We start from the raw sequence: 576716 nt of genomic DNA, 5'->3' as shown, positions 1-576716 counted from the left end.
TACTTGCGTTTTGAGCTCCACAATATCATCTTGTGCTGTTCCAATTCGGGTCTCTGCTTCAGTCACTATAGCACTCTAGCAAGCAGTGCTGCAACCAGGATATCAATGTCATCAAGTTTACCACTGACCACCATCAAACCCGACTGCATACTTTCCATAATCTGCCTTAGGTCTGGCATGTTGGATGCAGCGGACCCAGAGGGATCCCCTGGTTCTCCATTGGTATTTGGGCACGGTTTGCTCCGTTGTCTGGTGAAGGACTTGATGTTGCTCTGTTTCTTGTGGGTCCCACGCCCCTTTGTCATGTTTGTTGCTGGTGTTGGGTTGTATGCTGCAGCAATCCAGCAGGCATTGATGCTGGCCCGACGGGGGGGTGGTACTCCTCCCCCCTTATTGCCTCCCACCTGTAGTGGGCACTGCCAAGGCCTCCAACGTGGCCTCCAGCATACAGTCCACAAGTGCCCCTTCTCCACCGCCTTCTTCCTAGTGCTTTATTACCCCCAGTAGCACCAGCCTTGTATATATGTGGCTGACTCCCAAGGAATTACCAAATTATACAGCCTGTCTCGGAATACTCTGTCCCACTTCTACTAGGCCGTGACCAAGTAGTCCACCTCACTATTCACCTTCATTAATGCGTCAGAGGCCCAGAGTCAGTCATGTCCCTCTCAATCTGGTGTGAGGACCACAACACACACCAGGAGGGTCTTCCGGCCCACTTCAATCTTGTCCCCCAGTTGTATAAGCTGTACTGACTAGCTGGGCCTCCTCACTTTAAAGGTTCCCGCACCTCAGTGTGTTGTCCCGGAGCGGCCCTCCTTCTCACTGCATACCGGCCCTGGATAATCCCCAAAACATCTGCCGGCCCTGGATAATCCCCAAAACATCTGCAGTCACTCCAGCCCAGAGCGTTCCTTGCCCGCCCCAGCACGGCCGGCGATGGTAAGCCGAGCACCAGGGGTGGTGTACTCTGCCATCCCAGTGAGCGGGCAGCTTCTCGTCGTTGCACCAGAAGGCTTCCCGGGGACAGCCCTGCTGCACAGCCACAGCAGTCTCCACTTCCCCACACTCACTTGCTCTCCACTTTCTCTGGTTGCATGTCCTCGGTCCCACAGCAGAGGCCTACGGAGGGGTACAAAAGTAATTAAAATCAATATTCGAGTGCGAGTGGTCAGAGGAATATAATTTCTCATAGAAGTTGGTAAAGACCTTTAGAATATCCATATTAGAGGTTACAACCTTTCCTAAATCATTCTTGATAGCAGCTATTCTAGATCTCTCCTTTTTGACCGTAAGATATGAGGCAAGAGCTTTACCAGCTTAGTTAGATGATTAATACATTCTGGATGTGAACTTTAGCACAACACCACATGCTTGTTCCGTCAGTTGTTTATTAATAGAGAAACGAAGGTAAAGCCCCTGGACCTGATGGGTTTTCTATGGATTATTTTGCTCATTGTCCTTCTGCCCTCACACCAAAGCTAGACTCTTTATATCCTTTTTTTTCAAGGACTGGTGGGTCGTCGAGTACCTTTACTGTAGCTCTTCTGATCCTTTTTCCCAAACATAATAAAGATAAAGAACTTCGCAAAAACTATAGACCAATTTCCCTAATCAACTCTGATTATAACATTTTTGCAAAGATTCTGGCCAGTAGAATAGAGTCCTTCACCCATAAGTTAATTAAACCTGATCAGGTAGGATTTGTCAAGGGAACAGTTATCTCAGCGAATAATAGACTATTTATGGATCTTCTTCAAGGTATAAATAGTAGGCAATTACTCAACAAATAGCTATATGGCAGTAGCACTTGATGCTGAAAAAGCATTTGACCGTGTGGAATGGGATTTTCTTTTACCAGATTTAAAGTGACACAGTATTGGAAATGGCTTTATTCAATTGGTTCAACATTTATATTCTGACTCAAAAGCATCTATTTTTATCAGTGGACAATTTCCCTTCCACTTTTCCGTTGATAGAGGTACAGGACAAGGTTTTCCCTTATCCCCTATTGTATTTGTTTTAGACCTTGAGCTCCTATTAGAATTAATTCAAATAAATAAAGATATTGTAAGTATTAATTATAGTAACTCTAAGTTCAAACTATCCGCATATGCTTATGATATTCTAATCTTTTTAGAAAATCTAAGTTCAACTCTCCCTCATTTATTAGATATGATAGATTTTTTCTCTTATTTTTCCCGGGGTATAAATTAAATAAAGACAAATATGAGATGCTTTCACTTAATGTTCACTGTGTGAGGCAAGATTTTACACATCTACGCCTTAGCTGGTGTCTAGTCTCTATTTCAATTGCTTCTTCACTCTCTCAAATGATTAAGGTAAATCTACAAAGCATGAAATCAAAGTTGTTTGAATCCTTTGCCTTATGGTCGATGTTGTTGCTATTGCGGTGTGGAAGATTGAAGGCCATCAAAATGATGTTCAAACCAGTAATATTATACTATTTACAAATGCTCCATTTCCCGTTACCATCATCCATTTTTAAATCTATTAACAAGATTTTTATGGATTTCCTATGGGGTCCAAAGACGAGGAAGAGAATTTCGGGTAGTAAACTTAAAAACTCATATGCTGGTGGTGGTGTAGGTTTCCCTGACTTGAAGAACTATCATAGAGCCTTTGTTCTAAAGCAAGCCAAAAATGGGTTTTCAACTAATGAAAACATAAGTGCACCTACTTGGTTGATGGGTGAAAAATACCTAGTGGTACCATTTGTCATCAAGGATACAATCTATATGTTTAATGATTCTAAAGTGGGGTTCTCCAAAACTATTTATATTACCATATCCTACTTGAAAGACTTCCTCTTTCACCAAAGTAATAAACCGACCAAGGCATTTTCACCTTTCATTTGGTGTAATTAAAACATTACTACTAATGATAGACCTATTTGTTGGAAAGCTTGGATTAATAAAGTAGTTCCATTTATTAATCAGGTAATTACAGGAGGTGATGCCCTTACTGCATAGGAATTTAAAAACAAATTCTCACTGCCAAGATTCCCCCCTAGTCAATAACTTAATTTAATAAATGCATGTTTGGATGCCATGAGCAGAAACAATATTTATACGTCGGTTGTCGATCCTATTAGATTACGCTTATTGGAATCCTTTGATGTCTCTAACGCTCTAATTTCTATACAATTGTAAAGGGAAAGAGACCCTTAATGTTAAATGGTCTTCTGAACTGCAGCGGGAGGAGGATTGTGGCACTCAATTTGATGATGAAATCTGGCCTATGATTTGGACTAAGATCAAAATGTTATCTATCTGTGGCAATTTAACCTAAACTCTGTATCACTTCACAGATTACTCCTAAGAAACTTTTTATATGCAACATTTCTGATGATGATGTATGCTGGCCTTGTCACTCAGTCACTGGGTCTCTGTGTCATATCTTTTTTGAATGCTCATTGGTAAATGCCTTTTGGACCCAAGTATGGAGTTTCCTTCAACAAATCTTTAAGATTTCAATTCCGTTAAATCTAACTAATATCTTGTTAGGAAGTTTATCCTTTAATGCAGGAAAAATGAAAACTTCTTTTATTATTTTGGATCTATTTGTTCTTCTTGCAAATTCCCTTAATTACATCCAATTCAAAAGATTTTACTAACACTTCTATTAAAAAATGGTGGAATAGTATCTGTGATGTACATAGAGTTGAGAAATGTATTGCCAACTCACCATCTCTCTCTATTTAACATGACAAAAAATGGCTACCCTTTGTTAACTATTTGAATTAACTCAATGTCTAATTTATTTAGGTTTTATGCTGATTACATTGACTATTTTACTGTTGCTTTATCTGTATAAATATGATGCACTATGCTTCATACAACTTTTCTTTTCTCCCTCTCTCTTCGTTCATTATACCTAATATTTTATGCACGTGTTTATACAGTGTTCTTGTATTGATCCTTATGACACAACTCTGGTTGGACGGTTGTTTTTTTCTCTTATCTTATATTACTATGTAATTAATGTGTTATACATCTTATTCCAAATGTTAAATTATTGATACATTGTTGTATTGTTATTATTTTGGAAACCTTTGGTTTGTAATTTGGATCTGAATAAAATAAAACTTTATAAACTAAAAAAAGAAAATATATACTGCTTAGCTGCACCAATGTATGCCAGTATAGACTGCCCTTAAGCATTTAGCACATTACTTGCTCTTTCTTCAAGGATCTATACTCTTCTCGGTCTTGTCAAGCGAATACTGGCTCACTGTTATGAGGGGAATTCTGACATGAAATGGCATCTCACTTGTTGCTCCTAACCCCCAGGGTAAAATGTGTGAATTCCCATGACATCTACCCTAGATGCCATGAATGGATGGATGGAATGAATCTCTACATCTATAGTTTCTATTCTCACTTCTTACCACTTCTGCCTTTGTGTTTTGACACCCCTTTTCTAGGTGGTTCTAGATCTAAACAAATCTCTTTGGGGTATTAAGTAGTACTAAACGACACTCACACTGGTCACCAGTTAGTGCATTCTTTCTGTTTCCAAATTCGGAATTCTAATATCTATTAGACACTCTACGCAGTGCGCATTTATTAGTTAGCTACATCTGGCAGAACAATCTGGGCTGTGAAAGCCAGGTTGGAGCCAAGGTGAAAGCAATTCTTTACTCTCTGTGACTTCTTTGGCAGACTCTTCCGTATATCCCAGAAGAGGACCATGTGTTGGCAGTGGGAGCACTTACGAATGCTCATCAGGACTACTGTAACAGCTAACTGATGGGTATTCGAAAAAACAACTTTACAGACTTCAAAAAGCCCAGAATGCAGCAGTCAGGATGATCTGTATATTAAACATCACTTCCCATGTTTCTCCTTCACATCTATTTGCCTGTTTGCTGTTGCATTTGTAAACATTGTATCTATGTTTACACACACCAGTGTGTTTCTAGCACACGTATAGCTTATGGATAGCCGTTTCCAACAAGCTACACTTTGGCACATTGTTAACTATGTAAATATTCAACACCCTACCTGTCTCATAGGGATGGTTACATTCATTCATACAATATTGTACTGTGAGAGATTTAGAATGGCCAAACAAGGCCCATTTTACCACCTCTGTATTTGCATATTGCAATATTCACATAGAGATAAGATTTGACTAGGGTCTGTGTTGCAGGTGATTTCTGCTCGCTGTCTCTCCTTGACTGTAACGGGCTCAGAGAGGGAGCAAATGCACAAAGACATCATCATTACCATATGCACGTTTAAAATGAATCTTGATGCTATTATCAATGTAAATGTTTCCTCTGCTCATCCAAGAATTGCCTAGTTGTACACCCTAAGGTGTATGTCACAATATTATCTTAATGCCCCCTTCAATGAAGGAGATGATCATTGAAACTCCATTTGTTTCTAATTCTGGAAAGTGGATTCAAAAATTGAAAAATCGTTTTAAATAGTGCAGGAGCTTTATAATTGCCATATTGTTGCAAGGGTTGTGTCATTTTTTGCTGTCTGTCATAATGTTGGGAAAGGGGGACGATCGTCCCAGCCCCCCAAGAGTTTTTGGATGAGACAGAAGCCTGGGAATGTGCAGTAGGGGTTCAGGGAGGCTATAGGGGGTAGGTGGGCTGTTGTTAGGGGCCATAGTGCAGGAAGGGTAGAGTACGTTTTGTTCTGCTATACATGGGGAACCAAACGCCATCTTAGATAGTAGTAGCCATATTGGAATCGAGTCCTAGCATTGAGCTGAAGCCAGGTCTGCAGGCTGGAGTCACACACATAGAAATAAAGCGTATGCATGTGGGAATTGGTAGTAGCTTGGGCACCGTAGAGAAAGGCCAGAGCTGCAGAGATTCATAGACCCTTCGTTGTTTCATGTTGCCAGCATTTCCTATCACAGAAGGAATGCGCCCTGCAAGGCCACGAGGGGGTTGAGTGTTCTCTGTGAAAAGCGATCCCATGGGAAGGAGGGCACATGCCTCTGACCTCCCCTGTCCCAGCTTTAAGTGATAGCACCCAAAAGGCCCTCTCCCAAGACCTCCGGCATTCCAAGGTACCAGTCAGTCCCAGACCACCAACCATAAAAATGTTAGACCCCCCTCCAATCGATCAGGAAATATCAGAAAGCAGGGGCCAGTTGCCTTCACCATAGGTCACGTGATTTGTGCTGCGAGGTGCCGGGAGGGATAAAACAACATAGCTAAAACAAGGGTTGGGAGCATTGGATGGGCACTGGCATGTCTGGAATCGGGCAAGTGTGTGTGAAGCTATGGCCTCAAGTATCCTCTTAGTCCATATCTACACTACCAGGTGCACATTAAGTTAGAGATAAAGCATGTATTGTTGTTCTTCACGCAATTCCCAAGGAGTCGTATCTTTTGTACCTGATGACGCACAAGGAGGAGCCCACATGGAAGAAGATGGACAGACAGGGCTGGGACCAATGGCCTGTCATCCCCTATGGAGCAGGTAGCCTATGTATAGGGATGTGATCCCAGCTACTCCCGTGAAGACAGAGGCTTCCAGGCAGCATCTCTGTAGGGGCCGCAACCAACTACAGTGGACAGTCCCAAGCGTGCAACCTGCAGTGGCGTACAGCAGTCGTTTTCACAGAATTCCTCTCTGCTCTTTGAAGCGGGACAAGGAAGGGCGCAGGTCAATGTTGGGACCCTGTGACGGAAGAGCTTGGGTGAACAAGCATATCCAAGTACACCTCTTGTGAGCAAGTCAAACGGGGAAAGAGGGAGTGGGGGAGCGAGGTGTGCGTGTGGATGATGGGAGAGCGTGAAAGGCCACGTAGCAGATTTTGCATTTTTTATTATTATCAAGGAGATAACAAGGAAGAAAACAGGAGTGTGGGATCCTTTCAGAGTGAGGGAAGAAGGTGGTGCCATTTTGTACTGGAGAAGGAGGATACAAAAGTCAGAGGTTTGTATAAATAGAGAGCTCGGATTCCTATGCCCAATATATTCCGGGTGGGGGATGGAGGAAGGTAGTGGTTGTTGTTTTAGCTAGTCATTTTAGATTATTGTTTTAGTATATTAAATTATTATTGTGAATTCAGTGGAGGCCATAGGAGGGCCTGTGAAAATATTATGAATGAGAGGCGTGAGAAGGGTAGGGGTGAGTGTGAAGTAGGAAAGGGGGCATGAGTAGGGGATGACCGGAAGGTGGGAATACAGGACAGGTAGCGACAATTATGATAACATTGTTTGTGACGCATAACTAGAAGGTTTGATTTGAGTATTTAATTGTCAATATGGGGGTGATGACTCTGCTGGAGTATATGTGTAACACGTTGCCATTTTACAAGGATAAGATAGAGAAGTATCACTAGCAATGGGTGGCAGAGACGGAAAGGGGAATGCCCCACCCCTGGCCATAGCAGGGTACCAATAACAGAGAGATATCAGAGCATACGAGCATGTTCCTCAATTCTAAGTATAAAGGTAAACAACTGCAGAAGAAAAATTAGATTGTAGACTTGTGGAAGATGGTAGAGGATATAGAGGATACCACCAGGTGCATGCCCCGATGTGAAGATAGTGCCAACTCAAATATAGTGACCACAACAGCGCCAGAGGGAGGGTCGCCGCCCACGCCTAGTGAGGGGCTATACTCATTTACCGGCCGCCCAGCCACGGGATACACCAACCCAACATATGTGCCCCCACATGCCACTGCCCCACCCCCATATCGACCAACCTCAAATAGTGGGACACAGAAGGAGATAAAATCACAGAACAAGTTAGAGGAGGCATTAAAGACAACACAGGCAGAGTTGACCCGCTTGAGGAAGGGAGGAACAAATCAGAGTGTGGGTTGGACGAGTTGAGGGCTGGTGACATTTTGTTTAGGCTGGATAGCACCGCTATTAAGGATGTGCGTGTTAAGGAGCACATTAGTGGAAATGGAGGGGCAGAAAGCACAGGTTATGGGACAGTGAAGTCGGACAAGGAAGTACATCAGGAGATACAGGAAGGAGACTGGGACATTGTGGAAGAATTCAAAGATGAGGAAAGTGAGGCACAAGGGGCTCCAGAAATCACGCCAAGGGTAGAAAGCATGTGGGGTGAGCGATTGAGGAGCAGGTGTGGGCGAGTAGCAGTAGCAAGGAAAAGGGGAAGTGATGGACTTAAAGCAAGGCAAGGAATGCTCACACAACTGCCATTGTTGCATAAGGGACGTGGCAGTGTGCATTACATGCCATGGGCACAGATGGATAAGAACAATTTTATTAAAAACACTACCGCCCCTTATTTCTGGGCTGGGAAGTGGATATATGCTTTTGAAAAATAGACGGCAGGAATTCCCCTGGCAGTGGGAGACAAGAAAAGTTTACTTGTCACAATCATGGGAGATAAGGCGGGTGACGTGTGGGTTAAGGCCGTGTATCCAGGGGTGAAGTTAGGCGATGATGCATACAATAGGGTCCCTTTTATCAATATTAGTGCACAAGTGTGGGATGCACTGCAACGGGTGTACCCCAACATACCGGACTTGCAATCCATAATGCAGTACACCATGGGGGACGATCAAGATGCTGCTCAGTACATTTTAAAAGTGCAGGAGATGTGGCGAGCGGAGACAAGTGATGAGTGGGACCCATCAGTTCCTCTTTTCTATTTTGTTATTAAGAGAGGATTACCCAGGGAAATTCAGAAAGTGCTCTACAAGATAGTGGGCATAGAGGCAAGGGGGTGGGCTGAGATTCAGACAATAATAATACACTATTGCAAAAGGATTAAAGAAAGAGAGAAGAAAACAGCTAAAAGATTACAGAAGAAGTGAAACTGGTGCAGGAAATGTTAGCTAAAATACCAGTGTAAGTGATAGGGATGGCAATCACTGAGAAAAATTCAGTGGAGGAGGATGCAGCACATGCAGATGTCAGGGTAGCAGCGTTTTGGTCAGGTGGAGGGCAGGGGCAGTGGGGCAGCAGACCCCCGCCTCAATATTCTGAGTGTTACCAATGAGGTCAGCAGCAGGGAAGTGGGGGGTTTCAAGGGAACAGACCCGTCTCAATGTTGGAGCTGTGGGAAGTAGGGACATTTTGCAAGAGAATGTAGAAGCAGGCAGAGGGTGGGATATAACATATATTATCAAAATGCCCCGGCATTACCCCAGCCACCGAGGTTCACCTGCATACCTTATAAGATACACTAGGCTTACACTCATTTGCCGCCAAACATCCCACAGATGCAGGCCCAAACACCGCCTAATGTGCCGCCACAACAAGCCCAGCAGAACACAATGTACGGAGACCACATGCCCACACCCAATTCAGTGTCGAATGGAACAGTAGCACCTTATTAAGGGATCAGTGTCATGGTAGGAAACCTCTTCACGTTCCCTGGGTACCAATGGGTACCCTGATTAGGACATCCCACAGAAAGCTCTTGCATGCCCAGTACTGTCCATGACTACCCACCCTGACGGGGAACCGTGGTTGGCACTGAGATAGGTAATAAGCAATTCATCTTTATGGTTCACACAGGTGCTACTAAATCATACATCCGTAAAAGTGACTTTCCATTATAAGGTGAAACTCCTGACAAACAGGGATTCTCTGGGGATATTGCCATGGGTCCATATACAAAAGATGTAGTTATCAAAATAGAAGGAAAAGTGGTATGTGGTGGTAAATGTATTGGGACAGGAATTGCTGAGCAAATTGAACATGACCATCTCCTTCAGAGACATTGGGTTGGTGTGTGCCACACCAGGCATGTGGGCGTTAAGGGTCATGGTCATCATACAGGCCAGAGAAGGGGAGGTGGTGGTTCGCAGCATCCCCTTGGACCCAGACATGTTTGTTTACGGGATTACAGTATTGCTTGATGCTGTGCCCCAGACTGGCAAGACGTGTTGGCGGGTACCATCAGACTTCATATTTCGACCAGTGATGACCCCAGGCATTGTGGCAGGAACAAAACTCTCACTGGATTTACAGGTCCTGATTGTGTCAGCTAAAAGGATTGTTGTGGTGGGCACAGCCTCTGATGGATGTGAGTGGGGTACTGTATTGTGCATTGCCCCAACTGTGCCCCTTAAAGAGGTTTCAGATGCCGACTTGTTTGAAAATGGCATTGACGATTTAGAGATTGTGCTAGTCATTTGTATCCCCTGTGAGATTATGGTACAATGCTGCAAAGTGCAGTGTTCTGTTATGGCCCTTGTGGCCCCGCCCCGTTCACTGAAACAGACTTAGGGCAGGTCCCAGAGAGATGGTGAAAAACGCTCATGATGTAGGGCTCTTGCAGGGGGTGGTGGCGGTGCGAATAACACTCAAGTCAGGCGCAGTGTTACCCCCGAGCTAAACAGTATCTGTTGTCCAAAGAAGGTGAAGGGGGCATATGAGACACCATTGTAGCACTCCTGAATCAGGGAATAATAGTGCTGCCACTTCCCTGTGCAACACAGTGATCTAGATGATAAAAAGAGGCAAAAGAGGGGAGTTGGAATATGTTCCAGGACCTTCAGCCTCTAAATGACATTGTCCAGGCAGAACTTGTTCCAAATCCTGCAACGATTCTATACAGCATCCCCAAAGAGGCGACCCACTTCACTGTGTTGGACCTTAAAAACGCCTTCTCCTCCATACCTCTGCACCCCTATTCACAGTAACTCACGGTGTTTATGCATGGGGGAATGTGCTTCGAGCACACAAGATTGCCTAAGAGGTACTGTGAGTCCCCCAGTATCTTCATCAGGATTTTACATGCTGACTTAGGGAATATCCAAGTGCCCAGTACCATCATTCGGCGTGTTGACAATTTGCTGGTGTTCAGCGACAGTGTACAGCAGTGCAGGAAGAATTCCACCACCTTCCTGCAGCTGCTGCCATACAAGGGGTTCAAGGTAGATAAGGCAAAGCTGCAATATTTCCTCCAAGAAGTGCTGTTTCTAGGTCACTTGATAACTGCTCACGGGAAGAAAATTATACCTGATTGTGCTGCTTTGGTGACCAGCACACCCCAGCCCAGAACGGTCAAAGAGATGCTAACATTTCTAGGGCTATGTAATTACTGGAGGGTATGGATTCTAGACTATACAGCATACACCAGGCCCCTGTTACAGGGCCTTAAGGAGGCTCAAAACAGTGACCCTAAGATTGAATGGACAGAGGACATGCTCACCAACTTTAACACCCTGAAAGAAGTGATCTCCACTGCCCCAATGCTAGCTACCACTGGTAACACGCAAGAGGTTTACCTCTTTTCCCATTCAAGTGGCCAATTGATGACTACAGTACTGACACAAAAGAGACCAATGGGCCACAAGCCATTGGCCGACTACAGCGGACTGCTAGATTCTGTAATGCAGGGCCAGCTCCCATGCGAGCAGGCACTTGCTGCAGCTACAGCGATTGAAAAGAGCTCCACAATTGTCATGCGGTGCTCGGTAACACTGTACGTGGAGCGTGCAGTGTTCACCATTTTGGAACGGTTCATATCAACCTTGACCACGCAGCAGGCATCCGCATATGAGCTTATTCTGTCTAGCCTGAACATACATTTTGAGAGGTGTGAAACTGTAAACCCTGCCACATTTTTGACAGAGCAGTGCACCAAGAAGGATCTTGTGGCACATGATTTTGTAACATTTGAGGGGGGAGAGGAGGATATCCTGAAGACAAAAGATAGCCCGCTCGAAGGGGTGGGAGGTACTGTTTGTCAACAGATCAAGAACCATCGACCAGGGCACAGTTTTGAGGCATTCTGGGGCAGTGCTGGTACGTTTAGTGGACTGGGTTTATGAGGTATTGGTGCAAAAGAGATTACCCATGCACTATTCGGCCCAAGCAGCAGAACTCATAGCACTCATCGTGGTGCTTCTAGCATCTCAAGGGTGCTGTGTCACCATCTATTCCGATTCAGCTTACGTCACCACCGGTACAACATGCGGCACGATTAGATAAATTAATTGACACACTATCCCAACCTTCCTTGACAGGGGTGGTAAAGTGCACCGCCCATACTAACGATACCGATGAGGCTTCACTCGGTAACACTGACATGGATGTAGCAGCTAAGCAAGCAGCGTACTTACTGGTGCAGAGTGTCCCTGAATACCCAGTGGTCGCGCAGAACAGGTAACAACTGCCAGAGTCCTATAATTCCTTACTGATCAAGAACTAATCGAATTGCAGGGACGGGTACAACAGGAGGATAACAATTTGTCGTTGAAAAGGGGGTACGAGCAGTCCCATACAGATTTATTGTGGTGACAGGAAACGTTGGGCAAAGCAGTCATGCCACAAGAATTGCTGCAGGTCACATTCAACTAGCTACACCATCCATCTCATGTGTCCAAACAGCATATTGCTGCAGATATACAGGAGGACTGGTTTGTCCCGAATCTGCAGGAGGCGGTAACTAAAAGGATTGTTAACTGTATTACGTGTCAGACTTACAGTACTGGTCTTACCTTAAGAACAACATGGGCAAAAGGTGTAACGGATCCCGGTACTTGATAGTTGTTGTGTGTCGCTTCTCATGGTGGTTGGATGCTGGTCCTTGTGCACACCCTGATGCAAAATGTGTGGGCATGTTTATGGTCAGAAAGGTCTTTCCTCCATGGGGTGTGTGCGAAGTTCTAAAGTCCAACAACGGCACCCACTTCTTTAATGTGCTCTTTAAAGAGATCATTTTATTATTGGGCATTAGGCATCAGATGTGTACAATCTACCACCCGATGCCAACAGGGTTGTATAGAGGATCAATGGACTCCTCAAAAGTAAATTGTTAAAGCTGTGCACCACGTTAAAGAAGAATTGGGTGCACTGCCTACTTCTTGCTCTATTTAGCATGCAAACGCAGCCCTGTAAGGATCATCACTTATTGGCCCATGAGGTGGTAACGGGGCAATGAATGCACACGCCCTTATCCCCAATAAGGAGAGAATCTGATGCTCACAGGGCTGCGTCTGTGTTGGGTGACACATTTGGAAGTTATTTGCATGCCTTAACCAAAGCAATAAAATGTATTTTTCAACAGATCGTGCCACCAAGGACTGAGGAGACAACCAGCGCTGCATCTGATTCTCCATCCACATCATGTTTTCCCTGGTGACTTTACTTTTGTGAAAATCTTTGTCCGCCAGTGGCCTGAGATTAGATATAACAGCCCCTTTGAGGTTATCTATGCTACTCGTCTTGCTGTAAAAGCTTGTGAACTGTGACATTGGGGGCATCTATCTGATGTTCACAAAGCAGCCCAGGCCACGCCCCACGCCCAAGTTCAGTAAAATATCACCATTGCAAGTTATGTACTGCACTGACGCATTGTCCTCCTCGTATTGTTCCCCAAAATAGACAGGTGACTGCACATGCATGTTTTGATTTTCTTTTTTTCTTTCAACAAGATTACCTCAATGACACATTCATAGCTGCTATGCATTACTCAGTCTCTCTTAAACTACGACGTTTTATTTTCGTTGCATTTCGTTTTTGCATTTCGCTTTTAGCACTGTATGAAGGTCTATTGTGTGTAATGTCATGAAACTACAATTGATTATAAATTGAATTTTAACTTGTGTCATCATTAGTTGGGGCCATTAGATAACGTACCTGCCCAAAACTTAGCATTTTATTAACACAGCTAAGATTTTAGCCTGTTTGTTTCCCTGCATATGCTGCCTGGGCATCTGAACTACACAATCCAGCAGCCTTGTAGTTCTCTGCTGCCTCATTAGTTTAAACCCGGCGCAAACGCGCCGGCGCGAAGGGGGTAAGCCGGTCTGTGCCGGTCCGTGGCCAGACGGGTCGGAGTTGGTGGAGCCGGGACTCGTCACACCTGTGTCAGTACCCGGGATTTGGGGAGCCTGGGGCTTAGGTTAGTCAAGATCTGCGCCATGTTGACTACAGGAGTAGCGAGAGAAACAGGTCAACATGAGAGGGATGAAGTTTTAATTGATGAGGTGGAGGGAAATTTGGTCACTGGTTCAGTACGGGAGGATACGGGGAAGTTCTCAGACCTTAATATCGGCCTACCTAACACACGATCGTTAACCAAACATGCTACCAATATTGGGGAGTTGATTACTTCCAACAATTTTGACATTCTCTGTTTAACAGAAACCTGGCTCAAGGACCCAGTAGGTCCCACATGTGAACAGGCTGTACCAGATGGCTACAGTATTTACTTTGAAAACAGACAGCAGGGTAGAGGTGGCGGGGTGGCAATTATTGCCAAAAACAGCCTTAAACTTTTTAAGGTTACTCTAGGACTTAGTGGATGCGAAGCTCTGCACCTTAAGTTAATGCTCTCACCCAATAATTGCTTAAATTTAATTGCTATTTACAGACCACCAGCTTTGGTCTCAGACTTTTCTTCGGAACTTTGTTCATATTTAAACACCCTGAGATCTGATAACGTATCTACAGTTATTATGGGTGACGTAAACTTTTGGCGAGGGAATAAGAAGGATAAGGGAGCTATTGCCCTGGAAAAAGCATTGAATAACCTGGATTTTTCTATTCTCAATATGGATCCAACCACCCCTCAGTGAAACCAGTTAGACTGGCTGTGTGGTTATAATGTACTATTACAAAATTGCAGAACCACTCCTTGTATATGGAGTGACCACTACTTAATATCAGCCAATTTAAGATTACCACTCTATGCACATAAACCCAATCCTCATATTAAAATAGTTAAGAGAAACCTCAATAATCTAAATGCGCTACTTCTTAAGACTTGTATGGATAAAATAGCGGACTCATTTCAGGATCAGGACTCATGTACTAAACTTCTAGATAAATATAATAAGCATCTTACAGAGTTAGTGGAATTAGAGGCACCGCTCATCTCAAAATTAGCTAGGAAAAATAACAACAGTCAAAAATGGTTTAGTCCAGAGCTCAACTCTTTGAAGAAAGAAAAACGCACTTTGGAAAGGAAATGGACTAAAGATAAAACCACGTGGAGTAAAAAGAACTGGAAATTGAAGGATAAGGAATATAGAGATAAGATTAAGGTAGCCAAGGCTGATTTTCTCAATAGTGAAATTGAGCAGGCAGAAAATAAGACAAGCAAGCTCTTCGATATTTTGAAGAGCATGGAAAAGCCGGCCTCTCTCACCCCGCCTTTCATGCCCTCCGAGGAGGATTGTAACAAGGTGTCACAGGCCTTTCAAGCAAAAATAGAAAAAGCAAGACAGAACATTATCAAAGCCAGACTTATCGCTAAACAAGACACTGATCCCCCACTAACGGAGACTCTTGTCAGAGGACAGTTCTTCAAATTTAGCTCCATCTCAGAGGTAGAGATGTTAGAGGTGTTGAACAACATGAAACCAATCACTTGTGCAGAAAATATCCTGCCTCCTAGCATCATTCTCCAACATAAAGCTACCTTTGCGCCCATTCTTCAGAGAATAGTAAACACCTCATTTAAAGAGGGCACAGTGCCGAGAGACATTACGAAAGTTACTATCACCCCTCTTGTCAAAAAAGCAGGTCTGGATCCTAAAGATCCTGCGAATCTTCGCCCAATAACCAACTCAAACTTTGTTCTCAAGTTATTGGACAAGGTTGCTACACAACAACTGCAACAATTCGTTGAAAACGAGGAGATCCTGCATCAGCAACAATCGGGATTTAGAGCCTCCCATAGTACGGAAACAGCCATGCTGGATCTGCAGAACCAGATGCTTAGCTTAATAGATAAAGGCAAGTTAGGAGTGTTAATGCTTTTAGATTTAAGTGCCGCCTTTGACCTGGTGGATCACCACCTTCTCATCAAGGCACTCAGAGAGAATGTGGGATGTTCAGAAGGAGCCATAGATTGGCTTCTGTCCTTCCTTTCGGACCGTCAAGCCAGAGTCCATTGGGGCAGTAGCTTCTCCGATCCCTGTGATATTTTATTTGGAGTCCCACAAGGGGCCAGCCTGTCCCCAATGCTGTTTAACATATACATGCGCACTCTGTGCAGCTTACTGGTGAAGGAGGGGGTGTCGTTTACAAATTACGCAGACGACACCCAACTCATATTGGAACTGGATGGCAGCCATCATGACGCAGACAGTGAAGTAATAGCCAGGGTCTATAAGATAATTAATGCTTGGATGCAGACAAATTGGATGTGTCTGAACGACTCCAAAACTGAGCTTATGCTGTTTGGATCTAGTCGTCAGCTTGCCAACTTGGGGGCAGAGTATAAGTCATTTAAAATCAAGAACGCCACTATCCAGGTAGTCCAGAAAGTGAAGACCCTGGGAATGATGGTTAACGCAGTGGTAGACTCTCATGCTCAGACTAGCTATCTACAAAAAAACACGGCATATTACTTAAGGCTCATGAAAGCCATTAAGCCTTACCTTAATGAGGGTAACATGGCTACCATAGCCAGAGCCATTATATTATCAAGACTTGACTATGGTAATGCCCTGATGCTAGGGGCTTCCTCTAGGTATGTCTCTAGTTGTCAGGTGATTCAGAATAACGCGGTTAGGCTAGTCAAAAATTTGAGGAAAAGAGACCATGTCACTAAAGATAGAATGGCGTTACACTGGCTAAGAGTAGAGGATCGTATAAAATTTAAAGCTCTCTGCCTGGTTCATAAATGCCTTTATGGCTCTGCTCCAGAGTATTTAAAAAAGAGGTTAGTGCTTCACACCCCCAGTAGAAGTCTTCGCTCCGGGGGTAAATGCCTGTTGATCGTTCCCAAGTTCCAGCTGAAATCGGGGTTGGGCAGCTCCTTTTTGGTTCAGGCGCCCAGCTTGTGGAATAGTGTTCTGGAAACACTCAGGTCTGAAACAAACCTTCTTGCTTTCAGGAAGGGTTTGAAAACATATCTCTTCAGATGATGAACCGGGATAAGTTGGATCAGGGACATCTTCAGGGTTCAGCTTTGGACTGGCCTCTTTCTGTGTTCTATGTGTGTCTCTGTTCGTTTAAAGCGCCCTGATGCCCTTGGGCTACCGGCGCTATATAAAAATGAAATGAAATTACTTGAACAAAGAGAGCTCTCTCTCTGTCTCTCTCACCATCTCCCTTTCTTTTTCCCCCTATCTCTTTCCCTTTCTTTCCCTTTCTTCTCTTCCTCTTTGCAAATGGTCCAACAACTCTGTCTATAAAAGGTAATATTATCGTCAGCATGGATACTCTCTTATAACAGTGTTTTCTTCCACATATATTTGTGTTATGCGCTGTGTAGCTGGGTTATTAGCTATTTCTATGTTTGGACTACAAATTTATTTAGGGTGCAGTTTTATATTGAGTAGTAATGTAAAAAGGGGGATAGGAAATGCAACTAGTATTAACTGATCACTTACTAATGGCTCTGTAAGATCTTTAACACATGACAATGTTGTAAATTTGACTGCAAATATAACTGAAACAGAAAATACAGCAGCCGCGGTCCATGATGCGCAGCCCGATGCTTTTGTCAATGATACACTTGTCACACAGCAAAGCATGGTGAGTTTTGCAAGTTTGCTCATAAACAACACGTTCTTTTTTAGTATTTTACATTCTGGTGGGTCGAGGCGTTTTAAAAGACAGAGTAGAAGAATTAAATATGACCAGTATAAAGGACTTGGGTTAGATACGACAGAAGATGTGCACAATCCAGAGTTGAGTAACACGTGGTACACAGACAGCTCAGTGGGGAAAATGATTCCACATGCGGCAGGAGCCCCCAAGTTGTTAATGCCACAGGAAATCCTGATGGTGAAGGCGCAATTTCTACTACATCTGACATTGTGCAGGCTACAAAGCACTTTCCGTGCACGAAGCATATGACTCGAAAAGGCGGTCTCTGATCGGCTGCAATGTGTCCAAAACCCCAGAAGTGTGCACTGCTTGCAAAGACTGTCAGGGTAGCCGAAAAGGGGAGCGCAAGCGTGAAAATCGCAGCGCACGTGTGCTAATGCCGCGCACGCAGCCGTTCGTCGATTCATGGAATGCGCTGCGCGTGTATACCCTGGGATGAGCGCCAAATCCATGGGTGGCGCACGCGGGCGCACACGTCACTGAACGCCGTGCGCGACGTGCACAGTGAAAGTGCACAACGTGCAGCGCACACAAGAAAAGTGGGCGGAACACAGGGCGCAACACGCAGAATGGGGAACAACGTGTGAAAATGTGGGCATTACGGGGGAAGTATGGGAGGTAAATGCTCGCAACGCCCACACGTGCGCTAACAACACGTATTCATGGAATCGAACAGGGGAAACCCGTGCGCCAAAATAGACGCGCTAATCCATAAACACGTACGCCAGCAGGAAGCAAGCATAAGCGGCCCCGGGCAGCATAAAAGTGCGCGCAAACAACAAACAAGCTCATACGCTACGATGAACATACCGTTCCTCGCAGCAGTGGTCGTGGAACACCGCAGGAGGAGGAGGATAGCCAGGCCCTGCATTTTTTTACCCAGGACCAGCCTTTTTGGGATGCCTGATGACCAGGTGTATGGAAGGTACAGGTTTCAACCACTTATGATCCCAGAACTGGTCAAGGAGTGGGAGGATGACCTCACATCACCCACCCTGTGCTCCCAAGCACTGAGCGCCTTGGAAAAGGTGTTCAATGTACTGCACTTCTTGGCTACTGGTCATTTCAGCAGACAAGTGCCATAGTTGGGGGTGTCTCACAGGCCACGCAGTCACACTGCCTACACCAGGTGTTGGCGATCATGACTGCACGCCTCTCAGTCCGCAGGCACATATACATGCCCAGAACACCTGCAGGAAGGCAGGCCATCGTCCAGGACTTTTAAGGGGTGGCACACTTCCCCAAAGTGCTAGGTGCCATTGATTGCACCCATGTGGCGCTACGTCCTCCCAGGGCTACTGAGCACATCTATCGAAACCGCACGCACTGGCATTCCATCAACATGCATGTTGTATGTGATGCCAAGGGAATCATCACCTCAGTATATGCCCACTATCCGGAGTCTAGCCATGATAGTTTCATATTCCAAATGTCACACCTAAACCGGGACCTGGAAGCTGGGAGGCATGGCGACACATGGCTAATTGGTGAGTACAAATGCCTCTGCACATGCATGTCAGACACTGAGAAATGGGAAAACCCAACTAATGAGAACCATTACCACCTCTCCAGGGGACAGTGCCTACCCTCTGAGCACCTACATGATGACGCCAATACAGAACCCCACCACACCACCCAAGGTAAGATACAACACAGCCCTTATTGCAACCCGGTGCATCGTGGAGTGCACATTCGGAGTGCTGAAGTCACGCTTTCGCTCCCTTGACCGCTCTGGTGGGCAGCTGCTACATGCACCCCCAGTAGTGTGCAGAATCATAGTGGCAGCATGTGTCCTGCACAACGTTGCAACCCGGCGGTGCGTGCCGGTGGACATGGTGGTGCCCCCACATCCCCAACCACATGCACACCCGCTGCGCATGGGAGGTGAAAGGGCACGTGGTGAGGCTGCCCGTACCCAGCTTGTGGCAAATTTCTTCACCTAAAATCCCACCCCTGTGGAGTGCACACAGGCCTGGCACATACCAGCTGACAATTTATGATGATGACAAAAGGGACAGTCAACTGTCACAACCATACCACCCAGAGATTGTTTACCTGGAAGTGCTACATTGTGTGCATCCCTAGCTACTTAAACACACCCAATGCTGTGTCAGTAAAAGGCACACATGCAGCATGAAGGACTACCCCCTTGCAAAATACTAAAACTAAATAGTGGCATGTCACCCAACCACTCCCTAATCCCATCTCAGCTACCCAACACACCATGGCATGGCATGCTATGTGAAAGCAACCAAATTTATGTACAACACATGGCACAAGTGTCACAAAGTGCACTGTCCCAAATGTAAACAGGCCAGAGACAATTTCCTCTCACTAATGAAAAAAAAACAGCACACATGAACAAATACTTACCAGCAAGTCAAAACATTAGTATAGGATCCAACAGTGGCAACGTATGACAGTAAAAAATGAAAGTAGTGCAAGTGTTGCAACCTGACAAAGGCAGCACATTGACCCCTTCCAACTGCAGTGTGTTGCTGGTAGGCAAATGTGGCAGTGTACTGCATACAACATGAACTGCATCTGCAATGGAGAGGGGCTCGTTAAGACACGAAGAAGCTACATGTATATATGCAAAAAGTCCTTCATGTAATACTATATACAAATCAACCATGCAGTGGAGAAATGAAAACCAATCCCCACTAGGGATGTACACACAGTTTGGGCTACAGACTGCCCACACAATGTATGGGAGCCCAATGCCTCTGTGTAAGTTACTGTCACTTGGTCACACCCTTTGCGAGCCCATGGAAAGGGGAAGCAGGAGGGGCGTGGGTGTCAGGAACCCAAGTTTCTAACCCAAAGACAGGACAAGCCTGCATGTGCCCAGCTGGAATACACAGTGGATGCCTACGGGAGCCACACAAAGCAACACACTGTAACATGAATTGACAATCTGAAAGAAAATGGTTATGAACAAAAAAGTAAATTCAAATTAAATAAAGAAAAAGAAAAAGTAAATGAAAAGTAAACCAAATAAATAAAAGAACAAAGTAAAAATCAGAATACAATTTAATTAAAAAATTAAATGAAAAAGGAAAAGAAATTCAAAATAATAAATAGAAAAAAGTAGAAGCAAAAAGATAATACATAAATTCAATTTTAATTCTAATTTGAAATTCTGAATGAAATGTGAAAACAAAAATCAAAAATGGCCATGTGTTGACCGGGGGGGGCACCCAGGAGGGAGGAGGTACAGGGTGCACCCCAACACCCACATGTGTGGATGTTGAGAAAAAAAAATCCATGGGCTCATGGCCTGCACGGCTACCCTACAGTGGGAGAACTGCCATTGCTGTCATCACCCTCTGGTGGTACTTTAGAAGGTGTGCGTGATATGGGAGGCAGACCACGCAAAGCCCTGGCATGCTCCTCCATGGCAGCAAGCATGCAGGTCTGAAAGGTTTGGTGTTGAAGGATGATGGTATGGAGATCCCCATGCAGCACCTCATGGGTAGCACGCATTTCTGCCTGCAAGGCCTCGCGTGATGCCTGGATCTCCTCACGGGTTGCCTGGAGTTCAGCTGAGACTGTGCGTGTTAGCTGCTCCAGCTGCTGTTCTGACCTGTACACTGGGACACCTCAAGTGCACCCAGAGTATCTCTGAGGGACCTGTGTTCTAACCTCAGGGCATCCCTGTGGGCCTGTAACTCTGCAGATATGGCTGTGCGCAGATTCTCCAGTCCAGCACGTCGGTCCCTGTTGGACGCCAACATGTCCTCCCTGTGTGAGCAGCACATGTATTCTGTTGCCTGCTGCTGGAGCTCCACCTGCCTTTCAGGGGGGATAATGGAAGTGGCCACGCTATCCACGGCCTGAGCCATCATCTCACATGATGCCCCCTGTTGTGCTGCAATGGTATACATGGAGTTCTCCCACACAGTATTGCCTGGTGTCGCACGGCCACCGCGTTGGCGGGCACCACACCTGTTTGGGGCAAGGTGATGTGCACCTTGCTGTGTTGGCACTGTCTGAAGCTGCAGGACTGCATTCCTCCTTTGATCTGCTGGCCCAGGAACAGGAGCAAATATAGTGGAGTGTGACCCTGCATCCGCAACCGCCACAGGCGGACTTTCAAACACTGAATGGCCCATAGCAGGGTCTACCCCCAGTGCAGGTGGGTTGGACAGAACAGCATCCCTGCCAGAAACACTCACCTGCGACGGGACATTTGTCTCAATGTCAGATTCAGCACCTGAGCTGTAGAGGTCTGCGGAGGTGTACCCAGTGACACCCGTGGACAGGATGGTCTGGTGGAGTAATGGATTTTCACCCACCACCACCACACTTCCTCCACTGGTGCCTGGTTGTGTCTGTGAGTACTCCTGCCTCTGCACCATCTCCTTCTCCTCAACAGCATCTAGTGCCTCATCACCTGCAAAAACATAAAAGAAAAGTAATGAAGACAGGCATGAGCAGCATAGTCCACACACATAGGCATCACGAGGTACACATCAAATACATAAATGACACATGTCACACATGACAATAACTCTGGCATGCATGCACTGGCAATGAAGTGGAAGGGGAGCCTAAAAGCAGACACTGAGGACTCCAAGATGAGAAAGCAACACATGTGCTGCATGCTGCATAGCACCGGCATCACACATTAGCCTGTGAGTGGCATGGACAATCCACATACATATTAACAAGGGGGGTCCTGGGAGTCCCTCTGCCAGACATTAGTCCTGGTTACGAGAGACTTACCCAGAGTCTTTAGCTCACTATCTTTCACAGAGAAGAAATATCCCAAACATATCAGTCTTTGTCCTGCCCTGGGGCAGTCCAGCACCGAAATGCTAGGCAATTCTCCTCTGAACAAGTGTACCAACAGAAACCCCAGACACGTGTTTTGATCTGGTTGGACCTCATCAGTAGGGTGGATCTGCGCCTCTCTAAGAATAGTGAGCAAGGGGTCCACGTCTGGATTCCCCTAGTAACTTAGGGTGAGACCCAAAGTTACTTAAATATGCAAATTAACAGATGGGGTCCTGGGAGTCCCTCTGCCAGACGTTAGTCCTGGTTACGAGAGACTTATCCAGAGTCTTTAGCTCACTATCTTTCACAGAGAAGAAATATCCCAAACATATCAGTCTTTGTCCTGCCCTGGGGCAGTCCAGCACCGAAATGCTAGGCAATTCTCCTCTGAACAAGAGTACCAACAGAAACCCCAGACACGTGTTTCGGTCTGGTTGGACCTCATCAGTAGGGTGGATCTGTGCCTCTCTAAGAATAGTGAGCAAGGGGTCCACGTCTGGATTCCCCTAGTAATTTAGGGTGAGACCCAAAGTTACTTAAATATGCAAATTAACAAGGGGGTCCTGGGAGTCCCTCTGCCAGACATTAGTCCTGGTTACAAGAGACTTACCCAGAGTCTTTAGCTCACTATCTTTCACAGAGAAGAAATATCCCAAACATATCAGTCTTTGTCCTGCCCTGGGGCAGTCCAGCACCGAAATGCTAGGCAATTCTCCTCTGAACAAGAATACCAACAGAAACCCCAGACACGTGTTTCGGTCTGGTTGGACCTCATCAGTAGGGTGGATCTGTGCCTCTCTAAGAATAGTGAGCAAGGGGTCCAGGTCTGGATTCCCCTCGTAATTTAGGGTGAGACCCAAAGCTACTTAAATATGCAAATTAACAAGGGGGGTCCTGGGAGTCCCTCTGCCAGACATTAGTCCTGGTTACGAGAGACTTACCCAGAGTCTTTAGCTCACTATCTTTCACAGAGAAGAAATATCCCAAACATATCAGTCTTTGTCCTGCCCTGGGGCAGTCCAGCACCGAAATGCTAGGCAATTCTCCTCTGAACAAGAGTACCAACAGAAACCCCAGACACGTGTTTCGGTCTGGTTGGACTTCATCAGTAGGGTGGATCTGTGCCTCTCTAAGAATAGTGAGCAAGGGGTCCACGTCTGGATTCCCCTAGTAACTTAGGGTGAGACCCAAAGTTACTTAAATATGCAAATTAACAAGGGGGGTCCTGGGAGTCCCTCTGCCAGACTTTAGTCCTGGTTACGAGAGACTTACCCAGAGTCTTTAGCTCACTATCTTTCACAGAGAAGAAATATCCCAAACATATCAGTCTTTGTCCTGCCCTGGGGCTGTCCAGCACCGAAATGCTAGGCAATTCTCCTCTGAACAAGAGTACCAACAGAAGCCCCAGACACGTGTTTCGGTCTGGTTGGACCTCATCAGTAGGGTGGATCTGTGCCTCTCTAAGAATAGTGAGCAAGGGCTCCATGTCTGGATTCCCCTAGTAACTTAGGTTGAGACCCAAAGTTACTTAAATATGCAAATTAACAAGGGGGGTACTGGGAGTCCCTCTGCCAGACATAAGTCCTGTTTACGAGAGACTTACCCAGAGTCTTTAGCTCACTATCTTTCACAGAGAAGAAATATCCCAAACATATCAGTCTTTGTCCTGCCCTGGGGCAGTCCAGCACCGAAATGCTAGGCAATTCTCCTCTGAACAAGAGTACCAACAGAAACCCCAGACACGTGTTTCGGTCTGGTTGGACCTCATCAGTAGGGTGGATCTGTGCCTCTCTAAGAATAGTGAGCAAGGGGTCCACGTCTGGATTCCCCTAGTAACTTAGGGTGAGACCCAAAGTTACTTAAATATGCAAATTAACAAGAGGGGTCCTGGGAGTCCCTCTGCCAGACATTAGTCCTGGTTACAAGAGACTTACCCAGAGTCTTTAGCTCACTATCTTTCACAGAGAAGAAATATCCCAAACATATCAGTCTTTGTCCTGCCCTGGGGCAGTCCAGCACCGAAATGCTAGGCAATTCTCCTCTGAACAAGAGTACCAACAGAAACCCCATACACGTGTTTCGGTCTGGTTGGACCTCATCAGTAGGGTGGATCTGTGCCTCTCTAAGAATAGTGAGCAAGGGGTCCGCGTCTGGATTCCCCTAGTAACTTAGGGTGAGACCCAAAGTTACTTAAATATGCAAATTAACAAGGGGGGTCCTGGGAGTCCCTCTGCCAGACGTTAGTCCTGGTTACGAGAGACTTACCCAGAGTCTTTAGCTCACTATCTTTCACAGAGAAGAAATATCCCAAACATATCAGTCTTTGTCCTGCCCTGGGGCAGTCCAGCACCGAAATGCTAAGCAATTCTCCTCTGAACAAGAGTACCAACAGAAACCCCAGACACATGTTTCGGTCTGGTTGGACCTCATCAGTAGGGTGGATCTGTGCCTCTCTAAGAATAGTGAGCAAGGGGTCCAGGTCTGGATTCCCCTCGTAATTTAGGGTGAGACCCAAAGTTACTTAAATATGCAAATTAACAAGGGGGGTCCTGGGAGTCCCTCTGCCAGACATTAGTCCTGGTTACGAGAGACTTACCCAGAGTCTTTAGCTCACTATCTTTCACAGAGAAGAAATATCCCAAACATATTAGTCTTTGTCCTGCCCTGGGGCAGTCCAGCACCGAAATGCTAGGCAATTCTCCTCTGAACAAGAGTACCAACAGAAACCCCAGACACGTGTTTCGGTCTGGTTGGGCCTCATCAGTAGGGTGGATCTGTGCCTCTCTAAGGACCCCCCTTGTTAATTTGCAATCCACATACATCACACATGCCAGCACACAGATGGCACGTAGCATAGCCATGGCAAATTTGACAAGGACACCCAGATGGTAGCAAATCAGTACTGTCACCCATCCATGTGAGATGGACATCATGAAATAGAAAATGCAAAAGAGTGTGTCAAAACACACATGTGCCACATGCTGCAACAAAGCCAGTGTCTTAATAGGTGATGTATTCTTCTGCATGCCCTGTGCTGTGTAGCATGATGGCAAATGTCTATTTAACAGGTACTATTTAGTTCCATATTACTATGAACTCTATTGGATTGTCTTCATATCAGTACCATAGGTCAATGTACTATGATATGGGTTTTGAAGTTCCTTAGAGGAGGGGGCACATATTTGAGGTGTGACCATTTTCATACTGCACTGCATCTTTGAATGCAGGCCTATGCACTCAGAACTTGGCCGATTATATATTCACTTCATGAATGTCTGCTTAGCATTGCTTTGCTTACTATTTTATGTTATGTCACGCTATGGTTTGCTATGTTATGGCTTGTTATGGCCGGTTGCTAATTGCAGGGGCTTACACCACTGTCTTGCATGGGTAAGCATTCTGCTCGTAATGGTGTATGCCAAAGTACTGTTCTGCTTTGCAATTTGCCAACTCATATTTAATGGACAGAGTGCCCATTTTAAACCTAAAGGTTCTAGGTTCTACACTCAATACAAAGGTGTTCTAGGCTGTACCCATCACTTGGGTTCCAGAGCCAGGTTCTAGATTCGAGGTCTGTTTGTTAGACCATGGTTCTAGTCTATAGGACCAAAAACACACTTTTGGGACTCTCAGGGTATCATACCTGACAATATACCCTAGTATTTTATCACACAAAAAATCATCAGGTAAGTAGTTCAATTTGCTTTCTCTTTAAGGTTACCAATTGTGTGACTCTAGAATAACTTGCCCTCCAACAATTCTTACTATTCACTCGTGTGGTTGCTGTTAAATCGAGCGATTAACCAGGCCTTGCACTATTGCAAATGCTACCAAGGTTTGACTATAAACAAACCCTGTTTGTGTCTCAGTTCTTATGTATTGCCTGTATGTCATTAGCTTAAAACACAATTATTAAGGGCATTCTCCAGCCTAGTGCATATAACAGTGTGGCTATCAATGAAGCCCCCTCCCCTTTTAATGGGCTAGAACTGCAGCTGGTAAGTTTGTGCCTTTTCATTGCGCTGAACTTGCTTTTTTACCACATTATTCCCCCTTTTATTGGTCCCCCAGGCCCCACTCTGCTGCTTTCTCTTTTGTTATCCACACCTTTTTTAGTCTACTCAGGTCCACTCCATCATCTTCCCAATTTTCCAATGGTCCATCTATCAACACACACCCTGGCCCATCCTTATCACATGAAATCCAATATTCATAATTTTCTATGTCTTCGGGTTGTATTGTGACCCAATCAACTTCATCAGTTTTGTGACCATGTGTTAGTTTGTTAAGCAGCCTAATTTTGGCATTTTCCCTGTCAACATTCAGGGGCAACATACATTTCCCTCTCCTTTCGTTAGTATAGAGTCTCAAAATAGTTTTGCCAATGCAGAAGGTGAAGAGCATGAGGACCAATGTGGGGACAGTCACTCTAAATACTCCCGAAAGCCAGGTGGGCACCCATGTAAAAATGCTGTCCAGCCAGTAATTCGGCAGCGCCTTACTAACTTCATTTGTCATCTTTGCATGGAGTGTCTGTATTTCACTGATAGCTGCTTTCAATGTTCCATTTGAAGCTTCTCCATTGGGCACTAATGTGCAGCAACAGCTCCCAAACTTGGCTCACACTCCTCCTTCAATGGCAGTAGGAAGGTTGAGTATGTATCTATTTCGGAAAATCACTAAACGTAGTGCTCTCGACTCTTCCTTTACTGCATTTAGGCCCTTTGCTGTTGGGTTGGCCAGTTGTAGTAACTCACATTTTGTCAGTTGGAGCCATTTTGCATTAGCCGCAGCTTGCACACCCGGAAGCAGTAATGACATGAAAAAAGTGGCTGCATTGGAAAACAGTCAGAATTCATCAGGGATAGCGGCCACATTTTCAGTGCTCTTTTCTGAGCAATAATTGTTACTTCTTCTCTTTCTACTTAGCAATGTTTGCTCCTTTCTTTGCTGAGACATTTCTCCTTAAGCGCAAATTCCATGGAACTGCTGTTTCGAGGCACCATCAAGGCAGGGCTGTGGAGTGTAATGATCTCACAAACCCCACTCCAATCAGGTAGATGCTGGGCATAGGCCTTTGATCCACATGCCTACCACAGGTCCATAATCACTGCTGTCCCCTGCATCAGCGCCTCACTCCTCATCACCTTGGCACAGCATGTGTTAGTCCCCAAATGGATGGACCCACTCGACCTGAAACCCAAAGGAAACTGTGCAAAGCTCTTTATGTCAACTGGTTGATGAGTTTCACTGATTCAAGTTAATGCATGCAAATATTTCCCACAAACTGCCTTGCAACTGTCACTTACTGTAGATACCATGTTCTGTTCAAATTCCACAAAACCTTCAGCACAACAATGCACTATTCCCCCTCCCATTGGCCACCATATCACACTGCCCCTTTTATCCTCATGAATGGTCTTGTATTACACCAGAAAATGTTTTGTCTCTTCTTATTAATCCACTGTAACTGTTTGTGTTCACTAATTATTTGCCTCCACCCTTTTAGGGTCTTCTGTTATATATTCAACTATCATCTATTTGGTTTCACTTGTTTTGCCCATCCTGTTTAGTTGCATATAATTATCTGTGTAGACCTCTTCCCCTTCATCCACCCACTAGGCAGAAACACGTTCTCCTTGGAATAGACCCCTAGTTTTACAGAACGATAGGTCCATTAGGCATCCTGCTTCCTCATAGGATACAGTCTGAGCCAGGAAAAGCTTGGGTGCTCCTAGTACATGTTGGATGAGTGAGCAGATGTAGCATGTGCCATTTGTCCTCTCTCTTCCCAAACGCAACATTTCCTGTGCTAGCTTCTAAACTATGGAACGCCTTACCTGTAGCCCTAAGAGCAGAACCATCATACTGGTACTTCAGGAAAAATTTGAAAACCTGGCTCTTCACACAGGAGATGACTTAGGTGGTAATTCATAGAAATCGGCGCACAAGTGGCGCACACGGCTGGTGCACAGAGTGCGCGTGCGGCAGAACCCATTTAGGTGCACAGCGTATTCATGGATTTATACATCCATAAGCAGCCGTGGTGCAGAGTGGCGCAGCGACCCTGCAGCAGTGCCAGTTATGCCCCCAACCCTGCCCTGTGCGCCAAAAACATCTCACAAATCCAGTACATGGCGCAAAGGCCAGTGGACCAGCACACAACCCCCCAACCACGAAATCGCATGGAAAACTCCCTGCACACCCCTCGGAATACAAGTATCCCGCTCGCGCCAGCAAAATCAAGTGTAAAACTCCCCGCGGACCCCTTGGAATACACGTACCCCGCTCACGCCAGGGAAATCGCATGTAAAACTCCCCGCGCACTCCTCGGAATACACGTACCCCGCTCGCGCCAGCAAAATCACGTGTAAAACTCCCTGTGCACCCCTCAGAATACACGTACCCTGCTCGCGGCCGGGCCAATCGCGTGTAAAACTACCTGCGCACCCCTCGGAATACACGTACCCCCCTTGCACCAGGCCTATCGCATGTAAAACTTCACACGCACCCCTCCGAATACACGTACCCCACTCGCGCCAGGCCTATCGCGTGTAAAACTTCACACGCACCCCTCGGAATACACGTACCCCGCTCGCACCAGGCCTATCGCGTGTAAAACTTCACACGCACCCCTCAAAATACACGTACTCCGCTCGCGCCAGTGAAAACATGTGGAAAAAGTCCCCCCTGTGGAGTGGGCTGCCTGCAGAGCATGCCCAGGGTGGATGGGCTTCCTGCGGGGCATGCCCAGGGGTGATGGGCTGCCTGCGGAGCATGCCCAGGGTGGATGGGCTGCCAGCGGGGTATGGACTGGGGTGGATGGACTGCCTGCGGTGCATGCCCAGGGTGGATGGGCTGCCTGCGGGGTATGGACTGGGGTGATGGGCTGCCTGCGGGGCATGCTCAGGGTGGATGGGTTGCCTGCGGGGTATGGACTGGGGTGATGGGCTGCCTGCGTGTATTCCGGGGGTGCGCGTGGAGTTTCACACGCGATAGGCCTGGCGCGAGCGGGGTACATGTATTGTGAGGGGTGTGTGACGTTTCACATGCGATAGGCCTAGCGCGAGCAGGTTACGTGTATTCTGAGGGCTGCGTGTAAAGTTTCACACGCGATAGGCCTGGCGCGAGCGGGGTACGTGTATTCTGAGGGGTGCGTGTGAAGTTTTACACACGATAGGCCTGGCGCGAGCGGGGTACGTGTATTCCGAGGGGCGCGTGTGAAGTTTTACACGCGATAGGCCTGGCGCGAGTGGGGTACGTGTATTCGGAGGGGTGCGTGTGAAGTTTTACATGCGATAGGCCTGGTGCAAGGGGGGTACGTGTATTCCGAGGGGTGCGCAGGTAGTTTTACACGCGATTGGCCTGGCGCGAGCAGGGTACGTGTATTCTGAGGGGTGCGTGTGAAGTTTTACACACGATAGGCCTGGCGCGAGCGGGGTACGTGTATGCTGAGGGGTGCGTGTGAAGTTTCACACGCTATTTGGCAGTGTGTGCCCTCCCAGGTGTGCCCCCTCTTCCCATGCCGTGCAGGCAGCAAACAACACAGGGGACCACCCCACAACCCTGGCCATGCCCTCAGGCAGCCCATCACCCCTGGGCATGCCCCTCAGGCAGGCCACATGGCACCATGCACTTGGGAGCCCCGACACATATCCCCCACCCCCCTACCCCCATTGGCGGGCACCTGCCAGCAGGCCCTGACTCATTTCCTCCACCCCCCCACCATTGATGGGCACCTGCCAGCAGGCCCCGACTCATGTCCCCCACCCCCTACCCCCCACCATTGACAGGCACCTGCCAGTAAGCCCCGACACATGGGCCACCAAACAACATGTCATAACAAAATAGACCCATGGCCCTAATGCCAACCCAAAGCCCCCCCCGCGCCCCTAGTACCAGCATGCAACCATCCACTGCACCCACTCCCAAATTAGCCATGCCATGAGAGTCTCAAAACAACCACCATGGCCATGCATGAGTGTACAACAGAGCCACTCAGTGGCAACACATGACTGAGGCAATGCTCATAGAGACATGCACAAAACCAATGAGAGTACACAACACCAATAATGAAGTTTGAATAAATGTATTAAAAACATAATTAAATTACCTAAAGAAAATCAAACTTGGAAAGCAATAAACAATGACAGATATTACCAAAAAATACGGAAAATGCAATGAAGAACAAAAACCCACGCCATGAAAAAAGAAAAGTGGTCTATCGCCAATGTCAATATGAAAAAATTATCCAAAAAATATTAAACCATTGATCCATGGAAATGTCAATAAAGAAAGTATGTGCAAGTCTTCCACTATATACAATCCAAGTCCAAAGGGTCCATGATCCCCAAAACAAATTAAACCTACCAAAAAGTCCTACGAATAAAAAACTATACACATGAAGTGGAGTAAAGTCCATTAACTCCAAAGAAATAGAAAAAACGAAGGAAACCTAACCCTAAAGAACTATGTACAAAGGCGGCAGGCAAGTCCTAAAGCTCACTTTTCGATGTTCCGGTCCAGGGCATCATTGAACTCCTCTTCAACGTCCTGGAGGTGGGCCTCTCGCCTGGCCTTGAGGTCTCGCAGGGATGCAGCCATGGCCTCCTCCAACTCCCTGCGAGTTGCCTAGAGACACTCAGCCCACCTCAATGCCCTGCGCATGGAGTTCTCCACCCTGACCATGGTGAGCCATGCCTCTTACGCCCGCCGCCGCTTTGCATCAGTTTCCTGGCCCAACCGCTGCCACACGGAAGACACTCCCGATCCAGGGTCCTCCTGCCCTCCGGCCGATGCCTGCCCCTGTGATGTTGATGGCCCTGAGCCATCATCGCTCCCACCTTGAGCCTGCTGCTGCCATGCATGGGCCCTGCCTTTCGATGCCTGCACGTCCTCCTCCTGCTGGGATCCAGTTGTTGGGGTGGCCACCCCTGCTGGACCTCCGACTCCCGACTGTGGCAGGGATGTGTCCTCCACCAGCCTGGCCGCTGGCTCAGGGGCAGCTACACAGAGTGCCCAGCTGATACTTGGGCAGGAAGATGGCACAGAGGACGACTGACGCATAGGGGGATCAGTTAAGGAGGGGTCACCAGAAGTTCCAGCACACGGAGGAACCCAACCCTGCTGACCCCTCCTAGTCGGTTGACGCAGTCAATGAGGTATTCAAAATGACGTGCATTGTCCTCACGAGAACCCTGCATGTCATCCCAAATACCACGTTGACGCAACGCCACCCCAGCTAGGACAGGCTCAACACAGTCCCGGATTACCACGTCCGCAGGGAGAGGAAGGCCAGTTGTTGTGAGCGCATCCCCTCCCTGAGAACGGGTCTGGACGGAGGCATCCCTGCTGGTGCCGGATGATGCAGTCACAGGATCGGGGACAGGATTACACATAGGCACCTCCACGGCCGCCTGTGCTGCCTCCTGTCCCTGCCCCAGGACTGCACCACTAGCACCAATGGAATCCCCCCTCCAGGCCCCGTGCATGGGCCTTCCACGGCCTCCTCCTCAACCGAACCCACCACCAACCGGATGACTCTGTGCCATCTTCCTCCATAGGCCCCTGTGCAGGCTCAGCTGCACTTCTGCTGCCGAGGAGTCCACCTCCACCCTCTGCCTCTTGCACCTTCCCTCGGCAGCTGCGGCCGCGGACGCGGCACCAGACTCCTCACTACCTGAAGAGATGCCAACCTGGGAGGGGAGCTGGGCCTTGCGTCTCCTGCTGGCGGTGGGATCCCTGCCGCTGTGCTCCACAGCACCGTCTCCGCCCTCTTCATCAGTTGACGCTGCAGACAGGGAGAGACAGAACACAGGCATCAGGGCACTGTACAATGGTCTGATACACACATGACAGTTGCACATGAGTGGCAGTCTCAAACTTCACAGTTGGCAACACATTCCCCAACACACATATCAATTTAACCCACACACATGCGCAAATTAACAGGAATCGTGCAGCAGGCAGAAGCATCCATACACAAACAACAGCATGAACATCAGAAGGTTACCCTGACATCACATGCAACACGGGGAGTGCCAAACACCTGCACACACGCCACCAGACATGCATGCATCTGTACATCTCCACCACCTGTCACAGTGCAATCATCTGCAACTATGTCAGATCTGCCAATGGGGTTCCAACATGTCTGTGTCACATGCATCCATGGCGTATCACATTTGCACACATGTCAAACACACACACGCACATGTATGCCGTGCACATACATGAAGGTGAAACCAGCATCCATGTGTCACACCCCAACCATGCCATAGTACATACACAGAAATGCTAACATGTGTGCATCCCCACATGCATTCGTGCATCATGCATTTGAACACAAACACCATTGATGTGCCTCACACATGACTGGACTCACATTTGGCAGGCTCATGTCCCTGCACATACACATCCATACATGGACCTTTCAAGACATATGTCCTAGTTGCACACACCTGGCACACTTCAATATGCACTGCGTTCAATCAGTACACATGGACACTTACCGCTCGACTCCGGACGGGTACGCCTCTGAAGGACCTGGGGGTGAAGCACTGGGCGTATACGTTCCAGGACCCTCATCTGGTCGTTGGTAAGGCGGACCCGGCACCCCTCTGCATCCGCTGCCTCCAAGAGGCACCGGGCCTTCCTGAGGGTTCTGGACCTGAAGTCCTCCCAGCGCTTCCGGACGTGACGTATGTTGCGGGCTACCAACCCCTCCAGGTTGATGGCAGCCAAGATATCCTTCCAGATCCTCTTCCGTCCATCATTGTCGGCGTGTGGTCTTCCGAAGAGGGCATCATATTGCACCAGGACTTGCTCCACCAGGATACCAACTTCTGTGGCACTGACGCTGGTAGCTCTCTACCTCTAAGGCTGGGGGTCGCCAGTGGTCTCTGATGGTGTTTGGCCCGGCATGGCAACCCCCGAGGCAGGTGTGGGTGGGCAACTGGGTCCTGGTGCTGGGCTGTGGAGTGATGGAACTTCAGTCGGGAGTTTTCTGTTCCAGCAGGGGTGGTCAAAGCAACTAGACCCCTGCAGATGGCTGATGTGCACCAAATAGCAGGGCACCTGGCCAGCAGGTGGGAGTCGGCTCTGGGCTCTGGGGGGCAGGAAAATGGCCTTCTGGGCAGGAGCGTGGTCTTCCGTGTGTTCTCGCGTGGCCAGCTTGATACGGAGTGATTTGGCACGTGAAAATACTGCACTTCAGCATGTAATTCGAGGAAAGGCCCTTAGTGAGTAAGTGCGTCTGTGACGTGACACACGCAGGCGTTTCCCTGGCACGGGTTGAAGGTCCCATGTGGATTTCCATCGCTCTGTACGTGCTTTTCGTGGAAAGCGGTGTGTGTGTTTTCCAGGCGTTGGGGTTCACACGCGATTACTTCACAGCGGCTACAGTGCATACTTCTTCTTTTGGCGTGGGTGTTGGCTACGCGTTCTTCTTCTACACGCAAGGCAGACGGTGAGTCGCACATGCAATTTTTCCTAATGCGGGTTAGGAAACCCCTGTTAGTCGTGTACCCCTTTTTTTCGGGCATACTATACTGCGTGTTGATCACGTACGTATTTTTGGTGTTCCTGGCTGCCACGTACTTTTTCTTGCTTTTTTGGGATGCCTGAGCATTGTGTGACATGTCATTTCTCCTAGGGGGCCACAGAATGGGACATTCATCATAGCTGTATATATGTATTTGTTGTTTGCGCACACTTTTGTAATACACAGGGACGCTACCACCTGCATTCATGTGGCGGACGTGTTTAGGCCTGTGCATGTCTTTGGCCGTGTGGGTTTGCCCTATTCGATTCCATGAATACGCGTGGTTCGCATGCGTGTGGGCGTTCCGTGTACTTCCCAGCAGTACATCCACAGTTACGCCCTTATTTTCACGTGTTGTTCCCCATTCCGCACGTTCCGCCCCGTGTTCCGCCCCCTTTTTGGTGTGTGCACTCACGTTGTGCGCTTTTGTTGTGCGCGTCACGCATGGCGTTCTGGATGTTGCAATGACGTGTGCGCCCGTGTGCGCCACACATGGATTTGGCACACATCCCGGGGAAAACACGCGCATGGCCTTGCAAGAACCGTACGCGTGCACTTGCTTTTTCACACTTGTGCCAGCTTGCGCCATGATTTTCGGCGCACATTTGTTCCATGAATCGGCCCCATAATGTCTTGCTCTTCTTGCGAACTCTGAACATGTCTGCGATGCTCTTCTTGTGAACTCTGAACTTGTCTGCAATGTCTGCAATGCTCTTGCATTACCTTCTTTTTCACTCGTACCTATCTGTCATGTAACATTATTGTGTAACCTTACGTAATGCACCAAGATACCTAAGGGTTACGTGCGCTATATAAATGAACAAATAAATAAATACAAATAAAATTGTACCGGTCGTTTATCCAGATATAATTTGCCCTTTTTCTGTGTCATGATGGAACTCTTCTTCATCTATTACATTTCTTTTAATTTCTTTTTCTATCTACATTTTCTTTTTCTTCTATTTACACTACTATTTGAACATGTTACACTTTTTTCTTTAAAAAGAAAACATGACAATAATATTAATCCTATACTTATGAATATTAATATCATTACACTCCAGAACACAGACATCTTTATCTATACGGTCCCGGTAATGTTCCCCGTACCACTCTCAAGCTATGACCTGGCAGAAACTTTTGACAAATCATGCAATTTTTCACAAATTCAGACACATTTTTGTATGAATTTGGCACAAACCAGTCCTCACTTATCCATGCAGCCGCATTCTCTTTTGATACGTGGGTGGGGTAGTGAAGCTGCTCCAGGGCCACATTCAGCAAAGTTTTTGGCATCACCACTTTGCCTGTGCTGTCATGCCGCCAAATTAAATCTGTTGGAGATAGAGGGCAGCCTCTTTTCTTCCACAATTCTTTTTCATCATTTGGTGCTTCTCCCTGTAACTCTATTATCTGAATTATTAGTGTTGTGTTGAATCTCTCTGGCAGTGCATTTTGTTTTAGTTGCTCTAATCAATGCCATAAATTGGACTTTTTCCTTCTCACCAGGCAACAGCACGTGTCTCTTCTGGCAAATATGCTGCTTCTTTTGCTGCTCTATCTGCTCATTCGTTGGTATTAGATCAATAGACCTTTTTAAAATAACCGAATTCTAACGGTCATTCTAAATCGAACTATCAGCCCCTGCGTGCACACGAGTGCACACAGGGGATAACAGGCATGCCCGGACCCTGGAGTGGCCGTGATGGAGAACGGGTAAGTGTGTGTGTTTGTGTGTGTTGCGTGTTTGTGTGTGTGTTTGTTTGTTGTTGGGGAGTGTGGGGTCCAGGAGGTGAAACCCCCCAATATTGAAAAAGTCCCATTGGGGAGGGTTCAGGTGGGGGTGGGGTTGGGTTTTTGGGGGGCCGAGGCAATGTGGTTTCTCACTTTCTGTAGGCAACCCAAAAATCTGGGCAACCTACAAAAAGCAAAATTATCACATAGAACCCTTTCATTGGCCAGTGAAATAAAATCTCTCCCATCTGTATGGGTCCTGCACTTTACTATTGCCAATTCTACTTGGAGCGGCAGTACTTCCAATACTTTACTCAAAAGTGCTGCATGCTGTACTGGTGTGCTATCCCTTCTCTTGAATCCTCTCCTTTCCCACCTTGCTAGTCCTGAATGTACAGTGGATGTTACGTACGCAAAGTCTGAAAAATATAATAACTGCTTGATTCTCTGACATGTTTAGTGCCTCAATTAATGGCACTAATTCTGCTGCTTGTGCAGAGTAGTTTTCAGGCAATCATGACTCCCCTTCCTCGTATATTCCATGTTTGTGTCCCACAACTACTGACCCAGTATGCCTTTGTCCTGAATATGGGTCGATACTTGAGCTCCCCTCAATAAAGATCATGTCCCCTCCTTCAATTACTTCTTCTTTTACCAGGGGCTTCCCTTCCTTCCTGTTCATGCTTGCCACACAATTGTGTGTATAATCTACTTACTGAATGGGCTATGCAATGAATTCTGCTGGATTTACCATCCTGCATCATACAATTTCTATTCTATGGTTTGTCAGTATAACTTCATAGCCGGATGCTCTCTAAAATGTCAATGCTGGTTTTGATCTTTTGAATACTGCAAATAATGCATGTTGCATGTACAAAATTAATGGGCATCCCATTATTATTGTTGATCCTTTCTCTTTTGCTAATGTAGCGGCTGCAAGTGCCTGCTCACAAGGGAAATGTCCCTGTATCATTGGGTCTAGTGACACACTGTAATATGCCAGAGTCTTGTGTTCCTGTCCCTTCTTTTGTGTCAATACGGCTGTCATTACTTTACAGTCTGAGTGAGAAAACAAATGAAACCTTTTTTTGCAATCGGGTGTGGCCAATACTGGTGCATGTGCCAGTTACATTTTGAGCTTGTCAAAATTATCATTCATCTCAGCTGTCCATTTTATGTTGCTTTTGTTTCTCTGAGCTTCTTTGAGTGCCTGCAGGAGTGGCCTGGTGTATGTGGGGTGCGTGTGAAGTTTTACATGTGATAGGCCTGGTGCAAGGGGGGTACGTGTATTCCGAGGGGTGCGCAGGTAGTTTTACACGCGATTGGCCTGGCGCGAGCAGGGTACGTGTATTCTGAGGGGTGCGTGTGAAGTTTTACACACGATAGGCCTGGCGCGAGCGGGGTACGTGTATTCTGAGGGGTGCGTGTGAAGTTTCACACGCTATTTGGCAGTGTGTGCCCTCCCAGGTGTGCCCCCTCTCCCCATGCCGTGCAGGCAGCAAACAACACAGGGGACCACCCCACAACACTGGCCATGCCCTCAGGCAGCCCATCACCCCTGGGCATGCCCCTCAGGCAGGCCACATGGCACCATGCACTTGGGAGCCCCGACACATATCCCCCACCCCCCTACCCTCATTGGCGGGCACCTGCCAGCATGCCCTGACTCATTTCCTCCACCCCCCCACCATTGATGGGCACCTGCCAGCAGGCCCCGACTCATGTCCCCCACCCCCTACCCCCCACCATTGACAGGCACCTGCCAGTAAGCCCCGACACATGGGCCACCAAACAACATGTCATAACAAAATAGACCCATGGCCCTAATGCCAACCCAAAGCCCCCCCCGCGCCCCTAGTACCAGCATGCAACCATCCACTGCACCCACTCCCAAATTAGCCATGCCATGAGAGTCTCAAAACAACCACCATGGCCATGCATGAGTGTACAACAGAGCCACTCAGTGGCAACACATGACTGAGGCAATGCTCATAGAGACATGCACAAAACCAATGAGAGTACACAACACCAATAATGAAGTTTGAATAAATGTATTAAAAACATAATTAAATTACCTAAAGAAAATCAAACTTGGAAAGCAATAAACAATGACAGATATTACCAAAAAATACGGAAAATGCAATGAAGAACAAAAACCCACGCCATGAAAAAAGAAAAGTGGTCTATCGCCAATGTCAATATGAAAAAATTATCCAAAAAATATTAAACCATTGATCCATGGAAATGTCAATAAAGAAAGTATGTGCAAGTCTTCCACTATATACAATCCAAGTCCAAAGGGTCCATGATCCCCAAAACAAATTAAACCTACCAAAAAGTCCTACGAATAAAAAACTATACACATGAAGTGGAGTAAAGTCCATTAACTCCAAAGAAATAGAAAAAACGAAGGAAACCTAACCCTAAAGAACTATGTACAAAGGCGGCAGGCAAGTCCTAAAGCTCACTTTTCGATGTTCCGGTCCAGGGCATCATTGAACTCCTCTTCAACGTCCTGGAGGTGGGCCTCTCGCCTGGCCTTGAGGTCTCGCAGGGATGCAGCCATGGCCTCCTCCAACTCCCTGCGAGTTGCCTAGAGACACTCAGCCCACCTCAATGCCCTGCGCATGGAGTTCTCCACCCTGACCATGGTGAGCCATGCCTCTTACGCCCGCCGCCGCTTTGCATCAGTTTCCTGGCCCAACCGCTGCCACACGGAAGACACTCCCGATCCAGGGTCCTCCTGCCCTCCGGCCGATGCCTGCCCCTGTGATGTTGATGGCCCTGAGCCATCATCGCTCCCACCTTGAGCCTGCTGCTGCCATGCATGGGCCCTGCCTTTCGATGCCTGCACGTCCTCCTCCTGCTGGGATCCAGTTGTTGGGGTGGCCACCCCTGCTGGACCTCCGACTCCCGACTGTGGCAGGGATGTGTCCTCCACCAGCCTGGCCGCTGGCTCAGGGGCAGCTACACAGAGTGCCCAGCTGATACTTGGGCAGGAAGATGGCACAGAGGACGACTGACGCATAGGGGGATCAGTTAAGGAGGGGTCACCAGAAGTTCCAGCACACGGAGGAACCCAACCCTGCTGACCCCTCCTAGTCGGTTGACGCAGTCAATGAGGTATTCAAAATGACGTGCATTGTCCTCACGAGAACCCTGCATGTCATCCCAAATACCACGTTGACGCAACGCCACCCCAGCTAGGACAGGCTCAACACAGTCCCGGATTACCACGTCCGCAGGGAGAGGAAGGCCAGTTGTTGTGAGCGCATCCCCTCCCTGAGAACGGGTCTGGACGGAGGCATCCCTGCTGGTGCCGGATGATGCAGTCACAGGATCGGGGACAGGATTACACATAGGCACCTCCACGGCCGCCTGTGCTGCCTCCTGTCCCTGCCCCAGGACTGCACCACTAGCACCAATGGAATCCCCCCTCCAGGCCCCGTGGGGCCTTCCACGGCCTCCTCCTCAACCGAACCCACCACCAACCAGATGACTCTGTGCCATCTTCCTCCATAGGCCCCTGTGCGGGCTCAGCTGCACTTCTGCTGCCGAGGAGTCCACCTCTGCCTCTTGCACCTTCCCTCGGCAGCTGCGGCCGCGGGCGCGGCACCAGACTCCTCACTACCTGAAGAGATGCCAACCTGGGAGGGGAGCTGGGCCTTGCGTCTCCTGCTGGCGGTGGGATCCCTGCCGCTGTGCTCCACAGCACCGTCTCCGCCCTCTTCATCAGTTGACGCTGCAGACAGGGAGAGACAGAACACAGGCATCAGGGCACTGTACAATGGTCTGATACACACATGACAGTTGCACATGAGTGGCAGTCTCAAACTTCACAGTTGGCAACACATTCCCCAACACACATATCAATTTAACCCACACACATGCGCAAATTAACAGGAATCGTGCAGCAGGCAGAAGCATCCATACACAAACAACAGCATGAACATCAGAAGGTTACCCTGACATCACATGCAACACGGGGAGTGCCAAACACCTGCACACACGCCACCAGACATGCATGCATCTGTACATCTCCACCACCTGTCACAGTGCAATCATCTGCAACTATGTCAGATCTGCCAATGGGGTTCCAACATGTCTGTGTCACATGCATCCATGGCGTATCACATTTGCACACATGTCAAACACACACACGCACATGTATGCCGTGCACATACATGAAGGTGAAACCAGCATCCATGTGTCACACCCCAACCATGCCATAGTACATACACAGAAATGCTAACATGTGTGCATCCCCACATGCATTCGTGCATCATGCATTTGAACACAAACACCATTGATGTGCCTCACACATGACTGGACTCACATTTGGCAGGCTCATGTCCCTGCACATACACATCCATACATGGACCTTTCAAGACATATGTCCTAGTTGCACACACCTGGCACACTTCAATATGCACTGCGTTCAATCAGTACACATGGACACTTACCGCTCGACTCCGGACGGGTACGTCTCTGAAGGACCTGGGGGTGAAGCACTGGGCGTATACGTTCCAGGACCCTCATCTGGTCGTTGGTAAGGCGGACCCGGCACCCCTCTGCATCCGCTGCCTCCAAGAGGCACCGGGCCTTCCTGAGGGTTCTGGACCTGAAGTCCTCCCAGCGCTTCCGGACGTGACGTATGTTGCGGGCTACCAACCCCTCCAGGTTGATGGCAGCCAAGATATCCTTCCAGATCCTCTTCCGTCCATCATTGTCGGCGTGTGGTCTTCCGAAGAGGGCATCATATTGCACCAGGACTTGCTCCACCAGGATACCAACTTCTGTGGCACTGACGCTGGTAGCTCTCTACCTCTAAGGCTGGGGGTCGCCAGTGGTCTCTGATGGTGTTTGGCCCGGCATGGCAACCCCCGAGGCAGGTGTGGGTGGGCAACTGGGTCCTGGTGCTGGGCTGTGGAGTGATGGAACTTCAGTCGGGAGTTTTCTGTTCCAGCAGGGGTGGTCAAAGCAACTAGACCCCTGCAGATGGCTGATGTGCACCAAATAGCAGGGCACCTGGCCAGCAGGTGGGAGTCGGCTCTGGGCTCTGGGGGGCAGGAAAATGGCCTTCTGGGCAGGAGCGTGGTCTTCCGTGTGTTCTCGCGTGGCCAGCTTGATACGGAGTGATTTGGCACGTGAAAATACTGCACTTCAGCATGTAATTCGAGGAAAGGCCCTTAGTGAGTAAGTGCGTCTGTGACGTGACACACGCAGGCGTTTCCCTGGCACGGGTTGAAGGTCCCATGTGGATTTCCATCGCTCTGTACGTGCTTTTCGTGGAAAGCGGTGTGTGTGTTTTCCAGGCGTTGGGGTTCACACGCGATTACTTCACAGCGGCTACAGTGCATACTTCTTCTTTTGGCGTGGGTGTTGGCTACGCGTTCTTCTTCTACACGCAAGGCAGACGGTGAGTCGCACAAGCAATTTTTCCTAATGCGGGTTAGGAAACCCCTGTTAGTCGTGTACCCCTTTTTTTCGGGCATACTATACTGCGTGTTGATCACGTACGTATTTTTGGTGTTCCTGGCTGCCACGTACTTTTTCTTGCTTTTTTGGGATGCCTGAGCATTGTGTGACATGTCATTTCTCCTAGGGGGCCACAGAATGGGACATTCATCATAGCTGTATATATGTATTTGTTGTTTGCGCACACTTTTGTAATACACAGGGACGCTACCACCTGCATTCATGTGGCGGACGTGTTTAGGCCTGTGCATGTCTTTGGCCGTGTGGGTTTGCCCTATTCGATTCCATGAATACGCGTGGTTCGCATGCGTGTGGGCGTTCCGTGTACTTCCCAGCAGTACATCCACAGTTACGCCCTTATTTTCACGTGTTGTTCCCCATTCCGCACGTTCCGCCCCGTGTTCCGCCCCCTTTTTGGTGTGTGCACTCACGTTGTGCGCTTTTGTTGTGCGCGTCACGCATGGCGTTCTGGATGTTGCAATGACGTGTGCGCCCGTGTGCGCCACACATGGATTTGGCACACATCCCGGGGAAAACACGCGCATGGCCTTGCAAGAACCGTACGCGTGCACTTGCTTTTTCACACTTGTGCCAGCTTGCGCCATGATTTTCGGCGCACATTTGTTCCATGAATCGGCCCCATAATGTCTTGCTCTTCTTGCGAACTCTGAACATGTCTGCGATGCTCTTCTTGTGAACTCTGAACTTGTCTGCAATGTCTGCAATGCTCTTGCATTACCTTCTTTTTCACTCGTACCTATCTGTCATGTAACATTATTGTGTAACCTTACGTAATGCACCAAGATACCTAAGGGTTATGTGCGCTATATAAATGAACAAATAAATAAATACAAATAAAATTGTACCGGACGTTTATCCAGATATAATTTGCCCTTTTTCTGTCTCATGATGGAACTCTTCTTCATCTATTACATTTCTTTTAATTTCTTTTTCTATCTACATTTTCTTTTTCTTCTATTTACACTACTATTTGAACATGTTACACTTTTTTCTTTAAAAAGAAAACATAACAATAATATTAATCCTATACTTATGCATATTAATATCATTACACTCCAGAACACAGACATCTTTATCTATACGGTCCCGGTAATGTTCCCCGTACCACTCTCAAGCTATGACCTGGCAGAAACTTTTGACAAATCATGCAATTTTTCACAAATTCAGACACATTTTTGTATGAATTTGGCACAAACCAGTCCTCACTTATCCATGCAGCCGCATTCTCTTTTGATACGTGGGTGGGGTAGTGAAGCTGCTCCAGGGCCACATTCAGCAAAGTTTTTGGCATCACCACTTTGCCTGTGCTGTCATGCCGCCAAATTAAATCTGTTGGAGATAGAGGGCAGCCTCTTTTCTTCCACAATTCTTTTTCATCATTTGGTGCTTCTCCCTGTAACTCTATTATCTGAATTATTAGTGTTGTGTTGAATCTCTCTGGCAGTGCATTTTGTTTTAGTTGCTCTAATCAATGCCATAAATTGGACTTTTTCCTTCTCACCAGGCAACAGCACGTGTCTCTTCTGGCAAATATGCTGCTTCTTTTGCTGCTCTATCTGCTCATTCGTTGGTATTAGATCAATAGACCTTTTTAAAATAACCGAATTCTAACGGTCATTCTAAATCGAACTATCAGCCCCTGCGTGCACACGAGTGCACACAGGGGATAACAGGCATGCCCGGACCCGGGAGTGGCCGTGATGGAGAACGGGTAAGTGTGTGTGTTTGTGTGTGTTGCGTGTTTGTGTGTGTGTTTGTTTGTTGTTGGGGAGTGTGGGGTCCAGGAGGTGAAACCCCCCAATATTGAAAAAGTCCCATTGGGGAGGGTTCAGGTGGGGGTGGGGTTGGGTTTTTGGGGGGCCGAGGCAATGTGGTTTCTCACTTTCTGTAGGCAGCCCAAAAATCTGGGCAACCTACAAAAAGCAAAATTATCACATAGAACCCTTTCATTGGCCAGTGAAATAAAATCTCTCCCATCTGTATGGGTCCTGCACTTTACTATTGCCAATTCTACTTGGAGCGGCAGTACTTCCAATACTTTACTCAAAAGTGCTGCATGCTGTACTGGTGTGCTATCCCTTCTCTTGAATCCTCTCCTTTCCCACCTTGCTAGTCCTGAATGTACAGTGGATGTTACGTACGCAAAGTCTGAAAAATATAATAACTGCTTGATTCTCTGACATGTTTAGTGCCTCAATTAATGGCACTAATTCTGCTGCTTGTGCAGAGTAGTTTTCAGGCAATCATGACTCCCCTTCCTCGTATATTCCATGTTTGTGTCCCACAACTACTGACCCAGTATGCCTTTGTCCTGAATATGGGTCGATACTTGAGCTCCCCTCAATAAAGATCATGTCCCCTCCTTCAATTACTTCTTCTTTAACCAGGGGCTTCCCTTCCTTCCTGTTCATGCTTGCCACACAATTGTGTGTATAATCTACTTACTGAATGGGCTATGCAATGAATTCTGCTGGATTTACCATCCTGCATCATACAATTTCTATTCTATGGTTTGTCAGTATAACTTCATAGCCGGATGCTCTCTGAAATGTCAATGCTGGTTTTGATCTTTTGAATACTGCAAATAATGCATGTTGCATGTACAAAATTAATGGGCATCCCATTATTATTGTTGATCCTTTCTCTTTTGCTAATGTAGCGGCTGCAAGTGCCTGCTCACAAGGGAAATGTCCCTGTATCATTGGGTCTAGTGACACACTGTAATATGCCAGAGTCTTGTGTTCCTGTCCCTTCTTTTGTGTCAATACGGCTGTCATTACTTTACAGTCTGAGTGAGAAAACAAATGAAACCTTTTTTTGCAATCGGGTGTGGCCAATACTGGTGCATGTGCCAGTTACATTTTGAGCTTGTCAAAATTATCATTCATCTCAGCTGTCCATTTTATGTTGCTTTTGTTTCTCTGAGCTTCTTTGAGTGCCTGCAGGAGTGGCCTGGTGTATGTGGAGTAATCAAAGACCCATGCTCTGCAGTAATCGGATGGACCCAAAAACTGTTGCATCTCTTTCACTGTCTTCGGTTTTGGTGTTATATGTATTGCTTCAACCCTTTCTGGTGTTATTTTTTTCCCCTCTGCTGACACAATCTGCCCCAAGTAAACCACTTCTGTTTGGCAATACTGCAATTTTTCTCTGTCCTCTTGTCAGCCAGCAATGTGAGTAGTGTCACTGAGCCCTTTCTATACTCGTCTTCTGTTGTGCTACACACTAAAGGTCATCCACGTATTGTATCACTGTACTTGCTACTTGTAAATTGGTCAAATCCATTTGTATTACTCTATTAAATATACTGGGCACCTCGCAGTACCCTTGGGGCATTCTTGTATGTTCAAATCTCATTCAGCGACATATAAACGCAGTGAGATACCTGGAGTCTGGATGCAGGACAATGGAGAAGAAAGAATTCTTCAAATCCACTACTGTGAATTATCGTGCTTCTGCTGTAATACTGCAGAAGATTGTCGCTGGATTTGGACCTAGGAAAAATTCTGCTTTGATGATGTGTATGAATTTCCACGGCCAGCCTTTTCATTTTTTAATCTGATAGATCTCTGTATTGCATGGTGATGTAGACTCCTGTATGATAACGTGCTGCCATAAGGCATGCAGTGCCTCATACATACTCTCATCTGCTTCTCGTGAAAGGGGGTATTGCTTCACTTGTGGTAGCAGTGCTCCTTCCATTATCTTAATGTACACTGCTACCTCCCCTTCAATATTCCTACATCATGGTGTCCTTTGGTCTATAGTGCCTTTGGAACTTTTTCCATATCCTCCTGCAGGAATTTTGTCTCTTTTTTCACCAACTGTGTCATCTGCTATTTCCTTTATCTCTACTGGGCAGGGTATGCTCAACTCAAACACTACCTCTCCCTCCTCTTCATCTTTTGTATCGAACAACTCTGTGTCTGTTACTCCTGTCAGCGTCAGTGTGAGACTGATGCACAATATTGATTGCCACTCCATGTTATCGTCATCTGTAGCAAAAAATATGATCATGTCTTTTCTCACTAACACCTTTTGTGTGTGTGTGTGCCTGGTGTGAGTGTTGACAGGCACTGTGATCTGAATACAAACTCATTTGACAGTAGAAATACCTTTCCTTGTATCACTGGGACCCATCCTAACAATACTTGCACTCCATACAAGAACACATCTGTGTTTGTAAGTATCCCTCTTAACGTGCTGTATGCATAGTATGCTCGTATCAACACTGCCATCCTTGCTGGGTACATCCCAGGTGTAGTAGGCACCATCCCTTTTTCTGAAAATGAGATTGTGGCGTTCAATTTACTTAACAAATCTCTTCCTAGAATGTTGATAGGTGTGTCCTTTGAATACAATAATGGCGCTACAATGAGTTGTGTCCTAATGTCAGTGGTACATCTTTTGTTGGAACCGCTTGAATTGTCCCTGAAAAGCCTTGCCTGTCCAATTTCCTGTTCGATAATGGGAATCCCTTTTCTTTTTTACATGATCTGGTTGCTCCAGTATCTATGACAAAGGGAAATCCTATCTATGAGAAAGGAAAATCCTGAGTGGAAATATTCTGTCAAAGTGATAAAAGTTTTCACATACAAAACACTGACCTCCAAACCGGGGTCCCATACCTCTATATCCACATCGACTTCCCCTTGGATAGTATCCTCTTCCTGTTGGATATTGTCCCATGCACTTATTGACTCCTCCTACATATACAAATCCAGGCTGTTGTGTATTTGTAAATACGAGCTGCTGTTTCATCTGTTGTACCCCCCATTGTTGATTATATGGTGCTTGCATGTATCCTCCTTGCAGTGTTACCATTGCTACTGTTGGGCGGGTGGAACACTCACTTTTCCCATAGGCACTGCCCTTTCCGTGCTTATTTTGGCCAGTTTTCTCTGCACCAATTTGTTTTGAGCTTTTACCGCTTTGTCTGCTATCTCCTTGCCTCTATCCTGTTTTCTTTTACAGTAATGTACAATTGTTTCCTGTATCTCAGGCCATGCCTTTGCTCCTATCCCTACTATGTTTACTAGGGAAACCTGCACATCCGAAGGGGAGCCTCCTCACTAGAATGTGATAGAATAACAGTATTTTATTGGTCTCTTGCATCCACATTTCTTGTATTGATCGTATGTATTAGAATGTACAGGGTCCTCATCTGGATTAATTTTACGTGCTAGTATTGACTCCATATCTGACATATCTGGATACAGCTCTCTCAGAGCTTTCAACACGTGTGCTTGGTCATTGTTAAAGGATGCTCTGTCATGTATGTTTGTACTTAATTTTACCCCTGCATATCCTACCTGCTGCCAAATGCTGTCACTTTGTTCCCCTACTAGGACTGCCAATAAGCTCTTTATGTCCCCTATGACCAGTGGGATCCCTGCTGTCTCCTTCTCGAAAACGTATACATTTGATGTCCCCTGCTGTAGAGGAGGAGCTACATGCCTTTGCAGGAAATCCCACCCCCTACTGTCTATATGCTGTAAACCTGTCAAGTCCACCTCCTGGCACCTGGGTTTGAGCTTACGTGCTGCTAAGTAAGCCGAATGTTCCAGAATGGCACGAGCATGCCAACCAATTGTAGGGGACCATATAGCAGAGGGCCCTGTAGTTTGAGAGTCAATGATGTATTGTCTACTTAATAGTGTTGAGAATGACAATGCATTAGATGTGGGCATATGTGTCCACCTGATAGCAGATATCCAATCACAACCCAGCCCCTTAAAGAAAGTATACTTAGATGTTCCCCTTGAACGTATCAATACCCCTCGTAGGATTTCTTTATTTGCCATGTAGTACGACGTCACTTATGATGAATTATTAGTATATAAATATGTTTTTGTGTGCTGAGAGACTCGAGCGAACGTCCGCTGATGTCCGTTGTAACTCCCTGTTTTAGAAAATTGTTAATAAAACAGCAACCTTTGCCATCTTCCTGAGTTGGTGTCAGAGTTATTCTGCATCCCATCCACTGCATGCACGCTACCCAAAGGGCCCTACACTCACAGCCATTAATGACGGTAAAATGTAGACCAAATTATCCCTGTCTATTGTCTGCCAGAGTACGTAATGTACTTCCCCTTTGCCCTTCTGTAGAATGGGCATCTGAGTTTGTGCTCTGGGCTTACCCCTCGTTGTGGTCTTTTTGCCACTGCCATCCTTGCTTTCCTTCTTCAAAAGCCTATTTCCCCAGTCCCCTGTTAATCTTTCTTCTTCCTCTTCTTCTCCTTCTCTTGGCCTCTTTCCTCTATCTTTACTTGTTAGCTTGCTAGGAATTAATTTGTCATCCCGACAAACATTGTCACTATTGTCCTCCCAGTCTGATGTAGTATTATCTACTTCTGTCGTGTCTGGCTCGTCCTCCTCAATGTCCCGTCCCCATTTATCTATTTCAAATTGTATATGTCCTTCTGTCCATCCCTGCTGGTCCTCACCCTTTTCATGTTCCTTCTCTTTTTTCTCTATCTCCCTCTCCTTTAACTGTTCTGCTTCTTTAAACATTGAGTCCAGTTGCTGTCGTGTACTTCTCCTAATGTCTGCTAAATATTTTGTATTCCTTTTTTCTTTCTTATCCTCTGCATGGGGTTCTGATGCAGACTTATTCTTTTTTGTCTTTCCCTTGTCTGGAGATGCCCGCCTAGGATTTGTGGATCCTGCAGCAGGCTTTAATAATGATTACAGTGCATAAGGAGGGGTGGAGCACTAGCCTTCTCATCTTCCCCTTCTCCCTTCTTTTTCTCTGCTTTAATTTCTTCGAAAAGTTTCCAGATACCTAAAATGTCCTGTCTTTTTTTAAGATTTCCACCTTTATAAGTAGCTGACAGATATGAGTACATTCCGTCAGTTATATCCTTTTGAAAAGTTCCTGATAACACTTCCCCACTGTGACATTCACCCATTGAAAGTGATATTTTAATATTGTATGGCGATATTGGGGCAACATATGATTGAGGGGCGCATCCATATAATCAAATGACATTATTGTACCCTTTTTTCCCATTTTTCCCAATTTTGTATTCTTAAACCCTCTCACTTATATCTCAAAACACTCTTACCCTTTCTCACTCACACTCACTCACTTCCTATACTTACAGTCTTACTCATTGGCTCTATTTCGTTCACACTGGCCTTCTCCTCAGACACCACCCTTTCTCACAACTTACACACAATGTCCCTCTCCACAGACCGTCTTGTTAATTTCAATTAAGATACAAATGGTCCTCTCCACAGGCCCGCCACCTTAACAATTATGCTCTATTTTAATGTGCCTATGGTTTGGTTGCTCCTCCCTCTGTTCAACCGTGCCCCCTGCACGTGCTATACGGCTCTTCCAATATTTACATATTAGTTTGGCTCTGGCCTTTCCACGATTTCCACAGCTACAGTGAACATAGAACACAATAACTTCACTTTGTCACAACAAACAACTACTATTTCAACAAAACACTGATGAACATGCCTCTTCTCCTTCTCTTCACAACTGCAATACTCCTTATCCTATAAAATGAAAAATGACACAACTGTCCCAATTGCCTGTACTACATGCAACTCTTGTCTAACAAGGTCCGCCCCTTACTATGCAACCCTCTGCTCTAATGCAGATGTGCCACCGCCCACTCACTCCCTGTTGGGTAAGTGGACCTAAAATCTATGGCTACTACAGTCAATCGCCCTCCACCTCTTGAGGACACGTCCTCTACACCATAAAAATAATCCCTCTCTCTCCCTGCGTGTTCATGCACGGGTACACTCACGTATCCCTCTTTAGAGTGCCTCGAGTCTTCCTGACCCCAGAGTCTTCCTTTAAAGCCCAGTACCCCGTCTGAGCGCATGGAGCGTTCAGACCAGGCAGACCTTTGCGAACTCTGTGTTCGCACGGCCTCCTCAGTGCAGAGCTCTTAGCACTGGTCTGCAAACGCTGTCCCGCACTCCTCCGGGAGTACGGTTGGAATCCTCACTTCTGGGTGAGAAAGCCGATTCCCTGTATGGGCCACCAAAATGTACTGCTGGTTGCCTTCAAACTCACCAGTAAAAATTACAAAGGTAGTCTAAAAAGCAGTGTACACCAGGCAAGAAGTAACACAATTTATTCTGGGCACAGGCACAGCTGCGAAAGCGATATTCAAACAGAATGCGGAAAAGAAGAGCGCTGTCAAAAGTACACCACAAAAACAAAAGCTTTTATAATATCATAAACTAATTAGCAGCAAAACACATTGCAGCATTAGGACATTCCTCCAAGGGAGGCTGATTGGAGGGACATACATTATCTTAAAATTATTGGGTCCCGCAAACCTTACCACACCACCCTTTACCACCCTTTACCACCCTTGTGACGTCACAGCCCAACCCACAATTCCCACATCATAATGCCAATTCATTGAAACATTTGAGATGACCAGCAAATCTTTATTCTTCTGTCGCTGGTCATCTCCATCTGCTTCTCATGAGAATGCATTTGATCATGACACTGCCAGAGCCTTGAACCACAAACATGTTCCCCTTTTAATGTTGCATCTTAGAAACTCTTCAAACTTCATCCCAGGTTAAGATGTACTAAGGGGCAATTTGAAAGCGCCATGGGCATTTTGAAACCGTCAGAAGACCAGCTTCATGAACTAATATGCCAAATTATAAAATGGGCATCCACTGTTCTTCACAGGACTCATAAATTCTGCTTCCTGACTTTGAAAGTAACAAAGGCTGTTTGCTTCCTACCGCACGATCCTGGGAACATGCAATTTGCACAGTTCTGCCAGCCTCCGTGGCCATTAAGCAAGTTAATGAAATGTGAACATGTTTCTAAAAAAGCATGCTTTGAGGCCTGTTCACAGCGCCTTGCTCTAATGTTGAACTTTGTATACTTACCTGTGACACATATTTTTTGCCGCTATATTATTCGCTTAAAGCACAATTATTAAGGGCAAGGGTGTATTTTAGCTTCCTCAATTTTTAATTTTTTCATACACGACCTGGGCCTTAATTTTAGCAAAATTTTAAGTGACCCTCCCAGTTTGGGCTTGCATAGAATTCCCTATCTTTTTTATGCTGATGATTTGATCCTCATTTCAAAAACTCATACTGGTCTCCAAAAACTATTGGATGGCCTAGAGCTATATGTGGATCTAATCATCTACAAATCAATACTTCCAAAACTCAAATAATGATTTGCAAAAGTAATCCAGGTACCAAAATCAAACCCTTCAGTTGGCGACTACATAATGTCTCTCTAGCACAGGTGCCCAGTTACAAATATTTGGGCACGTTAGTGGTTGATACGTCCTCAACTCTTGAGCTTGATTCATCAACCACTGGCAAATTACGGTCATTAGTCGCCCAAGCAAAGATTCTTATGGGTAAATTTGGCAAGTTTACTGTTAGACATGTATTAACATTCTATCTCCAGAAGGTGCTCCCAAGTTTGACCTATGGATCTGAAGCACTCTCCCCCAGACCCATTGAGTGGTGGGATAAATTGGAATCATCCTTCTGGAAACAGGTTTTGCGGTTGCCCGTGTGCACACCTTTGCCTCTAATTCGTTTTGAATTGGGGTCTCTTTCCATGGCTTCCTTTGTCATCTGGAAGTACTGTGCTTTTTTTCGAAAGTGTCTTTTGTCTCTGAACCGCTTAGATATCTTGGGAAAGGTAGCAAGTCATCTAATTAAGCAAAATGAGACATTCTCGAGAAAATGGTGTGTGTTCGTTATGAATGCATTGTCCGATGCATCCATGGATTTAGATTTGCTCTTATACAATGAAACTCGAGCTAAAAAGAAAATATATCATCATGATTGGATTACAACCCAAAATAAATGTCTAAATTATAAGGACTTTGATCGCACTTTATTTGGCCACAAGCGACTCAGAGTAATGGACGATTATTTGGCCAAATTTCCTTGTTCAAAGACTCGCCAGAAATTTCTTCGTTTTCGTTTAAACCTCTGGCCGACTCTTGACGTTTTGGCCCGAAGAAAACAAATTGGAGAGGCTGAGAATTGGTGTCGATTTTGTAAGAATGTTACCCAAAAAGAAACATTAGAACATTGTTTGGTGCACTGCTCAAATTTAGTTACCATTCGGGAAAAATGTTTTGGAAACTTCTTCGAAGAGCAAAATGTTTACATACAAAAGAACATGTGGCAATGCATTTTCTCATCCGTCTCACTAGGTGTTAAGATAGCAACTGTACAGTTTTTGGATGCAATTTTTCGTGACCCACATCCTTAACCTTTTATGATTTTTTACTTTTTCTTTTGCCATATTGCTGCTGAATTCTAATGTTTTGAGTTTTGCTTGCCACGCGTCGTATTTGTATTTCTCTTTCTTTTTAACTGTGAAAAGGATTTTAATGATTGTATTGCACTGTTTTTGACATTTTGTAATATTTGAAAGGTTGATTTTATCAACCATAAAAACAAAAAAAAACAAAAAAAAAAATGAACGGCATTCTCCAGCCTAGTGCATAAAACAGAGTGGCTATCAATGAAGCCCCCTCCCCTTATAATGGGCTAGTCCTGCAGCTGGTAACTTCGCACCTTTGTAACACAATGAACTTGCATTTTTACCACAATATCATGTGCATAAGCACACTATAATCCATTCATTATTTAAAGCAGAATACTACATTGGACTCTGAAGCAGACAGCAGATCATTTATTTAAAAGGGTCTCTCATAAATATCAGGTTTCAATCTTTTAAGCGGCAAAGAAAGGAAGCAAATATGGAGAGAGGAAAGAAAGCAAGAGCAACAACAACATCCCAGATACGGTAATGAACGTCTTTGGATGGTGAAGTCCTCAGTGGTATTGTCATTGCAATGATGTTGTCGATCCGATGTCTATTTCCAGTGATTAGTAGCAGGGCAGCAGGAGCTACAACACAGGTGCAGTGAAACTGTCCTTCTGACTAGCAAATTGATCATTCTTCTGTGCACTTGGAATTTTTCTTGAAGATGCTCTGACCTCTACGCCACAAAGCTATGCCCTGGGGGTGTCTTTCTGCCAAGGGCTGCCTTTGTTAATGGGTCAAGTCAGTTTCATTCGATGAGGTGTTGCCTGAACTTGTCTTGTAGACATTGTTCACTTTTCTGCTCCATAATGCCCATGCACCACGGGTAACAAAAAACCACAACAACTCCATTACATGCAGGCAGACAACCTTCTCTGCATGATGTCCCCTCATAAACATAGCTGCCAACATGACCCATTCCAATCTGTAGTTGATTTTCCAGTCCTGCTTTTTCTTTGCATTCTGGGACTGGTACCAAAATGCAAAGAAAATAATCAGGACTGGATAAGCACCTACAGATTGGAATGGGTCATGTTGGCAAGTATGCATAAGTCAAGCTCTTTTGAATGGAGTACGGCTTTCACTTCGAGCAAACGTGTGCATTGCCGGTAGCCAACATCTCTTTCAGTGAATGTTTGAAGTGGGTGAGTCAATGTTTTCAGGCCCTCTGGGTTGAGCAGGTCATTCAGCTCATGGATCATGGTCCAGAGTATATGCTGTGGAATGCATATTGCAGTCCTCGGGTCACTAGTTCCCATCTTCCCAATGTAGGATAACACCTTCGTTTAGCGGTGTCTTCGACGAGAGCTTGACAGTGAAGCAGATCGCTCTCATGGTTGGTCTTGACCAGTGGCAGCTAGTGAATCTTTCAATCGTAAGGAAAAACATTTCCCCCAAATTGACCCGAGCAAATGTAGCACACAGCTCCAAACCTTTGAGGGCTGTCATACCGAGGAGAAAAAAGCTTAAATTATGGATGAAAATTCTGCATTTTACAGCACAAATTTCAGAAAAATTAAGTTAAAAAATATAGGCGAACCCATGAACAATCGCAATAGATGGCATGTCAGTAAACATACACAGAAGCATTTTCCAACATATTTTCATACTAGTTGTATCCAAAAAACGCCATAGAACTATCTCACCGATATATGCCAGAATTGCCCAGTAAAATGCATTTTCATGTGTCCGCTGCCCAAAATATGATAGCATTGGGACTTCAAATACACATTTTGTTTCTGCTTGTGCCCAATATGTGCTAGTATTGCCACTGACAAACATGAACACATGTATATGCTGCATGTGCCCAATATATGCCAGCTGTATGACCTTGTAAAACATATCTTCATGCCCACTGTGCCCTAAATACACTGTCAAAATACATTTCCATGCTGGCTGTGCCCAAGATATGCCAGCATTGCCCTGTAAACACATTGTCATGCAGCCAGTGCCCGATAGAAGGTAGAATTGTTACAGTAAACCCATTTTCATGCTGGCTCTGTCCAAAATATGCCAGCAGCATGCAACTGTAAAAATGTATCTTCATGTTACCGGGGCTCAGTACATTCCAGAAGCATGCCACTGAAAACACACATTATGCTGAATGTGTCAAATGTATGCGACTATTGCCAGTGTAAAACATATTTTCATGCTGGTCATGCCTAAAGTACACAGCATTTCCCTGTAAAACATATTGCACATGCTCAACCAGTACCCTTATTCACAGGGTGCAGGCAGAGTATGAGTAAAACCCAATGCCTTCCTGTAGACAGTCAAGGAACAGGGGCATACATAGGGTCCCGGTGGCTTGAGCAACATAGTAGACCTTGCCACAAGTGATGAAGTGATTCATACTTTAACCTTAGACAAGTTTACACTGCACATCCAGTTAGGGGTCATTGCATTTGGTGTTGGTATATCCCTAGATCATGGTGCACTCATGGTGCACTCTCTGAGCGAAGGTAGTTGAAAGACATTCATATGAACAATAGTCATCATGTGCTAAACAGGCAAAACTTTCAAAATGCTCCATTTTGAAAAGCATAGTTCAGACATGTGTACGTGGTGAACCATGTCTACTGAGATAACAGCAGCTCAATGTGATTTGGCAAAATGACAGCCACAGAGTAACATGCGTCTTCCCAAAATGGCATGCTAGAAACCAAATTAATTCCAACAGCTATGGGCTGCCTTTGAAAGTACTAGCCCACATGTTCAAAATACCCTTAACAGCACAACATCATCGTCTGATGGCAGAGCTTTTCCTAAATATAAATATAAAGCTACATCTGGTGTGATATAATGGCGATTGAGGAAGTGTATTGAGGGGCGGAACGACAGGTAATGTAAAACTCATTTTATTTATTTAGTGGCAGCCGTACCAGCCTAGAGGAGTGGCACCCACCGAGTGCCACCACTCTCCACGGCTCCTCTAATGTCTCTCTCCTGGAACCCCCTACAACTCCCTATTCCAGAGCCCCCAAGTCCCAAACCCAACACATCTCCCCCCTCAACCCAAAAAGGAACATACCAAAATAAAACATAACATACAGGAAAAACAACGCCTAACCCCAAGAGAGCCTCCCCACCCCCGGCAGACAAAGCAAGGAGAAAATAAAACACAAAGAAGGGTTAGCCAAAACGTCCTACAACCCAGCCAAAGGCCTTATTTATTTATTTATTTATTTATTTATTACATTTATGAAGCCCTGAGGCATCATGGCTCTGTTACATGACCAGTTACTCATATAGTTACTCTCAGAACATGTACAGTGAGACAGAGTATCAAGCAGTTTTAACATCAACACTCAGGCCAACAGTAATGTTTTTAATGATTTCCGGAAGGTCCAATAAGACTGAGACCTTACCTATACACATACCACCTGGGATACCTCCTGCACCTCACCTCCTCTCCAGCATCTTCAGCACCCCTTCTATTAACTTCCTCCTTGTCCTCCTCCACACTGGCAGGATTACTATACTTGGCCAAACATCCCTCCGACCATGCCTCACCACCATCTACAATAACCACGTTTTCCTTGGCCACCACTATCCTCTCTGGACCCAGGTACTTCTTGCCTTGACACATGGCGCTGATTCGAGGATTCTTTATCCCCACTCACTCGCCCACACTCCAAATCCGTTCCTTAACCTTGTTCCTTTCTTCAAACTGCTCCTTATACCTGTCCCTATCCAACACCCTTGCTAACCCCAACCAGCTGAGACATAGGGGGTCATTACGAGTTGGGCGGTAAGGGGTTAACGGCGCCGGTAAAGGTGCCGGAGCCGTCAACCCCTTACCACCCTATTACGAGGTCTCCTCGCGGGACCCGCTAAGGCCGCCTGGTAAAACCAGGCGTCCTTAGCGGGTCCCGCGAGGAGACCATCATGCTAACAACGGGCCCGTTATTAACGTGCCCGTTGTTAGCATGCTCCCCATTCCCATTGAGCCCTATGGGTGCTCGAATGGGAATGGGGATGTACCGGGTTCCTTGAATGAGGAATTACCGGGCCCTCCAAGGTTGGAATGGCCCGGTAATTCCTCATTTAAGGAACCCGGTACCCGGTAAGGGGGTAGCCATGCCGCTAATAGCGCTAATAGCGGCATGGCTATCTCCTAACTCGTAATGACCCCTGTCGTATCAGGCACAAGTCCCTTAAGAGAGAGAAATAGCAACACACCAATCACCAAGTGTGGCATCGTACAATACAAACCATCTGACAAATCCCACCCTTCCATGCCAACCGTGCCGTCAACGCCAGCCGAATACCACCCTTGACAATGCGATTCACCCTCTCTACCAGACAATTGGCCCTAGGATGACATAAAGCTGTGCGGGAATGCTTAATAGCTAACAAATCCAAAAATGTCCTCATAGCCACAGATGTAAACTGCATCCCATTGTCCATCACGAGATCCTTGGGGAACCCTTCCCTGGTATGGTATGGTATTGTTTATTTATATAGCACCTATACACAGGCAAGTGTTTCAAAGCGCTTCCTTGAAAAACACATCCTCCAAACACATTATCATCTCAACAGTGGAGGCATCTATCACTGCCTGCCACTCCACCCACTTACTGTGGTAGTCTACCAGGACTAACAAATACTTCACTCCAAAACCCAATTCTTGTACTGGTCCCAGGACGTCCACTGCCAACTTAACCTATGGCTCCATTGGTACGTACACCATGCACAATAGTACCTCCATGACCACTTTGGATTTATCACTGGCAACACACTCCACACAATTTCGTACCCCTTGTTCTGCCATGGAATTCACACCCGGCCACCAAAAGGACTCCCTGAGCCTCCTCTTCTTATAATTGCAACCCAAAGGACCCTTGTGGGCTAAGTTAACTATCTGTTTTCTAAGTGCTGATTGGGGTATGAGCTTACTATTTTGTCTCAACCTTCCATGAATTATGAAATTTGTCTTTTACTTCATACCAAACTCCCCACTCGCTGCTTAGTAGGCACCTCTGCAGCCATCCACCGACTGTTCATTCCTTGATACGCCTGAGTTTAATCTCCCTCTTTAGCCTGGGCTGACAACACCTCCGATATCGCTGGCAACCCTATAATGGCCACCACAACTTCATCCTCAACTATCTCCTGCACCGAACCGGCCGTGGGATTGGGTAGTCTGGAAAGGCAGTTGGATGTGACATTCTTGACACCCAACTTCCAAATAAAAATCAAAAACTTGCAGACCCAGCAACCACCTCGATATGCACTGGGAGGACTTGATCCACCCATTGCATGAAAAAACTTGAGAGCTTGGTTTGTGGCCTGACCTCACCAGGAGCCTTACCCCTCACAAGTAGAATTTGAAATGCAACACAATCCAATACAGAGCGAGAGCTTCCCTCTCAATGACTGTGTAGTTATACTCTGCTCCCCTTAAGGGCCGGTATGCAAATGCTATCAAAATGTCTTCCTCGTTTTCAGTACACTGAGTCAATGTTGCCCCCAAACCCACTATGCTAGCATCCATTGTCAATATGGTATGTTGTTATACAACAAAACTTCCCAAAGTGGCTGTCTGGGCTTTGTCCCTGTTCACTTCATAAAAACTTTCCTCACATCTTCGTGACCATTCAAATTTGGGGCCCTTTCTCAGCAGTTCTCTGAAAAGCGTGGTCTTATGGTAATACTCAAGCATGCCTAAAAAGGATCTGAGCTGATCTTTGTCCTTGGGAGCCAGAACACTACTGATGGATTCCACCATGTCCTCCTTCAGCTTAACTCCATTGGCTATTAGCATATGCTGCAGGCAGTCCACTTCTGGCACACCTATCTTGCATTTTCTCCTTTGTATAGTCATACCTGACCTCCTCAAGGTTTCTAAGACACTTACATGTGTGCTAATATGTTCCTCCACCCTTTCCCCATGTATCAGAATGTCATCCTGAAAAGCCATTGCGTTCGGAATTCCTTCCAAAAGATTATCCTTTGAAATGTTACAAAGCAAAACCAAAAGGCATGTGTCAAAGTTTGAATGAGGTAAGGTGTTGACATTTCTCTGTCAGTTTTACTTGATGGTACGCAGAGGATAGATGAATTACGCTGAACTCCTTGGCCCCTCCTAAGGTTGTCAAAGTCTCTGAAATATTAGGCAATGGAAAACTGTTGGCCCAGATGCTCTTGTTTAAGTCTCTGAAGTCCACACACAACCTGAACTTGCCATTACTTTGTTTAGCAGTACTACTGGTGTCAGCCATTCTGAATCTTGTATTTCTTTGAAAACTCCCATTTGTAACAATTTGTCCGGTTCCTCTCTCAACCCTTCTCTCATGCTGTGTGGTACCTGCCTTACTTTATGTACAATAGGTAAAGCACCTTATTTGGGTTTAATATCATGCTCAAAATCCTTCAGTTCTCCTAACTCTTCTGAGAAGATCTTGGGGAACTGTTGTGTCCAGCTCTATGCCACCTCTGCGATCCACACCGGTTGATTTGCCCCTGCTTCCATATGAATTCTTAGGACCCTTTGTTCTTCCCATCCTAACAACGATGAGCCTCTCTTCGCCACAGAAATCCAAGCTTGGCAGCTTCTTTCGCAGAAGGTAGTCGTTTCTTGGAACTTCCCAGTCAAATCTATTTTGATGTCCCCTAAGCAAATGAATTCATGGCTGGTGGACTTAGGTCCACCATTTGACATTGGAGTACCATTGTGTATGTTTCTTGAGATATGATGGTCCCAGGTGAACCGCTGTCCACTTTTATAAGTATCTGTTTCACACCAGTTAAGAATACTTCCATTGGTCCCTTGCATCCCTGAATAGCGGTTATCTCAAGCATGTGCCTTCCAATCGAACTGATCTCCTCTTGGCTTGTACCTTCAATGGACTTTATGGTTCTGTCACTCAGCGATGTGTAATTCGAATGTCTGCACCGTCTTGCAAAGTGTCCTCTGCATGCACACCTGAGGCATGTGGCATTTTTTGGTGTAATGTTTAAGGCTGCCACATGTAAAACATCTGTTGTCAGGCACAGTCCATTCCTTTGAATGTTGACTCCCCTGGCCCCTCAACTGCACACACCTCCACTTTCTCTCCTTTGTCAGGTCTTATCTCCTTCAAGTAGGTTGTTGTTTGTTGCATGCTTCTTTCAATGCTTGTAACTTGCTCTAGGCATGGATCCTTCACTAGGAGCCTTTCCGGAATGTTGGGGTTGCTTGTGCATCTGACCAATTGGCCTCTTATAAGGTATGCGGTCAGATCCCTAAATTCACGTGTACAGCCTTGGAATTCTTAGAGCTGCTATGTGATTTTCCACTGGTTCATCTTGTTCATGTTTCCTTTGAAAGAATTTGTTTCTCGCAAACACTGTGCTTGTTTTGGTCCCCAAGTGTAATTTCATCTATGCTATGTTGAACTCATCCATGTCCCCTGCCTCCTCTAAGTCTGGTCAAAAATGCTGCAGCCTTTCGTGCCCAAATTATTAAGTAATATGGCTTCCTTCCTTGCAGCTGTGAATTTCTCTCCACCAATTGCTATGAGGTAGGCGTTGAACATCTTTATCCAATGTTTCCATATGACTGGGAGGGCACTGGGTGCTCAAAGGAAGGCTGGAGGAGCCTTCATACTGGCTGCAGCCATGTTGGCTGCTTATTATTGGCTTTGATGAGGCTTGTAACAATGTAATATTTGCTGAACCATTGTAATTCACTAAAGTTTAGGGCGTGTTTTAGTTTTAGTTTTCCAGTGGGACGGAACGTTCAATCTTTCAATATGGCCACCGTAACTGCCCTGCGGTTACTTGAATGTGCACTTCAGGGCCCTGTTAAGGTGGTTGTCCAATGCTGCAGTTTATACTAACGTTTGCCTACACCCGCGTCATGGGTTCTCCACCACAGCTCTACTGGGTGTCGTACCCAATGTCTCGCAGCCGCTCACTGTGCTGCAAGCCCTTGTCAGCAATATTGAGAGGCAGCACCATGGGTAAGGTCAAACTTCTTTATTTATTGGAAATAGCACCAGCCATGGGGTGTGCCACCCACCGACAGCCACTTCTCTCCTTCCTGCCTGTGATGTCTCTCCCACTGAACACCCCACAACTCCCCATTCCAGAACCCCCAAACCCTGAACCCAACAAGCCACTCTAAGAGCTGATCTTACAAGGAATAACCCATGTTACAACAGCAGGAATTGGACCCTTACAGATGGCTTGGAATGGACCAATACTCTGTGGAAAAGTGACGATACAAGTGGATGAGATCCTCTTCATTAAATCAAGTTTAGGAACCACCTGAAAGAACCACCTTGAAGAGTCATCTTGGAACCATCCTCAAGAGGATTTGTTTGGAGCCTTGTTGGGTAAAGACTACCCAAATCCATCATCCAATGGGGTAAAGAAAAGGATTTCCAATGAGTGTCCAGACGCTCACCTTAACTGCTTCTAGGGAACATTTGAAGTGGCCTACTGGAACACTGCTGCCCATGACTCTGCCTGCTGAAGTGGCAGCACTGCACTGCAAGTGACCCTGAGAACCTTCCTGGCTGAGAAGGGCAGATGACTGACTCATCTTTCCTCAGGTGCTCAGGTGAATGGTCCCACAGCACCCCAAGGACCAAACGGAGCTGCCTTTGGCTCTCTCTAAAAATATGAGCAACTTTGAGCCACTGTGGGTGATCTGAATTCCTGTGAATCCCAGCAAAGTCCCAACAGAGTTCCCTTCAACACTTTTTTACCAATTTTGAGATGCTTTGAGCACCTTCGAGCTACACCAACCTGAGCATTGCATCCTGTTTCAAGCTTCTTCGTGCCACAAGCCATTGCTGAATATCAAACAGCACACTGCGTTGTCGGATCCAGTAGAGACTGCCCACCACTGAAGCATAATCTCCCCTTTTCTCACATCGAGACCCTGTTGAGCCTTTGAGTTTTGCTGATGAGAACATTGGGCCTCATTCCGAGTTCGGAGGTAACCACGCCGCTATTTGCGGCATGGCTGCCTCCGAACTCATCCAAACTCCGGCCTGGTGAATGGAGTAATTACCGGTCCATTCCGAGGTCGGAGGGACTGGTAATTCCCCATTCACCAGGGCCATTCCCCATTCCAATTTGAGCCCCCATAGGGCTCAATGGGAAGGGGGAAGGCGGCAAAAACGGTGCCGTAAATTACGGTACCGTTATTGATCCCGGAGTCCCTTTGCGGGTCCCGTCCTTAACGCCTGCTATAAGCAGGCGTTAAGGAAGGACCCGCAAAGGGAACTCGTAGTAGGGCGGTAAGGGTTTAACGGCACCAGTATCGTTACCGGTGACCGTTAACCCTTACCGCCCTACTCGGAATGAGGCCCAAATTGACTGCCTGTTCCATGCGTTTTCAAGCTATGAGCCATTGCTGATTGTTGAATCACACCACATTGCTGCAATCTGTTGAGCTAGCTTGAATGCAACTTGAAGTACCGGAAAGTGCCCAGAAACCCACTCAATGCTGTCAAGACCCTAAAGAAGATAAGAAGGTAAATATGAGTGGTTTTGTCCCCTGCCCTTGTTCTATTTTAAAGACATATTCCTCAACTTGTGTGACTTTTCTACAAGAGAATTTTCCCTGCAGACTCCTGTTCTTCAATACCCAGAGTGCCATGTTCTCCTAATGTCTACATTCTCTGTGCATCTAATTACAGGGGTGGGCTGTTAGTGTTTTTAATAGTTTGTCTGTCCTATTATTTTAATTAAAGTATTATTTTCATAGAACCATAATTGGACATTTCTTTAATTATGGAATTCTAAGTACTATTATTCTTTTGGATGCTTGCGTGCTGGCTCATGCTGTCGTGAAGATTATAGCCTGCCTCTGCCAATCCTACCTAAAAGCGATGAAGGAGGTATACCATTATTTTGATGGTTTCATGTTTATGATCGGGATCGCTGCTGTTCTAGTAGTAATTTGGGACTGAGTAGGCCCAGCAGGGCAGAGTTATTAACGTTTATGGGGACAGCTTGAGCTTCCTCCAAAGTGGCTCCAATGTGTCCAATGTGTAGGAGATACCCTATAGTACATTATGAGGTTCTATATGTTCCCTGCACTGTGACACATTGCTAAAGTCACAGTCAAGGTTAGGGACTGCTTAAATGGCAGTAGCAGTAGTAAAAAAGGTGAAGTCAAGGGTGTCAATTAGGAACATTACACTTCACCCCCTTTGGCTGAGGTGGCCCTATAATGGCATTGTATAGGAGTTACATTCCTGGGAAGTATCTAGTTGCACTGCGGCAAGCACCTTGTGGCTCTGGGAGAAAGGAATCTGTGGTCTATGTAGGGTATGACACACATCAAGGGTGTTTGGTCATACATGATACATGGAACTAAGGCTTGAAGGGCCAGACTTTGTATGGGGGTGATCTTGCTCATTTGATACTTGACTGAGTAAGCCACCGGTATTGCCGCTCCTTTCTTGTTTGTCCTCTTAGTAGTGATTACTTTGTGAACTGTGAGAAGGAGGGCGTCCAGGTACGTCGGGAAGTAATCACTAAAATAATTTTCCAAAATGCCCAGCAGATCTGTGGGAAATTATTCTAGCAGCTTATAGAAATTAGGGTAGTTCTTGCCTGCTGAGTCTGTATTTGTATTTGTATTTTATTATTTATATAGCACTTTACACCAAAGCGCTTTACAGCATAACAACCAAAATACATTAAACATGAAACATAGAAGCAATAAAATAAACATGAGTTTAAACTGAAGGTGCCAATTATGAAGGTAGTGGTGATCTGGGGTCACTCGCTATCTCATTTTTATCCTTCGTCCCGTTCGTACATCTATTGTGTTTCAATGTCTTTGTCATTTGTTCGTCCACTGTGTAAGTCCAATGCCTCACTACGGCAAGATAGGCGAGCCCAGGTTGTCATATTTCTTCTGCTTCTTGTAAGAATGGATGCTGGGGTTCAGATTTATTGGCTACTGTCTGGTGCTGGGTCTTTTCCTAAGGTTCTTCCCATTGGCTTGAGAATCTCCCTCTTGGCTACTTAATACCCATTCTCCTAGATATGTAGGTGCTGCTATAGGGATGGTGGATGTTATTGTTAGCGTGCCAATCATTGATCGCTCTGCTCACCCCTACATTTCCCACTACATAGCCCCCTCCCAAGATTCCCAGAAACATTCCAGTTGCTCTGCTATCCCTACAGTCTTCCTGTAATACCCTGGGAGCTTCCCAGCTAGGTTTGGACTTTATAAATCCCATACATATGTGGTTGGTGTTTTTCGTTCTCCAGTGGAGAGGGGATGTTGTCTAACAGTTCACACTAGACAGATCCTTTTGGTGGCACAACTAAGGCTGATTTGCAGGCATCAGGACCCTTTCTGTAATTGTGCAGATGGGCTGAGAAATTATGGTATGGGAGGCTGCTAATAGGAGCAATAGTAGTTTTGATTAATTCAAACCGTGACGTCCAGCACTTTTGTGGGCATATGGGCAGATGGTTTTTATTAATATTCAAACCTTACACAACATTTCAATCCAGACACAACATATAAAAACCAAAATACACAACAACAAATACAATAAGACACTACAATGTAACAGCTTCATTTAAATATTAAGAAGTTGACAAATTCCATCCAAGCAGCGTAAGACTGCTAGAGTCAAAGATATCCACTTACCGGACAGAAGCTGTAACCAAAGTGCCTCAGAATCACGGATCCTCAAGTTAGGAACGAGCGGGAAGAGATGTGGGAATCTCAGGACCTGCGTGCAAGGGCATATCAATAACTGATGGTACAAGGTCGCAATATCACCATCAACAGAATATAATCTGCAAGTCCTTTTCTCTCTCTCCAGCCCAATTTCGGGCCCCTAGTTTTTCAAATGTGGGACATAGGTTTAAATGAAATCTCATAAACTTAGTTCTCCAAATCGAGGAAGGAAATTTCAACACGTATTGTTCTGGAGCAAAGGGCAACTTTGGGATTTTTTTATCTTCCGAAATAGGGAGTAATTAGACACCATTTCTAGCATTGTGATCAATGTTCCTTCTAAACTGTCCACATGTGCGCTTGCCCAGCTTTCTTCTCGTGCCACTCAGAAGAATTTTAGCAGCGCACACAGACAATTCCCACCTATTCAACTAAGATTTAATAAGGCACAAGCCACAGCAGGTACCTAATATTTGCTTTCTCTCAAAATTAAGCTTAATTATACTAACAATTCTTGATATTCTGATGTAACCTATTAACGATGCCCTACTATGCAAGCTTGAATTTAAAAACCTAAAAACTCTAAAAATAGAATACACCCACGCGAGGTTAAAAATGAATATGAAAAAGTGGCTCCATGTACAGAACATATAACTAAGATATGCCTGCACATATTAACTACATTATCTTCCCTCCACACCCAGGAACCTATTCTTGACTCTACCACACTTGATATGATATGATATTTTATTTATATCGTGCTCATTCACACATGTTTCAGAGTGCGACGAAGCAAGGGAGGGGAAGAAGGCAGGACAAAACAACGATCTTACTAGGCCCCGTGACATTGAGAACGCGCAAGTGCAGGGGGAGAGGGAAGGGGGAAAGAGCAAGGGAGAGGGGAGAGGTGGATAGTGCTGAGCAAGGGATAAGAGCAACAGCAAATGGTAGTGCAGCCAGCAAGGTGGCAAGTCGAGGTTTAAGGCACAGACAAGGGGTGTCTGATAAGTGCAAGTAAGGGGACTATAAGGTTACAGAAACAGACCCAAGTGCAAGGGTTGCCAGGAGCCAATGCGGATGTGTGTCTGGGTGGGCAGGGACTTGGGCCCGAATCAGATGGTAACCAGGTTCATGGAGCCAAAACAACTATTGGAAAAACAATACCTTGCAAAAATTTTACAATTAATTGAGGTAAATATATACCTATAATTAGTTACCACCTCTTTGGTGGAATATAGACAGTGCGCAAGGGACGGGAGGGTTCCTACTTTGTATCCTCTTCTCTCCTTCATTTGTATAACAGGGTCTTGTGCCAAGGCCTTACTTTCATCCTTTGCACCTCTAGCAATTGAAATCAGATTCTCTGGATTTACTTAATATTCTCAAGTACTTACCTAATTCATCGTGTGCACCTATCACCTATCTATCCTTTCATGGAGCCAAAACAGACAGTTCAGCGGGGAAGAGGAGGAGCGAAGGCAGACGCAAAGAGGAAGGTCTTCAGGTGCTTCACGAACCGGAGATGGTTCTCCTCAAGTTTCAGAGTGGCAGAGATGCTGTTCCAGAGGAAGACACCAGCCGTATGAATTGAACTTCTCTCCAGGCCACATTCAGATATTACCAGACAACCTTGACTCTGCCTACCTTAGCTCAGCAAAAGATTACCAGACTTAGATACAAGTCTTGGTTTATCTTATAATATGAATGATGTTAAAGCACAAGAATTTCTGTTACTCATGGTGCCTTAGTAAAAGCATTACCCACATCAGCTCAAATATTGGGTACTGACTGTAGGTAAGCAGGCTACTAGACTATTTAACCTCATCCCATGCTTCCTATTCTTTGTACATATGTCAGACACACACTTTAAAGAGCCCCCCTTGCAAGTTAACGCATTATAAAACTCAAATATAAATTTGCCCTCTGAGGATTTTGAGTAGGCAAATGTCATGCTCAGTGTCTCCTACTTTAGCATTGCTAACATTACCCTATGAGTGGAGAGCAATATTGCAATATCATTTACTTGGCCTGTAAGGGATAATTGGTATGGACTCTGCCTGGCATTATTCATATATAAAATTAGGGCAACAATATTCAGATAACTAGAATGCTTTTTACACAATCTGCAACCTTTCAAAATGTTCAGAGTTCCATGGGGGATAGACCTTAACAAATGATAACTCTCTGCTATACAAACATGGTTTCACTGAGCACTTGTCAAAACCTACTCAACAATTGAAAGGTAGGGTATGTTGCAAACAATCTTGTATGCACTTCATAGTAATTGTGCACATGCAGATTTATGACACTTTCTTAAACTGCACATAATATCATCACAAGGCTTTAAATTGGATTTGCTTGCAAATTATTGTGGGTATGCAAATATCCCAGTTGGAGTTTTCTTCTACAATCCCTCACTTTTTACAGAGCCCTGTCAACTAATATTGGAAGCTAGCACAGGAGCCCGGCAGGGGAATGGGTGGAAGGGAACAGAATAACACTCCTTCGGGGTGAAGAACAAATCAGCAACTTTCAAAAAACAAATCAGATGTTTTGGCAGTACAGTACAATGAAGGAAATTAGTTATTTGTTTGCTAAAGGATAAGAGGCTATAGTAATAGCTTAGGGAATGGCACCTTCTATTTTTTTCCATGCTCAGCTGCTGAGGATTTTTAAATATATTCATGGGTTTGCATTTATTGCTTCTAGCATCTCCATGCATCTTGTTCAACTGATAACATTGAATTTCAGAAGAGGAGTCCCTAGTTAAAGAAGAAGGTACTCAATATATTGTAACTGTGAGCATTGCTGCTATGGACTTAAAGGGCAAATATATGTGATTTTCTTCAACAGGGTGAAGAAACCTTGTTGATTTTTGTCTAGGCTGTGGTATCTGTACCTCTGCGGCTAATGTAGGTTGAGTCACGAGGCATACATTTTGCCTAGTTACAGTGCGCGTCTCGTTACATAGGCAAAATGTATGCCTTGTGACTCAACCTACATCAGCTGCAGAGGTACAAATACCTAGGATTTGTCCTCAACAGAGCCCTCAACACCAGAGAGAGGACCTTTTTGGTACGCATCAGCAGATGATTGTTAGTTACCATCCCTGGACTACCTCGCATTCCTATCATCAACATCCCTGCCGTGGTCCCAGTTTGAAGAACACGAGCCCACAGGACCCTCCCACAACAATCTATTCCGTCCTGATGAAGGCTGACATAACAGCAGCTAAATAACGCAGCTTCAAATGGCCGAAACACAGTTGTGCTGACTTTTTGACCCTTGGTCCCAGTGTCTAACTCATACACTGTTAAGAATTGTGTAATTAAGTACACTGTAACGAATTTTGTACATTTGTCCCCATGTTTTCCTTCAAGGTTTGAAGGGCATGTATCTGTTTTGTATTGGGATCTGAGGTATTTGGCTTGGGTAAACACCAATGTATCATCTGTAGATACCTTTGTGAATTGACGAGTGTCCTGTAATATGTTTAAGATGGATATAATTTATGTTATGTATTAGATTTCTCTGAAAAAGCTAATCCACCAGTCTTTGATGTGGTAATCAACAGAAGTGCATATACTGGGTTCAGTGACCCTGCGCATTTGTTTTTGTTTACTGTTAACCCAACTAGGTAGAGTGGGGCCATAACCAGGAGCCCTTTTCGATCTAATCCCATTGTCTAGGGCAATATTTCAGAGGCGTTCTCTGGCCGTCAGAAGATACTGATGCGTTTTGAGCGATACCATAAATATATGCTTTGCTTCCCATTCCACTGCATCCTTTTCTGCATCCGTTATTTTCTGCAGGTGCTCCTTTTTTAGCGGATATCCAGGAGAACATTTCTCCCCGGAGCACCGCCTTTACGCCTCCCACATCACTTCTGGGCTATCTACGGTGTCGTTATTAATGCCAAAGTCGCCAGCCGTCTTATCCCGAATATGGTCGATAAATTCCGGGAAGCCGAGGTAGTAGTTCTTCAATCACCATGAGGAGGGCGGAGTGGGTCTATTTGTCTTCATTTCTAGCATTAGGGGGAGTGATCCGAGTGATCCGAGATACCACGAGGAAGCAGGTTTGCAGTGACCACCCTGTGTGCATCAATTGTCGGGAGAAAGAAATAGTCCAGCCTTGACATGGAGGCGTGGACCCCGGAATGATAGGAATAGCTGCGGTCCTGTGGGTGAGGTTCTCGCCACACATCACTCAGGCCAAGTGCAGAGTGAAGGCCGCCAGTTTTGTGCATATTTTGGGGTTCCTCCCACGCATATGTGTGTCACATCTAGTGTCACATCCATAACATCACTGAAGTCACCACCGAGGACCCATAAGTCTGGTCGATGGTTTGTAATTATGGGTATTATGTCATCGAGTAGTTCTGCGGTGAGTGACGGAGGGGCATATACTGCCAGTATGTCTATAGTTTCTCCCCATATTGCGCCTTGCAGCATCACAAACCTTTCTATGGGATCTTGCTCAACCAAGGTGAGAGTGAAGGGAAGCCGTTTATGAAGCAGAATCAAGACCCCCCTAGAGCCCATAGAGAAGCCTGCATGAACTGTGGTGCGGCAGTTCATTCTACAAAGGAGGGTGCATGTTGTACCAGCCAGGCGTGCTTCTGTGAGTAGGGCAATGTCAGGGGAGTGCCTTTTGAGGAACTGGGTAACTAAACGTCACTTAATCCCGGAACCCAGGCCGTTGACGTTTCATGTGAGGAATCTAAGAGAGATTTTATTATCCTTAGCCATTCTGAACCTGGAAATAGAGGTTGTGTCTGAGTGTCAGATGATATGTGGGAAGTATTGTATCTGTACACGTGGTTTGGGTAATTGAATGTGTGGCCAACTCAGCCAAATTCGTATAAAAACAACAACAAAAACAGCAAAATTCCCCCCCCGCACCCCAAACTCCACCCCAACCAGAAGCATCTGTCGCCCGAACATTGGTGATAGCCAAAATAACCGGCTACCAGTGTTGAAAGTAGAGCATATTATGCCCATAAAATTATCTACAGTGTACTCTATAGCCAACCAAGTGTTAACCCAACCAATCAAACATGGGGGGGGTGCTGAACTTCACATTAACTACCACATTTTTGGCAGCTCCACAGTCTGTCCATTACAGAACATAAGGATTTGCCTGCCCATCAGCCAGGCCAGTGTCTGCGTTCAGTGTCGTTGCTAATCCAGTCTTTGTCTGCTTTGCTTCGATCAGGTGTTGTTTGCGGATGCAGCCGGATCCGGTTCTTGCGCATCCAACATTTGTTCCGGAAGGGGTCGCCCAGGGCAGGACCCAGGTTTGTTATTCGCCTTGTTCCTTTCTGGCCCCCAGTCGTCTTCCAGATGCAGTTCGGTCCATTTCCAAGCCTCCCGGGGATCAGCAAAGTGTACCGTGGTACCTTTGTGATATATCTTCAATTGCACCGGGAACAGCAGGCCATATTTGACATTCATGGAATACAGGCGTCTTTTAAGTTGGTTGAAGTATTGTCTATCGCATTGCACCTCTGTGGTGTAATCTGGGAAGAAAGCGATCCGAGATCCATTGTAGGTAACTGATCCCTTCGCTCAGGCCATTTGCAGCAATGTGTCGCGATCCCTGTAATTTAGTAATCTGGCGATAACGGTGCATGGTTGTGCACCTGGAATATGTCATTCTAATGGCAGGCAGTGAGCTCTTTCAATGGAAAAGAAGTTCGAAAATGTCTTGGGTGCATATATGTCCACCAGACATTTTTCAAGAAAGAGCTCCATATTTGGCCCCTCTGCTTTCTCAGGCAGCCCCACAATGCGCATGTTGTTGTACTGTGATCTGCCCTCTCCTTCGTCAATGCGGTCTTCCATTACCTTCATGCATGCCATCACTTTTGACATCTGCTGTTCCATCATGTGGAGCCCATCCTCAGCCTCACAAATGCGATGTTCTGCCTCTCTCGTATGGGAGGACAATTTCTGGAGGTCATGGTGCAGAAGCAACACATCCGCAATGATGCCATCCATTTTCCTTTCCTTGGAGGAGTGGGAACTAGCTATGGCGGCCATCACATCTCTTAGGGAGAGGCTCTCTTCCATTGCTGCAGTATTGCATTGCAATGCTTGATCAGCGGGAGCGGTAGTGACAGTCGTCGCACGCATATTGCTCCATTCTGCTCTGGGTGGAGGCCTTCTTCAGGCCTTCTTCAGCATGTCCTTGACCATGGTGTGTATGTCATTGGGGAGGAGCAGGGCTGATGTTTGATGTATGATGCCACCGTCAGCACCCCAGCGGTCACAGAAACAGTCAATTACTAATGGAGCATTCAATGTGTATACCAGCAAGTATTATGGCCTTTGTTAAGGTGGTGTGTATTGCAATTCGTGCTGCGTTCCCAGTTGATCGAATAAAGGGTTTTATGAGGGATCTCACAGTCACACCGCCGCCCAGGATAGGGGCTTCTCTTTGCAGTCAGGACAATGCAGGTGTAGTTGCAGAACCAGTTTCGGTGGCCGGCACAGACTACCTTGGTGTCTCAGTATTCGAGTGTATTGGTTGTGTGTTGCAAGCCGCCAGTTATAGCGAGCTTTCTGCAAATAGTATGGCAAGTTCTGAATGGAGGTCCCCTCCCAGGCCCAGTTCCAACCCACACCCAGCATGTCAAAACGATCTGGGCCCAACGCGCCCCCCGCCCTAGCTTTGCAGCAGTCCTTACCGTGTTAACGCTGTATTCTCTCCAAAAGCAATCAGGCGGTTGCACTTAATCGCCAGACCAGCGTCCTCTGGGCAGGGGCTTCTCTTGATTATCCGGATGCAGCAGGTGTAGCCACGGGACTAATATCTGAGAGTGTCCCAGGTTCCGAAATACGTTGTTACACAAACCGCTTTGCTTTACCATGCTCCAGCATGTAAATCAGGTATTGCACGCCGCCTGGTACCAGAGGATGCGCAAACTTTATTCCGATGAGTTTCTAGCTAGTGTTGCCCCTGGGTTCCGCCTCCCTCCTAGTGGGACCAAATGTCCAGGCTCTGATGCTTCCCCAACCTCAGTGCACCAGAAGATCTCACCGGGTTAGCATGGTCTCCATTCCGGCCGCAACTCGGCAGTTGCACTCAATCGCCAGACTGGCATCCCTCCTGACCACCGCAACCTGTATGTTCTCCAGGATCCAGGCTGCGCTGTGCAGTGCTCTCACTTCCTGACCACGGGTTGTGATATGCCACCTAATCCGCCACAGAAGGCTGCTCGTGCTGTCTTGCTGGTCGGACCTCCAAGCGGCTCTGCGGGTTGGAGGTAAAATGGGGGCTCATGCAGGTATATTGCCGTGTTCCAGAATAAAGGCTCTCCATTCCCGGTTTTAGCAGGAGGCACACCGTTTCATGCTCCGTTGGGTGTCGCTTCACCAGCTGCAGAGTTGCACACCGACTGATAGGCAGAAAAGTAGGATAATGAACAGGATTTCTGCAGCTCCTATGGAGCTGCCGGCAAACAGGTCATCACTCTGTCATCTTGCAACAGTGCCCCATGTCTGAATTCTTTAACAATCACATCAGTGATTAGCGATACTTGTTTTTTGTAATAAACATGAGTTTCTTTCCACGGTCATTAAACACTTTCTGCATTGTCTCTGAGCAGTGTTGACTAATGAATAGCACTAACTAAACCTATTGTTAATCCCGAGCATGCAAAGCTTTTTTGTGCATACACGTTTTTCTCTCTGCGCAGGAGTACTTTTGGTAGGTACTATGGCATATCTTTAAGTCTTGGACTGGTTGATGAGCTCTCCTTATAATCACATATAGAATATTTGATATTTTAGCCCATATGTTTGGAAAAAGAATTGTAAGATGCTCTTTTTGCACTGACTTGTAAATAATTGCATTGGTTGGGAAGGGGAAATGTCCTTCCAAACTCTTTGGAGATGGTATCTCACTAACTACGCATGCTCACAAAGTGGCTTACATCGTTATTCAGTTGCGCACATGGAAAATAATGTGCGCACAAAGGCTAATCATTAGGGAAAAATAATTAGAGGGAACATTGACTCTGCAGACAGGACTCGATTCAGTTGATGATTAGCCTAGCAGACAAGGGGGCGTGGCCTGAGCCCATGGTGTGAGGCAGTAAACAGACAGAGCTCCCATCAGGATCCTGCACTGATCCTGTATTACGGCGGTAATTGTGACTGCTGATAACTTATGGGGGCACCCACATGCGTGGGAAACAGACGCCCAGCTCCTGAGCCTGGTTTTGGTTTGTACCGGAGTGATTTGATGGTGGAGAGACGATATGAGCAGCGAACCCCCAGCGGACAAAAGATGGCAGACGGAGCCGTGCTGAGTGGTTAGATGGGAGGAGGGGCCGAGACACGCTGCATTCTCCCGCTCACCCAGAGGCTCGCTGCATGACGTGAAACATTGCTGCCCCCACGGATAGGGCCAAAAGGTTTGGTGGAAAAGAGGGCTCCTAGAGAGCATGATTGACTGGTTCCAGAGAGGTGCTGGCAAAAGCGAGCGGACCAGCTCACCAGCACGGCGACAGATTGCTTGGATCTGTGTGGGACAAGGGGGCCTTCTCTTGGACATGAGCGAGGCTAACCCCAGCAGAAAAGGTGTGCGGGCGGCACATGAGGCTGCCGACTGCACAAGCGGTGTGTCATAATCTGTGCTGGGCTTGATTATGGCTATGAGTGTTGTGATGGTGGTGATGTCAGTGACGTTCTAGGTGGAGTGTTCATGTGGTGATGTCACTGGGATTCTAGGTGGAGTGTTGATGGATGTTTGGAGTTCAGGGTTCTACTGGAGGCAGTTGGACCTAATGTGCTGGGCTAGATGGATATCCCAGTGCTTTCTCTACTTTACAACTAAGAGAAATAAACCTACATGTAAACTACTTACCTTCTGGTGTCATGATTGGGAAGGAGGACTAGTTTACCTCACTGGCAACGAGGATGGTTCCTGAGCAGCTGGGCAGGGGCAGCTGGTGAGAATGGATGTCTCCCTTCCAGGGAGACATCCATTAAAGAGGAAGAAGCTGCAGGCCCGGCAGTCTGCAGTGGTCCAGGGTAGGGCCCAGGAAGGGGATCCTGCAGGTCCGGATGGCAGGTGGCCAAAGGAGTGTCTGCGCAGCAGAAGTTGTGGTCTGAGCAGCCCATCATTGTCCTACTTTGCTTTGGCTATTGTGGATTGGCCTGAGGTGGCTGGCGTTGGGGCAGCGGTCGCAGGAGCCCTGTGTTGGAGAGACTGGAGGTGGCGGTTGTTTAATCCTGCATGCCGGGCGGGTGCAGGAAAAGCAGAGGTGTGGCCGTGATTACCCTTCAGGTGCCTGGCATTGCAGGAGCGGTGGATGGGCCCAACAGGGAGGGCCCTGTGGAAGATTCGAGGATGCTTAATCCAATCTCCGTGTGTGCTGTGCGCCTTGATTGATGCACACATTACGGTATGGAGCCAGTCTCTTTATGCAAGGTTTCAGGCAGGCCGGGCGGTGTGCAGCACAGGGCCGTGCAGCGTGAGCGGAGCAGCGGCATGAGAGCCACCAATCATGTTCATGTCCCGGCCAGAGGTGTTTCCTCTATGGACCCGGCGGTGGAAAAGGTGACGTCGGTTGGATGTAGGCTGGCGTTGGTGGGCAGAGGATATGCGTTCAAGCGGGCCCAGCTGGAACGCAACGCCCAGCTGGAACGCAACATTCATATGGAACGCAACGTATGTATGGAACGTAATGTTTTGCAAGATTGTCTTGCATGCTTGCATGCGCCAGAGTCGGGTGCTGCACTGCACCTGGTAGATCCAGTACTGAATGTGGCAGTCATTGTGTAATGGATTTGTCGGCACAGATGGAGAGCGCGGATGATTTGTCGGAAAAAATACATTTATTATTGGAGTTGCTGACAGGCACGGTGGCTAGTTCTGGAATTCGGGGCATTTACAATGGGTGCGCTGGAAAATGGTGGAAGCTACAAGTAGAGGATCAGACAAGGAGATTGGCAAGGTGGCGAGCGCTCGATCCTGATTCTTGGGATACATAAAGGATGAAGCGTGCACAGAAGGGGAAGACTAAATATAGGTAGGTGATTGGTGAGGCCTGTTTTAATGTTAATGCTGTTTGTGTTCATGTTGTGGCCTCTGGGTTTAGTACAGATATGGTTTGGTCTTGGGTTAATGTTAGCAGTTTAAGGCCTGTCAATTGATATACTGCTGTTGTGTTTATGGTGTTGTGGTGGCCTGCTGTTTAGGACATTGTCTTTGGGTCTGCTGGATGACTCGTGGGTTGGAGTTCATGGGCAAAGTTGTAATGTTTGTTTTTACACTATGTTTTGACACAATGTTTTTTCTTGCAGGTTGGTTATAGTGGACATGTGGGTGTGGGGATGGCGCAGGGACTTTAGCGCCATGTCACTTTCATTCACTGTGCACTATGTAGACATGCTAGGATTGGCGCAGGTACCTTGGCGCCATGGACTTGATCTAGTATGGTTTTTATGGGGCTTACATGTTGTCCTGTGGTGTTTTGTTTGTCGTGTTTAAAATGTATTGTATGAGTGAGTGTGCTCACAGGTGAAATTTTAACAAACAGTGAGGTGCTGTTTGGGGTTGACAAGGAACAGTGTGGTGCTGTTAATGGACGTCAGCAGACAGTGAGGTGCTGTTTAGTGTTGACAAGTAACAGTGTGGTGCTGTTAATGGACGTCAGCAGACAGTGAGGTGCTGTTTAGGGTTTACAAGGAACAGTGTGGTGCTGTTAATGAACGTCAGCAGACAGTGAGGTGCTGTTTAGGCTTGACAAGGAACAGTGTGGTGCTGTTAATGGACGTCAGCAGACAGTGAGGTGCTGTTTAGGGTTGACAAGGAACAGTGTGGTGCTGTTAATGGATGTCTAGCGGGCAGTTAGGTGCTGTCTGGGTAATTTTTAGGGGCAGTGAGGTGCTGTCTTGCGGGCAGTGAGGTGCTGTCTGATGTTTTTAGGGGGCAGTGTGGTTCTGTCTGGTGTTTTTTAGGGACAGTGAGATGCTGTCTGGTCATTTTTCAGGGGGCAGTGAGGTGCTGTCTGGTGTTTTTATGGGCAGTGAGGTGCTGTCTAGCGGGCGGTGAGGAGCTGTCTGATGTTTTTAAGGGCAGTGTGGTTCTGTCCGGGAGGTGCTATCTGGTGTTTTTAGGGACAGTGAGGTGCTGTTTGAGTAGGTTATGGGGACAGTGTGTTGTATGGAGTTTCGAAGTAGGATCAAAGTTTTGGCTGGAGTTATTTTTATATTTGTGTTGGACATAGACATGGTGGCCACATGTCTGTGTGGGGATTAGATGGTGAGTGGGTTAGTTTTGGTTGCGATGCAAGGGGTCTCCACGGTGAAGGACATATTGTTGGTTCTTCCATTGTTGTGGTTCATTCAGCGGGTTTGTAGCTGAGTGGGTTCAGGTTCTGGGGTGAGCCTGTGGTTTGAGGTATTTTTTTGTGTTTTCCATTTAAGATTCTGGTTAGATGTTGGGGTGTAGCGGTTCGGCTCAGGGGGAGTAGAAAATGGTTTCTGAGCTGTAACTTTTTTGGGTAATATTGCACTTGTGATGGGTCTCTACCATGGGTCTAGTGTTGTTGTGTTAGTTGAAGAGGGAGATATGTCATAATCTGTGCTGGGCCTGTTTATGGCTATGAGTGTTGTGTTGGTTGAAGAGAGGGAGATATATCACAATATGTGCTGGGCTTGATTATGGCTATGAGTGTTGTGATGGTGGTAATGTCACTGACATTCTAGGTGGAGTGTTGGTGTGGTGATGTCACTGGGACTCTAGGTGGAGTGTTGATGGGTGTTTGGAGTGCTGGGTTCTACTGGTGGCAGTTGGACCTAATGTGCTGGGCTAGATGGATGTCCCAATGCTTTCTCTACTTTACAACTAAGAGAAATAAACCTACATGTAAACTACTTACCTTCTGGTGTCGTGATTGGGAAGGAGGCCTAGTTTACCTCACGGTGCAGGCAAATCGAACACTGGCGGTCAGCAGACCACCGAGTACGAGGACCCGAAGTGACCGAGCGCAGGGCTGTGCTGAAGCACAGAAGCAGGTCCCGGTTGAGTGGATCACGCCACTAGTGGGAGGACTGGAGTCTGCTCAGCCGTCGTCCCGAGGGCGGGTCCGAGGCTGCATCAGTCAGAACAGTTTTGTTGGTGCCGGATTGCGGAGGGCTCTGGACGGACACCACATCTTTGAAGCTATGTCCACAGAGGCGCTAAAACAGTCGCATTGGTAGCCCCTGAGGCATCAGATATAACGCGGCCACCTGGTAGACATCACTAAGAAGCCACTGTTCTCAAGCACCCAGAGCCACCTAGAGTGGCACGAATTACCAAGAACCGGCACTGAGTTGGTTGCGAGGCTCCTGTGGTGCACAGGAGGAATAACGCTGTACCTGGGTACGGTGCACAAGACTCAGCAACGCTGACTACCAGTCGATAGAGTGCGGTAAGAGCCTGGTCTGTGGGGAATGCTGCCCAATTGGGGAAGTACCAGTTCCCTAACGCCCAGCTGCACACCCAAGATAGTTGCAGGGCAGGGGCTCTCGCCAGCCCTCCAAAGTATCTGAGATACGAGGGGGGCACAAGGGATATAGTAAAGGCACAGGGCCTGCAGGGACACATGGCTGGGAAGCATTTGTCACCCCAAGAAGACTATACAGTGAACCCCAAGGGCAGAGACCAGGTAACCCTACTGAGATCACAAATGGGTGGTGAACCTGAAGCAGACCGCATGGCGAACGGCGCCCACCTCGTCCTGGTAGTGCTGTTCTGTTGCTGAGCACAGGGGTGAGCAGCAGGTAGTGGTGCCTGGCCCCACTATCTATTCTATTGAGTGCTAAGTTGGATTACACCTGGGCTGCTTGACCTAGAATTGGCCAGGATGCACTGGCATTGGTGTGGTGTGCAGTGGAGCATGCTACTGGCTTGACACTTGCGGGCTGATCCGGGGGGGCACTGATCAAAGAAGGGAAGTGCCACTGACACTTGCTGAGTGGCGAGCAGCCGAGACAGGGGTTCTGGTCCTGAGCCCCCCGAAGGAGGAGATTGAAAGAGGAATCACTGGGCCTTGTGGCAACATAGGACTTGGCAATTGGTGAAGTGCTAACAAGAGATCCTACATCTGGTTCGCTGGATCGTCCTGACGCACGACTGTTGCTGACACCAACTACTAGCCGCGATACACTGGTACTGCCAGATTGGTAACCTAAAAGGGAAAAGCTTGCACTGGTGCTGTGAGGGACTCGACAAACGTATTGAATAAGAGCCGGAGTCGACAGCCGGGGATTAACTCTGCCAGACGGCAACAAGGTCGAGTGGAACTCGAATTGAGTCAATTGCATAGGGAACCACGCTACAAGAGGCCAGAGTTGGAACACTAGCTGCTGGTTGTCGACTACTGTAGCCTTGCCCTCCAAGGGCAAGGGAAAATCCACGATCATGGATTCCTTCAGCAACGCCAGCAGGCCCCGAGACTCAGGACAAATTAAGGCTGACTCTTAGACGGAGATGGAAGCGAATGTGTTGGACAAACAGGAGGATTTGGTGCTGGCGGCGCTAAGGTCATCTTTGGAAATTAAAATAGATGAGGTTAAAGTAGACGTGCAGTTGTTGTGACAGGAGAGGGTGACACTGGCCGAAACTGACCTGAAAGAAACCCGGGAGTCTACATTACGGTTGAGGATGTGAACGAGGCAATTGTGTCGCTGGCCTCTTATAAAACTCCAGGCAGTGATGGACTCCCCACAGAATTTTACTAAACACATGCGTCGGTGGTGGCCCCAGTGATGCACAAGGTATTTGAAGAAGCCTACACAAAGGGTGAGCTCTCTGCAAGCATGACGGAAACCTTAGTAATCCCGATTCCCAAAACTGGGAAACCAACAGATAAATGAGACTCGTACCGGCCGCTAGCCACGCTAAACTACGATATGAAGATCTTGATGACAATATTAGCAGGGTAACTTTGAAGACTAATGGCGGGCTTGGGGCACAGGGACCAGAATGCCTTTATCCCAGGTTGTAACACCACCTTGAATTTAGGTTGCCTCCAACACATTATTGCGCAGACCAGCGACTGTCAGGAACAGTGTGCAGTGTGGTAGCTGGACGTGATTAAAGTCTTTGATTCGCTATACTGGGAATAGTTGTTCACAGTGCTCCAGGAATTTGGCTTTGGTGAGCAGTTTATTCATTGGGTACGCATCCTCTAGACCTCTCCGGTTGCAAGTGTTAAAACTGGTAGGCAGGTGTCGGCGGTATGGGACATACAGAGAGGCATGCAACAGGGGTACCCGCTGTGACCCATGTTGTATGTACTGGCACTAGAGCCAAAGGCATTCTACCTGCATAAAGAATTTTTGGAGCCAGGTATATGGTTTGGAAAGTGTGGACCACCTGATCTCATTATATGCGGACGATGTTTTACTCTACCTTAGGGACACGCAACACAATCTGCCCTTAGTCTTGGAGGTGTTGGACAACTTTGCAAAGGCGTCTAAAATTTTCTTTAGCAAGGAGAAATCACGCCTGTTCTCATTGGCTGGCCTTCGGGGGGTGGATGCATGAGAACTACAAGAGTTGGGGCTACCATGGTGTTTGGAATCCTTTAAGTATTTGGGGATACATATCATGCACACAACTGAGGGAATGCATGGCCGGAACACAGGCGGTGTGGTAAAAGGTCTGAGGAGGTCCATGACATTTTGGTCAAGACTTCCACTATCACTGTTGGGCAGGATTGCAATTGCCTAAATTATAATTTTACTGAGATTTCTGTACTTTGTTAATAACGTCCACCATTACATCAAACCCCCCTTTTTCCGCCTACTAGAGTTTTTGATCAGAGAATTCCTTTGGTGTCCATCCCGTCATATGTTTTCACTAGCAACGCTGAGCCTGTCTTACACGGAGGGAGGGGTGAAACTCCCGGACTTAGAAAGATATTATTGGGCCGCACAACTCAGTTTTGTCACTAAGTGGCTGTCGGATGATGCCACATCTGGGTCGGTGCTACTGCAACAACTGGTGGCTCCTGTGCTCCTTAAAGAAGTACTGTGGCTGCCGATGAATTGTCTGGGCACTAGCCCCGTACTGGTTGATCTGGGAAGGAAAGTGGGGCGCAGGACCTTGAAATTGCTGAAACTAGAATGCCCCTTTTCAGCTGAGATCCCAATGGCAGTAGATGTATGCAGGAGCAGGGATGACCTGGGGGTGGCAAGGAACTGAGAGGGCAGGGGCCTCTCTACTTGGGGTAAATTTAAGTAAATTGGGGCCTTGATTGAGCAGTCAGGCCTACCCGGGGGTCAATTTCTGCGGTATTTGCTAATAAGAGGGGTGGACCGAGTGGTCGGAGGAGCCGGAGGCGGTTCCGTTGCTGACCCTGATGTATGTTTTAGAAGACTGCTGGAAGCCGGTATCCATGTTGTATGGCAACTTAATTGACACACACAACCCCCGGTGTTTTGATCTAAAAGCGTGCTGAGAGGTGGACAATGGGAATGAAATATATGAGAAGGAATGGGAACGTATGTTGTGCTTCCCTCGGGAGGTGTCTAGGAACCCCAGCTTTACAGTAATCCAACTGAATGTGTTGTACCGTACCTACATGTCACCCAGTAGAGTGGCCAAGTTCAGCAGCAACAAACAGTCAACGTGCCCTTGGTGTGGCAACAAAGGGGGGGGGGACTTAATTCATATGTTTTGGGCTTGCATCGAACAGGCGTGCAGGAGGGCTCAGGTCGCTAGATACACCTGGAATCCAAATGAGTGCTTGCTGGGAGAAATAGCAAATATAAACACGTCATAAAAATCATGGACATGGCATGCATCGTGGCGTGGAAGTCAACTGCAGGCCCGCAATATGTACCCTTGCACAAGGATTTTGAGACCTGGGCTGAGGCAGAAACCAGAGTGAGGGTAGGTGTGGTTCACAGTCTGGCAGTGACAACTAGTGCAACCTATGAGTCCTGGAAAATGTTAGCCTGGGACATGTTTCAGCCTTCAGACGACAAACAACCGTGCAGGCAATGACCCTATATACTACTGCAGTGACACTCTAAATGTAAGAAGAGATGGGCCCAAGTAGACACTTAAGACTGAGCTTCCGGAGGCGCCTTTTCGAACGCCACACCCCATTGATTGAAAGTGCTGCCTGCAGAGTGTCCCCACACACCCGGCCTGAATATGGGATCAAAATATGAGGTACCCAGTTCAAAAGCGTGATGAAAGTTGTAACGTCGTTGTTATGTTGAATTGTTTTTGTAGAACTGTATCAATCTAACATGTAAGCATATTGTGTTTACAACAATGGAGGGGAATGAACTGTGAGACTGTAAGTTAATAAATGCTAATAAAAAGACATTAAAATAAAATCAGCAGACAAGGGATATAAGGTAGACAAAGAGCATTTGTAGTATTGTCAAGAAAAGGTGTTGTACATAGGCCAGTTATTCACATATGAGGGTAAAAAGGTTACACCTGAAAGAGCTGAGGCGATTATGAAAACAGCAAAACCGCACCCGATAAAGCTAATTCAGCAGTTTCTGGGATTATGTAACTACATTAGAGCGTTGGTATTTGATTATAGTTCATACACAAGACCACTTCTGCAGGCTCTCAAGAAAGCACAAGTGAATAAGGATAAGATAGAATGGACTGAGGAAATGGAGGAAGGGTTTGAAGAATTAAAGAAAGCAATTTGTACAGCTCCAATTTCAAGAATTCCCAATTACTCTGAGGAGTTTTTCTTATTTTCACACATGAATGGAACAGTTATGACAGCAGTGCTTACACAGAAGACTATACTAGGGTGCAAACCTCTGGCATATTATAGTGGGATTTTGGATCCAGTTTTGAGAGGACACTTTCCTTGTGAACAATCACTGGCAGCAGCCACGTTCGCCATTTAGAAGTCTACCAGCATTGTGATGGGGTGTTCTATGACGTTGTTTGTTGGACATGCTTTGTTTGCTATTTTGGGAAAGCCTAAGCGTACGTTGACATCTCAGAGAGCATCTGCATATGAAGTAGTCATATCGAATCCTACGATTAAAATAGTCAGGTGTAGAATAGTGAACACTGCCACATTTGTAGCTGAACCCGTGACAGCGGGTGAGCATGTGCATGACTGCACTAGTTATGAGGAGTCCTATGATGACATACCGCGTGTAAAGGAAAACGTGCTGTCATGAGGGGAGATTCTCTTTATTGACGTGTCATCAATAATTGATCAAAATAATGGGGAAAGACAGACTGGTTCAGCGGTAGTGAGACACAGAGAAAATGGGGAATTTGAAACTGTAGCAAGCATAAGGCTGCTATCTCATTTTTCTGCACAAGCAGCAGAATTGGTGGCGCTTAATATCGCGCTTGAGAAATACAAAGGTGAGGAAGTAACGTGTACAGTGACTCCGCCTATGTGACGTGAATCGTGCACGCAGGGATAGCATGTTGGAAAAGGAGGGGCTACCTCCAAGCGGAAGGCACTCCAGTGCAGCATGCAGCATTATTGGACAGGCTTATTAAGGCACTACAGCTCCCAGCAGCCATTGCAATAGTTAAATGCGCAGCACATACTAAGAGAAATTACTTTATTTCATACGGAAATGAAGCGCGGATGAAGAGGCCAAAAGAGTTGCATATTCTTCAGATATCTCGAGTTTTGATACTCCCAGCATAAGAAACGGGGTGCTTATGGCTATGATAATGCAAGAAGGGTTTAATCATTTGGCAAAAACACAGTTGATGGAAATTCAAGGCAGTGCACCTCAGGAAGAGCAAGAATAATGGAAATGAAGAGGGTGTTCTTTAGCCCCCTCCGAAGCATTATGGTGACAAGACAGCACTGGAAAGACAGTGATGCCAGTAGAATTATTATGGGTAGCACTTGAACAGATGCACTACCCTGCGCATATAACTAGAGAAAGCCTTGCAGCAACTATTGCAGAGGACTGGTTTGTAAAGAACCTGTTACAACACGTTGCATGTTATGTCATAAATTGCATTGTATGTCAAAAGTTTACTGCTGGGCACACACTGTGAACAATCAGAAGAGTGATTGCTTGAATGAATGGTCCTTTTCAGGATTTACATATTGAGTATATTGATATGCTGCAAGAATGTAGTGGATATAGGTGTACGATAGTGGTGGTGTGTCCCTTTTCAAGATGGATCGAAGCAGGTCCATGTACACACACTGATGCCACTTGTGCAGCAAGGTTTTTAGTACGAGAAGTCTTTCCAAGATGGGGCATATGTGAGGTGCTGAGATCCGACTATGGCCCCCATTTTGTTAATTAATTATTTCAGCAGATGAGTCTATTATTGAATATAAAGCACAAGGTTCCTTCTGCTTATGTCCCACAAGCAAATGGAATATGTGAGAGACTCAACGGTCTTCTCACAGAGAGAATTGCTAAACTTAAATTGTCACTGAAGAAGGTATGGCTCTCTTCCCTGCCCTTATCCTTGTATGCATTAAGGAATCAGCCTGGGTCAGACCATCACCTCACACCCCATGAGCTAGTAACAGGGAGGCACATGAGAACACCCTTGACTTCTCCATCAAGGAATAGAATTGATGCCCAGAAGACAGCACAAATGTTAGGAAATTAGTCACTTGCGTATTTGACATGTATGACCGCTAGTATCTCTGTCATTTCAGATCAACTCAAGTGCTAGTGGTGGGGGTCTCAGGTTAAAGATGAAGACCATTCAGTAACCGGATTTCCAAAATGATTTCCTGTACCTAGACTGTGTGTTGGAGATGCAGTCCTAGTGCATAACTACACAAGGAAGTGGCACAAGCCCTGTTTTAGTGGACCTTACATTGTAGAAAACGTTACTACCTCAGCAGTAAAAGTCCAAGAAAGAATGTGCCTGGATCCACTTGGGTGACGTCAAGCCATATGCTGGTGAGACTGATGCACCCCCAACCGTCAATTCTGAAGCAAGACAAGAAGAAGTAGTTCAACGCGTGCAGACCATATCGATGACGAGGAAGAAGGATGCTAAGATTGTTGATTAAATGAATGCAAATGTGCATTTGGACTGTGGCTCACCTCGGACACTCTTTATACATATTTTAGCAGGAGTGAAATACTTCTAATTCTTGAGCCGCAAGAATCTTTTGAATAGGACCTTAGACAATATTGAAGTACTGCAAAATATGCCAAATCTCGAATTCGAGGTCGGCGACTGGAGGAGGGAGCAGTTTCATGATTCATTCCTCACTGAGTTTCTATTTCGTTACCCTAATGGTTCTGTGTGATGTTGATTCCCACAGGCTCCTTCTCATTATTTTCATTTTTATTTTGTGAGTACACCCTTATCTTGTTGGGTGCAGTACTCACATATGTGTGCTTCTGCACAATCCTAGAACTGGCCCTGCCATCCAGAGGTTGCTCAGAACGATAACAGAACAGATCGTGCCGATACCTGAGCATCTAACAGTTCTCTGATTAAAAAGGTTTTTTTCCCTCCTTAATAGTACACAGGCACAATGAGGAATCCTGATAATGACACAGTGGTGGGAAATGAGCGAACTCAACCACGTGTGGAGAATTGAAAGTGGTGGGGACTTATGCATTGGTGCATAATATGTGCGTGCACCACATTTATCATTATTTTCCTGATTCCTTTGGTATGCACTGTTTACTTTATTGGTCCAAAGAAAGCAGCGGTCCCCTTGATTCTCCCCATTCCAGTGACCCTTGCAGAAATGCCTGTTGCACAGAGACCTATGCCATTTGTGATTATGCCTACACCAGTGACACGTGTGAAGTCACCCATTGCACTGACAAGTGTTCCTAAGGCTCCCCCTGTAGGAAGGATGTTTACTGATGTATTTCTTGAGTTTCTTGCAGATACTCACTTCATGAAAGGGATACACAGGAAAAGCATACGAGAAGATGATTATGAGTGAAATAATTATCCACACAGGACAGCACATTTGAGGAACAACATATGGTATCAGCACATGAAAGAAGTGGGTGAAAGGACATCCACAGAAGGTTGCTATGTCTGTGCTCTCCTACCCTATGCATTGGGGAATTCAAAGATATTCATAGCTATAGAAATCACAGTCCAGAAAGCTCATTGCCTGACGCTCCTTGCACTCTGCCATACGAGAGTTCAGTTCTAGGTTTGAACAGCATCCTTGTTATGGGTGACTGAATGGACAGCTCCAGAAGAAGATGATTACGTGCAATATTTAAAGACAAGAGAGAGACCACACACCAGAGATGATGTAATAAGATATGAAAAGCCTGCAATGAGAGGAGCAGGAATCAGATGGGCAATAAACAAGAAGCTCAATTGTCAAGGAAACAATGATAAAGAAATATGAAGATACAAGGAGAGAGGCCAGATGCGAATCAGGGGATCAGTGCTTTCTCCTGATGGTTGGGAGGAAGGCATAGTTGTATGCAGAGCGTTGGCAGTAACAGGACATCACAAGCCAACTATAGATCATGTGGAAGAGGGATGCAAACCTCTCTGGGCGCAGCTTGCAAAATTGCTAACATGAGTTGATGACAAAGGAGGCCTGTTGCCGATACTGCCTCTAGCTAGTGCAGAACTATGCTTCAGAAACAATGGCACAAGAAAAGTTGGAGAGAATGAGCAGTGCAGTCAATTTCTTATGTACCAGGAATGAAGGATGGGACACTATGGGACGTCATTTATGCAATTAAATGCCCATGTGCTATGCATTATGTTGGGGAGACCGCACAATAAATACGCGTATGCATCAACGAGCATAAATCCTGCATTAGAGTAAACAACCAAATGTCAGCAGTAACAAGACATTTTCATCAAAATGGTCACACTGTGGCTCAATTGCGATTCACAGTGCTCGAGGTGATTTCAACCAAAGAACAAAGTATGAATATAAAGAAATTGAGAGCCCAAAGAGAAGCACTATGGATTGAGAGAATTGGGTCCCTGACACCGGAACGGATGAATGAAGAATTGGATTTAAGCTGCTTTTTATAAACTCTTTTTAGTTTTTTACATTTTTTTTTGATTGCATGTCTTCTATCATCATCCATTTCAAAGCTTTTTTTCATTAGAATTGCAAGTGTCATAAAGCATTACTGATTACACTCACATTTTATTCTTCTTTAAGCCTTCAGCTATCTTTATACAGTATTTCAACTATTTTATTATTTTAACTTTTATTTCTTTTCTACGTTACATTTGTGGTACATACAACATGCATACAGCCAATTCAATTCTGCATTTAACAACAACTCGCATTTTCTATATACAACATACATCCACACCATTCAACCGTTTTGTTTCACACTCACGCATCACCACGTAGGCAATACGGTTTCCAAGGCAATCCAACACAACTTAGTAAGCCCGAACACAGACGCGAGTCTTTCAACGTTGTGCCCGTGTATTCCAACGGCGGCCAGCCGCTCCTACACTTCTCAACATTTCAGGTAACTGACATATTTTGCATCACAATACTCTTCGCGCATTTCTTTCAGCGCATAACTAAATATAGCTTGTTACCGTTCTAGATCGGCGATTCTAATGAAGGCGTCATTGCTGCCTAGGCAACTAAACACCATTCAGCCATTCCGAGACAGCACACGAGTTTCCCTAGCAATCTGCTTGTTACCCACAGCAGAGGCCAGCAGTTCTTATGCTCACAGTATTTCAGGTAACAGTCTTCGCCTAGTTTTCATTCTCTTTTTTTTTTAAAATAACAACCTCATTAGAGCACAATATAACACAGCCTTTTTCTAACAGGCACAGACGACTGCTCTTTCTCCGTGAGACTTCTTCGTGGAGTTTTGTGTATGTGAATTACAGGTCAGTCCCCCAATTACCATTTGAAGTTTACCAGTACCAATTATTAACACTTTCATTTCTGATAGTGTGCTTATGCGTTTTTTATTATTTTTCCTTGACATTTTTTCACCACTTTTCACTCTGATTCGTTCTAATTGATGAAATTCTTTGGATGATGAACAATCCAAACATTGCTTCTATGATGGAATATTGGTAATGTATATATTGAATTTTCCACTAACAGTGGACCATTAAATTATGCTTCTTTTTGATGACCATGCTACTGATATTGGATGAATGGTTTCTTATTGTCTAATTGTGGAAATTATGGTTGTTCATTTTTGACCGTTACAATTACCTATGTTAATAAATTGAACCAGAAGCCATATGTAAATATTCATGTTCACAGGCCCTGAGGAAGGGTTTTTAACCCGAAATGCATAGGCCTCAATGTGACTGTTCAGCCTCAAAAAATGAATTCCCTCTGAGGAATTAAAGCTTATGGAAACAATAAGCAGAAAAGGATTAAATAAACATATATCTTTTTAACCGCAACAAGTAGTTGTTGATTTTCCAGTACAGAAATTAAACCACACGCGTGTGGCATACGGGAGTGCAGCCCGCACTGCTGGCTTCACAGCCAATGTCCTTCTTTTTGATTTACATAGAGTTCTATCACGGAGACACTCTTTCCAGCGGGTTTGCACCCCAAATTACAAAAGAGACACTTATCTTTTTTGAACAAAATATTGTAAAAAATATAACGTAGTGCAAAGCTCACCGCCAGTCCACTAGTGATAATGGACCACTACTGGGCATGTGGATCCAGAGCTTATATGAAGCTGCCTAAGGACAGGGAAGGGCTATGTTCCAAAGTGATAGTTCATGTACCAGCGTTGGTGATTCCAAAAAGTGACTTGAACATTGGAGAGTTCCCAAAGGCTGATGCTCATATGAGGAAGAGAAGATTGCTTGGAGTTCTCAGTAGAACAAAGAGGGAGAATTACTTTTCGGGTAAATCAATAGAAGCCTTTAATTCTATTCCAAATGAACACAGATTGTTCAGTCAGACAGCAATATTCACGACTATTTTCATGCTAGGGATCCAGACAATGGCAAATGCAAAATGGTTACAGATACCCAGATAGGAGCTCCTGCGGACAATCGACACTATAAGAAAGGGATTTAATGCTATCAAGGAGGAGCTGAGAGCCATAAGACTAATGACACTCCAGAATTGATATGTCCTGGACATGATTACAGCCATTGATGGAGGTGTTTGTGCCAAAATCGGGGAATCATCTTGCACATTCACACCTTCTCACGATGACGAGAATGGGACCCTGACAGAAGCCATTTATTTATTTATTACATTTGTTACATGCCCAGATCCTGGGATATCACGGCGTAGTTGCAGACATTTTAGGCATTGATTTGGGAATATTCACTTACATACTTGTGAATAGACCGTGTTACAAGATTAATCATTATGACATAGCCTATTAACATACATAAGATGAAACAATACAGACATCATGATTATTTACAATATCCAGCTCAGGCCTCCAATAGGTGTGCATATTTCTGGTCCTAGAGCAACTGAGAATACCTATGGCGGCTGACTGGAGTAGGCTTTTATATATGTTAACTAATATTGGTTAAATAACTAGGTTTTTAGCGATTTTTTTAATCCAGGGAAGGAATCCTCGTATTTGTTGTTAAGAGGCAGGGAGTTCCAATGTTTGGGGGCCAAGACTTGGAAGCTGCTAGCTCCTGCTCTAGTACTTTTGTAACGAGTAACCACGAGGAGCGCGTTGTTGTTGGATCTAAGTATTCTACTGGATGTTTTTTTCTTAACAGCGTTATATATATATGTAGGGGCTTTATTGGCAAGGTATTTGTGGGTGACACATAATGTTTTGAAAATTATTCTGCTTTAATGGGGAGCCAGTCAACCTCCCTCCAGATATTGGAAATATGGTCATATTTGTTTATTCCTAGGGCTGCCCATAATGCTTTGTTCTGCAATAGTTGTAGTTTTCTCAGGTTGGTATTGGACGTTCCTAGTAATGGGGCATTACAATAGTCCAGCTTCCATACAATCAGAGCTCTGGCCAGAGTAATACAGTTTGTGGGTGTGAGGAACTGGCGGCTTAATGCAATTAATTTAGATGTGTAAGATGCGGATGACAAGAGTACTGAGATGTGTTTAGCTATGGTGAGATTGGCATCTAGGTATACTCCTAACGTTTTTACTTGTTTAAGTATAATGTTGCTTACGAACCTGCACATCAAGATGAAAGATGAAGTAGAAGATATTGCAGACGACAGCTGGTTTGCATCAATCTTCTGATGGGTTCCACAATGGATGGCGAATATCTTCAAGTTCCTTGGAGCATTACTGGTAATGATCATGTTTGGATTCTGTGTGATCAGGATAATAATCACACAGTGCAAGAAGACAGCAAAGACAGCAGTAGGAATGAAGATCATGATCGATGTCGAGTCAGGGTTTGGACCCAAAGAGCTGACTCGTGAAGAAATCAGAGACTATAAAGTATTCATGCACCTGAGGGAACAAAGTTGTATCCAAGAGACGACAAGAAGTATGTAGGAAGATGGATCTACTGTAGCCCGAATGGACAATGCAGCCGTATGACCTGGAGTGTTGATGACCATGTAAAATCAGCAGGATCTTTGAAAGGAGTGATGAAGATATGGACTCCAAAGAAGCACTTTTTCAAGAAAGGATGTCTATATATGGAGACTGGTGAGAGGGTGGTTGATGAATCAACCAGAGGAGGGGGGGGTAGTGAAGAGGAAAAGCCAAAGGCCTCTACTGTCAGTCCTGCCCCTATCTTGCCTATATGTTGGGACCTGAAATAGTGACAAGCACGACACCTGTAATGATGCCCATGACACGAGCAGCCTTTGAAGCAAGGTATCCATTGAGAAAACCATTCTTTATGTATCCACAAACACCTGATAGTATCTTGGAAACGATCCCTGAAGAGCAGGTAAAGACGAATGGAAGAGGAGACTGGAGATGTCACATGAAGCACGGTGACGCACCGAGAAGAGATGCAAGAGAGGAGGTGAAGAGACCATGTAGAAACTGACGACTAAGTAAAGAATCGAGTGGCCCTTTACGTGTGAAATGATGATTGCACGTGTAAAGTGTACGGAAGAAAATGCAAAACTGTTTGTATAAATGTACAGATGCAGTAACGCAAGTAGACTAAGAATTCATGAAGGCTGGCTATATGTAGTGAATAGACTGCAGGCAGTGCCACCAATATATATATATATAGATATATAGAATCTGGATGTTCCACATCGTATTTGAGCAAACTGGGATCCTATGAGCAGAAGGGCTGAAAGTGTGGCGCAGTAGAATAAGAACCGCTGGTGATGGAGGAAGAATCGAGAAGGCTTGTCTGGCCCAGTGTCAAGGGTTGAGGCAGCCAAGAATGTGGTTATCTATCGGGAAAGATACAATGAACGTGAGCGGTGGGGTGAGGTCCTGTTAAGGTGCAACGAAAAGACAATGAGTTCCAAGTTGTATTCCTTTTAATAATATTAAATACAAGGGAGGACCTCAAAACGTGGTCTCCAGTCATATGGCCCAAATTAAAATAGACTTGGGCATGCTACACTGAGACTTGAAGATAAGGGTATGCTCACACTCCCTTGCATTCCCAGGAGCCATAATTCTTGCAAGGCCAAGTTCAAAAGGCTATTCTCATGTCAGACAGCTTGAGAGATGATAGATGACGGGCTAATTGAGTGGGGAGATATGGTCAAGTTCTACCCTCCAGCACCTGGGGTACTAGCTTGCGGGCTGCTAACAAGTGGAAACTTCCAGAAGGGTACTAGTGTACCAACCAATTGTAGAGGGCCACATATCAAAGAGCCCTATAGTTTGAGACCCAATGAAAGGTTGTGTAATTTATGACACTGACGATGACTTGGGGTGGTCATGGCTGTCCACCTGACAGTAGAGACCCAATCACAATCCCATACCCCATAGAAAGTATACCTAGATTTTCCCTGTTGTCATATCGCAACCCCACATAGGTTTTCTTACTTTGCCACGTAGTATGACATCAGAGATGACATGCTTTCACTATATAATCTTGTTTTTTTATGTAAATCATTGAGAGCGATACTGTCAGGCAACTGTTGATGTCGGCTGTACTCCCTGCTTTAGAAAATTGTTAATAAAACAGCTAACGATTGGCCAACTTCCTGAGTCAGTTTTATTATTAATGTTTTAGTAACTTCTGCATCCCCATCCTTCCTATAGAGTGTTACCTCGTCTTAAAGGACCTCTGGGTTCAATATAATACATGGCAGCCTGCCATACCTGTATACAAGCCTGTAAATAATGTGCTGTAATCAATTATCACAATTCTGTTGTGACATCACAATGCCTGCTGCCTGAGCCAGCACAGAGTAGAATTCCGGGTCACTGAAGCACTTAATTAAAGATTTGACCTGCTTTACAAATTACATTCTTGTACAATTATTTTACATCAGAAAAAAATGGGGTAAGGACAGGGACATCATTTAGGGGTCGCCAGAGGTCGCAATTGCGACCCCCCTGAGGTCTCCCTTGCTACCCCTAAAAAAAAATGTTTTTCTTTTTCTTGTGCAAGCTCCTGTCCTGCTGTGGCCTACGCCATGTGGCTCTTTGCTTCTGGAGTGGCTAGCTTTCTTGTTCAGGCCTCTTAAAAACAATAAAAAAGAACAGGGGTTCCACAAGTCCAACACTTTCAGCAGTGAAACTAAATAAGAAAGAATAGGAATAGCAAAAAATGGTCTTTCTGGAATTCTATACAAGAATTGCTAGACTCATTAAAGGTTTATTTCAGGCACACTTCAGGGGGTGAGTCGCTGATTTAGTCTGTTCTTAAACACCTCAACTCAGCCTTTCATCCTTCTGAGGGCGATAAATGAGAACCAACACAGGTTGGGTGATAGTGTATGTATATTTTTTCTATATAAAGCACTTAACCGTACGTGCTGTATAATAACACACCATTATCATTTGGCCAATGAGGTCTGCTTGCATTCACAGTAATTTGGTAATATGGGTCTATCCACACTGATCTTAATGATACACATGGCAATCCATTCTTGTATGAAATCTATATCACATTATAGTGATATCTTAACCATCTTTTTTCATAGTGTACTTAGGAACAATGCTATGTGACGCCACTTCCTATTTTGTCAAGGGGTGAAAGGTCATGTTCAGTCGCTTCCCGCGATATTACTTCAGGGTGGGGTCAAATGACAACACTTCCTGTGATGTCATCACAGGTCAAGGGTCGTGTGATGTCCCTTCCGCTACCCCTGGCATTTTGGTGAAATGACGTCCCTGGTTAAGGACCCTCTTTTTTGTATATGGAAGGCATGTCTCATAAGGGAATGCAAAATATGTCAAAAAACAAGGGTTGAGCCCAGGCTACCCTGCCCTTCCACACCACACCAGGACAGGTAGGGACTATAGTAAAGTTGTATGATGATATTCAACACAACATATGGTCAAGGAGCCCGTGTAGCAATACAAAATAACGTATTCATATTTCTATCAAAAAAACATATCTAAAAATGTATTCACATATGGAAACAGAATTATATAGAAAATATAACACAAATATATTGTAACAGATGTTGTATCACGAGAACCAATTCGGGACTGTAGTCCAGCAAAGATGCAGATTCCCAATACAGATATGGGGTTAGTATCAGTGTCAACACGATCACACTCACTAAAGGTAAACATCAAATAATTTCCCTAAACAGGTCGACACAATGGTGTTTCTAGCTCACAAGGCGAGCTGTGTCTTGCATCAGTTCCCACCAAGGATTTTCCTTCTGAATTTTCCTCAGGACCATCAGCACAACGCGGTGTGACACAATCAGGTACCCCGATTATGGGGAAACCATGTTAGATAGCACTACAAACAAAAACACAAACATGAACTGTTTTAAAACTTGACCACAAAATAGTGCTAACGATGTGCACTATCTAGATACTATAGTTCATCACCCACCTGCCATTTCTTCCTTGTGTGTCGGGCTGCTTGCTTATCACACCTTGATATTCAGTGAGTCTGGAGGTTTCCTATAACTAGAAACAAGACAGGGGGCAACCTCCAATCATCTATATTCCCCTTGGTGTGCTTGTGTCTCATATTATTTTATGCAAAACCAATTCATATTAATGGCAAAAGATGCCGCCGGGTACCTACATTGTTATAGTTCTGGAACCGGCATATCATTTTTATTGATTGGGCCTGTGACAGGGGACTCTTCTATGGCAAAGTATTGTCAGTTGTTTTGTCCATTGATGTCATGTAGGGCATGATATTGCATCTCATCGCTGAGTACGATCTTATTGCTATGGCTACATTCAGATAAATATAACTGCTTCCCTTCCATTGTTATGCAGTGCCGAATAAATACGGTACGGAATTCTAGATGCGGGGCCGCGGGCCATGATGACCACGGTGAAGGAAACTAATTTTATTAGCTTATGGTCGTCCGTACTATAGTGGGTTGTTCTTCACTTAACTTCGGAAACAGGGGGCGCTTCAGCTACCTTGTCGGTGCTTCAAACTGCAGAGAAGACTTCCGTGTTTATTTGAGCATGCGTACTAGAGCACTTAACTATCCTTGGGTGCCATCTTGCGATGGGCACGGATACCACCTCCTCACTGCGCTTCTGTATTCACACTCTTTTCAATGATACGTTTATCCAGAAATATACATACTCTGGGATTAACCATTATCCAAACCAATTTATACCGAAAAAGATGTTCAACAGATTGTAAAAAATGTAGGTGTTGCGATATTAACTACAGGGTTGACCTTGGTCGTGGTGTATCCATACTTAACCACACATGAGGCAGATCAATATTATGGAAAAAAGAAAAACATTCTGTGTTGTACCAACTGGGGACATCTGGCACATAAATGATAGTCTCTTGCATTCTGATCTCGGATCCTTGATCATGGCCACAGGCATTCGCCCCGGGGTTGGTAACACAAAAAAAGAGATGTTTAATGAAGGAACAGACCCCACTCAATCGAGGAGTTTAAATCTTTATTTACCAAATTAAATTTATAGATCAATTTCTGTTCTAATTTTCTCAAGGCTAAGTCGCGACCCCCACCTCGAGGGTGACATTTTGTTGTCTGAATGACAAACCAAAACAGGTCAGTGTGCTTGTGTGATTTGGCCTTAAAGTGTGCCACCATTGGTTTGTTAATGACTTGATTCTTGATACAGGACCAGTGCTCACAGATCCGTTGCATGATCTCTCGTTTTGATATGCCAATGTAAATTATCCCACAAGGGCATTTTATGCCGTAAATCACCCATTTTGTAAGGCAATTGGAAAAAGTGTTGAGTTTCCACTTGAGTCCATACAATTTGTTTGATTTCTTTCATGAGTGTACACAGTAAATATGTTCCATATCTAAAATGGCCCGTTACTGGCGGTAATGACCATAAGGTGGTCTGGGATGAAAGTTTGTTTCGTGGGTCCTCGTATGTGTGCACCAGTCTGTCCTTGAGGTTTCTGCTTCACTTGAATGCAAACCTTGGTTTTTCCAGTTGGAATTTATCCGTTTTGTGACATTTTACAGCCATTAACTGATAAGGTAGTATGTTTAGTTTGTGCACTGCTTGAGTTTAACATATGAAAGCAAGAAACTTAATGATATTGTTTATTTTAAAGCACAAAATGAAAAGCTTTTTCAGATGCATTTTATTAAACTGCTTACATATTTTTCTGCAACACATTAGATTCTGCATATTATCAGTTTGCTTTAATCCAAACAGATTCTACATTCATTCTATGTGCCAGCAACTGGAATAGCTCTTGCATTAAATTTAGCAAGAGCCCATGGATTAAAGGGGATAACAGTGTATGGCCATGCATTGAAAAGAATAAAACATCCCTAGGTCTGTGACGTCATACACTGATTCAGCCTCGTTCCTCCATTTGGTCACTGATCTACCCCATGCTTTGCTACACCCGTATAAAGCACGGTAGTGGGTACTTCATCCCATATATAATAGCTCGAACAGTGACCTAGTCTCTGGAGGCATGCAAAGGAAAACGCCCCAAATAAATAGACATATCCCCTTTACTCTCAGGGACCCCTGAACTAGGCCCGTGTCTGCACGGTGCAGGCCCACCCTGTCATGAAAGCCTGGCAAACGCTGTAACATGGGCCACACCACATACGTTTGCTAGGCGCGTCCATTGATGGCCACCTTCCACAGAATTTGACTCCAGAATTCTTAATGTTTCCCATGCTTAACGTGAATCGGTTCATAAATACCACTTCAGCCAGCATCCTTCTTCCTAAGTGATATCTCGTTGCACTCTTGGTTCCGGTCGATTATTGAGCATTAATCCTAGGAATATCATCAGTGGGTAAGGATTGTTATATGTATGTCATGCCATGTCATTTTACATCATGTTATTATGCTGTTAGTCTATTTCTAGAGTGCACTCTCGCCACGATGTGGCCTCAAGGGGCTGGAATAACTCTCATAATCAACTGGACGAGGGGAAGGCAAACGATTGACTTAAGTTCTCTAAGAAAAGAAAAGATGATTCTTTTTGTAGAAGTTGGAAGGTGTGTCTTTGTGCTGAAATGGAAGGGGATTGGGTTCAGCATATGGGGCCATAAGCTTCTGCTTCTAGTCCCTGATTGAACACATCTGAGGTCAGCCATTTCTAAGGTTTGCGCTGAGCATGACATGGCCAGATTATCATCATTACTCCAACTTTTCATGATCACCATAAATAATTGTCCACTGGTGTTGTTATGCCAGAAGTCAATACAAGGTGCTTTCTGACAAAGAATTAAACATACAAGAAGTTACAGAAATCAAATGGTGGATTTAGTTTTAGGAAATAATTGTAAATTGTAACTGAGTCCATTTTTAGAAAGGTGTTGTTAGCAAGAGGAACAGTGCAACTTTTTTTTTTTAAGAAAAAAACTGACATCTCAGAATCTTATAACCACAGATGGGGAGTGCACTTTGAGATTTAAAATGCCTCCCCCCGACCTCCCAAACCACAGCTTACAGCAGTATTGGCTGCTGCTTTCGCTGTCAGAGCAAAGGATTTTGGAGCAAAGGGTTTTCTTGGCCTGGATGCTCGACGTGCAGCCCTTGTCATATTAATCCTAGCTCTGGGGTCGCTGGTATGGCCCTGCCCTTAACCCTATTACATCCCATGGGTGCCAAATCCCCACAACAAACAGCCGCCACCATGGGCGTAATTTTAGGGGGGACGGGGGTGTTTGTCCCCCCCAAACTTTCATGGCACACTATTTTGTCCCCATTCATTTGAATGGGGCACCTTTTCTTCAGAGGTCATGTCCCCCCCAACATTTTCAGCAAAGTTTCTCCACTGGCCGCCACACGGTAGGTACCATTACATCCCTGAATCGCGGGGCCACTCATTCATTAGTCCAAGAGATCTTGCCAAGGGAGTGATGTCACTGTCATGATTCCGAGGCAGAGAACGGGGGGAAATACTGTGTATCTAGACCCATCAGAAAGCCTTTACGCTCCTTTGCTGTGACAGACGACTGGTTTTGTGCAGCTCAGAAGAACACAGGTGTCATTATCTCGCTGACGCTCAGAGGATGGTTCGAAGATGTGACAAGAAAAGGAACTGCACAAATGCTTGCAGGTCGGTGGAAGGCACATACAAGCGCTAAGGGCCAAATAATCTTCCAGAAATGGTAGGGTGCAGCCTGCATCCGGCATTAATGTCATAGTTTATGGTCCACTAGCTCGTCCTGTAAATCCGAGTGTGACAGACCCTGATCTATCGCTAATCTGGTTCCACTTCATCTCTTCCCAAAATACCTTAAAAAAACCTCGGTAACAACGCGTGCGCTCCCTTGAAAATCGAACTACCCCCTCAGTCTGTTATAATTCAGTTTACTCCTCACATGCTTTATGTCAGAAGGCGTGCATACAACAAGAAAAGGCCGCTTGGCGCCAAAGACTCGCGCCCGCTTTAGCACAGGTGACGTTTGGGCCTGAAATCAATCGCATTTCTATCATTCTTGGGATCGTGCATTTATTGACCAAGCTTGTTTAAGGGCTGCTTGGCTGAAAACTCAAACCACCTACACAAAATCTCGAGCGTGTGTGTAGGTGACATGAACACTCTAGGGAGCTGTGAAAGGCACCCTCCAAAGCCAGCTTTGCGCGCTTTTCTAAAGGGCAGTGGGGCAGTCGGTCTTTTGTGTTCAGGGGTGCACTGGCCTACAGGGAACTCTGGAGATTTCCCACTGGGTCCCTATGGGCCTCTTTTGTGGGGTTACCTATTTTATTTCCATATTTTCTTATGGAAAAGGGCTTGGGCTTGCTAAAAATGTGTAATATGGGGACACTTTGAAAAAGCATTTCACGGCCTCTTTTGATTGCCAGTCCTCCCCTGTTTGTGTGCCCAGGGTCATTGGAATGAACACATTCAGAAACAAGGCCGGTTTTGTGAGATTGTCATGCGTTCCACTTAGACCCCTTGAAACTACGTTGCATTTGTCTCAAGACAACACACCCTTGCTTACCAACATCTGGAAGGGGTAGCGCGCATAATGGCGCTCCCCAAATGTAGCACTATATGCAGACGAGGCACTTTTGTACTAGATTATGGAGTAACCATTGGTAACAGTGAAACTATTCAATTGTGAGCACATACGCACTCGCAGGCAGACAGGCAGGAGGGTAGTGGGGCGGGGTGCATTGTGAGGTGCTGTTCACCAGGTCCCTTGAGACGCGTGGCTTGGGTACCAGTTCTCCTCGCCGGCCCGGCACTCTCCTCTCAGCAGCATCTCGCAGCCGCTCCTGCTTCCGGAGCCGATGATTTGCTGCAGATGACATCAGCAGTGGATGCTGGAGGAGAGACGGATCTTGTGTGGTGTGTGTGTGTTTCTCCTCCCAAGGTCCCAGCCCCGGCACCCCCACTATAAAAGCCGAGACGCCTCTCCCCTCCGATCTCACTCCCCGCGCCGCCGCCGCCGCTCGCGCTTGCCTGGTGTGATTTTGGGAAGCCAGCAGATTCGGGTTCACCGCAGAGGGAGGAGGAGGAGGAGCAGGCGGCGGCCAGGATGTCGGCTCTGGCCGTGGAACCGGGACCGGAGACGGAGCCCACCTGCACCTTACTGAACCCAGCCTCCTCGCCCAGCCTGTCCCATCGCTTCCTGGACAGCAAATTCTACCTGCTGGTGGTGGTGGGGGAGATAGTGACTGACGACCACCTGAGATGTGCCATTGCAAACATTGAGAGAGGTAAGCCAGCGAGTGCCGGGCCGGGGCAGAAGGCGGTGGCCTGGCCATGCTGCTGGAAGGGGCGAGGCGCCTAACAGGACCGGCGCAGAAAGGCTGCCCAGCCCTCACCCTCTGTGCTTCACTGTTATCAGTGTAACTGCTGCTTCCATTCTGCAGAGTAATAGCACAAAGACCAGGCTCTCGTCGCCCACAGGAACGTGCACAAAATACATCCTAAAGTGTCTTAATGTGGGTTTTGATTAGAAGAAAGGATCGGGGAGGAAAAAACCGAGGCAACCACTCCCTTTTCTGTGGAAGGAAAATTGGTCGAATGCGGATCTAACAGTTGGCAGCAGAGCAGCCCAACCCTCTGGTGCTTCGTCAACAGAGGAAAAAAATCTAGCAAGCTATATTCCTGCAGTGAGATATACGAGCAGGCGTGGATGTACTCTGCGTTTTACTTAAAATACACACCCAATGTGGACCGCAGAGCCTGAATATGGATGCTCTTTGAGTTGTGAGGTGTATATTTGCAAGCCAAGAGCATTCGTTTGAGAAATTTAGGGTGGGGTATGTGCACAAAAGGATAACACGTGTAATTCTATTTTTTTTCCTTCATGTATTGCCTGTTTTTTCATCAGATTTGGAAAACGTAAATTAAAAGGCATGATGACTTTAGACAAAGGATGGGGTGGGGTTCTGTGCACTGGACTGCGTCGCCGATTCTCTCATAAGTGTGTCCGTTCTCTCCCAAAAATAAATGAAATTACAGCCCCTGCCTTTCATATCAAGTAATCCAGTGTACACGCATTGACTATGAAAATAAAAGGACATCCGAGGGTGCGCTTTGCTTTATCCAGTGAGGAGTGTGCCTGGATTTAGCGCTGCTTTTGTTTGTGGCCATTGCTATTATCATTCCTAATGATTCCATTGTACCCACAGTTGGTATTAGTACAATTGCTGTTATTATCCCCACGGCTGGCTTCATTCCATTGCCATTATCCCCCTTGCTGGTGTTATTCCCACTGCTTGTATTGTTTCCGCCGGTGGCGGTGTCATCATTGTTGTTGAATCCCTATGGATCTCACCGGACCCATTAAAGGTGTTATGGCACAGGGCGTTATTTGGTATCGTGACACAGGGCGTTCCCTAGGGGCTCCGTGTTGAACAGCTGCGCATGGTGACCACCCATCCTCCTCAGGCAGCATCTGCCCAGATACCGGCTTGTGGGCGTGGCGCAGTCCGCACTGCGGTCCCTACGGCAGCTCAGAGCAGACAAAGGGCGTTCACTCAGCTAACTCGTATACGGGTAGAAAGAGAAGAAGGACGGCCAATGTCAAAAATCTCACGTGTCCCCTTTTTAGTCGACGACGAACATTGTCGCCATGTTTGGGCTGGCTCGTTCTGTATCGTAGAACACACGCTGCTTTACTAAGTAATGTGAAATTTGTCTTGATTGCATTCTTTAATAAAATTAATATTAACTCAATGTTAACATTCTATTAGGCGTCAGACAAACCGTATTACGTTTAAACATTATAATACACACTGTTGTTCGTATTTAAAGTAGTATCATGTTTTGCATACCTCTGAACCTTTTGATATTCCTGGGAGGGTGAAAAATGCAATTTTTGTGAGGGGGCGGGCAGGGTGGGGAGGGAGGTGACAGCCCTCTGAACTGTATGGAGAGTTAAGGGGCTTGGCTTGTGAGTGACACAATTTCATGGTGGGTAACCTCCAAAAGCGGGTAATCTACGTCAACCTTAAATTAATCAAGGCGGGTTAAAAAAAGGCGATTTTTTTGGGGGGCGGGTGAGAGCAATGAATGAACTGGTGGGAGGCTTTCAGAAATGCCAACCCTCCCAATTTCGGTGGGAAACTCCCGATTTTGTTATAAAAAATGTTAATGTTGATGTTAAAGGATATTTGTACCACGCACTATCACCACCGGAATGGTCCCCTGGTGCTGTGGCGGATCTGAAAAGGGAACATGGGGTGAGTTAGTGGAAATGAGCGGGAAAAGTGCAACAGAGCAGTGATGAGCTGTTGGCAGCCTCAACACGGTTAACACCGTTCGCTGGGCTTGGGGTGTTTTCCGTTCGGTAGCCGTCGTGTGCTGTTGTGCAAGTCTTGTTTTGTTGTTGCGGTGTAGTGAAGTTTGTGCGGTTTGTTGTGCTATAGGGTTGTGGTTGTGTTTGTTTAGAGTTTGGGGGTGTATGCTTAGGGTTGAAACTGTTAGTGGGTTGGCTATTGGAATCACTGCTTGGAAGTGATGTTCTATATTTCCACGTTGCGGCACATGCTAACATTTACAATTCCATCCAGGTGTGACACCTGCTAACCCCCATGATTTTGTCCAGATGTGACTCATGCTATTAGCTGATTCCAACTAATTGTGGCACATGGCAAGATTCACAATTCCATCTATGTGTGGCCAATGCTATCATTTAGAATTCCATCTAAGTGTAGCGCAAGCTAACCTGTACACTTCTATCTAGATGTGACTCATGCTAATGTTCATGATTCAATCTAAGTGTGGCCGATGCTATCATTCCCAATTCCATCTCAGTGTGGGGCATGCTAACCTTCACATTTCTATCTAGATGCTACGCAGGCTAATGTTTACGATTCCATCTGAGTGTCAGACATGCTGTCGTTTGGGACTGACATCTAATTGTGGCATTGCTACCTTCACATTTCTATCTAGATGTGACTCAGGCCAATGTTCCCAATAACATCTAGGTGGTGCACATGCCAGCAATCATGACTCCAGCTAAATGTGGCACATGCTAATACTCAATTTCGGCTAAGAATTCCGGCTAAATGTGGCACATGCTAACAATCACGATTCCAGCTAAATGTGGCACATTCTCCCACCTAAAATAATGGGTTCCCCAATGCAATCCACTTTCTGTAGCAGAATCTCCCTACCAGGTGCTGGAAAATGTTGGCATGTATGCATACCTCTCAACTCACATGCTTTTGGCTGGTGTCACCCGCGATGTAAGCGGCTCTCTCACCCGCCAAGCCCCTTCAAGAATAAGTCAATAGGCTTTCACTCCCCAAAAACAAAATCGGGTGTTTTCGCACTGCCCTTGGGTCACAAAAGGTTGAGAGCTATGTGTTTAGGCTTGGCGGGTGAATTCATTCATTCCAAAGCAGGTGACACCCGCCTAAAACGTGTGAGTTGAGAGTTATGGTGTGAGTGGAGAGCTATGCTTTTAAAATGTATTTGGTAAACGAAAATGACACATCCCAGAAGAGTTCCCAACCACAGTGTTGGATAATACCTTCGTCACTGCCTTCTGTTCAGCCCCCGCCATGTGAAGCTGTGCAGGGGTGTGAGTCCCATTTGAAACTATCTAGCGGCCTTCTCATACCTTCTGCCAGGAAGCCTTCCACATGTCAGCACAAAACGCCTTACTTTGGGGGAAGAAAAAGGGCAGTGAAAAACAGTATAGACTAGCATTTTTTTATATCGCACATGCAGTGTCAACTGGGGTCGTTTTGTACCCCATATTCATATGTCTGATCACACAATCCATATAGTTTAGGGGATGGGGAAATGATCTGTTTTGCTGCTCAGACTGAACATTTTTAACATCTTTGCTGGATTATACAGCTCCTAGATAAACGCAGTGATAATATTTGAGCTTCCTTGGTGAATGTGTGCATTCCCACAGCCTCAGCTTGTGCCTGGAATTTGTTGCAGAGATTATCAAGGGAAATGTGAATTGGTCTCTGCACAGCAGAACAAAGAAATAAAGCTGTCAATAGAGCTGAACACCTGAATGACCAATTAAGAAAAGTTACGTTCTCTTTGGAGACCCATTTCGATTGAAAAGATTAACATGCCCTGATGCCGTCTCCTCTTCTGTGTCAGTATGTCCCATATAACCTGACTGCTACTAGGGCCATCGTTCCCTTGGGTAGCGCAACTACAAAGGGTTGTGGAATTTACATTATCACTGATTATAACGACCAGCACTGCTGCAGATGTGTTGTGTCTTGTGGGGTCACGTTCCAAAATGATGTTTATGGCCCCCTTGCCCACTACAGCTGGGAAAACCAGTCTGAGGCACACGTGGGGTGATTATATATACATTGTTATAGAGAAAGGAACGGCGTAGGGGTTGGTCTGCAGGGTTTGCATTTAAAATGTGTATGTGTTCGCGATAAAGGCCCAAGCATCCCTGGCATTTTCATTGTTAAAACTGTCACCGTTTCAGTAACATATGGCTCACACGAGCAATACGTTTATTTATGTATTTATTACATTTGTATAGCGCACAGAAGCTTTTGGGCATCGAGGAACTGTTACTTGCAAGGAGCTTAGTTACAGGGTGGGAGCATCAGGGAAAAGTACATGTTGTATAATTATACATTCGGGTACATATATATATATACATGGTACATGTATGAGGTTTATCAGGTTAGCTGGTGGTCGCCGCTGTGAGAGCATATTATTATGTCCCCTCTGGGGCCATGTAGAGCGTGCAGTGTAGCAGAGGCAGCAAGTGGGGTGTATGAAGACACGCCCGCCCTCTGATGGTACCCAGAAAGTCCCCTGGGAGTCCAGTCCTTGCCAATCCCGAAAGGCTGAGTCACTGCGTTGCTGGGAAATTCATCTGCGCAATTCTTTCAGGCCTATGTCTTAGGCAAGGGTGTTTATGACGGTGGTTACAGACTTACAGTTGCTTTCATCCTCTGACCTCTTCACCAGTGGTTCTTACTTGGCAAGGGCCAATGTGTCTGTAAAATCCTGCACGACCAGGCCGTCGCCATCGTTATGTTACGCATATAGTGCACTCTTGCCTTTTTCATGGTCTAACAGAGCCTGTACATTTTCGGATCTTACAATTAGGAGTGCAGATTTAAGGAACGAGTTATCTTTGGATTTAAACATCATTAAACTGACGTGTTTGGCGCGTGCGCTTCACAACATGAAATCGAAGCCGACTTCCTTGTTTTTAAGTTTAAACTTTTGAGTGCGTTTTGTAAACGAAAAAGAAGTATGCAGAATGATTACAAAAAATATTACATATATTGAAAGCAGAACGTTTTTTTAAAATATTATATTGAAGATTTCAAAAAATCGTGTTCATGACAGCCAAAAAGAGCCCGCCCTGTTATAAGGTCGTCACGAACCTGCACGCAATCTACACCCATAACTGGAGACACGCGTTTAGGAAAAGAGTGAAGGTGAGCAGGCCTAGCCAATCGAATGTAGGAGTGCTAAACGGCTCAACGGCCATGAGTCAAAGGTCAAGGTCAATAGTCTCTCACCCTTTCATAAGTATCCTCCTCCAACAACATTGCGTGGGAAGCGTCGGCCACGGATTCTGTCGATTAGGCTGTAAGCAATGTTATCCCCCTCAGAAAAACAATGGACACACAACATGGTGCTGTCTTACTATGGCAGACAATATTATAGCAGGTTACTGTAAATGTGAACAGTACATTGCACACCTGTTTCCCTATTGGTGTGTGTTTACTAGGCTTCAGAGAGAACCAGTTCAGGAATTCTGTGTGCATGTACTCAGTGATACTCAGACCCACAATGTTCTCCCTGGAATAGCCACCATTAGCCAACCGCTACAGGAAGCAGGGTAAATGGACGCGTTTTAACATTTACGGATATCCACCTCTAGGCTAAGCCTCATGACCTATTTTGCATTAAAACTCATGTCACTTGGCACATGCATCTGGAAACCATGAATTCTGTTGCACTCAAAGCTGAAGCAGGAAAAAACAGAATGCATCCTCCTCAGATGGGATCACAGCCCTACATGCTTCAGTCCAGGCATGGCTGACCAGGAGGAAGCAAGCTCGGTTCTCCGACCAGCACTCCTCCATGTGAAGTCCCTCAGGTTAACCATAACAGCGACCTTGCTATTAAACCCAAGTCACCATGAAAGCACAGGCCGGATAGTATCGGGTCTCTCTTACTCGCATCGGGCAAGAGGTCCCCTCCATCCTGGCCTTCAGAAAGCAGTTCTCCACACCACGGAGCATACATCACCCCTTCCCTGCCCCCAGTGAATGAGCATGGCCATACCCTCCGATCCGCCACCCCCTTCACTGAATGCACTGACATCCATGTGTCTTTACACACGGCTAGACCACTAACACACATCACCTGTATATCTAGCCATCTTGCTACCCTTACATATCAATACACGGATCCAAATAAAGATTTCCTGAGCTGGAGCTAGAAGCAGCTCTTCCAACTCGGGTAACATCCCATAACGAGGAGCTACTTCTGGGGAACCAGCAGTGTGCACATGGCATGCCATACATGTAAGATTCACCTCTGATGCCAGCTATAACTTTGTGCCTAATCCATAGCGCCCTATTTGCTTTAAATGTCTTCCAGGTGTGTCTTATTTCCACTTTATACAAGTCCCCAAACACGCAAGCCCTCAATATAAGTTTGTCAGATTGCTAAACTTAAATACCGCTTGTGGTAATTACTGTTGTCACATGTCATTCTGGAAACTCGCATCATTATGAAAAAACCACCAGGGTTGCCAGTAAAACGCGTTATTTCAGGAAAACTCTGTGTATTATTTTGCCCCCCCCCAGCCATTTCCACCCTTATTTTGAGGATGGAAATGGATTGTGTACAGTAGCGTATCATACACTTACTGCCACACATTTTTTACTGCACACAATAGTAACTTCTTAACATTTTGTGCTTTATACATGGCAAAGGGAATAAGAAGGTGGACTTCAGGGATGCAAACCTTTCACCCCCTTTTGTTGTCTCCATAACCCCTTAATTTCACTGCCCAAATCTGCAGAATCGCCTTCAGGCCCATTTGCTATATCCCATACTGTTAAATGTACTTTTTACGCACACACTCTGCCTGTGCAGACTATTATTGTCTCAGAATTTCAAGGGCTCTGAGCGACTGTTTGATTTTTCCCTGTGTTCCCATCCTCCTTGAACGCTTTGAAACATTTGCCTGTGTATAGGTGCTATATAAGTAAACAATACCATACCATATTTCATGTATTGAAGCAAAGTGCTTGCGTATGGGAAAGCATTGTAAACACACTCACCACCTCTTGAGCAGAATAAAAAGAAATGTCCAGTACATGGCAGGGGCGAGGTGTTGCAGCTTTGGACTGTTTCATTTGTAGAGTACATGGCAGGGGCGAGGTGCTGCAGCTTTGGACTGTTTCATTTGTAGAGTACATGGCAGGGGCGAGGTGTTGCAGCTTTGGACTGTTTCATTTGTAGAGTACAAGGCAGGGGCGAGGTGTTGCAGCTTTGGACTGTTTCATTTGTAGAGTACAAGGCAGGGGCGAGGTGTTGCAGCTTTGGACTGTTTCATTTGTAGGCCCACTGCATTTCGTCGTCTAGCTAATTGTTCATTGGCAGGCACGAGGGTTGAGCAATGATGAATCAGGTGCTTGGTTGCTCAGCTGGGTGACCCATGGCTTTGATTTGTGTCTCAAGGAACTGGGTCCAATTTCAGTCGCATGGGGCGAGGCATATTTCTCCCCGGCCCCCGCCATTCTCCGAACATATGATATGATATGATAGGTTATTTTTAACGTGAGTAATACCCAGAGATTTCCAAGCGCGGAACCGGGAATTGAACCTGTGTTGCTCCGTATTGTCTGGCTTCTAAGGCGAGCAAGTTGCCCCTGAGCTATTCCCCCACAACAACCCCACCCCCCAGACATATCACACGATGGTTGGATTGCTTTCTTCAGTTCATCTGTGCAGATTTGTAAAAAAAGCCAGCACATGTTTCCTGGGGACTAAATGCAGGAATGTGTCATTTACAGTCTCGCACTTCACATTTTGAGGCTAGATAACCAATTTAAGGATGACGGGGTATGGGTGTGATTTGGGATTTACAGTTGTGTCGTCAGCCTCACCCCTTGGCTTAATCTGACAAACAGTACCTTTGCTTCTGAAACTCTCTGGTTTTAGAGGCTCCTTCGCCTCAGTCTCTACCATCCATGAAATCTTAGATGTATTGGGTAGAGGAAGCCCAGCTCGGAAGTGAAAGAGCCCTGACTGGCAGCAGCCATCATAGTACTGGCGGCCAGGTGCTCCATGGTTGTTTAAGTGCTGGCAGGAGCATCATATATGTGCAGTCAGTGGTGGCTTCTGTCACAGAGCCCCAGACTCTATATTGTGACTCAGCTGTCTTTTCTGTGAGCTTTTGAAGTTGTGTTGGATGCACACTTATTGTGGTGATTTTATTTACTTTCTTTGATTTGACTAGGGTCAAACTGTGCGTGATGCCACTGAGAGAGACCATGCACACTTATATCATGTTGTGTCCTGTGATCTCACCAGGGCTTCAAAGGGCATGTGCCACTTCTGCTAGCTGGGCGTTTTTGGCGAAATCCTGCCAGTGGCAGAGGGTGATATCAATGCTTGCTTTGTCTGGCACAGGCTATTAGCAACCATTTCTCTGAAATCTTTCATTTACGCCCAATCTCATGTGGCCAATCTACATTTTCACAGGTGCTTGTGTAATGCCAGTGAATTCCGCGCAGCGGGCTGTGACTTTTGGGCATGTGTTGCCATAGTGGATTTCCGTGCATCTGGCCATCACGCATAATTTGGTTGTTCTTTTACTTGTGGTTCAGAAGGAACTGTTTGTTTTCCAAATATGTATAGGTGTTTGTGTGTGCAGAGTGGGCTACAGGAACCAGGGAAGTGTGGTCAAGAACATGCCAATGTAGTTAATTACCAAGGGGAAGTAGAGCATACTGCAGTGTGTGAAATGTAACCTGGTATGTTATTGGCATTTATACTCTGGTCAACTGCGATTGACATGGCCTCCAGGTGCTGTGGTGGATCTAAAAATGAGGGGGGAGAGGAGGTGAGGTTGTTAGGGAGAGAGGGGATATGGAAGATAGATTTCCTGTTATGTTGATGCATGCAGACCAGAAATACCCTGAGCTCTGCATGCAGGAGGGGCGGTGAGGTTATTAGGGAGAGAGGGGATATGCAAGATAGGTTTCCTGTTGTGTTGATGCGTGCAGACCAGAAATACCCTGAGCTCTGCATGCAGGAGGGGCGGTGAGGTTATTCGGGTGAGAGGGGATATGCAAGATAGGTTTCCTGTTGTGTTGATGCGTGCAGACCAGCAATACCCTGAGTTCTGCATGCAGGAGGGGCAGTGAGGTTATTAGGGAGAGAGGGGATATGCAAGATAGGTTTCCTGTTGTGTTGATGCGTGCAGACCAGAAATACCCTGAGCTCTGCATGCAGGAGGGGCGGTGAGGTTATTAGGGAGAGAGGGGATATGCAAGATAGGTTTCCTGTTGTGTTGATGCGTGCAGACCAGAAATACCCTGAGCTCTGCATGCAGGAGTGGCGGTGAGGTTATTAGGGAGAGAGGGGATATGCAGGATAGGTTTCCTGTTGTATTGATGCGTGCAAACCAGAAATACCCTGAGCTCTGCATGCAGGAGGAGCGGTGAGGTTATTAGGGAGAGAGGGGATATGCAGGATAGGTTTCCTGTTGTATTGATGCGTGCAGACCAGAAATACCCTGAGCTCTGCATGCAGGAGGGGCACTTAGGTTATTAGCGAGCGAGGGGATATGCAGGATAGGTTTCCTGTTGTGTTAACTCTGCATGCAGGTTAGTTTTAGGTGTTCTGTTTTAGGAGCACAGAGTTATTTGTGTACAAAGAGGATCCTTATGTACTGTGGCACCAAGAAGCATTGGTGAGATGTGTAATTTGGTTGTAGAGAAGTGTTCTGCAGTTTGATGACTGTTGCATCGGGTCTTCAATTGATATTGCTGGGTGCCTTAGTTGGTATGCATATTATGTGTTGGGACCTAGAATTGTAGTGTATTAGTGTTGGGGGAAAAGTCAGAGACTTCGATGAGCAGACAAACCTGAAACCACATATAGCAAAACATAAGCTGGCAAAGCAAGACTCGAAAAAAGGCACGAGCATCATGACACGGCATTACAAGTCAAAGAAACATATGAAATAGGCCTTATAATGGGGTCCTCCCAGTGCGCCTAGCACTGGCCTCTAGCAGACAGATCCAATTTCTCTTGCTCCTATTGCCATTTTCAGAATCTCTCTCTCTCTCTCTCTCTCTCTCTCTGCCCTCCATTGCTGTATCTCTCGCTCTGTGTCTTTCTCCCCCTCCCCAATCTCCCTCTCTTTCTTTCCCTATCCCTATCTCTCTTTCTCTCTTTCTCCCCCTCCCCAACTCTCTCTGTCGCTTTCTGTCTCCCTCTCTTCTCTCTCTCCCCTCTGTCTCTCTCTCTCTCACTCCTCCCTCTCCGTATCTCTCACACTCACTCACTCTCTTTCTCCCCCTCTCTCGGTCTCCTCCCTCTCCTCCAACTCTGCTCAAGAGCTCTGAATTTAGTTTTTAATGGAAGATACGGGCCGTACCATTTGTTTTGATTGTTATTAGTTCTAATTGTCTTTCTGAGAAGTGGAGCCTTTGTGTTTGTCATGGAGTTAGCATTTAGAGAATGGTCCAGTGGTTGTTCATGGTCGATCATGTCGATACTGTTTCAGAAGTCACAGACTAGATTATATTTAGTTAGAAGGCGGGGGTTCTGAAAGAAGATTTGTTTAACTTTCTGTCAGGTTGCATATGATCAAGCAATAGCTTCAAGATCATCGGGTAATGATCGGACTAAGTTAAGAGGGTTTGCGTGGTCTTAACTGTCACCCTATTTCGTACACTATCCAATCCAGTGTACGTCCCTTGATATGCATTGGGCCTGTGACAATCTGAGAACAAACAAGAGTGCCCAAGATGGGCCACAAATCCCATCCTGTAGCTTCCGAGGGGTCATTATAGCCAATATTGAAGTCTCTCATAATTATTAATTGCCATTAATTTCCTTGTGTCACTGCTGAAAAAGAACTGGCAGAACGTGCGTGCTCTTTACATCAAGAGCACCATGGCGAAACCCCAGCGCCTGTACTAAATCCTGCAGTGATGAAAATAAAATGTTATAAAGCCTGAATTTTTTTTTTATTGTGCTCGCTCACGGACGAGGGACAAAATAAGCTCCAATAAGCATTGGGAGACATATAGGGGTGCTACCGTTGGATCTCCTAGGGGTCTGTTAGGTGGTATTCCTGTATTAAGAATTGAACTCAATGTGTCTTTCCAGAATTGTGAGGTTTGAGAACACGACCAACAACACATCAAGAAAACTAACTACTCTCTTTTTTTTTTACCCTAGTCATATTTTTTCAATCTCAGAAGCACTGCAAACGTGGAAATGCTGTAGAGCAATAGGTGGGAACATAATGTTTTGTTCCATAATATTTAACTTGAAAAAAGCAATCCTCAACTATTCATATGTTGCTGACTCCTGTGGGTTAATTCGGAAAGAGATACTATTCATTTAACAAAGACATTGTAGGACGTAACACTGACATACTCCTGAATTATTCTTCTCTTCCCAGGAGTAAGTCAGTGTCACTTCTAATAACTTCTTTGGGTTAAGAGGCAATACCTGGCTGCCATAAAACAGAATAAATAAGCACAGCCATCTTAAAATCACTGCCATAGTACGTGCGCCACTACCCCACGCAGACACGGTGCTAGAGACGTTTGTGATACATAATAAAACGGGCATTCTTTGGCAATGCTTATGGATGGTTGCCCCGGAATAGTGTCAGATGTGAGTGAATCAATGGCAGGAAAAGTAAATATTATATTCAATATGAGGCATAGATTATTTACCATCTCATTCTGTTCTGTTTGAACCCAGATGAACTTTGCCAGTCGGGCAATTAAAGTGTCCACCTGCTCTCTTGATATAGCCACTGAGTCATTTCGCCTTCTTACTGGATGAGGCATTCAGATTTATAATCCTGCTCTCCACAGGCTCCTCCTAGTGAAAACGCTGATTCACCTAAAGGCAGCTCAGTCTTCTTGTCAGCCATTTTCCTCCTCAATACTGTCTGCACTGAGTTGATTTGCCTCCATTTTATTTCTGCATTGCAGCCCAGCTTTAGAAAAAAACTATCCAACTCTCTCAGCCGCAAACATTGTGATGCTTACATGCATGCAAACTCACATTCGCCACCCATATTAAGCACACAATACAAGAAGAGGATATTTAAGTTCATATGAAAGAATTCGATTGCTTTTTCCAAAACTGGGACACAGTATGGACCTGGGGTACAGGGAGATAAAGTGATTTTCAGCGGGCATGTGGTTAGCCCCCGCTTTTTAATGTTTATACTGCAGACTATCATACAAAAATGGGCCTTATCCCTTCTTTCAAATGAGCCATTAATGTATGAATATGACATCATTAGATTTAAGCAACAAGCACGGAGGTGGGCAAGCATTATTGGTCAGGTCGATGTCCTTGTGGCTAAGTTGCTGAGGACCTTAATGCGGGCCACGGTGCGATTACCTAACCAGCAATGCCTGCCCACCAAGGGGTGTATTATTAGCACCCCGACAGAATGTATGGTGTGCTAATAGCTTTTCATTTAAGTTGAGGTACGGCATGGTTTGCATTACTCTTTCGCCTTGGATGTAGGGAGAAGGTAACAACATGTAGTCCTATCTCCCTTTCCATGGCAGCCATTGACTGTAGACGGGTGGAGCGGGTCAGCAGAAGTTGCAGAGAGCTGGTGATGGGTGATGTCAGTCGCATGTAAGTGGGACCAGGGTTAGGATGGTGCATGGAGTGGGTGGAGGAGGTGGAAGTGGTGAGGTGGTGGGGGAAGGGGTCTAGCACGAGTGAAGGCTTTAGCCCCGGGAGGAAAGATGGTTGCCTTCCGCTTCTCAGGAGGCTCGGAAGGCAAGCAATACCATGAGGTAAGGCCCGCTTTCGGATCTTGCTGATTAGCTGCGAGGTGCAATTACGTTACCTTATGTTTGCTAATACGCCGTATGCTTGTAAGATTGTAAAGGATATTAAGTATAATATAGCAATGAGTGACTATGCGTAAAGTTAAAGCCATTTCCTTTGCTCACTAGTACAATAATTCCTATTGGCTTTCAGATGGTGAGATGTTGCAAATGGTTGACCATGATTCATATTTAGGAACACATGGTGAAACATATGTGTGTTTAGAGTGACATAATGAAACAGAAAGCATGAAGCACTCACAGAGAAACCAGCTTTCGGTTTATATCTCAGTATAGCTTTCATACAGTAGAGCCCAAAATGAAAGCATACACAGTGGAGACTATTCCTGAATTTCTATATGGATTTCTCATTTGAGGAACTTTGCATGTAAAGGTAGTAGACTGAAGCTAATCAACATGGTAGATAATGGGCCTAGTGCTCTTTCAAAGTACTAGTTAATATGCCTCAGACTTAAGATGGGTCTTACACCCATCCAGAGTGTAGTAAACCTTCACGGGCCTATTTATGGCATTCGTTTAAAAAACAGAAGCAATACTTCCCTAGCAAAGTCGGTTCTACTAGGGGAAAGTTGGAGAATTATAGTTGAATCCGATTCACCCAATCATTGGAGAGCTGCTTAGGATTGGTTTGGGGCTTTACTTTAGTGTTGAGGCTGGGTTGAGGCTATCCCACAAAGATTGGAAAGGAGGGCGCTGTTGCGCGGCATCGAAGATGGCCGCAGCCTGAGAGCGCTCTGCTGGGGGCTGTGGATCCTTCGCCCAACAGAGCTGATTCATGCGTGGCTGAGGCTCGGATTTTGTTCCAAGTTGTGGCGGAGCACTTGGGGAATACTTGGACCGCAGCTCGAGGGCTGCGAGAGGCGGATCGCAGGGTCTGGCCTCGGGCCTTGAGCGGCTTCGGCCGCGTGGACCTGGTGTGCCCCTCCCTCCGCCTCATGGAGACCTGTGTGCCGGGCGGCCCGGCCATTGCTGGGGTTGCTCTGACCGTGGCTTGGAGGTGGACGGCGCTTGGTGCTCAGCGCCGCGGGCCCTGCTTTCAGCGGATCGTCGCTGGCCTCCTGCACGTCTGCTTAGGATATTGGAGGCGGTGGGGGCGGGGGGTCATGGCCCCCATGGAGGTGAGTGGAGTGGCCCCTTTGTGATTGTACACGCCTGTGCTTTGGGGGCTCCCTCACGGCAGCGAGTGACTTTGGGCACCTATATGCAGCGGGTTGTGGCTTGCTGAGAACTGTGGTGCAGACTGGGGGCATTTGAGACCTGTGGCAAGTGGCACTCTCTACCGAAACATCGACTCTTTGGAAGACGTGGTGGGTTATCCCCCCGCCTCCCTCTTTGGAGTGTAGTGAGGTGCCCCCCTCTCCGTGGATGTCCCCCCCTTTTTTTTTTCCACCTTGCTGCATTTTGCCCTCTATACTCCTTGGGGCACCCCTGAATTGGACTCCTGATAGGGTGGTCCGAGGGCTGGTTGTTGGTAGCCTCCCCCCCACCTGTCTGGGCTAAATAACGGTGGAGTGGGGCGCAGCTCGTGATTGTCCTTGTGGCTGCGGGGGGAGCTGGGACCTTTGCCCTCATGTTGTGCTTTTACGCCCCTTAAGTCTGTCAAAATCTGGATTTATAGAATTTCTCCTCCCTGTGTCTGGAGCCGGTGCTGCTTGAGCGCGGCCGCCGTTTGTGGTTCCCTGTATCCCACTAGAATGGGCAACCCAAAGAGAAATTCCAAGATGGAGCAATTCGCAAAGGTGGATAGAGCAATTGCTGGCCAGGGAGAGGAGTCTGGGGTTGCTCATATTGACATGTCTGCCTTAAATCAAACCCTACTGGCCTTCAAGGGAAGTACTGACAGCTTGGGAGCGAAGATCGATGCTCTCACCTGTAAGGTGGATATATCGGCGATACAAATTGAGAAGCTGTGCTGATGGATGGCTGAGGCGGAGCAGAGGATTGGGGATGGAGAGGACAAGATCTCTGCTCTCCAAAGAGAGGTGACCTCTTTGCAACAGGCAGTTAAGAAAATAACGGCGAAGAATGACGACTTGGAAGGGAGATCAAGGAGGAACAACATAAGGATTACCGGGGTGTCTGAGTCCACTCATATTGATAACATGGAACTCTTTGTTGAACAGCTTCTGAAGGAGGTTTTGGACAATCCGCCAGTTTCGAATATGTTTATGGTGGAAAGGGCCCATCGTTCATTGGCGGTCAGGCCACCCCCGAGCACCCCGGAAAGGGCCATTATAGCCCGAATTTCAGCTACAGGGATTGTGATACCCTGTTGCGTGTGGCCAGGGAAAAGAAGATCCTGCAATGGGGCTCATCAACAATACGTTTATTTCCTGACTTTAGCCAGCAGGTGCAAGATCAGAGGAAAACGTTTCTAAGCTTTAAGGCCATGTTGCGGAAGAAAGGGGTCCGCTATGCTATGATGTATCCTGCTAAACTTAGGGTGGTGCATGATGGTAAGGTGTCCTTCTAACCTGAATTGGCCGAGAGGTTGGTTTGTTATTTTGTTGGAATTGCGTGGGCGTCGTTGGGAGGGCGGGTGGTGGTTTCCCAGGTTATTGTATGCACAGACGGAGAATTCAGCAGGATTATATTTGGTGGTATTACCTGTCTAGTAATTGACTTTGACCTGACTTCGCATCCGTTGGGGTTCTCTCTTAGTCTCGGGTGTGGTCACCCCGATATATTCGTACCCAAGGGATGGGAGGGGTGTGCTCTCTTGTTGGCAAAGGCGACGCTCTGGGTGCGCCCGGAAAACCTGTGTTTTCCCATGGCTGTGCCCCGGTTGATATTTTGGCGACTGCAGCTCCTTCGACATATACCCATAGGCTGTTGACATGAGTTCTCCCTCGGGGCCAGGTTCCCCTGTCCCTTTGGCTATAACTTTGCTTACATGGAATATTCAGGGCCTCACTAATGCGAAAAAGGTACAACTCATATCTAATTATGCAAGGAATCATCAGATTAACGTGTTATGTTTACAAGAGACGCACCTGGGAAGGGGTTACAAGCTCCCTGCCCTTTCCGGCTGGGGACTACATAGGTGTGGTTCTTCTTACTCTACACATTCCCGGGGAATTGCAACTTACATTCATCGCTCCTTAGGATTTAAACTTCACAAGCAGGTGGCGGACGAGGAGGGACAATTTCTGCTGGTGGCTGGGGAGATCGCGACCCATTCTATTATATTTGTTAACATTTACAGCCCTAATTATGATTCTCCCGATTTCTTTCAAACATGCTCAGAGCATCTACGACTGTTCCCGGGTTACGAGATAGTGTGGGCGGGGGACTTTAATGTAGCCCTTTCTTCCACGTGGGACAGCTCGGCATCGACTCAACGGTCGATTCCCCACGCTGTGCAAAAATGGCAATCCATTATAGTTGATTACACCTTGTTTGATGTTTGGTGACGGGGTCATCCTGACGCTCGGGAATTCACGTTTCACTCTAGTGTACACAGGAGTTTGGCCAGAATTAATTACGTGTTTATGTCCCCGGGCTTGGCCCGCGAGGTGGGCAGGGTGGATATTCTCCCACATACCCTTTCGGACCATTCCCCAGTGCTGGTAAAATTCAAGGGACCCCCATCTTATCCTAGGCAGCTTTGTTGGAGGTTTCGCGCCCGAGCGTTAGAAGACTTGGTGTTCCGGGAGGGGCTTCGCCAGGCCATCACAGAGTTTTTTCAATTTAACGGAGAGTCAGTTCCCCGTCCGGGGGTGGTTTGGGAAACTTTCAAGGTTTTTCTACGAGGCTGGTGCATGTCGCAGGAAGGGGGGGTGCTGAAGAGTATTCGCGGTGCGATAGGACGTAAGGAGAGGGAAATTAGAGATCTGGAACTCCTTCAGGGAAGCAAAATACTCTTGCAGCGAGGAGGCGGGAGGTTCAGGCCCTGATGGACGACGAGGAGAGATTCTTGGGCGACCCTGTGGCGAGATATGGGGAGGGGGATCGTCCGAGTCAGACCCTGGGCTGGGCTGTCAGACAGGAGAATCATTTGGAGCCTATTCTAGAGGTGGATTCTCAGGGTGGTTCACTTGTCAGGGATGTGCTAGAGATAAACGAGGTATTTCGCCAATATTATGAGCAGTTGTACACTGCTACTGGTTCCGCTGGGCACGACGATATCACCAACTTTCTTGATAGGGTTGCCTTGGGTTGGCTGGATTCTGAGGTTGGCGGGCTTCTTAATGAACCCCCCACGGCGGAGAAATTCCATAGGGTGATAATGTCTCTTTCGAATGGGAAAGCCCCTGAAACGGACGGGATATCAGCTGAATTATACAAAGCATACCCTGATTTGCTTATCCCTCACTTATGTAAAATGTTTGAGGAGGCGGCATCCTCCGGGGTACTCCCGGAATCTACGTGTACTGCCCTGGTTACTGTATTACTTAAGCCCAATAAGGATCCTAAACGATGCTCCTCCTATCGCCCGCTTTCATTGATAAACAGCGATAATAAAATCATCGCCAAATTACTTGCAGATCGGCTTCTCCCACACATGCCAGCACTAATCCTTCCCGACCAGGCGGGTTTTATTCCGGGGCGATCCACTCAAAACAATCTGTGCAGATTATTTACTATGATGCATAATGTGAATCTGGAGGTCCCAATTGTGGTGGTAGCCTTGGACACGGAAAAGGCGTTTTATTCTGTGGAATGGCCTTTCCTGTTCGAGGTCTTGCGCCGCTCAGGCATCGGCTCTACATATCTTGCCTTGAATACGCCTTCTATATGCGGCTCCACGGGCACGGGTTTATACGAATGGGCTTCAATCCGCTCCCATCTATCCATCCCGGGACATTAGGCAGGGCTGTCCCTTTTCCCCTCTCCTATTCGCCCTAGCTATTGAGCCGGTGGCCTTTGTATTTAGAGAATTCCACTCTCATCGCGGTGTGATAATCCGGTCGCATGTATCTATCATCTCACTTTACACGGATGACATGCTTTTATACATAAAACATCCTCGAATAAACTTGCAACCCGTGATGGGGGATATAATTGCATTTGGTGCCCTTTCTGGGCTACATATAAACTGGTCCAAGTCAGAGGTACTTTCGCTTACACCGGGAGTTACCCCACAGGATGTGGGAGAGGTCTTTGCGTGGTGTCCCCAGGGGATCCGGTATTTGGGTATTAGGGTATCTACTTCCCCTGCACTTTTGTATCAGGAAAATTATGTCTCTACCTTGCAACATTTGGAACACCGGGTGGATTCTTGGGTTCGTCTTCCCATCTCCCAGGCAGCCTGCATCTCCCTAGCTAAAATGATTGTCTTACCGAAACTATTGTACGTTTTCAACAACGTTCCAGTATGGCCCCCGGTATCATTCTGGAACCGTATAGCGTCTATGCTGACTAGATTGATCTGGGCGGGGAAACGATCCCGCATTTCCCTGCGCTCAATATGCAGCTCATATGCCCAGTGGGGTTTTGAGGTTCCAAACCTGTTTCTCTTTTTTCTAGTGTCACAGATCCAGTACTCGATTTGGTGGTGGTCCCCAACGAACTATCTGCCACATTCGCAGTTGGAGAGGTCAATTGATCAAACGGAGGACCTTAGAGGCTTCCTTTGGGCTGTACGGGAGCGCCATTTGAGGACAGAGGCCCAGCCATTGGAGATTACGCTTAGGGCCTGGGACAGCTTGGCGAAGTTGGTGGGGATGGGCTCGTGGTATTCACCCAAGATGGCCATATATAGGGTCTGTGGGATCCCTCTTACATTTGAACACATCTTCATTCAGCATTTCCAGAGTCTGCACATTCAAACCCTGGGCGATGTAGCACCACAAGGGAAATTCATAACTTGGGAAAACCTTAAGGCGAGAGGCGACTGGACTCTGCACACCCAGTTGTTATATTTCCGCCTCCGCGAGGTACTGAAATCAAAATGGCCTGACTTCCCTGATGCACCAGAGGCCTCCCCCGTCTTAGAGTGTATTGTAGCCCCGCCCTCTTCTAGAAAAGTGATCTCTTCCCTGTATTGTCTGGCTCGGGGACTTGGGGGCTCTCCTTCTTCTTCCTATAAGGCCAAATGGGAAGTTAGTATGGCTCGCTCATTACCTGACGATCAGTGGAAAGGCATACTTGCTCGGACTAAATCGATTTCCAGGAATAACAGATTTCGCCGGATTCATTTTAAATTCTTGCATCAACTGTATTATTCTCCTCTGACTTTGAATAAACTATTTCCCCTTCGGTCATCGGAGTGCAAGAGATGTCATCAGTTCCCTGCTGATTTTTACCATGTAGCTTGGTCCTGTTCCCATGTCCAGACTTTCTGGGGTGCTGTCGCTGAGGTGACAGGGCGGGTGTTAGATATCTCGATCCCTTTCACTCCGGAAGCGTGGGTGCTGTCGTGGGTAGATCTACCTGTAAGCAGCGATAGAAAACTGTTTGGGATGGCTTCGGTGGACGCCAAGTCTCTAGTGGCACGTGCATGGGGGACTTCTAAGGTACCGTCAATACATCAATGGGTGAACTGCATGTCGATGTATGAGTGTAGAGAGTTGCAATACAACCAAATGGTCCCCCTTAACAGTAGACCCAAGGACTATTGGCACTCTTTTAGGAGCTATATGGCTCGTGAGTCGGACTGTGAGAGTGCCCTCTCGTCGCAGGACAATGTGGAAGGCACCCAAGAACGAAGTTGAAGATTATTGACTTTACAATTTGTTCAGTATCTTCGCCAGCTGCTGGCCTATTCGTATCTGGCTCATTGTCTTTATGAAGATAGACTAGGTCAATGTATCCCAGGTGAAGTTCTTGTCATTTGGATGTGTTCTGTTGCATGCAATGATGACCTGGTGGGAGTTGAAGGGATGTGTGGGGGGAGGGGGTTTGTTCCCGCGTGGGAAGTTGTTGCTTGTCTTTCCTTTTTTTCTGTTTGTAAAGTTGTATTGGCATTGCCTGATGTGTTATTTGTTATGTAACTGGAAAACTAATAAAGAAAGGTTTAAAACATTCTTTTTTAAAAAAGATTGGAAATTCAACTTCTGTAAGAAAATACCTGTATTTATTTAGATGTGTTATATTTCCCACTTGTTGTCTTGTGTCCACTATGCCACCCTGTCGATGGACAAGTCCTTTTGTAGACCGTCTGGTAGGTCTTCGTTTGCTTGGTTGTGTTTCAGTCAGTTGGATATTGACACGTTTCAACTCATTTGCTCATCCAAATAGGTTCTATGTCATTTCATCAAGGAGAAATCATTGAATTCGAATCCATTAAATGTTTGCTTTCTTTTATTCCATTTGGCCGCAAATATATGTGGAGGAGAACCCCAAAGCCCCCTTGGCGCCCCACTTTAATTATTACCCTTACTCACTCCCCCACATATAATTGCAGCCAAATTCGTAAAATATATTTTTGATGCATTCAAATTCAACACATTTTCTGTGACAAAACCTACCTATCCATCTGAATATATGAGAGGGATTGGTTAGCAGGTGGGCATTTCCAGTCTAACCTTTGGCTGACAGAACATGACAGGAGAATGAAACTATTTTGCATTCTTTTTTAAGTAGAGTATATACATTTTAGGCATACTCTGTTTATACACTTACTGTCCAGATATGAGGTTCATACAGCAGTTTCCACCTGGGTGGCAAAGGAAATAATGCAGGCGGGTCTACAGTTCTTTTTTTTTTAGTTTGAAAGATTTTATTTTATTCAACACTACAATACAAATCTATAATCTGAATATGCGTGAGATATCAATTATTTGATATAACATTTAAAAAACTTTAAAATACATTCTATAGTGCAATAACTGGAGATGATTATAACAATCAATTAATTGTACATATATGGAAGCAACCAGGGTTTGATCAGATAAAACGGAGAGAAGAGAAAAAAAAGAGAAAAAACAAGAAAAATGTGAATGCATGAAATACATCAGGTTAGTCACGAAATGAAACAAAATCAATGGAAAAACCAGTATTACTGTAAATAATGCCATCCATAAATGACCTTTTTGGATTAAGCATTTGCATCATTTAAATAATTAACAAAATTATGCCATTCTTGTCATGTTTGAGAGAAAGAGAGGGTGAGTTGGCAATGCATTTCTCCAATGTATGAACATCACATATACTATTCCACCAACCTTTAATGGAGACTTTAGTAAAAGCTTTCCAACTAGATGTAATTAAGCAAATTGCAAGGAGTCTAAACATGGTCACACATTTTAAAAGATTACTTAATCTTACCTTCATTGAATGCTAAGCCACCAAGCAGGATATTGGTTAAGTTTAAAGGAATAGCGATTTAAAAAATGTATTGAAGGAAAATCCAGATCTGGTTCCAAAAGGCATTTACCAAAGAGCATTAAAAAAAACATATGACTAAAGGACCCAGTGGCTGAGTGACAAGACCAACATAAATCATCATCGGACAACTTAGACATAAAGAGTTTCTTAGGAGTGATGAAAGTTCTACGCATGAAGAAATGGAGGGTTTGGGTTAGGTTTGTAGAGGCAGATACCATCTTAATCTTGGACCAAAGCATAGACCACATTTCAGCCCCAGTGTGTTCTCCAGCCTTCTTGCCATTGAAATTCAGATGACCATATATTGTTAGAATGCCTTTCTGCCATAAAAACCTTGTAAAAGTTGAAAGCTCTGATGGTATCAAGAGATTCCATAATGCACAATCTAATTACTGGGAATTGTTTCTGCTCATATCATCTAAACATGCATTAGTTAAATTAAGATATTGACTGAGAGGGAATGTTGGTAATGAAAATTTGGTTTTAAATTCTTCAGCAGAAAGGATATCATCTCCAGCAATTATTTGATCAATACATGTAACTCCAATATTAATCCAAGCTTTGCGGAAAATAGGTCTGTCATCTATAGTTATATTTTTATTACACCATGTATAGGGAGAGAAGGCCTTAGCAGGCTTATTGATTTGATGAAAAGGGAAATCCTTCAAATAAGAATTAGTGAGCCAGATTGTTTTGGAAAAGCCCATCTTGGATCCACTGAAAAGATAAATTATGTCCTTGATGTGAAATGGTAAAACAAGAAACTTTTCAACAGTCTACCAAATAGGTGGATTCATGTCTTAATTAGCAGAAACCATTTTTTGCATGTTTTAGAACAAAAGCTCTATGATAATTTTTAAAGTTTGGGAATCTTACACCACCACCAGCATATGGGTACATTAGTTTACTAGAAGCAATTATTTTCTTTTTCTTAGGGCCCCAGATGAAATCAATAAGTATCTCTAATGCCGTAGTTGACTACAGAGAGCATCGAAATCTGTTTTGGTCTCTTTCTTTCTTTTAGCAACAAAAGAAATAATATGTTCCCGTAAGGCTGCCTTATAAGTATCCCATTTATTGGCTGGACAGGTGTCATCATCTTTATTAATATGAAAGAAAAAGTGATGAAATTCAAGATAGGATTTTTTTAAATTGACGTCTGGAAGTAGTGAGTTGTTAAATCTCCATCTGCTTATGATATTCCTAGCGCTTCCCAATTCTATATTAGTTATTGCAGGAGAATGGTCTGATATTAGTGAACATTCAATAGTGGAGTCAATTATTGCACATACCAAGGATTTGGAAACACAAATGTAATCAATGCGTGATAATGAATTATGTAGAAGGGTGTGAAAGGTGAAGTCCAGATCTGTAGGGTGCAAGAATCTCCAAGTATCAACATTTCCAATTTTCGCAAAAAATCTTGTAAATTCAGTGCGTGATTTGCTGCGTTTAAATTGACATGGGGTTCTTCTGTCTAGAAAAGGATCGATAATATTATTAAGGTCTTCATATATTACCAGATTAGGGAGATCAGATTGCAAAATCATTTGTTTCAACTCACACCAGAAGCTGGGGTCGGGATAAGTGGAACATAAACATTAAGAATTGAGAACATTTGAGAATCAATTGATAACCGTTAGTATAAGTGTCCTTATGTAGGATGTGATAGTGCCCTTTTTAATTAAGATTGCCACACCATTATGTTTACCATCTGCTTAACTAGCCAATACCTCACCTACCCAATATTTTTTCAATTTCATGGATTCTTGTAATGATAAATGGGTTTCTTGAAAGCATGCAATATTTGGTTTAAATCTACTAATGTGAGCTAGAACCTTTTGTATTTTAATTGGATTGGATTGTTAAGACCTTTAACATTCCATGTCACACACCTTAAGGTCCTAATCTATAAAAAGATAGAGATAATAATTTTAACAAAGAGTACATACTTAAAACCTGTCTACAATCAAAATACTTTTTGCATGTCCAGAGGATAGCATACACCAAAACAAAGGCAAAGTTCCAAATATTGAAACAGAACGTGAAATGGGAGCAAAAAACAAAAAGAAAAAGATGTAAAAAAAAGAGTCAACATTGCAACATCTGACCATGGGGTGTTACAGAATAAGAACTTATAATGTGATGCTGATAAAAATGTTCCCACCCAAAGTATATGAGGAGGGAAGATAGAGCGAAATTGAAAAGCTCAAAAGTAAGAATCGCAATGTCAAGTGCCAAAAGGGGTTGTAGGCACATCCCATAAAGGGCGAAAACCAGACAGTTGGTCCACTCCAGAAAGTCTTTAAATTGACAGTTCCGGGGCGATGATTGTTCAAAGTAGTTTCTTCTTGAGATGGATTGTGAGACAGAGATCAACAAGGCAAGAAGGTGTATCATGTATGACTGGTGGGGCCAGTATCCATTGTTTGTATTCTTCTAAAGGTCTTTGAGTCAGCTGTATCCTGAAGTGAAGAGGTCTTGCCATGAATGCTGACTTTGAAGATGCAGGGGTGAATCAGAACATATCTCGCATTCAGTTGCTTGAGCGCAGGTCGGTATGAAAGTGTCACGCCACTTTTGGGGAGACCGGGGTCTGTTGCACCCGCTCCCTCTCCCACCTCCTGGCGGATCTACCCGCACTTTCGCGCTTCGGCGTTCGCCGGGGGAAGTGGTGCTAGGGCCGGTGCCAGAGGGCTGCGGCGCATGCGCGGGAAACCACTGTCTCGGTTCCGCGCATGCGCCGTAGATTGGGCCTCCGCGCTGGGAAGGGCTTGCCTTCCAAGCCTCGTTCTGGGTCCGCCGGCGCTCGGAGATGAAACGGCTTGCGTTCCAGGCCTCGCGAGTGCCGGCGGCCCATAAGAGGAACCTCGAGCAGTAGCAATTTGCGTCTCAACGCGGTTGCTACGGTCGTGTTGCTCGCTCCTGCTTCTTATGGTTCCTGTTCCCTGTGCCTGGTCTTGCTTCAGTTCCAGCCTTCTCTTTGGTCTCCCTGCCTTGCTGGTCCCCAGCCTGCCTGGTTCCCAGTCTCCTGTTACCTGCTTGGGTTCTCCTTGGCTCCTGTCTGTTCCACGAACCTCCCTGGGGTCCAGTTCCCAGTCCCCTTCTTTTCCCTGGGGACCCCTGCTCCTTGTCCTGGGTTCTCCCTGGGTCTTTCTGGGCTTAGCCTCTCCTCCAGCTTTCCTGGGGCCCTCGTTCACTGTCCTTGGATTTACCTTAGGGATCCCAACTCGTGGTGGTCTCCCCTCCCAATCTGGTTCCCTCTTCCTGTCTGGGCCTGCCTGGTGCCTCATCCTTTGGACCTACTGTACCTCGAGCAGATCAGTCATTCCAGACCAGTTACGTGAAGCTGCTTGAACTTGTCTCCCTGTGGACTGGGGGCCTTACCTTGTATTCATCTGAGAGGTTCCTGGACTATCTTGCTTCATCACCAGTACACGTACCTTTGGAATAGACTCTTTTGGACTTCACCCGTATCCAGTAACTTTCCATCAGACTGTGGCCTCTCCTGCCTGTGCTTGCACAGTCCCTTCATCACGTTAATCAGGAGAGTGCTTTCCGTGACGCTGGGAGTTGGTCCATTCACCACCCTGTGTCATTAGGGTGGTGGAGAGGCTGGTTCCCCGAGTCACATGCTCGTCATTTCACTGGATGCAGCCTGGCGGTCCCAACTAGATCCACTGTCAAGAAAACAGGTACACAGTTCTCAAGCACTTCTCTGCTTGACAGAAAGTAGCTCTTTTCTCTGGTGTGCTGTAGTTTTGGACACATCTTGTGAAATAAAAATCCGTTGGCTGTTCCAAACCAAATGCTCAATTCCTTTAGCTTTTTGCAGAATCAGTTGAAGTTCAGTGTATTCAAGAAGCAAGAAGATTATTGTTCTTGGCGCATTTTTCTTGTATGACTCTGCCCTTTTAACTACAACTCTATGTGACCTTTGAATATTAAGAGCAATGGATGAATGTAGATTGAGGATGTTGAGAAGGGTTTTCTTGAGAAAGAGAGCAACATCATCCCCTTCCACTCCCTATGGAAAACCAAAACGCAGAGGTTATTTCTATGATTCCTGTTTTCCAGGTTTTCATTTTGTTTCTGAAGAGTAAGTATGGATTTGAGTTGTGAGCAACTCTAGTGGTAACATCTTCGGCCCCACTAATTCGTCTCTCGAATTCTTCAATTCTGTTTTCAAAGTTTTCCCATCGTTCATCTATTTGTTAGAGTTTAATGTTAGTGGTTTCCATAATGGGGTTGAGTGCCTTTATTTCCAATAAAATAGTCTCCATATTTGATTCTATGATTGTTTGAGCAGGAGGAGGGGAGTCACTTTTAGGCTTTTCTAAGGTGGCCGCCGCTGGTGTTGATGCTTGTTTATTAGCTTAGCTTTTTGCTTGACCTTTTTGTGAAGCCATAGTGAGAGGTGATTCAGAGCAACCAGGGGGTACCTATAATTCATACAAAGCCCCAAAACACTTTCAGCTTTTGTTATGGCTCAATGTTAAAAGTTACAGCATAATGTCAATAAAACGATTAAAAGAGGAGGCAAAGACAATTGAAAGATATCACTATTAGCTCAGCATCTCTTAGGAGAAGTAGCGAATGGTGACAAAAATCCACAATAAAATGTATCCTTCCCAGAGGTAGTCTAGCTTATTGATTAGCAACTTCCCATTTGGGAATAAAAGGGCAGTATTTCTTTTTCATTTTCTTTTTAAAATGATGCTCTCTCATGCCAAAAGTTACTTATGAAGAGATATTCCCATGAAGGTTCCTGAAAAACAGCCTTAACAATAGGCTAAAAGTACCTTAAATGTTGTGTTTCATTAGGAAAAAGCTGTTTCCATTGTGGCTGCCGGTTTTATGAAAGAAATTCGTGCCTCCAGGAAAAGGGGGCACGCCAAACATCTGACGCGGCCCGACGTCGCTGACAAGAAATACAGTGTCAGTTCCTACCCGACTCCACTGCGTCAGGCCTCATCACTGCCTCAACGAAGATCATGAAATGGAGCAGGGAGAGCGCTCCGTTAGTCATCAGATGGTCGAGAAGCCAGGTCTGACCAAAAGGAAGGTAAGTAAATGTAAAATGCCCCTCCAGCATATGAGTAATAGGGAAAGGAGCCGATTTAGCCTGCCATTCCGTGCTGTGTGTGGCCCCCTGCAGGTTCTTTTAATATGTAGGAACATGGGAAATACATAAGAAACTGGGAGAACTAGCCCTCACATTTCTACCAATTATGCTAAAATTCCAAGAGTTAGAATAAATGCACAATGCATCTTTTGGTAATGTGTGTTTATGTAGCAACAGTGAATTCAACTGGGGCATTGATGATACCTGTTTGTACCAATGTTGCATTTTTGGTGTGAGGCGTTGATTAACCCTATATATGTGTTTGCTTTCTTTGTGCAAGCGGAAGGAAGGGCATGTTGCATTCAGAACTTTGCAATCGTTTCAATGGAAAAAAACACATTAGGTTTAGAAATTGCTGGGAGCTATTTAGATCTTGCTTCAATCCTGGGAGAGGCTGGTTTGCTTGAAACCAACAGCCACCAGGAGCTATCTTTGGCTCCTCTGGCCAACTGTTACCTTACAAACATGTTTGTGTGGCATTAACTTTGAGTATTTGAGAATGTTAATAAAGAAGAATTAGAACACATCTAATACACAATGGATCATGCATAATGGGCAAAAAGTTAAAGTAGCATCTCTGGTAGCTCCTGGTACCCCTGCGGTATCTCCTGCCTACAGGCTGATGCCTGACATTCAGGAGCTGGTTTCAGCTCCTGCTCATCGAATCTTAATTTCAAACCCTGACATTGACATATATATATATATACATATACATTAATTGAATTGATTTTTGCAGGATCACACAACACTGGCAAGCAGGGAACCACGATTAGAACTTGCGTTTCCTAATAATAGTGTCAGCAAGTGAAAGAACATCTCAACCGTATGTAACTCCAAGCCATACCTGGGGCTGCAGCTATTAGTGGAACCTGAGGCTCGTTTTAATACAGACACTTGTTTATTAGGAACGTTTAGCTTCAGGGTGACTTTGAAACAATGCATTTAGAGGTTTTCACTGGATAGTGTAGGATCTACGTGTCAATTCTTCAGATGTTAAAAGTACTCATACAAAATATAGTTATCGATCGCTATATTTTGAAAGACACAAACATATTAGCCACCCGAAGGAACCCTTTTAGAGAAACTATGAAATGACTGTTTCTGAAATGTTGGGCTGAATTAATTTACTACATGTTTCGCTGGGTGAATGGAAGGCGCTAAATGTTTGCAATCTGGGTGGCTATTTCTCTAGGTGTGGTCAATTTCGTATGCATATCAACTCCTTCTCTGTCATTAGAATGACTCAGGCTGATCTCAAAATATTTCTGAAGGCCAGAACAGTGTCAATGTCTGGCAGCGTAAACAAATGTATCAAGACTGATCAGCATTGTTTAACATCACGCTCCTTCAGGAGGCGGGCGGAGTCTTTGCCCTTTACAGCTGATAAAATGACCATCAAGTGCATTAGTGTTTCTGTTGGATTTAGGATGGCAAAGGAGAGTCAGACTGATCTTTGCCCACCCAACTCCCACCAACATAGAACGTGGCAGCAGACCTTACCCGGAGTGAGCCAGGATGAATATGCAAATGAACCAATGGATCCGTTCCAGCAAAGTCCAGCCAGCAGTTGCGTGAGTGATAAGCACATACATCTTAACTGAGGATTTTAGATGGTCTTGCTCCTCCCGTAAATCTGTTGGAGATTCTCTCCTTCGGCGTGCTATCATACATGTTGCACTCTTAGCCACGCACCCTGTTGTAGAGAACCAGTTTGCAACTTGCCGTTTCTTTAGATCATTGTGTAACTATCGCCGTCACATTACATTTTTGCCACGGACATTTGCCATAAAGTCGGCGAGGACGCACTTAGTGAGGATTCCATATGAATGTTCCCCAACAGAGTACGCCACCCCCAGAGGAAGGAAGCTTTGGATTGTGAGGCTGCCAGTAAGCACCCCAGAAACATATTCTAAACAGCCTGGAAAGTAGACACTGCCATGTAGCTATGTTGAGTGTGTGAGCAGTGTAGACCCCTAAGAATATCCCAATGGGCATTCTTTTGACCTTGGTCATCCGCCACTGGTCTGGAAGCTCCTTTGTTCTTGTCCCACTACATGTTCTGTCTAAGATGGTTTCCTTGTGAAGCAGACACCGAAGGTGTCATGAACGGAGCATGCCTCCTCCCCTTTTACTCTTGCTGCTACAGACTAGGCCGTTCTGAAAACCGTTTTTACAGCATTTTAACGTTTAAAGGCTGACTTTTATTCTGTGCATTTTATTACTGCATTGTGCTGCTTAGGGTTGTGTTTTAGATTGGTAACTTTGGCTAATTACATTAGTTGTTGCCTATCTGCTATATTTTATACTTTCTAAGTGCTAGTTGAATCAGAAGCTTTTAGAGGCTCTGCACGCACAGTATCAACTGGAACTACAATACCCAGCAGTATTGTGGTTCACTGAGCCTCATATTTGCAGCCCCAGCGCGAACGTAATAAGCCGGGTTTGTGCCGGTTCGTGAGTGGTGAGAGCAGGAGTACTCCTTCTCGGTTTCATCTTCACGACTAGAGACCTCTAAATGAGTTATTCCCTCGATACAGTTTCTCTCTCCCTCAAGCCATAATATCATGTAACGATTTAATTAGACAAATCCACTTCAACCGGAAAAACAGGCTGCTAACACAGTGGCAGGACCTTGATCAGGACTTCCACTTCTCTGAGCCGGATACCGATCATAACATCCCCCAGGCTACTAAGGTACTTGCACTAGTTCTGCATGTGCAGGCCGTAGAAACACCCCCCAAGGGGAATGGCCCTAACCACCTGACGTCTTCTGAATCTATCCACACATACTTGTGTAGTGATAGGCTATTAAAAACTGCCTTATTAAATACACGATCATTAGTTGCACATTCCATTGAGATTGCAGACTATATTACATCCTCTAATCTAGATGTCCTGCTTCTGGCAGCCAGTGAAGAACTGGAGGTGGAGGACAATACGAGGCCCGAAGGAGATTCCGTTTGAGCCAGATAGAACACGGTCGAAACTGAGCCTGAGTAGCCGGGCAGCAACACAGCGACGTGCCGGTGCTGGAGCCAACGCATAACCGCCGTATCTCTGGAGAGTGTGCCACTAAGAGCGCGTGATGCACGTCTGAGACGATGCACGTTTGACAACATTCCCCTGTCTTCATGCCTGCATGATTAATGTTATGTTGTGTACTTTGAAGACTCTCACAACCATTCCTGTTAAGGACACTTTGATGACACGGTTAGGACTCTTAATCAGCTTTATTGCCGATTGTTGGCATTGTTACCCACACCTTGTTGGTGTCGGTATTGCACCTTGTCTTGTAGTATATGTTGTCAGAGAGTGCAGTTGGTTCCCCCGAAGAAGTTCACGGTCTAACTCGTTCTGAATCAACAGATGAATGAAACATGTTGGGTCTCATCAAACTGTAAAAGTAAACAGTGTTATTAAAAACATATTGGGGCTGATTCATGGAATTATTTGCACCGAAAAACAGGGATTTGTGCGCCATTCTGCCCGCAAATCCCCATTTGTCAGACAGAGATTTGCTGGCAGAATGGCGCACATGTCACTGTTTTTACACGCAAATAATTCCATGAATCAGCCCCACTGAGTTGTGTTTTTGGCCCTTGTAGCAAAGAAAGGGCAATTATTTGCATCAAGACCAGCCGTATAGGTCCGATGAGGTCATCCAGAAAAAAGGAGCCCCCTGATGCTACTTACCACTGCTTTGTTTTGCACTGTACCGTTGTACTGTATTGTGTTGATTTGTGCACTGTCACTTTTAGATTCGTATAGGTAGGGTGTGTTTTAGACCATTTTTATGTATACACTAGGGTTTGTGAGGTTTTTAGTGAAGTGCAACACATTTTACACGTTTTATAATGCCAATGTGGTTAAATGTTTTTTTAAAATTGTATTTATTGAATTGTTGTTGTTTTCTTTAATAAATGGATATATTGCTGATCAAAAAACAGAGACTCAGTACCTATTTGGTTCATGGACTGAGTCATCCATACATAGGGAGAGGAGGTTGAGAGACACTTGAATTCTCTAGTTTTTGGTTATCCATTGCATGTTGAGGCGCCGAATCCCAGTGTCTTTAATTGCTCCCCTGTCTCTTCGTGTATTGGTTTCTGCTTCTTACAGAAACATGGCTCTGTGAAACTAACATACACTCACTGGAACCTGATACTCCCAAGGGATATAAAATTATACATAGCACTGGAACAGGTCAGAGAGGTGGTGGTGTGGCTATAATTTTCAGGGAACACCTTGACTTCTACCTCTCTATCACTTTGGCACTGGACGCCTGTGAGGGCATGCTGGTTAAAATTAGGCTCAGTGATACCGCTACATTGAGCCTTTTATTACTCTATCCTCCTCCCATTAGTATGCCTGACTTTCAGGAACTGTTGGTTGCTTTCCTTGGCTCCCATACCAAATCCAAAACCCCCCTACTGGTGACTGGTGACTTTAATCTGTGGGCCGATGACCCCCTGGACTCAGCGGCTGGTGCCCTCTTAAACCTCATGGAGGGTCTGGGGTTTAAACAACAGGTTCGTGTTCCCACCCATCAAGCAGCTAACATACTCGACTGGGTCCTTTGCAGAAACCAGCCGGTCACATAAATATATGCTGCTGGTCAGACCACTTTATGGCCTCATTCTCTATTCTGCTCTGTAACTTTGTGACAGCTAAAGATCGCATGCAACCTGTTCTTATTTTGCGCAGAGGTAACCGCGCCATCTTGGAGGCAGCCTTTAAATTGCCTGTTTCTCCACAGTTGAAGAACATTTTGGATGAGGGCACCCAGTAAACCGCTGCTGCACAACTGCGCCTCAGTTGTAAGATAGTATATGGTAACTTACATCCTCTTAAAAGCACCATACGGAAAGAAGTTCATCCGACAGCCACTTACTGGTTCTCCACTATTATTTTGGCTGCTAGGCAGACCAAAAGGGCGGCAGAAAGAGGATGGAGAAATAATCCAGATGGCAACTCGCTAGCTCTTTATAAGGAAGCTGTCAAGTCCTATAAGGATGCTATCCTAGCGGCAAAAAGAGCTATTCTGGAAGAGCGTATTCTAGGAGCTAAATCAAACACCAGAGAGCTGTTTAGAATACTGAACGAGCTTAAAGGAAAAAAAACACGAGCCTCAGATAATTGCTGATGACACCTGGTGTCAAAAATTGCACAACTGTATGACCCAAAAAGTCAGACAACATTTAGAAAATATCCCGAACATTATTCAAGCTAGTCAGTTGATGAGTACAGATACTGGAACTCCCGACCCTGACACAGATACTGAGTTTGATTCCTTCTCTTTCAAACATGTCTCAGTCAGCAACGCTTTTCCGTCCACATTGTTCAAGGAATTTTTCTCTAGTATTGCTTCACCAGTGACGTCTCTCGTGAATCTGTCCTTTCAGGTGGGGAAGGTTCCTGACTGTATAAAGGAGGCCTGGATTAACCCTTTACTAAAAAAAAGAGGGCTTAGATCCCATGGACCCTCTTAACTATCGTCCAATAATCAATGTCCCGTTCCTTTTAAAAATCTTTGTCAAGGTAGCCTGCACTCAGTACAGCACATTTGTCGAAGAAAGGGACCTTCTATCCAGCAGTCAGTCTGGATTTCGAAAGAATCATGGAACGGAAACAACCCTGATGGAAGTTAGATCTACCATTGCGGGAATTGTTGATCAAAGCAAACTAGCTATGCTGCTGTTAGACCTGACCGCCGCTTTTGATCTGGTAGATCATGATAAACTGGCAGACAGGCTAACAAAAGAAGGAAATGCACCAAATTGGCCACTAATTGGTTCAGATCCTTCTTGGGCCCTAGGAGAGCTAACGTAGCCGTGGGGGAATGTAAATCTCAAGAAGTCCTACTCTGCTGTGGTGTCCCACAAGGGTCTAGCATATCACCCCTGCTATACAATATCTATTCTAAACCTTACTGGACAATATGGGTGTTAAACATGTGAACTACGCTGATGACACCCAGATCATCTTGGAACTATCGTTGGTGATTACGAGGCAGATTTGCTTCTTATCAGTGGGGTGTTCAATGTCATCAAAGACTGGATGGGGAAAAAAACAAGCTTTTAATTGTTGGGAGTCCAGCAAAACTTAAGCTGCTAGATCCCCAATACGAGGCCTTCCTTATTGGAGTGGACAGAATCCATGTATCCAGCCAGGTTAAAACCTTGGGAGTGTTTTTTGACTGCCGCCTTGATTTTAAGAAACATGTCTCTTATGTGACCTCTAATTGCTCATATATTACACAGCTCCTATTGCAAATTAGGCCTTATTTGTCAGAAGACAACAGGCCTCTGTTAGATGCAGCAACCATTAATTCCAGGCTTGACTATTGCAATGGCCTGCTGGCTGGCACTACACAGGCAAACGTCAGGAAACTGCAAGTTGCGCAGAACCGGGCCGTTAGAGCCATTTGTGGCATCAGGCAACTTGATCACGTCTCAGATGCCTGGAGAAAATGTCATTGGCTGCCGATACAGCAAAGGATCTTTTTTAAAACATCCTGCATAGTCTACAAATGTCTTGCTGGGAATGCTCCTGCTGATCTCAAATCCTGTATTAGCAGACTGCCGCACAGACAGGTGCTGCGGTCTAAAAATAGGGATTTACTCTTGCAACCTCGTACCAGACATAAAGGCATTTGGAGATCTGAGTATCAACGCCTGGGGACCAGGAGCCTGGAACAATCTACCTCAATAAATCAGACAACTGCCTTCATTGGCAGAGTTTAAAAAAGCCCTAAAATCTCACCTATTTGATGGTGCAGGTATCTAACTCCATCCCTACCTGCTTCTCACATTGACACAGTCTCAGAGCCTCTTTCTGCACCTTTTTGTCTTTTATGTTTGTTTGTTCCGTCAGCGGCATGAGGCCCGAGGGCAAGTCAGCGCTTTATAAAAAATCTATAGAGTAGAATAGATCTTTCGCTCAGTTTAACACCTTCTAAGGTGCGTGACATTTGATTTACTTGGGTTGATTGTAGGTTCCTTTTTGATATTTACGCTCTGTCAGCTTTGATTAACATTTGTAGTACCAACGGGGTTCTGACCATTTGAATTGCATTTAATAATATTTAAACTGGGAAAGCCCTATATATATATTTATTTATTGTTTGCTTGACAACCATGACTTGTAAAAACAACAAGCCCAACATTTCTATATCCAAGATAGAGAAAGAGTGCAACCGTGTGCAGTGCGGGCCTGAACAACAATTTCCTAAGAGCCAAGAAAAAATAGACACCTCGGCAGAAGATATAAAGATTTGTAAAACCATGCATTTAGACATCTTTGATCTTCAACAAAAACTGTTGCTGACGTGCATGTTTCAATCCCAGATTTGTTCTTTCATGGAATCTTCATCAGGGCGAAACATCCCTCTATCATTACTTAATACTTTTTAATGCATGTGAAGACAATCTTGAATATCTTTCATCTTCAGCAAATCCGTCACAACATCAGGAAATCGTCTTCTCTTTGATTAATCCCATCATTCTGTCCGGCATATCTGATCAGCTCTTGTCATGACAGGCCATGTATTCTCAGTTATTGCTGAAGATCAAACATTTTTAAATAAATGGCTTTTCAAATCTTTACATCTTTAGCCGAGTGTCTCTATTTGCTTGGCGTTTAGGAAATTGCTGTTTAGGTACAACACTACACACTTCTATCTCTATCATGCATATACAAATGTATATATTTGTTGGTATTAATTGTTTTTGGAAGACATGGTTGTTAAGACACATTAGAATGGTGCTGTCCGCATAAAGGAGCATTGGCAATCTCAGCTGCACCAATCGAGGGATGTCTGTTGGTACCGCCTCCAGTGCTCTAGAGAGTTTGTATATAGAAAGGAGTGGTGCAAAAACACAGCCTTTGCCAACACCTTCTGATGGCTTCATTTGGGAAGAAAGTTCACCGTGCGACTCATGCCTTACTCTCCCAATATTGCTTGAGTGAAGTTTCATGAGCAGTGTTTGGAATCTTGTGTGGGAGTCATATATGTTCACAAGAATTCCACAGTAGTTGAAGGCTGTTGGAGAGTCCATGAAGGTGAGGTATATAATGGCCCTATGGACCTGTGCATGGTTAGAGAGGGTTAAATACACGATTAGCCCTTGGAAAACTGGTCCCAACCCTTCAGATAAAATCTATCAAATCAGATAAAATCTTGCTCATGAAGATGCACCCAAGTATTCTATAAGAGATCACCTCGCCATACTTTATAGAAAGCAGAGGCATATGATTTTGAGGGAAATGTATCCCCTTTTCTTGTATGTGGGCACAATCATGGAGTCTTCTTCACTTGCTGGACATGTTCCCAAAATTCCGATTGAGCTGGACGTCACAGTCGCGGGATGGCCCACCTGACTCCATGCAATGTTTATATATGTCAGGAGGGAGTCCATCAGGCCCAGGGCTTTTATTAGGTGGTTGTGTTGAATCTCATTTAATGAGAAGTGGGTGTGTTGTCCACCATCTCAGGCAAACCCCTCTTTCTGATACATCTATATGATCACAGCGTGCCCCAAAAATGTTGAATCCAGAAAGACCGAGTTCGAAAGTCGAGACGTGTTTGTTGTGATGAAATCTAACATGTACTTTAACACGGAACTGTTCATCTTTTTGCTGGATTGCTTCCCTCGTTTTCCGATGGTTCGACTGTTCCGTGTTTAGCAGACCTGATTTCCTTATCCAGTAAGTGGGCAGGAAGTCACGCGACAGTCTGTGGTTTAAAAAAAAGAACTTTATTGTCATCCCCTTTGTGCGACAGTTTTTGCATTCTGTAATGGAAGCGGGGGACACCCCCGCAGCCCGAACGCTGTTGCAGTGTATTTGCATTGAAAGAGGAAGCAGGGACACCCCATCAAACCTCGATCCCCTTGGTGGCGGAATGGGGATTTGGTTTCAGTAGCGCAAAAGTCACAGAAATCGTGCGTTTGAGATTTTATTTGCGAAATTTCGTTGTGTACCTTGTATGGAGGGTTTATAATGTTGCTTAAAAACTTTCATGGCGCATTCTCAGAGAAGGTGTGATGCAGGCTTTGTGACACTAATCCTGACCTTTGCCTGCTAGCTCCGCCTTTCCTCTTATGGGTCCCTTTAAAGGGAGCTCCGTCTGCTCTGATGTTATTCGGTTTTGATGCTTCCACCTTCTTCAATAGTTTACAGTTACTAAGCAACCAACTCTTAGGACCTTCCTGTTACTGGCCTCCAAACTTCCCCTAAGTCTGATACTCTCTGTATTACACTTTGGACTAGTTAACAATTGTACTGTGCGCTTCAAATGGATTCATATTCACCCATCTTAGATAGCGCCCATGGTGTATAACTTCAACCCAGCTGGAATTTTCAGTTGAATAGGGAGTATTTTCTTTAGCAATTTTGCTACCAAAATTACAGGCTGAATCTCGATTTCTGGGCCCGTAATAACCGAATGTTCTTTCAGTGTTAAGCACTTCTGGGTCTACTGTTATTTAAATGCGAGCTTCCCTGTGGAATCTGGATCCTCCTGGTGCTTGCTGTCCTGAGGTCCTTCTCCGGGCAGAAAGCCAACAGTCGTAGTCCAATCTCCCATAGTAGAGGAAAGGATACTGTATGTGTTCATTCATCCTCATCCATTACATCTCCTCCATTCATCCTCATCCATTAAATCTCCTCCATTCACCCTAATCCATTAAATCTCCTACATTCACCCTCATCCATTAAATCTCCTCCATTCACCCTCATCTATTACATCTCCTCCATTCATCCTCATCATTACATCTCCTCCATTCATCCTCATCCATTACATCTCCATTCATCCTCATCCATAAATCTCCTCCATTCACTCTCATCCATTAAATCTCCTCCATTCATCCTCATTCATTAAATCTCCTCCATTCACCCTCCTCCATTAAATCTCCTCCATTCATCCTCATCCATTAAATCTCCTCCATTCATCCTCATCATTACATCTCCTCCATTCATCTTCATCCATTACATCTCCTCCATTCATTCACTTCATCCTCATCCATATATCTCTTCCATTCACCCTCCTCCATTAAATCTCCTCCATTCATCCTCATCCATTAAATCTCCTCCATTCATCCTCATCATTACATCTCCTCCATTCATCTTCATCCATTACATCTCCATTCATCCTCATCCATTACATCTCCTCCATTCATCCTCATCCATAAATCACCTCCATTCACCCTCATACATTAAATCTCCTCCATTCATCCTCATCATTACATCTCCTCCATTCATCCTCATCCATAAATCTCCTCTATTCACCCTCATCCATTAAATCTCCTCCATTCATCCTCATTCATTAAATCTCATCCATTAAATCTCCTCCATTCATCCTCATTCATTAAATCTCCTCCATTCACCCTCCTCCATTAAATCTCCTCCATTCATCCTCATCCATTAAATCTCCTCCAATCATCCTCATCATTACATCTCCTCCATTCATCTTCATCCGTTACATATCCTCCATTCATCCTCATCCATTACATCTCCTCCATTCATCCTCATCCATAAATCACCTCCATTGACCCTCATCCATAAATCTCCTCCATTCACCCTCATACATTAATTCTCCTCCATTAACCCTCCTCCATTAAATCTCCTCCATTCACCCTCATCCATTAAATCTCCTCCATTCACCCTCATTCTTTAAATCTCCTCCATTCACCCTCCTCCATTAAATCTCCTCCATTCATCCTCCTCCATTAAATCTCCTCCATTCATCCTCATCATTACATCTCCTCCATTCATCTTCATCCATTACATCTCTTCCATTCATCCTCATCCATTACATCTCCTCCTTTCATCCTCATCCATAAATCTCCTCCATTCACCCTCATCCATTAAATCTCCTCCATTCATCCTCATCCATAAATCTCCTCCATTCACCCTCCTCCATTAAATCTCCTCCATTCATCCTCATCCATTACATCTCCTCCATTCATCCTCATCCATAAATCTCCTCCATTCACCCTCATCCATTAAATCTCCTCCATTCACCCTCATTCATTAAATCTCCTCCATTCACCCTCCTCCATTAAATCTCCTTCATTCATCCTCATCCATTAAATCTCCTCCATTCATCCTCATTATTACATCTCCTCCATTCATCTTCATCCATTACATCTCCTCCATTCATCCTCATCCATTACATCTCCTCCATTCATCCTCATCCATAAATCACCTCCATTCACCCTCATCCATTATATCTCCTCCATTCATCCTCATCCATTAAATCTCCTCCATTCATCCTCATCATTACATCTCCTCCATTCATCTTCATCCATAAATCTCCTCCATTCACCCTCCTCCATTAAATCTCCTCCATTCATCCTCATCCATTAAATCTCCTCCATTCATCCTCATCCATTAAATCTCCTCCTAAAGGGATCCCCATTTGAATAGGAACGTCCACTGTGGTGACAACAGCACATCTTCACTTACTTCCCAGGTCAACTTCACCGAGGAAAGTAGCGATGACCTCTTTTAATTCAGCCACTAGCTCGCTCTCTCCCTGGTCAAATTATGGGTTATAGACCTTAACAAGAGGCATCATCTCCCCACATTTATCATTCACTTTCAGTACCTGGATGTGTTCGGATTTAGTGTTGGGATTTGTCGAACTCAGGTCGAGGGGTGTAGCAATGACAATAGTTAGCCGGGCCGAGCAACCCTAACTTGCATTTGATCTGGTTGGGCAGCCGATGTCATGTAACAGTGTAGTTTGTGCTCACTGGGGGACAAAGTTTCATCCTCCAGTGATCGGAAGTCCCATACCTACTTGAGTGCTTTGGCGAGTCACATGCAGAGTCAGTAAGAGTCTTTGTGACGCAAGTCTTGCCATGTTTTACGGACTCAGTTTATGTCGGGCACATGCTTGCGTCTCCGGGGATCCTTAGTGATCGGTTCTCCCCCGGGATGGGCCCTTACATCGGAACTGTTGTGTTTGCATCGCTATAGGGCAATGTAATGACCTACTGGGCGCAAGTTGCTACACAACCGGGCGCATTGCCTAGCATTTGAGTCTTGACTCTTGTGGGTAGCGATTTTCTTTCATACATGTACGTTTGCCACCCTTATTGTCTCAGCACATTTATTACACAATTGCAACCAGCATACGGGTGGGTGTGAAGCTGTCACTCACTGTCCCGCTTGTATCTGCTTTTCCGCATATTCTAATGTCATAGTCTTGTAGTCGATTGACTGCTTTTGGTCATGCTTGAAGCATGCTTGAAGCCTCTGTGCATTCCACCAGACATGCCGTCTCATGACCCGGTCCGAGGCAATGTATCTTCACACTTTTTCATGCAAAGCTGGGCTGTAGGTTTTCTTTGTGTGCTATGTCACCCAAGACCAGAAGTGTCTAAATGTCAGTGTTACTGTTCCATTAGCCTGGCTGCGTCTTAATTAAACAAGCATTGGCAAAGCCAGCAGTTTTGCCTTTTTCGAAAGGGAACTCCTTTGGCTGCGCAGGCCCCCTCCAAGGGGAACAGGCAAAGAAATCACAGAAAAAGGTTGTGTGGCAATGGTTAGTAGTGGTGGACTATGACAGCCAGGGCTGGTGATAATTGGGAAGGGGTGGAGATGGCGGGCCAGTGTTGCGATGGTCATCCATATTTGGTGGCAGTCAGTCAACAAAGCTGGCAATTGTTGAACATGGTCCGTGATAGTAATATATGGTTGGTGATGGTTGGTGACGTCAATCATAGTTGCCAGCATTCAGGGGTAGTCGACTTTGGTTGGCAGTGATCGGTATTGATTGATGATGGTCAGCAATGCTTGACCATGGTTGTTGCTGCACAACAATGCTCGAGTGGGGTTGGCAATATGTCAATGGTTGCTGATAGAAACTACCAGAGTAGCCTACTGCCTGTCTCTAAAGAATAGTATGCCAATATGAATAATGCCATTTGCCTGACCACACATGGCTGCTAAATGAGACCAAAGGGAGGGCATCCAAAACCCACCAAGGTTATGTACATCCATTCAAAATACCAAGCCTCACTGCTTCACATGAGTAGCCTTAGTTTGGGCTGTCATATATCAGTACCCAAAAGAGCACACCTGGAAGGGGTACATTTAGGAAGGTCTGGGAGGAGGAAGCATATCCAGTGCAAAGGTGGTAGAACATCTGGAGGACGCAAGCCTTGACCTTTCCAGTCCTTACGGAATCTTTAATGCTTGTCTGGGTTATCTTGGAGAAGCCTTGATGCTGGAAGAAATGAAATCAAATACATCTCTAACTCACTGGCAGTTTTCCAGAGAACGTTTCTATATAGATGTATTCCCACTCAATCGAAAATGGCCCGTGCAGTATGATATTTGAAAGATTAAAGGATGAGTTGTTCTCTTCAGGCTTCAAATCTGCGACTTGCAGATTTCACACAGGGCTCAGCAGCCAGGGATGAACTCCCTGTGCTTCCCTGCCTGCTATCTAGCAGCTTAACACGCATGTAAAGTCCCCACCAACGAGTCTCCAGAGAAGTCAAAATGGCGTCCTGGGATCTCTTGGTGCACGATCATGCACACTGACTTCAAGGTGTGTGCCGGATCAGTGCACTTCCTTCCTGGGCTTCACACAAGAAATGGAAAATTAGAACAGAGCTTTCAAGGAGCCAGAATTATACCAAACCCTCTAGCGAGCTTAAGGCCTGTGGTCTCTCAGGAGAGGTTAGGCATAAAAATCCATGTACCGTTTGGAGAGTTCAGCGAGAAGCAACAACAAAAAACCAAAGCTCACCTTACTGAATTTAAACCTGTGAGACGAGAGGCTTTTAAAGGCAGTGTAGATGTTTATGATGGACTAGCCTCTGACTCATTATTTTAAAAAAGGCACTCTTCTGTCAGCAGTAGCTTCCCCTGTTTAGCCCAGCATGAAAATCAACGTTCAAAAGGCCATATAAGGTCACAGCGGCACCCATACGAAGGATGCCTATCAAATTGCAACACTGCATCATAATACAGGAAACGCCTCAAGACAGGGTATGAGGTTGGTCGACAGTTGGCATAGCTCCTGCGGTAGTTAGATCTCTCAAAATGGCAAGGCGTTGCTAGGGGTGGGGGGTTAGGGTGGAGGTATAGCACTGGGTCTTTTGGTTGTAGCCCCAGATAGAATCTCATGGGCTACAACCAAAAGGCTAGCTAACCCCGAGTCCCGACAGTCCCGGTATTAGCATAGCCCCGGACCTTTTCCAGACCTAGTAACACCCCTGGCAGATCGGTCTGCATCGCGAGTTACAAAGATTCAATTCTGCAGAGGCGACTCCGCCTTTCAACCATCAGAGGTTGAATGTATACTATTGAATCAGACAACATGACTCTCAACCAAATGAAAACTCAAACAATGCATTTCTACGTTTTTTTTTAATGTATTCAAACCAATTCAAAATGCAATAAAGATTTTGATTCTGGAAAACGTTCAGTAGGACTTCCACGTAAGGGGATGTTTTTATGTATGGACCAAATTAACTTCCTATTTATTCCTGAATTTCAAATGTATACATCCCTGAATCTGCTTCAACAAGAGTTTTCCAACGGGTGTTTGTAAAGGGAGATGAAGGACGACTCTGTCAATTCTCTTGAAATTCCCATTCCTCTCCTATATCCAAATTCCAAATTCGTCAAAGTTCCGTGAATCAATTGTTCGGACATGAACACTGAGGTTGCAGGGAGCCAGTAAGCCTTTATACAAATGCTGCCAAAACGAGAGGTCTAAATAGAAACACGAGCTCCATTGAACAATACATGTTTTAGCTGCTTCTCATGCAGGGAAATTTGAGGTAATGGCCCCATTCTTTGCCACAGTGAGTAAAGATCACAATGGGGCTGTATTAACCTTCACATCGTTCATTCTTCATGTTTTATTTTGGCTAAGCGCGACCAATTAGCCTACACTATTGCATTGAGTACAGGTAAAACTCAGGGACGTCATTTGGGGGTCACCAGAGGTACCAAGTGCGACCTCTGTGGTCTCCCTTGCGACCTCTGTGGTCTCCCTTGTGACCCCTAAACAAAAAACATTTTTTTTGTTTTTTGCAATGCAGTGCAAGCTCCTGGGCTGTGGCCAGCACTATGTGGCTCTTTACTTCTGGAGTGACTGGCTTTCTTGTTCAGGCCCCTTAAAAAAAGAAGAAAAATAAGAACAGGAATGCCACAAGTCTAACACTTTCAGCACTGACCCTAAATAAGAAAGAATAGGAATACCAAATAATGTGTCTTTCTGGAATTCTATACAATAATTGCTAGACTCATTAAAAGTTTATTTCAGGCACACTTCAGGGGGTGAGTCACTGATTTAGTCTGTTCTTAAACGCCTCAACTCAGCCTTTCATCCTTCTGAGGTTGATAAATGGGTACCAACACAGGTTGGGTGATATTGGGTGTATATTTCTTCTATGGAAAGTCTTAAGTGTAAGTGCTACATAATAACACATCATTATCATTTGGTCATGGACGTCTGCTTGGATTCACAGTAATTTTGGAATATGTGCCTATACACACTGATCTTAACGATACATATGACGATCCATTCTTGTATTAACTGTACATCACATTATAGTGATATCATAACCATATTTTTCGTAGTGTACAATGCCATGTGATGCCACTTCCTGTTTTGTCAACGGGTGAAGGGTCGTGTTCCAATCGCTTCCCGCGATATCACTTCGGGGTGGGGTCAAATGACATCACTTCCTGTGATGTCATCAGGGGCAAGGGTCGTGTGATGTCACTTCCACTACCCCAGGCATTTTGGTGAAATGACATCCCTAGCTAGAAGGGAGATGGGTTGCAAGAAGGGACAGAGGCTGTCAGCGTTCTTTGGTTTCTTTACCCACCTATTGACCGCCAATGTCCATGCTAATCTCTAAGACCATTCCCACCCACTCCCGGCCCCTTCCCACCCACAACACCCCCTATGTTGTTCAGTAATGGGCCTTCAGGTGTTATTTCTAGTCTTTCTGAGAGTTAATGGCTTATTCGCTTCTGTAAATGAGCTTCTGTTGTAAAAGAAATATCTTAATCAAGTGTTCCTCCAACCATTTGATTTATAAGCAATGTGTGCCCTTGCATCTCATCCTTGCACGCAAGTCCTGCTGAAGCAAGCATTAGCAAAGTAACTGTTTTGAATTGTGCATAGGTATCAGATAGGCGTTTGCCAAGCACTGACATCAGGTGCTCAGGTACTCACACCATTTATTAGGTGTTGCTCTTATGGCAAGGTATTACCATTATGACAGTGCCTGACAAATGCCTTTCTCGTGCCTACACAAAGCCCAAACTGTTGACTGTGCCAGTGCTAGTTCTTGATGGCTCCTTCTCAGCCGTTCTGGAACTCCCTCCTATTAACTCTCCACCGCACCGAGGACCACCTTCCCCTCTGGAAGGCCCTCAAAACCCGGCTCTTCCCCTCGACACCTGCGCTCACTTAATCCGGATCGAAGCCCACCCTCCCTCCCGGGGAACTATTGAGCACAAGAGGAGTCGGCAGGGGGATAATAGCACGCCCTAACATGCCTAAAGCGCACGCACCACATGAGCAAAACTACTCTTCTTCAGTCCTTCCTCACAGGCCCCTTGTGCGCTGCGTCACCGAGAATACAGCTGAACCTCTGGGGGGGAGGGGGGAATACAGCAGAGTCCCATGGGAAATCCGCTCCAGCTCCTCACATAGCTCGACTCTTCGACTTCTAGAACATTGGCACAGCACCCACCCTCACGCCTTTGTAATATGGGCTGCTGTAAGAGACATAGCCCTTCTTCACCCTCTAGCTGGCTATAAATGCCCACACGCATGTTAATACTCCATTACTTTCAACACAGACTACAGCCTTCCGAAGAGTGTTCATGCTCACAGCACTGGCAGCAGGCGCTGTACAAATACAATACCACATAACATAATATAGCATGGCAGGTGGCCTGCAAGACACATTTCTCAGGATCCTAAGGGATCCGTGAAAGCAGCAGATGATTAAATGCTCCTTTCTAAGTACGCTACCACTGGGCTTTTTCTTCACAACCCATTTGAATTCCTGCCCGTGGGTCCTGCCCTCGACCTTGCATCTCCTTATCTTTATGCTGTGAAGGGTTTGGAGGTGTTGTATGCCCTGGATACGTTTAAGGGCGATGTGTGACCTTCCAAAATAGGGCTACAGATTGCATTGACTAAACCGGAGTAGCAGAGAATTTACAGTGATTGAAATCACCAATAGTTTTTAGAAAAGTAGATTGATTGGGTGATGCCGGCATTGCCTATTGTGGCCATTCCAACTGGCTTGCTGTTTATTCCTATGCTACTGGCCTTTGTCAGCATGCCTTAGCTGGTTTTCTGGCTATATGTGCATGGAACACTTGCAAAGAATTGTTCCTCTAATGTTATAATGTAGCTGTCAAGAAATACATTGGGTTGGTAATTGACAGTATTTCTATGCAACCATGCAGACATTAGTTGCAGTGGCCATATTGTCTTTGTCAACAAATCTTCTTACGTCACAGCTGATAATGTTTACAAATGCAAGTACGATTGTTCATTTTTTCAAGTTACTTTATGCAGTGTTGATCCGGAAAAGGTAAAATGAGGTTTCTGTCACAGTGGTGACTATTCCAGGCCTTATTCCGTTATGTTATGTTATTGGGCATTTCTATAGCACCATCTTTTACCATTGGTATGATCTCAAAGCGCTGTGGGATGAATGCCTTGTGCTCAACATGGCTCAGCTCAGGACTGATGGAGACTCATTAGCCCTGAACTCACTTCTGAATAATCGGCTTCGGTTCAGTTGGCAAATGCCACTGAATGTTGCTTCGCAGAAGGCGGGAACGAATGGGATTTATGGAGCATGTCATTGGCGAGGCGCGGGCTTGGAGTGATGTCTTTGTTGCTGAGAGCTCAACATACTGGAGCTAATTAAGCAAGAGTCTTTATAGCGCTCAGAATGTGTCATTGGAGAATTAAGGCTGGCTGGTGGCATCCCGGAACCTGCGCCCTAGGGATGGGAACTTGAGACCACCCGTCGATAACGTAGGATCACGGAGTCGCTTATTTCTCATGCAAAGGTCGGCGCTTCCTACAGGATGCAGACGAGGCGGGATGGACCTTTTCATCACACGATCAGAGCTAGAAAATTGAATCCAATCCTTTGATCAGAATCTGGTCTATTTATAGATCTCCTCGTCAAATGTGTAATAGAATGAGAAATCAGGTGGAAGCAAGTGTTGCTAAATTGCAAATTAATATTTCCAGTCTAGAGGTTGCAGAAGAGGTCATGATAAATAATATCCTGGTTTAGTGGTTTACAATGGAGGATTTGTCGCGCTTCTTAACACATGTAACGATGGAGGGTCCACTGTAAATCCCATAGTTATCAGGCTCCGTGGAACTCAAAGTGCACTTACGACTGTATGTACTAACAACAGCAAAAAGAAACGACGTACATTGGATATTTTCGCAGACGTTTTGGTTTCTATGAATATTGAGCAGCAGCGCATTATGCATGCTTAGAGCTGTGAATTAATATGGCTGACCAATTTTTCATAAAAGTAGATTGTAAAGTAACATTGTGAAAACTGCACTTCCAAGAGGAAGCAGCACCTGGGTGGCCGGACCTTGGATGCCTTGGATACAACTCTTTGGAATAAACTCCCTCTGAGCCTATGTGAAGTTGAGGACCACCTGCAGTTCAGAAAATATCTCATATCTCATCTCTCCAAGGGATTTTTCAATTTACCAAACTAAAAGGCGTTTGTTAAAAGGCTGGCTCTGCAGATTTCTGCCAAACCAACTGTCTTACACCCTGATCTCAACCTCTCACAAGCTCTCCTGTGACCAATCACCAGAGCTACGTCGCGCGTCTCCTACTGTCGTCATGCAACCTGCACTTCATCGTGTTTGCACTCCCACCCCCCCACCCACTAACGTGTTGCCCCACCACCCTATCTTGGTTTCCTGGGGACCCGCTCTACATTCAATTTACAGTGATTGCTCCTGCGCTTCTCCCTGCACCATCCCTTGCACGTAACCGATCAGTAATGTTCCTGACCTGTGAAGGATCTGTTCCTCCCATTCCCCGAGCTGCCAGGAGACGCTACGAGCATTGTCGCAGTTGACGCCATACAAATAACAAATAAAAGTAAAATAACTGATTCTTTTCAAATGGATTTATTTTTTAAAATCATCTCAAACACTGACTCACTTGTTTTCAACCACCATGTTCTACTCCTGAATAGAAAGGGGACTTTTTACAGGTCTAAATGTTACTTCAGGGTTGTCCAACTCCAGGCCTCGAGGGCCGGATCCATGCTGGGATTTCAGGATATCCCTCATTAATATTCATGAGATAACGTTACATACAATGATTCTAAATGTATGCACATTTCTCCTCATGAATATTAATGAGGGATATTTTGAAATGCTGTCAGGATTCCAGCCCTCAAGGCCCGGAGTTAGACAACCCTTAGCTCATCTGCTAACATTGCTCTTGACATTACATTGTGCCGCAAGACAATCTTTGCTAGAAAAGAAACACTGTCTGGGGCATTGGAAGAAGATCTTTATCAATTTCATTGCCAACATGTTCTTACTGTTCTCTTATTTCCACAATGAAGTTGTTCTGATAACCTGAACTTCTCTCTCTTTATTTACTGAGACAATCTATCAATGTATAGATTTCTTATGTGAATATATTCATAGTTGGCCCCTGTTTTTCAATTGTTTAAGCCACATGTACATACCTGGTCCCACAATTAAGATAAGGGGAGAGATATGAAGATGTTGCAGTACTTTGGAAAGTTGTCCACTATTTTGCAATATTCGTGACACAGACTCAAATAAATCCTGGTAGCCACTTAAGCACTAGTGGGTGCGGAAGCATTCACACACTACAACCAGTAAAGCGTACTCCTTCATGGGGGACAGGAAATAACCCCTGGGGCTGATACGTGTCAACGTTTCAGTGTCATAAGGAATGCTCGCTCCTGATTGGCTTGCTAGGTGCGCTCGCTGAAAGTGGGGTACTTGACTAGTTTATTGCAAAGGATATTTCTATTCTGCCTCAATCCCATGTGAGTATGTGAAGGCGTCAAGTGACCCCAGAAGTAGATTGCCTTGCGCCTTTGGAGTATAGAACACCTGGAATGTGTAGACGTGCAGTGGGTGCGTGGTGAGCTCGCACGCCATCAGTAAGAGCACTTTGTCATTACTTGCTTGCATAATAGCCATGCATGTGTACTGAACATTGCTCTACAATTTAGTCCATGCATCCAATGCACCAGTGAACCTGGCGTTGTTTTTTGCATGTTTGCACGCAAAATTAGGTTGTGGTCTTTACAGTGCAAGTACATACAACCTGTTAGCATTACATCAGCTGCAAATGTTGCATAGCATTATTGCATAGCATGTTGTTGCATAGCATGTTGCTTAGCACTGTTGTTGAGAATTGCAAGATCTATCTTTTCTACTGTCGAAGGAATTAGTGGAGGCCTGGGACACACTTCAAGCATTCATATTGGCTGAGGAGTGAGAGATCTCATATGAAACTAGGACATGAGAGCATTTAAACTACATAAATGCTGACTTTCCTGTCAGGGCGTTATTGTCCTTAATGTTCTAAGTATGGTAAAACCAGATATGTCCAGCTTTGTTAATGTGTTCGAATGAGCAATACCAATGTTCCTCATTGCCAGGCCTGGATACGGCACTATTGACCAGGTAGAGTCTACCAGTTGACGGGACCAAGAAGAACATATCACTGACTACCCTGACAAAATTGGGAAAGGAGATCAAAAAGGCTTGAGTTATCAATCACCACCACTCTAAAACACATGGGTCCATGCTGAACAAATGCCGGAACTAAATATTTGAAAGAGAGACTTTGTGTATAGATGCATCCATTTTATCTATATAGCGCCAAGACAAACAAGCCCAGAGGCACCAGAGCACTCACAATAACAAACAACACATACTCTCCCAACGCCTGATCAGAATAACATTTTTCCAGAAAAACCATGTTGCAAAGCGAGAACTACTTACAAAAATAGATGGGATTTCAGAGTTCTTTAAACACAGTCAAAGAGCTGCAGCCCCTCAAGGCAGGTGGAAGGGTGTTCCAAAGTTTGGGTGCTGCAACGTTGGTATTTCTCTCTCACTATAATCAACTTTGTTCATGAAACCAGCTGCAAATTGGTGAAATTAGACGGTAATGTCCTACATATACGTAGCCAGGAGATTTTTTTGGATAGATTACGTGGATTTATGCCAAATAGGCATTTGTGCTTTAATGTAAGAATTCGAAATGAAATCCTAGCTACCACTGGTAGACGGTGCAATGGCTGCCTGGCTTCAGCGACATGCTCTCTTTTTCCAAGCCCTTCAATCAACTGCACTATTTGATATCACTTGCAATTTTGATATCTCTCCCTTGCTAATTTCCCTGAAGCAGCTGCCGCAATTATCCAACTTGGCTCCAGTTATTGCTCTTGCGACAACCGTGCTCCACTTTTTAGACAGAAAAGGTTGGATTAGACTCAGCAGTTTGAGGTGGTAAGTAGCAATAGATACAATATTGTTCCCACGCGCCTTCATGTTCAGCTGAGAGTCTAAGTCGATGCCTAAGTTTTAGATAGGTAGAATTCTAAGGATTTGGCACAAGGAACTGACATAGATCAGAATCCTTTTTGGAAGATGGATGTTAGGGGGAGCTTGTGGTTCCATGAAGAGAGGACATGGCCCAGTAGCTCAGGCTGGACTGCACCCATTGGTGGAGCACCAGGCTGATTTGCATATGGCTGATTCTCTTTTGCAATGGCACTGATGGGCTAAAACAGGTGGTGTGTAAGTCTGCCCAGGGCACCGCCAGTGGTTCAAATTAATTTGAAAACGTCCACCAATATCATTTTCCGGTTATAGTTTGTCTCCCTTTGTGAGAGAGTGTTCTACCAGAAATGCGTTCCTTGCTCACTACAGAGAGAAGAATAGGCAGGTTAGTTGCACTCCAAAACATTCTAAAGAAAATTCCAATAAAAAGAAAACAATTCTCATAGGGTGCTTCTGTCGTGAGGACACTGACCAAGTGGCAACAAAAGAAATCCATAATCCAGAAGTGAAGTGCGTCCAAGTCTCAAAGACGTTTTTTTAATAACTCAAATGACAATAGAAATATTTTCTTATGAATCTAAAGGAAAGGAAAACATGTTGAATTTAATAAATCTAAAAATGGAATTCGTGTAGTAATCCATCCATTCATCAAAAGCTCCTGGATTTAAATAGGCCATTCCAATCCCAAAATTCACAAAGAAATTCAGTGTGTTCCCAGCACAAGAATATACAATGTATTCAGGGCGCAACGGGTGTGATCAAAGGATCTGATGCAACCCAACAGCCAACAGGCAAAAAACTTGAAGCATTGTAATGCAAAAGCCATCCTCAAGCGCCTTAATCTGAAAACAAGAGATTAAAAAACGGTATAAGATAAAAAAATAAATGTGCATGTCATTGCTATCACTTTCAGTATTATAAAGCAGAACTGTGGCAAACTAGCAAGGAAGCACGTCACAACTGAACAGATCGAACAAAATACATCTCTTCATATAAACCCCTTACATGCAAATTCAGTTGAAAAGATTGGGTTCAGGTATTATCCCTTGAGCGCTGTGGCGCAGGGAGCCAAGGTGAATCTCTCTGTGGTTCAACAAGGGCGACACGCGTCTGCGGTGTGACGTGTTTCTGTGTACAGGGTATGTGGCCTAGCAATTCAGCCTGGACTGCTCCCTTCAGTGACAGGCTGATTTGCACATGGCTGGTCCTCTACTGCAATGGTGCAGATGGACCTAGAACCATTGATGTGGGTGCTTGCCCAGGGCACCGCCAGCAGTTAAGATTCATTTCAAGTCTTCCTCTCATCACATGTTTTGTCTTTAGTATGTCTCCCTATGTGAGCGAGGGTATGGGCAGAGCAGGGTCCCTTGCTGGCTGCCATGCGGAATGAGGTGGCACCTCACTGATGAGGCCCAACAAGGCCAAAACATGCATAGGAATGTTTGTGTTTAGGTTCTGAGAGCATGTGGCCCACCAGTTCGGCTGGACTTATCCTCCCTCCAATTGGTGTCAGTGCCAGAAGGATTTGCATAGGGCTGGTCTGCAATGGCACAGGCAGGGTAAAAACGGGTTTCCATATGTTAAAATCGTGGCAAAAATGGCCGTGGACGCAAAATATTGCTGCAAAAAGGCTGTGGTTTTGCCACTGCAATCCATGTAAAGGATGCGGGGGACACCCCCGCAACCCCTGGACACATTATACCATTTAAGGATCGCGGGGGACACCCCCGCAACCCCTGCTCCCCTTAAATAGTGTAATGGGGTACACCTTTAACAGGTCAAACCACAGCATTTTTGCCACGATTTTTCTGTACAGGCGACATTTTTGCCGCAGTTTTATCACTGCATACCATAAAAATAGTGGTGTGGAAGGTTTCCCAGGGCACTGCAAGTGGTTACGATTAATTCTGAATCATCCATCCATCGCATGTTTTGGTTATTGTTTGTACACCCCTGCATAGTTTACTTGACCTCTCCTGGTGACCTGCAGAAGGCTTCATCAGATCTACTAACACCCATAATCTGCAAAGTTTCCTCCTGGTTATCTGTGCTCACCCCCTCCATGGGAGCATGGGGAAGTTAATCAGGTCTTGAGATGCCACACAATAGTTGCAACTGAGGTCTTTGCTAGTTATAACCTGTTAGCATACTGCCCAATGTTTGGCTTTCTTCTTTGCTCTCCTGCACACCAGCATGCATGTAAATGCATTAGGGTGACTGCAAGTTGCCAAATAGGCAAATGTACTGGCTTAATGGACTCGGCCTCTATTCCCAATCATATCTGGTGCACCACGCCCACCAGCCTGCAATGAGAGATGGCTACTGCAGCTCCAAGAAAGGAACATCAGGTCAGTAATGCCTGCGGTCCCACCGCCTTACTGATTACCCCACTCTACATCTGAGGAGCATGGCGGAAGAGGAAGAATGGAAAACCTTCATTACCGAATCAAACCTGAATCTCATTACACAGTGGGTGGGGGGTGGTGCCCGTGTCCACGGGAAGCCAGGGGTCTAGAGAAAGTTCTGGCGGTGGTGTAGGAGGTAGTCCGCCATGACAAATGAAGGAGCTTTATGGTGGTGGAAGCAGACAGCACGGTGGCAGAGCCCGCTTTATGATGAGAGGCAAATTGGCAGTGCCCACTGAGGAGTTAGTGCTAAGAGATGCCAGGTCTGCAATGCCGCTTCCCCTGAGGCACAGAGTAAGCCAGCTAACATACAACCAACACCAGGGCGTGGATCAGACTAATTCCAAATTGAGGGAGTAAGTGTGATGTCCAGACAGACCATCCCCAATTTCCATGCCCCAAGGAAAACAGCACCCCATGGCAATTAATGGACTTTGGGAACCATGCATCGAGGTTCACACTTCATGTTCATAATCGATGAAGACTCTTTCTGCCTTTGGGTAGAATTCACAACTTCCACTACGATGTCCTCATTTATCCCACTACTGGAAAGGGAGCGTGCAGCCCATGTGCGACTTTATTCCCACACATTCTCAATCCAACGGTGATATGGAACGATTCATGAGGACATTGAATAAGACATTTTGCATGGCCCATGGACAGATGGGAATCAATTTCTCAGGGAGTGTTGCACGATGCAACAATCGTCCGCAGCAATCTCCCCCACCAAAACCCTCATGAGGCCCAGCATTACCTCCACCATGCCTGCTCAGTAATCGAGGGTGATCCGGGGGAGGTGCACTGAAGAGGCAAAATCCTCAGACCAGCGACATGGATAGGCCCATTAAAGATGGCGCTAGGGTGCTTCTCAAGGACCAGAGGCCCCAGGACAATATGAGCCTGCCATGCGAGTCGCGCCCACTAGCTGTTGTGGGGACCAAGGCATATCATGATTATGGCTAGTTGAGAGCAAATCCCTTGAGGAAGCATAAGGCAGAAAGTGTTGATCTCGTCGATCTCCCAGGTTCTTCCTGGTCGTCTTATTGAGAGGCTGGATGAAGGGCGCTGGAAACAGGCGAATGCCCTGTGCTGGGGACCTTGCACCCCGCGAGCAGCAAAGGAGTAGAAAGAAGCTGCCACATACTGACAAGGATCTGCTAGCCCCACTTTATACTGAATCTTGACAGCAAGTGGGCTAGCAGCCGGAGCCGTCCATCATTTAGAAGGAAGGGGGGTGCAGTGTGCATGTGGAAGGGCTGGGCTAGTCCATCTCTGAGGAGAAGGGTAGGCCACTTGTATTTCTGAGTGTCCGTCCAGAGGAGGGCGGGCTTGCAGCGTTTTTGAGTGATCTTCTAGAGGAGAAGGGGCACGTGTTGTTCAGGACACCCTGGTAGCGAAGATGGACTATTTGTCTTTCTTTTGGACCTCCATCGAAGAAGTGGTTACACTTGCTTTGTATTCACCCTCCGGAGAACGAGAAGCATCTTGTGTTTACCTCCATTGGGTATGGGTCTCTTTGTAGTTTTGGTTGGCCCTCGAGCAGGTGGGGCCCACTGGTATGTGGAATGGTAGTTCTAAGAAGACACCATAACTATTTTGCTCTTTTTGCAAGAATGTAACCTCAAAGCCAAGAAAGAGACCTGGGCATGAAAGGACATAGTTACCAACATGTGAAATTTAGGGTTCATGACATGTTTTAGTTGATGAGATCTCCAGGTTTGCAAGTGAAGTTAAATGGTCAACTGATGTGAAAGGTTCAGTTCCTGTAAACATCATATGGAGGCTCCATTCCGTCGCTACTGCACATAAGTCGCAACACGATTGAGGAAGTTGCACCTTCAACGCTGCCGGCCCCAGAACAACCTTAATGGCCGACAGCGAAGCTTATTGGCCCGCCCAACAGTGCAACCCAGTCACATGTTCCGAATGATCAATATGTGAGGCACAGAAGGTCCACTGAAATTCACAGATGGATATAGATTTTTCAGAGCAGATATCATGATACCCTCCCTAGCGGGTGGGACAATGCCTCCTTTGGCATAGCACAGGGGTGCATACCATTGGGTCACCCCGAGGGGAGGGGCCTTTGCCAGGCTTATTTGCCACTGCAGTTTGGAGGGTGTTCACGCTAGGAATGGTGCAGTGTGGGTCTGATGGACGAATAAGCACCCTTTGAACACTCGTTTGAGTCATGTGATACACTGAGGAAAGGCTGTGTCTAGGCATGCTTCCAGCATGCTTCGGGCACCATGACTACATTAGAAACACGTAAGAGCGGGGCATAACGCACCCCCGAAGCAGTGCATAGAGGGGGGCGGCATCAGAAAGAGATGCGAGGAAGCTGGCGCCAGTGCTGTGCGATTGAAGGGTATAAGGTGCCCACTGAGAGAGAGGCCTGGCCCAGCGCTGCCTGGGGGTGGCCCACAGCTTACCTAGGGGGGCCGGCAATGAGGTATCAGTCAGGTCGGTGCTATATGATATTAAGGACACGCAGAAGGAGAGATCTCTGGAAGGCGCACCCCCAGAGCCCACAGGGCAGGAGCCATTTACACAGACCAGCGCACAGCATCCCTGCAAGTGTGTTCACCGGAAGGACAGGGGGTGTGAGCGCAGCATTGGATGTGTGCAGCGCTACGAAGTGTGCAGTTGAAAGTAAAATGTGTGTGTTGCTTTACCATCCCTTGTGGTAACGTGTATTACGAAGACGCGGGCAACTCAAGGACCACTCCTTTGATGCGAGGAAGGCGTTTTATAAAAGACCCCCTGCCCCCGGTCCTGGTTCAATAGCACCATCGTTTTTAAAGGCAGTTTCGCATCTATATAGCGTCATTTCTATGTTGCAACACGTGGCTTCCCATGAGCCTCAGCACCTTTCGAACCTTAAAGGTCTAGAGTTGGATTATCTAAGCAATATCAGATTCAAAGCTTCATGGCTCCCATTCTCTTGCCAGGCACGCATCTGTTTGTAATCACTAAATTATTTGGGTGGAAAATACTGTGTTTCTGTGTGACTCTCTCTCTCGCACTCTCTTTTTCTTTTTCTGTTCTTTTTCATGCATTCTCTCCTCGCTTTTTATCTCTTTCTCTGCTCTCTCTGTTTCTCGACCTTTTTTGCGCTCTCTCCCTCTCTCTCTCTCTCTGTTTTTCTTTTCTCTTTCCTTTCCCTATGTTTTTCTCTTTTCAACCCACCAAATGCAGGCCTACCTGCGGGGGTCTGCCCTGTGTTGCCGCCCGCTCTCTTATTCTGGTGTGTTCAGACCGGTGGCATAGGTGGAGCTCTGCGGATTGCCTGGGACATTAAGACAAAAAAGGGTCTTCATTTATGGTAATTACTGTGCAAAAAGAAGCATATTATACAAAAAAAAGACTAGGGCCTCGTTACGGGTCCGGCGGTAACCCTGCGGGTGCTACCGGCGGGTTGCTGCCAGACCTGTAAAAAATTACCGGCGGCCGGGAATTCAGGCACCGTTAATTTTGTTAGTCATGGGAATGGAGACACGGGAACACCGGCACCGTTAACAACGGTGCCAGCGCTCCCGTGAAAACTCTGCAGGCGGGTGCCGTCCCGCCCGGCCGGTCTGAACCTGGCGGGCAGGACGGCACCCGCCCGCAGTGTTTTAGTGTGCCGGTCCGGAAACAACGGTGCCTGTATGCTTAACGTTGTTTCCAGACCTGCACAATTGTAATGAGGCCCAAAGTTTTTTAAATGAAAATGTATTTTTACTTGCCTAGAAATTATCCAGTCGACAAGAGCTACGTTTTTCTCCCTAAAATATCTCTTTACACCTAACTTCCAATAGCAGGGGGTACAATACTCCCACCTCAGACGCATGCCCCACTCCTTCTCCCTCGTTCTTGCTGATCCATAGGGGCGGCGGATCCCATGGCACACGTCTGGGTCTTGGGAGCTGCTATACATTGACAAAGCTTTAAGTAGCATCGCATAAAGGGTAGCTAATTGTTCCTTTTACTGCTAATTTGCATACGGGTCTGGCCATTATTCTTTTGAATCTCACAAATCCCAGGTGTGTGCTTAGTGTACATCATTATGCTGCATGCACGCCTCACGCCGCAGGCTTCCAGTAAGAGTTGCATTCAGGCCCTTTTCTAGGGGCGGGCCAGAGTTGGGGACACGGGTTGCAGCAGGGCCAGCCTTTTAAATCTCACACTTGGGTGGGTGGCTTCAGCCTTTGCACTTCAACATAATTAAAACTACAATCTAACAAGCAGCAGCACTAAAAGCACAGAGGCAGGGGGCATCAGCCCACCCTGCCTGTGTCCTTCTCCCCCCCTCCCCTTTGATGCAGCTAATGGCTTAATGCTCTCCTCGGAGTTTGTTAAGAAGGCTCCAACCTCTCAAATTAGCATCTCTCTGTGAAACTGAGCATGCTTATTCGGCCCCACAACCTTGGACAGTGGGATCCCTTCTGCATAGCACTGGCATGCCAGAATGGGACAGTGTGATCACTTCTGCATAGCACTGGCGCGCCAGAATGGGACAGTGTGATCCCTTCTGCATAGCACTGGCGCGCCAGAATGGGACAGTGTGATCCCTTCTGCATAGCACTGGCGCGCCAGAATGGGACAGTGTGATCCCTTCTGCATAGCACTGGCGCGCCAGAATGGGACAGTGTGATCCCTTCTGCATAGCACTGGCGCGCCAGAATGGGACAGTGTGATCCCTTCTGCATAGCACTGGCGCGCCAGAATGGGACAGTGTGATCCCTTCTGCATAGCACTGGCACGCCAGAATGGGGCAGTGTGATCCCTTCTGCATAGCACTGGCATGCCAGAATGGGACAGTGTGCTCCCTTCTGCATAGCACTGGCGCGCCAGAATGGGGCAGTGTGATCCCTTTTGCGTAGCCCTGGTGCGCCAGAATGGGGCAGTGTGATCACTTCTGCGTAGCACTGGTGCGCCAGAATGGGACAGTGAGATCCCTTCTGCGTAGTACTGGTGTGCCAGAATGGGGCAGTGTGATCACTTCTGCATAGCACTGGCACGCCAGAATGGGACAGTGTGATCCCTTCTGCGCAGCACTGGCGTGCCAGAATGGGACAGTGTGATCCCTTCTGCATAGCACTGGCACGCCAGAATGGGACAGTGTGATCCCTTCTGCGTAGCACTGGCACGCCAGAATGGGGCAGTGTGATCACTTCTGCGTAGCACTGGTGCGCCAGAATGGGACAGGGATGGGACAGTGTGATCCCTTCTGCATAGCACTGGCATGCCAGAATGGGACAGTGTGCTCCCTTCTGCATAGCACTGGCACGCCAGAATGGGGCAGTGTGATCCCTTTTGCGTAGCCCTGGTGCGCCAGAATGGGGCAGTGTGATCACTTCTGCGTAGCACTGGTGCGCCAGAATGGGACAGGGATGGGACAGTGTGATCCCTTCTGCATAGCACTGGCATGCCAGAATGGGACAGTGTGCTCCCTTCTGCATAGCACTGGCACGCCAGAATGGGGCAGTGTGATCCCTTTTGCGTAGCCCTGGTGCGCCAGAATGGGGCAGTGTGATCACTTCTGCGTAGCACTGGTGCGCCAGAATGGGACAGTGAGATCCCTTCTGCGTAGTACTGGTGTGCCAGAATGGGGCAGTGTGATCACTTCTGCATAGCACTGGCACGCCAGAATGGGACAGTGTGATCCCTTCTGCGCAGCACTGGCGTGCCAGAATGGGACAGTGTGATCCCTTCTGCATAGCACTGGCACGCCAGAATGGGACAGTGTGATCCCTTCTGCGTAGCACTGGCACGCCAGAATGGGGCAGTGTGATCACTTCTGCGTAGCACTGGTGCGCCAGAATGGGACAGGGATGGGACAGTGTGATCCCTTCTGCATAGCACTGGCATGCCAGAATGGGACAGTGTGCTCCCTTCTGCATAGCACTGGCACGCCAGAATGGGGCAGTGTGATCCCTTTTGCGTAGCCCTGGTGCGCCAGAATGGGGCAGTGTGATCACTTCTGCGTAGCACTGGTGCGCCAGAATGGGACAGTGAGATCCCTTCTGCGTAGTACTGGTGTGCCAGAATGGGGCAGTGTGATCACTTCTGCATAGCACTGGCACGCCAGAATGGGACAGTGTGATCCCTTCTGCGCAGCACTGGCGTGCCAGAATGGGACAGTGTGATCCCTTCTGCATAGCACTGGCACGCCAGAATGGGACAGTGTGATCCCTTCTGCGTAGCACTGGCACGCCAGAATGGGGCAGTGTGCTCCCTTCTGCGTAGCCCTGGTGCACCAGAATAGGGCAGTGTGATCACTTCTGCGTAGCACTGGCGCGCCAGAATGGGACAGTGTGATCCCTTCTGCGTAGTACTGGTGTGCCAGAATGGGGCCGTGTGATCACTTCTGCGTAGCACTGGCACGCCAGAATGGGACAGTGGGATCCCTTCTGCATAGCACTGGCACGCCAGAATGGGACAGTGTGATCCCTTCTGCGTAGCACTGGCGCACCAGAATGGGACAGTGTGATCACCTCTGCATAGCACTGGCGCGCCAGAATGGGACAGTGTGATCCCGTCTGCATAGCACTGGCACGCCAGAATGCGGCAGTGTGATCCCTTCTGCATAGCAGTGGCGCGCCAGAATGGGGCAGTGTGATCACTTCTGCATAGCACTGGCGCGCCAGAATGGAGCAGTGTGATCCCTTTTGCATAGCACTGGTGCGCCAGAATGGGACAGGGTGATCCCTTCTGCATAGCACTGGCACGCCAGAATGGGGCAGTGTGATCCCTTTTGCATAGCACTGGCACGCCAGAATGGGACAGTGTGATCCCTTCTGCGTAGCAGTGGCGCACCAGAATGGGACAGTGTGATCACCTCTGCATAGCACTGGCACACCAGAATGGGACAGTGTGATCCCTTCTGCGTGGCACTGGCACGCCAGAATGGGACAGTGTGATCCCTTCTGCATGGGACAGTGTGGTCCCTTCTGCGTAGCACTGGTGCACCAGAATGGGGCAGTGTGATCCCTTCTGCGTAGTACTGGTGTGCCAGAATGGGGCAGTGTGATCACTTCTGCGTAGCACTGGCACGCCAGAATGGGACAGTGGGATCCCTTCTGCATAGCACTGGCACGCCAGAATGGGACAGTGTGATCCCTTCTGCGTAGCACTGGCACACCAAAATGGGACAGTGTGATCACCTCTGCATAGCACTCGCGCGCCAGAATGGGACAGTGTGATCCCTTCTGCATAGCAGTGGCGCGCCGGAATGGGACAGTGTGATCCCTTCTGCATAGCACTGGCGTGCCAGAATAGGGCAGTGTGATCCCTTTTGCATAGCACTGGCGCGCCAGAATGGGACAGTGATCCCTTCTGCATAGCACTGGTGCGCCAGAATTGGACAGAGTGATCCCTTCTGCATAGCACTGGCGCGCCAGAATGGGACAGTGGGATCCCTTCTGCATAGCACTGGCATGCCAGAACGGGACAGTGGGATCACTTCTGCATAGCACTGGCACGCCCGAATGGGGCAGCGGGATCACTTCTGCATAGCACTGGCGTGCCAGAATGGGGCAGTGTGATCCCTTTTGCATAGCACTGGCGCGCCAGAATGGGAAAGTGTGATCCCTTCTGCATAGCACAATGGGGGTTCCTGGGTTCATAGTTTATAGAAGGGGCCAGGATTTGGAAATATTGAAGGTTTGAAGGATGAGATAATTCTCCTTAAGCAAATCACTTCTTATGTTTGCTGTTATGTTTACCCAAGAGCAATTTCGTGTGTGTGTTTGTCTGTGTGTTAGGTACTGGAAAAACAATGTATATGCAAAGGTATTAAACAAGCATTAACAAAGGCAACAGTGTTGATTTGTATGCAGTGAAAAGGTTTTCTTTATTACTACTGTAGCTATTGAGGTAACATGCCCCTGTACCTCGCGATTTGCCTAGTGTTATACTCACTTGTCCAAGTTACCATCACTTGATAGGTTTTGCCAGGATATTTTAACATAAACCTGTTACAGGTGTTGTCATCATACAGCAACAAACATGCATCGTTGCTAGGTAGTCATATCAATGTCCAGCTTTTGCCATCAGAAACAGCAAATAGCACAATTTACTAGGCATTTCAATAGGTTGGCATCGTACTTTCATCATATAATTTTAATTTTATATGGCAATGTACCTGAATCTCCATTAATCAGTGTTATTGTTACCCGCTGCTTGAATTCTATTCATTGCCCCCAGAATGGGCAAGGGCGGAGTCGGCGCAGCCAGGATTTCAAACCTGTCACATGGAATTGGTCCATGTCCAAAACAAGCATGTTGCACATGAACTATCCATCCGGCGTCCAGTTGCTTGCAAGAAGTTGACATTGTATGTGCAGAACCCACGCCGTTAGGCAGCTATAGCTGCCACGTGCCTAAGTTCTCATGCTGCTTTTTAGGCATTTCAATCCTATACTCAGGTTCTCTCACCCTATAAAAGATGTTTCCACTAAATGCTTATGCATTCACACCGTTTGGCAGATATTGTTATACTTTGTCTAAGAACCCAGATCATATGGCAACATGACTGCTTCACATCATAGCCCGCCTACTTCTCGGGTCTTCCCATATAGCGTTTTGAAGTAGTTTCATAGCACTCTTTTTACCCGTGTAACCTTACCTAATACAGCTGGGGACTACTTCCTTTTTTCACCGCTGCCTGAATCTTTCCCTTTAGTGCACAATTCTTCCACCAAAGCAATTAGAACGGCCTCTCGGCGCTGTGTTCACCAACTGAAGAGAACTATTGGCCCTTGTTACACTTTCAGTTGAAAGCAAAATTGTTGAAAAAATAGATTACACAGCAGCAATAGACGCTTTTGCAGCAGCAACATCCAGGAGATTCCCCTTCCTTTAGACAATGAACATAAACACGGGGTAATGGAAATGAATTCCTGTTCCTAATACTGTTGGACATATTTTCTTCTTATTAGTTCTAAGTACAAGTTAATAAAACAGTATTTAAATTGCAATGACTTCATGATTTTGGAGAGAGGGTGTAGTGCAGGTAAACAGTAGAGGAGCAATGTGTGGGCATGTTCTGGTGTTTCGCCCTCTGCGGATAGTGTCTAGAAACTGCCCTTGTTCCATTAAAATGATCACTATTTGCGTCTAGATAGCCTGATGCACAGCATGTATCAGTCGTGCCTCGGGTTCACCACGCTGTGCAGTAGCACAGTGTGCTGCACCCCTACCCAGACACCTGCAGAGCTATCTCAGGCCATCATCTTTCGGGGGTCAATGAAACCAGTAGCATCAACTTGGTTAATAGCAGACCTTATTATTTCGGATGCAACCCACTAGGAGAAAAGGCCCAACACACCTCTTGCAAGGAGAACACGTTTTATTTCTACAAAATAGATAAAGACGCGCCAGCAAAGGACTCTGCTGCCAAAATCAGGACAAGCAACACGTTAAAAGGACACACAGCATCAGCTGTGATGTAAGTTACATAGGTTACAAATTGGAGTGGCTGGTTGGTGCGACCCTATACATCGGCTACCTGCTCCATAAGGGATGCCAGGCTATTAGTCCCAGCCCCTCCTGTCCGTCTTCCTCCATGTGTGCTCCTCCCAGGACATCATCGGGCGCAAAGCTGTAGTTCATTATCAGCTAGGAGTAAAAAAAGAATCCATCCTCTATCTCTACTATAACGAGCACCTGGTACTGTAGACGTGGGATAGGAAGATACTTTCGAGGTCACTAGGATTTGCAACCCCAGCTCGATCCCAGACACATCAGGGCCCTTCCAAAGCTCCTCACCTGGGTTTCTTGCTTTGCCCCTCCCAGCACCTCACAGCACAAATCACATGACCTAGTGGTGGGGGCAGCGATTCCTGCTTTCTGATCTTTTCTGATCGACTGGTGATTTAACAGCTTTATGGTCGGCGGTCTGGGACTGGCCAATAACTAAGAATGCAGGGGTCTTGGGATGTGGGCATCTGGACACTAGATTCTAAAGCCGAGACATGGAAAGGTCCGAGGCTTGTGCCCTCCTTCTGTTGGGATAACTTTTCTCAGGGAGCTCTCAGCCCCCTCATGGCCTTGCAGGCCCCATTCCTCCTGGGATAGGAATGCTGACAACATGAGACAATGAAAGGTTTATGAATCTCTATAGCTCTATAGCTCTGGCCTTTCTCACTGCTGCCCATGTTACAATCTATCCTCGCATGCACATACAAAGTTCCGCGTTCCCAACCTGGGCCTAGTGCTAGGCCTCAATTCCAATATGACGGCTATTCCTTAAATGGCGTTTCCCTCCAAATACATTCTATGCCTGCACATGCATTAACTTGCACACACCATGGTGCGGGTTTTAGCAACACACCCCTTCACCCTTTAGCCTCGCCAAGCGTCTACAGCACGCCTTGAGGCCTGTGCCTCACCCTGAACCTCCTCGGAGGATAGGACGATCGCCCCACTTCCCAACATTACCCTCCATCCAATCTTGGGTGCATTCTCGTTTCCTAAACCATAACTCCTCCAAGACTGATATTCTGTACTTTTCTTCAGTACTATTCCGTCTCCTGCTCCCCCGCCACCTATCTCCTCTCGGCACTTCCTTGATTCCTTTTTGTCTGCACTCTCCTAATCTTAGTGTTATTTTGTATTCTTTTTTGTCCCCCCTGCATCTCTGATATTGCTTGTGCATGCCGTCTCTCTTTATAATATTCGAAAAGCCTGTCCTTTTCTCACTTTCATTGCCACTAAACTTCTTATTTCCACCCCGGTTTTCTCGCCTCTTGATTATTGTTTTGTTGCCTTGCTTGGACTCCCGCCTCCAGACATGCCTTCCTCCGCTCCATTTTCAACTCTTCTATTTGTACCCTCTTTCTTCTCCCTGCCCGCTCTCCCATTTCTCCTTCTCTTCAGTCTGTTTGGAATCTCGTCGGCTCTTGCATGCAATGTTTACAAAGGCACACATGCTCTTGCACCACCCTTTCTTTCCTCCTTAATCTCTTTTCATGTTCCTCCTCATTCCCTGCGCTCTGAATCTCTGTTCCTTTTATATGTACCCAAACCCCCTTGTGCGCAGTCTCGTTTCTGCACCTTTTCTCTACCAAACACTGGAACGCTCTACCTCTTTACGTTTGCTCCGCCTCTACACTTTCTATTGTACGTTCATCTCTCAAAGCTCATTTACTTTCTTCTCACGAGTAGTGTTGTTCTCCCTTTTGGTTTTTGAATTGTTTACCTATTTTGTACCACTTATCATTGGTTCAGCACTTTGGCGAAAGAGCTTTCTAAGTAAATAAATTACAAATGATCATTGTTAGTATTTCTGTTGATATTATGGGAACATTGATACGTCTAAAGTTCCTTTGGTATTATTATAATCCTGCCGCAGTGCCCAGAGTTTTCCAGGGCAATGAAGCTTATAAAAGATAAAGGTAATCGGATGTAGGGACAAACAGTATGACAATTGCAGATTGTAATGATGGTTTTAAGAAAAGGTCTAAACCTTCCAGCCATCACCCCTTTGTTTTTTTCTTTGTCACCCCGAGTGGGACGGGTATGCCCAGACGTGGGTCCCGTGCCTGCTGGGCCTAGAGACCCCAAGCTACTCCTCACTGATGAGGCCCAACAAGGCCGAAGCATGTTTGGGGATGCTTGTGGTCTCGTGTAGAAGGGATGTGACCTAGCAGTTCAGGCTGGACTGCCCCTTTTGGGGTGTGGCCAAGCCTGATTTGCATATGGTCTTTCCCCTTCTGTAATGGCTTGGCAGGTGACGAACGATGGTCTGGAGGGCTGCCCAGAGCAATTCCAGAGGTTAGGATTCATTCTAAACCTTCCAGCACACACCTCTGCGTTTTTGCTTTAAGAAAGGATCTCCTGAAATCGTTCCCCAAGACTCCATCGCTTGCAAATGCTGGGCAAAGTGGTAAAAAGGAAAGTCTGCACAGGGCTGCTGCCAGGATCTAAGCTACCCCAGGGCACCCTCCCTTCCTGTGGGGCCACAACTGATGTTTTGTCGATCCAATACTGCAAACTCTTATCTTGCCTAGAATAGCCTTGTTCTAGCATTAGTCTTGAGCCTCAACGCCAGAGCATTTTTTAAAGATCTTAAATGCTGGTGGAAAACACCAGACACGTCATGACTATTTCTGGCATTATCTTGTTCTCGATAAACAAGAGACTCTGAACTGGTCATACGAGATGACTCGACTAATGTTGCAATGGCATTCAATGTGCTGGTGCAGCAGTCCCGTCATCAGCATCTATAGATACAAAACTCTCGTGTAGGGAGGACCTGGACATGACCTGGGGTGCGCGTGTACGTGATTGCACGTTTGTGTGATCACTAAGAGCGGAAGCCTTAAGTACAGAGTCAAGGCTGAGACAGATCATTTTTAAAATCAATGGACCTGAGTTGACAGCTGTTAAGTAAGGTACGACCTAGTTTCAAGAGCAGAATTATACAAATTAACTGGTAACCAACCCAACATCACAAGATCATAGGCAACCCACAGGGAGAACATTATAATTCGCCCATTGAGTGGAGGATGTGGCATCCCGGAAAAGTAGATTTAAACTCCAGCCACAGCATGATTATTTATAATATCCTGCCACAATGTCTGCCAGAAGCCAACGGATGATGTGACTGGTGCCTGTGAAGTGTTCCAGCCAGGGGCGTTGCTAGGGGGGGGCTAAGGGGGCTATAGCCCCTGATCTTTTGGTTGTAGCCCCGGATAGAATCTCAGGAGCTACAGCCAAAAGATTAGCTAGCCCCCAGTCCCGACAGTCCCGACATCAGCTTAGCCCCGGGTCTTTTCCAGACCTAGCACCTCCCCTGGTTCCAGCTGACATCGGGAAACTGGGGACCGTTCCACTGGCACAAGCCTATTGGCATATGCAACGACGGGTTCCCAAGGGCACATCTCCTGCAATATTCAGGGTTTTCTTGAAGCACTGTACTGCTTAACACACAACACGAGTGAGCAATCAAGTCATCACCAGTTATTTAGAACTGATCTTTATGTTAAAACCCACTAAAGAGGTTTTATTCCCATAATTGACACAACAGGGACCATGAAGCATAATGTCAATTTCAAAGAGTTAATCAACGAGAAGATGTGTTTTATTCAAATGTAAATAAATAAATAGCACGTACAATCTATTTATCACAAAGCACATTTATAAACATGTATTTCCCTTCTACTGTCTTACTTAGTGTTGTTCCAATCAGCGCGCTCCAGTATAGCTCATGTGCCAGCTAGTTTCTACCTCAGGGGATCTCTCATTTTACGAAGCACCCGGCCTTCACCCATAACAAATTGATGTTCCTCGGCTATTCTGCTTATTCTAGCTCAGACACTCTTAGACTCAATCAAGCGTCTGATAGAGAAATGACGATACATCTTCATTACACTCACCAGCGCCCTGCAATGCCACAGTCATTAATCAGGATGCAGGCCGTGTGGGCATTGCTCCTCTCCCTCCCGCCAGCCCAGAAAGGTTCTTGCACTTACCCCTGCCATGTCCGCCACTGGCCGTCCTCTGCCCTCACGTCTGTGGATTCCTTGGAAAGTGGAAAGACACGTAACTCCTTTCACGTCACTCAGGAATGTTGCCAGGTACGCCTCCTGCAATGCAGTGTTAGAAAGCAGTAATGGCTGGTATACGTCTCCTCTCTCACATTCCAGGGTTTCTCCCTGTTTTCAACTGAACAATTGGCCCTCATTGGGTGGCATGTTTCAGTCGCATTGTAGCATTTCTGCCGCAGGGTTTTCTACCCGTTAATTCCCTTTCCATTGTTAGAGACCCTAATCTATGACCCAGGGCTGTAACCTGTGGGGAGGGAATTAACTACTAGTATATCCACTTGTGGCGATATATAATTCCACAAGTTTCACATACGTTCTTTTTTTTTCTTTTTCTCAATAGTGCACTGAGGAATTTATTTTTAACTTCTGTCATTAGCACCCCAGGCGGGGGAGTCAGCCAATCAGGTGACTAGCAACATGGGCTTGAACCGCCGGTACAAGCCCGCATTCCAGGCCGGCTGACGGCCGGCTCTCCCCACCACCATCTTCCCTCCACCCTCCGTCCCCGTTTTCTTTTTCTTTATCAACCGCAGGCTCAGCTTCCTCTTAGCTTCCCACGGCCGCCATGGAAAGGGAAGGGGGGCTCCATCAGGAGCCCCCCTTCCCTTTCCATGGCAACCATGTTGGTAAAGGACTTTCCTTCCTACAACGGTATGCACACGGAAATTATTTTTCGTTAGCACTCCGGGGTTGGTGCTTTGGTAACCCAGGGTGTTAATGGGCTTATGTACCCGTTCCACAGGCAAAACCGGGGATAACGGCCCTGGGCCCACGTTAATGGCCTTCGCTTTGCTGGAGCCATTAACCCCCTAAGTGTTGCCCGTGGAACAGGTACATAACGCCACATTATTGCAGGCTGCAGTAGCAGCATAACTCTGAGAGCAGTTTGACGTGACCAGTGCCCATTCTGACAGCGTCTAGCCGTTCTGATGGTGTCAATGGCTAAATGCCCATATTGAAACAAACTCAACCCAAACACTTAGTTGAGTGCTAGTATGATATACAATTACCATTTTCCTCATACAGTTTGATACGTGGTAGGGATCCTATCCAAACACCATTTGCTATATAGGCGCATTATAAATGCCCAATAAAGAAATAAAATAAATAAATATCTTGTTCACATCAATGATTCCCTATTCATCTCTAGAGGTCAGGGGTCTGGGTGGTTTCCTATATTCAATTAAACATTTATTTCAATGTTGCCTCATGTTATCGGCACCCATATGCAGGGTGTTAACCCAACATAAATGTACAGGATTATTATTCGCTGATCCCTCCCGCCCCCCATAAAAATGTACTACTGTCTCGGTTACATTTCTATTAACGGAAGCTGGGGAAATGGCAGTATCACACTACCATTTGCAGCGACATCCTCCCTTGCAGCCTTTTTCTGGTTCAGCTCTGTTCTCTAAGATTGTGAGTGTTGGGCCATTGCTGTACTGTTTGGCCCTTTGGTCTATAACCTACCGGGATAAAGCAAGACATCGAACACGGAATAAATGAGTATCTTGCGCTCTCAGCTTCATTTTTGGAAGGCGAGCAGAAGAGCAAGGGTTGGGGATAGGATACATGATTTTGTGTTCTCGGTTTCTCTCTAGGAAGGCGAGCAGAAGAGCAAGGGTTGGGGATAGGATACATGATTTTGTGTTTGCAGCTTCTCTCTAGGAAGGCGAGCAGAAGAGCAAGGGTTGGGGATAGGATACATGATTTTGTGTTCTCAGCTTCTCTCTAGGAAGGTGAGCAGAACACCAAGAGTTGGGGATAGGATACATGATTTTGTATTCTCAGTTTCTCTCTAGGAAGGCGAGCAGAAGAGCAAGGGTTGGAGGTAGGATACATGATTTTGTGTTCTCGGTTTCTCTCTAGGAAAGTGAGCAGAATTGCAAGGCTTGGGGATAGGACAAATGATTTTGCGTTCTCAGCTTCTCTCTAGGAAGGTGAGCAGAAGAGCAAGGGTTTGGGATAGGATACATGATTTTGTGTTCTCGGTTTCTCTCTAGGAAGGCGAGCAGAAGAGCAAGGGTTGGGGATAGGATACATGATTTTGTGTTCTCGGTTTCTCTCTAGGAAAGTGAGCAGAATAGCAAGGCATGGGGATAGGATAAATTATTTTGCGTTCTCAGTTTCTCTCTAGGAAGGCGAGCAGAAGAGCAAGGGTTGGGGATAAGATTCATGATTTTGCGTTCTCAGCTTCTCTCTAGGAAGGCGAGTAGGAGAGCAAGGGTTGGGGATAGGATTCATGATTTTGTGTTCGCAGCTTCTCTCTAGGAAGGCGAGCAGAAGAGCAAGGGTTGGGGATAGGATACATGATTTTGTGTTCTCAGCTTCTCTCTAGGAAGGTGAGCAGAACACCAAGAGTTGGGGATAGGATACATGATTTTGTATTCTCAGCTTCTCTCTAGGAAGGCGAGCAGAAGAGCAAGGATTGGGGGTAGGATACATGATTTTGTGCTCTCTGTTTCTCTCTAGGAAAGTGAGCAGAATAGCAAGGCATGGGGATAGGATAAATTATTTTGCGTTCTCAGCTTCTCTCTAGGAAGGCGAGCAGAAGAGCAAGGGTTGGGGATAGGATACATGATTTTGTGTTCTCGGTTTCTCTCTAGGAAGGCGAGCAGAAGAGCAAGGGTTGGGGATAGGATACATGATTTTGTGTTCTCGGTTTCTCTCTAGGAAAGTGAGCAGAATAGCAAGGCTTGGGGATAGGATAAATGATTTTGCGTTCTCAGCTTCTCTCTAGGAAGGCGAGCAGAAGAGCAAGGGTTGGGGATAAGATTCATGATTTTGTGTTCGCAGCTTCTCTCTAGGAAGGCGAGCAGAAGAGCAAGGGTTGGGGATAGGATACATGATTTTGTGTTCTCAGCTTCTCTCTAGGAAGGTGAGCAGAACACCAAGGGTTGGGGATAGGATACATGATTTTGTATTCTCAGCTTCTCTCTAGTAAGGCGAGCAGAAGAGCAAGGGTTGGGGATAGGATACATGATTTTGTGTTCTCGGTTTCTCTCCAGGAAAGTGAGCAGAATAGCAAGGCTTGGGGATAGGATAAATGATTTTGCGTTCTCAGCTTCTCTCTAGGAAGGCAAGCAGAAGAGCAAGAGTTGGGGATAGGATACAAGTTTTTGTGTTCGCAGCTTCTCTCTAGGAAGGCGAGCAAAAGAGCAAGGGTTGGGGATAGGATACATGATTTTGTGTTCTCAGCTTCTCTCTAGGAAGGCAAGCAGAAGAGCAACGGTTGGGGATAGGATACATGATTTTGTGTTCTCGGTTTCTCTCTAGAAAAGGGAGCAGAATAGCAAGGCTTGGGGATAGGATAAATGATTTTGTGTTCTCAGCTTCTCTCTAGGAAGGCGAGCAGAAGAGCAAGGGTTGGGGATAGGATACATGATTTTGTGTTCTCAGCTTCACTCTAGGAAGGTGAGCAGAACACCAAGGGTTGGGGATAGGATACATGATTTTGTATTCTCAGCTTCTCTCTAGGAAGGCGAGCAGAAGAGCAAGGGTCGGGGATAGGATACATGATTCTGTGTTCTCGGTTTCTCTCTAGGAAAGTGAGCAGAATAGCAAGGCTTGGGGATAGGATACATGATTTTGCGTTCTCAGCTTCTCTCTAGGAAGGCGAGCAGAAGAGCACGTGTTCGGGATAGGATACATGATTTTGTGTTCTCAGCTTCTCTCTAGGAATGCGAGCAGAAGAGAAAGGGTTGGGGATAGGATACATGATTTTGTGTTCTCGGTTTCTCTCTAGAAAAGGGAGCAGAATAGCAAGGCTTGGGGATAGGATAAATGATTTTGTGTTCTCAGCTTCTCTCTAGGAAGGCGAGCAGAAGAGCAAGGGTTGGAGATAGGATACATGATTTTGTGTTTACAGCTTCTCTCTAGGAAGGCGAGCAGAAGAGCAAGGGTTGGGGATAGGATACATGATTTTGCGTTCTCGGTTTCTCTCTAGGAAATTGAGCAGAATAGCAAGGCTTGGGGATAGGATACATGATTTTGTGTTCTCATTGAAGCTCCTCCCTGCGCCACCCTGAGCGCCATACTCGCTACTCGAACCAGCCGTCTCCTAGTCAAATGATCAGTCTCCCACCACACACCCACAAAACCAGGGACGTCATTTCACCAAAATGCCTGGGGTAGCAGAAGTGACACCACACTACCCTTGACCCCCTTATGACAACACAGGAAGTGATGTCATTTGACCCCTCCCTGAAGTGATATCGCAGGAAGCGGTGGAACACGACCTTTAACCCGATGACAAAACAGGAAGTGGCATCACATAGCATTTTACACTTCGAAAAATATGGCTCCGATATCACAATAATGTGATGTACATTGCATGCAAGAATGGATCGCCATATGTATCTTTAACATCAGTGTGTGCCCATATTACCAAATTACTGTGAATGCAAGCAGACGTCCATGACCAAATGATAATGATGTGTTGTTATATAGCATTTACAGTTAAGCGCTTTATATAGAAAAAATATACACCCAAATATACACCCAATATGACCCAACCTGTGTTGGTACTCATTTATCGACCTCAGAAGGACGAAAGGCTGAGTTGAGGCGTTTAAGAACAGACTAAATCAGTGACTCACCCCCTGAAGGGTGCCTGAAATAAACCTTTAATGAGTCTAGCAATTATTGTATAGAATTCCAGAAAGACACATTATTTGGTATTCCTATTCTTTCTTATTTAGGGTCAGTGCTGAAAGTGTTAGACTTGTGGCACTCCTGTTCTTATTTTTCTTTTTTTAAGGGGCCTGAGCAAGAAATCCAGCCACTCCAGAAGTAAAGAGCCACGTGGTGCTGGCCACAGCCCAGGAGCTTGCATTACCAAAAAAGAAAAGTTTCTTTTTTTCATTTTTTTTTCTTTAGCGGTAGCAAAGGAGACCACAGAGGTCGCAAGGGAGACCTCAGAGGTCGCAGTTGCGACCTCTGGCGACCCCTAAATGATGTCCCTGCACAAAACATGCTTTGGATCAAGTGCATGAGCTCAAAGGCTTCAAGGTGGACCAGTAATTCCAAAAAGCGGTCCCCTTGTTACACCTCTGGTAGGCTCAGAAGTTCATGCTACACCAATTAAACCTCCTATCGCCCCTTCAACACCCCCGAGGACCAGTCATGCAAAAAAGGCCCTGCACCCATTGTATTAAATGGATATGTGGTTTCATGCAAGCCTTAGTGCCAGACCAAGTGCTGGGTGTTAACTATTAATATTTGCGAAAATAAAAAAAAGCAGAAAATATGATGCAACAAGACAATGGCCCTCATTACGAGTCTACCTTATTGGCAGACTCACCTTACCGTTACCAGCACCCGATAACTCAGTGTTACCGGGATGTTATGGGTGCTGGCAACGGCGGTAGGTTCCCGTTCCATGGAGTCCTATAAAAATAGGACTCCATGGCACGGGAACTACTGAATCACTGGCACCGTTGCTAGCGGTGCTGGTGGTTCAGTTATTCCTCTGCCGGTAGCTCACTGCCCCTACCACCAGACTCAGAGTGAGCCGGTATGGTAACAATGCCGGAGCCGGTCGTTCCATCATTCTTTCTAGCATTGTTACCGGACCGGCACTCACATAACGACCCCCAATAATATGTAGGTCTGACAAAGCTATCGCCCTGGTGTCATTAAGGCACTCAACATCTTCATGCCTACTTTCTCCTTTTCCGCTTCCTTGCTCGTGACTCCTTCCCACATTCCTGATCTGGTGCAGCCTAAAATGCTGTCTCGGAAAAGAGTCTAGGAAATCTTAAGACTAGTCTACCCTAAAGGGATACCCAGAACGATCTATTGTCTTCACTGTAAGCACGGTGTGAATTCATCAGAGCAGTCCGTATACATTATTAGTACCTGGCGAGGGAGAATCAGAATGGAAGAACCATTCTGATTGGCCCTCGCCGGGGCATTACCCTGCCGAGAATCCCTCGGATTCCACTGCTTTGTCCCCGGCGGGGTTCGTGGCAGCCCCTCAGCCAACGAGGAGGCTCGAAGCGGGGCCATCCTTGCTCCTAGCCTCCACACGGCTGCAGGCCGCCTTCGTCCCCCGCCAGGGATTCTGGAAACTGTTTTTTTTTCCTCCTCCCTCCCCCCCTCACTTACCTTCTAATTTCTTCTTTTTTTTTCGGAAGCGAATGCGCTCGGAACACTTCTGTTCCCAGTGCGTCTGCTCCCGATGGCCGCCATGGAAAGGGAAAACGGACTCAATTTTTCCCTTTCCCGGCGGGCATTTCTTTGGACTTTTTTTTTCTGTTTCGGAACAGAAAAGAGTGCTATTAGCACGCCGGTCTCCCGGGCCGGGGTACTAATAGCAATATGCCCCGAGCAGCGGGGGCCTTACCGAGTCTGGTAATGCCCCGGGGTCTTCGCTTTGCTCGGGCCTATAACTATGGGCCCGGGGCATTACCTGACTCGGTAAGGCTTGCGCTGCGCGGGGCATATTGCTCAAATATAGCATCACTGAAGAATCAATAAGACTGAAATCTGTCCTACACGTGCACATGGTGGTATGGATCCAGAATTGATTTTGTGACTGCTGGTGGATGGATCAGCTTCCCACTGTGATAAGGTTACTAATGGGGGTCCCAGGGCTGGGGTGGGCAATCTTTGTAGAAGAACTGGAAGAGGGAATTCAAAACGTGCTTGTAAAAATTGCTGATAACACAAAAGGTAAGAAGGGTGGTAAATACAGCAGATGTGCAGAATAACTCGAAATTATGAAGTGAGCGTATGAAGGCAGGTTGGTGAAAACGTCATGACGTCTAACAAAGAGTTGTGTGAAGTCGTGCACGCAGGGAATAACACTCTAAAATACGAGTTCACAATAGGCAGGATACAAAGGATCTGGGTGTCTGGGTAGACAATCCGTTGGGCAGAGTAACCAATGGGATTCCACAGCAGGAAGGGAAATGTAGCAGTCGGCTGTGGTGCTGCCCTCGTGATGCTGCTGTCAGCAGCACTGCTGCCACTCAGCTGCTACTGTTGGGAAAGGGCACAGCTCACCTGCAAACCAGTGCCTTTCCCGGGCGGAGTCTTGGGATTGCTGCAGAGGCAACATCCCTACGCAAGCCCTACTAGACACGGGAGACAGTGTCCCAAGCTAACAATGACTTCCCCTTTTTCACACAGAAAGACAATCTCGCTGTGAAGGGTCCAAAAGTCCTGTAAAATCTCATTTTGTTGGGCCCTGCAAGTGAAATCTAGTAGCAACACCCTATTCTGAAAATGAGCACCCGCAGGAGATGTGCCAGCCAATCAGGTGGCCAGGAATGCCGGCTCAATTCAGCAATGAAAGCCTAAATTCCATCCTGGCCCCTCTCCCAAAGGTTGCCGTCTTGTTTTTGATCTTATGGTCCAGCCCCCAAAAATCACCTCCTCGGTCCCACCCCTTACAATCCCACATCCCTGGCCCCAACCCCGACGATTCCTACTGCAGGCCAGATAACTCCTGCTCCCATCCGCCATTCCTCTCGACTCGCAAGATTCCGCAGCTTGGTAATGAGACTCAGTACGAGCTTGCTTTACTATTTTCAGCAGCAATCTTTGTATTTTTTTTTAAAGAAAATTGGAAAACGTGCCACCTGCAAAGGTAATTTGCCTTAAAAAAAGGCCTTTAGAACCCACTATTTCTTCCTGGGGTGGTAACAGTGTTAACTAAGTTGCTCACAAGTAACAGCTCCTCAATGTTCAAGGGCTGTTTGTGCGCTATACAAATGTCAAAATAAATAAATTAATTAATTAATTAATTAATAGAGAGGGGCGGGCTTAGCAGGCCAGTAATGACCCAAATCATTGGAAAAGGCCCTCAGTTTCCTCTAGCCAATCACAGGCTAGACAGCTGTCCATCTAAACAGAAGCCCATCCAAGGTTGGCTTAATGATGTGCATCTTGATGGCTTCACCGCTCAGTTGGCCCCATGTGCCACATCACTTGGGTTCATTATTGACAGCAATCTCTTCTTCCAGAAACATATGAACTACCACTGCACCAGAAGATGTAACCTTCCTCCCACCTGGGGATTTCAGAACCACTGTCTGCACCCTGGTAATCTCACACCTCGATGAAGGGGACACCCTCACAATCCACATTCCGGCCACGCACCTGGCTCCTCTGTGGGCTCTTCAACATCCGCTGCATGCCTCATAAGGGGAAAAAAGACATTTGGCCACATCTCCCCCATCCTACAGAATTACACTGGCGACCCCTCCCATCAAGGATACTCTGCAAAATTGCCTGTGTCACATGCAAGGCATCTACTGCAACTACTACCCAATATCAGGCTACCGAGGGATAAAACTTGCAGGCTCCGGACTAGACTGACATGCAAAGCGAAAACTAGGAAATAGGCCTTTTGCTGCACCACAGCCTACTGGTACACCATCCCACTCACAATCAAGACCACTCCAAAACTCCTGAAGTTCAGGAAGGCACTCAAGCCCCTGCTCTTCAGGGAATACCTAAATATCCAAACTCCCCTTCGACCACCCGTAAGGCCACACATTATGCATACAGCGTTCAATTGCTTCCTAGCTGAGTTTGCACTCTATGCTACACTACGATTCCCTACTGGCCTGGTAGGCCAGCACCCCCAGCCATTAATAACATAGTAGAAATCTTAGCTACGTCATGGTGAGGTGCCTTTTTTCAGCCTTGAATATATTGAAGTACAACCATGTAATTGTTGATTCTATCACTAACTTCTGGCCCATATTTAAGACCTTCCTTGCAGCGTTGAGGAACCTGGATACTTAGCAGGTGCATCACTTGAGGACTTACTTGTCTTGCATTGTCCCTACAAGCTTTCATTAAGCATGGAGTACTTGGAAGAGGTGACATGCAGACAGTACCATAAGAAGTAAGGTGTCTAAAACAGTTATTTACTAACTGTTGGTGTTCCACAAGGCTCTGTCTTGTGTCCTCTCCTCTTTACACTCTACACCTCTGCTCTTGATGCACTAATCTCCTCCTTTGGGTTTTCATACCAACTGTTCGTGGCCACACTCAAAACTTCTTCTCTTTTCCTGAACACTTCTGTGATCTTTCAAAATGTCCAACTATCTCTCTTACATTAAATATTGGATGCGTTTCCACCCTCTGATGTTAAACTCTATCAAAACAGAGGTTATGTACTTCCCTGCCAAATACTCTTTCTCATCTCTTCCCCTGCCTATCCAGTTCCCACCCGACACCCTCCCCTACTTTTCTTCAGCTAGAATCCTCGGCGTCATCTATGACACCTCTCACATCTTTGCTACTTTTATCTCCAAAACTGCAGCACTGGCTCGCCTCAACCTCCTGAATATTAGGAAAATCAGGCATGTCCTTCCTTTTAACATTGGCAAGCATCTCCTAACCACTCCTGTCTTCTCTAAAGTGGACTTCTGTGGCAGCATCCTCTTTGCTCTCCACAACAGTGGTTTCTGTCCCCTCAACAAGATCCTTAACTTCGCTTCTAGGACTCTCTTTGAACCCACCTATTTCCTTCTACCGTCACCAGGGTGGATGACTGACGATGCAAAACAGGGCCAGATTTATATTTCTCCTCCTAATTCACAAATCTATCCACGATAAGACCCCAACCTATCTATCCTCCTCTATACAACTGTACAAGCCTTCCCGTAATCTTTGCATTTCCTCCTTGGCTACCCTTGTGGCTCCTCGTCCTCCCTGGGCTTCCTCTCGCTAACACTCTTTCTCTATTCTTGATCCCCTTGCATGAAATTAACTTCCCCGGACATCTGAGAAACGGTTCACACAGATTTGTTCAAAACCACATTAAAATCCTATGTCCTCACTTCCAAGTTACACTCTTATCCTTCCTCTAACTTGTTTTCCCTTGCCTCTAACCTGCCTCTGTCCCTTACTTTCTACTGCCTTCACCCTAGCACTTCACCCATCATGGTAACATCCCGAGCACAGTTGTCTGTAGCACCTACCTGCACTTCAAAATTTCTAACGTTGGTTGTCCTTAATCTACGTAGGTCCACCCATGTATTGTCCCCTGTGACTGTTCCATTTACTCCCCTCCACAACCTGGTCAGAATGTCGCTCAAACTCACCCCTTTGTAAGAAGATCCCGCCTTCTTGTCAATTCTGACTTTGTTATCTATTGTACGTTCTTTTGAGATCAAAAGAGCATTGTCCCTTCCTGTATATAAAATAAAAATAAATAAAACCAGACTTTGCAGATCATATATTGACGGGGAGGCCGCATAAATAAACCTGCTACTCGAATCCAGGATTTATCCTCTCTAAATCCGCTATTCTCTTTTGATTACAGAAATGGGATGGAACACATGGAAGGGTAGGGGCGGGGTAAGACATCGACCTAGGAGCAGGACACATCCAATAATGTCATGTTTGCTACATTTCCTGGGCTTTACTACTAAAAATAAGATCAAGCATAGTAAGAGTGCTTCTCTACTACATCGAGTGAGAGCGAGAGCAACAGAGCAACTCCTGGCTTTTACGAGACAGCCCAGCACTTTCCAAAATTAGTGATATCACTCTGCCGCTCTGGAGCAACGAGGCAACATAGACTGCGATCCACTCCTGAAATCTAGACATTTAGACCTTGCAAGTCACCATTCAAGAGAGAGAGATCATTTTTATCTAGACTCTGCATATGCCTTCCACTGTTTCAGGGCCACCAGTATCCAGGATATGCATATGTATTAGAGAAACTCCTCCCATCAGGATGCTGGTAGGTATAGCGAAATAGTGCCTCTGCGGAAAGGTGTTAGCACTTGTAATTTATGGGTAAAAGCGCGCTAATTAATAATGACAAATCTGTGTCATCACCTGTCAGATTATGACCCAATACAGACACATATAGTCATGTAGCCACCTGGTGCTATAATATGGTAAGATCCAGAAAACATGTTAAAACCATGGAAACCGTTGGAGAAGTTGTTTGTGACCTAGGAGTGAGCATTGCAAAAGCAGCACGTTGACTAAGGGAGACTCCGAGCCTTGATGTGAAATGTTGGAAGAGAAACAGCAGGCTTGTAAAAAGGCGCCAGGGCCCTGTACTGACCCATTGTTTACAATGGCCCAAACGTATGCCAGTGTTGTGGCATTACAGCCTGGGAGCAGGACTGTAACAGGTTTTATCGACTCATTCCCTTAGCAGAGCAAATGTAAAGAGTAAGGGACGATAACACCACATTCCTCTCCCTTAAGACCGTAATTGCATTATATTGTGAGAAAATCACAAACCGGTTTAACACAAAGGAAAACAGATGAAGAAGTTGCTTGGAACTTTAGAGTAAGCATTGCATAAAGGGCTTTTTGGTTAAGGCAGACACTGCTCTTGAATGTGGCATTTGAAGTCAGTGTAAGATACAAAAATAAACATGGCTGACATAGAAATGGAAATCCAAGGCTCCAATCAGTGCCCCCCTTCAATTTCCATGGCCTGCATTGTGGGTGGTGATGGCGTTAAGTGCAAAACAGCAGTCGAGAGAAAATGGGGGGGACTGCAGGAAGACAGCATCTTCAGAAGGTAAGGAGGTGTGGGAGATGGAGCAAGCAGTGACACACAGGGAAAGAGTGTTGGGAGTGTGAGGGAGTGAGGGCAAGACCAAGTAGCGAAGGTCGGGAGACATGGTAGAAAGCAACTTGGAATGGAGGCTTTGAAATGTAGTTAACACAGCTGATTGGCTGCCCAGTGCTCCCCAGGTGCTAATTAAGCATTAATGGCTCATTTTCCAGGCAAACTAGGTGGTAATGGCCAACAGCCCAAATAAATGGGCCATAGCAGAATGAGGGCCCAGGGACATTGTTACTCAGGCCAACCAAACTCCATGAATCATTAATGTTATTAGCATCCCCAGTCCACAGACCTAGATAATAAGAGCGAGTCATTTGTGTGGAAAAAGTTGGGCCTGGGAAACCAGTATCAGTTTATTCAGGAGTCAGGAGTGCCCTTTTTGTTCATTGTCACGTTTATCTACAGTAGCAGTGGCAACTGCTACTTCATACAATCCATTCCAGTCCTCAAAATGACAGGAACAGGATTTTTAAAATAACATAATAATAATGCATGCAGATTTCCAGAAATATTGCAGGCAGAATTTCCGGAAATCCTCCCCTGTTACTGCCAGCCCAGCAGCATTATCATAGTTAGGCAGAATACTGCATGTGCTAATGGTAATTACTGCACACAGTATTTCCCATAGAAAATCTGCCTAACTCTAAGTGCTGGAAATGGAAAGAATTTACTGGGGGAACCCCCTCATCCTTGGAGGGGCGTTGCTATGCAGGGAGAGGAGAGCAGAGCCAGCACATGGCCCTAGGCGATTTCACACAATACAGTATCTCTTCATAGATCTTAATCCTGGTTATTTGCATAAAATCAAAGAGCATTATGGGAACATAAGAATGGCCACAGTTTTACATTTGAAACATGTCTTACAATAATTCAGTAAGAAACTCTTTTGAGCGAATAAATGGAAGTTGGCTCTGCTTTACTGAATGGTCACACTGCTCACCCTACGAAAGAAATGACTGTACAGTGCAGGCCATATATACCAACTTGGACAGCTTCTGCAAGTGTTCATTGATTTGGCTGTTACTGTATTCAGTTTGCATTTCCGAATCTACTGAAACATGGATTCCTAATGCATGTGATAATTAGGCTTCAGGACAGATCTCTCCGGGAGGATCCTGTTCAGAAGCCGAGTTCCCACAAGCAGCAGAACTCTTCTGAAAGAGCCTTTTCATTGAGGCATGGGTTGAACATCCGTGTGGCTTAAGAGCAGATATCTGAGTGTCATGGGGCAAGCCCCTTGGTCTGGGGACAGACAGGGCAGTGCTCAGTCAAAGGGCCTCATTACACGGTAGACGGTAAGGGTTTACCGGTACCGGTATTTTACCGGTACTGGTAAATCCTTACCGTCTTATTACGAGGTCCCTTTGCGGGTTGGGGAATTTAACGCCTGCTTTTTGCAGGCGTTAAAAACCAACCCGCAAAGGGACCAGTGGAGCTAATTACGGTACCGCAATTTGCGGTACCGTAATTAGCGCCTTCCCCATTCCCATAGAGCCCTATGGGGCAAAAATGGGAATGGGGAAGGGCAATGCTGGAAGGGGGAATTACCGCCCCGCCAACCTTGGAATGGGGCATTTCCCCTTTCCAACAAGGCGGTGCCGGTATTTTACCGGCATGAACCATGTTGCTAATAGCGCCATGGTTCACCGCCTTCCGTGTAATGAGGCCCAAAGTCTTGCAGGAGTGCAGCTCTCTGTCTAGTTCAGCTCCATTTCCTGCACTGAATGAGACCTTAAATGAATAGGAACACGGAACACCTTAATTGACCCCTCCCCACCCCCGTGCTGTGTACTACGCTGCCCAGTTTCAATAATATACTATTGCTGACTTCGTATCATACTTCGTGCCTGTGTACCTCATGTAGGACCATGTTTAAAAGCGAAAGACTTGGTTAACAGTGGCAGTCACTCACACAGCTGAGTCAATCAGCTCTCAGTGTCATGCCAGTATCCCCGAGGCGTGAATGTCAGGCCAACACCTGCTACCCAGAGGCGTCAGGTGTGGAGAGCAACATCGGGAACATTGCCACACTGAATTTCCCATGAGTCCCAGCAGGCTCCCTACACTCACCACAACAAGGAGCTGCTGTTCTCTGAGAGAATAAAGGGCAGGGAAAACTGTAGGTCAGGCACTGGCGGAGCAACCCCTTCCCTGATTGACGTGCACAGGGTGCTGGTTCTGTGCTTTTCACAACACCCATCTACCACACTCCATGGTCCAGATCATGTCATCCTGGAGGAGCTGCCTGTTGAATAATAGGCATGCACAGTGCGCCCCTTCTGTGTGCCTCCCGGCACCCATCTACCGCAGTCCATAGTCCAGATCATGTAATGCTGGGGGAGCTGCCTGTTGTATGATAGACATTCACAGTGCCCACCTCCTGTGTGTCTCCTGGCCCCCACCTAGAGCACTCCATGGTCCAGATCATGTAATGCTGGCGGAGCTGCCTGGTCCATGATAGACAAGCACAGTGTGCCACTTCTGTGTGCCTCCACTTCTGGCACCCATCTACCACACTCCATGGGCAAGATCATGCAGTCCTGGCATAGCCCCCTGTTCCATGATAGACAAGCACAATGTGCACCTTTTGTGGGTCTCCCAGCACCCATCTACCATACTCCATGGTCCAGATCATATAATGCTGACAAACATGCCTGATCCATGATACACAAGCCCAGTGTGCCCCTTCTATGCGTCTCCTGGCACCCATCTACTGTGCTCTATGGACCACATCATGTAATACTGGCAGAACTGTCTGTTCCATGTTAGACAAGCACAGCATGCCCCTTCTGTTGGTCTCCCGGCACCCATCTACCACGGTTCATAGTCCAGATCATGTAATGCTGGCAGAGCTGCCTGTTGTATGATAGACATGCACAGTGCGCCCCCTCTGTGCGTCTCCCGGCACCCATCTACCGCGGCCCATGATCCAGATCATGTAATTCTGGCGGACCAGCCTGTTGTATGATGGGCAAGCACAGTGCGCCTCTTCTGTGCGTCTCCCGGCACTGTGCTCTGTGGACAACATCATGTAATAGTGTGCTTGTGTGACTGGCCGGTGTGTGGTTTGACCTAAACTGGTTGAGTGTATTTATGCTTTCCGCTTTTTCAGAGAGTGTGTGAGGATGAGCCGCCATTACTGCCGCGCAGCTTATAAGCTGATCATGAGGCATGTAAACCAGGTTCGGCAGTGGTAGGAAGCCTTTGTTTGTATACTTGGGGTGTGACAATGTGTACATTGTTGCACTCATCAGGGCACTTTGTCAAAGCACCGAAGCAAAGAAAAGGGGGTAGATAACATTTATGCACTGGTGGGATTTCACCAGAAACAGTGGGGGTAGCAGAAGTGACATCAACCATCCTTCACCTTCCATAAAACATCACAGGAAGTGACATCAGATGGCATCGCTAGACATAAACTCACAAAGCCTGTGACCCTGGTTATATGACAGGGTGTGAGGAAAAGAGTCCGACCATATGTGCAAAAATAAGCCACATAAAAGGTAGAATCATGAGTCACTTGGGGGAGCATATAGGTTCCTGCTAACGACTCCTTAATGACACCCCTACTATCAGTAACTATGCTACAGAGTACCCAGCAACCCGCAAAGATGGATGGTGGGCAATTTCCCCGTGTCTTCCTTACTTACTCAGTAAGTCCTAAGTAAGGAACACGCGGTAAAACAGTTTTGGGCAGAACATTGGACACATATACTATGGAGATACATGGGATGTTGTGTTATGTTGATCTATACAGCGCACCGCTACCATTTGCATGGTTTCCAGGCGCTCACGTGGCTCTGTAAGAAAGTGGGTGGGTTAGGTCAGGGAGGGAAGAGGCATATGATAGAGGATGTGCTCTTCTGTTGGGGGACGTACAGGTGGATTCATCTGAAAAACACTATTGCACCTATGACTCTACCCAAGAGCATGCTAGACCAAAAATATGCTCCATGCAACTGTGGGCCAATATTACTAACCAGGGAGAAACTCAGAATAAAAGGTATGCATCCCATGAATAATAAGGAAACCATACTACAGATATCTGCACATGATGGAGCATAATCTGCTTCAGCTCTATCAGCGTGTCCCCCACTAGCATCTGCAGCACCAGGTAAAGGGGAAATAATCCCCAGGATGGGCCCCGTATCCAGCTCACCAGTCACCCCGTGTCTTCATGAGCCCGAGTGATACGTGGCTACCATTATCAAGTCTTCTCCTAAGAAGTCCTTCGTTTAACATGCGCACATCATAAGATCTGTCTTTTCCTGCCACAGATCTCATGTGATTAAATCGTGTTTGGCTTTTGTTTTTCCATAGCTTCCCCTTCCTGTGAATTTATTCTATGTAAAATCCCTAGGTATGTAAATGAATGCACTATTTTAGTGGAGTCTCACTCATATTTCATGTTTAATTGTTCTGCCTATTTCCTTGCTGTAAAAAGCATTACTTGCGTTTCACATACTGGGATTTTAAATCCCCATTTTTACGACCATTTTTCCATCCGTTGGATAGTGTTTTCTAAGGCCTTCTGTATTTTTTCCTGGACCATATTATACAGTCACCCTTAAAGAATCCTGTTTTGCACAGCTTTTTCAATTAAATTTATTGAGTCGTTAATTTTAACATTAAAAAGAGGGCTAAATATCCTGCGTTACATTGTCCCATTATCCGTTACATATTCCCATGAAAGCGTCTCACTGCGTTTGACTTGGAACCTGTCTTCAAGGAAGCTCCATATCTACCGGTATATCTTCCCTTCTGTGTTCATGTTATGCAGTTTATATAAGAGATCCTCTCTCCATACCTTGACATATGTTATGTCTATGAATAATTAGCTTATTATTTCTTTATTACTAAGCCTGACCTTCTTTATCCATAGTTACGCTTAGAGCTTGTGCCTCTGTGGCTCTGTTTTGTCTAAAGCCACTCTGTACCTTATTAAGGTACCCTCCAACCTCAGCGTGTTAGACATTTGCTAATTCACTGCATGATTGTACAGGTAACTGGAGTTAAGGATATGGGTCGGTATGAGGAGCAGATATCCCCTCTTTTTCCTGGTATCAATACAGGTACAATAAAAGCTCCTTGCCACTTTTGAGTCCATTTTCCAGGTTCTCTTATTTGGTTATATAACTTCAGCATCACTGTCTTGCTAACCCCTAGTATTGCAATGTGTCATCTTCTCCTGGGCTTGTCTGGTGCACAGTGTCATGTTGACCGGACACCATAAAAGTTGTGGTGGGTTGAAAAATAGAAATTAATTCTTCTATCTTAAATGTGAGAGTAGAATAGTCCATTTTGGCAAACAAGCACACATGCCGCAGCACAGCCCAGTAGTCAACCCTGGGAGTTTGCACTGCATGTATGCAAATTAGCTCAAAAGCATACTTTTTTGCTCCATGTCTTTGTCGTATAGGGCAGCACTATTTTACGCACAGCCTGATCATCCCAAGACACATCTCGAGGATGCAGACACCTACATGCGTGTTTCATCATCATAGGGCATCATCAGTGTGGCGCAGTCTGACTTCCATGTGATTTGAGCATTGGAGCAAAACCATGTGACCTGCCATAAACAAATGTGCATGCATTTGTGCCTTTATCAAAATCCTGATAATGTGGAGCATCATTGATTATTGTGTGGGATGCCATGTGGTCCACTGCACTTCCTGCATTTCTCTGTTTGTTTGTTCTTTATAAACCGTCCAAGGTACAACCCGGTGTCAGAGCGCTGTACAGAAGGTCATGCAGCCAGATGTTTAGCGAAATAGTAACATGTGTGTAGTGTATAGTGATGCTGGTCTCTAAACACCACGGAAGTGCAGCATCCCTTCCACATGGAAGGGTTGTGGGAGGGAGGATGTCCTAAGAGGCTGGAGTGGAGAAGGTGAACGCCAATCATCACTACTAGACCAGGGTTGTCTCAGAGGCCATTGGAGGGTAGATTGGGATGTGCCGGCATGCCAAGGAAGTTGGAGGAAGGAGGGATGTCAGGACAAAACTCACCAGGTCCTTATCCAAACCAGGGGAGAAAACAGAAAGGCGGCAGTTGTGGGCTAGCAAAGGGGTGTTAGTTGCCTTGCATGAACATGGTAGAGGGGAGATGGACCATCACAGGTCTGAGCATGTGGTTACTCTTCTGGGATACCCAAAGGCTTCCAACAAAGAGAAAAGCTGTAGACTTATTTGCTGAGGCGAGCATGACCAATGTGCGTAAGCTAGCCATGTAACCGTCAATTCCCAAAAGGTCATAGTCCATGGAGGTTGTGGGCCGGAAGGCTGGCTCCCAGAAGGGCACCTTAGCTAGCAGTTAAGTTAGATGCCAGTGGTTTAGCTAGGGAAGCAAGGGGGGGTGGGGGCATACACAAAGTGGACATGGCTAGCAGATAAACCGGTGCACCATCAGTGCCGAGGGGGGGATACGTGAGGGAGGGCATGAGGAAGGTTGAGCACTAGGAAACGAGGTGTGAGTAGAAGCCAGGATAGGAATTGTGTTTGGTGGAGGAGGCCAGATACTGTTGAGAATAATTCAGCAATCATGAGAATCTTCCATTTTATTTAACTCCATGGATAACACTGCATCTACAGAACTTCATTTCAGTAACGATGTTCGTTTTGCTACTTTCCTAACCCGCCATCCAGCACTTCCCCAAATATTCTAGGACTGATGTTAAATGAGTAGATACTACCATTTGCAGAATATGGTAAGAGTGCTCTTTGGAAGGTCAGGTAATCACATATTTTCTAGTGCAGTATTGTCACATGGAACCAGTTATATCCATGGCTGGAATCGATGAAGGATGAACCTCTTTCCCAGCCAGAAGCTGAGGGATAATCTGAAAGGATTTCATATATTTATTAACTCACAACCCATCCCTTCACATTCCTTATAGAAACCATTCACTGAAGGGTATACATCAGGCGGGCACACAGTGTATGCCCAGTGTTCCTCCTGGTGCTTCTTTTATGCCATCAGAGTGATCATTGTTCATAATATCACCCCAGAGTGAAGATGTGGCTTCACAGGTATTTTACGCTGGTGACTGTAAATAGTTATTGCCATGAAAAATCCATCTTCACTTATGACACACTCTCACAATACACAGTAATGTTTATTAAACTAGTGATTCCTTAAAAGTACATTGGTAGTCACTTCGCTCTTCTTAACTAGGCTCACGAGATGTGTCCTGCATAATGCAGCACAGCTCATCCAAGAACTCAGCAAATTCGACCACATCACACCGGCCCTGTTCAAATTGGACTGGATCCCACAGCATGCCTGTATCATCTTCAAATCCTGCTGCATCATCTACAAGCCTGTCACATGAAGTCCCCAAGCTACCTCACTGAGAAACTCAGCATCTCTGGAGGCTTACGATCCTCTGCAAGTAAGGACATCTGCAGACTTGAACTCTGCCAGTCCTGAAAGGAAAAAAACAGAAGTCAGGCATTCTCGTTCTACACACCAAGACTCAGGAATCTCATTCCCACCAACATCAGACTCACCCCCACGCCTTAGGAAGGAACTCAAGATCCTCGTGTTCAACTAATGGCTCCTCCCTAACACCTAAGTCCACAAACCCTGCACTCCCTACCCCACCTGAGACTGGTCGACGTGATTGCTCCTAGCCCCCTTGCTAACACATTGCCTGCCCTCCCGCTCCCCTGCTGTTAGCTCCTCGCTCGCACGTTGCTCTGCTGCCCTCACCACGTTCTTCCCCCTATGATTGTAAAGCGTTCCATTGCTTCCTGAAACTTCCATAAATACCCTATTAATAATAATAATAATAATAATAATAATATGTGGAAGATCAGGTACAACTCACTGTGGTGCATTGTGCCTGATCTATCATATATTCACTGCATTTGTCGTCAAGAGTTTCGTTCCATTTTTTAATGGGGGGCAAATCTCCCAAATTGCCATTGTACACCCTGCCAACCCCCATTACCCTAAAATGTGCCCTAGCGCTTCACCCACCCCTAGAAATTGCAGCAAAAACTACGGCAAAACCACTGTTCACCAAATGAAGTGAAACAGCAATGATTAGTGTGATATGGTCCTTAAAATGTGAATTATTCACACTCTGTTTATAATCCTAATCAATCACAAATCCTACTACATATAAGATTATAGACATGTAGGTCTCAGGTCTGGGGACATATTCCAACATGGGCTTCTGAGTGACATCTAATAGCCCATGAGAGCCCAGCTCAGGGTGGCTGTGACGTCACTTGCAACTCCCCAGTGGTACACACCCTGGAGCTGAAATCTGCCCATCTATAATTTGATGCTGTATATGGCCCTAGTGCAGCCATGTTCCAGCCCCCGCGCTGTCCCCGCATTGCAGAGGGGTGGAGAGAGGTGGCATGACGGAACTATGTAAAACACAGCAATACCAGATTCCCCCTCTCCTGACCCCGCGGAAACCCAAGAATGACAGAGAAAATGCTGCAGACCCAAGTCATGCTGTCAAAACAATTATGAATTCAATAATTCTCTGCTATGACATCACAGCAGCAGGAGGCAGCATTCAGACAGAGACGTAGGTGATGATGGCCGATGACAAGGGACTGTATCTGGCATATTGGTCCAGTATCTGCTCAGGCTATAATGATAGTAAATGACTTTAGAAAGATTGATTCGTTTGCATGCACTCCTGTTTCAGGCCATATTACGAGGAGGCGGTATGAATACCGCTGGCAGTAACTGTCAGTTACCATTGGCTTTTGATTACATTCCCATTAGAAATGGGAAATATTAGCCACCAGTCAAATGAAGAATGTATCAAGTATGAATTGTACAATGGCATGTGATGATGAGGGAGTGGCTTGTGTTTTGGGGTCCACATGCCAACATGTGAAACTTAACTATTGAAGGACCGGCTGTATTTTTACTGCCAGCGGTAGTTACTCCAAGCTGCAGTTTCCTCGAGCAGTATTGTGCAGATGAAAGAAAGGCAGACCCATGTATTCCACCAGCTGTATTTTTACTGCCAGCAGTACTTAGGACCGGTGGTACTGTCTTACCACTGGCGTCAATGTGTAATAGCAGCACCGGCAAAGGTATTGCCGCTGGAGATTTAATTTATTAGGAGTAATATACCACTAGGTTTATCTTGTCTGTACTTAGGCCTATCACTGCCTTTCCTGCTTCAGTGTTTGTGTTCTGATGACGGGAAAGGGAACATATGTAATTCCAATCTGTGTTTACTGAGGGGCTCCATTTTCATAATTTGCCCCCCTCTTTTACCTTTTTTTCAACAGACCATATGCACTTATTTTCATATTTGAGGTTTTATTCCATTTAAATTTTTCCATTATGATGAATGGATCTATGAAATTCCGAAAATAAATGTGATGTACACCTTACAAATCACTGATGTGGCACATTCAGGCTATCAGGGCGAAACTACTCTCCATCCCACTAAGTTCTGTGATATGGTCAGCTTGCTCGGTGTTGTGAATTCACGAGTATATGCTGTATTTTGCAACTGCACGCAGAATGTTATCATGGCGGCGTCCATCTTGTGTGCGTTCTTACACTGCATTTTTAGAGAGTGCCTGTGCTCCTCCACATAGTCAAAGATGACTGCCTCACATGTGAAAGTGCCAGACGGCCAAATCTCGTTGCACTTGCCACAAGATCTGCGTGAGCATACATTTATGTTGTTGGACTAACAATCCTGTAGTCTATGAATTTTTTGGTTATTCTGCATGTGTTTCTTATACATTTCACTGCATATAACAAAACAGGTGGACACACAAGGTCATTATCGATCATTTGGTCAAACAACTCAGAAGAATGGCCCATTCCATGGCTTTATTCATACCTTGATGTATGCGTCTCCGCGTCTCCCACGTTTCACATTCCATACATGCTCTTCTTTGCAGAGTAGGGTTTCAGCAATACGAAAGGTGACCCCAGAGGGGCTTTGAGTGTTTTTGATGTAATCTTGGATATGTCTTCATAAGCTCTTTTATTCATAGATCAGTTTTTTCAGTCTGTGTTAAGGTCCCTGGGTGAACTAAGGTATCCTACATTTCTAGTTCAGCATTTTGAAAAATAAGTTTCCACTCTATGTTGTTGTGTTCGAACACCTGCACTTTCTGTGTATATGGTCGTGCTGCACAGTTGCCAAGAATGATGTTGTTTAATAAACATTAGTACTCGGTGAGGGGGGTGTGGTGGCCTCCCAGCCAATGAGGAGGCTCAGATCGAGGTCTATACCACACAGTACAGACCCTGCTCTGAACCTCCTTAGAGAGGGAGGCCGTCATCTTCCCTCGCCGAGAATCAGATAAGTACGCTCTCCCTCACATTCCCTTCCCCACAGAACCCTGTTCCACATACCCAATCTCCCCATCCCCACCGCACTTACTTTGGGCTGAATTGTCCCTCGCCAGGAACAGTACCGTTCCTGGCGCATCTCTGACTCGAGAGCAGCTGCCATGGAAAGGAAGAAGGGAATAAGTGTAGTTCCCTTCTCCCCGATCAATGGCAGCCATCTTTTTTTGTAGTTTTTTTCTCGACCTGACAAACGGTTAACACGCCAATTCTCAACTAGAGAAAAAAATACTATTAGTACCCTGTTACAACGTGCTTGGGTACTAATTGCAATATGACCCTCGGAGGGGGCATTACCAGTCAAGTAATACCTCGGGCATCAGTTACTTTGCCCCCCTGCTCTGCTTATATTGCTTAAGTAATCACCAACGTATTGTTTTAGAGATCTGGTTTTACCTCGGTGTTTGGACTGAGTGCACCAGTATACCTCTTAGACTTTTCTTTTCCTAAAGGCTAGTAGTTATGTTTTTACCACACTGGGGGCTCTTTAGTCTAGGTGCCAGTTTTTTTAAATCCTTTTGCAGGCTTCTGAATTGTGTTGATATTGTGTAGTAACACAGACTACTTTGTACATTTCCGTCTGTTTAGCTGAAGGGACAAGTAGCTATTTTCTGTAGCTATTTTCTGTCCGTGTAGCAAGCCCTTTTAAAGGACTCTTCACCTTTCTTCTAGGGAATGTCTGATTCTGTGCAGCAGTCGGGTTTCCCCATGCATTTTCTTTTAAGCTGCAAGAATTGGGCACAGGGTAGATCTTCCCTCAATGGCCGAATAGTCCAATGGGGCAAAGACTAATGTTCCAGCCTGGGTTCCATATATTGTGTATGGAGCAATCCCCAGCAAAGAGGGATGCAGTGAGTGTGCAATGTGACATGTACATTCTCACCGCTATATGAGCTTGTACTGTCGCTTAAATAGGTTTTAAGTCCAATTGAGGCGTCCTCCCCTTATTCGGAGTTCAATTGGTATTTAACCATTAAAATAGCTTTGAAAGAATTGGGCCGCAATATTATTCAGTCAGTATAATGTCATGGTTAACCACCCACTCTCGTGATTATTAGTACCTGGAATGAGATTTAGAGTTACATGTTCTACAGAGCAGTGGAGTGTACAGGGGATCCGCGCTACCCCATGCCCAGCCATGCCGGTCCCTTATTACATCATAGGGTTTCCTCAAGTGAGCAATGGAGTGAATGAGACACACCACCATGGTAAGCCAGCATGCTAAGCCATGCCGGTCCCTTACAGCATCATGGGTTTCCTCAATAAGAGCAATGGAGTGTACAGGGGATCCGCGCTACCCCATGCCCAGCCATGCCGGTCCCTTATTACATCATAGGGTTTCCTCAAGTGAGCAATGGAGTGAATGAGACACACCACCATGGTAAGCCACCATGCTAAGCCATGCCGGTCCCTTACAGCATCATGGGTTTCCTCAATAAGAGCAATGGAGTGTACAGGGGATCCGCGCTACCCCATGCCCAGCCATGCCGGTCCCTTATTACATCATAGGGTTTCCTCAAGTGAGCAATGGAGTGAATGAGACACACCACCATGGTAAGCCAGCATGCTAAGCCATGCCGGTCCCTTACAGCATCAGGGGTTTCCTCAATAAGAGCAATGGAGTGTACAGGGGATCCGCGCTACCCCATGCCCAGCCATGCCGGTCCCTTATTACATCATAGGGTTTCCTCAAGTGAACAATGGAGTGAATGAGACACGCCACCATGGTAAGCCACCATGCTAAGCCATGCCGGTCCCTTACAGCAACATGGGTTTCCTCAATAAGAGCAATGGAGTGTACAGGGGGCACGCCCCCATGCCCAGCCATGCCGGTCCCTTATTACATCATAGGGTTTCCTCAAGTGAACAATGGAGTGAATGAGACACACCACCATGGTAAGCCAGCATGCTAAGCCATGCCGGTCCCTTACAGCATCATGGTTTTCCTCAATAAGAGCAATGGAGTGTACAGGGGGAACGCCCCCATGCCCAGCCATGCCGGTCCCTTATTACATCATAGGGTTTCCTCAAGTGAGCAATGGAGTGAATGAGACACACCACCATGGTAAGCCAGCATGCTAAGCCATGCCGGTCCCTTACAGCATCAGGGGTTTCCTCAATAAGAGCAATGGAGTGTACAGGGGGCACGCCCCCATGCCCAGCCATGCCGGTCCCTTATTACATCATAGGGTTTCCTCAAGTGAGTAATGGAGTGAATGAGACACACCACCATGGTAAGCCAGCATGCTAAGCCATGCCGGTCCCTTACAGCATCATGGGTTTCCTCAATAAGAGCAATGGAGTGTACAGGGGATCCGCGCTACCCCATGCCCAGCCATGCCGGTCCCTTATTACATCATAGGGTTTCCTCAAGTGAGCAATGGAGTGAATGAGACACACCACCATGGTAAGCCAGCATGCTAAGCCATGCCGGTCCCTTACAGCATCATGGGTTTCCTCAATAAGAGCAATGGAGTGTACAGGGGATCCGCGCTACCCCATGCCCAGCCATGCCGGTCCCTTATTACATCATAGGGTTTCCTCAAGTGAGCAATGGAGTGAATGAGACACACCACCATGGTAAGCCAGCATGCTAAGCCATGCCGGTCCCTTACAGCATCATGGGTTTCCTCAATAAGAGCAATGGAGTGTACAGGGGATCCGCGCTACCCCATGCCCAGCCATGCCGGTCCCTTATTACATCATAGGGTTTCCTCAAGTGAGCAATGGAGTGAATGAGACACACCACCATGGTAAGCCACCATGCTAAGCCATGCCGGTCCCTTACAGCATCATGGGTTTCCTCAATAAGAGCAATGGAGTGTACAGGGGGCACGCCCCCATGCCCAGCCATGCCGGTCCCTTATTACATCATAGGGTTTCCTCAAGTGAGCAATGGAGTGAATGAGACACACCACCATGGTAAGCCACCATGCTAAGCCATGCCGGTCCCTTACAGCATCATGGGTTTCCTCAATAAGAGCAATGGAGTGTACAGGGGATCCGCGCTACCCCATGCCCAGCCATGCCGGTCCCTTATTACATCATAGGGTTTCCTCAAGTGAGCAATGGAGTGAATGAGACACACCACCATGGTAAGCCAGCATGCTAAGCCATGCCGGTCCCTTACAGCATCATGGGTTTCCTCAATAAGAGCAGTGGAGTGTACAGGGGGCACGCCCCCATGCCCAGCCATGCCGGTCCCTTATTACATCATAGGGTTTCCTCAAGTGAGCAATGGAGTGAATGAGACACACCACCATGGTAAGCCAGCATGCTAAGCCATGCCGGTCCCTTACAGCATCATGGGTTTCCTCAATAAGAGCAATGGAGTGTACAGGGGGCACGCCCCCATGCCCAGCCATGCCGGTCCCTTATTACATTATAGGGTTTCCTCAAGTGAACAATGGAGTGAATGAGACACACCACCATGGTAAGCCAGCATGCTAAGCCATGCCGGTCCCTTACAGCATCATGGGTTTCCTCAATAAGAGCAATGGAGTGTACAGGGGGCACGCCCCCATGCCCAGCCATGCCGGTCCCTTATTACATCATAGGGTTTCCTCAAGTGAGCAATGGAGTGAATGAGACACACCACCATGGTAAGCCAGCATGCTAAGCCATGCCGGTCCCTTACAGCATCATGGGTTTCCTCAATAAGAGCAATGGAGTGTACAGGGGATCCGCGCTACCCCATGCCCAGCCATGCCGGTCCCTTATTACATCATAGGGTTTCCTCAAGTGAGCAATGGAGTGAATGAGACACACCACCATGGTAAGCCAGCATGCTAAGCCATGCCGGTCCCTTACAGCATCATGGGTTTCCTCAATAAGAGCAATGGAGTGTACAGGGGATCCGCGCTACCCCATGCCCAGCCATGCCGGTCCCTTATTACATCATAGGGTTTCCTCAAGTGAGCAATGGAGTGAATGAGACACACCACCATGGTAAGCCAGCATGCTAAGCCATGCCGGTCCCTTACAGCATCATGGGTTTCCTCAATAAGAGCAATGGAGTGTACAGGGGATCCGCGCTACCCCATGCCCAGCCATGCCGGTCCCTTATTACATCATAGGGTTTCCTCAAGTGAGCAATGGAGTGAATGAGACACACCACCATGGTAAGCCAGCATGCTAAGCCATGCCGGTCCCTTACAGCATCATGGGTTTCCTCAATAAGAGCAATGGAGTGTACAGGGGGCACGCCCCCATGCCCAGCCATGCCGGTCCCTTATTACATCATAGGGTTTCCTCAAGTGAACAATGGAGTGAATGAGACACACCACCATGGTAAGCCAGCATGCTAAGCCATGCCGGTCCCTTACAGCATCATGGGTTTCCTCAATAAGAGCAATGGAGTGTACAGGGGGCACGCCCCCATGCCCAGCCATGCCGGTCCCTTATTACATCATAGGGTTTCCTCAAGTGAACAATGGAGTGAATGAGACACGCCACCATGGTAAGCCACCATGCTAAGCCATGCCGGTCCCTTACAGCAACATGGGTTTCCTCAATAAGAGCAATGGAGTGTACAGGGGATCCGCGCTACCCCATGCCCAGCCATGCCGGTCCCTTATTACATCATAGGGTTTCCTCAAGTGAGCAATGGAGTGAATGAGACACACCACCATGGTAAGCCAGCATGCTAAGCCATGCCGGTCCCTTACAGCATCATGGGTTTCCTCAATAAGAGCAATGGAGTGTACAGGGGATCCGCGCTACCCCATGCCCAGCCATGCCGGTCCCTTATTACATCATAGGGTTTCCTCAAGTGAGCAATGGAGTGAATGAGACACACCACCATGGTAAGCCAGCATGCTAAGCCATGCCGGTCCCTTACAGCATCATGGGTTTCCTCAATAAGAGCAATGGAGTGTACAGGGGGCACGCCCCCATGCCCAGCCATGCCGGTCCCTTATTACATCATAGGGTTTCCTCAAGTGAACAATGGAGTGAATGAGACACACCACCATGGTAAGCCACCATGCTAAGCCATGCCGGTCCCTTACAGCATCAGGGGTTTCCTCAATAAGAGCAATGGAGTGTACAGGGGACAAGCCCCCATGCCCAGCCATGCCGGTCCCTTATTACATCATAGGGTTTCCTCAAGTGAACAATGGAGTGAATGAGACACACCACCATGGTAAGCCACCATGCTAAGCCATGCCGGTCCCTTACAGCAACATGGGTTTCCTCAATAAGAGCAATGGAGTGTACAGGGGGCACGCCCCCATGCCCAGCCTCTCCAGGGGACATTCCTGCTTCTCCAGTGAACTTCTTAATTATTTAGATAGCACATGTATTAGGCCTACAACATTAGAATGAAATAGTTTGCTTGGTGTGAATAAAAAAAACAAATCCTTAACCGATAGATAGCTAATAGCTTTGATAAAGGACTTTTCTGAATCACTAACAATACTTGTTTTTGATACAGAAAGTACGAGTGTAAATCCATAAAGGAAATGTCCCATAGTGCAGTAGCACCCCAGGGGTCATTGGGCCTCCCAGCCAATCCGCAAGCTCGGAATGAAGCCATGATTGGCTGGTGTCCCGCCAACACTCCGAGTTTGCTGCACGTCGTGACGCACCTCCTGCTGCCATGCAATTTCCTGCTCACCTGCAATCGTTTCCCCTCTTTCTTCCAACCTACGGGCCTTTTCTCCCACACCAATTCTTCCCCTTCCTTGTGTTACCAAAAGAAGTGAGGAAGGATTCCCACATTGTCCAATCACCTAGTTCTCCCCCAAACCCGCAACGACATGGCCATCCACCGTACTTCTATTCTGCATACACCTGGAGCAGCTCCCTCCAGGGATGTCATTTGGGGGTCACCAGGGTTCACTCCTGCAACCCCTGTAGTCTCCCTTGCTACCCCTGAATATATTTTTTTTTAAAATGGAAGCTCCTGGGCTGTGGCCAGCACCATGTGGCTCTTTGTTTCTGGAGAGGCGGGATTTCTTGCTCAGACCTCTTTAAAAAAACAGGGGGTTTCACAAGTGTAACACTTTGAGCAGTGACCCTAAATAAGAAAGAACAGGAATAACAACGAATTTGTCTTTCTGGAATTCTATATAATAATAGCTAGACTCATTAAAGGTTTATTTCAGGCACCCTTCAGGGGGCGAGTCACTGATTTAATCTGTTCTTAAACACCTCAAATTCACAATGCAGATTAAACCCTCCAAAAAGCATTTAGAGTAGAATAAGCATCCATTTTGGACTATGTATTTTGCTTTTCGCAAGTTGCAGTTATAGCATGTTTTTTTCTTCCGTTGTCTCTGTTATGATCATCACAAGACATTCCATCTCGGTGTCCTCGGTCACTCGACAAAATCCTTGTACCTAAAAGCTTGTGTACAGTGTAGAAATGTTTGACCATAACACATAAAGTGGCCCTTGATTTCATTGTGCCACAATTAATGCTTTGATGCAATGTGTCTATCTTTCCTATCTCCCTGGCATGCTGTTCAGGATATTTGCTTGCATGTATGAGGTAACTAGTGCCTAGAGTACGGTATGCCGTGGGGGAGCGCTGCTTTCCCGGCACTACTCGAAATTATTTAAAACACAGTTATGAATCTCTCCCATTGGTATGTATTTTGCCAACCTCTGAAGCCTGAAATGTAGATCCACGCAGACTTGACATGTGGAAAACTTTGCCCCAGACCTGCAGATGAACTGGCCTGATGTTGAATCTCAGTTACCAGTTTAATGGTATCCACTAGAGTGTAATTTGCTTTCTTACTTTGAGAACGTTCAGACATGTAATCGCTCATTTTACTATAGCCGTTCAGATAGCTCAGTGGGTGGGTTGTGCGCTCGCTGCTGTGATGTGTGTGATCTGACGGTTGCAGGTTTGAATCCCAGCAAAGCCATCTCAGCCTTTCATCCTTCTGAGGTCGATAAATGAGTACCAACATATGTTGGGTGATTTTGTAGGTATATATGTGCTATATAATAATACATCACTATCATTTGGGTGCTATATAATAACACATCATTATCACTTGGACGTCTGCTTGCTTTTACGGTAATATGGGCCGATACTAACAATACATATGGTGATTCATTCTTGTAAGAAATGTATATCACATTACAGTGATATCGTAACCATATTTGTAGTAATGTACTTAGGAACAACGCTGCGTGATGCCACTTCCAGTTTTGCAAAGGGGTGGAAAATTGTGTTCCCTCGCTTCCTATGATGTCACTTCGGGGTTGCGCCAAATGACATCACTTCCTCTGATGTCATTTGAGGTCAAGAGTCGTACTATGTCACTTCCGCTACACTTGGCATTTTGGTGAAATGACGTCCCTGCTTCCCTTTCCATTATTTCATGTTATATTGCATGTTCTTTGCTGTTTGCCAATGATAGCCAGTATGCTAATCGCCCACTACCCTCGGTAATGCCCTCACTCTGCTCTCGCCAGTGCCTCAGGAGGCGAGCATCTACCAGCTGGTATGGCCTGTCTTGGATGCCATTATCGCCATAGTAACATAATGTAACAAGAAGAAAAAACAATGGCTTAAATTGAAGTACCACACCCAGTGCAGAAATGTGCCCACCCCCAACTTTGGCCCTGCATATTTGGGAAGGTGGTTGTGCCATACATTTGTAGCCCGTGAATCGAAAGATTTGACCACTGGTGCATGTCAGCTTTCCCGAAAGCACTGGATTTAGCTAAGCTCTGGCAGCTCTGGAATGAGTGCAGCACTGTGTTTGAGGAACATCTATGGGAGGTTCGAGGGCGTCTTGGCAGCTCTGGAATGAGTGCAGCAGCGTGTTTGAGGGGAGAGGGCGTCTTGGCAGCTCTGGAATGAGTGCAGTGTGTGTTTGAGGAACATCTATGGGAGAGGGTGTCTTGGCAGCTCTGGAAGGAATCCTGCAGTGTGTCTATGGGAGGTTCAAGCTGCTTTTTCTGTTGGGTTCTGCTACACATAATTGCAATGTCTTCAGTGAAAATGAAAGCAGCCCTGTAAGGAATGTGCTGCATATTGTGATTGGGGGGGAGCGATGACAGAACACTAGTCATTGGTTGGGGAAGCCTTTCACAACACACACACTGCATTCCGGGATTGGCACTCTTGGAATGCTGTGCCTCCTCATTAGGGTCCCTCACAACCACCCTTGAGCGCCTCTGTGCAATGTAGAAAGTCTTGTATTGGCGTCAATGCTAGGACATAAAAGCGCAGCCCAATGGTACTGTCTTGACTGTGTCGTTTCGGAAGAGTTGCTACTTACTAGCCAGAATCTCACTTACCATGAAACAAAACACGGAAGATCAGTACTTAGCTGGTTTAAAATATGTGTTCATTTATTGGGGATGCATCATGCACTTAAAGCGGGCTTGCCACTTCAGGCACCGCACGGATCATTTGGGGAAGAAAGGGTAAGGTGGGCAAGGGCAAGTCCAAAGGGGCAACAGGGAGGGGTAATGACACAAAACCATCCAAAGTAACCGAATAGGAGCTGCACTGACTACCCCTTCAAGCATATATCACAATGAAGGCAGCCTCATCAGCTACCTAGCAGCCACACCCAAACACCACACTACCTGGTTGAGAAGCTCACCCTCTCCAGAGGCCAGTGCACCAACAGAAGCCAAGACATAGCCAGACTGGGAACGAAGAAACTGGAAACTGGGAAAGAGGCCCTTTCTAGCCAAGCACCCTGTCCCTGAGACAAGTTACCAACATAGATCATACTGGCCCCTTCCATTCTTCACTTCAGGAAGGGCCCAAAGACCATCTCACCAATCTCTGATCACTATACTAAACCCTGCTTCTCCCCCTTTGAAACACCTCTTCCCCGCTTCCGTTACCCATCCCAGCCACTTAGCTACCCCACACCCTACTTGTGAACCCCATGGATGCATTCCCTATGAACAGTGCCCCATAGTTTTCCAGCTAGGTTTGTACTTTTTAAATCCCAAACATACTATCACTGTGCACGCATTTTGTATTGCAAAAACTGCAATACACAGTTTGTATTCTCTTGTAATAGCCACGTTGTCATGTATTCTCCAGGCAGTTGCCATACAATCGCCTCATCCCATTTGGTTAATGTATCAGAGTCAGAGTCGGGGTACACGGAAACATTGCTTTGATAGGTCCCTTATTTTGTGTCCGTTTTAGGATTTCAAGTCACAAAGGAAGGTTGTCTGGTTTTAGGGCAGTTTGAGTCATACCTGGGTGGTCGTGGGGTCCCGCTGTCAGCGCTCATTCCGTCAATGTATCCTGTATTCACCCCAGCTGTTGAAGGCTGGTTTGGCCAGACCAGTTTTCTAGAGTTTGCTGAAATTCACTGGGGACTTTTACTCCAAGGATCCTGTCGCGGTGTTCCTACTGGGTGGACTTTGCATGGTGGATTGATAATGTATTGTTCTTTGATCTAAGGGTACTGGCCGGCACGCAGATATGGTGGAACCTCCTTCCAGATGCCTTGGGGACTGTGAATAGGACTATGAGGTTTGCACCCTTTCATTCGAGACAATAGAAGCCCTGGAAGCATCTCCATGCATGTGAATTAGTTCCCTGTTGGTTTTTCTTTATTGTACGTCGTGTCTGAATACATTTTTATCCTCTAAAACAAACTCACCATTCAACAGGATAAACAGCCCAAGGGTGGATGGTAATGCGATTGAGCAACCCCCTCCCCATACACATCAAACATCAGAATGCTACTGCTCTCCAAACAGCCAGGCTCCCCTCTGGACACAGATACCTCAAGTGCCCGCGACACAAGCCACCTAGGAACAGAACCCACACAGTGCCTGGTACCTTAGAGCTGCATGCATAAACACACCAGCAAAGCTAGCTTGAACTTGCCTTCTGCCCACTAACCAAACCCAGGTCCAATCTCTTTCTGTGTCCATGTTGCCGAGATAGCATGTAAATAGCAGTGGAGCACGGTATAATACTCAAAACATAACATCATGCATTTGTTTAAATAATTACCCCAGGGGCCGTCCGCCAAATCGCAATATTGTGGATTGATACATATTGAGTTTTCCCATTTTCAGCTGTTCCCAGGTGCAGTTGAGTCTGTTTGGTGCCTGCTATAACTACTCAAAAAAATTCAAATTCAAAATTCAGTCCCTCTACAAGCTAACGTATTTTTGTAGTGTAAATGTGTTGCGCAATAAGCCTTAGTTATAGCTGCTGAGTGTCTGTTATTCTATCGTCACCCTCCCAGAAATCCACGTCCTCTCAATGGGACATCCAAACATCTATAAAGGTAAATTACTAAGTCTTCGGTGTCTGTTGCTTACTTAACGAATACATGCTCTTCTGGAAAAGTGTGTGTGTGTGTGTGTGGGGGGGTGTGTGTGGGGTGTGTGTGTGTGTGTGGGGGGGGTTGGGAGGTTGAAGGGCAGATTGCAAATTGAAGATGAGCATTTCTGTCTGCACTTACTTGTACAAAGTCAACTGTAAGAAACTACTGATTGGCCCAAGGGCAAGGGTTTGCTCCTGTTACTGATGAGCCAAAGGGCAATGGCTTGCTCCATTGACTGATCAGCCCAAGGGCAATGGCTTTCTCCAGTTGCTTATCCACCCAATGGCAACGGCTTGCTCCATTTGCTGATCAATCCAAGGGCAATGGCTTGCTTCAGTCTATCGACCCAAGGGCAATGGCTTGCTGCAGTTGCTGATTACCCTAATGGTAACGGCTTGCTCCAGTTCCTGATTAGCCCAAGTGTAATGGCTTGCGCCACTTGCTGATCAACCAAGGGCAATGGCTTGCTCTAGTTGCTGATCAGCCTAATGGTAATAGCTTGCTCCTGTTGCTGATCAGCGCAATGCAACAGCTTGCTCCAGTTTCTGGTTAGCCCAAGGGCAATGGCTTGCTCCAGTTGCTGATCAGCCCAATGGAAACGGCTTGCTCCAGTTGCTGATCAACCCAAGGACAATGGCTTGCTCCAGTTCCTGGTTAGTGTAATGGTAACGGCTTGCTCCAGTTGCTGATCAGCCCAAGTGTAATGGCTTGCTCCTGTTGCTGATCAGCCTAATGGTAGCAGCTTGTTCCAGTTGCTGATCAACCCAAGGGCAATGGCTTGCTCTAGTTGCTTCTTAGCCTAATGGCAATGGCTTTCTCCAGTTGCTGATCTGCCCAATTGTAATGGCTTGCTCCAGTTGCTGGTCAGCGCAATGGCAACAGCTTGCTCCAGTTGCTGGTCAGCCTAAGGGCAATGGCTTGCTCCAGTTGCTGATCAGCTCAAATGGCAATGGCCTGCTCCAGTTGCTGATCAGCCCAAGTGCAATGGCTTGTTCCAGTTGCTGATCAACTCAAGGGCAATGGCTTGCTCCCGCTGCTGATCAGCCTAATGGTAATGGCTGTTCTGATCAACCCAAAGGCAAATGGCTGGCTCCAGTTGCAGATCAGCCTATTGGTAATGGCTTGCTCCAGTTGCTGATCAGACCAAGTTCCATGGTTTGCGCCAGCTGGATTTGGTTCTGGCGGATCTCTACTCATGTCTTGAAAGTACTTGTTCCAACCAACCTCTCCCTGGTCCTTTGACCGTATCACTCAAGAGAGATAGAGCTGGAGATCTAGAGCTCATGCGTAGGAACTCCATCCAAGTTCCTACTCAGATACTGCATTCTGTCAATACTTTATATTTGCCATATCACTCTTTCTTCTAAATTAATGTAATTTTACATCCATACAGGTCGAAATCATTCCATCATAACTCATTTCACAGCATCCGTATAGTCCAGGGGACTTCAAGAGTCCTTGCAATATGATTGCCACCGTCTGACACTTGTGCTGCGATTAACACAGTTTATCACAGCACTGCTCATTCCCAACACACCCTAGAAATATATCCTTGGCTCAAACACTCTGGGGCTCAATAAGTGTCTGGTGTTAGTGGTAAATAGATGATATTTGAAAGTATCACCTGTTTTACTGCTTTGCCTGATTTAGGGCTTGGGAATTCATACCCTTCAAAATCTCCTGCTTGTGAGTGGAGGTGAGACAAGTGGCAGCTTTGGCAGTGAAGCCTGGCGGTATTGCTGCATGCAGTAAAGTCGCCTAGCCCCAATGGAGTCCAGTGGTTCTCCAGAAATAGGAGGTATTTTAACTCTCAATCATGCGATAATTGTTATTTACCAACTGCGGTAACATTAATAGATGTACGCAGTATTAACATAGCTAATACCATCAAACTCATAGCGGGGCCCTATGTCTAGACCAGGATTGTACAACTCCAGGCCTCGAGGGACGACTCCTGATGGGTTTTCAGGATATCCCTCATTAACATTCATGAGGAAAAAGTTGCATACGTTTACAATCATTGAATGCAAATTTACCTCATGAATATTAATGAGAGGTATCCTGAAAACCCATCATGGATTATCTCTCGAGGCCTGGAGTTGGACAACCCTGGTCTAGACAGTTAGGTTCATCTGCTGCCTAATAAAGTGACTACCAACAGGCCTTTTCTGCCACCCATGGTCTGCCAGACCTCCTTCACCAGGAGCTCAGCAGTACTTGTTGGCCCTACCACCCAGCTGTCCTGGCAACATCCAGGAAATGTCTAAAACCAGTGGTCTTTCTTGGGAGTATTTCACCAGCAGTGACCTCCAAGTTCTGCTGTTCGTTTCCTACTGTCTAAGTATGCATTGTAATGTGGTCTTGTAAAGTGCCATGCTGCCATGTATTGAGCTTGCTGCATGTGGCCCTGTATGAAAATAGGGAGGGTGTTGCTAGTGGCATAGAAAGAGAAAGAGAGAGAGGCAGATGGGAAACCTGTTGTGTTGTTGGGTTGGTTCTATGTGTTTGGTGGTGAGACTTGGGAATATGTTTACCTGGAAGGGAAAACGCACGATGCGATAAATTGCAGCACTCTGAGTGTGGGTTACCTGCTGGTGTAGGGGGGGGGGGCTCAGTGCTAAAGAAGTGAGTTTCATCATACCGCCATTAATGTTGAATTGGTCATTGATAGGCTTGGGGTAAGAAGTGTGGGGGAATTTGTGTGTGTAGTGCAAGGTGCTAGGAGATTTGACAGCCGAGTAGGCTAATCGGGGAAAATATGTGTTAGACGACTAAGGGTTACATGTAGTGCAGGAGCTTTGGGTACTATCCAGGAGTGAGGTAGTTGACACCAAAGTGGGTAATTAATTAGGGCATTCTGTTAACCATGTGTGGTAGTGTTTGATCAACTTCCTTTCGGTGGCATAGTGACTATCTCCAAATAGTCTTTGTTGGAAGGCTGCATGAGGGGTTCCCGTTTAAGCTTGGCATTGTTACTGTTACTAAGGTATTGTTGCTGGATTAAAGTATTCCTGATAGCTGGTAATGGGTGAAATTCATTGTTACGGATTCAAGGCCTCTACCATGGATGGCACTGTGGGCGGCGCATAGCGTTTTGAAGTGAATCCTTGTTTCTTCAGAGGCAATGGAGTATACAGGGGGCTGGTGCGGTGGGGTTGTATCATTCAAGCTGCCATGTTTTGCAGCATGTGGAGTAGGTATCCTCCAAGTTCAAGGCAGAAGCGGTGGGTGTAATCAAGTCTTGATACTACGGGTTTGATAAATGCCATGGTACTGTGCATGAAAGACTGGTAGGGTACGATGAGTCAGATCATACGGAACTGGAAGACACAGCTTCTCACAATGGTTTCAACCTGCGTTTCCAGTGTGAGATCACTGTCCATCAGGATTACGAGATTTCTGATGGTTGTCATGGGGAGGGAGGGCGGAGGTACCCATTTCATCCAGCCCGGTGATTGGTGTGGGGTTTGGCGGTGGTCAGCTCATAAGCTTTGCTTTGTTTATGTTGAGTTTAATCCTGTTTTTAGTCATCAAAAGTGTTCATTGTGGAGACGTGTATGAGCTTGTAAAGGCTTTGTGTCTCTTCTGCGTAGTTGAAGTATGTGAGGCCTGAGTTGTTAATAGGTTCCAGTAGCAGGGTCATGTGGATGCTGAAGAGAGGAGCCGAAAGACTGGGTCCTTGGACCATCACATATCATCTTGCAAGGTTGCGCCTTGAAATGGGCCATGCTCATTGGTCCAGATCTCTTTGTCAGGAATGGAGGGATCCACTACACATTGATCCCTTTTACTCGAAAGTACTCTCCTTTCTTAGTAATTGTAATTGGTTAATATTAACGAGTTTAATACCCAGAGGTTTCTAAGCGCGAACCGGGGATCGAACCTGTGTTGCTATGCGTGGACGAGCGTGTTGCCCCTGAGCTATCCTCCCAAGATGAGTAGGATCTTGAGGCTGATGGTGTCAAAAGCAGCTGATATGTCCAGCAGAATGGGTGCACTGTGTGAATTGATACCTGTGTTGTTTCTTAGGTTTCCCCGTGTTGATCATAGAGTGGATTGTGTTCCTTTCATTGTCCTGAAACTGTGCAGTGATTCAGGGAGAAGGTTGCTGTTGTCAATGAATGTAGTTGAATTTCTCAAGGAGTTATGTCTTGCATCTCTGAGCCACTTCGACCAGCGGAATATAAACTGCCTTTCAAGAACGTACCATTGCATGTTTCTCGTGAATGCTCATTGCACTCCCTATGCTTGCCCTTCACTGCCTGTTTCCTAGACTTGACTTGCATCTTATAAATCTAAGCTTAGAGTCTCTTTATGTGCAAGAATTCGATTTTTGGGGAAACGTGCGGGATTGACAGTGTAATGCACCAGGAAGTGCAAACACCCACTAAAAGAAGATGCATATTTCCGAGTCTCCCTTTGACCTGTGACTTCAATGTTCAAAGCCCCATTAGGGTAAATGGATGTTCACTTATCTGTATAACATGGCTGCCCAGTGTGGATTTCTGACAGGCAGTAGCGGCAAAACTAAACTGAATAGCCCCTTCCAGAACACTCCCTCATTTAGGACAGTGAGCCTTCCTCTCGTGCTGCCCTTTTCTGGCTCTGCCTGCCCCTGACCTCCCACGGGAGGCAGCTCCCATCGGACTGAAAATCAATGACGGCCAACAAGCTTCCGCAGCTTGGCGGCCATTTTGACTAAGCCCCCTTCCTCCACAACCCTTGGGAACTCGAGCATTTTAGCCACAGATCCAGGGGTAGGCGGGCAGGTCATGGAGAGTTTTTTGTTTTCTTCAAATGGCTGTGATGAGGGGTTTTAGATAAAACATTATATCTAGGCTGATGCCGGTGTGCAATACCTTCCTCATTTGGTCAATAATACGCCTAAATCATGAATAGTGGTCAGTGGCCAAGGCAAAACTAAGAGAAGTATCACTTATTTAACCCTATCCTCGTAATCTGCCTTAAAACCGTGCATGCACCTGATCACTGTTGAACGACTTGTATAAATGCAACCTGATCTGATCTCTGCCCCTTTTGTTGACAGGAATCCGCACGTGGGACACCAACCTAATAGACTGCAATCTGGACCAAGAACTTAAGCTCTTCGTGTCGCGTCACTCTGCAAGATTTTCTCCTGATGTTCGAGGTAAGGCTTCTTCGTTTTTCTTTCAAAGCTGCAAGGCAGAGAAACATGTCTTGTAGGAAATAATCATTTCAGGAATTCCCAATTAAGTTGAGCAAAATGTGGTTTTAAAATGTAGTGTTTCACACAAAAAAGAACATTCAATAGTAGGAGTCTATGGCTGGTCAGTGGCTCTGCAGCAGTGGGTCTGCCCTACATTTGACTCCAACTTTAGTAAAAATAGTAACAGTTTCAAAAAGCAGAACATATGAGCGGCAAAATGGGTGCCCTGGGCGGATTGGGGTCAGTTTTTGAGTGGATTCTGGTCCTCTCGTCAGGGGCATCATTTGTGGGTTGCCAGGGGTAGCAGCCGCCCCCCGGCTTCCTCTCTGCTACCACTAGACCTATCCTTGCTACTCCTGGGCCACTGCACAAAGAGGAAGTGCCAAGAGCAGATATCTGTGTTGTGCCTGAAAAAGTTTTTTGTAAATGCAGCTAAATGTGCCACCGCTTTTTTCACCTGGAATCTCATTAGCTGCAGAAATGATAGGGATGCAGGAAAAACCATCAAGCTGCCATCACTATCAGGGTGGCAGTCCATTAGTGAAGAATGCCTGAAAGGTTGGGGTCAGAGACGGGGCAGTCTATGCAGCTCATACCTAGTAATATAGCAACAGGAAGGGTATGGGGGCCAGGTCTAGCTAGCCGGGGATGGGTAAGGGCAGCCTGCAGTACTCAGTGGCAGCATGGCATGAACACACATCTCATCAGTGTTTCTCGCTGTCTGCTTTGCACATCCAGTGAGCCACTGGGCCTGCGATGAGAGGGCTGTGCCCCAGTGGCTTCTGCCACCAATCCTGCCTGGGCACTGTGTGACCTGACCCAGATCTGCCAGACCTGCATCACATGCACACAGTAGATAGATGCAAGGTGAGATAAATAATTGACATGACTTTGCCCTCTGCCTTTCAAATAAAACATCCATTGCTTCTTCAAGCAAAAAAGATATATATTTGGAAGTGTAGGTCAAGGGCAACACACTTGCTTTGGGAACAAGAGGATGCAGTGCGATAGGGGTTCAGTTCCTGTTCCAGTGCTTAGAAGTTGGAGGAGGCTGGCATTAAGCAAGATTTATAGGACCACAGAAAAGAATAAAATGTGCCTTTTTGAGAGGGAGCGTCATGGAGCTGCTGCGGTTTATATTTTGAAATTAGAAAAAACTGCATTTACTGCGACCTGCAACACATCCTTCCCCTCTATCTCCCATCTAACAAAAATAACTGTGGGTTACTTTCCGAATAAGCAAAACAGAAAGGTGATGGCTGCACGATTTCAAATCATTCATAATCCCTGGCACAGCTCTGGGCAACTCTCCAGACCATTGTTTTTCAGCCTGCCTGGACACTACAGAAGGAGAAAGACCATTCGCAAATTAGGCTTGGCCCCACCCAAAAAGAGGCAGCCCAGCTCTAACTGCTTGGTCACATCCCTTCTGCACGAGAACACAAGCATCCCCAGACATGTGCCAGCCTCATTGGGCATCATGAGCGAGCAGTAGACTCGGTCTTTAGGCCCAGCAGGCTTTTCTAGGGGTGATGTTGCGGAGCTGCTGCTTACATTTTAAAATAAAAAAAACCTGCAATTACTGTGACCTGCAACAGATCCTCCAACATTTACCCCCGTCTCCCATCTAACAAAAAGAAATGCGGGTTACTTACCACATCAGCAAAACAGAAAGTTGTAGCGGGGTGGTTTTAAATAATTCATAACCACTGGCACAGCTCTGGGCAACCCTCCAGACCATCGCGTTGTTCAGCCTGCCAAACCACTACAGGAGGAGAAGACCATATGCAAATCAGGCTTGGTGCCACCTCTCCCTATTATTATCTAAGTATGCCATGGTAGTCCCGCATGACAAGGGATCTTTTGTGTGCTGGAATGCAGTCTGGTGGTTCTGTGATAGTCAATTGTGGACTGACAGACCCACAGAAATGTTCTATAACTAGGAAGCAGTGCAGTCCGAGGCACACCTCAGCTGTGGGGCAGTCGGTATGTCATTGATTTTCTTGGAGTCAGACTGCATCCCTTGGCGGTCAAAGATGTAGACGAAGAATTCCACCATAGGCTTGAAATATTTGATCTTCTCGTGGGGCAGAGTAAGTCATTGTCATGGTGGCATTGGAAGACAGCCCGCTTATGTTGACAACGCAGTGGAGGCCGGTATGTGTGCTCTGTATTGCGTTCTGAAATACTTTGGTAGCAGAAGAGATGCTAAAGGTTAGTCGTGTCTACCTTCTGAGCCCTGCATGTGGGGAAATCATGGTCACCAGCCTGGAGATGTTGTCTAGCTTTAGATGGTGGTATCCAGAATTTAGGTCGATTGTTAAGGAGAATCAAGCACCACTTAAGTCTGTAATGACATTATCAGTCGTGGGTGTGGTGTATCATTCTTATCGAATGGCTTTATCTGGCAATCACATATCGACGCATATTTGCACCTGTGCAGACTGTTTGGACTTGTGTGTGACGATGACTGTAAAAACCCAGTTGGCAGGCCTGGATACTTTCTCTGTGCTCCCTTCCTTGTCCAACTTGTATCCTCCACTTTTGGCCTCATGTGGAAGGAGACACGTCTGTGCCGAACGCAGACTCATTCAACAGAGGAGTCCACATGTAGCTTGACTGGCTTCCCTTTTAGGCACCCTATGGCAGAGAAAAGAGACTTTAACTCTGTGCGTAGATCTTCTTGGTCATACTGGTGTAGCAGGATGTGAAATAGATCAGGGCCAGCAACTATGCAGCCTTGCAGCTGAGGAGAATCTGAATATTGACTTCTGTGACGAAGACTGACTCTTTCCGTTATGTCGGCACCATGTGATATGACATTAATACCCCTTTCAGAGGGAATAGCATTGTGTTGCCCTATGTGAAGATGTGGACCTTTGCTCCAAGCAAGTTTGAGGGATGATAAGGTTGAACTTTGAGATTGATAACATGCTTACAAATTTACCATTGTAGATCACGACTGATACTAATAGCGTGTTGTGTACCTTGCATTGTGTTGGCTTTGCCCTGTTACTCCCCGACTTTTGGCATATGTTTTGCACAAAGACCTCATCGTCATTGGAGTTGTGTTTATTGGTTTCTGTTTCTTCCTCTGTGGATGGTTAGATCTCCTGTAAATAAGCCTGTGTGTGGTGTGCTGAGGCCTTCATACTTGCTTGAAATGGTTCAGCATCCTACAATTTCGGCAGACATAAACCTTAGTCAGGCATTCGTGCAGGTGGTGGTGGCTGCCGGTATAGTGGCAGTACGAATCGCGTAAGATGGTTGTGTCTGCTTTTTAAACTGGCAGGTGCTTGTGGGAGCTGTCAGAGAGGTGGAGCTTGGCTGGGCATCCTGATTTGCCCTGCCTCATATCCTGTTCATGGTCTACGACATGTGCAGGCTTTGTCGGCGGTCCGTCAAAAAACCTGTCCATGACAGTGGTATGTGAGGCGGCCAGACCATGGTTTCACACCATCTCAAATTATTTGTAGCGAGATTACTTGCTCACGGAGTAAGTTCTACAAAGTATCATTAAGGTGCCGCCTTGGAGCAGTTGTGCTCGGATCTCGTTGTTTATGTCAATCAATTCACAGGACTTGGCAAGGGGGCGTACCCTGACTTGAAATGCATCTAGGGACCCACAAGGTCCCTGGGTCGCTTGGTGCAGGACAAACCTTTCATAATTTGGATTGATTCAAGGCTGGAAGTGCATGGACAGGGCATTGTGGCAGACATGTAGTCATCATCACTCATGTTCAAAAGGGGGTGAACGTGTCATGGACATCGCCAATCAGGACAAGTAATGTGGACCTTTTCTTTCTCGGATCAGTTTCCCTCATGACCCTGAAGTAACTGTTCAGGCAGTCCAGTCACCTGGTCCACCGAGGCCCTTGGGATGAGGCATCGTGGACGATATCAAATGGGGGCAGAGAAGGTTGGCCTTGGTGTGCTATGCCGGCAGCAACAGTATTGCAGCTGTGGGAGCATTGCCTTCGGGGCTGACATTTCATGCAGGCCTTTTGTGCATCACATGAGGAGATAGGGGGAAAATGGAGGACGCTGGCCTTGTGGTCCTATGTCCTGAGGAAGGACTGTCCTCGCATTAACGAAGTGCCTAAATCACTGTGTCAGTACGGTGTGCTGAGCAAAGGATGGTGAGGCACCACTCACCATTGTATTGTATTGTATTGTATTTGTTATTTACATAGCGCTCTTTCCCCACTTGTGTGGCCTCAATGCCACACAATTCTTTCCTTGGTTGGAACGCCCTTGGTGACTGTAGTCAGTGTGGTTGGAGATTCTAAGGAGATTAGCTTAGATGCGTGTGTGCATGTTGCCGTTCTAAGACTTAGGTGGCTGGCAAGGCTCAACTAGGCAGCCCAGTAGAAGTCAGACACGTGGGTGGGTGCTCTTGAGGGTTGGAGATAGATTGCTATTGTTGCTGATGGTCTATGTGAGGCCAGTTATACCAAGTTCCTTTCGGGTGGTGGTCGCTGTATGCTAGTGGCAGAGGTGTTGGGGTACGTCTGGATGGCTATGTGTGAAACTAGCCCGAATGTGCTTAGCCGTAGACGTGTTTTATCATGCATGGATGATTGGCCGTGCCTGCAGCCTGTGTCCACACTAGTGGTGTGAGTTATACATACCGTAGGCTGCGAGATTGCTTACTATAGAAAATATCCATTGACTTTATGAAAATTCTATTTTGCTGAGCTTCTGGCATGCATAGTGTTGTCTGGACTTTGCAAGTTCGAATCCCATGTCATGATCGACTAAGTCATTCAACCCTCAGATGTTAATAAATTGAGTACCATAAAATGAAATTAGGTAATAATAACACCAGCTATTACAACACGTAGTATCAGGAGAAATCTGGTATGAAGCGTTATCTAATAACACAAATATTATCATCTGGTTTGGACCACTCCCATTTATAACAATGACCAAGCAGGCCGAAAAAGCATGTAATATTATGACCTTTTAAAAACATAACATCAAGCGATATACACACTTTAGCAATGCCCATATCTGGATAGAGGTACATTGCATTACATATGCAACATAATCACCACCCACATAGCGCCTTGCAAATAAAGTAATAGCACAAGGCTTGAGCGCACAGTCTCTGTTCACAGAAAGGGAGGCAGCAGTGCAAGCACAGCTAACAGCACATGATGATTAAACAAAGCACAATGGCACACATTTGCTAAGGATCACACACATACACACATACACCTGCAACAATATAAAAACAGGGATGTATGGGCACACACAGCAGTCTAGCAAGGCAAGAAGAGGCAATGCTTGAGAATTCATTCAGTACATTAGACCATTCATGCTCTTTGGAATGTAAAGCAGGCGTAAGAAGCACGCTTGGCGCATGCGCACATTAGAAACCATCATAGCCATGAATGCATTTGCACACCTCTAGGGGATGGCCCCGTAGGGGATCCCTCCCAAAACCTATGCACCTGAAAAAACAGCTTGAAGTCAATAGCCGTGTCATTGCCACACTCTGCAGTGCCCCTCAAAGTAAAGGAATCTCAAGGAATCCCCCGACGCATATCAACCAATCATGAGACAGCGACCACACGGGAACGGCGAAGCGGCACCAAGAACACACCCCATAGCGGAAGCAAGTATCCTGGATGCAAGGCCGTTAGGCTCCGAAACAGTTTGATTCGGCAAGCCACGCATCACAAAACACCATAAATCAATACATCGGTAAGGTTTACCTGGGACTGCAGGTAGAACCCCTGTTATATAAAAAATAGCTCTGCTCACACAAGGAGTCACACACAGATAACTGGAAAATGCAGGCCTTTGTTTTCAACAAAAGAATACTGGCCACAGGGTCAAACACCAGGCTGCCCAAACACAAGAGATAATCAAATCCGAGACTTCATCGTGGACCAAGAGCAATCTCCGCATTTCCACCCAACCCTACCATAGAACCACGGCAGTCATAACCTTAGCACTCCCCAAGTCTCGAGTATGACGAATACCTTTTCCTAGGCCTTCCTGTATGCCAGCTGAACCGTCTCCAAGGAGGCAAAAACTGAGCAGAAATAGTTCTCCTGAGACAGGAAAGATGGAAACACACACCCCTAACCCTCCAGACACACCACTGGTTCCCAATCAAATGCAGAGTCCAGTTAAACATTCTGTGCATCACCAATCGCACCTTCCATGGCAGTGGCTCAGAATCCCCCACAAACAAGTTCCTCTCATGCTGACGGTGAGAAAACTTCCATCCAGCAAGAGAGCTCCCATGACTGGTCCCCTTCAACCATAAATGCAAAGGATAGCTATCAGTCCCAGTCCCTATAACATGGGGGTTGTCCTCCCCTCTATAAGTTTGAAAGGTGTACGAGAATAATTCAGTGTACACTGGTTATTTAGACCTTAAATGGGAACACATATCATTCTGGGCAACCATTGAGAAGCGCAACATGCTTACTGGTGCTAAACATATGACTCAAACGATATATGCAAAATGAATTTTTCATTTTTCATTTAGTTTGCTAGTATTAGCTTTTTTTTTAAAAAAGTTTTTTTGTTGCAGGAAAAATAAGTTGGTTCTTTTCATAACAGTCCATGATATCCATTCATGTAATAACATACATAGTTGCAAGTTTCACTGTATCAAAAGGAAACTGTACTTAGTGACAATAGATGTGAGTTAAACATTTCTACATATGACCAACATCTTGAAAATCAAAGTATCCCATGTCATTGGGGATCAAGAACACACTGTGAGAATGTGAAGTAAGGAGACAGATGAATCTGTGTCTCCTGTGCCCGGCTGAAGTCTGACCTTATATTCGGTCTACGTCTAGATACGATGTTAGGGATTTAGGAGCCAGCACAAAAGAAAGCCCGTGGAATAGTCTGGGTGAGTGTGCTGTTGACGTTTCGGCAGGATAGGTTGATAGCCTTCTTCTTGGGCCAAAAACAAGGGTCAGAAGACTCTGTGAGAAAAAGAGAAAGCATGGAAGTGACCATGAAGACATGGGTCAATGTATAAAGCAGCAGCAGGGTGCTGGAATGGGTCGATACCTAGTATCCAATACTAAAAACACAGGTCCTAGGACAGGTTCCAAAGGAGGGGGTCCACTCACCACTGGTCGTGCTTCCAGTGAGCGCAGATGAACGCAATGGCTTCCAAAATGTGGCAAGTGAGGAAGCAGGTAGACGTTGCGTGGGTAGAAGGGGTAGCCAGGGCGGTGTGAGGCGGCCCTTGTGCGTGGCTGGTGCGGAGGCCCTGCAGCGATGGACAGGGTCCGAAGGAAGTCCACGGAAGGTGACACCTTAGGAACACTGGGAAAGAGTAAAAAATATAAAAAATATAGCAGTTTAGCGTCACTGCTGACAAAATAGGTGTGTGAAACTAGCAAAGTAGTGAAGAGAGTGTGGGAGCACTCGTGCAAGAGAAGTGGTTTACCTGTGTCAGATTGTAAGACCACATGATGCGTAGGCACGGGGAGTCCAAATGGAGAATCACCGAGAGGAAAAAGTTTTTATCTTCAAGGTTGGGGAGCTCATGGGTGAATTTCGGCCCGTGAGCTCTGTAAAAAAAGTTGGAAAAACAAACAGCAAAAAAGAAGGGGAATCAATGTAAATTGGGCAGCTCAGGCTAGGAGTAATGCAGGGTTGCATGAGATGTAAAGCAGAATGCTGCCTTGCTCTATAGTAGGAGCAGGGGCACGTACCTGATGCTGTTGCCGGCATGTGGCAACGAGGTATAGGCGTCTCAAAATGGTGCCTGTGCTGGCTCTAAGGTGAAGAGCTCAGTATGTGCACTGCGAGGCAACACGTCACCGCGCATGCGCCAGAGATTAGTGTCTCTTGGCGATGGTAATGACGTGGCATGAGGGCGAGCAGGTATTGGCTGGCTGCTCGAGGGGCTCGGTGTCATCGAGGGAGAGAAGCCTCCGTAGGAGGCATTGTAGTGGCAGGGCTGCCGAAGTTGCGTATGTGCCGGAGTGCACGGAGTAAAAGTGCTAGTGAGCAAGATTGTAGGTCTGGCTGAAGAGGAAAGGGCCATGTGGGGGAGTCACGCAGTGGGTGTGATGGATGTAGCAGTCTAAAGAGGGACGAAGGCCAGGCTGAGCAGTGGGTGAGTCTGTAGATCGAGTGCTGCGGACCTTCACTACTGCACATAAAATATGCGGGATGCGAACCAGTCTTGTGTGACTGCCTGAGCCAATAAATAAGGCCTGGGAAAGAATGGCATGTTTGCACAGTGGTGAGCAAACTGCCGGCTAGAGCCCTGCTTCATCACAGTGGGCATTAATGTTAGTCTACCGGTAGTGCAAGTGCAAAGAGTACCAAAGCATACCTATATCTGGAGCTGTGAAAAACCGACAGGGACTGTTGCACATAGTGTGTGCGGGATGTGGGCCAGTCATGTATAACTGCCTCAGAGAAGGTAAGGCACAATAACGCGTTTGTAAATAAATTACCGATTGAAGCTCTGCATAATCGGAGTGGGCAGTTGTGTTAATCTGTCAGTGGTGCAAGTGTAAAAGTATAGAAAACAACACAACACCAGTCCCAGTCCCAGCAACCAAACTATGGAACTCCATATCCAGCGACTCTGTGCTTTGGAAGACGCCATGAACTTCTGTAAATCCTATAAAAACCTGGCTGTTCACCAGATCTCAATAAACGAAGTACAATCGATCCTCGAAATCCAAAGGCCGGCCCCAATTGAGCCAATCTCAACCACACTCCCCACTACACTTTCAGCACTCGAAGATCTCGTCTTGAGCACAACAGCACAGGCGTGATCACTTCCGAGACTGGACTCAATCAGGGCAGTCTTGTCCATTTATTTCACATAACCAACATGAGACATCAACCCCACCCCTCATCGTCCATACCGGGGCCCTCCCAGTAAACCTGAGTTGGTAGAGAATCATTCTCTATATCGACGATTGGGTCCTCCCCTCTGGATATACCGATACCCTAAAGCTCACCAGCAGTAACCACCAACAACATAAGAGCACACCGGAACCAGGTACTTCTGCATGGACATATCAAAACCACAGTATTCACCCATGCCTCTCCATCTCCTTCCACCAACCTTGTCCTCCCAACCCTTTTCTTCTAGGACCATGTGGTAAAAGTCTGCCAAAATGGTAAAGGCTTCGCTTCATAAGGCCACTGTGCCCAGAGACCACCTACTCAATCTCGCCATAGTCAGAAAACTGGACACACCGTACCACAACAACAATCAAATCAGAGATTAGCACAGCATTCAGTGCAAAGACCTTAACAACACTGCTTTCATAGCACCTATTGGGCAATCAATTCACAGCATTTGTTATTTATTGTTTTCATTTTGAAATTTGTTTACATTCATTGTGATTAACATGTACTATTTGGGTATGCATTCTTGTATTTTAGTTGATATGAAGGTTCCATGTGTTAATATCCCCGCAAAAATATCGCCATACAAAAATAGCGCCATATTATTGGGGCGATATTAAGGCATGGAACCTGCGGGGGACACCCCTGCAACCCCTGAATTATTTTTAAAGGAGGGGGGGACACCCCCGCAACCCCTGCTCCCAAAAACCCCAAAAATTATCCCCCCCAAAATATTGCCTATGGCCGTCACAGACGACCATATATACGTCGATATTTTTGGTGGGGATAATATGTAGTGATGCCGATATGAATTGTCTAAGACCGAAAATGGTACACAATTGTGTTCCATCTTAAGATGGATGTCGTTCGGGTGTTGGTTGGTGATTTGTTGTGTTTCATGTGAACAACTTGTGTCCCTCCCTCTTGATGTCACCGTTAGCATATACAATCGTTATAACGAGGCCCCTGATAGGCCAGACATCTAGGAACTGAAGGACACTAAAATCAACAGCGCATAATAGAAACAAAATGGCTCGCAGTTTTGGATTCCTTGTTTTCAAAGCAAAACAGTGGTTCAGTTCAGCAAGACAAATGGAATTCAGCAAGACACATGGGAAATACAATTTCTTGTGCTTAGTGGCAGCGTAAAAAAAAGACTGAGGGAGCAGGGATGGAATGCAGTACAACAGCACACAAATCTAGGATAGAGCAACAAGGAAAGGAAATGGTTGGACGCGCGGGAGGTTAGAGGCAGAATGAATGGGCAAAGAACCCCGTTTATAAACAAGAGAGAGTTGGGTCCGCACCACTTCCTCCTAAACAAATTGAAATGAAGTTAACTGATGTAAAAGCACAGTTTTGAAATATCAAGGTTTCATATGATTTTATGTTACATTGAAGCATCAGGATTGTGACGTTTTAAGGGCTCTGATTAGTGGGGCGTTCTGTGCTAGCCTGGTACTGATGGCGGGGGAGTATCAGCAACAGGAGGGAGCATTTTGTTAGCTCAGATGCAATTGTAAAATGACTGGGGAAAATATGAGTGGTCGATGAAAAAGGCTCGAATAAACCAGCAAATTTTTGAGACATCAAAAACTGTCACAGTGTAGAAAGGAAACTAAGATGGCCACCAGCTGTGCTTTATTATAGACTTCAAGATGCCGAAGGGTTATCCTGACATCAATCTCATGTGATTAGAAGGACTGTACTGGAAATCTTTCCCTGGTGTTTAGGGTATATTCCGGCAGTACGTGACTCTATGCAGGACCACAAGCTGCATAAATGTACATCTCAACGGACGCGCACGAAACACATCTCAGCTCCACATGCTTCCAAGTAGGGCTGTCACTAGATCTGGAAAAGATCCAGGGCTACGCTAATGTCAGGACTCGGGGCTAGCAAGTCCTTTGGCTGTAGCCCGTGAGCTTCTATCTGGGGCTACAACCAAAAGGCTCAGGGCTATAGCCCCTTCAGCACCACCCTAGCAAGGCCTCTGCTTTCAAGGACAACGAGGAAGTGGTAATTGTATTTCCAGAGTAACCACTGCTTCATTTAATAATACCGAAGATAGCTGCCTAGGAATATATTGCAATCACGCTTTGTCGAAATATGCAGCTTGCCCCCAATCAATCCGTTTCCTTTTCTGGCCATTGCATTTCTCCTGGAGGGGAGCAAAGGGTTTTTCTTTCACCTGGGCAATCATGGTGATGCCCCATGGAGCATGAAGAACTGAGGTAAAGTGTGTGAGCGAGGGTGGCCAGTCGCCTCATCTCTCACATGGTCTGCAGGGAATGGGCCCAAGAATGTCTTGCTGGAGGGGCTGCTCTAAGGCAAGCACATGACTGTCCCAGATCCTACACTTCAACAAGAACAGAGGGCAGCCTAGTCTTCTGATAGCAGTCTGTGCTGATGCCCTTATCCTACCCGGAACAAAGGCTCTCACAGAAATCTACCAACCAGATCTAAAGCTGCATTATCACACTTTAACCTGCTGTTCAAAGAGCTTTTGAAAGTCTCAGCACTGGAGACTGCATATAGCAACTGTCAAAGCCTCACATACATTGGAGCTGTACAAATGGTTATATATGTCCTGCAATTAACAAACATGTCTTTATTAGTGTGAACATTGTGACCAGTCAAAACAAAAGAGTCCATTATTCGCTTAAAATAGTTTCTTAATGAATCACTATATGACACGTTTACCATTTAAGATTGTGGACATTATTATGTTCCCATAATGCTCTTTACTTTTATGCAAATCACCAGGATTGGGTTATATAAAGAGATAATTTGTTGCTGGTGGGGCCATGCCCCTTGGCCCCACCCACTCCTTCCCACACACCTACCCCTTCAAAGAGGTGACAGTTCCCCCTGTAAATGTTTTCCATTTCCAGCACTGGTCTAGGCAGGAAATCCAAAGACACTAGACCTATGTGGATCAGAATGCTTTGACTTGATGAAGCTGCAGCCTTGTATTTTTCCTTCATCTTGGAATGTTCTATTTTTGTATGACCTCTCAGTAAAATAATAACAAGCAAAGATTTGCCAGACCTCTGCCAGCATGACAATGGGAATAAAAGGCAAAAGAAGGGCACACCCTCACGCTGTGTTATAGATTTGTCGGCAGCCATTTTAGCCTCAGCTGTCTCCTCCTTCTCTTGGTGGCCTGCATTAATCTGGTTATGTGTGAGATTGGATTTAAAGTCCATTAGCAAGAGCGTCTAGACATCTGTTAACATCCACACGATCTCTCCAGCTGCAAGGATTGTGGGGTAATTGAGTTAGATCTTCCTTTTGTGACTGTTTAGAATTTCCTAATTAGATATGCCTTTTTTTGATGAGAATCCCCCATGAATAAAAATCAAGCCTCTTTGTTCCCTCGCCTCGTCTCTGCGTGACTCCGCCAGGCATTGCTCAGCATAAATCACGGCTGTTAAGGAAGCGAGGACACGCGTCATATTTGCCTCTAGCAGGGATATTCATGTGCCTTGGGTGGGTACCGAAAAATTTTCATTCTTTGCCGCCATTTTTTTTCCCTTTTTTTGTCCTAGAATCTTATTTTGTTCCCAAAGAACCTTGATGCGTGATTCCAGCGGAACAGTATGTGGCTTGGGGGCGCATCGCCATCTCAATGAGAAAGCGGTAATGAATACATTTTGTTTCTAACCTGCTCACAGCATTTAAGAAATGGAAGTGCTGGTCTGCAGATGGCTGACAGGTCCTACTGGGAAATGGACCTCGAGGGTAATTAGAAAGGGTAACCTAAGCAACAGCGGCCTGGTAACACACGTTAATATGCTAATCCTGATGGCGTTCACTTCCCCCATGCTGCAATGACAATGCTTTCTGGAACACTTGAAATGATCAGTAAAGAACGAGCCCAAGAATTAAGAACAATGAAAGAAAGAATCACAGCAACTAACCCTCCAGAAGCAACGATGTGGATGGCACAGTAAAGGGAGCTAGCTCTGCGTGAGGTCTGCAGAATTCACCCATTTTCTTCTAGACTGTGCTCTGTGTTTACCTGCCAAGGAAGCATTTTGGATAAATTAATGCTTACGCTTCATTTAAATGAAAAGGGCGTAGTATTCACATTGCAGAGTTATGAGAACACTTTATTTGAGAGCATTATTTTAAAATATGAACATAATTTGGTTCTACATATACTGTAGTTTAGTCATGAGTAGAATATATATGCATGTGTGGTTTACTTATGTAAGCGCATAAGGTTAGTACTGGTTGGCAAAATAGGCTTGACGGTGTATTGAGTGCATCGTGCTCGCCTTGGAAGCAAGACGACACCGAGCAACACGGGTTCGATCCCCATGTCTGCGCTTAGAAACCTCTGGGTACTAAGCGCGTTATAAATAACCTATCATATCATATCTATGTGATCACCTCGAGAAAATAAAATGTGAAACCGAAAATACTGAATGCTTTTTTTCTCTCACATATTTCCCCGCAATTATATGCGAGAGGGAGACCCCCGCACCCTCTCTACTGCCCTTATATTTAGTATTATCTTATCTCCTCCACATATAATTGCGTTGTAATATGTTTTTCGAAATTCAGTATTTTCGTGTTCGAAATTTTCTTCGGCTCGGTAATTGACGGATACCGTTTTAAGCGACTTAGCTGCTGTTATGCGCACCTGGTCATTCATCCAGGCGTACATCTAGCAAACAAGTGTCGTCAGTGATATGATATTTTACTTACATCGCGTCTATACACAAGTGTTTCAAGGCGCGACAAGGCAGGGGAACGGGAACAATGGGGACAAGACAACGATCTTACTAGGCCCAGTGACATTGAGATTGCGCACGTGCAGGGGAGAGGTAAGGGGAAAAGTGCAAGGGGAAGGGGAGGAGGAGCAAGTGCAGGACATAGGATCTAAACATTAAAAAAACACAAAAAAGACAAGAAGTGCGGGCAGCAGGTGGCAGTACAGGGGTAAGTGCAGATAGGGAGTGCTAGATAGTAAAGGTAGGGGACTGTAGGGTTGCAGATACAGCCCCAAGTGCAGGTTCAGAGGGTAGCCAGGTAAACCAGTGCAGTATCAGACAGGAGATCAGCAAGGACGAGGAAGAGAGAAGGCATAGGCAAAGAGGAAAGTCTTGAGCTGCTTCCGGAACCGGAGATGGTTCTGTTCAAGTTTCAGAGCGGCAAGGAGGCTGTTCCAGAGGGAGCCGCCAGCCGAAGAGAGAGATCTGTCCCCAACTCGTTGCTTGGAAAAGCGACTGACCCTCAAGGAGTTGGAGGTGGAGGAGCATGGCGCTCGAGTAGGAAGATACTTCAGAAAAGAAAGCTGGAGATATTTTGGTCCCAGGCCCCAGAAGGCATTGTGGACAATGCAAAGGGTCTTGAACTTAATCCTTGCAGCCACTGGGAGCCAATGGAGAGATTTCAGTGCTGGAGAGATACGATCCCTGGGCTTGAGGCCAAGGACAAGTCTCGCTGAGCAGCGAGCGGGTGGTGGAATACTCTTACTGCACCTTCAGAAGGGGGAAACTGAGGCAGACCTACCTTCAACGGAGCCTAAAGAAAGAGGACCATGATATGGAGGAGGATGTGGTGCTCTGGTCTCCTGCCCTACATTACACATAAAGGGATAGCAGAAAGTGAGCATTCGCTCAACATCACGAAGAGGAGCCACACAGATGGTGCTAATCAACGTCTTAGTCCGTTGGCTTCTCCATTCAGTGCGGCAGGTTCCCCATCACAGCCTAAGCGCTTCTGCCTCCACTGGCGCGCTCTAGAGATCACTGAGTTTCGATATGTTTAGTGAATCTATCTAAGGTATACAATGTAGGCTCTCAGACACTGAGGAGTATTTTCTCATGGGAAACCTGGGAACAAGTGAGGGTAGAATGCAGCAGAGAAATAGACTCAATATTCACAATAAAAGCGGCATTAGATCAAGGGTGCATTTTTGCTTGCTGGGGGGAGGAGAGGAGGTACATGCAAAACAAATGGACAATATGCAAGTGTGTGACAAGTATGAGGGTAGGAGGGAAGGGGGAGAGAGGTGGAGGCACGTAACAACTCAACAGCCATACTAGAGAACATTTCTTGCTAGAATGAACAAAGTAGACATTGACAAAAGGGGAGTGAGTCAGGGGATGGGAAGGGGAATGGTTAAGATGGTTGGGCGTTTTTTTTAATGTGCCACTAACACAAATGTTTAAGATGCACAATGGTAGAAGGGGACAAGAGGACCCAGAGGGGCAGACAGACAACATACTTACTGGGTTGGGTGCACTCAGTTTGCATAAGTGCACAGACAGGAAGTGTGAGGGGTAGGGGAAGGGGTAAGTACACCTAGTCCAGGAGGGCCGGGTGAGTGCAGAGGGTTATCTCTTTTGGGAAGTGCAAATGCAGCCAGTAGTGTAGGGGCCCAGAGGCAAGTCCAGGGACTGGTGTGGGTGCCTGGGACCTGTAAGGTTCTGAGGGGATCCAGGAAAACAGTCAGCTAGCTGAGCAGAAGCTAGCAGAAGCTAGCAGAATCCTAGCAGAAGCTAGGATATATGTAGCTAAGCTACATATATCCTAATGAAAGCACCAACAATCAATAAGAATAACGGATTAATTAAGATAAAACATAATAAATAAACTTTGCATTCTGGGACTTGTAGTCCTGAGTCAAGCCATTATAACTCAAGGGCTACAAGTGTCTGTGGAATAGTGTCTCCCGAAATGAAATGGATAACATTTGCATATCCGAGGGATGTTTTTTACTGTCTTTTCGTATTGATTTGTAATACTTCTACGGTTTAGCCCATTTGTAAGCATTCTGATTTTTTAATGAAAGGAAACTGAGGTGCAGGGAGGAGAGACTTACCCACGCTGTGGAAATAAGAACAAGTGGGGGGTCCAGAATTCGAACGCAGGTCTCCAGAGACCACAGTCACCAACCCTAGCTACTAAACCATATGTTCTCGTAAGAAGCGCTTGCCGGCTTATCAGGAAAGCAGGATCATGTCTAACTTGCCTGAACCCCTGAGAGAGCAGTAGCGCTGGGGAAGAGTCAGGTTGATGGTTGCCTCCCTTCCCAACTGGTTTTGCTTTGTTAGGTCTTCAGATGCTTAAAGCAGCGAATGTCAGTGGGTGGCGGCAGGTGGAACAGTTCCGGGCATATATTGTGCTTAAGGTTTGCTTGGGTTATATATAGCGCCGGCACCATGCAGTTCACTATGAAATCACCAAGTAGACCTTACGCTGGAACCGTACCCCAAAGGCCTCACTGGAGCTCTCCCCGATAGAAATCTACCCTGAGTTGGACTTTACATTTGAGACTTCAGTTTTAGGAGGGAACTCTCAGATTGAGGACTTGTCATTCCCTCAGAGGGGTTGGGCACTCAGAACCCTACCAAACTTAAAGAGGACTGTTTTTTTATATTAGAGGTTAGGATTGTGCACCAAACAAGACGTAGCATTTACAAAGAAATCCTAACACCTCTCGGACTGACTCCCTAAAGGATCAGGGCTTTAATGCCCAAGAAACCTTTTTTAAGCTGCCCTCCTCATCTGCAACAGACAACACTCACAATAGATTTTTTTAGGAAAAATATATATGTCTGTGTTTTATTACAACAATTCTTATTAAAATTTCTTCAATTTTCTGATGAAATGAAAAAACAGTGTTTAAATTACTATTATAAAACTAACACCAATATTTGAAAATGAAAAAGAAAAGGAAAACAAACACCTAAGAGAATCGTGTGTTAACCCAACTAAATACTGTGAAAACATACAATTAATATATTGAAAACCACTTCAAAACATAAAAAGAAAAATAATTACACACAATTAAATATGCTTCCATACAAAAATGTAACCAACATTAAAATACAAAACATACAATTGTATACTAAACCAACTGGCTGACACTGAGTGTAATATTAGCATCCATATAGATGTAAAATTATGATGTCTAATTTTAGAACCCCTATTTTGGTACTGGGATTCTTTGAATATCTCTAAGTACAATTCAGCTGTCAATGCTTTATTGAACCTGTGACATCATTCTCACAGTTGGCTTGACCCGACATGTTTCATTCCCATTATCCTAAAAAGATTGGTAAACGGGAAATTCTTCAGGGTAATACTTATTAGTCAACAATTGGTATGTCCAAAACTAAATATGTCCAATCAACGATCTGTGCAACTTGATGCAGACTGGAAGGCAGCTCTGTTTTTGGGTAGTTTATAGTTATTATAGAGCAAGAACCTAAAACAGTGGGGAGACAAACAACAGAACTAATCAGTTGTATTGTCCAACAGCTAACTGATTGCTGTAGTAAAAATTCATATCGTCACAACTTACCTCACTGTCAACTTGTAATTAATAGCAGGGGTAGTGGAGCTTATTCTTGTGCACGTAGTCTGTTTTCTATAAAAGCAAAATGACAACACACTACTGGTCAACTAGGATGGTGGTTGCTAGACTTTATTTAAAACTGGTATCATTGTACTATTAAGGTTTTTCACTATTCTCATGTCACCAGACACACTACTCCCATAATTTGTTTTGGGGGTTGTTATGCTTTGGGTATATGACAAAGGACTGCTATTAACTGGCACTCAGAACCGCCATGGTAGCTAAAAAGATATCATTGGGGGGTTGGAAGACAACAGGACCTCCTTTGGAGGCTGATTGGGTGCCGGAAATGTGCAGGATATCGCTGGTGGAGACGGTTTTGTGGAAAAAGAGGACAAACTTGAATCTCTATGAAGAGATCTGGTCCTGCTTTATAGATATTGCTTTATAATGTCACGTGTCTCAAGGGGAGTGGTCACAGGACTGAACTGTATTTGTGTGGACATCTCTATTTTTTTCAGATTGTATGTGTTATGCTGTTCCATTCCAATTTTCAATAAAATGTTATGATTGGAATAAAATAAAAAATAAAAAAATGCTGGTCCATTTAAGTGATTATCCCCCTGTTATACATGAATCGCGCTTTCACAAAATAAAAGATGTAGTCAGACCAATGTGACTGCTTTATTCACTTTTGGTTAAAACGTCTGCACTTCCTTTAGCCACCAAGAGCCTAGAGGGAACGCCGAGTCTGTCCGCGCGGCCTTAGAATCCTGTGCCAGAGCAGGGTTCCAGATTCACCCTCTTTTCCAGGACCATTATCCCAGCTTTGGCTGCATGTATTGTAACTCACATTTGAGCAAATGGATCCTAAGTGTTGGATGCTAGACGTTGTTTGTAATTTAAAGACATTGGGCCTCATTACGGGTCTGACGTTAACGGCGCAGTTTGCCACCAGACCCGTAAATTACCAGCACCTGGCTTCCTGTTAACACCAGGGTATTCCGACCCCAGCAGCCAGGTAGTCAGGCGCCGGTAATTTTGTAATTCCCATTCCCATGGAGTGCCACAGGACTCCATGGGAAGGGGGACCACGGAAGCACCAGCATCATTAACAACGGTGCCGGTGCTTCCGTGAAACACTTTGGCCCGGTGCCGCTTCGCCCGCCAGTTCTCACCCTGGCGGGCGGGACGGCACCCGCCCGCAGAGTCGTACTAATCCGGTCTGGAAACACCAGTCCCGGTAGGCATACCGGCACTGGTGTGTTTCCGGACCTGCACAGTTGCAATGAGGCCCATTACCTTTTAAGATAAAGAGGGGTGAGTAGATTTCTTTAAAACATATGTTTAGTCATGTAATGAGTTTCCTATTGCGATCTTCATGACATGGACACTTTCATCTCAGAAATATTAAAGATATGGTTCAAATAATTACATTAATGGACACTAATTTAGAGCTGGTGCCCATTTACCGCCAATATTAAAACACCTTGCTTGCCAAAATAGTAAAAAGAATTCAGTCACAGAATAATAAGCCAGTTCAAATAATAAACACCAGTCATAAAAGCAGTCTTCAAATACAAATATATGCTTATCAGGTGTGAGACCTTTCTTTGGTTTAAGCCAGAACACATGTTTAGCATCCTGGTTGCACAAGCAAACCATTATGGTAAAAGACTAACTGACGCATAGGCGAATTTACATTGTAAATCAATAGCCTCTACCCCGCTGCAGAGGTTTCATTCTGACAGCTCCTTCGGAATAATCGTATTCTGGAGTCCGTAGCGCTGCGCCTGAATAGAATGAGCTGAACGATATTGTCATATTTCATGGAGTCCGGCAGGAGCTTCATTTTGGAAATTAGATTACAAACAAAAATACACTGCACTGGCATTCACGGGTAGTCAAAAATAGATTGACTCATCATTTATTTATTCTGTGTTGCGCAGTAAGATGGTTCGGTGTAAGTAAAAAAGGCAACTTGCCTCTCGACAGTGGCCCCGAGGGGACAGGGAGAAGCCATTAAGTGGTTCAGTCTTGAAGCTATCAAATATTCATATGGTCCTTCCAGGGAATGGCTACAATCCTTTCATCGAACCTTTCCTGTGGGGTCAACCCAGCGACAGCTCCTCAAAGAAGAACATGTGATTCGGCTGATCCCCAGAAGTGAAAGGTTGAATTTGCTCAAAGAAATGCGCATAGACGTCCACTGCTCCAGCGGGGAGACCGGGGGTGCCACCCTCCCCCCATGCCTTCAGAAATTGATGCAGAGGAAAGCGTTCCATGTCAATTAGCGGATTACCGTTGCCTCAGCTGAGAACTTCAGCTACTGCTTACAAGAAGAATGGGATTTTGCTTGAATGGGTACCTTGCTAGATTAGTGATAATAGGAATTATTGAATAGGTGAATAGTTGAGTAAACCATGCCAAATTATGCATCCTACCATGGTCCCTTCAAGCGGCTTGGACCTACGTCCAATGCTCTCCGAAGAGTGTAGATGTGAATGTTTTTACTGAATGTAATTGCTTAAATTCAACACTGATGAAGGGTTTGAAACCATTGCATGCACAAAGAACACTAATAGTTCTCAGAGCATTGGACCCAGCGCGAAATCAGCTCAATTTCCTAATGGGTTTTGAGTGATCTATAGCAATCATCATTGTCTTGTCATCAATTCATCAAATACAGAGGTCGAAGTGTACGGGAGCGGTCGAGAGCGGTGTTCCCATACTTTTTGTTTTTAGGTTTTACTGTTCCTATATTTTATTTTAAAAAGAAACCGTTCCGGAATGCTTTCGTTTTAAAATAAAAGTGTAGGAAGAAGTTGAAGCTTGCACTTCAGTGCACTGCACAGCACATTCCATAAATAGCAGGTGTGTCTGTTTGGGGGTTTAGATTGTATGTGGGAGGGGGCGCAGGGGTGGGGTTTGTGGGGTTTGGATTGTGTGTGGGAGGGGGCGCAGGCATGGGGTTTGTGGGGAGCAGGGGAAGACCAGCAGGGAACATAGCTCCACTACTTCTTTTCGTACACTTCGACCACTGGTCAAATATCAACAATGGACGGTTGACGTGGAGTAATAGTTATTCCAAATTCCTCATTTTTCTCTACCTAAACCCTCCTCTTTCTTGCACTGTTTAGCACAGTGGTGGAAGTGAGCGGGTATGGTCAGGAGCAGCATTCCACTACTTTTATTTTTGCTGTTAACAGTTCCACGACTTTTTGTTCTGATTGCCACCATTCCGGAACTGTTCTTTATGAAGTTAAAGCACACTTCTCCACCCAATAGCAGTTACAGCTCAACTGAAATCCGTTTCAACTCAATTGTCTGTCAACCAGCATGGCTGCAACCCTTGATAAATGTGTTGCGCATTGCTCCCTTCCTTTCTACTCTATACCCCGACGCAGTCACAGTTCTACTACTTTTCTTTAGTACACTTCTACCACTGGTTTAGCACAGAAATTTAATTTGTGTGGTTTGAAATGCAAAGGGTTGACACATCTTGATTATCTGAGTAGTTATCAATCTTTTTAGATAACTCTTTCTGGTCCTCGGTGGGTTGTACTCAATATTGGCTCCTCTCCTCATTCCCGATCTAACCAATCCCCTATAGAGTCTTCAGGTATGACTTTCCTTCATGCCTCCTCTGACGATGGTCAATGTAAGAATTGTAATGCCCACTGTTTCACGTATGCTGGCATGCTTGTGCGTGTGTGGGTTAGTGTGTTTGTGTGTATGTGCATATGTGTTTTACAGGGTCGGAGATAATATTCCTGTTTGTCTAGTTAAATAGGGCCCCCAAAGTAAGCCCACTTTTGAACTGGCTTTTAACTTTGGTGACAAGCCATATGAAACTTGTTTTAAAAATACAGTCGTGACTTTTGGATCATTTGGTTTGCTTTTGGCACGGGGGCAGTTGGGGGCGGATAAAGATGGGCCCAAAAAGGTAGGTTTCCATGCACGTTCTCCGGAGACACATCTTTGGTCTGGGCGGACGCCTAGACCACCAGTCGCATGTGTGTGAAACCTTCAGGGGAGCAGGGCATCTGGTGTGACTTGCGACTCTTTTGTGGTTTGTCGCACATCTGTCCATCGGTTTCTTTTGAAAGTCCCCAAAGGTTAGCCAGCATTAGCTAGTGATGTCTGGTTTACCAGTCAGCATGTGGGCAACCTGATTGGCTACTGTGGGTTTGGGTATGCAGATACTGTTCTAGGTGGTTTGCGGGCTCAATCGCCGACTTATTAAATGTCAGCTAGACTGCGTAGTCGAAAAACAGCCAATCAGGCTTGAGAAATTATTTGAATGGCTGCCATTGTGGTAAGTTGTCTTTCGTTGGGTCCTGCAATAACAAAAAGTTAAAAAGGACATATTTCAGCCCTCTGGGGGTCTCCACGATCCTAGGGAAGCAGAAGGGAACCTCGATGTTTGGGATATGGCCCCACAAAGCAAGCAAACAGCCAGGCCCGGCTCTAGGAATTTTCATCTGGGTGGGCCAGGGTTGTGATCAGGGGGCCCACATTCCATTGGGTGTGGGTCTAGGAGTACCCTCAACAAAATGCTGGCGTTGATCCAGATTTCCCAGATCTGTGATCCAGCAAAATATGTCTTCCCAGATAAACTGTACATAGCAAAAGAGAAGCAAGGAAAATAGTGTTGCAACATCAATCTACCTATCTTCCCTTCCCATCTGCTCTCCCCTTTCTGTTATATCTGATCCTCCTTCACCTTTCACCGTCCAGTCACCTTTTTTCAGCTGCCCTAATCACGTTCCCATTTACCTCCCCTCCCACCTATTCAAACCAGCACCCAGCATATCTTTCCTGGACTGGCTTGGGAGAATTAAGGGTGATGCCGCCTCCTCCTCCTCCTCCTCCTCGTGCTGCTCTTCCTCATCCTCCTCTGAGAGGGCTGAGCAGTGAGGTCCACAGTCTTTTTTTTAACCATCTCAGATGGTGTCCGCCCAACAATATCTCCCTGAGCACTGTGGCTACTCCCAGCAGGCCCCAGAAGAGATGCTGTGGTCCCTCCATCTTGTTGTGAAAGATAGACCCCCCACCCAGAATACTGAAGCAAGGAGTAGGAGATTTTGTTTCCTACAAAATTACATGTTTTTCAAACTCCTTTACATTTTAAGAACAGAACATACCATGTCCAATCAATACAGGTAGTCTTGTTGATCTTAACAATATTTTGAGCACAACATATCCTCCTATAACATACAGATGTATACAATCCTCCCTTCACCCACCCATTCCACAACCCCCCCTCCTTTCCAACTGAACCCCTAGAGTAGTCCCATTCGGAATGTCTCCCATCAATGGTTCATGTCCAAAATTACATTTGAATCAAAAAATGTTATTTTTAGTTGCATTTTTGCAGCACAGTTTAATTGAGTTGAAAGTGCTAGGGAGTGCTAGGGCTTTAAGGGCTGCATCGGAAGACAGACAGTGCTGGTTGAGTGGTTTGTGGCGTCCTGGTATCGCTCCTGGTGGGGCGTGCCGGTGTACATCGTTGTTTGGTACATACTGTTTACATACTGGTTATATAATTGCAATTGTCCATGATGACTCTTTGTTTGATGTGTTTACTTTGATTACCTATTGAATGACACAATTGTGTTCAATAAATGGGGCCCGGATATTTTCAAAGTTAGATGTGTGTGTGTCCTAATCCCTGTGCTGCCAATGTATTAAACCATGAGTGAGGCTTTTTGGAATAGCTTATAATGCAAACTGAATCACTTCTAGTGGCACTAAATTTTAACAGATAAGGTATAGTGAAATTAAAAATATATGCCCAGGATCACACACTTTGGTCAAGTGGTATAGCCATATTTTGAGCCTAGATGTAGATGCTTGATCACATCTTCAGAACTGAAGTTAGTACAAATATGTGTTGAAGTTTAGCTTTGAATACCTAAAATAATACTAAATTGTATGCAGATTACTTTAAAAAAATGCACAAGTCACATGAGACACCAACCTGACAATATATTCATCATTGTAGTAAGTACTGGAAAAGTAAAGAGTAAAACACAGGTGAAAATAATCGCCTTTGCTCTTTACATTATCACTACGTGTGTGGAAAAGTGTAAATCACTTCCACGATTAACGATCGAGGGAGCCATCTACAATGGATTCGTTTGGACTCTGCCCGCTTTTTTTTCAGGTATAAAAGTCAGGCAGGTCCCATAGGAATCTATTGGTTTTCCGCCAATGTAAAAATACATGTTGGTGGAATACCAATCAGATTTGCTAGAGGGACCTTGTTAAGTCTGATCTGCTCTACAAAATCCTGCAGCTCATAAAAAGTGGAGCTACATGCATTTAGCGCCACTTCTTCCACTCTGCTTGACCTGAAAATGATGCCCTGTGACTAACTTTATTTTCCCCATCCTGAATGGAAGCCTACAAGCTCCAGCATAGCAATTAATGAGAACTTACAAAAAATCCTATACAGACACAAAGTAAAATGAAATGCATAACAAGGTTATTGTTTCATAGAGCTTGTTCTGTATCCCCTTACTTACTAATCACCCAGCAATCACACTTAAATAGCTTCTTAAAACCCTATTTAATTTTTTTTAAACTGCCACAGCAATGGTCACTGCATTTTTAACATTTCTCATCTCTAATCACTTCATGTTGTAAATAATCTGCCTCTGAGGCACGTTAAAAAGATAAGATCTCAGTGGGTGTGTCTGATCGTCATCGCAGTTAAGATTTCGGGGTACAGAGTAGAGCAGGTGGGGAATTGACATTTATAACCTATTCTGATTGCACTCTTTAGAAAATATTTAAATACTGCTTTTTAGTTATAAAAAATGTCTAAAATTATATACTTTGCCCACAACATTATAGAAAACACTCGGCTTTCTTATTATTTTACGGGTGTTCATGTTTCATTTCCGGCACTGCCTAAACACCCAGCACCCAGGATTTACATCATGCTTTCCAAACAAATCCCACAACACACATGACATATTCTGTTTGCATGCACACTCTGTAACGTTACTCAAACAGAATGAGGGTATCAAGTTAGTACTTATCAGTTCGAATCAAGAAATGTTCAGTCAGAGTAGACTTCCAAACAAAGATACATTCTATTTAGGTTGGAGCCCCACTGGTAAGTATGCATGAGAAGATCTGAAACTGGTCAATACTTGCCAACCTAGCCTTCTCATTTTCAGGTAGGACCAGCTCAGTGAGGTGCAGCTTGATTCCCTAGGCGTAGCAAGCAAGACACCCACATCTGGACATATACACATTTACTTAGGGAGACAAACGGAAGCTAACATGCATTGGCAAAGACCACAGCTTGAGCTTTTGATTAGGCATGGATAGGCATTTGCCAGGCACTGCCATAAGGGTACCACCCGGCCATAAGATGGGAACAGCTGGAAAATGGTGCCAGTAACTGGACATTTGAGGGCATTGCCTGGCAAATGTCTGCTAATACCTATACGCAAGCCAAAACTGCTGGGTTTGTGATTGTTTGTTTAAGACAGGACTTCAGTGCAAATCACAGAGGCATTGACAAATACATTGCTTATAAAATCAACTGGATGAAGACACACATAAAGAGAATTTACTACACCAGGAGCTCATTTACCGAGGCAATTTAGTAATTAAACACTGAAAAGAATGCTTAGCTATAACACTGGCAGGCCCTATACAGCAACACATTTGGTGTTACTTTGTGATAGAGCTTGCTCAAAGAGTTCTTGAAAGGTTAGGTTTTGGTGGTGAGGCATTGACATAGCCATGGCTAGTCGTTAGGTGGGTAAATGACCAGACACACCCATAGGATGTGTGTTTCTCCTCACATTTTATTGCCATCCTATCTGTGTTCCGCAGCATCCGTTCTGTTTTTAGCTAATAGATAAAAAAAGTCTCTGAATCAATTAGAACCACCGTCATTGCTCTGGCTAGCCTTCCATACCAATGTTTGCACATCAGCCTTGGTCCTGTCACTAATGCCAGAAGCCCTTCCCAAACTGCTAGACCACAGGGCCTAAAAATGCATGTGGTTGCTTGTGTTCCAGTGGAGAGGGAACATGCCCTAGCAATTCAGATTGAACTGCACCTTTTGGTGGCAGCACCAAAAGTCATTTGGTAATGGCTTGTCCCCTTCAATAATAGCACAGACATACTACAGAATGATGTCATGGAATGTTGTGCAGAGCAATGGTAGTGGTAATGTTTAATTCAAAGCTTTGCATTTATCACTTTTTGATTTTACTACACTCTCCCCTACAGAATTACATTTTTGTTACTACCAACCTTATCTTTTCACTTATACTCAAGTAGTTAATGCAGCAGAATATATATTTTGAATGTAATTTGTAAGGACCCCCAGTGAGTTGACGCACCTTCTGCAGAAATCTGCGTTCAAGCAACTTTACCTGTCATTTATTGTTTGATATAGTTAACCATTTTATTAAGCATGATGTGAAAAACCACTATATTCCCACAAAAAGTAAACATACTTTAATTGACAGAAACCAACATTGTGATTTTAGGTTTCAGAAAATAGTTTTAGGCAGCCTGCTTGAATAAGGGTGTTACCTCATTTAGAGGTTTGACTGGCCCTCCATCTCCCTGGTCAGTTGTACTTTTATGTCTGTGGGTCATAAATCATTGTCTAGGGCAAGAAAACAAATCCTGGCTGGGCCTCCTGCAATTCAGCTTCTCAGAATGATGTCTCCTTCGGTTGCTGGTGACTGTTTAGAGTGACATCTACTCCCCACTCCCTCGGTTACCAGTGGTGTATAACATCACTGGCATGGCCTCCTTTCTATGGGGGGGGGGCAGAGGCTGGCTCTGGGGGGGCCTGGCCCCCCGGGCCCCACTGCTGGAGCCGGGCCTGCAAACAGCTGCTTTATGTGTGGATCAAGGGCCTGATTGTTGGTCTGCCTGCCTGTGCATTAGAGCCTGTAGTCGACCCGTGGGTCAGCCAAGAACAGGTGCAGGGGTCTTGCCAGATCTGTAAAGACCCGGGGCTACGCTGATGTTAGGACTGTCAGGACTGGGGGCTAGCTAGCCTTTTTGATGGCAACCCCTGAGCTTCTATCCGGGGCTACAACCAAAAGACCTGGTGCTATAGCCCCCTCAGCCCCCCCAGCAATGCCTCTGGGTTGCAGACCCAACCTATACACACCCCAACTCGCAGACAAGGCTCAGACCTCTGGCCCAGGTCCAGGGGTTGGTTAGAAGCCCGCTGACCGAGCCATGCGCTGGCCAGTGGCCCACGAACCAATGGTGGGGTACTGTGTACAATGCGCTTGGCTGGAGTGTAGGCCCAGGGGCACCTTGTGGGCTTGGTGAAACCCGGGCATAGTGGCCACTGGCATTTCTGCATACTCTGACCAGTGACAAACGGGCCCATAATGGAGATAAAGTAGACACAGACCCAGTAGCTGCTTTGGTTGGCGTGAATGCGCCTGCAGCATGAACGAAGGCCATGTCCAGGGTAATGAACCAGTGCCCTTGGCAGCATGCTGTGCCCAAAGGCTGTTTCAGGTGGCTTGGTGGGGCCTGGGGCATGACCGAAGGCCATTGATTTGTCAAGGTGGCCCTGAAATGGAGGGAAAGTGACCAACAGCAATTTCTTGCGTCTTGGTGGAGTATGGGGCCTGGTGGCTCTGGGGTATGACCAAAGGCCATGCAATTGTCAACATGGCCACTGTCCATGGCTGCAACCCACTCAATGAGGGTAAAGTGGCCACTGGGCGATACTGCAGTGAAGAAAATGTGTTTGATGGTGGCATGGTCATGCTTGTTGTACAATAGCAGTGTCACAGTTGAGCTTGTTTTAAAACCATAACTGACAATTTGTGTGTTTTGTTTTCTTGCTCAACATCCTTTGAAAGCGTTTTCTACTGTACTTTACAGGATTTTATTAAGCCAACTTAACCATACTGTTGTTTTAACAAGGTTTCTACACTGAATTGAAATGTTTGTATTGTTATAGTATATCTACAGTACCTTCGGCCCTGCAAGCCACCCAGAGTAGCCACTGGGCATGACCAGTGGCCAGATTCCCTGGCCACCTTACCCCCATTGCAGGTCCATAGGTCACTGGATATGGCCTGGGTCCCTTTGTCTTCGTTGCAGGTCTGTTGGCCACTGGGCATGGCCAGTGGCCAGATCCTATGGCCACTTTACCCCCATTGCAGGTTTGTTGGCCACTGGACATGGCCCAGGTGGATCTGTGCGCCACCACTGGCTCCTAGCCCAAGAATGCAGGTCTGAGTCTAAACGCCAGGTCTGAGACATATTCATGGCCTGTGGGCCCACAGGTCAACCCATGGACCTGAATTCGCTGTTCCATGGACCTGCAAACAGGTCTGCAAACCCTGTCAAAAAAAGCTGGTTTCCTCTTTTTTGGGCCATATTCCACATCTCTGGGTCTGCAGCTTCCATACGATCATGGGTACCCCCAGAGGGCTAATATATGCCCACGTTCAACTTTTTGTAAACACGGGGTCCTCAGAACTCTACTAAAAGTCAACAAGCCACAAAGGCGGCATTTTGACAAAAATGTCCAAGCCCCCAACCAGATTCCACATCACGCATTACATAGTCCACAAATGGGTCTGTGAACCACCCGGAAGGATCAAAACCAAAGTAGCCAATCAAGTGGCCAATATGCTCCACGTAGCCCGGATATCACTAATTGATCTGGCCTACTTTTAGCCACTGTTCAAAGGAACCACTGGATAGACATGCTGGGATGTCATAAGTGATAACATGCATTGGCATGAAACTTTCCACATGAGATATATACCCAATGCTGCATTTCTTTGGAAAGTTTCCTGCAGTTTCTTTGATGGGAGAGAAAGATACGGGGAGAGCGGTCCCAAACCATACGTTGTTTCTTCCATTCTCTTTAGCCACATTTCTGCTCTCACCCACAGCCTGATTGAACTGCTGGATGGGTCCATGCCAAACCGTCGCGAGAGAATCATGACTAATCTGACTTATCCCAGGCTGTTCCCTGAGGAAAAGGCCTACTGGGCAAAGCAGTATGATCCTGTATATCATTCAAAAAATGACAAACAACTGTGCTTAAAGGTAGACTATAGTTAAGTTCCCCTTGGAAATTCTATTCGAAACATAGAAATTCAATGAGAAATCATCCTCATAGGGACATTAATAAGTGGTTATTTATTTTATATAATTGGTTATTTATAAAGCACTTAATACCAGGAGGTTTCTAAGTGCAGACCCAGGGATCGAACCTGTGTTGCATCCGCGTCGCTTTGCTTCCAAGGCGAGCGCGTTGCCCCTGAGCTATCCCCTCCGAGACATTATGGTTGCATAGCAAAGCACGAACATAGAAATCACGCACTATGGTTAGTGAAGGAACTGCAAACGTACCACCGCCAGGGTAAACCAACGTCACTCGGCCGCGGCCATGTTCATGATGCCTCTCTGTGTGGCGGTTCCCCTGGTATCCACACAGGGAGATTTTGTCTCCTAGCGTTGGCCTTGTTTGCCGCATTGTAAGCTAGGTCACCCGGTGGTCTTGTCGGTTGTTAGAGGGATTTATTCTCTTGAAGGGCTTGGGACCATGTCTTGTAACTCCTGTGTATCTCAGTCGTCTTCTAAGGGCCTCTGGAATCCTGGTGTGGAGACATTATTTGTCGGGACTGCAGACTGCTTTATAGAAGCCGCTGGAGTAGGCTTTACAAGCTAGGAAGTTTGCCCGGATGCGCTTGAGTTTGCTGCCCTGACTTTTGTGTCTGGCAAGGCGGTCCTCTAACCATTTATTGACTTGCTTTACATATGGATTATGTTTCTTGCCAGCTGCCAAGGCCCTTCATGAGAGACTTGGGAAGAGGGCTGAGGCAGTCTTCTGGAATGTCTGACCGGGATTCTAGAACTACCAGACTAGAGAAGTGCTGGGCACAGATCTCCTGCTCCATGCCATGGTTAATATGGTATTATAATCCTACACTGCCAGTGAGGAATAATGATGACATCATGATCAATCCCAAGGCTTACAGTGAAGATGTATGGGAAGCAGGACCACCCAGAGCAACAGAGGTTCGAATCCCGGATCTGTGCTTAGAAACTAAACTCAGGTATGGCATTAGGCTCGTTATAAAAAAACAAATCAATAAATGACACCAGGGCACCTGCGTTGCCATGTTAAACCACAATACCATTTATCTATTATATATAGATTCCTATTGGCTGCATTCTCGGATTTCCATTGGGTGAGGCTTAGAATGTGAGGTTGTTTTTTTATCTTGTGCAGAGGGGCACAGGCATGACAGTGTGTGGCCAGTTGCTCGGATCAGACATAGAGTTGGATTGATTTGCACATGGCTGACCCTCTCTGTAACGGCACAGATGAGCAACAGAGCATAGGATATCATGTCCAGAGGTTTTCCAACTATAATGAGGCATTAACAATAGAAATGTGTTGATTTATAGAGCGCTTCAAGACTGAGTCCTCCAGCATCAAAGTGCTTTAGTAATCAATGGCACGATTAGCATCCACTCGTGGTACTCAGTGCATCACCTGGTGGGCGAGGGGTGGTATCGAACCCTCTCGACATTCACTCAAGCATTTCACCCACATTTGTTTGTTCCGTATGGTGTCTCCTTTTAGAGTGGGTAGATCCACACAAGGCCCTTTGCACTCTCTGGTGCACTAGTAGTCACCACTTGACTTAACTGGCCCAATTTAGCCACATTGAGTCTTGCCCAGGGGGGCTTGGTCTACCACTTTGGACCAGGATGCTTTCTTATAGGGTGATTAACCCCACTTGCATAGGTGTGTACCCCTTTTGTCTTTTGTAATGGTTGGGTGAACTGGAAATAGCACACTCCCGGTGCTTCACACACTTACATCACAATCTTTGTTCTCATTCAGTCCTGGAAGGCTCTGTTGAAGAAGTCCAATCCAGCACCGCTGGCGGTGGATGTTAGAGATGAGCGAACTGAGATGCACGTCACAACCTAACCTCAATTCTCCAACAGCATCTGACCCAAGCTTAATGTCAAGCCATGATATCGCCCTGGCAGCACATGCCCATCTGCCAAACCAAATCCCTCCATTACTCATAATCTAGAATCTTAAAGGGCAACTCCTTCAGTTACGGCCAGGGTCACCTCTGAAAAAGTGTTGGCAAAGCCAACAGTGTTTGGCTTTTGTGTGGGTATCGGATGGTCATATGGTAGGCGCTGGAATAATGGTCCTACCTGGCCATAATATGACAACAGCTGGAACATTGTGTGATTGCAGGGCTTGAGGCAATGGATGGGTAAGCAGCCAAACAACAACCACAAGGTGTGTGTCCCTCCTCACGTGTCATCTCCCTCTTTGCTATAGTACAGTGTTTGTTTGTTTGTTTATTTCTAATGCGCTCCAGACCCGTAGGTAGAAGGGCGCAGCAGGTAGGATAATGCAAAGCTTACAAAGTTGCAAATTATACAAGATACAGTAATATTATACAAGTTATACAAGGTACAATAATAATATACAAATTATACAAGACCGGAGTCGTAAAAGTCAGTGAATTGCATAAAGGATGGTACAGGTAACATATCATAATTCAACAGGAGAAAAGGGACCAATGTCGGGTGTCGTGCCTGGGAATAGACTGGGCCGGTGACTAGTGGTTGTTAGAGATAAAATGTTGGATGGCGTTCCTTCTAAATAGTGGGTAAGGTTGATCTGCTCTTAAGTCGTTAGGTAGTAGATTCCAGGTTTTAGCAGCCTTCACAGGGAAGCCATTGCCACCAATCGTACATTCGTTTTGCCTTAAAAGTGACACTTAAGCGCCACGAAATGCCCAAAACTAAAGATTCTCACGTATACTGTGTTATGTGTGCTTACCGTTCACATTCTTTCTTTCTCATGCTTATTCTCTTCTGCTTTTCAATATTTTACTCTTTAATTAGCCATTTCTTTTTAGCTTTCTTTCGCTTTCTTATGCTCTGTAATTTGCTTGCGCTTATGCTCATTTTTTCCTTTGCGGTTTTTCTTTTATCTTTCATTTCCTCTTTATTTCGTTCATTTGTTCTGCTTTTACTTGTTTTCTTTTACGTTCATGCTTTCTTTTCTTTCACCCTTTCATTCGCTACTTTGCTTAACAGTTTCTTTCAAGCTTTTGGGGGTTATTTTGCATTATCTTTCGTTCCTACTTTCTTTTTGGTTTCAATCTTTGACTCATTCTTTTGGTCTTTTGTCATTTCATTGGCTGTATTATTCTTTCATTCCCTATGCCTCCCCACGTGCTATTTTGCTCTTTTTTTCCCCATCAAAGTATATTCGAATTATAGTGTTTATTTTGGAAATTGTAGATTTTGTAGCAACATTCTTAGCATTCCAACCTGCAATAGGGTGGAGACTTTTCGTATAATGATTTACACACACACGTCATCCGTTCGTATTTGTTATCATGCCTCCTTCCTTCTAGCATCAGTAGATGGATACCTGGTCTCTGTTGTTTGGTGGGTCTGTAGTTTCTCTCTCTGCTAACCACCAGCCTCCCACTACAGAAACCAATGTTAAATATCTTTTTTATTTATTTATTAGTTGTATTTAGTTTTCAAAACAAAGGTTTACAACTTAAAGCAAACACAGTGTTACAGATAATTCACAAAGAATGTTAAATATCTCACTGCAGAAGGTTTGGGCAAAACATTCAAATTCATCTCTGTTTGTTACTCCAGCAAAATGTGTAATGTGTCTTAATAAAGGTATTTAATAACAGAACAATGTATTCAAAGCCCCGTCCATTCCCGTCAGCGAGTCCACCAAATGGAACTCATAGTAGCCCCTGGCAGTCAAAGACCCACTCGACATTGTGGCTTCACTCACCGCCAGTACCAACAGAGAAAGCACCCCCCTCCCCAAACCCCCTCCTTCAGTGAGGTCCTGCCTTGCGAATCCTTCATCCCTAATGCTAATTGTAAATGCTTCCTAACTCTAGAGCCCACCCCCACCTCACCTTGGTCTAGTGGAACTCATCAACCACCCTAACATTACTTGGGCAGATCATAGGGAGCAGTTGCTCTCCACCCCAAGACTCAAGCACTACCTCCCCAAATCATGATCAGCCTGCTGTCAGACACCACTATAGCATGTAAACGATCACATCCTTCATGTGAACAATTCCTTACTCGAGGATCATGGCGACGTTCATGCTTTCTCATCCTGCATTACTTTTGGCCACCTGCAGCGTGGTCAATCACAAAGCTCTGTGGACTGGCCTCACCGGACACCAGGGCATCGGAGAAACGCTGCTTATGTGGTTCTCCTCCTTCCCTCTGGACAGACACCAATTCAAGTGGACATCTCCAGATCCCCCTCTCTCCCAAGTCTTGGTAGTTTTTTCAACACTATCAAAATATACGCACAGAAATTCTGTGTCCGCCAGAAAAATCAGTGGGTCCGCAGTATGCAGATGATATGGAAATGGTCTGAGCCATGTCCGCCCGCACAGATATTGGGAGCTAAAAACATGCCTTGGCATCATCAATCAAGGATTGCTGCCATCTGCCTTGATTCGATTCCACAAAAAATGTCCCAGATAGTCTCACAGAGCCCAACATAGAATCATGGCTTCACTCTATGCAGCTAGAATGTTTCCCCCAAACACTGACTTCCTGTGCCACATCCATTTTCTTCAATGAAAAAAAGTTGACAGCGTGGATCCAACTTCATTTATACATGAAACCCTGCATGACAAATGTTACTTAAGAACTGTGGTGTTGTCACACATTGATGGCAGCAACACGCCCCGCTCTGGACTCCATGACTGCACTCACCCTCTGAAGCCCACAGACATTGCTGTCATCTGCCTCCTTATGGGGTTTATAAAACGTGATCACGTCACCCTCAACTGATCGGCCTTCATAGGCTTTCCTTGATTTTCTTGCATGCTTTTAAAATAATTACCATTTGAATGCCCAGCAGGAATTCAGGCTACCAGGCTCACAGGTTTGTCATTGCGGGCCAATCCCCTGTCACAAAGAGACATGCCTGGATTCTGGGACATGAAATCTCCCGCCACGCCAGAGATATGCCTGGATTCTGGGCCTTGAAACCTCTCGCCACACCAGAGATATGCCTGGATTCAGGGACATGAAACCTCCCACCACACCAGAGATATGCCTGGATTCTGGGACATGAAACCTCCCGCCACGCCAGAGATATGCTTGGATTCTGGGACATGAAACCTCACGCCATGCCAGATATATGCCTGGACTCTGGGACATGAAACCTCCCGCCACGCCAGAGATATGCCTGGATTCTGGAACATGAAACCTCCCGCCACGCCAGAGATATGCCTGGATTCTGGTACTTGCAACCTCACACCACACCAGAGATATGCCTGGATTATGGGACTTAAAACCTCACGCCACACCAGAGATATGCCTGGATTCTGGGACTTGAAACCTCTTGCCACACCAGAGATATGCCTGGATTCTGGGACTTGAAACCTCCCGCCACACCAGAGATATGCCTGGATTCTGGTACATGAAACCTCCCGCCATGCCAGAGATATGGCTGGATTTTGGGACATGAATCCTTACACCACTTCAGAGATAAGCTGGATTCTGGGACTTGAAACCTCCCACCACATCGGAGATATGCCTGGATTCTGGGACATGAAACATCCCGCCACACCAGAGATATGCCTGGATTCTGGTACATGAAACCTCCCGCCATGCCAGAGGTATGGCTGGATTTTGGGACATGAATCCTTACACCACTTCAGAGATAAGCTGGATTCTGGGACTTGAAACCTCCCACCACATCGGAGATATGCCTGGATTCTGGGACATGAAACATCCCGCCACACCAGCGATATGCCTGGATTCTGGGCCTTGAAACCTCCCGCTACATCAGAGATATGCCTGGATTCTGGGACTTGAAACCTCCCGCCACACCAAAGAAGAGACACCCAGCCAGGCTCCTCTAGCTGCCCTTCTGTGTCACATCCCCAAACCCTGGAACTCCCTCCAGGCGGGCAAAGGAACCACTCAATCCTCTTCAGGAAACAGTCGCTAAGAACTCCAGCACCAACCGGTAGTCCACCTGCCTATGCCGAATCTTACTAAAGTACACACAAGCCAAGAACATTTCTGACAATCCTGGGCATCCCCTTATGACTGTGCCTGTCTCGCCAACGTAAGACTCCTACCCATCTAACCCTTTGCTACCCACGTCCACCTTCTATGTACAGCACTCTGTAGCCTCTCAGGAGGAGGTTGGTGTGCCATAAAAGCCCCTAATAAAATGAAATAAATGATCCCGGGCTAGAGATGGCCCACTGAAAAGCTTTTGAACAACTTTGCGATGCCCATCTGCCATTTCTTCTTGGGCACTGTAGCGATTCAGGGGTGGTTCATATGATCTGATTTATTCTGCAGCTGAGAGCTGATTGCCTCCCGGCTTCGCTTCTCGCTCAGTTATGAAAATATAAACTGTCACAAACACCACATGAGATCAAATTGATGAACATACTTAAAATGATTGCCAAATATCGATTTTGAGGATTCTTATTTCTTCCATTAACAGTTCCTTTGTCGCTTCTTGAGTCCGCTTGTCACTTCTCAAGCCTCACACTGGCATTTAATAAAAAACTCATCTGGTTAAAGGGTTGACATTTTGATTTCCCCCTGGCAGTTGGGCCTAGCATTCACTGTGAGTCCTGGTCCCCGCGGTGAGTGGAGTAATTGACTATTTCTTGCAATTTCACATTTCCTGGGCTCCACCTCCCTATATGCCTCTCCTCCCATACATACACACACACTCACACACAGCGGGACCACCCGTCTCATGGCTGAGCCTAATTAGAGCAATGTTTAAATCCCACCCCTCGCACGACTATGTAAATGCCACGTCTGGGGACTGCGTTCTGGTGGGCAACATTAGCATTCAACCTTCAGAGCAGATGTTGACTGGAAGGCATTTCCGTGCTCTGGCAGTTGTGTTGTACCGGTGGCGCACGGCCTATATTTACATATTATCTCACTTAAGCAGTGCCGGCTGTGTTTCCCGCCAATACTCTTTCCTGGTAAATCGATCTTTATTCCTCAGCTTGACTGAAGAGGCACTTGTCTGAAACGAGCAAATTACTTGCTTTGTAATGATTTCAATTTGCCAGTGATCTGGGCCTGCCAGAGTGATCCGAGAAGCAATGCAGTCACCCTGGCAGGAAAGACTAGGGGGAAAGATTGACCCCTGCCTCTCCACCATTTTTGGCAATGAGACAAGGCACCTATCCGTTTATTTTCTGAGATGACATAAGCTGTTAGACATTGAGATGGCATTTAATTAATGGAAATGTGAATATTTCTTTCATAAACACACTCAACACCCTCTGTAGGCACAGAGACATCAGACTATGAAGAGTTCCCCTCTATGCAGGTTCAAATATCAGTCAAAAGTGTGAGAGCCCCTCCACTGAGAACAAATAAACCTGTTACGTGGGACGGTGCCGACTCGGGAGAAGAGGATACCATCACGTTTTAGTTCTCTGTGGCGTATCAGAAGAGAAAAATCCTTTTACCTAGCCGTCTGGTCCCTCCCACCAGGACAGTCCAGCACTGAAATGCCCGGCGACTCTCCTTGAGCAAAATTACCACCACCAACTCCAGGAAATTGTTTCTGCCTTGTTGACCGGCATCAGTGCGCCGCAGCATGAAAGGGTGTCTCTGTGTGTCAGGCAGATCACATATCTCATCACTGCTAACACATTGTCCTCCAGAGTCTATTAAGCAGCCCTACAATCATCCCAATTTGTAATGCAAATACTTTGTCTCATTAATGAACAAGCGCTTTTTCCGTGACCTAGTCACTGCCTGCTCACCTTATAATTATGGCCTGGATTCCCTCAGGTTCAAGGCAGGCTCGGATCACCGAAAAACCAAATTGTGAAGAAGCTGGAGACCCTGATGGATGCAGTACCAGGTGACATCGTGGACATCTCATGACCCAGCAGCTATTGCCTAATTAAGAACAGGATAATGATTGGTTGCGGGTTCTGATAGCACTCCGGTGCTTGAATCCTCTTACTAGGAATCAGTATTGTGGGATCCTCATGTGCAATGCTTGAGAATGGGTTATTGACTAAAAGAATCAGCATTTAGTACAAGGGACTGGGCCCAAACAGCACAATAGAGCCTGGCTGGTGTACCTGGTCCCTCTGCCCGGCAGTGTGGCTAAGCATCGGTCAGCCCATCTCTGTAGGACAGCTTCTTCTTCTGTTGCCCATTGCATTCTGACAGGGAGTCATGAAAAGAGACAAGGGACCTAAGTTGCATGTGCAAAAGGGTGAGCATCAGCTGTTGTGCTCTAACTTTGATCTGCTTGAAGAACCAATGAAAACCTTTGAAAAATTCAAAAAAGTTGCCCCATTGAAGAAGGAGGACTGCTTTGTATCACCGACAGGTAGATCTAGAGGCTGCAGAACAATACCAGTAACGAGCAAATTCCCTCCTTAGCGTCCAACTTACACTGTCTTTGTGAATCAAAGCCTTTTCAAAATGGTGTTCTTTTGCTTCCCATGACCTTTATATAATCCACATTACCACGAGTAACTTTTTTTATGTTCTCCACTTTCCCCAAACTTAGGACCCAGTTCTGAGCCCTCTCATGGCTCCTGACCCAGTCAAACTCGTTTCTGGGTGTGGTGATGTAGTGCGCGATATGGGTGGCATTTCTGCACCATACTGTGTCTCGGCCCATGCATCAATGTAATTGGCCATTAATGTTCATTTTGTAGCCAGTCACGTGGAGGTGTGGGCGGAGTTACTGGGACTCCCGGAAATCCCGGAGACTCTGAGAAGAGCATAGAAACCCTGAGTCTCTGGGCTAAACCCGGAGACTTGCCAAGTCTGGTAGGAGGGTTTTGCCTTATAAAGAAGCAGTCATAGCATGACTGACCGCTCTCGTAGGGGCATAAGATGGCATTGCTGGCAGCTCTGCCAACAGCCCCATTCGTTCTCTTCCTCCGTACCCTTACAGTTTAACTGCGGGGCAGTAGATGATCATTCAGAAAATTTGCCTACAATAGTGAGCCACTGCGGGGACCATCCTTCTGTCACTTCAGATTGCAGTGGTACGCTGCCATCAGGTGTCAATAGTGGAGAAAGTCTAGTTTCAGCTTCTTTGAGCTGAGACTCTATTTGTTGCTCCACAGCGCATATTCTGCCCAGAAGGGCTACCTTCTAACCCAGTAAATAAACAGCTGTATATGCCCGTGCTCCGAAGATGTAAGGCCTCCCTGCCTCCTCCAGCTCTCTCATCCACCACCAGTACCTGGTCCTGATTTCCACAAGTGCCAGATGCATTTCAAGCGGGGACCCGCTAGTGTCAAGACGTCTTGCTATACACTGTAGTATCGCCTTCTCCTTCACCCAACATGACACTTTCATGAGCTACAAAGCACTTTGCAGTCAACCTCCAGCTTGGAGCACAGGGGTTCAATTCAGCTGACATTCCACGTAAGTGTAGAGGGACACCCAAGAGGTAAAGCATAGTTGCAGGCTCTTTGAGCTGCGGCACAGGGGAGACTCTGAGAGGCTAAGCTCTGTGGGCTGTTTGCCGTAGGAGTGGTGCACCATTGCCTCTAGCGTAAAAGGGAAGAGAACTGCAGAGGCCAGGCTCTACATCTGGTGTATCATGCAGGAGAGGAAGCTAGGCCTGGCACTGAAACAAGAATGGTAGGAGGAAGAAGCATAAGGCAGGCCTCTGCAACAGGGACGTCATTTCACCAAAATGCCAGGGGTAGCGGAAGTGACATCACCCGACCCTTGACCCTCTGATGACATCACAGGAAGTGATGTCATTAGACCCCGCCCCAAAGTGATATAGCGGGTAGCGATGGTACACAACATTTCACCCGTTGAAAAAACAGGAAGTGGCATCACATAGCATTGTAAACTATGAAAAATATAGTTATGAAATCACTATATGATGTACATTCATACAAGAATGGATCGCCATATGTATCATTAAGTTCAGTGTTTATTGGCCCGTATTACCAAATGACTGTGTATGCAAGCAGACGTCCATGACCAAATGATAAGTGTAAGTGCTATATAATAACACATCATTAAGCGCTTTATATAGAAAAAATATACACCCAATATCACCCAACCTGTGTTGGTACTCATTTATCGACCTCAGAAGGATGAACGGCTTAGGCTTAGTGAGGCGTTTAAGAACAGACTAAATCAGTGACTCACCCCCTGAAGTGTGCCTGAAATAAACATTTAATGAGGCCAGCAATTACTGTATAGAATTCCAGAAAGACACATTATTTGGTATACCTATTCTTTCTTATTTAGGGTCAGTGCTGAAAGTGTTAGAAGAAAAATAAGAACAAGTGCCTCAAGTCTTTTTTTTAAGGGGCCTGAACAAGAAAGCCAGCCACCCCAGAAGTAAAGAGCCACAGCCCAGGAGCTTGCATAACTTTTTAAAAAAAAAAAAAAAAAAAATTTTTTTTTTTTTTTTAGTAGAGGTCGCAAGGGACACCACAGAGGTCGCAAGGGACACCACAGAGGTCGCAGTTGCGACCCCTGGCGACCCCCAAATGACGTCCCTGCTCTGCAACCCATCAACCCTAAAAACAGGACAAATCCTCCCTCTGCTAAAGAAACCCACTTCTGGATCCCAACAACCTAGGTAACTATCGCCCCATCACCCCTAGGTAAGATCATTGAGAAAGCGGTAGCTGCACAACTGCAGCAACATGTTGTCACCAACAATCTCCTCCAAACCTACCAATCCGGATTAAAACCCAGATGCAGCACGGAGACAGCAACCATACAGGTGGTCATCAACACCCTCAACATCCTTGAAGATGGCCACCCTGCCTCCTGGTTTTACTCGATTTCTCAGCCATTTTCGACACAGTAGACCATCATGCGCTTATAGACTCCCTACATCAGTGCATGGGGATCAGCAACCTTGTCCTACACTGGTTCAGGTCCTATCTTGCCAACCGTAAGTAGTTTGTTCAGATGGACTCCTCTAGATTGCCAATGCTACCCGTTACCTGTGAAGTCCCGCTGAGTTCCAATCTCTCCCAAGTGATCTTCAATCTATACATGGAGCTGCTGGGTGCCCTCCCGGCCACACACAACATCCACCAAAATGCTGATGACACGCAGCTGTAACTCAAGATCGACTCCATCAAGGACATCCATAGGCTCAAAACCTTCCTCTCGCTGATCCAGTCTTGGATGTCCAGTGCATGCTTCAATCTCAACCCCTCCAAGAACGTATTCCTACTCCTCACCAACAACAACGAACACCCAGACATACAGACCTGGCTATCAGCGATGAGGGCTTCATACCCAAGCTCACCTCTTGTGCCAAGTCCCTCGGGTTCCACATTAACCAACACCTCTCCTTCAAGACACACATAGCTAAGAAAACACAGACAGCTTGGTATCAGCTCTGCCTCCTGCGAAAATTGAAGCTGTTCCTCCCTCCGGACAGCTTTAGATTCACCATTCAAGCACTGGTCCTATACCACCTGAATGGGGGCAATGCACTCCTAAAATGCCTTCCGTCATCCTCCCTTGTGCCCCTGAGAAGGGTGCTACGTGAAGCTGCATGCCTCATCAAGGGTCTATGCAGATAGAATCACACCACTCGGCCCTCATGGACCTTTACTGGCTCCCATTGCATGCACAAATCACCCTCAAGTCTTGCTGCATCATCCATAAGGCAGTCAGCCTCAAATCAGCCAGCTACCTCGCAGAGAAACTCTGCATCTCCGGCGGGCAGTGCATCACCAGAAGCCAGGACATGTGCAGACTTGAAATCCGCTGCTGCAAAAAGGAAAGGACCAGAAAATGAGCCTTCTCTGCCTATGCCCAAAGACTATGGAACCTCGTCCCCTGTTTGCATCTGACTCGCCCCCACGCTCCTACAATTCAGAAAAGAATTCAAGACGCACCTCTTCAAGGAGTCTCTCCTCCTCAACACCTAGGCCATCACATTGCCCCTCGCGCCACCTGACTCGCTAGACGTCGCCCGTCCATCTCCTCCCTGCCACCCAGTACAGCTGTACCCCTACTCTGTCCTCCACTATATCCTACGCCCCGCTGTATCTGTTCTATTGTTACCACTGAAAAGTGCTCCGTTATGCGTCTGTACTGTTGTACACCTCTGTAAAGCGCTCCGTTGCTTCTCGAAGCTGGGTCTGCGCTCAATAAACACCACAATAATACTAATAATAATAATATTAATAATAATAATAATAATAATTTAAAATAGAGTTAATGGAGAGAATACAGAGGCCGGGTTCTGCAGTCAATGAGACAAAAGAGACACTTAGAGTGCAGCCTTTGAAGCCAGATAATCAGGAGACCCAGATATGAGAGATTGTGCAGCTAGTGTGTGAGGTCAAGTCAGTAGACAGGCCAAGCATTGCAGCCAGTGCTACTGCGAAGATGAGTACAGGCTGTGCCAGAAGTGAGACAGGGTGAAAGAGTTTGCAAGTTTGCTGTGCGGCCATTGCTAGAGTGTCCTGCCAGTCATGGCCTCTTGGGAGAGGGGCATACAGGTTGTAATGTGATGTAATGTAAAGTGGACATCTATAGCAGTCATCCAGAGTTGGTTGCTCGGAGGGAGAGCAAGTATCCTCTTTGCAGATTCCGGTTGAAGCTCGATACCAATATGAGGGCATCTTTGCTGGGTCGAAGTGTTTGCAATGACAGGTAAATGTCCTCGTCATGGATTCAGGGCCCCTGCTGTGAAAGGCACTGTGGGTGGTGCATGGAGTTTGAAGTGAATCCTCCCATGGATTGGGAGCAAGTGGATTGTGCAGAGTGCTGTGGGGATGTCCTTGCATCCCTTGAGCCTTAGGATCAGTGTAGCTGTCCTGGTTTTGGACTCTGTAGTGTGCTGTAGATATTCTGGGAGCCGAAGGCAACGGTTCTTGGTGGTGTAGCTACTACCGGTGGAATAATTGTAATGGTCCTGTGTGTGACGGGCAATTAGGGAATGATGTGTAGGTTAATACAGAGTTGGAGTAAGCTACTCTTTATGATGGCTATAACCTGTGGTTCTGTTGTAATTTCCATAGTTCATTGTGATTGCAAACATCCTCACAGTGGAAGTAGGCATTGAGCAAGAGCCCAGTGTGTCCGGCTAATAGATTGGTATTGGGTTAGATGGTATTCTACAGCAGATCAAACCCTCTGTTTTGGTTGGTTTGGGTTTAAATCTCGTTGTAGTCATCAACGAGTTCACATGTGCAAGGTATGGGCTGAGATCCGGTGACTTTGATTTTAGATCATGTGTGGGTTCGTAAATTATTTGCCTGCCTCCTGAGTAGTTGAATCATACGAGTTCTGAGTTATTAATACAATCCAGTATTGGGGTGATATATATGTTGACGAGAGGAGATGAGAGTCTGGATTCTTGGGTTACTCCACATGCAAGGTTGCGGGAATGTGATATGAAAGGGGCTATGGTAAGGAAACAGGCAGTGCAGGCAAAGCAGAATAGGTCAATTCCCTTTTCTCCAATGTCCTCTGGGCTTTTTCGTAGGGTCTTGTTAGTGATGGTTTTGAAGGCAGTTGAGGTGTCCGGTAGGATGAGTCCTCGGGTGAGTCATTGTTTGGTTCTTGTTTCGGATGTCCGATATGGAGCATAGTATCGATACTGTACCATTAGTTTGCCTGCACCTGCGTTGTGACTTCTGGAGGAGTTTTAAAAAAATGTATTCTTGTAGGAGATGACCAATAATTTTCCGAGGATTTCGGCAATGAAGCGTGTGTTGGAGACTGGGACACAGTTTGCTGGGTCGTTTGGTTAGGCTGCTTAATTTTTAAGGAGGGGTTTGATGAAGGCTGTTTTGAAGGAGAAAGGGGCCGTCCCTTGCTCAATGCTATAAACTCTGGTGCCAGTCACTCAGGTATTATTTTGTAGATTTTAGGGGGCACAGGTCTTTGCTCAGAATGTGCTGTTTTGCTGGGGTGCACTGTGGAGAGCCATGAATGGTGAATGGGCAAAAGGCTACTAAATGCCAGGGTTGGAATTTCTATCGGTCGACTTCTCCAGTTGGGTGTGGTGCAGTTGCTCCTGTCCAGTTTGAATTCGATATATAGTGTTTTGTTGCTGAAGTGTACCACAATGGAGTTGCAGAGTTTTTTTGTTGGTGCTGGGGCAATGTTGCTGGCTGCCGGATTTTTGAATTCTGGGAATTCTTCCTTCTGACCGTGTTGAGCTGATTCCATACCCCATGAGGAATGTACTTTTTTTGCTTTGATAGTTTCCAGGCCAGTTTGTCTGCAAGGTCGTTTTTTTCACCATAGTTTCTCCAGCTTTCCTTTTTCATTTTTGATGCGATTAAACCTGAGTAAATCCTTTGTCGACTTACACCTTTTGTTAGACAGTGGATGCTTATTTTGCTTCTGGGCTCTCCAGGCTGGTGTTTATGTAGCTGCGGATCGTGTTGCGTTGGTCACCCGGTGTTCTGATCTAAATTCCGGTTGTGTGAACCGTCTCCAGTTCGATGTCTTTATATGGCCTGGTTAACGTTGGGGTCCTTTGGATGATGTTGTGAGCGCTGTTGGTCAGTGGAGATGGTGAACTGGAAGGACTTGTGCCAGGCCTCTCTGCACATAGTACCACCACAGAGAGGTGCATGCAGGCCGTACTCTGCAGCCAGTGCAAAAAGACAGGGTCCAATGCAAGTGCTTCCATGTGTTAATATCCCCGCAAAAATCTCACCATAAAAAGATTTCGCCATATTTTTGCGACAATATTCACCCATGGATCCCCCGCAACCCCTGGTCCCATTTAGCCCATAAATTATCCCCACTAATAATATCACCTATGGCCTTACCACATGACCGTATGTATGGCGATATTACTGGTGGGGATAATATTACCTGATACCATGCAAGGCTCCATCTGTTAACATCCCCGCAAAAATGCAACCAGTGCCAGAGGTCAGAGGACCCTGCAGGTGAGGTTCTGCAGCAAGTGCCAAAAGGAAGAGTGGCATGAATTTCAGGCTGACCGCTCCGTGCAACAGAGGAGAGGACTATGCAGGTCTAGATCAGCAGTCAGTGCCGCAGAGCAGGTGGGCCTGCAGGCCCCGCTGCACAGCTAGTGCCACAGGGAATCAGGGCATGCAGTTCATGCTGACCGCTCAGTGCAACAGCGGAGAGGACTATGCAGGCCTAGGTCAGCAGTCAGTGCCGAGGAGCAGGTGGGCCTGCAGGCCCCGCTGCACAGCTAGTGCCGCAAGGAATCAGGGTATGCAGTTCATGCTGACCGCTCAGTGCAACAGAGGAGAGGACTATGCAGGCCTAGGTCAGCAGTCAGTGCCGAGGAGCAGGTGGGCCTGCAGGCCCCGCTGCACAGCTAGTGCCACAAGGAATCAGGGCATGCAGTTCATGCTGACCGCTCAGTGCAACAGAGGAGAGGACTATGCAGGCCTAGGTCAGCAGTCAGTGCCGAGGAGCAGGTGGGCCTGCAGGCCCCGCGGCACAGCTAGTGCCGCAAGGAATCAGGGCATGCAGTTCATGCTGACCGCTCAGTGCAACAGAGGAGAGGACTATGCAGGCCTAGGTCAGCAGTCAGTGCCGAGGAGCAGGTGGGCCTGCAGGCCCCGCTGCACAGCTAGTGCCACAAGGAATCAGGGCATGCAGTTCATGCTGACCACTCAGTGCAACAGAGGAGAGGACTATGCAGGCCTAGGTCAGTAGTCAGTGCCGAGGAGCAGGTGGGCCTGCAGGCCCCGCTGCACAGCTAGTGCCACAAGGAATCAGGGCATGCAGTTCATGCTGACCGCTCAGTGCAACAGAGGAGAGGACTATGCAGGCCTAGGTCAGCAGTCAGTGCCGAGGAGCAGGTGGGCCTGCAGGCCCCGCTGCACAGCTAGTGCCACAAGGAATCAGGGCATGCAGTTCATGCTGCCCACTCAGTGCAACAGAGGAGAGGACTATGCAGGCCTAGGACAGCAGCCAGTGCCGCAGATCAGGTGGGCCTGCAGGCCCCGCTGCACTGCTAGCGCCACAAGGAATCAGGGCATGCAGTTCATGCTGACCGCTCAGTGCAACAGAGGAGAGGGCTATGCAGGCCTAGATCAGCAGTCAGTGCCGCAGAGCAGGTGGGCCTGCAGGCCCCGCTGCACTGCTAGCGCCACAAGGAATCAGGGCATGCAGTTCATGCTGACCGCTCAGTGCAACAGAGGAGAGGGCTATGCAGGCCTAGATCAGCAGTCAGTGCCGCAGAGCAGGTGGGCCTGCAGGCCCCGCTGCACTGCTGGTGCCACAAGGAATCAGGGCATGCAGTTCATGCTGACCGCTCAGCGCAACAGAGGATAGGACTATGCAGGCCTAGATCAGCAGTCAGGGCCGCAGAGCAGGTGGGCCTGCAGGCCCCGCTGCACTGCTGGTGCCACAAGGAATCAGGGCATGCAGTTCATGCTGACCGCTCAGCGCAACAGAGGATAGGACTATGCAGGCCTAGATCAGCAGTCAGGGCCGCAGAGCAGGTGGGCCTGCAGGCCCCGCTGCACTGCTGGTGCCACAAGGAATCAGGGCATGCAGTTCATGCTGACCGCTCAGCGCAACAGAGGATAGGACTATGCAGGCCTAGATCAGCAGTCAGGGCCGCAGAGCAGGTGGGCCTGCAGGCCCCGCTGCACTGCTAGTGCCACAAGGAATCAGGGCATGCAATTCATGCTGACCGCTCAGTGCAACAGAGGAAAGGACTATACAGGTCTAGATCAGCAGTCAGTGCAGAGGAGCAGGTGGGCCTGCAGGCCCCACTGCACAGCTAGTGACACAAGGGAGAGGGGCAGGCAGTTCATGCTGACCGCTCAGCGCAACAGAGGATAGGACTATGCAGGCCTAGATCAGCAGTCAGGGCCGCAGAGCAGGTGGGCCTGCAGGCCCCGCTGCACTGCTGGTGCCACAAGGAATCAGGGCATGCAGTTCATGCTGACCGCTCAGCGCAACAGAGGATAGGACTATGCAGGCCTAGATCAGCAGTCAGTGCCGCAGAGCAGGTGGGCCTGCAGGCCCCGCTGCACTGCTGGTGCCACAAGGAATCAGGGCATGCAGTTCATGCTGACCGCTCAGCGCAACAGAGGATAGGACTATGCAGGCCTAGATCAGCAGTCAGTGCCGCAGAGCAAGTGGGCCTGCAGGCCCCGCTGCACTGCTAGTGCCACAAGGAATCAGGGCATGCAATTCATGCTGACCGCTCAGTGCAACAGAGGAAAGGACTATACAGGCCTAGATCAGCAGCCAGTGCCACACGCCAGGTGGGCCTGCAGGCCCCACTGCACTGCTAGTGACACAAGGGAGAGGGGCGGGCAGTTCATGCTGCAACAGTATAGAGAAATATCAGGCTGGCTGGGTAGTTTAGCCAGTGTTAAAGGGAGAGAGTATACAGGCCAGGTTCTATAGCCCACTCAACTGGAGCATACAAGCCAGATGCTGCAGCATTGAGACAGTGGAGTGGAGGCCAGAGTGTAGGATCATCTTCCAGGGAATACGCCCACTAAATATACCTTTATTTACCCTTATTGGGGCATTTGGATGCTGTGTGGTCTCAGGATTTAGCTTGCTTTAACATTGCATGTTAGCCTTTGCTTTTTTTGAGCTGTAGTTTTTTTGCATGTTTGCTCTTTATGTCACACAACATTTAAAGATGTAACAGTTTCGCACTTCACATCTGAATTTCTTCTGAATTTCTTCTTTTTCCTTTTGACAATGAACAGCCACTAGACTGCAGTCACAATGCAAATCTCAAATATCGCCAGAGAATGTCAGGCACATGCATTAAATTCTCTGCTTCTAATATAATAATAATGCAATTTTGTATAGCCCTTCATGCAAGACACTACCAGATTCTAAGCACTGTAATAAGGTATTAACCCATTTTGAATGGTACTTGATTTTTTATTTTTTATTTTACATTTGTAGAGCACTCTAAACCCACAGGAATCAAGGGCGCTGGTTGCAGGATTAAATAACAGCAGTTAGGTTCTTAGTCAAGGTGAGTAGATCAACCGAGGAAGGGACCCTGGGAGAAGAGCAGTGTCTTAAGGTGTTTGCGAAAGGTCCAGTGTGATTGTTCTGATCTTAGTGCTACGGGCAGTGAATTCCAGTTCTTGGTGGCGATGGCCGGGAAACTCATCCCACCCGCTCTCTTTAGTCTGGATCTTGGTGTGACACGCCGGTGAGCATAAGAGGAGCGGGTGGGTTTTGAAGATTGCCCTTTTTTGAGTTTTTGAGAAAAGTCGGGGGGCAGAGTTAGATAGGCATTTGTGGGTGATGGCTAATGTTTTGAAGATAATGAGCTCAGGAATGGGTAGCCATTGGGCGTTTCTTGGCAGCTGAGATGTGCTCGCGCCTCGAGATGTTTAGAGCAGCCCTAGGTGCATTCTTCTGAATGACCTAGTGTTTATTGATGTTACGTGTGGAGGTTCTAGCAAATAGGACATTACAATAGTCCAGGCTGGATCCAATAAGCTCACGGGTGATGGCGAGGCAGGTGTCGGTGGAAAGGAATGGTCTGCTTAGGTTAGGATTGATTAGCTTTGTGGTGTGTGCAGCTGAGGATGCAATGGCATTGACCTGCCGTGTTAGAGACAGGGTGGCAGATAGGTAAACGCCCAAGGTCTTCACAACTCTGGATACTGGAATAGAGATGCCATGAATGGTGAAGGTACTTTCATTCTTTATCGACCTCAAAAGAATTAAAGGCTAAGTGGGCCCAGCCCCGGGATTCAACCTATCAAAGTGTAATGTCAGAAACCAATGCTTTACCGGTGTTGCTACCCACCGTAAACCCAACCATGCATATGAGGGGCCTGGGGAAGTAGCACGTGTGGAACTTTCAGTTAGATGTCTTTGGCAAATCCCATGCAGTCCTTGCTGGCCTCTTGTGTGGCTATGGTGCACTACCACAAGTCATCATGCTGCGATGGCTTCTACACCATGTGAAGGAAGGTACAGGAATGAAAGCTTTGAAGCAGGGCAAAGCTGTTGCTGAGTAACGTGGCCGGTTATGAAACGCCATGCAGGGCTGTTGCTAGGTCTGGAAAAGACCACGGGCTAAGCTAATGTCGGGTCTGGTGGGATTCGGGGCTAGCTATATCCGTTTGGTTGTAGCCCCTGAGCTTCTATCCGGGACTATATCCGACCCAGGCCTCCCTAGCAACGCCTCTGCGCCATAGGGTTAATTTGTGATGTATCTTTTTCCTGCTTTGGCTTTGGATTTCTCACATGGGAATTGAGTGGCATCGAGTAGAATGGTGGAGTGGCGAACAGCGCTGCATGGTGTGTATGAAAAGGGTTGTGTAACCTTTCTGTGGTCATAGCCTGCCCAGAGCCAGCGATGACAAGCCGCAATGCAAAAGTGCCCACTCGCTTCATGGTATGGGCGTCCTCGGCATCTCCATTTAGGTAACACTGGTGTGAGTTCACCCACTCTCTTCCTCCTCGTGACGCCGCGGCTGAATCGATGGCCGTGCCTAGTTGCTTAAGGGACAGGATGTGTGGTGCCCTCCGAGTTGTCACATTCTCCTTTTCAAGTCGTTTTCCATATCTTAGGAGAAATGAAGCAATGGCAAGTCAGCTGGCCCAGCTCCCAAACATGCACTAGCCTGCCCATGATAACTGTACTGAGCCGAGCAGCACTGGACCCCTGCCAGTGCCATAAAGCCTGTACTGGACCAAAACAACATTCCACGTATACCTCTTTTTAGAGTCGAAAATGCTATAGTTCCATCTACTGCAATGCAGCAGACCAGGTCCAAAGGCCAAACATAAAAATTCAAGGCAATGATGACGCCCCCTCGGTGGCCACCTGTCTTGGTCACCTAGAAATCATGGACAGGAGAGGTAGGTACCTCCAACACAATCTCCTGCAAGATCTATGGTGGAGAGGATTTACCCAAATATTCCACAACTCGCGTTCAGACACACAAAGGCAGAATCACAAACCATACACAGGTAGATGAGACAAACACAAGCAAACACAAATGGTGTACACATATCCCTACTCCTCAAAGTAGCGGACAGAATCAGCACACCACAGTCCAACTAGCAGTGCTCTATTGCCCTCGCAGTCACCAATATGCTATAACTGCATGACCCAAATGCCCAACTGGCATTTTCCATGTTGGCAAGAAGGGGGAGCCAGACAGGCAATGAACTAGAAGCACTTGTGTACAGGCGCATAATAAATGACTTACCACATCATATCCTATCACTAGAGCATCACCTTTAAAGGTCAATACACTGCCCCGCCCACTTTCAGAGGGTGTACTAGAAAACATGGACAAACAGAATTGGACCTACCCCTCTTGTTCCAAGGGAAATTCTAAACCAGTTCTTAAAGATGCTAAATTCCAAGGCACGCCTGCGTGTTCCTTCCCTGCCATGAAGTGGTAGTTATTAAGCATGGAGTTTGAAAATAGGATAAGTTGCGCTTCCCTGGCTCTCTTCTGCAGGTCACTGCCCCGAAGGACATCTGAATGGGACATACAGCACTTCAAATGGAGCGCCCCTCCTGTTTTACCACTCCTGCCCCTTCAGAGCACACATTGTAAAATGCACTCTGAATGAGATGAAGGATTGCCAAACCTTCCCCATCACACAGCATCAAACGCATGCAGAACGGTTTCTTCTGTAATGCCCCATGTAGCGTATGCAACTGCGCGTTATATACATAGGGTCTGGATGTATAGAACAACATTTTCTAAATCCAGGGGCAAAGCTTTTAGGGTCCAAGACATCTTAAGTTACTAACTAGCCCTGGGTCATTGGTCAAGTCAGGCTGATTCTTGTGAGGTTGTGAGCTTGCTCTCCTCAGACATTGATTTCTGACAAAGGCATGTTTTGTCCACGTGATGTGGTACGCCAGCAAAGGGATAAGCAGGGTAGGCCTCGAGAGGATAGCTCAGGGGCAACGTGCTTGCCTTGGAAACAAGCTGAGGCGCGTTATAAATAACCAATCATATCAAGTGTGCACGACTGCTTAAGTTAGGACACAATGGGTACACCAAGCATGGAAATTAAATCTCTCAGTAATCGAATGCATTTTATTACAGGTTAGAATGTATCTCTGTGAATGGAATCTGATGGGTTTTATTTTAATTCTGTGAGTATGTAGCCTTGGCAGGCCTATGAAATATGACAATATATTACCTTTTGTAGGTGACAGAAGAATGTACAATTCTTATATACAATAATGAAAGGACAGCTTATAGCCCTGAAGATGGATAGCATGAAATATCCGGCACGCGTTGGCATCTGAATTTGGAATTTAATTGATTTCTTAATTTCATTTTTTACATTCTTATTATTTAGCTGTACTGTTTGTTTAATTCCTGAAAGGTTTATATACTAGCCTTTGAACTCAAAAGACTGTCTACATCATCAACAATATTGATCCCAAGATTGAGTATTTTGTTTAAATTGCATTTCTCTTTTTTGCGTTGTGAGAATTTGATTAAAATCTTTAATTTGTTGGTGATATGGTCCAGTGAAGGCGTTTTGGAAGGACTTGTGTCAATTAGGAGTGCATGCGGGGTACCCGCTGGAAACAGCAGGCTTTCTTTATTGTTCACAAAGACATGTTACTGGACATTGTAGGACATGACTTCTATATGCTTTTTTTAGATGGTGAATTTGGTACTCAAATATTGTGAATCTGTATTTTATTAGAAACAAAATGATGTTTTTGGATGTGTCAGTACTTGGTAAAAGCTGATGATGATGGTTTCTTCCTGTACCTGCTTTACCCACAGGAACTCTCATTGGGTGTCATTACAATACCGGCGGTAGCCGTGACGGTATAACAGGCAGGGCTGCACCAGTATCATTTTTTTTCTGGTGCCCGGGAATAGCCAATTACCGGGTCATTACGGCCCTGCCAGACCCGGTAATTGCCCATTCCTGGGCACCGGAAAAAAATGCTTCCCATTCCCATTCAAGCCCAAATGGGGAGGCCGGATGCACCGTCTCCATTGTGAATGGTGCCGGTGCATCCGGCATGCTCTGCTCGTGGGTGCCGGTACAGAACTCGTAGTTTGCCGTTACGGTAACAACGGTACAGGCAAGCTTACCGTTACCATTGTTACTGTACCGGCAAACTTGTGTCAAACTTGTACTGAGGCCCATTGCCTTTTCACAAGCTTCCCTTTGCAGACTGTGTTTTCCTGCAAATGAAGGGTATGTGTCGGTTCCAGTGTAAGTGCACGAGGAGGGGATGCATGTCCTATACAATCCTAGCATGCACAAATCAATTGCACTGATAAACGTATCCACTCTGCATTATTGCACGATGTTTCTGGTGGTTATTCATTTAAAAAAAACCTGTGCATTTAATTTGGGCGACACAGAACTTCCCTGCTCGCTGGAGAATGTCCTTAAACAGAAGCTGTTACCTCCGCGTGATGGGCTGGCCACACACTCTTCATATTTGAACTACCACGTCAGGGTCGACTCTGCCCTTCATCCTTCTGAGGCTGATAAATAGAGTACCATTGCATGGGTAAATCGTATCTGCTGTACAGTGCTTAGAGGCAGGAGTCTGGCATGAAGCACTATACCTTAACACAAATTATCTGATTCATATGATTCTTTTAGGATGTCTGTGCATTGGGGACTGAGCGTGTGCACACCCACCCTTACCCTGAGACTGGGCTCAAATTCAGTGCAAGGAAAAGAAAAAGTATGCCTGCATGGCCTTTAGCTCCCAACGGAGTAAGGGAATGATGCAATGATGCCACAGACATCCTATCCTTATGTCCAGTCCTTGAGGCTGTCTGAGTCTGTATATATGGCTCAATGTTGCAAACACTTTAATGTTTGGGTGAGTGCTGTGAAACATGAAATGATCACCAAAGCCGAGTGTGCATTGTGTGCTTAGTTATGCAAGCACGCAAGCCTTTTATTTCAGAGACAGTTGTCGAATCTGATTATCTGTGGTCATTCCTATGCTCCCAAAATGATCTTTGATTTTATGCATAGACTGGGAGCCTCATTTGTGCTATTTTGCCCCTTCTCCTTTCTCATATCATCCGGAAACACACGTTGGTGCTATTTGTCATCTTACCCTTTCTCATAGGAGTATTTTGAAAGAGTGCAATAGGTCTGTAACATACTGTGTCTGTTGGAAGGATAACCTCCAATCAGAAAAAAATGTATATTGTTAGTCTTAGGTTTTCGTAATGTGCTTTCCTCTATAAGATAAGTGCACTGATCTTATTATGACTAAACTATAGAGAGTAATTGGTTATTAGAAATGAACCTTGTACATTTTAAAAAGATCCAAGTTTACAATGTTAGTACAATTATAACATCTCTTGTTCTATATTTAATAGCACGCCAACCCACCCTGCTAACTTCACAAGATATCTGGGTTTCTCCTCTGGTTGCAAAGCTATCATCAATGGCTGGAGTGGCTCTAGGAAGTGTGCACTTGACAACACAACCATTGTCCACATAGAAAGAGACAAAGTCAGACACATAGAGTGAGGCAGAAAGGGAAAGAGAACACAGAAGCAGAGAGCCGAGGAGAGAGAGAGAGAGAGAAGGCTGCCATACATTGAACCCTGTGGGGAAAAGTACCAGTGGAACATGGTAGTAGCTATGTCCATTAAATGGCATAACAAGACTCTGGCCGAGTCATTTGCTGTTAAAAAGCACCATCCATGGAACGCAGATAAAACACTAGATGCTCAGCAGAGAGCATGGGTTTTTGCAGCCCCTCCTACTCTGTACCCGGGTCTTCTCCTTGTGACCAGGGGTGGACTGGTCTATAGGGAACTCTGGAAATTTCCTGGTAGGCCTCTGCACCCGGGTCTTCTTTTGTGTGGTAACCTATTTTATTTCCAAATGTTCTCATAGGAAAGGGGTTGGGCTTGCTGGAAATGTGTAATATGGGACCACTTTGAACATTATTTCTAGGGCCTCTTTTGGTTCCCAGTCCATACCCTGCTTGGGACGTGCGTGGCAAGCCAAGATTTAAAATGAGCCATCTCGTCAAAAATCACCTCACTAATCGGCTTCAGAATTTCATGTACAGGAAAAGACGAGGGGGAGGTGGGCGTTGGCTCCTCAAAGACTCACCGGAAGTACGCAAGCAGGGGAGCCATTTGCACTTTCATAATGACCCTGCTTTCTAGATCCATGCAACACGTTTCCTGCTTCACTTCAAAAGATACATCGCTGACGTGCTTTCTTCTGGCCTATCCTTATGACGTCAGTGGTAGGCAAACAGGATGCATCCTCATCCACCAGTAAGCATATCATCCATCATTCATTTTCAAAATGGCCTCCCTGTATGCCAGTAACTTTCGTTTGCAGATCGTTCCAGTTCATTCTCTTAAAATCGTTGCTCGGAAATGTACTTTAATGCGCATTGATTTTCGTGCCTGACCAAGAAATGTATAGCATCCTATAAAGGGAGAGCCGCAGCAGCGTGCGCTGGGCTGTAATTACTTAACACAATTACAAAAAATGCACCTTTCTGAAACCTGATATCAGAAGGAGAATAAAAAAGGCTGGCCCTGAATGCTCCCTACACCCCTCGGCAGAGGATACCTACAGCCAGTACTGGTCCTGCATGCATAAACCAACCCTCTGGCAGTGGTCATCTCCGGCCAAGCATGAAGTCTGCCACTGCTCCCTCCCAGCCAACTAGGCCTCCTGCCACTGAAGCCTTCCAGAAAACCACACGCGAAGACACGGCTTAAATCTGCCCCTTCCTATTACTGCACCCTTCTGGCCCAATGTTTGATGCCTCTATCCAAAGACTTTCCATGCCGCTTCACCCCTAGTGCAGACCGCACTCCGTACCACTGCGCCCAGGTGGGACACCACCCATTTGGGCAATTACCTTTCCTACCACGGCACCCTTCCAACTAGCCACCATTCCTATTCCAAGTCTTGGTCAAAAAGAAGATTAGATGCACCTCTTGTATGACCCCCTCCCTTCTTGCCCGTATTCTTCCCTACATTGCCACTATGGCAGTTTGGAAAGATGTGTGCCTCATTATCTCGCTAAACAACCCCTCCTATTTTCACTTCTAGCCAATCTCCTTCATTTAATCTTCTCTCTGCAACCCACAGCCATCCGAGCTGAGACACTGTGTGATGCCCTTGAACCAGTTCCCTTGTGCACTGCCACATACAACAATAGCATAACTAAAGTGAAAATATTTTACTGCTACGGGCAAAGATGCCTGACAAATGGGACAATATTACTGTGAACCCGTAGGCCCTTTAAGAGAGGTGGCGCTCTATAGGATGGATGGGGATGCCAATCTTACTCTGGCACCAATAATCAGACCGACTCAGGAAGTTTATCTGTTTAGCTGTTTTATTAACAATGATCTAAAACAGGGAAAACAATGGGCATCAACGGACGCCACACAAGGATTCTCAATATTTCACATGAAAAAAAAAAGTATAACGGTTCCATGTCATTTTATCGCAGGATGTTTTTTCGCGGGGTTCTTTAACGTGATTTTTTTAACGAAAAAACCCATCAAATTTTTTTTTAATTATTTTTGGGGGGGTCCCCCCTCCCAACCTCCCATTTTCTTTAATTTGTATTTATTCCCAAACACCCACACCCCATATATATAATTTACTAACCCCCCTAAAAAATGTGATGGGTTTTTTCGAAAAGAAATTTGTGGTAAAAAACCCCGCGAAAAACATCCCGCGATGAAAGGATGTCATACCATTTATAACAAAGATTCGTTATACGTGACGTCATACTACGTAGCAAAATAAGCTAAAACCTACATGAGATTGTGGTTGGCTTAAGGGGAACATCTAGGTATACTTTCTATGGGGTATGGGATCGTGATTGGATCTCTGAGGTCAGGTGGACATCTATGCCCACCCCTAGAGCAAGTCATCTTCCGTGTCATAGAAATTCACGTTTCATTGGCTTTCAACCTATAGGGTTCTTTGCTACATGGCCCTCTACAATTGGATGGCATGCTTGTACCCTTCTGGAATATTCCACTTGCTAGCAGCACGCAAGCTGGTACCCTAGGTGCTGGAGGGTTGGACTTGACCATGTCTCCCCACCCAAATAGCCCAACATCCATCATCACTCCTACTGTCTGCCATTCAATTAGTCCTTTGAACACGGCCTTGCAAAGGATCACTGCGCCTGAGAATAGAAGGGAGTGTGAGCATCGTCTTTTCTTCTGGACTCGGTGTAGCTTACCCAAAGTCTATTTTCATTTGACCATGTGACAGGAGACCGTGTTTTGAGCTTCTTTTTCACATTTAACACTAGCAAATGAATAAAACCTGCCCTTCCAGTGTTTTTCCATTACACCTCAACAGAGACTTGCCTCACCTCTCACGTTAATTGTGTCTTCTCGAATAGATGATCAGTTTCTTGGCTGCTCCAACCATTGACACCGGGCCAGACAAGCCTTCTCGATTCTTCCTTCGCTGTCAGCTATTTTCTTTAACTGCGCCACACTTTCAGCCCTTCTGTTCATGGGGTTCTAGTTTGCTAAAATGCGTTGTGGAACTTCCAGATTCTATACATATATATATATATATATATATTTTGGTGGCACCGTCTGCAGTCTATTCACTACGTATATCATCCTTATGATTACTTAGTCTTACTTGCTTTACTGCATCTGTACAATTATAAAACGGCTTTGCATTTTCTTCAGTGCTCTCCACATGCACAATCTTCATTTTACTCATGAAATGTTGCTCAATTCTTTACTTCACCAGCAGATTCTGTAAGGTCTATGTACTCTCTTCATTGGCATCTCTTCTGGGTGCATCATTTCTGCTTCATGTGATGTCACCAGTCTTCTCTTTCATTCATCTTCACACTTCTTCCGGAACTTAACTTCCTTCAGAAGACTGTAATTTCTTTGCAGGTACATCATATAGGGTTTTCTCAATGGATGCCTTGTTTCAGGGACTCTTCGCATGTCGCAATTTACGGTTTCCAACATATGGGCAATATGGGAGTGGGACTTTCAGAAGAGGCACTTGGCTCCTTCTCTACACTCCCCTGTCTGGTTGATTCATTGATCACTCTCCCATCAGTCTTCATATCTAGACATCCTCATCTGAAAAAGTGCTTTTTTGGAGTCCATATCTTCATTACTCCTTTAAGAGATCCTGCTAATTTTACATGCTCACCAAGTTCTCCAGGTCATGAGACTACATTGTCCATTCGGGCTGTATTAGATCCATCTTCTCACATACTTTTTGTGGTTTCTTGGATACAGGAGCTTCGTTCCCTCGGGTGCATGAATGCTGGCTTCTATATATTTTCTGATTTCTTCATCTGTCAGCTCTTTGGGTCCAAACGCTGACTCGACATTGATCATGATCTTCATTCCTACTGCTTTCTTTGCTGTCTTCTTGCACTGTGTGATTACTATTCTTATCACACAGAATCCGAACATGATCATCACCAACAAGGTTCCAAGGAACTTGAAGATATTCGCCATCCATTTTGGAACCCATGTGAAGATTGATGCAAACCAGCTATCATCTGCAATATCTTCTACTTCATCTTCCATCTTGATGTGCAGGTTTGTCAGCATCGTTATGGCCTCTGTCAGGGTCCCATTCTCTTCATCATGAGAAGTTATGAATGTGCAACATGATTCTACGATTTTGGCACAAACATCTCCATCCATAGGTGTAATCATATCCAAGACATATCTGTTATGAAGAGTCGTCAGTCTTATGGCTCTCAGTTCTTTCTTGATAGCATTGCATCCCTTTATGGTAGTGTTGATCATCTGCAGGAGCTCCCATCTGGTAATATGTAACCATTTGGTATTTGCCATTGTCTGGATCGCTGGCATGAATATTATCGGGAATAGTGCTCAAGTCTGACTGAACAACCTGTGTTCATACGGAATAAAGTTAAAGGCTTCTATCGATTTAGCTGAAAAGTAGTTCTCCCTCTTTGTTCGATCGAGGAATTCAACTGATCTCCTCGTTCTTAGGTGAGCATCTGCTTTTGGAAATTCTCCAATGTACAGGTTACTCTGAGGAATCACCAATGCTGGCACATGGACAGGTACTACAAAACACAACCCTCTCCATTCTTAGGCAACTTCATGTATGCTCTGGATCCGCAGGCCCAGTTGTGGTCCATTATCACTACTGTTCCATCCTTCATTCCTGGTACATCGAAGATTCGACCACACTGCTGATTGTCTCCGACTTTTCTTGTGCCATTGTATCTGAAGCATAGCTCTGCACTAGCCAGAGGCATTATCTGCAATGGGCCTCCTTTGTCCTTAACCCATGTCAGCAACTTTGCAAGCTTCGGCCAGAGAGGTCTGCATCCCTTTTCCACACAATCTATAACTGGTTTGTGATGTCCTGTTACTGCCACTGCTCTCTCTGCATACAACTGTGCCTTCTTTCCCATCCATCTGGAGAAAGTACTCTCCTTGCATCTTCGTATTTCTTCATCATTCTTTCCTTGACAATTGAGCTGTTTATTTATTTCCCTTCTGATTCATGCTCCCTTCATTCCAGGCTGTTTATATCTTATCACATGATCTATGGTGTGTGCTCTTGCTCTTGTCTTCAAATCTTGCACATAATAATTTCTTCTGGAGCTGTCCATTCAGTCACCCTTACCAAGGATGCTGTATGACCCTGGAACTGAACTCTTGTATGGCAGAGTGCAAGGTGTGTCAGGCAATGAGCTGTCTGGACTGCTATTTCAATAGCTATGAATATCTTGGAATTCCCCATAGCATCAGGCAGGAGAGCACAAACATAGCAACTCTCCGTAGGGGTGCTTTTTCCCACCTCTTTCATGTGCTGATACCACATGTTATTCCCCAAATGTGTTGTACTGTCTAGATAATTATTTAACTCATAATCATCTTCCCTTGTACTTCTCTTGTGTCTCCCTCTTGCAAAATTAGCTTGCGCATAATGATAATGGAGTATATCAAAAATGCACCTTCCTACAGGGGGAATCATAAGAACACTTTTCAGAGAAACGGGTGACTTGACTTTACATATGTCACTGGTGTAGGGATAATCACATATGGCCTTGGTCTCTTTGCAACAGGAAATGATGCATAAGTCACTGGAGTGGGAAGCATCAAAGGGACTCCTACCTTTTTGGGACCAATGAAATAGACGGTATGGATTAGCAAAATCAGAAAAACAATAATGAATATTGAGCATGCATATATTATGCACCAGTACCTCAGTCCCCACCACTTACGATTCTCCACCCATCGCTGAGATTGCTCCCTTTCTGGAACTGCATTATTCTCGACAGTCCACATTGTGCCTGTGTACTACTTTAAGGAAGGAAAACACCTTTTAAATCAGGCAACTCTGTCAAATGGTCAGCCAACTGCAAGATCTGCACAAAAGTACTGTAGGGGCGCAATCTGTTAAAAAACAGGGTTTTGCCCTAACTCATTGATAGTGTAACACAAAGAGGCAAAACACATCTGTGTACTCATTCTCTGCAACATGCTTCTCAGTCACTTGTGATCATAGCGAGAACTAAGGGTTATTCAAGAAGACACAAGGACAGAGCAATTTTCTATCTGAGGCTGCCTAGTGGGTAGCTAAAGCTATGACGCGCTGGTGTGCCGCTTATGCAAAACTATACAGGATAAGAAGAAAAAGAATCTATGAAGTCTATCAACTTGGTATTTCTGGATTCAACCATTCTAATAGGTGAATTTTGAATCTTGTCCCTCCTAGACCACTTTCTTTCATTGAAATAGATGTAAATGAAAGTAAACAAAAAGGTTAAAAGGCAACACATATGGCATATAGTCAGTAATCTATTTGAGGCTACAAACCATTTTTATTAGCCCATAGACTTATTGAATTTTCCTAGGGTTTCTCTAGTTAAAAAACTATTGGTAATTGTTTGCAAATAGCAACGCCAATTGTAATAAAAAGAAGACAAAAAAACTCAAAACTTTCTGTAGATGGTTACTATTCTTCAACAGGAAGCTTTAGGAGTCACAGTTGCTCAAAATATAGTAAGGAAATATCTGTCTCCTAGATGTTGTTAAGATACTGCAATAAGCTTGGTTGCCCTAATTTGAACCTATTTAAGTTGTGGGTGATCCCCCATACCACTTCTTCCTACCACGCACCCCCTCGATTCTGACAACAGTAATCCCTAAATTTCAGACGTGCACCACTCTCTTCCGCACGCCCCCTCTTCCACTCGATAATCAAGGCCAAGTAATACATCTGAATGCCTTGAGTGCCAAGACCGTAATGCCAATCCAAGGCATGTCTACAGCCCTTGCCCTGGTATTATGCCAGTCTGGAAAACAAGTACTTGCAAGATTAAAATGAGCCCATAATTAATATTTAGTCATGGCCATGACAAAGCCGGAATATAAGCTGCCCTTTATTGTTTATTCCACTTTGATTTGCAAGGCTCTCACCTATAGCGGATCGGGTGCATACAAAACACGTTTATTACATAGGAAAAACTGCTATGGGAAGAATGGGTCATTATAAACATTGCTGTGTGGTTTGTGGTCTTTTTTTCAGTTTATGATAGCATGTCTGCTGAATTTATTGATGAATGACTTATAATAACTGTTCATTTTAGAGAGTTTGCTATATATCTTTGAAGAAGGATGATTAATCGGGTAGTGCTGGTCACTGATAGACATTCTGTCTCCAAGAATCGCACCACCCAGACCCCCAACTAATAGTTATCCAGCCCCTTTATAACACTATGCCTTCCTTTCTCAATAGTAAATTGGTAGCACATCAGAAACTGTCATGGACTCTATTCAAGGCCATTGCTGGTACTTACAGTGCCCGACTGTTTAGTGATGAAGACATGTTTTCACCGGGCTACATCGTTCTTTTGTTGCATAGTGTTGCCAGGTTTCTGACTCTTGCGTCATTTGGCTGTAGTTAGCTTTCAGATCTTTTTTTCTCTGCTGTGTCCGTCCTTCATTTCATCCTCATCTGCCATTGTCAGCAAAATCTAGGCCAACAGCTGCAGTGATGAAGCGTAGCATGAGCGATCCAGGCGTCTGTAGGTGGCCGGCGCGACCCTTGCGGAAGACAAGCGAGGCAACCGGTCTGGGAGCGCGGGTCAGAGCCGGAGACAATCTGAAAGCTTCTGGCAAGGCAGCTGGTAGCCGGCATGAAATGAGAGAGCAGCTCAATGGGAAGCCAGGAATTGATGTCTTCATCCAAAAGACATGCCGACTCTCCTGAGGAGACAATCTGGACATCCGGTCTGACGTCCATGGGCATTTCATCACCTGAAGAAGATATTGAAAAATATCCTGTACCTTAAAGATACTGTGCTGCTATGCAGGCCATACTGGTTCTTGTGTATTTACGCCACACTGTCCTCACCTCTTGACACGTTGGACAGCGCGCAATTCAACCGTTTGTATGGTGTTCCTAAGTTTAAAAGATATCATTAGTCACTCATTGGCGTTTCTGGGCCTCAGGAATCACGCATTGCATTATGGGGAATAATGAGAAAGTGGCATTTTTAAGAGGGTGATTACATGTGTCAGCTTCGTGATAGAAACTGCCTGCGGACGCCCATATCATATTAACTAACAAGAGCGTTTCCAATAAAAACTGTCTTAATTGTCATTCATTAGAAGTTCTTTCAGGCACATTTGTGTTTTAATTGTGCTTGCTGATATTGTAAGCCAAGGTTATGATGACCTTTATTTAAATTAATAATTAGTATAAAAGACACACTAAGCTGGCAGTGCCTGGACAAAATACTTCACTAACAGAAGACTGTGACGAGGCCCCAAAGGGAGGCTTAGTGACGAAGACGTCACCAGGCTGACCTTTGACCACACTGTGCAGAATATAGTTGGCTGAATAAGCTGGTGATAGTTAGGGTGACCAGGTGTCTCAGTATTCGGCACTCAGACCGAGATTTGGTGAAATTGAGGGTGAACACTGGCGGGATCCCAGCGGCGACCGTCGGGAGAGTATACATCTTTAATCTGGTGATCGTTAGGGTGACCAGACGTCTCAGTATTAGGCACTCAGACCCGAGATTTGGTCAAAGTGAGGGTGAACACTGGCGGGATCCTAGCTGTGACCATCGGGAGAGTATACATCTTTAATCTGGTGATCGTTAGGATGACCAGGCGTCTCAGTATTAGGCACTCAGACCCGAGATTTGGTCAAAGTGAGGGTGAACACTGGCGGGATCCCAGCTGTGACCACCGGGAGAGTAGACATCTTTAATCTGGTGATCGTTAGGGTGACCAGGCGTCTCAGTATTCGGCACTCAGAACCGAGATTTGGTGAAAGTGAGGGTGAACACTGGCGGGATCCCAGCTGGGACCGTCGAGAGAGTATACATCTTTAAGCTGGTGATCGTTAGGGTGACCAGGCGTCTCAGTATTAGGCACTCAGACCCGAGATTTGGTGAAAGTGAGGGTGAACACTGGCGGGATCCCAGCTGGTACCGTCGGGAGAGTATACATCTTTAATCTGGTGATCGTTAGGGTGACCAGGCGTCTCATTATTAGGCACTCAGACCCGAGATTTGGTGAAACTGAGGGTGAACACTGGCGGGATCCCAGCTGGGACCGTTAGGAGAGTATACATCTTTAATTGGCTGATCGTTAGGGTGTCCAGGCGTCTCAGTGTTAGGCACGCACACCCGAGATTTGGTGAAAGTGAGGGTGAACACTGGCGGGATCCCAGCTGGGACCGTCAGGAGAGTATACATCTTTAATCTGGTGATCGTTAGGATGACCAGGCGTCTCAGTATTAGGCACTCAGACCCGAGATTTGGTGAAAGTGAGGGTGAACACTGGCGGGATCCCAGCTGGGACCATCGGGATAGTATACATCTTTAATCTGGTGATCGTTAGGGTGACCAGGCGTCTCAGTATTAGGCACTCAGACCCGAGATTTGGTGAAAGTGAGGGTGAACACTGGCGGGATCCCAGCTGGGACCATCGGGAGAGTATGCATCTTTAATCTGGTGATCGTTAGGGTGACCAGGCGTCTCAGTATTAGGCACTCAGACCTGAGATTTTGTGAAAGTGAGGGTGAACACTGGTGGGATCCCAGCTGGGACCTTCGGGAGAGCATACATCTTTAATCTGGTGATCGTTAGGATGACCAGGCGTCTCAGTATTAGGCACTCAGACCCGAGATTTGGTCAAAGTGAGGGTGAACACTGGCGGGATCCCAGCTGTGACCACCGGGAGAGTAGACATCTTTAATCTGGTGATCGTTAGGGTGACCAGGCGTCTCAGTATTCGGCACTCAGAACCGAGATTTGGTGAAAGTGAGGGTGAACACTGGCGGGATCCCAGCTGGGACCGTCGAGAGAGTATACATCTTTAAGCTGGTGATCGTTAGGGTGACCAGGCGTCTCAGTATTAGGCACTCAGACCCGAGATTTGGTGAAAGTGAGGGAGAACACTGGCGGGATCCCAGCTGGGACCGTCAGGAGAGTATACATCTTTAATTGGGTGATCGTTAGGGTGACCAGACGTCTCAGTATTAGGCACTCAGACCCGAGATTTGGTGAAAGTGAGGGTGAACACTGGCGGGATCCCAGCTGGGACCGTCGGGAGAGTATACATCTTTAATTTGGTGATCGTTAGGGTGACCAGGCGTCTCAGTATTAGGCACTCAGACCCGAGATTTGGTGAAAGTGAGGGTGAACACTGGGGGGATCCCAGCTGGAACCATCGGGAGAGTATACATCTTTAATCTGGTGATCGTTAGGATGACCAGGCGTCTCAGTATTAGGCACTCAGACCCGAGATTTGGTGAAAGTGAGGGTGAACACTGGCGGGATCCCAGCTGGTACCGTCGGGAGAGTATACATCTTTAATCTGGTGATCGTTAGGGTGACCAGGCGTCTCATTATTAGGCACTCAGACCCGAGATTTGGTGAAACTGAGGGTGAACACTGGCGGGATCCCAGCTGGGACCGTTAGGAGAGTATACATCTTTAATTGGCTGATCGTTAGGGTGTCCAGGCGTCTCAGTGTTAGGCACGCACACCCGAGATTTGGTGAAAGTGAGGGTGAACACTGGCGGGATCCCAGCTGGGACCGTCAGGAGAGTATACATCTTTAATCTGGTGATCGTTAGGATGACCAGGCATCTCAGTATTAGGCACTCAGACCCGAGATTTGGTGAAAGTGAGGATGAACACTGGCGGGATCCCAGCTGGGACCGTCGGGAGAGTATACATCTTTAATCTGATGATCGTTAGGGTGACCAGGCGTCTCAGTATTAGGCACTCAGACCCGAGATTTGGTGAAAGTGAGGGTGAACACTGGCGGGATCCCAGCTGGGACCGTCGGGAGAGTATGCATCTTTAATCTGGTGATCGTTAGGGTGACCAGGCGTCTCAGTATTAGGCACTCAGACCTGAGATTTTGTGAAAGTGAGGGTGAACACTGGCGAGTTCCCAGCTGGGACCATCAGGAGAGTATACATCTTTAATCTGGTGATCGTTAGGATGACCAGGCGTCTCAGTGTTAGGCAGACTCAGACCCGAGATTTGGTGAAAGTGAGGGTGAACACTGGTGGGATCCCAGCTGGGACCTTCGGGAGAGCATACATTTTTAATCTGGTGATCATTAGGGTGACCAGGCGTCTCAGTATTAGGCACTCAGACCCGAGATTTGGTGAAAGTGAGGGTGAACACTGGCGGGATCCCAGCTAGGACCGTCGAGAGAGTATACATCTTTAAGCTGGTGATCGTTAGGGTGACCAGGCGTCTCAGTATTAGGCACTCAGACCCGAGATTTGGTGAAAGTGAGGGTGAACACTGGCGGGATCCCAGCTGGGACCGTCAGGAGAGTATACATCTTTAATTGGGTGATCGTTAGGGTGACCAGACGTCTCAGTATTAGGCACTCAGACCCGAGATTTGGTGAAAGTGAGGGTGAACACTGGCGGGATCCCAGCTGGGACCGTCGGGAGAGTATACATCTTTAATTTGGTGATCGTTAGGGTGACCAGGCGTCTCAGTATTAGGCACTCAGACCCGAGATTTGGTGAAAGTGAGGGTGAACACTGGGGGGATCCCAGCTGGAACCGTCGGGAGAGTATACATCTTTAATCTGGTGATCGTTAGGATGACCAGGCGTCTCAGTATTAGGCACTCAGACCCGAGATTTGGTGAAAGTGAGGGTGAACACTGGCGGGATCCCAGCTGGTACCGTCGGGAGAGTATACATCTTTAATCTGGTGATCGTTAGGGTGACCAAGCGTCTCATTATTAGGCACTCAGACCCGAGATTTGGTGAAACTGAGGGTGAACACTGGCGGGATCCCAGCTGGGACCGTTAGGAGAGTATACATCTTTAATTGGCTGATCGTTAGGGTGTCCAGGCGTCTCAGTGTTAGGCACTCACACCCGAGATTTGGTGAAAGTGAGGGTGAACACTGGCGGGATCCCAGCTGGGACCGTCAGGAGAGTATACATCTTTAAACTGGTGATCGTTAGGATGACCAGACGTCTCAGTATTAGGCACTCAGACCCGAGATTTGGTGAAAGTGAGGATGAACACTGGCGGGATCCCAGCTGGGACCGTCGGGAGAGTATACATCTTTAATCTGATGATCGTTAGGGTGACCAGGCGTCTCAGTATTAGGCACTCAGACCCGAGATTTGGTGAAAGTGAGGGTGAACACTGGCGGGATCCCAGCTGGGACCATCGGGATAGTATACATCTTTAATCTGGTGATCGTTAGGGTGACCAGGCGTCTCAGTATTAGGCACTCAGACCCGAGATTTGGTGAAAGTGAGGGTGAACACTGGCGGGATCCCAGCTGGGACCGTCGGGAGAGTATGCATCTTTAATCTGGTGATCGTTAGGGTGACCAGGCGTCTCAGTATTAGGCACTCAGACCTGAGATTTTGTGAAAGTGAGGGTGAACACTGGCGAGATCCCAGCTGGGACCATCAGGAGAGTATACATCTTTAATCTGGTGATCGTTAGGATGACCAGGCGTCTCAGTGTTAGGCAGACTCAGACCCGAGATTTGGTGAAAGTGAGGGTGAACACTGGTGGGATCCCAGCTGGGACCTTCGGGAGAGCATACATTTTTAATCTGCTGATCGTTAGGGTGACCAGGTGTCTCAGTATTAGGCACTCAGACCCGAGATTTGGTGAAAGTGAGGGTGAAGACTGGTGGGATCCCAGCTGGGACCGTCGGGAGAGTATACATCTTTAATCTGGTGATCATTAGGGTGACCAGGCGTCTCAGTATTAGGCACTCAGACCCGAGATTTGGTGAAAGTGAGGGTGAACACTGGTGGGAAACCAGCTGGGACTGTCGGGAGAGTATACATCTTTAATCTGGTGATCGTTTGGGTGACCAGGCGTCTCAGTATTAGGCACTCAGACCTGAGATTTGGTCAAAGTGAGGGTGAACACTGGCGGGATCCCAGCTGGGACTGTCGGGAGAGTATACATCTTTAATCTGGTGATCGTTAGGGTGACCAGGCGTCTCAGTATTAGGCACTCAGACCCGAGATTTGGTGAAAGTGAGGGTGAACACTGGCGGGATCCCAGCTGGGACCGTCGGGAGAGTATACATCTTTATATCTCCATGCACACTATCCGTTTACAAACAATTCAACCTAAGTTAAAAACCATGCAAGGAAATTACAATACTTTGGTACGGTTGCATGTGATTATCACAAATCCCAAAATAACAAATATATTAATAACGAATCCAAAATAACTATTCCTCGTTCGTTGTTTTTGGGGGTTCCTACCCCAAACCCCCCCTTTTTTCTTTCTAATACTTCCCCTCACCCCAAAACCACTATTCCCACTCCCAACCCCTTTAATAGTTTATTTCCAAATTCGTTATTTTGTAATTCGTTATTTTGGATTTGTTATGGTTTGTGTACTTCAAGATGGCTTGAAACATAAACCATAGTAAGGTACGCACACAAATATATAGCATTTATGTATTTGTGTGCGTACCTTATGGTTTGTGTACTTTCCAAGCCATCTTTGTAAAACATTTCTATGTTTATAAAATATGGCTTGAAAAGTGTACAATTCAATCCATCTTTTATAAAACTTTCCCTGACGGACAAAGCCTGAGGCGTCTTTGCCGTCGGCAAAGCTTTATGAAAGATGGTTTGAATTGTGCACTTTTCAAGCCATCTTTTATAAACCTCGAAATATGTTGAGGAGTCCCCAAGTTCACCGAGGGTTAAAGACGCCTCGACGACCTGGGGAAACAAAGGCACAGTAACTTCCTCTGGTGACCCCTCATGCAAGAGGTCACCATAGGAAGTTACAGTGACTGACAGAAGTGCCAGCCAGCTACAGCGATGCTGTAGCTGGCTGACAATTCTGTCAGCTTGCTTGATCTAATGGCAGGCGCATCTCCCATTGCGGCTGCGGCCGTGACGGGTTAATGCATACCGCCAATGTTGTGGTGGGACTGGGGCCCCCCGGCAGGGACCCAGCTCAACCCCACTTTTGGTAGACTGCCAGGGCTCAGCGCCGGCAGGCCCCAGCCCACGTAAAGCACTGGCCACCCCCCTTTTACCACCGCTGAAGCATAGTCAAGGTGGTCACTGTCAAATTGTAGTCCTACCTTTATGTCGATAGCCTGGCCCGTTTTTTTATTTTTGAAATTCTGGTCACCGTAGTCATTGTGCCTGTCTTTGCTCACCGTTCCTGTTGTTTTGGATTGTGTTATTGAGGTAGAAAGAAAGATGTGAATTCGAGTAATCTGCCAGTAACAAATAAATCCTTCCTCCTTGTAGCAAAGCCACTCACCTCGTCTGTCAAATGATCTTCATCCCTCTTGCAGACTAAGCTAAGCGCTATGGGAACTTCTAGGCCTTAAGTGGGAGAGGGCGCTTTGGCCTCATTCACGATATTGTGGTCAGAGTTTTAGGAGCTGCACCAACATGGTCACTGCGCCAAAACCTTTCACTAACTGTTGCTGCGGGCCGCAAGACCCCTGACCTGCCCTCAGCCCTCCTGCTGTTGCTTGGGGTTTTGCCATATGCATTCAGGTGCTCTGATACCTCTGCATCCTACCGTAGGAAAATCCTTGCACTCCAGGGTAGCTGCCGCTCCCTTGCTTTTGTTCGACTTTTTAGAGGTGCAGTTTATATGAACGTGCTGAGGAACACGCCAGGTTGCGCGGGTTATGTAATGGTTTCCAGTCCCGCGCTGACATCCCACACTACCACCCAGAGCCGGCCTTAGGGGGGGGCAAGCCGGGCGACCTCCCGGGGCGCCACACCCTCCAGGGCGCCTTTTGCCCCCGCCACGCCAGCTCGGAGGAGTCTCTTAAGGGCTCCCCCGAGCTGGCATTGTGGGAGAAGGCGCAGCAGGTGGCCTTTTACTGTAAAATGTGCCCGCGGCAGGGGGGTGCATTTAAATGCGCCCCTCTGCCGCGGGCACTTTTCACAAGGAAAGGCACCATTAGCCCCACACCACGCCAGCTCCAGGGAGTCTTTCAAGGGCTCCCCCGAGCTGGCGTGGTGGCAGAAGGCATGGCAGGCGCCTCATTGCCATTGAATGAACCCGCGGCGGCGGGCTCATTCAATGGCAATGGGGTGCTAACGCACCCTATTTAACCTCCTCGCCGAAGCGAGGAGGTTAAAAAAAAAAGTGGCCCTTCCTGGCCCGCCCCCTTCTGTCCTGCCCCCTGTTAACCAGGGGGGCGCGGTGGACGAGGGGGGGGTATCAATTCGCCCAGGGCGCTGCTGCCCTTAAGGCCGGCCCTGCTACCACCCACCTCGTCTGTCAAATGAACGGCTTGCAGTGTTAATGACTATAACTCGGTAGAGATTTTCAGCACTATATGGGAATAGCCTTAACTGAGTATGGATTTAATATATTGGGGGTCATTACGAGGGTGCCGTTCCGGAAACAATGTTACCGGTAAGCTTGCCGGTACCGTTGTTTCCAGACCGGCAAACTACGAATACTGTGAGCGTGTGCCTTTCCGCCCGCCATGGCACCCGCTCGCAGACTTTGACAGATGCACCAGCACTGTTGCACACAGTGCCGGTACATCCGTCCTCCCCATTCCCATGGAGTACATTGGGACTCAAATGGGATTGGGGATTTTCTTTTTCCGGTGCCTGGCCGTAGGGACGGCCGGGGCCGTAATGCCCCGGTAAGTCCCCATTGCTGGGGGCCAGAAAAAAATGACCCCGGCGGCAGCCATGCCATTTTTACCTGCACGGCTACCGCCAGACTCATAATGAGGGCCAATTGTCTTTTCATTCGGGTGTAGAGAAGTTTGTTCCCTGGATATCTCACTTCTATTCTATTCTATACAAAGGCTTTTGTTTATAGTGCCAGTATCAAAAAGCAGGAGAAAAAAAGAAGGGGAGAGGAAAAACGAGAGAGTTCTTAAGCTTTCCCTCTGGCACACCTTGGAGCAGGTGCTTCTGATCTCTGTGCCAGCAGTAGGTGGCAGAGCACCGCCTTTATTGTGTGGGGGTGCATCTGACATGGAGTTGTTTGCTTTCAAACGTTGTGATTGGTGTTCCCGCATCAACAAACATCCCATCACAGTATCCACCCTAAACCCACTTGAGATATAAATGGCAGTGTTCAGAGCATTTATTAAAAACTCTTTCCGCTACTTCCACATGGATGAGGCTCCTGCGTTCAGCCATCATTTCATTTGTCATATCAACCCGAAATGCCACCGATTTATCTAGATTAACTTTAAACCCTGACAACTGTCCATACATCCCCAGGCCCTGAAGGAGGGCGGGTAGAGATTGGATTTGTGAGGTAGAGCACAGCATCATCGGCAAAGAGACTCACCTTGTACTCCTGCCCTCCCAGGTGGACCACTGTAATGTCCTTGTTGTACCCGCAAGCCGATTACCCCTGGTTCCATCACCAATACATAGAGCAGCTGCAAGAGGGGACAGCCCTGCCAGGTGCCACTATGCACCCGCGGTGGTCTTGAGGTTCCCCCATTTACAACTGCTCTGGCCTGCAGCAAAGAATACAAGGCTGAAATCCACCCCATCCATCGGGCACCCATACCCACTGTCCCCAAGACTACCCACATGAAGGACTGACCCGGTCAAATGCCTTTTCGGTTTCGAGGTAAAGGACAAATGCCACTTCTGCTTCACCTCTGAGGCATTCAGTATGTGGAGGGTGTTACGGAGGTTATCTGAGCCTTGCCTATTTTGAATAAACCCTGTCTGATCGGGTGTATCAGTCCGGGTAAATGAACCTCCAACCGGGATGCCAGTATCCTCGCAAATATCTTAGCATCCATGTTTTGTAAGGAAATAGGCCTATATGAGGCACAGTACATAAGGTCCTTACCCTGTTTGGGAATGACCGCAAACAGCACCTCCCGGAAGGTAGGAGGGATGTCCGTGGTACATTGGATCGAATTAAAGAGGTGGCCAAGGGCCCCGCCAGCAGCTCCTGGAACTGTTTGCAAAAGTCAGCAGTGTAGCCATCCTCTCCAGGGACTTACGCGGTTTAAGGTGACCTATGGCCTGCAACGCCTCTTCCCTCGTGATATCTGCCTCTGACATGGCCCGTTCTCCCACAGTCTGTACGGGATGGGGAGTCTCCCCAAATACTGCTGTATGTCCTCCTCCCTCCCCGCCGCTTAGAGGTCTTTGTAGTACCCTGTAAAACAGTCCAGAATGGTTCCCTGAATACCAATTAGAGTCCCCCCACGTCATGTTTGGTACAGGGCATCTTTTTCAATACTTCCCCAATCAAGTGGGAATGTTATTCCTGTCTCTTGTCTCGCATTGCTCCCAGCAACTCTACTTGATCCTCCCCCTACTTTGTTGACTTTGCTCTCATCCCTACAGTTCCTCACACAGCTTCTCCTCTACCAGTGCCCTCTCCCTTTTTCTCTGGGAACACTCTTTTATAAGGAGGCCTCTTATCATCGCTGTGGCCGCCTCCCATACCATGTTCCACTACACCTCGACTGTGGCATTGATTTCAAAATAGTGGCTTATCTCCTGTTGTAGAAAGTCACGAAACACTGGGCCCAGAAGGAGTCCATCATTGCACCTCCATCTCGGCTCCCTCTTGCTCCCTTCCTCCACCCACCATTCCATTGTGACCATCTCGTGGTCTGACCAAGTCACAGCTTACACCTTAGGGGATGACACCATGGCATGCTGCTCCTGAGGGACGAGCAAGAGGTCAGTCCTCATATAGGCTTGGTGTTGTGGCGGGAAAAAGGTATACCCTCCCGCCTGGGGATACCCGGACCTCCAAACATCCATCCAGAAGTAGTCACAAAGTAGCTGTGCAAAGGCCTTGTGTTCCCTCCCATGTGTTTTTATTTGGCCACCCTGCGCTGACCACCAGTCCACGGATGGATCAGCAATCACATTAAAATCCCCTCCCGCCAACGTTGGTCCCTCACTCCAATCCTCCAATACCACAAATACCCACTGGAGGAAGGCCAGCTGGTTCACATTGGGAGCATATATGGACACTAACGTGAGCATCCTCCCCTGCAGACAACTTTTAACAGCCACTAACTGGCCCCAAACCTCCTCTCCACCTGGACCTCCCACAACTGCATGGAGCATGACAGGACAATCCCCACCCCTACTTCTTAATGGTCTTATGTGAGGCCCAATAGATTTGCTCAATATTTGCCCCTTTCAAAACTCGCTCGTTCCCTAGCCTATAAAGGGTTTCTTGTAGGTACAACACCGCCAGCTGGGCCTTATGAAACATGCTCGTCATCAGCGGCCTTTTATCCGGGGAGTTCAGCCCCTTAACATTTAGTGTGGCAGCCTTCCAATTAACCATTTTCCAAGTGTGCTAGTTTCCCCTTATCCACTCCCATGGTCAGACAAGTACACCATTGCAGCCGTGACAAGATATTGCATACATCCCCTACGTCCCTCTGACCCCCGTCCCCCGAACTGATAGAATATACTTAGCTAACATTCTTGAGGTTTGACACCTATCCGGGGCTCCATTCTCTGACTCCACGAGACACCCAGGTGCAGCCAGGTCACTAGGGTAATGTAGAGCCCGCTATCCTTTCAAACACCAATATAATAAACTTCACCAAACTCCCCCTGCCCAAAACATGGACTTAACAGCAGCTGACTTTTGAGCCCCCTTGTCAGACAGGGGCCCTTATTGCGATGCCTGGAGTTTTTTTTCATTTTCTGGCAACAGTCTCCTTCTGACGTTCCTTGGGTTTCGCAAAGGCACTGTTGAAACGCTTGTGCAACTTGCATTGGCTATCTCGCTCTTGGGTAGCCCCTTCCTTTTGCAGCTCTGTCAGTAGCCGGATCGCCTCCTCCTCCAGCTTGAGCTCATAATGTCCCCCATGTTCAAAATAGAGAGCAACGGGGAACTGCCAACGATATCGCACCCCCTACCCCTGCAGCCATTTCGTCAGGGGCCTGAATTTCCTCCTCTGTTCCAGAGTGTAGGTAAAGTCCTTGAAAATGTTTACTGAGGCACCCTCCCATTCCAGGTCACCCACCTCTGAGGCTTTCCTCAGAATCTCCTCTTTGTCCTTATAATTGTGGCCTTTCGCCACCACTGAGCGGGAACTATTTGCCACTCCAGCTCCCCTGTGGATCCTATCAAAGTGGATCGCTCTGGTGAACGACTCCTCCATGAATTGTCTTTAGCATTCGGGTCAATAGGAGTTCCAGATCCCAGGGCGTCTCAGCCTCCTTGCTCCGGAGACCCCATACCCACAGATTGTTCCTCCTTTCTCTGTTCTCCACATCATCCAGCTGGCATCGCATCTCCCTTTTTCTGCCTTCAAGCTCTTTGATCCGCACTTCAAAGCCCAAATCTGCTATGTCCGCTGCTCGCTGATTGTGTTCCAAGGTATCCACCCATTCTCTACCTTCAAGACCCTTTCAGTAATGGTGCCCATAGAGGTTTGTACTTCAGCCCGGAATGCCTTGAGCTCCATTGAAATTGTTTGGACATCTTGCTGCAGGGCTCCCAGGCCGCCAGCTGCAGTGGCTTCACTCCGGCAGTGCACCCCCCCTGCGACTCCCACCATTCAAGGCAAGCGCACCGTGGTTCTCAATAGGGCCTGGACTGCAGCCAGGGGTGCATGTGACACTCTAGCCCCTTCTGTCCATGTTCTGCCACCTCTGATGGGTGCCCTGCAGGAGGAGAACTATACTGGCCCGAGGCTGAAATGTACCCCTTACTGTCCTGTCACCTCCTAGCTCCTCAACTGTGGATGACCCTCGCCTTAGTGCTCCAAATTGAGGTGTCACCAAGTTCTGCACATCCACAAATACCTCAATGGTGCGGCCCACAGGACCTTAGCTTCACTCCTGTGGCATCACCTGAACAGGCGCTATCCAGTCCATTAGACCCCTTGAACAGGGAGCCGTCATGCTCCCCAGCTGTGTGATTGTAGCCACCAGTCCCCTCAGGGCCCACGACTACCAGGGGCCCCTAACTGCCATTCACCTGCACTTGTTGCAGCACTTTGCAGGCCCCCTTTTGTTGGCCCTTTCCAAGTGCCTGGAGTCGTGTTGCTGCCATCACCCCTCACAGGGGCGTGATATGCCTCTCAGAGCTGCAGTCAGCTGTCAGCTTGCCAAGCCTACTCACACCGCTCTCCAGGGCCATACACAGTCACTATCAGTGGCTGCTTACACTTATCAGGGGGGTTGCAACCAAGCCAGCGCGCCTCCTCCCTCTCCTATGGCCTCCATGAGCTTTCACTGCCTCATGGTCCGTTCCGGCTCACACTGTGGGGTGCATCATAAATCACTTCTTGGCAGCCCGGGCACTTCAGCAGTCCTCGGCAGCCACTACCCTCCTGTCTGTATTGTGCTGGCCCGCCAAGCACGTTGCTCTCGGTCTCGCAGCAGCTGTCCACAGATGTCATAGGATGTCGCTGCATGGTCCTTCACCCTCTATTACCGTGAGCGAGCCCCGCTCACTCTTTCAGGCGGTCCGGGCCTCCACTCGTTGGAACATCACGGTCCGCTCCCGATCCTTGTCCGCTCCGGGGGTCGCCACTGGGTGCTTCCAAAGCGTGTCAGCGCTGCGGGGGCCATGGCTCTGCACTGGGGGGTCAAAATACAGTGGTTGGTGTCAATGGGCTGTGGAGCTCTGGTCCTACGTGTCGATCTCGCTGCACGCTGCCTAGTGGTCTTAAAATGGTACTTTGAGAGTTTTTTGTTATAGCACTCATGTATCCCACAGACTGTAGACCACTCCCTTCTTTAAGGAGCATAGTATCCCAGGGTTTACCTCACACACTGCCTTGTGTAGCTAACAACAATTACTCCCCTGCCTTTATGAGGCTGTTGCACAGGGGTGCTATTTCTGTTTGTGTTGACTTATTTCCAATCAGTATCTATTGTGTATTTACAGCCATTGAGTGCATTTTCATGAGAAGCAATTATTCCAGAATTGAAGCATGGTTTTAGCTCCTGGTCAATGTGTTGCTGGTTGGTTGGATAACTAAGAAAACAGCAGTATTTATGTTTACGTTTAAGAACTTGTAACGCGACATAGGCCCAAAGGCAAACGGGCACACATAAAACAAGAACAACTGCACAACACAAACATAGAGAAATAATAAAACCACTGTAAAAAGAACACAATGAAAGCAACATAATAAAAACCACTAAGTAAAAACACAAAAAAATTAAAATAAGAGATGTCAGGTAAAAACAGAGCAATAAAATCAGCAGGATAAGATGAGCCAAAGCAAACTAAAACAATTATCCCTCTGTTTCTGTTCTCCGCCTAGCAGTGGTAAAAAGGTGCTTGAATACTTTTGGACTTTTATCCACACCAAGTCAATGATGTTGTCCTTGTGTCACTGGGGGTTTGTTTCTCCATTGAAACATCGGTAAAAGCGACGGATGACCAAAAAAACTGTAGTAGAACAGTATGCCTTTCCTGACAATCACATAGTCCCTCGACTAGACACAATGTCACTCTGAAGGAGTGCGGCCCGCGCATGACTTCACAGGGCCATTTTAGCCATTAGCCTGTGTAAACTGGATCAATAGCACTTTACTCTCGCCATAGTGATATTGGCCCAGTTCGAAAGGCGTGATTTGCCAGAAAATGTTGAAAGACAAAATGGAGTCGTCCTTCATCAGCGCCTTCGTTTCTGCTGCGGTAGGTCTGTAATGGCTTCTTGAGGCCTACTCTCCATTTCTGGGATGGCAACAACATGCCTAATTGTGCATGAGAGTTAGCTCAGGGTCACTGCAATTCATTTGTTTATAATTCACGTCTCTCCACTCTTTAGTTTACAAGTGATAGGACACCTACTCAGGTGATCTAATTAATCCCTGTGGAGGCGTCTGTTTCTTTTCAATTTGAGATTTTTTGGACTAGGAAAAGTTTGGTACTATGAATTATGCATTGGATATTGCTTTTCTATACATGGCTTCTGCCAGAATCATACTATTTTGACTTATTTATTAAAAACCGGTCTCTATTTTCATCAAATGATGGTCATTTCTAACATTAATATACGAAAAGCATCAAGGTATATATATTTCGCTGTAAAAATGATTCCTGTTTGGTCCCGTTTCATGTTTGTTGGCACCATTTTTGCAAAATATGTATTTTATATAATGGATGCGATTACTCTGGGATCATGTTTGGTTCATTTCAAATGCATGTGTTAACAAGATTGCTGTGCTTCAAACATAGGGCTCGATTCATGGATTTTTTTGCACGGTTCAAAGTAACTTTGCAATGCTGAAATGTGACTTTGCACTACCGACACAAACCTTGGTTCATGGAACTGTGCAAAGTCTGTGCAAAGTCATTTTGTCTTAGTCTTAGAAAAGGATTTGTTTGTATACATGTACTATAATCGAACAAAATGACATTCGCCAACCATATTCAAAATACTCCATGCAAACTACCAATTGATGAATTAAATGCTTGTGACCTCGCTAGATTTCAGCATACTTTTCTCTTTTATTACATAAATGCCTTGGCTATGCCCATTACAGCAGCAAACCCTGCATTAAGGAGTCCATTTGCAGCCTCAGTTGTGGTTCTTTTGCAAGGTAATTTGCTGGAGCCGCACCCAGAGTCTTCTCTCAATTTGGCACTCAGAGCCTATTTAGAAAAAAGGGGAAAATGTCTTCTTTATAAACCACCATATGAGCACATTGAATTGGGTTGGAAACATTAAAGGGAAACGTATGACCCGGACATATTATGTAAAACAGGAAGGAATTGTGGCCTATTAGTATTGACACCCTGGGCGTCTGATGCACTAGGAATGTCTAAGTGACTTCTGAGACCCCTGCAAAAACAAAAGCGGCTTGAGTTTATGAAGTTAATGTGACTCTGAAAGAACATATTTTACCTTAGGTGAACAGAAGAATGTATGCAGGTCTACAATGCAGAAGAACCAGGGGTGCTTCTATCTAGTGATGACCCAAAGATGCATGGAAATCCGGAAGCAGATCATCTGCGTGCACCGCATCTAGCAATGCTTGCTCTGATAGCAAGACACAGAATTTAGCATTGCCTGACCACGAATCAGTCTGCAATATCGAAAAAGATCTTGCCAGAATAGGATTCTCTTTTGAAACATAGTGGGCCTCATTACGAGTTTGGAGGTAGCCATGCCGTTTTTACCGGCATGGCTACCCCCAAACACGGGTCCCGAAAAATGGGAATTACCGGGCCATTCTGACCTTTGCGGGCCCAGTAATTCCCATTCGTGGGACCCGGACCCAGTAGGTCCCCATTCCCATTTGAGCCCCTATAGGGATCAGTGGGAATGGGGAGGATGGTAACAAAGGTCCCGTTAATAACGGCACCATTGCTACCATCCTGTTCTGCTAGCAGGTGCCGCTCTGCACGTTTGGTCTGACCAGGCGTACAGAGTGGCCCGCGAGCAGAACTCGTAATGTGGCGCTAGAGTGATAACGGTGCCGGCAGCACTCTATCGCCCGGCTCGTAATGAGGACCAGTATCTTTTTGGGGATTTTATCATCGAAGAAGACAAACATAATCACACCATATTGACTAAATACGCCAATACTCTTGTTACAAACTTTAAAAGGCCTCAATTACAGTATTGCAGAATGCAGAAAGAATTGTAAACATGTAATAACCATACATTTTACTGGATCCACTAAACATTAAATATAGGATGGGAATGAACAACAATTGTCTTAATTGATTTCTGCAATTTTTACCACACGTCACCAAACTCTAAAATAGACCCTGAGGGATCTTTCAATGCTGACGTGGTATTTCTAAATATTCAAAACAATAAATTCGGTACCAATATACCATGAACCGCAGCACTCCTGGAAACCAGCAAAAATGAATGTAACAAAGTCTGTATAGGCAAAAACTCTTTGAGCATCATCTTAAAAAAATAGGTCAAGCAAACAATCATACATCAGGTCCGTAACCAACCTGTTGCTTGTTCACATTCAAAGGCCTAATCTCAAAATTTCTAAATTTTTTAAACATTTGATATTAGCTCCGGGCAGACTAGCAGAGCCATTTTTTGAGGATCAGTTCAGTGACTGAGCCATTGAGCTTTCCTTGCTATGAGAACTACGAGAACAGAGAGACACCAGGTAGATGTGGTGGTGCGTGTGTGATGTCACTGCATGACATTATGATTTTCCTAATTTTCTGCAGTGATGACGCAGCAGGGAGTATTGAGATTTGAAACTCTGTTTAATAGACAATTGTGTTGAATGGCATCCATATATAAAATATTATTTTTGTTCCCAATTTTGGGTTTCTGTATAAATACGCTGTCACATTTGAAACCAGAAAGTCCATTAGTTAGTGAGGAATACCTGGCTGCTCTGGAAAAGTGAACCATCCAATAGATGTGCCTTTGAAAACTGGACCTTAATGGCTTGGTCTATCTAATTTTTGTTCACCCTAGACTATGTGATCATGTCTCTTCTTCTCCCATGTCTACGTTACCAAGTGGAAAAAGATGTTTCAACGACAGTTGCACTGCATCACTGATTCACTGAGAAATGTGCTCAAAACTGTCTTCCTATGTGATTTATGATCGCATTTAATCCTTTGGATAATCTATAGCAGGCAGTAGTCAAATGCAAGGTATGTTGGCTCCCATAATAGCCAATCGCCCTGCAGTACAGTGGTTTGTGGTACTATATTGGTGGAAAAGTCCTTCGCACTAAGAAGAGTGAAGTTTGGATCCTGAACATAGTCATCAATCAATTCCAAAGATGCTCCAGTGATTTCAATCTGTGATATTTCCGGATTTTCCAAATGTATTAGGGAAACAAGGAACATTATGTCTTTATTTGATTGAAATTATTTAGATAGTGTGGATTGTGTTATCGGATCTGCAAGTAATGAAGAAACATCTTCTGTGTTGTCTGTCACTTCTGGGGGACGTTTGTGTGCTGTAACAATGATCTATCATTACTTTCCACGGTTCACTGGTCACATTCAGTTAAAATTCCGACCACAGGACATCTGCATCCCGACTCTGAACCTTGAGACGAGCATGCTTCACCTCAAACCTTAGTTTCTCCCAAGTAACATGGGTTTGGCAAGCAACATCATTAGTTAGTGGTGTGGTCTGAATCTTTCTGATCTGCCTCTTCCTAGTCCTCTAATAGATTAAAAAAGCATGCATCATTGATTGCACACTTACTGAACATATGAATTTCAACCTCAAAATCTAATATCAATTCAATCATTTCTAAACAACCCCTTTAAAAAGGCCAAAAGCATGAATGGTATTTACCCTTGTTTTCCTAGTGTGTTTTGAAACAGTCAATATTGATTTGCTGAATTCATCACCCAACTAAAAAAGAGCATTTGGAAAATGTTGAAACCAAGTATTTTACTCTTCCATTTCAAGATACATATTTACAATTACAAATAGAACATAATTTCCATATGAAAAACCTTCTCACATTATCAAAATTACATGTAAAGAAAAATAAATGATAACTGATCTTTTTTTTCAATATCATCTGTATAACTGTGGTCCATGTGTGTCTTGCATCTCGACCACTTCAGTAGTACACTCCTTCTACATAACACATTCAACAAAAATAGCATAATAGTTAAACAATGTAATGTTAAATTCTTTGATAACAAAGATTACATCCCCAGAATATAGTCTGTATGATTGTCGACTTACCAACATCAGTTATCCATAGAATATAGAGACGGTAAATCACTTAAAGACATTTTTAGAAGTAACGTTTAAAAATAAAATATTTGAAATTATACCTGTTGAACTTCAAAGATGTTGCAGGGAATTGAAGTGAGAGCACTAGGCTGTCATGCTGCAAAACAAAGGTATCCCTACAAAATATCCCCACCAAAAATAGCACCATACATATGGCCGTTTCTCTCGCCATAGGCGATATTTTTGGGGAGGATATTTTGTGGGAGCGGGGTTGCAGGGGTGTCCCCCGCACATTTTAAAATAATGCAGGGGTTGCAGGGGTGTCCCCCGCCGGGTCCATGGGTCAATATCGCCGCACAAATATGGCGATATTTTTGTATCGCAATATTTTTGCTGGGAAATTAACACATGGAACCAAACAAAACAAAATGAATACATTGTTGCCACCAAATGTATGCTCTATCATAATGTTTTTTTCATCTATTGAGCTTTAGGTAGGCAGCAACAGTTTATTTACACATACACAGACCATTCTGAGAATTAAAGATTCCATGTAATTATTCTACAATATTTTTGGGCTCGATTACTGTCATTGCCTGTGTGAAGGTGAATGACACAACAGGATTGTTGATTGAATGCTTTCTGATTTCTCTAAATTATTATTCATTGTAAGTAAATAATCATTACTTTTATTACTTTGAAACAAAATATTATTATTCAACAATCATCAACACCATTCAATAAAGGATAACATCCATACCTCATCCTCCTGACCGGCGGCAGTAGAAAAATAGTATGTTGTTCAAGTTGCTGCATACCCTGTATCTAAATAATTGTTGTTATAACAATAGTGATGTAAGAGAAATATTGCAAGAAAATGTAATGAAAAAGAGAATAGCTACTGTGATAAGATCCTACATGCCAATTTATATCGATAACAAATATAATCAAAAACAATAATCAATATGTTTAAAGATGAACTTGACCTTATACATCTATTGCATAGCCGCATCCAAATGAATAGTTAAAAAAAATATTACTTGAAAGGGAATTGAGGTTGATGGTGAATCCTGAATAGTTGTCGAAGTTGTATCTTGTTCCTTTTTTCAATCTATAAATTCAGAACAGTGTTCAATGAAAAAATACATTAGTAATTCAAATTAGACAATTTTATACACTGTAAATAAGTTTACGTGCATGTCAGTTGGGATCACCGTTTGGATAGTGGAGGTGTTGGAGGTGTCTGCCATTTTGTCTGTGGTAACGGTCTGGACTTCCATCAGTGTGGTCTACATAAATCACCACATTTACCAAAAGAAACAATTTTCAGTTCACGCTATTAAAGTTTTTAGAAAGGCTCAGATTGCATTGAACTGTTTTTGTATGCCTAAAGTAGGGATTTATTCAAGAAAAACGTGTCAAATTTCAAAACTACTTACCAAACTTGGGCAATAAAATATAGATACCAATATTACAAAAAAAAACTCCAAACCTTTGATCCTGTCAACCTTTTGACACATTATTTCAATAAATTGTGTGATCATTTTGACGAAAAATGTATATACACAAATTGTGTACAGGTGAACATACATACATCTTTCAACGTTCACTACTCACCTGACACAGCATGTGCTGAAATGCAGTTAGAACTGCATTGGGAAGTAATTTTCGGAGGAGTCTGGGGCAGCGCTTTAAGTGTACTTTGATGGTTCATACATATCTTCAGAAAAGTGCATGCTGCAGATGCAGAATCGATTGCCACTCATGTCCTCCGAGGCATCCTTGGCTCTGCTCTCAATCTCGGATACTGGAAATTCCCAGTTCATCCACCATGTTCTTATCAATGTCATATCGTTTGGGAAAATATGCGTAACTGTACCTGGAGTTTTGACATGGCTGATATTAGGGGACCCCAAAACAATACATGAAGGCATTGTTTGATCGTCCAGAAGATTTAGTAAAAAATATAAATAAAGACTACAATCAATAAAGCATTACAGTGATTAATTCAGCCATCACATAGCTTTGAAATGAAACTTTCTTAGAGTTTGAAGAATGCCCTGTAACCTGGTTTTACCAGCCCAGTGATCAAATTAGTCAAATATCATTGGTCTATCACAAGAAGAAACATATTACTGGCACATTGATCATCCTTTCAGCCACCTAAAGAAAACATGCATTGAAAACATGGATAACAAAACATTACATTTCCAAACAATACACCGTCATGTGATGTGGTAATTTCATAAATATACATAGAAAGGTTGATAATGCAGAAGTCATTGAGATACATGAAAATAAAAATCTGATGCACATTGAGTAAAAAGCACTAGAAAAGTACTGAGCTGAAAATGATGACACTCGAAAAACCAAGAGTTCACTAACCTGTACTTTGAAAAATATGTGAGCCAATTCAGCAACCAATGACGACATTCATTGTAGACTGCAGAGATGTTTTCTTGACAACTTTGAAGGTGTTTATAAACGCTTAGAAAACTGGGTGTGTATGTGAATGTTTCAGTGTGTGACGTGTGCATTCTCATCCACCCATCTCACTTGTGAGCACACCGACAAATGTGCGAAATGCCATTGATACCTAAGGGGGATGGAGGTGGATGAGGCAAGCGCAACTTGGCCCGTAACCTAATCAAAGGCCGCAGAGTTATTGATTGAAGGGACATGGTCTTCAAAGGGGAGTCTGGAGTGGTCATGTGGCCAATGGTCCCCATGCGAAAGACCCCTTTGAGGTGTACATTGTTTTTGGCACCTTGTTCGTTCCCATCCATACAGCCCCCTTGTGAGCGCACAGTCACAGGTACGACATGCCATTGATACCTGAAGGTGGATGGATGGGGATGAGGCAAGCGCAATGGGCCTGGGACCTAGTCAAAAGGCACAGGGATATGTTGATTATGGGGACGGGGTCTTCAAGGAGGAATCTGGATACAACGTCTAGGGTGGCTAATGGTCATCATGTGAAAGAACCCTCTTGCGGCGTACATGGTATTTGGCAATGTGTGCGTTCCCATCCACATACCCACCTTGTTACGACTGCCTTTGGTAAGGGAGGGAGGGTGGATAAGGATGACACTAGTGCAATATGCCAGGAACCATGTTAAAGAACACTGAGATATGTTCACTGTCGGACGTGGGGTTTTAAGGTGGGTATGTAGACATGTAGACTGCTGGCCCTAGGTCGACTACACATTGAGTAGTACATTCATTTAGACTGTGTTGACCCTGCTGGACAAAAAAAATAAAAGGTATTGAATACACAAGTGCATTTTAAAGGGATAACTATTTGGTTCAGGTATGATACACGCAGAATGACATTTAAAAATTGTTCATGGAAGTAGCATTACTCTTTCTTGATCTTCATAGTATAGCATACATTTTTGAATATTATATGTTTGGAGGTGTTGGTGACTTCCAATTTAGTTTTAATCATTGTCACATTACCTCATGGATTTTATTTAGTATGTAAGTGAAAGTTTGATGATTGTTAGTTTTTATTGAAAAATTCGATTATTCTGGCAGAATATAATGTGATATAGAGTACATGAAGGCAAAATGATACGTGTCGGCAAATTATAAGATTATGATTTGCAATTGCACTTTAAATGCAAGTACTTTTTTATTTTATTTTCACTTTAGCATTTGTGCCTTTGTGTATGTTGATGACAGTTTGAGATTATAAACAAAAAATGTAAACTTTAAATGAAACACAAACTCAATGGAAATAATTTCCAAAAATTCTATGTAAAATTATTATATACATATGTTTTGAATAGAAAAATCAATATTTTTTCTAAAAAGCCACTTTTGTAAGATAGGTTTGATGGCATTGACAAACTACAAATTAAACTGCTGTAGTTGAGGTGCTGTCTGTAGAAAACCCCTGTATTGTCCAGAGTCACTGGGGAATTTTTAACGAATGGCTCAAGCCACTCGAATACGGAATCCCAGTCTTCCATGAATCCAACATCTAAACACTTGATAGGCCACAAGCCTGTACCATTTGTGTAAGAGATATAGAAGTAGCTCACTTGAATGAATCCAATAGTTGCATTTATCTTGTTTGGACTGTCTTCTAAAATAGAAGACATTGGTGTGCTTAAAATACCTTTGCGGACAAAGTACTGACAATACTATTGTTTTCATGTCGGGATGGCATAGATATTTGAACACCCATTCCAACAATAAAAGTAAAAGAAATGTTATTGTTATTTCATTAAATATAATGTTGAATACTTTGGCTAGAGCTAAGAATGAGACCTTTTTGAAATATAAGAAAAATTCTATTGCCAGTGATCATCGAAGTTAGAATGTAGTAGGAGAATACCATAAAATGTTAGTGTTCTAAGTTGTCAAAAATACAACGTATAAAAAGTAAAAGTACTCATTACTTGGATTATGAGGGCAAACTGTTGCTCTAAGTTCCTGTATCAGGACAATCATTTGCAACACAAATCTTGTAAGGCAGGCTGCCCTGAAGTCATGCAGATGGGTAACGTATAGTGGTGCTGTGCCTATGTAGGTCAAGCAGCCAGAGTTTTCTCTGCAACAGCAATTCTCCACCAAAGTTGGCATTGCCTCACATCGATGGCAGGTACACCAAGTGGAAATGTCTTCCGCGCGACTAGGATCAGAATCCAGTGATTGATCGTCATGACTTTCATCAGATTCCCCTACATTTTGGCTTTTTCTCTCTCAACCATTTCCTCTTCTGTATACTCTGGCTCCTACAGGTAGGGCTGAATTGTTGCCATAATTCCTGAGTATTGAAGAAATATAAAATCAACAGTGGGAAAAATAAAAATGTATTGTTTGGCTAAAGTATTGAAATGAGGTTTTACTTTGAAATGCAATACAAAAGAAAAATAAGAAAAGAAACAGACATGTTACAAAAATCCATAGTGCAAAGACAAGAGGAATAGACCCAAACGTGCCCAAACTTTGAAATTTTTCATTGACACATGTAAAAAAAAAGGCATGTAAATATAGAATTTCAATATGGTTTGTTAAAGACATTTGGAAAGTAGAGAACAATGTTTTATATACAAAGCGCTTACACAGTAATTCATTAGAGGTAGTGTAAAACCTGTTCTCAATACGTCGTTCGTGGTAGAGAGATGAACAGAGCACACTGAACTCGTAGAGGCCCGAAATGAAATACACTGACACTAAGGAACAAGAAACTCCAATGTTGTCTGATCAGAAATGGTATGTTGATAGTTATCGAGGTGAGGGGTGTCTTGACATTTCCATGGAGACACGTCAATAGATTGCGTACAGAGGACGTTGACATGAGTCGTGCATTGGCATTGGGACAAGGGGCATAAGTGCATAGTGATGTCAGTTTGAGGGGCGGGTGATCTGATTTACTGCCGCAAGGGCACATGAACTTAGAGCGATGGATCAACAGATAAGATTAGCACAAGATGGCAGTTCCAGACCTGTGAGTTTCACATGTGTTCATGTGAGAAAACCAGAGGTAAAATGCATTGGAGAAAAGATTTGGATCGATCGATGTATGATCAAAAATGCATGTCTGATTGATTGGGCCAATAGCATTCATGAGAGAACTTCCCCTTTAAGGCCTATTACACCGACGTGGCTCCTGGAAGTAGATGCATTTGTAAGCATCTGGCATGTGCATCGCACTTACATATGCAGGCAGCACCGGGCTGCAGAGTTCATGTGCTGGCAGTGCAGTCATTCCACCACGCACAGATCCCCTTTGAGAATCAGAGACCCAGCATGCTGCAAGGCTCTGCGGCATGACGCAGTGCACACTATGCACATCACATCGTGCTGCTTGCACCATTTGCGATTTTGTCCCTATTTATTTTTCTTTCAATGAGATTAAGTGGTGTGCAATGTTCCATTAAGGTTAAACTTTGGTCATGCCATATGCTTACTGCGGACCTCCAGAGGGTGGTCGTTGTGTTAAGCGCAGGAAGAGACTGAAAACCACTCTGCTCTAGACTCTCGAGGACACTCGTGCTGTGTGTTTGTGGGTCTGACCTACTCTTGTGTCCTCAGACACACACCCTGTTAGCTGTACTACAGACACCCGTGCAGGCCCTCAGCGGTGACGCAGTGTCCCCGTGCACTCCGGGAGCGCAGAGCAGCGCAGTTCTTGGCCGCGCCCGTTCGCTCCTCTTGAAGGCGGCATGCAGATCTATTCATAGAATGGGGATAAATATTTAAAAAGCAAGTGGTGCTCGTGCAAAAACATCATGGGAAGAGCAGTTCCCAGAATCTAATAAACCTGACAGCTCCAATAGACAAAGAACATGTACGCATCCCTATGCTTTTCAAGCCAAGGAGCCCTGCCTGCCCTATCCAAGGACTTCACTGTAGCATGCTCAATAGCACAATGAAGAAAAGCTTGCTGCCCATCTCTGGGCAGATGCCAAGGGAGTATGAATCTTGCCACTGAGTTCTGGGTGCATGTAGTGCTAAGTAAGGGGGCACAACAACCCCAAACAAACAGAAACAACGGGCCATTGCCAGCGATGCGCAGTGGGGACCATTAGGTGGGCACATAAAAAATGTATGGCCGCATTACACAACATTTGCACCGGGCTCAAGAGTTCTTCGATGCAAATGTGTAACGCATTTGTACACTTCAGCTTATAGTGATATTTCAAAATAACCTCTTGGGGGAAAAACAGCGGGAAAGTTTCATAAAGAAACTGTCATTTTCATTTGTATGATTTTTTTGTTGTTTTTAATAGCATGCAGCTTCAGGGCCCTCATGTTTTAAACATCGTGGAGACAAGGAGCTCGCGCAAGGAGCTTTGCTGGCTGTCAGGCGGCGGTGCCGAGAGATAATTGTCTGCAAATTGTAACGATTAAAGTGCATTTGCGCGCACCGGCTGAATGCTGACAGGCGAGAGGAAAACGCCGGCTTGGTAGCTTTTTTTTTAGGACGCTAATATGTCAAGTCGATCTATTATTTATGGAGGGAATTATGTTCTCTCTCCTTAAGCCCAAAAGAAGTTAAATAAACCAGACTGTTCGAATAAGGGGTGTAAGATTTAGAGCCGCCAAACGATTCGAGGAATATAAGTGCGTCACACGAACGTTCTTCATGGGCGCGCAATTGTACTGAAGAGCAACCCTCTCATGGGGAGGCGCCGTTTAGATTTGATGATCTTACGCGTCATACCGGAAGGAAGCCGCGCCTGGATAACAGATCTTTCTAATAGTGCTTGGGGATTTGTCCTGACCCCCAGCGATACCCATAAGCCCCCCAGCCCGCACAGACTCACACACACGCGTCTGTGCTGCTCGGGCTTCCCGGTCGCACTGCTGTGGCTGGGAACGCCCCGTTTATTTATACTGCACGCGGCAGCGTGCAACATCACGCCGCCGCGTGCGCGTCCCTTCAAGGGGCAGCGCCACACTCCTCCTTTTTCGGGAGGACAACAAAATACTTTAATAACACACCACAAATCAAAGAACTATAATAACACAACACTTGAAAAACAGTTTCCCCACACACCCCTTTATTAGCATCCACCCGGGTCCCCTTACTCAACAGTCCCCGGACTCAGGTCGATCCGACAAGTGTCCCAGCACGTAATCGCTGAGGTAAGCAGGTTTCCCTCGCCCAGCCCTCTGGGGGTACCTCCCGCTCACCTCCGGCACGGGCAGTCCATCCACAGGCACTCCGAGGGCAGGGGACTCAGGCGTGCCGGAGTGGCCTCCTCCGTTGTCTGGCACCTCCATTAAGTCCGGCTCCAGGGGGGGTCGGTTCTCGGGTCCCCTAGCTTCTTGAAGAAGCTCACTTTCCGGGTCACGGCAGACCTTCCATCTGATGCAGTCACCATGGAGCCCTTGACGGCCACGACGTCCAGCGGCTCCGGCTCGTATGGAAGAGAGGGTGTCTGTTGCGAATGAGGACCTCATCGCCTGGCTCCAGCCGCTGCGGGCAGAGTCCCCTTCTCATGTTTTCCTGTTCAATCCTCAATCGCCGGTCCACCTCTACCTGTTGGTTATCAATTACCCCCGGGTCCTTTTCCCCCACCTCGGGCAGCAAACCACACGGGCAATGCTTGAATAGAGCCTCAGCCGGGGCCACCCCCGTGGAGGCATGCAGGGTGGTACGGTACACCCACAGAAACTGATAGAGAGCTCTCTGGAGGGACTGCCCCTGGCCTTGGGCAGTCTGAAGATCTTGTTCAGTATCCTCATCAGCCTTTCGGCTTCCCCGTTTGCCCTGGGCCACAAGGGGGTGATCTTCCGGTGCTGTACCCCGCAGCTCTCCATCAATTCCGAGAACCGTTCGCTCTGGAATGGCGCCCCGTTGTCAGAGCACAACGTGTGGGGGAACCCATGGGGCGCAAACACCTTCTCCACAGCCACCACCACGTGTTCGAAAGCCACCGACTCCACAAACTCCACCTCCGGGTACCTTGAGTATTCATCGACGATCACTAGGAAGTGGTGCCCATTGTTGTTGAACCAAAGTCCGCATGGACCACCTCCCAGGGTCGCGTCCCTCGAGGCATCGCCTCTATGGCCGGTTCTCGCTGCAGAGGAGATGCCGCCTGACACCAGACGCAGGCCGCCACAAAGTCGTCCACCTTCCGCTCTAGCTCGGGGAACCAGACCTTCAGACATAGCCTGGACTTTGCATGGTTGGCAAGGGTGATCACGTCCTTCACCTTGGACTGGGGAACAACAATCCGGTCACCTTTGAGCAGCAGGCCGGACGCCGAGAATGATAGTTCTTCCCTGACCTTCCACAGCTGCTCCAGTCCCGTCTTGGCCTCCTGAGTATGCCCCGCCAGGGATTCCAGCACCGACTTCCAGGAGCCCTGCTGCATGGAGTGTCTCAGGATCTGGAAACACTCGTCCCCTGCAGCTGCTGCTTCGAGTTCCCCCAGGGGCATTACATTGGGCGTGGCCGCCTCCACCACCATTCGGACATGATCATCCGCTTCTTCGGCACATGTGTCATATTCTACTCCCCCATGTGCACCCGGGTGCCGGGAGAGATAGTTGGCTGCGTTGTTCGCCCCCGGCCAATACACCAAGGTGACTCTGTACTCCAGGAGAGCGAGCATCCACCGCTCGATCCTCGCCGGTGGCTTGGATGACGACCCTGCCAGAATGGGAAGCAGAGGCTTATGGTCCATTACGACCGTCACCGGGCATTCCAGGATATAGAGCCTGAAGTGTCTGCAGCCCCAGAGCACCGCCAGCGCCTCGCGCTCAATCTGCGAATACCTCTGCTCTGTCTCAGACAGTGCCTTGCTGGCGTAGGCTACCGGGCGGACACCCCCGTCACGTTCTATCTGAGTTAGCACGGCGCCCAGGGCAAACGGGCTGGCGTCCACGATGACCTCCGATGGTAGAGCAGGGTCAAAAAATGTCATAGTGTCCTCAGCCGCCAGTGCACCCTTGATGTCCTCGAACACCGCCTGCTCAAGCGGGCCCCAGTGCCAGGTGGATTCTTTCTTCGTCAGGGCCCTGAGGGGTTCAGATCTCGAGGCAAGATTTTGAATAAACCGTCCACAGTAAGTGATTATGCCGAGGAAGCTCCTCACATCGGACACCGACTCGGGTGGCTGTGCCTTCTTGATGTCCTGGACCTTCTTGGGATCCGGCGGCACACCCCCCTCATTGAAAACAAAACCGAAGAATTCGATGGAGGGGCACAGGAACTCACATTTTTCCCTGTGAAGGATGAGGCCCAGTGACTGCAATCTCTCGCGAGTCTTTGCCAGCCTCTGCAGGTGTTCCACCTCAGTCCTAGCAAACACCAATATATCATCGCTGATGTTCAAAATGCCCTCTAGGTCTCCGCGGGCGCCTCGGATGATATTCTGAAAGACCTCCGCTGCCGAGGACACTCCAAAGCTGAGTCTTTTGTAGCGGTAGAGTCCCCGGTGGGTGGTGAACCTGGTGATGTACCTTGATTCAGGGTGTAGGACCACCTGATGATAGCCCGCCCGGAGGTCCAGCTTGGAAAAGAAACCTCTCCTTTTTGATGGCTTTGTTCGGCAGCCGCATGTCAACGCAAATGCGGACAGAGTCGGGTTGTTTGGGTTTCCTCGCCACGACAATCAGGGACACCCAGGGGGTCGAACCCTTCACCTTCTCAATTATGTCGAGGTTCACAAGATTGTCCAGCTCCTTGTCCACCTGCTCCCAAAGGTGAAAGGGCACCCTGCGATGTTTTAGGGCGATGGGCTGCATGGACTCATCTATATGTAACCTCACGGGGTCACCGGCCATCTGTCCAATTCCATTAAAGAGGGAGCCATACTTGTCAAGCAGGTCGTTAATGTCCTCCAGGTACACTGAGTATGCAAAACTGAAAATGCCGAGGGCCTCGGCTGCTGCACAGCTCAACAGAGTGTTTGTGCTTACCGGCGTCACGAAGAACCGGGCCGTGATCTGCGAGCCATCATGCTCCACCTTCGCCACGAAGGCACCATCCAGCGGAATGGGTTCCAGCCCCCCGAATGCAAAGATGCGAGCTTTCGGTGTGACTAGCCGGGGGGGCGTGTCCATGGCGTCGTAATGCCCACGGGCCATCACGTTTACTGATGCTCCCGTATCTACTAGGACCGGGACTGGTGACTTATTGAACTCCACCACACACCTCGGCTGTCTCCTGCTCTTCCCTTTTAGGGCCCCCACACTGGAGACGAAGAAAATGTTCTCTTCCTCCTCTTCGTCTGCCTCCTCCACTGGGGCATCCTCCTCGCTCTGGTCCACCTGGGCCACATTAGGCGGGTGATTCTGGCGCTGGAACCCGGACCGGGCCGGGCCTCTAGGCACCATCACGGGCAGGGCTGCCTTGCACACCCGAGAGAAATGATCGGGCAGCCCACACCTACCACATGTCCTTCCAGACGCCGGGCACTCAGTTGGGGTGGGGAAGATCGTACCCACACTTCAGGCAAGATTCGCCAGCTCTTCCAGCCCTGTCACGGGGCCCGGCACCAGGTCTTCTGATGCCTCTTCCACCTCGCCACATGGCACACACCTCCTCTGTCTTGACTGAGCGGGACCCAGCTTCCATCCTAGCTGCCCGAGCCTCAGACACCTCGTGGCACCGCCCCAGCTCCAGGATGCGGGGCAGTGTGGTGCCCGGCTCTCTTAGGACTTTGTCTTCTGAGTTTACCTGAAGAGCACGCCTGGATGAGCATGGTTCTTATCGTGAGCTCTGCATCGCCCCACACACATGCCAGCGACAGGCTCCGTAGGCGTCCATAAAAGGTGTCCAAAGTCTCATCCTCATTTTGCCCTGCAGGCAGCATCACAAATCTTTCATAGTCTGAGTTGGCAAGGGGCAGAAAGTGAGTCTGGAGTGCAGTCTTTGCCGCTGCATAGGAGCCATCCGCTGGTGGAAGTGACTCAAATATCTCCTGGACCGAAGGTCCCGCCAAATACAGCATGGTTGCCAGCCTGCTGTCATCACCCGTCACCTGTGCGGCCCTAAAGTACACATCGAGGCGGTCAACCCACCTCTTCCATCTGGGCCCAAGGCTGGATGGCGGGCCCGATACGTCAAACTCAGGGATGGGCTGCAGGGCCGCATGGGCTTGTGCTTGAGCCATAACGGTAAGTCCTGGCTGAGCAACTGGTTGCACCACTGGCGGCGCCTGGGGCAATGGAGCCTGACCTCCTGCTTGAGCCTGAGGAGGCTGCTGTTGATTTGCTGCTTGTCTGCCGTCCTGGGGAGGCTGCTGAACTGCTGGCAGCCCACCGTCTTGACCACCAGCCCCGCTCATGGGCTTGAGCGCACAGGCACCCCCAGCGTGGAATTTGGGGGGTGCAACCCAACTCCCACCACCACAACACAGTCCTGACACACACCCAGGCAAAATGAAATGTCCAACCTGGGGGCGAAGATGATGATGGCAGAGTATCCCCCGCCACAGACTGCCTCATACGCAGACACAGTAGCTGGACATGATGATGAACAGGATGAAGAGGAATGGAAGGTCCACAGCTGCAGCAGTCTTCACTGATGACGAAGAGGGTGAAGAAGAACTCTCCAGCCTGATGATGAAGGGATGATGAAGTAACCAAAACCCCAGCTGCAGCAACACCTTGTGGGCACAGATGTTCCAAAAATTGAGTTGAGGAAAATATTTGGGCTATGCAGGCCCAGCCATTGTAGCCCTCCTCCTGCTAGCAGTGTGTCCAAAAATTTGGCCTGGATGCCACTCACCGCCCAAACCGGAGCTCAGTGAAGCTCCACGGCTGAAATCCAAGATGGCCGCAAGTTGCGTGGGTGAGGCACGGCCTACGGCATGAAACAAACTCTCATCGAGAGGATTCTGCTTCAGGGCAAAAATTGAAGATTCAATTACCCCCAGACCCAGGCATCATCCAAAGTTCGTCGCCACTGTTGGGGGTTTGTCCTGACCCCCAGCGATACCCGTAAGCCCCCCAGCCCGCACAGACTCACACACATGCGTCTGTGCTGCTCGGGCTTCCCGGTCGCACTGCAGCGGCCAGGAATGCCCCGTTTATTTATACTGCACGCAGCGGCGTGCAACGTCACGCCGCCGCATGCGCGTCCCTTCAAGGGGCAGCACCACAGTGCTCTCCTCCCAGATGTACCCCAAACCGCATGGCCTTTGCTTAACTCCCATTATTGCCTACTTTTGAACTGCGGCCAGATTAGCCCTGATAGCCCACTGGGCAGTGGCTTTTGGGGGGTTCTTCGCAGCCACATGACAGAGAAACTGGCCTGTGCAGGAGTTAGTAAAGCGGGCCGGAGAGCCAGACCTAAGAACATGGCGTGTTTTCCCGCTCACTTATCACCGTCTCTATCGTCGCCTGCAGCCCCATCACTCCCGCTATCACTGCGTCACAGACCCAGCACTTAAGAGTGACAGCATTGTGTTATGCCGATTCATCTCTGGGATTGATTGTGCGGGAGGTGAGCCTGAACTGCTTTCATACTTTTGTTTAGATTCTATTACCAGTTTTTGGAATCTATTATCGACATCTTCGTTTTGTAAGGGTCGACCACTGGCGTGCTGGTTGGTTCCTTGAAATTCGCATTATGTGTTAATCTGCATCTTTTCTAGTGCTTCCAATGCAGCTTTTGGTCTTCTGTGCTGTATTATTCTTGATTATCGTTTCTTTATTTAGCTTATCGCTGTCTTCCTTTCTGCTTATATCTGTAGCTAACCTTGAGATAAACAATCTTTTAATTTGAAACTTATTTTTAATATGATTTCTTGTCTATTGAATAGAGTAATGTCACTGGTTCATTGATTTCGCCTATATTCCCCCTACACTGGAGGCCACATGTCCCCTTCTTTTGTGTGCAGATTCCTGCACCCCTTGAGTTCACCGTCTCCTCTACTTGAGGCAAGATTCTCCTTCAGCTTGAGGCCATTTTGTTATCTACACTGCAGCCAAGACTCCAACCCCACTTGAACCCAAATCCCTCCTGCGCATGAGCCGATGTCCCCCTCTACTTCAAATAGGGTGACCCGATATTCCGCTTTTGCCAGGACTGTCTGGGTATTTGCACCTCAATCCCGGGATTTGGGGATCGGGTGGATACCACCCTGGTTTTTGGCCAGATATCATGATTTTTCCATCGGTTTGCCAGAAACCGGGATGGCATCCACACGATCCCCAAATCTTAAACTTAAACAAATCTTCAAATTAAACTTAATCTTAAAATAGCCTCAGGACCCCGGGCTCCGCAACTTGACACGCGACAGGCCACCCACATAGAAGTAGGACTACAGTTTTACCTCTGAAGCTGTAGTCCTACTTCTATGTCAGTGGCCAGTCCGGTTTTTTATTTTCAAATCTGGTCACCCTAACTTGAGACCATTTTTCCATTGCATTTAAACCCATAATTCTCTTCTTCTATCTGAGCGTGCATTTTCCCTTGTTTAGCCAATATTCCCCTCCACTAAACTCATGTAGAATACCTGGCTGCCAGCAGTTGGGCATATGTTCCACTGAGGGATGCCCAGAGACATGCACAATGAGTGTGCGGCTGGAGTTCTCTAAACTAAGCTGATATCGGACTCACATTAATCTCCCCCCTGAACTGAAATGTTCCTTATTTCATATACACTGAAGCCTCTGGTCACTCTACAAGTCACCAATAGTTCTCTCTGATTGGCACTTACATTAGAATCCGCAATGCCCATTCGCTTAAGCGCAGAATCCCCTTTCACTGGACCCCATAGTCAATACCCATTTCAGCCAAGATTCCCCAACCACTTGAATGCATAGTCATTCCACTTGAGCCCCCCGGCCCCTTGCATCCATATGCCTTCACTACTGGATCTCTTTTTTCCTTGTCTTCCTTGGCTGCTTGACTTGAGTCTGTGTACCCGCTCCATTTGCATCCATATATCCTCTCAAGTTGAGGCACCACGCATTTTACCCTTGTGCCCATATTACCACGCTACCTGATACCATATTCCCCTGCCACTTGAGCCCATGCTGCCGCTCTACTTGAGCCCATAACCCTCTGCCACTTAGCCCATGATGCCGCTCTACTTGAACCCATATACCCCTGCCACTTGAGGTCATGCTGCCGCTCTACTTGAGCCCATATCCCCCTGCCACTTGAGGTTATGCTGCCACTCTACTTGAACCCATATCCCCCTGCCACTTGAGCCCATGATGCCGCTCTACTTGAACCCATATCCCCCTGCCACTTGAGCTCATGCTGCCGCTCTACTTGAACCCATATCCCCCTGCCACTTGAGCCCATAATGCCGCTCTACTTGAGCCCACATCCCCCTGACACTTCAGCCCATGATGCCGCTCTACTTGAGCCCATATACCCCTGCCATTTGAGCCCATGATGCTGCTCTACTTGAGCCCATATGCCCCTGCCACTTGAGCCCATGATGCCGTTCTACTTGAGCCCATATACCCCTGCCACTTGAGCCCATGATGCCGCTCTACTTGAGCCCATATACCCCTGCCACTTGAGGTCATGCTGCCACTCGATTTGTGCCCATATCCCCCTGCCTCTTGATCCCGTGATGCCGCTCTACTTGAGCCCATATCCCCCTGCCACTTAAGCCCATGCTGCCGCTCTACTTAAGCCCATATCCCCTGCCACTTGAGCCCATGCTGCCGCTCTACTTAAGCCCATATCCCCTGCCACTTGAGCCCATGCTGCCGCTCTACTTGAGCCCATATCCCCCTGCCACTTGAGCCCATGTTGCCGCTCTACTTGAGCCCATATCCCCCTGCCACTTGAGCCCATGATGCCGCTCTACTTGAGCCCATATCCCCCTGCCACTTGAGCCCATGATGCCGCTCTACTTGAGCCCATATCCCCCTGCTACTCGAGCCCATAATGCCGCTCTACTTGAGCCCATATACCCTTGACACTTGAGGTCATGCTGCCACTCTATTTGTGCCCATATCGCCCTGCCACTTGATCCCATAATGCCGCTCTACTAGAGACTATATCCCCCTGCCACTTAAGCCCATGCTGCCGCTCTACTTGAGCCCATATCCCTGCCACTTGAGCCCATGCTGCCACTCTACTTGAGCCCATATACCCTTGCCACTTGAGCCCATGCTGCCGCTCTACTTGAGCCCATATCCCCCTGCCACTTGAGCCCATGATGCCGCTCTACTTGTGCCCATATGCCCCTGCCACTTGAGCCCATGGTGCTGCTCTACTTGAGCCCATATACCCCTGCCACTTGAGTCCATGATGCCGCTCTACTTGAGCCCATATACCCCTGCCACTTGAGGTCATGCTGCCACTCTATTTGTGCCCATATCCCCCTGCCACTTGATCCCATGATGCCGCTCTACTTGTGCCCATATCCCCCTGTCACTTAAGCCCATGTTGCCGCTCTACTTGTGCCCATATCCCCTGCCACTTGAGCCCATGCTGCCGCTCTACTTGAGCCCATATGCCCCTGCCACTTGAGCCCATGATGCCGCTTTACTTGAGCCCATATACTCCTGCCACTTGAGCCCATGCTTCTGCTCTACTTGAGCCCATATCCCCCTGCCACTTGAGCCCATACTGCTGCTCTACGTGAGCCTATATCCTCCATATACTTGGGCCAATGTGCCCCTTCCAAGCTGTACACTTTTTCAGTTGAGCTAATTTCGGACCCCCACTCAATCCCAGATATCCCCTGCACTAAAACCGATTTTTCCACCACCACCCCCACAAAAGCAATGTCCCCCTCTACAAAAGTTAATATTCCCAGTCAACCAGGCCCCATATCCCCACTCCTCTTCAGCGGATATCCCGTCCGTTTCAGCCTTTATTAATTATCGACTCTATCCCAAGCCCTCTACCACCTGAGCCCCATTTCCTTTTCTGTTTGAGCGCATATTGTTAATACGATCAACACCATTTTCTTTTTTGGGGTCCTCATTTCCTCCAAATCTTGAGGCGAAATTCTATTGCGATTTGGCCCAGATTCCCGCCCTTTTGAAAGCTCTGGTCCATTTCAGCCATTTGACTAGAACTGGCCTCTGCCACTCTGCATGCATCATGCTTCCCCAAGATGACCTCTCGTTTGCACTCTCTCTCTCTCTCCATCTCTTTGGTCTATCCAAATTGTGCTGCTCACGCTTTTAACATACAGTCCAACTTGGAAACTCATCTCTGCAAAAGACTTCCTCCCGGCCCCCATGCACCCACGACCCCAGCTTATAAGCACTTCTGTTGTTGTATAATTCCAACCCCCTCACCTCCAGTGCTTTAAGTGGGCCGGGGCCACCAGGCCGGGCCGCGGCAGTCTCCAAAATGTTGGGCTGAGCCCGAGGCCCTATCGGGGCCCCCCAGTCCCACCATAATGTTGTCGGGACACATTATCCCGCTGCAGCCGCGACGGGAGATACTCCCGCATTAAGTCAGGAAAGCTGACAGAAGTGCCAGCCAGCCACAGCATCGCTGTGACTGGCTTAACTTCTCTCAATCACTGTAAATTCCTCTGGTGACCCCTCGCGTGAGGGGTCACCAGAGGAAGTTACTGTGCCTTTGTTTCCCCGGGTTGCCGAGGCCTTTTTAACCCTCTGTGAACCTGGGGATTCCAAAACATATTTAGAAGTTTATAAAAGATGGCTTGAAAAGTTCACAATTCAAGTCATCTTTCATAAAGCTTTGCCGACGGACCAGGACGCCTCAGGCTTTGTCCGTCGTCAAAGCTTTATAAAAGATGGATTGAATTGTGTACTTTTCAAGCCATCTTTTATAAACATAGAAATGTGTAAAAAAGATGGCTTGAAAAGTATGCAAGCCATAAGGTATTAAAGTATGCACACAAATATGTAAATTTTATATATTTGTGTGCGTACCTGGTTTTTGTACTTTTCAAGCCATCTTTTATAAACATAGAAATATGTTACATATTTCTATGTTTATAAAATGTCTTGCATACTACACAAACCATAGTAAGGTACGCACACAGATATATAAATGGTTAGATTCATTTACATATTTGTTTGCATACCTCACTACAGTTTGTGTACTTTTTGAGGCAACGCCCATCTACAAGCCATGCCCCCGAATGAGGGCCCCCGATTTCTTATCCCATTTATAGCCCTGCCTGCCCCCCGCCGCCACACTTTTTAGGCCTCTCTCTGCTCTTCTCGCACATCGACGCCTGAACAATGGGTCTTATATAAATGGACTGTGGTAAACGTTCAGCCACAGCACGTAAGAAAGTCGCCCTTCAGCGCGTAGTATGTACATGCCAGGCAGAAGTGCTTGTGTCATTTCTATAGGTGGTTACTGCCTTCTCTCTGCCACATTACAGGTAAGGGTGTAGATACCGCTAGCAGTATTCTAGAGTAATAAATACCATCCGATGACAAGGCAGAATACCCGCTTGAAATTACTCAAATGATAATCTCCACCCAAGAGGTGGAGATACAAATCGTAAACATTCCCTTGGAATAAGGTCCAAGTACCTTCAGCAAAAACACATTTTATTCAGACATGCAGAAAAAGTGGACATCTCTGAGGCCTCCTTTTCCAGCACCTTTGCCAGGGAATTTATAATTATAATTGTTCTTTCATTACACGCGGACCAGTCCTTAAGCACGAGTTTGGGATTCGAACCTGGGTTGCTATGAATTGTGCTGCTTACAAGACACATGTTGCCCCTGAGTTATCCTCCCGGACTCTCATGATAAGAAGGGCATGATCTGGTTCTGTGAATAATCCCCTTCCAGGCTCAGGATGAGGTGGTAAACGTTACAAGTGCGCGCGGAGTCACTAAAATCCAGCCCGAGGTATTCTACTACACGTACACACTCATGGTGACATTCCCGTAATTCAGCAGAATTCCCAGATTCCTGCTCGTCAGGTGTGGGGGAAATACTGCCTAGGCTGTAATGAGGCCTTTGGTGGGCATTGGCAGCAGGCACGTTTTGGTCTTATTATGTTGTTCTTTGCCTTTACCAATACGTCTCTTACACCCTGTTTCCTCTAAATACTTTTATCATTGATCTGATTTTGTATAGTCAGTGCTGGATACTGGGCCAGCTCTGGCCGGATCTGAGATCCGGCATCACATCTCTAGCCGGATCTCAGGATCCGGCTTGCCTCTGCCCCAGCCCTGGCAAACAACCGGGCACAGTGCGCTCGCACGTGATCTAATCTGCTCTATGCGAGCGCACTGTGCACACAGAGCCTGTCTGCACAGAGCACAGTAGATCACCAAAGCCCAGTGACATACGGAGCGGGGGGGGGGGGTGTCAGCTGCGGGACATTTGTCAGTAGGACACTTCTCCCGTTCGGCTCCTCGATGAGGGTGCCCAATGGGAAAGGTGTCCCGCTGGCAGGACAATGAGTGCTGAGCAATTCCTGCTCTGCATCTCATTGTCCTGGCAGCAGGGACCCTCACACTTTACCGAATGGGAGAGGTATCCCGATTGACAGGATAATGTCCCAAGGAGCTCTGGGCAGCAGAGGGGCTGTCACATTGCTCTGTGTAAACAGAGCATCAGAATGTGAGCCATTAGGCACTGATGGGAGGGAGGGGGGGGGGCAGTCATATTGGTATGGACTTTTGTCTTCAGAAAAGTGAATGGGAGGGAGTGATAAGTGTGCAAAATGTTGCAAGATTTATGAAATAATGACTATGGGCCTCATTACGACTCAGGCGGTAAGGGGTTTACTGCGGCATAACCAGCGCCGACCCTTACCGCCTGATTCTGAGGTCCCTTAGCGCCATGGAGGTTTTAACACCTGCTTTTAGCAGGTGTTAAAATCCATGGCGCTAAGGGACCTTGATGTTAATTACGGCACCGTAATTTACGGTGGCGTAATTAACGCCTTCCCCACTCCCATTATGCCCTATGGGGCAAAAATGGGAATGGGGAAGGGTAAATGGGGATTGGGGACTTACCGCCCCGCCAACCTCGGAATGGGGCGGTAAGTCCGCCAACCACCATGGCGTAAACGTAGTTTACGCCATGGTGGTAAAGGTACGACCCAGGCGGTAACTTACCGCCTGGGTCGTAATGAGGCCCTATGGCTTTAAAGCCCAAGGCGGATTTGTTAGGCTCACTTTCTATGCAGGATGGGGAAAATAAAACTAAAGCCATACTCGTATTGCTCAACTTATTTCTATGACAATGTATGTAGTGTATAAAGTTTGTTTACTATGAAAGGCTACTTTGTTGGGTAAGGTGGTTTGCTTCTCAGGCAATGCTATAAATAAAGTATTATTTAAGCACATGAAATGCAAAGCAAAACCTTCATAAATAAGTATATCAACTAAATCTGGCAAGATGTGTTCAGTTGCTTAAATTGTCCAACTCTCGGTTCCACCATTTAACCAAAGTGTGTGATCCTGGGCAAATCATTTAATCTCACTGTGTCTTATCTGCAGCTCTCTGAGTGATTCTGATTCACTTCATAGCTTATGTTGATATATCAAGCTATTATTATTATTTTTTATTAAAATGATATAGTTTATTTCTAAACTTTTCATGTATACACATACATTTATTACAGGTAGAACTTGTCAATTTTCGTGTTCAAATTTCCACACCATTTTCTATTGTGTTTTTCCAAAATTGGATAATGGTGTAAACCAGTCTCTTATTGTCACCCGACAGGATTTGTGACCAGCGTTCTTTTGGATCCATCTGTGTGAGGAGAATGCCAAATAATTCTCTAAATATGTTACGCTTCTCAGTCAGTGCAGGACATTGCATTATAATATGGAACAATGATTCTATAGATTGGTTGTTTACAGAATCTGCAAAACGCTTGCATTTTTGGCAGTTGTTTGTTTTTCATTAACAGTCCACGTGTGGGTCATAGATTGAGATGAAATCTCGAATACGTTGATCGGGAAACAGTATTAGATAGGTTGGCAATTGATTTATTGGTCTTATCTCAAGTTCGCATTTGAGGTCCATTTGATACTGGGCTTTAAGATGCAACGTAGATATCCAGTCATTTACTAGAATTTGTTGTTTTGCATGTTGTGGGCGTTGAATCACCATTTCTATTGAAATCTCTGCCGTTCTAAGTGTTCTGTCCATGGAGTTTTCCCACTCGTTCAAAAATGTGTCATTATAGGATGTTTCCTTGTGGTGCAGAATATCAATTGCCGGTATATGATCTTTGCTCCTTATTTTCCTATAAAGGTCAATTTGTTTCAAAACCATTAACGACTGTAGAGATTGTATAGCGATTTTGTACCGAATCCGCGGCATAGGAAAGGAAGGTGGGAGTGATAGTACTTTCCTGCAAGCTATTATTAAAAAAAAGTTTAGTGACTTTAGAATTGCTCCATATATAACAATAGTGCAATTTAGATATTTTGCACCACAGCGTTATTTGCCACTTGGCTTACTTATGGCACTTTATTCTAAAGTCATTTCCATGGTACCTCCAAGTATCAAAGATGATGCGCCTTGCAATGTCCTTTTCTGTGAGGTCACTTTTGTTGGTGCAATCCATATGCAAATTAAGAGGTTTGCATGTATTTTGCCCCAGAACCCCTCTATATATGAGTTTGCTGCATCTGTGAGGACCCTGCAGTTTTATTTTATTTGTAATTTGTTAAAATGCCATCTGCCACTAATGTTACCAAAAAAGTAGATTGGGGCGGGGATGCAAATGAGACCGTTTGGAATGCGCGCACTGCATTTGGGTGGGGGAAAGTAGCAAGACTTACTTTTTTCGTGGCTCGCCGTCCCACTCTTGTAATGCTGGATACTCCCCTGCCGAGGACAACCCCCAGGTTCGCCGAGGGTCAAAGACCCTGTGACAGAGCAGAAAGCACACTGTGCACACAGAGCAGAATCCATCTGGCAAAGGCACTGATCACCGAGCCCCAGCTTTGCGGGCACAGTAATGTTATCTGCTCTGTGTGATCAAACTGTGCACACAGAGCAGATTACATTATCGAGCCGCAAAGCTGGGGACTTTGCCAAATAGATTCTGGTGTTTGTAGTCTTGAGAAGATGGCTTGTAAAGTACACAAGTACACATGCACGTGCGTATCTTACTATGGTTTGTGTACTTTTCAAGCCAGGCAAGAAATAGCTACATTTTTAAACTACTACGAACATCCTTTGATCAGAGTTCAACTGCCAGCTCCGCCTCTTCGGAACTCCGTCCCTCCTGCCAACTCCGCCCCCACCCCGGCCCTTGTGGGATCCTCTTCAATGTGTTTCCATGTCCACCACTGTGTATAGTATGTATAGAGCAGGCCTTGGGTGTTAATACATTTTCATTATCTCTTAGTAGCAGTGGTCGAAGTGTATGAAAAGAAGTAGTGGAACTATGTTCCCTGCTGGCCTGCACCGCTCCCTCCAGACCCCATCGCCACGCACCCTGCCACACACAATACAAACCCCCAAACACGTGCACCTGCTGTTTAAGGGAACGTTTAATGTAGTGCACTGAAAGTGCAAGTTTCAACTTCCTCCTACACTTTTATTTTAAAATGAAACCGTTCCGGAACGCTTTCTTTTTAAAATAAAAGTATAGGAACATTAAAACTTAATTAAAAAAAGTAGAGGAGCACCGCTCCCAACCGCTCCCGCTCACTTCGACCACTGCTTAGTACCCTCTTTTTAAAGGCAGTTTGCAACTCATGTTGTTTGCTTGAGGAATCACATAAGCCATGTGCGACAAGCGTTGTCCTCTTGGGCGCGCCTGTGTATCTTATAGAGCTGCCAAATAAAGGGGGACAAGGCGATTATAGAACGTGGCTGTCTGCCTTTCCAGCACGTGGTAGCGAGGGCCACAGAGCGGAAACGGTCCATGGAATGTTTGCTGGTGGAACCTGCAGTGCTGTGTGCGCACGCGCCTGGTTTATGTGAGCGGGAACTTGACAGGCTGCGTGCCCAGGAGCACCATTTTAAGTGATAGTCCCTCGGAATCCTGCCTAAGGGGCGCCCGTGGCTCCCAGGAACGTGCGCAGTTGCTTCTAATGGCGGTCATTGTGTCCCAATGATATTGCTTTTAAGATAAACGTGTCGCGGTCGAAATGGCTGCAGCCTTTGTTTTTGTTTGTTTTAACCATAGGGTCTGGCTAGGTCTAGGAATATGTTTACGTTAGATGCCGAGTGAACACATCGCGCAATATTCTGCAATCGTGTCTCCCACTTGGGTGCCCTGTGTATTATCCCTACGAATGTGCGGCAGCGATTCTCAGAGTTGTAAAGAAAAATGTATGGATTAATATATTCAGCTCTGGGTGTCTGTTTTTACAGTTTCCGCTAGCAACTGAGTGAATGGGTATATTTACATAGCAAAAAAACAATGTTAACGCATGGTGCTTTAAGTGGGCCGGGGCCTGCCGTGGGGCTGAGCCGGGGCCCTGCCAGGGGCCCCCGAGTCCCACCGCAACATTGGCGGGATGCATTATCCCGTTGCGGCCGAAGCCGCGACGGGAGATGCGCCTGCCATGCAGTCAGGCGAGCTGACAGAAGTGCCAGCCAGCCACAGTGACGCTGAGGCTGGCTGCCAGTTCCGTCAGTCATAGTAACTGCCTCTGGTGACCCCTCGCACGAGAGGCCACCAGCGGCAGTTACTGTCCCTTTGTTTCCCCCGGTCGCCGAGTAGTCTTTAACCCTCAGCGAACCTGGGGATTCCTCGACATTTTACGAGGTTTATAAAAGACGGCTTGAAAAGTACACAATTCAAGCCATCTTTTATAAAGCTTTGCCGACGGACAATTTTGTCCACAGTCAAAGCTTTATAAAAGATGGCTTGAATTGTGTACTTTCAAAGCCATCTTTTATAAATCCGAAATGTTTAAAAAGATGGCCTGAAAACTAGGCAAACCGTAAGGTATGCACACACATATATATACATGTTATATATATGCGTGCGTACCTTACTATGGTTTGTGTACTTTGCAAGCCATCTTTTCTAAACATAGAAATATGTTACATATTTCTATGTTTAGAAAAGATGACTTGCATAGTACACAAACCATAGTAAGGTACGCATACAAATATATAACATGTATATATATTTGTGTGCATACCTTACGATTTGCGTACTTTTTAGGCCACGCCCCTCCCACAAGCCACGCCCCCAAATGAGCCCCCCCTCGATTGCTTACCCCACTTAAAGCCCTGTCGCATACCCTATCAACAGCGCTGGAAATGGAAAAAAATGTACCAAGGCCTATCAGGAGGGCAGCTGGAGTGAAGGGGTGGAGCTAGGGGCGGATTCATGGCACGCAAAAGATAAGCTTGTGAATAGTGAAAAGACGCAGGGCTAACGTATCATTCCATTTTATAGAGATTGCCTTCAAAATACACAAATCCCACAATAAATGAACCTGACAATTTAAAACGACTTAACGCAGCATACTGAGCAAAACAAATATAATTACAGCTATGTTTCCCACTCCGCAGTAGGAGTCTACATTTTCCAGTATACAAAGTAATGTGAGCCTTAACAATCTCTATTTTATCACTTTGTTATCAATACTGACAGAAACACAGTGGGCCTCATTACGAGTCGGGTGGTAGGGCATACCGGGCACCGGTAAGGAGACCGGTGCCGGTAATCCCCTACCGCCCTATTCCGAGATCCTTTGGCGGGGACCGTAAGGAACGTGTGGCCAGACCACACGTCCCTTACGGGTCCCGCTAAGGGACCAGGGCGCAAATAACGGGCTTGCCATTCACAAGCCCGTTATTTGCACCCTCCCCCATTCCCATTGAGCCCTATAGGGGCTCAATGGAAATGGGGAATGGTTGGTGCAATGAGGATTTACCGGTCCCACCAGGGTCGGACTAGACCGGTAAGTCCCCATTGCACCACACCGGATTCGGTCCCATTATTGGTGGCAGTCATGGAGCAAATAGCGCCATGACTACCACCAATCTCGTAATGAGGCCCAGTGTAAGAAAATGCATCATAGGGTCACCTGCTTTATGCACCACTCCCTTTTTAACGCCCATCATTCGCACCTCTTAACGGATGTAGCATAAACCACAGCCTCTCCTCATTACCCACCCATCACTGCGCATGCATCAATCTTACATTAATCCTGTTTAAAAGTAAAAACAAAGCCAAACCACAGCAGAGCTCCTCTGTCCTCGGAAGTTAGTCTCTGAGCACTTCCAAGAGCCGATCAGAGTGGGTTCAGTACATCTGAGAAACATGAATCCGGCCCAATTCCAGCCCTGTGTAGAGGCTGAAATGATAAAAGGTCGATTGTTGGCATCCAGTGATAAGTGCTGAGCCATGTGTGCTGAAACTTAAAAGCTCAACGAATTTCTATTTGTAGGCAGTAGCTCAAACCACTCAATAGCTTCTGGAGGAAACCATACAGCCTTTTCAGAACGTATTTTATTGGAAAAATCGAAGTATATTTTCTGAAATAACAATGACAAGGGACCTTGGCTTAAAACCATCATGCCAGAAGAACGTCAGTCTACCCACTTTCCCCTGGAACTGGCAATAGATTCTATTTCAGCACCTTGATATAGCACCGACCCACCTCTGGCGCCCAGCAAGCCCTTTAATGAGACAATAGAGTTCATTAGCACATGGGAGCCATAATTGACCACCTCGCTGCCACACCAAATGTTTGGAATGCAGTCAATAACTACGGATATTGACCTCCTTCCTGACATTCTCACTTCAGAAGCAACCAGGGGGCAGAACAGAAAGCATTTCCATGCAGTCAAGAAACAGCAATGCAATGTCCCAGCAAGATTTCTTTCAACAAGATAGGCCAAACTCATCTAACGCAAGAAAGCGAGAGCTAAAACAAGGCCTTCACCCCTGCTGTGGGTGGCGGGCGTGGCCTTAGACGGCCCCCAGTCCTCACTGAGGCCCTCACTTCACTTGGGCATATCGAGGCTCGGGCTGGAGGGTCGACAAAGGCCATGGCTGACCCCCCCACCCCCACAGCGGGGGTGAAAGCCATAATAATATTATGCATTTAATGCGATGCGTGTGCGTGTTCGTTCTTGAGGCATGTAAATGGGGCAGATTAAATATGCCGTGGGTAAAAAACATACGTTTACACCTTGTACTGCCCATGTTACTGTCCCTCCGTGAGATCTCTGGCCATCTGTCCTTCCGACGGCCCTGAAGACTTGTCTTTTCACAGTCTGACACCAGCATGCGTTTCTCTGCTCGCTCTCTTTACAGTTTCTTCTCCCTAGCGCCATGATGTCCTAGTTGGTGAAGGTTGCGCTCTGTAACTAACATAACACGCACATGAACATGTGTGTGCTGAGCACCTTTTTTGGAAGCAGTACACGCGCCGCCACCCGTCCATTAAAAAACCCCTTTGACGGCCATCACGCGGACGCGGTGCCTGCTTTTTGAGGTGAACCTATGACCCCTACTTATAATCTCGGAGAGGTCTTTTGAGATTCCAAGGTGGGGGCTGGGAAAGGCAAGGGGCCATTCACTCACCTTCACAAGACTTCGCCCTTTTCATAACACAGTCTTATTAGTGCAGGGGTGACCTCGCGGGGTGACGGGTGAACGCTATAGATTTTATATGAATAATGAGTCCCTAGCTGTCTTGTAGGTTTTTCAGACCGTCAAGGATGTGTATTGTCGATTTTCCTCAGAGAGACTGAAGGTCGCAGTGACCTTTGGGTTTGACACTGGAATGCCTCGTGGCCCCCGTCATGGATGTCCAGACAAGCGGCCTGCTTAGGGCCTGCAACACATTGGTTTGCACGGAAGGGGTCAGGAGCAGGGCCCCCACCCAGAGCACAGCTGCCAATTTACAGAAAGGCTCCGGGGTCCTGCGCCGGAGGAAGCTCTAGCTGAGGAGTAATTGGAAAGCCGCCCTGCACTTTCGCTTCACATCCGATCCATTTCACAAGGACTCCCAAGGTGTCATGGCCGCCATTTAATTGTAAAGCCGCCATTTAAACCTTGTGATGGGTGAACACGATTTCCTTGTGTTTGGAGAATTACGGGCGAAGCGGAATGCTTCAAAATGGATTCCATGCAGGGTGCTTTCTGCCAATCCATACCTTAGACTAGAACTGTGTTGATTGTGCTGCCCAATTGTAAAACTCAGGTTTTCATTATGAAAAAAAAAACATGTAAATAATCACCGCTGCAATGCGCTGTATGCGCATGTTCTCATGCATAGCAATTATGGCTAGCCTGAAAACCTGACTGGATTCTTATGCGGTGGGTCAGCGCGCCCAGCGCACTAATACAGGGGCGTTGCTAGGGGGGGGGCTAAGGGGGCTATAGCCCCTGATGTTTTGGTTGTAGCCCTGGATAGAATCTCAGGAGCTGCAGCCAAAAGGCTAGCTAGCCCCGAGTCCCGACAGTCCAGACATCAGCTTAGCCCCGGGTCTTTTCCAGAGCTAGCAACTCCCCTGCACTAATATAACGTACATACAGTAGGACACGGCGAAGGCTACATGGAGCATGCACCTCATCGGGCTCAGACATCACATTTAGGATTCAGGCAGTTGATGGAATATTTGAATGGCACTCACTGGCTTCTCTGCTGTGAAGTTTTCTGAATTAGATGACAGCTACATTTGTAGCAATGAAGGATTTCCCATGTATCACTGTCACTGTGGAGGGCGAGGAGAGCATGTTTCAATGACCATGGCCCTGTTACGAAAACTACCCTGGTTAGGCACATACACATATACAATAATAATGTTGATTCAGAGGAGAGCATGTTTTAGTGAATATGGTCCTGTTATGCAAACTTCCCTGATTGGGCACATGAACATATAAAATAATAATGTTGAGCAGAAGGAGAGAATGTTTCAGGGAATAAGATCCTGTTACGAAAACTACCCTGGTTAGGCACATACACATATACAATAATAATGTTGAGCTGGAGGAGAGCATGTTTCAGGAAATATGGTCCTGATATGAAAACTACCCTGATTAGGCACATACACAATAATAATGTTGAGCAGAAGGAGAGAATGTTTCAGGGAATAAGATCCTGTTACGAAAACTACCCTGGTTAGGCACATACACATATACAATAATAATGTTGAGCAGAAGGAGAGAATGTTTCAGGGAATATGATCCTGTTATGAAGGCTTCCCTGCTTAGACACATACACAATAATAATGTTGAGCAGAAGCAGAGCATGTTTCAGGGAAAATGGCCCTGTCATGAATATTGCCAGTTAGAACATAAACAATAATAATGTTGAGCATGTTTCAGGGAATAAGATCCTGTTATGAGGGCTACCCTGATAAGACACATACACAATAATAATGTTGAGCCGCAGGAGAGCATGTTTCAGGGAATATGGCCCTGTTATGAAAAATACCCTTGTTAGGCACATACACATATACAATAATAATGTTGTGTGTGAGAATAATATGTTTCAGGAAATACGGTTCTTTTGTGAAAGCTACCCTGTTTAGACACATGCATTAATATTGTTGAGCAGGAGGTGAGCATGTTTCAGAGAAGATGGTGCTGGTGTAAAAACGACCAAAGTTAGACACATACACAGTAATAATGTTGAGCCGGAGGAATAAATGTTTCTGGGAATTTGGTCCTGTTATGATAACGACCCTGGTTAGACACATATACAATAATAATGTCGAGCTGAAGGAGAGCATGTTTCAGGAAATATGGTCCTGATATGAAAAAAACTCTGGTTAGACACATACACAGTAATAATGTTGAGCCGGAGGAATACATGTTTCAGGGAATATGGACCTGACATGAAAACTACACTGGTTAGACACAAACACAATAATAATGTTGAGATGGAGGAGAGCATGTTTCAGGAAATATGGTCCTGATATGAAAACTACCGTGGTTAGACACATACACATGTACAATAATAATGTTGAGTCGGAGGAGAGCATGTTTTAGTGAACATAGTCCTGTTATGTAAACTTCCCTGATTAGGCACATGAACATATAAAATAATAATGTTGAGCAGAAGGAGAGCTTGTTTCAGGGAATATGATCCTGATAAGAAGGCTACTCTGGTTAGGCACATATACAATAATAATGTTGAGTTGGAGGAGAGCATGTTTCAGGAAATGCAGTTCTGTTATGAAAGCTACCCTGGTTAGACACCTACACAAATACAATAATCTGCAGATGCCTGGGGCTGTCCTCTTTCCTTTTCCCTTTAACGTCACAGCTCTTTTTTATGCCAACATGAAACATCTCACCAATCACTCCACACAACCCTTTTTCTCCCACTCTAAAGTTACCCATACCCTTCTCCCCCACCCATCCAAGCTCCTTTGTTACCCCTTCGCCCTACTTGCAACCCCCTCTGAGCGTCCCCTTTATGCAGCGCTCCATTCCTTCCCAGCTAGGTTTGCACTTTATTGATCGCATGCATACTCATGCGTGGTTGGTGTTGTTATATGCTATTTTATAGAACTTTTAACCTTTTGGGACTCGTCATACAAATTGTACTGGTTAGTACCATGTCTTGAATGATACCCTTATAAAATCTTTAAAAAGTAATATGTCGACCTTCTTCGATGCAGAGCTTTAGAGAAGGGTTTCGATTAGACTTTCCTCATGAGGAATGCGCCTAGTGACGACCTAACGAACAGCGAATAGGGCATAAGGTCCTATTAACCTCTTCTCTTTCCCCAGATCGTTTTGAAGCTGCCCTAGAGCGGGGTCAGTGGTATACAAGCCACCAATAAGGCACACTTGCTCCACACGTTTATCTCCCCTGTACCCCCATGCCTGTTTCTTGATCCCTCTGTCCGTCTCTTATTCCTTCCACCCCTGCTCTGTTCCCCTGCAGTGGCTTGAGCACTATACAGGGAAGAGGCAAGACTTGTTTTCCCGCTGTCGGGTGCAATGGCGAGAAGCCATTCCATGGATGGCGGCCGAAGCCATGGAAGTGGCTGATCATGGCCAAAAGGTATTCCTCTACGCCTTTTGTCTGACAGCAGCCGAGATCAAGGTTAGGATTTTAAAAACACTGTTAATCTGCGGGAGAGACGTACCAAAAGTAGTGTACCTGTGCCCCCGGTGGCGGATGGAGTAGGCAGGAACATGGTGCAACACATGTGACAAGGGGTTGCATCTGCTGCAAGTTGACAGTCGAGTGGATGGAATGATCAAAAGGAGGTCCCCCTGTATTGTTTTTCATTTTCTCTCTCAGTCAAACATCACCTCTTCTCTGTGATCTTAACTCCGCTGGAATCCATGCCTAACACCTACTTGAAGAGATGCTTCAACCAGGGCCCCCAACTAGAAACACTTATGCTGACATGGACAGAATTTGGTCATTTATGCCAAAGCCTGGTCTGACAGGGCCTCCTGGGGATAAATAGTCGCTGATCCTCCATTGACCAAAGGTGACATCCCGACATATACTGTGTTCGTAAGAAGGTCAGAGGCAGCCCCATGGATACATTAGAAGATGACGCAGAGAATCTTAAGCTGAATTATTTACTCTGCTAGAAGCCACGTCAGCTTCCTATAAGGAGCTGGCCAAGACTCCTTTTCCTACATCCAAAACCCAATCAGTTTGAGACCCGTAGAGTCTGCTAATGGCTTTCATTGGAGTGCCCTCTAGGAGTGCCTCACAATAGACCAGCTGGCGAGTGACAAAGGCTCCTGCTACAACAGTACAGTTGGCCAGTGGCATGAAGCGACAAATGCCACATAGCCACCTGATGGGAAAATGCCATCCCTTGAATGGCCTGGACCGCTGCCAACTATAACCTCTAAGCATTTAACATGAGATAGCAACATGCTTACCAAAAATCAAAGGGAGGTGGAGTGTGAGGAGAGACCTCCTCCGTCTCTCCTGGCTAATATGAAGCCAGCCCGAGAGCATCCAGGCTGCGATGTAATGCAGGATTTGTGAATGTGCAGTCAAACTGATTTCAGTTTAGCTGTAACTGCTATATGGTGGTAAAGTGAAGAGATATGCTTTAGCTTCAAGAAGAACATGCAGCTCGAGAATGGTGACAACGGTAAAAAGCAGTGAACTGTTAACAGTAACAAATGAAAACACTGGAACTCAGTTCCCGATAGATCCCACTCACTTCAATCTCGTTTGCTACTGCAGCATCCAGGGTAGTAGTGGGTATTCACATGCATCCTGAAAACAGAGCAATACCGCCTTGCCCAGAGGAGGCAGGTGTGTGCCTTAGCACTACTTCATTAGGGTGTTTTGTACATGGCACATGCCAAAATAAAAGCATCTTTTTCAAAAGCCATGAAGGGGACCCCCTGAGGCGGGGTTCCTCTTGATGCAGCCCACTGGGCCAAAATGTTACATGAAGCAGCAGAGAGTCCAATACGAGCACTCTTTGCTTGTCCTGATATGATGTAATAGGTTATTTATAACGTGCTTAATACCCAGAGGTTTCGCTGTATCCTCTTGCTTCCAAGGCGAGCACATTGCCCCTAAGCTATCCTCCCTCCTGGAAGCCCATATATGTGCCCAATCAGCCAGCTGTAGAAAGAAGCCTCCAAACAGGGAACGTTGAATGCTTCATGCGTGGCCATGTCCCAGAAAGCTCCTTTCAGGCATAAGGAGAAAGACTGGAAGATTGCGCGCCATCCCCTCCTTCAAAAGAAATGGCATAATAATCGCATTCTAGCCGGTGACACTGCACCACAGACAGAGGTATTATCACCTGTGCATTGGTCAGCCTCTTCAAATAAGGCGCGTGCTGGTGGGAGTGCGCACGCGCGCATGCTCCACTGGAGTCTTGGTAATGGAGTTCCGTGCTTCCATGAGTGATTGTACAGACAGTTAATCCCGCACAGCTGCAGCTGAGGCAGATTGCCCTTGCAGTGGTAGCAGAGTGGCGGGAAGCGGACATGCGCAGAGAGGCAGGTAGAGCAGTCTCTACATCATGGTGTACATGGTTAATAATGGGGGAACGACCATGATAGACATTCACACAGAATTCTAGAGACCGAGGGGCGACATGTGGCAAAACCTAGCCGCGTGCACAGCCTAAACCCACCTTCGAGAAACTGTCATCACGCATGAACAGAAAACAAATAAGAGCCAGTACGTGCTGGATGCCAGTACGCCCATTTTAGAACTTCCGAACATTGCCTCCTTCACACACGTAGGAAGCGTACAAGATGAATGGTCTGGCAGCAGCTGTATGGAATTGCCCATCGCGCCAGTTGCTTGTTTTCTGTATACACCAGAATGAGTGCTCTGAAGTAGATTCAATGCTCGAATATGCACCATCCGAGCAACTTAACCTTTGAGTACAGCTTGGACCTGCAACCCTTTCCTCTGCTCCTAGCGTGTTCCTTTTCTCTCACGCTATCTTTAATTTCTTTCTATAGCACTTCAAAACGACCTCTGGGCAGTGTAAGCAGTAAAACATACACATGCGTGCATCCATACATGAGTCCAATCAATCCTGAATTTAGGGAGGGAGGTGCACACAGTAGGTTTCTCTGTGGGGACAGACCCATGGTGGTAAAAGTGGGCAAACGGGCAGGGCACCGGGCCCCAACTGATGTCCTGGTTCACTGCTCTGATGCCCGAATGGCCGGGCTAACAGACGCTTTGAAACACAATTCTGGTGTATAGTAGGGTGACCGGATTTCCCAAAAGAAAAACCGGGACGACCAACAACATAAAAGAGGGACTACCCCATCGTAGCCTACCAATTACCGCCCTGCCCCAACACGCTCCCACAACCAATATCCAATCATATTTACAACACTTCTCCTTTTTATAAACTGTATATGATCTCATCTGTGCTGTTTTGTCTGTGAATTTTGGCATGTTAATTCAAAACAAGCGTTTGCTCTAATTGATATTACATGGCTTGCTGTACAATCATTTCCAAGCCAATCTCTGTAGCACAGTCAGTAAGTGTTGGGACTTGTACCTGAAAGTTTGGGGGTTCGAACCAATCCTCCAGCTCCAACATTCAGTTCCCCTGGACAGAGGGAGAAAACCGGGACGACTGATCACCCTAGTGTAGGCGCCTAACAAAAGCTTAGTAAAATAAAAAAATTAAAAATTAAGTTGAGGCGTGGGCTGTTAGTCTCCCATTCGGTTAATGTCTCCCATTGTAGTTTCTCCTGTTTATTTTGTCTATTCATTGTTTTTTTATTATGCGCCTATACACAATGTGTTTCAAGGAGCAACAAGACAAGAAGGGGTGGGGGCAGGGATAGCAAAACAAAAATGGTCCTACTAGGTCTTGTGACTTCGGATCATGCAAGTGCAGAAAAACAGAAGTGCAGGGCAGAGGGGAGGCGGGTAAGTCCTGGAGGGGTAAGGGAGTGGCCGGGGATGCCAGGTGGCCAGAGCCCGGGGAGAACAGAGTGCAGGGCAGAAGGACCACGTGTTGAGGGGCTTGGGGGAATGGGGGGCAGCCAGGCAAGTGTAGGAGGGAGGGAGCCCGGAAGGGCAAGTGCAGGTGGGGGTGTCAGAGGAGACCAAGTGCAGAGGTAGACAGGCCGGGGAGGGCCAGGTTCTCTGTAAGAATCTGAAGGAACAAGGCAACCAGTCAAGAGGCATAGGGGGAACATTAGCAGGGGAGGGAGAGAGGGAAGGAGGAAGAGAAAAGGAGGGTCTTGAGAAGCTTCCGGAACTTAAGGAAATCCGGCTCAGGTCTGAGAGGGAAGGGAGGCCATTCCAGAGGGAGGAACCTGCAGGGGAAGAGATCTACCGCCCACTCTCTGCTTGGAGAAATATCTGATATGCAGAGAGTTGGAGCAAGAAGTCCAGAGGGGGCTAGCAGGGAAGTATTTAGGGAGAGTTGGTTGTAGCAGTATCCCAGTCCCTAGAAATCCTTGTGGATGATGCAGAGGGTTTTGAACTTGATCCCCACAGCAACTGGGAGCCAGTAGAGTGATTTTAGGGCTGGAGAAATGTGGTCCCTGCGCTTGAGGCCAAGGATAAGTCTTACAGTCCTATTTCGGATTAGTTGGATGGGGCGAAGGGAGGAATTAGGCAGGTTGAGGAAGAGGCTGTTGCAGTAGTCCAGCATGGAGAGGACCAGAGCTCTGGAGACTGTGAGCCTCTGGGGGAAGGTGAAGAAGGGGAGGATGCCTCCTAGGAGGTGCAGCTGAAAGTGGGACTTCTTGGCAAGGTCCATAATGTGAGGAGAGAAGGAGAGAGAGGAGTCGAAGTTGACACCAAGGTTTTTTGCCTCACAAAAGGGCGAGGGGGAGGGGACCCATGGAGGGTGGCCAGAGCGTAGGAGAGAAGACAAAGATCAAGTAGGCCGGAGGGCCAAGATAGATGTTGAAGAGCCACAGCAAGAGGATAGAGCCCTGAGAGATGCCGCAAGTGGAGAGTGAGATAGAGGAGAGTAAAGGGCCCAGTTGAACTTGTGATGGTCAGTTAGAGAGGAAGGGGGTCAACCAGTCCAGTGCCAGATCCATGATGCCCAGGGTATCGTAGAGCCGATTTATAAGGGTGGCATGATTGACCGTATCAAAGGTAGAGGAAAGGTCAATAAGGATGAGAATGGAAGGAGAGTTGAAATTGAGATTAGAGAGCAAGTCTTCAAAGGTGTTCAGGTGTGCAGATTCCATGCCTCTGGCAGCTCTGAAGCCGGACTGGTGGTCATGGAGATAACTAACAGATTTGGTGTGGTGGATAAGCTGGGAGATGGCCAGCTTCTTTAAGAGTTTGCCCAGGAAGAGGTAATGTAGATAGGGCAGTAGTTAGCCAGACAAGAAGGGTGGGCAGAAGGCTTCTTGAATTGAGGGTGGACAAGGGAGTGCTTGAGGAGTGAAGGGAAGGATCCAGTGGCAAAGGAGGGATTGCAATAATCAGCCAAGGCTGGAGCAAGGGAGACAATGTTGTCCTTGATAGTTCTGGAGGAGCAGGGGGGCATATGTTTTGATAAAACTTTCATAGAGTGGGCTTGTCTAGAAACCTAGACATCAGGTGTTATGGGGGAGAAAGAGGAGATTAGGGTGCAGGAGAGAGTGGGGCCAAGGGAGGGTGAAGGGTGTGGTGTAGAGGAGAGTGAGGACAGGATGTCCTTAGTTTTAGAAAATAAGTGAGTGGCCATAGAAGTGCAGAGGGCCAGGGAAGGCAGAGGAGAATTGGAGACTGCGGTACGATTAGCGAGTTCGTGGCAGATTTTGTAAAGTTCAGTAGTATTGTTAGTGGACGCAGAGATGCGGGCTTAGATATAGGCCCTCTTCTTCGAGCAGATGGAACGTCTGCATTGCCTTTGGAGCAGGCGGCAGGCCAGCTTGTCAGAGGTTGTGCTCGAGGCCTGCCAAGTCCGCTCAGCTGCTCTGCACTTACGTTTCATAGAAGCCAGGTTGGAGTCATACCAGTAGTTGCACTTGGAGGCAGGTTTCATGCAGATCCTCATGACAGGGATAGGCATGTCCAGAGTGTTTGAGATGGAGAGTTGAAGGTTAGTAAGGGATGTGTCAGAGTGAGAGTCATTGGCAAGAGTAGGAGGGGGAGTAAAGGTGGCGGCAAAAGCAGCAACTGACACTCGCTTCATAGGTCGAATGACGGAGATAGAGGCTGGCAGTGCGGGCGGGGGCTTAGTCGGGGGACGCAGGAGGTCGAGGTGAGAGTACAGGAGAGCATGATCAGACCAAGAAAGAGAAGTCATGAGAGGGTTGGAGATGGGGGTGCCTGCAGAGATGAGAGCCTCCAAGCTGTGTCCGGCTGAGTATGTCGGACCAGAGGGAAAAATGGAGAAGGAAAGAGAGTCACAGAGATTTCAGAAGAATCCAGAGTCCCCATCAGGGGGGTCGAGGTGAATACTGAAGTCTCTGAGGAGGAGAAGCTTGGAGTTGGAGGCCAGGAGTGAAGAGGTGAAGTCAACTCATTCTGAGAGGAAGAGGGAGACCTGTCTTTCTCATCACATGATTTGCACCTACCATTGCACTAGAGGCAGGAGCCAAAGTTGAAGCAAGCATGCAACGCCATGGGATGGCAGGAGTCAAAGCGGGCAAGTTGCCTGAACGGTGGTAGAGTAGGAGGGAGGTTAGCCTATTGTAGAGGGGTACCAGATGGTGGCTTTGGTGCATCTGGCAACTGGTAATGTAAATGTCCAGACGACTCAGGAATGGGAGTCCCTATTTTGTTACTTATCAAACCTGGAAAAGAAGCCATGGAATTGTTATGTCTCTACTTAGCCAGGCTCTTGTGCAGGCAGTTAATTTTAGCTGCAGCTCAGTCGGTGGTGGCTGGTATGTTTCTTTAAATGGTGCGGTGTAAATATTTCCTATGAATATGTGTGAGCAACAAGGATAGTGAGGGGGCATGAGCCAACCAATGAGGGGCTAGTGGATTTCCCCCCCCGAGAAAATGTTTCAGATAATGGATTAAACCTGTGCATTCGACAGCGCACTTTCTTTAAAAAAAATAAAAAGCTCAAGATTTTACATTCGGTTTTGTAGGATAACACATGAAAAAACTCCCAATAGATGCCAAATCACCAACAGTGCAAAGGAGCATTTTCCAGAGCTTTATCCAAGGGATTTTCATGTTTTCTTAGCCCACAACATATGGCAGTATTTTGTCAACGTAAAAAACGTTTTCATGCTGGCTATACCTATATATGCCAGTATGCCAGTACTCATGTTCGCTTTGCCAATAATGTCAGTAAAAAATGCCATGCCACTGAAAGAGAACATGTACACACTATCTGAACCAACAACACCCTTCCCTTCCACATAAGATCATCATGTTGACTTTGACAATACAAGTAAAAATGCAATGTCCACAGTACAAAAACGTGTATGCTGCCTGCACCAATGAAGTCCCTTCACACCCCAAATAAGAACACTCATCATCATGTTGCCTTTGCCCATAATACCAGTAGAAATGTTATCCCCACTGTAAGAAATCATGTTCACACTGCCTGCATGAATTAACACCCCGTCCTCCCAAACATTAGGACACTCATAATCCTGTTGGCTTTACCCACAATACCAGTAAAATGCTATGCCCACTGTAGTAAACATGTGCACACTGCCTGCACTGATGAACACCCCCCACATAAGAACACTCATCATCATGATAGCTTTGCCAATAATACTAGTAAATATACTATGTCCACTGCAATAAAACATGAACATGTTGCCTGCACCAATGAAACTCCCCACATAAGAACACTTATCATGTTGGCTTGCCATAATGGCAGTATAAAATGTCATGCCACTGCCAGAAGACAAGTCCATACTGGGTGCACCAATGTAGGCCACGTAACAACATACTCATTTTGGCTTTGCTAATAATGTCAGTAAAAATGCCACCCATAAAACGAAAAGAGTGAGCTGCCTGCATTATCCTGACAGTGATATGCGGGGCAACAACATATAGGGTAGACTACAAGAAACCCTACCACTAGGGAGAATGCCAGATCAATAGGCAGAATTAATTATTCCTTATGTTCCTGAAGACAATGCTTCATTTATTGCTATAAAATAGATCCATTTATCCAAAGAAATGCCATGCAACTGTCAGAAAGCAAGGCTATACTGGCTACACCAATGTAGACCAGTATAGCCAAATATGAACACTCATAATGTTGTCTTTGCCCACAATAGTGGCAGTAAAAATATACCACGCCATGCAAAGAAAACGTGTACATGTGGTCTGCACCAATGAATCCCCACCCCCATTCATAGGCCCGCTCCGAGTTGACTCACATGCACACACATTATTTCAGACAAACACCCATACAACATACACACCATCTCATTCACACACAAACTTGTATAACATACATCCATGCTCACTATCTCACTCACATGCACACCCATACAACATACATGCTAGCTCATTCACACACACCCACCCATACAACACATACTGCATTCATATTTTGCAGTTGATGCACACCCAAACAGACAAAGCCTTGCATGCATGCATAGCAACATACATATATAGAGACTTGTTTTCTCTTTGCCTGCAGTCCAGATCCAGACTCCAGACACCTCCTCCCACAATGGCCCTCCGGCTACCATGCAGCACACAAACAGGAACCAGGAAGCATGGAGAGCTTCCTGGTCCCTGCATATGTAAGGTGGAGCCAGAGAGCCACCACCACATTGACCCAGACCCTGATAATGTGTGAGTAGGTGCAGGAGCGCCCCTTTGGCGCATTAGGCTCTGCAGTTCCCCCGCCTGCATCACTAATGGGCTATGCAAGGATGGGGAAGCAAAATGCCCTCTGCTATGCATTAGAATGGGCAACTGTACTTGGGAAAGTGAAGCCATATTTATCTACATAAATGCCCAGCCCAGAAGCAAGTTGGCAGTTGCAGCAAGCCTGAGGATGCGCTCAGTGTTTTTACTGGGCTGACTTTGCTCCTCTTTAATTGGTGGGGCGTTGGTGCCCCATTGCCCATGTTGAACAAAATGCCAATTCTCAGAGAGAGCGAGAGAGTCACTAGGGCACTTCTTGAGGTTTACTCATAAAATAAAGGTCTGGCTGCTTCACTAAACAACAACGGCAGTGTTCCGCCATGAAAGGACACAGCCAGCAGTGCTACAATGGATTTGTGCAGTCCCCTCACAATTCTTGGGGATGGATGTAGTAGCAAACAACAGGGGCAACTCAGCCTTTCATCCTGGATAATCAATATCTTGCACCTCTTTTGTTTGCAGCACCTGCATGTTTTTGGTTGATAAGAAGGTCTGGTGGGATAAAACACCTGCTGCAAATGCCCCTGTGTAGGCCACGGGACATGTTTGAAACCGGCTGGGACTACTGAGCATTCATAGGCTCATTCTTTCTTCCTTCTAAGCAGGATATAATAAGGACCTTTGGCTTGGCTGATACTGTTTAGTATTAAAAGCACCAGGAGGCAACTGAGAGGCCCTGCTTAGATTCGAACCTCAGACCTTTTTGTAAAAGCACCAAGAGAACATTCTGTTGTTAGTTCTATAATTGTTCAATGTGTCCAAGCTGGCCTTTGATCGGCATCATTGCTCAGTGGGATAATGCACCAACTGCAGAGATCTAAGCATAAACTATAGGTTACAGATTCAAATCTGATCAGAGACAACTGACTTTTTCAATCCATCTGAAGTTGATAAAATCCAGCTGTTGTATTGGATACATATTTCCAATAGTAAAAAAGCAAAGAGGCAACAAAACTGTCCTGTCGAGACCTGTACGTTAAACACAGATCTGGGCAGCAAGTTTGACACCAACTGAGCTGCATTACCAGCTCGTTGTCAGTGGCTGGATGAAAATGATGGGATTGATTATAGGATTGACAGCCTTTAAAAATTCAATTAGAATCGTTTGCGTGCCCCCTGGAATTGGTTAGTTAATTTGTGCCACAGCTGCAGAAGGAAACAGCCACGATTCCATTTAAGACACTTTTTCCCAGAGACCCTAGCACCAAATGGCACAAAGACATTTCAAACCGAACATCTGAAACAATAGGGGCCTTTCACAAATCAAACACTGGCTTAAAAATTGGACGGTTTTGAGCTTTCATACTTGGTTTCCCACATGTATGCTAAGAATGAACGCAAATCACTGTGGCCTCCAGTGCAAACAGGCATTGGCAAACCTAAGGTTGTGGTTTGTGTAAGCATGAGCTGTGCATTTTCCAGACCTAATGTTTGTACAAGAACCAAAACTCTTGGCTTTGCCAATTCTTGTTTGTAACAAGAGTTCAGCTCAAGGAACAGATGGAAGGAGATATATGTTACTTTTAAATCAAGTGGCTGAAGGCAAACCTCGAGACATGTTTATTACACTAGGGCTGTTTAATAGGTACCATTAAGCTATTACCTTTCAGAAAACTGCATAGAAATAACAATGCAGCACCTTAACAGCACAGAGCTAGCTCAAAGAGACGAGGACATGCTTTGGGCTGGCACAGTAAGGCAGTGGGTGGGAATGGCCTTATCGACTAGCATGGCTTAGGGTGGTCACTGGGTGAGTACACAGTCAAACAACATCCACAGACTGTGTCCCTCCTCACATCCCATCTCTCTCCTATTGTCATTACCTATGCCAATAGGTGTGGCTTATAGACAAGACAGCACTATGTTAGAGAGGATCAAGGTACAACAGCATCCTTGTGTTAATCAGAGATGCGGTCATACGTCTGTGGTCAGATTCTCGAATGAATGAAAATTACAGGAACATCAACATCATGAAGTGTCCGCTGCCTCCCTCTTATCATGGACACTCTTACCGGTATATTATTCATCAACAATTCAATATATCATATTATGTAACAAAAGGCCAGATGTATGTTTGTCTGAAGCCGTCATGCCAGCTTCGCCTGTTATCACCGCTAGAGGGAGCTGTTGCCTTAGGCATACAATAATAAGAATTCAAGTTTATCTTCCAGGCGAATAAAATGTGTTCTTCATGTTATCACCACTAGAGGGAGCTTTTGCTTTAAGCATACAACAATAAGACTATAAGTTCATCTTCCAGGTGAAATAAATGTGTATTTCAACAACGATAACATACAATTAGCTGCAGAAAAGGCCCAAGACAGGGATACCACTTTAACAGCATTCTTCAAGTTGCATACACTAAGAAAAATATATACATTTAAAAAAAAAATATAAACAGAAATTCATTTGATTAAGCACTGTTTCTCTAACAAAATAAATTACTTTTTTATTGTACTAACGCATTATGTCATGATTCATTGTAACATTTCTCGGTATGTATTATATCAATAATATTCTTCATGTACGTTTTAAACTTTATTTGACTTCAATTTACTTTATTTTATGATCTCATGTCTACATCAAATCATGCTGTATGTGAATTGTATTATTTTCACATCCCTCAACATTAAATATTTGAGTCCAAAACCTGTAAGTGAAATCCAAAACAATGAAGAGCAGATACAATTGGCTATGAGTACTATGTTGAACTTTCAACAGATTATGTGAGTTTTGTTTGAGTTTACTACTCCTCCACATAAAGGATCAAGATCCTTTTTTTTAACATAAATTACGTTAAAATACACCACATAATATATGTGCACTCCAAAAATGTCTTCCTTTATGCACATTGGCCCGTATACACAGGCTTATTTACTGGTTCAGATATAAATAACAATTAATAAACAATCGAGCTGTAGTTAAGTTCTTTAATCCAAGTGACATCAGATGTGTTTCGAGTCTTATACTCTTCTTTAGTGACATTGTGACACTGGTATCTACAACATACATTGTATATGCGTGTTACTAATATGCAAATAGGTAAATGTCTTATGCTCCAGGTAACTATAGCAAACAACAAAGCAACAAATAAACATAACTCAAAATATATACATGTTTTGCACCATGAGTGCTATATACTGGTATTCCATGTATTGGTAATTCGGCTGTACCAATAATAAAGGTCATTAGCCAATAACATGAGGTCATACATTTTATAGAAAAATGCACATGTAAAAAATACATTAGTATGTTCCTTTGGTAACAAAGGCAATGATCTCGTGGCTGAAATGTGTAATATTAACTTGTTAATTGTACCATAGGCTGTTGAACCCCAGTAAACCACTGACTCAAATTTGCAGTTCATGCAAAACCACACTGATAAACTCGTACCTAAAATGTTTCTACCGTGTTTCAAACACATCGCACTGGCAGTGTTTGTATTCCCCTCTTTTAAAGCAGATCCGTGTTAAATAAACACGAACCATGTACTTAACCATTTAACTCAACGCAGGCACGTTCCTCTCTCACTCATGCGTCAAAACGTTACATGTCCTGCCCTACTGCAAGTTGCTGCAGGCAGAAGTCACAGTGCAATAGCCAAAACTAAAAAGTCAGCGGTCTTGTTTGCCATGTGCGTTTTAAAATGCCAATGCCTTTCTAACATGTCGTCATCATTGCGTGTGTGTTAATTGAAAACATGTCCAGTCATCTGACCTTTCATGAATGTAAAAACATTGAAATCATGCATTTCAAAGACTTTTTTTGTAATCTATTAAAATAAACTAAAAGTACAGCAGTGACTGTTGCATGGCACCCCTGTGAGGGGCCATGGTACATTCCACGGAGTTGTGTGGTCACATGGTTACCCATGTGACCAACCTAATAAAAGGTCCGAGCCGCTTCTGGCTCGGCAGTCACGAGTGAACCTGACTCCGCGTGTGTGTGTTGTGTTGGTGCCGGGGGGGGGTGCCTCGCCACGTGTGCTGGGCCCAGGGTCGGGGCCCAGCTTGAGGACGGTGCCCCTGCCGGGCAACGCCGTCCGGACGGTGCCCCTGCCGGGCAACGCCGTCCATGTGGGTCCCCCAGCCATGTGAGGCGGGTTGGGGATGCGACCCCGGCCTGGGTGCCCCCAGAGCCGGGGCCGCGGTAAGCCGGTTGCCTGCCGGCCATGTGTGGCGCTCCGGTGTCCCGGAGCGGGTGGGATGAACCCCCACCCTTCATCACGCGGCGTGATCGCCGCACTGCAGCGTGTGGTGTCGGGCGCTACCCGACCCGAGTGTGGGGCTGCCCGGTGGACCGGGACAGCCCCCAACAATGGCGACGAGGACCGGGCCCTGCGTGCCCTGGAAGAGTTTGGTGTGGCGGGCCCATCCACATCTGGGCCCGCGCAGGAGAAATGGCGTGGCAGGCCCAAACACCAGCTGGGCCCGCACGAGACGAGTACATCAGTGGCGAGCTGCATACCCGTCCCCTGAGGGGGACGGAAGGAGTCTGTGGCGTCGGCCGCGTGGGGTGACTGCGTCCCTCGCCCACCATGGAGGCGGTCTCTCCCCGGCATCGGAGAGGTGAAAGAGGTGCCTGTGTCGGCGGCCGCCAGGAGGGGTGCGGCGTCGGCCAGCATGTGGAGAGTGGCCTGCCCCCCCCACCACCACCAACAGGAGGGAGGATGCCGGTTCCCCTCCCCAAGGAGAGCAAAAGCGCCCGCGGCGGTGGCCGCAACGTGGAGGCGCTGGCCCATCCGCGACCCGCGGAGGGGAGGTGCGGCTGACATCGCCGCGGAAAAAGAGAAGGAGGCGGGCCCAACACCAGCTGGGCCCGCAAGGAAAACATGGTGGGCGAGCGGCCCGCCCGTCCCCCGAGGGAGACGGAAGAAGCCCGCGGCATCGGCCGCGTGGGTGGCTGCGCCCCTCCCCCATCGTGGACCTCTCCCCGGCATCAGAAAGGAGGGAGAGGGGCCGCGCGCGCCCCGAAAGAAAATGGGGAGAAAAGGAGATGCAGGCCCGATTCCAACGGGGCCTGCAAAAAGGGAACAAAGGATGCGGGCCCAGCACCAGCTGGGCTCGCAAGGACAAGGGAGTGCTCGCTCTGAGGAGCGGGCAGAGGAGCTGCCTGCCCTGCCCCTACATGCAATGGAGCGGCATCCGCCGCAGTGGGGAAGTCAGCTGCCCCTCCGCTGTCCCCACTCCCATCTGAAGGGGGACAGCCCGCGAGGGTGTGTGTGCCCGCTCCGAGGAGCAGGAAAAAAGAGGTGTGGGGGGCCGCCGCACAGCTGAGGTGGCCCCGGTCCAGGAGAGGGGCGGGTACCGCCCAACAAGTGGTTTGCCTCTCTCTCAAGAGGGGTGGTGGCGGCTGCGGATGCAACAACGAGATGAGCTGCCTACCCCCAACGGCAAACAAAGAGGAACACGAAGAAGGAAGCGGGTTCTGCCATCCGGCCATGAGGTTTGCCCCCATACAAGTGGACATAGCCGATGTGGCCCCTGGGCCTCCCCAGGTGCGGCTTTGCCGGTGTTTTGTGTGATCGTGTTGTAACTGTCCTAAATGAACTCTGGTGAGGGTGCGAGCTGGTTTCCGGCGACTCCATAAGGAAGATGGACATCATGAGTGACATTCCCCGGAAGACTGTGAGCCGGCAGACATGGACTTGCTTAAAATGGTCCAGTTAGTGGGCAATGTTGTGTGGTGCGCACCTGTAGGCTCCGAGTGCTTTATGTGGTGCCAGTAACCCTCACTGGTGCCGTTCAGGGACATGAGAGCCACTCACCCAGGTTAATAAAGGGTGTGTAAAGTAGTAGAGTGGCTCCAGTAGTAGTAGTGGTAGTTATGGTTGGATTTTGGAGTTTTGCATTTCGTTATGAAAAAGGAGGAGTGTTGCATGGCACCCCTGTGAGGGGCCATGGTACATTCCACGGAGTTGTGTGGTCACATGGTTACCCATGTGACCAACCTAATAAAAGGTCCGAGCCGCTTCTGGCTCGGCAGTCACGAGTGAACCTGACTCCGCGTGTGTGTGTTGTGTTGGTGCCGGGGGGGGGTGCCTTGCCACGTGTGCTGGGCCCAGGGTCGGGGCCCAGCTTGAGGACGGTGCCCCTGCCGGGCAACGCCGTCCGGACGGTGCCCCTGCCGGGCAACGCCGTCCCTGTGGGTCCCCCAGCCATGTGAGGCGGGTTGGGGATGCGACCCCGGCCTGGGTGCCCCCAGAGCCGGGGCCGCGGTAAGCCGGTTGCCTGCCGGCCATGTGTGGCGCTCCGGTGTCCCGGAGCGGGTGGGATGAACCCCCACCCTTCATCACGCGGCGTGATCGCCGCACTGCAGCGTGTGGTGTCGGGCGCTACCCGACCCGAGTGTGGGGCTGCCCGGTGGACCGGGACAGCCCCCAACAATGGCGACGAGGACCGGGCCCTGCGTGCCCTGGAAGAGTTTGGTGTGGCGGGCCCATCCACATCTGGGCCCGCGCAGGAGAAATGGCGTGGCAGGCCCAAACACCAGCTGGGCCCGCACGAGACGAGTACATCAGTGGCGAGCTGCATACCCGTCCCCTGAGGGGGACGGAAGGAGTCTGTGGCGTCGGCCGCGTGGGGTGACTGCGTCCCTCGCCCACCATGGAGGCGGTCTCTCCCCGGCATCGGAGAGGTGAAAGAGGTGCCTGTGTCGGCGGCCGCCAGGAGGGGTGCGGCGTCGGCCAGCATGTGGAGAGTGGCCTGCCCCCCCCACCACCACCAACAGGAGGGAGGATGCCGGTTCCCCTCCCCAAGGAGAGCAAAAGCGCCCGCGGCGGTGGCCGCAACGTGGAGGCGCTGGCCCATCCGCGACCCGCGGAGGGGAGGTGCGGCTGACATCGCCGCGGAAAAAGAGAAGGAGGCGGGCCCAACACCAGCTGGGCCCGCAAGGAAAACATGGTGGGCGAGCGGCCCGCCCGTCCCCCGAGGGAGACGGAAGAAGCCCGCGGCATCGGCCGCGTGGGTGGCTGCGCCCCTCCCCCATCGTGGACCTCTCCCCGGCATCAGAAAGGAGGGAGAGGGGCCGCGCGCGCCCCGAAAGAAAATGGGGAGAAAAGGAGATGCAGGCCCGATTCCAACGGGGCCTGCAAAAAGGGAACAAAGGATGCGGGCCCAGCACCAGCTGGGCTCGCAAGGACAAGGGAGTGCTCGCTCTGAGGAGCGGGCAGAGGAGCTGCCTGCCCTGCCCCTACAGGCAATGGAGCGGCATCCGCCGCAGTGGGGAAGTCAGCTGCCCCTCCGCTGTCCCCACTCCCATCTGAAGGGGGACAGCCCGCGAGGGTGTGTGTGCCCGCTCCGAGGAGCAGGAAAAAAGAGGTGTGGGGGGCCGCCGCACAGCTGAGGTGGCCCCGGTCCAGGAGAGGGGCGGGTACCGCCCAACAAGTGGTTTGCCTCTCTCTCAAGAGGGGTGGTGGCGGCTGCGGATGCAACAACGAGATGAGCTGCCTACCCCCAACGGCAAACAAAGAGGAACACGAAGAAGGAAGCGGGTTCTGCCATCCGGCCATGAGGTTTGCCCCCATACAAGTGGACATAGCCGATGTGGCCCCTGGGCCTCCCCAGGTGCGGCTTTGCCGGTGTTTTGTGTGATCGTGTTGTAACTGTCCTAAATGAACTCTGGTGAGGGTGCGAGCTGGTTTCCGGCGACTCCATAAGGAAGATGGACATCATGAGTGACATTCCCCGGAAGACTGTGAGCCGGCAGACATGGACTTGCTTAAAATGGTCCAGTTAGTGGGCAATGTTGTGTGGTGCGCACCTGTAGGCTCCGAGTGCTTTATGTGGTGCCAGTAGCCCTCACTGGTGCCGTTCAGGGACATGAGAGCCACTCACCCAGGTTAATAAAGGGTGTGTAAAGTAGTAGAGTGGCTCCAGTAGTAGTAGTGGTAGTTATGGTTGGATTTTGGAGTTTTGCATTTCGTTATGAAAAAGGAGGAGTGTTGCATGGCACCCCTGTGAGGGGCCATGGTACATTCCACGGAGTTGTGTGGTCACATGGTTACCCATGTGACCAACCTAATAAAAGGTCCGAGCCGCTTCTGGCTCGGCAGTCACGAGTGAACCTGACTCCGCGTGTGTGTGTTGTGTTGGTGCCGGGGGGGGGTGCCTCGCCACGTGTGCTGGGCCCAGGGTCGGGGCCCAGCTTGAGGACGGTGCCCCTGCCGGGCAACGCCGTCCGGACGGTGCCCCTGCCGGGCAACGCCGTCCCTGTGGGTCCCCCAGCCATGTGAGGCGGGTTGGGGATGCGACCCCGGCCTGGGTGCCCCCAGAGCCGGGGCCGCGGTAAGCCGGTTGCCTGCCGGCCATGTGTGGCGCTCCGGTGTCCCGGAGCGGGTGGGGTGAACCCCCACCCTTCATCACGCGGCGTGATCGCCGCACTGCAGCGTGTGGTGTCGGGCGCTACCCGACCCGAGTGTGGGGCTGCCCGGTGGACCGGGACAGCCCCCAACAGTGACCAACAGTGCAAAAACCCTATTGCTGCCTTTCAGGGTCCATATCCCCGTGGCCTCATATTAAAACCATGTGGCAGTCCTGTTCAGCTTGTGCATTTTAAAATGCCACAGGCTTTCTGAAGCGCCCTGGCTGCAGCGAGCAACACTGCAGACACCCTAATGGCGCCTTTCCAGGGGCTCATCTGCCAACCGCTGGAAGCGCTTTCCATGATTGCTATCTGCTCCACTTTTCTGCCTCTTAACAATGACATTTCCATTCATCAAAATAAATCAGCTGTGAAACGAATCAATCAGAAGCGACGTCCCGACCGTTCACGCAGGCCCGCCCAGCAGCAGGCGGGGCCAGTAACAGAGGCAGTTATTGGTGCTGGAGGGCGGGGGGCGGGGGGATGGAGCGAGTGGGGGGGCTTGGACTGCTCAGGAGGAACCTCCATTCGCAAAGATTCGTTGTCAGGGGGTGCTTGTTTTTTTGTTTTGAGTGGAGTGCATGGTTATTTCCCCCACGTGAGTGCGTTTGACTGAGCGTAGGAAGGGAGCTGAAACCAACAGTTTAAAGCACAATTTACGAGATAACATAAATAAAAAGCCTTATAACTGTGAGCTGACCTGTATCATACCACATGCAAACATCCAAAAAATGCCTGGTTACCAGCAGTACATACGATCAATTTACAACCAATGTTCAGATCCATGGCCCACAATATAAGCCAGCATTGCCACTGTAAAACACACTTTCATCATCACTGTTCTGTCAGTAATGGAACAGTAAAACATGTTCATGCTGGTTGTGCACAATATATGCCAGTATACCCCTGTGTGAACCTTTTCCTGCTGTCTGCCTGTTCCCAATTCATACGAACCTTGCTCTGTGAAGTCAATTCTGGCTGTGCATTGTGTCCAATATATGCCAGCATTTTACTGAAAATGCATTCATGCTTCCAGTATTCCCCCTCGCCCTGCCAAAGAGAGCACATGCATGTACATGTTGCACACACAGACACACTCACCCAAGCGCATACGCGCAGATTCAATCACAACCTACACATACATCGATTCACAATATGCTTAGTCTTACCTTCCCGCTGTAATGGTACCCTCTCCCTCCCAGGCTCCTGCCTGCATCAGCTACCACAGGAACCACCCTCGCTTCGGCTCCAGCCTTCCTACTCGTGAGGCAGTATAGCTGCATCCAGCCCTCTCTTGTTAGGGAGTTCAGAGTCCTCTGGCAGCTGTGTAGCCAAAGCCACGCTTACACTAGCTGTCTGCAGATGTCAGTACTTCTGAAGTGCTATGATAAGAAGGATGCGATGTGAGGGGAGACACCTAACTAAGCCGCGCTCCCGCTCTGCTCAATGTTCACCTCCTAGCGATGTCAGAGGCAGGTGGGACGCATAGGAACCTATAGAACAGGGCTTGCGGGGAAGCCATCCCTCTCAGCTGAGCTTGGCTCTGCCACTGTACAGGACTGTGGGCAGCAGAAGCAGGGAAATAACCCAAAAGGGGGCACAGCCCAGCACTGCGTCATGATAGTGATCTGTTTGGCAGGTTGGGCACAATTGGCAGATGATCTTAATGCACCCATTGCATGCAGCTGTCTTTTAGATCACTTTTCCAATCTACAAGTGAAAAGGCCAGCAAAGGAAGCTTCCAGAATTCTCTGTTCAGTCTTCCAGGTCTCCTAGAAGCTATCACGTCCGTTCAACACAGTCAGGTGACTGCGGCCTGCACCTGCAGAGCCCGGGAGGGAAGCGTGCCTGCTGCCTCCTGCCCAGGCCTGGTGCACGGCAGCGTGATGGGGAAGGCTTAAGGTGGAACAAATGATAGCACTGAGGTACCATTATTGACCGTGCTAGTCCTGATCCAGTCCTGCTGACTTTCCATGGCAACCTCCCAGATGCGTGATCAGCCCATACACAGGTCTCCTTTCTGTCACTCCTTAGAGACCACTGTTTTTTCTTGAGTATGAAAGCAAGCTCTGAGCACATTGGACAAGCGCATATATACTTTCTAAAGAAGGGGGCGCGTTTTGCCTTTCTGATGCATACAGTCAGATAAATAAGAGAGGGAGCTCTGTGCTCAAACCCCTCCCATATTGGGCACCTCTTGGAACGTGTATTTTTCTCACTCCCTTGTCACTGTGCAGCCTCTGGACTACAGCAGCCAATAGGTTCATAAAAAAACATTTTGAAAAGTACCTTTCACGTCCAATTTCAAGGTCTACAAGAAGCACCTCTTTGTAAAATGCCCAGCTGGCTTGGCTGCCTGCTGGAATTGCTCAGACAGCAAGCGGCGCTTTGAGTCTCTGGCTGTGTGAAAAGAAGAATCAAGTCAAACGCATTGGATTTCCTGAGGAGAGAAGCTGCGTCACTGCCGCAGGCAGGACTCAGGGGCTGCACTCATGTGCTCTTCCTCGAGTGAAGGGAATCATTTTATAAACTTGCACAACTGATGCGTACTGCCAGGGGAGTTGCTAGCTCTGGAAAAGACCCGGGGCTACGCTGATGTCAGAACTGTCGGGACAGGGGGCTAGCTAGCCTTTTGGTTGAAGCTCCTGAGATTCTATCCGGGGCTACAACCAAAGCATCAGGGGCTATAGCCCCCTTAGCCACCCCCTAGCAACGTCTCTGCGTACTGCACCCCTACTAAAAACGGACCAGATGCACCCGTGACAAAGCATTTGGGGCTTCATTATGAATTTGGCAGTTCGGGAAAAAGTGGCGGTAAAATTGTGGTAACTCTGTGACCACCTCTGTACCGTCACTTTACCACACCACAGAATCACAAGTTTGGCGACAAAGTGAAGAAGATACCACCATCTTTTACCAACGAAAGTGGGGGATTTTTCAGGGGTCATGGAAAATATGCCAAATCTCCAATGGGGCCGTATGGACTCCAAAAAGGAGCATTAACACTGCCAACCTGCCACTCATAATGCTGCAGTTCATCTGTCTGGCCGAGTCAGAAGTAATGCAGGAATGCCACCTCCTACGTGTAAGCCCCATCATAATGGCTCTATGGGATTTCCTCAAGATTTTTTATTCGAGGGAGAATTCATCACATTTTTTGTAGGACATTTTACTGCATAATGTATGCGGGGGAGAACACCTGTAGCACCCCCCGCCCCAACCTCCATCTAGCTTTTTATTACCCTATTAGTTTAGGATCCAAACACGCCCTACTTATGACTCATATAGAGGCCCTTGGATCAGGATGTATGTGATTTCTTGAAATATATTTCTCCTAATGGAGATTTCACCAAATCCATTTCAACGAAAAACAAAATCTTCTTTTTACTTTTTTTAATGCAGGGGAGACCCCCTGCAGCCCCTCCTCACCCCTATCTACCCTAACTTATACCCTTACCCCACACCCCACCTATTATGCATTACACACATACCATTTCCACGAAAATTTACACAAAAACCATTTTCAGGGAAATATATTCTGTGAAATCTCATTAGGGGAAATGGTATTCGAAGAAATCTATGGTAACACGTGGATCCCTCCCCCTTTGCCACCAATGAAGCCAGAACCAGGCCGGTGTATGGAAAGAATGTATATTTATTTAAAGTATAGGGTCAATAAATCTTGCACTAAACGGTTACCCATGCCACCTTCTCTGTGGCACCAAACAAAACTTCAACACAAACTTCTTTCTCCTTTTTGTTTCAGGTGCATGGAACACAGGCTGCATAACCAGTTCAAAACTCCTGTCCCACGAACCCTTTTGGTATCAAAATGAAATAATAATAACACAGCACATTACTAGAGCACAAGCCTTAGCATTTCTTGATAAGGGTTCCGTTTTAAAACACAGGCACAATTTCGTTTCGAAAATAAGTTACACATTACATGCACAATGCTTGATACATGCATTTCTCTGTACACTCGCAATTGCTTGCAGTTTTGAATAAACAGATTTTTAAAGATACATGTGCCAAATAGCACCCTGTTTTCTTGTCACAAAAAAGCAGTACAAACTCGTTCTGCTCTCAGGGTCACTCACGCTCTGGAGAAAGTATATATTGTTCAATGGAAATTGCACTAGTTTCACTTTGCAAAGCGCCTCTCCCCCAGCACCAAAAACCCATTCATCAGTGATATGCATCACCCCTTGGGTTAAAGGCCAGATCTAGTTAGGGGGGACAGTTAAGGAATTTCATTTTTGGCCAAGGGCACCCCTTTGTTTAAATACAATGGTTAAGGCAAGGGATGGTGAAAATTACATATTTTGTTTTTTGTGGCCAGGACATGCCAATTACTTTACGTAACTATAACATTATTCCCGCTAGGAGAGAAGGTGGAAGTTTCAAACTCTTCCAAGCTTCCCCCTGCGTCAATCTATTTGGGAGTTAATTAAATTAATATACAGTCAAATATGCTAAGGGTCTACACTATTTGACCCCCACCCACTATGAAGGGAAGATATTAAGGCAGTCAGATTCCCCACACACTTGGTTTTAATGGATCAGTTCTACTCTACCTCTGTTTTGGGGCGCTCAGGGAAGACAGCCAGGCTCCACTTTGGACAGCTCAGGGTCTGGTCACTTCAGTTATAGATCGTCAACAGATTTCATCCCTGACCAAGCTTCTCCTTAGGGTTCAGGGCCTAGTCAGCTGTTGGCTTTCCCCAGTTTCTCTCTCCCAGGCAAAATTTAAGCCTCTCAATGTTAAGGCCTCCCCAGCCAAGATGGTTTTAGGCAGCTCCCCTTTTTCTCCTTCTCTCTTTCCTGGTCACCCCAGTTTTGTCCAGTTCTTCGCCTTGCCATAGTACAAGACCTTTTTACTCTCCAAGCCCCTCCCATTAAAACTTAATATAAGGAGGTGCTAACCTACGATCTTGCAAGCAGGATTGGGCAGTTACATTTCTCTCCACTCCCAAAGTCCAATCTCTTTAAGGATTAGTTGAGGAGTACAGAACAGAAATATTGCAACTCCTCTTTGAGATTCAAATTTTTTTAATATCCAGTTTTACCCTCCAAAATGTCCACCATGTCAAAACCTTACATTGTACAAATAACTATGCCAAACTATATATATATATTCTGCTTCAGCTAATCATGGCAGATTTGATGAGACGACAGCCGCCGTTGCAAGCGCAATTGATGTTTTTTCCTCAATTACCTGAAAAAGATCCAGTGATTATCATCAAACTTTACCACCAGTTATATGACACACTTAGCCACCATTGCCCCGAGTTTCAGCCTTTTGCCACTTTCTGGAAAGCTGTGATCACTTTTTAGATTGGTACCAGAGTTCTCAAATTTGGATTTTTATACGAAGTGCCCCCACAGAACCGCCTTGATATAATCTTTAAAATGACACCTGGATGTTCTTTCTGGCCCTTAAGATGATAGAGTAAATCACTAAAATGTGGTTCTATGGGCAATAAATGGCAACATAAATTAAAAATATTCTCTCATTAATTCCACAGCTAGTTTCAGTTCACATTAGCTCTGCTGAGTTTCATTTCCCTGAAACCACATGGCACCAGGCTGTGCATACATGTTGGTTTAGGCCTGCAATAAAATGATCAATCTTTCCTTGTGAATACACATGGCAGGCTGAGGGAGGCTGAAAGATGTAATATCTCAATTTAGATGTCTCTGACATCAATGACACACTTAATGGCAGGCCATCCCCCAGTGAAGCCAGGAATGAGTCCACAAAATGTCTTCAATGTGCAGTATTTTTCAAAGACCAGCTTCACTTGGTTGCAGCCTCTGCTGATACAGCCATCAATAAATACTGGTCAGGGTCTGGCCACATCCTCTGCTTGGGACTGAAAGGATCACAGCAATTGTTCATCAGTTGGGGATGGTTGAGCAAAGCTAGGAGTGGGGAAGTCCATTTTGTAAAGTCAGCCTCACTGCCCATTAGAAATGTCATTTCAGCTAAAGCAGAGTCTTTTTTTTGCTTTGCACACAGCAATGGTTATTAATGTGGCAAACTGAAATTGAAGAGGGCTGCTGTTCAGTTTGGTCACTCGCAAATGCACTTTTATTATATAAATATTGCTCCTTCCTCCCGGTCCTGCACGTCCCCTCCTCCCCTGCATTTCATGTTATAGCACTTGCACAATCCCAATATCTCATGGCCTAGTAGGGACATTTCTCATTTGTTTTCTTCATCCTTGTTCCTCTTCTCCCAGCATGTCTCCTCCTCACCCTCTGCCCTTCTTTCATGTTATAGCACTTGCACAATCTGAATGTCTCAAGGCCCTAGTAGGAAAGTCTCTTTTCGGTTTTCTTCATCCATATTTCCCCCACCCCTTTTGTCTTGATGCGCCTTGAAGCACCATTCATTGCATAGGCGCATTATAAATACACAATGAATACAAAATAAATAAATGATGTCCGTTTTGTACTAAACTGTGGGTCTTAGTCACTGAAAGGAAAGATATTCACATGGCTTTGAATTTCGCCTTCAAGGCTCACTTTGTGCCCTTCATTTCCAGAGTGCACAGCATTGTGATGTGTGGCAGTCTCAATGAAAAGTGCTGCATTTGTTTCTCAATCAACACTGTAATGTGCCTGTCCCCTCTTGGCATAGTTCTTTGTCGCGTTTTCAGCACAATGCGTATTTTCATAATACACTAGGCCCTTTCGCTGTGTTAAGGCTTAGGGCTGGCATGCATATTTCAGTGTATCTTTTCATGTTCCTTGTGTCAACTGCATAAATACCTGTATTGATATTTGCTAGGCACATTTAGTGGTAATGAGGTTTTAAGGCACGCTTTTCATTCACCACTGGGCCTAGCCATAAGAATATGTACTTCGCAGCACGGCCTAACCTGGCCTTGCAGTTATCTGTTGGGGCTGTGATTAAACCCTGTATTGGTAGTCTGTGCATCATTTGTTTTAACCCCTTAAGTGCCAAGGACTGGTATGCTCGTCCTTTTTGCATAGACTTGCATAATAACCTGGCAGTCATTTTTTTTTACAGTTTTTCTTAAAATGTAACACACCATGACCAGTCAGTGTAGGTAATCACATATTCCCTTACAAAACACAGCAATGGTTATTAATGTGGCAAACTGAAATTGAAGAGGGCTGCTGTTCAGTTTAGTCTCTCGAAAATGCACTTTTATTATATAAATATTGCTGTAATCACATATTCCCTTACAAAACCTAAAACCCAACCACGCCTCTGAAACATGAATAATAACATCCCACCTTGAGCCCCCACACATATTCTTGTTTGACTCTGTCAATCTGCTTCTTTCTTTTAGTATCATCCGTCCCATTACAATGAGAATGCCTTTCTCCTCTTCGCTTGCGCAGATTATCCCCTTTCATGCATAGTATGAGTAGCCTTCTTGGGGGGGTTTCAGGTCTGGAGTGGAAGCCAGTTCGCTTAGCAGTTGTCCCCAATCTATTTCGGCACCTCCCTCTCTCTCCTTCTGGAGCTCTCTCTGTTTTTAGCAATTCCACTTCTGCCAAAACCCATCGCTGTACATCCTTGAGCCATTGCCTTACTGATGGGCTGCTGGCACACTGCCATGATGTTGCAATTCGTCGCTTAGCTGAAACCAACATGAATTGCGCTATTCTATTCCGTATTTTATGTCTCTTTTTCACTGGCAGAAATGCCCATAGGCAAACTGGAGTGCGTGTGTAATTACTACCCAGTAAGGTGTAAAGGTGCCCCACCACCTCCTCCTACTTTTCATTGGTGAAGAAGGATAGCTCAGGGGCAACATGTTTTTCTTGGAAGCAAGACAACGCAGTGCAACGCAGGTTTGACTACCGATCCAGCGCTTAGAAACCACTCGCTGGGATTAAGCGTGTTATAAAAGAACCATTATAATTATAATCATTGGGCATTGCCAAATTATATGCCAGAAGCTGGCGGGACCTGCCTTACAGCACGGTCATTCATGTGATACCAAGAGATTAATCGTACCTAATCTAGCCGGCGTGAAATATATTCTGTGCCAGTTGTTCAATTCTATCAATTGAAACCCCGCAATTCGTGACACCGGTTGACCTGTTTCCACATTTTAAGCCATTTCTTTTTTGAGATTGAGAAGCCCACTTCTGTTTCCCTTTTCTCCTTGACCACTAATTCTCTGTATATTCTAGTAGCCTGTAAGGCCGTGTGTAACCTGGACATTCTTTTCCTTGCTTCCCGCAACGTCCCTAATGTTTGTACTACTGGACATGCTTGCAGTTCCTCTGGAATACAATCCCAAATGTTTGCCGATCTCCGCACTACTTTGGCATATGTGAGAAAGTGACCACTCGCTACGTCATATGTCCGTCTCCAGTCATCAAATGTCATAAGCTTCTGCCCCAGCGTACAGAAAACCCCCGGCGTTGTGCAGTGTCTTTCCTTCAGAGCGGCCAAACCTATACTCCTTAGTGCTGTCATGATTTTGCTATCAGTGCAACATGTTTAATTAATTTGCCATACTTAAAAAAGAATTAAATTAATGACTAGCTAGCAAGTGGTAGTGTGCCTCCCTACTCACTGAGGACGCCATCTTGCATTCTCTGATTCCGCATGGGCAATCAGCAAATTCCCTTCTGCTTTGGGATTTTGCGCCACACTCTGATTCAGTTCAATCATTTTGTGTTTCCTGAGTGTGAGGCGCAGCCCTCCGGTCCCCATGTCTCCCCCTTTAATTATGAAGCCTCTTTCCTGAGTGTGAGGCGCAGCCCTCCGGTCCCCATGTCTCCCCCTTTAATTATGAAGCCTCTTTCCTGAGTGTGAGGCGCAGCCCTCCGGTCCCCATGTCTCCCCCTTTAATTATGAAGCCTCTTTCCTGAGTGTGAGGCGCAGCCCTCCGGTCCCCATGTCTCCCCCTTTAATTATGAAGCCTAATTGTAATTGGGGGACGTAAAGGTATAGTTGTGTATTTGGATGGCATGCCAGGAGCTGATGGGATTGGGGGTAGAAGGTTGCAAACATGAGGACCTCCTAAGAAGAGCAGGGATTGAAACACTTGTGTATAAGCGCGTCATAAATGCCATATCATATCATATAATCAACTGTTTTGAGCCTTTGGGTCTTCAGTGTACTTCTCTTTTTATAACAAAGTTGTGTTACACATTGGGTGAACTAGACTTTCCCCCTGCAGGTAACTGATAGCAAGCCCTAATCTGAAAATGGCGACTCGGTTTTTGCACTGAATTCTTCTTTCAGGGATATATGTTCACCTTGCTCAGTGCCACACTGTTGTAACATGTCTTGCTTTTAGGAAGACTCTTACAGTTCTAAGCAGGACTTGATGTTGTCATTCGAATCTGTCACAGCCCCAGGCTCAGCGCTCCTAGGAGGTGCTCATGATGTCATTGGACACTGTCACGACTCCAAGGCAAGATACACGATTCAACCAACTGGGGAACCTGTTCAGGAGCTTCGGTCCAGACCAGCCGGTTTTCATGCTACTGCTCTTTTTGGGCACCTCTTCTTTGTTACTTTCCCTTCCTCCTTCCTGGGCTTCACCTCCTCTCTCCCCACCTTATTGCCATGCTCAAAACTGCTCCTCCTCCTCCTCCCCTCGGGCTCCTTCCATGGCTGACTTCTCACTCCTTCCTCTTTGGTGGTAACTTTTTCTTCCTCCTCTTCTCCTCAGATGTCAACTTTCTCCTTTCCTACTTCTCCTCATTGCCCCTGCGCACATTCTCCAGACTCCCACACGCCCAGTCTCCCGCAGTCCCATTTATCCTAATGGGGGATGGCCCGGGCATCGAATTGCTTGAGGGGTCTGAGCTGTATAGGAACGCAGTGAGGGAGCACTGTGAGTGGTGCACATGCCATGTAACTCAGTCTCTCATCGGGCGTCGATTCTCTAGCAGGCCCTAGTAGGGCCCCACTAGCCATGTTTCATTCAAGGAGGTCCACCATCTTGCATATTCATTTTTCCCTGTAGCACTCGCCACCACTCAGCAGTGTCAACTCAGCTCTCTTTATGCATTGTGTGAGTGACGGATTGCCTGGTTCCCACGGGACGCAACTAACACTGGCATACCGCGCGTACGGTGGGCATGCGTCTTTTATGAAAGCAGTCTTCCGCATTGATATTGTGGGCTCCACCATCGCCCACATTCGTGGGTCCATGGCCCCAAAGACTTTGGAAGCCAACTCTCTTTGATTTTCAAGTGTTTCCCTTTTCATGACAGTCAGTTGTCTGTCAGGAGACACAGGGGGTGGAGGGATAACTAGGGTTGGGGATTCTCTCCGCGGAAAAGGGGTGCCGACCTGACACTGATCAATGCAGGGGTGTTTGAAGGTGCAGTGATAGAATGGGCATTGATCAACTGATAAGACTACCCCTGGTGTAAGGGTTGACGGTTTATTGTTACTCTTAATGGTGCTGTACAGAAAACCAGGTGACTTGGCCAGCGCTCAAACCTAAATGCTCCACTCTGCTTGAAACAAGCAATACAAACAGAATCGGCTGACAGGTAGTGTAGGGAAAGTTTGTGATGAGAAGATGGGTAGGTAGTCGGGTGGGTGGGAGATCAGAGATCCTTGACATGGGGGGATCATGGGTTGTTTCAGTGTGGAACCCATACCGGTGCTAACGCGCCAGCGCTTTGTTGGTGAATGCCAGTTCCCGGAGCAGAGACAATATGGCTTAAACCTCTGGTAGAGAAAGATCCGCCTCCACTGGGGTAAGGGGGTCGGGGGGTGCATGCCTGCATCATGTGCTCGTGTGTTCAGCTAGCATGTGTGTCATTTCAGCAAATGCCATGTTCAGCCAGTTTTAGAGGAAAGACTGGTCATCCTGCGGCCTGGCCTTGCACCGGAGCAGTGCAGGGGGGCGTCCAATTCTGGGGCAGTGTGTTGGGGCAGCAAGGGGAGTTTGGAATGCAGACGGGAGATATATTAGGCATAACATGGGACTTGCTTGCGTCGGTTCACTAAAGTTGCATCAGTAACACTGTGTCCCTTGTGTGCAGCTTTGGAATCCACAGCTTACGGTAGGGTGTGTGTGTGGGGGGGGGGGCGTTTGTAACAGACTACAGACAGTTCAGGGAGGTGCTACCAAATGCTGCATGGTTTAACCTCCCAGAGGCCCCACAATAGTGTGTGCTCGCTCCATACCCCAGCGAACTCTGCGCGAAATGACTGGACACTGAAAGGGTTAAGACCCAAGTCCGACCAGAAGAGACTCAAGTATTCAACATGTGCGTGAGCCGGCGGGGGGGATTTAGGGGGGGACTGGGGAGACGGGAGGTGATGGTAGCGACGTCCGCGTGCCTGGGGCAAACAAGGCAGCATTCTTTGGCCTTCCAAAAAACCGAGCAAGTGACAAGGATGCTATGGTTGACGCCGCGCCCCAGACCTCGCGGTCCCGAGGGGGTGATGGAATCACAAGGCTTCAGAAGGTTGACGCAGAGGCGGCAGCGTCAGCCCACGAGAGGCCCCAAAGCATGAAAAGAGGCCCGCCTTTACCAAATGCAATGTGTCACTTCCTGTAACAAAAGTGGAGTACCAAGTTTAGATGGACCATGAAGGCGGGAGCGGACACCCCCCTCGCGCTGTGCCAGTTACGCCGAGAGCTGTTAAAGTCCGAGCTGTCGTGTCTGCTGCACAGCAGGCTGTGGGTCAGTTCGGGACAAGGATCCCACCCGCCAGATGTCTTTTTTAATCACGTAATTACTCTTTGCCGACGCGTGTTTCATGCCCACCGCAGCGCTTTCTCAAGGATATGGCAATTGTAGGTGCAGAACGTTAGTGTAACCGAACTGTTTGCTGGGGTGTGCTAGCGGTCCAGCTTTCAGCAAAAGAATGGACCAAATGACGCTGGCAGGGTGGCACTGAGACACAAATAATCCTGGCACTAACAGAAAAGCCCACGTTCATGAATCACAGTGTGTGACTTTGCACAGCAAATTCCTTGAGAAGTCGTGCCTGGAGGTGGATCCTGTGGTAGCATTAGTGGCAAGTAGAGTTAAAAGGGCCAGCTGAGCAGCCATTAGAGGGGCACACGTTGTCACTGGAATCTGGCCACACTTGTCTCTTATGCTGGCCCTACATGCATAGTCCAGTTGCAATGGGCCAGTCAGCGTCTATGTGCAGTCTAGGACTGGTCTATGGGGCAAGAGGTCAATGCCCGAACCAAAAAAGGCAAAATGCTAGTGTGGGCCAGATTTTTGGGTCACAGTGGGCCACTTTTTTGGCCAACATGGGCCAGTTTGATGAGTTACTTCACTATGCGGCTAGTAGTTTGGACCATTGTTGCTGAATAAGTATCCTTTTATTTGCACAATTTGCATTACATTTTATTGGAAAAAAAAACCTCCCCATTGGTTACTATTCAAACAGTTTGTCAGAAAGGGAATGAATAGCCATTTGCAACTGGGGGCCACTTTTTCATTGGTGCCAGAGACAATGTTATGCCCCAGTCCGACCCGGTCTGTGTGTCTAGTGGAAAGTCTGCACAGGCCTAGCACCGCTCAACTACCACCTAATTCTAGGCGAGGCAGAGCCAGAGCCAAATGTGTACAGGGATAAGAAGGCACCGAATTAGGATTGTATGTCATACATTAGTGTACGTATCCAAAATGGAGGCTAGTATTGCAGAGACTCCTATAAAAAAGACAGCTACAGATTCTGCATGTTAAGCTCTGTATGTTGCTTAGCTCTGTCACTCATGCGACGTGAAATGCCCGATATTTCGCGGGTTGGGTGTACCTCTACATCTGTGCACCCCGGTGCACAGATGTACAAATTCACCGATTTTTAGAAATTGAGAGACAGACTTGTTTTGCATCTGTGCTTCTATTTCTAAAAATCGTTTTGGGTTCGGTGTACCTCTACATCTGTGCACCCCGGTGATAGCCCTGACTTCATTCTGCGGGGGCGGGGCAGGGGGGCAGGCCCCGCACCCCCCAGGCTCGGCGCCCCTGCTGCCAGGTCTCCGCCTGGCCTGCTGACTCATGGCCTGATCTCCCTGCGCCACTCATGCACTCTGGAGGAGATCCCTGAGAGTGGGCTGGGGAGCCCCGTACCTGCTGCGTCACGCTTGCCTTGCTGGTTAGAGCTAGAGCGAGCAGTGCTTTGCAGATGGGGTGGAGGGGTTACGCTGCGGGCCAGCACGCAGGTGATTCGTTCTCCTTTTACAATAAGTCACATACGCGCAACTTCTATGCGGGAGTCCACACCATGCAATGTGTAACTTTGGACCAGTGCGCAGAAGCAAAATATAAAACCAGGCGAAATTGCCTGTGCACCTCTGCTTTTCGCTCTGGTTTGCTAAAGGTGTAAATGCTGCCTGCTATTTAGTTCCACGTGCCAGGCGCCATTTAGAGTAGGTTCCAATGGAGCCCGCCATGGGAATCCATTAGTTTTAGGCCAGCTTCAGAATCTCATGCGGAAGTAACACAAAGCGGTTTTCCAGGCATAGTGTACATCCTTGTCCATCTCCAACTCTTCCTGTAAACAGCAGTAAACTCCACATGCACATACGAGCCAGGCGTAAATTGTTATGACCTCGGGCTCTCCATATGTTTTGGACTACAGCTCCCATGATCTCTCACCATTGGCAATGCTGGCTAGGGATTCTGGAAGTTGTAGTCCAGAACATCTGGCGTGCCAAAGGTTGCAGACGCTGTGAGGTTCTGGAACATGATCCTGAATGGTTTCTAAATATATATTTTTGAAATGTTCACAGCCCTTTCGACATTTTATTTAAAATGTATCTTTAAATGAATATGAAGCCATAATTAGTGAATAGTCAAAAATGGAATGCAGCCAACTTAATCATTGTCACTTCCCCGCATTACTAGGGAAATATTTTAAGACTTCCTTTATTGTTCCTTCATTTTCGCACTTTCCCCTGAAGAGGTTAAGACCAGGAGTCGGATTGCCTAGTTTTGGCAGCAGGGGGCAGCATTCTCCAAACATGACCATGTGCCTCCACCGCAGCCTGGAGAGAACTCACAGTCACGGCTCTCCCTCGCAGAAGAGGTGCGCCTGCGTGCAATACTTCTTCCGATTAACCCTCGCTCGCTCGCTCGCTCTAGCGCCAGGCCTCTGTTTCTGCATGCATAATGTGTGGCGCGGGATGAGCCGCATGTAGGGGTGCTTCAAGGCGCTTGGCAGAATTGCCGAGTGAAAGCAAAGCATGTCCATCCATGCCAGAAGCCAATGCCAGAATGCAGGGCGAGGCACATGGGGAGGAGAGCATGTCTCAACTTTAAGAAGTGTCATTCTGGGCTGAATTTCTTCGCAAATGTTCTGTATTTGTCAATGTGTGATGTTTGTAAAGCACTAGAGTCAATATTATATAGGAAATAACTCTTATGGGGAATTACCACTCCCATGGGAATGTGCCACTCTGGCAGGTGGTAAATGTATGTGGCCAACGTTGCAATCTTGTATTATCACTGGTGGTAAAGCATTACTGCCAGGGTTGGTTATTACCACCGCCGGTAAACACCATGAAGGAAAATAACACAGCAGTTAAAATAACTCCAGTAGAACTCCTATTTTTCCATCATTCAGAGCACAGCAAGAGAATTGAATTGATCCCCACTGTGCAAATAGCATGCCAGCTCATGCTCCCAGATAATGGCTCCCTGGGACCCAGTAGAATACAGCACCGACATGTTGCACCCCGCCGCCTACCAATGAACCAGTGTCTGCTGCCGAGTTGGTTCTGGACCGCACCAGAAACGTGCGAGTGCTGAACTGGCGAAGAGCACACCTGTCTAGGGCAGTGTTGTCACTCCCATTGGCGTTCCCGGACACATAATTCTGCACTGTTTTGGGGACCACATTGACTGTGTGTATGATGAGAGGCCCGGGCAGATGCCATGTGCCTTGGGGTAGTGGTTGAGACATGTGCTGTGTTTTGTACCGCTGTCGCACCCACACAGGCATTCAGGGCTGAGGAGAGGCATAACAGCAGAGAGGGGAGATGAGAGACGGCATGTTCACTTCAGCCTCAGGAAACCAAAGGTTCTCAGGTGACCTAGCCCGCTACTGTGCAGAAGGGGGTGAGGAGAACTTGCAAGCAGCTGAAGAATTCAACCCGCATTGATCAGAGCGTGAGACCCCACTAACTCAGACTCTAAGGACAGGACAGATTCTAGTCATGTCTAAACATGGAGCAGTGGGTAATTGGGTACGGTTGACATCTGGGCAAAGCATGATGGCCACAGTGTGTGTGTCAGTGTACGTCAGCGTGGCCCAGCCCACCTGCACTGTGTTCCCGATCTGCACTGGGATATACTGTCCTCTCAAGCTACACACAGAGGGCCTCAATATGAGGTTGCCGGTAGTCCCGGCTGCCTTCCCGGCAACCTTGGCTTACTGTTTCTGCTGCCCGATATCCCAGTAATGCCAGGATATTACAGGCGGCGGAACAGTAAGTTCCCATTCCTAGGACTCCATGGGAATGGGAACACCGAAAGCACCGGCACCATTGTGAATGGTGCCGGCCCTTCAGTGATTAATTTGCCGGTAAGGGCCTGAACTCCTGGCAGCTTAGGCCTCCCGGTAGTTCACAGCCCCTACCAGCAAACACAGAGTGAGCCGGTCCAGAAAAGGTTCCCGGGAGCTTTGTTACCGGCACCTTAATTCCAGACCGGCTCACTCATAATGAGGGCCAAAGGCTTTCGGTTACCACTGGTGTCTCCCTCAGACCCGGATCCAAAAAAGAGACATGACTGGCCCCAGACTTTGCAGCGAGTGATGTGCAGCATCCGATAAGAACACAGATGGACTCCTTAGTGATCTCTACCCTCCCTGACCTTGCAATCATCGCACTATGTAGTTATACCAGGCACTCCACTCATCCGAGCGCCTTCATTGGTGCTTCTGGCCACCTGGTTCTGCCTTATATCTCTCCAGGAGGTCATGCCCTCCTGGGACATTAAGCCTGTTCTTCTAAACATGTCCTCCTGCTCTACAGGGGCAGAGTTTGGGCAATTCCATAACAATGAAACCTTCTTTGAGGCCAGGGGTGGAGGGCACCAACTGAGGGGGTGACTGTATTGCTCTGTGAGTCCTCTCCACAGGTGTCAGTGCCTGGACCCCCCTGCTTTTGGGGATTGAGACTCTCATCCTACCAAGAAGTATGCCCCCCGGAAGCAGCTTGAGAGGAAGCAGGTGCACTGGCTTGCTGTCGTCGACCTTGAACCTCAGAGGATAAGCAAGACCAGTTGGGTTTGGAACCCACCATCTCCCTCCCCAACGGTGCAAGCTCAGCATTTCTCCTGTACACAAATCAAATCCAAGTTTATTCAGATTAAAAATCCATCAAACATTATACAGGATAATAAACATAACATTTGCAGTTAAAACATCGATCCAATTGATACAATTAAAATTGAATAAAATCAACATATTTAATCCAACATATTGTTCCCAGATAGTAACTGCTTTGGCCATTTGAGCGCATTTTCAATATACGAGTATGCACATTGCACAACAGACAGATGCTGGACCGATAAAAGAAACCCTGAAAGCCATGTGTGCCGGTCTTACTCCCAAGGCCCTCAATGAGGGCATAAGGAATTCCTTCCTGAGAGTCTTGAGGGCGGGGCAAAAAAGCATAAGATGTTGTTGATCATTTGCCTCCATGTGCATTTCTTATTTTCCACGCGATTGGCTCCGCCATAATCTGTGAATAAGATTGTTTCTAAATATAAGAATGGTCACACTCTTCCTTGGATCTGTGAGCCAGTGTGCGTAGCCGGATACGTTTGCAGTGCCAATGACATTTGTGTGGTAAAATTGAACGCTTTGTGCTTCCCCTTCATTGTCCCACCTGGCTTTAGCCCTGGCCTTCAGGAAATCACTTGCCACCTGCTTTCTTTCAGAGTTACTAATGTCCAGTTTGTTACTAAAAAAGCGTCCATGGCCAAGAGAACACAAGACGGCTTTGATATAATTTAACCAGGGGGATGAACGTCTTGCACTCAAAGACAATGCGTCTTGCACCAGACATTTTTGTGAGGGAGAGATATGGGTTTCCCCACAGGCGAAACCAGTAAATGAGCGGTGGTACAGCTGTCACGTCCTCAATGTGGGTCAGCCCACATTCCTTGTGAAGCAAAGACCCCGGGAAGCCCTGATGGACGCCCATGATTTTCCTCAAGAGCTTATTTTCGGCGATCTGAATCATTTTATTTTGATCATCCCCCCATAAAGCGGATCCATACTTTAAGTAAATCTTCCGGGTATGATCTAAAGGAAGGCCCCCCTCAATTCCTGCCATACTTTACTCTGGAGCCGTTGATATGGTAAGCCCTTACTACTTGCTGCTCTATATACATGGTCCCTCTTAGGTCGAAGGACATTGTTACTCCTAGGTAGCAAAATGTGCCTACCCATTCTAGTCTCTTCTCATTGATGACTATTGCATTCCCCAGTCGTGTGTTGGTGCCAACGCACATCACTTTTGACTTAGGGATGTTAACATTGAGATCTTTTTGTTCTGCATAATGATCTATGTCTATATATTTGATCTATACATTTTCCTTCTAAATGCTTGTGTGGCAGCTGATCTTATATTTCCCCATGCCATGTATTTGGTCTCCATGGTGCAGGCTTCATGAAGGATTGTTTCCAAATTAACAATGGTTGCGTATATGACATTTGCTGTTGCTATATCCTGCTCTACATGATCCGTGCATGCTTTTCTATTCGGCCGGATGAGGCCCATTCGCTACCTTCCATTTGGGTTCTTCACCTGTGCCCACCGTGAGCACGAGGGGATCCTGATCGCTCCCTAGCCTTTCGATTATTTCAACTTTTTTAATTAGATGCCAAGCTTCTACCGGTATTATGAAAAATAATCGATCGTCCAGCGGTATCTTGAGTTTGCAAAGGTGTATTTGCCCGGATTGTCAAGTTCATTTTATCTCCTCTACTCGGTTGTGCTTTTGGCATTGGGAGGGGTATGACCTAGGGGTGCCCACTACCTAACACTGATTAATATGAGCAATTGCAAAGAATTCTAATGAGATAATCGCAAGAAAGATGGCGCAATTTAGCTCATATTGTAAAACCATGATGCGGGTATGGTTATATAAACATACTTAAATATTCTATAGGCATTCTCTATGGGCAATGTGTCTAGCTGCATATCCTACAATTCATTACTGCATTTATAATACAGGAGAAAGAGTGAAAGAGAGAGAGAGAGAGAGAGAGAGAGAGAGAGAGAGAGAGAGAGAGAGCGCGAGAGAGAGACCAACCATACCATAACCCCCACGGCTCATCCTTGAATACGGGGGGGGGGGCAAAGGAAGAGCATTTTCAAGGTGCTTTTGGTTCTGACAGAGTGGGACAGGATTTCCAAGGCCACAAAATAGGCCATGTTCCAATACTGCCTGAGAGCAGAGGATGTTCCACCAACTACCAGATAAGTAAGGGAACGCAAAGGACAATAGGGCTCATTACGAGTCTGGCAGTAAGCCTGCCGGTGCTACCGGCAGGTTGCTGCCCGACTCATAACATTTTACCAGCACCTTACTTCCCGGTGCCACCGGGACATTACAAGTCCCTGCGGACCGGGAAGCTAGGTGCCGGTAAATGTTAGTCCCCTTTCCTGTGGAGTTCCATAGGACTCCACAGGAATGGGTTCATGGAAGCACAGGCACCGTTGCTAACAGTGCCGGTGCTTCCCTGACGGCTCTGCCTACCGTGGCCGCTGCACCCGGCAGGGTCAGCCCGGTCGGGTGCAGCAGCTCTGGCAGGCAGAATCGGAGTGTGGAGGTCCGGAAACAAGGGAGCCGGTAGGCTTAACGGCACACTTGTTTCCAGGAATCCCAAATGTACTGTATGACTGCGCCACTCATCAGGACGGCTGCTGTTCTCTCCTGGGACTCTCGAGACACCCTGCCGCCTGGCTCACCCCTGCCCCTCCTACCAGAGGCTGCAAACTGTGCCACACCACTGATTGCGCCAGGCTCAAAAGCAGTCACGTGACCATGAACCTTGATCTCTTCCATCTTACAAGGAGTGTACTCACTCCAGGCGGAAGCTCAAAGGGAGGAGTCTGCTCCTGTTTGCACTGGGTCGCGCCATAACCCTATACATTTCTCTGTTACTCGCTGAACACTGCATATGTCAGATGTGAGCGGTACTGGTTACCTTTTCCTTTCCACTTCCCTGTATACTCCCAATCTCTCTAAAGGAATACTGGGGGTCAATAACATATACATTCACAAAGATAGTCCTCTTATCAGGTGAACTTGCAGACACACTAAACGAAACATTTGCAAATAAGCACCCTTAGGTATTCACAAAAGGGCCCAGCCAACGCTTGCATTATAAATGTGCAAGTTTACACTGCCTTTTATGCTTTGGGTCTTTTTGACCTAAAACATTTGACCTAATCACATCTGATCAAATTTATTTGACCTTTTTTCTGTCTTAAATGCGGGGGAAGACCCTTGCAACCCCCCCACTTCCCCTCAACCTAATCTAACCCTTACCCACCCTCATATATATATTTAATTAAAATTGACTGGAAAAAAAGGTTAAAAAAAATGCGATTAAATGTTTTAGGTGAAATGTTTTTAGGTCAGTTATGCTAATGCCGCCATTTATTGCTGTTCCCAACTGAGCGGAGCTGGGCAGGGTGAGAGGGGAAGGCATGTGCGTGCAGGCATTTTTAGCGCATCCCATTTACACGCGAGTGATGTGCTTAGAGATTCCTGCCATTGCTCTGCCCCTATCAGAAACAGGCGACAAGGAATGCGCAGTGCACAGAGGGTCATTTCTGAACTTTAAGTGCATTGCCGACTCTTGGGAGGCAGTGGCCGAAGACGCTGCTTCCCCAATACAGTTGCATCCCTTTGTCTTGAGTAGAAATGTACTTTTTGTTAATGATTGCAATTTAGCTTAATGGCCCTGTATGGCAGTCGTGCCGACTTGCACTCTCAACAAGAGACCGCTGGGGCATGTCAATACCATGAGCAAGCCCCAGCCCCAGGGGTGTTGCTAGGTCTGGAAAAGACCCGGGGCTACGCTAATGTCGGAACTGTTGGGACTGGGGGCTAGCTAGCTTTTTGGTTGTAGCTCCTGAGATTCTATCCGGGGCTACAACCAAAAGACCAGGGGCTATAGCCCCCTTAGCCACCCCCTAGCAACGCCTCTGCCCAGCCCTTCACTCACCTTAATGTTGAGAGCCGATGAAAAGCTTAGTCTTGGGTTCATGCCAATGGGGGTTAGATACTCATGGGGACTAGAATATGTATCGTGGTACTGCCCGCCCAGCTCTTGCGGAGTGCTGAGGTCACCTTTTTCAGTACGCTAACCTACACATTTATTTAGAATTGGGTATGCGTTATGTTAAGAGTTTTTATACTGAGCCAGTCACCACCCTGCTGGTCAAGCAGCACCAAGACTTGTCCAGAGAGTGTATTTTTTGTGTGCCCTCGCCAGGGGTACCCAGAATCTGAACTGTGAGGAAATGGAAGAGGGAAGAAGAGGAGAGGCTATGGCCAAGGGGTTCTACGATTAAACTCAATGAAAGATGTGTACAGGTAAGGAAGGGGATCAGGGGAGAGAGGGAGTGTGTGAAAGCTCGCTTGCCTCTGGAGTCATTATAGAATGATATCGGAATAGCTAGCGCTGATCAGAAGAGGGCAAATGCGTAATGCTCCTGCGTGCACGCATAGGCCCATGTGGGCGATTTCTAGTACTGATGGCCTTAAGCTGTGCCCAAGCATACCCAGGTAGCATGGAGGCGTGTTTCTGCAGCCTAACAGACCTCAGAGAGATGAATCTGGGATGCCCAGCAGAGCCCAGAGTGCCCTGCGAATGAGATGGGCACGCAGGGGAGGAGACATCAGGCCTGTGGGCAACCCGTCAGAGCACCAGACTTGCATGGCCAAAAACCCAAGTGCAGTGCAGTGTTAGGAATAGTGTAGCATTCTGAAAATATATTGGTGTATGTTGTCTGAGAGTGAAGTTGCTGCGCTGCTTGGGGTTCCTGTACTGGGGTACGTGTGTTACACGAGTGTCATCATGTAAAATTACAACACACGTGTTGCTTGTACAGCACTTTATGCCACAGCAAGGCCACCTCACAGCACAGAGGGTGAAGAGCAGGAGTAGAGCGTCAGTACGAGTTAGGTGGTATCTCAGCAGTAATACTAGTGAGATACCACTGAATGGTATTACCATTACCACCACTTAGTCTGGTGGTATTACCACTGACGGTAGTACTACTGGATTACAAGTGGTGGTAGGCAGTGTTAGTCCCCATTAATTGAAGTCTGTAGGACTTCATGGGGATTTCGGCAGCATTACCGCCAGCGGTATTACCACTAGCGTTAATAACGCCAAAATGGGTGCATTTTTGTCTGTCATTTTGGCAGTTAGGGAGCAGAATTACCTCCAGTATTTTGCTGGAGGTTTTTCCTCCACTTCACCACCAAACCTGTAATTTGGCGGTGCGATAATGTAGCGCACGGTACTCGTAATGAGGCCCTCAGTCTTTAAAGTTTCAGGCCAACAATGTAAGCAGCCAAAGATCTGCACTGGAGGGACCCTCTGCCACGAACAGCCAGTACTAAAGTAGGGCTAAGTAAGTGAATGTGAAGACACTTCCGTGTTAGAGTGGCCTCCAGTGTGTGGTTTCCTGCCGGGAATACAGCCCTGAGGCTGCAGCCCCACCAGTCATTGGGCCGTTCCAGCAGGCCTATGGGGTCTCCAATGGCAGTGTGGAGGCTGGCCCTGTCTTCGGTGGTTCCTGGACTCTTCTGGGAATAATCTGCATGTATACCCCCCCTTTAAACCAATCCCCTCCTCCAATTGCATGCATGCCACTTCCCAGAGCTGCAATTGCCTAGTTAGGTTGACAGGGGGCAGTAGGGCCAATCTGCTCTATGTAGATAACTAAACTGGACCAGCAACATTGGGAGGAAGAGGAACTGAGCAGGACAGGGAGGAGGAAGGGGCCCAGAATGCACATGCCAGACTTAGGTGGAGACTTTAAGAAAGCAGGCCGATTCCTGCAGTGCTTTTTGGCATATCCCTGTTTGGTGGGAATTTCAAGAACGCTGTAAATGGGTCAGAAGCAATGCAATGTTCAGGCTCAACATTGAGAAAATAGGATTGAACACAAGAGAACTGGCTTCAAAGCAGACTCAGCTAATACACTCAAAACGTTTAAAGCACAGGCAGGGCTGTATTATAACCTTTCAAAATAAAAAAAAAATGCATTTTGCTCCAAAACAGACTCCTCCACTAGGCAATTTGCCAGCAGCAGGAGAAATGTCTTCATTTTAAATATTTGGCACATTCCATTTTCTTTTAAGGGGGTTCCGGCAAAAGCCAGTGGGAGCATACAGCCATCCGTACATTTGATGCTAAGATGTACTTTGTTTGCTCTCCTCGAAGACGCCCTCTTCTTTGTGAACCTGGTTCCATATAGTTCTAATCTAGGGCGAGTATTACAAGTGGTTCTGAGTGCAAAGGATGCAGGGCCCAACCTATGTTGCAGCACTTCCTACTAAAGTGGCCTCGTTCTATTTAAAGGGAGTCGATGCACTTAAATCGGTTTCATCCAATCTGGCTTTCTTCCCCTTCACTCTTTGCGGGGTTACCCCCATTATCCCACTGTGCCACTCCCCGACTCCAACCCTATTTATACTTGCCCCGCTCGCCCCTATTTTTAAACACTTCCCAGAAATTAGGTGATACGTTGTTTCTCGAGGTACCACGGTTCGATGAACTAACATGTTCCCGCTATAACGTTGTTACATCGACGGGCATTTTTTGTATGTTTTAATTCGATTTTGTTTTACCAAAAACTCATCGAAAAGGGGTGGGAAAGGGCGTATAAGGGCCAGGGGGCCGCCAAAAGGTAAAAAATAATCCATATGGGTGTTTGGGAGCGGGGGACGTGGCTTGAGGGAACCCCCTTCAAAAACGATAGAAAAAAAAATCGATTACTTTTTCGTGAACAAAAATCTTCAGAAAAAAAACAGAAAAACAGGTTGTTGATGTAATAACATAGAACCTATCCCCCAAGCACTCATGCTCATCAAACACTTTACACACATCAGCCTCTTAACTCTCAGTGCTAACTCATTTGGATAAGCACCTCCTTCATGGTAAGGTACTGAAGGTTGCCTATTTGATGACCCTGCCTGTAAAAGTAGGCTACCTGTCCTTTCTGAATAATATTCGGATCCATGATGTCACTTTCAAAGCTGATGCTGAGTTATCCTTGAGATTCGAACGCTAATGAGGCAGCCGGCACCAGCCCGGGCTCAGCTTCATGCGCCACCTCTGTCTTCCGCTACTAATTAATGGTATGTCGCAGATGTTGTCACTTCCATTTACATTACAGTTTAGAGTCAATTAAAACCTCTCTCATTTGGAAAGCTTTCGATGCAAAGATTTTTGGAACAGAAAGTCATAACTGTCTGCCAAGGAGGCTTCAAGTACACCAGCATTCTTCTGGCCTCTGGGATCGAATCATGTCCCATCATTATATTGGATGGAAGCAGCATCTCTCTCCATGGCAACAAAACAAAGTGGAGGAGGAGGAAAAAGGGAGAGCGAAAGAGAGGGAGAAAGAGACGAGAGAGGGAGAAAGAGACGAGAGAAGGAGGGAGGCAGAAAGTTGCATCAGGAGACAGAGTGAGAGGTGATATGAATGAGGAAAAGAGAGAGAGAGAGAGAGAGAGAGAGAGAGAGAGAGTGAAAGCTAGGTTAAATAAAGAAATTGAGATGGGTCCTGGTGGGAGTGGTGGTGTGGTGGCACTTTCAACCCCCAACCAATCCCCTTATATTATTATTACCCCAACCCAACCCATTATATATATAAAAATGACCATATGGTCAATTCGGACCCCTGTAATTCGGTCAATTGTATCATTCGAACAATTGTACTCAAACAATTCGGGTAATACCCTTTCAACTGGCTTTTGTGGCCTTCTCCTGGTGTCGTGCCATGCACAGTTAAGGGTGTGGAATGGTCCTGGGCAAGCTGTGGAGCAGATGGAGTGCAGTATGGGGGACCCCCATCCAAAGGAGCAACCCAGTAGAGCGGCTCCACTCCTGTGGCCTTTGCGTGCTGACCTGAGCTTCCCTATCCATTGACCTTTCAGGATTTGCAGTCTGGGAAGTTTGTAAGGGGTGAAAAGGGCTGAGGAGGACACATGCGAGGAATGTGGATTCCAGAGGAAGGCATAGGTTGGTGGGTGTCTCAATCTGGGGGATTCAGCAGGGATCTTTTGGCAATACTTCGGCGTGGCCATATGTTGGACTGAACCTCTTGGGCTGTCTCTTGGTTTGCAGCCTGTTCCAAGCAGCAGCTACCCTAACAGACACATCAACATCTTGCAATCCATAAAACTCAACATGCAACCACTAGGCAGGCTAGGCAGGTTCTGTGGTGTATTTTCTTTTGTATTTTTTAGTTTAAAGCATGGACTTAGCTCGAGAGCAGCCGGGCACTGTGCAGAGTGTGGGTAGCGAGCATGTGGGCTGGAATCCTTTAACAGTAGCGCAGCACTGTGAGTTGAGGTCTGTGCATCGGTATGTGCATCCATTGGATTTAGTCCATGGTCAGGTCTTGTTGAAAAAGCCATGTTTTGAGAGATTTGAGAAATTGGAGAATTGTGGGTGTATTCCGAGCCGACACCAGGATTGCCTGCCAGAGGGAGGGTGGGTGCATGACAAGGGAAGGGTTGTTGTGATTCAAGCCGGTTGGTTGATTTGCTGCGCAAGGAGTGTGTGCCACCATATATGTGGATCTTAAACTGCAGGGACCCTGGTGTGCTACTCATGACAACTTTGTAGGTCATACATGCAGCCTTGAACAGTATCCTGTCAATGGAGAGGACGCCATTGTAGTTCTCGCCGGACGGTGGGATTCAGTGACATTTCCATGCACCCATAATAAGATGTGCTGCAACGTGGTTGACTGCTTTTAGGGGAGCCAAGTCAGCAGTTGGGAGCCCTATCAGGAGAGCATTTCCCCCATTGCCGGTCAAGTGGCACAGCGAGTAGAGCGCCCGCTTTGACACCCGTGCAGAGCCTGTTAACGCAGGTTCGAATCCCGGCGGGGCCAAACTCAGCCTTTCATCCTTCCGAGGTCGATAAATGAGCACCACACACCGTGGGTAATAATAAGCAGCGCTCAGATACCTGAGGGTTTGTAGCGCTATATAAAAGCCTAATTATTATTATTATTATTATTATTGATGTACGAGAGCACAAGGGCCTGCAATATGCTACGGAAGTCCTGCAGTGGGATGAAGGGTTTGATTTTTCGAAGGGTGGAGATTCGGAGAAAGGTTGTTTGGCCCTTCTTGGCTATGTGTTTCTGGAAGGACAGGCTGCCGTCAATGGTGAATCCTAAGGATATTGCTGAATCTGAGAGTTGTGGATCAAATCCTCCTAGGCACATATCATTGAGCCATTGTTGGATACGTTTTTCTTTGGCAGGTGGACCGATGAGGACGAATTCAGTCTTGGATGGCTTTAGTTTGAGGTAGGCAGTCGACATCCAGAACTGGATGATGTATAGGTAATCGCGGAGCTGAGTTATGACCTGGGTGCTATTTACTCTCCTGTAAAACTGAGTATCTTCCGCGTGTTGGTGGATGGTTAGATTGGAATCTATAAGCTATATGTAGATTCCAGTGAGGAGGGGGAAATCAGAGAGAGACGAAGAGAGAGGATGGGGAAAGGAGAGAGCGAGTAGTAGAGGATGGACGAAAAAGAGGGAGAAAGAAGGGGAGAGAGGGATGGAGGGAAGAAAAAGAAGGGAAGAGGGTGAGAGGAGAGTGCGTGTGAGAGAGAAAGACACAGAGGAAGAGAGAGATAGAAATGGATGGAGAGAAACAGAGAAAGAAGGAGACAGAGAAAGAGACAGTGACAGAGGAAGAGTGACAGAAACAAAAGGTGAAGAAAGAGATGGAGAGTGAGGAGAGAGGGAGAGAAAACAGAACGTGTGACACAGAGAAATAGTGAAACAGAGAGGGGGAGAGAAAAGCAGAAGAGAGAGGATGATGGCGCAAAAGAGAGATGGACAAGGAGGAGTAGAGAAAGAAAGAAGGGGTAGGTAGGAAGGAACAAAGATGTTACAGAAAGAGAAAGAAAGGGAGAGAGAGAGTAGAAGAGGAAGGGTGAGAAAGAGGGAGAGAGAAGGGGAGAGAGTGATGGAGGGAAGAAAAAGAAGGGAAGAGAGTGAGAGGAGAGTGCGTGTGAGAGAGAGACACACAGGAAGAGAGAGAGAAATGGACGTAGAGAAACAGAGAAAGAGAGAAAGAAGGAGACAGAGAAAGAGTTACAGAAACAAAAGGTGGTGAAAGAGACGGAGTGTGAGGAGTGGGGGAGATAAAACAGGAATGGGAAGGAAAACAGAACGTGTGACAGAGAAACAGTGACACAGAGATGGGGTAGCGAAAAGCAGAAGAGAGAAGATGATGGCGCAAAAGAGAGGGACAGGTAGGAGTAGAGAAAGAAAGAAGGGGTAGGAAGGAACAAAGAGAGAGTGTGTAAGAGAAAGAGAGAAATAGAGAGAGAGTAGAAGAGGGGGCAAAGCGAAGAGAAACAAGGGAGGAGAAGGAAGAGAAAAGGGAGGGATGGATAGGATATAAGCAAGATAAAGGGAGTACTTGGCAGAAAGATAGAGATGGGATAGGCATTTCAAATCTTTCTATCACAGGACATGCAACAGTCACAGGTTTCGTGCGTAATGATGGCATGCTTCCAAAACATTAGTGATGGGGAAAGCGATCTATGGGTTACCTGTAATCCTCACCCAAGTACTTCAAAAAATACCAGCCAGGCACAGCCAGACAGGTCATGGGGAAGCACAAACTAAATGGCAGGAACTCTGCTCAGAATGCACATTCCAGGCAAATCAAAGTGAATGCAGAAATGAATACTGTCCTACAGAAAGAAAGAGCAAACAAGAAACTTGAGTGGACATCAGCACCACCTTTAGTGACATGTTTTGCAGAAAACAGCACAAGGGATGACAATGGAACAGAGTGCACACATGTGCATCTCTATACACAGCAGGGATAACAAACAATACATGGCTTTTCACATGTACTTTACAGTGCAATGTCTATTTTACAAGCTAACATGAACACGGATTTATTTCTCGTTAAACCAGCATAGTACAGAAGATGTTATAAACATCTTTTACAGGTAGCTTGAAATGAACACAGTTTCTGTTTACACAGTTTAGGACAGGGTATACTTATTCCCAACATATTTCACACTTGAAAGAGGTACAGAATGTTTAGAGACTGCACAGTTCCAAATCCCAAGGAGACTTTCTAAAATACCCAAGCAGTGCTCAGAACATAAGAAACACAGTGCACAGAAAATCAATGGCAAAACGGAGGGACCTCTAGATGTGGCTGGAGGTACTGCACTTAAACGAGATAACAGAAATAAACCCCACAGTGGGAGTCAATGGAAAATTGTTCACACTGCCACCTAGAAACAGTAGCGGTTACTGCACCAGGGTTAATCGAAGCAGAGGCATCTGTATGTGACAGGATGAAATGCAGCTGTGCCAAACAACCTTGCTGCAATGGGAAATCAAAGTTGCAAGGATCAAGCTCAACTCTGACAAGCTGGAGGGGAATAGCAGAGGAGGGGCCAGGCAACAGACTGCCCAGATGAGCTGCAAAGAAGGGGAACTGCCAGGTCCTGGAGGATTCTTACAAGCATAGATTGCTGGAAGTGGGGAGCAGCTCTCACTTGGAGCAGAGTAATTATATGAAGTCAGGGGCGACAGCAACTCTAGCGGTCCAAGCAATGGCAAGATGGACAACAGCAAGAAAGCACAAAAATGTGCTCCGGGCCTGGAAGGTGGAGCGCTCTCCAGCAGCAAGGGGGCAGTCTTCAATCGGGCCTGGCAGGTGGAGCGCTCCCCAGCAGCAAGGGTGCCGTGTTCAATCTGGCCTGGCAGGTGGAGCGCTCCCCAGCAGCAATGGGGCAGTCTTCAATCGGGCCTGGCAGGTGGAGCGCTGCCCAGCAGCAAGGGCCTGGCAGGTGGAACGCTCCCCAGCAGCAAGGGGGCTGTCTTAAATCGAGCCTGGCAGGTGGAGCGTTCTCCAGCAGCAAGGGGGCAGTCTTCAATCGTGCCTGGCAGGGGGAGCGCTCCCCAGCAGCAAGGGGGCAGTCTTGAATCGGGCCTGGCAGGTGGAGCGTTCAGCAGCAGCAAGGGGACAGTCTCCCAGCAGCAAGGGGGCAGTCTTCAATCGGGCCTGGCAGGTGGAGCGCTCCCCAGCAGCAAGGGGGCAGTCTTCAATCGGGCCTGGCAGGTGGAGCGCTCCCCAGCAGCAAGGGGGCAGTCTTGAATCGGGCCTGACAGGTGGAACGCTCAGCAGCAGCAAGGGGACAGTCTCCCAGCAGCAAGGGGGCAGTCTTCAATCAGGCCTGGCAGGTGGAGCGCTCCCCAGCAGCAAGGGGGCAGTCTTCATTCGGGCCTGGCAGGTGGAGCGCTCCCCAGCAGCAAGGGGGCAGTCTTCATTCGGGCCTGACAGCAGAACACAGGTTGATGCAGAGTCTCTCCAGAACGGCTACAGGGAAAATAGCCTGACCCAAACCCTGGAAATTGGGCATAAATAACCAAAGGAACAGATGAAGTGGATGTGTTGGTTGGGTGGTGGGGGCACTGGGACAGTAAAGCTGCCTACAAAAGGGGTAGCAAAAGCACATGTATACACAATTAATTGAAAATACTGTGTTAACTAATATAATACACATTAAAACAACGCTCCTGAGATTAAAATTACACAATACAATGAACAATTACTAAAATTGCACAACGTTTTCTGTGTCCATAAAATAAAGTCATTAAATTATGGTTCCAGAAGGTGTCTCGCTGATATCCTGCAGTGAGAGACTGGTGAGCTGTCTCTTCTTGAAGGGGGGGCGGTGGCCTGGAACCTTCCTTGGTTCATAAGGACAGGGAGAGTGTATAAAAAACCGATGTGTCTTTTTCCAATGATCATAACTGAAAAGTCTGGTAAACAGAATCTGGGGGAAGGGCTGAGCAGCAAAGCTGAAGCACGGCAGGATTTCCACCCATTAAACACAGTGTAGAACCAAAATTAGGGTCCATAGAAGATAATGGCCCTCATTACTGTTGTTACCAGACCGGCAAACTACAAGGTCTGCTTGGGGGTGCCAGGTCTGACCGGCACGCGCGAGCAGTACTTGACGGATGCACCGGCACCCCTATGGGGCTCAAATGGGAATGGGGACAAATAAATACCGCCACCCTGCAATGGGGATATACCGGGTCCGCCCCCATTGCCGCGTGCCAGTAAAAAAACGACTCCGGCGGCAGCCGTGACGGTAGTTACCGGCACAGCTACCGGCAAAGTCGTAATGATGGCCAATTACTCTCCACAGGAATGAATGTAATTTAAAAGCACATTTTACATACAACTTTTCCTTTCAACCCAAATCAGTTTTAGTATGCATATTTTCGCATTCATTTCTGCACGAGGGTCCACCTGCATTTGGGGCAGGCCTTATCTATAGGCTCAAAGTGCAAATTGGCAACTGCCTAAAAATCCACCTCTGCTGAGTCTGGGGGCCGCTGAACCAGGTGCTATTCTTAGTACCGGTCTTCATTTGTGGGGTGTCATACAGAGCTCTCTGGATTTTGCTCTTTAAGAAGATCCAGAGCCAACGTTTCTTTGAAATCCATACTAGAACGCGTCCTCTCTACCCCGCATGCCACACTTGTGCACTATTTCACAAGTCAATGTGAAATAGCCCACCAGCAGCACTAGCATGTGAATAAGCCTAACCTCACCCACCCACCCCCCAGCCATGTGGGCATGTGCTACCCGCTTGCCACCTGCATAATTGGATGTCAGCATCAAAACGTAAAGATCCTTTCACACAGTCTGCATGCACAATTTCTGCATCTCAAAAAATACAAATGACAGGGTTCTTCACGGGCCGGTGCTGCGTTAAACAGACCTGTAGAGTCAGTGAGGTTAGTCATTTAGTGACCGGTCAAGAGTGGTTGCAGTAATTCAGAAAGGTACATTCATTTCCAGAAATAAACTTTTAAAGTAATATTCAGTACTCTGGGGGATTTAAAGAAGGAAATGTGCATTTCTGTTGTGAATTTGAAAGATATCAGTTTCACTGAAATATCAAGGGAAATCTTAAAATCATCACATGCAGGTGAAAGGTTTCTTCTTGTCAATGCCGTTGGTAAATATAGCGAGCATAGTATATGGTGGGACTCCGTGCAAGGGCTAGTCCAATGGCTCGTTCATACGCAACTGAGAAGCAGCGCAGTAGCATTCACTCCAATGGGCAGGCGACGGACAGTGTATGGGGCGACTACACCCATCCGATAAAATGAACTGTACCCGTGCAATAGGAACAGTTATTATACAGTCCAGAAAGCGAGTCTGAGGCCCACAGCGTAATGCACTGCACGCCCAAGGTAATGCACATTGACTCTTACGTCGCCACACGCCGAACATTATTATAGATCTGACTTCCTTTCAAAAATTCAAAACTAAATTTGGCAGCAAGTTTGTTGCTACCATTTTGCATTGTGCTAGTAAATTGGATGGGCTGAGTTGTGGTTTCATGGATCCTGTGCTTTTCAATGATGTTAAGATTAATTGGAAAACATCAGGTTGTCACCAAACCTCATCTAGTTGCCATAACTCCCCTGTACTTGCTGCTTTGAGGATGGAGTTATCTCAGATGGTTGATAACTACGGGTATGGCCACATTTCAGTAGCCTCTAAATTCTCAGTTGGACTTTGAGAGGCGTCTCCTTGCCCTAGAGTTATTTCCACTCAAGTCAACATCACGCCTATAACTAATCCGTTTTGTACCATTGCTCTGTGAACAGCACAATGGTTAGTTTGCAGTATTAATGCCTCTTTGCCGTTGATTTTTAGAATGATGCTTGGGTCCAAACTGAATCTTCCAGGCATCTTTGTGGGCAACACTTGTGTACAGGCGCGTTATAAATAACTTATCATATCATATCTTCTTTGGAAAACCAGGCGCTGATAACTTCCACACCGAGGCTGAGGAATGGGAAGGAGTGTTGTGGTTGCAGGGGCAAATCATTCTGGGTCCGCCTTCACAGAAAGAACCTTTCGATTTGAATGTGTGATAGACATCACACATCTCTATGACCCATTGCAAATTTGTATTCTGAGGTAGGAAGGGGGTCTCTAAAGTCTAAACAGAGATATTTAGAAATGATTGTGAGTTTCAAAAACAAATCCTGGCTGGATTATTAATTCCACAAGTACAGCACAGAAACACAACTGCAGACAACTGCAGACATACATTGTACTTCTACTCATAATCCCTCTATTCCCTCCTACCTGCTGTGGTGAAGCTGCTTCTCGTGTGAGGTGCACTTATTTTGGTATTAGATCATATTGCATCGTGGGTCTCCTTTAGGCGGTACTATCCTGTGTCAGGTGTGCTTGTTTGGTATTGCATTGTGGGTCTCCTTGCAGTGGTGGTATCCTGTGTCAGCTGCTGTTGTTGTGGTATTGCATCGTGGGTCCCCTTGCAGTGGTAGTATCCTGTGTGAGGTGCGCTTGTTTTGGTATTGATCATGGGTCTCCTTGCATTGGTGGTATCCTGTGTCAGGTGCTCTTGGTATGGTATTGATCATGGGTCTCCTTGCAGTGGTGGTATCCTGTGTCAGATACTCTTGTTGTAGTATTGCATTGTGGCTCTCCTTGCAGTGGTGGTAGGTATCCTGTGTCAGCTGCTCTTGTTTTGGTATTGCATCATGGGTGCCCTTGGAGTGGTAGTATCCTGTGTGAGGTGCGCTTGTTTTGGTATTGATCATGGGTCTCCTTGCATTGGTGGTATCCTGTGTCAGGTGCTCTTGGTATGGTATTGATCATGGGTCTCCTTGCAGTGGTGGTATCCTGTGTCAGATACTCTTGTTGTAGTATTGCATTGTGGCTCTCCTTGCAGTGGTGGTAGGTATCCTGTGTCAGCTGCTCTTGTTTTGGTATTGCATCATGGGTGCCCTTGGAGTGGTAGTATCCTGTGTCAGATACTCTTGTTGTAGTATTGCATTGTGGCTCTCCTTGCAGTGGTGGTAGGTATCCTGTGTCAGCTGCTCTTGTTTTGGTATTGCATCATGGGTGCCCTTGGAGTGGTATTATCCTGTGTGAGGTGCGCTTGTTTTGGTATTGATCATGGGTCTCCTTGCATTGGTGGTATCCTGTGTCAGGTGCTCTTGGTATGGTATTGATCATGGGTCTCCTTGCAGTGGTGGTATCCTGTGTCAGATACTCTTGTTGTAGTATTGCATTGTGGCTCTCCTTGCAGTGGTGGTAGGTATCCTGTGTCAGCTGCTCTTGTTTTGGTATTGCATCATGGGTGCCCTTGCAGTGGTAGTATCCTGTGTCAGGTGCTCTTGTTTTGGTATTGATCATGGGTCTCCTTGCTGTTGCAGTATCCTGTGTCAGGTGCTTTTGTTTGATATTGCACATTGGCTCTCCTTGCAGTGGTGGTATCCCATGTCAGCTGCTCTTGTTTTGATATTGCATCATTGGTCCCCTTGCAGTGGTAGTATCCTGTGTGAGGTGTGCTTGTTTTGGTATTGCATCATGGGTCTCCTTGCAGTGGCGGTATCCTGTGTGAGGTGCGCTTGTTTTGGTATTGCATCGTGGGTTTCCTTGCAGTGGCGGCATCCTGTGTGAGGTGCGTTGTTTTAGTATTGCATTGTGGGTCTCCTTGCAGTGGTGGTTTCCTGTGTGAGGTGCGCTTGTTTCGGTATTGCATCTTGGGTCTCCTTGCAGTGGTGGTATCCTGTGTGAGGTGCGCTTGTTTAGGTATTGCATCGTGGGTCTCCTTGCAGTGGCGGTATCCTGTGTGAGGTGTGCTTGTTTTGGTATTGCATCGTGGGTCTCCTTGCAGTGGCGGTATCCTGTGTGAGGTGCGCTTGTTGTGATATTGTATCGTAGGTCTGCTTGCAGTGGTGGTATCCTGTGTGAGGTGCGCTTGTTGTGGTATTGCATCGTAGGTCTGCTTGCAGTGACGGTATCCCGTGTGAGGTGCGCTTGTTTTAGTATTGCATCGTGGGTCACCTTGCAGTGGCGGTATCCTGTGTGAGGTGCGCTTGTTTTGGTATTGCATCGTGGGTCTCCTTGCAGTGGCGGTATCCTGTGGTGGTATCCTGTGTGAGGTGCGCTTGTTGTGATATTGTATCGTAGGTCTGCTTGCAGTGGTGGTATCCTGTGTGATGTGCGCTTGTTGTGGTATTGTATCGTAGGTCTGCTTGCAGTTGTGGTATCCTGTGTGAGGTGTGCTTGTTTTTTTGGTATTGCATCGCGGGTCTCCTTGCAGTGGCGGTATCCTGTGTGAGCTGTACTTAACGCCCTTGCACCGAGGATCCCTTTTCATTAGTGCCATATAGTTGTCCCCTGTAAGGGCACACTTAATCCTGAAAAGGAGGTCACATGTTGGTGTTTTTTAGTCTCACTGTTCTGTTATGTTTGAGGTGCCCCCGTTTTGATGCTGCAGTGTGGGTCACCTTTCAGTAGTGCCGTGGTGGTGTCCTGTCAGTCACAAGGTCCATTTGCATCAGTCCTTCGATAAAGGTCACCTTTCAGCATTGCAGTGATGCTGTCCTGTGTGAATTGCACCTATTTTGGTCCATTGCGCTTTTGGTATTGTAGCTGTGCTGGCTTGTGTGTGGTTATCCGGTATCCGTCACACACGCAGTGTCCCCCTCCAGTATTACAGTGGCAGTTGTAGTCTGTCCTGTGTGAAGCGAACTTGTCCTGCAGTGATGTTTGCCTTTCACCTTTCCGAATTGCAGTGGATATGCACTTTTCTGTGAAGTGCAAATGTATAAGACCTGCAGCAGGGGTCAACTTTCAGTATTGCAGTTTGGCCCACATTTCTGCATTGCAGAGGTTATGTCCTGTCAAGGGTTAAGTGTTTAATTGTTCCCGTTATGTGTCAGTCTTATGGTTCAGTACTGCACTGATGACGCCTGGCCTTGTGTGAGGTGCACAGTTTAGCAGTGGTAAGGCCCTTTCCTGGGTGAGGTGATCCTGACAGTGGTGGAGTCTGTGTCGCCATTAAGCGCAGAAGTAGCCATGTAGCACACTTGTTAAATCCTGCAGTGCGGTTCAGGTTGCAGTAAGGTAGTAATGGTGTCCTCTCTGGGTAGGGCTCACATATCTAAGTCCTCATTGAGGATCACCTCTCCTTCGTCCAGTGATGGCCTATTACCAGTTTCAGAGGCCATCTTTCTCATACCTGCAGTGAGGGTCAGCTTCTAGTATTGCAGTAGTAGTATCCTGTCTGGGAAGGACTAACGTAGCTAAACCCTCATTGAGGATCACCTCTCTTTTATGCTGTGATGGCGTATAGTTTCAGGATCACTTTTCTCATACCTGCAGTGAGGGCCAGATAACAGTATTGCAGTAGTGGTGTCCTCTCTGGGTAGGGCTCACTTATCTGATTGCTCATTGAGGATCACCTCTCCTTTATGCAGTGATGGCATATTGCCAGTTTCAAGGTCACTTGTCTCATACCTGCAGTGAGGGTTTATGGTCTTTCCATCGATGGAAATGCATCAAAATGCAAATCCATCTGTGGAAATCCAATGAATGCCATTGCATTGGAATGCTATCTTTACATGTAAAAGTGCATTTCCATCTAAGCCAGTCCACCGAATATATAAATGGACAAGTTTAGATGGATATGCACTTTAAAATGTCACAAATAGCATTTCAATGCATTTTTTGTAACGTTAAAATGTTACATGGCGCTGAACGTTAAAATGTTACATGGCGCTGTCCAGTGCTGAATTTTCGGAACTGGCCAGCTCCTTGTAACATTTTAATGTTTATTGTATATTGGGGGGGGTCCCCCTAGCCCCGCAACCCTCACGCACATCTCCGTTAACCCAACTCCAACCCTAACTCCAACCCTAACCCTTAACCTAACCCTAGCCCTAACCCGAACCCTAAACCAACCCTAACCCTTAATCTAACCCTTTATGTAACTCTAAATCTAACCTTAAATCTAAACCTAGCCCCAACCCTAACCATAACCCTTAATCTAACCCTAAATCTAACCCTAGTCCCAACCCTAACCCCTAACCCTATCCCTAACCCTAATCTAACCCTTAATCTAACCCTAAATCTAACCCTGGCCCCTAATCCAACCCTGCCCCTAACCCTAATTATCCATCGAAATTAACCATCAAAAATTATTCAATGAATATGCTTTACGATGGAAAGGCAATTCTATGAATAATTTTCGATGGAAAGGTATTCGATGAATAATTTTTATATGGAAAGTCCAGATACCGCAGTGAGGGTCAGCTTCTAGTATTGCAGTAGTGGTGTTCTGACTGGGTAGGGCTAACATATCCAAATCCTGATTGAGGATCACCTCTCTTTTATGTTGTGATGGCATATTACCAGTTTCGGGGTCACTTTTCTCATACCTGCAGTGAGGGTCAGATTCTAGTATTGCAGTAGTGGCGCCCTGTCTGGGTAGGGCTCACTTATCTAATTCCTCATTGAGGATCACCTCTCCTTCGTGCAGTGATGGCATATTGCCAGTTTCAGGGTCACTTGTCTCATATCTGCATTGAGGGTGTTTTTATGGTGGGTTCCTGTTCTTTATGAAGAGCCCCTGTATCTGCTCTGCAGTAAAGGGCACGTGTGAGTAGGGCACTGAGGTCACACTGCATGAACAGCCAGGTCAGCACAGTGGCCCATATCTCCCATCATATCGTATGACTCTGGGACGGCGGCCTGAGACAGGAAATTTCATCCAACTGCCCGTGCTCTCCCATGGCCATTGTGACTAACAAAATTGTAAGAGTGTTTAACAAAAGCTGCTCCAATTTCCTTTTCGTGACATTTAAGTCGTTGGCACTACTTTAGACGGTATCAGGTAACAAAATTACGGAAAAAAAATTTCCGGTAAAAAAAACGTCTAAAAAATGCTGTGGTTTGACCCGGTAAAGGTGTACCCCATTATACCATTTAAGGAGAGCGGAGTTTGCAGGGGTGTCCCCCACGACCCTTAAATGGTATAATGGTTCTGGGGGCTGCAGGGGTGTACCCCGCATCCTTTACATGATTGTGTCGGCAAAACCACAGTATTTTTGCCGCAGTATTTTGTATACGCAGCCATTTCTGCCGCGATTTTAAGACATAGAACCCTTTAGACAGCAGTAAGAAAATGCTGGTCGGGTGCCTGTAGCCTGCAAGAGATAAACGACCAGCTGCCTCTGTGATTATGAGCCTGGAGAGAGACTGGCGCAAGAAAGTGCTGATGCCATCTTTCTATTCTCTGCAAAAGTTACGTTTCAGTCAACTTTCAATATTCACGATGAGCTATATGAATGTTTAGGAACAGAGCGGAAGTCCTGATCCTGGCAGCTCCCACGCAAGGGCCTGCAACCTGCAGCTCTCTATATATTTTGGACTGGAACTCCCATGTTCCTTCACCTTTAACTATGCTGACTGGGGCTGATGGGAGTTGTAGTACAAAAACATATGGCTAGCCAAATGTTGCAGAGCTCTGTTACATGTCCTTGCCTGCCCACTCAGAGGTGGGGAGGCACTGTGCATGCATATATTGAAATCCGAGGCAGGCTGTTAAACAGTGTGGGCCAAGGGATGCCAAAAGATTCTCAGGTGGGCCTAGTCCATAGCCTGACTGCTTTTCCTGGAAGCAAGTAGCGCCATCTCTGTCGTAAACCCGAGTTACATTGCAAATTCAGCTTCTCCTTTCCACTCTCAACAAAATCATTTTTTGGTATGGCTTTTCAGCATTTTATACAAACGAGTTGCCTGCCAATAAAAGCGTAGTACATTTCTGCAACCTTGTGTGATATAGCTGCATTTTCTAGTAACGTTTTGCTGAATTCAGGAAAAAGAGCCGCATTGTTTGCATCCTCTACACACCGCCTCCTCATGGCCTATGCACACGGCCCTCTCATAGAACAGTATGGATGTCAGAAACCCAATGGTTCCATTATTTTGATGTATGAAATAGATTATTTTAATTGTTTGTCAATATGGTGATTCAACACAAGCCTGCATGAGATGGGGAGCCTGCTAGGTGGGAGCAGACAATTGAGGCGAACGGGAGTGAATCTGCTGTGGGTATTTTAGGAAGTCTTTGCTTAGATTTGTTACACGCAATTAGAACACATTGGGGCTCATTACGGGTCTGGCGGTAACCCTGCTAGTACTATCGTCGGGTTGCCGCCGTACTCATAAAAAATTATCAGCGCCTGACTATTCGGCTATTCCAAGGCCGGCAGCTGGGAAGTCATGCACCAGTAATTTCGTTAATCCCCATTCCCATAGAGCCCCATAGGACTCTAAGGCAGTGACGATCCAAAAGCACCGGCACCGCTGTTAACAGTGCTGGTGCTTCCGTGACGGCTTTGCCTGTCGTGACTGCTGTGCCCAGCAGGGTCAGACCTGTCGGGGAAAGCGGCTCTGGCAGACAAACCCATAGTGTGCCGTCCTGAAACAAGGGCGCCGGTGAGTTTACTGGCACCCTTATTTATTGACCGGCAAACTTGTAATGAAGCGCATTGTGTTTATTTAGGCAAATTTGGGTGACACATTGATTAAAGGGCTATCTAGTCAAAGCTCTATTCCGTTTGCTAAACCGTGCCTTCTATTCCAAGACTTCCATTTTCAACTTTAGGCATTCAAGAACTAAAATGAGTGTCCCTCAGTAGTAGGATGTGCGGCATTCCAGCGTGGCACAATTAACTTGACTTCTCTTTAAATCAGTGGCACGACCTTGAATGGTCACTGTTCCAGGGCACTGAGGCTGGGAACATATCTCTATAAGAAAAAATGAAGAAAGGTGTCTGACCGCCACCCCCCCGCCCCCAAGACTGATACATGATGCATATGTGTGCACTTTGTATTGCAAATAAATAACCTCCATAAACACACATTCATCAAGGTTTTATGCATTCCTAGGGGAAGTGTTGCTTTGCCATCCCTGCCATGTGGCAAACTAAGCTTCTTGAAGGGAATCAGTGAAACCTCCTACTTATGGCGTCCTAGTTGGCAGCATGGACACCCATCTGAGGGCATTCTCCAGCTCTCCATGATGCATTTATACCCATAGTTTGTATGTGGGCGCCAGCAGTTTCCAACTGGTAAGCATTGCACTCATGTTCAGTGGGTCTGTATGTCAGTAGACCTGGCACCGAGGGAGACACACATCCTCAGGTCAAGACATTCTGCTCACATCCAGGTGAGTCCTGATTAGTACCCTGATTGTGGGGGCAAGGATGGAGCTGGGGTAATTAGGCCCTGCGAGAGGCATTGAGGGAAGAATTATTCATGGTCACATATGAGGGCTATGAAGTGGTGTAGCCATGGTTTCCTAAAAGTGTGTGGGGGGGTGGCTGCTTACTTTACATGTGAGCATGGAACAAGGTCTGCACAGCTAAAGAAGATACATTTATTACACCTCGCATGAGCCTAGGTAACGGCCCTGTCCGCACCCTTGAGAGGGGATGATTGTTATTCGCACCCCAGGGTTAGACCGGGGTGCACATAGTTTCAATTTGTATTTCTTTTTGCAGTTGATGGGATCTGCGCATATTGCGCAAGGCCAATCTCCCATAAAAAAAGAAAAAACAAGATGGCTGCCGCCATAGGAAAAGGGACATAGTTCATGGTGGCCGCAGGCCAGAGGAGCACAGGGACCGGAGCACAAACACTGGTCCAGCAGGTAAGTGGGGAGGGAGGGAGAGGAGTGGGTATCAGGGTGCTGGATGTCTTTGGGGGTGGGGTGGGGGTGGGGACATGGGGAGGCAACAAGGACAGGCTCCCCACAATGAAGATGGCACCACCCGGGGAAGGGCTTTGGATGGCTGGAAGAAATGGGCGATACACAGTGTGTTCTCGGTCGCTTTTCCCACCCCCTTATTGGTTGAGCGCCCTTCCCTGGGTGCAAATCTATCATAGGATGTTTTACCCTTATAACTAATGAGCTAAAACACAGCTAAACTGACTGCTACTTCCAATCACTTCGGACACAAAGTGATGTGAGGCCAAAACAATCTCTGTGCTTTACAACTGTACTTTCAAGACACATAACAAAAGAAAATGTATGATAGAGGCATCTGCTTGTAGTCATTATTTGATAAGGGCATGGTGGTTGTTGTTGTATGTGATGTGACAAAAGATTAGAAGTGCTAATAAAAAAGCAAACTTTTTGCATGTCAAATAAGTATACGTTATGGAAATAAACAAAGCCTTTTTATAGTAAAAACAAGTTTACTTTGTGGTATAGTTTATTAGTTTGAAAGATTATATATATTGCTAACAGGAGTGTGGGGGTGGGAGCTCTGATTCCCAGTACACTCATTGCAGTGCAAATCACTCTACCATATACAATTAAATGGAGGTATTATCACAAGCAAAGGAGTAAACCTCACTGAAACAAAGTGAGTACCAGTAGAGTTACATTATCAACAATGCATGTTAATATCACACAATTAAATGCTATTCAGTTTATTGCCTGTGCGAGATGAAAGAGACGGGCCAGACAGAATGTGTGCTTTGTCCCACAGGCCATTGCCTGCCTAAGGCACTGGGGAAGTGAGTCCACACCAGGATGTTATTCATGACAGGTGCAGGTGATCAAGGTGCAGGTGATCAAGGTGATCCAGGTGCCAGTGATCCAGGTGCAGGTGATCCAGGCGCAGGTGATCCAGGCGCCAGTGATCCAGGTGCAGGTGATCCAGGCGCAGTTGATCCAGGCGCAGGTGATCAAGGTGCAGGTGATCCAGGCGCCAGTGATCCAGGTGCAGGTGATCCAGGCGCAGGTGATCCAGGCGAAGGTGATCTAGGCACCGGTGTTCCAGGCGCCTGTGATCCAGGTGCAGGTGATCCAGGCACAGGTGATCCAGGCACAGGTGATCCAGGCGCAGGTGATCCAGGTGCAGGTGATCCAGGTGCAGGTGATCCAGGTGCAGGTGATTCAGGTGCAGGTGATCCAGGCGCAGGTGATCCAGGCGCAGCTGATCCAGGTGCAGGTGATCCAGGCGCAGGTGATTCAGGCGCAGGTGATTCAGGTGCAGGTGATCTAGGTGCATGTGATCCTGGCGCAGTTGATCCAGGCACAGGTGATCCAGGCGCAGGTGATCCAGGCACAGGTGATTCAGGCGCAGGTGATCCAGGCGCAGGTGATCCAGGCACAGGTGATTCAGGCGCAGGTGATTCAGGTGCAGGTGATCTATGTGCATGTGATCCTGGCGCAGTTGATCCAGGCACAGGTGATCCAGGCGCAGGTGATCCAGGCACAGGTGATTCAGGCGCAGGTGATCCAGGTGCAGGTGATCCAGGCACAGGTGATTCAGGCGCAGGTGATCCAGGCGCAGGTGATCCAGGCGCGGGTGGTCCAGGCGCAGGTGATTCAGGCGCAGGTGATCCTGGCGCAGGTGATCCAGGCGCGGGTGGTCCAGGCGCAGGTGATCCAGGCGCAGGTGATTCAGGTGCAGGTGATTCACTGCGTAACCTGGTGTGCGTTGGTGCAACTGAAGCAGGAGGAGGTCATTAGCTGAGCCGGGCCCAACTGAAAGGACACGCCCGAGAACTCTGACTTCAAGGGTGTGCCAGGATGTCACTTTTTGGGTCGACGGTGGCTTGTGACTAGGGCTGGCGCTAGGGGTGTGGAGCATCTGCGGCTGCACTTTGCCCTGCGCCGGCCAGGGCCCCGCGCTGAGGGTGCCGTTGACTCTCTCCTCTTGCAGGCTGCAGCGTGGGCCGTGTGCTCAGAGTACCTAAGCTTGCTGCAGTGCACTCTAGCGCACGGGCCGCACACTCGGCAGCATGCATGATGACGGGGAATATTGCCGGAATATCTTATTCAAGAGCGTCTGTCCTGCCTGTAGGTTTGGCTCCCTTTTGTATCTTCTGTGAGGCAACGTGTCACCTGTCACCCTCCTGCTGCGACTCTGGAGAGACAATCGTAGCCACCCACTCCCCCTCCCAGCAGCCCAAAAGGCACTGCTGATCCCTTTCTTTCTTAAAGCAGAGAGTTTAAAGTGGGTGCAATTTACTTCTGATGGCCTATTTAAGAGACCATTGTGTTAAGAACTGCAATTGGTCCTTTTTATTTTGAAAGCACATGCAAAGCAGCAGTTAGCTGCCTAGAACCTGTGCCTTCCGCCAGCACAATTAAACATATTGCACAAATCTGTTTTTAGATGTTTGCCTTATTTCCACATCCTTATATTTACCATGCCAAAAAGCGTTTAGTAGAAGGGAGGTTGTCTTCCTGGAGAGTGGAGGGGACATTTCCTCTGGTTCTGGCCATGTACTGATTTTCAGGGCACAAGACGATACATGTGAGTGGGCAGTGTCTGCCCACTTTTTTCAACTTGTAGACGCAACCCCAGTTCTGAGTTTTTGAGGCCAGCATTAAAAGAAAATAAAGTGTGCTTGCTCAAGTGTTCAGCTACTAGGATTTCACACCAGGATGTTTCCAATGCAGACGCTTACCGACAAGAACACATAAAAGTGCCATTAAAGCGCACGTCTCGTGTTTAGATTTTGTTTCCTTTGGTATATTTAATTATAAATTGTTGGTCTTAAAAGATGATCACCCGTTTTATACTTCGCTAGTGTAGTTATTGGTTCGCTGCTGCCTACATCCGTAATTATCTTGTGATGTCACTTCCTGTGATGTTATTAAATGCAAATTAAGCCCTGTGCTTAATTCAGAATTTGCCACACTTGGCCCCACAAATCCTAGGGCGGCGCCTGCTTGTGGCATTGCTTGCAGGTATTATGTACAGACGGGACGCTGATCGGGAGAGAAAAACGAGAGCATTTCGCTTGGATCATCCGAGAATGTCTCCTCGCCAGGCCTGGATTGGGAAAGGTCCCCGGCACGTGTGTTTCCAATGCTATGACTTTACAGACCACAGTGTCCCTGCTCCATAATAGAATCACCGAGCAACGTCAGCTCTTTATTCCCCGAAAGGGTGACTGCCCAATAAGCCTTTGCAATCTATAAGAGTGCCGTGCGGCTCATTACATAACCCTACTCAATAAAGCCCATCGTGTCATGGGCATTAACCTCTGCGAGCGGCAGGCTGAGCCCTCCGGCATCTGCGCCCAGCTGCGGCAGCTAATTTGACAGCATCTCCTAGCATCACACATCCGGAGTGATCCCGTTGGCGCACTCGAGGATTAGAGCACGCGTTTCATCACACTCGGCCCGCAGCACATTCGCCCCCTCTGTCGCCCACCCTGGTAACACTTAGGGCGTCACTGCTCCTGGGTATGATATGCAGGGCAGACTGGAGGAGTGCAACGTGCTTTCATTGGGTATCCGATTTCCTTTCGTAAATCGTAAGTCTTTTTTTGGCATAATTTGGAAACAATATAAAAGATTTTTCTTTGAACTAACAATGCTGTATCTGTCTAGCCTTCAGGGCACGACCTAGTTAATTTACAATAGTTCCTTAATATTGGATGCCTTTAGAGGAAAATGTAAAACATATTCCTCCGCCCAGCACTTCGTATAATCTGCTGTTCCGACATTATTCGTAAGTGAGCCGGTTAGATTCTGAGCTCTTGGGTGCCTTATTCGGATATGTTTCGCCTGCTAGAGCCTCAACAATGAACTGCAGTTACCTGCTGTGCCCGTCCCCTGTGCCCACTGTGCCCTTGCAGGAAATACATTGTTATTGCTGTGAGCCAAGGAATGTAACTGCTTTCTTCACCAGAACGGCAGATCATTCCAGATGTGTTTCCCAAACAAGAATAGGAACAGATGAAAGTGGTTGCCTTGGGACGGATATATGTGGTTTCCTTGGGACGAATGAAAGTGGTTTCCTTCAGACAGATGAAAGTGGTTTCCTTGGGATGGATGAAAGTGGTTTCCTTGGGATGGATGAAAGTGGTTTCCTTGGGACGCATGAAAGTGGTTTTTTTGGGACGCATGAAAGTGGTTTCCTTGGGACGAATGAAAGTGGTTTCCTTAGGACGAATGAAAGTGGTTTTCTTGGAACAGATGAAAGTGGTTTCCTTGGGACGGATGAAAGTGGTTTCCTTGGGATGGATGAAAGTGGTTTCCTTGGCACAGATGAAAGTGGGGGTTTTGGAATGGATGAAAGTGGTTTTCTTGGAATGGGTTAAAGTGGTTTTCTTGGGATGGATGAAAGTGGTTTCTTTGGAATGAGTTAACGTGGTTTCCTTGGGACGAATGAAAGTGGTTTCCCTGGGACAGAGGAAAGTGGTTTCCTTGGGACAGATGAAAGAGGTTTTCTTGGGACAGACATAATTGTTTTCCTTGGGACAGATAGAAGTGTTTTCCTTGGGACGGATGAAACTGGTTTCCTTGGGGTGGATAAAAGTGGTTTCCTTGGGACGGATGAAATGTTTTTTTCCTTGGGACGGATAAAAGTGGTTTCCTTTGGATGGATGAAAGTGGTTTCCTTGGGACAGATGAAAGTTGGGGTTTTGCAATGGATGATGGAATGGCTTAAAGTGATTTTCTTGGGATGGATGAAAGTGAGTTCCTTGGAACGGGTTCAAGTGGTTTCCTTGGGATGGATAAAAGTGGTTTCCTTGGGACGAATGAAAGTGGTTTGCTTGGGATGTATGAAAGTGGTTTCCTTGGGATGGATGAAAGTGGTTTCCATGGGACGGATGAAAGTGGTTTCCATGGGACGGATGAAAGTGTGGGTTTTGGAATGGATGAAAGTGGTTTCCTTGGAATAGGTTGAAGTGGTTTTCTTGGGATGGGTGAAAGTGGTTTCCTTGGGATTGATAAACGTGGTTTCCCTGGGACGGATGAAAGTGGTTTGCTTTCGATGGATGAAAGTGGTTTCCTTGATACAGATGAAAGTGGTTTTCTTGAAGGCAAATACTGAAATTGAGGGGGAAATTTGGAATGATCACTCATTATTATAACCCAAAACATGTATTTAATCAATAGAGCAGCTACAAGTTTGGCAACAAAACATCCCCGATACCCGACTAATACAGCCATGAGAGACAATGTCCATCATTCTGCCTCTAGTTGTCTCCTTGTCATTCACCCGGGCCTGCACATGCATGCTCGGTCCACAATGCACGCAGGCGTCTCGGCTGAAAGTAGGTTCCTATGCGCTTAGACATGCACATTGCCACAGTGTCGGGGACCTGAAATGAGGACACTTGCTTGAGAAGCAGGCAGCTGCCGAAGATGTGGTTTCAGTCCGCTCTCATATTAGTTTTCCTCCCACCTTCACTAAGTTTAATAATTCTTCGATAACATAAATAGCCACTTTTTTCAGTATGCCCAAATAATGTTTGGGAGATGAATTGGCAGGACAACCCCAAAACAGTCATAGCATACCAATGTTCGGTTATTTAATGAGATCAAAAAAACTCATTACTATCATTGCAACAACGGTGAAAAGTTTGCTGTCATGATCCAGTCCCCAAGACAACCAATGCCTTTTCCCTTTGAATCTGTGCAACCAGTCCACCAAATTGTAATAATAAATAATAATAATGGTATGTGAATGGCGGATGTCCTTTCTCCTGGTTCCCGTATTCAGGGTCGGACTGGGCCAAAAAATCATCTCCGGCACCAATGAAAAACTGGCCCACAATTGCAAATGGCATTGATTCTTTTTGTGAGACTTTTTGAATAGTACCCAAGGTTTTTTTTTTTAATAAAGTGATATGCAAATTGAGTATTTTAATGATTATTTAGGTCAAAACTATAAGCCACATAGTGAAGTTAATTCATCAAACTGGCCCAGATTGGAAATAAAAGTGGCCCACTTTGACCAAAACCCCTGGCCTGCACCATAATTTTGCATTTTCGGTTCAACCATGAGCCTATTGTCCCATAGGCCAGTCCAAGCCTGCCTGTATGGTAACTGTGTCAATCTCCTAATTTTGTAAACGAGGCTTGCTTGAAACTACTTGTTAGAAATAATGTTTGTGAAAATGTAGCCTTTATGTTACATGGTAGGTTTCGGTCAGCATTTCATATGTAAAAACAATGAAATATTGAGTCAATCTTTCTTCAGCAATGTACTAGGAAGTGATAAATTGTTTTAGCTAAAGTCTTAGCATTTTTCAGGTCCAGTGTTTGAAGAAAATCCTAGCCAGAGAGGACATTTCACTATCTCATCCTTCTTCCCTACAAAAAACTTGGAAGTTTTTAGAAAAGTTTGATTTTCCGCTCACTGAGAGGGTTTCATATTGATTCATTTGGAACTATCGCAGGTATGTATTTATCTGGAGTTTTATAATGTGCGCTACTGCCATAACAGAGTCTCCTCAAAGCACTAGAAAAGGACGAAGGAGGGTAAAAAGCAGCCGGGTGGAGAGAGAAGAAAGAGGAAGGTGTGATAACAGGCAACACAGCATTTTGTAAGTGCATTCTGGAATGTTCAAACATTTTAAGCCAATATTCAAGAAGTCCTCCCAGAGGAGTGGGGGTTCAGAGCCTTCTCAATGTACAATGATCAGGTTTGAGTCAAGCTGCTGCAACGCCCCAGGCCACTAATCAACACCACCTCACCCAATTGCTCTCCCCTGATAGGTCAGTTAATTGAGTCCTTTTATAGAGGATGAAGAGCAAGGCCTTGGAGGTGTGCTCATGTTTGTCTAGGACTAAGCGGGTTGTTCTAATCTTACTGATTTAATGAGCCATTCGCAGTTTCACTGTACTGGCTGTGTGTACGTACATGTGCATGGCTTAATCATTGAGATTGCAACAGCTGAATGTCTTTCTTGGGGAGACCCCCCTAAGCACAGTTTCCGTAATCTATCTTCGATGAGATGAAGGCTCTCAGTTTTCTTCCTTTGGTTGAAGTTGCCAAACAGAAGGGTCTTTTTTGCAAGGGATGTGCAGTTGTATGTTGCCATTTCTGTTCGGAGACTTGATTTCAGGGGGAGGGGCGGTGTAAGGTCTGCATCAATGACTACACCAATCAACAGAGGTAGAGGGGGAGCTAGAGAGCATGACCAGGTGAAGGGAAGACTGGAAAGCTGGGTGTACTCCCGCAGAGCAGAACCTGTTTTCTCATCCATTGAGGCAGGGCCTACCGTCCTTCATCCCTTCCTGAATCTGGTCACCGAAGATAATCAGTTTCAGTTATTGAATACGGTCTAGCCCTCAGGCGAATCACCAGTTGCAAGCAATTGGCATCCAAGTGTAAAGGGACAACATGGTTCTCAATCAACGAAGCAAAGCTTCTCATAGAGCGATTAAATGAACAAGGACATGGGGTGTAGCCCTGGGAACCTCACAAGTCAGGCCTAGAAGAACTTGCCAAACATCTGCTGGATAGGAAAGGAAGCTAACCACTGGAGAGCAGATTCCTGAATGCCCTGCTGTTGTTTTTGGCAGGGTAATAAGATAGTAAAGATCAAGTGGCATCAGGGCAACAGGTTGGTTGGCTTCCACTGACTGAAGCACTTCTTCCCTCATGCCAAGTAGTGTAGATGTTAGGCTTCTGAAAGGAATGGGGCTAGTGTACCACACGTGGACCGTGAGCATTTCCCTGCATTTTTATTATGCACATAAATGTTCACATGGCATGCGTGGCAATGTACGCAAGCGTTCTTTCTTCCAATGACATGATAAACACATGATTACGCATCCCCTCACAAAAGACAGGGTTGCAGCTGGCTCTATGCTGACACATGCCAGTTCCATTGGCAACACCATTCAAACCTCTGGCCTCTCTGCTGGGCAGCAGAAGGGAGAACACTTTGAACAGTTTACAGAACTTCTAAAAATAAGGCCATGTTAGGACACATGAGAGCACATGATGCTAATATGAGTGAGACATGTATGGCATGTATACATCATCATTAGAATGTACCTAAGCAAAAGGTGAGGTGTGTTAAATATGCCCTGAAACTCTGCAGTGGTGTCAATCACAGGGCTGTCTGTTGGGCTCATTAGACACCCCCCACCCCCACACACGCCCCCAGCTACCAAAGAATGTATTGTCAAATAGATTGCAAATCACGAAGGTTGCATGTAACAGAAGACTTGGGAGTATTTCAATGAGCATCTCTCTGGCGTGGCTTCAGTGGCGGAGACAAGAACTTAGCGGTGCAGCCAATGGCAGAGAAACTTTGTATAGCCTCCAGCGGCAGTGCCTTTTGGGGTAACACTGGGTTGGGAGTAGTGTCTAGCAGCAGTGCCTTTCGGGGTAACACTGGGCTGGGAGCTGCAGGGGGGTAGAAGGCAACCACTCCACCTCCCAGGCAGAGCTAAGTGCACATAATGAAGCCACACAGTGGTGGACTGGCCTGCAGGGACGTCTGGACACTTCCTGGTGGGCCTCTGCACCAATGGCCTCTTCTCTGAGACCACTCAGAATGATTTTTTAATTGCTGAATGCAGCACACATAATTAAGATGCCATTGTCGCTTGCACGTTGTCCTATGGGGCCACTTTGGAAACAGGAACCTAGGGCCATGTCTGGTGCGTGTACTCGAGGAAACACATTCCATCCCTCCTTAGGGCTATAGTGGAACTTGGTATAAAGCACGGTACCAGGATCACAGCAAAGTTTCCCATATTTTTCCCATAGCATTGAGGTTATTGGGTGAAATTCCTTTTAATTAAATTTCATCATGTGTACTGCCTGCTGGAGATGTGCGTCTAAAATACACTTTTATGCTTTTGTGAATATCCCATAAGAGTTTATATTCCGTACAATCTGCATGTGAGAACTGCCACAGGTATCTGTGAGGCCAAGAAGTAGCCCTCTACCTTTAGTGAAAGATTCAACAGAAATAGCATGGGTTTTAGAGGATGACATCAGACCCCGCCCTCTGTCTGACCATTCACCAGTCTCGCTAACCCTAAAACTCAAAACAACCCTGTCAACTTGCTCCTGGAGATTCAAATCTTCTGCATTGCTGGACATGGTATTTAGGGCAGACATTCAATTCGATATTGACACTTACTTCTCCACTAATGCCCCGGGAGACACTTCGCATAGCACTAGTTGGTAAGCCTTTAAAGTGTACATTAGGGGAATGGTGATGTCGTGTGTGTCTGGTGTCCTCAAATGCACCCAACGAGACTTGGATAACGTCGAAAAGTCACTCAAAGACCTCGAGCAAGAACACTCTAGAACCTCCGACCCTACTCGCTAAAATCCGCTCTGAACTAGAGAAATTTGAGAATCTCGCCCTAAGAGAAACCCAATATTTCACCCGCCCAACTGCGGCCAGGAAATACGGTGAAGACGACAGACCTGGCAGAATGTTGGTGAGGGTGGTTCGCTCCAAACACAGTAAAGACCAGTTGGGCTCAATCCTAGACACGAACGGGAACAATAGATGGTCCGATGCGGACCTGGTGGAGGTATTCTGTACTTTCTACCACACACCATACACTGCACCTACACCGAGCAACGAACAAGCTATCCACACCTTTCTCCAATCTATTCTGTTATCCTGTCCCAATAATCAAACCAGGGATGAACTAGAATTCCCGATTACTCTCGAGGAAATTGTGGAGGTCATTTCTGCCCTACCTAAATCCAAGGCCCTGGGCCTGGAAGGCTTAACAGCCGAATTATATCAAGAATATGCAGTGACTCTCTCTCCGGTGCTCTTGCTGGTTTGGGAGGAATCCCTTCACCTCCATACCCTACCAGAATCTCTGAGAGAAGCCCTAATCACAGTCATGCTCAGACCAGACAAACCTAGTAACGACTGTGGTCCATATAGACACATGATAATTTCCTTCCTACAGGAAAGAGTGATGAAGGTTTTCTCTGAATCCTCTTGTGGAAACCCTAGTCCCATTAAATGTGGGGTCCCACAGGGTTCCTGCATTGCTTCCACCCTCTATAACCGCTTCACAAGGCCCCTGTTCGGAATCCTGGACTCCCTGGGCATCTCATACACCAATTATGCAGATGACACTCAGGTGCTCATCCCCCTCTCGGGTGACTATCCAACTGACATGAACACCCCCAACTCCATCTAATCAACGATCCAATCCTGGATGGCAGAAAATTGGTTATGTCTCAACAGTGAAAAAACCAAACTTCTACTAATTGGCTCCCCCTCCACCTTGGATAAACTGGACAAGCAATACTGTGCCTTCATTGTGGACAACATTCCCATCACTGTCTCACAAGTCATTAAGACACTGGGCGTGTATCTCAAACCTAACCTCACCACGGAAAGACAGGTTACTGCAATTTTGCTTCATCCACAGGGTACCACTCCAAACTGCTCAATGCAGCCAGACCCTTCCTCTCCCAACAGAATTGCCTCACCATTGCTAGGGCGATCATTGGGTTGAGGCTGGACTATTATAATGCACTCTTTGTTGGGACCTCCCACAAGAATCTTGCCAAACTTCAATTAGCTCAGAACAATACCTTGAGGGCCACAACAGGCATCTCATGCAGGGACCATATCTCTGGGGTCAGAAGGCAGGTACACTGGCTCCCCATCAAGGAAAGCATTGTCTTCAAAACCCTCGCCTTGACACACAAATGTCTCCATGGCCTGGCTCCCCCTTACATAGCACAAAGGATCATCAGAAACGCTCCTTCTAGGCCATCCAGGGTGGCCTATTCCAATCAAATCACCGTTCCTTTCACACGCGGATTGCGTGCAGGTGGCACCAGCTTCCCGACCATTGCCGCTACCTTCTGGAACACCCTCCCGGCCCAGATCAGGAGGATTGACTCTCGTGCAGCATTCCGGAAAGCCATCAAAACAAGGCTCTTTGTTTGAAAGGGCTTTATTTCTGCTTCTATGTATCTCTTTGTCTGCACATAAGCAACGTCTAACCAATGTACCATGCAACAACACTTTCTGCACTAAGTAACATTCTGTTTGGGCCGCATTCCTGTAACCCTGAATTAAGCCTTGTCACGTTTCCTTATAGCGCCTCAATGCCTGTGGGATGTAGCACGCTCTACAAATCCAAAAAATAAAAAATAAATAAATAGACCCCTTTCCCTTATGAACTGTGGCATCAAAATACTGGTGAAAGTGCTAACTAACCGCCTACTCCAACTAATGCTGCACCTAGTCCATCCCGACCATGCAGGCTTTATCCCGGGAAGGTCCACCACCCTCAATATTAGGCGCTTATTCGACATAATGGCTAAACTTGACCCAGGAGCACAAGCAGCAGTGACAACAATAGATGCCCAAAAGGCCTTCAACATGGTCACCTGGGACTATCTGTTCGCAACTCTGAAGAGGATGGGACTTGGCCCCAACATGCTGAGCTACATTAAACTTCTGTACACGTGTCCACTTGCTAGGGTTCACGTTAACGCATGCACATCCACCACATTTCAACTCGAGAGGTTGCCCATTCCCTCCCATCCTATTTGCTATTCCTATAGAACCTGTGGCGGAATTTGACAGGTTGCACCATAGACACTGCGGGATTCGCCTAACGGACCCCCTGAGATTATTTCCCTATACGCGGACAACGTGATACTGTACTTAAGAGACCCCTCTATCAACCTGTCACCAATACTCGAGGACATCACCCAAATAGGGGTCATTTCAGGCTTTACAATAAATGGCTCGATATGACACACCCTTATGATAAGGGCAGTTTTGCTGCCCCTAACCTGGAACTGTACTGGATAGCCGCTCAGGCTCAATTCGCTACGTTCTGGTACCCTATGTCGTCGCTCCACCCTCACGTGAAACTGGAGGCCCTAGCCGCACCAGACTCAGATTTAAAAACACTTATACTAGACCACAACTACAAAGATGATTGCCCTTTTCCCCCGGTTGCTTCCACACTGCACACAATGGCACCTGCTTTTGGCCCATACTGGAGCTGACAGACCCTACTACCAATGGCCCCCCTTGTGGAAATTCCCAGAACTGACAACCATATGGGACAATGCAATCCAGACAAGATGGGAGCGCCTGGGCTACAGAGCTTTAGCTGAAATTTTCCCAGTGGGCAAGTTCATTACACCCTCCACATGGAAACAAGGCTACGGAAACACAGGGGTTGACCATCTCCAATACGACAGGCTGCGAGTAGCGGTACCCGCTAGATGGCCTTCCTATCCTGATGAGCCCCCTGACACCTCCTCCCCCCCGCCCCGGCCTGCATTGCAAATTCTGGACACTGAAGACACATACTTTCCACACTATATAAAATCCTAATAGTTACCGTCACCCTCCCCACCCCGCGCACCTGCGGGGAATGGGCAAGGGAACTACGTTCCAAACTCACAGATGTCCAGTGGACCCGCATGTGCAGGCATATTCAGAAAGTCTCGATTTTCGATTTAAATGTATGCAATTCAAACTCCTGAATAGACTGTACTATACACCAGCTAAGCAGTCTAAGATGTCCCATGCACAGCCCCATGGTTGCCCAATATGTCAACATTCCCTCGCACATCATTTGCACATGTTCTGGTCATGCCCGCGGATAGCCAAATACTGGGACCAAATTGTAAGTGTGATCGCCAAGGTACTGACCACTTCAGTGGAGTGCAACCCTCTAGGTATACTCTTTGTCATCTGGCCTGAAATCCATAGCAAGGCCCACCGCGCTTTTGTGTTTACAGCATGCGTGATTGCTGAGAGAGCTATACTATTGAGATGGAAGAACAAAAACGCCCCAACTGCAAAAGACTGGCTGGTGACATTGACATGGGCTCAGGAATGTGAAGATCTATATACCTCCACCCTACCCCCATATCTAAACCCTGTGATATCTGGTCACTATTCCGCTACTACCTCTGTGACCCAGATATACCCACACCAAATTGAGATGTGTTATTTCTGACTTGTGTATAATAGCAGTGAGTCAGTTGGGGTAGATAAGGTAAGGGAAATGCGTTTTAGGAGCTTGAGGTGGTAGTGACTGGATTTTGATACATTATCTGATGGGAGAGGGTTAAGCCCGAGTCCATAGTGCAGCCAAGATTTTGGACTATTTTGGAAGTAGGAGGGGGGGTGCAAAAGGAGGGGCGCTATGGGAGTGGTTGCGGGAGAAGGGTAGTGTTGCCGCACACCATGATTTCAGTTTCATATGGGTTTAGAAGGAGGTGGTTTCTTGTCATCCATTGGTCAATGTCACTGAGGCAAGCTTCAAGGTCGGGATGTAGGTTGTTGCTTGTTTTTGAATTCTCAGGACAATTTGAGTATTGTCAGCGTAGTTGTAGCAGGTGAGGTTGTGCGTGTGGATGATCCCTGGTAGAGTGGTCAGATAGAGGTTGAAAAGGAGAGCAGAGAGGCAGGCGTCGTGTAGTACTCCAGTGTTCACGGTGCGAGCGGTTGAGAGAAAAGGGGAGAGAAAAGTGATTTGTTTCCTGGTGTTGAGGAATGAGGCAATCCAATTGAGTGCTGAGCCTCGGATTCCTAGGGAGTGGAGTCGCTCCAGGAGGCTAGAGTGGTTAGCAGTGTCAAAGGCAGCTGACAAATAAAGGAGAACCAGCGTTGCACAGCCCTCCGAGTCTGCCAAGACCTTGAGGTCATCCCAGATAAATGAAAACATTGGTGAATGAATATGGCATACATTACTCACCGTAACTGTTTCTGATGCTTGTATCTGCATAGATTCACATGCCTTGCATAGGCCAACATCTAGTGGCAGTCGCAGAGCATTATTCATGAAGATTTTGAAGTACGAAAAGGGACGTTGCGACGGCAGGTTTTTTTATTCTATCCCTAGTACAATGTCCACTGTACCCATGATCCTCATGCGTCGAGGTCCCTCAGATTGATTGACAAGAGGGGGTGTAGGTAGAGAGTATGAGGTGTAAAAAATAAATCTATGTTTTCCCAAGAACCTTCAACTTCAAGCGGGGTGGAAGGGTGGGTGCATGTGGATCTAAGTAGACACAAGCATCAGAAATGCAATTACGGTGAGTAATGTATGCCTTCTGAGGCTTGTGGATCTGCTTATAATCACATGCTTTGTATAGATTAGCAAGCAGTACTTGTAGAAGTAGGTGGGTTGTTTGAAAGTAGTGCAGAAAATAGATGTTTTAATGCTGCTTGTCCCACCTGTGTTTCACCCTTGGAATGTGCCTTTCGACAGTAATGTTGGGTGAAAGTGTGTACTGAATTCGAAGTGGTAGCTTTGCAAATGGTATCCAAGGTCACTTTTGCTATGAAGGCTAGAGTTGCCCCTGTGCCTCAAGGAGTGTGCTCTAGGCTTCTCTTAGCAAGAGAATAGCAAAGTTGGATGCAGTTGACAATCCATTTAGAAATTGCTGCCTTAGAGATAGGATCCCTTTCTCTCCCTGTGAATAGACAGAGGGCCTCATTACGGGTCTGGCGGTAACCGTGCCAGTAAAACCGCTAGGTTGTCGCTGGACCAGTAATGAATTACCAGTGCCTGACTTCCCGGTATTCTGACCCCGGCAGTTGGGAAGTCAGGCGCCGGTAATTTGATAAGTCCCCATTCCCATGGAGTCCCATGGGTTTCAATGGGAATGGGGACCACGGAAGCACCGGCACCGTTAACAATGGTGCCGGTGCTTCCGTGAAACTCTGCGGGTGGGTTCTGTTCAGCCCGCCAGGTCTGACACTGGCAGGCGGGACAGCATCTGCCCACAGAGTCGTAGTGTGCCTGTCCGGAAACAACAGTGCCGGTAGGCTTACCGTCACTGTTGTTTCCAGACCAGCACATTCATAATGAGACCCAGAAACTTCTGGTTAAGTTACTCAACCAAAAGGAAGAGCGCTTTTAGAGCGGCTTATAACTTTGCCCACCCTGGATGAATCTTCACCAAACTTTACAAAATATATGGCCCCCGCAGATTGACTGTGCAAAGTCTGGTGAGGTTTTGTGCAGGGGGGCTAAAGTTATAAGGGTGTGGGGTCCCAAAATGGGTGGTTTTTCCTCTCAGACGCAATGGAAAAAAATATTGTTTCCACCTACAGCCCAAACCGCTGGATGGATTTTCACCAAATTTGCGGCAGGAGTGGTAACTTTGTCCCAAAAGCGTGCTTTTGTAAATTTGGTGCAAATCCGTCAAGTCATTTTTTAAAAACAGCCAAAAAGTAGGTCAATAAAAATTGTGGACAGTGCCATGGACCAATCTCATGGTGCAGCGTAATCCTGGGGACATCGGGCATGCCTGGTGATTGGATGGTGAAAAGCGTGAGGTGAGTTAGATATTTTGAAACGGTCGCCATGTTGGATTCGTGGACTGTGCCCGTAGTGTGCGAACATCACAGTAAAAACATACTAAAACAAAACATTGCATTTGTGAAACTAATGAAACAATCTCTGGAAAGCCCATGGTGATGAGGATGGGATGGGATATGGGCATAAAAAGCCCAAAAAAATGGATGGTTTTCCACATTTTTAATTCGCGAACAGTTCGGGAGAGCCCTCTAGTGTTTGCCAACATTTCAGCTGTTCAGGGACATCCACACACATTTTTGCATGTCAGGGTTGGTGAAAGCAGTTTTTGGATGGCTTATAACTTTGGCGTCACTGAATGAAACTGCATATAATTGTGTGATATCATTGGAGAGCTGACCAAAGTTTGGTGCTATTTTGCCAAGAGGAAACAGAATGACAGGGGTGGTCCCAAAATATTTGAAAGGCTTATAAATGTAGTGCTGTTTCACAAATCTGCACAAAAGTTTTCAACAAGATTTACGACCCTTATTTGAATGTTTTTGCAAAGTTCTTTGGGATTTTGTGAAGAGGGGGCGAATTAGAGGGCGGGTGTGAACATTTTTAGATGGCTTAAAAATGTGTTGCCGTTTGACGAATTTTAGAAAGACTATAGACCTAACCTTGAATGTTTGTGCAAAGTTGGAATGGATTTTGTCAAGTGGGAGCTAAGTTATATGACTATTTTATGTACGTAAATCTTGACACTTTTCAAAAAATAAAACATGAATGGATTTGCAACACAGTCGTGCAAGGAGCATTGGCAAGGACCTGAAAGCTGGTTTTGCAAATGTGTCCGTGTTTTATTTTTTGAAAAGCGTCATAATATCGGTACAAAAAATAGTGACATACTTTTGGTGAGTGAGGTATATATCCTGTCGCCATGGGCAGTGGCCAGATTGTCCTAGTCATGGCCAAAGGACATGATTCGGACAATCTGGCTACCGGCCATGACCATGAGTGACTGGCAATGGGGTTAAAGTGGGCATGGCCAGCAGGGAATGGCTATGTGGTAACGTTTGTCAAACTTGGGATAGGTTTGATTGGGAATTTCATTTTTGCCTGTGGCTAAAATTCTGCCCATGGCTACAGCTTGAAGTGTTGCACAGGATTGCATCAACAGATCGCTGTGACTACCACTGCATACACTCTGAGGCAATGCTAATCAGCAGATAATTACTGTGGATGCCAAACCAGGTGCCCACGTGGTCACCAGGCCACCTCTTCAAATCATTAGCCAACTTTTCTGCGACAATACAGGGATAAGCTATTGGGATTGCATGCCAGGCTCATTTCCACAACTTCGCAGCAATGACCGGCCACAATCCACATGCATTGAGAAAGACCCTAGAGAGTCCAAACACGTGTCGGCTGACTTCTAACAATAAATATAGCACAAACAATGGTTTTCACGACTGCTTTATCATGACAGTATTTAATTATTGAATAACCCAGCGCTGAGGTGAACAGGGCTCACTCTCTTATTCGAAACCTAACACTTGAAGATGGAAGGGCATCTTCACAAAAGAACCTCATCACTAGCACCTGGGTAATCCGTTTAAAGTACTAGGTGTAGCACAGTGATCTACCCATTCTACCGCCCTGCAATTACTTGATAATTGTGTACTCTGATTATTGGGGCATGCAGCATGCCCGAAGCCCTAGGTTTGAATGGGAAAACATATTCTGCTTGCCTGAAGTACGGCCTGAAGTGCTGTACTGATTTACAACAAACCTGCGCGAGCAGCATCAATGAGGACCTGAAAGCATTCTTTTTCAAATCTGTATTGTGTTTTCTTTTTTGAAAAGTTTCCACATGTAAGCACAAAAAATAGTGCTGTAAATTTGGGTTCATGGACAATGGGCCTAGCCCTCAGCAAGGACGAATGCTATTCTGATTTACTTATTGGGGCATGCAACATTTTCCGCCAATCTAGGGTGTTTTAAGACTCCCACCTTGGCATCCCTTTGCACTTTCCTCCTGTGCTTCCATGAGCACTTGTTCATCCAAAATGCCCCTTTTATGTATGAAGTTCTCTCACTGCACAATGCATATGTGCATTTATAGGAGCACTATGTATAGTTCTTTGGTATAAATAAGTATGGCAAATGCAGATGCAAAAAATGTGTAGAACATTTTTAAGTGGCAGTTGGTTGGGTGGAAGTTTACTATGCTGATAGGCTATATGTAGAGTTTTTGTAAGTGATTCATGGATGTATCTGTGTATGGTTTAAAGCAGGTAATGAGGTAGTGTTACAAACATAAAAATAAAGAGTAGAAAGGCTGTCATGTGCAATCTGGGTTTTCTAATAAGGCATGGGCTAGAGAAGGGAATGTGGAGACTGTGCATAGTCATAAAGGGCAATGGATTATGGTGTTTATTGTATACTAGAGAGAAGAATTTCGGACAGAAAAAGGTCTCTGTGCTTTTTTCTTTTTCTCTAGTATTCAATTGTCCATTATTTCCACTAGCATAGTAGAAAAAGCTAATGGAAATGTTGAAGAATCTCATTAAATCTAAATACCACACGGAAAAATGTAAAGTAGATGGAGTCTATAAGCATATTTTTTTAGTTCTGTTTTTTAACTGTGAAAGGTGGTTCCTAAACGAACCCTTTGTTAATATTTTTTGGGCGAATTTTTGGGGTTTTTCGGTTTTACCTGTAACCATATCATCCCTTTCACAAAGTTTTTTCATTGAATGTCTTAGGTTTTAATAAGTGCAACTTAACTGTTATGTCCCTTTAAGAACGACTTTTCAGTGAATATATACATATATGTATATATGATCATTTGCAGCTATTCTTTGCCTAGACATCTGGCGGATAGTAGTTCTCTAAGTGTCTTTAAAAAACAGTTAAAAAAACCTTCTTATTCGATGTAGGTCACAGGTAATCTTTTTCTAGACTGTTTTGATATTTACCCTTACATCGCCATCCTGTAACATCTACTGACTTTCTTTGTTGGCTTTGTAGGACGCTAGTGGCTTGTTTTTGCCTGCCTATCTATGTTTTTGTTTCTATGTTGTCTGTACTCCCTTTCTCTCTCTTTCGTGTGCACCCTGAGGCCTTTGGGCTAGTGAGGCAATACAAGAACTCAGATAGATAGATAGATAGATAGATAGATAGATAGATAGATAGATAGATAGATAGATAGATAGATAGATAGATAGATAGATTCCACATTTTGAATCCTTTTTGTAAAGTAGATTTTAGATACTAACATATCAGAAATAATTAGGGAGTTTAGGCTTCCATCCATCCTGTTCACAGGCTATTCTTATTTTTTTTCTAAACACTGTCAATAGCAGTTTGCCTAAGGTTTTTAAAAAAAATAAATTCTAAGTCCAAAATTGACCGTTTCCTTTCATACCCACAGGCCAAAAGATCCTGCATCACCGCAGCGATGTCCTGGAGACTGTGGTTCTGATCAACCCATCTGATGAAGCCGTCAGCACGGAGGTAAGTCAGCAGTAATGATATGCTGGTGGCGCTGAGTCCATCGCAGTGGACCCAGGATGTCAATACCTCGATTTTCAAACATCCAGGGTGAATATACATGTTCACCTCAAGGCTCAATTCCCTAGCTTTGAATCTTATCTGTTAAAAAAGGAAAAACATCTTGTTAAAATAATAGATTGCTAACCGCAAATAGTATAATATACCCAGTGTACTAATGAATAAAGTATACTATCACAAAACCTCAATTCAGGAATAATATATACTGTGACATATTTGTGTGTTTTCTGTACAGTCTTTGTATTAGTAATTTGTAGAAGTGTGCAGATGCAAAGGAATTGAGAAACAAAGCCTTGGCAACGTCATATGTTAATAGTAAAATATTATGTATGACCTGCCTTGAAAAAGCCAATGAAGGCGAAACAAATGTAGATGTAATGCTTTTGTACAGCGTGTGGTTCTAACTTGCCATAAATGACTAACCTTCTAAGTGCAGCAGTGGGCAGTGCCAATTATGGTGATTCCTTGAACCCCAATACCTCCACTTCTCGTTATCGACAGAAGGGAAACGATGTGGAGCTCCAGGGAAACTCTGGGGGGAAAAAACCTGCGAGACTGGTAGCGAGCGTAGCGCCGAACCGCTTCTCTGAATGCCGTCCCTGCATTACTGGATATTGGAACGGCTTCTCTGTAGACTTGCTCACCCCAGGACTCCCGGACTGAAGATGGAAAACACAAAGTATCAGTTAGCAGGAAGAAACCCGTTGGAAGGGAGGAGGGACAGAGGGTATGAATGCAGCTGTACCTACACCGCGTGATCAGGCAGCAGATGGGAGTGCTTGTAGGAGAGATATTGACAAGCTGAGAGGTATCAGGAGAGTCTGGTGTAGAAGGAACAACAGAAGTTGCAGAAAGAAGAGGATACTTAGGGAGATAAGAATAACAGGTAAGTAAGGATAGCATAGAGTTCGTACTCACGGAGCGTCAGTGGAAACAGTAGCGACGACCAATTCCATGGCCACCTGAGACTAAATCCGCTTCTTGGACTGAGAACCAATGGCGTCCATGGCCATAAGCATGTTGAACGTGAAACGAGTGCAACCCTTCTTTGCACTGAAGCCGCCATCATGGGAGGAGATGAAATGGGTCAGACATATATTCTCCATCGGTGCCAGAGCGGCTGACGCCTGTAAGCGATATTCAATCAACACTACAGCTAAGTCAATGCCTAGTCTGGGATCACACTTTTATAATAAATTAATATCTGATAGTACACTGAGACATATGATGTGGATCCACAATGGGTAATGTTACAGTGGTACACTTGATTACTTAGGAGTAGCATAGAGGATGAGGTAGCTGAAAATGCTTTATGGTTTCAAGGAAATGCAAGGTGGAATAAAATGCAGGACAGCAAATAAACTTGATATGATTTCAACCAACAACAATGTAATCACTTTTTCTCTGGCAATTCACCCCCCCCCCCTATGCAATGTAAGAAATGGAAGGAGATGGAAAGAGGAGCACACAGTTCTCAGGAATGCAATCAAATACAATACGAAATTCAGTTCCCCCCCAGCAAGCTTAGAGGGAACATGTAGAAGTTTGAAACACAGGCCCAAAATGCTTTTAAATGTGATGGCAATGGATGGGAAAAGGTGCTAACTGATTTTAATTCCCTCGAGAGATTCAGGGTGAGTGAGAGATGCTTGTTGGTATTAGTTCAGGCTCACTTTAGCAATGCTCTATGAGTTATTACCAGGTTGCAAACGGATTTTAACAAAGGAAAGAATGGAGCTGCTATTTTGACAAGTGGAGAAATTGAGCCAAATCGCAAATCGCGGTAAATTTCGCGAGTGCGTAAATCGCGATTGCGGAAAAAGTATAGGGAGTAGGAAGTCGGTTCTAGGTTCGTTGGAAAGCCTAGAATCACAGCTTTAAAATGAAATTTCGTTCCTAGCCCAAACGGTTCCAGAGATACGGACGATTTAATAAAGGTAGATTTTCGGATTTAAAGTAAACTCAAAATGACAGGTGACAGCTTGCAGCTGCAGAATTGACAGGTGACAGTTGTGCAGCTTTAAAAATGACAGATGACACGATTTCTAGGAGGCAGTTCTACTTAGGTTAAAATAGCTTGAATTAGATTATTTTAACTAAGAGATTGGTTCTGCACAGTTCTGCTAGGTACTCACAATATAAATTTGAACTAGGCCTCGTCACGGATCTGGTCAACACATCCGGCGGCGGTTCTGTCTGCTCGGCGGGTCAATCAGGCACCGGTTCTGCTCACAGCGATCCGGATCTCTGGTTCTGCTCACAGCGGTCTGGGTCAGCTCTGCTCTGCTGGTCTAGCCTCTCTGGATACAGTGGCCTCTGGTTTTGGATACTGCTCTGCTTTCCGGTCCGGATCAAGTGGATTCTGGATGTAACACTGCTTTCTGGGTACTGGCAAAAGTTCTTGGCAAAAGAATTCAGACAGCTCGCCCGGCTGTGGAATAGTTTGCAAATGATTTTAAGGATGCTGAGGCCTGCTGAGAAGAGTTCTCAGTTTGTGGGTTTAGGCCCTTGCTTTAAGTTCTGAAGTAAATTTCTGGTCTCTGAAGATTGATGGATGTGAAGTCTGGAGTCTCCCGGCAGAGCGTCCCGCAGAAAATGGAATTGAATGTCTCTGCCTGTCCCAGCAGTCTCTTTTTATGTGTTTTAAAAAGTGGGTGGAGAGGCTAGCATCACTAAGCCTGCCCCTCTCTTGATTTGATAGGTCAATAGATTCTTTGGTCCCTGATTTGGGAAGGGATAGTGTGTCAGAGTGATGTCATTTTTGTGACCTGCAGAAATGACACTCCCCTGGTCAATGTGCACACAAATCTATTCCTGATCCAAATACATATTTCCCAGGTACACAGTTGTTTGACATCACATACACACATCATATATTACTAAAGATAGTCCCTGTCCCGACTCTGGCGTTTCTAGGAGCTTGCATTAAAAAATGGCAACTTATTTTCGATTTTAGTGGGTTTTGCAACATTGGTTTTTCATCCAAAATTATACAAAGGTACATTTCCCTTCCACATATATCCCAGTAACTTTCCATGTCTCTAGCTCAAATACAGTGTCTACAATAATCATAATTAGCGGGGTTTTGCCCCAGAACATGGTACAAATCGGAGTTTGGACTCAAATCGTGAGGGCATTTTCCATACTAAGACTCTCAAAGTTGTACATTCCTGTCATTTGGTTACAATAAGTTATCACTGTTTCTATAAAATATATATTTGTTGCAATTCAACTCCCCAAAGTGTTTGGGTCCGCCTCCAGAAGTCTGGGTGGGTCAGTGATCACATGTCTCTCCTTGCTGGCAGAGGGCTGTTGACAGGAAACACTCAAAATTAACATACCCCATTCAACTGAAGGAGCCTTTTGTGTGGGCTCCAGCAGGCTGCCTGGGAGTCTCTCCTCAATCAATCAACAGGGTCATGAGATATCCTGACTCCTGGTGTGGGAATCTCTGAGGTGTTAAGGTTTCCCAGCCTCTTGGCCTCTGGGAACAGCAGGTGGCTAAGATTTTCAATTAACCAACATGCTTTGAAGTCCCTGTTGACTCAGGTCCCTTTGTCAGCCAGTTCTCCTGTCAGAGTTTAGACCGCTAGCGCCGCCTTGGGGAATTTGTCGGTACTGCATCCATTTTTGAGTTGTCTTGAATTTGACAGGAGATTTTTGCTATTGTTCTCATAGGCATCCTGACATTAGAGTGGTGATGTGGAACCCCCCACAAGAAGGTTGTATCTTTGGAGTGGTCTTGTGCCAACTGCGCAGTTCTCCTGGATTCTGGCGTGAATGTGGGCGGCGATAGCTCATCCCCACATCCACCCAGTCTATTGATTTAGTTTGTTCTGGGATAGAATAATGGGTGGCGACAGCTCATCCCCACATCTACCCAGTCAATTGATTCAACATGGGTCAAAACCCTTGACACGCCGCACCCGGGACGTGACAGTAGGCACATTTTCAGATGGCACACATTGTATTAAAGGTTAAATGGTAATGAATAAAAACTATCCAATATGAATATATTGTTTCAGAATCATATTCTTGTGACAATATACTTTAATCAATAGTACACTTCAAAATGATCAGCTGTGCCATGGTGCTTTCAGTTAGTTGTAAGACATTGTTTCCTGAGAGGCACAGGGTTAGATTGCTTTATACTGCTCAGCAGACACTTCAGGTTTACCTTATTACTATTTATCTTTAAAAAAAGGTTCTAGCCTTTCCCACAATTATTTGGTGAGAAAAAAGGGGTGGTAAATATAGATTCCCCAGTTAAAGTGTTTTTCAGAAAGTCAAATTGTAAATTTCTAATTTAAGAGGAATAGGGTTTCTTCAACAAGAGGGGCCCACTCGATAAAACAATTTATTTTTCAATTGACATTTTTTATATATTTATAAAAGTTTAAAATGTGTGGATTAGTTTGTGCCAGGTGAAACATTGTTGCTTATACAATTTCACACCGTTTCACCAATCTACACCAATTTCTGCATAGTTCCTTGTTTGGACCATTGAGACAATATTGGCTATATGACATTTGGACACCCCACGCCATTCATCGGATCTCAGCAAAAGTCAAAATTTGTTTGTCGGTTTGTGGCTTGGTGAAGAGTTGTTCCATGTACAATTCCACACTGTTTTACCAATCTGCACCAAACCTTGCATAGTTGCCTGTTAGGACCCTCCTGACATTGCTGGATTAATACATTTGGGCACGCTGCCCCTTTCCCCAGATTTCAGCACATTCACACATTAGAAATCGGCAAAACATCAATGTCGTCATAGAAGGACCAGTCCTCAACCCTAGAATGCATGGTTTCTGGGACATTTTCACTGCAATGCACTGCAACAAACTGCACCCCGCCAGGGTGAGGCAACAGGTTGGGAGAGAGCACAGAAGGTCCCAGTATGCAGCAGCACACAAACTTTCACCTCCCCCCAAATGTCTCCTCCGGGGTATGTTAGCCAGCCACACACGGCCATTCTCAGTGCACTTTAATTCAGAGGACAAAGCACGTCAAGTGATAAACAAATCGGAACAGTGACCTGCGGGATCATTGATTTCCAACAATTGATGAGAGTGTTGTCATGTCTGTCCAGAGAACCTGTTCGTAGAATGGGTACTTTTTGCTAGTATGTTATAAAAGGTTTAACCAAAAAGCCTGGATTCACTATTGAAGATGTTTTTTCCTAATGATTTATGGGCGGCCAGACTCAGCAATCTTTAATTATGATCTTGTCATTAAGACCTGTTCCCTACACTGTAAATGCGATGTACCAGTTGGATGCTTTTGTAGCAGACCCCAGAAAAGGCTGATTTACCCATTTGATGACTGCCAACCAGTAACGCAGTTGGCCCTGAGACACTCTTATTCCTCACTGCTGCCTCTTCTGGACAGGCAGAGGTACCAACACCACACTTTCCTATTTGCAATCGCATTCCTGTGGCATTGCTCGGGCATAGCAGGTACAACACTGTGCAGACACCCACTCCCTCACCAATCCTAAGCTTCCATTCTCAGCCAACAATCAGTCTGGCAGTGCCTTACACACATTCCAAGCCAAACATCCAGCACAATTATCAGTTGTTATGTCCCTCTACCCCACTCCTTCCCTCCTGATGTCATGCGTGGTATATAACACTGCCATTTTTAGTTGTGTATTGTGTTAACATTGAGGCAGACCCTGACTTTAATAATTTGTCATAAAATGGACTTCTAAGAGGTTGAGCTAAAGAAAATCAGAGAAGGGCATCTATCCTCACATTAGTTGGAGTCTAACTTCCTTCTTTCTAACACTGTTTTAGATTCCTTTTTCACTAATCCCTAGAACTCCGAAGGGATGATTGTGTACTGTGCAAGCTTGATAAAAAAAAAAAAACATTCAAATAAATCTAATATTTTAAGGTTTTTAGCCTCTTATCTGAACAGTGCAATAAAATGTAGATGCAATCATTACCTCGGCCATGCTTGATGAAGGAGAAGGACTGTGATGAAGGAGGGGAACTCTGACCAAGGAAAAGAACTGTGGTGAAGGAGCGGGACTGTGAGGAAGAAGAGGGAATGTGATGATGGATAAGGACTTTGATGGAGGAGAAGAACTTCAACAAAGGAGAAGGGTTGTGATGATGAAGGAGAAGGCCTATGATGATGTTATGTTATGTTTATACTGCAAACCACTACTGGCAGTCTCCAGGCACTCACGTGGCTCTGCAAGAAGGAGGATGGGGTTGGTTAGTGAGGGTAGAAGGATTGGATAGGGCCAAAACCAGGATAAACTGGCATCTGTGTATGTTGGGTTGCAGATGGGTTAATTGTTTGCACTGGCTGGTTGAATCCGTAAGGGCGAGGCCCAATGCCTGAGTTGTTTGTTGTAAGTGGGTGTCTGTTATGTTGGATGGGTTCCATGTAATAATGTCCCTGCAAAAAGGTAGCCTGGCAAAATAATCACCAACAAATTTCTGTTTTTTGCCGGCATATTATTACATTGAACATGCAGGGGACACCCCTGCAACCTCCAAAATCTTTTTTTCTTCAATAGGAGCATGGGACACCCCTGCATCCCCCTTCTCCCTTGAACCCATATATATGGTCACCATATATAATGTTGCCACAACCTTTTCCCGGTGACCTTTTGTAGGGCAACCATATATACGAGAATAATATTACCGGATACCATTGGATGAGTGTGTGTAGAATGTCTGGTATTTAAGGTTTTGGTTGAGCGCACTCACTGGCCTGTTGTGTCCATAGGGGTAAGGTCCAGTGCCTGGGGTTGTTGTTCTATGCGGGTGTTAGTTCTGTTGGGTGTGTATTTGTTTGTAGTTTGGCTAGCCAAGGGCAAGTGTAGTATAAGTGAGGTGTGTAGGAAGGGAACAGGAGAGGTGTGGTTAGTGCATTGGGTACTCTCAAAATACTTCTAGGTGGCTAATCTTCATGATTCTCTCTAAAGGTGACGCAGGGCTAATTTTCACAGTTCTGTCTAAATGTGAAGCAGGGTTAATTTTCACGAATCTATCTAAATGTGACGCAGGGTTAATTTCACAATTCTATCTAAATGTGACGCATTGCTAATCTTCCTGAAATGTCTATTGTAACACATTTCTTTCCTGCAATATATCTCTAAATCCTGCATGACATCTTCCCGCTGGTATGCGTGTAGGTGCAACACATTTCCTTCCACAGTTCGGTACAATGGCTACCTATGAAGCTTATCACAATGTCTGACTATGGAGGGTAGCACACTTCAACACAGCAATGTTTACATGGCAGTAGTAGCATAAGGATGGCTGGGATTCTGGGGCTCAACAATGGTTGCGGTTCCCACCCGTATCGCCCCCATGAAGGCTGCTGTAGGGCATGGCAACACTGAACACAAACTAGCTATGGTGCGGAACACAATGGCTTACTATAAGGCGTAGCACAGTTATGTCTCACAGGGCAGCACGGAGCATCGAGGCTATACTGACAGTATGCGCTTTAGGCTCCATCTAGAGTATAGCTAACTTACACACTAGGACAGAGTGCCAAAATGGCTAACTTACAAAATTATGCTACTTAATAATAGGTAATAAGAGTGATACATTCTTGCAAGCAGGAAGCAACATGAAGTTTGTCGTGTGTTGCGCACAGCGGTTGCAGAACAAAAAAGAAAGAGAAAAGCAATTCCTGGTCAGTGCCACGGTTACAATTTGACATTTGCAAAGCCGATGGAGACGTGCTGGAGAAAGGGGGAAGACGACCTGTAATGAAGAAGAAGTACTGTGACGAAGCAGAAGGATGCAATAAAGGGGAAGTACTGTGATGAAGGAGAAGGACTAGGATGATAAAGGAGAAGGACAGTGATCATAAAACAGAAGGAATGTGATGATAAAGGAGAATGATGGTGATGAAGCAGAAGGACTGTAATGAAGAGGAAGGACTGTGCGAAGGAGAAGGGTGGTGAAGATGAAGGACTGTAATGAAGGTGAAGGACTGTGATGGAGAACGACTGTGATGGAGAATGAGAAGTACTGTGATGGAGAAGGGTTGCGATGAAGGAGTTTCACTGTGACAAAGGACTGTGATGATGAAGGAGAAGGACTATGATGAAGGACTAATGAAGGAAAAATAGCACCAGATAGCTTTAAACATTTTCATGTGTAACGAATGGTGCGGTAAATGTTCTTAACGCTTCTTCGTGTCCCGTAGTTTCCATATCACTACTGCATGTTGTCAACATAGCGCCAGCCGTGGTGTGTCGGGAAACCACATTTTACGGGCTATTAATTGGCGAGATATTTTTGGAAGGAGGTATGTGATCCCCGTGGAGGTATTTCCCTCCAGAACAGAAGTGCCATTGAAAGTACAGTGAGAGTTAAGAGGAGCGCAGGGACATTGGCGGTTGCAGCTGCTCTGTACAGCAAATATCTCTCCAGGTCAAAGACATGTAATGACATCACAGTCACTCATGGATGTCATGTGAGGATCACCAGCGGTCGCAACTGCGACCCCTGAGTTTCCCCTTGCTACCCCTGTAGTCTCCTTTGCTATCCCTAACAAAATCCCCCCAAAAAGTTTTCATTTTATTATTTTTTTACATGAGGGTCATGGGCTGTGGCCAGCAGCATGTGGCTCTTTTTTTGTAGTGGCGGGTTTTCTGATGGCTCTAGCCAGTAAGATAGCTGAGTGAGTTGAGTGCTGGCTGCTGCAATGTGTGTGTGATCTTCAGGTTGCAGGTTCGACTCCCAGCAAGGTCAACTCAACCTTTCATCCTGCTGAGGTTGATAAATGAGTGCCAACACAGGTAAAGGGATATTGTATGTGTATTTGTTCTATATGAAGCGCTTAAGCGTAAGTGCTATATAATAACCCATCATTATCGTTTGGCCTTGGACGTCTGCTTGCGTTCACAGTGATTTGGTAATATGAGCTTATATGCACTGATTTTAACGATACATATGGTGATCCATTCTTGTATGAAATGTATATCACTCAGTCATATCGTAACCATAGTTTTCGTAGTGTTCTCAGAAAGAATGCTATGTGATGCCAGTTCCTGTTTTGTCGTGGGGTGTAAGATTGTGTTCCATCGCTTCCAATGTTGTCATTTCGGGGTGGGGCCAAATTACATCACTTCCTGTGATGTCATCAGAGATCAAGGGTCGTGTGATGTCGCTTGAGCTACCCCTGGCATTTTGGTGAAATGACCTCCCTGCAGTCACTGGTAGTCGAACAGTGGCTGAGTTTGAAAGGATTTTCTGCAAACATAGCACGTTAGCAAAAGTGTTGCAGAAACAAAATGGTTACTTACAGCACTGGTTCTAAACGACACAAAAAGAGTACGTTCATGGAAAAAAACAACACCCCGTGCTTTCCTCTAAAAGTTCTTACAAGGTCAGTGAATGTAACCCCTCCCTCCCACCCAGAAAATAGATCAGATTTCCCCACTCTGATATAATACGACATTTTACCTGCAAAAAGATAACTGAAACCCGCAACACAACCCTTGGCCTGATTCATTGGAAACCTTTAACCCATGAAGGCATTGTGTCCCCCACCTCTTCCCTTCGCACCAATGCAAACAATAGGCATTACTTTGCTGTTGTTTTTAAGCTGTATTTTGCTTTGTGCGCTGAAAATAGGGGCAGCTGATCATTTCCAAACCTGGATGCCATTCATTTGAGCATCCATTCTTGCATAGAGTTCAGACTAGACAAGTCTTCGGGCCTGATTTACAAACGCGTTTTTCAATGGGATGTGCTTATTGAAAAACGTGTCTGTAAATCAGGCCACCAGTTTTTAATAAAGTGAGCCGACGCTTGTTTCGCACAATCCCTGACACTTCCTCAGGCCACTGCAGTGAGATCATATCTGCCACTTGGAGCCTGCAAGTCAAAAGTGGTGTCGCATTCTCATGCTTTGCCAAGTAAACTCTTGGAAAGTATTGTATCAAGCGCCACCTGCAGGGGTCTATTTAGGCAATATGCCCCGAGAGTGCGGGCCATTACCGCATAAGGTAATGCTCCCTGGGCTCAAAGTTACGAGGTCCCCGGAAGCATTACCTAAACGGTAATGGCACGCAGTTGAGGGGCATATTCCCATTAGTACCCCAGCCCTTAAGAACGGGGTACTAATGGGTTGTTTTCCCTGCTGTGGGACACTCTGCGTTTCACAGCTGGAAAAACATTTATTTCAAAAAGTATTTAAAATGGCCACTGCAGACAGAAAAACGTAGTCCATTTTCTCTTTCCGTGGCGGCCATAGTAAACAAAGAAAATGGCCACTATGGAAGGGGAGAAGGGACTATTCCCTTCTCCCCTTTCATGGCGGACATTCAAACACATTGAAAAAAAAAGTGAACAGAAAAAATCGCCACCATGGAACAGGGAGAAGGGACTACGTGTGGTCCGTTCTCCCTTTCCATGGTGGCCTGAAAGAAAGAAAAAAGAATAACGAAGACCGGCATGAGGGACGCACAGGCACGTGAGCGGGTTTACCGAGAGGTAAGGCTTGCAAATGCACCAATCGATGCGTTTGTTTCCTTGAAAATAACCCGCTCCGGGTACTAATTCAGCATATTTTGTCTTGGATGCTATTGGTGCTGCAGGTTTTGGATTATTGGCTTCATGTTAAGGCCTTTTTGTCTAGATTGAATTCTGGCCTGGATTTTCTCAGCTGGTGGAGGACAGCCCTGAGAAAGGCTCTGGAGATGGAGCGTAGGGTCGCTCAGGCACAACTCTCTGACAGTGCATGCCGGTGCTGGGTATGCTTTGCCATCTTGCCCGGAAGATACGCTTCACGACTTTCCACAGAGCCTAAATGCGACTGGGTGCATTGGTTGACTTGGGTGTGACAGGAGAAGAGAGGACAAGTGCTTTAGGAATGTTGAGCGTGAAAAGACAGTGATGTGTCCATGGGTCAAGCCAGGTCATCGGGATAGGTGTTTCCATGTAACTGGTAATGAATCCTTCGGCTCGAGAATGAATAAGGCCATTTTGAGGATCTCCCTCCACAAAAGCAGGTTTGTGGCATGATGGGTTTTGCTAGTTCCAGGGTAAGTTGGCAGACCAGATTGGTTGGGCATCGAGTGAACCCATTTCCAAGTTGTAGATGGTACTCCCGATTTCTATGCAGGTTATGATATATGATAAGTCATTTATAACACACAGCTACACAAGTGCTTCTAGGTGCGACGAGACAAGGCGGAGGGACAGAGGGAGGGCAAAACGACGATCTAACCAGGCCTTGTGTCATTCAGATCATGCAAGTGCGGGGAAAACCTTCCCTACAGTAATACATGTAGGGAAGGTTCTTTCCCTACGTGTATCACTGCTAGTTGCCTCCTCTTCTGGTTTCTTTGCTCATTTTCTGGCCCAAGGGGAGATTCTCAGAGACATGGTAGTTGAATTGGCAGAAAGCAGGTCTCCACTGGCCAAGTGGCTGCCATTTTCCCTCCTCCAACAGATCATTAACATTTAGAATGTGTCCATCAGATTTCTGTTGAGAGCAGCATGGTTCATTTATGCTGGCTCGTGTCAGGGTGTGGGTACTGGGTCTTGATGCGTGATTTGACCAGTACATGGTGTTTTAGCACCAAGTTTCTCCTGTTGAAGTGGGGAGGGGGTGTCGCCATCCAATTTAGATGCCTTTGTTGGGTAGGCTCAGTGAAAAGTGTGCTGGTAGACTTGTCGGTCTAGGACGGATTTACCGTAACAAAATGGTCGCAAAGACCAAAAGTTCTAAAAATGCTACCACCAAAGGTTCGAACACCAAAAGTTAGATCTTTGGTGGTAGCATTGTAAAAATAACGGAGGCTGCAGCGGTGTCCTCCGCATCGCCGCGCTCCCTATACTTCATGTAGTGCGCGGGGGTTGCTGGGGACACCACCGCAGCCTTACTTTTAAAAAAAAGGAAAAAAAAGAAACGGGGCTGCGGGGGTGTCCCCCGCATCGCCCCGCTCACTATACCTTATTGTATAGTGAGCGGGGGTTGCGGGGGACACCCCCGCAGCAGCCTTCTGTTAAAAAAAAAAGAAAAGAAAAGGAACCTGCAGCGCCGGTTCCCGATCAAGGAAGTGAAAGGGAACTGCCGCTGCAGGAACCCAGCGTGAAGATGAAGGTAAGTGGGGTTTGTTTATTTTGGGGGTGAGGGGGTGTTATGGGTGTGTTGTGTGTGTGGGTGTGAGTATGTATGTGTGTTCGCATGAGAAAGGTGCAAACTTTTGGTAGTTCGCACCTTTGTCATGCGAACGATTTGCCCGCGGTAGTTGCAGCCGCTGGCAAATCACTTAGATTCGACTTATCTGTATTGGTTGGCTCTGCCAGCATCTGGGGTATGATGAAATCCAGTCTATTAATGACGTGGAGTACAGGGTTGTATTTAGTGGTGTTTGGCAGGTGGTCTGGGTTACTTAGCTCCGGTTGGCCGGGCGTGCCCTTCTGGCACTGACTTTCTTGGACCACATCATTAGTTGGATGCCCAGGTTAGTTGAATGGGAGTTTTGCCCTGCATTGGCTTATTCCTTATAGTATCTTCTTTCTGAATCGGCCCTTTTGACTTTCAATGCATTTGAGAATCGCTCTTACAGGGCTTCGATCAACAGTGAATGCAAGATAGTTTTTGCCAAGTGTACACCGTTCCATTCTCCCCACATTAGAACTTCTCAAACATTCCAGTTATTCTACATATCAACTTGTCAGATTAGCATCAGGCAAGCAGAGCCAGCTCCAACGTTGTTTCAGATAAAGAAACTGGCTTTTTGCAGGAAGAATTGACTTCGTTTGCAGGAAAATGTCTAAAGATGGGAAAAACCTCTGAAATGGACTATTTCAATGTTGGCCGTCACTAAATGAGGTTGCAGTGTACGCTTTTTCCAAACACCGGCCTGCACCTCATGCTAATGACGGCATTTTGTTGCAGTGTCTGCAATTTCCTTCGATTAATCTTACTTGCAACGTGCTGATTGGTTCATTCACACATAGCTCCACCTCCCCAAAATGTGCTGGATTCTGTGTAGAGGTATCATAGAAGTTAATTGCACAACCCGTGACTAAGACCCGTTTCAAATGGAAAACATAGGTTCTGAAAGCCGCAAGAAGCTTTAGGTAGCATATTTGTTTTCCATCTTCATATTGATGATAAAAATGAGTCTTATACCTGGAAGTCTGACCTATTAAAATATAGCTCATCATACTTCCTGCAATCTGTTTTTAGTCTCACTGGCATCCATCTTAAACTCCAGTGAGCTCTTCACAGACATGTGTGAAACTAATGTTCTTACCAGGTGGAAATCTGGCATAATTCACTAATTTGGGCCTGGGCGATGGAGGGGGGAGGGGCAATCCGGCAGCTCGGAACGTGGGCTGTATTCCCTGGTGTAAACCCAAGTTCCGCGTTCCCCCACGGCTATGAACCCTTTGCCTCTCATGCTCCATTCCATCTCCCCCATGCCGTCTTTAGCACCCGCGAGTAATTATAGATGTAACATTTAAAAAAATGAAACTTAACCTTTCTTCCGTCCTCCGAGCCACATCTGCATCAACTGTAATCAACACTGAAGACAGACTCCTGATGCAGATGCTGCAGCGCAGGACTGAATACGTCTTTTTTTAAAAAATACTTTCACTGTGTCTTTAGAACCCACGTGTATTAACATGTGGGTGCTAATGGCGATATGACCCTCAGCATTGGGTCGACCCTGTCGGTAACGGCACTGCTGCACGCATTAAAAGATCCTCCCTTCTCTGGGGCCGTTAACTTAGGTGGTGGCCCGCTACTGACATAGTCGGTCTGCCGCCTCAGGTCATATCGCCTCAATAAACACGCTGCGTGTCCGACAAAGATCTTTATTCTTGGTGGTGTGAAATTCTTTTACGTTCTTTCATGACATTCCCTGGGCTCGAGGTCAGTGGGCATTTGGAGGTCCTAATAACTTGACAGGAACACCCTTTTCCTTTTAATTCAAAAGAGCCCCTGTAAGCTAATGTGATTGGTCCTTACACCATCCTCTGAGAAGGAAGTACACTTTGTTTGGAAAGCCCTGTAGAGTTGATGTTCATCACAAGGGCCGTTTGGTTCAGCCCCTTTGAACAACACTTTGAGTGTGCGCGCCATACGTCAACCTCCAGAACCCCTTAATACTTGCCTGCAATCAAGAAACCTATTACATCACAACCATTTAGAAAGTACAATTCGGAACGGATGCTGTCTCGCTGATTTTAAATATATTTCTCATGCTTCACCAGAGTTGCACCTTTGTAAATAAGCAGACAGTACTATAAGATCGTTTTTAAATACCTGTGAATTCCCCAAATACATTTCCCCAAATATAGTGTTAGCAGATCTCCTGCTCATCAGTTTTTAGAATTCACCAAATAATGAGAAGCCCAATCATTGAAGGGATAACTTGGAGAACGTCGATGAAATCATGGACTACTTCACAGGGCGTACCGTCACCATCCTAGTTATTGGGGGCTTCAATGTGAAAATGTGAAAATAGGTACTCCCCTACCCAATAATGATGAAATACTATTAGAAGAACAATGTTGGTAAGTTAAGAAAATGAAGTCCACAAATAGCACAAAGGGCAGATGCAGAGATGGTATCTAGGATGTCCTTTATAGCAAGAGACTCGGGGCCTGTTTGGTTGATCAAAATCCGATATCATACGGATTGCATCCATGTTCTTCATATGTGGGGAAATCAATGAGTGATTACTTTACATGCATCCATCTGGAATCCTGGAGAATTTCAGCATCACTCTGTGGATTCAGAGTGATCACGGCCCATTGGTTGCAATATTGAATTGGGGAAACCAACCGCAAGCCAATTATATAATAGCACAAGGATGTGTACCTGACCTCATAGAGCGAGTGGGGCACTAAAAGGAATGATAAATGGCGGGAATCCAGTGCAGGGCAGTGATCAGCAAAGATCCTGGTTCTAATAGTGCACGAAGTAGAATGCACACTGCTGCCCGAGCCAGCTCCAGTACCTATACTGCAGGCTTAATATCACCCGGCGTCCCTGATATGGGCGAGTGTAAAGAAGTGACGTGTCAAAACTCGCAGGGTTGCCAAAAGGCAACTACTACAGGCCATAAGAAAGGTCGATTGTAAAGCTGATCGAGGAAGAGCAAGGATACATTACAAGAGGTTCTTAAAACAGAGGGAAACACTGTTCCCGAAACGTCTGGGAGAGTCGCTCCGTGCAGCAGCACTAGATAAACATCAAAAGCGCGTTTGGACAATTATTGTCAGAGTGGATGGAGCAAGAAAATTGGGAACGAAGTGAGTCCAACCGAATTGCATTATATTTTTTCTTGCTTATAGCGAGAAACTGACCTCATGGATAACTAGGGGCAGGTGGGGTTTATGCATTACCCGGGGAAAGATGCTCTGACTCTCGATAGGTGAGAGACTGTGAAGGCAATTAACGAATTGAAAGATGGGAAGACCGCGGGTCCTGATCAAATACCTGTGGAAACAGTAAAGGGAGGAATACTGATTTGGGCTTCATTGTATTCAGAGCAGTAATAGCCTGTGGTCACATTCCATCTTTCTGGAAAAAAGCCTAAATAGTACCAATCATTAAAAAGAGACAAAGAAGTGACCCAGCTTGTTATCGCGCCATTTCCCTGTTACATATCCATAAAAAAATCTATGGGATGTCCTGAAATAAGCAACATTATGATTGGGCTGAATCAAAAAACATCAGGATCCCCTAGACCACCATGGACGAAGAGTGGGAAGGGGACCATTCTTCCCCAAACGTACCAGGATGCACCAAGAGATAGAGCCCCAACGCCCAAACTGGACATTGGACTTCTACGCTCCTATCTTTGCTCGGTTCTGAAGTTTGTGAGAGATAGAGAGAGAGAGAGAGAGAGAGAGAGAGAGAGAGAGAGCTAGACAGGTTAGTATAAGCAGTGAATGTGAATTGAATGATACTGGGCAAAAGAAGGGTATTTGAGTAGTGGGAGGAGAGTAGTAGTGGGAGGAGGAGGAGGAGGAGAGTAGAAGTTGGTAGGAGAAGAGGTGTAGTTGGCAAGAGGAGAGTAGTAGTGGGAGGATAAAGTAGTAGTTGATGGGAGGAGAGCATTACTGGGAGGAGGAGAGTAGTAGTTGGTGGGAGGGGTACAGTAGTGGGAGGAGGGGAGTAGTAGGTTGGAGGGGGGAGTAGGAGGAGAAAGGCAGAGTATTGAAGAGGAGTGGGAGGAGACTTAACATCAAAGGATGGAGGCAAGAATCAGGAGGAGTGAAACATCAGAGGAATGGAGGATTGGTGGGAGGAGTGAACTGGAGGTGTGTCTTATTAAGAGTAGCATGGAAACTATGAGCACGGGTGCGATTGAAGAAGCCTGAATCCAACAGAGCAAGCGCAAGGCATTGTGCAAAATCCCATTAGAACACTAACCCTTGGTTAGAGATGGGGCAGTTAGGAAGTCCCTGATGGGGGTCTGCATTTAGGGGACCACTTTAGGAAACTATATACTGTAGACAATAGGGCTCAACATTCGGTAGCACAAATCAGGTGTCACGAAAGCTGGGTTTAGGAGACAGGGTTGTGGCAAGATGAGAGAGAGAGAGGGCTGGCCCCAGGGCCCACAAGAAAATGAAAACCCTTGAACTGTTCAACGACTCTGAGTGGTTTCCATGCCATCTGTGACGCCTTTGGGAGGGGTTTTAATCTCTTTGGCAATTTGCATGGCCTAAAGCTGAATCCTAGTAAATCCAAAATGATAGGCGTGTGAATACTGAAATCCCAAAGATAAAAATATTGAATAAATAGAAGTCGACTAGAGATAGCGAAGACATTTGACTACATGTCGGCCCGTTTGTCTCCCAACCTAACACAATGGTGGTAAGCATTGAATTCAGAAAATACACGGGGGGAGTTTCTTTCACTCCATCGACGGTTAAGCAGGACTTCAGTTAGATCAGCTATTGAAGTGTACAAGTGACAATCTATAACCCCGCTTGCATGTGGTGTGGGCATTTTGGGTGCCATTGGGAGGAAGTGCTTTGGCTTCATGGAACGCTGTTTGTTAAAATCTTATTGGGAGTGCCTAAGACAGTGGCAAATGAAACATTGCAAAGGGAGGTGAATCTTGGAACTGTTGAGGCAATTCTCCTGGCCTAACCTCTTAAACAATGGGCAAAGCTGTGGGGTGATGAGAACAGTTTGCTGCATGGCGTGTCAGATAGGGAATTGCATTCTACTCTAGCTGGCTGTAAGATCAGCTGGCTGAAGACCATGAACATAGTCTCGGGCAGAACTAGGACTTGCTGAAGACCATGAACATAGTCTCGGCAGAAATAGGACTTGCTGAAGACCATGAACATAGTCTCGGCAGAAATAGTCTTGGCAGAACTGGGGCTAGCTAAAGTCCATGAGCATAGGCTGGGCAGAACTAGGACTTGCTGAAGACCATGAACATAGTCTCGGCAGAACTAGGACTTGCTGAAGACCATGAACATAGTCTCGGTAGAACTAGGACTGGCTGAAGACCATGAACATAGTCTCGGCAGAACAAGGACTGGCTGAAGACCATGAACATAGTCTCGGTAGAACTGGGGCTGGCTGAAGACCATGAGCATAGTCTGGGCAGAACTGGGGCTAGCTGAAGACCATGAGCATAGTCTGGGCAGAACTAGGACTGGCTGAAGACCATGAACATAGTCTCGGCAGAACTATGACTGGCTGAAGACCATGAACATAGTCTGGGCAGAACTAGGACTGGCTGAAGACCATGAGCATAGTCTGAGCAGAACTAGGACTGGCTGAAGACGATGAACATAGTCTTGGTAGAACTAGGACTGGCTGAAGACCATGAGCATAGTCTGGGCAGAACTAGGACTGGCTGAAGACCATGAGCATAGTCTGGGCAGAACTAGGACTGGCTGACGACCATAAACGTAGTCTTGGCAGAACTAGGACTGGCTAAAGACCATGAGCATAGTCTCGGCAGTACTAGGACTGGCTGACGACCATAAACGTAGTCTTGGCAGAACTAGGACTGGCTGAAGACCATGAGCATAGTCTTGGCAGTATTAGGACTGGCTGACGACCATAAACGTAGTCTTGGCAGAACTAGGACTGTCTGAAGACCATGAGCATAGTCTCGGCAGTACTAGGACTGGCTGACGACCATAAACTTAGTCTTGGCAGAACTAGGACTTGCTGAAGACCATGAACATAGTCTCGGCAGAAATAGGACTTGCTGAAGACCATGAGCATAGTCTGGGCAGAACTGGGGCTAGCTGAAGACCATGAGCATAGTCTGGGCAGAACTAGGACTGGCTGAAGACCATGAACATAGTCTCGGCAGAACTATGACTGGCTGAAGACCATGAACATAGTCTGGGCAGAACTAGGACTGGCTGAAGACCATGAGCATAGTCTGGGCAGAACTAGGACTGGCTGAAGACCATGAGCATAGTCTCGGCAGAAATAGTCTTGGCAGAACTGGGGCTAGCTGAAGTCCATGAGCATAGTCTGGGCAGAACTAGGACTGGCTGAAGACCATGAACATAGTCTCGGTAGAACTAGGACTGGCTGAAGACCATGAACATAGTCTCGGTAGAACTAGGACTGGCTGAAGACCATGAACATAGTCTCGGCAGAACTAGGACTGGCTGAAGACCATGACCATAGTCCCGGCAGTACTAGGACTGGCTGAAGACCATGAACATAGTCTCGGCAGAACTAGGACTGGCTGAAGACCATGACCATAGTCCCGGCAGTACTAGGACTGGCTGAAGACCATGAACATAGTCTCGGCAGAACTAGGACTGGCTGATGACCATAAACGTAGTCTTGGCAGAACTAGGACTGGCTGAAGACCATGAGCATAGTCTCGGCAGAAATAGGACTGGCTGAAGACCATGAACATAGTCTGGGCAGAACTAGGACTGGCTGAAGACCATGAACATAGTCTCGGTAGAACTAGGACTGGCTGAAGACCATAAACGTAGTCTTGGCAGAACTAGGACTGGCTGAAGACCATGAGCATAGTCTCGGCAGTACTAGGACTGTGTATGGATCCCGCCACAATACAGACAAATACTGGTGCAACACTAAAGAGAGTCCTAAAAACAAGCGCAGATTGGTGCTGGGTAAATGCACTAGACAAATGCACTGTGAGAATACCTGGACTCGATTACTAAAGAATCACACAGGCGTCTCTATGCCAGAGCAACAATGACTATGCTTCCGTTATGAGCAAAATGGAGGCCTAATGAGTATCTTACTGATTCGTGTCTTGCTATTCTATCCATTGCGCAAAGACTTGAGGAACTAAGACTTCCCTCTTGTGAAATCCATACCAGAATGGATGCTCTAATTAATGGCATTCAAGTTAGCAATTGTTAGCCATTGTAATGCAAGTAGAGTTTAAAAACAACCGAAAAGTAATCCCCATAATTTGGCTCACTGAGAGAGGAAGTGGTAGGGAAGACACAGTTTTCATGGGATAAACATTTGTATTTAATCAAGCCCATTTTGACAGAAGAATTGTGTTGCGGTTTTCAGTCATATTTGTACAGATTAAAAATACGTGATATATGGGAGTGGAGAATTCGCTTCATCCATCCAACGTGATGTTCTCTCATCTCCGTGACAAAGCACTGACAAATTTTTCTACAGTGTCAATGTTAGCGTCAAAAGTCATAGAATGACGCACTTTTGTCCATTTTTTGTTCATGTCAATTTTTAAGTAAACCCTAAAAATTCACCAGGCTTTTCTTGCAAGGTTCTGCGTGTAAGTGTTTAGAAACTAGTTGGGAATGTGTGCAGAGATAGACTTGTAAATACATCCCATATGTTATATGTTCATTTGCTCAGCAGTGTTTCTTTGAAGGTTTTATGAAGCCAAACTGGCCTGCATAGCACTTATTCTGAACCTATTCATCAGGACTCAGCAAGTGCCAGACATGGGGCCGTGCCCTAGAGGGATGTATACTGTGCAATAGGTTAGTACTTGAAAGGACAAATCAGTGAGTAACTAATTCAAGTTCTCCGTTTACGGAAAGAAATAGAGCTAAACGTTGGTCCTGTGGCTTAGGCAGGGGGATAACTATACTTTGTGCCAGGAGCTGTATATCACTATAGGGTCACTGGCTGAATTGGGTTCGTCCCGAGTCCCAATTTGGTCGTTTGGTCGACAAATGGCTGGCAAAAGAAGTTGAGTTAGCTCATTGTAACACTATTTTAGCAAGCACTCTATAACATCACATGCTTGAATCGTCATTGTGGCACCCTGTTGGTTTGAAGCACCTAAGACACCTTTTTCGCAGTTCCATGGCATTATAAATAACAGGCTGTATTATCGCCTATCGTAATGATACTCATTAGAAACATTTTGGACAACTGAAAAGTTGCATTTTCTATCTCTGAAAATGTGCTTCTCAGGCTACGCAAATGCTCATTGCAGGTTCCGTAACCCCCATTAATAGGCTATAATACAGGGGTTTGAACATGTTGTACTACAACTCCCATCATCCCTCCTCATTGACTATGCTGGCTAGGAATTATGGTATCTGTAGCCCAAAACATCTGGTGATCCAAAGTTTGCAGATCCTGGCCACAATAATACATACCATGGACAAATGCCTATACAAGGGTGGGTGTGTGCTGCTCGCCTGTGCATGTGACAGTGTCAGAGCTGCCCTGACAAAAAGAGCACACCAATCCTTTATGCTCTGACAAAATGAATTTGCGTACCAATCAGAGTGGAGATCTGCTTGCATAGCGTGTGTTCATTGGCTGTCAGGATCTATTTGTGCCACTTTTGTCAGCAACTTTATAGGGTCAATACCTTCTACTTATGATAAGCAGTTGTAGGCAATTCTCCTTCTTTCACAGCATCACTCCTTCCGATGTGGTGGCAGGTCCTTAAACACGGATGTCCATGAAAAGAATCGACTGCGAAATGTCCGAGAGAGAAAAAACAAAAATTAGTTGAACACAAATTACTTTAATTTTTTTGCCTCCCGCAGACATTTCTGGCTACCCGCCCCCCCCTGCCATCCCTTACCTTTTGACCGCACACTTTGTTGTGTGCCGCCGGCTCCCCTCTGCCTGAGACGCCTGTTCCCTTCACTTCCGTGGGCAGGAATCAGCGCCGCAGGGTCATTTATTTATTTAATTTTTAAAACTTTATTCTTTAGGGAGTGGGGCACCCCTGCACCTCCCCCTCCCCCACCCTCTATGCCATTATAGCAAACAAGGGTTCAGGTGACACCTCCACAACCCCCGCTTCCCTTGTTCGTTATAATGGTCAGGTATGGTAGAATTGTTCAAAATATTCGGCTGTACGTAATTTTATCGACTCATTGCCTTGAAAAAAACGTACAGATACTCAGGCTAATTCATAGAATCCAGCGCACAAGTAGCGCACGCGGCTGGCGCACAGCGTGCGCCTGCGATAGTCTGCGCCAGGCACGTGCGCTAAAACAGATTTCCGCGCACAGCGTATTCATGGATTTCAAGCTCCCAAACCAGCCGTGGCGCAGAGAATCGCAGCGAGCCTGCAGCAGCGCCAGTAACGCCCCCAAGAACGCCCTCGCGCAAGGAAAAGCCATCAAAATCGCTAAATCATCGCTAAGGGCTGCGCTAACCCTGGACCACTTCACAGGGCAGGCAAACAAGGAAAGCAAAGCGGGCAATCTTCAAATCAGGAGTACGCGGGAAGTACTACACGCGACTAGGCAGGGAACGTGAATTACAGGGGTACGCGGGAATCATCACACGCGAACAGGCAGGGTGCGTGTATTACAGGGGTAGCGGGAAGTTCAACACGCGATTGGCCAGGGAACGTGTATTACAGGGGGACGCGTGAAGTAGAACACGCGATAGGCCAGGGAATGTGTATCACAGGTGTACGCGGGAATTATCACACGCGAACAGCCAGGGTGCGTGTATTACAGGGGTAGCGGGAAGTTCAACACGCGATTGGCCAGGGTACGTGTATCACAGGGGTGCGTGGGAATTATCACATGCGAATAGGCTGGGTGGGCCCTCACAGGTGTACCCTGTACACCCTCCACGGCCCCTGCAGGCAGCCCACAAAACAGTGGACTACCCTGCACACCTGATCATGTCCCCCTGCACCCCCATCCACCAGGGGCACCCTCCACCAGGCCCCCACCCATGTCTCCCACCACCCCCACCCCCCAGCAGTGCAGGGGCACCTGCCATCAGGCCCCCACCCATGTCTCCCACCACCCCCACCCCCCATCCACCAGGGGCACCCTCCACCAGGCCCCCACCCATGTCTCCCACCACCCCCACCCACCAGCACTGTGGGGCACGTGGCCAGCAGGCAGTCAGGCAGCAGCAGATGGCAGGTGGGAGCGTGCTCAGGGCTCTGGGGGACTTTAATTTGGCCTCCTGGCCAGGAGCGTGGTCTTTCGTGTTTGAACGCGTGGACAGCCTGATAGGGAGTGATTTTGCACGTGAAAACCCCACACTCAGCGAATCGCGCGAAAACCCGTCACCAGCATATGTGCGTCAATAGTTACCTGCACGTGCAGTGTCAAAGCGTGTGATTGGTGAAAATGGATCTACACGCAGGAGTGACAAAGCGTGTGATTGGTGAAAAGTGAGCTACACGCAGGAGTGTCAAAGCGTGTGATTGGTGAAAAAGGATCCACACGCAGAAGTGACAAAGCGTGTGATTGGTGAACATGGGCCAAGCACGTACACGCCGTAAGTGACGCTGTACGTGTGGGCCTGTATAAAAGGTAGTGTTGAACACCATTTCCTTGTACGTGCTTTTCGTGGAGAGCGAGTGGGTGAATTCTGTACTTCTTGTCGTTTCACACGCGATTTACTTCACGGCGTTTCCAGTTCGTACTCCCTGTTACCTCTGACAGCTTTTTCTCTTTTTCCTCTTGTACTGGTTTACCTGGGCCTGTTCCCTCAAACAGTGTCCCCTTCTACTGTTGTCCTGTCTCCTCAGACAGCGTACACATCTTCTTTTGGCGGGGGTGTTGCCAACCAAACGCGCTCATTTTTCACGCTCTTTTACCTGGCAGACGGTGAGTCACGCACGTATCTAACTTCTGTGCTTGCCCCGTGTGTAGCCTACCCCTTCAGAGGTCATTCTAGGCTGCGTGTGACACGCATACGTTCATTGTGTTACTGGATGCCACAGCGTAGTGCAGGGTTTTCCATCAGCACACGTGGTCTAGGAGGGGTATTGTGCACGTTCCTTAACTTTTTTGGGGTGCCTGTGCGTTGCGTGACCCGTCATCTTTCCCCAGGGGTGTCATATAGCCTTGCCACTGCACTAGGGTACGAATACCATCTGGTACCCAACCCCTTTGACACCCAATTGCCCAGGACAATTGTGCACACCGACTCCCATACGCACAATACCATCAGTGCCATGGTTGGGAGGCGTGCAAGCCGTAAGGGTGGCAAAGGTGGCCGAGCCACACGTGGTGGCCGTGGAGGATCCACTAGGGGACGTGGTTGTGACTTGCAGGGTGCCCCTGTCCCCCCCAGTCTGGAGGACCAGTCAGGGACACCCATGCCCCCCCCCCCCCCAGTTGAGAGTCATGTGGCTGATACCAACCCTGATCAGCCCTTGTCGGACCAGGCCATTGTGGCACCAGACCTGTCCGAGGGTGATCCCATCGCTGACATCCAGGTCAGCAGGTCCACTGCACGTGCACCGGTGCACATTGGTGTCATCAGGGCACGCGCATCTATGCCAGATAGGTCATCTGCTGGCCCCCGTAGCCAGGGTGTGGCTCCATCCACCCCACCTCTCATACACCCTGCCAAGACTGTGTCGGTCCTAGTTCATGCACCTCAGATCAGGCCTGACCCCATCCCACTACCCCCAATGCCTGCACCTACTCCCATGCTGAGTGGGCAATCCCACACACCCAGTACTGAGTCCACCACGGCTCCTGCCCCTAGTGTCCACAGCGGCGTAGGACACTCTGGATCCCCACCCCCTTCCAAGCGCAAGAGGAAAAGTGCACGTCCGGCACAGGCTGATGCCCCAGGCACGGCTGCACAGTCCGGCCCATCAAGGAAGCCAAGCTTCACAGACGCCGAACTGAATGCACTTGTTCAGTATGTGTCAGATCATGATAGGGAAATGGTCATCGTTGCAGGGTCCAAGACCACACATGCCAGACGCCAGGCACACTGGCAGACCATTGCTGACAGAATAAGTGCCCTTGGAGTAGTGAGGCGCACAGCTAGTGATTGCCAGAAGCGCTGGAATGACCTTAAGCGCAGGGCAAAGGATAAGCTGGCCTCAAGTCATGCCGCAACCTTGGTGACTGGAGGTGGGTCCCCAGCACAGGAAATAGAACTCACACCACACGAGTCCGTAGCTGGATCCTACGTCACCGAGGGACAACTCCAAGGTGTGGGAGACCTCCCTGATTACGAGGCATCATCCGGTGAGTGCACATGCATGTGTGTATTATCCATGTGCATGGTGTGTGTGTGAAGCATTCATGTTGGGTGCCTGTCAAGGGGGTGTGTGGCAGAGTTGATAGTGGCACCCATGTGCCTCATCCAGTATGTTCAGTGCAACACCATCTGCCCACAGCACTATCCCTACTGGCAACAGTGCAGATATGGCCCGACACCATGGAAGTTGCCCTTGAATTGTCATTTTGTCACTACATTGTTGCTCATACTCCCCTGTCTATTCATCTGATGTCTTACATACCATTCCTATACTTTCCCCCAGCCATTCAAGTTTCATCTTCACATGCCTGACATGCAATGATACCACATGCTAATGCGTCCTCTGTATATAAATGCCAACCAACATGCTGTCATACTGTGGATGTTGCCTTGACATCCACCTCCTACCTGTGGGCTTTGGTACCGTCTTGTTTCGAGCCCCATTCCCTCACACTCCATGCTGCTCTTCATGGTCTATCTTCCATGACTTCTACAGTTCAGACCATCGTGCCCTACTCACGACACCTGCTTGCCAAAAGTCAAATGAGGGCACCCTGCCCTCCAATGCGACCCACCCTATTGCTGACCAGTGCATCTGAGCCTACTCAAAGCTAACTCTCACTGACATCTGCTCATACATGCCTTTGCCTGTCCCATAGACCCTTCACATGGTCCCTGTCCTCTCTCCTTGCTCCTCTTCCACCATCAATGGTGGGACCCGTTGGGGTGTACTCCTGGCCTCCTTCCAATCCTCAGAGGCCACTATTGATGTGCATGGTAATGGGAGCGTCTCAGTCCAAGGCCCTTAGGCCAACCTCAATCTCCTTGAGAAATGCTACCCACATCTCATCAACTTCCTTACCTCTCCTGCTGTCCCCCCTCCTCTCTCCTCATCAATCCTGCACTGCCTCCCTGCACCCTCCCATGAACCTTCTCCGCCTCCCACTCCAACTCCTACACATGCTGCACCTCTGATCTCTAGCACTCCCCGTAAGTCCTACAAGGCTGTCAACCTCCTCCACAATTACACTCCTTTCACTGCGGCTGCATCAGGCATTCCTCCGATATCTGTCACTTACATGAGGTTATGCACCTTGACATCCTTGGTCTCATGGAAACATGTCTGACGGCCAGCTCTGTCTGCATCCTTCACACACTCCTACCTGATGTTCAGGAGACCCTCTCCTTGGCCCGCCACTACTGTGCAGGGGGGGTGTGCCCTTGGCTTCCCTGAGGGTATTCCTGCCACTGTCACTCCTACTTAGACCTACTCCACTCAGGAATGGCTTGTGTGACGTCTCTCTCCACCACACCTTGACATTCTCAAACAGTGCGTACTGTGTCTGGGAAAACTGGTCAAATGTACTACTTCCTTTCTGAGTGTCCTCACCTCTCCTCCTCACTCATGTCCCCAGACACAGAAATCCTCATCCTTGGTGCTGTACGCATCCACCTGCATGCTTGTTGACGCCCCCACGTGACCTTTCTGTGACCTCAGCAACTCCCTCTCACCCTCTAGACTCCCGTCTGTCCCTACTCATTCTGCAGGGCACACTCTTGATGCTCTGATCTCATCTGACTTTCCCCTCTCCGTCCATCTCTGCACTCCTCTCTCCTGGAGTGATCACATTCTCCTCTCCTCCCAGCTCACCCTCACCACACCACAGGCAAAGCCACCCTCACCACTGTCACACACCTTCTTGGTATTCCGACCCATGAAGTGTGTGTCAGTCGAGGCTCATGCTGCCAAAATCTCCCCCCCATCCAGCTCCCCCTTAGGCTCACTCCCATCCTGACAGGGCCCACTCCATGCTCCACTCCATGTCAGGTACACTGGATGTCTTTGCCACAGTCATGACCACCTGTCTGAAGCCCCATGCCAATGCAGAGTCCTGGCATGACTCGGATCTTGTGAACCCAAACCACAGGTGCCGGGTGGCAGAGAGGGAATGTCCTGCATCATGGCCATCCTCTGGCAAACTGGCCTGCCACATGCTCCAAAGGCAATAGCGCCTCACCCTTTTCACCAAGATGAGATCCCCAATCCAAGGGCACATATCTGCGGCATGTGACAACTCTGCAGGACACATATAAATCTGCAAGGACCTTGCCGAGCCAGATGCAGTGTGTACCTCCCCTGTCCCCTCCGAGCCCACAGCACTGCATGATTGTCTCTGTACCCCTATAGGCCACCCCCCCAGCACTTGTCTGCGCCTAACACCATCTGCCCTTGACGTCAAGTCCTACTTACCTTGTACAGCACTTCCAGCCGCCACTTCCCCTTGCACTTCATTTTGCCACCCACCCCTGCACTTGCGTGACATGAATGACACCAGCACCAGTAGGATTGTTGACTGGCATCCCCTTCTGCCCCACCACCCCTCAGTGCTCCGCTGTACCTTCATACATTTCTGGACCGGTGCTTCACGAATGCAATATGAATCCTTTACAGGTGATGGGGAGGTGGAATCACATTGTTTACTGCATTTTGTTGATGTAGACAAGGCACTGTGCATCGTGGCCAAATTGGACTAGCAGATCCATGTACAACATGTATACTTATTGATGTGACGACGCAATGTCATGACCAGAGTGGTTGAAATCCAAAAAAGTAGCCCTCCTCTCCCTCTTCACTTGGTGGCTATGTCACATGCCATGTGTGTGATGGCATGTGCCTTTGACATGGCAATCACCGGCCAATGTGTGATGGCAGTGCTAGGCAGCATGGTGAGCAGGCGTTGCTCTCCAATCTGTACATTGTATGCCCTGAGCCTCCCCTACAGACCCAGTGATGGTGAATGCATAGGAGGTCTCCCAGTCATGTGGGACATGTGTCGTAGAACTACTGCCTCTGTTGTTCATCAGCCCTTGTTGCATGCCATGGTGCTAATGCCTGTTTCCATTTTTCTCTTTCATGTCTTTGCAGGGGACGAAGCACTTGTTGATGCTGGGGATGTGGTGGTTGAGCCGTCCCAGGAGGGCAACCCGGGCCGACCTACCACAAGTGAGGGACGTGGTGTGTTTGTGGGTGAAAACCCACAAGTGCTGCAGGTCGTGCTGTCGAGGGGTGTCTCTGGGGGTTCCTCCCCCGAGCAGTATTCAGGTGTAGACTCGGAGGATGACACCTATGTGCAGTCGCAGGTGAGTGTTCTTGGGAGAGAATCTCCTCTGTCCGACCCACCTGCAGCCGGGCCATTGCCCTCAATGGGGATGTCAGTGTCGGCAGATCAGCCTCCGGTGGTTACGGATGCAGGGCCACACCACACAATCTCTGATCCTGTTCCTGGGGCTGCAGATCAGAGAGGGAATGCAGTCCTGCAGCCTGAGGCCTTGCCGGCACAGCAAGGCGCAGTCCGCCTTGCCCCAGGCAGGTGTGGTGCCCGTCAACGTGGTGGCCGTATGCCACCTGGCAATACCGTTTGGGAGCAATCCATCTACGGTATGGCCACCCAACAGGCAGCATCATCCGAGATGATTGCACAGGCCATGGATAGGGTGGCCACTTCCATTGTCCCCCCAGAAAGGCTGATGGAGCGACTGGAGCAGGCTACAGAGTCCATCTGCCAGGCACACAGGGAGGATATGCTGGCGTCCAACATGGACAGGCGGGCGGCACTGGCGACTCTGCGGGAATCACTTTCCATGGAGTCCCAGCGCCACAGGGAAGGCCTGAGGGAAGAACTCCGTCACCTCAGGTCGACCCTGTTAGAGCTTGAGGCTTCATCCCATAGAAGGACAGAGGAGCAGCTGGAGCGTCTGACACGTACGCTCTCGGCCGAGATGCAGGCAACTCGTGCGGAGGTCAGGTCATCCCGGGAGTTACTGCATGGGGACCTCCGCATGATTATAACCCAGAACCAGAACTACCAGACCCGCCTGCTTGCAGCCATGGAGGAGCAAACTCGTGCTTTGCGTGGGCTGCCTCCCATTGTCACACCATCTTCTGAGGCAGCTCCCCCACCTCCAGAGTCAGCTGCAGGGTCTGGCCAGAGCCATAGCGACTCATCTCCCACAACAGAGTAGCCGTGTGGGCCACGAGCCTATGGGGTGTTTTCGTTTCCCATGATCCACACAGGTGGATTGTGGCGTGCATCCTGTCCTCGGACCTCATAGGTGGCCCCCCCCCCCGCCGGCCCTTTCATGGCCATTTTTTCTCAATTTTATTTTTATTTTGCAAGAGAGTTGCCTTGTGTGGGTACCTGGGCATACACTGTATTGTGGCTGGGCACATGCAGGCTTGTCCTGAGTTTGGTTTCGATGCTTGGGTAGCAGACATCCACACCCCTCCTGCTTCCGTTTCCATGGGCTTGCAAAGGGTGTGCCCAAGTGACAGCAAATTACACGGTGACATTGGACTCCCATGAGCTGTTGGCCAGTCCATAGTCAATACTGTGTAGACATTCATAGTGTTCATTGTTGTTGCACCTAACTATGCATGATGGTTTGATATGTGCCTCTACTTACATATGTTGCTCATGTTTTGCAGGTATTTCACACAGATCTTCACAAGGGCATACTCTCTGGAGTCAGACTACATGTCGGTAGATGTGCACTGACACTTTTGCATGGCGCCATCACTGTACATCTGGACGGTGAGGACATACCAGCAGAATCAGGTAATGAGACTACCATTGATTACATGCATTGTGTCTTGTTTGGGTGGGCTTCAGGGTGGGTTGGTGTGTAATTTGATTGAAATTACTCTTACACAGGTGTGTAGTAGTGGCTCCAGGGCGGTTAGCTGCTCAAGTGCGGCTATGTTCCATTTGGGGCACTGCTATTTGTGACACTGGTGTCATGTTGTGATGGCCAGTTTGTTTGCTGTCACATACCATGACATGGTGTCCTCAGTGGCGGGACTGTGAAGGGAATGGGTGACATGGCAATGTTGTCATGTAGTGAATCGCCTGTGGCAATGCATATTTGATTGATGGAGTTGTGTCTTTGCGTTGTGATGCATTGCTGGTGTATGTGTAGCTAGAGGTGCACACATATTGGCACTTCCATGTTAACAATCTCAGGCTGATGTGTATCTGACAGTTTATTGTCAAGTAATTTTCAGACATTGTCAGGTAGTGTCATCATTGATTGTCAGATGGTATGTGCCAGAGCAGTGTGCACTAGCCAGCACTGTGATTCCTAGGTGAAGAAGTTGGCCACCAGTTGCGTACGGGCTGCCTCCCCCCGTGCCCTTTCCCCTCCCATGCGCAGCGGGCGTGCATGTGGTTGTGGATGTGGGGGCACCACCATGTCCACGGGCAGGCCCCGGCGTGTTGCAACGTTGTGCAGGACACATGCTGCCACTATGATCCTGCACACTATTCGGGGAGCATATAACAGCTGCCCGCCAGAACGGTCAAGGGAGCGAAAGCGTGACTTGAGTACTCCGAATGTGCGCTCCACTATGCCCCGTGTTGCAATGTGGGCTGTGTTGTACCTTACCTGGGGTGGCGTGGTGGGGTTCCGGATTGGGGTCATCATGTGGGGGCTGATAGGGTAGGCACTGTCCCCTGCGGAGGTGGTGATGGGTATCATTAGTGGTGTTGTGTCATGACCCAGTATCTGACATGCATGCATGTGCAGTGGCATTCATGCTCACCAATCAGCCATGTATCTCCATGCTGGCCAGCCTCTAGGTCCCGGCATAGGGTAGACATTCTGTAGATGAAGCTGTCGTGGGTGGACCCTGGATAGTTGGCATATACTGATGTGATTATTCCCTTGGCATTGCATACAACTTGCACGTTGATGGAATGCCAGTGCTTGCGGTTTCTATAGATGTGCTCTGTTGCCCTGGGTGGACGTAGAGCCACATGTGTGCAGTCAATTGCACCAAGCACTTTGGGGAATTGAGCTACACCATAGAATTCCTGGATGCACGTCCGCCTTTCTGCATGAGTCCTGGGGAGATATATGTGCCTGCGGACTGATGGCCGTGCAGTGATGATGTTCAAGACCTGGTGTAGGCAGCGTGACTGCGTGGCCTGTGACACACCACCCACTATGGCACTTGTCCGCTGAAAGGATCCAGTGGCCAAGAAGTGCAGTACATTCAGGACCTTCTGCAGGGGGCTGAGTGCTTGGGAGCACAGGGTGGGTGATGTGAGGTCATCCTCCCACTCACTGACCAGGTCCATTATGATGTGTGCTGGAAACCTGTACCTCCCATACACCTGGTCATCAGGCATCCCGAATAGGCTGGTTCTGGGTGTGAATATTCTGGCCCTGACTCTCCTCCTCCTCCTCCTTTGGTAGCCCACTGCCACTGCTGCTAGGAACGGTATGTTCATCCTGGCATCTGGCTTGTTTATTGAAAAGTGCGCAAATTAATGCCTTGCGCGTGTTGTAGGCGAGCGTGTGAGCCTCGCACCCCTGGAATCGAGTTCCCACTCCAATCGCGTGTGGAAATTCCCACGCAGCAGGCATACAGGTGCGCTGACGTACTTGCTTGTGTAAGTGGCCGCGCACCCCTGAAATACACGTACTTAGGCCAATGGCGTGTACGCGCACTTTTGGCCAATTACACGCGATGAAATACACGTACATAGGCCAATGGCGTGTACGCGCACTTTTGGCCAATTACACGCGATGAAATACACGTACTTAGGCCAATGGCGTGTACGCGCACTTTTGGCCAATTACACGCGATGAAATACACGTACATAGGCCAATGGCGTGTACGCGCACTTTTGGCCAATTACACGCGATGACACTCTGACGTGCAGTATTTCCACGTGTGCTCCGTCTTCACGTGCTGAGTGGGGAACGCCCGTGCGGATCACGTCAGACGCGCTTACGCGATGAGGGATTCTGGTCCAATAGAATTGCGTATGCGTGCTGACGCACTTACGCGCTAAGGGCCTTTCCTCGGATTTCACGCTGACGTGCAGGAATTTCACGTGCCAAATCACTCCGTATCAAGCTGGCCACCCGAAAACACACGGAACACCACGCTCCTGCCCCGAAGGCCGAGTTACTGCCCCCCCAGTGCCCTGAGCAGCCTCCCACGTGCTATCTGCTGCTGCCTGCCTGCCTGCCTGCCTGCTGCCACCGTGCCCTGCCATTTGGTGCCTGCACATCAGCCATCTGCAGGGGTCCAGTTGCTGTGTCCACCCCTGCTGGAACTGAAGACTCCCAACTGGGATTACATCGCTCCACAGCCCAGCCCCAGGACCCAGTTGCCCACCCACACCTGCCTCTGGGGTTGTCATGTCGGGCACTTCTACATCTGGCACCAGTGGCAACCCCAGGCCAGAGGGGCAGAGGGGCACCAGCTTCACTGCCACCGAAGTTGGTGTCCTGGTGGAGCATGTCCTGGGGCAGTATGATGCCCTCTTTGGATCGTCCCGCGCCAGCAAGGAAGGACGGGAGAGGATCTGGGCCGACTGTGTGGTTGCCATCAACGCGGAGGGGGTGGCAACCCGCAACGTCTTGAAGATCAAGAAGCGCTGGGAGGACTTGAGGTCCAGGACCCTTGTGAAGGCCCGGCGCCTCGTGGAGGGGGGCCGGGGCCACATGAGTTCCATCCAGAAGAGGGTCCTGGAACGCGTACGCCCAGCGCTCCACGGCCAGATCCTTGAGAGGGAGACCCGTCTGGAGTTGAGCGGTAAGTGTCCAAGCATCACTGTGTGAGACAGGGCATGTTGCGGTGTGCTGGTTCTATGATACTTGCCTGTATGTGTGCCATGGGCCATGTATGCATGTATGTGTGCTGGGACATCATGGTAATGCATGTGCGACCAGTGATGTGTGACCCACATGGTTGTTGCATGTGTTGAAATGCGGCATGGGGAGCACTATGCAGATTTGGGACATGAGAGCATGCCAGTCTCTGTACCTGGACATGGATGGGGGTGAAGGATGGGTGCTGATGCCAGGTACATATATGGTAGCCATGTCTGTGTGCCTGACCTGCATGTCTGTGACTTGTGCATGCCATGGATGCATGACACATGTGTGTGACAATGCACAGAATCAGTGACGCACACAACTTACCCTTGTTTTGCCTGTGTTCGGTGTGATTGGGGCCAGATGGATGTGACTGAGGTGAAGTGTGTGCATGTGATATGCATGAGCCATGATGCATGTGAGTTACATATCATTGAGTGTTTCAAGAGTCAATTGGACATGCATGGAAATGTGCATGGCATGCACCATGCCTGTTACTGTGTGTGTTTTGCCTGGACTGACCCATGTGTTGTGGAGGGACATGATGGAAGTGTACTTTGACAGGGGTGCTCATCTGCTATTGCTTCCTGTCTAGGGGACCATTGTACAGTAGCCTGATGCTTGTGTCCTTTGTCTCCCTCTACGCAGCGGCTAGTGAAGAAGAGGGCGGAGACGGCGCTGTGGAGCAAGGCGGCGGGGATGCCCCCACGGCTGCAGCGGAAGGGGTGGGTGAGCCCCCACAGGGGCCTGCTACGGCGGGAGACGGTGAGGAGCCATCCAGGTTGGTGGTTTGCACAGAGGAGGAGGAGGCCGACACTGGTGCACACATGGGGCCTGGTGGGAGCATCCCTGCTGGTGCAAGTGGTGCAGTCCAGGGCCAGGGGCAGGAGGCAGCACAGGTCACCGTGGAGGTGCCTGTGCATGTCGCTGTCCCTGACCCTGTGAGTGCACCACCATGCACCAGCAGGGATGCCCCGTCCCAGGCCCGTCCGCAGGTAGAGGGGATGTCCATGTCAACTGACTCCCCTCCACCTGCGGCCGTGGGAACCCCTGGCTGCGTGGAGCAGGTCCTGATTGGGGTCGCGATGCGCACGGCTGTGATTCGTGATGCCGTGCGTGCTTCCCGGGAGGAGCACGCACGTCATCACGAAGTGCACCGTGCCGACGTGGCCCAATTGGGATCGGCCATGTTCGGGGGGTTCCTGCATGTGTTGGCCAATCTGACGGCCCTCTCCTCCTCTGTGCAGGCTATCCACCGGTCGTTCTCCTTGCCGTCTTCCGGCCCAGATGCCACCATGGCCCCCTGTGGACCTGCCCCGACCAATGCAGCCAGCTCGGTGGGGATCCCATCCCTGCCGCAGTTGGGAGTCGGAGGTCCAGCAGGGGTGGACGACACAGCAAGTGGACCCCAGCAGATGGAAGATGTGCCGGCATCATCGGGCAGGGCACGTGCACGACGGCGTCGGTGGTTACCATCAGCCTGGATGCCGTCGTGCTGGCAGAGGCAGTGGCGTCGGAGGCAGCAGCGGGCTCGACGTGGGAGGCATCATGGCTCAGGGCCATCAAGATCAGAGGGGCAGGCATCGGCCGGAGGGCAGGGCAACCCTGGCATGGCGGTGTGTTCCGTGTGGGAGGAGTTTGGCCAGCGGATAGGTGCGGAGCGGCAGCGGGCGGAAGAGGAGCGGCTCACCATGGCCAGGGCGGAGATCTCCATGCATCAGGCATTGAGGCGGGCTGAGTGCCTCGAGGAGGCTCGCAGGGAATTTGGTGAGCACATGGGGTTGTCCCTGCGAGACCTCGGGGCCAGGACTGAGTCCCGCCTCCAGGACATTGACATGGAGTTCGAGGATGCCCTGGCCAGCATCACCAAGTGAGCCGCAGGACTAGCCCGCTGCCTTTGTATATAGTTTTTTAGTTAGTTAGTGCTAGGTTTCCTTTATTTATTTTTATTATTTTGGACCGCTTGGACAATGGCCACTTTTTTGTACATATTTTTTTAATTAGTTAGTATTAGGTTTCATTAGTGGTGTTGGGCTCATGGACCCTTGAACATTCCTGTATATATTGTTATTTTTTGGGAGATACATTTTTTTAATTTCATATTGTTTACACCATGTCGTAATGGTTTTTCTTTGATTTCATACTACATCTGTTTGCTTTGGACAAAATCTATTGATTTTTCTATCCTTTGTTTTTTGGTTTCTCATTTTTGTTCCCGGACATGGACCTTTTATTTGCTTTGCCAGATAGTTGTATTAGTTTACTTATTTTTTTTTTTAATACATTTTTATATTATCTTACACTTGTGTCATTTTTTCTTTGGTTTCTTACATGTCATGATATGGGTTTTGACATTCACTTGCACCCATTGTGTATGTGTGTGTGGCGGACATGTGTTCTTTTGCATACTTGCCTTTGGGGTTGTGTCATGTGATTGCATTCACTATGTGGGTGCATGCAATCCTTGCCTGGGTGTTTGTGCTGGGTATGCTGGCCATTACTGCCATTATTGTGTATCGTCAGGACCAGGGGCCAGGGGGACATGGGTGGGGGCCTGGTGGAGGGTGTCCCTGGTGGATGGGGGGTGGGGGGTGGTGGGAGACATGGGTGGGGGCCTGGTGGAGGGTGTCCCTGGTGGATGGGGGTTGGGGGTGGTGGGAGACATGGGTTGGACATGGGTGGGGGCCTGGTGGAGGGTGTCCCTGGTGGATGGGGGGTGGGGGGTGGTGGGAGACATGGGTGGGGGCCTGGTGGAGGGTGTCCCTGGTGGATGGGGGGTGGGGGGTGGTGGGAGACATGGGTGGGGGCCTGGTGGAGGGTGTCCCTGGTGGATGGGGGGTGGGGGGTGGTGGGAGACATGGGTGGGGGCCTGGTGGAGGGTGTCCCTGGTGGATGGGGGGTGGGGGGTGGTGGGAGACATGGGTGGGGGCCTGGTGGAGGGTGTCCCTGGTGGATGGGGGGTGGGGGGTGGTGGGAGACATGGGTGGGGGCCTGGTGGAGGGTGTCCCTGGTGGATGGGGGGTGGGGGTGGTGGGAGACATGAGCAGGTGTGCAGGGTAGTTCCCTGTGGTGTGTGCTGCCTGCAGGGGCCGTGGAGGGTGTACAGGTAATGCCTGGGAGCACACAGCCAATTCGCGTGTGGAACTTCCCGCGCACTCCTGCAATCCACGTACCCGGCCATATCGCGTGTGGAACTTCCCGCGCACCCCTGGAATCCACGTAGCCGGCCATATCGCGTGTGGAACTTCCCGCGCACCCCTGGAATCCACCTACCCTTCCATATCGCGTGTGCAACTTCCCGCGCACCCCTGGAATCCACGTAGCCAGCCATATCGCGTGTGCAACTTCCCGCGCACCCCTGGAATCCACGTAGCCGGCCATATCGCGTGTGGAACTTCCCGCGCACCCCTGAAATCCACGTACCCGGCCATTTCGCGTGTGCAACTTCCCGCGCACCCCTGCAATCCACGTAGCCGGCCATATCGCGTGTGGAACTTCCCGCGCACCCCTGAAATCCACGTTCCCTGCCATATCGCGTGTGGAACTTCCCGCGCACCCCTGGAATCCACGTAGCCGCCCATATCGCGTGTGCAACTTAACGCGCACCCCTGAAATCCACGTAGCCGGCCATTTCGCGTGTGGAACTTCCCGCGCACCCCTGGAATCCACGTACCCTGCCATATCGCGTGTGCAACTTCCCGCGCACCCCTGGAATCCACGTAGCCAGCCATATCGCGTGTGCAACTTCCCGCGCACCCCTGGAATCCACGTAGCCGGCCATATCGCGTGTGGAACTTCCCGCGCACCCCTGAAATCCACGTACCCGGCCATTTCGCGTGTGCAACTTCCCGCGCACCCCTGCAATCCACGTAGCCGGCCATATCGCGTGTGGAACTTCCCGCGCACCCCTGAAATCCACGTTCCCTGCCATATCGCGTGTGGAACTTCCCGCGCACCCCTGGAATCCACGTAGCCGCCCATATCGCGTGTGCAACTTAACGCGCACCCCTGAAATCCACGTAGCCGGCCATATCGCGTGTGGAACTTCCCGCGCACCCCTGATATCCACGTACCCGGCCATTTCGCGTGTGCAACTTCCCGCGCACCCCTGAAATCCACGTAGCCGGCCATATCGCGTGTGGAACTTCCCGCGCACCCCTGAAATCCACGTACCCGGCCATTTCGCGTGTGCAACTTCCCGCGCACCCATGCAATCCACGTACCCTGCCATATCGCGTGTGGAACTTCCCGCGCACCCCTGCAATCCACGTAGCCGGCCATATCGCGTGTGGAACTTCCCGCGCACCCCTGAAATTCACGTAGCCGGCCATTTCGCGTGTGGAACTTCCCGCGCACCCCTGAAATCCACGTAGCCGGCCATATCGCGTGTGGAACTTCCCGCGCACCCCTGAAATCCACGTAGCCGCCCATATCGCGTGTGCAACTTAACGCGCACCCCTGGAATCCACGTAGCCGCCCATATCGCGTGTGCAACTTACCGCGCACCCCGGTATGCACGCACACGTTTATTTTTTCTCTCTGCGCGTGTCTGTGTTTGTGGGTACCCCTTTGTACGTCATTTGTCCTGGAGGGCCACAGTATTGGACATTGATCATGTCTGTATATAGGTGCTATTTGTTGGCGCACCTTTTAGCGCACATTTCTTGCAGGCGCAGAGACGCTACCGCCTGCTTTCTTGTGGCGGTCGTGTTTGTGCCTGTTTGTGCCTGTGCGCTGCTTTGAGCGTGCGCTTTTTTGCCCTATTCTATTCCATGAATACGTGTTGTATGCGAGCGTGTGGGCGTTCCGCGCACTTGCCTCCTAAACTTTCCCCGTGCCGCCCACATTCTTCCCCATTCCGAGTGTTGTGCCCCATTTTATTCCCCATTCCGAGTGTCCCGCCCTGTGTCCCGCCTACTTTAGAGCTGTGCGCTGCGCTCGGAGTGATGGCGCAGTGGCCGTGGCGCACGACGTTGGTTGACCTGTGCGCCGGCCTGCGCCGCGCGTTTTTTCCGCGCACGTCCTCTGCTTTTCTTGCGCAGGGACTTCCATGAATCGACGTGCGCTGGTTTCCCTGCGCTTTGCGCTGATTTTAGGCGCAGCGCACGTATTGGCCCCTCTGCGCCGGGATTTTCGGCGCACATTTATTCCATGAATCGGCCTGACTGTTTTTTCACTCCATCCCAGAAACTGCACATAAGGTTGAAGGTTATCAATTCGGTTTCAGAACGTGGCCTGGGATAGTGACTTATTACAGTCGTGTTTACATATTACCATATAATGAACCATCTCAGCATTTGATGCCTGCACCCGAGCCCTAGTAGGACTCTCTGTTTAGGATCATGTGGCCTAATGACATTTCATCTCTCCAGTTCCCCAGAATGACTGTAGAGTCCCCTCACCGAAGCCATCTGCGCACTCAGATGAGCTCAATGCAAAGGCCCTCGCAAGTCTCCGTTCTTGAATGCTTAGCCGTTGATCAGACACCCCTATACACACATATGCATTTACTGTCCTCCCACTCATGGATGGCAATTATATTATCCAAGCGCTTTACTCTAGAGAACTGTGGCAGTGGACTGTGCCCACCGAGATACCCAAAAAACTGAGTCCAATAGAAAAGCACTTCAAATCCAGAAAAGCCCAGAAATCCTTGTTATTTTTAAAGCCACCCTGATCTTAAGGCTTAGCATTATCTAACCACCATTAAACTTAATTCTGATTCTAATGACTGTTAAGGCGTTGATTGGGTCCACGAAAGCTATGCTTTGGTTGCCTGGGAAACGTGCTTAGACCTGTCTGTCAGACCACTGGTGGCACCGTTTTCCCGTATCTGCTCCCATTTCACGCCCCTGTGATCCCTTGGTGCTCCATAGCATTTCTTAGACCTGCATCTCACTGCGCTCTTTTCCGTAGCATAGCATCTTGCACTGCATAGGGATGCAGAAGGTGGCAGAGGAATGCGTGAATCCATGTGCATGCCTCTCACTGCGCTCTTTTCCGTAGCACAGCATCTTGCACTGCATAGGGATGCAGAAGGTGGCAGAGGAATGCGTGAATCCATGTGCATGCCTCTCACTGCGCTCTTTTCCGTAGCATAGCATCTTGCACTGCATAGGGATGCAGAAGGTGGCAGAGGAATGCGTGAATCCATGTGCATGCCTCTCACTGCGCTCTTTCACGTAGCACAGCATCTTGCACTGCATAGGGATGCAGAAGGAGGCAGAGGAATGCGTGAATACATGTGCATGCCTCTCACTGCGCTCTTTCCCGTAGCACAGCATCTTGCACTGCATAGGGATGCAGAAGGAGGCAGAGGAATGCGTGAATACATGTGCATGCCTCTCACTGCGCTCTTTCCCTTAGCACAGCATCTTGCACTGCATAGGGATGCAGAAGGTGGCAGAGGAATGCGTGAATACATGTGCATGCCTCTCACTGCGTTCTTTCCCGTAGCACAGCATCTTGCACTGCATAGGGATGCAGAAGGTGGCAGAGGAATGCGTGAATACATGTGCATGCCTCTCACTGCGCTCTTTCCCTTAGCACAGCATCTTGCACTGCATAGGGATGCAGAAGGTGGCAGAGGAATGCGTGAATACATGTGCATGCCTCTCACTGCGCTCTTTCCCGTAGCACAGCATCTTGCACTGCAAAGGGATGCAGAAGGAGGCAGAGGAATGCGTGAATACATGTGCATGCCTCTCACTGCGCTCTTTCCCGTAGCACAGCATCTTGCACTGAATAGGGATGCAGAAGTTGGCAGAGGAATGCGTGAATACATGTGCATGCCTCTCTCTGCGCTCTTTCCCGCAGCACAGCATCTTGCACTGAATAGGGATGCAGAAGGTGGCAGAGGAATGCGTGAATACATGTGCATGCCTCTCACTGCGCTCTTTCCCGTAGCACAGCATCTTGCACTGCATAGGGATGCAGAAGGTGGCAGAGGAATGCGTGAATACATGTGCATGCCTCTCACTGCGCTCTTTCCCGTAGCACAGCATCTTGCACTGCATAGGGATGCAGAAGGTGGCAGAGGAATGCGTGAATACATGTGCATGCCTCTCACTGCGCTCTTTCCCGTAGCATAGCATCTTGCACTGAATAGGGATGCAGAAGGTGGCAGAGGAATGCGTGAATACATGTGCATGCCTCTCACTGCGCTCTTTCCCGTAGCATAGCATCTTGCACTGAATAGGGATGCAGAAGGTGGCAGAGGAATGCGTGAATACATGTGCATGCCTCTCACTGCGCTCTTTCCCGTAGCATAGCATCTTGCACTGAATAGGGATGCAGAAGGTGGCAGAGGAATGCGTGAATACATGTGCATGCCTCTCACTGGCTCTTTCCCGTAGCATAGCATCCTGCACTGCATAGGGATGCAGAAGGTGGCAGAGGAATGCGTGAATACATGTGCATGCCTCTCACTGCGCTCTTTCCCGTAGCACAGCATCTTGCACTGCATAGGGATGCAGAAGGAGGCAGAGGAATGCGTGAATACATGTGCATGCCTCTCACTGCGTTCTTTCCCGTAGCACAGCATCTTGCACTGCATAGGGATGCAGAAGGTGGCAGAGGAATGCGTGAATACATGTGCATGCCTCTCACTGCGCTCTTTCCCTTAGCACAGCATCTTGCACTGCATAGGGATGCAGAAGGTGGCAGAGGAATGCGTGAATACATGTGCATGCCTCTCACTGCGCTCTTTCCCGTAGCACAGCATCTTGCACTGCAAAGGGATGCAGAAGGAGGCAGAGGAATGCGTGAATACATGTGCATGCCTCTCACTGCGCTCTTTCCCGTAGCACAGCATCTTGCACTGAATAGGGATGCAGAAGTTGGCAGAGGAATGCGTGAATACATGTGCATGCCTCTCTCTGCGCTCTTTCCCGCAGCACAGCATCTTGCACTGAATAGGGATGCAGAAGGTGGCAGAGGAATGCGTGAATACATGTGCATGCCTCTCACTGCGCTCTTTCCCGTAGCACAGCATCTTGCACTGCATAGGGATGCAGAAGGTGGCAGAGGAATGCGTGAATACATGTGCATGCCTCTCACTGCGCTCTTTCCCGTAGCACAGCATCTTGCACTGCATAGGGATGCAGAAGGTGGCAGAGGAATGCGTGAATACATGTGCATGCCTCTCACTGCGCTCTTTCCCGTAGCATAGCATCTTGCACTGAATAGGGATGCAGAAGGTGGCAGAGGAATGCGTGAATACATGTGCATGCCTCTCACTGCGCTCTTTCCCGTAGCATAGCATCTTGCACTGAATAGGGATGCAGAAGGTGGCAGAGGAATGCGTGAATACATGTGCATGCCTCTCACTGGCTCTTTCCCGTAGCATAGCATCCTGCACTGCATAGGGATGCAGAAGGTGGCAGAGGAATGCGTGAATACATGTGCATGCCTCTCACTGCGCTCTTTCCCGTAGCATAGCATCCTGCACTGCATAGGGATGCAGAAGGTGGCAGAGGAATGCGTGAATACATGTGCATGCCTCTCACTGCGCTCTTTCCCGTAGCATAGCATCTTGCACTGCATAGAGATGCAGAAGGTGGCAGAGGAATGCGTGAATACATGGGCATGCCTCTCACTGCGCTCTTTCCCGTAACACAGCATCTTGCACTGCATAGGGATGCAGAAGGTGGCAGAGGAATGCGTGAATACATGGGCATGCCTCTCACTGCGCTCTTTTCCGTAGCATAGCATCTTGCACTGCATAGGGATGCAGAACGAGGCAGAGGAATGCGTGAATACATGTGCATGCCTCTCACTGCGCTCTTTCCCGTGGCATAGCTTCTTGCACTGAATAGGGATGCAGAAGGTGGCAGAGGAATGCGTGAATACATGTGCATGCCTCTCACTGCGCTCTTTTCCGTAGCACAGCATCTTGCACTGCATAGGGATGCAGAAGGTGGCAGAGGAATGCGTGAATCCATGTGCATGCCTCTCACTGCGCTCTTTTCCGTAGCATAGCATCTTGCACTGCATAGGGATGCAGAAGGTGGCAGAGGAATGCGTGAATCCATGTGCATGCCTCTCACTGCGCTCTTTCACGTAGCACAGCATCTTGCACTGCATAGGGATGCAGAAGGAGGCAGAGGAATGCGTGAATACATGTGCATGCCTCTCACTGCGCTCTTTCCCGTAGCACAGCATCTTGCACTGCATAGGGATGCAGAAGGAGGCAGAGGAATGCGTGAATACATGTGCATGCCTCTCACTGCGCTCTTTCCCTTAGCACAGCATCTTGCACTGCATAGGGATGCAGAAGGTGGCAGAGGAATGCGTGAATACATGTGCATGCCTCTCACTGCGTTCTTTCCCGTAGCACAGCATCTTGCACTGCATAGGGATGCAGAAGGTGGCAGAGGAATGCGTGAATACATGTGCATGCCTCTCACTGCGCTCTTTCCCTTAGCACAGCATCTTGCACTGCATAGGGATGCAGAAGGTGGCAGAGGAATGCGTGAATACATGTGCATGCCTCTCACTGCGCTCTTTCCCGTAGCACAGCATCTTGCACTGCAAAGGGATGCAGAAGGAGGCAGAGGAATGCGTGAATACATGTGCATGCCTCTCACTGCGCTCTTTCCCGTAGCACAGCATCTTGCACTGAATAGGGATGCAGAAGTTGGCAGAGGAATGCGTGAATACATGTGCATGCCTCTCTCTGCGCTCTTTCCCGCAGCACAGCATCTTGCACTGAATAGGGATGCAGAAGGTGGCAGAGGAATGCGTGAATACATGTGCATGCCTCTCACTGCGCTCTTTCCCGCAGCACAGCATCTTGCACTGCATAGGGATGCAGAAGGTGGCAGAGGAATGCGTGAATACATGTGCATGCCTCTCACTGCGCTCTTTCCCGTAGCACAGCATCTTGCACTGCATAGGGATGCAGAAGGTGGCAGAGGAATGCGTGAATACATGTGCATGCCTCTCACTGCGCTCTTTCCCGTAGCATAGCATCTTGCACTGAATAGGGATGCAGAAGGTGGCAGAGGAATGCGTGAATACATGTGCATGCCTCTCACTGCGCTCTTTCCCGTAGCATAGCATCTTGCACTGAATAGGGATGCAGAAGGTGGCAGAGGAATGCGTGAATACATGTGCATGCCTCTCACTGCGCTCTTTCCCGTAGCATAGCATCTTGCACTGAATAGGGATGCAGAAGGTGGCAGAGGAATGCGTGAATACATGTGCATGCCTCTCACTGGCTCTTTCCCGTAGCATAGCATCCTGCACTGCATAGGGATGCAGAAGGTGGCAGAGGAATGCGTGAATACATGTGCATGCCTCTCACTGCGCTCTTTCCCGTAGCACAGCATCTTGCACTGCATAGGGATGCAGAAGGAGGCAGAGGAATGCGTGAATACATGTGCATGCCTCTCACTGCGTTCTTTCCCGTAGCACAGCATCTTGCACTGCATAGGGATGCAGAAGGTGGCAGAGGAATGCGTGAATACATGTGCATGCCTCTCACTGCGCTCTTTCCCTTAGCACAGCATCTTGCACTGCATAGGGATGCAGAAGGTGGCAGAGGAATGCGTGAATACATGTGCATGCCTCTCACTGCGCTCTTTCCCGTAGCACAGCATCTTGCACTGCAAAGGGATGCAGAAGGAGGCAGAGGAATGCGTGAATACATGTGCATGCCTCTCACTGCGCTCTTTCCCGTAGCACAGCATCTTGCACTGCAAAGGGATGCAGAAGGAGGCAGAGGAATGCGTGAATACATGTGCATGCCTCTCACTGCGCTCTTTCCCGTAGCACAGCATCTTGCACTGAATAGGGATGCAGAAGTTGGCAGAGGAATGCGTGAATACATGTGCATGCCTCTCTCTGCGCTCTTTCCCGCAGCACAGCATCTTGCACTGAATAGGGATGCAGAAGGTGGCAGAGGAATGCGTGAATACATGTGCATGCCTCTCACTGCGCTCTTTCCCGTAGCACAGCATCTTGCACTGCATAGGGATGCAGAAGGTGGCAGAGGAATGCGTGAATACATGTGCATGCCTCTCACTGCGCTCTTTCCCGTAGCACAGCATCTTGCACTGCATAGGGATGCAGAAGGTGGCAGAGGAATGCGTGAATACATGTGCATGCCTCTCACTGCGCTCTTTCCCGTAGCACAGCATCTTGCACTGAATAGGGATGCAGAAGGTGGCAGAGGAATGCGTGAATACATGTGCATGCCTCTCACTGCGCTCTTTCCCGTAGCATAGCATCTTGCACTGAATAGGGATGCAGAAGGTGGCAGAGGAATGCGTGAATACATGTGCATGCCTCTCACTGCGCTCTTTCCCGTAGCATAGCATCTTGCACTGAATAGGGATGCAGAAGGTGGCAGAGGAATGCGTGAATACATGTGCATGCCTCTCACTGGCTCTTTCCCGTAGCATAGCATCCTGCACTGCATAGGGATGCAGAAGGTGGCAGAGGAATGCGTGAATACATGTGCATGCCTCTCACTGCGCTCTTTCCCGTAGCATAGCATCCTGCACTGCATAGGGATGCAGAAGGTGGCAGAGGAATGCGTGAATACATGTGCATGCCTCTCACTGCGCTCTTTCCCGTAACATAGCATCTTGCACTGCATAGGGATGCAGAATGTGGCAGAGGAATGCGTGAATACATGTGCATGCCTCTCACTGCGCTCTTTCCCGTAGCATAGCATCTTGCACTGCATAGAGATGCAGAAGGTGGCAGAGGAATGCGTGAATACATGGGCATGCCTCTCACTGCGCTCTTTCCCGTAACACAGCATCTTGCACTGCATAGGGATGCAGAAGGTGGCAGAGGAATGTGTGAATACATGGGCATGCCTCTCACTGCGCTCTTTTCCGTAGCATAGCATCTTGCACTGAATAGGGATGCAGAACGAGGCAGAGGAATGCGTGAATACATGTGCATGCCTCTCACTGCGCTCTTTCCCGTAGCACAGCATCTTGCACTGCATAGGGATGCAGAAGGAGGCAGAGGAATGCGTGAATACATGTGCATGCCTCTCACTGCGCTCTTTCCCTTAGCACAGCATCTTGCACTGCATAGGGATGCAGAAGGTGGCAGAGGAATGCGTGAATACATGTGCATGCCTCTCACTGCGTTCTTTCCCGTAGCACAGCATCTTGCACTGAATAGGGATGCAGAAGGTGGCAGAGGAATGCGTGAATACATGTGCATGCCTCTCACTGTGCTCTTTCCCTTAGCACAGCAGCTTGCACTGCATAGGGATGCAGAAGGTGGCAGAGGAATGCGTGAATACATGTGCATGCCTCTCACTGCGCTCTTTCCCGTAGCACAGCATCTTGCACTGCAAAGGGATGCAGAAGGAGGCAGAGGAATGCGTGAATACATGTGCATGCCTCTCACTGCGCTCTTTCCCGTAGCACAGCAACTTGCACTGAATAGGGATGCAGAAGTTGGCAGAGGAATGCGTGAATACATGTGCATGCCTCTCTCTGCGCTCTTTCCCGCAGCACAGCAACTTGCACTGAATAGGGATGCAGAAGTTGGCAGAGGAATGCGTGAATACATGTGCATGCCTCTCTCTGCGCTCTTTCCCGTAGCACAGCATCTTGCACTGAATAGGGATGCAGAAGGTGGCAGAGGAATGCGTGAATACATGTGCATGCCTCTCACTGCGCTCTTTCCCGTAGCACAGCATCTTGCACTGCATAGGGATGCAGAAGGTGGCAGAGGAATGCGTGAATACATGTGCATGCCTCTCACTGCGCTCTTTCCCGTAGCACAGCATCTTGCACTGCATAGGGATGCAGAAGGTGGCAGAGGAATGCGTGAATACATGTGCATGCCTCTCACTGCGCTCTTTCCCGTAGCACAGCATCTTGCACTGAATAGGGATGCAGAAGGTGGCAGAGGAATGCGTGAATACATGTGCATGCCTCTCACTGCGCTCTTTCCCGTAGCATAGCATCTTGCACTGAATAGGGATGCAGAAGGTGGCAGAGGAATGCGTGAATACATGTGCATGCCTCTCACTGCGCTCTTTCCCGTAGCATAGCATCTTGCACTGAATAGGGATGCAGAAGGTGGCAGAGGAATGCGTGAATACATGTGCATGCCTCTCACTGCGCTCTTTCCCGTAGCATAGCATCTTGCACTGAATAGGGATGCAGAAGGTGGCAGAGGAATGCGTGAATACATGTGCATGCCTCTCACTGCGCTCTTTCCCGTAGCATAGCATCTTGCACTGAATAGGGATGCAGAAGGTGGCAGAGGAATGCGTGAATACATGTGCATGCCTCTCACTGCGCTCTTTCCCGTAGCATAGCATCTTGCACTGAATAGGGATGCAGAAGGTGGCAGAGGAATGCGTGAATACATGTGCATGCCTCTCACTGGCTCTTTCCCGTAGCATAGCATCCTGCACTGCATAGGGATGCAGAAGGTGGCAGAGGAATGCGTGAATACATGTGCATGCCTCTCACTGCGCTCTTTACCGTAGCATAGCATCCTGCACTGCATAGGGATGCAGAAGGTGGCAGAGGAATGCGTGAATACATGTGCATGTCTCTCACTGCGCTCTTTCCCGTAGCATAGCATTTTGCACTGCATAGTGATGCAGAAGGTGGCAGAGGAATGCGTGAATACATGTGCATGCCTCTCACTGCGCTCTTTCCCGTGGCATAGCATCTTGCACTGCATAGGGATGCAGAAGGTGGCAGAGGAATGCGTGAATACATGGGCATGCTTCTCAGTGCGCTCTTTCCCGTGGCACAGCATCTTGCACTGCATAGGGATGCAGAAGGTGGCAGAGGAATGCGTGAATACATGTGCATGCCTCTCACTGCGCTCTTTCCCGTGGCACAGCATCTTGCACTGCATAGGGATGCAGAAGGTGGCAGAGGAATGCGTGAATACATGTGCATGCCTCTCACTGCGCTCTTTCCCGTGGCACAGCATCTTGCACTGCATAAGGATGCAGAAGGTGGCAGAGGAATGCGTGAATACATGTGCATGCCTCTCACTGCGCTCTTTTCCGTGGCACAGCATCTTGCACTGCATAGGGATGCAGAAGGTGGCAGAGGAATGCGTGAATACATGGGCATGCCTCTCACTGCGCTCTTTCCCGTAACACAGCATCTTGCACTGCATAGGGATGCAGAAGGTGGCAGAGGAATGCGTGAATACATGGGCATGCCTCTCACTGCGCTCTTTCCCGTAACACAGCATCTTGCACTGCATAGGGATGCAGAAGGAGGCAGAGGAATGCGTGAATACATGGGCATGCCTCTCACTGCGCTCTTTCCCGTAACACAGCATCTTGCACTGCATAGGGATGCAGAAGGTGGCAGAGGAATGCGTGAATACATGGGCATGCCTCTCACTGCGCTCTTTCCCGTAACACAGCATCTTGCACTGCATAGGGATGCAGAAGGTGGCAGAGGAATGTGTGAATACATGGGCATGCCTCTCACTGCGCTCTTTTCCGTAGCATAGCATCTTGCACTGCATAGGGATGCAGAAGGAGGCAGAGGTATGCGTGAATACATGTGCATGCCTCTCACTGCGCTCTTTCCCGTGGCATAGCATCTTGCACTGAATAGGGATGCAGAAGGTGGCAGAGGAATGCGTGAATACATGTGCATGCCTCTCACTGCGCTCTTTCACGTGGCACAGCATCTTGCACTGCATAGGGATGCAGAAGGTGGCAGAGGAATGCGTGAATACATGTGCATGCCTCTCACTGCGCTCTTTTCCGTGGCACAGCATCTTGCACTGCATAGGCATGCAGAAGGTGGCAGAGGAATGCGTGAATACATGGGCATGCCTCTCACTGCGCTCTTTCCCGTAACACAGCATCTTGCACTGCATAGGGATGCAGAAGGTGGCAGAGGAATGCGTGAATACATGGGCATGCCTCTCACTGCGCTCTTTCCCGTAACACAGCATCTTGCACTGCATAGGGATGCAGAAGGTGGCAGAGGAAGGCGTGAATACATTTGCATGCCTCTCACTGCGCTCTTTCCCGTAGCATAGCATCTTGCACTGCATAGGGATGCAGAAGGTGGCAGAGGAAGGCGTGAATACATGTGCATGCCTCTCACTGCGCTCTTTCCCGTAGCATAGCATCTTGCACTGCATAGGGATGCAGAAGGAGGCAGAGGAATGCGTGAATACATGGGCATGCCTCTCACTGCGCTCTTTCCCGTAGCATAGCATCTTGCACTGCATAGGGATGCAGAAGGAGGCAGAGGAATGCGTGAATACATGTGCATGCCTCTCACTGCGCTCTTTCCCGTAGCACAGCATCTTGCACTGCATAGGGATGCAGAAGGTGGCAGAGGAATGCGTGAATACATGTGCATGCCTCTCACTGCGCTCTTTCCCGTAGCACAGCATCTTGCACTGCATAGGGATGCAGAAGGAGGCAGAGGAATGCGTGAATACATGGGCATGCCTCTCACTGGCTCTTTCCCGTAGCATAGCATCTTGCACTGCATAGGGATGCAGAAGGTGGCAGAGGAATGCGTGAATACATGGGCATGCCTCTCACTGCGCTCTTTCCCGTAGCACAGCATCTTGCACTGCATAGGGATGCAGAAGGAGGCAGAGGAATGCGTGAATACATGGGCATGCCTCTCACTGGCTCTTTCCCGTAGCATAGCATCTTGCACTGCATAGGGATGCAGAAGGTGGCAGAGGAATGCGTGAATACATGGGCATGCCTCTCACTGGCTCTTTCCCGTAGCATAGCATCTTGCACTGCATAGGGATGCAGAAGGTGGCTGGTGGCAGAGGAATGATTTATCCTTCACATTTCACTTCACATTTTAGACATTTCCTTCAAATGGTCATTAAGCCTGCAGTACGTGCAATGCGCCGAATACGCTTGCACAACTTGTTTCTCGACAATACATTGACTCAGTGTTAGTCCACCATCAAAGAGTGGGGTAATTATTTATTTAATTTCTAATACACCAAGCCTACAAACGTTCGGCTGCTTTGGAGTACAAGATTTTGCGTGGGCACTGCTATAAAACCACTTATTCCAAGCTATTGATAGGAAAGGGCATAGACTAGTGACATTCTGTTACACATTGTGGGACCGCAACGCATTCAACAACATTACATGGCATAGCCAACCAATCAGTCATTGACTTAACCCCGTTCCAACAGAAGAAACAGGAAAAGTTACACAAACTTTGAAAAAACGCAAGGGCCAGAAAACGACCTTGACGCAGTAAACATAGAACAGTCCTTGTTGAAAGTTACAAGAGACGACACAGGAAAAACCGCTACAAGAAGCAGGCGGGGGAATTCAAATACTAAAGTTGGCCCATAGAAATCAAAGAAGGCCTCAATGAATAGAACATGTTGGCAGATTCACACAAAGGCACCCGATTTGCTGCATTTAACCATAACCATTAATAGTGGACACCCTCAGAGAAACCTTATCCCATGTTGCAGAAATTTACGCAAACATAACAGGGAGGTGGGTGCTTTGCTCACTCGTTATCATTGGACATAAATATCTGATAATGAACATTTACGCACCGGCATGCAGCGAGACAGGCTTTTGGACGTCAATAAACAAAGAGATTGAACCCTATATCGAGAATGACCTAATTATTGGAGGCGATTGGAACCTCCCAGTGGACCCAATCCTAGGTAGAACATCGAAAGTAAGGTTCTCAGGGGCAAATCACTTACCACTATGATCAACAAGTGTCACAACATTAGGTGACTCTGGAACCCGGAAGAACTTAACTATACATTCTATTCTAACTCCCAACATTCTTACCCGAGAATTGATTATTTTCTAACCAGAAGCCCTTTAAGAAACAACATAATGGGCACCACGATAGGCCCAGTTGTCTTGTCTGACCATGACCAACCACCTCTCCCACTGTTGGTAGATATGAACATTACATCAACCGACACAAACAAAATGGAGGCTTAACACATCACTGCTCAAAGACACAGCATTTAGGAAGGAATTACGGGATTTATACAAGTTCTTCTCTATTAATCAAAATGATGACACCAGCACAGAAATGACCTGGGATGCTTTTTAAAAAAACATTGTTCAAAACAAAAGACCCTTTGCAGTTTTAACATTTGTAAAAATACACAGAGTGTTCACATACTTGAATCCCTGAAGGGATACACCTCAAAAGAGGATGCTCACACGGAGTACAGGAGGGTTGCGTCCGCAAGTACTTTTGATACACATATCAAGTCTCCAGGCGATAAAGTATTGAAAAATGAGGGCACGGATGATGATAAAGTACTTTACGGGTCATGTAAAAACAAAGCATCACAACACCAACTCCACATTTTAAGAATCATTGGACCCTACAATCTCTGAGATGTAAGATCGGAAAGGTGCCCAATAGCCCAGAGGGAGGGTGTAGGAATAGGCAGCTTCACGCATTTCACACGATCTCATCAAACGCAACCATTCCTTCGCCGAGGGGGGATCTCTGTCTCATCCAGGATTTGGCAATTACCTCTCTAGCCCCCACTGATGCCATGGCAAGCAATTTCTTTTCAGATCTTGTCGGAGTGAAAAAGAAGGCCAGCTGCCAGGCTGCTGGAGAGTCCCGTGGGCATCCAGGGGCGATTGTATTCATTGTGCCAGACACCTCCTCCCAGTAGGACTGCATGCTGGGGCAATTCCAAACCATGTGTATGAAGTCTGCATCAATAAAGTTACATCTTGGGCAGGCCGCGCTTTACTCTGGGTAAAATATGTGTAGTCGTGCGGGGGAAGGTAGAATTGATGTAGGAACTTTAACTGTATCAAAGCGAAACCTGGCATTCAGAGAAATTTCCCTGGTCAACTGCCACTGGTCTGTAGAGGGGAGCATTATGTGGGACGTTTTCAAACCAACATTTGCAGGTGAAGTAATTAACAAAGTTTCATCAAGGAAAGAGAAAGTCGAAATGGAATTCCAAGACAGCCTCACGAAAAACAATTTTATACCAGCTGTCTAACTATGTCCCAGTTGACATGTTTATATGTCTATCCATATTATAATCTGGGAGCGACAGCGCATTTGATGACATGTTTGTTGTTCCTTTGCAAAACCTTAATACAACACTTTCAAATCTAAAATAAAAGAGGAGGGTTCGGCAGGAAAACGCCAACCAACCTATGAATCACTTCAGAGGCTTGGTAACAAGGGAGCCAAATTGAAAGAAAAATAAATTGCAAAAGACACAGAAACCTGTTTTGGATGGATAGTTTCATTATATAAGTAAAGAAAGAACCTCAACACAATTGCTGTGAAAAAGGAATGTGGCTGTCAGTTAATAACTCAAAGGATTAGAAAATGATGTAAACCACTAAAACAATTTTAAAGTAGAATAAAAGAGAAGAGAATTTCGAGAATGTGTGGAAGCAGAAAAGGAGAATCATGAGAGAAAGCAGTGGCTCCTAATCACGAAGGAAAGACTAAACTACCAAAGAAATATGGATTCATAAATAATTGTATAGCTAAAGGGTCCAACTATTTTCGAAACGCTTTCTGCATTGACGAAACATCTCTACAGCAAGGCATGAATTCTTTTTCAAAAATTGATTAGCAGAGTTTGCTAATTAAAATGTTCTTGCTTAGCAAACCAATCCATTTGATTAGCAATGTTGTTCTAATATTTTTAATGTCAGCCGTTATTTGTACCCAAAACAAAATGAGCTTCAATATAGCATTTTTGTCTACCACTCAAGTAAGACATTAATGAGATGAGTCAGGGTTGGTCAGTTTTTTAAAATTCTGCTAGATCTACAAGTTGAGTAACTTAGTTTACCTACTCGACCTAAGAGAAATGCACCCAACACATGGCAACAGATGGGAAAGAGCTTTCTGTAAAATGGTGCATGTAGCCACAAACCCGCCACAAACCCGCCACAAACCCACCACAAACCCGCTTTATGTTTGGCACACTGCTGCCACTCAAAGGCCAGCTATTCACAATGACAACTTAATTCACGATTTACTGCAACCAAAGTAAATGTTAAATACACGTTTCAAACATCCACCAGCAAATGGTACTCGCAGGGTTCGAATTTGGCGGGTGCTGGGAGCTATTTAGCTCCTGGTTTGGATCATTCAGCTCCTGCTAACGTTACACTTCATCGTTTCCAAGCGCTGGCATCAGCGCCTGCTGCATATCCAAGGGATGCACTGCATTTACATCGTTTACCACCAGGTAGCAGCAGAGCAGACACACGAGCAGAGTGATATGCGCAGAGGTATACAAGTGTAGGTAATTTTTCCCATAACCAGCATTGTTCGCTTTAGAGGGGTTAGTGCATGTGGAAATGGGGCCTTAAACGGACTAGCACCCTGTCGCCAATTTTGCCAACTCTGCTCAAAACAAGGACAGGGGAGACTGAGGGCTTATACTGGGCATCAGCTTCCCCCCAGTGTTGAGTGGCCGGATCTGGTTTCCTTTTTAAAAAAAAAATTGATCCGAGGTTGAATTCCACCTCGGAATAGATTTGTGGCCAAAATGAGAAGGGCACAGAGAGTGGCTATCCTCTCACCAAACCAACTAATAGGTCTGCAATGTGTTACACTCACTGCTCCTTTGACCCAATCAACATTATCTGGATTAGATGAATGATATGCAGCAAGCTTCCCAGCACCGGGCGGTACACGCCACTCTTCAGCGACAAAGTCCCTGGAAATGGAAGAAGTGAGCATGCTATAAATACATTCATTTCAAGATTAGCAACTGCAGGCCCTAAAACTATAAAGTGAGGGATTTTGTTCTGCATCAGCATTATAATAACAAAAGCATAACATCATTGTGGCCTGGATTTACCTTTTCATAGGCCCTGCTCCAAATCAAATGTTAAGTATATTAAAGTTTTCTCTTAAACACTGCTATATTGCGTGCGAACAACTAGCTTGCAGACAGGGCTTGTGTGTGCATCACTGTTTGATGAATACCATGCAAAATGCCCAGGGTTGTCCAACTCCAGGCTTTGAGGGCCGGGATCCTGGCAGGTTTTCAGGATATCTTTCATTAATGTTCATTAGGAAAAATGTACATACATTTAAAATCATTGTTTTCAAATTTATCTCATGAATAATAATGAGGGGTATCCTGAAATCCCAACATGGACCTGGCCCTCCAGGCCTGAAGTTGAACAACCCTGGACGGACATCCATCTGAAGAATCAATGGGCATCATTTTTGTCCGATGGATAATGTAGCTTGTGTTGGTAACCTATGAGCATATGTAAAAAGGATTTAGGCACTAGTTGTTTTCCTTCCCAAAAACCTCATGCAGTCTGGTAAATGTACATTGTGGTACTAAGAGCAAAGCGACAGACTGTGTGAGCTGAATTCATGTGTCAGAAGTGGCCTTTGTCATTACAGTGCATGAATACTAACATTACAACAAGCACTGTAAGGAAACATTTCGATGGGGGACAAGTTACTGCACTGTAGTGTTCAAACATGGATTTCCACTGTTAGGGGTCCAAAGAGGTCTGATTAGTCATCATAAGAAGTGTAATACCTTCGCCTCAAAATTAACAATTAATTTGCTTTCCCTCCTAGAGGCACTGATGCTAGGTTCAGAATCGTGGATAGATAAGCGCATGTGTCTAGGCACTAGGGGATGTAGAGTTACGCATATCTGGATTGAAGACTCCAGGAACGAATACCTGTACCACCAAAGACTTAACATCTGTGCAATATGCCTACAGCATCTGAAAACAGCATTGTCTATTTCTGGAATATGTTTGGGTACATGCTAAACCGAAGGCAAGAACATCTGTCACTACTTGCAGTTTTGGGCCACATGGATATTCCCTAGATAGTCCAATGCATCACATCGGCCAACTAATCAAGAAACGTAAAAAAGTGTGCACAAAGTTACCAGGATAAATTCCTTAAGGTGTCTGTAGATTTTGGCAGCATCAAGCAAATATATTTATATCAATATTTTGATCAAATAAGCATTTTTTCGCCTTCTTGCTGTTTGCTTTTTACTCTTGCGCTGCTCGCTTTTATAAATTTAACTGTAGCCATTAAATGTACATCGTCCTAAGAACACATTTGTGAGACTTCCTTTTAATAGCTCATGATGAGGGGAGAAACTCCTGGTCAAAAGGTAATCCCTGACATCCAGGAGCTACTTTCAACTCCTGCTATACGTGAATACAAATGTCAGCCCTTGAAATCGCCCTTCATAAAATCTACTTGAGTGGGTGAGTAGACTTGCACGCCCTAGAAGAATGTCTGTAAAATGTAAAATGTTAGCTGCATAAATGGACACAAACAAATAGATATGATAAAAACGCTCGGAAAACAGTTTGGCCTGCACTGTAACACAGGTCCGGATATATGATGCAATCAAGATCATAGAGCAAAGCGAGCTCTAGAGGCTCACTTCAGCGTATGGTATTGCAGCAGATCTGTAGATGTACAATCTGGATGGAACTACTGATCACTACTTTGCAGAAACATCTAGTTTGCTTTGTGTATTCATTATGTAAGAGGAAAGAAAGTAAGCGACTAAGCAAGAGAGGATGGCGTAGCAGGCACAGAACTGGGAAAAATAGGTGGAATATTGCAGTTTCCGGGAGCAGATATAAAACAACATGGTGATAAGATAGAATGCCAACGAGTATGGAAACAGCTCATGGGTTGAGCACCAGTTGCACAGATGTATGCAACAAGCATGTCACAAACCTAGGTTTTCTATCAAAGCATTTGGCCATGTGATCATGTGCATGTTCAAAAGTGCTCACTCGTCAATGTGATGCATCTACATTTTACTGTAATGCTTGGAGACAAAACAGTGTTTACAGTAGCAGTACTGTAATTATGCAATTATGCATTATGTAACAACTTACATTTTTAGGAATGGAATTACATGACTGTCTTTAAAAACGTAATTGCCAGACAGGCTATAGTTAGCTTAAGCATAATAAAAAATATCATCCCAACCATTTGAAAAAGAAAAAAGAAATCTTGCCTAGCACTCCCACACTGGCCTTTGGCACTTAAGATTGGAGGAGATGATTACTGCTGCATTCTCTCTCCATTAGCCACTTTGAACTTGCTTTTTAACTTGCAGTGAACAGAGAAAGAGGGTGAAGAGATACCACGGCAAGAGAGGAATGCAGAGTGAGCTTTGCTTTTGTTGAACAGGGTAACTTAAATAGCTAGCTTTGCTACACAACTGTCAATTTAATTACTAACCTACATAACCTCATAGCAAATTGCTATGCGGCAACGCTTATTTTATGCCTTGCTACAGCCTGTTATTGGGAAGCTTAGGCCAAGGTCAGCAGACAATACAGTATAGTTCCCAAAGGAAAAGACGTAAGCACCAATACACCAATAGAGCAACTGTCCACCAATAAGACCACCAGACCAAGGTTGATCACAGTGGAATGCTCCAAGGACCAGTAAGAGTGGCAGATGCCAATCATCAGCCTGGCTTATATCACAGTAGTTATGTCATCTGCCCACCATTATTATTGCAGAGGACTCTCATAGGGTATAGCTGTGGTTATGTATTTTCTATATCTGTAACAGATTGTATTGCAATTTCTGAATGAAGGAACCCCCCCTGCCCTTGTACATTTCCTGAATACAAAATGCAGTAATACATCTAAATCCCAGTAGTTCACAGCATCATTGGTCAGAAGTGTGTTAATTTCAATCGAAAAGGCAATCAAACCATTCTAGACTCTTACCGCCCACTTATCCTGAATCACAAAGGACACACACTTTTCAAACACATCACCTTAAATACGTGCAGGTCTGGATAGAGAAAAATAAGATCCTTTTCACATTTCCAGGTGAATTCAGAAAAGGTCTGTCAGCACTGGGCCACATTTTTGCTCTGAGTGTAATCATTGAAAATATACAGCATTCCAGTCAAGCATTTCACACAGTTGATATCATTGTGGGAGAGAAGCTCCAGAAACAGAGCATGGATCCCATTTTGTGAGAAATCATAATTAAAAAACCAGCTTGCAATTAAGAATAGGACTAGAGGACAAAAGGAGTTGCCCCAAACAGAGGAACACGAGAGTCTCCCCACCCAACCTCTTCTTAACCTTTACATCAACGACATCTGGAATGCCCTGGAAGCTTTCTTAGAGGACACTTTGAGGATTGAAGGGGTGGAAACTGTTATCTTCTTCTATGCCGATCACCCAGTTCCGCAGGCAGGCAAAAACACTGATTGGCCGAACATTCTTCTGGGAATGAAAGAAGGATGCTGTGAATCAAAGGACTCGAAAACATGATTTTTAAAAACAAAACAACAAGTATGATGGTAATTGCAAACTATAGCCCAGCAAGAAATGAAACACTTCAGATCAGTAGACAAACCCTTGACCGTGAAAGGTCAGTAACTCATGACCCCAAATAGAAGGCCCACTTGTACCAAACATTGACAATAGCAAGAAATGCAAATAAGAGACTAAAAGTCTTTGCAAGCAACACAGATTGATCCTTAAAGGAGAGAGCATAAATGCTGAGATTGGAGGCCTCGTATCATGTGAAGAGGTTTTGGGCAATGAAAAAGGTGCCAAAAACTGCCTGTCTACAAAGAAAACTATGGTATGTCATTCTTTTTGTAAAGTGGAAACAAATACATCAACATAATAAGCGAAATTCCAACATACAACACATATCATGATCATTATGAAAACAACTAAAAAAGAATAAAAGAAATCTCAATTCATTGATTGATACAAATGTATTAATCAGGTATTATAAATAGATTTGTACGTGAATTGATATGAAACAGTGAATCAATGCAATTGCTAAAGAGGTCTGGTTACGGCTAATAAGCCAGACCCAAAAGTCTTCAGTATCTAGGTATCTAAAATTATTGACACATTTCCCAAATATCCTTAAATGAAGAGTGGCAACACAATGAATCAATAGGCGTTTCCATGATTCCAAATTCCCCTGTTTGAAAGAAAGACGGCAAACTCTATTCTTTGGAGGGACCCCTAGTATGACTGCATCTCTGAAGCGTTCCAAGAAGAATAAATTGGAACTTCATAAAGATAGAACGGAGGTAGTGGTCAGGAAATCTTACCAAATACTTAGGGAGTGTATTTTCCCATACTCGGAACAGTGTTTATATTTTGCAATGAGATCCTGTTCCCGACTCCATTCAAAATATCTAATTTTGTCTTTATTTGCATCAGAATTGTATCAGGATTGGACAATAGAGTTTGTTGTTGACTGGTCACTTCCGACAAAAGCTTATCACAATCAGAAGCAAAGGTATTTACGGGGGAATACTTTTCCCACACCTGCAAGATTTAAATCCATAAATGAGGATTTATCTGGAGGATCTAAAACGTTTTGAAATAGTTTCAGTTTCATCCATTTAACATAAAACCACCATCATTGAATGCCTAATTCATGGCATAGCAGTACAAAAGGCAAATATGGCAGTCCCAATAACCTTTTCCAGAAGGACACTTTTACATATTTATTTTTTTCCAGTCTAAAAAAATAAAAGTCTCAACACCATATAAGATATATGGAATAACTTCCCTTCATAAAAGTGTATTATGCGAAGTAGCAGAGGTTTATAATATGTATGCTTAATGTTTTGCATCTGAGCACATTGAGGGGCCAACTTGGATCTTATTCTAGTACAAATATCCTCAGTCTAAATTTATCCGAGACAGGGTAAGCCAGATAGTGTAACATATTGGTAATGTTGAGACTGAATACGTCAATAAACCAATTAAAAATAGTTTTGCTGACAATGTTTTTAAAAATGAGAATTGTTGTTTTTGACACATTTAATCTTACATTGTTGATACATAGGTAATGGTTCATCCAATTTCAGGTCTGTTGAAGTCCAATCTGGGTCTGGTCAAGTAGGATGATGTAATCTGCGAATAAGCAAATTAGAATATTAATATTAATATGGGGCGATAAACAGCATTTGAGTAGTTCATCCACAAAATCAGGCAAGTAAAAATTAAAGAGACAGCGTGCTAAGTCGCAACCGACATAGGTACATACCTTAGCACCCAGATCACCATCAATGTTCAGTATTACTTGAATCGTTGTTTCCGTGTGTAACAGGATTAGCATGTTTTATGAACCACCCGGAATGCCCCAGCCAGATAGTTTATTCCACAGTCTTGTTCTACCAACCCAGTCAAATGCACAAGAAAGGTCTACGCATGACAAAAGAAAAGTGACAGATTGATTTTTTCCAGGCTTGTTCTTGTAGAAGGTCAATTATGATGCTGTTAAGGGAGGGGCCCGAGTTTTTACGGAAACCTGTTTGGAATTTGGATGGCCGACCAACCGTTTTTGCTCAAGCATTAAGATCATCTAATAATAGTGATGCAAACTTCTTAGTGGAAGCATCGAGTAGTGCTATAGTGTGGTAGTTAGCAGGCTCAGTGTGATTTCTCCTCTTGAAAATGGGGACCATGAAGCACAACCGTGACAATGGGGGAATAGTCCCACATAGTGCAATATGTGTGTATAATTTATACTAAATATCTGCCCACAGCATGCGGTCCCCTTTGAGAATTAAATTGGGGGGTCCATCTGGGTCCATTGCTCTAAATTGTTGGAGGTTATCTCAAATGATGGAATTGAGTAACTGGAATACCCTAAGTTCTCTATGGGATACTTATTCCAGGTGGGTGCAGTGATAATATCTAGGGGCGAAACTATATTGCAATGTTTGATATCTGTATTTTTAATACATTTCCAAAATAATTGATGAATATATTTATTAACCACCATCAGTAAGCAGGTCTTTATTTATGTCCCACAAAAAACACCAAGAATATTCTATGTCCACTTTGGGTGAGAAAATTGAATAGCTGTTAAATTAAGTGGGATATCACTTCTTTATGCTATGCAGATATGGGCGAGGAGAGAGAAGAAATGTGCAGACCTGAGCTGGCGTTTATACCTCAGAGGATCTATATGACTAAAGGCAAGACAGAGTAAATTATGAACGTTGAGGCACTGGACCTGAAAGACATTCTGACATTTGATGCACATGGCTAAGCAGCACCCAAAGCACTCATGAAAAAGAAACCTTGGAGAAGCAGCAACACCTGAGCTGTGAGAAAGTTCAAATCTATACTATTTATTTTTCATATACATCGTATCTGGCCAACCAAACATCTCAGGGAGAAATCGGGATGTTTATCGGAGCGCAAAATAAGACTTTCCTGGTTGCAAGAATTATTAAAAAAAACAGTCACGCAAAGATCCATGCAGCTGTGACTCAAACTCCAAAGTCACTCACACACATCATTCAGCTCATCCCAAATGACAGTACATTCCGAGTAGGAAGGATATGATTGGTTGGTTATTTATAACGCTCTGAATACCCAGAGGTTTCTAAGCGCGGACCCGGGGATCGAATCTGTGTTGCTCGGTGTCGCCTTCCTTCCAAGGCGAGCACGTTGCCCCTGAGCTATCCTCCCGAGACCATACAATTCCTAATGTATTAGAAGAACCAGCAATATGATCAACTGCCTTCTCGGGGAGCAACAAATGGCAGCATACCAGAGGCAAACCATGTCCATCCATCCAGAAGCAAAGGCTGAAGATGGAGATTATTCCACCCCATGCCTGCAACTGGTCCACACAGGTTGGAGATGGGGAGAGCCCCCTGCCAGCACTGCTCTCCTCTCGGGTGGATGACCCCCCCACCACCATGACACTCCACCAGGTGGAGGTTTTGAATGGCCTACTTACTGGTAAAATGCGCCTCTAGCCTAGCCTCCACGTTCATATTCACCTAAATCTACCATCACATCAAAAGAGGACATTCTGCCTGCCCAGTGGACATGCTCAACCACTTCGAACTCATGCTCGCAGTCTGCAAAGGAGCTGTTTTTATTTTAGATCTGAACATGTGGGCTCATGTCTCCTCTAATGCATGTGCCCAGTGAACCAAACGTCACCCAGACACTTATCGCTTTAAACAGTAAAGTGACCCACACAGGGTAGGCACAGCCTTGCTCCCCTCGCCTCCCCAGGAACTTAGCTTGAAACCACAAATGATACCTCAATCTCCTGGACAGATCACACCCTAGTAAATGTGGCCCTTAAAATGGAGGTTAATCCATACCTTCATGAGCACTGACAGTCCCTCTCACCTAAACAATATAGATGGCAGTCCACAGAACCCCTCACTGTGTGTTCTGTTATGGAGCACCTCATCCTTAGAGAAGGCATCATTGACACATCCCTCGATGCCCCCGAGCTGTGTGAGCGCTTTAAAATACATCATCAAAGATGGCAGGCCCTCTCAAATGGCGCAACAGGATATCCAGAAGCAGAAATCATCATCATCGTTGCGCCAAAGCGCTTTGCTAAGTAAAATGTTAGGAAAGAACCCTCAAGAGGAGATGCAGAAAATGTCCACTCGCAGCAGACTGCACGAAATAGAGATGACATAGCCGTGGTGACCAACTTGCCTGTCCCAGGATGAAAAAGTCCTGTATCAGGATACATATCACAGAATTCATAAAAACCACCAAGGAAATGTTTGGCGCGTGGAGAAATTGTGACACCACATCAGGGAACGTCAGTCATGCACCCTCTCAAAATTTCTGCAAGAACCCAACAACCATTTTAATAAAAAAATTTCAGCCATTAAAAATGTTTTGTTAAAAAAAAATACCGATTTCTTTTTTTATTTGGGGGGCCTCCCCTCAAACCCACATTTGCCTTCATTTATAATCCCACCCCAGTCCCCTCCCCACACGTTTTAACCCGTTACCCCACCCCGTATACATATTTTAAAAAAATGCAGTATTGTTTTCAGCAAAAATGCTTAGATAAAAATGTTATTCGTTATTTTGAATTCGATAAAATCGCTGCATACCTTTACTTTGGCAGCTGTTCCCACTCAGCCACCGTCCACGGGCACTTAGCATTCCAGGACTGTCTATGTTAGCTATAAGCGGCGGTGTCCTCGGCTTTATCCTAAACCGCTAATAATCGTGAGAATCCCTTTAGATCATGTTGGGCCATTTCTTTTGCTGATGTTTTAGAGCGGCTAAGTGATTAAAACCTTCTATTTTCATATCTCCTTTGTCTACATTCCTAAACTCCCGTACTACTGCGCCGCCCCGCGCCCTGCTCTCCTTCCTACCCGATTCCTTGAGGGTGCTGCATGGCGTCTGGACTCCAAATACTGACCCGGCAACAACTTTCACAGCGCCCGCCATGAACCCCCTTGGTTTAATGTTGGTGGGTAGAAGCTCAGCTCTCGCGTCTTTAGCCTTTATCCACTCATCACGTCTTCTCGCCAAAACTTTAAAAACATTTAAAATGTTTTGTTCTTAGTCAAGAAGCGCAAGAATAGATGTTATCACCTAACAGTTCATCAACAACACAGCAACCCCAACAATAAAACACGACAACATGCAGTATGTTTGCTTCTTACTTGGAAACAAAGCAGTGTGGTATTTAGAATCCTCATTCCGTGCCCCTCTTCTCGCTGGGAATTACTGTGGTACCAATCCTGTCCGCATGAGTCACTGAGTACTCACCAGCCGCAGTAAGTAACTAACGACCTTGCCGCTTTGCAATGACCCTATGCAGTGGAGTAACTTTGCTGACAATGTTGGGGGGCATGACATCTAAAGGAAAGGCGCCCCTGCCGAATGAGGGGAGCAAAATGATGTGCCACGAAAGTTGAGAGGGACAAACACCCTTGTCCCTTCTAAAAGTACGCCCATGACCCTTTGTGATCAATGCCCCTCAAAATATGGGTTCTTCGATCTTCGCAGCTATTTTTAGGGCCTTGTTAGGGGGGAGCTAAAATACAGCGACCGTCATCCATGGCATTACAATGAAGGTAGCCCCTGCCGTATCCAGTGAAGTTAGGGGAACCTTGTCCCATGAACACTGGTGTGCCACTAGCTCATTTGATCAGGGCGAAGCCCCACTGCCTGCATTAGTAGAACCACCGGCAGGTCCATGGGTATTATGCACCCCAAAATGGTATTTCCTCAGTGACGCCCCCCAGAAAGCCTGCGCAATGGTACATTCCTGAAACGAGGTATGGAACTGCGTCCGGCATCTTGCCGTTAGTGCAGGTGGATCCCGCAGCAGAGTGTATGCGGTGTAACAGTGCAGGTGTATGGGGGTTGAGTAGCACCGTGCCAATACCTTACAATGTGGCACCCTTAATCTGGCATCCAGAGAAAGCTCTGGAAGAAGCCGCCACTACTCATCCGACACTTCCACCTCACCGTGCCATCCCAAACTCATGCTGTCTTGGTGGCGCGGGTATGCAGATTAACCCAAAAGGTGGTATCAATGCCGGAATTGCGCCTTCTACCTCCACCTGTTACACATAACCTGCAACAGTTTCTTTGTCGAGGGAATCTTGTTTGCATGGAGTTTGAACCTGCATGTGTTTAACGTACCCATAGCTCTGTGCTTTAGCATGTACCGAAAGTCATCATAGGGTAGACATTTGTTTGAAACATACATGTTCCCTAACATTTGCAACCCTGACGACTGCGCCCTTCTGGCCAGGCACAGAGATTGAAAATCTGGGAAGGCTGCTATTCGCATCACCAGCTGCAGGAGGCCTCAATCTTCAGCAAACAGGGTGCCATTGGCTTTACCTGCAGGGGCCCCCACTCCTCCATCGATGACCCGTCTCCTCTTTTCATCTATCTGGGTGCCCCGACTGTGAACCCTTGTTAAAAGAGAGGCATTGCAGATTTCTGATTCTGACATGTTGGCCCATGCTGTCTAGCTATTGCGTTATGTAACTGGACAACAACATGATATCCAACCCAGTCTGGATCCGTCCTGCTTGCAGCCCCGCCACACGCGCATCGGAGGGTGCAGGCTGACCCTCACTTGCATTCTTGCCCAAATAAGATTAGGCACACCTGGCCCAGGCTTCTTTAACTTTTTAATCGATCGATTAAAAACAAACAATTAGGCTAATACATACCGAACATGTGGAGCAGGGGTTGTGGGGGTGTTCCCTGCTCCCTATGATCGGTATGTATTAGCCTTGGGGGGGATGCAGGGGTGTTGCCCACTTCCTCAACTTTGGAGGCGGGGGACTGGAAAAAAATAAAAAAGAAGAATAAGGGACCCTGTGGCATCAGATCCGACTCGCGTTGGAGGGACGGATCTGACGCTGCTGGGGTGAAGTGGACCAGGTGGCAAGCAAACAGGTAAGTAGGGGAGGGGGATGGAGGTTGCGGGGTGGGGGGAGTGGGTTGGTGTGAACGCATTTGATCCTCTAATAATTGATCGCATTTTGGCAGTTTTTTTTCAGACAGTTTGCCGCGATCAACAATCAGACGATCAAACACCACCAAACCGTATGTGCACTTAGGTATAAGGAAATAAGGATGACATTGTCATTGCAGGCTGTAGAGTGGAGCATACATATATAATCATGGGCTTGCCAAACTATCTCAACAAGCATTTTGAATTAATCTAAATGGTATGTGGCGTGTAACATCCAGGTAGACCCCATTGCTGGAGTATTTGGGAGTATAAGTTTGCACTGACCTAGGACATGCATCCCCAGCAGACTCGTCCTGTGATACATGGCACCACTGATGAAAGTCCTTTTGTCACTAATGCTGTGCCACTCTATCCGGATTATGCCTTATCAGAGAGATGGGCATTTCTTTCTAATGCAGTGTGTACCACCAGGGCTGGACTGGCCTACAGGGAACTCTGGAGATTTCCCTGTAGGCCTCTGCACCCTGGGCCTCTTTTGTGTGGTTGCCTATTTTATTTTCAAATGTTCTCATAGGAAAAGGGTTGGGCTGGCTAATAATGTGTAATAAGGGGCCACTTTCACAATGATTTCCAGGGCTTCTTTTGGTTCCCCGTCCACCCCTGTGTACCAACCCTTATTGTTAAACTGTGCTCTGGTTTATCTGTGATAGTGAATTCTCTAGGACTCCCAGAAGTTTGGGAATTAAGTGCATTCTCCTCCTGTATTAGCACCATCGGTGAGTGAGAAAGCTAAACAGGTTGCTTCAAACCCAGGCTGAACCTAAGGCCGAGTTCAGAGCAGGCAGCATGTTGCTAACAGCCACCCTCCTTCCTGACTGGGCGCCCGGCTCTGTGCTTTCCCCAGTCCACCTAAACCCCATCCCCACTTCCCCTGGCCTCACCACCACTCTGTTTACCACCTGTGGCCCTCGAAGCCCACCGCGGAGCTGGACTACAGGCTGTGTCTTGCAGTCTTTGATGGCTATGAACAACGCATCTTGCTTGCCCGGATTTTGATTTGAGAGAAGAGATTGCGTTCAGCACTCCGGATAGCCAATCCCGGCTTCTAATAGCAACAATGGTTGTGCTAGGGCCTGTTAACTCCTGCATGGCCTGGGCCACTGTCACCTGCCGCGCCCTGGAGAAGGGACGAGTATTGCTTAATTAGTGTTACTGTGAGCGTTCCCCGTAAAACAATCGCATGCCATTTTAGTGCTATTAAAATAAGTAAATGTCATACAACCTAGACAACTATTACTTGTCTGACACAAATGCGAAGAGTATAATCGCAACTGCTCATTGAAAACTTAAAAAGGAAATCTATTGTAGACAGTTTCAATTGTATTTACCGACATCTGGCTCATCAACAAGTCTTTTTAATGTTTCTTTGCTAGAGAATGTCTGGGGGGGCGGGGAGGCCTTGTCACAACATTCCCGTGGCCACTGCCCTTCCATTTCCGCCTCTCGTGGCCACTGCCCTTCCATTTCCGCCTCCCGTGGCCACTGTCCTTCTTCTATTTCCGCTTTCAGAAGACATGCAGTACTACTGAAGCTGTGGTACACTGATGGGCAATGTAAGGACACAAAATCACTATCCGGGAAACTTAATTCCAGAACATCGTGTGCTCGTGCAAAACGCTCATTGTGAATTATATTGCAAACTCAAAAAGGCGAGAATCAGCATTCTGTAAAAATGCACTCATCTCTAGTGTAAGTGGACAGATATTTCATGATCTCATTCGAGGAGGACAGATACAGTATTCCTTTTTCCCCTTCTAATTATAATACTGCCACAAATGGCTTTTTATAAATACAAAGAAATATCAATACATAACCAATTAGATAATGTTTCCCACAACAAATCATTAATAAAAGAAAAAGAAAAAACATATTCCCAGGTAATCAATCCTGCTGTGAGAACACAGTGCGGACTTGCCAAATCCTGTTTGATTGAAAATCAACAGTGATTTTAGCTCGGCCCACGTGGATAGCTCGTCCAATAAAACCCTAGTGAACATGTGTGCAGGGGCATCGAGCACTACTACTATGCGATAACTTTTGGGGTCTGTTCTTATAAACTGGGACTTTGACGCTCTTGGTCCAAGATTCTGGGACCCTGTCTACTTCACTGAGAATCCTGAACAAGGTGAACAGAACTTTGCCCTACACATCTGGATTTTTCCTCATCAGGGCATTACAGATGCTACCCGGCCCAGGTGCTCTAGAGTCCTTGCTTTTTTGATCAGCGTAGCAATGAGAGGCAATTGCTTTTATTTCAAGCAGACTTGATTTCTGCAATGCTATTTATCTGGGTTTGCCTAACGCGGCATTACGCCATCTTCGGGGAATTCAGAATGCAGCAGCAAGGGTTCTCTTAAAGGTGGGATGGAGAGATCACATAACCCCAGCTCTACGAGCCCCACACCGGCTTCCGGTGGAAGAATGCATAAAATGCAAGGCACTATGGTGGTGAATAAAACATAAAAGCATGAAAAACCATATGACATAGCATATCCGGGGAGGATAGCACATAGGTTCAGCGCTCACCTCTGACATGAGGCCAGTCTGCAGTTTGAGAGTTCAAAACAGGGAAGAGCCCTGCATTGTTACCAGGTTGAGAAATGGAGTACCACTTAATTGGGTTGTAATTGTGGCTAATATTTCAGCATGAGGAAACCAGCATGAGCGCTGCATAGACACCTAATATTGTTATTGATATAATTATCACTATTATTATTATTATTACAGCAGTGAATAGTAGCCCACAATTGCAAATAATGGAGAAAAGAAGGGTTATAGAACAGTTACAAAATAACAGGTGAAGGATTATTTTGTATTTGTATTTATTTGAAGAACGGGGATGACAATTTCACTCAGAAATGACTTACAATAACACATTTACAGATGACTCAGGCCTTGCCACGAAGGGTGTCTGCGTAATAACGCAAAGATGAGAGCAAGTGGTGAGCTAGTCTAAGGGAGTAAAAAAGTGGGACGTATACCAAGGACAAAACAAAACATCAATATAAGAAAACATATCACGTACAAAGATAAAAATGTACCCAATGGGCAAAGTGCTTCAAACTAAAGAGGAGTGCTATTTCAATATATACAATTATATTCTTAAGCATCAGTGGAGTCTGGTGGGGTCACCAAGGGAGGATGGGGGAGAGGAAATGGGGAGCACCCTCTTTAGCAACTACATGGAGTTTACACCGAGCTTTGAAGAGATCCACAGTTGGAGTGGCTTTGAGTGTTTTGGGCAGTGGGTTCCAGTAGAGCGGAGCAAGTAGGGAGAAAGCGCGAAAGCAAGGTGTGGCACAGGGAGGGCCTTGGACATTGAAGTTGAGTGCAGAGGAGGATCGGAGAGAATGAGCTGGTCAGTAAACTGAGATACAATCAGACAGGTACTGAGGAGCAAGACAATTGATAGCTTTGTAGGCTAGAAGGAACCTGAACAGAGATTGGCTGTGCATGGAGAGCCAACCAGAATATTGCTTGTAGGTAGAAGTGAGGGAGGATCTGGCTAGGTTGTAGAGAGTGTGGGTTGCAAAGTTGAGGACTTTGTCTAGAGGGACGAAGGAGTAGAGAGCACTGCTGACTGGTGAATATTTTAATTTGAGGGGTGTAAATATTCCCCACAAATATGCCAGAGCACCTGAGTATAGCAAGGCAGCCTGAACCAACCAAGGCAGGGTTCGGAGTGTTTTCTTCCTGGAAAAATGTTTTGAATAATGGGTTCAAATAGTGCATATTAACAAGGGGGGTCCTGGGAGTCCCTCTGCCAGACATTATTCCTGGTTATGAGACTTAGCCTACCCAGAGTAGCTCACTATCATTCACAGAGAAGAAATATCACAAACATATCAGTCTTTGTCCTGCCCTGGGGTAGTCCAGCACCGAAATGCTAGGCAATTCTCCTGAACAAGAGTACCAACAGCAACCCCAGACAAGTGTTTCGTTCTGGTTGGACCTCATCAGTGGGGGAGCCATGCCTCTCTAAGAATAGTGAGCAAGGGATCCACGTCTGGATTCCCCTAGTAAATTAGGGTGCGACCCAAAGTTACTTAAATATGCAAATGAACAAGGTGGGTCCTGGGAGTCTCTCTGCCAGACATTAGTCCTGGTTATGAGAGGCTTAGCCAGAGTCTTTAGCTCACTATCATTCACAGAGAAGAAATATACCAATCATATTACATAGCACGCTTTCTGTGAAAATTTGGGCAAAAAGTCACACAGTTTAAAATTGCTTTTGTAAGGCAACTCCGATCCAAAAACACAATAGATGCAAGTCACCACCAGTGTACAGGAGCATTTCCCAGCACATTTTCATGAGGCCTTTTCCCACAATATATGCCAGTATAACATTTTCACACTATGTCCATACATTTCCATACTGGCTGCACCAATATATGCCACAATGCTCAAATTAGAATATGTTAATATTTGCTTTGTGTATAATGCCAGTAATGATGCTGTAAGAAAACATAGCCATGCCACCTCTGCCAATATATGGCAGAACATACTCCTGTTGGTTTTACCTTTAAAAATGATATGCCACAATAAGAAAATATGTCCAAACTGGCTGCACAATGTAGGCCAGTCAGGACAAGTTACAACACTTAGCATGTTTGCTTTATCCTTAATGCCGATAACAAATGCCATGCCACAGTAAGAAATAGGTGGAATGGCTGCATCAAAATGCCATTCTAGACACGTAATAACACTTATCATGCTTACATTATCAAAAATGCCCAGAATAAAATACCATTCCACAGTACGAAATAGTAGACTGGCTACACCAAAAGGCCAGTCTAGCCTCGTAATAACACACATCATGCCTGGTTTGTCATAGATGCCCAATAAAATATATCATGCCACAGTAAGAAATGGCTAGACTTGCTGCTCCAAAATGCCATTGAACTGGATGATCTCCAAACAGCCCTTTAAGATGAGTAGCAGTACCCTTGAGATGGGGATGCAGATGCATACTCATGCATCAAATAATTAAGACAACTCAATAGTTTGGCAAAGGGAGTCCGTTTAATGACAAGTTCATAAAACGGGGAGTACAACGAACATCAGCAACAACTCGATCTTCTCGCTCTCTTCACCTTTAAAAAAAACACAATATTTATAGCAAAAACTCATCATTACTGACATACAACCTGCATACGTACTAACATCTTCCTACGTGGCAATCTTAAAAACCTAACATGCACGTGGTTGGTTATAGGAAGGTAACTTAACATAGGTACTATATCTATATGTGGTAACGGGGAGAGGGGATTGGATGTTAAATGTCAGGTGGAGCAACTAAGCCCTCACTTAAAAATGGCCACTATGAATGTCACTAAAATTACGACGTCCCATTGGCTCTACTCACTATAGGACCCTAGATTACATGGTCCACTATGATTGGGTTGGCATCAACCCCACTCATACTTTTCCACCTACGTCTAGCAGCTTGCAGAAAAAACATCCAGGTGCAGAGAAGCTCGTCTGCACCCCAGCTTCCCACCAATTATGCTACAATCAATCATCACCTCAGTGGTCATGTGTCAATTACTACTTTGTAGTTTGGCCTTGTGTCTGTTCTGTACTTTGAGAACTTTTAAGGAGTAGGGGCATGGCGGGGATCCATGCGTAGGTGTGAAAGTTTCACCCTTCCAGTCTGCCTTTGTCACATGACTGGACACCGTGAAATCTGCTTTTCTCTGTGTCTTTTCGTCTATATGATTTAATTCTAGCAGTCTTCTGACGTCTGTGGCTCATCTTGACCTTTCTGAACAGGATCCTCTGTTCTTTTCTCTCTTTAATTGTATCCAATGTCAGCCCATTCCAGTCAGATAAGACTTTGGCTTCTTGGCATGGTCATCCTTTAGCTGAGTTTTGTTCTGTCTTGATTCTCGATTTTCTTGGTGCGACACACTCCATCTGTGGCCTTTTGCAACCTTTGTTCATTCTGCTTATGTGCGTAGTGGACTTACATTCACACATAAAGTGCATCTTGAGGTATATACTTGTAAACGTTGGCGCTTGCTGCAATCTATCAACTATGAAGCATAAGCAAGCTTCACAATTTCTTAGCCTCTTGCAGTTACTTGCATCTGTACACGTTTAAACTAACTAAATATCTTCATCATGTATGTGGCATAAGTTTCTTCATATTGATATCAGCTTCTTCGCCTTAGGCTCAAGATGTCACTTATCTGTGGTATTTCGTCTCTTGTCAGTATTCAGCAGGTCATTATATCTTCTATCTGTGCGTCACTCCGATTTCTTATGACGTCACCATTCATCTTCCTTCATTATCTTCTTTGTTTCTTCAGGTATTTTATTCAAACAGCCATCATATTGTTTAGAATGTAGCTATGGCTTTTTTAATGGATACCTTACTGTCCAGGTTTTCTGAGGTGTCGTTATATTAACAGATGCTGTCATCCTGATAGGTACTAGGCAGAGCCCATGTGCTGCTCTCTGCTGATTTAACTGTTCAACATCCGTCACATATTTTGGTGTGAGCTCAATAGGTAATGGGAGGGGGCAACTGGAGTGGGGACGATACTCGACACTTCCTCTAAACCACTCTAGCCACATAATAACACTTATCATGATTGCGTTATCATAGATGCACAGTAAAGAATATCATGTCGCAGTAAGAAATAGCTATGATAGATGTCTAGTAAAAGAATGCTGCTGTTGCTGCACACTAACTCCCAGCACCAATTCCCACTGCCTTCTGCCAAAATGAGCATCCAGGTGCTGCACAAACACGTGCAAACACACAAGTACACACACATTCACTCGCTCATTCACACACAGCATTCACTCACTTGTTCGCACATGCATCCATATATTATGCACTCACACACACTACTTAATAATGCATAAAAAAATAATAATGTACTTGCACACAGCTCCGATGTGCAGGGAGGTGCTGGAATGCTCCCTTGCACATTCAAACATGCAGTGCCCCATCCTGCATCTCCAATGGGCCATGCAAGACTGGGGAAGCAAAACACCAAAGTCTTGCATGGCTCATTGGGCATGCATGCTGGGGTACGAACTGTCAAGTGCAAAGAGGGTTCCCTTTGACAGTTGAAGCCAGCCCACAAGCACTCCCTCAGATGTGCAAAACAGCTGAGGGAGCGCTCAGAGTTTCCCTTCACCCATTATGGCAAGCCACCCCAGGTAGAGAGGAATCCAAGGAGTAGACTTGAGCAGTTGTTATGTTTGCTGAGCATGAGAGTGGACATTAAAGTTTTTGTAGAGTGGAAAGTAAGAAAAGGACACATTTTCCTGATGTTGAAGAGGTTTGTACGAGCAGCAGAGGCAGTGGTAGTGATGAATTGTTGTAGTCGTAGGTCACTATCAAAGAGGACACTAAGATTGCGATCTTTCGTTGAGGGAGCAAGTATGCCAGTTGAAAAGGAGGTAGGGGAGGGTAGAGATGACATTTGATGCCGAGAGAAAGATGACTTCTCTTTATGAAGAGTTCAGCATGAGGCAGTGGAGAGCCATCCAGTGATGAATTGCATTGAGACCGTTTGTAATCTGTTCCGAGATGGCTGGGGTGAAGGAGGGAAAGGAGAAAAATGTTTGAGTGTCATCAGTAAAAAGGTGATCGGGAAAGCCAGAGGATGAGATGTCTTTCTAGTGCAGAGGTGAAGAGTAGACGTTCAGGGACTGGGGGACAGTGACTAGGAGAGGGGTGGGGTCAGAGGTTTGCAAGTTTCAAGAGATCTTAAAGGATCAATGTTCCTGGTAGGAGGCGATCCAGGCAAGAGCTGATTTGCAAAATCCAATGTCCTGGAGAGTGGGAAGGAGAGGGGAGTGGTCAACAGTGTTGAATCGGCAGAAAATCCCAAAAGATTGAGTATAGAAGAGAGTTTGGAGTGGTGAGCATTAGAGAGATAATTGGAGACATGCATTAGTGCATTCGCAGTTGAAGTGTTTATCATGGAAGCCGAATTGATGTGGATCTTCAAGGCAATTTTCATCAAGGTACTTAGTGATCCAGTCAAAGAACGCCCCCACAAGGCTTTTGAATAATTGGGAAGGGGAGAAACTGGTGATAGTTTGCTGGGACGTTGGGTCAGCAGTGGGTTTCTTCTATAGGGAGAGACATTTGCAGATTTGAAGGAGGCAGGGAAAGTCCAGCAGAAAGAGAGAGGTTATGGAGCTCAGACAAAAAGGGGCAAGTGATTGAGACAAAGTCTTTGGCCATTTGAAGAGCAAACGGGCAAATAGGAGCGCTGGATGGGTTGGCACTGCGAAGGATCAGTGCTAATTCAATAGGAGAGGAAGGGAAGAAATAGCTGTAAGTATAAGAGGTAGGGGAGAGGTGGTGAACAGGTGCGTTGGTGAGGGAGAGAGAGGGAGGCTGTGAAAGTGTCACCAATTTTAGAGATTTTAGATGAAGAGTAGTGAGCAAAGTAATTAGCAGCAAGGAAGTAGGTGACTGATATTGGCTTGGGTGCTGTGAGAAAAGATTGGATGGTAGAGGAAAGTTTGCAGAGTTGATTGCAAAGCAAAGAGATTACGTTTGTGAAGTAGGAGGATTTGGCAGAGTCCGGTGCAGTGGTTAGGACATCATGGGAATTGTATTAGGCTAGGAGTAGGGTAGGTGTCTGTAATTTGTGATAGCCTTGCATGTCACTGTGAATGGTTGCTTTGAGGGTCTGAATTTCAGAGGGGATCCAAGGCTCATGCCGGGATGAGAAGGTGTGAATGTGCAAGTAGGATAGTGTTCGTCGAATAGAGTCAGAGGAAGCACAGTCAATTGAGGCGGCATGAATATTGAAATATACAGGAGAGAGGTAATATCATCAAGATAAGGGGGCATGAGTCCTGCTCTTAGTCAATGAAGAGGTGAGATGAGGAGTAGAAGGTGGAAGGGCTTAGATGTTAGTGAACAATGGAATAATCAGAAGGAGATGGGTCAATGGAAACGACAGAGGAGGAGAGTGAGTTAGAGAGAGACAAGGTCGAGAGATTTCCCACCAGATGCGGTAGGGTGCTCATGGAGGGAGTAGAGGGATTACGGGTTACGTAATAACCCGTAAGTAGAGGGGTTACGTTCAAGACAGGGGGCTGCAGATGGCTTGAGGAGGTTAAAGTCCTACAGAATACCAATGGGGAAGTCGACAGGAAGTGATTCAAGGAGAAGGGTCAGATCAGGGAAGACCGGAAGGCTCAAGCCATCCCATTTTGCCCTCAATTGATTTTGTTAGATTTTAATTATTGGGTACAAGATCTCACCAACGCACGGACACAGGCCTTTCTGGATTCCCTTTGTGTGTTGCGCCTAAACCATCAGGTAGTTGGAACCACTCATAATGCAGGTCACACGCTTGATAATGCCAACTTGGCAATAGTGGATTCAACCATCCCTTTTACTTGGACTGACCATGCTGGGATTTTATTCTCAGTTACAATGGACTCTAACCCATCAGCAGTCTGGGCTGAGAATAGCGATAATGAGAGTTTTTACGGCCATTTTTTGAGGTCTTGGGTTGTGTGAATACACCATCGGATCCAGCGCATCAACTGAATAAATTCTATGACAAACTTTCCAAAGCATCGAAGATCCTAGTGCCAGGAATCTTGAGGACAAGAAAGGACGCGCGGGAAAAGAAGGGTTGGTTCACCTATGCATTCAAAAATGAAAAACGTAATATAAGAGCTGCTGAGAGGGCTTGGAGAAAAAATTATGATGAGCAAGCAAAAGGGATTATAAACGCTGCCTGCACAAATATAAGAAAATGATTATTCTGGCTAAACATAACTATTATTCAGAGTGCATTTTTACAAGCACAAATGATTCACATGAACTCTTTAAAGTCCTGGGTGAACTCTGGGAGCATGTGGCCTGCAGGAAAGTCATGCCCAATTCACACGATTTGTGTGAGGCGATGGGTGGCTTCCTTATGGACAAAGTCTGCAAAATTCAAGAGGAGTTTAGCAGGGCAGAGACAGGACTCTCACTCCCCGAGCAGCGAGGTTCGCAGCCGGCTAGCTATTGGGTGGATGGCATTGTGTCCTCCCTTGAGTGGGACACTCAAAGGAAACTCTTGGAAATGATGGCTAAATGTCATATCTCTGGGTCTGTTCATGACCCGTGCCCAGCAGGAACTGTGAAGGCGTTGAGGGGGTGATGGTGCAGGAGCTATGCCAGCTAATAAATGGCTCTTTTGATGTGGGCGTAGGTCCAATTCCTCTCAAAAGGGCAGCAGTGATCCCCCTGTTGAAGAAAGCGACATCAGACCCTGCCTGTTGGTGGAATTGTTGTCCTATTTCCCTCCCCTATGTTAGTAAAATTATGGAAGCAGTAGAGGAGGAGCAACTGCAATCACATGCGGAAAACTCAGCAGTGCTTCAATGTTTCTCAGGCAGGATTTAGACCTGGCTGTTGCACGGAACCGGTGGTGGTCGCTGCAATGGATGATTTGAGATGGGCGGTCGATAAGGACGGCTCAGGGTTTGTAGTCTTATTGGATCTCCTTGCAGCCTTTGATACAGTCGACGACTCCATTTTACTGTCTCATCTAAGCTGTTATGTGGTGAGAGATAGAGCCTTAGACTGGCTTAGTTGCTTTTTAGCGGATAGAGCGCAGTCGGTGGAGTGCCCCCTGTTTGTATCTGCTCTGAAACCAGTGACATATGGGGTTCCGCAGGGATCTTCATTGAGCCCTTTATTGTTCAATCTTTATATGAGACCCTTAACACCCCTTATTAGATCAGCTGGTGTCAATTTTTATATCTATGTGGATGAGACACAAATCATCTTTCATGTAGGAGAGGCCGCAGAGTCCCAAGGAGAAAGGGCGAAGATGGGCCTAGAACAGATTAGGAGGTGGGTGTGTCTAAACAGACTCAAATTCAATGTTAAAAAAGCAGAATTGCTGATCAGCTCTGCCTCCCCAATTAGCCCAGGATGTGTTAATCATCAGGAATAGGTGGCAGGACCATGGATGACTCACCTTTGGCCCTCATCACTTGCAAATTGGTTAGTCCTGCTCTCAGAGGTTAAGAACCTAGTGGTATGGCTGGACTCCCCGCTGTCTTTAGACAGTCAAATCTCTCAGGTCTCCAGTCCTGTTTCTTCCACCTTGGGTCCCTAAAAAGGCTTCTGGACTTCTTTGCTTTTCCACACAAAGTCCAGATAGTGAATGCTTTTATTTCAAGCAGACTTGATTTCAGCAAGGCTATTAATCTGGGTTTGCCTAACACGCCATTAAGCCGTCTTCAGAGAATTCAGAATGCAGCAGCAAGGCTTCTCTTAAAGCTGTGATGGAGGGATCACATTAGCCCAGTTCACCAGCATTACAGTGGCTTGCTGTGGAATAATGAATAAAATGCAAGGCGCTCTGTATTGTCCACAGAGCCCTGATGTTTTGGACCCCGGTCTTTATTGGTGTTAAACTGACTTGGTATGTTCCTGGGAGAAGGTTACGCTTGGCTTTAGCCAATTTCTGTCCTGAAGTTCTGACTGCTAACGTGGGCGAGTGGACATTCTTGGTGCAAGCAGACCTCCTTTGAAATGCCTTACCCACATCTCGGCAGGACATTGATTGTCACTTAGATTTAAGGCACAAGCTGAAGGCTTTTCTGTTTCCTTCCTGAATAGGGTTTCACCGGTGGGGGCATCTGCCTGTTTTGGGGCTGGGCCGCTCTGTACCCGCTTGTTCAGCGCAGTGATGCCTTTTCAAGGTGTTTGTGTACGCTTAATAAGTGCTTTTTCATACCATACCATACCAATAGAGAGCCAGAACACAGAGGAGTAGGAGGGAGGCAGTGTTGAGGACCTTATTGGTAAGTAACCACACATCGCCGCCCTTCCCACCTGGTCAGGGAGATTTGGAGAAAGTAGCAAAGGCAGTGTGAGGCTGCTTGTGTAGAAGAATCACGAGAGGAGATCCAGGTTTCTGTGATAGCAAGAAGTGAATGTTGAGGGTGATAAGAGTCAAAGTGGTCAGTGATGTAGGAAGGCATGTTGCAGAGGGATTGTGCATTCCAGAATCCAAGTGAAAGAGTAATGGGGAGTGGGGAAGAGGGGCAGGAGTGGTGTGGTGGGTGAGATGGATAGATGATATTGGACATCCCAGGAACGGGGAAGTGTCTTATTTGAAGGGTACAGGTCCGGGGGGGGGGAGAAGTAAGATGGGGAGGCTAGAGAGTGATGTAGTAGTTACATCAGGTTGAGGCTTCTCTAGAGAGAAGGAAAGGAGAAGAGTGAGTACAAGGAGGAATGGAGCAAAGTCAAGATGCATGATGAAGAAAAGAAATATGCAAGTGAAGACAAGGAAGAAATGGTGCAGCCCAAGTGAGAGAGAGGGTAGGGGGGGTGAGCGGAAAGGGAAGAGGTAGATGGTTGGCTGAGAACGATTCTATGTTATTTTAACAGAGTAAATGACTTCATGGAAATTTACTTTGTTGAAACTACTTAACATTTTCTTTCAATTGTTTTATAATGGGTGTCACTTCCATATTCCCCTTCTGCCTTCACTTCCACCCCTATCCCCCGATAGCCCCTAACCTTTGATTACATGTATAGGATGACTTCCCACAAAGTAATTTGAAGTAATTTCAACAAAGCAAATTACCTTGAAGTAATGTACTAGGTTAAAACAATGGCATACGCTGCGAAGAAGCAGGTCTACATTCTGAGTTGGGCTATAGGTAAACAAAAGACAGTTAACAGGTCCAAAATAGCAATTTACATGAGAGGCAACAGAAGCTCGGCAGTGAATGGATAGTCAATGGGTGGAAGGATCCCTATTTGTGGAAGCAGAAGGGTGCTGTGAGACTCCACCCTAGTCTCACTTGATGGTGGTAGTGCAGAGCTTCTTGAATGATGGGGGCATAGCTGAGGTGATACCAGAGAAGGGAGAGGTGGCGCCCAACATGAGGAATAGGTAGAGAGTAGCTGAGTGCTGGCGTGGCAGTATGATAGCAGTGGGTACCACAATTGTCATGGTGCTCTAGTGTAGGCAAGGGCACAATGCTTTCTGGCCTTTTCCTAGGTTGGGCCTTGCAGTTGAAGGTCTCTGTAGATTACAATATAGAGCTCTCATGCCCATCATTCTTCACCTTCAAATATAAAGAGCCAATAATTCTCAACTAGATATCCTCCATACCGTGAGGAAAAACATAAGCATTTCTATTATGTAACTGTCATGTACTCTGTCAGCTGTAAGACATCTCGGCCCTCTCTCTCAGGGTAGAGTAATGTCCTTCATCAGGGGCTGGCTAGCAGAGAGCGAACGCAATTAAGGCCTTGTCTCAGCTGGTCCCACCTGGAGAGGGTAAGAGAGCACTGGTCCTGGCCTCTATCTGGATGGTAGGAAATCTGATTCTCTAAGTTAATGAATGGATCTTTGCAGGTTCTTCTGCTGGATTCCAAATATTATCAAGTGAGGACTTCTTCCACGTGACAACCAACAACTAGAACAGAGCATATACATGGGATAAGAGTGCCACACCCAATCACAGGATTTCTTTCTTTGAAGCATTTCGGTTGCCATCCAGTCGGTGGGTACGATGGTGTTACATCGCCTGTTTTTTAAGGGTATATAATTAGTAGGGGGGTGGGAAATAGGTAGTAAATAATAATGGAGGGTGGAGGGTGGATGGGGGAGCCCCTCTAACAACTCCCCAAAAATAAAACAAATTACATTTTGATTCGTTTTTTCAGAAATAAACGATTGGGAAAAAACGTATCAGAAAAAAACGGGTGATGTAATGACATAGAACTATTCAGTGGGAAACAAATGTTTTCATTTTGATGGCCAGCAAAAGCAATGACCCTTGGTAAAACATTTTTGTATTTGATCAATGAAAGAATGTATTCCATTTTATGACAATACAGTAATGAATGTACAATGAATGAAGACAACTGTGCAAAGTTTTCTGCTACAAAGCAATTTTAGAAAATACGATCAAAGAATGTAATAATAAAGAAATGAAATACATAAAATATTCACGAACCCATACGAATCAAAAATAAACACTTCAAATTACCAACTTTCACTCTAACACCAACATGTTGCATCCCTCATCCTCTCTTCAAAAAAACAAAATCAACACAAAAAAACGCACAATGATAAATCCTGGCTGGCATTTGCTTTCTTTTCTTATCGCTAAATGCGTAACAACTAAATGCCCCCGGTGCACAATGCATCAATTGGGAACTGAAGTCCAACTGGTGGAACACCAATCAGAAGAAAGCTAAAAGCTTGGCCATCTAGAGTTTCGGCTAGGTCAATTTCATTTCATCAAACCCTCCGCCTTCATCAGGGCCACTGTACACAATTCCATACAAGAATTGGTTCTGTCAAAAAGAAAAAAGTTAAAATTACAAAGGAGGTTAAACAAAAAGAAAAACGACCACTTAATGCATACCGTTACGTCCCAAAAGGTGGTATCTAGGAAGACATCCATCCCGGTACATGCAAGTGAGTTTTCGCATACTGTGTCCTTAAATTAATGTGCATCAACACATTGCAAGCTTTGCCAGTGTCTCAGACCATTCCTAGTGTCCCACCAAAACACCCCACAAGTGCAGGCATGCAATTAACCCTAGAACCCTCGTCTAAACCTGTAGTGGACTGGATCTCATGTCATCAACAACCTCACCTGTGAATCTCCACAGTGTACCCAGTGCCACACCAAGGAGACTGTATCTAGCCGCAACTGTAACATTTCTTGTACCGAATATATGTGTACAAAGCCAAATGTGCCGTTGACACCAGTGCGAAACTGCTGGATACAAAGGTCCTGTCACTCATAAAAACGTGGATACAAATCAGGTAAAGGTCTGAAATGTGAGTGGCCTGCATCAACAATACTGTTACCCGGACTCTCTGGTGTTCTGGGTTTGGTGCCACTTACCCCATACAAATCAGGGGGCAAGGAATCTCTCCCCTCCTTTCATGCCTGTGAAACCTCTTTTGATGGCTTCTTCCCTTGTGGAAGGGACCTGGATGTTCATTGACGCAGACTTCTAGGCATCTCACTCACACTGGCCAAAACTTGTTTTGCCTCACTCCACCTCCACCTCTGGAAATCGCTGGCAGGTGAACCATGAACGTATAGGTCCATATCCATGCTACTTGCACGCACCCATAGGGATAATGTTTGGCTTTTGGAAATTGGCACTGATTTTAGAAACGGTGTAGTGTAAGCACCCCCGCCCCCTCCATCCCCCTTCAGGGTACAGCTTGTGTTATGCACTCAAAATACGGTTGAAACTACCATCGACTGGTGTATAAAGGTTGCTCCTGGGTCAATGGTCTAATCTTTGCAATCATGGATTGAATAGCCCTGGAGTGTTCGCCAGGAGTGACATCTCTCACAAACATTGGTGATCAGAGGCCAGCCAGAAAAGTCACAAACACAGGATAGCCAAGAAAGAAAATGGGGCGAAAATGCAGGGTTGCAGATGAAGACGCTTGTCATCACAAGCATGAAATAAATAGAAGGGTAGAAGTAGGTGAGATCCCTCCGACATATATTCGCGAGTTCCCGGTTGACGATAAATCACTGAGATTGTGAATGTTCCAGAGCTTGAATCTGCTAGGGGAAGAAAGGGGCACCCTCACCCTTTAGGTAGTGAACCCCCCCCACTGATAGACGTCACAAGGGTGGAGGGGGAGAAGTCCAGGATGGAGTGCCACAGGAATTGGCACGAAGGAGTAGGGCGAGACGGGGGTAGAGATGCAGGGCGGTGTGGCAGGAGAAGGTTATGGGAGGTAAGGAGGAGGGCAGCAGGGTAAGCTCAGGAAAGGGACAAAGGCGCCTAGAGAGGAAACACAGTGAGGCGGATCCTCATAGTGTACAGAGGCCTGTCCATGGAAATATAAGCTTTCCTTAAAAATAACTCTCGCCTCTCCTCCAACGCCAAAAATAGAGTCATTTCTAAACCGAGATTCGCCCAAGTGGAATAAATTAACATGTGAAAGGGCAGGGAGCCAAGGTGGGCTTAGCAGAGAGCAATAGAATATTCTTAGGGAGAAATACACTGTCTTTGCTGGTGGCATATTGAAGCCCACAGTGACCTTTCTAGTGTAGAAAGCAGTCACTAGCTAAAAAGCCAGAAGAGGACATTCAAAGCTATTGCTAATATGGTCAGGATGCCAACTGATTGAGGGTACCATTTCGGTCAGATGCAAGCATCTGTTGCGTGTGCGCCTGGGGCTATCGCCTGGCCTACCCACCTCTTGAGAACCGTGCTGGTGGTTGAGACCTAGCCGATCACGGAAGTAGATGTAGCCTGCAGGTGGGACCCCTCCAAAGGGCTGTGTCGCAGGCCAAGAGGGGTGCCCTGATAAGTCAGAGCTGCACTGAGCCCCGAGAACTCAGGGCTGAGCAGGTAGATGCTCAACCCCACTGCAGGGCAGTGGCCAATATCAAAGGCCAGGGCGTCCTCGGGCAAATGCCATCTAGCAAGATCTGCCCTCCTTTTGATGATACCAAAGGTGTCCTGAATCTGGCTGATGATGCCTGCACCCCATTGCATGCACGTGAGAGTACCCCAAGAGCCAGGTTGCAAGGCAGGGAGTTTTAGGGAGATGAGGTTGTGCTGAATATGGGATGGGGACGGATTGGAATAATCAATGTTGACAATGCAGATGTGCAAAACATCAGCAAGGCAGAAGCAGTGCCAGAATCCAAGCCGGCTCTGCCCCATTGCATGATGGTGGTCGTCGTGGTCATGGTCTGGTCAATGACATAATCATCCCAGAGAATCCAGGTGAGGTTGGCTCAGGGGGTCAGGACAATGGGCAAGGTGGGGCGTTCTGCAAGGTCTGCACAGTTACTCCCAAAGTACAGGTGTTAAAATCAGCAAGGCGGAAATGCCCAGTATCAGAAAGCGGTGAGACTGCAGACCCAGGCTGCCCCTTCTCGTGATTGGTGGTGGGCAGATACTGGCCAATGAAGTAAGTGCGCTCCTGGCCCAAAAGGCTGTGCCGCAGGAAAAGTAGGACTTGCAGCGAGGGGTTGCCTTGTTCCCGAGCCCAGGGGCACCCCGAACTCATGAAGTAGCAAATCTTCCCTGACCATGAGTTTTGCTTCTCTGCTCTCCTGACTTCCCGAAATACACAGTATAAGCCAAGACAGCCCAGCATATCTCTTGAAGACCTTCCTAGGCCCGGAAAAGCAGGAGAAAGGCCTCATCGAACTTTAATAATGTAACCTTCCTTTTTGGCATTACTGCACCCAGGCGGCATTAAGGCGAAAGCTTTCAGGGATGTATTTTGTGTGGAAGTGCACCGAGGCAGGAAGCGTTTTAGCGGCTGTTGACGGTGCATCATTAGTGCGCTGGGCCGTCAGCAGCTGGCGGCCTGTCCTGCTGGAAGGCCATTGGTCGTCTGGGTTCGCGTCTCGGGTTTCCACAGGCTGACAGCTACTCAGCAGCATCCTGCACAGTCACCCAGGAGGATCCCTCCTCGGCTGCTGGGAAGTGCAGGACCCTTCCGCGGGCAGGCAGCCGCGCCACAGCGGCTCTTTGTCTGCCCAGGTCTTGGAGAAGGTTACAGCGCGTGCAGGTTTGGTTCCCTATTTCACTGCTTGTCTCTGATTCTGCACTTCTTATATTTTCTCTTTTTTCACTTTATAATTCAGGCGCATCCATAGCTTTAAGTCCATTGCAAAGTTTGCATTTATTTCAGTTCACAAGCTGCATGACGTATAAGGGCCCACACCTTCTATTGACAGTCGATTGATGGATTGCTTTTGCCTTTTGGGTGCCTTTCTTTGGGGAATTTTGATTTCCGGTAAGCCATGCGTTTTTCAGTTTAATTTCCATGGACACATTAAATGGGTTCTATGTTATTGCGGATTCCGTAAGCTTTCTCGATGATGATCCGATGCCGCTAGCGATGTCTCAGCGGGACGGCACTGCTAGGTCCGCGTAATCAATGGAGACTTGCAGTGCGCAGGCAAACGCTTAGACGATTATCTGTGTATTCAGGCGGTGGTTTTCTTTGCCTTTACATTGACTAGCTTTGTTTAGGGTTTGAGCGTAGAATTCAGAGGCATGGGTGCTGTGACAGAGCACGCTTACCATCAGAGGCGTTGCTGGTGGGGGCGAGGGGGCTATAGCCCCGTGTTTTTTGGTTGTAGCCCCAGATAGAAGCTCAAGGGCTACAACCAAAAGGCAATAGCTAGCCATGATTCCCGCCAATCCCGACATTAGCTTAGCCCCTGATCTTTACCCGTGCTTACCGTCCTTCATCACGCAGCCAGTCTTCAACATCTTACATTAAGGCCGTTACCCAGAGGGCTTGCAAGCCTCATCCTAGAGCACAGCAAGGTCATGTAGCGCAGGATACACCAAGGAACAAAGCTTGAGCACTTCTGTTGTATATTTGACTTTCAGCGTGCTTTGTTTGTTATTGTTTTTCACTGCACTCCTGTTGCCTGGCGGCAGCTTCAGTTGGCTTTGGATACAGGTCTGGGGTGGGAACAGCAGGAGGAGGTGGAGTTCATTTCTCAAGGGTCTGTGGATGGATGATAGTGGAGTCAGATGTGTGTCCATTGTCAAGAACCTCTGGTAGCTTCCAGCGGCTGTCTTGAGGTGGAAGGGCAATGGGATATAAGGGACCACTGTTAGGCAGAATCCTGTGCAGTTCCCTTGGGGACCACTGCAAGAAGATTAAGACTACAGGAGTAAGCTGTAAACCTAATTGGTAGCAGTCTGCACCACCCAGATTTACCTGGTAGCTGTGGCTGAGCAGTCAGACTTCTCCCAAGAAGAGTAGGGCAGTATACAGAGGATACACAATAGGGCTAAAAACACAGTAGAGCAAGCAAACACTGACCAGAGCTTGGTATCAAAAGTATATAAATATTTATTTAACACACGCTCAAGGAAATACACTAGCACTATAAATCAAAGCAAGTCCAAGCACAATCAGAAAAGTATACACACCTCCCTTAAGAATTATTAGACAAGTCTAAGTCAAAACACCACTATTTGTAAAAACAGATGCGAGCGTGTAACTTAGATGGCACTCCAATTTCATGAAAATAAAAGTTCCCAACACGTTTCTAAGACCAAAACAAGTTAGTGAAGGCAGAGTCTACTGTAGAGCCAAAGTTCATAGGCCAGGCCCACTTTAAATGGAGCAAAGTGAAATGTGCCCAAGATCACACAGTTTAGAAATGCATTCAAGTCTTTGTAAAAATGTTCAAAAGAGGTTGGGTTGATTCAGAAGGTAAAGTTAGAAGGTCTGGGAGCCAACCCAGTTGGAAGGAAAGCCAAGGATTTAAGGGTCACCTTTAGCAAACCGTAGAAAGGGAGGCCAGTTGGAACACAGTACCTTTAAAGTTGAGGAAGCTCCAGCGGTGGCAGGTGTTCCTGGCAGCGGGTGCAGTTTGTGGTTTCGACCAGGGGAAGAGAAGATCTCGTGGAGGAGTAAACTTGGAGTCGTTGCACTGCCCAGGGAAGAGACCAGCCGCGGAATTCGTCGGTTAAAAGGTGCATTCCTTTTATTCGCAGTCACAGTTTTGAAGCTTGGCTATCCGGCCGCCGGGGTGCCTAGCACGGGCGATTCGACCAAGAGACGTCCTGGAAGGCGAAATGGCGAACTTGTTGATCCCACCAGCTCAGAGGAGGAAGACTCTTTCAGCAGAAGATCTTCTCTTGTCGTCGGGAAAGTGGTGAGGTCGTTGCAGCAGGGCTCCACCGGTGGTGTCGTCGTTGCAGTTGGCTCAGCTTCTCCCCTCTTCGGATTTCTTAGGTCCTGTGGCGACTTCTGAAGTTCCAGTCCCAAAAGCCCTGCTTTTATGCAGAAAAAACTCCATTCAACAGCCTAGCTGTCACTCATACATGCTAAGTGGTGAGTCGGGTGGCTCACCACTGGGCCAATCAGAACAGAGTGTGACTTGAGTTGCTAAGGCAACGCAGTCCAGGGTGCCCATTCCCCCACCCACACATCCTTTGGAACCCAGACAGAGTGGCACCAGTTGGAGGGCTTCTGTGGAGAAGCCCGCCAAAAAGTGCAACAAAGGGCACGACCTTGGTTGGAGTTACAGAGATGGACACAAACACCATTTTAGAAAAGAGTTCTGGCGAAAAGACCCAACCGGTGATTTTATATTAAATAAATAAACCAGCGGTATCTTTAACATTGCACCAAAAAGTGGTGCGTTTAAAATCAATGGGAAAATCCCATAGGAAATATAACCACTGCCACCAGCCAGAAACTCGACATGGGGGGACTGGACAGTGCCCCCTTGGAAACAGACCCAGGGGCAATCAAATTAACCCCTTCCAGTACTTCCACAATATGATGGTTTGTACTGGTTCTGTTCACAATTTTGGACAAGTAAAGTCAATGGTGACTTTACATGCCCTGGGAGACAGTAGTCAGTCCCAGGGTATGGAGTCTATGTTTCGGGGTCACTATGACACCCCTTTGTTACTGCACTGAGGGTGCTGTGTAACACATACACTAAAACAGATGATACCCTATAGAGTAAAAGACCCCATAACCCATAAGCACACAAGAGTCAAAGACATACCTCAAATCGTGCCTAAGAGTGGGAGGAAAAGAGTCTCACTCTTAGCAGGAGAAAAAAACAAACCCCAAAAATCCAGCAAAGCTGCTGGGGGACTCACTAGGTTGGGGAAATTAGCCTTATAAGAGAATTCTCCCTAACAACCACCTTGCGAGAAGCCTGCATTGTGCCGCAGGGATAGCTCCTAGGTTCCTAGATATTGAGTGGTACTCACCACCTGAGAAAGCACAGTTCTAGTGTCGGCTCATCTCAGAGTCACTTGCATAACGGGTGGACAACTGTCCTCGCTGCATGGCCTTAACACCGCAGTAGAATACGTACTGTTTGAAAAATGTTCGATCTTGAAAAAAAAAATCGCTTCAGGATTTGTTCCAGTTTTAAGAATTCAAATTGGAAAATATGTTCCCTTTAATATGTTGAGATCTGCACACACACACACACTCAGCAATGTGGCCGGAAGCACACACCTGCCCGCTTCTTTGTCTCTGCTCACAGTTTGTCCTCAAAGTACATGTGTTTGCTTTGTACCGTTCTCCAAAGTACAATATATTTGGCATGTGTATTTGGACATAGACGAAATATGTTTGTGAAGTTTCATGGTCGAAGTCACATGTTACTGAGGAAAATGTTTTTGGGCTTATTGCTCAAAAACACCCAGACTCGCTCCAAGTGGAAAAGGTTGCTTTAATGGGACAGGCCACAGCTCACAAAAACATGCTAACCTGTCTCCCTGGCTTTACAGGCTAACAGATCCATTTAACAATTGTCAAATTAAATAAATAAATAAACAATTTAAATTCATAATTTCCTATCCCTTGCCCCCTCCCCTCCCCTTCAATTCCTCTCAACCTTCATTCCCACTTTCTCCCATCTTCTCTCCGAGGCCACATCACTCCTTCTTCAGTGCCGCTCCCCCCTCTTTGTACCCCCGGGGTAGCCCGTTTGTGCAAACAGCACCACCCCTCTCCTTTACCACGCTAGTACCCCATTGTGCTTCCCCCTACCCTCCTGCAAAGGGCAATGTCGCCAGCATTTCCATAACCCCCTTTTCCTCCACCAACCGCCCCTCAACACCAATCTCCTCAAACATATTCTATGACCTGCAGCCAGGCTGACCTGCCACATCAGCAAAAAATGAACTCCTTAACATAATATTGTCCCCTTCTACTGCCTCAACCTGTCACACAAAACCACTATCAACCTCTAATAGACCACCCTTCACCCTTCTCAAACCTGAAAAAACAAAAATAGGGGGGAACAAAACAAAAACCAGGCCCACCAAAATTACAAAAAAGGGGGTCGGAGGGTGGGGACAAATGCTATGGGCCTCATTACACGGTAGGCGGTGAGCCATGGCGCTGTTAGCGCCACCGGCACCGCCTTGGCGGAAAGGGGATTTACCGCCCCATTCCAAGGTTGGAGGGGCGGTAAATCCCCTTTCCGCCATTTCCCTTCCCCATTCCCATTTCTGCCCCATAGGGCTCTATGGAAATGGGGAAGGCGCTAATTACGCCACCGCAATTTTGCGGTGCCGTAATTAGCTCCGAGGTCCCTTAGCGGGTTGGATTTTAACGCCTGCAAGAAGCAGGCGTTAAATCCTCCAACCCGCAAAGGGACCTCGTAGTACGGCGGTAAGGGTTAACGGTCACCGTTGCCATTAACGGTGACCGTTAACCCTTACCGCCGTCCGTGTAATGAGGCCCTATGTCTCCATCCGTCGCTTGCACCTGAACTTTCCCTGCCCCCATATATATCCCAGGAACGGCGCTCTATGCGCAAGCAGGCCTGTGCCGCGCCCAAAACCACCCCGGGAGGAAACGCTGCGTGCTCCCTCCGGGCCCCCCTTTGCATTTTCCTGAGCAGTACCATGTGACCATAACTGCAGTGTAGTATATTTGCATATTACTATCAGAGGATGGGCAGTTTTGAATTTCTCTTCAGTCCTCACATAAAAGTGATGGCATGTGATCCTAGTCCCCAGAGCGCTCCTTCGGGTTGCCTGTGTGTGCTCCCTCGAGTGACAGAACGCGCAGATCCGGCTAGAAGCACTCCTCAGTGGAACTGAAGATTGAAGGTCTTTATTTCCTTGAGGTGATCGGCTGACCAGGACTGGGACACAGATCAGATTGTAAAGTAATAGCCTTCAGCGACATGGTCCAAGATAAGGCAAGATTGAGAAAGAAAGGGGACAGGCACCAGCTACGAGGGCGAGGGCGGATGGACACGGGTTATAAATGTATAGGCCATGCCAAGCAGCGCGAGGGAGCGCCCCTTTAATTGTTTGACGGTAAGAGCTCTTGGGCCTTTGAAAATTTAAGGAAGGGAAGCTTCAAGTGGATGGAAAAGGCGACCAAGTTGTGAGAGGCCCTTTACTAAAAGAAAGACAGCATTTCTCTTGGAACTGCTAAGCTTTCAGTGGGCGGCTCTGACACTTCCCAGAAGGAATCGTGCAGTATGAGAGACTTTGCATTTCAGATACTGTACTTCTTCCTGGAGGAGGACTATCGACCTTCATTTTGGTCTAAAAATACCTCGCCGCAGTAGCTGCGTAATTACCCTCTTTCAGTCGGTGCTGGCAGTTTGGTGCGCCGCAGGCCGCCTTGGGAGCAAGAATGACGGGTGACCTTCAGAACAAGGGTTTCCTTGAAACATTTAAATTCAGGCTCTTGCATGCCTGGGGTGGTGAGATGAGAAGGCGTCGTTTTTAAGACGGGCAATGCCTGCTCGCACTCTTTGACGGCTAGAAAGAGAGTAGCTTTTCATGCTCTGTCACCACCAGCAGTCCCTTGTGGTATCCCATCGAGCTGCGTCCTGGTTGGCAGAGGCCAGAAATGGCCTTATCCTCCTCCTTCCCTGTCACAGGAGGCTGTTGCCCAGTCCTGGATTGGCCGGTAGGCCTCTGACTGATTGGGTCTCTTTTTTTGGGGAGGAAGGATACATGATGAACCATCACTGTGGGCCATGCTTCAAGTGGTCATGATTCAATTTAAATTTTCTGTGTGCGTTGTGTTGTTGACAGTTGTGTGTTTGTATAATCTAAAGAGTTACTGACTGGCATGAATAAACCTTTATCAATTTCAACTTTGGGTGAATTCATATTAGACCATGGTGGAAATGGAAAAAATGTGGTGGGGTGTCCCACAAGTGCCGGGGTGGGGGAGGAGTTGGGGGGCAGAGGGGGCGTGGTCTAGAGGGGGCGGGATTGGTAGTGGCCATCCGGTCAGATAAATACTTCAAAAAAGAAAGAAAAAAAAGCGCCCACAAAGGCAACATTGCCTTTTACCGCCGGCCAGGGCTTTAAGTGGGAAGGGCCTGCCGGGGCTCAGCAGGCTCCAAAATTCCGATTTGAGGCGGGGCCCTGTGGGGCCCACTAATCTCCCCTGCCAGCTCCGGCCACTACACGAAAAGGATTTTTTTCTGAAGCCTGAAGCTCTCGCTCGTGTGCGAAAGCTTCAGGCTCCAGAAAAAAAAACTTTCAGCCATAATGGTGGCGTCGCACCTGCGAGGCATCCCTTTAATCAAGTGATGCACGTGGGCCGGCGCCACCATTATGGAGAAAACGTGAGGCCGCTGGAAGCAGAGGCCTTGCTTTCTAAATACTGAAGCTCCCGCGGATTTGCGGGAGTTTCAGTCTTCAGGAACAGGGCCTCTGCTTCCAGGGGCCTCACCTTTTCAGCCTTAATGGTGATGCTGCCTCTACCCAGCTGGCAAGGGGCAGCACCACCATTAAGGCTGAATAGGCGAGGCCCTGTCCCCTGCCAGGCAAGCCTATAGAAAATAAAAGCAGAGATCAACACCCTCTCCCCACGAGGGAGAGGGTGTTGATCACTACAAAAGGCTGCCTGGCAGGGGTGCCAGTGGCCCATTGAGCCGTGGCTCCTCGGGGGAGCACGGCCTAACGGGCCAGCAGGACCCCTGCAGTTAGGCCACGCCCCCTTGATGAGCCCTGGCTCATTTTGTTATGCCAAAAAAAGAAAACGAAAAAAAATAAACGCCTGCGAGGGCAGCTTTGCCTTTTACGCTGCTCTGGCACTGGTGTGTAAAGCACAATGCTCGCTACATGTACAACTGACTCCTTTCAGTTGTACATGTAGTGAGCATTGTGAATTACACATCAGTGGCAGAGCAGCGTAAAAGGCAAAGCTGCCGTCACGGATGCTTTTTTTTTTCTTTTTCTTTTTTCCAGCGTGGTTCATGGGCTTGGGTGGCTGACTCTGGCCGGATCCCGAGATCCGGCTACACATCTGGTGCCGGATCTCGGATCCGCCGAGAGCCGGCCCAATGACCAGCACTGTATTAGACCACTCCTGGGACTTACTGCTGAGCGAGAGGCAAGCTGACTGTCACTCTTTTTAGATAAGGAATCCTGCTCGTGTCAGGATGTGGGTCCTTTCCAGCGTGACTTGCGCGTGCGCATTACATTGGGGTCCGACTCCGTGGCTACTGCTGCCGTACGTGCCCTGGAGCGCTGTCATCACCAATGCGCAGCTGTAGGCATTGCCCATAACAAGCTCAGCTCAGTAGTCGAAGTGGGCGGGAGCGGTGCTCCTCTACTTCTTTTAATTAAGTTTTACCGTTCCTATACTTTTATTTAAAAAAGAAACCGTTCCGGAACGGTTTCGTTTTAAAATAAATGTGTAGGAAGAAGTTGAAACTTGCACTTTCAGTGCACTGCACTGGACGTGCCCTTAAACAACAGGTGCATGTGTTTTGGGATGTGTATTGTTCATGGGAGGGGGCGTGGCAATGGGGTTTGTGGGGAGCGGTGCAGGCCAGTAGGGAACATAGTTCCACTACTTCTTTTTGTACGCTTTGACCACTGGCTCAGCTGTATCATCTAAGTGCGTGCAACCAGGCCATTAGCCAAACCACCCCTAAAGGCCTGCCAAGCCCCAGCCAGCCCTGCTGCCTCAGCTCTAAACTACCTTGGGGGGGGGGGGGGGGGGGGGGGGGCTGCGACCTTCCTGTCCCGCTGGTCTCTCGCTGCGGACACTCAGAGCACACCTACAAGGTATGTGCGCTGCCTGGCTGCAGCTGGCTGGCCCAAGACTTCAGGATGCTAAAAAACACTGCTAAACATTTGCCTCTGCACTGTTTCTCTGTTAACGTCGCGTGAGTCCAAAATATATGAGAAATGGGCAGAGGGGGCACCATAACAGGCGAATAGGAAGCAGACGCAGGTCACCTCCTTCCTGATGGTTGGCTAATATCTTGCAGACACCTTTGTCGCGCCTCCTTGCGGCAAGCCTTCTGCTTGCGATTCACAGTGCGAGCACTCAGGTGCTGCCGGTATCACTGGAAGCCAATCAGACATTGGTCGAAGTCTTCTACTTTAAAAAAAGGTTTTGCTGTTCCTATACTTTTATTTTAAAAAGAATCTGTTCCAGAAGGGGGTGTGGTGATGGGATGTGTAGGGAGCGGGGCAGGCCAGTTGGGAACATAGTTCCACTACTACTTTTCGTAGACTTCGACCACTGCAATCAGAAAATCTAGAAGGACACGCATGCTTTTAAGGAAGCTATATCAATGCGCCATTTTGCTGAAATGTTGCTACTGCGCAGTTCCTCTGCCACCCTCACTCCTGCACTCAGCCTCTCAAGGTCCCTATAATCTCCTCCTCAGGGCCTTCCCTGGCGGATCGGATCTTTTAGCAGTGTCCTGAAAGCTGCAATTATTGATTCACCCACGTCTACCTCCGCACAGGCTCCTCGGCTCCCGGGAAGCTCTTTAGCTCTCAGACAGCAAGAGCCAAGAAAATGATGTGACAGCAGGTAGGTATTGGCCATTTCTACTGCAAAGCAGGAAGTCCTTTAGCGGCTCGGCGAAAGAAAGCCACGAGTTTCTAGCTGAGAAGTGAGCAACCTGTAATGTCACACATTTTGCGTAATGGCAAAGGGTGAAATCGCACAATCTAAATTGGCCGGTTTCTATTTTAATCCTTGAGGAACCTGTCTAAGGGGGCTTTGGAGTGGACCTCAGCGCACTCTTACTCGTAAAAAAAAAAAACTTGTTTTTTGAAGTCGCATGAAGAATGGTAACAACGGAGTAAACTGGTTCGTCAACTCCGTTTATATAGGATAATATGTTTTCTAGTTACCCTTGATTGTATTCATGCACGAATGACCGCAAAGAAAAACACAAGAGCTCGATTCTTGGTGGTCAATCATTTTGTATTATTGGTCATTCGTCCTATATGAGTTATAGGTCGAACTAGAAAACATTCAATGTGATGGCACCCTCTGTTCCATTTGGTCCCGGTGCCCTGCTGTAGTCTGTCCTATACTGTGAGTTTGCTTCCTGGTGTCCCCGTTCAAAGTCTTGTACCTATGTAATGGGTGCTACCCTGTGACGTTCCTGTTATTGTTCCATGGTAATCTGTGCTATACTGCGATTTTGCGCCTTTGTATTTCTGCCCTCTGCTCTCACTCTGTGCATTTTGTTGTATTGTAATTGTTCTCAATAGTGTCCCACAGTATGTTTGTCCCCCCGTGGCAATGCACAGTAATTCCTGCTATGCTGCGATTTTGCCCCCTGGTGTCCCACTGTAATTTGTCCCCTATTGTGATTTTCTCCTGGTGCCCAATTTAATCCACGTGACTGACTCCTAGATATCACATTTTGTATGTAAGGAAACGTGCAAAAAGTCATACATTTTGGCTAAAGCATAAAAAAAAGATATCACATTTTACCTCATGCTGAGTGGTTCCTAGGGACCCCACCAGTCCTCTGGCCTCTCCCTCAATCCTTACCTTAAACCCTCTTCTTGAATTATTCTGACCTATTGTTTGCTTCAGATCCACTTCTGCAGGCTCCAAAAGCCCCACTCTCTGTTCCCCCATCCTTACCCAGGACCAGCTGCCGCACACTGTGCACTGCCGGAGATGCCAGTCCACATCAGGCTGCCTCAAGCCTTCTCACAGGTACCTTACTTGAAGGGTACCGTTAATGAGATGTCAGCTAATCGGCACCCCCACCAAGACATAGCCACACACACACACACACACATCAGACTGATGCTCTAAGTTGCTCACAGGGGCCTCCACTGACCCCCCCCCCCACATTACCATTCTCCATTTCTACTCTCAAATACCCTATATGGACTACCTAAGTCACTTACACACTGCAATTCAATTTCCCTCCCAACCGACATCAAACAACAAAACTCTACACCTATACAAAGAACTTACTTACCACAGCCCTGGCACATGCATCCTAGAACCACAGGCACAGAAGGTCTCCTGGCTGACAGAAATGCCTGACACATAGCACCTAGAAAGAGACCCTCACGCAGATCTCAGGGTACTTCTAGGCGCCACTTGTGTATAGGCGCGTTATAAATTCCATATCATATCACATATCATATCACGGATCAAAACAACAGCAAAGCGTTTCCCCCCTCTTTCTCTGCTAGCCCAACCCCCATCTCTTTCAGAGCCACTAAAGCGCCTGGAGAGCGCCTGGGGGCGGGCAGGGGAGATTAGTGTAAATCCCAGTAACATAACATAAAATTGCCGGGTTGTGCCCTCAAGTGAGCTCCCGGCAGCGCTTTCGGAAAGGAACAAAGCAATCATGATTCCAAGCCTTTTTCAAAATGCATTATCTTGTGAGCTACTTCAGTTAGACATATAAAGCGAGTGCATCGATATTAAAAAAGGAAACAAATGCCCATGAAATACCCAAACATGCATCTGACTTTGGTAGGTCACGTGCAATGCCGCACCTTACTCCCCTCTCTCACGCCAACATGCTATCTGTGCTCCTACTATTTCTAGGGAGACCAGACGTCCGGGTTTTCACCCTGCGTCCCGGGAGTTTTTTCTTTTTTGAAACCCCGTCCCGGGTTTGCATGTTTGGGGGGCTACGTAAATATTTTTCACAACACATTCAGCATTTTGAAGTTGGGGGCTCGAACCCCCAACCTCTTACGTACAAGTCAGAACACTTACTGACTATGCCAGAGACTCGCTTGCAAATGGCTGTCCAGCAGGCGATGTGCCTGTAATATCAATAAGAGCTAACGCTCGTCTCGAATTAACATGCCACGATTCACAGACAAAACTGCACAAATTAGATTATAAACAGTTTATAGAAAGGATAAGTGCTGGAAATATGGTTGGGGGGTGGTTGTGGGGGCGTGTTGGGGGAGGGGCTGTAACTGGTGGGCTGTGATGGGCTAGTCCCTCTTTTATGTTGTTGGCCGTCCCGGTTTTTTGTTTTGAAAATCTGGTTACCCTAACTATTGGCTCTAAAGAGCTTGCCTTACTGCCTAATTCCCTCAACTTTACTCCATAACAATGTGCTCCTTACCCCTATTCTCTCTAGCTGGGCAATAGCGCCTCCTAATATTCCAAATCTATTAAAAAAAACAAATTCTTCAGCTGGCAAGAACAACGAGCCACACAATTATCACCCACTCTGAAATAAACACCTATAAACAGGCCTCCCAACCTTTGACCAGGCCCCGGTGCTAGGTTACCAGTGGGAGCAGCTCTCTGGGAATTAGGAATATCTACCGTAGGTCTCTGCCAGAGGGCAGCCACAGATGCCAGCCGTCGCCACCAATTTAGGTTTCATTGCTCCTCTCTCTCTATGTGTCCAGCATATGCGGGGATCACCTTGCCAGCAATGTGGCGAGAGGCCTCTGGGCCGCCGCCTTCCTGCAGGGATGCCTGACTGGGCAGAGCAGGGGTATGGCTGGTATAGGTCTGCTGGGTTTGGGTACTAATAATGCACGCAGACAGATAAGGATCCTCCCACTGTGGTCTGTTCTAGCTGCTGAAGCTCTGAGGCGTCCAGGCCATAGCACTGCACGCTATTCACAAGGGGTCCATGTAGCCGCGTCAGTATCATTGCTGTTAAGAAGCAATGAATTGTAGGAGGGAGACCCCAAGGTCCATATTGTGGACCCTACATGACCTTCGAATGTCTGCATGTGCTGTTCCTGTCCTGCCAGAGCTGTTCTGATATCCTGCCCTATCACACTGCCTCATATTCTATTTACTAATGTAGCCCGTGTGTTCCAGCCCTGGCCCAAGCAAGGGTGTCCCCTCCCTCACCCCGCAACGGGGACAGTCCCCATGGGGACCAGCCCCCCTTCATCCACCAGGTAGGGAGAGGCACTGCACCTCAAAATAAAAATGCTGATAACAGGACATGGCCGACACCCTGAGTTCTTAGATCACTGATGGACACAGACACCAGAGTGAATTTTATAGGGATCCCAAGCGGGACTCCTTTTTATTTATGAAACCACTTTTATACTTTTACACCTTTCTCTTTACCCATCCCTAGGATTCCCATGGCATGAGCACCAACTGACTGGAGACCTGCTACCTCAGCTCACCCTTCTCTGGAGGGGTTGTGTGCACCCTTAGGGTGAGCCTGACGCAACAGACCACATACTTAAACTCAGGTACTACCTGCATGGAGTGTGAGGCCAGAGGATGGCCTCTGTGGGTGGTCCCATCTCGCTCGGCAGCCTCAGGCAGGTTGCCACACTATCCCACTACCCCACACCAGGGTACCTCCCCTCTACTCCCTTCTTATTTATTGTCCTTATGTAAAGCGTCCTACCCCCACCATAACCTTTACACCTACATAGCATTCCCATTTAAACCCCTATTCCCTACGTAACACCCTACTGTACTGTAATTAAATATATACATATAACTCATACATACAACATAAGCCACATAAACACCATGTCACAATAGGGTGACTGCTGCAGTCAGTAAACCCCTTAACAGTACCTTCCTGGGTCTGTCCATGTTGGCACTGGCTCTGTGCTGGCTGGGTGGAGACTGGCTGGGACCTTTTCCCTACTGATGACGGCTGGGCATGGCCCCTCTTCTTTCTTAAGGGTGGCCCTGTTCACCACATGGGGCCACCTGCACTCCCCACACATCCTGCGCACTATTGAATGTCTTGGGAGGCCACTGAATGAGTGGGGGTCTACCCATAATCACTGCCACATGCTGCAGCCTTGAGCAATCTTCATGGTGGGCCCTGTTGACTGAGGGTCCACTCGCATTCACAGCCGCACCCATAGCTCTTCTGAATATTCAGGGTGTGCCCTAATGGCTCGGAGGCCGCCTATCACTGCGCGGCCTGCTGCTGCCATCTTATGCTCAGGTGTCTGGGACGCTGCCTCGAATCACTGCCATGCACCCCTCGGCCTTGTTGGATTTCACCTTGTCTTCACCTTGGCTACTCGACTGGATAGCCTGTGGCTTTCCATCACTTGGGGTGCCCAACGGAGCAGCCTGGGACTTCCGCCTGTCCTCCAATTCACCCTCGCCAGCCAACCCCGGACTTTACCTTCACAGGCTTCTCCTTCTCTGGTCTTCACCTCTTAGGCTGTGCCTGGCATACGAAGCCCGGGAGCACATTTTCTGAAGGGCCTGCCTCGCTGGCCACAATGTGAGCAGTCAGGGACATGGCCAGGTTGTTCTTTGGCCCAGGCAGCACCTGGCACACTGCTTGGGCCCTGGATACTGCAGGGCCGGCCTGTCTGGCCCCCGAGTGGACCAACAGCAGCCCCGACCCCGGTCGGCCGAGCTGCCTCTGACATCTGCAGCTCGACCCCCTGGTTCACCTTCTGGGGGGTCTCCTATGCACCACACATTGCCATTTCTGATTATGGCCCTGGGGGGCTGCTCGAGGCAGCGACCCCCCCATGTAAGTCTTTCTCCTTGTCTCCTTTCTTTCTCTCTCCCTCAACTGTCTTTTCTCAGCTGTCTTGTTTACATTTCTCTTTGGATTCTTTTCTCCCTCGCCCAACCCATTCTTGGGCAGCAGAACTTCTTGTTCTTTCTTTATTGAACATTCCATCCAGCCCCATGGTGGGCTGCTGGATAGTTTGATCCAGACCCATAAACGCATATAAATAAATAGAACAAACAATGCACATTTATTCAAGTGCTTTATTTACCCTGGTGTCTGCGTCTTTCTTTCTAGGTGTTCCCTTAGAGGACAAGCATGTGGCCACAGGCTACTACACTAAGTATTTGGATTCATAAATACTCACATTTCCCCCTCGCCACTTTGCAACGCTTGGGAGTCCGCACCATTGCGCGCAGGTAGGGGGACCTCCCACTAGGGATTGTGTGCGATGTTGATCCACATCTTGGAGGTCAACTGATGCAACTATGGGATTTCCTGTGCAGTCAAATGGAGCAGAGCCCTTCCTGTGGGACAGGCTCTTCTCTATGATGGCAGGCAGCGCCTCTTTGAACAGGTGTGTCTTCTGATCTATCTTGTTAAATGCCACTGTGGGGTAATTCCCATTTGTTGTGTGTTTTTTTCTGCAGAGGAGTGTCCCGCATGCCCCTGCTACCTGCCCTCTGCATGGGGGGGGGCATGAGTATACTGCCAGCAGTATATGTGTCCTTCTGCATTTCATAGTGTGCGGTGGGACTCAATGGCGTGTCCTCAGGAAGCAAGGCAGGATAGACTCTTCTGGTGAAGATTCAGGGCATTCCGGAGTCTTGGGCATCACACTGTTACTGGCATACTAAGAGCAGTTGAATCTGGACTGGGCGTCAACGTTGGCACAAGTAGACCTTAGGGTTTGGGCGAGGACATAGCGGGAGATCAGCTTTCCTCGATTCTCCTCCAAGCCTTTGCGTGCCATGCACAATCATTTGAACTGATTCTTCGCTCCAGCAGAGCCAGTACAGCCCTGTTCAGGCAGCCGTGACATGGTCCATTTTCTTTGAATGTGGAGTTTTTGGATGGCCTTCTTTGGACATGCCTGAGTAGATAATGGTGCATTTGTTTAGAAGTCAGCAATGGCTCAATCCATGTTCGTCTGAAATCTTTGTTTTTCTGGGGGAGCAGGAGGGCCCTTCTTAGCATCATTGCTGGACGCTGATAATCTTGATAATGGCTGTCATCAGAGGGGGGAAGAAAATGTTTATGTACAAACAAAATCCTAAGATGGGTCACTTCCTATGCGAGTGCAGGGCTGGCACTGACTTCTGGTGGTCTTGTGAAAGGGAGGGCATTAAAGGAGGGCCACGCATGAGCATGAGCTCCGCGTTGGTCCATTATGGCACCAGTGGCTTTTGGGGGATAAAGCGTCCAAAAGAGAGGCGACCTTCGGTAAGGTCAACCTGGTCAAAAGAATTAAGGACCATAGGAAGTAAAGTAATAAAAAGCATTTAGAGTCAGGGAACTGGACAGCTATCACCATAGAAAAAAGTAGACCAACTGAGACTATTAGGAAAAGGAGTAGTGAAGGAGAGGGCGCAAAGGGAATGAGGCAAACATTTATTTTTTTCAAAACATGGGGAAAGATTTTGCTCATGTTCTACTTTTGGGCAAATGCAATGATTGAAGCTAGGATGTTGGGAAAATTGACTTCTGCAAGCTCCTGTCAGATAACCGCTCCATTTTTGGCTCTGCCCGCCTTCGTGCAGAAGGGTGCATGCTGTGGGTAATTGGTCGCCTTGTTCCGGCATTCTGAAGTACCTGCTCGCGGATGATTGGTCACCTTGTTCCGGCATTCTGAAGTACCTGCTCGCGGGTGATTGGTGACCTTGTTCCGGCATTCTGAAGCATCTCCTCGCGGGTGATTGGTCGCCTTGTTCTGGCATTCTGAAGTACCTGCTCGCGGGTGATTGGTCACCTTGTTCTGGCATTCTGAAGCATCTCCTCGCGGGTGATTGGTCACCTTGTTCCGGCATTCTGAAGTGCCTCCTCACGGGTGATTGGTCACCTTGTTCCGGCATTCTGAAGCACCTCCTCGCGGGTGATTGGTCACCTTGTTCTGGCATTCTGAAGTGCCTGCTCGCGGGTGATTGGTCACCTTGTTCTGGCATTCTGAAGCATCTCCTCGCGGGTGATTGGTCACCTTGTTCCGGCATTCTGAAGTGCCTCCTCACGGGTGATTGGTCACCTTGTTCCGGCATTCTGAAGCACCTCCTCGCGGGTGATTGGTCACCTTGTTCTGGCATTCTGAAGTGCCTGCTCGCGGGTGATTGGTCACCTTGTTCCAGCATTCTGAAGCATCTCCTCGCGGGTGATTGGTCACCTTGTTCTGGCATTCTGAAGTGCCTTCTCGCGGGTGATTGGTCACCTTGTTCCGGCATTCTGAAGCACTTCCTCGTGGGTGTTTGGTCACCTTGTTCTGGCATTCTGAAGTGCCTGCTCACGGGTGATTGGTCACCTTGTTCTGGCATTCTGAAGTGCCTGCTCGCGGGTGATTGGTCACCTTGTTCTGGCATTCTGAAGTACCTCCTCGCGGGTGAGCTGGCTGTGAGCTCCAGCTCCCAGGTGTTGCTACAGCTCTTGGGGTGAGTGAGACACCACATCCCCTTGTCTTCTACTTTCCTGATGTTGCGTCTTCCTCTTGCTCCACTAACACAACGCTACTGCCATTGTGTGTTACATAGATTCATCTTGTTGCTTTTCCTGCGCTCCTTTGCAGTTCCTGTGCTGAGCAGTGGCTCAGGCGGGATGGTAGTGGAGTGGAGCTTGGAGAATGACAGTCATGAGACCATACATACTTTGGGAATGGGTCCATTTGGGGCAGATGCACATTCAGGCAAACTTTATTAGTCCAGGACTGTGAGCACAGTGCCACAGGCACATCAGTGGCCGTGGGAGACGCACACGTAGAAGGGTGACGCTTTGGTTGGTCCTTGTGTTAAGTGTTTGCGGACCACATGTAGGCACAGCTGCACCCGTGTTGCCGGGGCCACATCTGCTGTGCGAGATCGGTCCTCGGTCGGCAGACAGGTCCAGTGTGAAGTTGGGCTAGCTGCTGGTGGCACACATAAGGGAGCACGCAGGGTGCCACTTTTCATTGCTCTTTGTTATTCTGCTGCATTTTTGGGCAACACACCCATCTGTACCCTTTACAGTTTTTTCATGTGTCCATTGTCATCATGATGTGTGGGGCGCATCCCTCCACGTGTAGGCCGGGGGCCACATCTGCTGTGTAGAGTAGCATATCTGTGTCCCCCCTCATCAGATGACAGATATTGGTGGTGGCGTCTGTCGAATCGTTAAGCAGGGCTATGCAGCCCGTCCACATCGTTGTGTGGGCAGACCGCCGTTGCGGTCTCAGTTCCCGGATAGGGAAGTGACGTTGGGCTAGGGAGGGGGCGGGACAGGAAAGGGCAGTTCTGGTGTTGGGAGTTAATAAAGAGGTCACACGAATCCCCGACTCCCGCGTGCCTTATTACGCGGTTTGGGGACCCGCGCAAAACCCCACAACTGGCGACGAGGATCCCAAGAACCCGCAGGAGAGCGGGTGAGGCGCATCGGCGCAACGCCATAGCAGCTCCGCGGAGGTCCGCAGTCGAGCGGCGTGGCGCGTCGGCGCACCTCCCATTGCCAGCTGCGAGGCCGCAGGCACGGGCGGCCGCAGCATTTGGAGCCGCGAGGGAGCGGGTGCGGAGGCGCCTGCAAAAGCACGCGCAGGCCCGGAGGCAAGTCGCCAGGGTCCCACCCCCCTCCCCCACTTCCACACGCGATCGGCGGGAAGCCCAGAGGGGGGCCTCTAGAGAAAAAAAAAAAAAAAAACATTTTTCTCTTCTCCTGAACTCGACACCAACGAGGCAGGCACCCGCACCAGCCACGCCAGAGCCGGCAAAGAGGCTACCTATCGCCACAAGGCACCGCCGGCACGCACCAGCCCGTGAGGACCACAAGGGCAAGCTACAGCCAAAAAAGAGGCGGCACATTGCCACACGGCGCGACCGTCACAGCGACCATGTCAGGCCCAGCAAGCCCCGTAGCCTCCTCGTCAGATGGTTCGGGAGCAGCGAATGATGGAAATCTACAGGCACCGACTTCAGGTACGGCTGCCCATAACCTACCACTACCGGGCCCATTTGATGAGCGAGACACTTCTAACCTAGGACCCAGATGGGTCATATGGCTCAGGGACTTCAAATTCTACACGGGTGCAATAGGGCTGACAGACAACGCAATGCTGAAAAACACCCTCTTCATGACAGTAGGCCCCGCTGTCAGGGACATCGCAGGCGAACTGATGAACGTAGACACCGTCACCTATGCGGAACTACATGGAAAACTATCGGAATACTTCACGCCCCATACAAACATTGACTACGAGCGCCACGTCTTTCACACCACGCGACAGGAGAAAGGGGAATCCCTCGACAATTTCGTGATGCGCCTACGCATCAAGCTAAAGTACTGTGAGTTCCACAGGTACTCCAATGATGAGGCGTTAAGATCTCAAGTTATAGCAGGCTGCATCTCACAGTCATTCAGGAAACAGCTTCTCCAGAAACAAAGGTCCCTGGAGGAAATCCTTGCACTTGCCAGGATGGAAGCAGCAGTGGAGTCGCAACTCGACAGTCTAGGCAAGGTCACTCTTCAACACCCGCCACCGACCGCTGAGTCCATCAATAAACTATACACGGCCCCCCCACAGAGTGGGAAAGGAACGGACGCCACGTGCTACAGATGCGGATTCGAGTATCCGCACGCGGGAGACTGCCCTGCACTTGGACAAAAGTGCGCCGCATGTGGCGGAATGGACCACTACAGAGCCGTATGCAAAAATCCACCGGGGCAGAGACCCAGCAAAACGAGACACCTAGAGAAAAGGAGAAGCTCGCGACACAGCCCACCAGCAGGCAGAGGTGAGGAAGACCAGCCAGGTCCCAGGAGAGAAGAAAAACCACGAAGGAGCGCACACACCAGAGACGACAGAAGGCCCCCGGACGGTTCGAGGCGATCGCAAAGAAGACGGTTCGTCCGGTACATCGAGATGAGATCCCCATCAGGCAGTGAATCCCAATCATCAGAGGATGATCAACGGAAAAAGGGATATGTGTGGGCTCTCAACAACGCCACAGCCACCCAGCACAGCCCAACGCTCCAGCTTCAAGTAAACAACACACCGTTAGAATTCCTCATAGACACGGGGGCAACTGTTAATATCATAAGTGAACAGGCGTACAACTCGCTCCCCAGCCCCCCAAAAATCCGAAAGGCGACAGTGGACATATACCCCTACGGTGCCACGACCCCGCTGCCATGCAAAGGAACCATATCAGCATGGTGCGTGCACCAATCGCACGCCGCAAAAATCACGCTACACATCTTGAAGACGGAAGCCAACAGCGGGTGCATTCTCAGTTTCAAGACTGCCGTTGAGATGGGCTTAGTGCATATCCTATATCAGTTAATGGCCCATAAATACTTTGCCAGACCGGATGCCATCGAGCAAACATTCCCCAACCTATTCAAAGGCCTAGGAAAACTAAAGCATCGCAAGGTACAGTTGCACATAAACCCGAAGATACCGCCCGTAGCCCAACACTACAGGGGCATTCCGATAAACATACAACACCAGGTCGAGGAGGAGCTGGACAAACTGATTAAACTCAACGTTATTGAACCTGTCTCAGGACCCACTCCATGGGTATCCCCCATCGTTCCCGTCCCCAAGAAATCACCGGACGGATCCATACGCCTGTGTGTCGACATGAGGAGGGCCAACGTGGCCATCGAAAGGGAAAGACACCAGGCGCCCAGAATTACGGGCATGATACACCTGCTCCACGGGGCCCAGGTCTTCTCGAAACTAGACCTCACCAAAGGCTATCATCAGATAGAGATCGAGCCCGAATCCAGGTACATCACGACATTTGTTACACACCTGGGTTTATTTCAATATAAGAGACTTAGCTTCGGGATATCCTCCGCCGCAGAAATATTCCAGGAGGAAATACACAGAGTCATCAGGCACGTGCCCAACTGCCTGAACTACTCCGACGACGTCCTCGTTTTTGGAAAGACACAGGAAGAGCACGACACTGCTCTCCACAGAGTGTGCGCCGCACTGCAAGAGGCAGGACTAACGCTCAATAAAACCAAATGCGAGTTCGGGAAAGGCTCTCTACGATTCTTCGGCCACATATTTTCCGACAAAGGGATGCGACCAGACCCGGAGAAAGTGGCGGCACTCAACTCAGCTACTCCCCCAACGAACACGACGGAACTTCGATCTTTCTTAGGACTGGCCAGCTACTGCTCCAGATACCTAAAGGACTACGCAACCATCAGTAACCCGCTGCGCCTCCTAACGCGCAAGGATCAACCATACACCTGGTCCACGGACTGTCAAAAGGCATTCGAGGCGATCCGTGATGCCATCTCCAAAGCCGAGGACATGGCGTACTACGACGCCAAAAGACACACCGAAGTGATAGTGGACGCCAGCCCCGTCGGTCTGGGCGCCATACTAACGCAACGTGACCCGCTGGACCCGACAAACATATTCGTGGTCGCATACGCCAGTAGGAGCTTAACCCCGACAGAACAAGCCTACTCCCAAGCGGAAAAGGAGAGCCTAGCGGTGGTATGGGTATGCGAGTATTTTCATCTGTTCGTATATGGCATCGACCACCGACCACCAGGCACTGATCACAATATATGGAGACCCCAAATCACGGATGCCGCCCAGAATAGCCAGATGGGGCCTAAGACTGCAGGATTACAAATTCGTTATCAAGCACAGGCCGGGAAAAGAAGACAATCCCGCGGACTATCTATCACGTCACCCGATCGGCCCGGCCACACCACTCCCATCCATCGCTGACGAATATCTCAACTACGTGGTGCATCATCTACAACCACTACCAGTCAGTTGGGCAGACATCATTGCACACTCGGAACAAGATCCGGCTCTACGCATCGTGCGACACTGCATACAAGCAGACAGAAGGGCGCACATGCGTCAACAGGCGCACCACGAGTCGGAAGAGGTCCGAGCAGACGTCAAACTAATAGATCATGTCAGGGACGAACTTTCCATCGTCGACGATCAAGTAATACTCAAAGGGTGCAAAGTACTCCTTCCGAGATCGCTTCGCACCAGAACGATCCAAGTAGCACACGAAAGCCACCGGGGAGTGGTGACCACCAAGAGACTGCTAAGGGAAAAAGTGTGGTTCCCCAAACTGGACTCGATGGTCGAGGAAATCATAGGTCAATGCACAACGTGCGCACAGGTAGCACCGCCCCCGCACCCAAACCCACTACACATGTCGCCACTACCGAAAAAGGTATGGGAAGAACTGGCGGTGGACTTCTTTGGACCCCTAAGAAATGGCACATATGTGTTAGTGCTAATAGATGAACACTCACGATTCCCGGACGCACAGATCGTTGATAGCACAGCAGCAACTAGCGTCATCCCGGCACTAGATCGATTGCTGTCCATATATGGAATACCCAGGGTCATCAAATCTGACAACGGAGCGCCATTCATGAGCACAGACTTCGAAAACTTCGCGAAGTATATGGGCTTCCACCATAGGAAGATAACCCCGCGATGGCCTCAGGCCAATGGAATGGTTGAGAGGTTCATGGCCAACATCAAGAGAACTCTGCAAATAGCGACCATCCTCCACAAACCTTTTGAACAAGTACTGTATCAGTTTCTCAGGGATTATCGCCACACCCCCCACAGTACAACCGGCATCTGCCCCGCTGACCTGATGTTCCGCAGGCCTGTACAGACACGACTGCCAGAGGATGCCCGCGCAGCCGAAGCCACGCCCCTGGAAACAGAGGCCAGAAACAAGGATGACACCGCCAAAGCCAAAATGAAGGACATGGCGGATCACAAAAGAAAAGCACAGGAGTCGAATGTGGAATTGGGAGACCAAGTGTGGCTCCGGCAACCAAAACAGCGCAAGGAGGACGCCACGTTTGCACCGGAACCGCTGACGGTCACGCAAAAGAAAGGTACAATGATCACGGCCCAGAGGACCGACCAGTCCTCCGTTACAAGAAACATATCGTATTTCAAACCCAAGAGGCGTTACACGGATAATACCTTACATCAAGAAGCTGACAGTGAAGATGACATCGCCCTTGACAGATATTACGTGGAGGAGAGTGAGTCCTCAGAAGGTGAGGACAGGGCAACACCCCCGGGTCAAGACGAGCACACACCGGGCAGCAGAGGTCGCCCTCAGAGAAGTCGCTTCAAGCCCCAGAGACTCATAGAAGAAATGGAGTAAGTTACAAAGAGACATGTGGTTGTTTAAAAAGGGGGGAGATGTCGAATCGTTAAGCAGGGCTATGCAGCCCGCCCACATCGTTGTGTGGGCAGACCGCCGTTGCGGTCTCAGTTCCCGGATAGGGAAGTGACGTTGGGCTAGGGAGGGGGCGGGACAGGAAAGGGCAGTTCTGGTGTTGGGAGTTAATAAAGAGGTCGCACGAATCCCCGGCTCCCGCGTGCCTTATTACGCGGTTTGGGGACCCGCGCAAAACCCCACAGCGTCCTGGGCCACGCCTACTGGGCAGCAACACAAACCCTCTGGCATCAACGGAGGTCGTGTGGCGATGCCAGGGGCATGGGTATGCCCCAAGGTGTTGTACTGGTGTAGTGTTGGAACTGGGGGTAAACTCCTGCTGCATACTGGGGTTAGACCTGTAGGTAGCGGTCCGAGCCACGCCACATCAGTGCTCCCCTCCCGTCGGGATCGGATCAGAGCAATGCAGACTTCCTCCCCCAGTTGGAGGTATAACTTGTCTTTATCTTGGCTGCGCTAATATCAGGCTCCCCCAAGCAGGAGCTCTGTTTGCAGAGGGAGGGGGCTGCAGACAACGGTATCATCCGTGCCACGGTCAGGACCCACATGGAGGTGTTACCTACGGCGGTGGTGGGGGAAACAGGGCTTATTCTTCTTTCTGTGGAAGAGGCCACGCCCAATCAGCAACTCCTACAGTGGGAGTAATTTGACGCATAATGCGGCAGCCAAGCCATGTCGGGCAGCGGCCGGGCTGCACCATGCGCCGGCTCCTCCAGGCAGGACTCATTGACGTGGTGGCGCTGTCTTCTGGTAGGGGACGTACCTATTTCCCTCCCTGCAGGTAGGCGGTGAAGCGGCAGCGTGTCCATCAAACCGGCTCTCGCCCCTCAATGCCGGGAGAGGATCCACCCTTGTCGGGTGGGGTGTTGCCCTATCTGGGAGCATTGGAGGCAGCAGATCCATCGCACCTCCCACAAGACCATGTTTTGTTGCTCCCCCATGATGGAGCAGGTGGCTGCGTGCCTTCTCCGCGCCACTGTTTGGCAGAGGCTCATGGGCCATGCAGATTTATTTATATCCATTTGTAAAGCAAACAAAACGGCCCTTAGGCATCGTGGCGCTATTGCAGAAGACTTGCTTAGTTACAGATTAGGTACATAATAAGAAGCAATAAATATACTGATGGCATACATTAGAGAGGAATATGTTAACAGAGAGTGTTAACAGTGTGTTCCTTGGTTACAGTGGAACAGTTTTATAGCTGTTGACGATTTACAGATTAGTTAAACAATTGGGTTACAGTGGAGCAGTTTTACAGCTGTTGATGATTTACAGATTAGATTAGTAGCTGTTGACGCTTTACAGATTAAACAATTGGGTTTTAAGGGCTTTACGGAATACAGTGTAAGATGGTTAATTTCTGAGCCCTGTGGGAAGACTATTCCTGTCTTTTGAAGGTAGGAACGTGCATCATATTGGCGTGTTGTGAGCAAATGGGTCTAGCAGATGTGATAGTAAAAATCTTCTCAGACAGGTAGGGAGGAACAGTGTGTTAGAGGCACTTGTGTGTGATGGCCATAGCTTTGAAAAGAATACCCTCTTTAACAGGTAGCCAGTGTGCATCTCTTCTGGCCTGTGAGAGATGTTCCCTTTTGGGAATGCACAGTGCAGCTCTAAGGGCATTGTTTTGGGTAACGTGTAGCCTGCAGAGGTTTTTTGCAGACGCACCCAATAGTAAGGCATTGCAGTAGTCAAGTTTCGCCCCTAGAGTGGCTCTTGCTATTGATAGGCGGTTGGTGGGTGACAGGTAGGGTTTGACTGCGTTGATCATTTTAGTGGTGAATGCTGCAGAGGAGGCGATGGCATGGACTTGGCGCATCATTGACAACAAGGAGTCAATAAAAACCTGCTGAAGAAACAGTGATAGCTGTCTTATAAATGTGGAAAGCTTTGTATTGCGGATCGAGTTTGTTTAGCGTGTCTTTGGAGCCTACAAGGAAGAGCTCGGTCTTATCTACGTTGAGACATAAGCCATTCGCTGTCATCCAAGTTTGAATGGCTGCGTAGATACTGTCTAGGGCTGCAGCATCCTCGTCATAGTTGCCTGTGAGAGTGAGTATGATTTGGGTGTCATTGGCATAGTCCGTGTAGACTATTCCGCAATGGTCTAGGTCATTGAAGAGTGGTTGGGTGACTATATTATATAGAGTAGGTGCGGTGCATGATCCTTGAGGGACACCACAGTGGGTGCTGTACTTGCTTGACCAGCGAAAACCCTCATAAGTCTCCCCTTAAGAAATTAGGAGATCCATGCTATAGCTCCAAGGGAAAATGTGCAGTGTTTGAGAAATGTTTACATTGGCTGTCGTGGTCGACGTGATCGAAGGCCACCGATAAATCTAGAAGGAGGAGAAGGGCAGGCTTTCCTTTATCAATTAAGTCACTTAGTTGGATCATGAGATTCAAAAGGGCAGACTCTGTCCCAGGACCTGGTCGGAACCCAGATTGCCTATTGCCCAGAATATTGTTTGCTTCTAGGAACTGCTGAATTTGAGTGTAGCCAACTTTGTCCAAGATTTTCAAGAGGAAAGGGACCGTGGTGATAGGTCTGTAGTTATTTGGTGAGTCAGTGTCAAGGCTAGGATTTCTTTTAGAAGTGGGCGTACCCAGGCTTCTTTGAGAGTGTCAGGAACTGTGTTGGTTTTGAAAGAGGCATTAATGAAGGAAGTCAGGAACTGTGCTAGGGATTCAGCACAATCTTTAATTAGACTGGCTGGGCATACATCACCTTTGCAATTTGATGGTTTTGTTTTTCTAATGATGTTCAGTACCTTCGGTCCCAGTTACCTCCCTAAAGGAGAAGAGTGCTTTTTGTGAAGTATCTCTATTAGGCGTATGGCGTGCTGGAGAGTGTTGTTTGGGAAGGTCATTGTGATGGTCCTTGATCTTCTTCTGTAGGAGTTCAATTTTATTCAACATAGCTGTTTGAACTTTGGTACACCAGGAATAATCTTTAAGGACATCTTGAGAGGCCAATTCTTTATAGCTGGAAAACACCTCTTTAGATTTGGATGTAGCATTGGAAACTCTTCCGTTGTATGAAGAGGATTTAGCTATGATGATGGCTTTCTTATATTGAGCTGCCAGAGTTTTGTAGGCAGATAGTATGTCGTCCTGTGGGGTCCTTTGCCATTTGCTAAGGGCTGTGCACTTGAGCGTACGTAATTCTTTGAGTTCAGTGGAGAACCAGGAATTAGAGTGTTTCTTTTTTTTCTTTGATTTCTTGAGCTCAAGCGGGGCAATGGTGTCAACTGCTGTGCTGAGCGCAGTGTTGTAGAGCTCAGCCAGCACACTAGGGTCTAACGGGAAAGGAGACTGTAGGGCTGGAGTGGTAGGATCCTGTCTTTAGTAAGATTCCGTGAGCTTCTGACTAAGGCAGGTGGGAAAGGCATAGAGATTCTCGCAGTCTTGTGTTTAACAGGGATGAGAAAGTGTATAAGGTGGTGGTCGGTCCATGGAGACTGAGTATTGGAGTTGATGCCCTCCCCACAATTACGGTCAGCCACCCAGTCTAGTATGCGCCCTTTACAGTGGGTGGGATCGTACATTTTTTGTTGGAATCCAAGTTCCTGTAAAGCTTTAGCTACGGCTTACTGAGGAGGTAGGCTCAGCAGGAGGGTGTCTCTGCCCTGGTGCCTTGCTGCAAACTCCCCCATGTGGGAGCGAACTTTACCACACTGCAGCAGTGCAGCAGGAGCAAGCTGTGCCCCGGTTACTGCGATTGGCAGCGGGCCACATCCCAGCTTCGTCATCAGTTTTTATAGGGGCTGGCCAGTCCAGCACCCACCGGGATGTCCAGTGCCATGGCGTATGCAGCACCTGGCACACACAAGCACTCTCCAGGCAGGGAGTTCAGAGGCAACTGCCGGGCCAGAAGCCGTCGGCTAGTATTTATTTCAATGTGTCACATGGTCATACACCATGTGACACAGCCCGATCCCTTGGCACGGGCTTAGGTTACAACAATCCACAAGGTGTAACACGGTCCTGTTAGAATCTAACAACAACGATAGTAAACTAGGGTGATAGACTACAATGGTTATGATTTTAAAAGAAAAACAAGTTTGAAACTTGACCTATTATGGAGAAAGCATATCCCCATTACAGTTGCAGTCTACATAAATCCATATTTTTTCCAATAATGCTCTGCTGTATAGGATTTACAAGTGGTTTTGAAACATGATATTTTAATGGCCACCCATTGGTGATGGCTGATGGCTGAAGGGCTGCTTCAGTGGCAGTGTAGACCTCAGGAAAGAACGCGACTGCTTGTCAATAAATAGCACGTTACGCATGGGCACGCCAAACGCTGACGCAGAATCCCTCTATTGGACAAGCCATGTGGGCTTTAATATTAACCGCCTGCACATCATGTAATTATCACAAATGGACTGAGCGTGCTACAATAAAATGAGCCAGGCCTTGCTGATCCCCCCCGTTTGATTGGGCCGCATCTAGCAGAAGCAGGCTTCAGTGGCGTGGGATCACTGACTTTCCAGAGCCCCCCCAGAACTGGGCACGTGGTCATGGATCGAGATCAGAACCATACGGGGCTCGCTGAGAGAGCGATGCAGGCTTTGGTCTCGGGCGGCTTTAATCCGAACATGGGTCTTTTCCAGACCCAGAGGAGACACAGGAGAGGAGCAAAACGTACAGGGCCTGCCAGTGCCCCCCGCGCCTCACATTCCATCCATGCCTTGCGAGAGTGCTGTGGTTCTAGATTCAAGAAACATAACCGCTCTCTGTCGGTGCGTTGGAGTGCAGAGGGGAGGCTGGCTAGAGGCCAACCCTTGCATTTGTCCATTCGTACCCATAAGCCAATAAGCCACATTTTGCTCATTCTTCTGTTTCCCTCTGTACCAGAATGAGACAGTTCTTCAAAATGGCAAACTTGGCCGCAGATTTATTTTCACAACATAAAGTATCACTGTACATATTAGTTAAAATAGTCTGTAAGTGTTGCGCCTGCTCCGTATCCAACACCTGCTTCCCCTTATTCCTTTGCACCAAGTCCATAGCAGGCCCAACTCTCCCAACCCTTTGTGCCTGAGCCCTGCCTGCCCTTTCGGGTGTTCGTGGGCGGGGAGAGCGCCGTTTTTTCGGGGGAAGCTCTGAGCCCTTATTGTTACCACCAGACGCCCCTGCCCTTGGGCTCCCAAGAGGTGCTGGTCCGAGAAGAGCAAAGACCCTTCCGGCTTCCTCATGGCTCATTCGGAGTCTGTCTCTTGTGCTTGGTCGCCCAAACACTGCCATACCACCTGGCCGTCCTGCGACGACAACGACCAGGCCTCGTCCCCTCTTTGTTCCTCTTGTAGGGTGGGTGGGTGGAAAACGAAATCCTTACCTCTTCCGCGACGGGCGTCCTATTCCTGGGCTGGATGTTTCCTGGTGTAGGATGCCTGACCATTTAAAGGGGCATACCACGCCCCTTTCCTTTGTTCGCCCTTTGTTGGCTATTGGCAACTTTTGCCGCTTGTTTTTGCTTGCGCCCTCACCCTTACCCGGGGGAGGGGAGGTGGAGGTGGACCCTGCGAGGGTTATCGGGCCGCATCCTCCATTATTCAGGTTTTTTCCGTCGTCAGCTTCATAGGCAGTGGGCTCATTGGGAGTAAGCCTCCATTTGATTTGGTAAAGGTGTGTGGGCAATTTCCAAGGCCATTAAAAGCTCCCAAGGAGCCAGGTATCATGCAAAACAGCAGATACCATGCAAAGCGGCAGGCACCATACAAAGCGGCAGGTATCGTACAAAGTGGCAGGTATCGTGCAAAGTGGCAGGTACCGTGCAAAGTGGCAGGTACTGTGCAAAGCGACAGGTATCATGCAAAGAGGTAGGTATCATGCAAAGCGGCAGGTACTATGCAAAGCGGCAGGTACCATGCAAAGCGGCAGGTATCACGCAAAGCGGCAAGTATCACGCAAAGCGGCAGGTACCACGCAAAGTGACAGGTATCACGCAAAGTGGCAGGTGCCACGCAAAGCGGCAGGTACCACACAAAGCGGCAGGTATCACTCAATTGCACAGATACCATGCAAAGCGGCAAATATGCAAAGAGGCAAGCATCATGCAATGCGGCAGGTACCATGCAAAGCGGCAAATATGCAAAGCGGCAGGCATCATGCAGAGTGGCAGGTACCATGCAGAGCGGCAGGCACCATGCAAAGCGGCAGGCACCATGCAAAGCGGCAGGTACCATGCAAAGCGGCAGGTATCATGCAAAGCGGCAAGTATCATGCAAAGCGGCAGGTGTCATGCAAAGCGGCAGGTACCATGCAAAGCGGCAGGTATCGTGCAAAGCGGCAGGTACCGTGCAAAGCAGCAGGTATCATGCAAAGCGGCGGTAGGTATCATGCAAAGCGGCAGGTACTATGCAAAGCGGCAGGTACCATGCAAAGTGGCAGGTATCACGCAAAGTGGCAGGTACCACGCAAAGCGGCAGGTACCACGCAAAGCGGCAGGTATCACGCAAAGCGGCAGGTGCCACGCAAAGTGGCAAATATGCAAAGCGGCAAGCATCATGCAAAGCGGCAGGTACCATGCAAAGCGGCAGGTACCATGCAAAGCAGGAAATATGCAAAGCGGCAGGCATCATGCAGAGCGGCAGGTACCATGCAAAGCGGCAGGTACCATGCAAAGCAGGAAATATGCAAAGCGGCAGGCATCATGCAGAGCGGCAGGTACCATGCAGAGCGGCAGGCACCATGCAAAGCGGCAGGCACCATGGAAAGCGGCAGGTACCATGCAAAGCGGCAGGTATCATGCAAAGCGGCAAGTATCATGCAAAGCGGCAGGTGTCATGCTAATCGGCAGGTTCAATGTAAATTGGCAGGTATCGTGCAAAGCGGCAGGTACCATACAAAGCAGCAGGTATCATGCAAAGCGGCGGTAGGTATCATGCAAAGCGGCAGGTACTATGCAAAGCGGCAGGTATCATGCAAAGTGGCAGGTATCACGCAAAGTGGCAAGTATCATGCAAAGCGGCAGGTACCACGCAAAGCGGCAGGTATCACGCAAAGTGGCAGGTGCCACGCAAAGTGGCAAATATGCAAAGCGGCAGGTACCATGCAAAGCAGTAGGTGCCATGCAAAGCAGCAGGTGCCATGCAAAGCAGTAGGTGCCATGCAAAGCAGCGGGTATCATGCAAAGCAGTCAGTATGATGCAAAGCAGCAAGTATAATGCTAAACGGCTGGTGTCATGCAAAGCAGCAGGTACCATGCAAAGTGGCAGGTATCACGCAAAGCAGCAGGTGCCATGCAAAGCAGCAGGTGCCATGCAAAGCAGCGGGTGCCATGCAAAGCGGCAACCATCATGCAAAGGCTAGTCTTCCTCTTGGCCTTGCGTTGCTCCATGGCCGCCCTTGGCCTGTCAGATACATTTCACCTAACAGTGATACTACCGAATGCTAGCCGGCCGGGGAACATAATTACCTATCCATCACCAGTAGGAATGCACCCATAAAACCTTCACCCCACTTCAGCTGGCCACCAACGTAGCCCTACGCCTTTCAAGGTTTACCACAGCATTAAGGATGCCTCCTGCCTAGTGGCCATAAAGGAAATCGTTTTGGTCCTTTTGTCCCTTGCATCGCGTTTGGCCGAAGTGCTGTATATCTTCTGCTGGAGTCCGCTCCCCAGGCTGCTGTCTTGGAAATGGAAAGTATTGCACCTTTGACACTGCAGTACCTGTGGCTGGAAGCACGTGATTTAGTTCCCTTTTAGTGTGGGCAATTAGGTGGTGCTTATTCCCATCCTCTACCTGCCCCACACATCCTCATGAGTTCTCTTTGAGCTAGCTCCGTCAAGCAGGGATGGCCTGCCAGTGGTATTTCTAAGCAGTCTATTGGGAGTGACTGCCTTCAATGCAGCCGTAAATTCAGCACTGGTGTCATACAAATATGTTAACCAAGTGTGCGTTCAGCCACTTGATTTATACCTTTTTACATCTTCCATGCACAGCAGCGCTGTTAAAAACAAGAACTGACAAGAAAAAGCGACCAGTTTTGGCTTGTGTATAGATACTAGATAGGCATTATCCAGCTACTGCAATCATATGCCAATGTAATCATACCATTTTCAGCTGTTGCCATCTCATGGCCATGTAGCCCCATTATTACGTGCCTAGCAAATGCCTATCCCATGCCTACACAAAATCGGAAACAGTTGGCTTTGCCAGTGCTTGTTCTGTTTGCAGGCTACCCTACTCAATTCTAGGAACACTCTTCATAAGATGTAGGTTTTTTTCACTGACTACACAAGGGGAGGTCTCTTGCTCGGGACAACTTTAGATACATGTACTTAATGGCCATCCAGGTCCAGCACGCAGCTTCAGGGATTGAAACTGGGGCCTGCCGGGAGCTATTTAGCTCCTGCTTGAGCCTGGTTAGCTTGACACCGACAGCTACCAGGATCTACTTTTGGCTCCCCAGGCCAACTGATGCCAAATAAACACACCTATGTGAATTTAACTCTGAGCGTTTGGGGCAATTTATAAAAAAGGGTCATAGATAATGGATACAATGTATCTTATGTGGAAGGTAGATTTGCATAACGCTATGTACTAGCTCCTCGTTCCCGAGTGGCAGCTCCTGGTTACTGGTTAATACCCAGGAGCTGCTCTTCCGTTCCCTGAAGCTGTGGTGACCGAGGCAGAGGCCACTCTCTGTAGTCTCTCTAGCAGGAAGGTAGAGCCCAGAGTAGCCCTTAGTCTGGATGGGCTATGGCCTACTATCGCTGTCCTTGTCCTTCTCGAGGCTCCCAGACTCCTCACAATCACTGCACTTCAGAAACTGCATTGAGGAAGCAGTGAGCTTGCTGTGCCCATCCCAATGCCATATTAGTGCTTTCCCTAGCTTTCCCATGGGCCTGAAAGTGTGTTTAATGGCACCCTCCTGCCCCCCGTACCCTAGACAGCTGCATAGAGTTGTATTATGGCAGCACCAACCTGCCTGTACCTCCCCGCTTGCCAACACACACTACCCCACACCTCTCAGGCAAACCTTGGTCCCCCGGCCAGGGAGTAGCGTGTTTCCACCGCCCGCGCAATGACGCGCTTTACGTCCCTGAGAGATCACCCCATCGTGGCTGCTGAATATTCATCCTGCAGGACAGATAATAAGAAGCCAGCAGAAGGACTGTTTTATAATTAAGTAAAGCCCCAGCTGCCCGTCTAATGTAGAGAGCAGTTTCCTCTCATTAAGGGCACATTGGAAATGGCAAAGGATACAGCTAGTAAGAGCTACTTCCTGATGGACTGTATTTACTGGCAAATCTCTGCTGCAGGCCTCATGTTCTTTGCAACATCTTGCTGGCAAGGAATGAGAATTAAGCTATGAGCAGAGGGCAGCACCACTGCCAGTGCCGCCCTATGTGCTTTGTTTGGTGCATCATTGTGTCACATTGTAGCTGGCATGCTTAATAGTCTCTTTGCTTTATGAATAGCCCATTGAAATAGCCAACACAAATGACATGCCCTTGAATCTGAGAAAATGATGTGCAGAGCAGCTGTGTAAGACCAACAGTGGTCTCAATATTATGAAAGAAGCCTGGTCTCCAGCAAAGGCCATTGTTCTTTTACAGTGTGGGCCGTCAGTTTGATGTAGTTTATACGGATGGACAATCCAAAGTGGCAGCAAGGGGGACGAGCAGTACAAGTGGGGGCCTGCCGGAAGTAAGATCATGGCAACGCAGTGTGGTGCTGTATGTTAAGTACCGATGTGAGCAGATCTCACACTTCGAGCACCAGGGTAGAGGCTCATCCACTTGGCACACAAGGATCATTAACATACACCAAAAGCTAGGGTCTATCCAGGTAACACACAAGGATCCATAGGGTACACCACAAGCTAGGGTCTATCCAGGTAACACACGAGGATCCATAGGGTACACCACAAGCTAGGGTCTATCCAGGTAACACACAACGGTACACTATAAACTAGAGTATAGGTCCATCCAATTTGCTTGAAAGGATCCATACGGTACACCACAAGCTAGCATAGAAGTCCATCCACTTTGCACACAAGGATCCATACGGTACACCACAAGCAAGGGCATAGGTCCATCCAGTTTACACACAAGGATCCATACGGTACACCACAAGCAAGGGCATAGGTCCATCCAGTTTACACACAAGGATCCATACGGTACACCACAAGCAAGGGCATAGGTCCATCCAGTTTACACGCAAGGATCCGAACGGTACACCACAATCACGTGCATAGGTCCGTCCAGTTTACACACAAGAATCCATACGGTACACCACAAGCACGTGCATAGGTCCGTCCAGTTTACACACAAGAATCCATACGGTACACTACAAGCAAGGGCATAGGTCTATCCAGTTTGCCCACAAGGGTCCATATGGTACACCACAAGCAAGGGCATAGGTCCGTCCAGTTTGCACACAAGGGTCCATATGGTACACCACAAGCTAGGGCATAGGTCCATACAGTTTGCACACAAGGATCAGAACGGTACACCACCAATTGGTCTCAGTTGTGCTTTGTGGAACACTGAAATGGGGTCAGTCAAGTTGGTGCTATGGTGCTGACAGGCAAGAAGCAGGTGATGGGTGACACTAAGGACAGTATAATAACAATATCACATTATATATAGTGGGCTTGCTTAATGCTGCTTTCCTGCTGCTTCTTGACCTTACATTATTAACCGATTTAAGGGTTCTCAATGTAAAGACCTCTCGGAAGGAAGACAGACTGAGTTGGCGCTGCTTGGGGTCGATCATGTGTCCAGCTGGCCGAGACAGATGTCTGAGGCGAGCCCTTAACTCGCTGAGCTACATTTCTGCCCTATGAAATTGGTAAAGAGGGCGGACAGGGAAATCAAGTCTGCAGCATCAGAAGTAATAGGGTTTCAGTGTTATGGGAGGTAGTCACCAGAATAGAGAATGATGTCAGGAACAGTGGGACCGTCCATATTGGATTCCCTTTGTAGAGAAGGGGGCTGAGGAAAGAGTTTGTGGTGTACCTGAGTTTTAAAGGGTTGTTATGAATCGAGGGCACTAAGGTCAAAGTCGAGTATCATTAAATTGTGTACCATGAATTAGGTAAAAATAACACCTGGTAATACAGAAGTTAGAAGCGTGGGGAATCCGGCTTGAAATGCTACACAAGAAAGCAGGTTATTATTTGTATCATTAGATGATTGGAGCTTCTGGCAGAACTGTGCAGACTTTCCTTCTCAAGGAAGGGTGTCAGTAGGCCTCCATGGTGGAGAGTTGGACAAGGTCCAATCTCAACTGAACAGATGGGAAACCCTTTGGAACAGGGGTCAGCAACATGTGGCTCTCCAGATGTTTCGGACTACATCTCCCATGATCCCTTGCCATTGACTGTGCTATATGGGCCTGCTGGGAGTTGTAATCCAAAACCTCTGAAAAGACAAGGGTTACAGACCCCTACTTCAGGAGTAGAATATGGGGGGGTGGGTAGAAGAGGTGGAAATGATTGAGCCGCCAGTAACCCAAGTCATTGAGTGCCTTGTGTCCTTCAGCCATTACACCAGGCCTATGTAAAGGGGCAAAAGGGCAGGAACCTATTAATGTGAAAACATTGTGTTCCCATTTTGGTGAAAACAAAGGCCTGTGGACAGCACACGCCAAGGATTCTAAGCTTTCAAAAGACCATGGGTGGGTAGAGGTGAAAGTCATACGCATGTATTAGCTAGTTAACGAAGACGTTTGCACAAAAAGCAGACACAGGTTTAAGGCATTGCAATAACTGCAGAAAGATGTGCCATATTACAATGTAAATGGCTCATTTCTACTGCAGCAGCACTGTTGCTACTCTCCCTGGATGAGAAACTCGCCGTCTCCGGGGACCGGCGCCCCAGCGGAAGCCAAAGCATGGCCAGGCCTGGGATAAAGAACTGCAAGAAGGGACTATGTTAATTTCCATGCCGCTGTTATTATTATGGTATATATTCAGCACGGACCCAGCTTTAAGAAGCAACAGAGCGATTTACAGAGGTATACACCAATACAGATACATAACTGAGCGCTTTATAGAGGTAACAACAGAACAGATGTACAGCAGGGTGGATAGGATACAGAGGGGCACGGAAGAGGGGTACAGCTGTAAAGGGTGGCAGGGAGGGTAGGGGCGGGTGGTGTCTAGAAAGTCAGGTGGCGCGAGAGGCAACGTGATGGCCCAGGTGTTGAGGATTGCACACTCTGAAGTTTATATATGGAATTGGAAAATTGCCCACAAAGCTGTTTTGCCTGAATACCTTCCAATTCCCGACATTTAGAATGATGATGCAAGTGTTTCGGGCATTGCCTCAAATAAGTCTTTCCGGGTGATGGCCAGTGCACGCGATTCCTTAATGCATGCCATGTCCCTTGCTGTTGGGCAACTTTAATGTTAATGGTGCACCCTTTAAAATACTAAACTCCAATGAGCGTGGTGAAGGGCACATCCACCACCCCAGGAGCTCTGTTACCTTACATGCCACTCTGCAGCAAAGCATCACCTTACACCCCCCTCCCCAGCAGAGCCATGACCTTGCATCCTCCTCCCCAGCAGAGACATCACCTGGTATCCCCATCCCCATCCCCAGCAGAATCGCCATCTTCCATCAACCTCCCCAGCAGAGGGATCACCCTCCCCAGCAGAGACATCACATGGCAACCCCTCCTCAGCAGAATCGTCATCTTCCATCAACCTCCCCAGCAGAGAGATCACCCTCCCCAGCAGAGACATCACATGGCAACCCCTTCTCAGCAGAATCGTTATCTTCCATCAACCTCCCCAGCAGAGAGATCAACCTCCCCAGCAGAGCCATTACCTTAAACCCCCCTCCCCAGCAGAGACATCACCTGGTATCCACATCCCCAGCAGAATCGCCATCTTCCATCAACCTCCCCAGCAGAGATATCAACCTCCCCAGCAGAGCCATTACCTTAAACCCCCCTCCCCAGCAGAGACATCACCTGGTATCCACATCCCCAGCAGAATCGCCATCTTCCATCAACCTCCCCAGCAGAGATATCAACCTCCCCAGCAGAGCCATTACCTTAAACCCCCCTCCCCAGCAGAGACATCACCTGGTATCCACATCCCAGCAGAATCGTCATCTTCCATCAACCTCCCCAGCAGAGATATCAACCTCCCCAGCAGAGCCATCACCTGGCAACCCCTCCCCAGCAGAATCGTCATCTTCCATCAACCTCCCCAGCAGAGATATCAACCTCCCCAGCAGAGCCATCACCTGGTATCCACATCCCCAGCAGAATCGTCAACTTCCATCAACCTCCCCAGCAGAGATATCAACCTCCCCAGCAGAGCCATTACCTTAAACCCCCCTCCCCAGCAGAGACATCACCTGGTATCCACATCCCCAGCAGAATCGCCATCTTCCATCAACCTCCCCAGCAGAGATATCAACCTCCCCAGCAGAGCCATTACCTTAAACCCCCCTCCCCAGCAGAGACATCACCTGGTATCCACATCCCCAGCAGAATCGCCATCTTCCATCAACCTCCCCAGCAGAGATATCAACCTCCCCAGCAGAGCCATCACCTGGCAACCCCTCCCCAGCAGAATCGTCATCTTCCATCAACCTCCCCAGCAGAGATATCAACCTCCCCAGCAGAGCCATCACCTGGCAACCCCTCCCCAGCAGAATCGTCATCTTCCATCAACCTCCCCAGCAGAGATATCAACCTCCCCAGCAGAGCCATTACCTTAAACCCCCCCTCCCCAGCAGAGACATCACCTGGTATCCACATCCCCAGCAGAATCGCCATCTTCCATCAACCTCCCCAGCAGAGAGATCACCCTCCCCAGCAGAGACATCACCTGGCAACCCCTCCTCAGCAGAATCGCCATCTTCCATCAACCTCCCCAGCAGAGATATCAACCTCCCCAGCAGAGCCATTACCTTAAACCCCCCTCCCCAGCAGAGACATCACCTGGTATCCACATCCCCAGCAGAATCGCCATCTTCCATCAACCTCCCCAGCAGAGATATCAACCTCCCCAGCAGAGCCATTACCTTAAACCCCCCTCCCCAGCAGAGACATCACCTGGTATCCACATCCCCAGCAGAATCGCCATCTTCCATCAACCTCCCCAGTTGAGACATCACCCTTCCCAGCAGAGACATCACCTGGCAACCCCTCCCCGGCAGAATCATCATCTTCCATCAACCTCCCCAGCAGAGAGATCACCCTCACCAGCAGAGCCATTACCTTAAATTCCCCCTCACCAGTGGAGCACAGCCTCGCATCACCCTCCCCAGCAGAGCCATCACCTGGCAACCCCTCCCCAGCAGCATCGTCATCATCCATCAACCTCCCCAGCAGAGATATCAACCTCCCCAGCAGAGCCATTACCTTAAACCCCCCCTCCCCAGCAGAAACATCACCTGGTATCCACATCCCCAGCAGAATGGCCATCTTCCATCAACCTCCCCAGTTGAGACATCACCCTTCCCAGCAGAGACATCACCTGACAACCCCTCCCCGGCAGAATCATCATCTTCCATCAACCTCCCCAGCAGAGAGATCACCCTCACCAGCAGAGCCATTACCTTAAATCCCCCCTCACCAGTGGAGCACAGCCTCGCATCACCCTTCCCAGCAGAGACATCACCTGGCAACCCCTCCCCAGCAGAATCGTCATCTTCCATCAACCTCCCCAGCAGAGACATCAACCTCCCCAGCAGAGCCATTACCTTACACTCCCCTCCCCAGCAGAGCCATGACCTTGCATCCTCCTCCCCAGCAGAGACATCACCTGCCATCCCCAACTCCCAGCAGAGTTACCTTACTTCCCTCTCTCCAGCAGAGCCATCATCTTGCATCCCTCTCCCCAGCAGAGCTATCATCTTGCCTCCTCCTCCTCAGTAGGGCCATCATTTTGCACCCCCTCCCCAAAAGAGTCATCATCTTGAATCCCCCGCCCCAGCAAAGCCATTACCTAATATCCATGTCCCCAGGAGAGCCATCATCGTGCAGTCCCCTTCCCAAAAGTATCATCATCTTGCATCCCTTTCTAGAAGAGCCGTCACCTTACTGTGATACAATTGAGACTTATTTGGCAGATGTCGACAGAGTTAAGCAACTTTCCCAAAACACAGGGAATATTTTTGGGAGGCCGCAATTCAGTGCACGGCCAGACCCAAATTCAAGCTGTGTAAGAAGAACCCTTGCCTCAATTGGCCGCTGGTCACCTATCCTCTCTGTATGCAGTCAGGCCTGCTGGCACCAGGCATAAGAAGTCAGAAGCACGGAATCTGCTCTCCTGAACACTCGTGAGGACTTGTCCTCTAATCTTGACTCTAACCTTCTCCCTGTCCTCATTCTCATTGATCTATCCTGTGCTTTTGACACGGTCAACCATTCCATCCTGCTCAATCGTCTCCACGACAACTTGGCCATCTCTGGTCAAGCCCATGCCTGGCTGACCTCCTTTCTCACTGAATGACCCTCCCAGGACCATTTGGGTCGTTCCACTCTTCTATCTCTCTCTCTCTACTTATGGTGTTCCCCCCGGGGTCTAACCTCCATCCCTGGCTCTTTAACCAGTACCTGGCACCTCTGGCCCACTGCATCTCTACTTTCTTCTCTAACGTTCAGTGTTATGCTGATGACACCAGCTCTCCTTCAGGCTCACCTCAGCCGCTTCTTCTCCTTCTCTCATACCAGACTGTCTGTCCACAATTCAGGAACGGCGTGCCTCCAATGATCTCTGCCTTAATGCCAGTAAGACTGAGAACCTCCTCATTGGGACACCAGCTCCTGCCTTCCCTCTCTCACTCTGGCCACCCATCCCGGGCCCTCTACATGCACCTTCCTGTCAGGCTACGATCCTTGGGGTCATCTTCGATTCCACCTCTCCTTCCCCCCTCACATCTCTGACGTCTCTAAGAAGTCAAACTATCAACTGCACCTCCTCAGAGGTATTCTTCCTTTTCTCAATTTCCCCCAGAAGCTCACTGTCTCCAGAGCTCTGGTTCTCTCTAGGCTGGACTACTGCAACAGCCTCTTTCTAACTCTGCCTGCCTCTACCCTTCGCCCTTTACAATTTATCCCAGACAGGTCTGCAAGACTTGTCCTTGGCCTCAAGCCCAGAGAGCGTATCTCTCCAGCCCTGAAATCTCTCCACTGGTTCCCTGTGGCTGCAAGGATCAAGTTCAAGACACTCTGCATTGTCCACAAGGCTTTCTGGGGCCGGGGACCACACTACATCCAACTTTCTCTTCCTAAACATCTTCCTTCTCGAACCCTCCGCTCATCCAGCTCCAACTGTCTGACTGTCAGATACTTCTCCAGGCAGAGAGTGGGGGTAGAGTTCTCTCTTCGGCTGGGGCCTCCCTCTGGAACAGCCTCCCTGCCTCTCTCAAACTTCAGCAGCCGGACCATCTAAGGTTCCGGAAGCTATTCAAGGCCTTCCTTTTCGCTTCCGCTTTCTCTCTCCCACTAACTTGCTGATGTCCCTGTCTGCTGCTCACTCTGTTACCTGACCACCCACTGAACTTACAGGTCCAGGCTCCTGCATGACAAGTTACCCTTGCACTGCCTCTGAGCCCCCAACCACTTAAGGGACTGTATCTGCAACCCTACAGTCCCCTGACTCTCTGCACGTATGAGCCACCAACCAATGCACTTATGAGCTACATGCATCTCCTCCCCCTCCACCTCCCTGGCACTTCTCCCCCTCTCTCCCCCAGCACTTGCACAATCTGAATGACACAAGGCCTAGTAAGGTCGTTTTTGGTCCTCCTCTGTCCCCCCTTCCTTGTCTTGTCGCACCTAGAAACACTTGTGTACAGGCGCGTTATAAATGACCCATCATATCATAATGCATTAGGCTAGGTAGCAACACAATACAGGCATTTAAAACAAGCCCTGGCTGTGTTGTTCGGACTCACTTCGTTATTGGTCTAAAAGGTTTGGTGGGTAGGGTCGCAGCAGGGATACAAGCTCACAATGCAACAACCCAGAAGGTTTGTGAGGGCATAAACTGTTAGGAAATAAAGAGTTATGATCAGTGTTTAAATAGTCCCACACTAGGACTCTCATTACAAGTTTGCCGGTATCCCAGCAGTAATTCCGGTGGGAAACCGGCAATCTGACTGACCATTTCCACTGCCTGATATCCTGGATTTTCTGGGATATTACAGGTGCCAGAAAGGACATTAAATCCCCATTCCGGTATTACCAGTGCCAGAAATACCGGCTGCTTTTTGACAGCTGGGGCCTGGTTTACCTCCATCTGTTGTCTGGAGGTAAATCAGTGAACCCCACCGGCAAACTACAAGGGGATTTAAGGTAACGGTTCTGCTGAGGAGGTTGATGGAAGATGACGATTCTGCTAGGGAGGGTGAGGCAGGGTGATGGCTTTGCTGCAGAGTGAGATGTAAGCTAACAGATCTGCTTGGGTGGTTGATGCGCTCTTAACCAGTAAAATTGCTGGTCACAGAATTACTGGCAAGTTTTACAAGCAATCTTCCCTGACTGGCAAACTTATAATGACCCCCTAGGTGTATTCCAAAGTGATAACTCAGATACTTATTTTAATGCTTTATGATAGATTAATTTCTTTTGACTCAATGTTTTCATTCTAATTGTTGTAATCGTTCCTTTTCACCATTACACAGGTTGAATTGACACAAATCTATGATTTCTGGGATGCAACGTCAATGACAAGGCTTCAATGGGAGTTGCTGAGAAAAGGGTGGTGGGAGCATTAGAAGGCAAATTGTACAGAAGATTTAAAAGAGTGCCTATATTTTCAAAAAAATCAAAGGAAGACATCTCTGTATTTTTCCAAAAGCCTTTACCATCCTGCTGGCGCTCTGGCCGACTGAGAGCCTGGGTGTTAAATAGAACAGGCTTGCAGGGGAGGGGGAATTGAACTCCCAAAGGATTGGAATTTACTTTAAAAAAAAAGGCCTTGTGGTTGCACCATTAGAACTCACAATGTTCCAGGCCACTGACCTGCCTCAGGTGACCTGTAATAATAGATACAAATAAACAAAGTAGCCAACCTACTCACATATTCCGATGGGTTGTAAGCCAAAAATTAAACCTCTCCCAAACAAACTGCCACCATCCATTTTGGAATTCTGACAGCATGCATCCAATATCTTTCATGTGGTGTGTGGCTAACTGCTCTTCTATGTTTAACATATCTGACATGCTTATGTGATCTCGCATGTCTCCTATGTTTTCCTACAGGATTCTGGGATCTGTGGTGCCCTACTCAAGCTTTTTTTATAGCTTAGTTCTTGAACATGCTCAAATGTCTATTGTCGTTGCCGATACCTGTTTGCTTAATTCTTTGACTCTCTCTTGCTATTATCCCTGTAGTAACCTGAAACATGATGTAGCAGTTTGCACAATTTTCGGTGGCTGGTGTTGTATTTTCTGCTCCATGATCTCTGTGCCATAACTATTTGTAACGCTCAGCTGTACGAGAATTCTGACCAAGGACGCAGACCGCCAAATATACAACTGTAAAATATATTGGCCCTCATTACGACCCTGGCGGAGGACCATGGTGCAATTTGCACCATGGTCCATGGCGCTAAGCTGCCAACTCCGCCATGGTGGTTGGCGGACTTACCGCCTCATTCTGACCTTGGCGGGGCGGTAAGTCCCCAATCCCCATTTACCCTTCCCCATTCCCATTTTTGCCCCATAGGGTATAATGGGAGTGGGGAAGGCGTTAATTACGCCACCGTAAATTACGGTGGCGTAATTAACAACAAGTCCCGTAGCGCCATGGATTTTTCCGCCTGCAAAAAGCAGGCGTAAAAATCACCATGGCGCTACGGGAACTCGTAGTCAGGCGGAAAGGTACGCCATGCTTTACGCCGGCATAAACCCCTTTCCGCCAGGGTCCTAATGAGGGCCATTGACTCCCCCATGATCCACTGAAAACTTTGTTTACTTAAATGTATTATAACCACTTATAAACTCAGGTTTATGACTTTCCTGTTAGCTGAATTCACCATTGAGCTGAGGGCCCTCAGCGTACCTTGGACACTCAACATTTCCCCTAGGATGACAATTGTAGGAAAATTCCTTCCATTTTTTGGCATAAAGAATATTTTAAAATACAGTTAGTTATCTGTGATAATTAAGTGTCTCAATGTGTGCAAGAAATCAGGTTATTTTGTATATTCATAAATTGCAAATGAACGTTTTCAAACCGCCACCAGATGGGTAGCCATTGCATGAACTTGTCGTTTGGCTTTGCTCTTGTCCCAGGTGCGCTTGATGATTACAGATGCGGCAAGACATAAGCTCCTGGTCTTGACGGGACAATGCTTTGAAAACACCGGAGAGCTCATCCTCCAGTCGGGATCATTCTCCTTCCAGAAGTTCATCGAAATCTTCACCGATCAAGAGGTTTGTGCTTCGTTTCTGCCATGGAATAGTAATGGGTTGTAATGCAGAATCAGGAGGTCTATGCTCATCCCACCCGAATTTACCTGTATCCATAATCCAACTTTTACTCTAGGGCTGTCATGATATCTTCTTTTGGGCCAAGACCTGGGATCTTCCAATGTGTAGAAATGTCAAGGACCTTAAGGGCCACCACTCACATATGGACCTGAATCGCAAAGGGTCAACCATGATCCAGAAGCGCTCTCATCACCTGCACAATGTCAGTTTCTTTCCAGGCTAGCGCAACATTGAAATGCTCTTTTCTGCTCGGGTTGTTGCAGAAAAGGGTTTTCTCTACATCTATAACCTTAGCGCTGACTTCGTTCTAGGGAGCAGGAGGGTGTTTTACAAAGAACATTGTTTTGTAGCAGAAACATCTCAAGCAGGAGGTGCACTACACGGAAGAGCATTGCATACAGTGTCGTTTTCAGATCATATTAGAAATGTGATGTAAGGTAACAGTGTAAAGGGCTATATTAGGCGCCCATTACCAATGTACTGGTCTCAGGGTTCTAAGGCTTGTCATAATTAAACCGTAGCACCATAGGTGGTGCAATTTCTGTGCATTAGGTACCCAAAATCCTGATTTAACATCCCAAGCAAAGCAGGGGCTTCAGGCACCTAACGCCCAGAAACCATGAGATGGACTTCTCCTAGGCCAGCCAGCTCTAACACAAGTGAGAGATTTAGAAACATTTTTCTGTTAGGGTGATTATGGAGATAAACGAAAAGAGCCAGAGCCCAATTTGCATTACTTGATCAGAAGGGTTTCGTGCTGAATCACTATCACTGACATAGGAAAAATGTAAAATGCTGTCATTCTTATGATCCCAAAATGCTTGCTGCTTTTATGTAAATAGCCACGATTTTATTCCTTGCAGAGATTGGGTGCTGCTTGAATTGGGCTGGGGCTCTGCCCCTTAACCACACCCACATTGCTTCCAACCTGCGTCCTACCCCCCCTGCATGAAAAGGGGGGAAGTTTTGTTTGTCTCTATTTCCAGCATTTGTTACAAATCATCTGCTGAATCTTCCATTTTGCAACATGACAAAAAAAAAAGAGGTCTGCCCAGAGCCAGGGGAGCCGATTTATGAATTTCCCAGGGGTGGGGTGGGGGCAAATACAGGAAGTGACATCACTGGCAGTTATAGGATCGCAAATTTGCATGTAGTCGCCAACTTGGTGCAACGGCGCGCGGGGGGTGGAGGTGCGCGCAGCCTAGAACAGTGGAAACATTGGCTAGCATGTACTGCATATACTAAAGTCAAGTAAGAATGAGATTTAAGCCTTCGAGTTGCATTCCAATAGGCCATCACTGCCCCTACTCCACCCCTCTATAATCATCCAGGTTGTAGTAGCCCTCAAAAGGCAGAGCAACACAACTAGGATGGGAGAACGAAATGCCGTCCCATCCTGTGAGTGTGTCAAATGTCAGAGCAAAGACTGTGCGTGTGCCTCCTACCTTGGAGCACAATCTCACTAATTTGGTGCAAATCGCGCAAGTGGGAGCATGGGAATCCCCTGCATGTGTGTGGGCTGCAGACCCCAGATCACATGCTCACTTCTTCAGTGTGAAACTCTGGCCAAGCCTCTTTGGGCAAGCATTCAGGATGGGTCTCACACTTATAAACAGTGTGATATATTGAGTGGGCACCTCACTCCTTGGAGCATAGTATCGCCGGTTGCTGGTAATCTCACAACTGAATGTACAGTTTCACTCTTGGTCATCTCAGTGACCCCATGTATATTAATGGAGTCAGTCTCCCATTTGGGAAGACAATTATATTTCTGTTAAAACACTCTGAATTGTCACTCCAGTTTTCTCGATCTATACATCCATACCATATTCATTCATTGTGTGTGCAGGGGTGATAACTTGTGTCTGGGAGAGCTCATTCTTTCATTCAGGAGAGATAAAGGGGTAACATCCGTCTGTATGTATGTGGGATCAGGCTCATTTTGCCCCATGGCCCCTCCAGAAGGAGTGAGCAGGTTTTAAGACCCTGCTGATTCTGCTATCCGACAGGCTCGAGCCTTCTATCCCTTGCCCCATCACGGCTCCCAACATCCTGAGCGGCAGCTTTTGGACAGCAGGCAGCACCGGACGAGCCTGTTGCCAATTCAATGTAGACAGATCTACTATTTAGACACTGGGAGAGAGCCAGAATCCACATTGGTGGTGAAGAAGCACTCAACAAACAGAACACAATGGTATAGTGTTGCAGTCCTGCTGAGAAATGACAATTCTGAGCATGTGAGCAGTAGGCTGGATCAGTGCTGCCCCATAAAAGGTGTAGAAGCCTCTGTGAGAAGTGGCAGTACTGTCCTAACGGTGAGAAGTGTAGTATTTTCACATTAACTGTGCTTAAGAACTTTGAGTTATTGAATAGTGCTGCTACATTCTGGGTAATTCCATCCCTTTAAATATATGAGCTCTTGTGTAACCACGACAGTGTTGAGTTATTCTGATGATGACAAACTTGCTCAATAGTTCTGGTTCTGTATCATTAAATATACTTCAGATCTTCAGAGTCTCGGGAGGATAGCTCAGGGGCAACGTGCTCGCCTTGGAAGCAAGACGACACAGAGCAACACAGGTTCGATCCCTCGGTCCACGCAACACAGGTTCGCTCCCTCGGTCCGCGCAACACAGGTTCGCTCCCTCAGTCCGCGCTTAGAAACCTCTGGGTAGTACACGCATTATAAATAACCAATTAAAATAAAAAGAAATACATCTGTTGAGAAGTGCTGGGGCCTTGTCAATAAGAGTGTAGCAGCTCAACTGAGAAGTGCTGATGTTGTCCCATCAAAAGTATAGCAGCCCCACTAAGATGAACTAGCATTGCCTCAACAAAAGCATAGTATTATCGCTGAGAAGATTCAACAATTATAGAAGCCCTGTTACAGCAGTACTATCCCATCAAGAGTATAGCGAGCTAACTGAGGAGTACCAGCATTACCCCATTTCAAATATGGCAGCACTACTAGAAAGTGCTGGCTGATACGCCTCCGCTCCCCGCCCGTAGCATTCACCCTCACCACGTGCACACTCAGAGACATGCAAACAGTCTAATTTTCCCTCTCCCTGCCCCCTCCCTCGCTTTGCATCTGTGCCTCCATTTCTAAAAATCGTTTTGGGTTGGGTGTACGTCTACATCTGTGCACCCCTCTTGGCAACAGGGGTGCACAGATGTACAAAAACACCCAACCCAAAACGATTTTTAGAAATTGAGGGACAGACTTGCTTTGCATCTGTGCCTCCATTTCTAAAAATCCTTCTGGGTTGGGTGTACCTCTACATCTCTTCACCCCTCTTCCCAAGAGGGGTGCACAGATATACAAATACACCCAACCCAAAACGATTTTTAGAAATGGAGGGACAGACGTGTTTTGCATCTGTGCCTCCATTTCTAAAAATCGTTTTGGGTTGGGTGTACCTATACATCTGTGCAACCCTCTTGCCAACAGGGGTGCACAAATGTACAAATACACCCAACCCAAAACGATTTTTAGAAATTGAGGGACAGACTTGCTTTGCATCTGTGCCTCCATTTCTAAAAATCCTTCTGGGTTGGGTGTACCTCTACATCTGTCCACCCCTCTTGCCAAGAGGGGTGCACAGATGAACAAATACACCCAACCCAAAACGATTTTTAGAAATTGATGGACAGACTTGATTTGCATCTGTGCCTCCATTTCTAAAAATCCTTCTGGGTTGGTTGTACCTCTACATCTGTGCACCCCTCTTAGTAAGAGGGGTGCACAGATGTACAAATGCAACCGACCCAAAACGATTTTTAGAAATTGAGGGACAGATGCAAAGCAAGAGTCTCTTGCTTTGCACCTGTCCCACAATTTCTAAACATCATTTTCCCCCATTTTCCCCGGCCGCCAGAGAGAGACACAGTATGGATGGAACAAAGGGCCATCCATACTGTGTCTCAATTCTCTCGGGGGTGGGAGGTGAGGGGGGAGTTCAGCCCCGACTTCATTCTGCGTAGGGTCCGGGCGCCGCAGCCCCCCGTACTCGGCGCCCCTGCCCAGAGCAGATATCGAGCCAGACACGTGGCTCCGGGGGATGCAACTCCAGACGCCCTCAAGCGTTGTGACGCATTTCCTGTCTGTGTTCCAAGCCGACATTAATCCATGCCGCCAAGACATTTTCCCGCCATAACCCCTAAAGGCCTGCGTATGCATGCGTAGCTGTTTTTATTCGGCAGTAGCCCTCGGTCAGATTTCTATTTGACCGCGGCATTTCTTCTTCGTGTGACAGCGTGTGTGCGTAGTTTGATGTTAGGGTGTAAGAGGAAATGTAAGCCAGGCATGTGGTACGGTAACTGCTCTTTGTTGAGCCGACATTTCGCTAACAAAACGGGCCTCAGTGAGGACAGCTCCATGGACGGTACTTTGGGGAAACCTAGAGGGAGGAAAGATTGTCCCTTGTGCGTTATGAAGTAAGGCGTCTGAGTGCTGAATGTGTCCCAAAGTGAGCCGCACATGCCTTATTCATGGAGTCATTAATATACTTGACTTTACAAGACGTGTGCAATTCTGGAGCAGCTGTGTTGTAGATTACTCAAGTGTTTGGCTGCTGCACAGCTTGTCAAAGCCCCATTCGAACTACCAATATTTATGTTTCAAAATTGCACACATATGTTTATTTGTCTTCCTTTGTAGTCTGCCAAATATTTATTGTGGCGTTATTTTGCACCTTCTACTCACAGTTCAATCCTTTCAATGTCCAAGTGCCTTAACGTATCAGACTCTACACCCTTATTTGCCCTCTATTAACAAGACAAAGTAACTGCAGCCCAGGTCGAAATGGCGGTACAAAGGCTGGATTATATAGATTAACTCTAGTAAGAGCCCAGTCTACGAGAAGTCCTGCCTCACACACCATGGCAAATAAGGGTGTAGAGTCTGATACGTTAAGGCACTTGGACATTAGAAATGTATGCAAAACGACATACTGAAACGTGAAATACGATATACTGGCTTAACATGTACTAAGGTGATAAATAAGGCACTCCAGTGCAATATGAAAGGACTGAACTGTGAGTAGAAGGTGCAAAATAACGCCACAATAAATATTTGGCAGACTACAAAGGAAGACAAATAAACATATGTGTGCAATTTTGAAACATAAATATTGGTAGTTCGAGAGCCTCCAGATCCTCCCGGAAGCCCAGTCCAGGGCTTTGCTCCCAGAGGAGCCAGGGTTCAAAACCCCCATTTACAAGTGCCCATATATCCTTCAGGTTTTTCTGTCTATAGAATTTGGAGGCCTACATATGTAAGCAAAAGGGGTTTGCCCTCTTATTTTGTTGGGCATGGTTTCAACATGTCCAGGCTCACAATGGCAACCTGGCACCGTGCAAGGCCTAAAAGGCCTGATCACTGTGGTGCCAAAGACAGTGCCTTGTGTCCTAAAAAACTTTGCACAAACAGACGCGCTTAGGTGCTTTGACACTGCTGCAGCGGTGGTGGTCCGGTGCAGTATGCCTACTTTGTACCACAAAGGGTGAATATTTGGCTCATATTTCGGGGAGTTAAGAACTTGGCAAGGTTGCATCTCTGACATACAACCCCTCCTGAATGTTTTCATTCAAAGTGTTATCAGGTGTACACGTTGTGTACATTACCATGTTTGGAGCCTGTGAATAGGTTTTGCAGCATGTTAGCTTTGCTGCATGCCCGCACTTTCCACTTTAGCTAGTTGCCTGGGGAGTCCCTAAATTCTGATCTCTGGGTGCACTGGTGTTCATGTTGTTGACTTGCAGTCTAAAAGATTGCTTCAGTCCTGTAATGTGGCCTTATTAAACATAAAAGAGCAGTACAAACAAAAAAACATCTCGTAGCTTTAAGGAAGCAGTCAGGGCATAGTTAAAGAGCAAAACAGAACCAAGGTGCCAGGCTGTCACTGCATACAGACGGGCAGAGAGACATATCCCCCTCCTTGCCATGCCCACCCTGTTATTCCCTCCTTCACCGCCACCTTCCGCACAGTCTTATGAACTCACCCAGGAGAGGTAGTTCGGGCTATATTTTCTCTCTACACGCGGCTGCATATTACTACTAATACTAAAGACGGCTTTTTCAATACATTGAACAGACAGGGAAGCTCTATATTTGTATCCAATATAAAACATGTCTACTGCATTAACCCCATGTGCATGTAATTTGCATGTGACTGCATGTGTTCTACATGTAAAGTATAGCAGGTCCCTCAACTGTAGACAATTGCCTGTGTGGTTGATAGACTCAGTTGTAATAACCCCCCCGCCATCAGACCCCCAGCTCTGTGACCCACAGAACTTGGTTGAGTCCCAAGAAAAATGTGGTCCAGCAATCACATAGTGCTTGACAGAGCAATCCTCTCTCCACCGGAACACTCGGCATTGCATGGCTACTATACTGACTTTAAACTAGTAATCTCTGCAAAGTAGTGGAACAGTCACCTAAATTCTGATTGCTTTCCTCATGCAATCAGTGCTCTTTTATTTCCATGTCTATGGTCTGCCAAAGGGCCACTCGCCCCTCAGAGCTTCGAGGCCATAACAATGATACATGATATGATATTATATTTATAGTGCGCCTATACACATGTATTTCAAGGTGTGACAAGTCAGGGGAGGGGAACAAGGGGGGTGGGGGGAGACAACAATCTTACTAGGCCCAGGGACAATGAGATCGCGCAAGTGCAGGGGAGAGGAAATGGGAGCAGTGCCGTGGAAGGGGAGGAGGAGCAAGTGCAGGACATCGGATCGAAACATCAAAAACAAGAAGGCGGCAGTGCAGGGATTAAGTGCAGACAACAAGTGCTAGATAGTGCAGGTAGGGGGACTGTAGGGTTGCAGATACAGCCCCCAATGCCAGTAGGCACTGTACAAATATCATGTAACATAAGACTTATTGGGCCTCATTACGAGTTTGGTGGTATCTGGACAGTAAACCAGCCCAGATACAACCAAACTGTACTACCGTTCCTGCAACTTGGTTCGGCGGCATTACAACCGGATTACAAGTGGCAGCAACAGTTGTACATTGGCTGGTATTACCGGTGATTTTTGCCTGTAAGGCGCCTGACTCACCTACAGCTGCGAGCTGGAAATAAATCAGGTGCCCCACCAGCAAACCTGTAGCTGGCCGGTGCGGTAACGTGCCGGTAAGCATTATCACACCTGCACGTTTGGGGTCATATATTTGGGTTTGGGATACTGTGCCAATTTCTCTCTCTATTTCTGCATAGCTGTATGGAAATGAATGCTGGCGTTACCCTTGCTGCCTGAAGTTGTTTATTGGATTATGTTAGGATAGATTTTATTTTTTGCACCTTTCCACCATAGATTCCTATGGGAACCCCATTCTCTTTGCTTGTTTTGAACCATGTATTGACTTTCTGGAGGTCAGTAAAGCCTTCTTCTTTGCTTGCCCTGCCAGTTTTGCTCATTCTTATGGAGAAACTGACTAGTCCCTAAGGCTGTCAGTACAGGGAGACTATTATGGGTACGACAGTGCGATAAAAAACAGTGGTAACAGAGCAGTAATTCCATTACTGCCACATTACTACATCGCCGTAATACAGTTTTGGCTGTGAGGTGGAGGATTTTTCCTTCAGCAAAAGTTGCAGGGAAATCTGGCCCCTTGCCACCTAAAACATCGGCAAATTATCACCAACGGTAATTCCGGCAAAATCACCATGCAGTCCTATGGACTCCAAAAGATTGTGACAAACACTGCCTACGACCACTTTTAATCTGGCAGTAAACCTGCCAGACCAAGTAGTGGTAACAGTAATTCCGTTTGGTGGTATTCCAGCAAATGTATCACCAGAATACCACCAAACTCATAATGAGGGCTGTATGTCTTTTGCACACATCACCTTACAATGAAGTGTAGTTAAGATACTTTGTATTCCTATAACATTTTCTATACTGGTTTTTGGTTACTTTGACAATGTGCCTAAGACAAGCCAGTGGCAGTGTGGTGATTTTAACTGTTTTTGTGATATTGTTCTCGTACACTTCTGCATTTACTGTGAATGGCTACTAAATGTGACTAACACCCTAAAATGGCCATGCCACTGAGATTTTTGCTTGTTCTTTGGCCATATTATTCTTTGGCTTTATTCCTGCCATTTCAGGTCAGGAAATACCATTTATGGAAACCACTTTCCAGGGGAATAAATGGTATTTCACAGGAGAGGGGGCTTTGTGTATGTGAGCCAGCAACGGGGGCTGCAACTGTCTGGTCCCAGTCCATACCCACTGGCGCCTGAAGGTCTGTTGATGGATGTATGTGATGATCAGTGGTTGCCCATGATTGGACAACCCGGGGCTGTTTGAATGTTGCAATTCCTTACCATTGGTGGGCTTGGGTTTGCTGCCAGCCTGAATCCTGGATGAAAGGAGGGTTCCTGCAACTGTTCAGCAGATCACTGATGGAACCAAGACATCTACGAAGACAAGAAACCCATTGGCAACCCGTGCAACTGACCAGCATTGACCCCAGTGATTGCCCTGGTGGAGCCTTTCTTCTGTGCTTTATCTCAGAAGTTGGTGCTTTGACCCTTAGACTGAAGGGAACAACCTTCTTCAACCCATGCTCAAGGATCCATGCCTTCTAAGCCTTCGGAGTAGTCCCTGGACCACCTGGTGGACTAACCAGCTCTGTCCTGGGCTAACTTGCTACAGCCATCACTGTTCAGTGTAGAACCTTGGAACTTTGCAAATCTTCAGCTTATGCTGCAAGCCACATGCTCCTGCATTTTCAGCTGTCTCACTTCAAGGAAAGCTGTGCTGGAGTTGCTTACATGTGCGCCAATGTACAATCGCCTGTCACCACTTGACCATGGTGATCTACACTGGAACACTCCGCTGGTACCGGCACCTGAGTTCCAGACCGGCTCACTTGTAATGCCCCCCACTCCCCAATGTCTGCTCTCCATACAGTGTAGGTACATAGAGTAAAAGGCAGGCAATGTCCAGTGTGCCAGGAACAAGCAACCACAAGCAAGTAAAAGTACAAAACGCAGTGAGAAGGCAATGTTGAAACCAAGTATAGTGAAGTGTCAATGCAATAACCAAATATAGGGCAAAATACAAAGGGCCTCATCAGGAGTGAGTTGGGCGGTAACCCTTAAATGTGGCTGTAACAGTTTTACCACTGTATTTAATGGTCCACCCAATCATGAGTATGGCATGTTTACCCCAGGCAGAGCCACAGTGTTGGGCGAGGGATTAACAGAACCGGTGAGGGTGCGTTGTGTGTGCAGATGGACTGGGTCCACCCTCTGACAATAACAGGCAGGCTACACTGAAAATTGGGAACACCAATGAATGCAACAGAGTCTTTGCAGAACAGATTTATTACAGGCAGAGAAGTAGACGGATTGTCTACAGAGTACGTTAGGCACACTGGACACAGATGATTGACTGCACTGGGCTGTGGGCACAAGGCGGGGCATTGATGGCAGACATACAAGCAAGGCACACCCACATTCATGGAACACGGGGGTCTGATGAGTATCCTTGGATGCAGGAGGGGGATGAGGGATACCAAAGGGAAGAAAGCAAGGGTGGGAGAGGGAAAAGCTAAGTGAAGAGGCTGCTGGGAAGGAGGAGAGAGGGCAAGAGAGACTTGGGAGAAAGAAGAAAGGGCAGCTGGGAAGCAATGAGAGAGAGTGGGGAGCTAGGAGGAAAAATAGCCGGTGCGGAGATAGTTGGAGAGGGGAGAGAATGAGCTCGTAGAGAGGGTGAGGACTGAGGGAAGGGGTAAAGAAAGAGGAAGATAAAGAAAGAGGGAGAGGGCGAGAGAGAGGGAGACAGAGAAAGGGAGAGAGAGCAAAAGAGAAAGAAAGGGAGAAATAGAAAGAAGGAGAGGGAGGAAGAGGGAACAGGAGAGAAGAAGAGAGAGGAGAAGAGAGAGAAAGAGAGAAGAGCAGGGGCCCAATTTAAGGGTCCACCCAATCATGAGTAGGGCGTGTTAACCCCAGCTGAGAGCTTGGGGTAAACATGCTGGAAAAATGCAGATTTTCGGTACAATTACTGTGCGGTAATACCGCCGGTGGTAATTGGACCAAAAATTCCCCCCATTGGATCCCAATGGGGAATAGAAAATAATGTTTACCGCCCAACCCGTGGTTCAAGGGTGGCTCACTTCTAATGACCCCCAATGAATGCTATCCATACAGTGTAGGAACACAGGGTAAAAGGCGGGCAATGTCCAGTGTGCCAGGGAACAAGAAACTACAAGCAAGTAAAAGTAGAAAACGCAGTGAGAAGGCAGTTAGCGGAGTGTGGCTGAGTGTTCCGGTGTGAGGCGAAATTACTGTTAAACACATTTTCAAAGATTTGCATCCAGTGAGTGTTTCTTCACTTTCCACTATAGAGGGGGAGGAACACCTACAAAAAACACCTGTCCACCCCGCCAAGCAGAGTGTGGCTGAGTGTTGTGGTATGAGGTGAAATCACCATTGAACACTTTTTTGAACATTTGCATCCAGCGATGGTTACCTCACTTTCAGCTGTAGAGGGGGAGGAGCATCTACAAAACATCCAGCCACCCCACGGAGCAGGGCGGAGTGTGGCTGAGTGTTCGATGTACCGGCTTGTTCGGCGGCCTCTCTCCGGTCTACGCTATGGAAGAACAGCAGTTTCCCATTTTCTTTTCTGAGGATGCGCCTTCAGGCGAAAACTAAGGTGAGCAGAAAAGGGATTAAGGTGGCAACTGTTAATACAAAGAAAATTGGATTGGAGCCCTTGGCTCTGCAGGAGCCTTCTACCACCCTCCCCCCCCACCACTTCGGTTAATGTATGTGCCTGGTCCAATGAAGCCAAAAAGGGAACAGAATGCAATGGACTTAAATTAGCATTAAAAAGAAAGAGGGATGTACTTGCCACTAAAAGTGGCATTGGGGTGGTAGAGGAACAAAGTGTGATTCTCTCTGGAGGGTCAGCTTTCTCTGACAAGCTCTTGGTTTTCCCGACGGAAACACAGCCCGCACCCAATATCTTGGAGTTAACGGATGCTGAGATTTTGAAAGCACTGGTGGCAGCACATTCCGGTAGGGGTGAATCCTGTGAGAGACTAGTGGATCCTCTAGCACATCCACAGCCACAGACTTTGTTAAAATATAAATCGGGGGGGGGGCTTCTAATCCACCTTTTGTGGATGATAAGAGAGTACTAACCCTGGATCAGGGGCACAAAGGGGATCCACCTGGCGATCGGACTACTTCTATTTTTGCCAGCGGCTTACGGGCTACATAGTTGTCCGGTTCAGAGCTGGGCAGATGTGCTGCCAGCGAAGACAAGTCCCCCAGGGTAACAAAATATTATTGGTTGGGAGGGGTCAGAGCTCGGGAAACAGGCCTTAACGAAGACTACAATTCCTCACAAAAGGAGAGCTCCATCATGGAAAAAGGTCTTATGTAAGCTGCATCAACTGACACCAGTCAGTGTGATACAGCTACCAACCCATAATCCTTGAGAATTGAGTCATGGACTGTCCAACCAAATTTGGCGCAAAGGGAGACAATTGAATTCTTGTCTTCCTCTTCATCCTTGGAGGACCTAGTCTGCTCACCAAGAACTCTGAAAGGCCCAACGCCTATACTAAACTGTACCGCATTTTATGCACAGCCTACTATGTTGGCTTCTTTGGCAACGTGTTTGGCACCTTTTCTGAAACTTTATGAGGCTTTGAATGGAAACCTGAAGGATCATTCAACTTTATTTTCCCTTATAAACTCAAAATTGATCTACATTGAGAACTTAATTACCTCCTTACAGTCGAGAGTGGATCAAGAAGTGGAGTTCTCCAACTTCCTACAGCAAAACCTCTCAAATGCGATTAAGCTGGAGAGAAAGGAGAAAAAGCGCCTAATAGATTCTTTGTTCAACCTCCGTCAAGTAAAGGCCTCCATTCAGATACAGAAGGCATGAAGGGCTTCAGTGTGTTCGGCGACATTACCTGTGGCAACCAGCAAACCATCTAAGCAAGAACATTGGACCAAACGGAGGGGGGGGGTGACTAAATGTGTCAATCATTGGCCAGGATGTTACTAAGGATCCTGCCCTTGAGGTGGCAACTGGCACCTAAGTCCTCCTTTTCCCAAAGGCCTTGGAGGATGAGAAAGTGACTGAAGTCCAATTAAAACCTATAGAGACCCAGATCTTTGGGCGAAAGGAGGAGGCTTTGGCCTTACCTCTTACTAAGGAATTATTCAAACATCAACCTGGGAGTGACGTTTTTCCCTATTTTTCAAAAAAGCACAAGAGGCTGGAAGGTCCTTTGTCAAGTGGCAAGCGGGCTGGCAACTCAAAACCTAAGGTAGCAAGCAAGTCAGTCAAAGCCCCTGTTTGCCTTTCCACCAAGAAGGACATTCATCTTGAGGCCACGAGGGCAGGAGCCCCCACCAGCCTCTGCAGCCCCAATTACCTCAGAGAGCTGCTGACAATGAGCCGCGTTGCCCATGGTGCCTGGAATACCCAGCACCGGATTGGAGAACGCCTGCAGCGACCTGGCTCCGGTGAGATCTGCGCCCCTAAAGCCTACTGGGTGCCCCCAAGGTTCGCCAGTCACTTCCACTTACTTTTTCCTGCTTTCCGTGAGCAGATCCGTGCCCCTTTTCCACCTCATATCAGTTTGCCTACTTTAAAAATGTTGGATGCGATGCAGCGACATAACGAGGCTCCACAGCGTCCCAACCAATACGAATAAATTGTAACAACATTTGCCTGCAGGCGGAAGAGCCGGCCACGATGAAGGCCAGATAAAGGCCTTGTTTGCCACTGGGCGACACAGGCTACCTGATATACTTATTTTATCAGTCCATCACTCACTTATTTAGTGCAGCGCGCCTATCCTAATACTGCCTATTACTGCTTAGCTGAACCGTTGGTCAACAGTCCATTGCACGTGAGTACTATCTCCCGCGACCCGCCGCCAGCAAGAACATTTGCAATGCCAGATCATTACTGCACATGTATTACTTCGAGCAGTAATAGCCACTAACAGTCTGTGCACACCGCAAGAACTACGCTTGTCCAGTGCGGCGCGTGACTTTGCTAGACCTGTGCATAGGACCGGTCTACACCTGTTAGCCTAGGATATATTATACCATTTGATATGGTGTTATGTTGCTATGTCGTTATTTTATAGGACAATATGGATTGTATTGTGTTAATTTGACCTCATTTATAGGCTGTCAGTGATACGCAGTACTCTTATTTAACACACCCATACTTATTATGCCTGTCTGCTTTACACTGTCTAACATGTACTGCCGGCTGTAGTGACTAAATAATTAGTGGAATAATTGGTTGAGACTCCCCCTACCCCCTCCCAAAACATGTTGCCTAGCTCTAGATGAATTGCCATTCCTACTCGTCAGAGTATTCCCGCTTTGACTTATGCGGCTGGTATTACGGTGCAGGTTACAGCACTGCTATAGCTGCCCTCTCACCGAGCATACAGTCAAACAGTCATGCTTGGTTTGCTATTTACCACTATGTTTCCATTTTGCATTGCATTGTTCCAGACTGCTTACCCTGTTCAGGCAGCCCCTACATTACTCATGGAAACAGCCTCTCCAGAATAGCCTGCTACCGGCACCATCATATCCTTTGTCCCACACCTTTTCTACCTACCACACTGCCATTTTTGCCTATCCAGGACAACTTCAATACCCTAAGCACAACTAAAAGCCCGAAGATCGTACCGTCTACTAAGCTCACATCCTTGATAGATCAGGATTACGCCTTAAATAACTTGGTTGATTCGACTACCAATCCGATTCAGGGTACCACTAGACTACATCGCCTAAGATCACGTACCAACTTGACCCCCATTAATTATAACTCAGCCTGTGTTCTGCCCAAACAGCCTAAGCCCAATCCTCTGTCCAGCAACAAACAACATAAGAGGTCCTCTGGAGTCACCACCAAACACCCCTCTAGTGCCATTGACAATCAGTTCCCTATCATCCCTCTAGTGCCACATATAGAGCAATCATGTAACATTAAAGGTGCCCTTATTAATGCCCGCTCACTAGGAGCCCTCGCCATTGAAATCCATGAACTCATTATCGAACAACAACTGGACTTGCTAGTAGTTACAGAAACCTGGCTGCACCCAGCTTCTGGACCCCTACTAGCTCTGGCCATCCCACCAGGTTACAACATCATCAGGACTGACAGAACTAATGCACAAGGAGGTGGTGTAGCCATAATAGCCAAATCCAATCTGCAAATCAGGTCCTGCCCCATCAAAGAAATAGTAGGTTACAAACTCCTTTTAGCCAAACTCGCCACTGACCAGAAAACCACGCTCAACTTCTTTACAGATCACCCAACAGCAATACCCATCCGGACCTAGACATACCTTTGTTGCTAGCTCCCTACCTAATACCAAATGTATCATCCTTGGCGATATCAATCTAGGTTTCAATGATAAGCAGGACACTAAAGCAGAAGCCCTACATACTGCACTCAAAGATATGAACTTCACACAGTTGGTGAATGCACCCAACCACCTCAAAGGTTGAACTCTGGATTGGATACTTACGCTTAATTCCAAAATATCTATCAAGTCGATTGTACCCCTTCATTGGACTGACCACTATAGCATCAACTTTTCCCTTACTAGAAAAGGAGATGAGCCCTTCAATGGCCAAAGCTACAGGTACTTATGAAACAAGAAATATTTGGAAACTAACAGCTGAGAATCTAGCCCCCATTATAACCGATGCGCTGTCCTCCAACATGGTCACTAGCAACAACCTTGGTCTCCTAGCAGCACCTTTAGAAACCAAAACACGACGTGCTGACAAACAAACATGTTTCTGGTTTAATGAGGAATTAGTCTTGCTAAGACTAACTAAAAGTGCCCTTGAACATATTAACAAAAAATCCCCTACAACAGAGCCAACGCTTTTAGAGTTACCAACAAAATTTAAAAAACTGCAATTATTACACACAAAGCTAAGGCATATAACTCTCGTATTAGCGACGCCACCACTAACTCTAAAGAGCTCTTCTCCATTCTCAAAGAATTGGAAAACCCAATCCCAGTTACTACTCCTGCCAACTCCAGTAAGGAATGGTGCACTACCATCCAAAAAAGCGTTAGCCTCCAAAATTGAGCTACTGCAAAAGAAAATCCTCACAAAAAGAAAAATCCTAGCCGAAAAAAATGTAATGAATACCAATCTCAAGAAAACCAAGGAAAATGTGAACCTGCAATTCCAATTTACACCAGTGGCCAAACACACAGTGGCAGACACTATCTCTAAACTAAAAGCCTCAAACTGCAAAGGGGACAACTTCCCAGCCCACTTAGTTAAACTCTGCGTCCCGCTCCTCACCCCTACTATTACTGATTTTGTGAATGCCTCATTCAACACAAATACAGTCCTGGCAAGTACATAAGAAGCGTGGGTGACCCCACTGCTGAAAAACCATTTCTTGATGCAACAGTACCCACCAACTACCGACCAATAACCACAGTCCTGTTTTTGCTCAAGATTATTGACAAAATATCTTACAATCAAATTCAAGCCCATTTTGAACAAAATCTGCTCCTTGGAGCTAGACAATCTGGATTCAGGCCAAACCATAGCACAGAAACGGCTCTCCTGGACCTAAAAATCCAGATAGACACCATCAGGGACTCAGGTAAACTTTGTATACTATTGCAGTTAGATTTATCTGCAGCATTCGACTTAGTGGACCATTATAAACTATGCACTACTCTAGCAAATACCTTCTGCTTCTCTAAAGACGCCACTCTCTGGGTGAAATCCTTTCTAGCTGAACGCACGTCCAGAGTAAACATTGGTAAAGAGGCTGCCAATACCATACCAGTCCCCATTGGGGTACCCCAATGGTCCTGTCTCTCGCCCACCTTATACAATGCGTACACTAAGCTTCTCTTCTCGGCTTTGGATGCCATGGGTGTCATCTACACCAATTTCGCAGATGACACCCAGATCCTCATACCGATCTCAGGGTATTATAGTCCGGACACGATGGTATTTAACAAGATATATGCAATAATCCAAAATTGGATGGCAAAACAGAGATTCTCATTGTGGGCTCCCAAACCAAAATCAGTGCCCTCCATTCAGACTATTCAACTATCAACATTGATGGTTCTCTGATCCCAGTATCGAAACATCTCAAAACCCTAGGAGTTTATCTAGATGCTAATCTAACAATGACCAAACATGTAAGCACTATTTTGTCGTCTACATCCTACACTTCCTAATTGATTGCCCTGAGTCGCCAGTACCTCACGCCTACAAACTGCATCACTCTAGTCAGAGCCTTAATACTATCTAAGTTGTACTACTGAAACATACTCCTATTAGGGACCTCTAATTCCAACCTACGGACACTACAATCAATGCAAAACAAAGCGCTACGAGCAGCATTAGGAAGTCCGAGCATATCTCCAACAATAGGAGGGAGACTCATTGGCTACACATTAAGACTAGAATACTCTTTAAATCACTGTGTGTTACCCACAGATCTCTGACCAATAAAGTTCCCATCTATTTAAATAATTCAATAAGCAAAAAAGACTGTAAGAGAACGCTCAGATCCAACAATAAGTTGCTCCTTGCTGTGCCCCATTTCAAAAGCTCCAGAGCAGGAGGCAGCAGCTTCCTAGTCATGCCCCGGAAACTCTGGAACAAGCTCCCACTAAACATTAAAAATTAAGACTCCTGCATTGTTTTAAAAGATTATTAAAATCCTGATTATTCAACCAATACTAGTTAAATCACACATAATCTGAAATATCCACCCACCGTAGGCCTAGATACATGCCTGCCCAGGGTAGACTGTTACCAGAAACTGTAAATAATGTAAGTGACCATGAAATGTATTAACCTATGTAACTTCTTGTACCAGTGCTTTATTTGATGTAATTGGAATACTGTGAATTTTATTATAAGATGTCTGCAACACTCCGCGATACCCGAGGGTTTGGGCGTTTAACAAATGTAATACATAAATAAAATAAATAATGAAGATCCAATGGCTCACAGGCCTTTCTAAGAAATCTAAGGAATCTCACCACACCTCCGTGGCTTGCTCCCTTGTGTAGCAGAGTGTCGTCTGCAAGGTGGAGGGAGCAGAGAAAGGCTCTCGAGGCAGCCCTAAATGATGAAAAGGTGGTGCCTTCGAGGAAAGGTCCTGCATGCTCAAGGGCTGAGGCCAATCTCAATCTGTCCGATGATTCACAATGACTACAACATTGAAGAGGACTTGGGCACACCTCGAGAAAGTTTGAACCTTTTGAGAGATGCTGATATCCTAGTTCCTAAATAAGAGATCCTAAATAAGGATAGACTGGGAATGAAATTTCGGACCTTAGAGGATTGAAGGAAGCAAATCAATCATAAAAAGCCATCCAATCCTGCATCGCCCTTGGGGAAAGGGGACGTAGCACCACAGGGTGTAGGCTCTATGGGAGAAAACCCTGGGAAGCACACTCGATTAAATTCCTCAATGTTGAAAAATGATCATTTGGTGCTCCTAAAGAGAGTAGACTTCCCCTTAAATTAAGATTGGATAGACTGCTTCCCCAAAAAGATGGGCTGACCTTAAATCGGGCAAACGTTATGAAGCTCTTCCATCATATCCCTGACTTTCATTTCATCCGCTCTAAGGATATAAGAATTGTTGCCTTTATAAATGAAGAGCAGACAGATTCAGTTATCCTTCATTTAAAGTCAAGTTCAATTACATCAGCTCTCCTCAGATTAGCCCATCAGCTGCTCCCTTGGGGCTTTGATCTTACGGAACTTCCCCCACGTGAAAGCTTGACTAGCCAACAGTGGCAACTACCAATGAAGCCCAAAAATACTGTAAGTAACAACAAAAAGAGTGCCTTGTAAAGGGCCCAAGAATGCGATGGAGTCGAGAGGAACGAAGTGTCTAGCTGAGAGGCCCACGAGTCCGGTGTTCATATGGGAAAGCCCCCTTAAGGTTACATTTGAAAGCCGGCATTATGGCGAGAGAAAGATATCCCTCGTACAAAGGGAGGAGAAGTCAGACGTAACAATTGGCCAAAAGGAATAAGGGAAGGTCCTTTTTGAGAACTAACCACGAGCGCAAGGATTGTCCATAGGCCTTTGGAACACCAGAGGATTCTCCCACTTGGCAAGAGACAAGGATATCACTACAGGAGAATTGGATATTCTATGTTTACAGGAGACTTGGCTAACAATTGCACCTGTCTATGATGGCTACAGCTCTTATATTAATCCTGACTTTGTTGGTCTAATAGGTAGGCCCTTAGCTGTCCTACTAACATTGGTTAAAAACAGTAGATATCTTTGTGTTCTTGACTCCAAATGCCCTAATAGATTTGTGCAGGCTATTTGTTTTGAGAATGGGAGTGGCGTCTCCACGTACCTCTCTTTGTTTGCTCCTTATAAACATCTATTGGAACCTGAACGGGATTGATTTGTCTAGGCTCTTGCAGTCTGTTAACACTCTCATTGACGAATTTCGCAGCAAGCTTTTAATCGCTGGTATTTGTGTGGGTGGTGATCTAAATTTTCCATGTCTGGTTGGAGGAGGACTTAGCCTGAAAAGAGTAGTGGGAGACAGAGGAACCGCTAACAAGAGGGCGGTGGAATGGTTGGCTCTAATGGAGATCTGTGGGCTATCTATGGTTTAGGACTTGGATGAAGGTGGCAACCATCCGGCAACCACCTGGTCAAATGGTCTTTTCCCCTCCACATTGGACTACACGTTTGTTTGCCCTTACCTTAGCAAGCGAGTTATCGCTCTGAGAAAAATACAAGAAAAAACGTAGTGATCACTCCATTCTAAAAATGTCGCTGCAGTAAATGGTGAATCCCCACTAAACGAGCTGTGCAATTTTCCTTTAGAGGTTTCTAATGGAGCAAACAGGTTGAGGCTAAGGAGAGGGGACGTCAGAGGTCTCCAACCTAAATTTGATAAACTAGGTGGTGGTAGAGAGGGTGTGAGGTACGCCAATCTTCTGCATGAATTTAGAGTACTGATTAACCCCACTAAAAATAGGGGAAGAGGTCACCCACACACCTATGATGGCTAGAGAGAAGAACATGCTGAGAAAAGATCTAGAAGCCCTGAAACAAAGGAAAGGGGAGGCAACTAGAGTTCTAATAGCTAGGAGAAAACAATATAGAAATTGGGCAGCAGCCCATAAAGCCAAGCTACTGCAGGCAGATTCAGAGGCTATCCTCAGCACAATAGTGAAAAGAGATGTGTGAGCTACCTGGGAATTGCCTAAACAGCTGGAAGAAAGGAACAGGTTGCCGATGGACAACATTGTGTCCAAGGGCAAAGGGCTGTGCTTTTATGGGAAAATCTTCAAAAGACGTGATGGAGACTTTTTGGCTAGGTATAAACAGAAGGGGTTGGTCCCTTCACTTTGATGAGGATGACCTGCTTACACTCATCAAGAAGGCTAGTAGATCAAGGGCCCCTGGCCCGGATGGCCTCACCAATATAATGTTAAAGGAAGACCCGGGAAGAATGGGTGGCCCTTATGTATGCCCTATATGATAAAATCTTGAGGTCAGAAACTATCCCAGAGTCATGGAAATCTGCAGTGATTGTCCCCATTTATAAGGGAGGAGATAGGGCAGATCCTGAAAACGATCACCCCATTGCACATTTGAACATGATGGGAAAGATCTTTCTGGGGATTTTGCAGTCCCATTTACAGAAATGGATAGCATCAATGGGTAGAGCTGATCCTAGGCAGACAGACTTTACTAAAGGTGTGGGGACTGATTTAAATCTGTTTCTTTTGAACATTCTAAAGGGCAAAACTCTGGAAAGGGGAACCTGAATATATATGGCCTTTATTAATGTCAAAAAGGTGTTCGATAGCATCGACAGGGAGCGGCTCTGGAGAGAAAATGAGGAGTGGAACTGCCCTGTGAGTCTGCTATCTGCCATTAAAAAACTATACCAGGATACTAATGTTAAAATCAGGCTCAACGCCCAAGGTCTTGTATCGAGCCCCATTCCCACAGAAAGAGGGCTGAAGCAAGGATGCCCACTTGCCCCAACCCTTTTCAACCTGTTTCTGTCAGGCCTACCCATCATATTGTACAGGGTGAATGCCTCCCCCCCCATATTAGATAACTGCAAGATCGGTAGACTGCTCTTCGCTGATGATCTGGTCCTTATAGACCAGACCCCTATTGGACTACAACGATCGTTAAGCGTGCTGTAGGAATACATGCAGGGGAATGGTTTAGAAATCAATCCAGCAAAAACCAAGATCCTGACTTTTGGGAGTAGTAATAAGAGGGGTACAAATGGTTCCTAGAAGATGCCCCTTTAATAGAAGTCCAGTCAGTGACCTACATAAGTGCTTTATTCCACAACAAGAAAGATGATGGTCCTAGGTGCTTGTCCTTAAAGAAGAAGAACGCTGCGATGATGTCTCAAGCAATAGTACTTCATAGGAAATGTGTTAAATTTTCCTTAGATCCGCTGGTTACTATTTATGAGGCAAATGTTTCTCCATCCTTAATTTTTGGAGCAGAAGGTTTCCTTTTTACATCTCACAAGGTTTGGGCATCTCTGGAAGGGACCTTCTAAAGAAAGCTATTAAAGCTGCCAAACCTTGTACCAACCTCTTTAATAAGATACGAACTTAGTCTCGTCTTGCTTAATGCTAAAACTGCCTGGAAGGCACTTTCATTATTTTTGAAGTACTTATTAGCGCCGCCAGCCCCTCTTTTTGAAATACTTGCCCAATTAACAGATTGAATGGAGCCTGGCATATTGACCCAATGGAAGGAAAATTGCCAAGCCCTATTGGATTCGCTGGGATTGAGTGCTGAACTCCTATTGGTCAACCCGGGCAAGGTTAAAAGGAAAATATGGGCTCAAGATTGGATAAGCACTCTAGAGGACAGAAACTCTCACAGGTGGCAACAGGGATTGTCTAATGAGTCAAAGGCTTTTGGTAAAAGTCCCTGCTACCTCAAGCTTTTCCCATCCCCATGGTATAGAGGACAGTTTATGAGACTAAAGGCCTCATTACGAGACTGGCGCTCCCGTAATGAAGGGTGCCGGTACAGTACTGGCCCCGTTCATTACGGGATGCCTCATTATGAGGTCCCCTAGCGGGACCCGGAACAGACGTCAGGTAAAACCAGACGTCCTTTCCGGGTCTCGCGAGGGGACCAAGGAGCTAGTAACGGGCCCATTATTAACGAGCCCGTTATTAGCTCCATCCCCATTCCCAATGAGCCCTATGGGGGCTCAAATGGGAATGGGGATTGGTTTTCTGAATGAGGAATTACCGGGTCCTCCAAGGTTGGAATGACCCGGTAATTCCTCATTCACAGAACTTGGAGCTGGAACCCGGTATGGAGGCAGCCATGCCCTTATGGCTGCCTCCATACTCGTAATAAGGCCCTAAAATTCAATCTGCTCCCTACCAACGAAGTCCTGAAGAGATATGGCAAATCCAATACTGATACGTGCAGGTTTTGCAACCTTAACAGTCAGGTAGAAACATTGTGGCATATCCTAGAGGGGTGTAGGGATTTGACCGAGCGCAGAACCAAGTTCTTGGGTGAATATCTGGCACTAAGGCACTTTGAAGAGGCAGGCCTCTTTTGGACACATCTTTTCGGTGGCGAAGACTTTGGTTTAATTTTCGCTTCAATACAGTTTTTGAAAGAAGTTCTTTGTATGTGAAAAGCAATGGATCAATTATAAAATGGTTATGTGAAATGATCTTTGTTGTACTACTGCTGTTTTTTCGAGGAGATTGTCTTGATGAGTTTTAAAGGAATTGATCAAAGCTTGTAAGAAACTATGTATTCAATAAACAAAACAAAAAAAACATATCTTTGAATGAGCCAAAATGTTGTCATTTGGTTTGGCATGATGTGCCTGCACCTGTTCTACATTACATCCAGAGTCACATCCACAGTCAGAGCCCCACCCTCATTCGTTCTTATGTGTCTGTCACAAAGTATTTGGGATTTGCCATTACGATTTTGACTTTGTGAAATTGACATGGTCCTGACATTTTAAAAAGTAATTGTGCCAAATGCAGAGCATTCCTTTGCACAGGAAGTGTTTTACTAAACACTCCCATTGCCTTATCCAGGGGAGGGACACAAGCACCCACCCTCCTGTCCCATCACACCGCAAGAAGCCACCCCGCACAACTCAACCCGTGTTGTCCAATCCATTATCTGCCTCAGCATATTCTAACTTCCATCTAAAGGTGTTTGTCAACCCAGCTCAATCTCAATTCATCATCATGTATTTCAGTCATAGGAGCCTTTTGTCTGAGATGCGTTGGTGCACAGCCTTCTATCATCAGTGTTTCTAAGCAACCGCCAGTTGGCATGCAGTTTATTGACACTTATTATCTGAACTTACAACCAATAACCAACCTGTCACCATTTTTTGCTATAGTGTTCTGCTACCATGAAACGTGTGCTTGTTGGATAATGCATTGAATGTATTGTAGTGTATGCGGGAAAGTCTTCTAGAGCAGTGAACGGAAAGTAGTTTGCTTCAACTAATGCATGATATGTCTTTACTTTGCAGATCGGCGAGTTACTGAGCACTACACATCCTGCAAACAAAGCAAGTTTAACTCTGTATTGCCCTGAGGAAGGTGATTGGAAAAACTCGAACTTAGACCGGCATAACCTTCAAGATTTCATCAACATTAAACTCAACTCTACTTCAATTCTGCCTGAAATGGAAGGGCTGTCAGAATTCACAGAGTATCTGTCAGAATCAGTAGAAGTTCCTTCACCCTTTGACATTCTAGAGCCACCAACCTCAGGTGGGTTTCTGAAACTCTCCAAGCCATGCTGTTACATCTTCCCAGGGGGTCGAGGTGACTCTGCGCTGTTTGCAGTGAATGGCTTCAACATGCTCATTAATGGTGGGTCAGAAAGGAAGTCTTGCTTCTGGAAACTCATTCGACATTTAGACAGAGTGGACTCTATTTTACTCACCCACATTGGAGACGATAATTTACCTGGGATCAACAGCATGCTGCAAAGGAAAATGGCTGAGTTGGAAGAGGAACAGTCGCAAGGTTCTACGACGAACAGTGATTGGACTAAAAATCTGATTTCCCCTGACCTAGGAGTTGTCTTTCTTAATGTGCCTGAGAATCTGAAGAATCCCGAACCTAATTTTAGGATACGGAGAAGTTTGGAAGAGGCTTGTTTTACTCTTCAGTATTTAAATAAGTTGTCTATGAAACCAGAGCCACTCCTAAGAAATGCTGGAAATGTAATTGACCCAATAATTCTATTTCAAAAAATGGGGGTCGGAAAACTTGAGATGTATGTGCTCAATCCAGTCAAAGGTAGCAAGGAAATGCAGCATTTTATGCAGCATTGGACTGGAACCAACAAAGACAAGGGTGGGTTGGTCTTGCCCAATGGTCAAGAAGTAGACATTCCCTTAAACTACCTGACCTCTGTATCATCACTAATTGTTTGGCATCCAGCAAATCCAGCAGAAAAAATTATCAGAGTACTCTTTCCAGGAAACACGTCTCAGTACAACATCCTGGATGGCCTCGAAAAGCTCAAACATTTAGATTTTCTTAAGCAGCCTGTTGTAACCCAGAAGGATTTAAGTGACAATGTACCCAGCCCAGCAGTCAAAACGGCAAAAGTTAAACAAAGAGCCGACAGTAAGGAAAGTCTAAAAGCAGCCATTAAAACACCTACCAGCAAGCCGGTTAAAAAAGATTCAAGAGAGGAAGCCCCTGAAATAATAAATATAAACCACTCTGAAAAGCCCTCAAAAGTGGAGAGCAAAGAAAAGCCAGTGGTGAAAAAAGAAAGAAATTTAAAATCTGAAACAAAGCCAGTGGCAAGTGAAAAAGATCTAACAAGCAAGGAGGAAGTGGCACTAAAATCTGAAACTGTTGAAAAGCAAAAATCAGAAGCAAAACCAAAAGTCGCAAAGGAGAAAGCAGTGAAACGTGAAGTCAAATCAAAAACAGAAGAGAAAAAGGAGGAAAAAGAAAAACCAAAGAAAGAGGTACCAAAAAAAGAAGAAAAGACCCCAGTGAAAAAGGAAGAAAAGCCGAAAAAAGAAGTGAAAAAGGACCCTAAAAAAGAAGTGAAGAAGGAGGTCAAAAAGGAAACTCCCCAAAAAGATATTAAAAAAGAAGAGAAGAAGGAGATTAAAAAGGAAGATAAAGAATCTAAAAAAGAGATTAAAAAGGTCCCAAAGGAAATTAAGAAAACACCGGCTCTGACAACTGAAGTCAAAAAGACCTTGGTAAAATCAAAGACACCGAAGAAAGAAGAACCCATTAAAAAAGAAAATGTTAGTGCAGCAAAACCAAAGGAAAAGGGAAAAATTAAGGTAACAAAGAAAGATGGCAAGGTCAGTGGGAAACAAGCAGCTGCGGCAGTGGGGGCAGTTGTGGCAACAGCAGCAGTAGCAGCTGCTACAGTTGCAGCTGGGGGTTTTACAACAGATCTGGAAGCAGAACGATCAGGGATGTCTTCCCCAGAAGATTTAACAAAAGACTTTGAAGAGCTTAAAGCAGAGGAAGTTGTGGTAGTAAGGGAAATGCAAGCTGATTTCGGTGGTACTGTTGCAGATGAGCCACATGAAGCAGTACAGAACGAAGGATATGTAGTCATGAAGCCGTCACCGGATGTGGAAGAGCATGCCTATTCTCCGGACGAGGGCATCACTACCACAGAAGCCGAAGGGGAGTCTGAGCAGACACCTGAAGAGCTGGAGCCTGAGGTCAGGCACAGAGTAGATGAAAATGAAAGATATGAAGATGAAGGGACTGGTTTGGAAGAAACATCTGATGCTGGAGACTTTGAGGAGAAGGCAGAGACAGAGGAAGTGGAAGAACAGGGTGACGATATGGAAGAAAGAGCATCATTAAGTATTGCAGAGCAACATGCCACAGAGGAAGCTGTAGAGACTGGAGAAGCTGAAGAAACTGAGGAGGAAATTGAGACTGAAGCAGAGGATCATGCCAAATCCAAAGACAGCAAGAGTATTGAGAAAGACGAGTCTGAAACAGGAGACGAGCGTGCTGAAGAGGATATGGATGAAACTGTTGAAAAAGAGGAAGCTGAAGAGACAGAGGAAGAAGTTGATGATGACAAAACCCAAGAAGCCAAAGAGGAAGATGAGGAGACAGAAAAAGCAGATGCGGAAGAGGACTTTGGCCTGGTAATGGAAGGTAAATCTGCATTTATTGGTGGAGGTGACGACAAGTATGGACTATTCATAACTACTTCAACCAAACAGACTTCACCTCCTTCTCCCACTATTGAACCGCCATCTTCTATACATTATGAGACATTTCCAGGTGGTTCAGAAAGTGAAGCAACTGTTTCTGATGAAGAAAACAGAGAAGATCCACCAGAAGAATTTACTGCTACCTCAGGTTTCACGCATTCGACTATTGAAATATCCAGCGAGCCAACTCCTATGGATGAAATGTCTACTCCTCGGGATGTCATGAGTGATGAAACTAACAACGAGGAGAGTGATTCACCTTCCCAGGAATATATAAATGTTACCAAGTATGAATCTTCACTTTATCCCCAGGAATACGACAAGGCTACGGTTTCTCATCTCCCTGATGGGTTCAATGATCTCTCTGATGTTTCAAAGTCTGATGCAACAGAGGGCAAAGATTACAGTCCATCAGCTTCCACAATTTCACCACCTTCCTCACTTGAAGAAGATAAATTGTGCAAGTCTTCCTTACAAGAAATGTGCATTGAAGATGTAGAAGCAAGAACTACCACAAAACTTGAAATTCGCGATAACTATTCAGATGTTAACTATGAAAAAGATAGTCCAATCAAAAGCCCCGCACCACCTTCACCAATCCCAAAAACACCTTTGAGTGAACGGAGTGTAAACTTTGACTTAACTCCCAATGAAATAAAAACATCAGATATGGACGTTCTACCAGCGCTACCTGATGACCTTCAAGAAGCTCATGGACAGTGCGCCAGTCCTGATGATAAAACGTTAGAAGTGGCATCTCCTGCACAGTCAGCTTCCGGAAGTGCAGGCCACACCCCTTTTCACCAGTCACCTACTGATGAAAAGGTCAACCACATTGCTTCTGAAGTAACCGAAAAGTCATCCATTCCTGTGCTTTTTGAGTTCTGTGATTCCAAGGAAAAGCCTGACAGTCCTAGAATAAGTCCAATGGATGAGCCTGTTCCGGATTCTGAATCGCCAATTGAGAAAGTCTTGTCTCCTCTGCGCAGCCCACCACTGATAGGTTCTGAAGTGTCTTATGAAATGTTTTTAAGTGCTGATGTAAAGTCTACAATTAGAAAGGTTGATAGTTCTTCTGAAATAAAAGTTGAAAAAGAAGGTTCACCTGTTCAAAGAAGTCCAGTTTCTGAATCTGTTCCAGAAGAACTTTCACCTGAACAAGATTCAAAAAGCATAGAGCATTTGCCGACTAAACACGACTTTACGCTAGACACAACATTGCAAGACACTGGTGCCACCAGCTCTCCCTGCTTCAGTGGATTAGACGAAAGGAAATCTGCAGTTGCATTTTCACCAACACAGATTGACATGAGCCACTTTGGATACTTTAAGGAAGATACTAAAATGTCCATTTCTGAAGGTACAGCCTCTGACAAATCTGCTACTCCTGTTGACGAAGTGGTGGCGGAGGACACCTTTTCTCACTTAGAAGGTGTGGCCTCAATTTCCACTGCATCGGTTGCCACCAGCTCATTCCTAGAACCAACCACCGACGACGTGTCCCCTTCGCTGCATGCTGAAGTTGGTTCCCCTCACTCCACAGAAGTTGATGATTCCCTCTCGGTGTCTGTCGTGCAGACACCAACAACATTTCAAGAAACTGAGATGTCCCCATCCAGAGAAGAGTGTCCAAGACCAATGTCAATTTCTCCTCCTGATTTCTCCCCTAAGGCCGCAACCTCAAGGACATCACTTCACGATCACAGATCCCCTGAGCAGTCGACAATGTCTGTAGAATTTAGCCAAGACTCACCAGAGCAATCTTTGGCAATGGACTTCAGTCGGCAATCTCCGGAGCATCCAGTGGCAAACTCTAGTATGCACCATATATCTGAAAATGGACCAACTGAAGTAGACTTTAGCCCTTCTGAAATGCAGGAGTTGAGCTTTGCCCATAGGGAATCACCAGTCACAAAGCTCTATGCTCAAGAAAAAGACCACACAGAGCTCCATTCAGGGTCCCACATAGAGGCCTCCCCATCTACATCATCTGCACATACACCTTCCCAAGTAGCTTCTCCATTAAAAGAGGACTCGCTCTCAGATGTCATTCAGTATACTGATATGCCATTGTATTCACCTGTAGCAACCGAACTAATGCAAAGTCCAGAAGAAGAACCATTTAATGGACAAGGCAAAAAAGTGTTAACACCTGAGGAACCCTCCTCCATCCCCTCTCCCGGGTTGCCAGACGCACCTTCAGTGATTAAAGAATCTGCTGTTAGCTATCGCGCAGAGTCCCCACCACTGCATGCTTCATCTGATCAGTTTAGTTACCATGCCTTAGAAACGTATGACATGCGTCAAGAAAATTTGTCGTTGCAAGGTGAAAAGCTTTCATCCTACTCAGATAAAGTAGACAGCGAGAAACATGTCAGTGCACCAGATGCACACAGTTACTCCAGTGAGACGGCATACCGATATTTCACGCCAGAAAAGTCATCTTCGTCTGAAGCCCGCCAAGATGTGGATTTATGCCTTGTGTCTGCTTGTGAATACAAGCATCCCAAAACAGAACTGTCTCCATCTTTTATTAACCCTAACCCTCTGGAGTGGTTTGCAAGTGAAGAATATTCCAGAGAACAGGAAAAGCCCCTCACTCAATCCGGAGGCGCACAGCCCCCATCTGGAGGGAAACATCATGGACGACAGTGCGATGAAACTCCCCCAACTTCAGTGAGTGAGTCTGCTCCTTCCCAGACTGATTCCGATGTACCCCCTGAAACCGAAGAATGCCCCTCTATCACTGCCGATGCCAACATTGATTCGGAGGATGAATCGGAAACCATACCAACGGATAAAACTATTACGTACAAGCATATGGACCCTCCCCCAGTCCCAATGCATGACCCAAGCCCAGCACCCCGCCACCCTGATGTTTCAATGATAGACCCCGAGGCTTTGCCTGTGGATCAGAACTTAGGAAAGTCAATGAAAAAGGACTTGAAAGAAAAGACAAAAACTAAAAAGCAAGGTACAAAGACCAAATCTTCTTCACCGGCACGAAAAAGTGAAAGCAAGTCCAAGTTGTCCGCGGCCTCCCCAAAATTAGGGGGACTAAAGGATTCATCAGACAAATCTCCCAAAACTGCTTCTCCAAAGAAGAAGGAGCCAATAGAGAAAGTAGCCAAGAGCAGTTTCACGCCGGAGGTGAAGTCATCCAGAATCGAAGAGAAAGATAAGGAAACCAAGAATGCGGCTAACTCTACGACATCGAAATCTGCGAAATCCGTGACAGCAGGTAAGGAGTAGCGCGTTGTATGTTCGATGACCAAGTTTAGGACACCCAGCTCCCTGCCATGCGTTATCGTGTTGAAATAACACTAGAATTTAGTGATCTTGCCTCAAACATGTGGTCTGTCTTTGGACCGGAAGCACAAGAAAATAATCTGTCATTTCTTCTGCATAAGACAATGTGCGCAGTGTTTCTTTCTCCACCGACCTCTTAACACAGATCATATTTTGAAATGAAGGCCAAATTCGTAATCCTTGGATCTTCTCCATTTACACGCTAGATGTACTGTGCTTTTGGGAGGGCGGGTGAATCAGGCCCATCCAACATCGTGTACAAAATATTTAAAAATCATCGTGCATTTTTTACTTTTTTAAAGGTAGATGTCCTTAGTAACACTTATTCATTATTTTATACAGTCTAAAAACAATCAAATACATTTTTTAAATGATATACGTTATCCCAAGAACATTGAAAATAATGCATAACTTAGAGTTAAAATCAGTTTTTCTAAACATAGAAATCACTATGCTCACATGTATTGTAAATATGATGTAGCTTACTAAAGAGACACACATTTCAAACTATGTAAACCTAATTAATCATAGAAAATATATTTAATATGCAATTGAATTTCATTCCAACGATTCGCCTACATATTTGAGAACTAAAGAACACATTTCACTATCATCGTCCGCCATTATGAATTTAACAACTTCTGCTATTCCTTTGCAACACTGTTCATGACACGGTGGGGCGCACACCCCTGGGGATGGGGGCGGTCGCATGACAGGAGCCGCCATTTCAACAGCAGGAATGATCACTTGGAACAGCTGTAGTTCCACGATGAGTGGGGAGAGGCCTCGAGGTCACAAATCTAGGCTTGAGGCACACGCTCTCCTCTGCTTGGCGCGTGCTTCCAGTCTGTGTTTAACACCTCGTTGCAGCAGGCAGGCATGGGGATGGTCACATGGGACCCCTAGAAGTCACCTATTCGGCTACCGGTGAGGTAATGGGGGGTGGGGGGGGCTGCAACGGAAATCGGCATCTGCTGTCTGTCCCTTTGGAGACAGGGTGTGGTCAGAAAACCGGGAGCATGAGGGCAAGGGAGAAGCAGAGACAGGATGGAGGCAGGAAGATATGGAGTGAAAAGAAGACGAGGTACACAGGGTGGGGCAGCGTCAGAAGAGGCATAGCTCTGAACTAGAGCATCCTCACATGGGTTTAGCCATTTTAGGGCTGTCTTTTGCAGTTGTTATTTCTGGGACTGGCAATCCTTCATAATGAAGCAAGCAAAAGTGCAACTACCAGAACGCAAAGGATACAAATGGATGGATCGGCTACACCTGTCTGGCTTACCTGCAGTGTGGAGCCATGAAAAAAGGGGGACACTATTGGGGAGATAGAGAGAGGGAGGACAGAAATGCAGGAAGAGAGAGGAAATATTGTTGTAAATAAGATAACAAGGCAGTGAGGGAAGAGAGGCCAAATGGGAGGGAGAAGAGGCAGATTGGAAGGGCCTTAGAGGAACGGAAGAAATAGGGGGGAGAGGAAGGAAAGAAGTGGGAGAGAAAGAAAAGCCCAACGGCTGTGGGGAAGAGGACCCGTGGCCCAGCGAAAGGGCAGAACATAGAGGCATCATAGGAAGGAGGGGGAGGGGAGATGGAACTATAGAAAAGAACAGACACCGAATGCGAGGTAGAACAAAATAGAATGAAGCGTATTGGTCTCTTGGCACACTGCCATGCCCTCAAACAGCTGGTAAGATAGCTCAGGGAGTTAAGTGCCCCATGCTGCACTCTCCTAAGATCTGCATTCTTTCTGCAGGCACTGGGTGTAAATCCTGGGTGTAAATCCCTGTAGGGAAGACTCAGCCTTTTATCCCTTCTACACCTTTAAAATGGTTCTCATTAACACCTGTTATTTACTATACAAATGTCTGGTAGTTGGTTTTCTTATGATGACCAAAGAGGCGAAGGGTAATGTGAGGGGCCACCGTCACCATTTTGCCCAGAGGGGTCAGAGCATAAAAACGCTTCAAGACCCCTCCTTTAGAATGAAGCAGCTAATTAAGATTTCCAGTGGTTTCTTTTTTTACAACTTTCAACATAAAAAAAGATATGAATTTCAGTTTTTGGGGCAGAGGCACATGGCGAGGATATCCTGTCTTCCAATGAAACAGCTCACCAGCCTTCAACTACAGATCATGTGGGGTTCGGGGGGGGGGGTGGAAGGGGCGACTCTCCCATCTTCCATCGGAACACCGTTTCAAGCTTCAACTACAGATAAAGGGGTGGCAGGTGCCCTGTCTTTCACTGCAACACAATTCCAAGCCTCCAAATACAGACAAATGGGGGGCGGGGGGTGTTGCTCTAATATTCCATAATAGCAGCCATGGGCCCTACCCTGCCTGCATCACCTAGCTACCTCCCAGCAACCCAACCCGAACCAATGGAAATGACCTGCAGATTGGCTGAGCGCTTGCAATGTCACTTGAGCCGAGCACTGGCACCTGTGTAAGTAAAGGTCTCTTTGGACACTCTGTCACTCCCTCCCTTCTGCTTCCAGATGCCTGCCTGAGTCCTGTAAGGAATATCCAGATTCCACTGGTGATCTAAGTGGCCTGTGGGCTTTGGGGTCAGTGAGGCTCAATTCTAAGCCTAGGACATCCTAGCAGCCATAGACCCAAAGCTACCTGCTTCACTGACTTGTCTCCCAGCAACCTGACCCCAACCCAATGGAGGATGGCGGCACAATGGCTGAGCTCTGGCAGTGTGACCAACCCGCGCTGTTACATCCTGGGCACCCCGTAACAGGTAGCCTGTCGAAGGGTGCGGTGCACCAGTTTGCCGGTTCACCAGACTCCCACTCCCCTTACGGAACCCCTGCCACTGACTGCACTGCCTCCTGCGGTAAGCGGCTGAGCCCCCACAATGTGATGTGTCTCCACCCCTCTCCCTTGGCAGAGCATGGTTTCCCCCACCTATGTGGGTCCTGCATTTCCTCCACCCCGCCCCCCAAGCAGGTCCTGGCGATCTGGCACCCATCCCCCCCTGGTGGGTGGGTCCTGCTTGTATTCTACCTCTCCCCCCTGGAAGGGCTTGGGTGTCCCAAATCTATCCTCCTCCACAACGGGTCCTGGTTTCCGCCTCTCCTTGTCCCCCTTTTAGTGGAGTCTTGTTCTCACAACTACTTCCCTCTGGTTTCGCCCCTAACATTCTTCCTATCTGTAAAGACCCCAGTAATGGGATCGATGCTGTCATTCCTGGCCCTAGGAATATAGCACGTGTTCTCTTAAAACACCCCCAAACATAATCCAACCTTACTCAATATTTTCTTGCACACATTCTATTAAACAATTCAGAATCCTAAGGATTTCTTGGATTGGCCAATTTCTAGCCAATCAGGGAGGATTATTTAGGTTAGCATTAAGCAGAGCTATGGTAAAGGAAGTGGTGGCATAAACAGCATTCACTACATGGGAAAACACTTTCCTCTTGGCATTCCCTCCACACTGCTAAACTTTCATCCAGACCGCGTGGGTTGGAGTGGCTTTCTTTGGTTTATAATCCAACTGCATGAATTACTTTCAAATATGTCCAATAGTTTTCCGCAAGTATACAGGTTTCTGTCACATGCATCATGGGAGGTAGGATTTTAGCTCCAGGAACTCCAGATGAAAACACACTAGGATAACAAGACTGATTGCACCTTTTGAGTAGTGTCTTCAAAATCACACTTTGACTCACACCAGTCATCAAACTGTAGCCAGCTAGGGACAAGATGTCAAGATAAAATGGAAGATGTCTAACATTTCCGCGTGTTGCTGCTAAACATTCCCACTGAAGTAATCCTACATCCGATTGGCCCCCAGATATGTAGAGACACAGCTGAGAATGAAAAGACCTCGATTTTGCTGTGTGTGCGTGTGCCGTTAATCTCGCCACTCTGAGCTGTCCTTTCCCGCTTCCCTTTATGACTGGATTACTACCAGGGAGAGCTGGGCACGTGCTGCTCAAAACCTCTGTGTCAACCAAGGTTGTGGCTAGCTCGATTTGTGTGCTGCTACTGCTGTAGTGGGAAACCCACTTGACCTGCTGAGCTGCATCCTTGGGGGCATGGCAGTTGAGGCCTCAACTCCACAAATGCTCATTTCCCTTTGTGAGCCCTGGTTGGCTCCCCGTCTGTTGCATGCATGCAGTCAGCATTTACTTGCAGACACTCTCCAGGTAACTAACATTCTTGCCTCTTATTAGAAAGAGACGAAGGACTTCTGAAATCTACGTTGGCCATCTCTGATACATGTTTCATGCATTGTACAGGGGTAGGCATCTTTGAGTGGTCTCTGGTTAATTCTACACACATTAATCTCAATCGTTAGGCCCTTTTAAATGAGGTAGTGCGTCATTAGATGGATGGGGATGCAGAATAACTCTTACACCAATAATAAGACTGACTCAGGAAGTTGGCAAAAGGTAATCTGTTTTATTCTCAATTGTCTAAAACAGGGAGTACAACAGACATCAACGGACGTTTCACACCATAATCTCAACGCATCACATAAAAAATAACACTTTTAAAGCGAAAACACATCATATGTGACATCATACTATGTGGCAAACTAAGAAAAAACATTTAGGATCGTGGTTGGTATATGGGGAACATCTAAGTATACTTTCTGTAGGGGATTAGATTGTGATTGGGTCTCTATAGTCAGGTGGGCAATTTATGCCCATCCCTTGTGCAAGTCATCCTCAACATTTGTTAGATACACGACACACCATTGGCTCTCAAACTATAGGGTTCTTCAATACATGGCCCTCTATAATTGGTTGGCATGCTTGTACCCTTCTGTAATATTCGACCCGCTAACAGCACGCAAGCTGGTACCTCAGGTGCTGGTGAGTGGACTTGACCATGCCTCCCCACCCATTTAGCCCATCATCCATCATCACTCATGCCTCCTGCCATTTGAATTGTCTTTGAACTTGGCCTTATCAAAGCTCCTGAGAATAGAAGGGAGTGCAAGCACGTTCTTATCGTAAAGTCTCGGTTCTGCTTGCCCATGTTCTATTTCCATCTACCCCATGTGACAGGAGAACGTGTTTTAGCTCATTCTTCGCATTTAATGATATCAAATGAATAAAACGTGACACTCACAGTATCTTTCCGTTATACCTTAACAAGAGCTTGCCTCACTTCTCACGTTCTCTGTATCATTTTGAATAGCTAACTAGTTCTTGGCTGCCCCAACCCTTCACACTGAGCCAGACAGACTTCTCGATCCTTCCTCGATTTTCAGCTGTTTTCTCTGCTGCGCCACACTTTCAGCCCTTCTTTTTCATGGGTCCTGGCTTACTAAAGGTGCGACATCGAATGTCCAGATTCTTCACATGTATATATATATATATATATATATATATATATATATATATATATATATATATATATATATATATTGGCAGCACCGCCTGCAGTCTATTCACTATGTATAGCCAGCCTTCATGATTATTTAGTCTACTTGTGTTGCAGCATCTGTACAGTTGTAGACCGGTTTATATTTTCTTCAGTGCTCTTCGCATGTGCAACCTTCACTCCACACATGAAAGGTTACTCCCTTCTTTATTTCGTCATCAGATTCCATAAGGTCTATACTTTCTCTTCTTTGACCATCCTTCTCAGTGCGTCACCTTCAGCTCATGTGACGCCACCAGCCTCTTTTATTCACATCTTCACACTTCTTCGGGGCTCTCTCTCAGGAGACCGTCATCTCTCTGCGGGTACATTTTATAGGGCTTTCTTAATGATCCCTTGTTTCGAAGATCTTTCGCGGTATAGTTATCATTACTGGCGTTGTGCATGTCGCAATTTCTGGCTTCAAACATGTAGGCAGAATAGGGGCGGGACTTTTGGTAGAGGCATTTGACTCCTCCTCTACAAATCCATAGCCACCAAGATGTTATCAGCACTTGCAAGGCGGTTTTGCGATATTCATGCATCACTTCACACCAGTGGCTTATCAAGTCTGCCTCTACATTGGCCCTGTTGTGGTCAAAGTGAAAACTCTTGTCCATAGTCTGTCGTGTTTTGCCTCATCAACAGCTTACTTTTCTCTGGTTTCAACGCCATTCAAATGCGCTCTTGTCTCCCCATACTTAGTATATCATCCCTACGCCTAGACAATCCCAAGAACGACTCCCAATCTCAAAATCCCCATCCAGTTGCAAGCCATGTTGCAAGTTGTCCAGGGCATTCTACGAGAACGATGGACTACAAACAAGCTGCATTCTACCATGTTCAGGGTAGCGATTCTGTCCTCATGTCGACATTGGATGACCCCAACATTCTATCAGACAGCAATGGTTCGGGTGTCTTTATTCTTTTCAACCTCGCCTGTAACTCCACCTCACCATTGTTGCAGTTCATGCTGTAGCTGAAGTTAGAGGCACCGGCTTTAGTTAAGCTCTATTTTCCACTCTGGCAGATCTCTTCTCTACTCGGACTCCGCTAACCCTCATGCCGTCCTCTACTCCCTCCTTTGCAACATCTACCCACGCCCTGTGCCTCAATCATTGATGCTTCAGAGGCACTTCTACTAACAAGATGATGTGCAAATCCTTTTCAGACTGAACGACTGTGGCCTTTCCAATGGGGTCTCCTTATCCAAATGCCTGGAGGCCATGCAGTGCTGGATGCAAGCCGGCACACTTACAGTGCATGGAAACAAGAGCCATTTCGAATGCTCGATACATCCTTTGACCTCAGGGACTGCTCCACCTGCTCCCTAAATCAGTCATTTCCATTTCTGTCCCTTGAGGTAAAGAATGCAGCTCTTGCCTGGACATCACTCACTCAGAAATCTCCTACAAGTCAACCCTGCAGTCAGCCTGTAGGTCTTGTTCTTTCAAGGCTAGGTCACTGTGGTCAATGCGTTCATCTCTTGCAGTCTTCACTATGGAAACAGTCTCCAACTTTGCCTCCTCATACAGCAACTAGTCACAGTACAGATCAGGGTGGCCTTTCAGGTTTTTTAATGTTGCACAAGGGCCCAAGCCAGCCCTGTATTTGCCTCTATGGTAGTAACCGGAAACGGTGTATTGTGCACAGGCCACGCTGTGACGACCCCGTCCTTTGCCAGAAAATCCATGGTGGCACACCAGCCAAGGTTTTGCGTGCATCCTCCACTAACCTACACATCACTCAGAACTGCAAAACCTGGTCTTCTTTCAGCTGGACCGTCCTTATCCATTGTCTAGAACATAGCTGGAGAATCCACGAAATGTTGCCAAACTTACACTGAAAATCAGAACAAAAAATCCCCTGCAGTGTTTGAAGCCCCTTTTAAACTCATTAGTTAAGGCCTGGTAATTCTTGAAATAAAGGTCACAGTATCTACTGTTTGTCTAAACCCTCCTGCCATGATCGCTTCAGACACACAAATGTCATATGTAACCACCCTCCGCTTTCTATCTCTGTAACTAAGTACCTATGTTTTCTATGTTTACATAATCTTGCTTGCATACACCTTCCTGTAACAGCGCCTCAATGTCTATGGGCTGCAGTGCGCTCTACAAATGTAAAAAATAAATAAATAAAATAAATAGTATCAATGGTGACTGTAGATGCACTCGTCATAGAAAGAACATTCCCATGATTTTGTAATAGTTCATGTGTATTCCATAAAAATGACATGAATGGAAAATAGAAGCAAACATTGGGTCATTGAGACACAGGGATTTAGGTGAACAGAAAGGTGATAAAAGTAGAATTCCAACTACAGCTTGGAGCAAGGAAAATCAGGCATCTATAATTCAGAATGCCAGCAAGTAAAGCTGCAAAGCAAGTAACTGCTCTCCTGCTGTTCTCATTCTCCTCGATCTCTCCTCCACCTTTGGCATGGCCAACCATTCCATCCCCATAAAACAACTCAATGATACCCTCGACATCACTGACTGGACACTGGACTGGCTGACTTCTTTCCTCACTAACTGCCCTTACCAGCTGCAAATGGGCCCTTTCTCCTCCTCAACCAGTCTCTCTTCCTGTGGTGTCCCCCAGGGCTCTATCCTATTGCCTTGGCTCTTCAATATCTATCTCGCCCCTCTTGCTCATCTGATCTCCACCTTCTATGCTCACTTCCCGTGTTATGCCGATGGCACACAGCTTTCCTTCAAACTTCCCTCTACCTCCCCCTCTTCCTCCTCTCTCAACCCTGCCTGTCTGTCCACCATTCAGGCATGATGTTCAGAGAACGATTTCTGTCTCAATGCTAGTAAGACAGAGATCCTCTTCATCGAGACACATGTGCACACTTTTCCTAATACCCTTTGGCCACCTTCTTTGGGCCCGCTACCCCCACCATCTTGTGAGGTCAACAACCTTGGGGTCATCTTTGACTCTGTTCTCTCCTTAACCCCTCACATCATGGACCTTACCAAAAAGTCCCACTTCAAGCTCCACCTCCTAAGAGGCATTCTTCCTTTTCTCACCTTCCCCCAGAAGCTGAATGTTTCCAGAGGTCTGATCCTTTCCAGGCTGGACTACTGCAACAGCCTCTGTCTCAATCTCCTTCTCTCCTCTCTTCGCCCCTCCATGTAATCTGGAACAAGGCTGCAATACTTATACTTGGCCTCAAGCCCAGGGACTGTATTTCTCCAGCCCTAACATCTCTCCACTGGCTCCCGGTGACTACAAAGATCAAATTCAAGACCTCTGCATCATCCACAACGCCTTCTGGGGCCTGGACCATGCTATCTCCAAATTTCCCTCCCTAAATGCTCCCCTGCTCAAACCCTTCTCTCCTCTAATTCCAACTCTCTGTCAAACGTTTCTCTAAGCAGAGAGTGGGGGGGTGGCAGATCTCTCTCCGCGGCTGATGACTCCCTTTACAACAGTCTCCCTGCCCCTCTCAGATTTGAGCCAGACCTCCTTAAATTCCAGAAACTCCTAAAAACTCTGCTCTTCTCTACCTCTTTCCCTTCCTTTTCCTGCTAATCACCCCATTGCCGTTGTCACCAGTAGCCTGATCCTCATGAACCTCACAACTCCAGGTCCTTCCTCCCTGTCATTTCCAGCACCCCTCCTCCCCCACTGCATTGCTCTGCGGGCCCCTGCCTGGTGAGTCCACATACCACCCCTGAGAGCTGCCTGCACTTGCACTTAGCCTGAGGTGTTCCTCCTAGCTGCCGTTAGCACTTCTCTCTTGGGTCCTCCTCCAGCACTTGTCCACTCCTCTACTCCCCCTGTGCATCCCCCTCCTCTGCACTTCTCATCAATGCGATTGCACGGCCGAATGCCACAAGGCCTAGTAGGACCACGACTGTATATATATATTATTGTTGCTTCTTGTTTCTTGCCACTGACATTATTCCCCCTGTTCCCTTCCCATTTAGCCTTGTGGCACTTTGAAACACAATTCTTTTGTATAAAGTGCCTTACAAATGATCAATAAATAAAGGAGTCTTCCACTTTTTCAAACAATCATACACCGGTTTATGCTTTTTGTGATCTGTCCCTTCATCAGATTTATTAGGGGTCATTCTGCAAATCACCAGGACGTTCCGAATAATCATAAAATGTTCTTCAAAAGTAGATGTTGCAGAGCCACTATTCGAGGGGGCCAGTTCTCAAAACATTACACAACTCTGTACAACACACGCCCTGTATTGCGTTTCCGATGATGCACAGAGTAGTTAAGGCATACACAATGCGCAAGTCTCCATTATAATAATAATAATTTGATATTTATATAGAGCTTTTATCCAAAGAGCTTTACATAGCACATATTTGCATACATTATTATCATTATTACCCAATCAAAATTGGTACTCACTTTATCAACCTTGTAAGGATGAAATGCTGAGTCGACCTTGTCGGGATTTGAACCTGCGACTAGCAGATCAAACACAGATCACAGCAACAAGCGCTTACCCCGCTGAGCCATCTTACCAGCTATATAATTGTGGTAGGTGAGGGTGGGCAGCACATTGATGCACATCAGGTCCCAGTAAATACCCAAGTATTAGAGGCGTCCGTCTGAAGCTTCGGGTTCATTGACTTCCATCATCTCAGTGAGTGGCATCTGAAGCCAGATGACAGCTGCAGGCCTCAACCCTTACATGGTTCATGCAGCTCAGGGCCACAGGCAAGGTCATGCATGCCCCATCTCTGCATTGTGATTCCCGCAGGGGGACGCCATTGCCTTTGCACACATGTATGATGAGCACATCCTTTTGTAGATACATTGTGCACTTGCACATTTTAGGCTGTGCCGCTCTTCAATCCATATGTGCCCACATGTACATCTGTTAACGGACCTGCACCTGTGCATGAGCTTCTGAGAGGCCAATTCCTACATTGGCAACGAGGAAACCTGGGTTAGGCGGCAGTGAAATCTGAGCTACGGCTCAGATTTCGGTTCGAGGGGAGATTAATCACCAGCCGCGGCACCGACGTGTGCAGCGTTTTCGACAACCTTTGATGTCGAATTGGTCACGGAGGTTGCGGCTCCCCGAGGGAGTGCTTGTGCACCTGCCTGGCTTAACTTTTGGAATTCCCACGTATATGGGAGACTGCAGTTCACCCATGAGATTGTCCCTCACCTGGATGTCTAGAGGTGAGGGGCACGTGACTTTTGTGCTCAATTCAATTTTTGGGACTGTTTGTGAGATGTACTGGTAAGGGCAGAAGTAAAGGGGATCACTCTCCTGTGGTGCTCCCAATATCTGCTTCTGGGTGCCCTTATGGACAATTTCTTTTTCTTATTCTCATGTGGAACTGATCATCTGTGTGGGGGAAGTGCTAGCCGGCTGGCTGGTGCTCCATTTTTCTTCATGCTCTGGTGTGGGTTGCGGCCCCTGGTTAAGAAGGGGCACTTGTGTGCTCACCAACATGGCAGATGACCTGAATGCAGGAGTTGCTCCGAGCGGGGCTGCCCAGGCTCAAGGGGAGCGAGGATCCCGGGACAACAGGTCACTCTAGCCCCAATGCCTGAATTTGATGTTTCAGGGGCACCCTCCAGCCTAGGCCTCAGGTGAAAATCGTGGATCGATCATATAGACATGTATTTCAAGGCCACGAGGGAGACTGAGGATGAAAGCAAAGTGGCGACCATCCTATATTCGGCTGGTCTGGCGGTACACTAGATTTTTCAGTCGCTGTAGCCAGTGGACGAGTCATACGCTAAGGCGAAGAATGCACTGCGTAAACATTTCATGCCACTCTCCAACATGGACTGTGAGAGGTTTGTGATGTGCAGTGCGAAGCAGAAAGATGACACATCTTTCGATGTTTTTCATGACTGTCTCTGGCGCATGGCAGCGACCTGTGCATTGCACAATGAGCAAGGCATGATTCACAACCAACTGATCCAAGGTTGTGGGTCTAGCAAGCTATGCCGTCAGGTACTGCGCTCACCAGTCCTCACGTTGCCCTGCATCCTTGAACTCAGACATTTGCACGAGGTGGTGGAAACATGTGCGTCCAAGTTGAATGCTGGTATACGCTCACTCAAGATTGAGGAAGTCTGTGCCATAGGTCTTGGACAAGGGACAAGAGGTGCCCGATGGCCCACAGTGCAGCCGAGGGAGAGAAGCAATTGGTCGCTGGAGTCGTGTTTGAAGTGTGGGTATGACCTTCTGCACTGCCAGAGTGCCCAGCGAAGGGAAAAGCCTGTTGGAGATGCAGAAATGTAGACCACTATGCACTCATATGCAGTGCTCCATTGCCAGTGGTTGTCCAGAGAGCTCTCATCAATGCCAGATCTTTCAGGGCGCAGTGCCCACCAAATGTGGCCCTCGTTGATCAGGAGGAGGAAGGAATAGGCCAGGAGTTTGGAAGACGAAGAGGATGAAAAGTAATTTTTTAAAATCTCCAGTGTGAGCTTTCTGAAGGCAAAGGCCAGAAGACAGCCCAAGTGCTTGGTGCGAGTGGATGGCTCACTGTGCTGGTGCTGGTGGTTACGGGTTCCTCATTCAACCTCATGGCAAGAGTGCATTACCCCAGACCCCTCCCCAGCACCGCAGCATCAGAAGGCGTGAATTTTCACATTTGGGGGTGATCAACAGACCCCTCTTGTGGAAGCGTTTGTGTCGCAGGTGGAACATGGTGGCAGTCTGATTAAAGCCAGGTTCTATGTGACCGATGTGAGTACCAACACCCTCCTGAGCTGCGTTGAGGCGCAGGTCAGATGGTTGGATGTCAGATGGTCGGGGGCCATTGAGACTGCACATTGACAAGTCCATCCAACCAGTCACCCTGAAACATCAGAGAGTCCCGTTTCAACTAAGGCACCTGGTCAACAAAGAGCTGGAGAGTCTTGTGAATCTGGACATCATCGGGAAGGTGGAAAGCCCGACACCCTGGGTGTCGCCCATTGTCATCGCATGAAAGCCCAAACAGCCTGACTTGGTCAGAATATGCATTGACATGCAGCTGCCCAACAAGACGATCAAGAGGGAGAGACACCTTACCCCAACAATTGATGACATTGTCGCTGAGCTGCAGGGTGTGAGGTTCTTCTCCAAACTGGACTTGAGGGCTGGGTACCACCAAGTTGTTCTGTACCCCGAGTCCAGGTACATCACCACCTTCATGACGCACCAGGGGCTGTACAGATACAAGCACCTCAGTTTTGGGATGTCGTCGGCTGCTGAGGTGTTCCAGAACATCATCAGGGGTGCCCTAGCAGACCTGGACGGCGCACTAAACATCAGCGACATCCTGGTATTTTCAAGGGCGGAGGTGGAGCACATGGCATGTTTGGTTAAGACACTTGAACGCATCCAGGCATTGGGTCTAACACTCCAGAGAGAAAAGTGTGAGTTTCTCAAGACTAGCATAGAATTCTTTGACTTTGTGTTCAAAGAAGGCGGGGTGTTGCCTGACCCCAGCAAGGGTAAGGACATCCTGGAGGCCAGGCCTCCGGAGAATGTACCGGAGGTGCACCGTTTTCTGGGGATGGTAACGTACTGTGGGCGTTTCATAAGGAACCTTGCCACTCGAATGGAGCCCCTGAGAAGCCTCATGAAAAAGGCAACTAGCTGGCAGTGGGGCCTACTTGAGCAAGCAGCATTTGAGGATGTGAATATGACACTTATGGCTGACGATACAATGGCGTTCTTCAATCCCTCTCTCCCATCAGAGGTGGTGGTGGACACCAGCCTGTTTGACCTGGGACCGGTCCTGATGCAGATGGACACCAAGGGCAAGGTAAGGCCCATTGCATTTACCAGTCGTGCCCTGTCTGAGATAGAGCAGAGATACTCCCAGATTGAGCGTGAGGCCCTCGCGGTGCTGTGGAGGTGCAAGCATTTTCAGCTGTATGTGTTGGGCAGGCCGGTGACGGTCGTGAAGGATCACAAAACCCTGCTGCCTATCATGGCAGGCTCATCATCCAAACCACTGGGCCGGATAGAGCGGGGGATGCTGGCGCTGTTGGAGTATGGTGTGTCGCTGGTGTAGAGACCTGGGGCGAACAATGCAGTTGACTATTTGTCACGACACCCCGAGGGCAAGGAGGCGGATGTAGAGACCAATGTGAAGGAGGCCGATGAGCATGTGCAAATCATTGTCGAGTCCGCTACTCCGAACTCAATGCCCGTTTAGGAGCTGGAAAAGAGGACCCAAGAGGACCGAGTCGCATTGGAACAGCTGTGGAGGGTCCAGGACGAACTGGCATTCGCTGACTCTGGGCTGCTACTGCGAGGGGACAGGCTGGTCAGACCTGCTAGCAATGTCCAGCAGGTGATTGAGCTGGCGCACCATGGCCACCAGGGAATGGCCAAGACCAAAATTTGTCTTAGGCTGAAAGTGTGGTTTTCGGACCTGGAGAGGAATGTCAAGGAGTTTGTGGCAGGCTATGTGTGGTGCCAGGTGGCACAGAAGGAACCCCCCCATCGAGTCCATGCCTCGAGGAATGCAACCATGGGAGGAGGTGCACGCAGACTTTGAGTCGGCTGGGCGAGACATTCATTTTCTGGTGTTGGTGGACCAGTAGTCGAGGTATCCGGAGGTGTAATTCCTGGAGTTGGTGTTGTTTGACAATGTGGCGATGGCACTGGAAAAGATGGTCTCACCCGGGTGTTTGCTCTGAAAAGGGACTGCCATTCCAAGGGGAAAGCTTTAGTCTACTCTTGAGGGAGTATGGAAAACACCATCGAAAAATTACTCCGGTCTGGCCGAGAGTCAATAGAGAGGAGGAATGGTTCATGAGAACCCTTAATAAGGCGAACAAGAAATAAACACAGAGCACACCTAGTTGGATGTTTGTTTATGGTTATTTAAGGTAGTATGAATTGGGGAAAAAGGTATTGGCTTTAGAAAATTCTCGGTGGAGGGAGAGAGACACAGCCTTGGCATCTAGGCTGGAGAGAAGTACACAAAAGAAGAGTTCCCTGTTTGGGAACTCGCGTCCCCTGCACACTGTCTATGGCCTGAACATAATAGCCAAAACGGTTGTGAGCCGAAAACATGCTATCCTAGCTATAGGGTAGCAGTTATGGCTTGTATATAGTCAAGTTATGTGTACAGACAATTATGTATTTTCAACCAGAGGTAAATTATAACATTAAATATTCAATTGACAATTTCATTTTTCAAAAATAAAAAGTATGTATTGTGCAAACGGCCCAACGCGTTTTGAGTGTATAACTTTTCATCAGGTGCAAGAAGTATTTTCAAATAGTTCTACAAGAAAAACATTGAAGGAATAAACTTAATTAGGCATCTGTATTTCCAAGCATTGTTCTAACATGTATACTTTTTGATTTATAGATAAACGTAATAGTTGTTAAATTCAGAGTATTCATAAAAGCCGAAAAATCTGTCATTATCATTAGAATACATGAACATCACATGTTAGGAACTCATCAACGTAGATAACATACCAATTTGTGCCCTCGGGCTATATGTGCAATCCTTTCATTAGTTAATAATCACACTGTTACAATTTGTTCCTATCTATGTTGGATAAGGAGCTGGGTAGTGATTAGTTAGTATTCGATCACCTCGGATTACCAAGATTTGTACGAATTGGCAAAATGGGGACAGACTCATAATTTGCTGTTTGACCTGTGATAAACTAAAATGGCCCTAATGTGGGCTTAGTGACAGAAAGGAGAAGAGAGAAAAGATGCTGACCTTAGTGAGGGTTCTTAAGAGGAGAAAGGTCTGTTCCTGAAACTGGGTAGCGAACTACGTTTCTGCATTGAAAGTGTAATTCTTAGTTCCTGAATACTGGTAGGATCTAAAAAAGAATATATGTATACTCCAATGAGTGACCTGTGGAGTAACTCAATCAGAAATAAAGGGAAGATATGGTTTTATCTTACGATCCACCAGATTGTTGTGGAAGTCTTGAAGGATCTAGAGGTACAGGGCCGTAGTATTCAGACCCAATGTCATTAGACAAAATATTGCGTTACTACTGAATCATGGTCAGATCTATAAAACATGCATACACTCAAATGAGTAACGTGTAGATTACAAAAAATCACCTAGGTATGGCAACAGTCACTATGGTCAGAATATATTTTACCGAAAATAGTGATCTTGTGTGTATCGAAGAAGATCTCCCGGTGAAGAAGAACTGGGATGTTGATGTCCCCAGTGGGCATAAAGTGGAGCGCTTCACAGATCTATAAAGCATATGTATACTCGTTGGAACAACGTGTGGAATATCTGGGTCAATAGTTAGAAAAATATCTAAATATGTCTTACCAATAATTAAAAAAACAGGTCTATGGGTACAGAGTAGTCATATTGGTATCACCAGTCTGCTATCAGGTAGTTGGTCCCACAGTTCCCGTGTGCATCTACAAATAAGAGCAAGTAGAGATTCCTGGTGACCTTGCTGCTATTGGTTTTCGAAAAGAATCTTGTGTTTACAAGAATTTACACATGAGATGCAATGTCTGAAATAGTGTTTTTTAATATAAATAGGGTAGACAGGTAGTCTAGAAAGTGGTCAGCTGACATGTGTTTCGAACCCCACGGTAAGGCAAAGGGCAATCTGTGTCTTGGAATGTAGAGAGAATGTAGAATATTGTGGCCGTATGGTTGAAATGCAGTAATGCTCGAATTCCAAGGCTGTTGCCTGCGTCAGCCCGAATGGATACTGGAGCCGAATTGGGTGCCCCATTCGGCTCCAGTATCCATTCGGGCTGACGCAGATGGTTCTTCTTTCACTTCAAGGATGTATGCAGCTAAACTTTACACGAACATGTGACGGGAGATGCAGCGCCTTACTTCCGGTCGCTCTCTACTCAGTACCTGCGTCATTACCCAGCGTTGCATGTCATTTCTCTTGGCAGAGCTAGCCTTATGAGAGTATCAGAGACAGCGCTACCAAGTACAAAGACCCGTGTGCACCATTGACGGAGGTTTGTGCTCGAGCCTAATTTCAGAGCCAGCCGACCCAGGGAGGAGCCCTTACATGGGAGGGGGTGGGGGGGCAGTGAGATGAAATGGCCCTCTTAGGTTACTTCCTTAATGATGTGAAGGTTTGAATATATTTGGGATAGAATGGCCACGCTTGAGGATGAGCTGGGCATCTGCAACGGAGCCGTATGAAGACAATGGATAAAGGGAAACCTGCTGGCAGACATGAGCAACTCAACCAATACAGAGACAGAAGTGCTGCAACGGAGCCGTATGAAGACAATGGATAAAGGGAAACCTGCTGGCAGACATGAGCAACTCAACCAATACAGAGACAGAAGTGCTGCAACAAAACCATATGGCGATGCTGGATAAAGGGAAACCTGCTGGCAGACATGAGCAACTCAACCAATACAGAGACAGAAGTGCTGCAACAAAACCATATGGCGACGCTGGATAAAGGGAAACCTGCTGGCAGACATGAGTAACTCAACCAATACAGAGACGGAAGTGGCTGACATGGAAAGCAAACTCCTGCGCAGGCCCTTTAGGGTTCAAAGAAATGGGGAAAGTGAGAGACTGGTTAGGTCTCTGGCCTGGTTGATAAACAGGGAAAGAGGCGAGGGATTCATAAATGCTATAAAGGACACAAGCGGGCTGAGGCATACAGAGAATGTAGATGTCAGAGAATACTATTGCAAACTATACGACTCCAAGATTGAGATAACAGAAAATGCGATTAGCGAGTTTCTGGACTCAATAGAGACTCTGAGACTGGTGGCATTAGACAGTTTACAGCTAGATACCCCCACTTACACTAGGTGAAATAGAAGGGCCATTAAAAACACGGTTACTGGTAAGTCACCAGCCCCAGGTGGGCCAGTGCTGCTTGAAGTATACAATGCAGCGTATGAGAACGAGAACTTGCCCAATTCTTTATTTCCTGCATGTATTATAGTGCAGCTGAAAGCAGGTAAAGACCCAAAACAGTGAACGTCATATAGGACACTCTCACTGTTGCATACTACAAAATATAAGCTAAAGCCATAGCTAACCGTATATTATCACTTATGACACATCTAATACATGTAGATCAGGCTGGATTTATCCTAGGGAGGTCCACAAAGAAATATATCCAGGGAATACTGGCCACAAAAATGATGTGCCAGCCAGAGGAGAAGGCAAGTGTGACCTACTAGATGCAGAAAAGGCCTTTGAATCCATTTAGTGTATATACATTGAAGAGGTACTTAAAATGTTTGGCAGTGGATTATATTAGCACAGTAGAAAGCACTTGGTGTGTGTGGAGATCCCTTGGGAAGAAAGTGGGAGCTCATTACTTGTTCTCAACGCATTTACATGATTGGAATTCACAAACATGAATGGTTACCATGGACCAGGTATCGAGACAGTCATGGCAAATGAGGAGAGTGCTGAAATGGGAGGATGTGTTAGCTGTGGATAGATTTGGGCCCCTAGAGGACATTGTGTGGGAAGTGACAGTACCCGCTAAGATTAAGCTACAATGCCAAAGGCTCAGAGCAATCATACGTTAACACTGGTTCGAATTCCCTGGCTCACCAGAAGAGACTACAATGGTCCAAATAGGGATAACAAGCGCTAGCACAACGCAAGTCATATCTATGATGTACACACAACTGCAAGAAAGCAGTTTGTGCCATGCAGAACTTTTGGAACACACGAGAGGGACATTCAGGAGGGACTGACAGAGGAATGATGGGCGGAAAGTATGTTAACTCACCCAGAATATTTCAGTGAGCCCCAGACTGTGCCATATATATTATAAATATATACATCGTATGTAGCCATACCTCTCAACTCACACACTTTTGGCGGGTGTCACCCGCCTTGAAAGCAGCTCTGTCACCCGCCAATCTCTCTACCCTTCCATATAAATGAATGGGATTTCACCCGCCAAAAGCAAAATTGGGTGTTTTCACCTGCCATGGGGTGACAAAACGTTGAGAGCTATGTGTACCACACTCACAAGAAATTACATATAATAGATCTTTCAAAGGCAGACACGTGCCCCAAATGTGGAGCAGGGCAAGCAAACGTCTACCTCTTTGCTTGGCCATGTAGACTGGTCGGGAGATATTGGGCAGAGGTGGCAGGAAGATTGAGCGACATGGTAGTTCGAGAGGTGCCTGTGGACCCTATGGGATGTCTGCTGGGTGTCTGTGCAGGTGCGTATACTCTAAACATCAAATTCATATGGTTAGAACTGTTACTAGCCAAACGAAGAGTATCGTTGAAATGGTTATGCAAAGAAGCACCTAAACAATCGGCTTGGTTATCAGACATGATGAAAATATATGAACTGGAACAGGAGGAACCTAGCAGGGATGTCATTTCACCAAAATGCCAGGAGTAGTGGAAGTGACATCACACGACTCTTGACCCCTGATGACATCACAGAAAGTGATGTAATTTGACCCCTCCCCAAAGTGACATCACAGGAAGTGATGGCAAATGACCTTCAGATTTTTTAGATGCATTTGGCACCGTGTTTCCAGGTGCTCTTATTTCAGCCAGATATAAGAACAGAGGCACAGAGGGTGGCATGATTTGTCCACGATTGCACATTTGGGGAATGCCATTTTCCAGATTCGACGTGGGGTCTATATGTAAAACATACATAATGCAGTATTTCTAACAGGCTACCCGAAATCTGTAATGCAGGCTACAGCTAGTATATGAAATATCTATAGATCAATGGAAACAGAAGTATGTGTTATCTGTGGCGTTGCTATGTTAAACAAGTAAAAAAAGCACTGACCTGGGGAGGCATGCGCTGCTGTTTAACCAGGAGAAAAATGCTGCACAAGCTATCCTGATCATCGACCAGGATTTAGTATCAACAAAATTCCCTGGTTATAAATGTGTATATGATTCAGCTAACACTACAATAGAAGAAACCTATTAGACTGGTCTGCGTGCACAGAGGGGAGTGCACCTGATCATGTTAACTTTGCTGGAGAATAATACCTGGGAAACGTTCTTTAAATATACGCAAGACCCCCTCCCACCTCCATAGTTTTTATTATCTAAGTGTAATACTGGGTGCCAGAGTACTTAAAAAAAATACACCATTTAATGTAATATCATTGCTGCACACATAAATTCATAGCACCACACAGTTATTTAAAATGGAAAACACCCACACGTTGCTTCTCACCTGGGGAGTCACTGGTAGACTTCAGGGCGCGCACTGCCTACTATCCCTTTGTCAAACCCAGCGGTGCCCGATGATGTAGCACAACATTTTGTGGCTCCCCTGCGAGCCACGCTGTGGGGGCCCACTCAAACTCCTTAACAAAGCACAGAGCACGCCTCACCCCAGGTCGGTCCGGACCACCACGTGTGCGGAATGTCCATGATGATTATGCCACTGCAGGGGCATGCACTAGTGCAAGTGAAATAAGTAAATATGTTTTTCAATCAAAGCTTAAATCTTTAACGTAACATAGAGAGAAGGGGGCAATGCCTGGTCTACAAATATGGTGGCTGGTGAGTTGTTTTTTCACAGGGTGTAAATATTTGCCACAAGTATGTGATTGCGACTGAGCATAGCGAGGGAGCCCGAACTTCAGAAAATGGGTTGGAGTGGGGCCCAGGGGTAATGTTCTCCCTCCCCAGAGTAAATGTGTTGAATAATGGGTTAAAATGGTGCATTACAAAGCACACTTTCTGGGAAAACCTGTGTAAAAGGCCAACAATGTGGGTAAATGGCCAGCTATCGGTTTTGTAGGGTGAAGGGTAAATCATCAAAAAAGTACAATAGATGCAAGTAACCAAAAGTGCACAGGACATTTCCCAATGCATTATCATACCGGTCCCTGCAATATATGCCAGTATAAAAAACATTTGTATGCTGGCTCCACCAACATATGCTAGTATTCTCACATAAGACCATACTTATGTTCTCTTTAAGACGTTTTTCTATAGTATAATTACTGGCACTGGGCACAAAACTGGCTCTGCCAATATATGCCAGTACTCCTATGTAAGTATATACTCCTGTTGGTCTGGCCATTAAAAGTGACATGTCACAATAGGAAAACCTGTACAAACTGGTTCCAGTGTAAGCCAGTCTAGACCCATAAGAACACTTATCTTGCTTGATTCATCATAGATGCTTAGTTACTAAAATGTCATGCTACAGTGAATAATATACAGGCTGCTACGCCAAAACATCAGTCTAGCGAGGTAACACTACTTATCATGCTTGCTTTTTTAAAAATGCAGAGTAATAAATGTCATGCCACAGTAACCAATGGCTAGACTGACTGCACCAAAATGCCAGTCTAGCCAGGGAATGACACACATGAACTTGCCTTTGCACAAAAATACCAGTAACACATGCAAAGTCAATAAAGGATGTGGCAAAAATGCTCCAGTGATCCCCAGTCTCCCAGGGCCTTGCACACACACATGCATCCCCTTTCACCCACCAGTCACTCACCCATACATCTCCTCTCACAGTCGCTCACACTGGATTGACCACACAGGCACACACCAAACCCTACCCAAAACATTCAAACACACACTACCACATGTACGCTCATTCACACGCCAGTCACTCACTCACACCTTCTCTTACATGCACTCATTGCATTCTCTACACAGGCACACACCCACCAGGAACACTCACAAAAACACATCACATCACTTCTAATTCACCCACCCACGAGTCACTCACACTTTCTCTTACATCCTCTCATTACATTCTCTGAGCACATGCACAAACCCACCCACCCAGAACATTCAGAAACTCACATCACATCACTTCTCATTCACCCACCAGTCACTCACACCTTTTCTTACATCCACTCATTGCATTTTCTCCACAGGCACACACCCACCCACCACGAACATTCAAAAACATGCCATCACATTGAAACTCATTCACCCACAAGTCACTCATTCATACACCTTTTCTTACCTCCACCCATTGCATTTTCTACAGAGGCGCCACACACATCCACCCACCCACCCACCCAGAATATTGAAAAACACACCATCACATTCATACTCATTCACCCACACACACACACACACACACACACACACATTCTCTTACATCCACTCATTGCATTCTCTACACAGGCACACACCCACCCACCCAGAACATTCAAAAACACACATCATATCACTTCTCATTCACCCACCAGTCACTCACACCTTCTCTTACATCCACTCAATGCATTCTCTACAAATGCACACATCAACACACCCAGAACATTCAAAAACACACATCACTTCTCATTCACCCACCAGTCACTCACAACTTCTCTTACATACACTCATTGCATTTTCTACACATGCCATGCACACACCCACCCACCCACCCAGAACATGTAAAAAAACACACATAACATCACTTCTCATTAGGGCATACCTCACTCCGGCTGTTATAGCGACATTCACAGGCGCAACCAGACAGGAATTCCCCAGATGCAGTGCGGAAAATGCCGGCTTATGCACATGTTTTGGGGATGCGCAGTTGTGCAGGTATTCTGGAAGGGGATTGCACGTAAAGCAGCCCAGGGTGGCATAGAGTTGGACATTCAGACACCGGAAGCTTGTGTTACAAGGAGACAGTGAAAGATAATCTTAAAGATCTGATGTACATACTAGCCAAGTGCTGCATAGCTCTGAAATGGAAAGATGCAAAGGAACCAAGTATAGCTTTCTGGTGGAGGGAATTAGAGAAATGGATCGGAGCGTAGACGGGAGCATGGGAGAAATCTCTGAGGGAGCAAAGGGCTGACAGGAGTCTGGAAATCCAGAGGTGGATAGAGTTAACTGTAACACTGCTTGCGAAGGGGAGTGAAGAAGCGGAAATGAGGCCGACGATGGGAGAGGGAGAGGCAACATGTCAGAATATATAAGATGAAGGGATCATGTAGGCTAAGTTTAGGGGGGGTCGAATTAATAGTTGAAAATAAGTAATTTGTTAAGAGGATATTTGAATATGTTACATGTTTGTTGGTTGTAAAACTGCAATAATAAATATGAAATAAAAAAAACATCACTTCTCATTCACCCACCAACCACTCACACCTTCTCTTACATCCCCTCATTGCATGCTCTACAAAGGCATCCACCCAGAACATTAAAAAACGCACATCACATCACTTCTCGTTCACCCACCATTCCCATACATACATCAGGCCCACACCAACCCAGAACATTCAAAAACACACCATCACATTCATACTCATTCACCCACTAGTCACTCACACACACAGACACTCTCTTACATCCATTCATTGCATTCTCTACACAGGCACCCATCCACCCACCCACCCAGAACATTCAAAAACACACACCACATCACTTCTCATTCACCCGCCAGTCACTCGCAGCTTCTATTACATCCCCTCATTGCATTCTCTACAGAAGTGCACACCCACCCACCCAGAACATTTACAAACACACATCACATCACATGACTTCTCATTCACCCACCAGTCACTTACACGTTCTCTTGCCTCCACTCATTACATTCTCTACACAGGCACACACCCACCCACAACATTCAAAAATACACATGGCATCACTTCTCATTCCCCTACCAGTCACTCACACCTGCTCTTCCATTCACTCATTGCATTTTCTGCACAGGCACCTACGCACACACCCACCCATAACATTCAAAAACACACATCACATCACTTCTCATTCACCCGCCAGTCACTCGCACCTTCTATTACATCCACTCATTGCATTCTCTACACATGCACACACCCACCACCCAGAACATTCAAAATCACACATCACACTTTCTCGTGCATCCACTCATTGCATTCTCTACAAGGGCACACACCCACCCAGAACATTGATAAATACACATGACATCACTTCTCATTCACCTACCAGTCACTCACACCTGCTCTTCCATTCACTCATTGCATTCTCTACAAAGGCACACACCCACCCAGAACATTAAAAAACACACATCACATCACTTCTCGTTCACCCACTATTCGCATACATACATCTGACACGCACTTCACACATGTAAAGATCACACATATTAAAAAAAAAAGCCTTTTACCTTTTCTCTTGCAGCTTCGGTCCTCTAGGCTACTCACAAACAGGAACCAGGAAGCTGCGTGAGCTTCCTTGTTCCTGTCTTTGAGCTGCAAGGAAGCCGAGGGAGAAGTGGTTGGAGTTGAACGTGGCATGTGATTTGTGCAACATGTCACAGTGAGCCCCAACCCCTAATGAGTGCCTCCCCAGCCCAGCCTTCACCCTGATGGGCGAGGACTGGGCCGGTGACCCACCAGACCTGGTGTGGCAGGACCCCCCGCACCGCGTGAGGTCCCGCTACACCAGAAGCACCCTTTTGTTGGTGGTGGAGGGATACAAAATATTTATTTTTATTTTTGTTTTTTAAAGTTGGGGTCGCAAGGGAGTCCCTGGGGTTGCAACTGTGGCCCCCAGGGGTCGCAGTTGCGACCCATGGTGACCCCCAAATGACGTCCCTGAAGCTAGCACATACAAGCCGAAATGCAAGCCCAGGGCTACATGCAAACCTCCCAGAGAATATTGAAGGCGTGATGACGTGACTCTTGAAGATACACTAATGGCATCTGAGCTATTGGTCTGAGAGGAAAGGAAGGACGGAGTTCTATAAACGTGGATAACATTTGCCACCTTAGCCTTTGCACTATGTTAGATGTGTTTTGTAATTGTGACTATGACACCATACGGAAATAAGGAAGGGCAAGCACACTTTTTGAGAGCTGTTCAAGTTGAGTAGTTACGTTATAAACGGTAGTTCTTAACTATGTTAAGATGTTGCAGATACTTACCATGTAAGTGATATGCTTTTGGCATGCGTCTGTGTGCATATTTGCACATCTGAATAGAAGCTCAATGAAAATAATTTTTAAAAAAAAGATGATGTTGAGGCGTAGAGGATTATCCGAATCTGCGGTCTCTCCTGGCCTTGTGGAGAGAAGTCTTTGGGAATGAGTTGCATTGTTTCTAACACACTGTCGGGGCTAGTTCGGAGGGAGGTGTGTGCCCTGCAATGGGAAGTGGCATTTTGGTGGCCCCAGGCCCCTGCCTTACAGTGGGATTCAAATGATGTGTTTAGAGCCACACTGGTGCCCCCTGAAGTGTCCCACTGCATGTGGCGCCTTATGCAGGTGCCTCGCCTCAGGTTACCTTATGGTACCGCAGCACTGGCCATGCCCACTGTAAGGTACAATTACAAGCAGCTGGAATGGATCGTGTAGTTCTAATATACCCCAGGTACATCTTCACAGGGCAGCAGAGGTGGGAATGCTTAGTGGAAGCATAGGCAAGCAGGGGATGGATGCAGTGGGCCGGCACACGGGGAACTCTTCTCCTGCCTGCTCATCAGAACTGTGATAGGGACCTGCTGTGGATACGCCTTGGCTTGTGAACTAGGGTGCCCATTATTCCCCCAGGTTGCACAGCTACAGGGCAAGCAGGGGATGGATGCACAGTGGGCCGGCACACGGGGAACTCTTCTCCTGCCTGCTCATCAGAACTGTGATACGGACCTGCTGTGGATACGCCTTGGCTTGTGAACGAGGGTGCCCATTATTCCCCCAGGTTGCACAGCTACAGTGCAATGGGAAGTGGAAGAGGAAGACAGCCATACAAACAGCCTGTCCTCTTCGTTCAGTTCCGACGTTGCACAACATTGACATTCTGTTTCCAAAACATCTCAGGACTACCCTGGCCAGTGGGGGGTAAGCTTGATGGCTAATGGGTCGAAGCCAAAGTTATTGAAATGGTTCATAAGCGTTGCCCTTCCTCAGTAATAGGCAAATGGCGTATGCCCAACCCGGAAAGGTGCCAGTTATTCACAAGCACAATGTCATTGGATAACATTCTGTAGAAGTTTCCAATCCAAGGCCGATGATTCCATCCCGAGTAAAGGGGCATTGTTTCCTGGAGCGCCCCCAAAAGAGGCTGCCCTGGAAATGCAGCCCACAGAAGTCTGCAATGGAAGAGAAGGATGGATGAGAAGTGAGCAGGCCCACAGGATGGGGGCGGAAGGCGCTGGAGCAAGTAAGGGGTACGGGAGTGGGTGGGGAATCTAGCAAGGGGGGCAGCCTTAAAAGCGGGGGGGTGTAGTATGGAGGGTCCAGGAGTGGCGGGACGAGGAGTACAAGGCGCTGTGGAGAGTTGGGGCCGGGGCAATGTCCGCTGGGTTATGAATGTCTATGTGCAGCCTGTTTGAGGCCACCCAAAGCGGGTAAAAAAGGTCACCTCAAATTGGTAGTATATAGACATCGAACAGATGATTCTTCTAGTGCAGCAATCACATCTACTTCAAATATAATTTGGGAATTTTTTTAACGTGTCTTCTTCAACATGTCTTCTTCAATGGTGTAGTGAGTGAATGTCTTGATGTTTGTCATGATGGGAAGACATTCAACATGGTTGACTTGACACTAAGACAATGCAAGTCCAAAAGAAGTGGTATGTTAGTGATGTTTACGGAGATAGTTCAGGAAAGATCTGCTGTCACATACTGTAGAAAGAGCACACTGGACCTGCATTGATCACCTTGACCTGTATTGATCACCTTGACCAGCATTGATCGCCTTGACCTGCATTGATCATGGTTCCCAGTTGCAATGCATTGCCAGATCTGCTGATGCAAGGCACGCTCCCCTCTTTTAGCTCCTGTGCTGTGGCGCAGTGTGGTGCCGTCACACTTGATATTGATGTCCACACTCTTACCCGCATAGGCTTTCATTTAAAGCTTCAAACATGTGCATAGATTTGGCTCAATTTGATGAGTCGAAGAGATGTGCTCGGAAATGAAATGCAATAACAACTGCCTCTACAGTGTCTACGGTAAAGGTTGTCGTCTCCCGGATACAGATTTCAGCCGATAATGCAAAATCATTGATGATCCGATTACTGTGATCTACCATCTGAATGATATGTGTTGAATGAACAGCAGGTGTGGTGCAAGGGGTCAGGTGGCGCCGTGGGCGTTTACCCCTTGCTCCCCGATGTCTCATGATTGATGCATAAGCAGCAGTGCTTCATTTGTTGTGGTGTTATCCAGGGCTCAACCCTGGCACTTATTTCCAAGCCCCGGCACTTATTGTCTCACACTCAGATTGATTATGACGTAATGATAGCCAGAGCATCCATCAACCCCAATGCGCAGGTGCGGGCTGTAGTTTAACCCAGATGTGTCAACACTGTGGGGAGCAGCTGTAGGGGGTGGCAGCAATGGTAGGGGACCTGCCCGCCCGCAGTGTCACAAGCGTGCTAGAAATTATTTGGGCACTGGCACCTTTTTTCTTACAATTTACATGTATGTGCCTTTCTGAAAACTATTTTTATAACCATGTGTAACGTTTTCTTAAAAAAGGGAAATGACTGAAGGTTTTCTTTTTAAGGTCCTGGAAGTAATAAAACAGCAAAGGTAGCAGCTGCCCCGCCGGGACCTCCTGTGTATCTGGACCTTGTTTATATTCCCAATCACAGCAGTGACAAGACTGTCGATGTGGAGTTTTTCAAGCGGGTGCGGTCCTCCTATTACGTGGTCAGCGGTAATGACGCAGCAGCCAACGAGCCAAACAGGGCTGTCCTGGATGCCCTTTTGGAAGGCAAAGCCCAGTGGGGGAGCAATATGCAGGTACGTCTGTTTCTTATGCCATGCAGATTGCCAATAGGGCCCGTCTAACGGTACTCTTACCATGATTCCGGAAGCAGGACCAGGATAAAAGCTTTGCAGCGCTTTCCTTATGGTCTCCATGCACACGAGTGCCTTGATATATTGTTATGTTCCATTGGGAAAGATTCCAGAAGGCAGCAGTCCCCTTTTGAGATTCACCAACCTCTTCGCGATTGCAGAGGGTGTTGGGTGCCAACAAAATGGATTGCTCAGATTCTACATGTGATTCTATTGGCTGTTTTATCTTGTAGATAGATTAAACCGAGGGTGTATCTTTGTGATATATAAATCGACCTAAATAACTCCGAATTTTAATTTACATTACACAATTGTACATATGTATATTTAAATATGTGTCTTATTTAAAAGGAAATTGTACACTACACTTCGGAGATGTATACTTATACATATCTGTTCACTATTTGTTTGAATCGATATATTTGTTTAATTTGATATTTTGTCCTTTTGCTTGTATTTTAACTGTGTAAAAGTTCTTTTGAACTATAAACATAATGAAATAAATAAATATATGACACTGATTTGCCACATACTTATCTGATGTTACTTGCTACACCAAAGGCTAAGACAGATTAGAGCCTGGCAGCCACTATAGGCTGGCAGACAACCAATTACATTGCACTGATTTCGAGCTGCAATCGATGGTATGTACCACATCCTAGCATTCTGACACTCCCTGTGTGTCGGCGTCTGCCTCCATTTTGCCACATGCCCACACCAGCCCACCGCAACCCTGAATAAGCTTACCATCACCTTTCTTCTTTCGTGGCTCCTCTCGCGCTCAGTGGCCAAGCAAGCGCACATGCAAGCCGAAGCATGTTCCCATACTGCAATGCCCTAAATTCTTAAATAGCTAGCAATTAATAAGATACGTAATAAATAGACTAAAATCAAGATGAAATTCTTGATTACAAAAATTAATAATCCTAAAAATGACTCTTAATTCTAACAATTAAATCCAGTTCTCTTGTAAAACATACTAAAGGGTCCCTACACACCATTAAGAACATCAAGGCGAGACAGTAATACATGAAATTCCTTTTCCTTAAGATCGGATAATATTTCTATGTCAAACTACATTATATGGCGTGCAGCATTTCTCTCACTATTTTGGATCCCCTTGACACCCAGTTACCATCCTTTTGTCTTTATCCCATCCCGATGTTGCGCTCTTCAGTGGTAACATGTTGAATCTAAATTTGGTTAAACAGAAAGTGAGGGTATCCTTGTGTCGCCCATGTTAAATATGGCTCCCAATCAGAAGTTAATATCTGGAGGACCCGCTGCTGCACCCATGGCTTCGCTAGTTCTTGGCCTTCCCTTTATCTATTACAACATTTAAAGTAGCAGCTTTTAAGTTTGTTTTCGGAATTTACATCCAGCAAACGTGAATTTGTATGCAAAACCTCCAATCCTAAATGCATAAAATATTTTTTAACACATTTTAACCATTGAATGTTGGCTTCCACATCACAATTAGATACGTCCTTCAGCACGTTTGTGGTTAGACCCGCTGCAGGACTAGCCCAATCCACAACGGGTAATAGAAGGGGTTTTAGTCTGAAAGAATAGTTCTTAACCAATACCAAAGTAACAGAAAATGTTGCTGTCCTTTGTGGTACACCCAGTGGTTTCCTTAAACATTCATTTTCTCAGGCTCCCTATGGATTAATATTGGTATAAACACATATGCCCTATCCATATGCCACAGATGATTACAGTGTTTACTCTGTAGTCATGTGACATGGCTATATTGAGAAGATACCAATAGTCTTAGAAAAACAAAAGATTACAGCTTATAGTTTGCATCATACAGATGTTTTATCAATGTGGTTTGCCCATTAATTTCATGTACTTATTTAATTTATTTCTATAGCGCTGAACAAGATGGCCTGAGAGCGCTGAATAATGAGCTTGAAAAATGGATACCCAAATAATCATACTTATCACCCCATTGCATTTTTTGACTTTTGCACCACATCCCGCATGCCGGCCATTTACGTCTCCCAACGTCACCAAGTTGGACTTTGAGGAATTTACTGATAAACTCTGAACATGTATTGATAAGGGCTTGGAGAGTATTTGTCATGCTAACAGAACTGCATCGTCTGCATACAACAGTAATTGACATGGATGACCCGCTACTCTTGGTACATCACCGATATTCATGAGTTCCAGCTCCAAATCATATTAGGTTATGTTAACAGTTTTATAGAGCATGCATACGCCAGAGGCATCTTGGTGCTGGACGCTACCACAGGAAGAAAAGAGGCAGCCTAAAAGAAATACGTTTTTAGAGCACAACGAAAGGCCAGATGGTGTTTCATGCCTCAGAGGGTGAGTGGAATAGAATTCCATAGCTTAGCTGCTGCAATTGAAAATGAGCGGTCACCCACCCTCTCCAGACAATAACGAGGCACGGGAAGAAGGCAAGCATCTTGAGAGCGGAGTGGTCATGTCGGCAGATAGGGACGAAATGTATCCTGCCAATACTCCACCCTTTGGCCACAAAAGATTTGGTGAACGATACAGAGGGATTTAAACCAGACACGTAGTTGAACCATCAGCCAGTGAAGTGAGCGATGAACTGGCGAGATGTGGGAGCCATAAGGGGTGTCCGTAGAGATGCGAGCCGCTAGACTTTGAAGCAGCTGTAGACGGTGAAAGAGATAGAGGGTGCAGCTGAACTGGGAGAAAAGGCATAACTTTACAGAGAACCCTAATTTGGAAAAATCCGTCCTGCAGATAGTGCTGACCTGTGCTGAAGTAGATAGAGACGACAATAACTTGAAATCTAACTTCTTCACCTCAGGTACAGCTAAGGGATAAGGACCAGGCTCAGAACGCCAAAAGGCAGAAGAACAAGCTAGAGCAGAAGAGGAAAGATTAGGGTGCAGAACATAGAGGGGCCAACCACCAGTGCCTCTGCCCTGTCCCCATTTAGCTTCAGCCAATTGCTGCCCATCCATCTACCCACCGCTGCCAGACAACACCTAAACAGAGACGCATAATAGTAGCACCAAAGGCATGGGAGTGGATGAGCCTAACAAGAGGTTGCATATAGATGTTAAACAAGTCAGGAGACATGGCGGAGCGCTGGGGGACCCCACAAAAGAGAGAGGAGAAGGCAGAAGAAGAAGAAGACAGCGTTAGTTTCTGGCTCCTATCAGACAAGTAGGACGTAAACCAAGAGAGGACTTGTCCCGAGAGGCCGGCCAGGGAAAGGCGGCTCAGCAGCACCGAATGGTCCACTGTGTCAAATGCCGCTGACAGATCTAAAAGAATCAGCGCCTCCGTACCCCTGGCCCGAGCCCCCCCACCCGGTCTGCCAGTCGGGGCCGAACATCAAAAACTGAAACAAGTACACCCTCTGGACCTCAATCAGGGCGGAAGCCAGACTGAAAAGTGCTCCAGAAAAGAAGTGAGCAAAAGAGAGATCAGTGATTCTAGCAGTTTCATAAAGAAAGGAAGGAGTAAAATGGGGCAAAAGTTAGCAGGAACGGAAGGTTTTTTTCAAGAGAGGGATAGTGACAAATTGCTTCAACTCTACTGGCATCACACCCGATGAGCAAGAGAGATTGACTGCCTGCATAATCCATACTATATTGTATGGCATAATCTCCGTAAGCGTCCCTAAAGGAATTGCATCAGAAGGAGATGCCGATTCCAGCTGCTTGATGGCTACGAGGATGTCATCAGAGGAGAACGTTGGAAAAGCAGACCATCGCTCAGCACAGGCCACAATGGTAGCTGGCTGGCCAACCGGGTCAGCAAATTGGCCCGACAGCCTGATCTGGTCACATATGCTACTGACCTTTTTTTTATAAAAAAAGGGCATTGCAGGAGGCCTGAGCATGCATAACTCCAGCTGATGTATCATTTCTAGATGACAATGCCCATACTAGGGAAAAGAGTTCCTTGGGCTGATTCAGGGTACTTTCCACCCTCTCTGTATAAAAAGAGGGTTTTGCTAAACAAATTGCCTGATTGTAGGACTTTGAGACATGTCAGAACCTTGTTCTATCATCCAGAGAGTAGGAGAACTGCCATTTGGGTTCTGCATGGCGTTTTGTTTGACGTAGTGCTTTCAGCTCGTCATTATAACAACAGTCTTATGCAATTTTAATGGGGCCAATAAATCGGCAACCGAAACAAATGTTTGTGTTAGGAAGGAAACATCAATTTTATGTGTAGCAAAGCACTTTGCCTGGATATTCAATGTTATATCTTCCTTAGACACTTTATTCCATCTGTGCTTGAGCAGCTTCTTAGGATCCAAATTCACACTGGGGGCCTTTGCACGAGCTAAAAAATGGGACCACCAGGTGATCAGACCATAAAGCTGAAAACGGAGGGAATGTTGTGGTCCGGGATCTAGTCAAAAACACCAAGTCTAGCGTGTTACCCAATGAGTGGGTAGGACCACTGGTAAATTGCTCAAAACCTAAACCGCCCATGGTTTCAAAGAATTTAATTATTGAAAGTGTAACGGGAGGATTACATTTGAGATTGAAGTCTCCAATAATCATCAAATTAGATATCAGGTCCAAATTGGCAGTCAAATTTAAGAATGACGGCAAAAAGATGAATCCGCTCCTGGGGGTCGGTGAACTGTTAAAAGATGCAAACTTAAAGAAGCAGATCTAGGGACCCTAACCAGAAGAGCCTCCATGTTCATTGTATGAGTAAAGGACACAGGAGTGATACAGAGAAGTTTTACAGATCACAGCAATGCCTCGACCAGGGTGAACTGCCAGCCGGTCTACGCAAAGGATGTCATAGGCATTGGGGAGGCATTTGGACCACAGAGGGTCCAGAGGACTCATTCAACCAGGTTTCTGTGGTGCAAACCAAATCTAGATTCAGATCAACAAGGAAGTCGTGATAGAAAACTGTGTGGGACTCTAGAGAACAGGCCCTGAGCAGTAGCCCTTTGTTGGCATCAGCCATTGTGATTTCGGTAAAGGGGGGAACATTATCAAAACATGGCAAAACTGTTTCGGGTGGGGCAAGAGACAAAAGGTCACTAGGGTACCATTTAATTAAGTCTGTGTGTCAGCATCGAGGGGCCCATGGCCGTCCTGAGCACACATTAATAGATATTTTCTATCTATAAAATGATGTATACATATGTCAAAAAGGAGTGGCCCAAGAACACAGCCATGCCATACATCTCTAATGGAGGGAAAAAGGGAAGATAACTTGCCACTTGAGCCATATCTTGCCCTGATGCTCAACTCTGAGTACATTGTCTTCAAGATGTTTAACAATGGTGCAGGCCTCACTTTATTCTGCAAGAAGGTCCACAGTGCGCCCCTGTCTATCCAAACACAAACACATGTTAAGTCGATAAATGGCAGGTGTATTGGCATTCTATGCCCCATTCATTTCCTGCTAGTCAAAAGAAGTAGATTTAATACTTGTTCGCTAATCTGAATCCCTTCCCTGAACCCAAATTGTGTTCCTGTTGTTGAATAATACTCCTTAACCCAATCTAAAATCCTGCTATATGCTAGAGTCCCCAAATAATTTAGCACTGCGTCTAATATAGATAGAGGTTGGGATCAGGATGGATCCCTCCTAGCTCACTTCTTAAAAATTGTGACCAATATTGCCTGTTTCCAAGAGCTTGGGATAACACGTGACTCGCCGATTGCATTCATTTATGTGCACCCACAGGGCAGACATCTGGGCCCAGACTTCTATTATTAGTACCTTTCTGAAGCACCTCCTGCACTTCCTTTTGTCAGAATTCTAGGATTCCCCATTTTTACTCATTCCTCTGGTCCACCCTCCAACTTACCCTTTGACCTGTGCTTCAAAACCCCTCTTAGAACCGCAAAATGCTTTACCCATACTGCCTCTATTATGTTATCTCAGCAGTAGCTTGGGGCAAAACATTACCCGCAATCATGACCCCTCCATCGGTCTATAATGGATAAAGAAATCATCATTTCTGTGTATGTAAGGAGATGATGAAACCATGCGCAGGTTTTCAATGATGTGTATCACTTGTATTTTATGGAATTCTGCATGAGTTATTGATCTAACGTCTCCTCTGGAGAATGAACCAAGTTCTGTGATGTAGGACACGGTGTACCAGGGAATCCTTGGGTGGAAAGCTGAAATGTAATTCCTCCCTGCTATCTGCTCTACCTTGGCAATTATGGAGTTAAGCGAATACATAGATAGAAAAAATAATTATACTTGCGAAACTATATCCTAATTAGCACACAATAATATCACAACTTTTAGAAAATTGCTCTGTGGCCTTCTCCTACCAATGCCCTGTCCTTACGGGCCTGTGGCAAGTGATCCGAATTGAAATAAGCTGAAGTTATAACCGTTCTCGGGCTGCGTCTTGGCGCATGCAACGTTCCTTGAACGTGACTGTGATACTAGATTTGGGTAACTGGCTTTGTGCCATGGAAGTGGTAATGATATCTGTCACAGCTATGGGAGAAAAGGCCAGAAGAAGTCTGGCTGTGTCTGGTTGCCTTTTAAATGAAGACTTAATGCACTCAAAGCTGTCAACAGATCCACCCTTCCCCAGTGCCTGGAGAATTGTTGCTGCATTACTGGACTGAGCCGACTTGCATTCGATTTACCCAAATGTCTGGTTACCAAATAATGAATTGTCTTTCCAGAGACCTGTTCTTATATCTATTTAATAGAACCCAAAAACCCACAGAAAATGTATGTACAGCTTTAGCCTGAAATGATAACCGTTCTGAAATATTTTTTGTTTACTTCATACTGTAGGTGACCCTTATCCCGACCCACGACTCAGAGGTGATGAGGGAGTGGTATCAAGACACACATGAAAAACAACAGGACCTCAACATAATGGTTTTGGCCAGCAGCAGCACTGTCGTTATGCAAGACGAATCGTTCCCAGCATGCAAGATTGAGCTGTAAATACACAAATTTGAAAAAGCAACCATCCAATCACCACATTGAACTTTGTTTCCAGGAATCATTAATCTTTTTCTAAGTAGACAATCAATTTCATTCAAATGCTGGTCTTGGACTTATATACCTGCCAAATGCTACGCCATGTCTTGGTGGTGGTGCAAGTCACATGAGGTCCCTCAGTCTTTGTTCCACGCCAAGTCAAATAACAGAGCGCCCACTCCAGGGTTCCGATCACTGCTGAGTTGCAAAGGAAAGATCGACGTCCATCAAAGCCGGGAGTTTGGAAACCATGCACCAGTTCACCCCATAGACCCAAGCCACATCCACGACTATTCTTTTGACAGTACAAGAGCGAGAGAGAGGGCGGGAGGGCAGAAGGAGACTGAAAAGCAGGCGTGTATTCATTTGACAGCTCCAGGGAGGTAAAACATGCCACATGTATTTGGAAACCAATTTTAATTTGTACTGGTCTAAGTTGCTGTGGGAATGTCTTCTTTTTGCGAAATGCGATTGGCTGGAGTTAAGAAACTGTTAAAGGACGTTCGCTCTTGAATGGCTACTATAACTTGAACTGTGCCGACCGATAGCTCTCATCCTACTTGTCATAGTCTGAAACATGCACATGGTTTGGACTGTGTTAAGAGATGTGAAGCTACTCTTTCAACAGGCAAAATCAAATGCTGGTCTAAGGCTTGCACCCAATGAAGATTCGTCTAACCCAACCTGAGTTGACAGACCACTACATGCATGAACACTCTAACGCGGCAGCCCGTTCACCGAAGCAAAATACCAAAGCTGTTGGGAGTACTGATGGCAGACTATTTGCCTTAGAGAGTAACTTGAATGTACAAAGATACTTGATGCACTTATTTATTTATTTTTTTTTTTACGTGGGACAGCAAAAGTGAAAACCAACCGAGTAAGAACCTCGGTGAACCAGTGAGAGAAGTGTGTGTGTGTGTGTGTGTGTGTGTGTGTTTGTGCACATGTGAAGCACTAGCTGCTTATATGACTGCTTGATCCATCTTATGGTACACAGTATGGGTCATTTTTATTTAACACTACAGTGATAACATTCGGGTTGCTGAGAAAACGAAATACATCTACTCTGCTACAGCAATTTGCAGACTAGTACGAAAGGCGTGTTCATTGTAAGAGAGCCCAAATTTAGCCTTCTTTTTTGGTTTTCCTTAACGTTGATATAGAAGTGATGGTGAGAACCTATGAGCAGAAGAACTTGTTTATGTCCAAGTGAAATTTTAATTGTTTTTTTAGCTATTTATTTCCTTCGTGTTATCTTCTATGTTGGATTGGCCGATCAAACGCACACAGACAAGTTAATTAACGATCACAAAAATCTACTGCTCTTGAAATGACATTGATGGCTGTGCTGCACATGACACCACAACGATGTTCTTTTTTAAAACAATTTTTAAGTAAGACCACACTCAGGACATGGTTGGTAAATTCTGTTGCTCAACATAAAGGATAGAACATTCTCTTAACCAGAAATAGTGCCGCCCCCAGCCTGCTCCAGAAGGTGATCCTATTAGAAAATGTCCAGTGACACAAATCAATGCTGCAGGGGGTGACGGGTTAGGTAGAACGTTTTACCTTTTTTGAAATAGGGTTGGGACCATTGACCCAACGGACAGTGCAAACCAGACAGGTCTTCAGGCTATGCCCAAAGCTTATGGGTAAGAAAGAGGAACACACAATGGATTGCAGTGGCGATTCAGCCCCAAGTGTTGCCTTTTCTAAGACTCGCTGGCTGGATCTTACTAGTCAGTGGCTCAATTAGCCCAGCTCTGATTGGACAAAGTCTACCAGATTTCAGTGGAGCACTAAAGGAAGGCAAGCATCAGATATGCGAAAGAGAATTTCTTGAACACATTCTTGATTTACATTAACAGTTCTGAGAAACAAAAGAAGGGCAAACACATTGATTTTAAACAGGCCTAAATAATTTAAAAAACTAACATTGTTCTTTTTATTAAAAAAAAAGATTTTCACAACCAGATGTTTGCACTATGAACGTTTGACGTTTTTTAAAAAAATATTGTGCTTTTCCAAGTACTTTACTTGTCATGTCTATTTAATGCTGTGAATTATACTTTTGGTAGATGTACGAATGGAAACAGGTTTACTTTTATTTTATTTGCAATTATATTTATTGCTTTAGCTATGAAAGCAACAGAGCTTTTCTTTTGTGACAGAATGTGTCTTTTATTTTTCTATTATGTTGCGTCACTTTTAATGTTTATGTTCATTTCTATTGCGTTTGTATTTTTATTATTTTATTATTGAATAGGATTACCATTTTTGTAATGGGTAGGGTGCTGGAAATCCTACCCCAGCCACAAATGAAACCATTGCAGTTCCAAGCACTAGAAAATCAAGTTAAAGTGAACAACATTTTCTTGCATCGCGTAACTACGTTTGAGGACAACGGCAGTGCTGGCATTATAATCAGGAAATTGAAGATGGCTGCCTAGGAGATTATCAGTAGAGTAGGCATGTGCTTGAGGAAGCGTAAATCATTGTAGCGGTCCTGTCAACTAACCCTATAGTGTGTTCACCTGGAGCCTTTTTTTGCTGCTACAGAGTACAGAATAACTTTATTTAGGCAGAGCCAAAAGCTGTCCCCTTTGTCCACGAAATCACACTGTGGTCATGGTCAATTCTCTTGCCAGACAAGACCAATAATCCATGAAATCTTTTGTAAAATTCTTGTTTTGGAGTCAGTAGTCAGACTGAGAAACTCCAGCCTAAATATTCTTGGCTCACAAAAGCGATTTGCCCAGTTAATATTAAAAGATGTATGTTCTTTGAGGAGCCGTGCTTGCCGACAGATAGAGGACTTCCATCACATGTTGATGAAAGGATTACCCCAAAGGAGCAGATGATTATACCCTATTCTGCATAAGTGAGCGGATAGGACTCCTAAAACCACACGCGATCCCCTTCGGTGAACAGTTGCAGCTGAACTTTATTATAGCATGAATGTGTGTGTATACTTGTAATATGGGTACAGTCACACTTCCAATACCCAGATATATATAGTTGTCTAAAGCCCACAGTCTTGCATATCAGCCTGAAACGCTCCACACTTTATGAATGCACCATTCGATATCCTCCATACTTTCGACATGTAATGAAGACTGAAAAAAGACACATCCATTCACCGCTGCCTGAATCTACTAAACGAGTTACTCCACACAAGATAAACAAACTGAACTAAAGACTTTGAGGAATGATACGAACATCTTTGGGTTTACTCTACCGTTTAAGTGTCCGTCACATATTTTGAGATATAGATAAGTAACGACAACACATTTTTTGGCTACACATGGACTGTTCAATGTATGGTTTTTTCACTGCACAAAGTGGAGCAAAATTCTTAGTGCATGTCAGAGGCATCTTGTCCTTCCAGTTATACAAAGCGAATGATTACACGCGTGTTACTAACGTTAATCTAGTTCTTAGATAAGGTGTTGAGTCCCCTGATAGGACAAAAACCCAGTTAAAATTTGTATAATTGTACATGATTATCAGACATCAAGCACCTGGGTGCAATGGCTCAACTGCTTAGTATACATTGGTACAACTCAAACAAAACCTCTCCATGCCGTTCACATATACAAGAAAGTGAAACTCACATTCAATGCATAGTAAAATTGTCAATTGCTTCAATATGGAATAATCTACCAGTCAGAGGCTGGTTAATATGTTACTGAGGAAAATACCGTAAACCTTTGACGTCCTACCAGTTGGGACATGGGCTGGGAGATTTGAAAATGGGCGTGTAAGAAAATGTGATTGACTGCTGCATCATTTGGTTATGGCCCTTTGAGGGTCTTCAGTTTTTCCTCTATCGCCTTAAGAAATGGGATTTCCTGTGAAAGCCAGAGACAAAAATCAGCAATGAATACACTACACCAGAGTGTCCTGCACACCCTCAATTAGCAACGTGTGTTAAAGTGCAGAATATGGATTAGAAAGACCTGTACTAATGCTTAATACTGAGAAGCATAATGTAAGTAAAGTGTGGAACGAGCAATGGGATGGCGTGATCGGACAATTGAAAATGTAACATGTGCAAATCCATTAAATTGGAGCATGGGTAGTATTTGTTTAAAGTGTCCATCAAAAGATATGTGTTTAATGGTATGACACCCATTAATTAAAGTGTGGCCTTTGGGTTCATTTTAAATGACTAGCCATGAGTAAATGTTTCATGATGAAAACTAGAGAACATGTTCGGGAAATGTTCTGTAACAGTTTGTGCAGACACCGCCCTCCTACCTCCCCCCAAAACGCATGTGCCCAATCCCACCTCCCCTTCCCCCACAAAAGTCAGCCGGAAGAGGCTATTGGTTCTGAAATGCAGGCACACGCCCGCCCTTTTTCCAAACGCATCGCAGACGCCATCTTTGAAGGGAAACATTCCTTGACTATAGTGCCTGAATTGATTTGAAAAAAGAAAGAGCATGTCGCAACGAGGGTAAAATGGATTCTGTCACAGCACAGATTAGCAAGGCCGCAGAAGTACAGAGACACCTAGACGCACTTTCTACGACAAGCCGATCAAATGTATTTTACGCTTCAACTATCTGTATGACTGTTAAAAAAAAAAACACTAAGCAAAATACAAAACAAAAAAGCGCCAGAACAACCCGTTTAGAAATAGAAGAGAGCTTCTCTGCACCGCACCAGCTTCAAGCTCCAGACTGCAGGAGCCACCATAGCATTCATCCAAGACTGGGTGCGGTAACCATCAGGTCCCCGCGGCAGCTGTGAGCTGTGCTTTACCACATTTGCATGCAGCTTGGCACCTTGCCACTTAATGAAGCGCCTCCCAAGCCTCTCTCTCTTGTTCTGAATGGTGTTTGTGTCAGTCTGCAGCTGTGTACGGTATTATGTCTTATAACCTTGCATCATCTTTAGTCTATCCAGTCATATCTAATGTAGACACCTAGTTTCCAGTGAGAGTAATAGGTAGTGCTTTTATGATATTTGTGTGCAATACCCCTCAACCCATTGAGGGAATTTGATGTAACAGAGACAACCCCAGTTCCACAATAAAATACACATGTGGTAACATGGTCATGATGTGAGTCTTTTGTCATTGCATGCTTGCACGTGCTCTCAACCTACCTCTGTCGGTATTCGGTAAAAACACCTTTTTCTAAATCGAACTGTCATGCCCCTGCCGCACACAAGTGATATAACTTACTGACAGGCACGGGAGTGTCGGGTGAGTGAATGTGGGACTGTGTGTGTGTGTGTGTGTGTGTGTGTGGGCGCGCGTGTGTGTAGTAAGTGTATGTTGTGCTGGGAAGGGGATGATGAGTGGGGAAAGGAGGGTTCAGGGGTGTAAATCCCCCCCACACCCCGATTAACCAAAAACTTGCGGGAGAGGGTGGGGGTGGGGGAGGGACCCTTGCGAGGGGGAGGAGGGGGAACATGTCATATTTCAGCATTTTAAAGCAGACCCAAAAATTGCCGAAACAAATCGGTATTTTGTATGTTAGGTCTTTAAAATGAGGAAATATGACACAGACCCCCTGTGTCATGTTAAGAACCCAAAGCTCTGTGCTGTGAATCCTCCACTGGCAGCCAGGGGGCGATGCCAATCATGTGCACCTCATGGGTGTGCCAATGCCTAATGTGGCCCAATGAAGCCCTCAAAACAGTGCACCTGATTCCTAGTTATTCATAGTGCACATATGCTTCAGAGAGGCAGCGACCGATGGGAGCAAGGTTTAAAGACAAGAAGAAAAGAAAGGGGACTAATAGCTAAATGATGTGTCTTCCTCGCTTCCTCAAGCCCCAACTCTGTCACATTACGGCATTTTCCAGCACTTTTTGACTCAAAGAATTGGGTAGCCTGCTTGGGGAAAGATACATGGAATCCTAAGTCACAATACCTGCCATCTGCCTATCGATCTCAGGTAGGGCAAACTCCTAAGCTGGCACAAGGGGCAGGGTCATCTTAAGGGATTTTGGAGCTCAAGGCACAGCTGTATTTGGGCCCACCTCAAACCTGAATTGCTCCTCCCCTTGTCATGATCATAATAGGTATAGGGCACTTTTTAAGAATAACAGTCACGAGGAAGGTATACAGTCTGTCATATTGATGCTTGACTGTGACCGAATTTCATCTGTGTAGGCAGGAAGACTGAGCTTTTTTGATTTTATATAATAAAATAATGCAGGTAAATGTCAATGAGACCACTCTTTTCTAATGCTCCATGCCAAAAAGGAATAGTGCATACCTGTGGAAGTGAGGCAGGTTCACATGTCACATTTGCATTCCTGAACGCAGTTGCTGGAACCCAAAGTTCCAACAGGCAGAGGTGTTTTTTTTTTATTGTAGGGACCCCTGGTTCAAAAAGTATATTTGTGTACTACGGGAGTCTGGTGACATTTGTTAAAAACTAAATATAAGAAAGATATCATTTTGACATGCAGGCTATTGAAATTGCACAATTATACACCACACGTATTTTATGTCATTTTATTGTCCGCTTCGTGGACAGTAACTCATTCATAGCAGGGCCTGGTGTGTATTGAGTTGTCTGTACTGGGTGTCCCCACAACAGCCATGCAGAGTCCAGCCCAGGAAGCCTCCTCTTTGATCTGCCTCAGACAGTCACCTTCCTGCCCGGGACAGGAATACTCCCTGGAAGGTCCCTGGGAACCAGTGCTCCAAAGACAGTCCTGTCATTACAATGGCCCCCTCTGGCGAGGGTGCTCATTGCTGTAGTCCATTTGATGAAGGTGGAAAGAGGAAGGGTTTGGAGTTAGATTAGCACAGGAGAAAGCTCCGCTCCGCGGAGGGGTCTCACCATTTTGGATTTTGCTAGGGCTCCCAAACTTCCTGTATCTTTACCCACTTCCTGCTGACAAGGCACTCTGGATATGACATCAGCCAGCAAAGGACACGTAAGGCAGCCAGGATTTGACCCATGCACCAGGCTTTCTGTGGACAAATCCTCTGTTGCATTTTGCCTGTAGGAAGGGGGCAGGAAGGAGCTTCACCTTAATCGATTCATCTTTGGTCACTTCTTGAAGAAGGATTCACTAGAACCCGATTGGGAGTAGATTCTCGCCCAAAGTCCTCTGCCAGAGAGGTGAAGACCGGATGCTCCAAGGAAGAGGAAATCCCTTCTTCCTAGCCATCCCGATGGGCATATTTGGGATGACCAGCTGGCTGGACAAGGCTTACTGAAACTAAGACAATGGTACCCTTAACCCGGCTCACTGGAGGTATCAGAACCCTTTAAGTGTTCTCTACAGACCTTGCTGGTTGGGAAAGACTGATGCAGACTAATTGTGTTCCCAAGACCCAGGTGTAGGTCTCCCAACACCTAAAAGGACAGAGGAAACGGCCCTGGCCTACTTGAAGATAGGTTTGGGCACATTTGATGCTATGCAAGCCACTGCAAGGAAACCACTCCAGTCATCTTCGACCACAAAAGTTGACCACCTCCACATCTCTGAGTTTCACTCAATGCTGATGCCTAACCTCCACTGTCCCTGCATCTGAGAACCACTAAGCCGTCTAATGCCCCTAACATGACACTGCTTTGCTGGCGACCAGCTTCTTCGAGCTCGAAGCTGTCGCCACTGCAGTACCAAAATGCCATTTGCAGCCAGTCAAAACCACTTGCTGATGAAAGCAAGTCTCTGCTTCTCCATACCCAAGTCCCAATGCCTTCCAGCACTGCAGACCTGACACTGCCTGTTATTCCCAGTTTTTTGACCCGCAAGCCATTGCTGCAGGCAAACAGCACTGCATCGCTCAAACCTGTGGCTCCATGACTCGACCACAACTATGCACCAAATAGGCGCCCAGACCTCCAGTTTGATGCCGGAAAGCCTTGCTCAATGCTGTTATATAAGATATTTGAAGTATCCGGTCCCCCTTGTCCACTCTAAAGGACCCTAGTTAGTGACTTTCATACCCCTTTGTTTTCCTTTTTGTTTGACATAAACAATAACTTTAACATTGTCCTGCTGAAAGCTTTGCATGAGCATCCCTGTCTACAAGACCAGAGGGCCCCTTTATTTCAAAATCTACATTCCCTGTGCTTTCCTTTACAGGAGTGGGCCAGTAGTGTTTTTATTAGTTGTGAGCGTTTGTGTTAGTCTCATTAAGGATCCTGTTTTTAACAGAACTTTGGTTTGTTAATTCTATAAAATATACAAGTCAGAGTTGCTCCCGCCCCCTACTAGCAATGTTAAATGAGGCGCTAGATACGGGGACGCTACCGGAGTCTCTGAGGGAGGCAATTATCATCCCGCTCCTTAAGCCTAATGAACCATGCATGGACTGTGGCTCATATAGACCGCTATCCATGCTTAACCAAGATAGCAAAATACTTACGGCAGTGCTGGCGAATAGGTTGAGGCCGGTTATCAATAAACTCATACATCCGGACCAAACCGGGTATGTCCCGCGCAGAAGCATATCCGACAATCTTAGAAGGCTCCATCATGTTATAGAACAAGTGGAAAAGGACCTCAAGGAGGTTGCGATAATTTTATTAGATGCAGTGATGGCCCTGGTTGATGGCGGCCTTGAAGGAATATGGAGTTGGGCCTACGTACTTGAGGTGGGTCCAACTGCTGTACAGTAAACCACTGGCTCGAGTCAAGACGGGAGCGACCATCTCAGATCAATGGCAGCTCAGTAGGGGTACTAGACAAGGATGCCCGTGGTCCCCCATTCCGGTTATTTTAGCACTGGAACCCCAGGCGATATATTTGGGGCAACAATATGGATTGGTGGGAATCCACACGAAGGGAGGGCAACACCTGATATCAATGTATGCTGATGATATGCTGTTGTATTTGAGATATCCCGAAGAGAACCTAAAATATATTTTGGAAGTAATGGGGTGATACGCAGTGCTGTCTGACATAACAGTGAACTCCAATAAATCATGTATATTTCCCCTGGATAGATATAAAGGGATACCAGGAGAGGAACTACCAGTATTACAAATACAGTGGGAGACTGGGACCTTTAGATACCTGGGGATTGATGTATATAACAGCATTGAGGTCAAACGCAAACAAAAGACAGAGAAGGCGATGGTTAACATAGAAAACAGCATGAGGTTCTGGGCCAAGCTCCCTCTAACCATGATGGGGAGAGTGGCACTGTTGAAGATGGTGGTGCTGCCTAGGCTGTTGCACTACTTTGTGAATATACCATACATGATACCCAAGCGATTCTTTGTTAAAATCTAGAGTATATAAAGGGGGTTCTTATGGCACAATACTAGGAACAGAATAGCATTATGGAAGTTGCAGCACGCGTATGATCGGGGGGGGGCATTAAATTGCCCAACTTCGAGATTTACTATCTGGCCAGCCAATTACAATACGTGGCGAGGTGGTTATCGGAAGACTCCACCTCGGAGTCCAGATTTTTGAGGCCTGAACGTGTCCCATTAATGGATATGGTTGCCAGAATCACAGGGAGACGAGGGGACTAGAATGTTAGACTTGGGATGGAAGATATGGCGAAGAGCCTGCCGGGGAATGGAGAACCCGCTCCCGTGTTCCCCACAGATGCCGCTAGTGGCACTTACTGGAGTGGATGAGCAATTGAGGAAGATAGTCTGGAAATTGGGAATCGAAGGGTGTAGCAACGCTGGGGGATGTGTGGCAGGGTGGGAAGGCGGTGGAGTTTGACACACTGGTGGATGACACCGGTTTACACCGGGGACAATATATCACTTACACTAGGCTGGTGCATAAGATAAAAGACACTTGGTCAGAAATAGTGCTGGAGAGTCAGCCCGACACGGCCATAGAAACATTTTATGATGTGTGTGACAGAGGCCATGAGGTCTCCCGAATTTACGAGTTGCTGATGTCAAGGGTGGGGGAAGGAGGTGATTCAGTTGCGACGGGATTGGGAAGAGGAGGCCGGGGAACCTATGAGTGATGAGTTGTGGGTGAGGGTACAGAGATACCACAAAAAAGTGTCCAGGAACTCAAGGTTGCAACAAATCCAGTTATATGTTACCCATAGAGCATATATGACCCCTCAGAAGATTGCAAGGTTTAAGAATGCAGGAACACAAACATGTCGTAATGTGGGGAGGAGAATGCGGGACTGGTACATATGTTCTGGGCATGCCCGGAAATAAGGAGATTCTGGGGAAAGGTGGCCTACCTGTTGGCCGGGAAGGAGATTAGCTTGGAGGTGGAATCTTTGTGGGCCTGCATCGGGTGGGGGTTCTCCAGACAGCATAAGTTTAAACATGTAAGTAAACTCAAAGACCTGGCTTATATACTTGCTAAGCGCAGAATTGTCATGGGCTGGAAAGCAAGTAATAGACCAAAAGTAGAAGTTTGGTGGCACGACCTTTGCAAATGGGCAGATGCATAAACGGTGGTGTGGAGCGAAGCAGTTAATAGAGGGGGAGAGGAAGAAGCGGGAACTTGATAGCCTGGAGGCATTTAGTAGCTACACTGTCTGGGTCTGCCCAGACTGGCCTAGAAGACGATGGTTCCTCGGGGGAGAGGCGGGAGCAGTGTCCTCAGATAGAGTGGGAGAAGGTGGTGATGTGGGGTAGGCTCAGGGTATGACAGGGGGGTAAATGGGGAGGCGGTGGACACAGCATGGAAACTGTACATGAGACTTTGAATGTATAATTATTGTTCACTGTCTGGTTCAATTTGGTTGTTTTTGGTTTGTTGAAATGAATGAAAACATTTAGAAAACCTTTGGCTTGGTAATTCTTTCATTTTGGTACTCCAGTAGTGCTGTTTGGATTGCCTCTGTACCAGCTCACACCCCTCGTGATCTTTGTAGCCGGCACTTGGCTTGCACTACCCCTAACAGTGAAGGTATTGTGTCTGCCGCAAGGTGCCTGTTTCCCCTTTATGATTGGGATCACTGCTAGCTTAGTAGTAGTGGGGGGCTGAGTAGGCACTCACCCTTGCACTCATGCAGAGGAGTAGTCATGTCATCACATTGATACATCTGCGCAGCTGTCTGAAAAAGGTATTCATACCCAGGCATAGACAGAGAGCTCATATTAGCATGTACAGGTACATAAACGTGGCTACAAGAGACCAAACTGAACCAATGAGGAAGGTGCGCATATCTTAGCATACATAGTAGATACAGATTGGAAGCTACCAGGAAGTTGCATGTATCCGAACATTAGGCCTCATTACAAGTTTGGCAGTCTGGAAATACAGGTGCCGGTAACAACGTACTGGCACCGCCAAACTAGAACTACTGACAGGCCTTACCTGCTGGGAGTTCAGGCCCTTACCGGCATGGCTTTCACTGAAGCGCAGGCACTGTTAACAACGGTGCTGGTGCTTCAATGTCCCCATTCCCCTGGAGTCCCATGGTACTCCATGGGAATGGGGATTTACCGTACCGCCTCTACTTCTGATATCCCGGTAGCACTGGCATGTCAGGCAGCGGTAACAGTGTTACAGGGTTGTGTGCAACCCGCCGGTAGCACCCAGGGGTTACTGCCAGCCTTGTAATGAGGCCCATAAACTGAGATTAGAAGAGGCCCATGGTTTTCAAGTGGTGTGCAAAGAAACAAATGACTTTGTGGCATGTACCAAATCAATCAATAGTCACTGTTCTTATATCTGAATCAACATGGTTGGGTGACAAGTGAGTCTTTTTTGAATAGCACACCCAAAGATTTAAATCACTTTTCGGGGCTTTCAATTTTGATAGGTTGTACACTATGGGACTAAATTAGTTTACCAACGCGTGTGATCCTGGGCAAGAGGTTAAGCTGGGTTTGAGCCCAGGCTGCACTTTTCCACATTGCTTCCCTATTCTTACCTCACAGCAGGGTGCAATCATTTGTGAACGTTTGACTTTAATGAGTTAACATAATACCCTATTTTGAAGGCCGGACTTGGAAAATGTACACCACACAATGACCCAACATGACAAAATGTAACTTTATAGAAACATGTTATGCAAAAGGAGAAAAATTCTAGTTTAGTCTATTACGCATACAATCACCAGACTAATTGATGTGAACCTAAAATATCTAATTTGTACTATAGTATTTTACAACTTTAAATCCAACCCATGATGTACAGGGGATAATTTAATAGTGTGCAAAAAAGCAGAATGCTTTTGTGGAAAACAGACTTGTAAATCTGCTTGACAGATTCCTGTAACATTTGTTTGACTCAGTTCTGTCTACGAATCTGTGCCGGAATGACTCCTGATGCAAAGGAAGTCCCGCAAATGAGTTCTGCAGGATTACGGGGATGAGAAGTAAATAAAACTCCTACCCAACCCCACACTAATACAAAACCAGCAGGGATCCCATTCATAAAACTGAAACAGGCTTAGACTGACAACAAACCTCCTTTGCCTCTTAGCGGAGCACAGGCCGAGGGCAGACTATGCTTTTGAGTAGGGGTCTGAGCTGGTACAGAAGGAAACCAAACAACACTAGTGCTGAGGTACCAAAATACAAAAATGTTTAACCATGGTTCTATAAAAAATAGTTCTTTAATTAAACAACTACAAACAAACTATTCAAAAACAAGATAACCCAGCCCGTAATGGAAAAACACAGAGAATTGTTGTGGGGGCTGCAGAGGTCAGCCTTTCAGCAGCAAACATCAACATGATTGTAAAGGTCTTTAGGAAGGAGGGGTGTGTGGTCTTACAAATCACTAGGGCCCTTTAGCCGGGGCAGGAGGAAAGAGTCACTTCAACTGCCTTGTAAAGCTTGTATTTGGTGCTCAACATTGTTGACCCAGGCTTATGGAAACTCTACACCAGTCGAGCCAGTGTCCAAACAGTCATGTTGTGCTTGCCAATGGTAAGCCAGAGTTGAGACTATTTGAGGCGAGGGCTCCTGTGGGTTGAGCCATCATTTAAGATGAGTTAAGTGAATGCCTTCCAGCAGGTGAGTCGTTGTTGAGATGATGCTTTGTCTGGGTCGAGTCAGCATTGAATCGGGTCGAGTTGATGGCTTCCAGTGGCTTGAGTTGCAGTTCGAGTCAGGTCGAGAGGATGCTTTCATGGGATCAAGTCACGGTTTAGATGCAGCAAGTCGGTTGGTCCCATGAAGTTGGGCCGGCGATCAAGTTGGACGATTAGCTTCATTGTGCCAAGTCAGTGTCAACATGGCTCAAAAAGCGGGTAAGAAGTTTGAAGGGATTAGGGCACCAAAGGCAAAAGGTAGTGGCTAAAAGTGAGTTGAAAGCATGTTGAGGCAGGAGATAGGCTTTGGGCTGCTTCTGGCATCTGGCTCTCTAAGAAACCTAGCTTAAGGTCTCCCAGGTACTTTGTTCTGCGCTTTTACTTTAGAAACATTGCCAACAAGCAGCTGCATGGGTTCTTCACCTTGCGTGAGCAGAATCCTGGTTCCAGTGTTCAGGTAGCAGCTAGGCCTTGATCCACATCAGTCACCCCAAATATGTCCTGGAGGTGGCTAGGAAGAAGAGCTTGCCTCTTCTCTGGCGCTGTCTGTCTTCACCTCTATGGCAGTGGACTTTGGTTCAGGCCGTACTTGCAACAGAGTTCCAGGTGAATCCTTCAAGAAATAGCCAGAAATAAATAATCTAAAGGGAGTATCCCCCCTACTTATATTGGCACAATTCTACAGTGGATTGGTCCATACAAGGGTGTTAAGGGTCAACCCAGGCAGTTGTAACAAGTGCCCCTTGTCTTCGGATGTCATGCCCAGAGTGCTGAATCTGTAGGAAGTGGGGAGGAGGACAGAAAGTTTGAAGCTTTTGCAAAATACAAGATGGTTGGAACCCCTTCCCCATGTGTACTGAATGTTATGTTTTGTTATGCTAGCAAGTTTGTAAAGTGCAGATTCACCAAAGGGATCTCGGCGCTAAGGACCAACAGGAACTAACTGAGCAACCCAGACGCCGCGTAAAAGCCAAATAATTTTCAGTGGCCATAGCGGATCGGGGCAAGGAATTCCACAGTTTGATGGCAGCCACCAAAAAAAGTACCCCTCCTCCCCCGTTCTAGCCAACTTGTAGGATGGAGACGCCAGAAGGCAACAATCCTGAGAATGAAGGGAACGGGCAGAAATGAAGGGCTGACATTTTGCCTGCAGATACTCTGCACCTTGTCCATAAAAGTCTCAGTGCACAATACAGAGCGATTTAAACTCAGTTTGTTTGGTGACAGGAAGCCAGTGTAGATTACGTAGAATAGGTGAGATACGAGAGCCATACCTGTGCCACTCTAGCAGCCAAGTTCTGCAGAAGCTGTAGGCAGTGGATAAGATACTGGAGCTGAGCGAGATAGGAGAGTTACAATAATCAAGATGCAGTGTCCGGGTGTAAAAGATTAAGTTGAACCAAAATCAGAGTGTCGTCAGCATAGGAGAAGCAGCGGAAGCCGTGGCAGTGATTAAGGCCCGCTAGCGGTTGTATATGCACATTAAATAAAATTGGAGACAAGGCAGAGCCCTGGAGGACTCCACAAGAAAGAGTGGTAGAATAGGAACGAAACAAGGATAGAGAAAGAGTTTGTTTGACAAACATTAGGAGAACCAAGACAACACTGGGCGTGAGAGGCCAGCTAGGGCTAGGGAGTCCAACAGGATGGAGTGGTCCACCGTATCAAAGGCGGCTGTAAGATCTAAAAATTCAGTGCTGCTACTCAACCCTGATCGGACAGCTGCACCAGATCATCCATAGCTGACACAAGGACACTCTCGGTCCCCCGGCCAGGATGAAAACCA

At 46.8% G+C, this 576716-nt stretch overlaps 1 protein-coding gene and 1 long non-coding RNA gene across 2 annotated transcripts; one reads left to right on the top strand and one right to left on the bottom strand.

Moving 5' to 3' along the window:
* Window positions 1-95642: 95642 nt before the first annotated feature.
* On the top strand, window positions 95643-567082 carry MAP1B (microtubule associated protein 1B). The gene is made up of 7 exons (XM_069627516.1): window positions 95643-96121; window positions 197131-197232; window positions 377970-378052; window positions 499259-499399; window positions 522035-527972; window positions 554771-555009; window positions 561829-567082. Exons 1-7 carry the CDS (start codon window positions 95941-95943, stop codon window positions 561982-561984), a joined length of 6840 nt encoding a protein of 2279 aa, XP_069483617.1. The 5' UTR covers window positions 95643-95940; the 3' UTR covers window positions 561985-567082.
* Window positions 178555-181907, bottom strand: LOC138510958 (uncharacterized). The gene is made up of 2 exons (XR_011280495.1): window positions 181841-181907; window positions 178555-178883 (listed from the first exon to the last, which is right to left on the bottom strand). It is a non-coding gene; the product is annotated as an uncharacterized lncRNA (long non-coding RNA).
* Window positions 567083-576716: the final 9634 nt, after the last annotated feature.

The sequence above is a fragment of the Ambystoma mexicanum genome, chromosome 6p, assembly GCF_040938575.1.
Source record: "Ambystoma mexicanum isolate Mex_15411 chromosome 6p, UKY_AmexF1_1, whole genome shotgun sequence".
NCBI lineage: Eukaryota > Metazoa > Chordata > Amphibia > Caudata > Ambystomatidae > Ambystoma > Ambystoma mexicanum.
Note: the sequence above shows the minus strand (reverse complement) of the source record. Positions and strands in the feature narration are given on the sequence as shown.

What these genes read in the sequence shown, in the direction of transcription:
- MAP1B (XM_069627516.1), top strand. Translation starts at nt 95,941, where the DNA reads ATGTCGGCTCTGGCCGTGGAACCGGGACCGGAGACGGAGCCCACCTGC. An exon ending in CATTGCAAACATTGAGAGAG is followed by an intron (nt 96,122 to 197,130) that starts GTAAGCCAGCGA and finishes TTTTGTTGACAG; the next exon opens with GAATCCGCACGTGGGACACC. An exon ending in TGCGAAATCCGTGACAGCAG is followed by an intron (nt 527,973 to 554,770) that starts GTAAGGAGTAGC and finishes TTTCTTTTTAAG; the next exon opens with GTCCTGGAAGTAATAAAACA.